We start from the raw sequence: 563151 nt of genomic DNA, 5'->3' as shown, positions 1-563151 counted from the left end.
AGTTTCACTAAAAATCAAATGTACAATAAAATCTCACCAAGGAACGACCCTATTTATAGTAAATGTAATCATTAGTCCATCTGGTAACCGGTGGTTGTGTTTGAATGCTTTATGTAATGCTAAATACTATCTTGGGTGACAGTTCAACAGCACTAAACATGCACTCACTATTAAGCAAACTTTTTGTTCGTTCCCGGCAGCTACTACATGTCTTATGAATGTTAGACACAGAAGCAGGAAGTGGTTCTAGTTCTGGTATGACAAACGCACGTCTGTTAGCGATTCGATGTACAGTACTTAGATTAGTCGTATGGTGGGACAAAGCAGCCCCTTTAAATTGTGCTAGTATTGTGGCCTAGTGGCGACATTTCTGAGGTTGTTGTTTTTTCCCCCAGTGGGTAATACTTTCTCACACATTACAAAAACATAAAGCTACATGTTGTAGACCAATGTAAGTGTGAACGGGTGGTTGAACGATCCCTTATTGGCTGGCGACCAGTCGAGTAAGTTTGCTAAAATCTAGATTTTTTTTTTTTACAGTATTATGAAGATACTCTTACAATGAATCTTATTTAATATTGCATACCGTAAAAAAAAAGTACATTATACAAAATAACGTACATGTAAAAAGCTATATTAAACAAAATAACGTACATGTAAAAAAGTACATTATACAAAATAACGTACATGTAAAAAACTCTATTATACAAAATAACGTACATGTAAAAAAGTACATTATACAAAATAACATACATGTAAAAAGCTATATTATACAAAATAACGTACATGTAAAAAACTATATTATACAAAATAACGTACATGTAAAAAACTATATAATACAAAATAACGTACATGCAAAAAAGTACATTATACAAAATAACGTACATGTAAAAAAAGTACATTATACAAAATAACATACATGTAAAAAACTCTATTATACAAAATAACATACATGTAAAAAAGTACATTATACAAAATAACATACATGTAAAAAGCTATATTATACAAAATAATGTACATGTAAAAAACTATATTATACAAAATAACGTACATGTAAAAAACTATATTATACAAAATAACGTACATGTAAAAAACTATATAATACAAAATAACATACATGTAAAAAAGTACATTATACAAAATAACGTACATGTAAAAAAAGTACATTATACAAAATAACGTACATGTAAAAAACTCTATTATACAAAATAACGTACATGTAAAAAAGTACATTATACAAAATAACATACATGTAAAAAGCTATATTATACAAAATAATGTACATGTAAAAAACTATATTATACAAAATAACGTACATGTAAAAAACTATATTATACAAAATAACGTACATGTAAAAAAGTACATTATACAAAATAACGTACATGTAAAAAAAGTACATTATACAAAATAACATACATGTAAAAAACTATATTATACAAAGTAACGTACATGTAAAAAAGTACATTATACAAGATAACGTACAAACCCAATTCCAAAACAGTTGGGACACTATACAAATTGTGAATAAAAACTAAATACAATCATGCGGAAGTGCCAAATTTTAATATTTCATTTAGAAGAAAACATAGAGAACAGGTCAAAGGTTTCAACTGAGAAAATGTATCATTTTAAGGGAAAACGATGTTGATTTTAAATTCCATGGTGTCAACAAATCTCAAAAAAGTTGTGACAAGGCCATTTTCACCACTGTGAAGCATCACCTCTTCTTCTTACAGCAGTCGCGGAGACAAGTTTAGAAATAAAAATCCAATTTGTCTCTCTAACTGTTTAACTGTCTTGGGCTTTCTTTGTTACACCTTCCCCTTTATGATGCGCCAAATGTGCTTTAGAAGTGAAAGAAGTGGACTGCAGGCTGGCCATTTCAATACCCAGACGGATCCTTTTCCTACGCAGCCATGATGTTGTAATTGGTGCCGCATGTGGTCTGGCATTATCGTGTTGAGAAATACAAGATCATCTCTGAAAGTGATGATGCCTGGATGGGAGCATATGTTGTTCTCCAATCTGAATCTACCTTTCTGCATTGACGATGTCTTTCCAGATGTGGAGGCTGCCCTTGCCACACGCACTCATGCAACCCTATAACATCACAGATGCAGCCTTATAAACTGAGTGCTGATAACAACTTGGGTTGTCCTTGTCCTCTTTAGTCAGTATGATATAGCGCCCCAGTTTTCCACAAAGAACTTCGAATCGTGAGGTTTCCACTTTGCCACACTTCATTTGAAATAACTCCTGGCCCAGAGAAACACCTGCGCTTCTTGGTCTGCTTTAGAAATGGCTTCTTCTTTGTACTGTCGAGTTTCATCTGGCAACGGCGGCTGGCACGGTAGATTGTGTTCACCCACAATGTTTTCTGGAAGTATTGCTGAGTTTACAGTAAGCATTCTTTTTTGCGGTGCAGTGCCGTTTAAGGGCCTGAAGATCACGAGCATCCAGTAGGATTTTTCGGCTTTGACCCTTACACACAGAGATTGTTCCAGATTCTCTGAATCTTTGAATGATGTTATGCACTGTACAACTTTTTTTTTTTGCAATTTTTCGCTGGTAAACACCTTTCTGATATTCCTTCACTATCTTTCTGCGCAACATTGGAGGAATTGGTGATTCTCGACCCATCTTTGCTTCTGAGAGACACTGACACTTTGAAAAGCTCTTTTTATACTCCAATCAAGTTGCCAATGGACCTCGTTAGTGGTAAATGGTCTTCCAGCTGTTTTTTTTGTAAGTGCAATTGACTTTTCCAGCCTCTTATTGTCCCAACTTTTTTGAGATTTGTTGGCACCATGAAATTTGCAATCAACATATTTTCCCCTTAAAATGATAGATTTTCTTAGTTTAAACTTTTGACCTGTCATCTATGTTCTATTCTGAACAAATTATTGAAATTTGGCACTTAGAGATAATTGCATTCAGTTTTTATTCACAATTTGTATAGTGTCCCAACTTTTTTGGAATCGGGTTTGTTCTTGTAAAAAAAAAAAAAGTAGGCCTACATTATACAAAATGACAATGTTTTGGGGACTTTCTGTGAAGCATCTCAGTACTTTGAAAAGCGTTATACAAAATAAATGTATTATTATTATTATTAAAATAACATTCATGTAAAAGAAAAAAGGACATTATACAAAATAACGTACATGTATTTAAAAAAAAAAAGGTACCTTATACAGTACCATAGAAGAGGTTTTTATTCACCAAATCAACACCCTGGGCAGCAGCAGCTTTACTGCTTTATGAAAGACCTCACTTGAGAAATTATTTGTGAAATATGTACCCTGACAAGATTATTTCCAGAATTTTAATGAAAACCAGACACCTCAGACAAAGCCTACAGCTGACCGGAGATGAAATGTGGTTTATCTCACCTTGTCAGGTCATATGTCTCTATTACACGGAAGCAGAATCGTGCAAGAGTGTGGGGAGGTCATACGCAGTGTCACTGCACTCACACCTGGGACTGTTAAATCTCATTGGCGCTCCTGCTCCTTGAAAAAAAAAATAATAATACAAAAACTTACACACTCTGGAGATGTGAATGCATGTGTTACATGCAATAAGGGAAGTTATATTTCAGAACCTGGAACAGGGTTTTAATGCAGGTTCTCAGCAGAAAAGCCCTAAATGACACTACTCTCAAGAAAAGCTTTGTTTGTCCACACACACAAGCTTGCACACACACACACAGCAGCTGGTTGAGGCAGGTCTGCCAAGAACACAAACCCTGCTCCTGTTGTTTGAGAGCTTCACATGACGGCGAGTCAGCTTGGAACTGGTGTGTGTGACAGGTGAAGCTCCTTTGAATTCACTCAGAAAGCACCGTATTGCATTGAATACATTCTGTATGGGTTCTGTTTTCGTAGATAGAGTATCTGCGCTGTGGTAACTAATGTCGGCGGATCCATTTATATAGTTTAGCGAACTTTGAGCAGTAATGAGTCATGTTGAGTGCGGACACCAATTCAAAAAAGTACTCTCATTTTTCACTAATCTCAGCTTAATCCGAAATTGATTTAAAAGCCATGACAGTTGTGAGACGTCTCTTTTGGATTGCACTACATTGTGAATTTGCACCTTATGTTGCCACCAGTGTTGGGAATGAAACGGTATTTAAACTAACGGCGTTGGTAACTCGGTTCTTTTTTCATAAACGGAGTAATGTAACTAATTATTTTCCCCAAAGTTTAAACACCGTTCTCGTTATTGTATGTGGAATGGGTTGTGTTACAATTGAGTTGTTAGTTTCGAGACTCGAAATAAGCTTACAATACGTTGCGCAGTTCCAGAAAGCTTCATATATTCGTCCATTTATGAAAAATGTCATTTGCACACATGAGGCACTGTTGTCGCACCTCGTCATAATAAAGGAGTCTTGACAGCTGGAATGGAAGTGACTTTTATTTTGTAGGTGTCGCAGGAAGTGTGTCACAGCGTGTCTTGTTCACAATGAACATTTTAGCATTATTAGCAAGAGTCCATGTTCCTTTTTTCCCCCCTTTTTTTTTCTTCACTCACTCACACAAACATGGTCTCCCGGGTAGGTAAGCGAACCCACGCCAACCTGCATCGTAGATAAGTGACGTTTCCACGCCGCCAACTGGAGCTCACAAGAGTCCATGTTCCTAGCCTGGAGCTCATTCGAGGTTTGACAAGACTGACAGTCAAAATAAGTCGAGATCTGCCGAAAAACGACTACCATGAGGAGGAATTTGCTGAATACAAGCACCATGACAACTATAGAGAAAAAAAGTCATAGCGACACACTTGTGCAATACTCGCTTTTTTATTGTAATTAATAGTGCCAACATTGTGTTTTTTCTTAAATGTATGTGCAAGGACTGTCCACAAATTACATATATTAGGGTGACATATGTGCCACAAATTACCATATATCCTCTTTTATTATTATTATATATTTTTTTAACTATTATTCTGATTGCTGTAGTAATTGTCAGTCATTATGGAGTGAGAGATTTATGTGACATAAATATTCACACAAATCAATGAAAACACATTTTATAGCCTGGACATAATTTGAATTCCTTTTATATAATAATAATAATAATTATTATTATTATTATTATTATTTGATATAAAACAATTTTTCAAAAGTAGGGAAAATAGTTACTTTGTAATTCAATTACTAACTCAGTTACTTTTTTGAGCAAGTAATGAGTAACTATAACTAATTACTTTTATAATAAAGTAACATTCCCAACACTGGTTGTCACCAGTGAAGGCAGACACTTTATAGACTTTAGAGTAGTGTATGTAATACAATGATTTCCACATGCGTAGGCAGATGAAGGACACAGTTGGCTTGGTGAAATGTGTTACAACACAAAAGATTTGGAAGTGCAACTCAGAAAAAAAAAAAAAAAAAAAGCTTGTGAAAAGCTTAGTGCTTATTCATGAGCGGTAATGTCCAGTACATAAAACATTTTCAGTTCATAAAAGAAGTTCGAAGAAACACTCTCAAGGTCAACGTTTCTTGAAAGCTTTTACTGAAATAATTACCATTTTAGGAGCATATTTGATTTTGTTAAATTCCTAAAGTGATGTTGGAGACTGTCCAATGTCACGGCACGGTATGCATTAATATTAGCTTTTAAGCATTACTTTCCTTTCAAAATACTTTCAATGCAAAAATAATGTGACGATGTTTTCAACTGGCTTGACATTGAGGTTAGAAAAATAAGCTTGATATTATAATTGAAAGGTGGAAAGTAATAACTAATAACTTAACAGGCTTTAAAAGGAACCCCAACTGTGATGACAAGTTTGCTCTATATTATTTATTTGGTTGTTTCTAACATAAATATGAGATTCATTTTTCAAAAATCATTTCCAGTTTAATACATTAAGTAGAAACTTTATTTATTTATCTATTTATAAAAAAAACTACAACATGCGATCGGGAGAGTCACCGTCCCCCACACCGTGCTCTCGTCATTCATCAGACTTATTCAAGAGTTTCGATCGTCCCTTTAGGAACGCTACGGGGGCTTACCTTGCTTTCTTTATCAGTGTTTCCCATTGCTCGGCAGAGAGCCAGCCGCCATTCTACGTCACTACGTACTGAATGCGTTGCGACGTAAATAACAATGGCGGCGTACGTCCAAATAAAGTTTCTACAACATGTATTAAACTGGAAATGATTTTTGAAAAATACATCTCATCGTTATGTCAGTTACAGCCAAATAAATAATATGAGGCAAACTTGTCATGACAGTCGGGGTTTCTTTTAACAAGCTACAGAAAAGGCATGCATTCTTCAATTTCTCAAGCTTCTTAATTGAAACTGTGGAGCAGCTGCTTTAACATTTTCGGACTCCAGTGGACAGAGGGACCATCATTCTCGCAAGTGATAGAGCTCTATCAGTTCTGACAGCTCCCTAGAGCCTCCTGGGATTTGAGAACTCCACCCTTTCGCCCCCAAAACACACACCAACACACACACGCACGCTCATCTGCTGTCTTTCTCTAAAACGCACGAAGGACAGGGATGAAAGGCGGAACAAAAGCTGTCAAAGCAAAGAAAGGAACAGGTTTGAGGATATCTGTCAAGATGGTTAGGACAATAGGATACTTTGTCCCTGGTTTCATTATTGGCTTGTGTTTAATTGGAAACAGGCAGCTAATCACATTAGCGGCAACCCCTCCACAACTCAAGCATCACCGTCTCCCGGAGGCAATCACCATGAAGACACTTTCTCATTGACTTCTTGGTCTGCAAACTAAAGTCTCGACAAATGATGCAAATGAACTTTGAGCGGAAATGACTGCAAAGTAAATGTAGCATTAGTAGAAAAAGACTTAAGCAATCATCAACACGATGCTAAAAAAAAAAAAATCAATATACGGGATTTGGATGTACATTCGCAGAAACATGTAAAGGGTCAGTTTTAGACAAGTTTACTCCTCTAATGTTCATCTAGTCAGATTCCAATATTTGTATAAAGTGTCTACCTTTCCAAATAGTTTCTGTTGATTCATTACCAGATGGATGAATCATCTGCCATGCCAGTTTAGCTAACTGGACAAATGGCTGTGAATCTGTTGCTTTTGCAAATTGAAAACTAAGCCGGCCATTTTTATTTTATGACAGTGTGTTCAGGCCTTGCAATCTAAACTTAACATAATCTACTTATATATTGTATAAAACTAAGGTAACATGAGCCAACGTGTTATTTCAGAAGTACTCGTAGCCGTTAACATGAATCTGTTCCCAAGAGGAAGCTACAGGTTTCCAAAAGGTTGGTGACCCCTGCTTTAGTTGTTTATTCTCTCAAATTTCCTTTGCTTTGTCACTCAACACGGTTCCGTCTCTAAAAGACATAGTAAGGAGAAAATAAATGTTTAGAGGATGTTAAAAGTCTCAGTTGGAAGCGAGTTAAAAACCCCAGCAGAACACATGGGATTAAAGCAAACACTGAATAAAAAAAAACGCTAACAAATCTAAAAGGGGTTTTAGGGGTAGTACAGCCCAAACTAATCATTCTAGTAACTATGTAGGGGCCTTTTTCACAGCATGTATTTTTTATTTAATTAATATTTATTTAAAAATTTAGAAATGGACCGAGTCTCTTTTCCTATAAAACCTTGTGGAGAAGTAGCACATGTACCCGAGCAAGAATCCATTCCATTTGAGTGTAAAATATTCATCAAGATCAATTGTGGATAGAGGAATGTATTTCCTCTTTTTCTCATTTGAGTAACAGTGCAACATTTTACCTTCACTAGGAACTGAACGATGCAAGATTTTTTGCAGTCATCACTATTGTGATGGAGTCAAAGTCAATTAATGAGAATGTCTTTGATTTTATTAGCACAGTCACCGACTCCACATTCCTTGTGTGTCCCACGAACCAGTTTCATTAAAGACATACTGTATATTTTGACAGACTTACCAAAAAACAACAACACAGTTACACAGTTGCTTGTGCATTATTGGAACTGTACACTCTGCTGAGTGCAGTTATAAGAATTCAAATGCTCTTTAACATTAGCTAAAATTTGCATACAGACAAAGGTGAAGGTGAAGATGCATTATAATAACACCTTGACCTCAATATCGCAGTACACACACTCCCTACCTTCACTTCTTCCAGCTTCTCTGTCTCACAGTTTCCACCTGACTCATTTCAGTCTTTCTCTACAATTGCTTCTAACCTTTGACTCCACGCACCACTCTTAATCCCTTTTTTGATTCAAGGAAGGATGTAGGCTGAATTATTCAGTATTCATATTTCCATCTTCATCATCCCTCCACACTCAACTCTGACCTAAAAAAAAAAAAGTGCTGCCTTTCTTTCACTCGATGAATTACTACCCCATCTTCAGTGAGACCTTGCCAATCTATTAATCTAACTTGCCATTTACTGTCTTTTCTCTGCAGCTCTGTTAAAGGTTGTCTGCCTCTCCTCTCTCTCAATCTGTCACTCAGTCTTTGTGTGCAAATCCCACATCTTACTCCCCCGGACTGAAATATTCAATTTGGATGCCATTTGTTTCGCAGTTGGCAATAGGGGATATGTGCACTGTCCTTTATATAAACTGAAGCTCTAATCACCAAATGTACTCACCCTTCACCCTGACTAGTGTTAACTTTGCCCTGTCATAAAACCACATTTATTTTTCACATTTATGGCACTCAGGGTGTCCAGACATACTGTTAACCAGTACAGTTGTGGTTTTGAGCCTTGTGTCCTTAAATCCAGCAGATTACACCCAGCCCCATTGTTTTGTCACGTCCCGGTGTCTAAAGATAGCATTTAGCATTAGCTAAAATAATAACACAACCACCGGACAACAGATTGACGAGCAGCGATTTCATTTGTTACAAAAAAATTCTGGTCACAATGCAAATTTTTTAGACTGGTCACCCTACCTACACTTACTATCTTGACACTGAAAGTGTATATGTTATGTGCAAAGCGTATTTTAGACAAATGGGTATTAGGGAACCACTCTGTTGTACATAATGAAATCATTTTATCATAATTTCAATTTAAGACAACATTGCGGTATAGCGGTCGAATATTCTTAAAACAAATTCTCAACCTACAACACACAATCAACTAGTTTGTGCCCTTTTGATAAGTAAGCTAGTAGCCTAAACCAGTGAGCCAAGTAAGCTAGTAGCGCTAGCAAACTAAGCTAAAGTTTAGCTTAGCTTAAGGTTAGCTTATTTTAGCCTCAACTACTAGTAAGCTAACCAGGCAAATAAGTGTAAGGAATTGTTCTCTCTTTTTGTTGTTGTTATTTTCATTTCATTATTTAATTGTATTTATTTCCTAGATGTGCTTTACACCACATACTAATATTGACTGTAATTCTGACGTTACATAGTAGAGTTTTGCAATAGAGATGAAAGTGCATACAAAATAGTCCCATGATTACGCAGGTTGTAAACTGAGGAACCAAAGCAGCAAAAACACACTTAAGCTTTTGATTGATCTGTCGGTAAATTTAACAACACAATTTTGGTACGGTAAACTGTACTGCCTCAATTGTCAGCAAGCATCTCTAAGCTAAAGAAAATTTGCTGATGTCCAATGTGACGTCACACTTTTGAGGCATATTTTCCCCATAACATTCTAAATTGTAACAATTTTGGTACATTCAATATCTTATGCTCACAGGCTCCCCCTAGAGAGCTGAAGTGTAATTTAAGCCAATGCAGTAGATAGAAATGGACCGTAAAAGTGAATTTGTTAATAAAGGCAAAACCAGCAAATGTACTAAAGTGGGATAGTAGTGACCCAAATGTGCAGTGTTGAGCATTTGAATTGTTACTTTTGACCTTCTGTCGCAGGCCATTAACGCATCCAGTGTGAAAAAACATGTAATTGCACAATGTGTGCCAAGCTTAACACAACATGACAGTTGTCCTGGTTGGTCTACCAATAAAATGGACTACTGGGTGGTCCGGGTTTACCATGGCGATGAAATGCTTCTCTGCTTATTGCAAAAGTGTGCCATAAAAATGATTAGAGTGGTTTATGCCATATTTACCTTAAATGAACATCATTTCATTTGTTTCTGTAAGTGTAAATACGCAAGTATGTAGAAGTTATACTTCAAATACTACAATTCAGTAGATTTACGTAATGTTTTGCATTTAGCCCAAAATTTTACATTTTTGTTTCACCTGACAGTGAAATGCTGAACAGTGCTCCACGAGATGTTTAAAGCTTGTGAAATCGTTTCATATTCTCATCCTGCTATAAAAATCTCCATAACTTTATTCCAGACCTCCCTTTATCTTTACAATGCTGTTTGCTCCCTAATATTCTTTTAACAGACCTCTAAGACCATCATAGAGCAGGTGCACTTATACTTGAGACTAGATTGCACACAGGTGGACTCTATTTTCATCATCATCAGTCATTCAGATTAACATTGGATCATTCAGAAATCATTAGGGACCTTCTGGAATTAGTTGGCTGCACTGAGAGAAGAGGGGGTGAATAATTTTGAATGCCTTACTTTTCAGTTATTTGCAAAAAATATATATATAGTTTTGGTCATTCCCACTGATATACTGTGGAACCCAACGGCCCAAAAAAAAAAAATTACAACTTATTATTATTATTTTTTTTTTAATAAATCATAGTCAGCTTTGATTTATATGCAAATGTGGATGTTTATGGAAATCCATTATGTACCGGTAATTTTGAAAATATGGGTCCTCAAATTAGTGTCTTTAAAGCAAATATTCTGAAGACCCAAGTGAGAGGTGCATTATGCCAATATAGTTATAACACAATTTATTTATTTATTTATTAATGACAGGCGGCTCTCAATTTAAGATGTTCTCAACCTACCATGTTTGGCTAAATAAACTATTTTTGCCAGCCTTCTTTTTATATTTCCAACGAGCTCTAATGCTCATGTTGCAGATGGTTCAACGATGACGATGTTTTTTTGTTTTTTTGTGCCACACAGTCTAAAAGCTATTCAAATATGCTGATCCCTGGAAACTAAATTGCCAACAGTTGACTTAATGTACCATTACCACATCAAAGATTTTCCCCTGCACATACTTAAAATATGAATCGATGATAGCGTCACTTTCTTGTTCCAGTAATGCACTCCGCTACCTTAGCTCTTAGAAACATTCATCCTTTGGGCTCACCAAATCTCTGATGCCACACTTTCCGAGTCCTCAAGTAACACCTCGGCTCCAATTGCAAATGGCGACAATCCGTTGCCCGGGGAACAAACTTGTTCTTGGCCTCTGTCATGCAAATCCTTTAGGAAAAGCCCCCCCACCCCCAAATAAAAAAAATATCAAAGAAGCTGATCAACACTACACACTGTTAATACTGACAGGGTTCAGCAAAGGTAGAACTGAGCTTTTCATTGGAGAGAAGGTCACCATGATCAGGAGGATGTTACAAGAAAAAAAAATTGCATTTGGAAAAAAATTATCTTTGTTCTTGCATATAAAAGAATTTGATGGAAAGAGGAAAAAGGGGAAAGACTCGTCTGGCAAATTAAATCTACTAGAGTCTGTGCGTACCCAGAGACCCTCACAGGGGCATTTTCTCCTCGGTGGCTTTAGAACACCCTTCCTCCTCCTAATGGAAGGGAAGCAGAACAGATGGGACACAAATTGCACTTTCATACACCTCAAGGTTCAAGGCAATTTCCCCTCTGCGCCTGTGAAGTTCTCGGATTGCCTCTCCATCCTTTGAGCTTTTCACTAATCAAAGGGGTTTGGGTTTGTTCAGTGCCCCGACTTGTACACTCTCTCACACGCGACACATGAACACGACCACATACACACAAAAGTTCTTTTAACTTTGACCACCCCTCATGTTTTGACGATAGGTATATAGTAAATTATGTAGGGTAAATTTTACTCTAAACGAGTCTATTTGGTCCCACTCTAAAAAGAGTCAAATGTACACTTGGAAGAGAGTGAAATATTTAAAGTATTTTTAGTGTGTACGACAGAATCTGTCTATTCTATGAAAAAAAAAAAATATTAAAGATTTTTTACTCAGAAATTCTAATTACATTTTGCAAGGAAAGATTTTGACTAAATGTTAGTTTATTATCATTTAAAAAAAAAAAAAAAAAAGAAAGAAAGAAAGTAAAGTCACTCAAGGGTTGAGAAAGAAACTCACCACTTCAGGTTGGGAGACAGCCAATCTACTCCCTGAGCCATCGTACCTCCAAGAGATATCCTTTTGTTTTTTTTATTTAGTTTTTTTTCCGGTAATCTTACCAATTCGACATGTATTCATCATTGCACTCTCTCTTTTTTTTTTTGTATGTGCATGAATATGTGCCTCGGGTGGTAGAGTGGCAAGAGTTTCCCAAGCAACTTTTTTTTTGGAATAAAGTAGTAAAATGTATTAAAAATATTTCCTTCAAAAAATGTATTTAGAATTTCTGAGTGAAAAAACTTTACAAGGTTTTGTCATGAGATACGCCAACTCTCGTGCACAGTAAAAATATATATAATAATATTTTACTGTATTCCAAGTGTAAATTTTACTCGCCTAGTGGGACCAAACAGACTCCGTTTAGAGTCAAATTTACTCTACAGAATTTACTGTGTAATCATCTGTGGGAATCATTTTATTGACAACACTAGTTGGATTTCCATCCACCCATTTTTATTCAAATTTTCAAAAAAAAGCGGAAATAAACGCTAGAAATGCAAATGGCTATGGAAATAGGTTTTGCGAATAACCGCTGGCAAGGCCGGATTCACGTCGCATGTTTTAACCAGATATTACGTCACACGTACGTTTGTAGTTCCAAAGCAATGTCGGACGATAAAGTAAGGGATGTTTGGGGGCAGTGATAATTTCGTTGACAAAAAATTTCCGGTATAATTTTCGTCACAATTATTTTTTTCAGACAAAAACTAAAATAGAAGCCATTCATTGAAACTATAACGATAACTAAAATTGAGTGACAATTTCGTTAATGACTAAAATGAAAATGAAAATGAAAACAACACAGTGACGAAAATTCACACAATCCAATCAGAAACAATGAAACGCGAAACTGTTCGGTGTTCACTGCACTTAAATGTTTAAAGATGTTTACATTCATTGTGCAGCCGTAAGATTAATCTCTCACCAATTATGCACTTTTTTTTTATTTGGATGAAAACCAAGTTATATTATTGTCAGTTCAACATGTTTCATTGAAACAATTAATAAAGACATCGTATTAAATGTGTCTTGCATGTTAAACTACAGATAAATAGGTGTGTTATAATTTTGTGTATAAAAGTTGAAATGTATAGGGAAAGAAAATATCCACTAAACTGTCAATTTAGTCGACTAAAATTGCTTTTTTTTCGTCGACTAAAATTGGATTCAAACTAAAATGCAATCAGATTACTAAATCGTGACTAAAAATGTAATTAATCAACTAAAACTAAATAAAAAATTCTTGTCAAAATTGACACTGTTTGGGGGGACGACGAAACAGAAACCTTTTTTGAATTCATTAATATTAATGCTATTTTAGATGACAAACAGCAAAGAAACGCTACGGTTTATAAAGAATTACAAAAGCAAACTCATGCGACGTCATCGTACGGCGCAGTCACTTCCTGGTCTTCTTTTTCTTCTTTTAAATTTTTAATTTTTAATTAAAAAAAGAACAGATGGAAACGGGCATAAGTAACATGTCCGTTTTGTGCAATTTTCACTAAATTTGCTCAAAAATTTCGAAACAATTGGATGGAAACCTGACTATAGATAACCATCAAAGTCGCTGCCTTAAAAAACAGATAAATGCTTTTCTCTTTAAGGCACGTGTACATTCACATGCGCTTCATAAAGTAGATCATTTTTTAATCAGGCGTAATTGTATCTGTAATAATAGTATGGCTATCATTACGCATGCAAACAATGAGCCATCGATAGCGATAGTATCAGGATACAGTGATTTAACGATGTATGAAAACCTTGTACAATACCAGCCATGTCATTGAAACTGTGTATCTTCTTGCACATTAAGATATCAAAAATGAAATGAAGTCAAGTTTGCGGCTCTTGTATGAACACCCAAGAAAGTAATGCAAAATCAAACATGTGAAACTGTTGGTTGTTTACTAATAACAGAACATAAGATTTTTTTTTTAAGTCAACATTTTACTGATTACTCATGTTTTCATCTCACAATAACAATATTAGGATCTTGTTTATCAAAACTCCTCTTTAAGCAGCAACGATACAAAACATTGTGTTATAAAAACGCAAACTTCTGCAAATGTTTACTTATCAGAAGCTATCGCCTATTTGATTTGCCGTAGTAGCATCCGAGGTGCTGGAGAAGCTGCTGAGGAAGTCATAAAATACTTGCAGCAATATTGTTTACAGCTCCATTAACAAACAAACATTAGGGCCCATTTGACTAAATACTGCTGACAGAGAATATGGTGATCAATCTCCATAGCAACCATGCCCATTAATTAATATTGCACTTGGAGATTTAGACAGATGATGATTATTATGGAGTGTGCACAATTTTTGTGGGAGGGAGGGAGAGAGGTGGGGAGGGAGTTTGTAGGCCGGGTCACCACAGTACTCCATCTTTCATTTCTGGCCTTTTGTCCCGCACCAAGAGGCATAGCCTTGCTCTGCATACCAACCACGTGGTTAACTGTGTCCCCAAAGCAATTACAGACAATTGCGAAGCTAGTTAGCAATTAGTGGATTAAATGTAATGAGTCTGCTGTTGCCATGGCGATTGAATTTTTCAATAATACTTGTTAGAATGAAGAGCCCTTTAAAGAGAGAGAGAGAGAGAGAGAGAGAGAGAGAGAGTGGTTTTAACAGATGGAGGCAGATTCAAGTCCAGTCCATTTGCTGCTATCGTTAGTTTGTTATTGAATGCAATTAGTACTTTTCATGCGCACTGTAAAATGGGGGGGGGGGGACTGCACACACACAAAAAAAAAAAAACACACACATTGTAATTAACCTGCAAAAATCAATGTATCTGCATAGCTCAGCATGAAATGCAGCCTGTTTATGGCTAAGAACAGCTGGTGCGGGTGGCTTGAAAATAACCACAAGCTAATTTTCAAGGTCTCCACCTGCTCTATTGGGTTTGGGATCTTATTTTGAACAACTTGTGTGCACTTAGCTTAAATGTTCTTTCGCTCAACTGTCAGCCATAATTATTTGCTCAGTCACATGCATATTGCACATATACATTACCATCTGTGCTTTTAGTCCCTCCAGGGCCCGAGCTGACATATTCCAGCGAGAAGACTCATATTGAGTAGGATAATGGATTCCAAACTACAGCATTTCATATCCTGTGTAATTTGATCGCTATTTAGTCTGGATATCTGATGCCCGCTCTTCTCCCTTTATGAAAGCGCGTGTGCAAACGGGGGCCTGAATCCCAAAAAATGATTTATGGCAGATTCATGAAGAGAGGCCAAGGGGAGAGAAACAGATTAGGTAGAAATCTGGAGAGATAAAGATGAGACGTCTGTCTGCCGCTGAGGGCAGCGAGACAAGTCCCGTCTATATCAAGCTCAGGGAAATGTGCTCAGGGCTCCTGACAGACAGCACAGAACCATCTCGGGGCTGACACAGACATCATCTTTGGTTTCTCCTCCTCGGGCAAGGGGAGAACTGTGACATTGCCAATTATAAAGTCTTTAGGGTGGTCTTGTACTTCATTTCGCTTCACACTTCACTGTAACTCCAACAAACGTGTCATTGTTTGATGCGCGTTCATGACTTTTTACACGGGGAGAGCATTTGAGGATTTTAATGATTTATTTGGCAAAACTTTTTTCTTGGGTGGAATGAAAATTCACATGATTTTTTTTTTAACACGAATTGGGTGCAGTAGTTTATCTCTTTTAACAGTTTAAACTTTAAATATACCCCAAACGTTGATACCACAACACTTGAATATCATTTCAAACTCATTTTTACAACCGTACCATTAGCTTATTTAACAACAACAACAATGCTGAAATGTTACTTTAAATATTACCTGTAAAAAGTCTGTGACAGCAACAGCTTGACCCTGGAACAAATTTGATCAATTTCTATTCTATTCTATTTCTTTCTATAGAATGTGATTCTATGATCTATGTGATTATCACTAAAAACTAAAAAAGTACTGTACAGCAGTGACTACGTTTACATGCAGTCAATTTTTGGGTTAAGGTCCGAATTCCGGTGTCTGAAACAATCGAGGTGATACGTTTACATGCGTGCCGGAAAGAGCTGCCCACGTTTACGGACAACGTTATTATGTAAATAATAATTATTATTGCCAATATTCGGGTTTTAAAAGGGTTATTGCCGGCATGTAAACGTATCAGTGATTCTTAACTAGTGGGTCGTGGACCACTTTGGATAGCTAATGAAAATGTTAAGTATTTGTATCAAGATATTTTTCTGAATAATACTGAAGCGTACCAAGTTTATACATAGAACAATCAATACTGGGCAAACATCAGGAAAATTTACTCGCTTGCTGTAGTCGGCTAATTAGTCTGTAAACAAATACAGTGCAGCGCAGTTTTTGGCTAATGGACGTCATAGCTAGCAACATGCTCTTGGTGTAGGGTAGCGAGATTTCAAATTTAACGACAACTTCGCCGAAAACAAATCTACAATAAATTTTCACCAGGATAACAAATTTGATCGCTAGTCAATCTGGTTATGTTATTACTTTAGATCATGCTAAATCTGTCTTGATTAACAGATCAACAGCTGCAAATACTAAATAAGTCACTATTATCCAACATGTTTTGTTCGGTCCTGGTAGCTATTGGAAGCTAGCCATGCAATTTACCCCGCGGGGTCCCACATTGTAACATTGGAAATAAGCCACCAGAAAAGCTCAGCTTGCACTGGGTCTGACCGGCAACTGCATTAGACTAGTATGACTACATTTCCCATAATTCTTAGACACAGAAGCAGGAAGCAGTTCTTGTTCTGGTATGACGAAAACATAACTTGCTAGCTATTTAACAATAAAATTCCTTGTTTAGTGGTTTATTGTATGAATGGCTATGACAGCTGTGTGATTGACATGCACATGGTTTAAACAATCGGATTGATGTCTGGACTAAAAACTAAAAACAGGACGCTGAAACGGAACCTATGAAATAGTGCGAGAAAACAATGGGTGCAGTGAAATCATCGGGGATTCGGATCACAAAGCTGAAAATCTGTGACGGTCCCATTAAATGGGATGGTCTCTGTTAAATCGTGACGTCTGGTCAAACTATCTTGTCGGTATCTTGTATTTTCAGACGCTATTTTTAACAAAAAACAAAATGCTTCACTTTTCTAAAATGGGTCACCATTTAGCAATAATAATAAGATACGAGTCCCAAGGTGACAACAGTTTTGTCTCCAAGATCATAATGAAAGCTTCTTCTTGTAACAGAAGCATAACATTTTTCATGGATGTTGGACCTAAGACATGGGTTAATATTTTTGGGTGACATAAAGAGTGGAGCGTGATATCTGTGCGGGGAACTCACCTCGCTAAACATCAAAGCGCCTCTATTCAAACCCTTTCCCCGCCATCATTCATTGTTTATTTCTTCAAGTCCAAACACCAGGTCAAGCAAACTTTGACGTTCTATCACAGTGAAGCTTTTTTTCTGTGAAGCAACGTTTGTGCTGACAAATGGAGGGAAAACCTGATCTGATTCAGCCCATTTCTCCAGCTTTCAGTTTGTATCTCTGTTTCATTTCTCCACTCCTCTCAGGTACGATGACTGTCAGCCGTAATGCCGGTCAGTGTGAGGCCGCCTGCAGTCGAGCACAGTGCTGGAAGTTCTGTGTGATTACGCCTGAAACCCCCCCTGTTGCGGCGTAGGTGCTGCGAGGGAGAGCGCTGAACTTTTAATACCGCACACAATAGGGCACCTCGAGTCCAGACAGGCATCATATTTACACTGAGCTCAGGCTCTCCCTGAGCCTTATGACAGAGCAGGCGGAATGATCACCCCTTGCCTTGCAGCCGAGAATCCATAATTCATGAAGAAAGGCGGCTGGGGCGCAAACAGGGCATGCTTACAGGGAGTGGGGGCGCCTGAGGAGTGTGTCCTGAGCCCTGTGTGTCTAAGTAATTAAAAGGGATTAGGTATGCGCTGAACCCATTTTCAGAGAGATTGGCTGGCAATGCCATTATTATTGGAAAGGATCAGAGAGGCTTAAAGGCATTGGGGAGAAAGGTAACTGAAGAGCGGTTTGAAGAAAATTATTGAAAAAAAAAATTTCTAATGTAGGTTGAGGTCGGAGACAGTCATCTTGTACGGCACCTTTTAAGAAGTGAGAGAGGCGTTTTTTTGCGAGGTTGGTGTCCACAGACCGCACCTCCGCTCTGCCCAAAACATCCGTTTCTAATTTGTGTGACAACGCCAGTGCGAATGGCGGCTGATTTGCAAGAGGGTGCCCGCAGCAGAACTCATTTGAATAAGCACACATCCGAGTTATCGGGTGGAAGTGTTTGCAGACAGACAAGAGCGCTAACAATCTTTCGTCAGTCTAGCCAGACACCCTCAGCAGCCAGCGCCGCACCTGAACTGTAATCCCAACACAGCTAACAAAGCAGGTCCAAACACAATCCTGTATTGTAATCCCAACATTTTATTCCTAATCTTAAAGGAGGCAAAATCGCTAATCAGAGATGATTTCCTTTTGCCAAAAGAGCTGAGGCAACTTCTTGTTTGTGCCTCTCTTCTTCCCTTTGGCGACAGCAACCCTGGGAGAGATGCAGAAAGCGCATCCCCCAGGGAGAAAAGCTGCCTCAGGCCGCAGAAAGCCTATTTACAACAAGCTGTGCTTGTTACTTTCATCAAAATAGAGCACAGAGCTTTTTCTCGTGCCTTGTTTTTGTGCTTTTGGCAGGAGGTTGTTATTGTAAAGCACCGACTCCATTGTGTTCAGCGGTGCGGTGAAAGTTTTGTCGAGTAGAGATGGTTGGCCACAAAAGCTTTGTTCCGTGAGAGGTCATTGTGGTTTATAGACTTGGAAGGAGGTAACTTTGGGAGCTTCATCTTCGGCTGTCCTCTATCATCTTCAATTAAAGGATCGACGGTCTCTGGCGGGCATGTTTGTCATAATCTATTGGCAATGGCACTTTCCAGATATTGAAGGAAAGGACAGAAAATCAATAGGCCGGATTGGTCTGCCAGGCCCAGAGGGAGGTCTCCTTACCCGGCTCGCATGGCTCAGGCTCAATTCTCCTGCATCAAGGCTTTCTTTTTACTACTGTTTGGGCCATCACTTTGAATTTCGTCAACCGTTGGAGTTGGGGGCGGTGTACAGTGTATATAGCATGATGGTTTTGTAGTCCGTCCACTGAGCTGCCTTATGCCCTCCAGTCAAATATGCAATCTAGTCTGTCTGTGGGCATGAAATGCTTTTGTTTGCACCAACTGGGATATAACTTTATTGTAGCATGCAATGAATGGTTTACAAAGATACTTTGAGATTTTTATGAAATCAAGTATTACTGTATGAAGGAATATTTATTATTTGGGTTGTAGGACTACACTCCATAGCCTACTACTGTACATCTACAGGAAATATCTATCTAACAACTATGTCTATTGATTCTGTAGTTTCTACCGCAATGGTTCCTAACCTGGGTTCGATCAAACCCCAGAGGTCAGTCAAGACACACACTCGACTTGCATCATTGGCATTGTAGGCGATCATGCTACATTGCTTGGTCTTATCTGTGCTGCAGGGGATTTGGTGCACTCTTAATTTCTTAATATTTTAATTCTTTCATACTTACTATGTGCAGCAAAAAATAATAATAAAAGAAGGTGGTTGGACAAATATGTGCAATACCCATTCACATGTATAATGGAATGTATGGTGTTCCACACAGTTCAATTCTGGGGCCTCTGCAGTTTTCATTGTATCTGCTGCCCCTGGGTTCCATCTTAAGAAAACATTGGTGGTTGTTTTTGAAGTTGAGTTGAATGAGTGCATGATTTGCAATACCAAGTGGAGCAATTCTAGTCCAGCATAACTAGTTATCCAGCAAAACTAAAGGAACACTTTTTTAAGTTGCACGGAGATGGGCAATACAAGAACACAATGCTTTCTGAATTCATTTTGTTAACCGGTAAACCCCATACCTATGTCTTGTCATATATATATTTTTCAATAAAGAGGGGTTCGGTTAATGTGCATAGGAAACTGGTGGGGTTCAGTACCTACAACAAGGTTAAGAACCACCGTTCCGCTGTAGCTATCTATTGATATACAATACCTGTCTGTTTCTCAAAATGTTGAACGATCACAGGGTAACACTAAGTTTTGGTAAATTTTGAAGAAAAGAAAAAAAAATCTCCCATCTCTTTTGATCCTTTGTGAGGGTTCTTATCAAGTCAGAGCAGACGCAAGGGAAAAAAAGAAGCAACATGGATGAATCAAGGTCAATGACTTCTTGACAAGCACTCCACCACCCATGTGGTATTATCTTTCATTACCTGTCCACATCAATACACACACCTGTTTTTCTTCTTTCGACTTCTTTTCAACAGTAGCTATTGATTCATTGGACTGTAAGGGACCAATCACGCTTGTACTATTAACACCCGATGGCCGTATTCTGTCACTGTGTGTGTTCAAGTGACACGATAATCACTGAAAAATGCAATTCTGCCACAAGGTGGGCGACTCAACAACTAATCTGATATGATTTTGGTTTGCCTGCTCAAGTATTTAGAACAAAGCTGAAAAGAAATATGACCCAAAGGAGGGGGTCCGCCTACGAAATCTATAAAGTCTTCCATCAAAACCACCTCCCTGGCTTTATGAGGACATTAATCTGAGGTTGCACTATGTTGCGCCTCTTCAAAACACCGTGAGTCGCCTTTTTTTTTTCCTTTTAAACGCTCTTCATCTTGTGGGCTTTGTTGTACAAAATTGCTCAAGTTTATCATACGTTGGAGGCAAGTGGCCTGATTTACCAACATCACGTCCTCCTCTCAGCATTCACACATTCATAACTCCAGCATCTCCCATCGATAAAATTTGAGACAAACATCTGCAAGAGATGGAAAAAGTTGCCTTCAGCCTGCTTGTGAATTTTGAACCCTCCACCTACCACCATTACACACTTAGCTGCACACTGCAGTGGGCCTGTGGAGTGAGAGCATCTAGCTTGGACCGTATACACTTTTAATTGGCAGTCCGTGGGCGCGGGATGAGTGATATGTGCCAAACAAGCCGGCACAAGGAGGAGATGCACTTAAAAAGCCATCACTCCCGCAGCATAGCATTGTCTTCGCCCCGCTCGTGATAAATGCATTGCACGAGAGCTCCCCATCCGCCATTATCATCAGATTCATCTCCGCCTGCGCTCGGTGGTCCCACTAAAGTCTGCTAGCGAGTTATTTATGACACACACGGAAAAGGCTGTTCTTTTAACAGGCCTGCCAGTGGTGGGAGCAGTGGAAAGAACATGAGCTCAGATGAGCCGCTGGATGTTTAGTAAATAAATCAAGCGGCTAAATGAGGGCAGCCAGCGGAAAGAGTAAGACCCCTCTCCTGTTAATTACGCTCCAGGCTGCACCTCCTGGACTCTGCCACTAAAAGGTTCTGGATGCTGCGATTGTTAAAACAGGCCGGACGCCGTGCTGTAGGTAGTGGCGCGAGGCTCGGGCCATCAGATCGGACCCTCGCCATGAATTATGTGCTGTCGATGGAAGGAAGCCAAATAAAACATGTGCAGGATAATCTTCACTAAGGAGGCTCCACACCAGTCGTTTCCTTTAACAACCTGTCCCCTTTTTGAAAAGACTCACTTCCTAATCACAGATGAGAGATGTGCACATCAAACGGCACCGGCGACTTTGGTCTACACAGCTGCCTTATAAAAGCAAACAAGCTATAAATAAAAGAGAATTTTATAGAGGGGCGTCTGTCAGGCATGTGGGGCTGGAATAGAAAGGAGAAGAACGAGAGTTGGGGCGGGGGTGGGGTTGAGCAAGTGAATGGACAGGAAAGGAAGATGGGGAAAGCAAGAGGAAGTCAACAAAAAAAAGGAAAAGAAAAAAGGCCATCAAATTAATAAATGAGAAAGAATAGGACAGGACAAGACTTGATAAAGGTCGAACTAACGCATGATCTGACCTCTCCTGAACACAATGTGATGCTATTTAGATGTGATTCCATGAACAGGTTGGCTTTTGGGTGGTACCGGTGTCAGTCACAGCTTGTAATGAAATCCTTTCATGTGGCAGAAGATAAGAGGGGGCGAACAAGGGAGAGGGCCCTCTGGGGACGAGAGGACACCCGACCACCAACTCCACCGGAGCAGTGGAGAGGAAAAGTGCGGGTGTGGGCAGGAAGCAGCTCCACAGTGACCAGACGGGTTCTGACCAAAGACAATTGACTGTTGACTAAGCCCCTGTCAATTTTTCCATTCTTGCACAGCGTGCAGTTTGCACTGCACAACGGGGAAGATTTTCAATTTTGGCCTCACAGTTTGACATTATTTGAGACTAAAGCAGTTTTCTTTTCTAGCAATGAATGTCAATTTGGCCTCCACAAACATAAAACATCAATGTTATGTTATATTTGCACGAGTCAGCGTAGTGTTTCTTTAAATACTAACAATTTATGAAAATATATGTAAATGTATGTAAATGTCATACTGTTTGGAGAAAAGTACTTGAACATATTTTAAAAACTACTTTTCACAAATCATCCAAGTAGTTGGCACAAAATTTGTATACATGCAGCTCTTCTGCGTTCCGAGTAGCCTACGGTGGCAAAATGAACTTCCGGTCAGCAGTGATCACATGGGAAACTCAAAAACAGGTTGATGCTGAACATAGCAGCATCAAGCATTTTGAAATGTAAACACTTTGATGCCAATTTGACCTTGAAAAGTACTACCACCGAAATATTTAATACACCGATTACATAACCCCAGGTTATCACATATTTAGCAATAGACTTTCTTTTTTTTGTCAGGCGGTGTCCCGGTAGATTGAAACATATTGACAACAGAATCATGCCTCAGACCGGAAATGCACTTAGCATTTACAAAAATGGCCAAATGCTATTTCACTTAACAGGTAAACTGTTCATTTAAGCTACCTTAAGTCAATGTCTTGCGAAAAAAATAAAAGAAGAGTCTATAAAATGAATAATTAATAATAACCAGTCACGCAAGCTAGCCCGCAAGCTAGTTAGCTGGATATGCTCATGTTTACATCTCTGCTGATTAGCCGCCGCCCTCAGAAGCAACCAACATTGACTTGATTACTTTTAGAGCTGTCAAACGATTACATTTTTTAATCAGATCAATCACATCTTAGAATTTTGATTAGTCACGATTAATCGCTTAATGGAAAAGGCTTTTTTGTCAACATTCTTTGCCCACCAAATTTAAAGAGCACCTGCTATGTGTTAATTCTTTCGACATTTAATGTTATGAGGACGCCTTAAAAAAAAATGATCCACTGCACACGCTCATCTTTTTCTAATCAGTTAATTACTTGCATTTTTTAAAATGGAAAAAAAGAACGCCAATTGTTTGACATGAACCAATATTCTGAATGCCGTACGCAAACACTTATTAAAAGCTTTACTTTAATACATGTGGTTATGTTTATTGCTCAAACACAACCTGTGCTACCTTTAACACTGACAAAATTAAATGTGTGATTAATCTGCATTAATACATGATTAATGCGATATATTTTTTGTGATTAATTAATTAGTTAACGCTTTAACTTTGACAGCACTAGTTTATTCGGGTTAAGGTCAAAATTCAGGTTTCAGGTAAAACACATTATATTCATGTCTCTCACCTCACTAATATAGTAGTCAGTGTCTTCCTTGCCGCAAAAGTGCCATGTTTGTTTACCTCTGCTTGTCTTTTTGTTTATGTGCGAATAAACGAAAATGAAATGAAAAATGCATTCAAGTTGGGCTCGCTTATCGAGTGGCAACGTAAGATGGCTGCCGTGCAAATAAGTAGTTTCTGTACACAAAAGACCAAGATATTTTGCAAATAGAGCACGTGTAGAACACAAACCAATGTTCCGTTCCGGGTTTGAAAAGGGATAATGGATTTTTTTTTAAACACGAATAAGGTCATAGTCGGGTTTTTGTGTGTGTTTAACTGGCCTTTCAAAACCCGAATATTCCCAATATTTGTTAGTAAGAATAAGCATTTCATTTAGCATCAAGAAATCTGTATTCTTTCCCCATGCTGTGCTCATGTAAGCTTGTTTGTGTGTGTGTGTGTGTGCCCTTAAGAGCTTCACTCCCCAGGTGTCTCCAGCGGAATCACTCGGTCATTATCAGAAATCTCCACCTGCTGTCTCGGAGCAGCCTTGCAAGCTTTACTTTTGACAGAAATCAATATGGCCGTCACAAGCAATCATCAACCAGCTATGTGTTTTGAGTGCACACCCACTGCGCACACAAAATGCATGCGCTCGCTCCCGTATATATCCAAACAAACAGAAGCTTGACAACACTCAGGGGTTTTGCTTGTTGCTTTTCTTTGATGGCAAACAAAGTGCAGAGAGGGCTAATTTGACTGGGAGAGTCTGAGATGTGCATTGAGAGACCTTGTACTCTTGACACCGGCATGCGAGGCGCGTTATTGACGCTCACTTTGAAGGTGAGGGCAAAGCACTAATTACATTTCTGCTTCTAAAAACACAAGAATCCTCGCACAAAACAAATGGAATTTTATTAACAATGTCAGATCACCTGGATGGTGCACGCAAGAAGCTAATGTTCTTTTTGATTTACTGGAATTCACATAGGCGAGGGCTGTTTTCATCTAAAAAGTTTGTGTTTGACTGTTGTGCTTAGGAGGCTTTTAAGGGGCGGTATCTTGAGCTGATCAAGGCTCTTTTTGTTTTGTTTCTATTTCCCATCAGGCCAGATGCGAGGTTATCGCCGAGCCGTTCGTCCTTACAATCCTCGCAATCTACAGAGCGGCTGCACGCTAGTCTCAAATATCAATTAAATAATCTGATGCAATCTCATCCCATTGTTCCCCACAGACAGTCCAGAACACAAAGGGCTTCTGTTTACTGACCTGAATGTCATCTTTAAAATCTCAAAACACATGTTTTTCAACTACACACAAACTGGTCACTGAGGGTGCAGTTGTTCAGGGACAGTGTGATTGTGTGTTTCTGTTTCTGTATGTGTGCTGTGATTGACTGGTGACAAGTCCCGGATTGGTCTGCTTTTAGCCCAATGTCTTCTGGGATGGAGTCCAGCTACCCCCGCGACACTGAACAGAATAAGTGGTAAAGAAAATGGATGGGAATATGGACACTAACTGCACTTTATTACCTTCCCTTAGGAGGCTATTTTGAAAAGCCTTTCCTTAGTTTGTCTGGAAGAACCATCCGGGTGAGGTATGGGTTAAGGAAGAAACGAATGAAGGTGAAGTTCCAGAAAATAGATTTTAAGGTGTGCAAAGTGCATGAACTCTAGACCTTCATACAGGGCAAGTACGGACGAGTATTTGAGGAAATAACAAGATACAAAATGTACAACAATAAAGTTGAGATATCTAAAAGCATAATTGCCCCCCCCCCCCAAAAAAAAACACACAAAGAAGAGTAAAGTTGCCTCGATCGAACTTTTGCAGGTTACCATGACGTGGATGATTGAGAATCTACACAGAGGGGGGGGGGGGGGGATTAGTCAATCATGTGATGTCCTCACGAGACATTGACAATTTGCAGCTCGACAGCCAACAAACTAAGGCAGAAATCTCCGGAGGCAAGGCGTGCTTTTCTTGCATTTATAGAGTTCTCATGTGCTTGCAAACAATGTAAGTGCAGAATGCAGATAGTTGGATGTACTGTATATATTGTCACTGAAACAAAAATAAAAAAATATACAGTATATTACTAATTAGCAGGGGATAGGATTTTAGGTGAATTAATGAGCACACACACACCCGCACGCGCACACTCACGCACGTGAGAGAGAGCAATGATGATGACATGTTGAATCGGTAAGATTACCAAATGAACAATACTGAGCTCTCTCTCAAAAAATAAAAATTTAAAAATTAAAATTAAAATTAAAATTAAAATTAAAATTAAAATTAAAATTAAAATTAAAATTAAAATTAAAATTAAAATTAACTATTTACCATGGATGTCGGGATCACATGATTGGAAATTGGGCATGTTCACATTTTTTCAGCTGATCGGAATCGGGGGGGAAAGATCGTCATAATTTTATTTATTCTTATTATTTTTTCTTTATTTTACAGGCTCCAAAGCAAAAAATAATAATCCAGAGGTATACAGATATTAGCAAAAAACAACAACAAGCAAACATATTTTATACTACACAACATCGCAACACAGCTGGAAACAGCAAAGTAACGCAGGCAGTGGGGGAACGTTCTGGTAGTTGTCGCAGGAAGCTAATATGAAGCTAGCACTTAACATCATGTAACAGTGATAGTGTTTACAGTACGGGAATATTTTAACGTGGAAAATGGAGACAGCGCAACGGCAACTTAAAATGTTTTAGCGTATTTAGTGTGGCAAAAAGTATAGAGCTACATTCAACACAACTAACCTAATACGCCACATGAAAAACTGATGGGCTCAATTTTGTTTATCAAATATTTTATTTTGTTTAAACCACCACGAGGCATATAAAAGGTGTCATGGATAGTTTTGTTTAAAATAAAAAATAAAAAAATACAACATTTGGGTGCACTTTTTTTCCCCCTTAATACATTGATGATGATGTTGGTAGATCCTCAAAGTCAAGTGACTCGGACTCAGGTGCAAAAAAATAATCCCTTGTTAATTGTTGATTACAACTAGCTAGCTCATTCTGTAAGCCTATACATAAATAGTTAATTAGGTGAAACAATCACAAATTTCAATCTGGTGATATTGAAAATAAAATACACTTTTAACTGTCAAATACGTGTTTGTGAACCTATAAACATTTACAAAGATGAAAATCGCTCAAGTGTTTGGAGCACATTCACTGTGTATATTGAATTTCAGATTGAATTACGTCATATTGATATTAACGTCTCTTCATCAGAGGACATGACAAAGCACATTCATGCTACTTTATATGTGTGGAGTCCTGCCAACATGTTGCTTTGTAGTGTAACGAATGAGGGGAGATTACAAATAACAGCAAAGGTGGAAAAATTTGGCGAAAAAGGGCGTGTCGGCCCCTACCTACAAGAGTGATGTCGCCAACACTGGAATATTTACAGTCAACGTCTGTGACATGCTGTCGTATTTGAGCAAGGGGCCAATGAGCGTGCAGCTTCTTCAAAGCAACAACTGCTACGGGCTGCCATGTGAGGGCCCGTGTGTCACACATCATTTCCCTCGGGTCTTCATGTCCTTTGGCAGGCAAATGAGTCGGGCCAAACATTCCCACTTACACACCGCAGTGACGTGTTTTGCATTTATTTTACACCAGCAGCGCTTTATGTGGAAATTGGACTCTTACATGCTGGTATGAGAAGCAATGTCGGCCCTGAGACTAAAAAAAAATGAACAGAAAACTGAATGGTATTTCCTGAAATTAACTCATTCACTGCCATTGACGTAAAAAATTCATTTGAACTATTTCTATTATACAATTTTTTTACTATTTTCACTTTTGTTAACAAGAGTATGAAAACCTAGATTTTTTTTATTGTACATTTAGAACAGATATAAAATTTGTGATTAATTGCGAGTTTACTAGTGAAGTCATGCGATTAATTACAATTAAAAACTTTAACCGCCTGACGCCCCGAATTTTTTTATCTTTTCTTCTTTCTTTTGTTTAATTCATTCACTGCCATTGACGGCTATAAACGTCAACATTTCATTTTAACTATTTCTGTTTAACATTTTTTCCCCACTTTTGTTAACAAGAGTATGAAAATCTAGAATTTTATTATCGTACATTTAGAACCGATATAAAATTTGTGATTAATCGTGAGTTAACTAGTGAAGATATGTGATTAATTACAATTGAAAATTGTAATCGCCTCTTGCCCCTAATTTTTTAATGATCCTTTTTTTAATAAATTTATGGCCGTTTTTGAATTTATGAGTTAATAATGCATAGACGAAGATGTGCCAATCAGTCAGCAAAAGAATGGCATCAATAGGCTAAAAATGTCTATTTGTTTGCCCAAATATGTTGATATGAGAGCTGAAGCTCATGTCTGTGCCTCAGACGAAACTTTAACCACACCAGTGATTGCGCTTTGATTTCGTTTTGTATTCAAAATGGAAATAGATGGAATTGAGAATGCCTATTTCCTCTTGCATATTGAATTAAATATTACAAAACACCTTTTCAAATTACATGGCTGCCGTTTGCACATGCTGTCGACTGACAACTGAAAATTACATTGTCAACAAAAAAAGGTGTGGAATGATTTCATACATTCTTGCTTTGTCAAAAGTAACACATTACTCCAGCTGAAACCACCAATTGTCATGTTACAAATGATAACAATGCAGTTAGGAAAATGGATGGATGGATGTTAAAGCATGCAGTGAGATTTAGGTATGTTTTGTTTAGATTTTTTTGCACTGTAGTATATTGTGGATTTGTGTTCATGAAGAAACGATGGACAAAAATTATTTTCTCAACTCTAATTATGATGTGTTTTTAGAAAAATAAAATAAAATTTGCTTCTAGAAAAACACGCTGTTTTAAAAACGGTGACATGTAAGAAAATGTCGTAATTACGCACAGTAATACAATTATCGTGAATGAATTAGGTTTGTATTGTAAAATGTATTTATAGATTCCCTACATTATCCTAATCCACCTAGTTTAGCTCTAATGAGAGAATTTAAGTTGCTAACGTTAGTACAACATTACATTTCATAACGTTAGCCTAGCCTAGCCTAAACGCGCAGTTTAACTAAAATGGCGACAAAATCCTCCTCTGTACAGTACAGTATGAAGGTATTATTTGATTACTATATCAAGTGTAATCTTTGCGTGTTCAAAATAATTGCATTGAGATCTCATGAAGAAGTTTTCTTTGCAAAGATTTATTTAAGAGCTCTTAAAGACACAGGAGTATGGCTTACATTCGAAGGTGATGTTTAAGCCTCAAGTGTGACGAATATGAAAACACCCACACTTTTTATACATCAAGAAGCTTCCTCTCCCACCCAAAGGCTGGACAAAGGGTTAGTAATTATAATAAGCAGACATGTGATATGCCGACATGTTTACTCCAACTCTCCTACCAGCCCGGAAATATGATGTAGACAGGTAATGATCTTGGACCTTCAGTTTTTACGACATAATGAGTAATGGCATTTGAACTTGACTCCCTTTAAGATATACACATTTTTATCTTCATGAGAACTGGAAGGGAGTAAAAAGTTCCAATATATTTCACAACAACATTATCACAGTTGATCTTCCTTTAACTACACAGTTATATGGCATCTATATACTTATAAGTAAATTCATAAACAATAAAAATATAAATTGAAAATGTTAAATGTCTTCAAGTACAGTCGGCCATATTGCTGCCAGTAGTTTAAAATAATGATTTATTTGGAAACACATTTACTATCATTGCGCAGGAGATGGAATGATCTGTCTATCACCTCACGTGGAGCGGTATTTAGCACCTCACGTGTTAGCAATAAGCAAAGTGCGCATCTCGACTGCACGGGAGCATCATGGTTAGCGGCGTGGTGCATTGTGGGTAGGCTAACCTACCATATGGCCATTGAAAATGAATTGGATCCAATGGAATGAGCTCAGAAGTGGGTAGACGCAAAATTGAGGATTTAGAAGTGGGTAGACGCAAACTTGACTACGCCGTATACCCACGTACTCCAAGGACTACACCACTGCCTTTTGGGTGCCCTAAGCTTAAAAGTATGATAGTGGCCCCAAATTTGTGCCCACTAAGTAGCGGCTAAACTGCTAATGATACGTGCATGCTTTCCATATGTTGCTCCACTACCTTGTTCTAATGATTCAACAGGATTGTTGTGTTAACTGTTTGTGAGTACCTACCTTGAACAAAGTCTTCATTTACTTCACGAGATACAACCAGAAAAACCACGGGGAAGAAAGATCTTGTCGAAACTGTTTCATCTTGGGAAGATGACGCCAAGTCATGGCTTGTTTAGCTGCGCGTTCGGTCATTGTTTACTTCCTGTTTCTTTTACTTTCTGTTTACGTCTTCAACTCGCAAACTGCAGAAGAGAATTAATTTTGGGGTCTCTGTTGTTTTATTTGTATTTGCTGCTCCTGGCTTCCATCTTACCCAAGCATGGTGTTTCCTTTCACTGCAATGTAGATGGAAGTCAGATCTATGTTTCGCTAAGCAAAAAGGACGCTAACTTAAGGTCACTTTTCTCCTGTCTGGAGGAAATCAGAGCCTGGATGGCACGGAACTTCTTAAATTTTGACGAAAAGAGGTTATGGTGTTTGGTGTTTTTAAATGATCGATTCTAACACATTCCTCAGAAATCGGGAAGCATTTAAATAAAAACAATAATTAAAATAAAATTAAAAAAGCCCTCTCAAGCAACTTGTGGTCTTTGGTAACCCCTTGTCTAAATATATCATCCTTCAGCCTTTGCTTAACTACTAAATATACGGCATGATGCATTACATAAGAGTTGTTGTTTTTAGTGTTACTAGTGTGTTATCACAACACACATTTTTAGTTCTAGATCATTAAAACAAGATACCTTAGTCACTCACCCAAAATAAGGATTCAAAGCAACAACGAAAGCCTTGGCGAACTAACAGTCCCCTTCTTTGTAGACCTCCTCTTTCCTGCTTCCTAATGCCACTTCCTGTAAGCTGTCCTGCCAAACCAGCTTTTCTGGCACCGACAGGCCCGCCACATTCAAAGTGAATTTTGATGCTTGATATTATCGCCAGTGGCTTATCTTGATCATGACAACATGGCCTTCGTCTTTGAACCAAAAAAAGTGAACAAATTTTGTGGTCCAATTCTTTACTCAGAAGATGTTTACACAAGTATTCTATTTTTTGTGTATATAGATATTGTAGAGGTTGCGGTGTATTGTAGATGTTTTTTCTCCATATATGGAATATTGCTTAATGGGCATTATTGTATTGATAATGATTCAAATCCCTGTTCCTACTAAATATATTGTATTTGTATTTCTGTCACATGGTTGACTAACTCAGGTTACTGCATATCTGAATATATAAAAATGTGCACTAAGCACAAGGTTTTTTTTTTTCTGGTTAATGTTTACATTCAGGTCATCAATACTTAAGCAGCCAAAAGCTCTTAGCCCATGTTTTAGTATGAGTATCTCTTGAGCTAGTGACCTCTGCTGTTAGATTTACTGCGGTGACAGAAAAACAAACTCCTCCAATTTCCACTGATCACCAGAGGGCTCCTCTTGTGGGTTGGGTCCCAACCGATAAATTCTAAAAGGTTCATATATGAAAGGGCACGGAAAAGTAGCTAATTCATCAAAGCGCATGCTTGTAAGCTTTTGCAAAGAGAGCAAAGGGCTCCGTAAATCATTACTAATCAGACACCCGTAAGCAAATTAAACCGGTGAACGAATCAATGTTCCCGGATCGATTGGTGTAAAGGACAGCTGATTTGACCCCAGAGAACTGCGGAATTCCAGAGGCCACGCAGAAAGCCACAGATCTGTTTCCACTTCATCGCCACAGCTGTCAGTCTTCATTCATGTCAAGGCGGACTTTCGACTCTGAAGGTAACTCAGCCGGGCTTGACTAAAACAAAACCTTGGAGGGCAGAGCAATATAGGGCAGACAGAAGTCTGATGGCATCTCGCTGGATAGACAGAAGATTAAGGTAAGATCTCATTCTGTCTGAATCCCCCCACCCCCCCCCCCCTCCAAAAAAAAAAAGTCTCTGGACCTGGATGCCTCCTCAGTCTGCAGCTGTGCAACAGATGGCCTCAAGTTCACGGATGGCTCATTTCCACATCTTTAAGGTCACAGATAACGGACGGCTTTACCAACAGCAATTTCAACTTTGACTTGTTGGCCTGACAAGAGGAACACGCTAAATCATTTACTCATTAAACCTTCGCTCTCTCCACACATCTATCTGTCCATCCACGATCCTCCCACCACTTTGAATTGTGTGCAAACACATGCTTACCAGAGATTACAACTAAAGTGTTTGTTCACCCTAATTACGCCTTTTGCACAGCACCTTCAGAACACATTCATGTACCTCTTTGATTTATGATAAAAAAGATATGCAAATACACAAACTTGTATGAGTCATTGAGTTGTTTGTGGTTTATTAGCTTCCAGAAGCCCTATTCACTTTGTATATAATTTATTTTTATTTATTTTTTACATGCTCAAAGACAATATAAGAGCCAGCCCCTTCTCTAAATGCAGATGGTATGACTGATATGCAAAATGATTTGACATTAGAAACTCCAGTATAGAAGAAGACATTAAATAAAATTTTTGTTTCTAACTATAAATTGTCTTTGTCAATATGTATGATCCTGTTGAACAAATGGTGCGGTGTATCACCAGTCGCACTGCTTTGATTGTTCATGTTCGAGTGAATCTTCTGATGATGTATGATGGTTGGGATGTTAACTCAAACTATATACTCCCAAAATTGTAAATTGTATCACTTTAATCAACTCAAAGAGCTGTAAAGTGAATTCAGAGAAATATTCCTAATAAATGATATCTGTTCTCAGAACGTTTTTTTCCCCATCATTTTAGTTTTCCTGATTTTTTTGTGTGTGAGACGAAAACAACATGTATTTGAGCGCCCGGCATGAGTCGCCCCTCCTCCGCAATATAAGAACTTGAGCTGCCCAGTGGCATAGACAAAGTTGGTCAGTCACATTTTCTTAATAGCGGTACCATGGCCCAAGGTAGAACCCACCTTTTAGCTCTCACTGGCTAGGATTGCAACCCACTTCTTGGGCCAGCTAGCAAGCTAGCCCGCTCAGCTAGCCGGTTAGCTCTCTTCAGCTTCCATCCTATTGGTTCAAGGCTCAGTTCTGGGCGCCAGACTCCAATCTTTGCCATCCCACAAGGTTCTCGCCAGGTTTTAATTTGTCTTGTCAAGTCTGTCATGATGTTTACACTGTATTTGTTAAACATCTTTGAGTGTCCCTAAATAAAGCACTATGTGAATTTGTTTTATTATTATGTCTGCACCAATGAGTAAAAAAATAGCTTGTGTGCTAATTTAATAATTTACAGTCCGCAGTTGTGGAATTCAATTTTGAAGTTGAGTCTCTGAATGTGAATTTACATTGTATAAGCTCGCATTTTTTTCCAAGTGCTTGTATACAGTAGTGGTATTTGATTGACAGTTGAGCAGGTTTCAGGGCATTCAGTGGACACGCCCACATTAATTCATAAGTCATTCAAATTTGGAGGACCAAAAGTGCCAAAATTAAATAAATGAATACACAATTGAAAAATTAAATAAATGTGTCATTAATTAATCATAGGTCATATATATATATATATATATATATATATATATATATATATATATATATATAGGTAATTTTATTATTTCATGACACATTTATTTAATTATTGGTTTATTTAATTTCATATTTAATTAATAAATGACACATTTATTTAATTATTTAATGGTGTATTCATGTATTTAATTTTGGCACTTTTGGTTCTCCATAGGTTAAAAACACTGTGTCAAATTTCCCAGACACATTTATGTTTCTTTTATGGGGTTCAAAAAATATATAGCGGTTATTCATTGATGTACTGTTAAATCATTAAGCTTTTATTCATTCCACAATCACAGCATGAATGCTTGACTCCTTCAGTATTTACTCAATTATCACCCATTTACTTGTTTCAATAGAACCCCAGGTCGTATGCTTGCACATCACAGACAGCACCTTTGCATGTGTGATGGTGAATATAGTTGTGAATTCCACAAATGGTTCACCTTGTTAGAAGCGTACAATTATAAGCACGGAGCCCCGAGGCAAACCTAATCTCAAAGTGAAGGGAAATCTTCTATTATATCAAGCGAAATTACTGTGAGCTTTTCTCGGCCCGTTCCGATAAGATACCGATCAGGCAAATAGATTGGCTTTTCCATTATCTCTGGAGAGATCTAGGAAGGCATTGGGTAGATAATTTGCTAATGTTTCCTGTGACCTCTCCAGATTTAAATGATGTCTTTGGCTACATGTCAACTGGATGCTTGAGTAAACACGCAGTCATTAATATTCTCTGCAACATAAATGTCTTCACATTTTACCTCGATCACTTACATTATAGTATAGATTGGTCTGAAGGCTGCTTAAAATGTTGGCATTGAGGTTTCTGAGTTCTTTACAGACCTTGCGGTTGTTCCAAAAAGTAATAATAAAGCCAGAGAATTGGAGCAAAATGCAAAGAGGGGGAAAAATCATATCTTGCTAACTAGGCTACTGAAGTCCTATCTATATTTCAATGAACAGAAATCTGCTCTCATTTCCCGGCATTTTGAAGAGAGGTTTAATTATTCGGCATCTAATTAACATGAAATGAAATGAGCTGCTTTGATGTGGGGAATTTAAAGAAATAAACGTGCGTGGTGAGATCATTTTAATAATGGAGTTACTTTGTCTTTTCTCATTAAAGAAGATGCACAATTTCATGTGTGTTTCTATCATGAAGACATGGCAGCACTCTATAAACATGAGAGCTTAGCCGCTTAAATGTTGCTCATGCACAATTACATTTTGCTAAAATATGCAGACTACAAATAAAAAGGTTAGCGCTTTATTTGTTGCGTCCCATTCAGGTGCTGTGCTTTCACTCTTCTTTGACAAAATTGAGTTTAAATGCTAACATTTGTTTGGATCAGATCAAAGTGAAAGCTTTTTTCTGATCGTGATCTCAAATGAATGTAGCTCATGTATAAAATAGGTTTCAAGGAGAACCGTCTGTGGTGCAAATAAGAAAACTATTATTCAGTTCAAGGTGCAGCTCAAGTTGGCTGAATTAATGCTCAAGTTTAGCTATAGCGGAACCGTCAAGGTCAAACGCTCCTGAAGTCGTACAATTCAGAACTGACGTTTCATTCCGAATGTTAAACCCTATTATAAGTGTTTGTGCCACTCAAATTCATTGAATCAACTGCATGCTGATAATATTTCAATGGGCTCTTTACACAAATCCACTACTACCTGAACTCAATACTACTCCCTCATTTCCTGTCTTTCATGATTGGATAAACTAATTAATCCAGGTGTGCCTGACCTCAGTAACCGTGATGACAATGTTCCAGCACACCTGGATTCAGCAGTTTGTCCAATCATGAAAGACAGAGAATGAAGGAGTGGTATCGAATTCAGGAAGTAATGGATTAGTGTAAAGAGCTCATTGGTGGAGCTTGGTCATATGACTTATATAATCAGGAAGTGCAAGCTAGAAAGCATCATGTAACGTTAGCTAGCAGTAGGCTATTCTCTAGCTAAACGCATATTGCTTTTCTGTTCTAGCTCAGGAAACGGCTTTGGTTTTAAGTGTACAATTGTAACTTGTGTGTAAAAGTTGTATAATGTTGATTTTGACATATTTTGATAGATGTAACTTTAAGTTTTGACAAGTTAAAGGATTAGTGTAAAGAGCTCATTGGTGGAGCTTGGTCATGTGACATGTATAATCAGGAAGTGCAAGCTAGAAAGCGTCATGTAACGTTAGCTAGCAGTAGGCTATTCTCTAGCTAAACGCATATTGCTTTTCTGTTCTAGCCCAGGAAACGGCTTTGGTTGTAAGTGTACAATTGTAACGTGTGTATAAAAGTTGTATAATCTTGATTTTGACATATTTTGATTGATGTAACTTTAAGTTTTGACAAGTTAGCTGTATTGTGTTAGCCCAATGTGTGAATGCCAATGTAGGCATAACTGACCTCATGCAAGTTGTTCATTGTAATATGGTGTCTATCTTAAATTAGTTTTAAGTGTAATCGTAAATTGTTTTATTTCCCGTTTACAAAATCAACAATGACTATAAATGTATCTTGAAAACAAACACAGTACAAGCTCAACATTACTTCAGCGTCTTAAGATTCATTTAATCATTAATGTTTACTATCTGTTGAAGTGTGTGATGGGAACAGAACACTATCACTAGTTTTTACATTTTACTAATAAATAAAAGTAGCTATTTTTCACACGTTCACGGAAGCTAGTAATGTTTCATGGACACTAAATTGTTAAACAAATACAGATTTTACGATGCCAACAGTTTGACACTTATTTCTGTTTCCATTACATCCTATGAAGTAATGTTTTGATTTGACGTCAACCAGCATCGCTGAATGGATTAGAGAATAAATGTAAAAAAAATCAAACAAACAAAAAACCACTACGCAACCAACTATTTTCAATACGGCTTTTCCATCGTGGGGTCCCGGCTGAGAGACAGGGTACACTCTGGACTGATCGCCAACCGATCGCAGAAAACAAGCATTCACAAAGACAAATGGCAGCAGCTCACACTTCAACCTGCATTCTTTTCAAGCTTGTTGAGATATATTATATTCAGTACGTGGCCCAGTGTCACCCCCTCCTTGTGGAGTTATTAAATTGGTCGGCAGCAGTGTGGCTCTGTCACAGCCAGTATTAGAACGCCATCCCCCCTCCTATTACCAGGTGCAGCCCTGTGATTCAAAGCTTTGATTCTGTTCAAATGACAACAAAGGTGAGCCCAGAGTTGACGCTCCTAATTCATCATTCCCTGCTTGATAAGAGCCGGATTAATGCTTCTAATGCGACGGTAGCAGGCAATCATCCATTTTAAAGCTGGCTCCCAGGAGGACGCAGCTGAAAAGGGAAAACACCTGAAACACAAATGTAGCGGGCTGCATGGCGGGTATACGCGGAACGTTGTACAGCATTATTTTCCGAGTCAAGCCTGGCACCAGTTTCCTCAGTCTTGTTACCAAAATCTTACCCTGTGGCCTTGGCCTGAATCCCAGGAGCAGATGGTTGCAAGATCCCAGTTAAAACTTGACCTGAATGATAACATTCAAAATTCAGAGCTGTCCTCACAAAAAAATTGTTTTTCCCAAGACTGAGTCCTTTGACCCTTTTTGATGTGCGTGCAAAATTGTAGCACGCATAATCAGACAATGTTTTCCTGCCTTAATACCTCATTACATAGTCATTCCATGTTTAACTTAACATCTGCCGACTCGATACCCCCTAACCTGTGCAAAGGCATGGACTTGCAATGAAAATGATCTATTATCCAGATGTATCAGGGAAGAGTGAGCTCTGTCCCAGCTGTTGCTCTGATCTCGACTTTAATTTCCTCTGAACTGTCGCCAAAGAAAACCCCGCGCGATGAGAAGACAACCGTTGCTCTTGACAGAAATAGGCCCATGTGAAACTTGCTATTGTCCCCCCATCTGAAGACCCCTCTTGTAACCTACAACCACATTTAAGGAGGACAACATTGCTTGGGAAATTTCTCATTAATCGTGCCAATACAGTGGAATGTACATTTCTCTGTCTTTCTCAGTCACTCACATACAAAGTGTAAATGATTGGAATTGAGCATTTTATTTTTGAGAATACAGATTTGATATATATATATATATATATATATAGGGGTGTGAATTGTCTAGTACCTGCCGATTCGATTCGTATCACGATTCATAGGTCAATTCGATACCGATTAATCCCGATGCGAATCTATAAATTGATCATTGCGATTTTTTTAATTCAAATTTAGAAAATAGTCATCAGTAAACTTGTACATGTACACTGTAAGATTTGTATGAAAATGTATTTATTTATCTGAGTCTGTTTCATGTTTGAACAGCACTGAAATAAAATATTAAGGCTTAATGTTCCATGAATATAACATTCTTCTATGCTTAATTTGTGAATCCTAACCCTAAGTAAGACGTTTTGTTGAATATTCACATAAAAAATTGATGTTTAAAAATCGATTAGGCCACATATTGAATCGATTTGAGAATTGCGCGCTGTAATATCGCGATCTATTGCCGAATCGATTTTTTTCTAACACCCCTAATATATATATATCCTTGATATTATTAAAATGTGTAGTGTACATAATGTGGGCAGTGAGTACATACAGGCCATCTCCGATTTGTCTTTCACATTTTTTGGGTCAATTATTGGTTATTCATAGAAAACCTCTATTGAATGTTTATCAATGATTTCAAAATAATTTGTTGTTTTTTTTTAAATCTTTTTTTCCTGATGCATTTCAATGGATGTCAATTTTAATAGTGTGTAATAGAAGACCCAATGTGTATTGATGAATAACTTGGCCTTCTAGTTTCTACTTTTGTGTAATTAATAGCATTTTAGCTCAGTTTGTTATAAGATGCTCCAACTTCTTTCTATTACTGTATATTTTATTTCCTTTAGTAATATGCAGATCCGGCTCTGGCTCAGCTTCAGAAAACAAATATTACCATTTGAATGATAACAACTGTCAATAATTCAAATACTGCTTGAGTGTCAAAGGTAGACCAATTCATAAAATAACTCAAAAACAGGAACTCTTAAAGGGGAAGTCAACCCCCAAATTTTCTTTACAATATGTTGTGTGCGCCCCCACTTGTCTAACAGCTGATTAATATTGTGTTTGTGGAATATGAGTTAAGCAGCAAAATTCAACCGTTTTCCTTCATCTCAGGGAGCGGCCATTTTGCCACTTGGTGTCGACTGAAATTGACATCACAGTTGCTGGCTCGGCTTCAGTAAACAGGTGACACATAATTGACAATTTAGCATGTAAAGTTTGAAAAACATTACCATTTAAATGATAACAACTGCCAATGATGCAAACTCATATCAGTAGAATTAATCATTTTTACAAGAAAATTAAGTGGTGTATGGCTTTACTGACCCATATACATACATGCATTATTCATGTATTAATTTCATATAAAAATGACTGAGTGCATCGGCGTGCATGATGATGTTTGTGTAAATGGCAAATAGCTCACTTTGGACATTTCCGACGAAATTCTTGTGATATCATGTTGGTAGCACATGAACGCACCGAGACATTTCTTGTATTGATTAACAAGTTAAGAGGCACAGAGGAGGAAAGGCTAATACTAATGTGAATTAATGACACACCACATAAAGTGCTGTCATGAAATAAATGGAGAACAATGTCTTTAATTAGACGTGATAATTAAGGACAAACCTGAGTAGCTGCTTTCATCTTGAAAGGAATGGATGTATTATTTTGGATTGGAATTGATGCAGATTGTTTTGTGTTACATTCATTTACATTTAAGGGAAACGGCAACAGTAAAGATGATTTTGAGATTTGTAAACAAAAAACAAAGCTGAATATAGGTTAACTGCAGCAACTCATTTCAAATGAATTTTGTCGGCCTATTTTATTTTTAATCAGGTCAAAACCCTCACTTGTTATTTGCATTCACAGAGCATCAGCTGTGTTGTGTATACCATATTATTATTAATTCATGAATTAATATGCATCCAATTCTAAAATGAAACCGTAAATGATTAAAAACAAAGAATAATATATTGATGGATGACTTTCTACTTCCTTTGTCAATCCTCTTGATCAGTTGTGAAATAGGGCCATACTTCAGGTTTTGCCAAAGACTCACTTTGTTGCCGTTTAGAGTGTGCCAAAAAGAAGTTTTTATCTTTAATCATCCTGAACTTAAATAACAAAACACGGTGTATCAGTTCACTTGAAAGGGCAAATGTAAACCAACCGTCTAATCAAAATGTGTCACGAGAGCACAAAACAGGACAGGAGAGTTCGGAAGAGAATCGGAATCACTTAAGTTAACGATCAAATCCTAACATGTGAAAGCTTGTTGAGTACCGGAACAACCTACAAAAGTGTCTGCACTTTAATGATGGTTTTAGGCCAGAGCAAGGTGCTGCGGGCCCGAGCTCAGAGCTGTGATGTTTCATTATCATCCCCACCGTTAGCTACATTGACAACACAGTAGGCTGCTTTAATTACTCTCCATCAGTGGGGGAGTCAGCGCCACTTCAGAGTCACTCTCTAATCAGCCCTCTCCTCTTTTCCTCTGCAGGGCACTCATTGTCTCCTACATGCACGATCATTTGCCTACACTTTAGGCCCACCACTGAACTAAAACGTGGACGTTTTGCTTAAGGCGGACTGGCAAAACTGTTCCCCCAGTTGGCTTATTAAAAGTCAGTTATTAAGCTCACCGTTTTGCGCAATCAAATATTGGGTAATATATTATTGTTCAGGATCAGGTCTCAGGAGCAGCTGCTTGAGCACGAAAACCAGACTTCCCTCTCCCAAGCCACTTCATCCAGCTCTTTTGCGTACATCCCAAGATGTTCCCAAGCCAGCGTGTGCTGGGTGTTCCCCAGGGCATCCTCTTGGTGGGTGGGCTGCCGTGCCTGGAACACCTCACCAGAGAAACATCCTGATCAGGTGCCCGAGCCACCTCATCTGGTTCCTCTCTGAATGGGAAATAACCATGGTTTGATATGTCCTCGTGTAACCTCTTATATTTTTTATTTTAATTTTTTTTTTTTCCTGGAGAGCTCAGTATTGTTCATTCGATTTGACATGTCATCATTGCTCTCCTTTTTATTTTATATATATATATATATATATTTTTTTTTATTTTTTTTTATGTGGGTGAGTATGTGTATGTATGTGCGTGTGTGTGTGCGTGCGAGTGTGTGTGTATTCATTAGTTCACCTAAAACCTATTAAAAAAAATCCCATACTAATAATATAATATAATAATAAATTGCCAAATGCAGAAACATCAATGTAAGTTATCACGATGTGGTGGCTCTCGTTAACAGGCAGAATTAAGTAACCAGAATAAGGTTAAAAAAAATTTTTTTATATAAATATAAAAATTCTAAGTTTCTACAAATTTTGATATTTGGTTTTTATTTGAGGCAGATATTTTTTCCATTAAAATGTGATTTATGAGGAGGTTAGATCATTGGTCGATATTCAGAGTTTGTTTATTTTTCCAGTTAACAAGAATTGGGTTTTTTGCGATAGTAAGGGCTACAAGTGTAGATTGAAATTGTTTATGTGGTAAGTCAGTTGTTGTTAGGTCACCTAGCAAACGCAAGTTTGGAGATAAAGGTATCCTACAGTCCAAGATAGCGGAAAGTTTTTCTAAGATTTTAGTCCAGAAATACATAACCGGAGTACATAACCATGTAACCTCTTATATAAGGATATGTTGTTGTCCTGAACTGTTGTACGAGTCCAGGTGCCCAACAATCTGGGCACAAGGGCGGAATCAACCTGGGAACTCTTAAGTTGAATGCCTTGTTTATACTATAGTCCTCCTCCCTGCTTCGGAAACATGTTTTCGAGGGTGCCTGGGAGAGGGCTTGACCAGCCCGGTTTCTCACGCTCACCCCTTTTTGTTAACGAATAAAAGACGGAGCGGCACACGGTCTGGGTAAAGTCAGCTGAGGGAAGCGTACGTTCGCCCAGCCGTTAAGCAGCTCGTTCTATATAGGATACAATGAATTGAGCAGATTTAGAGGTGCGGATTTTCATCCCAAGTGCTTCGCAGTCATCTGTGAACCGGTCCAGTGAGAGTTGGGGATCATGGCTGATCTGACCACTGAGGCCACAAAACGGGACTCCTCTATGCCTTGGCTGTGTCTAGAAAATTATGTCCATAAAAGTTATGAACAGAAGTCTAAGTCTCACCAGAAACAAATCTGACTTACTGCTGGCAATGCAGACCAAACTCTGACACTGGTTGTACAGGGACCAGACAGCCAACATCAGGGAGTTTGGTACCTCATACTCTCGCCTCACAAAATTCCCCAAAGGAGTCCTCCACCATCTGGTGGAGGGCCTTGTTCAGGGTGTAGAGCTTTTCCACAGCTAGGACAAAAACCACAATGCTCCTCCTGAATCTGATATTCGACTTCCCGACGGACCCTCCTCTCCATCACCCCTGAATTGACCTTGCCAGGCAGACTGAGGATCTGTGATCCCTCTATGATTGGAACACACCCTCCAGTCCCCCATCTTAAAAAGTGGGACCACCACCCGTCTGCCAATCTAGAGGTACTGTCCCTAATGTCCATACGATGTTGTAGAGATTTATCAACCAGGACAACCCAAGACCATACAGAGCCTTTAGGAACTCAGGGAGAAGCTCATCCACCCCCGGGGATTTGCCACCGAGGAGCTTTCTGATCACAGTGACTTTGACCCCAAAGATAGGAAAGCCCACCTCAGGGTCCCAGACTCTGCTTTGTCAAAGAAAGGCGGTGGAATTGAGGAGGTCTTCAAAGTATTCTCCCCACCGACTCATTATTCTTGCAGGGTCTTATATACTGATATCTGATGATCTGAACTCTTTGACTGCCAGACGTTTTCAGAAACGGGATGTCGCCAGTGCCAGCCGATTTAAGAATTTTGACTGATCTTTCAAGGTCCACAGAAAATGTTGTGTTTGGACTATGGAAACACACATACTACCAAATGAAAGATTGAACTCTCATCTTTCATCAGGAAAAAAAGTTTGTTTCTACCTTATTCCGTTTTTCAGTAATCAACAATAGAAAATGGTTAGTTTCACCGAAATGCTCTGTTTTGAAACAAAAAACTGAGAAAACAAGCTTTTTGTGAAACGATGTTATTTCATGCACTCTAGTGAATTGTACACTTCTTTTTGTCCATGAATGATGCCACAAACACCTAAATAGTGCTTTACTTCTGTAAAACGCTACCACCAACAATGAAAAAGTGTTTTTAGATTGCAAAATACGTTTATTTCCATTCAACACTGTAACAATTTGACAAAACAAATTCGCAAACTATTTACAAATGTGTGCAACTGTGGTACTATTTACAATTATGTGGATGTTTCAAATACAGTTTTTCTTTCTGTAACACTCCCCTGCGTGCAAGGAGACGGAGCAGGATTTGCACAATTCGTTTTCACTGCGATTGCCCCTTTCGCGTGCAGACGTTACACTTTCTTGACGGCCTTTTTTTCCGGGGAATAGCAAGTAGCAGACTGTACACACTCCTCCGATGAATATGCATTGGACTCGGGGCACTCTTCGTCGTCCGATTGAACGTCCGCCTGTGCAGAAGTGCTCGGTTGTGCTCCGCGTTTTCCGGTGTTAGCATCGCTAGCCGGTGAGGCTTTATGAGGTGGTCAACGCTTAATTCCAACTTCGGCATCAACCTCGGAGCTGCCATCATCATCATCATCGTCGTCATCACTGTGCTCTTTAGCATTGGCGATGAGCTGCTTGCAACCGGTCGCCATTGTTCGCGTCCTCAGCCATCTAGCTCCGCCTCACGTCTTCTACTGCCGCGTCAATGCTTCCAACCTCGGAGTCACCATCATCATCATCGATGATGATCCTCGTCGTCATCAATGTGCTCTTTAGCACTGGTTGATGCTTTTCGTCTTTGAAAAAAATGCTCAAGCGTGAGCTGCTTGCAACCGGTCGCCATTTTCGCTTCCCATCCCCAGCCATTGTCCCCTCTAGCTCCGCCTCACATCTTCTACTGACGCCTACCCAATCTTGTCAAAAGAGAGTCATCGCTGCCATCTAGGGACCAAAAATAGTCATTAGGCTCACTAGACCTGCTTGAAACTTTCACCACAGCTGGCCAAGGCTTTCCTCCACCTGTTTCCAAAAAAATATATAAAAAATTGGAGAACGTCTTTTAACGTCCTTGGCGGCCCTCCGTAGGTTTTTACTAAACGTCATTTAACGTCCTTGGCAGTAAAAGAGTTAAAAGCAAGAGACAGACAGATTGACATATATAGATGTAAAATAAAATAAAAATAAATAATAATAAAGAAATTGGTCAACCAGTATTACAATTGGATTGTGTTGTACTTTAAAAGGTCCTACTGGACTGTACTTACACAGTAGATTTTGAGTATACTTTACTCTAAAAAAGACTACATTCGGTCCCAGTCTAAACAGAGTAAACTTTGCACTCGGATAACTACTGTTGGATAACATTGCTGGTGTGGCCAAAGGTATTAACATTTTATCTGATACCAGCCATCTACTGACATACTGTAGAACATGGCTCAGAGGTTTTTTTGCCATCTCCCAACCTGAAGATTCTGTGATTCCTCAACCCTTGAATCATTTTTATTGATTTATTTTTAACATTTTACTCTCTTCCAAGTGTAAAGTTTACTCTAGTTTAGACAGGGACCAAATATAGTCTTTTTAAAGAAAAATGTACTCTCTGAAATGTATTGTGTACAAAGTGGACACGGAAGAAAACATGGCATTTATGAATGCACACTAAGAGGTTTTCGTCACCCCAGGAAAGCTCCAGCTAAGACTGATTGCATCTAAAATAACCTTTTGTGCCTCATCATTTATGAGCCACGCTGAATTTGTCCTAATGTGAAATGACTTGCAGCACAGATGATGGGGATTTGAGTGTTGACAAAAGCGGTTCAGAGGGGACAGCTCGCATTGTCTTCTTTTACTGCCCACCAAGCAGTATACAAAGTCCCCCAGCCCTCCGCTGTGTGCATGCCAAGGCTCTTTGTTAGCCTGAATGCAAGTCTATTCATCTGAGGGTGAACAACACAACACAGTAATAACACAGTCATGAGTTTTGACTGATGTCATTGAGGCGAAGTGCTGCCTCTGTAAGCTGGAACCACCGAGGCCCACTGACCTCAGCGTGACCCGGTCCGGCTCGAACGCTGCCGGCCCTTTACAGACTCAGACGAACCATCAACAACAGCCGGGCTTGCTTAATGCCAAATCCAGGTTAACCTCCCGACCTCCCTCGGCCCCCCCTGCCTTCTGGCCAAACACAGACATGGGGCTGATGTTTCCCCAGGCCATTTTTCACAGCTAATGACGTGGAATAATATTGCTACGGCTAGTTTGTGTGAAGCATCAGGACTATTCAGTTTTCCTCTGCAGTTTTGATTACCACATGCAAACAAAGTCATTACAGCTGCCCCAGTTCCTTCTTATATATACTTTTGCGCTCTACATGCGTGAATATGAAACGTATGGAATACGGTAGCAGATGTCATGAGCATCCAACAACGCCGAATGGTTTAGGAGCGGTTATTATATGGGAACTAGGTCACTATTCAAGCCCACTCGCTCGCATTGACTCTTTCGAGTGACTATTGATTTTCTGACTAAAGCAATGACTTCATTCACCATTAGTCTGCCATCTGACAATGGGTAGTTTGGCGGACCAGGCCATAATTCCAGTAGATATGAATCATAAAATTGCATGCATTAAACATTCAGTACATTTGACAACAAATGTGCTTTGTACTCACCATTAACTTTGCCTCACTGCTCACAAACACAAACAGACAATTTCCATACAATTGCTGTCGTTTACTTTGAACTTAATTTGTGAAAGCTGAGAGGGGGGGAAACAAATCAGCAGATTCCTTTTCATTGGGCTTTCAAAACAGACTCAACAATGAGCGCAGGATTATTTTCTCTTTAATCCAGGGGTGCCAGTGGAGCTAAAACAAAAGAACGACCATGCGCACATGCATGGCAGAATGAAGAAGACTCACTCTCCGGCAAACCACAAAAGATGAACAGTGTGTGTGTGCGTGCGCAGAAGAGTGAAAGGGAAATGGGATTTGAGATCTATATTAAAACTGTAAATAGTGTTTAAAGATTAGTGACGGGCAGGAGGAGGTGACAGCAAGAGACGATGTGAAAAGTGGATTTCCCCTCCCCACTGCGTCTATTTTGATTGCACGAGCCTTGACAAGCTTCGACTTGATTGTGAGAAGGGCGACGTGCACAGCGGAGCCTTGACGACTTTCTTTGAGGCATGTCGAGATCTTTTGGTGACTGAAAGGAACACAAATCAGGATTATGTATTACACAGCCATATTCAAGCAGTCGGCATTAGGGGCTGTGGAATGTCTGGCAAGACATTGTTGTCGCCTGCCTCTCTCCTCTCTGTGTGCTGTAATTACCAAGATCAGACTTCCGGAGAACCATTTCATTTGAAGTCATACAACCAAGGGATGGGCGCTGCCACTCTGCACAAAATAAATCATTTGCTGGTGTCAGAAAAAGCAAAGAAATGCCCTAAATGTGTCCAAAAAAAATCATCATTGTACCACTGTATTGCCAACAGAACAATCAGATGAAACTATCAATACCATTACAGTATATCTGACAAACCCCATTTTCCATTAGCTTTTTTTTTTTTTACGATGAAAACTGATTTTTTTTTTTTAAAGGGCAAGTCAACCTTAAACATTTATTGACAATAACTGTTCAATAAATGTTATATGTGACCTCACTAGTCTACACATAACATTCTGATTAATATTACATTTGTGGAATAAGAGTTATGAAGCAAAATCCAGCCTTTTTTTATCCATCTCAGGGGAGGCGGCCATTTTGCCACTTGCTGTCGACTGAAGATGACATCAATGTTGCTCAGGTAAAAAACAATCACAGCTCATCTTCAGAAAACAGGTGAGCTGTGATTGGTCGTTGCCTGAGCCAAGAGCAACATTGATGTCATCTTAAGTCCACAGCAAGTGGCAAAATGGCCGCCCCCGGAGATGAATAAAAACGGCTGGATTTTGCTAACCCTACAATATACCGATACATCTTGTACCGCTCTCGCTGATACGTTTGCAGACGACCTTTTTTAGGTCGGACTAATCAAGCGTTGTTTAGGGCGGGACGAAACCAATAAGCGCCGACGGTGGTGGGAAACAAATAAACAGACGAATGGACGCTGCAATTAATTCTGGTCTCGCAAAATTACTCATCATTTTCTTGTAGAACAGCGAGAGCCGCTTCGTGCATTTTTATCTGGTAAAGATTTTTGTGCCCTGCCCAAAGACGACATTTTCATCCGTTGCCTTGATTGGTCAAAACAAACGTGCAAACATGCTGCATCGTCCAATCAGCTCGAAGTAGTGTACAGAATGTCCCTCCTTTCCCAAACGGATCTGCTGAGTGAAGTCCCAGATTGATAATGTGAAGAATTCCCTTGAGTGAATCACAATTATCAATCTGGCTTGTGAGGTTAAGATTTTGCTGCTTAACTCATATTCCACTAACGCAAAATTAACCAGAATGACATATTTAGACCAGTGGGGCTATATAGAACATATTGCCCCCCAAAAAAATTGGGGTTGACTTCCACTTTAAGAACAAAAAGTGGAGCTGCCAAGTGCCCTTCAACTGACTTCCTCACAAGCCCCGTTGCTGATATTCCCTGTAATACAAAACTTGGCTGTCGCATCATCACCCGCCATTAAGTCATCGCATGTGCCTGGCACTGGGGCAATGTGTGCGCTCTGGCCCTCCCCCAGCCCTGAGCCTTTATCACCATACAACCTCTCTGTGACAGACAGGACTGATCTCCCCTCCAGCCACCCTCCACCGTGCCAGTAAAAGGACAGCAGTGGAAAAGGCCCCCCAGGGGTTACTGAGGATGGACTCATGAATCAAACATGTGCCTAAAGCTTGCTTCTTATCACCCAGGTCAGCTCAAGCATTAATACGCCATGGCTCCAGGGAGCTACCTACTGCGACCTCCCCCGGTTCCCCCCGAGAGTAGGGCACTGTCCTCGGGTGCCAAAGGGTGCCTCCCTCCAACATGATCACGTCACATTATGTCTACACGCTGAGAAGAGGTTCCGCCATTAATGACAGAGATTAGCCAAACAAAAAAGAATAAGTAAATCAACTATTTAGGCAAATGCTAAAGGTGCTATTGCCTCCAGGAGGCGCTACTACATGATATAATTTGTTGTTTTACAGTTCAAATTGTTTTAAAATGTACTGTGTTATGGTGACAGTGTGTAATAGTTGACCACTAGATGTCGCCACATCATAGAATGCAGCCGAAGCGCATGCATTTCGAAGCACGCGCACTACGGTGGCTCAGAGAGACCATACTTGGCAAGCCTACCACCAATTCTAAGGTGCGTGAACGAATGAGCATCTCAGATTTAGCCAGAGCAGCTAACATGAGTTAGTTGGAGCCATAAGCTAACAAGAGAGGCTAACAGGAGAAGCTAGTTTAAAAAATTAAAATTAAAAATAAGCTAGCAAAAGCTTGCGAGAGCAAAGCAGAAGGTGAAAAGCGATGTGAGCCCGAATCACAAGACTCAGCGACGACCACCCGACCCTTTGGGCCCAACACTTGATGCAAGCACCACCAGGGCTATAACTACGTTCGCAAAGTTGTCCTTTGGGCATCCGTAGCAGGAAGATGGCGAAACATGTCACCCTCTTGTAAGGTGAAACTCCAGCCATGTAATCTAAGTCAGTGGTCCCCAACCACCAAGCCGTGGGCTACTTTGGACCGGTCGATGGCGGGTCGCACGGTTGAAAGAATAAAAAAAAACTTACTGTACCTACTTAAAAATATTTTATTTTGAAAAGTGACCGGATTCTCTGTTTACGACTTGACGAATGTCACGTAGCGCTGATGCTAATTGACAAGTTAGCAAAATGAGTAAAAAACAGACATATTTGAAACATTTCTTTGCAACGGAGAAAAAGCCCAGTGATGAGACAATACAGGAGCCTATGACCAAGAAAAAAAAAAAAAGGTGCATGGACTTACAACTACAGGTGATTCCCACGCATGACGGGCTCTGCGGCGAGTGGCTCTTAATTTAGCGTTATGAGTGAGTGGGTTATTCATGGGCTTTATGTTTGTTCTGTGGTGCCTTGTTATGTTGGCACATTTAAGGAGGGCACTGCTAGTATAGTTATATAAAAATGTGGCTTCACATGTATTGTTATATCTACAAAATACTCCAGTTTTTGTGTTGCTCGTATCATTCATAAGCATTACCATCGTGACCTCACCATATTAAAGCGTTGTTGTTACCCTTGTTTTGGTGTTTGTGCTGCTAGTAGAGGTACATAAAAATACATAGTGGATTTGCGTTTGTTGTAGCCTTTCATTAATCAGCCGCCGAACAGCCAAGCATCCCCCCAACCCAACCCACTGGGTTGCCGGTTTGCGAAAGTTGTTGACTTGTATGAACCGGTCCGTAGTGGAAAAAAAGGTTGGGGACTACTGATCTAAGTGATTACTAGACCTATGATTATATATTTTTTTAAAAATACGTTGATGTGATAGAACATATTTTTGTGCATATTATTTAAATCAATCAATTTTTTTTAATTGAATGAATTATTAGTCCACCACTAGATGGTGCTAAAGATTATACACTGTGGCTTTAAATAAAAGAGTAATAAATATTGTATCCATCCAACCATTTTTTTAACCGCTTGTCCGCACAAGGGTCGCGGGGGGAGCTGGAGCCTATCCCAGCTGGCTCCGGGCAGTAGGCAAGGTACACCCTGAACTGGTTGCCAGCCAATCACAGTAAACATTGTATAGCCTACTGTATATTTAAAGATCAAATTTTGTTCAACCAAACAATGTTAATTTCATCTCAAGTGAGTCCATTAGCTTCAGGCAAACGCAAAATGTTGTAGACCAGCTAACGGAAATTAGCATACAGCAGATGTTACGATAATTAAAAAACTTTAAAAATATATATATTAAAAAAATGCAACTTTACCACCCACGGCTAACCTGTTTTCAGGCTTTGGTCATGTGACGTTTGCAAGCTGCTCGTGATTGGTCATTAATTACCTGAGCAACTGTGATGGCATTTTCAGTCAACGGCAAGTGGCAAAATGGCCGCCCCGAGATGGATAAAAAGGACTGGATTTTGCTGTTTAATTCATATTCCACAACACAATATTAATCAATTTACCCTGCCTTCACGTGCTATGGTGAAGATGGACCTTACCACTCGGACACTCCTAATTACGACTGAGTTCTGTCCATGTGCTTTTGTTGTTGTAGCAACAAAATAAACATAGCAGCTGACATGGTGGATGACAACATCTCTATAAGTGTTGAAAACTTGAAAGGTTCTTTCAACTCGGAAACTCGGGTATCAAAATAAATTCCCAGTTGTCCAGTGGAAATGACGACATGAGGGGGCGTTTTCTACTCGACAAGTGGTATTTCCCATAATTTCGATACCACATGAAGGCAGCATTAGACTAGCGGGGCTGCATCGAACATAACATTGTTATGAACATTTTTGGGTTGACTTCTTTGAAATCTGCAATATGACAGGGGAACACTCTAATCATACAAGATTCAATAGTAGATATGAACGTGTCTCTCTCATCCATATTGAATTCAACCATCTTAAAAGAAAATCCAGCATCTATCAAAAACAGAAAGGGCTACACACAAACAAACAGCGCCACACAGATAAAACAACCTCTTTGGAGGGGAGAACAAGTTGCAGCAATGGAGCATGAAGGATCAAATAGACTACAAAAGAGGGATGGGGTGGTGCTGGTGGTGAGGGGGCGGGGGGGTGGGGGGAACTAGATTCTTTGATGCAATGCTGGGCCGCGTGAGTAAAATCGACTGTGTACAGACCCTTCCAAAAACACCACCAATCTTCATTGGCCAGACGGGGTGTGATATATGTGACTGTCTTCCAGCGTAAATTAGGCAGTCCAGAGCGCCGCGTGCTAAAGCATGACGGGGGCCGGACAGTGCACTAACTCAGCCGGCCCGGTGCCATGCGCAGCAGCTTCTCTGTGCTGCGCCGCGCCATAAATCACCAGCTGGGGGAAATGAATCGCTGTCCGTCTGAGCTGGACGCACCAGCTGGCACCGCCATCACCTGGCCAGCAGGAACCCACGCCGACACCGGGGCGAGTGAAATCAAGAAAAATGAGGCATGGACGCAGACGGAGCCATTGCCCCGCACGCTCTCATTAGTCTCCTCTGGGCTTTTCCCTCACTGAGCTCGTCTGAAGTGAAAGGGCACACAAAATATATTTCACAGTGTCACCTAGGGGGAGAAAAAAGCGGGGGGAAAATGATCACCCCCGGTCTCCTCACAAATCTATGTAGCACCATGCTGGCAGACAGCATTAGTGTTTCTATAGCCACAACTCTGGGAGGCAACAGGATGGACTGCAGCTCAGGGAAAAGCAGAGTCACTACTTTGTTATTTAATGGAGTTACAGTATACCATGTGAACTAGGGGTGTCAAAATGTGTGTGTTCATTTGAAATTCATTTAATGCCACTCGTTTTTTCCAATTATGGAATTCCAGTTGCAACGTAGCAGACGCGTCCACGTCAAAATTTAGCAGTGATAAATGTAATAATAATGCATATATTTGTGGGGACTGGGGTCAAGATGTATTTTACAATTTTAAAAATGTGCAGAATTTCTCCAGTTACTTCAAGTTAAAGATTAGCTCTTAATATGAAAAGAAAAATGCACTGAGCTGTCGCCAATGTCTTACAAATGCAATTATGCCATCTAGTGGCAAAAAAAAGACCTCAACACAAATCAATATCAATCACATTGTTTTTACATTACAGTACATATTTTTGATTTTAACTAAATTTTATGAATTTTTATGAAATTACGGTTTCAATGACTACAAGATGCAGCCATATGTCTATTAGTGTAACATTGAGTATAAAAACTGAAGACAAAAGATATTGTATTTAACATTATATTGTACATTTAGAACAGACATAAAATTTGCGAACTAAGAAAACCTCATTGATTTCCCCCCCTTGCATTTCCTGGTTATCAGAGATACAAATAACAAAAAAAAGTCGGGAAAAAAACAACCTAAAATTTTAGTTTTTATAAACCTGTGCCAAACGGCATCACTGGCCAAAATGTGTTTTTATGGAATATTTATCAGCAATTTCAAAATAAAGTTTACATTAAGCATGCTCATTTGGTTACACAATATTGCTTGCATCCATACTTGCATTTGAATGCTTGGGCAATCATATGTCAATGATTCGAGTCATTAGAGTCACTGAAACACAGGATATATGAATTATATATTATATTGCTACTTTGTGTTGTATTATTGTCTATTGTCTGAGTCCACCATGCTGAGAATGTTTACAGAGGCAGACAAAATGTGTGTCCTATTGTTACGTCCCGACTCTTCAAAAGGCCTTTCTATCCGTTTGGCACAGCTTGTTTTTGAAAAATTATTGCATCTCTTTATTTTTCTTCAAAAGGTTACTTGGTTATGTTCAATAGACATTCATAAACTAGAATAAGACAAAAAAAATTGTTATTGAAAAACTAACCAGAAATATGTTGTAAGCGAGGGGTTATTTTCGAAAAATTGGCATCTTGCTGGGAACCCTACTTCAAGTACATAATCCCCACCCCCAATAGTCTTTAAGTGTTTTTTTAGTGCATAACATATGAACAACAAGTATAAGAGAAGGTTTAATGAATTGAAGTTCACTTCTAAAAAAATGTTTACAAAAATTTTAAACATTCTAAAGTTAGTGTGCCAAACGGATACGGTGGCCATTAAAGTGTTAATCGGGAGTTAAATACTGAAGTCCTGTGATTAATTATGATTAAAAGTTGTAATCGCCTGACACCCCTAAATTGTGAACAAAGGCATAACCATACAGATATTTTAATCAGTTAATGAATTATTTATTTATTATTATTTATTAGTTTATAATATTTGCTATTATTTTTAATCAGTTAATGAATTATTTATTTATTAGTTTATAATATTTGCTATTATTTTTAATCAGTTAATGAATTATTTATTTATTATTATTTATTAGTTTATAATATTTGCTATTATTTTTAATCAGTTAATGAATTATTTGCTTCTAACTTTAGAACTAACTAAGGCCCAAAAAAGCTTTCTTATCTTTCATTTTCAGTTCCTGGACTGGACGTGGCCACTTTTTCACCATGCATTTTATTTTACCGAAAGCAATGACCCAAACCAATCGGGGATTCGACTCTACATCCAGAAGTAGTTAACACAAAAAGGCGTTGTTGAATAGATTTACACTTTTCAATATTGCAGAGTTGCTTGTGGAGAGGCCACTTACATGCTGACCGCTGCGATTACGAGGAGCCGCGTGGGTGTCGGAATCGAGGCACTCGTCGGGAAAATGGCTCGAAATTGCATCAACACGGCCGCATAAAAAGTTTGGAGTATAGGTTTGATCTATTGTGGATAATAGACTGCTGTTTACATCCAGTGTTCTGAATTATCCGCTGAAAACATTCTTTGCATTAATCTCCACACCCCCATTGGAGAACAAAATCAGAAGGGTATACGGTATGCAGGATGAAAATGGTTAGATCGACGGCAAGGTACAATTCTGGGTCGGCAAAGCCAATTTCCTGACAGCGCTTTGATCTCGCCTAATTTGACCAGAGCCGAGCCGTCCGGGTCCATCACGGTCTCTGATGTGGAGGATTACCTCGTCTCTCACGTTCACGTGAAGCCGCCTGTCGCAGGGTTGTGATGAATGGCAGGAAAGGAAGAGAAAATGCACTGCCGGCTCATTGGACTGTGGGGGGGGGGGGGGGGGGGCAAGGTGAGTTCTGGCTTGGCAGTTGGCCTCAGGCTCATATCTCACCTCGCTGTCCCTTTCCCCTCCCCGTGGTTGTGACCCCCCTGCGGATGTCCAGGTGTACGTTCGCATATCAGCGGCGCACTCATCAGTCGTCTGGTCATTCAGTAAAAGACGACGGCAGTCACTTTTGACACCTGCTTTGACAGGGAATCCAATTCCATCAGTGTCTCAAGGTCCCTTGGAGAAAAGCAGATAGTGCCCGCTGAATCCCCTCCGTTTATATGAAAAGGGCATGTATAAAGGTCATGGATTTTAAAAAGAGATGCATTTGATGTGGTGGTGGTGGATAACAATCACAGCCTGTTGAAACTAGCTTGCTGCCTATATTTGGGAGGGAAAAGGCTAACAGCAGCTCATGTCGAGTGCACCAAGCAAAACACAAACACTGTTAATCAGCTATTACGTTTTTAAGTTAACACATTGACTGAGTGCATGTGACATGTTTTAAAATATTTGTTGCCCCCCCCCCCCCCCCCCACACACACACACACACAGTAAAAGGAGAAAAAATAGCCACAGTATCAGCATTTGAATATAAAATACAAGGCAAAAGTTTACACACTTTAACAGCGGATCTTTGACTTAGTCAAATGAATGTTGAATGAACAATACATTAATTGTTTGCGTTCTGGTACATTTACCAGTAGTTGTGTGATATAACAACTGTTGCTTCCGTTCCGTGTCCACTTTTTGAACAGTCAGCCAGAAAGAAAGAGAGAAAAAAAATGCCTATGGAGTTCCCACCCACCCAAAACTATAAGATTAACTACTTTTGTGTTTACAAAAAACGTCTCCTCTGTAAACTGGGATATTGTATTTAACCATGCTATTTACTGTTTTGTTTCTCTTTCTCTCTCTCTACTCTTTGACTGCCAAAAACGTTAAATAACGTTTCGTAAAATCCTATGGAGGAGTGCCAAAGACGTTAAAAGACGTTTTTTTCAAAACAGGTGAAACTAACCATTTTCTATTGTTGATTACTCAAAAACGGAATAACGTAGAAACAAACTTTTTTTTTCTGATGGAAGATGAGAGTCCAATCTTGTTTTGGCAGTATTTGTGTTTCCATAGTCCAAACACATAATTTTCTATGGACCTTGAAAGATCAGTCAAAATGCTTAAAATCGGCTGGCACCCACGGCATCCCTTTTCTGAAAACGTCTGGCAGTCAAAGAGTTATTTAGCACTAATGAATAGTCTGATAAATCATTTTATATTGTTAGCATTTTTAAAAGAACACAATCAAACATGAGAACTAGTAAAGTGAATGCAGGTCTATTTAAGTCGATTTTTTTCCCCATTTTCCTTATTGTTTTGTTAAAAGCTTATTGCTTTAGCTAATGGTAAATGCTAACACAACCACCAGTCACCATCGGCAAGAGATTCAACTTGTTCCAAATAGTTCCTGCTTTTTAATTTTCATAACTTCTCTATCAATCCCGATGGATGATTAATCTTTCCTCAGTTATCCATTGCTATTATTGGTACCTTTTCTTCAAGTTATTGATTGGCTGAAAAGGCCTTCCAAGGATTATGTTTTGACTTATAGCACCACCTGTTGCTTTGACAGCATGCAAATAAATGTACACCCGTAAAGATTTTTCCACAAAGCAGCACGGGTATGGATAAAGAATTTTTTGAAGAGTGGGAGTGTGTGTGCGTGTGTACCTCACGACGTAGCTCTCTGCAGCTGCCACTTTCGCCATTTCAGCTGCAATCATGCATCTATGCAAATGCTGTGCACATCCTCCAGGACATCAATCCCAGCTGCCTGTGTCCTCAAAGTTGACCACCCAAGGGAGGCACACAAGGAAGTCATTTCTGCAGGCACAGCTCCTACATTGCCAAAGAGCCCCTGCCAACTCGGAGAGTCCTTGAGGATTATACTAAAACATCCATTTTCAGTTGAGGGACATTTATAACGGTGAACAGAAATCAATCACGCTAGCCCCTGCATAGACCTACTGAATACATCATCTTATTTGGCTGTCTAAAACTGCCCGAGGGTGGAGGGGTGCGGGTGCGGGGGGTGCAAGCCGCCCCCTCAATCTGATCCACATTTCCGGGATATTCATAATTCATCATCTTCGATTCCTGACATCTGCCACCGATTGTGCCATCGGGTCGGCTGGAATTAGCCACTCTTGGGAGCCGCGTTAATGTGCTGGTGGGCCAACACATGAACCCCAGCTGGGGGAGGGTTGGGGGAGAGGATGGAGGCCAGAGCGGCAGGAGCCTTTCACACTCCTAATGTGTAATTAGGAGCCAATTTGGAGTGCTGCCTTCCTCTGCTGAAATTAGCTGCCTGCTATTAATCGGGCCGACTAGTTCAATGGCGCGATGGGTCTCGTGCTAATGTAACACAAAATGTTCTTAATTATGGCTGAGAGAGGGGCAGCAGAACCTCGATTGTGTTCCAGAGAAGCGGAACACAGGCAGACGGCCTGGACTGCAGAATTCACTAGTCGATACCTGATCACGTTTTCATTCCGTCAACCTGTTTTAAATTGTGACATTGTAGAAAATAGCAAGAATCAAACCCTCAGAGCGCCGCCGCCCATGAAATCCATTTGCTGAATGTCAGCACCACTTGAATGAAAGATTGTCCATATTATGTGATTACAAGCACTGGTCGTCCTTTGGAGAGTTAAGTGCTGTGACCCTGACCACGCTCATCAGCACTTGTGCGCTCGTGACTACACATGAGAATAAATACTTCAGTGTTCATTCTCATCATGCTTGTTCTTTTTGTCCCTGCCAACCAAGTGGAAAAGAGCAAAATGATGAAAATCCATATCCGGCTGGAACTCAAATACATTGGATTCCTGGAAGGGGAACACTTTGGCATTTCAAGAGCGTTTTTGTGCAATCACATGCTGTTGTTTTTTTGGCCACAAAATAGTCAATGTAATCAATATACTGTAAACTCTAAGCAGCCAAGCAGTGTACTCCATAATGCTTCATTTGCTATTTGCTTCAAGGTTAATGAACAGTTTATTCCAAACAATCAATGATTCCATAATAGTCTTTACTAATCATGGTGATGATTAAACTTTTTTTCATTTTATTTTTTAGTTTTATTATTTTGGTTACGGAAAAACGAGGATTAGGACCAGGGAAGAAGGAAAAAAAAAAGTTGGCAGGATTCACTGTTATTTTAGAATTCTTATTTTAATCTCAGATCATTTATATCAGATTTCCAGATGTGGATGTAATGTCATACCTTAAATGTGCTCAGGAATATATTTTTGGATTTAAAATTATTGACATTATTACTATGTAATTAAACATTGTAATAAAACTGCAAGATGTTTAATTACAAAGTGAAATGATCTTCCTCCGCCTGAACAAACTTCTGATTATTTCTACAGATATTTGTTATTATGTGATTGTATTCTGATAACTCAATGGTCCATAAAACAATTATAATCAACATATTTCAGCTTGTTTTTTTAACTAAATTTGTGAGTTCACGTCTATGCAGTCTGGTTTTTGATCAAATGGTCACATTTTTTCTCAACTAATGAAAGACTTGATGGACTTTGTCATTTTTTTCAAATTACCGCCACAACAACATTCGTTTAAGTGCAATCACGGCCACTTTTGTAGTTCTGCTGTTTAACAAGTCTTGATTGCATATTTATGAATGTTGTTGAAGAGCCGGCTTTTCCTATAAATATCATCTCAACAGGCCTAAATCCACCAAATGTCTCCTTGAAAAAATTTCCCCTACAGAACAAGGACCCTACCAGCTGATTTCGAAACAGTCAACACACAGTGAGAGTGCGCGTGAGCGCTAATGACCGCCTCTCGTCTCTGCGGCATGATGAGCTCACATTGAGGTCATCACATGCTGCAAGGCCGGCTGCGCTTTCAGTATTCTAAATAAATATGAGCAGTTTGTTGGGACAGCATCGTTCAAGCATTATTAATGAGAAATTCTCTGAAATCGCTTTAAAAAAAAACAGACTCTAAAAACAGTTGGGTCCAAAATTAATCCAATTTGAGTAAAAATGGATCAATCCACTACTTGGGTCAATTCGACTCTACTTTCTTCAAGTTCCGGGTATTTGAAATAAGTAAACAACCCCGCAAAATTGAAACGTTTTGTACAAAACAACCCAAAATGCAGCTATTTTGGGGGTTTTGTACAAAACATCACATAAAATGGATTTCATTTTTACCAATTTTTTTACCCCAATTTGGGCTAATAATGGACCAATCCACAACTTGGATTAATCTGTCCAACCTATTCTCCCAGGGTTTTTTTTTTATTTTTATGTACAAAATGACTCAATTTTATTTATTTTTGTATATACAAAACGACCATTTTTGGGGGGTTGTTTCATACAAAATGATTTTTAATTTTTTTAAAAAAAATTTTTTTATACAAAGCAACTCAGAAAAATGGTCAAATTAACCAGAGTAGTGAATTGGCCCTTTATTCATTTATTTATTTTTCCTTACCCAAATTGGGTTATTTTTTACCTAACTCTAAAAACAATTGGGCTAGAAATAATCCAGTTACTCAAAAAATGGGTCAAATTGACCCGAGTAGTGGAATTGGTCCATTTTTTACCCAAACTGTGTTTGTTTTTTTTGTGTGGGTTTAGTATGTTTCAAGTATTGCTCAACTTGAAAATGGTGTCCAAATATCACAAAGTACACACATGGATGGCACTTTGGGTCATGTCAACTCAATACCAAGACATGGAAAAATGTCAATGTATATTTATTTAATTAATTTATTTATTTATTTCAAGGTATTGGTACTCACATGATCGGGTGCTAGAAATTCTAAATTAGAAGACTAGAAAAATTGCAATTTTAAGGAAAAATGCTATAGTGGGGTATCGAAAATCCCTTCATATCACATACAACTGCAATTGATCTCTTTGAGAAATGTTAACTTGATGAAACAGAATGTGTTCAACTTTGGAGGTTCCACTGTATCTCAAATACAGGGAGAAAAAGTTCTGGCCCAGTGGACAGAGAATTAACTCCACAGGGGGTTTCCCAAGGGAGCCGAATATGCTGGCTTTGAGAGAAAAGTATTGGACTGTGATCCTATGGGGAACGGAGCAGAGGTGACTGATGGTGCACTGAAGCCTGAGTGTGACACCTGGACTGCCTGTCACAGCCCCAAGTACACAAAGTGACATTTGACAGGATGGGAGTTGAAACTGCAACCCCACAAGTCAGGACCGGCTGACAGGAAGGATGAGAGGTGTGCAGTTAAACTGCATGATTCCCCCAACGCCTTTTCAATCTTGTCAGCCTCCTCTTTCCTCTCCTTTTTTTTTTTTGTCAGCATGACCCTTTAAATAAACCATGGTCAGGAGGAGGCGGAAGCTATCAATTAGAGTCATCTTGATGAGGCTGTGTGGATATTAATCAGTAGGCATGTGACAGACCGGGGACGAGAGAACTCTGACCAGCAGGCTCTTGAATTTCCCGGTCTACATCACTAAACTGATATCCAATTATGCCCTCTTTGTCGACAAGCTAACAGAGCAGCTGCGAGCTGAAGAGTCTTGCCGCGTCAGAACTGGCTAGGCACGGGTTCAAGAAAGCCAAAACCTTGAAGGAGATGTCACAAGGAGGCTGGAGTCAGCCGCTTGAGTGAACGATGGTCCCCACGCTTGCCTGAAAGCATGACATTGCCAAAGGGGAAAAAAACACCATTTTATCATTCAGTGCGATTCGTGCCCTCTCTCCCTGTCAAACATGCCATATGTCCCCGTCACAGGTCGTCTTGCTGCCTTATCGGGTGTGACAGGGCTATTCACACACTGCTCCCAATCAGACACCATCTCCTGCAGGAGGGTAAAAAAAAAATAAAAATCTCCACCATGGCTTGGTGACAGGCTGTCAGGCAGAGGGCAGCAACCTCTGCAGGGCTTGGGCTGAGAGGCCGCCCATCTGGGGAAGGGGCAGAGGCCAGGGGTCACAGAGGGAGACGCCACGTCGACATTTGCGCAAATACGCACTCTTCTCTATACCTGATCCAGCCGACAAGATCTAAAGCTCCGGCACATCAAAGCATCAAACGCGCTGGTGAAGTTTTATGCGTGAAAAGTTGTCTTTGTCTGAAACCGACTGTATATTTCCTGACTGAAGATTGGAAGAGCTCACTTGGGATTGCACGCTCTCGCCCGGGCATCAATCGAGTGATATTTCAAAATTCAAACAGCTGGTACCATTTGGCAAGGGTTCAAGTGTCACATGAAAGTCACAAGCAAGTTTCAAGTCTTAACCCTCAAGTTTCAAGCTCATGTTAAACAGGTGTGAGTTAGCACTTCGGCAAGTGAGGAAAAAACATTTTCGTCAACACACATTTCACCGGACGAAAACTAGACTATAGATTCAAACCCTCATTAATAAACCATAACTGGGACTAAATCAGTATGCATTTTCATCGACTAATGAAGATGAGACGAAAATGTACTTCACTTAATAAAAACTAGACTAAAATCTATGGACATTTTAGTTCATGAACAAATTAAATTACGATTTTCTAATCTGCCACTGTGACATTGACATGTGACGAACACCCTTTCAAATCTGCAGCTATTATCGAGTGCAACATGCACAAAAACACAGACAGAAGGTGGATTCACGGTGAAAGGTTTAAAAGGAGAAAAAAAGTAAATTATAGTAACGTAACATTAATCCAACTGCTATAACGTTCCAACAATAATGTTAATCCGACTGCTAACTAATGCTGGCTAATTTACTAATTAGCTAGTAGCATGGAGCATAGTAGCCACTGTAATTGTGTGTGAAGTTGTTTTTCATCAAAAAGATGAGATGTTCAACATTATAAAAATATACAAGGCTTAAAATAATTGTCCTGACTAACACGCTGACAGTTTTTGTTGACTTAAACTAAATGAATAAAATTGTTTTCTTGGAATAAAATAAGGACTAAAATGCTAGATGTATAGACGACTAAAAGTTGACTAAATAAAAGTGGTGTGAGGTTGACTATGATAAAAACTAACAAGCGTGACTGAAACTGGACCAAAACTGAGACTAAATTTAGAAACGTGTTATTGTTATATTCATCCATCCATTTTCTTAACCGCTTAGTCTTCGCAAGGGTCGCGGGGGTGCTGCAGCCTATCCCAGCTGGCTTCGGGCAGTAGGCGGGGTACACCCATGAACTGGTTGCCAGCCAATCCAGGGCACAGAGACGAACAACCATCCACACTCACAAATCACACCACAATGTTCAATTAACCTGCCATGCATGTCTTTGGAATGTGGGGGGAAATCGGAGCACTTGGAGAAAACCTGAGCAAGTACGGGGAGAACATGCAAACTTCACTCAAGAAGGCCGAAGCCCGGACTCGATCTCATGTCCTCGGCGGACGTGCTAACCATTCAGCCACTGTGCCATTATTGTAATATATCAAAAAGTAATACATTTTTTTAAAGAAAAAATAAGTCATCTTTATACAGTACATACAGTGTACCTCCCTTCCTGAGCTGTATTGGAAGCCCAGAACTTTTGCTCACTGGTAGCGCTCTGCCCTCCCAGACCGGGAGACGTGGTCACAACACGGGGTTGATCCCTTCTCACACTATAAAAAAAAAAAAAAAGGGGTAAATCGCGGGAACAAAAATGGTTGTTCTAAGGACATTGTGTCATTTTTTTTTATTAATTTGTCAAGTCAAAATTTTGACAGTTTTTTTTTTTTATGTATTTTTTTATACCCATAAAAATGATGCATATAACGCATGGCATCTTTGAGTGAACTTTGAATACCGTCAAAATATGGTCACCATAGGTAGCGGGAATATTATACTCACATTAGCTACTCGGTATTAGCATGCAGCATCAACAAAGAACTGTACTTACACTGTACTAATACGTTCACAATCAATTACATTGTTTTTAATCTCATCTTCAAGAGAACTTACCTGTCTTTATGTGTTGAATGATGTTCGATATTGCCGCGTCTTTAAGTCAGAAAATCATAATGAATACTCAATCCGACCGAATAAAAGCTTGACAATGTCATTTCTTTAAAAATATGCAATTTTTGAGAGTTTACGAAACCCTGTATACTTTGAGGGAAATTGTTTTAAAACCAAATAGCAGTCGACCGGTGATCCAGATCAAACTGCGGTGAAGCTTTAACGTTCCGCTGCATTTTTCACATTTCCTCATGCTGGTGTTAAACTACAAGCTGAGAGCACCGTTCAAGTCAGATTGAGAACATGTTAAGGCACTTGTGGAGCATGCATGTGTTTACTTTGGTGCCAACGTGCACCCTTTGACTTAGTAGCTCCTTAGCGTGGCGCACAATAACACTGCAGCTGCTGAATGCGTTTACTAAGTGAGCAATCAGCTGCAAATGGACAAAAAAAATAAAAAATCACACTTATCACCCCTGTGATGATATGCAGATGGAAATAAATGGGCGAAGAAAAAGGCGCAGTGGGGCAAGGGTGAGAAGTGCTATTACCTGATCCGAGTTATCTCGCACAAAGAAGTGGGATGTGTCACCTCAACTCCTCTGGAAAAAAAAAAAAGACACAACCCTCCGAGCACACATTTTATGAAACGTTTTCTGTGAAATGATTGCTAATCTATGCAAGAAAGCAATCAGCGCCTCATTCATAATGCATGAGCGACGAGATACCAGTTTTGCAACGCTTTTGGATTATTAGATGTTATCCTGCATGCAGCAGCTGAAATGTGAACACACCTACCTGTCCCATTAGCAATTACGTGACTGCAGAGGTCTACCGACAAAGTGGTGTTGAGGGAAGAAAGATGCAGAAAAGTGAGACGGACAAGCGAGAACATCCATTTCAATGTGACTGCAAATAACTGGAGATGGGAATATTTGTTTCTAACAGTTTTGTAAATCAATTTGTGCTATGATATATCAAGCTAAAAGCAGTGGCGTTAAGTACATCAGGCTGACGCTTTAATGGCCCATCAATCACACGCTGTCATGTGATAACATTTTGAGATCATCTTCCTCCTCCCTGAGCCTCAAATGACGGAGAAAAAAAAAATCCATTGTATTGGCTGCAATCCCAGTGAAATGATGAGAACCTATCTCTAATTCAAAGCAAGTTCAAAGGATGAATGTTAAGGAATGTTGAGCTGCTTCTCAAATTAATGCAAATCAAATTTCATTGCGGATATTTTTGTTCCATAGACGTGAAGTGTGCTGAATATATTTTTGGTGCCGCAATTTAAAGCCTACATTAAAAAATATATATAGTGAAAAGCTTTTTTTTTTTTTATAGGAATAGATTGTGAGGATTACAGCTTTCACATTATTAAATGTAACCACAGAGGGGGGGGGGGGGTGCATTTCTGTCACACGAGCTGTAATTGCTTGCAAAGACTGGAATATAGTAAAATGCATACAACAATGGATGGATGAATATAAAGTAACTTTGAAGAGCAAAATAATTGGTTAAAACCATATAAATTAAAAACTGAAGGGTTGCACAACAGAGCATGTAATTGTTTTCCCCCTACTGCGTTAGACTAATTCCAAGCAAAAATATTAGTTTATAGTTGAAGTGGTGACATATTTCTTAGTCGTACATTCTAGCCTGCTACGGCACAAGGGCTTTTTCCTACCACATGAGTCAGAGCAAGGATGAAGGGTGGTGTAAAAAAAAAAATAAAAAATAAAAAATCAATGAATCTTTTCAAAGGCAACACGACTGAAAGGTGCTTTTGTCTACAATTAAACAAGCGCGCTAGTGGCACTGAAGGATGACAGTGTGATGCAGGTACCTGCTTCACAAAATCAATTACTGGATCAATAAAACGACATGATACAATTCTGTGATGGAGAGAGAAAAAAAGGAATGGCGACTGGAAGTCAAAGTGTGTTAAGGGTTGCAGATGTTTACAACAAACACAGTCCAGAGGGACTATCCACAGAGAGTGGAGGGTGGAGAGTAATCAGCCTGACATCCAATGTTTGGAATCTTTCAAGAAAAAATTGGATTGGAAGGGGTCACACAATATGATCCCAAGCAAGAAGAAATAAAATAATGCTATGCTAACGCTATGTTGCCAGCAACATTTTTGTAAGATATCTTAATTCGACTTGCAGAAAATCAATTTTTACCTAACCTAATTCACTGCAGTGTCTCCCCATGGTCAGCTGCTATATTCTCATGTCGTGCGCCTTAAGAGAGCATGACGTACAGAAAATGAACAAACTTGTTTTTCGTTTTTCTTTTTCATTGTGAAAAGTAGCATTGATGTTGTATAAAGTCAACAAAAGGGATCAAAAAATGACTACCTCTTAGGTTATGTTTCTGTTATGCTTACCATAATTTCCCATGGTTAGTACGACCCTTTCTATAATACGACAACCAACCCCCCAAATCACCATTAAAAAGCACCCCCCCCTCCCTTATATACTAGTATAATACAGTCCCACGATTTCCTGGTATCCTTCATTATCAGATAGATGCACAGAATATATATTTGGTTTTGTCATGAAACCAGTGCTGAGAAGAACATCAATGAGCTAAGTAATATGAAGCTAAGCTCTTATTTATAGAGACAGAGACAGGAAATTTAAATGTCCGCAAAAACTTAATGTCAATTTTATAATCCAAAAATTTCTAACATTAGACATTAAATATCATGTGGGAATCTAAGTACGGTCATTTCCCCCCTTTATAACCTCTAGGTACTGTTAAACGTCTATAAAAAAAAAAAGTTTTTTTTTTTTTTAATCAACCATTGTACAATGCTGGGGACAAGTGTGGCTCTTTTTCCTTTTTTTTTTGCAGAAAAACTGCATATTAACCACGGGAATTTACGGTTGTGAAGTGAAGTAGTTACAATAACATTTTAAAAAATATATTGTGAATTTCTGTTTTAATGGTCAACATATCCCTTTAACAAGACTGACATTATTAACAGCTGATAGACAGTCAAAGGTTACAGGGAAATGATTGCTTTCTTTTGAAAGGTCACACATTCCAAATGTATGCTTATGCAAATATATACAATCCCAGATAGTAGGATTGCGAAACTGATTACGTAGAATTGCAAATGTATGTTGTTTTGGTTTTTCTACGAGGCGCACGGCAATAAGGACATAACAATTTACCCCTTAAACTCAATGCACTCAGTTCTTTGGCAGTGTGCTAAAAGCTCCCACCCCGCTCACCGAAAGGGTAAACACCCCCGGGAAGATCATGCACAACAACATGATGTTGATGTTTCTTGTCTCTTATGAGCGCTGGGGAAAACGGGCCCTGCTGAGCTCATTTCGATGTCCCAGTCTGGCACGGCTACTGTAAATGTGGAACATTAATCTGTTGTCTTGGAAAATACAAGCTGACAATATATTGTGATTTCAGAGTCGCACGCTGTGCAGGAAGTCACCGAAGCCCCTGTTAGTAAAACCGGCGGCCATCAGCGACATGACATGTTGTCAGTCAGCTCCAGTTGTGTATTCAAACTTAATGGCTCCTGACAAGCTCTCCAGTCGCCCACTGGGGGTCCAGAGCGAGAGCGCCCCTGGTGAGCATGACCACTCAGAACATTCATATTAAAATGAATTCAAACTCCTCGGTTCTGATCCACCCGCACAAAACTGCATTTAACATTGGATAGCCTGCCTTTCCCTGCTCTTTAAATCACTCCTGGGACAGACCCTTTTTTTTTTCCACATCCCTCCAACTTAGACATTTTCTGTGTATCCTTGACCCCCTTTGCTCCACTTCCTGTGTTATCTGAAATAATCTTACAGCCTCCTTATATTCTTTTCATCAGAGCAGAAAGAAGAGGGAGTTGACATTGATAAAAAGAGGAAAAAAAAGAAACATCTGTGGCTCACAGGAGAAAAAAAAAAGAAAAAGAGTGAGAATGAAAGAGAGCAGAGAGAGGCGCTTCAAATGAAACAGGCTCTGTTGTCTCGCTCTTGTGCCCCTCCCTCTTGTCGATGCCGGTTCAATTGAAAAGCGCAGTGGTAATTAAATTCCAGCAGGGGTTAGGGGCAACTGTGCAGTGTACCGCCAAGGGGGTGTGTGGAAGATTGGGGGCGGTGATGTTCGCTGAACATAAAGATGACACAATCCAAGGGGACAGAGGGGGCGCCGGGAAAAAAGAAAAGGAGGGTGACAAATGTCGTTTATTCACATACACCGCACCACTTAATCTTCATGACATTTAAAGGGGGGGTCGATGGAAATTCAAAAACTTGTAAATCTCAGAATGACCTTTTTCCAAATGGAGAATATTCCAAACGGATCCATTTCTGTAGGAGTAGCCTTTGAGAGGCTGAGAGATGTTAGGACGACTGGAGAGTACATGTTGTACACAAAGTGCATAAAATGTTACGTTTTAAAACATGCTTTAGCTGAAATTAAAAATGTACAACTCAACTCATGATCACGACTATTTTGGTACTGTACAGTACAATCAAAACAGCACAGTGCTGCACTTCAGCAAACAATTAGTAAGGGACTCTCCATTAAGGAGAATTTATGGAACTCTATCGCCATCTAGCGGACAAAGTGTACTACACACAATCAGTGTGAAAATGTTCCTTGGTTCACCAGGGCGGTTGAGCATACCTCAGGTGTTGTTGAATGTCTTATATGGCCACTTCCACATCCATGGCAATGTCTCAGTAATGGTTTAAGATCCCTAAAATATCCTCCTTTACAGAGAGTGGCGAATGTACTTGGACACCAGGCCCCCCAATGCTTGTTTCCCAGCAGTCAAAGTCGCAGTCTTTCAAGTCCTGAATTGTAGACTGGACTACAGCGGAGTCCGTTTCTACGAATAAAAGGCAAGTCATGATTGTAGATATTGAGAGATGGGACATAAAAATGTTGATGGCGTGGTTCCTGTTTATAGCAGTGGATACATTTCAGCCCATGTGCCGACCCGCATTAGGTAAAAATCCGCAAAAAGAACAATAGCAATACAATACACTAAGGCATTACAGAATAAGATAGCTAACAATTACCTACCTGGTCTCAGGAGAGTGATGCCGCAGCCGCCTCCCCCTGCGCCTGTTAGCTTGCTGTGGAGACCCCTGGCCAGGGTGACCCGACACAGGGTATCCAGGGCAGGGTGTCCCACCCCCATTACATTCAAATGATGCTGGTTGATATCAATGAGCTCCTGCATGTGCAATGACAAAAAAAAAAAAGATGACACTTCTGATCAGGTGGTAGCGATGGAGATGATTCTATTAATGAAATGATACTGATATTAAATGTGAATATTCCGAATTGCATACATATGCTTACTTATGAGTAACTATATGCATGCTTGCAATCTGTACTGTTATCTAACACATTCAATTAAAGCTATGATGGCAACAATTTGACCCTTGATAGATAAACTCAATTTACATTATTAATTACCTATGGGGGGAAAAAAAACCTTCACAAATCCTAAAAAATGAGATGTTAAAAAGCATACCTCTAAAACATTGTAGTGCTCTCCTGTGATGGGCTCACAGGTCATCTCTAGTAGGACTTTCTCACAAGTGCAGGAAATGCCATCAACAGAGTCGAGCACAGAGGTCAAAATAGTGGGAAACTATGGGAATTGAGACAATATTATTAACATTTACTTAAACTAAACCCAGAAATGTTTTAAAGAAGTTATGACAGATTGCTCATTATATAAAAAAATTAAAAACAGCAGGTTAAACTGCGCCTGCCTGATGACAATACTGCCACAACAACATGCGGGCTAATATGTGCACACCTGCTGCTGTCGCCTAGGCAACGGCACACAGGGGTACTGGCTAAGAGTTTAATTTCAATATTTTATGACAGCACTCAACACGAGACTCTGGAGTATGTGCCATACAAAGAAAAGGCCTATGATATTAATTATAACATCAGCAGGTAACGCACGAGGGAGGAGAAAACATTTAGTACCTTGTTAATTTTGTCCTTCACCCTGGCGACAAGTACCTTGGTGCTACGTGGCACTTTAGTGTTAGTGAGGAGGATTCTTAATAATGGCACCCTGGAAGTAAAGCAAAACACAAAAAGAGGGTTAAACGAAATTTGTTCTTTGCGTGCCCTGCTGAGACGGCAATTTATTCCCATCAACATTAATTTTGGGGAGAAAAATATATGCTGTGATTTCATGAACCACTCTGCGGAGTTTAATCAGTGCCACTACCTGCTCAGTGGTATTATCCTCCCGGCCAAGAACCTCAGCATGCCTCCTGCACAGAAACAAATCAGTCATTAAAGAGATAATCATCTGATGATAATGAACACTGGTGCTGCACATAATACTCCAGTGATTCCATTAAAAGAGTGTCCATGGAGGCACAAAGGTGTCACGCAATAAGCACTGTACCATATGCCGGGCCTCACCCCATGTCCCGACAGCGTTGTCTACTCCAGAAGGATTACCGTGGATGATCATTTCGCCTTGGAAGGCCCAGCTGTTGATCAACTCCAGGTCCTCCTGACACCATCTGCAAAAATTATTCTCATTGTTTTCCATGATATTGTGCCGGGTCAAACCACTGGGATGACAGAGGAATTTGGAATAAATGGCTGTTTCATGACCAACACCAAGACAATACAGTAAACAATTGTATGTCATATAAACAGTTATTATATTTTTTAAAAAGTCTTCTTAATTTGATTTTAACCCTGGAGAACCCAAGAACCCTTTTCTTCTTTGGAAAATTATGAATTATACATTAAATGACTGCTATAAATTCACTGAACACCAAAATATATGTTTTTTCAATTTTAACCCTTGTTTTTTGAACTAGCTCAGAGTTGCTAATTTATCAAAATATATATATAAAACATACTCCTAGGCATTCTGCAACATCATATGAAATAGATTAACAAAAAAAACTAAATTTTACCATCTGATGGTTTGCTGAGAAGATGGTTTTGTTTGGATTGATTTCCAGCTCAACAAAACAGCATGTTGGCATCTTGTCACCACCACTCTGGCTCATGTAAGTGCAATATTCATCCACTAGATGGCCCCATGCAGGGGTCAGAAGTGGCACTCTGGACTTCTGAAGTTAAATTTGTAAAAAAAAAAAAAAAAGGTCTTTGTTATTTGAGTAGCAGAATTTAAAGGGGCCAAATTTGACCCCGTGGCTTCTCCAGGGTTAAATGCATAGTTGAGGTTTCAACCCAAACAACTAGCCCAAGGGTTTGCAACCTGCGGCTCAGGAGCTGCATGTGGCTCTTTAGTCCCTCTCCTTGGGCTCCTTATATGGATCTCTAAAAAAAAAAAATTAGTAATATTTTTTTTCCTTTTTTTTTTTTCCCAATAAAATATTCTTTAAAACGGTACCGAACACAAGTTACCAAGTTTTTGCAGATTTGCGAACCCTCTGGTAAAAAGCGGAATGGAAGCCAGTCACGTGCACGCGTCCAGAGTGCCTAAACATTAGTGGTAGATTTATTATCATTTTGACACATTTTTATATCCACCGTCGCACACACATGTCTTTCCACGGTCTCGTCCACACACTCCGAAACACTTCCGTCTTCCCAGCGCTTCAGTGGAGCGAGAGAGAGATGTGCATGCGCCTGTCATTAAAAACTTAAAGATTTGGTCCCGAACACCTGATCATTATTTCACTCTACAGGAAAATAGGGGCAACAGCCATTGTGCCACAGTAGTGCCTCCTGTCCATTATATAATTCTTAAAACATGTGTGGGTGAAAAATTGTTGTGTTATTTTAACACTACAATTTGCGTCAATATTGCGACATGCACCTTTAAATTAATTAACAATTGAATAAAACATGAATAACTAAAACAAAATTAAATCAAGAGTCCCAAGTGTTAAGTTGTCAGAAAAAGACAAAAGGTAGATTAAAAAGGTTTTTTTAATACCTAAAAATGTCCAAAAAGGAAAAAGAAAAGCAGAAAATTTGCATTAAAAGTCCATTAAACGGCCAAAAACGCTAGAGAACTGAATAAAAAGTCAGAAAAGAAAACTTTCAAAGTAACCATAAAATGTCCAAAACACAAAAGAAATCCCCAAAAATTAACATAAAATGTCTACAAAATTGCCCAAAAATTCAGAAAATTGATAGCAAAAAAGACGGAAAAACGTCCAAAAAGTGTCTAAAAGGAAAAGAGAAGCAAAAAAATTACCATATGTCCATAAAATTGCTAAAAAATGTCACAAATTTGACAGAAAGGAGAAAAGTCTAAAAATGTATAAAAAATAAAGTATAAAAAATAAAATGCAAGATGAAAGGAAGAAGAAAATAAATGTCTACATATTGGATGCTGCATATGTTGCTGCTCTGGTGCATCTCTAATTAGCTCTTGGGCCCTCAGTACATTAAACTAACGTTTTGCGGTCCCGGACAGATTTTGGATTATTTATTTGGCCTGAAATGGCTCTTTTGACAGTTAAGGTTGCTGACCCCTGGACTAGCCCACTATTGATCCCATTCATATAATGTCATTACCTGGCAGTGTGTTTGAGAGGAGCGGGAATGGCTCCACTTGCACAAAGCAGAGCTGCAGCTAAACACACAGAGTAGGCTGCACTCGAACCCAATCCTGCTCCGGTCGGCAGCTCTGACCACACAGATATTGTCACGCTTGGCAGCTCACTAAATGCAGCAGAAAAGAAAGTCGCTTGTGTGAATGTCACATACAGTGGCAGCAGTACACTGATTAATTCTGCTTGACATCCATGTGTTGTACCAGACAGAATGGAAATTGTCACATTTTTGTCTCAAGGAGTAAAAACACACCCTGGCTTGTTGATGGTCTCAAGGCATCATGCCAGACTGTCATTTGATGTCATTCATTTGGAAGCCATCACTTCTGGCAAACATGCCAGCTATGTATCAATGGCAATTAAAGATCCTGATGACCTCAAACTCAAAAGAGCATCCATCTCCCTCGCTATCTTCTCATGCCATCTTGTTATGCAGTCTACATTTTTAGCTCATTTTTATAGTGGCAGACAGACATTTTGAAGCGCCGTAAAAGTGAAAGTTGGAAGAAAAAAACATCAACATAGCATCCTCCAGAAAACAGTGAACTTGTTCTGTGGTCGACGTCTATGGGTGTCATCAATGTTTACAACTTGGAGTTACAGCAAACACAAGAACTAATTTCAGTTCTCTCACTGGCTGTTTTACACAGCCTGTAAAAGACAAGGTTTTCCTTTTTTTTCCCCTGGTCCCTGTGTAGCGTAAACATTAGTTTCAAGAAATCAGGGGACGTAGCAGGCCCGCCGATATTCCACACAGCTGTAACAAAGTCTGGAGTCAGGCAGCGCCTGTGTAAATTGTGAATGCAGGCCGAGAGAGTGAAATTTCACATTGAAGACTCAATTCTGCCTCCCTATTGTGTTGAAATCAATTCCACTGTCAAACGTACGTCACCAAGAATCAATGTACGGATTCAGGATGCTGTGTTAATGTGTAAACAAACAATTGCCGCAGTAAACCTCAGTTACTGGGTTCTGAGTAAAATGTAAGCACACAGCATGGAGATGTCACACTGCACTTCACATTTTATGCCGGTTCACTGAAAATAACCCCGTTGTCTAGTACTGTGTATTTATTTGGGCGGTGCGCGCAGCAGCCGACATGAGATGAAAAGGGCACGGCAACCACACGGGGAGAGGCGGGGTAAATTTGAATCGGGCGTTTTACTTCCGCATTAGAAAAATAGCCAGCAAAATACTTAATATTTCCTAAAAAATTACATCGCCCTGGTGTCAAAAGTAACATTTAATTATTATATGTCTATAGTTAACTGTGGAAGGGCTTAAAATACCGTGATATAATACCTTTAAATTTTGTGAAAACTTAAGCCTCAGCCAAAACAAATGCACACCACCAGAAAGACTCCAAACAACATGCGTATTTTACATATGGACTATTAAATTAACATGGATGGAGAGATGGATAGATGTGTGCTCAACTACATACCAATATAATTTCATCGATGGGAACAATTTTGATCAATCCGTAATAGTACATATTGCAAGTGTCTGTAACAAAATACTGAGAAATCAAAACACCTGGTGTCTCTGCATATGATAATCTCCCGTATAAGTAGTGTGTGTACTGTTTATTATTGGGTCTGTTACAGTCAAACAAAAGAGATCTAGATTAGGCATACAAAAATATATGATAAAAACAAATGCATCTTACCCTGATCCAAATAGGGAGATGTAGATGTAGAGGAACGCCAAGGTGGCCATGTTAGTTGTATCCAAGTTTCCATTTGCTACACCAATAAATTCACGTAGTCTCTTGACAAGTTCAGCATCTAGACGCTTTACCTCCTCCTGCTTGCCTGTAAAATGGGGGGGGACATCAACAGTAAGATAACACAGTGTTCTTAAGTAAGAAAAATGGAGCAACAGAGAAGGACACCAGATTAATACTCAAATGTTTATAAGTGGGTTTCACTATTTTCATTTATTCATTTTTTTTATATTACGGGATGGTTGGAAATGCCACGAGAATTATTTAAATACAAACTTGGGAGCATTCCTTACTTACCACGTGAATATGGCCTAAGCTGCTTCAACTCAGACGCATCCCAGCAAAGGAAGGTGTCAATGTTTGGGAGGTTGATGCAAACTTTACGAGAGTTGGTGGCTGTCAACTTTAAGTATGTTCTCAGATTCAAACTCACAGCAAGTGCGACCTGTAATAGTTCGACACACATTGTTCATTCATACGACATTCTGTTTCTTCCCTGTGTCAGTAATATTTGAAACTCAAACTGTGGCATGAATGCCTTCTTATTCGCTAAGACGTTTCTGTTGTTTTGGGTGGCTGTACGATATTTACCTTTCCGTGTACAACTGCGTGTTCTCCATGAAGAATTGCCTTTCCCGGAGCAGATACGATGCATTCCCTAACTTGCATCTTTCACAACAACGCAGCTAGATCACCTGTGAAACGAAGCAGCTCTCGTAGTCATATGCAGCTAATGCTAACCCCTTCTAAGACTAAACAGTTGGAAATTCTATCTTAGATGCTTTCGTAGAGGCTCAACGAATATTTAAGAACTTATTAAAGTACAGTACAGTTTGATAGGTTGGGTCTCAGTGGTCTGTAATGACGCAGCCAGCTAGCATCTACACAGCTGACTAGACGGAGGACAGTCCAGGGCATGTTCAGCAAATGATAACCAATCAGCTTACATCACTTCTTGGGTGTTATCTTTTTAACCAATCACCATATGTGTTTCCACCTACCGTCCGGTGAGTTATCCAATCGTGCGATTAAAAGGAAACGCCCATGAAGAGCTACGGAAAGAGAGAAAAGACAATACTGCAATTTTAATAAACATGGCAACGTTTGTTCGCAAACCTTCAATTTTGTGCTATGTTTTAAGAAGTGTTAGGCAAATTAGCGAGCGACAGACCAAGCAAACGTCGTTCCTTTCGAGAAGGTTGTAGAACTTTGATTGTAGCATTGTTCCTCAAATGTCATTCACGTTGTTAGCTTTCGCAAAGGATTGTGTGATGCTAGCAGTGAAGCTACCGACTGTGATAATTTTGACACTGGTCATTTTTCACTTTTACAGTTACGCCACCGAGAGAGACAACAGAGTTCCCAAAATCTATACCAAAACAGGCGACAAAGGTTTTTATTGTAACTTGAGAAACTAGATGCTCCACTAATACAAAATTTGACTCGTTTTGATTTCGCCCTTTAGGTTACTCAAGCACATTTACTGGAGAAAGAAGACCAAAGGAAGATCATATTTTCGAGGCTTTAGGAAACACAGATGAATTGTCATCAGCTATAGGGTAAGAATGTATCTTTCTTACACCTTACTACCTTTTTGCTTACATTGTGTTAAATGTTGCAGCTTGGCCAGAGAATTTTGCCTGGAGAAAGGACATACCTTCACGGATCAGCTGGATAAGGTAAGCTTTATCTGATATCACCTCTTTAATGAGGCAGTAATTACTAGATTTGGCCATTTTTGTCTATCAATCAGATACAGTGTGTTTTGCAAGATGTCGGCTCCAATATTGCCACTCCTCAGTCATCAGCAAGAGAAAGTCATCTAAGTATGTGCAGATGATGGTAGCTTTAGGTTTTGATTGAGGACGTGCATTCTGTTCTAAATATGTTTTCTGTTTGTAAGCTCGCACAAAATTTACTGGAACACCAATAACAGACTTGGAAAGTTGGATTGATACATTCACTGAAGAACTTCCACCTCTAACCAATTTCATTTTACCTGTAAGTCCAAGTTGGCATCACTAAGAGTCGTGTGTGCGTGTTGATTTATTTATTCATGACACTTGTGCATCACAACAGTCTGGAGGAAAGAGCAGCGCAGCTTTACATATAGCTCGGACCGTCTGTCGCAGAGCTGAGCGCAGGTCAGTATTAAGCACATCCCTTTTGTTGTCACCAACATGAACAAAACAGTCACATTGTAATTTTAGTGTTTTATTTGTGTTCCTATTACAGCGTTGCTCCAATTGTGCGGTCTGGGGAGGCTGATCCAGATATCGCCAGGTATTTAAACAGGTAATTATAGCGTTCCAGTCGACAAGATCATACTATTATGGTATCTTTAAACATCAATCTGATTAATGATTCAACATTTTCCACACAGATTAAGCGACTACCTTTTCACTCTGGCCAGATATGCCGCCCTAAAAGAGAACAACAAGGAGATAATCTACAAAAGACCTGAATAATACTTAATTATAATAAATAACTTCATACATATTGGAGCTGTATATTTATGTGCCTATTTTGTAACTATACATGACATCCAAAATTATATTTGGTTGCATCTTTATAATAAAGCTTTCAGTGAGAACACAACTTTTCAAAACTGACATCCACTTACATCATTACAGCACATTATCAAGTATCGAAATTCATTCTCTCTGTCAATCTTCAGTCATGGTGTTTATTGACAGCTTCTCATTTCAATTAATTGTGCCTCCTTTCTCACTGGATTTTGTGCTTTAGTTTATGATATTGTTAGAACACATTGAGGTCTAAATAGAAATTTGGTTCCAGTTTGATGCTTCCACACAAGTCAGAGGATTTGGCACCAGCCCTGGCTTTTCCAGGAGAGACTGCTGCCCCATGTTATGAGGGACAGATTGCGGTCGTCGTAGGGTGGATAACGCAGGGAGGTGACACATTCCAAGTGCGTGCTTCTTAGCAGACATGACTTTCTATGAGAAAATGTATCAAAGCTATAGCGTCCATGGTAGGAGCCAAATCCACTGGCACCTGTCCCAAAAACAAAGAAGTCAAATTTTGATATATCGTTAAATTTCACACATCCAGTTTGGTAACTTACCAACTCCACCGAACGGAAGCGTTACTATGAGACTTTGCAGTGCGCTGTCGTTGGAACAAAAGCTTCCACTTGATGTTTCGCTCATGACTCTGGAAATCACCTAACATTGTCAGAAACATCAACATTTGAGAAAAGGACAACCACATTGCCGGTTCAGAATGTCCATTTGTAGAGCCTCTCAAGTTGAATGTCACTGAGCTTGTACAACTTTGAAAACAACCTTTTGCCTCAAAAGAGCACACAAAATTTAAGAGTTTGAACTGCCTGTCTAGAGCATTAAAACAGTGTTTCTCAAATTGGAGGACAATACATTTAAAAAAAAAAAAAAATCTTAAGAAAAATTAAATGTAATCTGTCAAACATTTGAAAATAAATGTTAATTTTAGAGTCATTTCCAACTTGTTTTTACACCTTTGTTTGAAAAAAAAAAATGCCAGAAGTGACATGCACCCATGACGGAAATCAACCAATGTGGGGTGAAATTAGCTCTCCGCATTTGACCCATCAACTGAGAGAGAGGCGAGCAGCTAACATGGTGCATATTTTCATTTCAGTTAAACAGTAGTTACATAAATTAATTACAATTGTATGGCAGTTAATGCTAAAATGTTACTTAGAAATTGCCTGCATTGTTGAAGGTTTTATAATGCTAACAGTGACCAAAAATAAAGTTTTACAGTGTTTGACCTTATCAATTGTACTCTTAATTCTGCCTCATACCTTGCTGTTGTTTGAATACACATACACACAGAGGGGCTTCTCTTGTTTGTTGATGAAAGCAATCGTCTCATCCACGTTATTTACTGAGAGAATTGGAAGAACTGGACCAAAAAGATCTTGTTGCATGATGGGGTCCGACTCATCCACTTCGGTCAAAATGGTTGGAGCTTTGGACAAAACAAAAACAGTTCAGTCAAATATTTTTGACATGAGACAGGTTTATTTGATGTGGTTGGTCTCTTACCAATATACTTCTCTGCCTCTGTCACTTGTCCACCCAAGGCCACCTTGCCAGATCTCCACAACAAATCTTTCGTACGGTTAAAGACATCCAGATTAACCATGCGGCTGAAGCTGCTGGATTCTCTGGGATCGGTGCCATAGAACCGCATCAGGCAGCACTTGAGTGCCTGGACCAGACGGGTTTTTACATCCGAATGGCACAGGATGTAGTCAGGGGCCACTAAGCTCTGCCCGGAATTGTGAAAGCGGGCCCAGGCAATGCGCTGGGCCGTGGTGGTAATATCACAATGTTGGTCTACATAACATGGGTTCTTCCCATCCAGAACAAGGGTGATAGGTGTCAAACATTGAGCTGCCACTTGAGAAATTCGAATTCCTTCCTCTCTGGATCCTGGATTTTAAAATATAAACGCATTGATTAAATACTGTACGTCATTAATTTATGTATGATTTATTGTGTCACTGCACTTATTCCTACCAGAAAAGAAGACATGATCAAATTTAAGTTCCACAATATCAGTCAAGTCATTGGTGCCTGCAAGAATTACATGGAAGCATTCCTTGAGGAAAACAAGAATTGTAGATCATTAATTTATCATGTATTATTAATCATTTGAATTCCAAAACAAGTTTAGTGTAATGCTGATATACCAAAAATCACAATCCTTTTTTCAGACAAATGGATGAACAGCATGTTAAATACATCCCTGACAACCAGAACTATTACAGAGTAATTTTACAGCTACCGCTAAATGTTCCTGCATGCATGTGATACAACTTCACCACTTCGTTTTAAAGGCACTTAACAACAATACCCCATTTCCCATAATGCAGTTTTTCTTAAAGGGGCAGCCTTGGCCTGTTACACCCGATAAACAACTAACTAGAACAAAGTGGTTAACGTAACAGCAACACACACAAAACAACTCTAAAAGAAAGAAAGAGGGACTCTCATGCTAGTGCTACGCACATTGTCCAAGTATGAGGGGATGAGACGATGGAGAAGTGCTGCTGTGTGAGCTGTGCACACAGAAGGACTGATGATGGCACAGTTACCTATACAAATAAATAATGTGTGTTTTTCAAAATAAAATATGTATAATACACTTGAACGTGTCAATTGCGGATGTGCCGTACCTGCTGCTATGGCGCCCACCAGCGGCACAAGGCACATTTGGACTGGACTGCACCAGGTCCCCATGATCAACACAACCCCCAGGGGCTCGTTTATCACAAGACACTCATCCAGAGTGGTGGACTGAGCCAAGTAGACATGTTCAAAGTTAGTCATGAAAACTGGAACTTATGAGGCAATGAGTCGATCAGCTCAGCGGAAAACACAGCTTAAGCCTTCAACCGTGTAAGGCAACTTACATGTTAATCTTCTTTGACAAAAGTAAATCTTTGTAGCAGTTTGATGGAATGTTTCCCACCAAAAGGTTATGTAAATCGTTTGTAATCCCAACAATGTTTTTCCATAATAACAAAACAGTCTCACCAGGTTTCTTTCCACCTGCTGTGGCTGCATCCACTTCCTGAGGTTGCCAATGGCATGAAGAGCCTCATTTTTAACAGGAATCAACTCTGACACAACAGTCTCAAATCGTGGCTAGTTCAAGACGGGAGATTTTAAAAAGTGAATTAAAAGACAGCACTTTTTTTTTTTTTTTTTTTTTAAAGGGGACGTTAACCCAAACATTTCCATGACAATATGTTTTATGCACCCCCACTAGTCTAAACACGCTATTCGAATTAACATTTTGTTTGTGGAATATTAATTAAGCAGCAAAATTCACCTATTTTTATCCATCCGGAGGGGGGGGGGGGGGGGGCATTTGCTGTCAACTGAAAATGACATCACAGTTGCTCAGGGAACGACCAATCATTCCACAACTGTTTTCAGAGTTTGGTCATGTGATGTTTGAAAGCTATGTTGTGATTGGTCATTACCTAATCTTTGAGCATACTGTGGTATCATTTTTAGTAGACAGCGAGTGGCAAAATGGCCGCCCTCGGAGATTGATTAATATTATTCAGAATACTAAATTTGGACTAGTAGGGCTACATTTAACATATTGTTGTAAAGAACATTTGATGTTGACATCCACTTTAACAATGATGATGATGGTGACGACAACAATGCTAATAATAATAATAATTTCAACTGCTCACCTTGTGAAGATCCCTTCCAAGAACATCCACAAAGTCACACTCATGTTCCTCCAGCATTCGCACCACAGCCTCAAGCTGGGCCAGCCTAAAGTTCTCCTTGATGCTGCGCCTGGCCTGGAAGGACACCCGGGCTCTCTTCAGCAGATCCTCGTACAGCAGAGGGTACGTCTTCAAGCATGGCTCGCCGAGCCTGGTCCTTCAACATCCAAAAACCAGTTAAAATCTCCAAACCACTTATTAGTAAACACTTCCTTCAGGCTACAGTGATCCACTCTACCTTCTGCATGTTAAACGGCCATTCCTTTGACATGCAGAGCAAACCTTTCCCTTTGCACTCATGTCTATTTTAGAAAGCTCTCCAGTGCTGGACTTCCTCATTGTAACTGCTAAGCTTGTGAAGTAAAAGCCCTGAAAATCCTAATAAAGCCCTCCAGCTAGTCAGGTGACGCACACAACAAAAGGTCAGCATCACATGCATCATACTCACCCACCAACAAACCGACGGAGGAATTAAACCTTAAACTCACCTTCGTAGAGATCTAAACCAGTTGGCAGGAGATGGGCTGCTCATGGTGTTATTTCTAAGATCTGTGGGTCTCTCATGAAGTGTGCCACAATGCAGCGGACTGAGGTGGATGTGTGCATTCACAGCATAATCCGCCACATTATTCAGGAAAAGCTCCTATCGTGCTTTTCAGGAGTCATTCTCAATCCAACATCGTCCTGTTTTTAGATTTAGGTGTGTTTGCTTGCAGTGCTGCTCTCGAAAAACACCAGCTGCTTGCAATCAGCCGTGATTGACTTGAGAAGTGGGGGGGAAAAAAACACTTTGGACTTTGAAGCAAATACTTTATATAACACCAGTGTGCATGATTTAACATGACAAGAAAACATATCTTACATACATGGACAAATTTTACACAAGAATCGCTCTTTGTACACATTCTATAGTGCAGTCAGTTCGAAAGACACTTTGAAGACAATTTGACTCTCACATGAAGGGGAAACACTGTCTCTGGGGGCGTACTTGCACTCAAAGTGGGTTACATTGATATTTTTGACATCATTTGAAATCAATGACTGACCTCATCTTTTATCTCTTGTGAAAACAAACGGCGCTTCTGTATTAAAAATTTAATGTACATATGTATGCGCGTCTCATTAGTATAATGGAAAAAGGTACACTACATTTTTATGTCAACCGGTTCTACACAAAAGCCCTCTAGGGTAAGGAACTGTCTTTGGTCACTTATCGAGGCCACCAAATTCGATCTTTTTATTTAATCGGAGAAGACATTGCAGAATAATAAAGTTTGGTAAAAAAAGAAAAAGAAAATACTTCAATATATATATATTAAAAATATTAATAATAATAAAATAAAATAAAAGACTTACACGATGAAATTCAATTGCGTAGAACAGACTGACATGGAAAACTATAGCCACCATTGTGTGTGTATTCAAAATCAACACTCACAAAAAAGCCAATCGTAGTGCCTTTAGGGTACATTGGTTGGTCACTGGGGTGAGATTATATAAATATATATAAATATATATATATATATATATATATATATATATATATATATATATATATATATATATATATATATATGACCAACTGAGATAATGTAGTTGCACAAGTGTGCACACCCTCATAACCAGGAAGTGGCTGTTTGGAATTAATCACATTTATAATCATGTCAAATGCAGGTCAGCACACACCTGCCACCATTTAATTTTGAAAACGTTTTTTTTTTCTTTTCCATTTGTTTTCTACAGGTTAGAAGCGTGATTAGTATTCAAATAAATTATCTTGGTCTCCTTTAAACAGGGGGTGTGCAGACTTATCCACTGTATATGATGTTGAGGGAGAAAAAATAATTCTGTGAACTAACTCTATTTCTGTAAAGAATGTTTGCCATTTAATCCAAACTGTGTTGTTTTCACACAAGTTGCTGGTTGGTAAGACGGCAAGTCTTGACCAGTGGTAGGTTAATGCTTTTGTTTTTGTTTGCATAATGACAGATTTTGGTTGCGATTTTATGCTTACTTCAACAACTTTTCTTTGAAAGCTGCAATATTGTCTGACTAAGATGTCACTTAGCCTTAAGTTAGCCAACCCAAACACTTTGACGACATTACCACCCAAAGCGACATCAAGCAAGTAGTCCAATTAGGCTGGTGATCCAGTCCATGACATCATGATGAGAGGCTTGTTAGGACAGATAATTCTTCACAACATGGCTTAAGTCCACAGACAGCATCGTCATAGCCTTATGTTGTAGTTGTTATAGTGGTATTACAGTGGTTGGGTTTCGGAGAATAAGCCCAGCCCCTGTTTTTATGGCTTGTTTCCAATATACAACATTATTGGTTTCACTTGTAATAGGTGAATAGGTCAAGGTGAGAGCAAGGGGAAGATGGTGATAACATGAGGCACTCAGCGTTATTGAAAAGGTGTATTGAGCAAAGTTGTGGGTTTCTAGCATGAAGTACAAAACCTCCACCAATTTGAGATGTGACATTTGCAGGCATTTTTGTCACAGATAAAAGATGCAAAAGCAGATGTCAATTCTCTTAAAAAAATAAAAGTAATGGATGTCCAGAAATTCTGGTGCTCCACCACAAATGAAGCATAGCTTAGATCTGTTAATTCACACCATGTTCACAAACGATTAAAAACAAGACCGCCTGTGTCTTTAAGAGGGAGGAAACTTAAGTGAGATCATCAACGCATGATGAGGGAGTCTTCCGTTCTGGAGGCTGGAGACACTGATTTGTCTTCTCCTTGGACAAATTACATTTATGCAACGCAAAACACATTAGGACCCATTTGATACCCTCTCAAAGAAGCTTGGGTACCAAAGTTCAAAATTGTAAGTGTATTAGCAATGCATCACTTGGTTTTCACGCATCGAATGGCTTGCATTGCATCTGTATTGCTTTCCAGTTCTCATGTGGTGGGAGTGTTCGATCTAAGAAATATGATGTTAGGCCTGAGAAACGGAGATCTAGTAACTATAAATGTGGATTTAATGGAGCTAAATACAATACATGACCTTGGATTTCATGTGTGGCACGGGGAGATGCCAATTTCGATTGTGCTGCAAAAACAGCATCTCCCTGACGCTGTAAGGGAGTTAAATAGTAATCCTACAAAAAGGGAGTTTGTTGTCCTTCACGACTCCTCTACGTTGTGGAAACTTCCTCAGACACGATAGGTTCCCCATGTACCTAAAACCTTTAGCTTGGGTCAGGCGGCTTCCTCCTGTGAAGATTGTCCAACACTTCTGCATTACGAAAGCTCAAAGCCGGTGTTCATACTGATGGCGTAGCGCAGCTTGTCACGCAAGATGCTCTTCTTGCTGTAGTTGGGCAGCTTGAGCAGGTTGAAGCATGTGGAGGAAGTGGGCAGTCTACCACCAGGTTCTTTTTTACGGATTGTGAAAAAGCCTCTGAGGACGCTGCCGAGGGTGTCCCCCGTGTCCTGGCCACAGGAAGTTGCAGGTTAGAAAGACGGAAGACAAAAAACGGATATACATCGTAGCTATTTTACTACACATTCAGAACCTGTGCATCATTATTTGCGATATTAACAAATGATGATATACTAAGGATTGGACAGTTGCTACAAATCCAGCTAATACCCATTTCTCTCCTTTCTGAACCAGAGAAACATTAAGAATTCTACGCTAAAATTTAAAGTGTAGAAGCCCCTCATCTACAACATGACTGTCTTATGCACATTTGTGCATAATTGGCTATGAATTTTGTATTGAAACATGACAACTGTATGTAATCAGATTACAGGTACATTTATATATATATATATATATGAAAAAAAAAAAGATTATTTCATCAGGATTACTATTTCTACGATGAGAGACACCGCTGTTGTGTCAGGTTGATGTGGTGTCTCCCACACCGACAAACATACTTTGCTTGCTGAAGGACCGATTTATCTTTAACAAAGAAAAAGTTTGATCTGAGAGTCCCGCGGCATGCTACAATGAGCTTCTTGCTAGCTGCCGCTACACCATAATGTGAGTTACACCCTCCGAACAAATCTCCCTCCCACCAATTCATTATTCAAACACCATACACCAGGGGTGGCCAAGTTTGGTCCTCGAGAGCCCCTATCCAGCCTGTTTTCCATGTTTCTCACCACTAACACACCTGATTCATGATCAGGATCGTTATCAGGCTTCTGCAAAGCTTGCTGATGAGCTGATCATTAGATTCAGCTGCGCTGAAGGAGAGCGACATGGAAAACAGGCTGGATAGTGGCTCTCGAGGACCAAACTTGGCCACTCCTGACATACACAATATACACGGCTAAACTCGTGACTGGGATAAAAGTTAATTTTGCAGCTGGTGGTCATCCTCTTATTAGTGTGTGCGTGCGTGTGGGTGAAATAAGCTAACATGGGAAATGTTGCTTTCAAAAGCCTAATTTGTCCCTTTTCTCCCCATTCCACATTACAGCTACAACAGCTTTGTTAACAAACAAAGCTTTACTTTACCTCATTGGATAACTATCTATCTATCTATCTACCTATCTACCATCCATCCATCCATGAGGTGTGGTTGCTTTCAGTGACAGTTCGAAAACAGCATATCAATCAATCAATCTATTCATGCATTTTAATGGGCGTCAACTATACAAGGATTTTTGCCATGGTGGTATTTATTTCTATTTTTATTCATGAGCATACTTGGTATTGGAGTAATCCAAAGTAATCAAGTTACATTACTTTAGCATCATGGTACTTGGATTACGTTACCAACTACATTTTTTAGCAGGTAACTTGTAACTATAACGGAATACATTTTAAAAGTAACCCTTCCCAACCCTGACTGTAAATAATACCGTGCAACAGTCTCACCTGATCATCTGACACTTCCACACAACGGATTGAAAAAGGTGGCTTGAGGTAGGCAAAACCTAGGAGAGGAGGTCTTGAGCAGCTGGTAACAAACTACACAAGAGTAAAATGAGTTTGGAGACAAAGCATGATACAAATGGAAAAGACTAGAAATGAGCATACTTTGAGGAACATGGCCCTCTCCTCAGACGTGAAATCGCTGGACAAGATGTCCCACAGCCAGATGATGACGCGATGGCTGCTATGAAAACCTCCATAGTAGACTGTGTGCTTCCTAAATCATACAGCATGGCAGCGATTTAGAGAAGGAACAAACCTCACACTTTTACATTGATCGCACAACACTTTCAGAAGACCTGAAATGGATGGAGGGTGAAGATAAATACATACTTGAGGTCATCCAAGTCAATTTCCGCATTGTCCCCCGAGACCAGACGCTGAACCTCAGGTGTCGAAAACATGTGCAACCATTCCGGGTTGATGATGCTGCGGAAGCCTCGGATGAAAGCTGCCGTTTGCTCCTTAATCTGAGTGTGCATCCGGAAGTGAGCCATGAGGTGGATGTAGCTGAACCTGCAACAGCAAATGAGTCAAATTAGAATCAATGCGGTTTACATTTTTAAACCTTGATAATGATCAACATACTTATTTTCATTGGTGACTGGCATGGTCTTCCCTCCAGGTATCAACTCATGACAAACGAGCTGTATGGAAAAATATAGCGATTTATTGTGGATAAGGCATACAAATTGAGATTCATTCAAAATTCTCAGGAAAAAAAAAATACATATATATATATATATTTTTTTTATTTTATTTTTTCCCCAATCAACAGGTGCTGTTATGAGAGTTAAGAGCATTTTTTTTTTTTAAACATATCAATATTTCACTGATTATCATATTTTTCCACACAATTTTATGAAGACTAAAGTTTGACTCTCTGGAATAAATTTGACAAATTTCAATAATTTCTTATTGGGATGTTTTAATTAATCTAAAAAAAATGGAGTTCTACCAGCATCTAAAAACATATTTTGTACACCCTAAGAATTATTGATTAGTTTCTGGGGATAGACCGATTCGGCTGGGCCAATTATTGGTGCAGATTTTGGGGATTTTCATGAATATCAGTATCAGCCTTTTTTAAATATCTGACGGTCGATAGAAAATCAATTCAAAACTGTGTTTACCTCAGGGAACAATTTCTTTAAATTTTCAAGATTTTTACAAGCGATGCTGCTGATCTTGGGAACTCTACTCCTTTTGTTTTTGTTTGAAATTTAAACAAAGATTAAGATAAGTTATTAAATTAGTTTAGTTATTAAGTTTAAAATGTCAGTATTTTGAACATTTTGGGGAAAATTATTTACCGTAGAAAACTATAGGGCGCTTACTTGTTTAAGTTTTCATTAAACTTTTGAAGACATACTGAACGTATTGCTAGAATTGTATAACAAATAAGTCTTATTATCTAAGATTTTGTTTAGAATTTATTTTATGCCAATTTGTTCGCCCTTTTACTGAAAAGAAATCTTGGCTCCTATCAGTTATTGGCCTTTTTGACTACTAATAATCAGTATCGGGGGAAAAAAAAACATTGGTTTATCTCTATTTGAGTCCTTACCTGTCCCATAACATCTTCATCATAGGATAATGAGAGTCCCAGATCCCCCACATCTCCATCATAGCGCTGTAAAACATGCATACAAATATTAAGTATCATGTAGAGAGTAATCTACAGCATGTGTGTGTGTGTGTGGGGGGGGGGGGTACAAATGTATCAAATGACAATACAATTTTTAGTAAACCTTAATGGAGGTGAGGTTCTTGTAAAATTCTGAATCCAACGAGGGCAGCTCGTCAATGGAGCTGTAGAACGTGCTGTGGTGATGACCCAGCACTTGACTGAGGAAGAAGGAGGCAAAGGGGACATCCACCACGATGCCCTAAAACACACGCCAAAGATTGCAATGTCACACATTGTTCCAGAATGAGCGCCAAGCATTTCACAAATACCTCATATATGGCTTTCCCTAACATCTTCCCCACAAACTCAAAAAGCTGCAGATGGTTCTCGTGGATGTAAGAAGTAGGTGAAGGATACAGCCTCTCATTTCCACTCGTGGTCTGAGAAGAATACAAACAAAGCAGAATCAGAATTTAAATGTTTTTGTGTGTGTGTTTTTTTAATGAATGAGTTACCTTGAATAGGTTGAGAGCAGGGTTGAACACTTTCTTAATGATCTCTTCTAGAAACTCTTTAAACACACCATCTTGATCGATACCCGCTTCATCCACTCCCAGGTCATTCACAAATTTCACACGAATGACGCCTTTTATGGAATTCACAGGTAAACGGCGGAGTTGATCGTAGCCATCCTAACATGTGGGACACGCATGAATAGAAACTGCAGCAACATTTGCCATCAGCCATCTGATTGATTTGTGTTCGTACCTCCAACATGCGTGAGCGACGAATGGTAATATGGGTGACATGCGGAGAGGCGGAGCTGGTTTCTATTAAGCCAAGACTCTCTTTTTCCTTAGTGACGATGTTCCGAAACAGCAGCACCCTCTGAAATGACCAGAGTAAGAAATTGAATACCTTCAGAAACAAAAAAAATATTCTGTAATTGCTTAAATGTTGTCAAGATCCAAGCATTACCTTTTCTTTTCATTATCATTTGTATTTTAGTTAGAAGACACAGTACAGAGTATAAAGGCTCAACTTCTTTGGCTTCCGTCATTACGTTTGAACAACATGTGCTATAGGACATAATAACTTGTGTTGCTAGCTTTTTAAAGGGGAAGCCAACCTTAAACATTTCTTGACAATAATATGTTACATGTGACCTCACAAGTCTAAACATGACATTCTGATTAATATTACATTTGTGGAATATGAGTTATGCAGCAAAATCCAGCCGTTTTTATCCATCTCGGGGGCGGCCAATCACAGATCACCTGTTTTCTGAATCTGAGCTGTGATTGGTTGTTACCTGAGAGCTGGGCAACTGTGATGTCATTTTTACACGACAGCAAGTGGCAAAATGGCCACCTTCTGATATTGATAAAAACTGCTGGATTCTGCTGGTTGTCTCATAATCCACAAATGTAATATTAATCAGAATGTCGTGTTTAGACTAGTGAGGTCACATAGAACATATTATTTATTTATTTTTTAAATTGGGGGGGGGGGCTTCTAATTCACTGCCATTGACAGCTATAGTCATCAAAAATTCATTTTAACTGTTTATATTACTTTAACATTTCTTTTCCATTTTTTGTTAACAAGAGTATGAAAACTTTGATTCTTTTGTACATTTAGAAAAGGTATCAAATTTGTGATTAATCGTGAGTTAACTAGTGAAGTCCTGCGATTAATTACAATGACAAATTTTAATGGCCTGATGCCCCTAAATTTTAATAATCTTTTCTTTAAAAAAAAAAAATATATATATATATATATATATATATATATATATATATATATATATTTTTTTTTTATTATCTTTTTTTTGTTAGAAAAGATTATTAAAAATTAGGGGCGTCAGGCGATTACAATTTTTAATCGTAATTAATTGCATGACTTCACTAGTGAACTCACGATTAATCAGAAATTTTATATCTGTTCTAATACCCCCAAAAATTCTAGGTTTTCATACTCTTGTTAACAAAAGTGGGAAAAAAAATTTAACTAATAGAAATAGTTCAAATGAATTTTTGACGACTATAGCCTCAATGGCAGTGGATGTTAAACAACAATGGCTATATGTTAAGTAAGTTTTAGTGAAAAGTAAATTTATACAAACTGTAAACTGATTACACTGAGGTGTCGAATTGTTGAAATGTGAAGGTACTATAACAATACAAATAATCTAATAACTCACATTTTTATGAGGAATAACATGTGGTATATATTGCAGTATCAGCTGGGCTCTTTTCTTGCCTTTCTCAAGCTCTTGGAACAACAAGCTGGGTTTTAAGTCCCTGAATGCAACATATGGAAGATGAAAAAGATGAGCGTTCCAAAAATAATCCCCGTTTCAAACAACGAAACACATTCTCAGTTTTGTATTTACTTGCGTAACCAATGGTCATCAAGGGTAAATCTTCGCCTGCAGTCACGTTCGTAGAGCACCATCAACCATCCGTGAACACTGTGGAATAACTCCAGTTTCTCCCCCTTTGCGTTCTCTGTTAGACACACAAGAGTAAATTTAATTAATAGTGTGTGGGGGTTTTTTCAAACTTTTTTTGTTTTTGCATCACAAGTTTTTCTTATAAAACTGAACTTCCAGACAAAAAAAATGTCCATATCCATATGAATGTAACAACAGAAAACTGGATCACTCACCTAAGATACCATCCCATATCATTTTGTACACAAATGTGTTAAGAAATGAGGAGATAGTAATGAGCTCCTCTATTTTGAAGGAGGTCTGTTCTTCGTAGACTTCAATGTCATCCAGGATTCTGGAACATATTGACAACAATTAATAAACATGTGCAATCCAAAACCACGCACTAAAAAAAAACGCAAATAATTACGTAATGAGGTGCCGCGAACAGTCACAGAAGAGCATGAGCATAGCCAGGAGCTGCTTGGACTCTTCGGTGTCATTGTTGAGACACTCCATAAAAAGTTTGAGGCCTCCCTGTGGGCCAAGTTCACAGATAAAAGCCCACAATTTGGGCAGGAGGTCATCGAGGTGTGTCAGACCTGCAACGTAGGAAATGCAACATAGTGACTGTCCCATTATACATCTCCATTTCAACTGGTGGTTGTAACTAACCAGTGAGAATCTGGAGTCTTATTTGCGTCAGTGTGGATAGAGCGGTCTGGTAGAGCACACAAATACTGCACACTTTCTGAACTTCAGCCGAGTCCACCCGCTTTCCCCCGACCGGCTTCAAGATGTTTCGCACAGAAGCGGACTTCTGAAAAGCTCGCTTAAACAGGCCTGTCGGAAGAGGAGAGCAATCGCTTGTTGTGTCCGTTACGTTTGCCATCACATTAAAAGGACAGCTATGGATTCATGACGCACTTTTGACTGGCAGGTTATTTTGCGATGTGCTAGGTTGTGCGGGTGAGGGAGTGGGCTCTTGACTCTCGAGCTTCTTAGAGAGGACGTCGCTGAAGAGGGTCCGGATGACAGGCACGCCCCACAGATATTGCAGCTGCTTGGTGACCAGCGGCATTGATTCGTTAAGACTACAAGAAACGGAGGAGCAAATGGGAATTTTAGCATCTTAAAAGAAAGCTTTCGTAATCTAGTGCAACACTGTAGCTGCATTGAAAACGCTTTTACAGAATTAAATAAAAAAATTTGAATTGAAAAATTCAATTGTATTGAGAAAACTGTCACTTTATTTAAACTGCCGATAGTAAATATTGTTGTTTTTTTGTATAAAACTGCAGTTTACAAGTTACAATTAAAAAATATATATTGTTAAATATTATACTAGTGGTGTCAAAGTTAGTGTGTTAATTTAAAGTCCCTTTAACGGCAGTAATTATTTTAACATGCGATTAAGGACCGCCCCTTACTTGGAAAGTAAATTTAGCAGGAATAAATTTAATAATGATGCATATATTTGTGGAGACTGTGGTCAATTTGTATTTTACCATTTTAAAAATGTGCAGAATTTCAAAAGTTACTTCATGTTAAAGATTAGATAGCTCTTAATATGAGAAGAAAAATGCACTGAGCTTTCACCAATGTCTTACAAATGCAATTATGCCATCGAGTGGCAGAAAAATTACCTCAATACAAATCATTATCAGACTCGTTTTTTACAGTACAGTAAAAAAAAAAAATCATTTTGCCTCAATATTAAAAATAATTTTGAAATTACTGTATCAATGACTAAAAGATGCAGTCATATTGGTATTTGTTTAACATTTTTTTCCACTTTTATGTTAACAAGAGTATAAAAACAATATTTTATTGTACATTTAGAAAAGATCAAATTTGTGATTAATTGTGAGTTAACTAATGAAGTCGTCTGACACCCCTATATTATACATTGTGTGTTGACGCTGCCCCACACACGTTTATAATGATCATTTATATCTATCAAGTCCTAAAATGCATCAATCTAAATAAATGTGAATTTAAGGAAAATAGCTCAAATGTAAAATCGTTGGATCCAGTGTGTGCTGTCTGAAAAAAAAATGGAAGTGTTACAGTTTATTACATTTTCTTCTGCTTTAATTATTTTTTTTATTTGTGTAAAACTATACTGTTATGTATGTGGTACCTCTGATACTAAACCAAAGAAGACAATGGTGAAGACAACAATAGACTTAATTAAAGACCTAACTTGTCAATTGTTATGTTGGTAACAGCTTAAAATATTACGTACAAAGAATTCAAAAGTTTCATGATAGAAACAATTTAACTGGTGGAATGAATGACTTATACTTCTATTACTTCTAATGGGAGAAATTAATTGGAAATCCCGTCAATTAACTAGGTCAAACAACCTCCTGAAATAAAGAGTCTAGGATCCATTGTATTGTAATTTTGCAATAATCATAATATCCATCCATCCACTTTCAATAGCATATGACCTCATTAGATAAGCATGAATGGAATGCCTCTTACCCATAATCTACAGTTTGGGAGAACCAGCCCAGAACTGGGTGCCAGTGGGTGAGGTTAGACTTCTTTTGGGACACATATCGCTGGCAGTAGGACAGCATGTCAGTCAGGTCCTTCACAAAGCGATTGGTCTCTTCCTCTATGATTCGCTCGTTAAGGAAGCCCAAGTGAATCAGATTACCTAAATTAACATGGGCGAAAGGAATAGAATTATACTCTCACCTGTAAAGCATCATATGACTAAACACAATAGCTCAAATACTGTACCAAGTAAGCAGAGTGTGTGGCTTCCCTCAAGACATACACAGATGTCAGAACACTGCTCCTCACGGCTGAGGAACACGATAAACTTCTTTAAAAGGCCATGGGTCTGGATCGAAGTAATGCACTGTTGCAAGACGGGCAACATTAAGTACGTTATCATAACAAGTATGCTATTTATGTTTTCATACCTCTGGAGTGAGCGTACACAGGTGCGAAGTCACAGCTGGAACTGACATGATGTGAATGAGGAAGGATCTGAGCAGGTTGTCTGAGAAGTGAGCAGCGATGACTGGTCTGATATGAGAAAAAAACAAACGGAGCAGAAACAAACTGATATCAATCTAAGGCTGCACAATTAATCAAATTGCAAATAGGATCACTATACTGGCTGCCAGGATTATATTAGCCTGGTCCTTTAGGCTATTTGCAACTAAAATAGGGTCTCTGCTGCATTTCTATTTTCTAATCAAGCATTTCTCAACCAGCGGTCAGCCAATCACCAGCAATACTTCATTAGGATATCATGAGATTAAAATACAAGATCATTACTTGTAATTAACAACCATGTTTACAGTACTAATAAAAATAACCATAATTATCACTTTGGCCATAATTGCACAATCAATTTGTCTTCCCCCCCCCCCTTCAAACAGCAACTACCTTCATTTCATTTGACCTCACTCACCTTAGCGACAGAGTAAAAATAGCTGTTAAAGTGCCTTTTGAGAGAGCTGGTTTCGAACGAGCCAAGCCGTTGGTTAGCAAAATCTAAAAAAGAGAGAAATATGTCCTTAATGGCAGCTAGCAAAATTGTATAGGCAAAAACTGTGTCAAAATTTAGTAATGAAAGAAATTAATAAATTAGAATGTATACCATTACTGGTACACTTGCACAAGATAATGAAATCCAGTAAAGGAACTAAATAAAAAATAACTACACTCTGCCTTTAAAAAGGCTCAGTCATGCAGTTTTGATTAAGACACTTGGAGATGTATTAATCCAAAAATATATGGTACGACTTTCTAATATTTTTTTTACATACCGGTATATTTTGTTGACACTTTGTATAGTCTTAAGAAACGATGTCAGGTAGTGAGCAAATATTTAGAAATTCTGTAGTTTTTCAAAATTGTGGACACATATTTCATTTCTTTGCGTAGATGTACCAAATGCTGATAGGGAGTAAATTCTGTATGTGATATAGAACCTGTAGTGTTGAATAGAATCCCTTCTGATTGAGATAACCCATGATATTCTCACAGATTCTCATCAAAGCAGGTCGGAGAGCTTCTCCTAAAACAAAGAGGAGAGGAAAACATTTTATGCCTGATATTACCACATCAAACAATATTGCTCGCGTGGCTCCTGACCTACCCTTCCCTCTCACAATTCGCCACGTTGATGTGTCTGTGAATGTGACCAGCATGGTGAGGTACAGCGTTACCAATTTGTTGTCCTGCATTATATCAGGCTGGGAATCATAAAACAAATACGTCATGAGACCTAAAATCTTCAATATTGTGCATACTGATTTTCAAGCCTTGACTAACCTTTAAGTTTTTCAGTAGTTGACAACAGGTCCATAGCACATCTTTAATCTGTTTTAGCCAAGGGATTGTGAGATCTTTGGACAGTGCCAAGGACACATACCAGACCTGAGAGCCAAAAGTGAAAACAATAAATATGACGTAAACGCACATGTCAAGTTGTTTGGCAAGGAAATTAACATACTTACTTTTGGCTCGTTTTCAACTTCCATGCTGGCAAGAATGGCCCTACAGAGCTTTTCAAACCTCTATCCAAAAAGCAGAAATAAAGATAAAAAATAGCCCACAACATCTGCCACAACTTGAATGACAACTCGGTGAAAATAGATTCAACGTGGGATTCTGATTTCAGATAATAATGCTTATTTGTATTTTTGTATTTTTTATTAATATGTCATTTGCATCAGTGTAAGACTGCACAACATCAAGAGTCGTTTCGAGTAGTTGGTCAAATTAGGTCATTCAAATATTAGAAATCACCTTCATTATCACGCATTGCAGTTCTACATTACAAGCTACAATAGTATTAATAAATCAATCACACAAAATAAAAACTAAACTAAATATGTGATGTGTATATAATTTTGTGGCTGGTTAGTAGTGGTCACTGTATATAATAGTCTTCAATAAGAAAAAACACAAAATTAGTCCAAACCTAGAAAAATAAACAATATTGTTCTTGGTTGCACTCACCATCTTATCCTCCGAGTGGAAAATGAATAGTAATTTACGAGCAATTTTAAAAATCGAAAGTGCATTTCTTTTTGATGTTGCAGCAGAGGACTCAAAATAGTCATCAACATCTTTCCTGGTGAAACAAAAACATGCCAATATTCAATTGATGCAGAAGATACATTGGTGAAGCAGTGTTTGTTTTGCAAGAAGACAATATAGTAAGAAGAACCTTATCTGTTTCTGGAGTCTGCAGCGGCATAGAAATCGTCTGACCAGGGCTTGGATGAGGACTGCTGCTCTCTCCTTCTCCTTCTGCCCTTTCCTCTCCTCTCTGGCCTGCCTGGCTTTATCCAGGAATTCAGACTTCGAGCTTTGAGGCGCACTAAACATTGTGCACCCTAAGGAAGAGGACATTTAATTGCTTACATTCTGTGCCATATCGCACGCGGTGCTGTTGAAGTATAGATGTTGATATCACCCCACAACACTTACCTGCACTGAACAGAAGTTCCCGTGATAAGATCTTATATGTGCCAGAAGGCTCACCTGGTGCTATACTTCCATAGTGGTGTTTTTGTCTTCGGGTTCCCAGCAGCAGCAAAAGCTGATCAACAATGTGGACTAACTCGTCATCTCTGGATAAACGCGCAACACACTGATAACGGAGCTCAGATAGTTAGCATCCACGGCTAGTTCCAGGCAAGTCTGCATAAATATCGTCTCACAGTTGAGCTTCTCACTTTGTTTTCTTGATCATTACCATCACTTCAAGATTACGGTTAATCCGTTGCCGATGACAGGCTCAGAAACATGAGCTGCATATCATTTTAACATGTAAACAATGAGAGGAGAGCCGAACACGACCCGAAACCATTAATCTACGGTGTCGCATTGAATTATTTCCGGGTGGCACTACGCATAATTCAGATGTAATATTTACCTACTACATACAGCGTAATGTGCAAAAAAATATATATCACACTGATAATACTAAAATTCATCTCAGTTTATCGGGTGGTGAATTAACTTTTAGATTAGCGTGGTACGTGAGAGGACATTATTCCTGTTACTCCTCCATAGCAGAAATGTTTTGACATGTTTTGAGAGGTGTTTTTGACGATACAATTTAAGAAATGTTTTGAATTGGAGTGCTGTGTCGTAACTAATTACACGTTTGTCTTGATGGTAAATGTAAATTGTTTACGACGTTACAACCCAAAATAATGTGTCCCTTTAAGGAGTACAACAGAATGTTGACGTCATTTTCAACTGCGTAGATATGGACCGGAAGGAAGTGCGTAAAAGCTGACGTAGGTTAGCAAGCTACATTTTCCAAGTCTGCCGTGGCTTCTATGGTAAATATGATACTCTTTTCATTGTAAATCCTCTCACAACGCCGCTGCTAGCTTTGTGTAGGGAACGCAATATCAATTCTGATTGTTATTATGGATCCCCCCCCCCTTGTGTGAGCTTTTACATAGCATTTAAATAGCCACAAGCTAGCGCGTTAGCCCTAATCAAATCACTTCATGATTTAATTGTTGGACCAACCCGAAGCGCTTATTCCGATCACTAAAACAACAGGCAATCTGTGATATAGTCTTTAATTCACCACATTTTCCGTTCTTCGCAAAAATGTGTGTTTTGTTTTTGTTTTTAATCGAAACTAGACTAACCGTGAACGGAATGAGGAAAGGGAAATGAAGACTTGAGAATACCTGTAGTAGCCACAAAACCTAATTAAGACATGGGCAAGTCAGGTCTTAATTGTAAATCCTCTACAAAGAGATGGAATACACAGTTTTGTTTGGGAATTTAAAAAACGGACACTATTGCTGCTACTGCATTACTCTTTTGGCCATGATTGTTTATGCACATTTGAATTGGTTATGTGTCATTATTCCGTCACCTCTTACAAACACCCAAATTAATATCTATATGATCTTCATCTAATTGAACGTTTTAATTTTTCTAAAGAGTGCTTGGACTATTGGCAAAATACTCTTTGGCCAGAGGAAACCAAAGTGGAATGTTTGGGCGGAACACACAATGACGTGTGGTAGAAAAATGGCACAGCATTACCAACATCAAAATTTTGTCCCGACTGTAAAGCGTGGTGGTGGATGCAGCATCATGGCATGGGCGTGATGGGAAAAATAAATTTATAAGCTTATCAAGATATTTCGTAGACAAACTTGAGGCCATCTGTCCATCAATTTCAAGCTCCAAAGAGGAAGGGTGTTGCAATAGGACAGTGACCTAAAACGCTGAAGCAAATCAACAGCAGAATGGTTTCAGAAGAAGAATCATGCTGTTTCCTCACACTGTATAAGGGTGAGGCACATCAGAAACAGGAAGTAGCCTATGGAACGTAAACAAACAGTGACTGCGAAGTCGCTACTTGCGTGTTCTTTTGTGTCTTCATCGGCAACTTCATGCAGTCTCTTCAGAACAGTGACTGTGAGTATTGCATAATGTTTCCATGTTAATGCAATATAATATGCATGCCGTTTAATTACATTTGACGATGTTTGTGAAATTTAGATAATCGTGTGTGATGTGTCTTATTCGTAATGGCCTCTTTCTTTTCTTTCATCCACTTTTTCTATTATAGTTTCACTCCAATTCATTGTTGTTAATAAAGGGGCAAGGACGCTCATCTTTCCTGGCTCATGAAAAGGAGTCTCAACGTTGTTAATACTTGGAAACACAACACCTTGAGAGGGCAGTGCAACCACGATTGTTCTTTGTGGTTGTGTTCCAGGAAGAGATGTCAGGAGAGAGTGCTGTGAGCTCGGCAGTGCCGGCAGCAACAACCCGGACCACATCCTTTAAAGGTTCCAGCCCCAGCTCGAAATATGTGAAGTTAAATGTGGGCGGGGCCCTGTACTACACAACAATGCAGACTCTGACCAAGCAAGACACCATGCTTAAAGCCATGTTCAGTGGCAGGATGGAGGTCCTCACTGACAGCGAAGGTGAGCTGCTCAGAAAATACATGCCTACAAGCAGGGTTGGGAGGGTTACTTTTAAAATGTAATCCATTACAGTTACAAGTTACCTGCTAAAAAATGTAGTTAGTAACGTAATCCAAGTACCATAATATTAAAGTCATGTTACTGGATTACTTTTGGATTACTCCAAAATTGAGTATGCTCATGAAGACAAAATAAAAATAAATATCACCACAATATATATTCTATACAATGTGCCCCTGCTATTTGCAGGTGATAGGGACCCGCAGCCTACAAATAGCAAAAATCCTTGTCTAATTAAAAAGCATGTAGGCTATTGATTGATTGATTGAAGGCCATATACTGTTTTCGAACTGTCACTAAAAGCAACCACACCTCATAGATAGATAGATAGATAGATGGATAGTCATCCAATGAGGGTGACCATGTGTGACATCAACTGCAAAATGAACTTTTATCCCAGTCACAAGTTTAGCCGTGTATATGTTGTATATGATGTTTAAATAGTGAATTGGTGGGAGGAAGATTTGTTTGAAAAGTGTAAGTCACATTATGGTTGTAGGCTAGCGGGCTAGCTAGCAAAAAGCTACAGCGTGTAGCATGCCGCTGGACTCTTAGCTCAAACTTTCGCTCAGAGTAAGTTCCAATGAATACCGGTCGCCATTTCCTCCTCCCGTCCGTGAAGCTTTTTCAAACTGCCCGTGTGTGGAGGACACGACTAGTCAGTTCGTTCGTACCTCCCCGACATGTAGCAACGGTCCCGCTCTCTCGCTCTCTGTCCTTCTGTCTTTGTCTCTCTCGCTCTCTGTCTCTCTCTCTCTCACTATGTCTCCCTCGCACTCTCTCTCTCTCTCATCGTAGAAATTGTAATCCCCATTTTAAATAAATGTACCTGTAATCTGATTACATGTTTTTTCCTCCATTACAGTTAAAAAAAAAATTGCAATCTGATTACGTAACGGTGGTACATGTATTCCGTTACTCCCCAAGCCTGCCAACAAGTGCATGAACTAGAAAAGTGTTCTGGGCCAAAAAAAGAAAAAATCATCCATACAATCTTATAAAGCATTTCAGTAGTAGAGTATTTTAAAGTGACCACCAAGACTGACAGATCTGGAATACAGTACTCAAAATAGTCAAGTACAGGGTAATAGAGGAGTAAATTTTGCACTTAGCAAAGTGTACACAACAGAGGTTATTACACCAAATCATTATTAACCAAAAACATTTGTACATTCTACATAGAATATAGAGCAGTGGTGTCCAAACTCGGTCCTCGGGGGCCGGTAGTCCTGCAGGTTTTGGAGGTTTCCCTGCTCCAACGCACCTGTTTCAATCAACAGGATTGTTATCAGGCTTAGTAGAGCTTGCTGATGAGCTTCAGCTGTGTTGGAGGAGAGAAATATCCAAAACCTGCGGGACTACCGGCCCCCGAGGACCGAGTTTGGACACCACTGATATAGAGTATGGGCTCTAATCTAAGAGTCAAAGTCAATACAATGGACTCCCCAAAGTTGGACACAATCTGTTCCGGGATGCTGGTTGACAAAGACAATACAACACATGAAATGTTCAATGAAGGACAGCATTTGCCAAAGTGACTTAGCAGTGCTTCAATCCAATGAAAATTGACTTTGTAACACAGCGTTTGATTTATAATTTTTTTATCTTTTTGTAAAGGTTGGATTTTGATTGATCGCTGTGGCAAACACTTTGGGACGATCCTCAACTACCTGCGAGATGGAGCCGTGCCGTTGCCAGACAGCCGGCGGGAAACCGAGGAACTGCTTGCAGAAGCCAAGTATTATCTTGTCCAAGGTCTCGCCGATGAATGCACGGCTGCCTTGCAGGTACATTACTTCCTGTTACACAGTTCACTGCAGACATTGGCCAATACACTATTTTTGTTTTTTTTAATCCTTCCATAACGACAATGACATCTTAAATGGTATTGCACTTCTATTGTTTTCATATATTCACGTGTTTGGCCAGGCGGTGCTCTTAACTTGACATGTTTACGCTAAAAGTGTTATGTTGTTATTTTTTTGTCCTGCAGAACAAAGAAACATATGAGCCTCTATGTAAAGTGCCTCTGATGACATCATCCAAAGAGGAGCAGAAACTGATTGCGACTTCAAATAAGGTGTCTAGCATAATAGTGTTCCAAATCACAACTTTTTTGCCGTTTACTTTAACCATATTTCCGTTTCTTCCCAGCCTACAGTCAAACTGCTGTATAACAGAAGCAATAACAAATATTCCTACACCAGGTGAAGCCTTCTCCAATTTTGAGGCTCTTGACACTTCCATAGGGGCGTGATTTATGATTCAAACTGGCTATATATTATGTAAGAGCTTGCTGTTTCTCTCCCCCTCAGCAATTCAGACGACAACATGCTGAAAAATATTGAGTTGTTTGACAAGCTGTCGCTGCGGTTCAATGGCCGTGTCCTCTTCATCAAAGACGTGATCGGGGATGAGATCTGCTGCTGGTCCTTCTACGGGCAAGGCCGTAAGATAGCTGAAGTGTGCTGCACCTCCATCGTTTATGCCACCGAAAAGAAGCAGACGAAGGTGAATAGTTTGCACACTTGTAGACCATTTTCTCCATGATGTTGCAAGTACTTTCATGTCATTTGAGCAAAGCAGAACAGTTGAGAAATCAGGCTAAATGGCTTGATTAGATGATTTTAGCATTCTTCTCTCCTGCTATAGTAGTTTATGTGAAATGTAAGAAAAAGTTCGACAGGCAAGTTGATTCAAAAATAAACATGGAATTTTACATATTTAACATGATTATAGAGGGACTGGCTAATTAATTTTTTTCTTGCTTGGATTATTGGCATAAACGTGCTCTTTTGACTGTGAAATGGATAGGCAAGGCACACAATGGATAGAATGCTATATAGCTGATGCTAGCTAGCAGCTAACATTATTGTTTGAAAATTACTCAAGGACAACCAACCATCAGAATACTCTTGTTGTCATTGCACAATATGGAACATAGTTACAAACCATACAAGAGACATAAAAAAAAAACTGAACAGCCACGGCGGCTTGCCAAAACACATTGTCTAGTTGTGAAGTTCTTCTCATCGTTTTCAGAAGAAATCGTTGCAAATCAATAACTTTCTGCCACCCGGAAGTACCTGATGCTAGTGATGGGTGGGATGAAGCTTCATGAAGATGGTGCTCTTGATTTAACGATAAAAGCTAGTGCAATGGAAATTGATTAAATTTCCATTGCATCTTTTAGCCAAGAGTGCCATCTAGAGGAGTCAAATAATACTACAAGTGCTTCATTTGTCCATCACTACCTGATGAACAAAAGGTTCTGTTGTCTCTAATCTTTTATTTCCCATTGCATGTGTGTACAAGGTGGAGTTCCCTGAAGCTCGCATCTATGAGGAAACCCTCAATATCCTCCTCTACGAATCCCACGACGGGAGGGGGCCAGACAACGCTCTGCTGGAGGCAACAGGGGGCGCTGCCGGACGATCCCATCATTTGGACGAGGACGACGAGCGAGAACGAATCGATCGGGTTCGTCGAATCCACATCAAGCGACCTGACGACCGCACACACCACCACCAGTGACCTCCCACTCATCTTTGCTGAGGCCTTGCACCGCACCGCACCCGTGCCTTACACCTTCCCTCAACTGCGCCTCTTACATCCATTACCAGGAGACTGTATTCGTGTGCCCACTGTGTCTTCTTTGGTGTGGTCTGACTGACTGACTGCAGTGTTCACTTGTATCACGGTTCCCTTCTGGCGTGCAGAAGTTTATAATCATAGTTGGTTGTTCACAGTAGTTTCATCTAACGTTGTTTGTGTATTTATCACAAGTGGTCCTAAGGAGATCAAGAATTATGATGTAAGCAGCTACAAATGTATCTCATAATCTTTTCTCTCCATCATGTGGCTTTGATTGCTTCACTCGTCATTCGGTGAATGGTCCAAGTGTTAGTCACGAAAAGGCCACAAGATGGCACTGTTTTGTTCTAGGACTTTTTTTTATGTAATTGTTTCAATACACACAGGTGGATAAAATGTTTCCAAATAATCCTTCCATCATCTTTAGTTTAAACACTTTTTCAGTATGTCGGCACCACAAAAAGTTTATTTTCTCTGGCGCCTTGACAATGGAGAGATGCTGAGGTTTGAGTGAAGGAGTGTAACCAGAACCAGAGATCGCTCTGGCAGGAACAGAGTCCTGTCGACATGCTTTTGAACAGGAATAGTAATTGGAAGTTAAGTTTTGCACATTTATGAATTGATATGTGTAACAATCACCCCTAGATTTATTGTACAGAAGTGAACAAAAGTGTTTTATATTTATATATCTCAAATAAATTTTTACCAATGTATAAATTGCTCTTTTTATTTTTTGTATTCTAATCACTAGCAAACACAAAGTTTATACTGTACACATTTCATCCAAAACGTAAGCACAATGTAATATTTGATGGTGTGAATGTAAATTGAATCAGAATATGATGTCATCAATCAAATAGGCCCATCTTAAAGTGCGGAACTCTGAGGTCAAACGTGTATCCTGTGGCCGTGCTGATCCAGCTTTGGGGTCTGTGATGAAATATGCACGGGCCTCTTGTGTGTCTCCTCGGCCCCTCGTGTTACCTCGGCCTGGCCCGAGTGGCAACCTGAAATGACAAGTGTTGCTGATCCCCTGCCGAAAACTCAAAGGCACTGCCATATATGGATCAACGGGTCGTCACGACAATGTCAACGCACCACCATGAGGTGTCCATTCTTGGCCTTGTACACGTTGGGCTCCGGGCCTGTGCTGAATTCTACCACGCTCTCTTTTCCAGCCTGGATTTCGATCTTGATGCTGTGCGCCAATGCAAATGCAAATATTTTGATCAGCATATACATATTGCAAGGCTTGGGGAGTAACGGAATACATGCACCGCCATTACGTAATCAGATAGCAATTTTTTGTATTCCATTACAGTTACAAGAAAAAACAATCAGATTACAGGTACATTTATTAAAAATGGGGATTAGAGAGAGAGCGAGAGAGAGAGAGAGAGAGAGAGAGAGAGCGCACGACCGCCCGCCCGCCCGCGCGAGTGGGACCATTGCTACATGGCAGGGAGGTGGGAACGAATGAACGAACTGACTAGTCGTGTCCTCCACACGCGGGCAGTTTGAAAAAGCTTCACGGACGGGAGGAGGAAATGGCGACCGGTATTCACTGGAATTTACTCGGAGCGAAAGTTTGAGCTAAGAGTCCAGCGGCATGTTACGCGCTGTAGCTTTTTGCTAGCTAGCCCGCTAGCCTACAATCATAATGTGAGTTACACCTTCCAAACAAATCTTCCTCCCACCAATTCACTATTTAAACATCATACACAACATATACACGGCTAAACTTGTGACTGAGATAAAAGTTAATTTTGCAATTGATGTCATACATCGTCATCCTCATTGGATGACTATCTATCTATCTGTGAGGTGTGGTTGCTTTCAGTGACAGTTCGAAAACAGCATATGGCCTTCAATCAATCAATCAATCAATCAATCAATCAATCGCCCACATGCTTTTTAATTACACAAGGATTTTTGCTATTTGTAGGCTGCCCGGGGCCCTATCACCCGCAAATACCAGGGACACATTGTATAGAATATATATTGTGGTGATATTTATTTTTATTTTGTCTTCATGAGCATACTCATAATTGGAGTAATCCAAAAGTAATCCAGTTACATTACTTTAATATCATGGTACTTGGATTACGTTACTAACTACATTCTTTGGCAGGTAACTTGTAACTGTAATGGATTACATTTTAAAAGTAACCCTGCCAACCCTGCATATTGCATCATTGTGAATCTACTCACCTTCCCTGAAGCACCCTGACCGCATTCTGTTTGTTAGCAATGATGCTGAGTTTGGTCACCAGCTCAAACAAATGATTGCACTGCAGTACAAGATCTCCCTGAAATGAGTCATTTATCAAGTCAGAAGAAGAATTTTGAGCGATTTTAACAAGTTTATTTATGGTGTCTCTGTACCTTTTCTTTGGGGTTCTCACATGTAACATGTAACACAATGATGCTGTCTGTCAAATTGCTGACTGAAATCCCTACAATGGGAGACGGTCTATAAGCTTAAGAGTTGTACAGGAAATCGTAATGGATGATGTGACAATGGCGACCTTTGAGAGCCGTGTAGGAAATCCTCTGTTTGATCCTTGCCTCCTCGACCATGTAGGCCGCCACTTGGGTGCAGATGAGCTGTCGCGGCCTCGTTTTGAAGCCGTTCCTGTCGTATTTAATCATCGGGACGCCGTACTGCAGAAATGCATTTAGGAATGTTTGATGTCACTTTTTTTTCAGGCTGATATGACTCGAGTACCAGTGCTCAACTCACAGACTCAACTAGTACTTTTGATAGGTAGAATAGGGGAAAAAAAAAACATACGCTGAAAATTGCTGGGTCAAAAATAACCCAATATTGATCAGGAATTGGACAGACTTGCTACTTGGGTCAATTTGACACATCTTTAGGTTGTTTTGTTTTAAGTTCTGTTGTTGTTGTTGTTGTTGTTTTTAAACAAAAATTTAGGTTGTTGTGTACCTTGTTGTTTTTAATACAAAAAAATGGAAAGTTGGGTCCAATTGATCCAAGTAGCGGGTCAGTCCAATTTTGACCAATATTTTTTTGTTTTTTACACAGCAGTTTTTTGGGTCAACATATCTCAATATACAAATTTTCCTTAAAAATTCCATGAAAAAATGACAAATTTAAATTTTTTTAATTTCTAATTTCTAGTTCTTGATTGTGGGTGGCCGATACTGGTAGGCTACTCGCTAGGGGTTTGCCAAAAAATAGATTCTCATAAGAATCGCAATTCTCATTTAGTACGATTCAGAATCGATTTTAAATGTCCCAAAATGGATTTTATTTAAATTATTTTATACCGTCTTCCCTTTGTTTGTGTGTGCCTTTATTGGGAGCGCTGTTCATGTTGTACCCGATTTGGCCACTTAGGGGCAGTGTGGTTCCACGCGGTCTGATACATTGTTAAGTTACTACATTAGAGAGTAGAAGTAAAAAGTCACGATCAAGTTATTCCAATAAAAAATGTTTTTTTGCAGCGTGGAGCCGTTCTTTTGAGCGATAAAAGTGCCGCGAGTAGCGCACTGCTTAGCATTAGCGAGTCAGACTGGAGTAGATCATTACGATCCCTTGCACATCTATAAATTGAAGCAAAAATCATTGTCAATCAAAAATCGCTCTTAATCGAAAATCGATTCAGCGTTAAAAAATATATTTTTTACCTTGATGTGCTCATTGCGAATCATTTGCAGGACCCTCACATTGATGTCTTGATCACCTAAAACGATACAAAGTAAGAGTCTGTCCGGAGGCATTTATTTTCTCACCCGCAGAGCGTACTTCCCAATTATTGCATGGAGGCATCAATTATGAGAGGAGGTCTTGTGATATGCTGATGTCTGTTGATTAGTTAACATAATTGTGACTTTGCATTACAATAGGAATTGCTCTTGTGGTGTCATTTTATTGGTTTTGTTTAATAATGCTGTGAAGTCCGAAGTGAGACTACTTATTTCCAGGAAGGTAGTGGTTAGCATGTACTGATTAGTGTGAAGGGCTACCAGTTTGATATTTTGAAATTACCTTTACTTGTATGTCATTATTAATAATTAATGATATTCATCTAAAAAAATAAATAAAACTGAGCATGTTAATGATTTCTCTCAATAATTATCATCAATGATTTAACAAGGTAGGAAACCGATTGATTAATCGAGAATAAGCAACACTTTATTTCTATGAATCTCTGCAAGTGTTCACTGCAAGTGTTAGTGATCACTTCTACAACATCCTAGGAAATCACAGTGTCCACTGTATGACTGGCGAGCGTCTTGGTGGCATCTGCCCTTAAATTAATTTTCTTTTCTTTTCTTAAACATACAGATGAACCAGGTCATTCATTATTTCTGATCAATTTAGGTATAAATAACTGATTAACTTGTTTGTATTTTACTAACCTTTCAATTGTTGTATACTGAGTATTTAATTATTTAAATGTGATTAAAATTGACATTTTAAAATAATGGTAGTGAAAAAACACCGAATTCTATGCAACAAATTATAAGGGGCTCTTAATAATAAATTCTCAGTAGGCCAAATTAAAAAACAGAGCAAGTTGTTGCTCTAAATGACAAGTGCCAAACTCAAGGCCCGGGGGCCTGATCTGGCCTGTAAAATCAAATGATGTGCATTGATGTCATGTTTCTTGCCAAAATAGCAAAATTGCCTTCACTTTTAAAAACGTTGAGAGATTGCATGCATTTTTTTTGTTACGTTTTTACTGGCCTCCGATTTCAAAACTATCAATTTTGTTGTGTATATGAAATGACGGTTCTCAGAAGGAAACTATAACTATGATGTGGCCAGAGACAAAAAAAAAAAATTGGGGGGGGGCTTCCCTACTCAAAACTGGCAACCCGTCCAGCATTTTTAAGTGCTATAGAAAATGTATGGATGGACTTCTAATTGTTTTCATGAGTCAAATTCATATTTTCCGGGACAAACAAAAGTGCAAGTATCTCACTCACTGATTCTGCTTTCCGCAAAAGGTTGGGCAACACTTTGTGGATAACTTTCCTTTTTCCCCTTGAACATGGAGCTGGCAATGAACTTCATTTGAAGCTAGAAAAAAAGGAAACTGCATAACTTCAAAAAAAAAAAAAGAAGAAGCTGTATTCAACATGTTTTATTAATGCGCTACCTGTGTTTTTCTCTGCGGTGTGATCCCTCTTACGTATTTCCGCACCATGAGTCGGTAGTGCAGTTTCCGAAGTATTTCCGACGTCTGGAGCGAGAAGAACGTGCAAAGGTTGAGCGGCACGCAGCCAAATAACACACATTCAATTTGTGCAATCGGTATACCTCGGCCAGCACTTGCGGCGGAGAGAGCCACGTGGTTTTATCCAAAACCGTCTTTGGCAAGTTGTCTTTGAGCCTGTTCAGGTAATTCTGCCTCACAAAGGCCAAATATTCCGAGTTATCTGTGACCTTTGCTTGCCCTCTGGTCATGTAGCCTTTGATGAATCTGAAAATCAAACAGGCCAGATAAAGGTTTCACAATGTGTGTTCTTCTCAGCTTGTTTTCTTACTGTTTAATGACTTTCACAGCCCACGCTCTTTTGTCTCTTTCTTTCCTGGCCTGCACTCCTCTCCAGCACGTCTCAATCTTTGTTGCTGTGGTCGTCAAACATAGGGAAAAAAAGTGATTTATTTATTCATTTATTTATTTTTTAACTGTACCTGCGCGAAATCACTCATGACTTCAGGAAGCGTTTTGTGCACGTACCAGCCTCCTTCTGTTTCCTGAACTCGCCCTTTGCCCGGTAGCCTTTGTATTTGGCCTGGAGTCTTGATGCTGAAATGTAAAAGAAACATTCGTCCATTGTGTACGTGTGATGTGAATAATTTGATTTGCTCTCACCTAATTGATGTTTACACTTTTCAAAAGCATCCTCTGTGGCATACAGCGTTCTTGGATGGCGGATGAATATTTTGGTTCTAAAAAAAAATAAAAAGTAGCGTTAAACATATTTGCCTGTTTAATTTCAACTCTCAAAGTCTATTCAAATGAACATTTAAGACTCTATTTTTGTGACGTTTATCGTGTAACTGCGCGATATTGCGAGTGGAAGAGGTGCACCACTGCACGAGTGGTCACAGCTGACTTCAATCATGGCCAATGACAAATCGAAATCTCTTTTAATTAGCATTAAATGTAGCACGCTAGTCACGCAGAGTCTCCACATGGCGGAATCTCATCCGAGACGTGATGTGAGCACCTGGGTCTCAACCCCCATCGTTCGTGTGCCCAACGGGATGGTTTAAATATAATATAATAATAAAAAAATAATAATAATAATCAAATATTATTAGTTATGTTCGACATAACGTTTTTCCAGACTGATGCCACACTCTAAAAAGAGAAAGAAAAAAAATTGCTTCAATCGATAACCAATTGATTAAACCTAATATATTCACCTGAATTAACTCATTCGCTGCCATTGACGGCTATAGATGTCAAAAATTCATTTGAACTATTTCTATCAGTTTCACATTTTTTCCCCACTTTTGTTAACAAGAGTATGAAAACCTAGGGAAAAAATATATTGTACGTTTAGAACAGATATAAAATTTGTGCTTAATCGTGAGTTAACTATTTAAGTCATGCGATTAATTACAATTTAAAATTTTAATCGTCTGACGCCCCTAATTTTTATAATAATATTTTCTTTTTTGTTTGATTACTTAATTCAACCCAACTCAAGATTAATCACAAATTTTATATCTGTTCTATATGTACAATATAAATAATAATAGAAATAGCTAAAATGATTTTTTTACGTCTATAGCCGTCAATGGCAGTGAATGAGTTAAGTTAATCCAAAGTATTAAATTTAATAAACTCACAATTAATTAAACTTAATATATTCACTTTGGATTAACTTAACTAACTAAGTGATTTTTTAAATATACAGTATATTTAAGTTGGTCAACCATTAAATTTGTAATCTTAAATTAGTTCAACAATTCTCTTTTAAGAGTGCAGTACAAATACTCAACTTGATACGATACCAGCATGTATGTTTAAAGACATTTTTCTCACCTTCCCATTTTGTACTCATTTGGGAGATAGCCCAAATGTTGAACCAGCACCAGCACACCATCAGCAGGTTCTCCACTCCAGTGGGGCCACGTGGCTGGGCACAGAGCTTTATATCTGGTCAGTATAACACATATTTGCATTAGAATAATGTCAACTATACAAAGAATCATAAATTTGTCATAGGCATGATATCCGAGCCTTGGGTTGCTTCGTACCGCTGTAAAAAGACTTCATACTTCCGCCGATAAGCAAAACCAGCACGTCTGACTCTCAAGTGTTGCATCAGACCCAAATATTTGATCTGGTGTCTGATCAGAGCTTCATCAAACTGTCCTGGATAAGAAAAGGAGGCTAAGTGAAAAAATAATAATTTTGAATGTTCTTTTAAAAGGGAAGTCATATTTTGTACAGTCCCCACTAGTCTAAACACTGCATTCTGATTAATATTGTGTTTGTAGAGTATGAATAAACAGCAAAATCCACCCTATTTGATCCAGCTTAGGGGCGGCCATTTTGTCACTTGCTGTCGACTGAAAATGACATCACAGTTGATCAGTGCTCAAGGAAAGACCAATCACGGCTCACGTGTTCTCAGTTTGGTCATGTGACATTCGCAAGCTGAGCCAGGACTGGTCATTACCTCAGCCCTGAGCAGCTGTGACAATTTCAGTCGACAGCAATTGGGAAAAATAAAAATGGGTGGTTTTTGCTGCTTAATTCATATTCCACAAACGCAATATTAATCATAATACCATGTTTAGACTAAAATTCATTTGAACTATTTCTATTAATTTTCCACTTTTTCCACTTGTTAATAAGAGTATGAAACCCTAAAAAACATTTTTTATTGTACATTTAGAACAGATTTAAAATTTGTAGTTAATCATGAGTTAATTATTGAAGTTATTTGATGAATTACAATTGAAAATTTTAATCGCCTGATGCAATTTAAAAAAGAAAAGATCATTAAAAATTAGGGGCGTTAAAAATTTCAATTGTAATTAATCGCATGACTTCACTAGTTAACTCACGATTAATCACACATTTTATATCTGTTCTAAATGTACAATAAAAAAAGTATAGGTTTTCACTCTTAACAAAAGTGAAAAAAAAAACTAATAGAAATAGTTGTACTACCACTTTTGTTAAGAGTGTGAAAACCTAGATTTTTTTAATTGTACATTTAGAACAGATATAACATTTGTGATTAATTGTGAGCCAACTAATGAATCTATGCGATTAATTACGATTAAAAATTTTAATCGAATGACACCCCTCATTTTTAATCTTTTTTTTTTATCACATCAGGCGATTAAAATGTTTAATTATAATTAATCGCATGACTTTAATAATTAACTCATGATCAATCAAACATTTTATATCTGTTCTAAATGTACAATAAAAAAAATTCTAGGTTTTCACACTCTTAACAAAAGTGAAACTAATAGAAATAGTTCAAATGAATTTTCGACGTCTATAGCCGTCAATGGCAGTGAATGAGTTAATAACAGCTTTTAATAAAAGTACCTGGCTTCCTGAACTCATTGGATTTAAGGCAACGTATGTACCAGGCATCTTTGGCCACCAGAATCTCTGTCAGCTTCAGCAGGCTGCTCTTAAACTGGGTGGCCACCTACACACAAAATGCAACTCATAATCCCGAGTCAACAATTGAACTGTCAAGTGCACATGGTTTGAAGATGAGACGTCACACTGCCACTGGCAGTCGTTAGCGAACGTTATCTGAGTGATATAACAGTGTGTTCGACAGTCTGATAGACAACTTACTGTTTCTGGTCTTCGTCTGCTGTCCGGGTTCATGCAGGAGAAGCATTGTCGGACAATGGTGTTTTTTGATTGACATATTAGCTAAGAGGACACAAAAAAGGTTGATTTGACTAATTGAATAATTCATATTATCAAACATCGCTGTTCAAATGTTATGAAGTCATGAGTTCATGGATGTTGTATACTTACATCTTTAATATTTTTATATAAGAGGTCATTATTTTTATCCAGAAAACCTATAAAAGACATTTACCATTTTGGCAGTTAACGCAAAACGATATTGAAATCTTTGATGGCTAGCAGGGAGGTTGATCTTTAATTTACCCACAACACAATAGGTGACCTCTCCGGCATAATGCAAGAGACGAAAATCTCCTCTCTCCAGCGTCCTGCGTGTCTTTTTGTCTGCCAGCTTGTGTCTACACTCCAACAGGAAGAGGATAAGGACAGATTATATCCTTGATAAAGGTTGTGTGTGGGGGGGGTTGAACTCACGAGACAAAGTGAGGGTGATTCCCCATTTTTTCCTCCAGTCTCTCCAGGAAGGTGAGATCTGTAGCCTCTCCTGGCCTCAGACACTCCTCATCCTGCATGTTCAGAATCAGTTGTGTGGAATAATAATGTCCCCCCCAGTAAGGTCAGGATTTGTATGTTTATCACATACCAGGATTGATATAATTCCCCTGTGTCTCTCCTCCACAAGGTCACAGATGATCTTGTTATTGAAGAACTGCACCGGTTCCCACTGAGGAAAACAAAGTGTGTAAGGAAGTCTATTCAATGGTAACGTTCATTTATGTTTAATTTTTGAAGTACCTCGATATCCTCCGCTTCGTATTCCTCCTGCTCTGCCTTGAGCGTGAGCTGGATGAAAAGTTGCTGGAGCTTTTCGTTGCAGTAGTTTATGCAGAACTGCTCAAAACTGAAGGGAAAAGAAACAAGCAAAAGGTAACAACACATGGTCAGAAATTTCTTCTTCATAAACAAACAACAAAGCTCCATGATGCACGAGGTGAATTCATTATTCTTCAATATGATAGCATATGCAACAAATATAGCACATAAAATATCTGTCTGCTTACCTGTTGATATTAAAAACCTCAAAACCATAGATGTCCAAAAGCCCGATGACAGTTTTTCTTGAAGGATCCTGAAATTAAAATGAATGAATCAATAAATAATTTGTCAAAGACATCACATTTTCCCCCCCTTTAGCTCACTGTGTTCTCCATGGACTCATTGATGCTGTTTACCAGCCAGGTGAAGGTATGTCCATAAATGGCCTTGGCCAGGGCATCCCGCACATAGATGGCGTGATCCAGAGTAAACGGACTGAGCACCTTAAGAGAAAGTCAAACACAGTCCAGTATTAATGAGTCAATGTTAACTTTCAATTGTGCAACCTTTCTATTAGGAAGTGATTACTTAGTCACACCTGGTCTGTTTTGGCTTCAATCTTCCTGTATGTTAGACCTTCTCGCAGACTGTGAGCATCAATTCCAAGAAGCTGCAATGATATGTTAATGAAGCAGCTGGACATTATTGGTCATTGTGCTTAAAATCATGTCAATGTTGTGTACGTGTCTTACATTGGAGACCCAGCGTAACTCTGCATTGTTGTTGCTGAGCGTGGCATGACCTTTACTGTCAGGTTCAAACTTAACATTGCCCAGGTGAAGAACACTCGCAACAATCCCAAACAAGTGCTGTACATAATTTGCAAGGCCAATAAAAATGATTACAGTTTTCTTTAACGCTATAAAGCCAAACATATCATATTAAATACAAGACATTTTGAGAGCTCTATTTCACGAGTATGATATTTTTTTCCCCAATTAAAACCCTGCCGTATATGATTTGACACATGCATTTCACAAATAATCCATTAGAGGGCAGTATCACCCAGCTGATGGCTTTTCCATTGTGACAGGATGTATCAAATATGACACAAATCAAAAGTCATATGTGGAAGTAAAAAAAAATAAAAAAAATTAATTCTTAAGGACCAAAATTACTCTATTTACAAAGAATCAGAATTTTATCTCATATATTTCATGGTTCAAGGCTTTATAGGGTTAAATGAAAGTACCAGTGAAAAAGCCTAACTTACATTTGTGTTGATCGCATCGATGTCAATAACTTGAAGTGCATTTTTGACTGTCTTCCAATCATTTTTGTCATTGATGGAAGGCACAATGGCACACTCTCCCTGTTGGATAGTTGACAATTGGCAGAGATATAATAATAATCTATAATGCGCCCATATCAGACATCGCATGCACATACTTGTGTCAAATAACTGTAACGCTGGCAGTCCCTTTCCAGGCCTAGCTGGTGTAGCAGGTCCTCCTCTCCTCCATCCAGGAGCTGGTAGAAAATGTGGAAGTTTCTCTCCCCGTGGTTCTGATGCACCACCCTCGACTTTTCAAGGAGATAGTTTAGGATGTGGCCACCAACTGCATCCCCCTGTTACACAGGAGCCGACAGGTACAGAACGTATAGACTACACTATAAGGATGGTCCGGTGGAGGAATTTTTATAGTATGTAAACGGAGTTAAATATTAATTAAATTGATTTGTGACTAGTTCAGAGCCTTGAAATGGGTGGTGGAAGGACCATGACTACAAGGTGGTCAGAAATTGCAATCAACAGGAATCAATACGGAGACAACAACGGTCCCCTGCAACAGACCATACATTTTATGTTGGTGGAGCACTCATACATTCCCAATAATTCCAATACAGTCCAAATCAAATGTTACACTCCCTTGAATATTGTAACCCTAATATTAATGTTTGTAGGTACATCTTTAACTCATTCACTGCCATTAACGGCTATAAACGTCCAAAATTTATTTGAACTATTTCTATTAGTTAAAAAAAAATTTCCACTTTTGTTAACTTTTAACTTTTTAACTTTTGTATGAAAACCTAGTCTTTTTTTTTTAATAATCTTTTTTTTTATTTTTTAGAAAAGATTATTTAAAATTAGGGGTGTCTGGCAATTAAATTATTAAAAATTAGGGGCGTCAGGCGATTAAAATGTGTAATTGTAATCAATCGCATGACTTCAATAGTTAACTCACGATTAATCACAAATGTTATATCTGTTCTAAATGTACAATACATTTATTTAAGGTTTTCATACTCTTGTTAGCAAAAGTGAAAAAAAAATTAACGATTACAATTTTTTATCGTAGTTAATCGCATGACTTCACTAGTTAACTCTTGATTAATTACAAATGTTATATCTGTTCTAAATGTACAATAAAACATTCTAGGTTTTCATACTCTTGCTAACAAAAGTGGGGAAAAAAATGTTAAACTAATAGAAATAGTTCAAATGAATTTTTGACGTCTATAGCCGTCAATGGCAGTGAATGAGTTAAAGGGGAAGTCAACCACAAAAAATATTCTTGACAATAATATGTTCGAGCCCCACTAGTTCAAATACGGTATTCTGGTTAATATTGTGTTAGTGGAATATGAGTTAAGCAGCAAAATCAAGCAGTTTTTTAAATTAATATCAGAAGGCGGCCATTTTGCCACTTGCTGTCGAGTGAGGTCTCAGGTAACAACCAATCACAGCTCACCTTCAGAAAACAGCTGAGCTGTGATTGGTCGTTGCCTGAGCCCTGAGCAACTGTGATGTCATCTTCAGTCGACAGCAAGTAGCAAAATGGCTGCCCCCTGAGATGGATAAAAACGGCTGGATTTTGCTCATATTTCACAAATGTAACATTAATATGAATGTCATGTTTAGATTAGTGAGGTCACATATAACATAATATTGTCAAGAAATGTTGAAGGTTGACCTCCCCTTTAAATCTAAACCCTCTTACCTCACTATCAAACTGAATGTCCATATACTTCCCAAATCGACTTGAGTTGTCATTTTTCAGTGTTTTGGCATTCCCAAAAGCCTGCAGAGAGACACAACTGTATAATTCATACAAGCCTGACCTGTTTTGGGAAATGTCATCACAGCCTAATAGAGCAATTAAATACAACCTCTAGGACAGGGTTGGACATGAGCATCTTGTCCCTGACGGTGTTTAGCAGAGCGGTGCTCGGACAGCTGACGGCATAATATTGCAAAATCTTTTTGGATGCTTCCGTCTTCCCTGCTCCGCTCTCTCCTGAGATGAGGATGAAGTGATTGCTGAACTCAGTCAGCATGGTGTGATAGGCGTTGTCGGCCAGAGCGTAGCTACGGATGAGCAGTTGTCCCAATGTTAGGTCAAGCGCGACTCAAAAATCTTTATAAACATCCGTTTTACACTCACATGTGAGGGGGAAGCTCAAAAAAGTTCACCCCCATGTACACATCCATCTGTTTCTTATTGTAGATATCCAACTCTTTATAGGGGTTTACAGACACCAGTAAAGTGCCAATGTAGGTCTGGAAGAGTGAGTCAAAGTTACATAACTTTTTTTTTTTTTAAGTAAAACACAGCCGAGAGGTCTGTACTCACATAAATGAGATCCTTGCTGAAGCGTTTCTTGAGGTTGTTGAGGAAGGCTCCCTCCGAAGTCTCATCCAGGAGAACAAAGTCTTGAATGCCAACCTGGTGCCTCGCATTTAGGGCGCCCTCCATGTCCATCTCCACCTCATTATTGCGGGAAATACAGAAGAACAATCTTGTATCTGTCTGATAAAGTAAATTTAAAATTTAGAGTGGAGCTTCTGAACCTCCCCGGAAGTATAGACTTTTGTCATCAAGTTACAGATGAGTTTTGTTTTATTGCACCCCCAACCCCCTTCTTTTGACTCTTGTGTGACAGTTTAGTAAAATCCACCAGGTAAGATGCCTTCCAAGCAATAATTATCCCACTCCAAAACTAATGAATTGAATATCCAGCCAGGTAAAATTCATAGCTGAGAAACATCGAAAAACGATGAGGAAAATTGTAAAAAAAATAAATAATAATTTCTGCTTCAAACTACAACCAAAATAGCTTGCTTCAGCCTTCAACACGACTTCCATTTCTGTGTACCCATTAATGAGTTAATTTCCAATTTGAGTATAGGGATGGGCAAGTACTCATACCAGGTATCAGTATTGGGTCGATACCCAGCCTTATTTCAAGGTGTCGGCAGTCGGTACCATATTCAACAGCCCTCATGTGGCCGTTTTATGATCAGGAACTAAAAATTAGGAGAATAAAAAAATTTTACTCATTTTATGCAATTTTATGGAAAAAAATGCTATATTAGCTTATATAGGTATTTGTTTGAAATTATCAGTTATTTTGTTGGGGGGGAAATATTATGCATCAAAAGTACAAGTAGTATCTGTACTTGGTATCTGTATTAGTGACTACGTGAGTACTTCTACGGGTATCGTTCTGAAAAAAAGTGATGTTGAACATCCCTAATTTTGAGTACATGTTGTAAAAGTATTTCTATATTTTATTCTGTTTCATGTAATTTTGAAGAAGCAGATATTAAGAAAGACAATTTTTTGGTTTTAGCTGCCATGTTTTCCTTGTATCCCTGTTTTATCATGTCCACCTGTGCTTCTCTACCCCGGTCCCTCGCCTCATCCAATTAGCTCCCTTAGCCACGTGTGTCTTGTCCAGGTGTCTCTCGTTGTCTCATCAGTTAGTTTGTATTTATTATTTAGTTCTCTGCTTTCGTTCAGTCCTCATGGGTTTGTTGACCGCATCACATCTTGTTGGTTTCCTCAATGTTAAGTCAAGGTCGTATCCCAATATTTGGTTGTACTTTGACCCTCGTGGCTTTTGTTTATTTTACATTTTTGACTAAATAATGAATTATAAGAAATTAATTTTTTGGACTGCATCTCTGCAGGTTTCACCTGCTTCCCTGCTTTTGGGTCCTCATCCACATCAAAGAATATTTTCTAAAACTAGCTTCACAAGTCAATATTTTTCACGTAACACTCGCCAAATAAGCTTCAATTAACATATTTTTGGGTCAGATGTTGTTTTGGTCCTCAGTGAATTCCACTCCAAATCACATTGAAGAAAATCTCACAACTCTCTGCCACAAAAAAAAATAGCTACATTTCTCACACTTTCAATTTCAGAATAAATTAAATCTCAGTGTGACAAATGTCTGCAGGCACAACCATTCAAATGTTGCCGTTTTCGGACCCATGACAGAATGTTTGAATGGCTTCATGGGGGGAAATGAGTTTGGAAAAACTGCAGAAAAAAAGCACAAACATGGTGCCTGTCTGTTCTATTGAGTCCACAGGGCCAGAGGTCCGATGTGGCATTGTGGCAAAGTTCTGTGCTTGTGCACATGAACAGACAAGCTATCGCTACATGGAGCACGGTCACCTTGGACCTCGACCCGCGAGTTTGCTGCACCAGGCAAACACAACACACTGTGCAAAAGGGACTTTGGGGAGCCTCCGAAAAAAAACAGCGGCACATTAAATAAGCATAGTGGGAAAAATTCCACCAATCTGTTTTGCATTCACAGCACCAACACTCTGACCAAAGGTTTTCCCAGCTTTTGTTGGTTTTGTATTTTCTCCTCCTCTCTTTTAGAAGCAGAAGTCCTTTGATTCTCAATTCTCTCTGTAAAAACATTAAAAAAAGATAATCCATTGGATCTAATTGACACAAAGCCCTTCGCCCCCTCCTATCCCGCCCCCTATCCTTCCCCTATGGCCCTCGTTTCTTCTGAGAAAGGCCAAGTGTTTTTGTTCTGTAAATACCACGAAGCAGAGACAAAAAAGATGTCTTTAAAATGCAGTCTACAATCCATTACACATATTCCCCCTGCATATCCATTCAGTAATTATTCATTAGAAAACATTTAACGTCACAATGAATTTCACACTAGGCAGTCGAAACACAATGGAGGAGATTTGGCCTATTTTGGGGCGAGGACTTTGGGAGGGGGTTGGCTGTACAGAGGAAGGTTGAAGGCGAAGGCTGGAGAAAGAGGGGGGGGGGTGGTAACGGGTGCAGTATTTGTCTGCTCTGAGAAGCTCTAAAACCGGGCCGTCTTAAGACAACGGGGCAGACTAAATAGTGCAGTAACGGTCCGTGCCCCGCTGCTTGCTGTGACACTCATTTAGTGCACCCTGAGGGGGAACAATAGAGGCTTGTTCTTAGTTATCCTGTGCTGTAATTTGGACTTCATTACTTTGCCTGGGGGGCCCACTGGAAGGAGAGAAGAGGCCAGTCAGATGTTTTTTTTGTTTTTTTTTCACGTCAGCCTCTGCACCCTATATGCTCTCACCCCTTCTCCTGGACAATACCCATGAACCACCCCACCAGCCCTGTGTCCCCCGCCATTAACCCTTACCCGCCCCACCCCACCCACTTTAAGCCAATGAGACAGGTGAACAATATCATTGAAGGAACCCTTTTGGGACGTCAGAATCAATCTGGTGATGTGATGGGGGCAATGCGGGTGTCTGGTATCGTTCACACCCCCTTTATTCGTGGGAAGAAACTTCTCTTGGGACGGCACAAGCAGACAATATGGTGGGACAGCGTGACTTAGGGGGTCTGCCATACAGTATTACGAGTAATAACATGGACAGATAAGCTGCTGTCAAGAGGACGATTCATGAATTCAATGGTCATAATCATGCTAATGTTTTGGGTTTACTGTTTATAACAATTCAGTGTTTTCGTTGGTCTTCTAAACGCTACAACTGAGGGAATTCCAATGTATCTTTAAAAGGGAAGTCAACCCTAAAATTTATGTTGTATGCCCCCTCTAGTCCAAACACGGTATTCTGATTAATGTTCTGTTTGTGGAATATGAATTCAACTTCAAAGTCCTCCCCTTTTTTTTTAATCCATCTCAGGGGGCGGCCATTTTGTCGCTGGCTGTTGACCAAAAATGACATCACAGTTCAGAGCTCAGGTAACCACCAATCACGGCTCAGCTCACGAACACCACACGATCAAATTTAGAAAACAGCTGAGCCATGATTGGTGGTTATCTGAGAGGCTGTGATGTCATTTTTAGTCGACAGCAAGTGGCAAAATGGCCGCCGCCTGAGATGGATGAAAGCGAGTGGATTGGTGCTTAATTCATATTCCACAAACGCAATTTTAATCAGGGTACCACGTTTAGTCATGTGGGGCTGCATAGAACATATTAACTCATTCACTGCCATTGACGCCTATAGACGTCAAAAATTCATTTGAACTATTTCTGTTAGTTTCACTTTTTTTCCCACTTTTGTTAACAAGAGTATGAAAACCAAGATTTATTTACTGTACATTTAGAACAGATATACAATTTGTGATTAATCGATTAATTACAATTTGATGCCCCTAATTATTAATAATCTTTTCTTTTTTTATTAGGGGCATCAGGCGATTAAAATTTGTCATTGTAATTAATCACATGACTTTACTAGTTAACTCAAGATTAATCACGAATTTTACATCTGTTCTAAATGTACAATACAGTTTTTTCTAGGTTTTCATACGCTTGTTAACAAAAAATGTGAAACTAATAGAAATTGTTCAAATTGATATTTTTGACGTCTATAGCCGTCAATGGCAGTGAATGAGTTAATGAAAGTTTTTGGGTTGACTTCCATTTCAATAAAGATAGACAAGATGTGATTTGCCAATAAACATCTCAATACAGTGGAGCCTCCAAACACAATCATGTGACAATTATGGATTACCAAGATGTTCTAATTTCAAGACAATTTTCCTTATTGGAAAATAATGTAAAGTGGATTTATTTCCCGGTTCCAAACCCTTATCAACTGCAAGACAATCAAGTTCCATTTTAATATTACAAAGTGTCACACAAACACAACATTTTCAAGCTCAATCTGGTGAACAGTGGAATGAATGCTCATCCAGTGAGCCTTTGTTAGATCATGTCCTTCCTCTGTCAATGCCGCACAGGCCATTGTATTGTAATTAAGAGATGTTCCTTCATCTTGTCTAGAGTGTCACTGTTGCCTGAGGCTGTGTGACCTTATCCATGTGAGAAGCCGTGGGAGGTGCAAAGGAGTATGCAAGCAATTTACCAATAAAGCAATGGGAAGTTTCATCAACTTACCTTGCATATGTACAGAATTATGTGACAATAAAGTCTCTACTAGATGACTAGCACGTCTGTTTTGGTAACAACCACCGAACCCAATTACAACTGTACTGACCCACAGAGTAATTCAAAAAATCATCCAACCTGCATCTCTGGAGTTGTATTTTGCTGTCGTCAATCAGGATCCAAACTTGCAAACGCTTCCTTCTACGAAATCGCCCGTCCTCCTGTGTCGGCTTGCATTTAGTCACCCGGTGAAATAGTTAGTAAAGACAAAGTGCCGAGCGATCTCCATATGTTAAAGTTGTGTAGGTGTTGCTGCTTGAGGGCCTATGCACACGTCCGCCCCATCCTGACCCACAATTAGGCTACAGTGCACCAGGTGCTTAATCATTCATGTCGTGGGAGGTGGAGAGACCAAGATATCTTATTCAGTTCTTACCTGAGTGTCTACTTCTATGCTGAGTGTAGCGTAACCACCCAGAAACTGGATCCAAACCACTCGATTTCAACCCCCAACCTTTCTCCTTCTTCTTTATCTATCCTTCAAGTTTTCTGAGCTTCATTGTACACCAAAAAAAAAAAAAAAAGCCTCCTATCCTACGTCTTCCACCCTTTCCCCGTGCCATCATTCAGGTCTGGTTACTGATCTTTGATTAGGTGGATACATAACAGGACATACTTGATTCCAAAGCGGTGTCAGAGAACACCATTGTTGCCACAAGAGGACTCATCTGCCAAAATGAATCTTGTGCTTGGGTGAAAACTGATCAGATTTTATTATCTTTATTATATATATATATAAATATATATTAGTGCTGCCAAAGTTAAAGCATTAACTGATTAATTAATCACAAAAAATTATCGCATTAATCATGAATTAACGCAGATTAATCACACTTTTAATTTTTACCATAGATTATCATTTAGCGTGACAGCGGATGATAATTACATGCATTAAAGTCAAACATTTAATAAATGTTTGCGTATCACATTTAGAATATTTGTTCATCTCAAAATATTGGGGTCATTTTTTTCCCATTTTAAATTATGCAAATAATTAGATTAGAAAATAGATTAACAGATTAGAAAAAGAGGAGGAACCAAAAATGTTGAAGACGTCCTCATAACATTAAATGTCAAGAGAATTAACACATAAACGGTGCTCTTAAAATTTGGCGGGAAAAAAATGTTGATTTTAAAATGTTGATATTAAGCGATTAATGGTGATTAATCAAAATTCTAAAATGTGATTAATCAGATTTAAAAATGCTCTAATATATGTATATTCAAACCATTTTTCCCCCCTCAACATCTGCTTTTGTACATTTTTGAGTACCTCTTCTTCCATTAACCTGAGTTCTTCCATTTTTGGGTGAAGTTTTTGTGCTCTTTGACACTCTTTAAGATTTCTATTCTCCTCTGCTTGTTTGATCCTCTCGAGGTCTTCTCTTTGAGTCCTCTCACATTCATTTTGAAAGTGACACATCTTCTCCGCCTCCACTTCTTGCTGCATGGTTGAAGAAATTAAAACGTTGTCAACATTTTTTTTTTTAACAAACTAGTAAAATCTAGTTAAATCTCTCCTTGCAAAATTTACTTCGAATTTCTGAGTGAAAAATCTTTTGTAGGTTTTTTTTCACATTATTGGCAATTTTTTTCATACACACTAAAAATACTTTGAGTAAAATTCACTCTGAATATTTTACTCTCTTCCAAGTGTAAATTTTACTAAATTTTACAGTAGGGCCAAATAGGCTCAGTTTGGAGCAAAATTTACTCTACATAATTTACTGTACAATTTACTGTGCAAAACATTCTACTCAGTACTAGTAATCATTCCGTGAAGCTGTTATACCTTGCAAGGAGAGACCAGGTGGGAGGAATTAACTGTTTACCGTTGTTACCCGGTAACAGCCATTAAGAACAAACACACCCAAAGAACCACTGGTGTCCACTTTCTTTGTCCTACTGACTCATATACAGTATAAGAAAGAAGTGTACTGTATTGCAGCCTATTGATTGATTGATTAAGAATTTAAAAGCTTTTAGTCAACTACTTCGATGATTGAGTGGTTGGGCTTCTTCGAACAATCCAGTCCATAGAAGTTGTCAAGGTTACCTTGGTTTGCCCCACCTCTCCCCCGGCTGAGAGGTACAACAATGCTTGTCCAATCTTAACAAGCTTTGTGCTGCCCACTGGGCTCTGATTCAGCACGAGACCCGGCAAATCCAATTACACAGGAGTCAGCGAGGTTGATTTTGCCATTATAGATTCCATGCTGAGAATGAGAGCTGATGATAACACTCACATCACACCACGGCTGCCCCAGCACTCTTCTCTCATTTTCTTCTCTGGTTTTTGTTCTGCCGCTCTTCCTATCTCATTCTTTGCTCAAAGACGTCCTTTCTTCTCTTGTCTTTCTTTCCATCACTGCTACTTTCATACTAATTTTCAAGAGGCCCCGTAGCAAATGTTGGGACCAATCATCATCTTGGGTCGAAAGAGATGCGTTAAATGGGTTACTTGGAAAAAAAATTGAAACACTTGTGCCTTGCTTAATATAGAGCAATATTTTTTTTTTATCATATTTAGTAGCTCCTTTTGATGTCACCCATCTGCCATTTTACGTTTAAAAATCTGGGCTTCAACTACTATACACAAATCCAAACGGGTGCCACCATCTGCCCGCTGTGTCACACCAAAAGTTACATGAGCTCTTTTAAAGATGAGGCTATTTTCCACTAAGAAAAGAACAGGACTTTTGCTCCGGCAGCAGTGAACCAGACTGACCCCGCCTCAGACCAAAGGTCAACCAAAGTTCCATACCACTGACTGACCCCAGTGAACTGAACAGAAAAGAACCTTTGCTGTGATCTTTCAGGACATGAAGATGAATGCTGGATGACCGATCGACCGCGTTGCTGATTGGCCGACTGATCTACTCACTGACTGTCTGACTCACTTGTTGATTGGCTAGCTGGCTGTCAGACCAATTTACTAGCTTACTGACTAGCCAACCAGCTGCCAGATTTGCTGATTTTTGGAATGGCTAGCTGACTGCCTGCCTGACCAACCAACTAAATAGCTGACTGACTGACTTGGGTGAAGATATTTGTGGCTGTTCAGCCGCCTTAAGCAGAACACTTGTGCTAAGTTCCATCTAAGCATGGTTGACAGCAGCTTGTGGCGGGTCACCCTGCGTGATGTGCCACTATTTGAGGGTGGAGGGGTCACTGCCCAGAGAGGAGATTAGAGTGGTGAGTTGACCTCATTCTCAGAAAGCGCCGGTGTGTTTTGAGTAAACACTTGGTGCAAGACAAAAACACAGGCTACAAACACGGGCCAGCCCTCAGGCGGTGATCCCATTGTTTCCTCGTTACTTTTGAACAGGCAGGAAGTCCTCATGGTCCCATGCACTGGTAGCCTTGAATGTATCCCACATAGACCTGCAATTTCACTGCCGGACTACTAATTTATTCAATGAAGTTATTCAATTTCACTTAAAGTGACGGTGTGTATTATTTAGTGCCGTCTAGTGGTGAACTAATAGAATGCACCGATTTTGAAACACGTACACTGCGGTGCCTCAGAGAGACCACACTTCGCAAGCCTACCAGCAATTACTATCAATTATTATTTGGGGCAAGCGAGCGAGCGAGAAACCCGGCGAGCAGTAGCTACTAGCTAGCATGAGCGTCGAGCAAAAGATCCAGCAAGAACTCGCTGGAGCGGCTAACAAAAGCGGCTAGTAGGAGAAGCTAGCAAAAGCTAGCAAGAGCAAAGCAGAGGGACACAAGTTGCGGGAGCCCAAATCATGGGGCTAAGCGACAACTACCTACCTGCAGGCCACAGCTATAGAAGGTAATTTCTGGCTGAGCCATTGGGCTCAACACTACCTGCAAGTACCACCAGAGGCTTACTACATCTGCAAAGTTTTTCTCCTTCGGGTATCTGTAGCCCAAAGATGGCAGCGAAACATGTCATACTCCTGTAAGGCGTTGCGCAAACTATCGTCGCTGTCCTGTGAAAAATACTTATGTCAATTTTTGTCATTTTTACATTTATGGGATGAAACTGAATACAGACAGCTCAAAAACGTAAAAATAAATTTAAAAAATATATATATATTTTTTTTAATGGACATACTTGTTTTTCACAGGACAGCGATGCTATGTAATATAATTAGTGAACACTAGGCCTACAATTATATATTTTAAAAAAACATTACAATTACATTCATATAGAATGCATATTATTGAAATTAATAGTGGATTTTAAAATGAATGAATTACTAGTTCACCACTAGATGGCACTAAATAATACACACACCGTCCCTTTAATTGGTCCAAAGAATTTTATTTATTTACTGCAAATAATGTAACATTGTTCATCTACTGTATCTGTGCCAGCAATGTGAACGGCCACTAGATGGCAGAAGGTACAATTAACCTGTGTATCCACCTGTTTCTATTCATACAACAGAATAAAAGCAATGGTAGAAATTCAAATAAACAAGAATAGATTTGTGATTTTTTTAAATTTGCGAATAAATTATTTTTTAAAAAATGAATATGTTTAATTATTATTATTATTATTATTATTATTATTATTATTATTATTATTATTATTATTATTTTCCACCAGGTGGGAGAAGGTACATAATTAACTTTTGTACTCTATACACTTTTTGTGACATTTTTGTCATAGTATTTTTCTAAGGTAAAACGACATGTAACCCTTCGAGCTCTAGGACCTTGGGGTGTGCTCTGTGAGGTCTTTTTTTTTTTTTGTCCGTTACGTTCATGCATGTAATCATTGATTGTTCCTTTGTGACACACCGATTTACCATCTGTGGGCTCTCATGGGGATGCTCACGTCCCGTCACTGCACACTTTGAAGAAGCCTCCACCCCCACAGCCCTTAAAATAAGATAGCACTTGACATACCATGGCCTCACCTTTCAATGAAGCCCTTCCCCTTTAGTTTATCAAGAAAATTCGTTTTTAAGTAAAATGTCAATCGCACATCCAAGTTACTGTATTCATGTTGCACGTAGTCTATACAGCATCATATACAAACACTTTCGCAAATTACAAGATGAAAAATTCCTCAGAGTCACTGTTCACATTTTACAGCTCTCGACCACATTGAACTATTTTCTTAAGTGAACCTGCTCATCCATCCTGTGCCCCCCCCCCCTCCTCCCCCACCCCCCTTCACGCGCCTCCCCGGCTCTTTTTCCCACTGCTGAAGAAGAGCAGGACGCGGCTACTACGGCGGGAAGCAATGATCCTCAAGCACTTCCCTTAAAAAAAAAGAAAAAAAAGTTCACCATCACATTCACAGATGCCACCACAAGTAGCGATCACATCGTCTTAGCCCTCTCATGGAATAACCTGACAGGATTGGAGCAAATGTGGATATATATTCATCTTAGATAAGACTTTTCATGATTATATATTTTTTCTCTAAAATTACGTGGCCTTGCTTTCCTGTTTATTTTGAAGACTCGCACGTGTGCGGCTCCAGCGAAAAATACTGGAATTATATATTATCATGCTTTGATTTTATATTTGAAATGGTTCCATAAAGAAACTAAACTAAAATGTTAGAGTGGAGTTGTGAGTCATTTGACTACTCTCATGTCAAAAGACATTGAGAAATTTTGCAAAGGGCAGATATTGCGGCGAAGTTAGTGAATGGGACTGTTGGGAGCAGCTGTCAAAGTCATGGGATCCTCCTGCCCCCGGGCCGCCTGGGAGCGCCCTTCAGCTCTCCACTGCGCATGAGCGCGCCTTGGACAGCTCCAGAGAGGGAAATTTAAAAACGGTTTTTTTGGGGGAGAATCAAGTGCTGCACAGTGGAATACAGTAGATGCTCTCCCGGACCATTCAGTCACACATTCTTCAATATCATCCAGAAGAGGTAATTTGCAATAATGTTCTCTTTGGCATGTTTAGCTTTGTGGATTGTTTTTGTTTAATGAGCAAGTTGACGTTTGAATGTCTTGTGGCTTTGTTGGGACTGTCTTTGTTGTCATGGTCAATGATCGGACATTTAAATATTGGGGCTACCCTTAATGGCAACACTTAAATCTAGGAATTAAAGTTAGATTACTGCTTATGTCTTTTTTTTAATAACATTTCCCCGATAGTAATGAAAAAGTTTGTTTACAAACAAAAACAACATGCTACTATTGTGATCATTCACTATTTAGATTTTTCCCACCCATTTTTAATTATTATGTCTGTATGGATTTAATTCTTCAATTAAACTGCTTCTATTAAAAAAACAAAACAAAAAAAACACGTCACCACAGCATGTATGGTGTTGCGCTTTTTCTCATAATTGCATCTGTTTAAAGCATAATCATAATCATGCTTATTTTATTTGTGCCACTATTGAGGTACAACATATCACAGGAAATGATAGAAGGTGGAATTACATCCAGGATGTCAGGAATAATTGAGGATGCTGGCCATCATCCGTCTCCACAAGACTATAGGTAATTATTTAAAATGTACATTTTGTCATAATCTTGGAGTTTATAATGTACTGAACACTTATAACATGTCTGTGTAAGCATTAGCAAAAATACTCGTGGAGCAAAACGTCCACTGAATTTATTCTACATGTATGACAGATAGTTCTTTTTGACAAATGGGGGCAGGGGAGTGAGATGTATGAAAAGAAAGAGAAAAAAAACGAGAAGAATAAATGATTTTCAGTCTGAATGGATCTGTCAGAAACCATCAGCTCTGTTTACACTCCTGCTGTCGGCACACGGAGAGCTTGAACCTCTCGGGCCGTCGGCTCAGGGGGAGACGGGGCGCTCTCTGGGTCACCCGCATGCACAAGTGGCTCCCAATTAGACAAGGACGAGAGGTGGGGGTGGGAGGGAGGGGCAGCGGGTTTTGGGGTTCAATATTTGGTGTTGTTGAGCCTCTGGGAAGACGTGGGTGATAAACGGAGACACCCGCTCAACATGTCATGCATCAGTGAGCAATTTCTATGCTTGCTGGTGGCACAAGATCGCGGAAAGGCCTGAGTGCCAAAGGTTTTTTTTAAATACGAGTTTTGGACAGTTTTAGGCCATAACACATACTTTTTTCTTTAAAAAAAAAAGTCATTGAGTGCATCCATCCAATCCTTTTGTTTATCCATAAATTTACATAAAGTCATCAGCTTTAAATGTCCACCTGATTTATGCTTTTCATTGATTTAGTGACACAAATGTATGATATTATCCTAGGCCTGCATTTAACAATTACTGGAATAATCAATTCATCTGTGAGTTATTTTGTTGATTAATTGATGCATCGGATACATAAAACATGTTTTAATTTCCATCACTTTATTAAAAAAAAAAAACAGGTGCAGAAAATTCACAAATATAAATCAATCATAATTCAGTTAGTGGTTTAGGCAAAAATGTTGAACGTTGTTGCCTAAAGTTAAAGCTAATTTTTCTTTTTGATTCAACACAAAGATCTGCTTTAATATTTACTTGAAACATTCAATACTACTTTTTTCAGACCGATACCAGTATAGGTACTCAACACTTGAGTCATTTCTGATATCGATACAGAGTACGGATACCACTGGTACTTTTTAAACGTAAATCCATCCATCCATTTTCGCAACCGCTTGTCCTCGCTGGGGTTGCTGGAGCCTATCCCAGCTGGCTTCGGGCAGTAGGCGGGGTACACCCTGAACTGGTTGGCAGCCAATCGCAGGGCACAGAGACAAACAACCATACTCACAATCACACCTATGGACAATTTGGAGTGTTCAATTAGCCTGCCATGCATGTCTTTGGAATGTGGGAGGAAACCGGAGCACCCGGAGAAACCCCACGCAAGCACGGGGAGAACATGCAAACTCCACCCAGGAAGGCCGAAGCCCGGACTCGATCTCACGTCCTCTGCACTGGGAGGCGGACGTGCTAACTAGTCAGCCACTGTGCCGCCCTTGAACTGTAATTTTTTCCCCCCCAAAAAAGACAGCTAAATTTAAAGAAAGACATATATTCCAAAATAGTATTTTCTGTAAATTGCATGAAATCAATGAAAAATTTCTAATCTTCTCATTTTTAATTTCTATTTCCCGATCATAAAATGGCCACAAGAATCGTCCCAATACCGATACCTGGGGTCGGTACTGGCTCATCACAAATATTTACTATTTAGAAGCTGAAATTCTGAGCATTTGGACAATTTTAAATGAAAAAAAAAGATGAATCGATGATCAAAAATGATTAGCGATTTGTTGTCGATTAATTATTGCACCTCTACATTATTATTGACAGATCATTATTGTAATGACACATTTTTGGAAAGCATGCCCAAGTGCGAATTTAGTTTTTGTAATTTATGCAAATGATGTTAAAATTATTTTTTTTCCAAGAGCAATGCTCAACGGCTTGATCAATTTCACTAAACGTGCGTATCAAAACAATCCCAGTCAATGACAACAGCGCAGTCGACGCGTGCTGTCTGGAGTGATGTCACATCACAACACACGTAAAAACACAAAGTGAAGTCTGACCTCAAACTGCATTTGCACCCCCTCTGGCCCTTTAGTTGATTTCCTCGTGTAGGAAGACAAATCGGTGGGGGTGCATGTATGGTGTGGATATGGGGGGGGGGGTGTAGGGCGTGGTTTTAGTCAGGCTGGAGGCTGGAAAGGGACAGGGAAGCAGATGGCATCCTATTTGTCCCTCTTATGTGAGGCCTGTCATTCCGGCAGATTAATGCAAGGGCCCGGGGGCAAAGAAAAGAAACGACAGAAACAATCAAGGAATGGTCTGGCCAAGACAATAGAGCCACGTGCCACTGGGCAGATTTGTCGTTTGGGACACAATAGGTGATCATTTTTCAATAGGCAAGGCCAACTGTTGCAGGCAACATGTGCTGCTGTGCCGTGTTTCAAACCATCTCATGTGTTGTTTACTTATGATTCAGCCAATGGTGAGGGCCGGGCTGCGGTCACCTGACACGCTTGATTTTTTTATAAGGAGATTTGGTGGGGGGTTGTTTCTTCACTGTCCACACATGGTGAATAGTATATGTTGTCATGGCGACGTCTGTTACAAAACCCCTGAACACTTGGTGTGTGTGTGTGCATAGGGGAGGCTGAAGAGGATTGAAGAGGATTCTTCTCTTTTCATTCTCTCTTTTCCAAATTGGCCACAGAAAAGACGTCATGACTGCAAGATGCTAGTTCACCGTTAAACCAAAATCACTAAAAGCCGAAAAATGCTGATAGTAAATTATTTTAAAAATACATATATTCATAAATTGATTAAAAAAAACACTCAAAATACATTCCCATTAGCAATAATAATAATAATAATAGGGTTGTCAGGCAATTACAAAATTTAATCGTAATTCATCGCATGACTTCAATAGTTAACTCACGATTAATCAAACATTTTACATCTGTTCTAAATGTATAATGAAATATTTTGTCTGAAGTTTTCATACTCTTGTTAACATAAAAGTGGGTAAAAAAAATTCAACTAATAGAAATATGGCTGCAAATTTTAGTCATCGATACAGTAATTTCATAATAATTCATAAAATTGAGTTAAAATGAAAAAAAAATGTACTGTACTGTAAAAAACGAGTGTGATATTAATTTGTGTTGGTCGTTTTTCTGCCACTAGATGGCATAATTTCATTTGTAAGAGGTTTTACTTTTCATATTAAGAGCTATCTCATCTTTAACATGAATTAACTTGTGAAATCCTGCACATTTTTTAAATTGTAAAATACAACTTGACCCCAGTTTCCACAAATATATGCATTATTAATAAATGTATTGCTGATAAATGTTGACATCTGCTGCGTTGCGACTAGAATTCCTCCATTACAGGTTTTCCAAGTAAGGAGCCGTCATTAATCACGCGTTGAAAAAATGTGTGGCGTTAAAGGAACTTTAAATTAACTAAAAATTAACACACTAATGACACCCATAAATAATAATAATAATAATAATAACAATAATAATAAAATCTTACAATTAGACTTGACACCGATCTGATTGACTAGATGGGGATCGGACAATATTTACCATTTTATGCAAAATCAGTGATCGGCTGTGATGTCTTAATTTGCCTGATCGATCAATGACATTGTTGATTATTATCAACGTTTAAAAAAAAAAAGAAGATCCCCCCACGCATTTCAATTGGCGTCAATTATTTGTTTATTTCCACCTTTCATAGGCCAGGCCAGTCCCGCACGAATGGCGGCGGTTGACTATAGAGTAAATATAAAAGCTTTTTAATAAATATATTGCTCCATCTTCTGATCGAATCGGTGATCGGTTATCACTTTTTTCCCCCAAACTCGTTGATTGCTGATCACTTGATCGGCCGAAAAATCGTCACCATGTAAAGCATAGGTGTCAAACTCCAGTCCTTGAGGTTTTGGAGGTTTCCCTCTTCCAACACAAGCTGATTCCAATCAGCAGGATTGTTATCCGGCTTATGCAGAGCTTGCTGATGAGCTGATCATATATCAGCTGTGTTTGAGAACGGAAAAATCCAAAACCTGCAGGACTCCGGCCCTCCATCACCGGAGTTTGACACCTATGATGTAAAGCTTAAATGAAAAAATATCTGCCTCAAATAAAAAACAAATATCAAAATTTATAGAAACATGGTCTACGTATATAGAATTTTTTAACCTAATTCTGGTTACTTAATTCTGTCTGTTAGCGAGAGCCACCACATCGTGATAACTTACATTGATGTTTCTGCATCTGGCAATTTATTATTATATTATATTATTAGTATGGGATTTTTTTTAATAGGCTTTAGGTGAACTAATGAATACACACACGCACACACACACTCACCCACATACAAAAAAAAAAAAAAATATATATATATATATATATATATATATATACAGTGATACCTCGGCTGACGAACGCTTCAGCTCACGAACTTTTCGCCTCACGAACATTAAATTCGCGAGCATATAGTCTCAGCTGACGAACTAGTTTTCGGCGGACGAACCAAATCACGCGACACGAGAAATCACGAGAAGCTGACGCACGCTCACGGCGTCCCAGTTCATCACCCCCTTTCTTTGAGTGCGGACGTGGTTTGTGTTTGGTAGACATTTTGGACCATTTTGGAGTGTACTTTTGCTATCATGGGAATGAAAAAGACCCAACCACAGGCTAGTGTTAAGCCTAAGAAGACCTTAAAGAAAATTACGGTCGAGCAGAAGAAGGAGATCATCGAAAAACACGAACGAGGTGTGCGTTTGTGTGACTTAGTTAATTACAATACAATAGCACATTTATTATACATAAAATAAGGTATATTTTGTGTAGTTTTAAGGCTTATTTAGTAGAAAATTATGTTTTATGGGGACCTGGGAACGGATTATTCTCATTTTAATGGTTTCCTATGGGAAATAAATGTTTGGAAGACAAACTTTTCGCCTCACACACACTTTCTGGGAACCAATTAAGTTCGTGAGCTGAGGTATCACTGTATATATATATATATATATATATATATATATATATATATATATATATATATATATATATATATATATATGTATAAAAATTATTATTATTATTATTTTAATTATTATTATTTTTTTAATTAAAAATTAAAAAAAGGAGAGCAATGATGATGTCAAATCGAATGAACAATACTGAGCTTTCCTGAAAAAAAAAAAAAATGAAATGAAATTAAAAAAATTGACGTAAAGCACTTTTTAAAAGATTCACCCCATGCCCTTCCTTCAACAATAAAACAGATGATCTATTCTGAATGGGATTTGTTTAACGCCCTCATTGCTGATTAAAACAGTCCCTGATGAATTAACACCAGCAGCTAATCTTCTCATATGCTAAATCGTTGATGGCACAGCTAATACACTTACACTCAAATCCGTTCTCACTCAGCAGCTGAGGCTTCTGATTTCGAGAGATAAAATGTTCTCTTGGCAGTTTACATATAAATGCCACCTGTGCTCTCTGAGCCGGATCTGACAGCCATGTCGGCCCCTCCCTCCCCCTCCCCCTCCCCCTCTCCCTCCCTCTTCCGAAGGCTTCTGACCACGGATCCCTCCCAACTAAGGGAGGAGGACCTCCCTGGGGACCTGCAGTCTCTCTCGTGGCTCACCTCGGTGGACGTGCCCCGACTACAGCAGATGGTGGATGGCCGAGGCCACAGTAATGGGGCCTCGCAGGGTAGCTTGTTGGAGCAACAGACAGGTGAGGTGACACCTCTCTGATTGGTCACTCCAAAGAAGTCTTATGAATGAATGCTGGTTGTTGGGACATCATTAATTCATTCCCTGCCATTGACGGCTATAGTTAAAAATTCATTTAAACTATTTCTATTAGTTTAACATTTTTTTCCCCCAGTTTTGTTAACGAGTATAAAAACCTAGAAAAAATATTGTACATTTAGAACAGATAGCAAATTTGTGATTAATTGTGAGTTAACTAGTGAAGTCATGCGATTAATTACGAAAAATGTTAATCGCCTGACACCCCTAATTTTTTATCTTTTTTTTTTTTTTAAAGTAATCAGATTTGTTTGTTTTTAATAATCTTTTATTTTAATTTTTTTTTAAAGAAAATATTATTAAAAATTAGGGGCGTCAGGCGATTAACATTTTTTGTAATTTTTTAATCATAATTAATTAAATTAAATAAAATTTTATATCTGTTCTAAATGTACAATAAAAAAATCTAGGTTTTCATACTCTTGTTAACAAAAATGAGAAAAAATGGTAAACTAGTAGAAATAGTTAAAACTAATTTTTGACGTCTATAGCCGTCAATGGCAGTGAATGAGTTAATACTCTCTAGTGGCTGTTGGAAGATACTGTCGGTAATCATTTACGCTCACGTTTTTGAGCTCTAGTCAAAAATGTTCTACATTTTGCTTCTTGAAGCCCAACTGAGCAGCATGGCCATGACAGGAGGTCAGTCGTCCATGCTCCACCTGCAAAGCAACATGCAGCACAGCCCACTGGGAATCAGCATCATCAACACCCACAGCGGGACGGTGAGTTGAGCAAGCCGCACACGGACCAATCAGTCGCTGTGTGGTCACATGACCTCGCTGTGCGCATTTGTGCCTAGATGTCTCCGTTCTCCATGAATGGAATGCCCTCGCCGGGGTACCAGTGTGCTACCTCAGTATACCAGGCAGCGCCACAGCAGGTGTACTCGCTATCACAAACTGGACAACAGGTAACAACAGTTTAATGAACCAAATTCAAATTCTCAAAACAATATAAATGTAAATAAAACTATACTATTGGTCAGTCTGCACATTTGTGTGTGTCATTCTGACAAAACTAATCTAAAGTGTTTGCTCTCTTTGATGATTCAATATTATATATTTATTATATAATATATTAATATTATTGTTATTATATTATATATATTTATTATGATAATATGTTCAATGCCGCCCCACTAGTCTAAACACGACATTCTGATTAACTCATTCACTGCCATTGACGGCTATAGACGTCAAAAATTCATTTAAACTATTTCTAGTAGTTTAACATTTTTTCCCACTTTTGTTAACAAGAGTATGAAAACCTAGAAAAAAATGTTGTACATTTAGAAAAGATATAAATTTGTGATTAATTGTGAGTTAACTATTGAAGTCACGCGATTAATTACAATTAAAAAAAATTAACGATTACAATTTTTTAGCGTAATTAATCGCATGACTTCACTAGTTAACTCTTGATTAATTACAAATGTTATATCTGTTCTAAATGTACAATAAAAACATTCTAGGTTTACATACTCTTGCTAACAAAAGTAGGGGAAAAAATGTTAAACTAATAGAAATAGTTCAAATGAATTTTTGACGTCTATAGCCGTCAATGGCAGTGAATGAGTTAATGTGGCATTTGTGGAATATTAATTATTAAGCAGAAAATCCACCCGTTCAGATCCATCTCACGGAGCAGCCATTTTGCCACTTGCTGTCAACTGAAAATGACATCATAGTTGCTCAAGGCTCCTATTGACCTGGTTTCTGAGTTTGGTCATGTGACATTCGCCAGGTAAGTTGTGATTTGTCTATCTCAGGGGGCGGCCATTTTGCCACTTGCTGAAAATGACATCACAGTGATCATGTGACATATCACAAGCTGAGCCCTTATGCTGCATTTGAGGAAGGTGGGAAGTTGGACTCTTCCAACCTCATATCAGGAAGTGTGCACTGGAATGATCCGAGTTGAGGAGCCAGAAAAAAAAGGGACCCTGACTTCACCGACCGGCTTCAATCTGACGTCACTCGACAATCGCGGCCTCCCATGGAGACAGACTGTGAAGGGGAAAATATAATTTACAAGATTTTAAACAGATGTTTATTTATCTCCATTGTTGCTTTAATGTAGTTATTTGACATGGATTCACTTAACACAATGTGACTGTGTTAACCAAAATAACAAACAATTTATCGGAATCAGCCATCTTTGTTGTTTACATTCGCCTCAAACACTTTGATGTCAGAACTGCGACAATCCGAGTGGAATGAGTCAAATTTCCCACCTTCCTCGAATGCAGCATTAGGCACTGTGATGTCATTTTTGGTGAGTGACAAAATGGCCGCCCCCTAGGATGACTAAAAATAGGTGGATTTTGCTGCTTAATTCATATTCCACAAGCGCATTATTAATCAGAATGCCTTTTTTTTTTTTTTTTTTTTTTTACTAGTGGGGCGCATAGAAAATGTAGTAAAGACAATTTTTGACTTGACTTCCCATTAAGAGCATGCTGGGCCAAAAGTAACCCAATTTGGAAATACCTGCAGTTAACCTAGCGCGAGGTCTAAAAAGGACCAAGCCAATGCTGGGTTATTTATACCCAGTGCATTGGGTTGAGGATTTGTCCCAACATGTTGGGTCAAAATTTTGATTTAACCAGCTGTAACTACCCATGACTTGATGAGTTAAAGCTAGCTGTGGCTTAAACAATGCTAATTTTATCACCAACATTTTCTAAGAAGAAGCAGCGCTTTCGATGCGCTTTCTGACACAATTTACCCATTTTTATTTGGCATATGGTACAAAGGATGTTAAAGGAATTAGCATTTTAACATGGCTAAAAGCTCCCAAAAGTTGATTTTTCACGTTGCAGTCCCGTTAACATTCACTCTGACCGGGATTTGGACCGCGACCACTGAGCCATCCAGCTCCTACTAACATTTTCTAAAAATGTTACATTAAATTTTCTTCAACTTCCGTATACAAAACTGTGTCAAACAACATCACATCTTCAACCCAATCTGCCACGTGAAAAATAATTAATATAACATAGGGTAAAAGTTGCCCACAGCTAGCTACTTAGCGGGTTGGGAAGACAACCCGCCATTTTCTAGTGTGTCGACGTATTTACTTTTCAAAAGGTGCATCAAAGTTGAACTAAAATAACATTTTATGAAATTAACACTGAACCTCTGAATGGATGGACCTCATTATTAGCTTCCAAATGAAGCTAACAAGGCCTGGTCACTCGTGGCATTACATTGATGTGCAATCGGAAATATTGTTTTAGAAGCATCATTTTTAGTATTGGCTAAGAAAAGGTTAGAACATCTTCAGTTACAAGTTACAAGTCTTAATAATAATCATAATAATAATTCTCTTTTTTCATTAGTGCTCAACAGGCGGGCTGTACAGCAGCGTCTCTTTCAACAACCAAAGTCTATTTTCACAACCTCGCCTGGCACCACAAGAACAGGACCTGCAGCCAAAATGTTTCCCCAAACCCATCTACTCGTACAGGTTGGCCCATAAGCACCAGAAGTGTCACGTCGCTTGCTCTCACTTCTTCATTCATAACTTATTTCTCTCGTCAGCTGTTTGATTGCCATGGCTCTGAAGAACAGCAAAACTGGCAGCCTTCCAGTCAGCGAGATCTATAGCTTTATGAAGGAACACTTTCCTTATTTCAAGGTGAAAAAAAAAAATTCTTTAATTTGGATCAAGAATCATGAACGAAGGCGCCTCTCACACGACTTTCTCCCTGCAGACCGCCCCAGATGGATGGAAGAATTCGGTCCGACACAATCTCTCTTTAAATAAATGCTTTGAGAAAGTGGAGAACAAGACGAGCAGCTCATCCCGAAAGGGTTGTCTGTGGGCGCTGAACCCGGCCAAAATTGACAAGATGGAGGAAGAGATGCAAAAGTGGAAGCGCAAGGATCTCCCGGCCATCCGCCGAAGCATGGCTAATCCAGGTCAGGCATTTATTGACAATGCTAAAATGTCCAACACAGTCTGCAACTGAGCTCTTCATCTGTCTTGTCTCGCAGATGAGCTGGACAAACTGATCACAGACCGGCCAGAGAACTGCAGGCGGAAGGCAATCGAACCCATCATGACCCGGCTGCCCAGCTGTCCGACGGGCCTTTCGCTGACGGCCCAGATGCAGCAGCCGCAGCCCATCGTGACCCTCTCCCTGCCGTGCTTACCCATACACCAGCACCATCAGATCCAAGCCCAGCTGCAGGCCCAAATCCGCTTGGCGCCCATGTCCCCGGCGCCGGCCCAAACGCCTCCCCTCCACGCCGTGCCCGACCTCTCCCATAGTCCGCTAACCCAACAACCCAGCAAGCCTCCTGACGACTTTTATAGCGTTCCGGTGGATAGCCACACGGAGGTGGATGCGCTGGATCCCAGCATCATGGATTTTGCCCTTCAAGGTAAACTTGACCATTATGGTGATCGCTAGTGTTCTTACAGTCGTGATTCTCCGCATTAGCACATCTTGGCATTCATGTACATATGAAATTCTCATAGTTATTCATCCTTGGTTATTTACTGAAAAACTCGCCTATTCACTGTTTTGTGATCAGACTAAAGCATAAGAGTAGGGACGTTTACTAGCACTTTATTCAGACCGAGTACTCAACTCTTGATTAATCACCAATACCGATACTAAATACCAATGCCACTAATACTTTTGATACATGAAATTTCTATTAAGTCTATGACAGAGATGATTTTAAAGAATGAAAGACCTTTACATCCCAATATTACATTTTTCCTTAAAATATCGTGAAATTAAATTTATGTTCATAAAATAGGTATTTTGTATAGAACACCCAATAAAATGAAAATAAATAAATCTGAACTGACAACTGCATAATCACAAGGGACATAGCAACTGACATCATCATCATCATCACCACAAGAGATAAATAAGGACCATAAAGACCCCATGACCCAATCCAAAAACACCAATTAAAAGAACATAGGAACTGCATATAAACTGACATCTTCATCATTAAAAAGAACATAGCAATGGATAACTTCATCATCACAAGGAACATAGCTGCCGTATAGCAACTAACAACTTCATCATCACAAGGGACAGCAACTGCATAGCAATTGACAACATAATCATCATCATCCCAAGGGATAAATAAGGACCATAACAACACAATGACCCCATCAAACAAAACAATAATGACAATTACAGGAGCAGCAACTGCATAGCAACTTACAACTTAATCATCACAAGGGGCATAACAACTGTATAGCAATTTACAACTTCATCATCACAAGCAGAATAGCAACTGCATTGCAACTGACAGCTTCACCATAAACAAGGGGCATATCAACTGTAAAGAAACGGACAACTTTGTCATCACGAGTCATAGCAACTGCATAGCAACTGACAACTTTGTCATCACAAGCGGAATAGAAACTGACAACTTTATCACCACAAGGGACATAGCAACTATATAGCAACTGACAATATCACCACAAGCAGAATAGCAACTGTATAGCAACTAACAACTTCCTCATCATAAGCAGAATAGCAACTGTATAACAACTAACAACTTCCTCATCACAAGTAGAATAGCAACTGAATATGAACTGACAAGTTCATCATCACAAGGGACATAGCAACTGAATATCAACTGACAAGTTCATCATCACAAGGGACATAGCAACTGCATAGCAACTGACAACTTAATCTTCACAAGGAGCATATCAACTATATAGCAACTGACAACTTTAGCATCACAAGGAGCATAGCAACTGACAACTTAATCTTCACAAGGAGCATATCAACTATATAGCAACTGACAACTTTAGCATCACAAGGAGCATAGCCACTGACGACTTTATCATCACTAGCTGCATAGCAACTGACAACTTAAGCATCACAATGAGCATAGGAAATAACTATCATCACAAGTGGCATAGCAATTGATAACTTTGTCATCACAAGCGGAATAGCAACTGCATAAAAACTGACAACTTTATCACCACAAGGGACATAGCAACTATATAGCAACTGACATCATCATCACAAGCAGAATAGCAACTGTATAGCAACTGACAACTTCCTCATCATAAGCAGAATAGCAACTGTATAGCAACTAACAACTTCCTCATCACAAGTAGAATATCAACTGACAAGTTCATCATCACAAGGGACATAGCAACTGCATAGCAACTGACAACTTCATCTTCACAAGGAGCATATCAACTATATAGCAACTGACAACTTTAGCATCACAAGAAGCATAGCAACTGACGACTTTATCATCACTAGTGGCATAGCAACTGACAACATCACCATCCCAAGTGGAATAGCAACTGCATAGCAACTGACACATTTACCATCACAAGGCACATAAGCTACTGTATAGCAACTGACAACGGCATCATCACAAGCAGAATAGCAACTGCATAGCAACTGACAACTTCATCAGCACAATGGATCAATAAGGACTGTTTAAAAAACATCACATGTACAGTAATCCGTAATACGTATTCCACCATTCTGACCTCAGGTAACCTGTGGGATGAAATGAAGGACGACAGCTTTAACCTGGATGCATTGGGCACCTTCAGTAACTCCCCACTACGACTATCAGACTGCGATTTGGGGAGCAGCCTCCCTCCTGCCTCCAGTGCGGCAAACCTGCCGCTGTCAGACGTCCAAGTGACGGGCCTGTACACTTCGTACACGTCACAGGATACCCTCTCCTCCCAGTACATGAGCACACCGGCCAGCAGCAAACCCATCGTCCTGCTTTAGAGCTTGCAACGGAGGCGATACCAACTGGAGACTTTTTTTTTGTACAAATCAGCTGGGAACTATCAAAATAGGAGAGTTCTTGTAAAGTCCACAAGAAAACTGCTCACTAAGGACAAAAAAAAAAAAGAAGCAGCAGAAAAACATTTAACACAAGCTTTGCAAAGCCTCCAAGATGCCTGTGTAAGTACAAACAAACTTTGGAGGAAATGTCATGTTTTTCTGCTGCTCACTGTGTTTGAAGGTCTTTCTATAACTGTAGTTCTGTCTTTCGTCTGCTGTACTGTGATAGACATTTTTGCTGTGTTGTTTTATTTATATTTATGGGAAAAAAGGCAGCTGGGGAAAATGACTGCTCGTCAACCTTTTGCTGTATATATTTGAATGTTCAAATGGCTATTACCACAGAAAAGCGTTCTTATGACTGCATTTACCCAACTTCATTCCAAAATGCTGGCATGTGCCATCACTTTGTAATTCTGATCTTACACCCAGTTGTGATTAACATGTTGAATGGAATATTAGATGTGTATTATGTTCCATTGAAAAATGAATGGGTAAAATAAAATACGTTTCTTTTGCCAAAAATAAATCAGTGATATTTATTAACACATTCGAGAGTGAGCTTATACACATTTACACGAAATAATAGACTTGTAGCTGGAGACAATTTCATCATACACACAATAATGCACTCAAACAAAATTCTAAATGTCTATTAAATAGATTAGTCAATGTGAAGAGGAAAGCGGACCAATGAATAGCGATGAAATCTGAAATGTGTCATATTTAAAAAATACGTTTTTATGATTAGAAATCAATGAAAATGATCAGGAAACTTGTTCTACATTCACTGTAATTTCGCATTGTGCTAAATGTTAGCACTCCAGCGTTAATGTTTACACAATTATTAGCCAATGGAGTTGACCGCTTTGTACAACAAGCACCTACCTGAAATATAAATACGAAGCTTTGTGTATGTTGATACGGCAAAAGTAACACCGGCATCATGCATATAGAAACGCGGTAGAATGAAACCGTGGGAGTGTCGACAAGTCACGTTGTGGTTTTATCTTAGAAAAGATAGCTTCAACACTATCTTATACATACTGGTTCATGAATCCATTTCTTGACATGACACTCTTAAAAGTGTCACTTTGAGAAAAATGCCTGGCTTCAAAAAGGTCACAGTTCAGCTGGTGTCGCTATTGTCCATGGTGGCAAGCAGATGAGACAGCTTGGCCTTCTGCGACGCAGTGATGTTCTGGCTCATGTGGATGATGCAGTCCATGGCCACGTCAGGGTTGGACTCAACCAGACTTGGTTGGGCAAGAGCAAAGACAACTAGTCAGAAAAGGTTAAATCTACTGTAATGAACATATTTCATCATGGTGAAAACGTCTTAAGGTGTTTCTTGGATAATAATAATAAAAGTGATCAACATCAGATAGCGTCTCAAATCTTAAAAATACTTTCATATACTTTGTACTGGGTTGATATTTAACCTTTGACCAATCTTCATACGGTTTCATATATATTATTCATATACTAAAATCAGTGCAAGTTCCTGTGGTGAGTATGTGCATACCTGCGAATATGTTTCAAGGCATTTTCCCTTTTTAGGTACTTGATATTCTCTCGGATGGCAGATCGAGTGCCATCCTCTTTGGACCAGTTCTTCTCAAGCCACTCCACTACTGCTTGGTTATTATCCCACAGGTACGCCTGGAGGTGAAGTCAGAAGCAAATACCGGTTGAGGATATTGACTAGACATTAGTGATGGACAAATGAAGCTTCATGAATCACTTGTGATTTTTTTTTTTTACTCCTCTAGATGGCATTTATGGTTTAATTTAATCGATTTCAATGGCACTAACCTTTATTTTAGCACCATCTAGAGGAGTAAAATAATATTGCAAGTGCTTCATGAAGTTTGAAACGTCATTTTCCCCATCACTACTAGACATTAGAATTAGACCGACATTTTTTTTTCAGGGCCAATAGCGATACCAATTGTTTCTAGTCAAGGAATTTGATAACTGATATTTGGAGCCGATATTCAATTTTAGTCAAAAGGGAAAAAATATTGGTGTCAAATATTTTTTAAATACAAATTCCAATTCTTAACTTTGTTGGAATGTCTTAAAGCATATGATAATTGAACAACTTTTCAGATTAGCAAAATGGCGATAAAAAAAAGTATTTATTTTACTCATAGACAATCATCATCTATGTTTTCAAATTTGAACAAAAACTTCAGGGAGTTCCCAGGGTCACACACAAGGAGCTGTTTTTCATAATCAGGTCAGTCACACACAGTTAGTGATGGGAAAATGAAGCTTCATGAAAGCTTCATAAAGCTTCATAAAGCACTTGTGATATTTTCTCCTCTAGATGGCAGTCTTGGTTGGAAGATGCAGTGGAAATTTAATACATTTCCATTGCACTACTAGCCTTTATATTTAAACCAAGAGCACCATCTAGGGGAGTAAAAAAAATCCCAAGTGTTTCATGAAGCTTCATTTTGTCATCACTAGTCATCAGTATGTCTTAAAAACTCAATGAAAACCTGCATAAAAAACATAGCTCCCTATAGTCTTGTACAGTAAATAATTTTTTCCAAAATTTCAAAATAACTGAAATGTAAAACTTTCATGTATGTATGTATTATTATTATTATTATTATCTTTGTTTTACTTTAAAAAAAAATTTAAAAAAAAGAAAGAAAAAAGATGGAGAGAGTCCCTCTGGTCAGCAGCATCTCTTACAAAGTTAACTGAAAATCTAAATAAAAAGTTCCCTGAGATCAACAGTTTTAAATAGATCGATTATGGGCTGTCAGATTTAAAAACAAAAACAAAAAACAATACTGATATCCGTCAACATGCCAAATATTGGCCTGGCCGATAATCAGTCCATCACTACTAGACATGACAAAAGTAGTTAAAAATGAGAGCTGTCAAACCATTACATTTTTTAATTAGATTAATCACATTTTAGAATTTTGATTAATAACGATTAATCGCTTAATCAAAAAGGCTTTTTTATCAACATTTGTTGCTCACCAAATTTAAAGAGCACCTGTTTTGTGTTAATTTTTATCGACATTTAATATTCTGAGGACGTCTTCAAAATTTTTAATCCACTGCAAATGCTCATCCTCCTCTTTTTCGAATCCGTTAATTACTTGCATAATTTCAAATGGAAAAAAAACTACCCCAATAGTTTGATATGAACAAATATTCAGAATGTCATACGCAAACATTTATTAAATGCTTTACTTTAATGGATGTAGTTATGTTTATTGCTCAAACACAACCCGTGCTACCTTTAATGTAAACATCCGCTGTCAGCTAAAGGATAATCTGCAGTCAAAATTAATTGTATGATTAATTTGCGTTAATAGATGATTAATGCGATAATTTTTTTGTGATGAATTCATCAGTTAACGCTTTAACTTTGACAGCATTAGTAAAAAATATTCAAATATCGCATGCCTGAATAACAGTGCCATGAAATACGCGAGCTGCAGTCACCAACCTTGACTGTTCCCTCGGTTTCAACAAACCAGCGTCGCAGCATGGACTGCATGTGGCCGTCGCTGAGGTCTTTGTTGGCCTGAAGAATCTCGTACTTCACCACCTGCTCCAACAGGAGACGCCGCAAACGCCAGTAGAAGAAAGGCCGCGCATTCTTCCAATCCAAAATATCCTGAAAGGCAGAGTGAACACAAAAAAATCATCAGCTGCACTACAAAATGTGATACAATTATTATTACTCACTGCGAGACAATATTACTTACTTCCTCATGTCGGAGTGTTGTAATATTTTGGCTACCTTTTTACTTATGGCTTGTCGTGAGATAAGTTTGTACTCGGTACTCACAGTAATGACACCTTTCTCCTGCATCCTGCCAGGAGTGTCATGAAGATCCACAAACTGCACTGCCACCTGGTGGTAGATGGGCAACAGGAATTCTTCTCTTGCTCTCAGCTTTGCTTCCAGGTCTCTACACTGCTTCTCAGGCAGATCTAGAGAAGCTTGAAAAGTACACGGGTGCGCATGAATGTCAGCATTTGATCAAAATGTACAATCCATGAACTCATTCGATGCCATTGACAGCTATAGACGTCAAAAATTCATTTTAACTCATTCACTGCCATTGACGGCTATAGACGTCAAAAATTCATTTGAACTCATTCACTGCCATTGACGGCTATAGAGGTCAAAAATTCATTTGAACTCATTCACTGCCATTGACGGCTATAGACGTCAAAAATTCATTTGAAGTCATTCACTGCCATTGACGGCTATAGACGTCAAAAATTCATTTGAACTCATTCACTGCCATTGACTGAAAATTTATTTGAACTATTTCAATTTGTTTAAAAATGTTTCCACTTTTGTTAACACGAGTATGAAAACCTAGGAAAAAAAGTTCAGGAAGCCAGCTACTTTTATTAAAAGCTGTTATTAACTCATTCACTGCCATGATGGCTATAGACGTCAAAAATTCATTTGAACTATTTTTATTAGTTTAACATTTTTTTCCTACTTTTGTTAACAAGAGTATGAAAACCTAGATTTTTTTTAATTGTACATTTATAACAGATATAAAATTTGTTATTAACCACTGGGCGTTATTTGTCCATTTTCTGGCATTTTTATGTTTTTCTGTGTTTCATCAAAGAAAAAGCATTTAAAAAAAAATACACTAGGGACCTGACATTTTACCAGGATTGTTAAAAAATGTAGAAGTTCAAATTGGCGCCATGCTGTAATTTATAATTATTACCAAACAGGAGGGAGAGATTTACACAAAATTCTTGTAATAATGCCCGATTTTGGCTCATTGACTCCCATTATAAATCACAGTTTTTGATATGCTGTAAACCTGATGTGTTATAATGCATTTTCCGTGATTACTAATGCAATCGCTTCTTTGACGAGTCATAAACATGAAAATAGAGGAATTTGTGTGTTGAGAGTGTTAACACAAAAATCCACTAGGTGGCGCCAAAGGCTAATAAATGAATACAAAATGCATGCATAAAAAAATTCTATTGTTATGACTTATAGACTTGTTTGAGCTTCTAACTATGTCATATGAAATATTCAAATTATTATTTTATTTTATATATATATACAGCATAGTTAGTCTTGCTATTAGCATAATACTGCTATTGTTGTCCATAGGGGGAATTAAAAAAAATAAATAAAAATAAAAACTATATATGTGTAGATAGGTCTGATGCCACTGAACATTTTGAGCGGTTGAAAGTGAAAAAAATATTCATAAATGACTAAGTTATCTCACTTCAAAGGAAATGCCAGATTTTGGCAAAATTACAAGAGTTTTGTGGTATTCGGAAAACTGCCATTGTGTGATAACTGGGCATGCAGAAAAAATTATATTGTTATGACTTATGGACTTATTCAAGCCTCTAAATATGTCATATGAAATATTCCAATTAGTCTTTTATTTTATATATATATATACAGCATAGTTAGTCTTGCTATTAGCATAATACTGCTATTATTGTCCATAGGGGGCATTAAAAAAATTAAATTACCCCCCCCCCAAAAAAAAAAAAAATCACTGAAAAAAAGATCACTTACCAAGCTTCTCCACCAGACCAGCATAGACAGAGTCCAGTCTTCTCATGGTTTTCAGCAGGTCCTTTTTCCTGAATTTGATCTCCACTGTGCCTTCAGCTTCCAGCACACCACCTCTGGACAGACACAAGGACACTCATTCCGTATACAAATAGTTTCATACATCTTCACACCAGGCCAATTGAGACACACCTGCTCTCTCTGTCAGCATATAGCTCCATACACAAAGGGTTAATAGTGGGGTCAATAACAACCCAGGACCCTCCTCTCAATTCGGCGTGTGGTGGAATGTACACCAGCACAGGCTGATGGAAACCCCGAAGGGCGTCCACGATGTAAGCCCCAAACTTTAATATTTGGTCATACATATCTGGGAGGAGGAATGGAAACAATACCGAATCATGAATAATTCCACAATGTTTTGTACAAAAATGCTTCTTTTTTTTTGTAGTGCACATCCTGCACCTTTCATTCCACCCGAGAAGCCCCTCCAGTTGGCAAACACCATGACGGGCAGATGCTCACGGTTGAAGTCACAAATGGCTTGGGCTGTTTTAAAGGCAGAATCTGGAAACCACACCTGCCCAGCCTGTTGCAGAACCTGAAATGCAACACACGCATCATCATATGGATATCATGTATGTTCAAGATGCCCCGTGGAGGAAATTGCAATAGCCTTTTTATTTGACCGTTTACGACTCAAACGTCTTCTAATTAGCAGATTAACAACTTAGCTGTTCACAATGGGTAAGCAAGCAAGCAAGCCTCAGGTTAAATTTGGGTTTGAATTTCCGCCCTTTGTCTACGGATTTGACATCATGTGCACATTGCGTATGTCAGGGGCGTCCAAACTTTTTCCTCCGAGGGCCATGTACAGAAAGATAGAAAAATGCAAGGGCCGCTTTTTTTTCTACTTTAATTTATTACAGTACAACCAAACAAACAATTATACATTGTATATATATTGTAGTTATTTTTGAAAAACTGATATTTTCACAAATTGGCACTAAGCAGAAAGTGGCGGAAAACATTTTTGTTTGTCAAACTGAATTATCTTTATTATGAAAACATTTTCTGTTACTGTAAATTTATTTGTATCTTTGCCTTTCTCAGTTTTCCACATTACTGTCGTCCCCATTCTTTTTTTGACAGCCACACTTCTAACAATTAAAAAAAAAACAACAGCATTCCGCTCCATGTCAAAAGTTATTTTTAGTATGTCCTGAGGGCCGCTAAAAAATGGACGGCGGGCCGCAAATGGCCCCCGGGCCGTAGTTTGGACATCATGGCGTATGTGAAGAAGGGAGTGTGCAGTTTCATTTTTGGCCACACGTAGCAGTAGCGGTTCAAAATGAAATTTCCTGCATTGAGCAGCTTTAAGGCTGTAAATAAGGACTTTTAATAAATCAATTAATCTTCCAATTGCTTTGTTATTATTCAATGAATCAGATTATTTAAAAAAAACATGTTTTAATGTTCATCACTTTATTCAAAAACGGCATTATTTCAAATTGACAGTGCAGACAATGCACTAACATGACTTACTCATGGTTCAGTTACTGGTTTGCTTCATAACATGACGGAAAACGTGGAAACATTTTGATCATTGTTTTCCAAAGTAAAAGCAGTTTGCAAATGTTTTATTTTGATTCAACACAAAGTTAATCAGTCTGCTTTCATTGCCAAGGATTTTGGCAAATCATATCTCTGAATTTTTAATCGATTCTCAAAAAGAATTATTAATTTTAAAATTGATAAGTTGCCAATTAATAATTGCTCCTCTAATACATTTTTTTTTTCACATTTAGAGCATTCTCCTTTCAAAATCTCATTTATGGTATAGCTATAGTTAATGTTGTGAATGGTGAGAGGAGATGTTCAATAGCTGGCCCCAAGGATACTCACTTTTGATTCTGAATCCAAATTGGCCGGATCAGCTGGGACCGTTAACTCAACAGTCCGCGTTTCCACAGCAATGACACCAAGTGGGATCCCTCCTAACCTGTATCATTTCAGCCAGCAATTGACAATCGTTCTACGCAAATCGTACGATACTTTATGCATTCATCGATGAGATTTACCGTGCTCTGCCCACGACGACAGTCTGAGCCCAAGAGCCCATGATCTCCATGAAGGAGCCATGGTCGAAGAATCCGCTCTGCCAGGCACCTCTCACCGCTATGAATAGTTAACAAAAAAAAAAAGAAATTTGCTCGTTAACCAATCATCAGGGGTTGTTTTACTGTCCAGTTATGATGCTCACTGGGGTGTGGTCTCCCAACCAGCATCCAGCGAGGGTCATATGGCGCTTTTGTGGGAGTAAAGTCAATCTCTCTATCAACTGGATCAGTGGTTGGTACAACGGGCACAGAGGAGTTGTTGTTCTGTCAGAAGAACAGACCATCTCTCATTAAAGACACAGACGGTTACCATGGAAACATTTGTAATATTCGGCAGAACCTTTGGCATGTAGGAGAGCCACTGGAGAATGGTGACAACGCCCTCAAAATCGTCTGGCACAGTCGTGTGTGTGACTCCGTTGTTGTGCATGATCTGGATGCCGCCCAGCTGGTTGTTGGAGGTGTAGACCTCTCTGCCCAGAACCTGCAAACAACAGGGCTTACTTCAATCTATACAAACTTTATTTATAAAGATTGTAACACAAATTGCCACGCAGATGACTACGTGTCTCTCTTAACGACATCGCCAGAGACCAACCTGTACATGCTCAGGTTAAAAAGCAGTGGGCCTAAAATCAAACCCTGGGGCACACCACGTGATTTTTATGCACCCGAGGGCAGCAGGTATACAAACTTAACATAAAAACCTGCCAGTTTGGATGTGAGCCATTTGTGGAGAGCACCTGAGAGGGCCATGTGTACATAAACCACTAATATTTCTAAATTTCAAGTATATTTCTTTTAAAAGGAAAAATAACTGGCTCCCAAAGTACATTTAACTCATTTGCTCCCAAAAAACGTATAAATATGTTCTATTTTAAATGTTTTAAGTGTCCCAAAAACGTATTTATGTTTTTTATGCATACAGAAGGCTTAGATGCAGCCCCTCAACTGCAGAGAACGCTTGAAGAAATGGTAGTTGTTACAAAACGGCCAGCAGGTGGCAGCAGAGCAAAAGAGATCAACCAGGGCCATGTTGAAAAAAGCTCATTTACCCACAGTTCTAAACAGATTTGTGAATCATGATTAAATTTAGCTATATTCTAATGCCAATTGCTGCAAAACAGAAACAGATAAAAATATACTTTTTTTTTCCTGATGAAAGAAAATACTATTTTTTCTTTTGGTAGTAGCAATAGAACACAATATTCTGTGGGCCTGGCAAAATTGGTCAAAATACAATAAAACAGCCGGGGGTGAAGGGGGTTGCTTCTGTAAAAATGGCTGGGAGTGAAACTAAAGGGGCAGTCAACCCCCCAAAAAATTCATGCAGCCCCATTAGTCTGAATACGGTATTCTGGTTAATATTTTGTTAGTGGAAGATGAGTTAAGCAGGAAAATCTAGCCGCTTTTATCAATATCAGAAAGCGTCCATTTTGTCACTTGCTATCGAGTGAAAATGACATCACAGTTACTCAGGTGACAACCAATCACAGCTCAGCTTTAAAGAACAGGTGAGGTGTGATTTGTTGTTGCCTGAGCAACTGTGATGTCATCTTAAATCGACACCAAGTGGCAAAATGGCCGCCCTCTGAGATGGATAAAAAGGGCTGGATTTTGCTGCATAATACAGATTCCACAAAAGTAATATTAATCAGAATTTCATGTTTAGACTAGCGAGGTCACATAGAAATGTTTAAAAAAAAGAAATGCTTAACAAACCTTGTTCAGCGCACTTGCTCCAGTCAAGATAATGTGAGAATTCTCCACCTGGATCACTCTCTGGCCCAAACGTACCAGATACGCCCCGATTCCAATCGCACGGCAGGTCACCTAGAACAGCAAAAAATGTATCAAACCCGAGTGACGAAACCACGTCTGACATGCAACCTTACCATACTAATTGTAATAATTTCTTGGTAGGCTTGAGAAGATTCTCCAGCAATGGTGCCCGAACCTCGCAGGTTCTCCACCCCGAGACCTTCATCCTTCCCGATGATGTCAGTGATTATGTACCTGAGCGAAAAGTGAGCATGAGCAAAGATACAAGGTGGACTAAAAAGTGACATATATTGTAGTTTGTTTCTTCTACCTGGACTCCCCTCCTTCTTCCACATGGTGGCAGTGCACAGAATTGGTGGCGCTGATGCGCGTATAGTCATGTGGCGTCAGGTAAAGATACTTAAACCCCTAAACATGTCACAAATTACAGGATAGTTACCCACAGAACACAAACAAGTGAATGCCAGCTGGTCCTCCTCACCTTGTAGGGGTCAGAGGGGTCAATCCAGGCCACCTGGAACATGTGTCTAATCTCCTCGGCGAGACCGATGCGTGCTCCGCTGTTAGCGGCGATGTAAACGCGCGGGATTCCCTCAGCTCTGGCCAACTCGGACGCCCTGAGGAACAGCTCGTCTTCCTGAGGTCCGAATGAGCCAATCATGTGGGTGATGTCGTTACAGATGACGACGATGTCTCGGCCTTCTGGATATTCCGGCGTCTTCATCTTCATCTTGAAAGCAACTATTCCCACCTGATAAAGAGCGTTATGAGGAAAAGAACCACACCGATGTTTTGGATTCCGACGGATGTGCATCTTACATCGTTGTCTCCGGGCAGGCGGTTCAGTTGCACCAGACGACCTTGCGGGTCCAGAACCAGCTCAGTGCACATCAGCATATCTTTAGGATATTTGTCCCCTGGACCCCACTGCTTAAAAAGAGCCTATAAAATGATTTGAACGTCAGAGAGACTTCTTCAGAACAGGAAAAAAGAAATGACAGCATTAAAGTTGAGCACGTCAGGGTTCTAACAGGACCTGCTTGAACATCTCAGGGAAGTCATAGACGTATGTTGTGCCCAGAGTTTGAGCTTGGAAACGCTTGGCCTGCAGCAAGTCTTTGGTAACATAAGGAGTGTTGATCAACATGCCTTGCAGGGGTCCCTGTTTGTCTCCATAACACTGGAACATAATCTAGGGGCGGGAGATGCCAGGTGAATTAGCATCATGGAATAGTAGAACGAAAGAAATAGTCAAATGGACTGACCTGTCCAGAACTTGGGTCAGTAACCTCCTTATACAGACTGATGTCCAAGTAATAGCCGGACTCGTTGGTCAAAAAAAGCCGAATAGGGATGGCGAGCCCCGTGGGAGTCAGGCGAATGTTGATTTTCAACTCGGCTTGCAGGACACGCAGCTTCCATAGTCGGCTTCCGTAGCGCATCACCATGGAACGGACGGATTCTTCAATCTGACAAACAAAAAAAGCACATCATTCGGATTAATGTTGTGTTTGCGGAATATGAATTAGGCAGCAAACTGCACCTGTTTTTAACTATCTCAGGTGGGCGGCCATTTTACCACTTGCTGTTGATGAAATGAAATCACAGCGCCTATGGCAGGGGTGTCAAACATACGGCCTGCCGGTCGAATCCGCGTAAAGTAATGTCGGACCAATTAATCAGCCACAATCAAAGCATATAAATTTGTAATTTCACAAGCAATCCTCAGATGAGCAATGCAACTTGTACAAGGAATTGCTCTGGATGTCATTATTTTACACGCAACTTAAAAGTAAGGTTTAAAAAAAATAAAAAAATCATAAATCAAACATAAATGTGCTAAATACGGCACAGATTCAACTACACATATGACAAGGATTAACATCCTTATAACTTCATTAACTCATTCACTGCCATTGACGGCTATAGATATCAAAAATTAATTTGAACAATTTTAATTAGTTTAACATTTTTTCCACTTTTGTTAACAAGAGTATGAAAACCTAGGGGAAAAATTATTGTATATTTAGAACAGATATAACATTTGTGATTAATCGTGAGTTAACTATTGAAGTCATGCAATTAATTAAAATTACAAATTTTAATCGCGTGATTTAAAATTTTTTTTTTAGGGGTGTCAGTCAAAATGTTGAATCGTAATTAATCGCATAGATTCACTAGTTAACTCACGATTAATCACAAATTTTATATCTGTTCTAAATATACAATTAAAAAAAATCTAGGTTTTCATACTTTTGTCAACAAAAGTGGAAAAAAATGTTAAACTAATAGAAGTAGTTCAAATGAATTTTTGACGTCTGGCAGTGAATGAGTTAACTGCACAACAATGCTTTCTGTGAACAATATACAGGTACAAGCAAAATAGGTAGATAACGTGCCCGGAACTCATACGGGCAAAGTGTTGCCGCGTTCCATTTGCATTTGTGTTACTTTTTTGGGACAATATATTTACAGTTGCACCCTGCAATTTAAATTATCTACCATGGTTTTACCGATCCGGCCCACTTGGTAATATATTTTCCTCCATGTGGCCCCTGAGCTAATGAGTTTGACACCCCTGGCCTAAGGGGTCTGGTAACAACCAATCACTATTTTGTAAGTTTGGTCATGTGACGTTCGCAGGCTGAGCCGTGATTGGTCTTTACCTGTGATGTCATTTTCAGTTGGCAGGAAATGACAAAATGGCCGCCCCCTGAGATGGATAAAAACGGGTGCATTTTGCTGCTTAATTCATATTCCACAAATGCAATATTAATGATTTTTTAAACTAGTAGTACAACAAATTGTAGTTAATTGAATATCTCTGAATAATGTAATGTGACATGTATTCTTCAAAATGTGTGCAATATTGGCTACACGCTCACTTTCGATGGGTCCATAATGACAGTGGGGACAAAGTTGAGGAAGATGTGGTTGCAGTCTGTACGAACGGTCGTGTTACTAAAGGCCACCTCCAATTCATCCATGGCCTCCAGCAGAAGACGTTCCCCCTCATTCTGAAGATACTCAAAAGACGCTTCCTAATTTGCACACCAACACAATCCAAATACCACATTAAAAAGTAGTCAAAGAAAACGCTATATGAAATTTTGGGGGGCTTTTCTGTCAATAGCCTCTTGCCTTTGTAATCAGATCAGAGTGGCGGATAATAGCTCGGATAAAGAATCTGTAATCGGTAACTTCGGCACCCTCCTGAGCATGAGCAGCTCCCAAGTAGAGGTGCATTTTGTGGTTGGCACACGGAACGGCAGTCAGGTCAAAGTTCCTCATGCGGTTCAGTTCCAGCTGAAACGCTAAAGCTGGCTCCAGATTACGGTAGATCCGATCTTCCTGGAACTGCGCATAATAACATGTGGGGTGTTAACACCTCTTCAGACAGCAGCACCATTTATTGATGTTGGGATATTCAAATTTACTTTGAAAGTAAAAAAAAATAAAAAATACCCCATCTCGTGCTCTGAAAGTGAAGAACTTGGGGAACTCCCTCTGTTGAAAAAAAATATGCACTAGTAATTGCTAAACAGCAACAAAGATGAGCTGAGAGGCCTTGAACTGTCAGTCACAGAGCACAAACAGTAGGGATAGACGATTATCGGTGCCAATATTTGTCAAATCAATCTTTTTACAAATCTGAAGGGCCGATAAAGCTGGTATCTCACTGAGCGGTGAATGCTTGCGGATGTAACAAATTTAGGGTTTTTCATCAGGATTTGTAAGATGTTCGCAGACGCAAAGACATTTTGAACACATTCTGACAATTTTTCACTGTCTGCGAAGATCTCTTGAAACTTTTTACAAATCCTGCCGAAAACCCCAAATTAGCTAGTATACATTCGCAAGCATTTGTCGCTCAGTGAGATATGGGGAACTTTTTTATTTATGGGTTTATTTGAATTTCCACTTTATAAAAATGATGCGGACACTGGGAACTCCTTACACTTTTTATTTTTTTAAATAAAAAAATAAATAATTAAATTAAGAAATTATGTTGACATTTTAGAAAGCTTTATTTACAGTAGAAAACTTTAGGGAACTATTTACTTGCTTAGTTTTTAATTTAGCTTAACACATGCTGATAACCCTGGAAGCTCCCTGCAATTTTTTAAATATTTTTTAAACAAAGCTATTAATTCTTTATAATTAAAATGAAAAGAAAAGGTAATTTCTTAAAAGATTTTGACGCTAATATTTTCTTTTACTGCAAATGAATATGGGCTTAAAATATCGGTTATTGGTCTTCTTGACTACTTATAATCTCAGCCTTGAAAAAAATAATAATAAATATCGGTCTATCACTAACAAACAAGCTGGCATTTAAACTCGCATTCACACCAATTTAGAATCTCCAGATGACCCCAAATTTGTATTTATTTATTTTCTATTCATTTATTCATTCGGTTCATTGGCAAGATAAATAAAAAAATTTAAATGGACAAAAACTAATTCCATACACAAATATGCAACTGAAAGGGTGTAGGCAGAAGCAAAAGCTTTTCAGTTCTTGGACTATGGGAGGAAACTAGAGTATAATGTCAAAGCCAAGATTCAAACTCAGAACCTTTAAATGTGACGCAGACATCATATTCCAACCAATATGGACCTCTTTCACATCTAACTATTTAAAACAAATCGAATCAAACATAAGTTATTCCTCATGACAGTTTATTTACCTTTTGTGCAACCAGAAATGTGATTCTTCTAATGCCATATTCAAAGAGGGACAATCTCTAAGGATAAAAAGACAACAGTCATTTTTCAGTATTTCTCTTCTTATTTGAAATGACAAGGTATGAGCCACTGCATTATATGAGCTGACCTTCGACTGGGCGAAGGAAGTGAAGGCGGTGACTAAGGCATCGTCATCCTCAGTGTCAGCTCTTTTTATTGATACATTAATGATGTGAATTGGACTCTCCCTGGTGTTCTGTCAGGAAGAAGAAGAAGATGATATATCCCCAGAGGGGGGAAAAATGACAACAAAATTACTCACCTTAAAGTTCTCATCTTCATAAAAACTGGAGCAAGATTCTAAAAAGAGTTGGTTCTCCAAAAGAGGATCTGCAAAACTGCAGAGAACTTCGTCAAAGTTCCTACACAAGAAATATCAAGTCAATGGGCTTTAATCCCTCAAAAATGTGGAATGAGATGGAGTCGAAAAATAAAGACAGGTTAACCTTGTGAAATCGTCAAAACACTGCAAGGCTACCATCGCGCCCATGCGTTGACAAGGTGGAGACAGAGCTCCCTCCAGGAAGAGATCACTGCTCTGCCGCCGCATTTTTAACTGGCCTGAAGCATTCAGTGGGACAGGAACCCTGAAAAAATTAAAGACAGGCGGTGACTAGCGCATCGCATCACTGAATTATTAGCACATTAGCAGATGTGAGAGCCAATGTTAACAGCGAGTATTTGAGGAAATTGCAGTTGCATTTTTGCATATTAAATATAAACAAGAATGATCATCATCATGTGCAATCAGAATTACATCATATAATTGTTTCATGAATTAACTCATTCACTGCCATTGGCGGCTATAGACGTCAAAAATTCTATTTCAATTAGTGTGACATTTTTTCCACTTTTGTTAACAAGAGTATGAAACCTAGGAAAAAAAAGTTCAGGAAGCCAGGTACTTTTATTAAAAGCTGTTATTAACTCATTCACTGCCATTGATGGCTATAGACGTCAAAAATTCATTTGAACTATTTTTTTTCCCACTTTTGTTAAGAGTGTGAAAACCTAGAATTTTTTTTATTGTACATTTATAACAGATATAAAATTTGTGATTAATCGTGAGCTAATTATTGAAGTCATGCGATTAATTACAATTCCAAAATTTAATCCCCTGACGTGATTAAAAAAAAAAAAAGATTATTAAAAATTAGGGGTCATTCGATTAAATTTTTTTATCGTAATTAATCGCATAGATTTATTAGTTAACTCACAATTAATCACAAATTTTTATATCTGTTCTAAATGTACAATAAAAAAATCTAGGTTTTCACACTCTTAACAAAAGTGGAAAAAAAAATGTTAAACTAATAGAAATAGTTCAAATGAATTTTTGACGTCTATAGCCGTCGATGGCAGTGAAAGAGTTAAAAGGATTATGATTTGTTATCAAGATCAAACTTGTAGCCCTAAATCTGAGGAGATTTTTAAGAAGTAAACAAATGGTATGACGGCGGAACCTCTCAAAAATGTTAAACTAATAGAAATAGTTCAAATGAATTTTTGACGTCTATAGCCGTCGATGGCAGTAAAAGATTTAAAAGAATTATGATTTGTTATCAAGATCAAACTTGTAGCCCTAAATCTGAGGAGATTTTTAAGAGGTAAACAAATGGTATGACGGCTGAACCTCTCAAAAATCTCTGCCTCGATAGACAAGTTGAGAGAAGCTTTGCATACGCAGAAGCTCATTTAAAAAGAAGAAAAAAATTACGAAGCGCTTGTTATACGGTAAAAGTCCTTGAGGGCGAATGTTGCTGGATACAGAGGAAAAGGGAAAAAGGCAATACAATGCAACTGGCATGCTTTGCTGTAAGACATACACACCATCAGGTGTAGTAGGCTGGGAGGAGCTTTTACTCTACCTGTTCAGAGTAGGGCTGCTCCCTCTGAAATAAGATGATTGACAGGTGAACATTAGCAGTGGAGGATCAACATCCTCCTCCACCTCTAGGCATTATGATTTATACTGCACATTCCCGTTCAGTGGGTTAAACTACTCTATAAAGAGAAGGTTAGGCATTAAAAACATGAGACAGTTTTCCCACAGTTGCGCTCACCTAACCTATCCACCCCATTTATATTCAATCAAGCTAATCAGCAAAGGTATTTAATCGGTATTAGCACAGACCAAAGTGTTACCTGTTGGGATGCGATGATGGCAGCATAAACTGGAAATCGACAGCACACGTTCCATCCCGCAGCTGGTGATGCTGGATGCTGTTGAGCTCGTAAGCAATGTAAGCGCGACGCACGTACACCTGGAGGAAAATGGAACCTCGCCGTGTCGTTATTAGCGAATTTCAGAAGAAGTAAGAGCCTCTTCGCTATGCGTACCTCCAGTGCAGCCATGCAGACAACTTGATTGGAGTGGTAGAAAAAATTGGGCAACACATCAAAAATGGAAGTCTCGGAGAGGATGAGTTTCTGGTGGACATGGAAGAACACAAATGATTTGATGTCAAAGATGGAAATTGTGGTCCTGACGTGCAATCATGACATTTACCTTTAAGTTTTCAGGACAGAACTGATGACCATACATGTCAATGGCAGAGAGGAAGATGGATTCCACTTGGTTGTGCCTCAGTTCGTATGACGGTAAATGAGAGGCAATCAGCACCTGAGACAGACAATTCATTACACATCGTGAATTGCGTAGCTCAAGATCAGTAAATAAAACTTGCTAAATATATTCACAGTTCTGTATTGAACTGCTTTGCTCAAAGTCTGACCTGTCGAGCTCTCAAGGCCACTTTTGAGTTCTCCATCTTACTGAGCTGAGTGAGTTCATTGAGAATCACCATCAGCTCATCCGCCAGAGTTGGATCCCTTCCACATAGTTGATCCTAAACAAAATCAAAGATAGTTGTGTTGAAATTAGGGGTGTCAGTCCATACAGGTTTTTTTTAATTTGAATTAATCGCACGATTTCATCAATTAACTTATGATTAATCGCACATTTTATATCGCTTCTCAGTGTGAAATAAAAGAAAATCTCAAGTACTCTTATTAACATAAAAGTGGAAAAATATGTTAACCTTATACAAATATGGTTGTATCTTCTAGTTCATTGATAAGGTATTTTATAATTCCTAAAGTTATTTGAAGTTGAAATGATTTACTGCACTGTAAAAAGGAGTGTGCAACATTGATTTGTGTTGAGGCCGTTTTTCTGCCACTGGATGGCATTAGCGTTTCATGTTGGACATTAGCGACAGCAACTGCATTTTCTTTTCATATTAAGAGCTAGTTAATTTGAACATGAAGCAACATGTGTAAAAGTGCAATTTTTTTTTATTGTTAATTACAACTTGACCCCCATCCACCACAAATTTTTATTTCTACTGATAAATTGTGTTATAGTGACTCTTTTCTGCCTTTCTTTTCTTACATTTTATACAGATGTGCATTGTCATTAGAGACGCAGCTTTCTTACAAACGAGTCGGGAATAACACCTAGTTCAGGGGTCCGCAACCTATGGCTCTGGAGCCATATTTGGCTCTTTAGTCACTCTCCTGTGGCTCCCTGTGAATCTCTAAAAACACATCATGTAGATTTTTTTTTTTATTATTAAACTTTTTTGAATAAAGTATTCTTTAAATAAAATAATGATTTCGATTTTAGAAAATAATTAAATATTTTTTTTAAATGTCAGAGTCCAAATTTTTATATTATCAGAAAAAAAGGGATGAACGGTCGATGAAAAAGCTTCAAAATGACCGTAAAATGTCCAAAAAGTGACCATAAAATGTCCAGAAAGAAAGAAAAAAAGCAGACAATTACCATAAAGTGTCCATGAAATTGCCAAAAATATCAGAGAATTCAATAAAAAAGGTAGAAAAGAAAAGGTTTAAAAACTATTAAATTAGCAGGAAAAAAAGTAGAAATCCTGAAAATTACCATAAAATGTCCACAAAATTGCCAAAATGTGTCAGAAAATTTATTTAAGAAAAAGCAGGAAATTTTCATGGTCGAATGTTTTGCGGCTCCAGACAGATTTTTTGTAATTTATTTGGCCCAAAATGGCTCTTTTGACAGAAAAGGTTGCTGACCCCTGCCCTGGTTAAAGGAACTTTTAAGTTGCACTATTAGCGTGTTACTTTTGACACCCCTAATTGAAATTCACTTGTGATGAATCAGTGCTGAGTATGATGAAGGCCTTACGATGAGCATTGTGACCAGGATGTTCTTCTTGAAGACCTGGGCATGAGAAAAGATGTATTCCAACACAGGACTCATGTCCGGCTTGTACTGCTCTCTCAAGTTGATTACGCACTTGTCATAATGAGCTGCTTGTGGAAAACGAGAAAATCCCATACACGATTTAGTGATGCTAAAAACATTTTTAAAGCAGATAATTCTGATCAAATATTACTGTCACCTTGTTGAAACTGCGTCTCTACTTGAAGGTATCGCTTGAGCAAATCCAAAACCACAGACTTCATGTAGCCACGTACTCCACTGCGATACCTGCAACACGACATAAAATATAAATCAGTACAATTACAATCACTGTCATTTTTTTTTTTACTGCTAACAAGAAATATGAACAAGCTAACCTCTGCACCAGCTGAACGATACTTTGAGTGTTAATAAAAAACACTTCTCGATCAGCTTTTCTCTGCAAAGTGGCTGCATGGCTGTCGAGAATATTTGCAACCTGGATTGCAAAAGAAGTCCACTGTTTAGATTAGAAATTGATATAGCTCAGCATTAATAAGTTCAATCCACTATATTTCACAAAAAATTATTTTGCTCGGCTTTGATATCCACTGTAATAATGTCTACTTTTGTGGGTGTAGCAGAGGTGCACCTGCAACATACTTGGCATTTCTAACATAAAAAAAAAACATAATAAAATGTCAAAATTGTTTGACAAATTTTTCTTGATTTATGATAGGGAGAAGTAGAATAATTCAATGATAATGAACGATTAGTCGATCCATTTTCAATAGTGGTGAGCTGGAGCCTATTCCAGTTGACGCTTTTTAGAGTACGAATTAGGGCCCAGCCGATATGCATTTTTTTTAGGCCGATGCCAATACCGATTTTTGGCAGAAAAAAATACTGATTGCCGATTGATCTGCAGATTGTTTAAAAATAAATATTTAATGCATAAAATTTATTTAATGCATCCATGGTGTACACACTTAAAGTGAGTACAGAAGAACGTTGCAATTGGGAAGAATCTGTGCCTTTGCGTAGTGTTATCTTACTTGTGGCTATGTGTTCCCACAGCATTTGCGTATGAATATTCGTTATTTGAAGGAAAAATACACCCGAGGTCGATGCTAACTTCCTGTTTGCATTTGAATGGGATCCTCCCTGCGCTTTTAGAATTAGCTCTAGGCTAGCGATGTTTTTAAAACGAAGAATGTTTTGTATTTAAATGTACATTGGATGTAATTCTTAGCGTCATGTGTTTAGTTTTACAGTTAACTACAACTGGAATGTCATTAAACAGCTTAAAGGACGCTTAGGAACAACAGAATAACATATGCTACACACTTGCTAGCTGCTAACAAAATGGTGTATTCAGGGCACCTTTCCAGCATCGGAAACTTTAGTTTTCTTCGATAAAAACGTCACGGGGAAAATTAATCAGCCATTTTCTCTTATTTTATGTATATTCCCTTCAGTAAAAATGTAAACTTAATAGTTTAAAAATATGTGAGACTGTACTCATTTATGCTGAGCATTGCTTTCTAAAAGAATAATTGAGGTTTTTCACCCTTTGGCTTGGAAACTGGCACAGGACCGAGGTGATGTTGCTGGCATATTGGGCCATGATTTTACGGATATCTTTCTCAACACCAGGTGGAATTCGACCCGCCACGCTAGTCATGATCTCCTGCAGCTCCAACAGTGGCAGGGAGGGGTCCCTCAGAGTCTTCATGAGGGTTGCTACCCACTGTTTCAACTGCAGAAACGAAAAATAAGTATTTTTTTTTAAAAAACATGCTTGAAAGTCAGTATTATCAGATTGATGTTGATCCGATTTCTGTACCTTGGTGCTAAAGTAGGGCTCTTCAAGGCAATAACCATCCATTACTTTAACAAGGTTTTCAAGGATGCTGTGGAACACTTGATGGAGCTTTTCCCCAACTATGGGTAATGGGTTTTGTGGTGGTAGGGTGGCTGTATTGAGCTCCACCTACATTATGGCAGAATAACATGGTTAGACTTTTGTTCACCGACATGAGCGACCACATGAGCTGTCCACACAATTGTGTACACACACACACACACATATATACAGGACACGAGAACTTGCCCGGTGTATACTGCTAGGGTCATCCAAGTTCATATGTGCCATCACACAGCCGGACTCCAAAACTGCCCCGGGCCTCTTGACAAAATGTATATGTCCCGTCTGCTGTACCGTCAGAGTCATCACCATCTTCATCACCTGAGTTCAGACAGTAGATCACATAAGGTGCAGTTACGGGTAGTTTGGCTGGATGAGTAAACATGCGTATGCCCTCAAATTCACCTCGATCTCTGCGTAGGTCTCTCCTGAGCAAATATGCGCTCCGTCTGCAACAATGTACTGCAGTAGTTTACCAGCAGAGGGCGATCTCAGCACAGAGGGATCCTTTTCTTTATCAAACACGCAGGTCTTGTTGCCAACAGTGATGCGGTAGCTGCGAATTAAAGTCGTACAGGGGGGAAAAAAATGAATTCAGTTCGACTCGGAAATTAAATAACGCTTACCTGTCCAGTTCCTCTTTCATATAGGTGGTATGGCTGCTGCCATCATAGGAGAGCAGAAGACCACCATCACTGAGCCGGTGGACATCTATTTCAATGTTGGAGCCATTCATTATGATGACATACGTTGTTGGGGACTGGCGGGCAACCTGATGTCAACCACAGAAGGTACTTCGTTTAGAATAAAGATGGTAAGTTCACTACGGAAAGGGAATGAAACGATACCTTTAAGCAGAATTTGACCCCTTCGTATATGAGCTCGACACTGACAGAGTTGAGGAGGCTGGCTGCAGGCAGAACCTGGCCTCTGTAGGCATAGACAAGTTTGAGCACACATTTATTATTATGATTATCATGAATAATATTAGTAGTAGTATTAGTCTTAAATTTTGTACCAACCTTTCTAGTGAGTGAAGGAAGTCGGACATGCTCTTTCTGAAGCTTGCATCGGCAACATGCAAAGCCCCGCAGACGATCCCCAACATGGTGTCTGGCCTCTCTGCCTGCAGAAAAAGTCACATGGCCTTTTGTGGTGAAAGTCACCAGACCAACATGTTGAGACGGCTACCAAATGACGCATACTTGCACTTTCTCTGCAATCAGGTGATCCAACCAGCTTGTGTCGATGTCATTGTTTCGGAAGCTCTCCGTTTCTAGTAACTTAATGAGGTATTCAACGGTGGTCCTGAAATCCCCTCTGATTGACAGCTCCTTCATTGCAACCACCATGTTCCTGAAGCATTATGTGACACAGCAAACAAAAGGACAACAATCGGTAATGTGTATTCTATGTTCTTGTCTTATGCTGTTAATTGCCAGCATTGTTCACCAAATTCAGTCTTCTTCCCATCCCAATCCTTTTAAAGGGGAAGTCAACCGTAAATGTTTCTTGACAATAATGGTATATGTGACCTTTCTAGTCTAAACAGGACATTCTGATTAATATTACATTTGTGGAATAGGAGTTATGACACAAAATCCAGCCGTTTTTATCAACATCAGAAGGCGGCCATTTTGCCACTTGCTGTGAAAATGACATCACAGTTGCTCAGGTAACAGCCAATAACAGCTTGGCTTCAGAAAACAAGTCAGCTGTGATTGGTCATTGCCTGCACCCTGAGCAACTGTGATGTCATCTTCAGTCAACAACATGTGGCAAAATGGCCGCCCCCTGAGATGGATCAAAACGGCTGGATTTTTGCTGCATAATTCAGATTCCACTAACGCAATATAAACCAGAATACCGTATTTATTATTGTCAATAATTTACACAGAAATGACATAGCAACATACCGGTAATCAAAACAGACACTTACGAAATGGCCTCTTCTCGATTCTCCCCCCAGGAGAAACAGTGCCCGAACTGTGAGTCAGCAAATTCATGCAGACCCCCGGTTGCACCGACACTAAAGTAACCCCAGACATTTTTACTGCTGCGGAAGTTCAGCTCCTGCACGGTGCCGGAGCTGGGTTTGAACCCCTGTAACCAACAAGACAGGAATGATCTTTGAGGAAAAGAATGGAAGATTAATAGCATGGGAGAGAGTGAGCGCTACCTCGTCAGGGTTCTCGCTGGTGATTCGGGCTGCTATGACGTGCCCTCTCGGACTTGGCAGGCATTCTGGAGTCTCAAAGTTAATAATGTTGTCACCCCAGGCAGTTTCTCCATAGAGCAAACGGATGTCTTTAATTCTGTAAAGGGGGATGCCCATGGCAATCTGTCGTAGATGACAAAATGGGTGAGAATGAATGAATTAAGATGGGCTAATTGTGAGAAAATATACAATGAGGACAAAAGTATTTGGACACACCTCAATCAATCAAAGCGGACTTAAGTCTAGAATGCTAAATGGACGCTACTTTGTTCCAACTAGGCATGGGCTGATTACCGGTTTGACGGTTTACCAGGTTTTTTGTCTGTCACCAGAAATGAGCATTTTTTTTCTTTTCTTTTTTTTGAGGGGACTCCAAAGCAGGCAAAGGCTTGCTGAAATATGATTGGCTGCTTGCAGAGATCGCTACACAAGATGCATTTCTGAAGATTATTGTAGAGGCCAGCAGCTTTTCTTTTTTCTCTCTCTCTCTCCTTCTTGGGTGAGCAGAGAGGGGAGGGTTGAGCAGTTGCACACAGGCGGGAGGGAGGGGAAGAGGGATGAAGACGGCAGGATACCTTTTTGCTATGTCAATTAATTGCACGCCTACTATTTAAATATATATATATACAAATTTTCTTCAAAAACTTGGTGCCAGTGGGTACTAGCTAGCCCGAAGGACAACATGAGCAGACATTGTGGCTTATTAAGAAGAATTCAAACAGAAGAAGAATGGTCATATTTCCTTCTTTCTTTGAACTTAACATGGTACAAATTTATGTATGAAATATTCATATTTTGTTTAAAATAGAAAAAAACATTATTTATTAATTAACAATTATTAAACTGAATATGGCCTATATTTAAAAATAAATAAATAAATACATTTTAGAACTGTAATTTTTAATACCCTGGTATTTTTGCTCTCAGTTATCATACCGTCTGAATCCAATATCTGCTCATGTCTAGTTCCAACTTTGAGTAAACTGTTTAGAGCAGGTACTTTTCTGTCCTAGCAAGACCGTGCTCAAGTGCAATAAGTACGAGTTCAAGCAAACAACTTTGGGATAAATTAACTAGAATAGATGTTGGGAGCCAATGTGTTATGGATGAATGGAAAAAAGCTCCTACATCGAATAGTCCAGAAAAGAGGAAGCAAATACTGTTATCAATATTGCACTCTCTATAAATATTCTTGGGACGCTCCAGTGATGATTTTACCTGAAGTTGGGCAGCTGGAAGGTTTACATCAGCAATCATCTCTGTACAGGGATGTTCTACCTGCAGGCGAGGATTTAGCTCTAAGAAATGGAAACTTCCATCCTCGGAGAAAAGATATTCCACGGTTCCGGCACTGACATAGCCCACCATCTTGGCTAATCTAATAGCATACTAGTGAGAAAGAGGAAGCAAAATGCCAAGTTGGAGTGAATACATACAAAAAATATTCATGAAATAGAGATGTGAGCAGCTATGCACATTGGAATTTTTAGAAAATGGCACAATAATGTTTACATAATATTATGTTGTTTTTTTGCCAGGCCTGATTTAATGTAATCAGTTTTCACACATCTCTAGATCACCAAAATCATCATAATTTTTCATGGCAAAAAGCGCATCGCCACGGCAACAGCGTTGGAAAATCAAAAGCCTTTGCTTTTACTTTTCATCCTGAACATCTTTACATGAAGCACCCACAGTTTCAAGACAATCAGATGTAACCTCTATAATAGGTGAAAAATGAGGCCCATTTTGAAAGAAAATCCAAAATGGCTGGCATCCTGTTAGATTTAGCACGTAGGTTTTAGGCTGTAACACATGCCTCAAACTTCTCGTAGATCTCGGTGAAATACACGACTGGGAGTTAAACCGTTTTAGAGGGCGCTACTGAGCCATTTTTGTTTAACGTCACACATTCATAATAAACGAAAATATATATATATTTTGCCAGGTGTGTTGAGTGTGCACGGTTTCATGTCTTCACTAACGTGGAGACAGACAAAAATCTGCTTTATTTTTCTTGGTAAATAGCGCGTCGCCACAGCAACAGCATTTGGCGAAATAAAAACTTTTGCATTTACTTTCCATTTGGATCATCACCCACAGATTCAAGTCAATCGGATGAAATCTGTGGAAGGAGTTCTTTAAAATGTGAAGGAACCTCGCAGTGTTCGCTGCTCGGGCCGAAATAAATAATGTGACTGACCTGTTCCATCTGTTCAAATGTCGAGATTGCAGCTATGGTTGCAGGGGCTTCCTCTATGATCTTCTGGTGCCTTCTTTGGATGGAACAATCTCGACCAAACAAAGAGATGGCGTTTCCATATTCGTCAGCCAGTATCTGAACCTCAAGGTGCCTTGCATGTTGGGCCAGCTGCATGATGAAAATGGGCGAGCCGGGTACTTCCGTCTGAACCTGCAACCCAATACATGTTTGTCATTAAAAAAAAGAAAAGTATGCATATGTTTATGGAGGACCAAAAATGCAAACATAAAAAAAATAATAATAAAAGTGAAAATTCAGATTGAAAGCAGATATAAAAATATAATTGAAAAATCAAATACAACAAATAAATATAAATGGAAATAAAAACATATTTAAATAAATAAACACAAAAATAAAAAATGTGACTCAAAAAATAAAATATAAATGTGGACAATACAAAAATAAATATATAGATATTTATATATCAATAAATAAAGAAAAAGGCTCCAGCAATGGACGACTATCTTGTTCACTGTCACCACAACTTGCGACTCGAGTTGCTCGACAACTTCACACGAGTTTCTGTAATCAACAAGGTCCATGGTTTATTTTTGTGTGTGTGAATTCTCCCTTGCTGTGGAACGGGCAGGGCATGACATAGACTGACATGTCGATCGACCAGTAGGCGAATAGTTCAACCCAAGACACACTTAGGACATGCTGACTGTGTCTGCAGCATGAAATACGTATGAGAGCAGAGCCTTTTTATTTATTGATTGACATTTAATTCTATTTCTATATTTATTTTTGTATTTATTTCTATATTTATTTTTTTATCTCGTTTTTGTATTTATTTTGACTTTTATTTATTTATTTACATTTTTTTTAGATATTTTTATTTACATTAATATATTTCTTTGAATTATATTTTTTATATCCTTTTTATTTTCATGAATTCATTTATTTTTTATTTTGGCCATTTTTGGTCCTCCATATGTGGGGCTGGGTTACACAGAATGGACATGAAGGTCCCTAAAAAGAGTTCACAAACCTGTCTAAATGAGCTGGTAAAATCATCAGCACTTTCGACTTTCCGGATACCTTTACCGCCTCCACCCTCCGAAGCTTTGATGACAACTGGATAACCAATTCTCTCAGCTCCCTGGCCCAAGAGACATACAGTACAGTTTGGGATGCAACATAATAAATGCCATCATTTTGGGGAAAATGACAGATAATTTTGTTGGTGCCTACCGCTAGACCATCATCTACATCTAGAACGCAGCCTTGTGTGTAGACTTCAGGCGGGACACTGATTACATTGCCGGAAATTTGATCAGCCTCCCTCCAGTCCACTTTCAGACCTGGAACAGGACAAAAACAACAACATTTCTATGGCGACCAAATCCCAAGAAATCAGTTCAGCAAGCTCAGCAATGTTGTTTATATTTTTTTTAAAGTAAGACAAGGAGAAAAGGTCAAACCTGATCCGCTCCACGGTAGCGTGGGAATGTCTGCACTCTGCGCCACAATGGAAGAAGCCACCTTATCCCCGAGAGCCCACATAGCCTTGCTGGATGGCCCTAAAATCAAACATACAATTGGAAAACAAGCACTAACACGATAAAGAGGTATTTCCCATTTTGGTTTACCCAAAAATGAAATGCCGGCTTTGTTTAATAACTCAGGTAGTTTGGGATTTTCTGAGGCGTGACCCCAGCCGGCCCACACTGCCTGTTAATAGAAACGCAAATCTTTTCTTACACATTTTTTTTTTCTAAATAACTTTTTTAAAAACATCACTTCTGGCAGCAGATAAACAACAGTGATATTTACCTGCACTGGGATTCTTTTGGCAATATCCACTATCAACTCCACATTGGCATAGTTGTTATTGTTTGGCCCACCAGGAACAGGCACGTAGTGGTCTGCCATTTTGATGTATTCTGAAAACAGATGACAAGACAGAAAGTGATTCATGCAGCATGTTCAATGATGTGCTCAATCAGAACTGCCGCGCAGTACCTGCGTTAGCTTTCAAGTCTTCGGGGGTGACCATCACCACAAAGCGGATGGTCCTCTCATTTCGAAACATCTCGTAGGACCAGCGTCGGATAGAGCGCATGCATTTCACTGCAGCGATGCCGTTGTTGGCGATCAGCACCTGTTGAAGGCAAAACGGAACGAGGAAGAGATTTGTGTAGCAGGAAAAAAATAACCATATGCCAGTCACAAGAAATAAGTGAATGCTACAATGTATAGAGGGGCTTAAACGCAAAGAGGAAATAAATTTGAGTTGGAGTTGACATTTCCAGTGAGTCACTCAAATGGAGAACATAAATTCATGTCTTGTCATCTTTATCCCAACTCTCACCTAAATATATTGATTCCTGTCAATTAAAACACAAAAAGGTAATTTAGACAAAAAAAATCGGGGGGTTTTCTCACCTTTTCGATGACGCGATTTCCACCAAAACGGGTGACAAACTCCGCAGGTGAGGCCACAGTGAAGTCTCTGTGAAGATCCATCTTTCGGTGTTCGCGTCCTTTTTTCACCAAGTGAGGACCAGACATGCTGGGCCTGAAACAGCAAATCTTACAATTATTTGCCTGGTCAAGAAACCTTCCAACGTTGTCACAAGTAGCTGAAAAGAACCTCGAGTTCTATACGAGCACACGAGTAAACAGCTTGAAGAAAAGTAAAAAGAAAATGAGCTGTGGAAATCAAAAGCCAAAGTCAAAGTCAAAGTTCAGGTTCTGAGATGAAGCAGCCAATCTACAGTACTGTACTGTATGTCCTTATCTTGTTTTCTGCTGTTGCAAGTAAATTGTATTTCAACAACACTTCCCATAGAACTGAACATTGTAAAATTGTCCTAAAAAGGTATTGAGTTGAAAAATAGCAGAAATTAAATAAAGTATAAGGTGCAATAGCTGGTCTGTCGTTTGGTAATATGTTTAAACGGGAATGTTCACATTGTATAAAATATTCATCAGAATCTCAGGACAATACAGATTTTAAACAGAGTGGTAAACACGTCTGAGTTCTGATAAGATATGATTTAGTCATATCATGGACTTTGGGGAAATACAAACAATATATAGTATGCCTTTGCACTCATTGGGTATTATGAGGTCCATCATAAGAGCTGCATCAAACTGACTTCACAATAATGCTTTTTATTTATTTATTGGATCATACTTAGAGATGATGTAACATTTTTTCCTGGTGTAATTTATTAAAAATTATACCAGAAAAAAAATATATATATTCCAGCACTGTTTATTCCCAAGCCTCACTGACATTAGTGAGGTAAACCTTTGTTGAAAAACGTTCCCATGTTTGGAAGTAAATTCTTTGATCAGTGAAGTTGATATGAGCCGTAATATAAAAGCTGCACTTTCTTCAGCAAACTATAAATATATATATATATATATATATTAAAATAGGGAAGTTAACTCTTTGACTGCCAGACGTTTTCAGAAAAGGGATGCCGTGGGTGCCAGCCGATTTAAGCATTTTGACTGATCTTTCAAGGTCCACAGAAAATGTTGTGTTTGGACTAAGGGAACACACATACTGCCAAATGAAAGATTGGACTCTCATCTTTCATCAGAAAAAAATAGTTTGTTTGTACCTTATTCCGTTTTTCAGTAATCAACAATAGAAAATGGTTAGTTTCACCTCTGTTTTGAAACAAACGTCTTTTAACGTCTTTGGCACTCCTCCCTAGGATTTTACTAAACGTTATTTAACGTTTTTGGCAGTTAAAGGGTTAACGAAAGTGGAAAAAAATGTTAAACTACTAGAAATATTTCAAATTAATTTTTGACGTCTATAGCCGTCAATGGCAGTGAATGAGTTAAGTACATCTCACTGATAAAAGCCACCAAACGAGAACCATGAACATCAATGATGATGCCATAGCAGAGAGTTGGAAAAACAGTTAATCCACTTCCCTCCTCTGCGAAGAGCTCAGTTGTCATACACGCAACATCTTACATAACAACAGCTACACGATGAGCAATCCTTCACCATGTTCAAACACATCTGCGGTAGCATCCGTTCGGAACTGCTGGGGTCATAAACAAACTCGAGAAAAAAAATGCGCTACAAGCAATGGTGTCAAATGGCAACACATAAGTGACTGACCTTTGTAGATACGGGAACCAGGTGGCACTTTGAAAAAATATCTGCCTCCATTCACGCTTTACAATCGTTTGAAAAGTGAAATGAAAACTTCAACAGAAGAATTACACTTCCTGCTCCCTCCTTTGGCTTTTCCCTCCCACAAATGCAGATAAGACTGCCCATTACAAGTTTATACAGAGCAGATCCAAAAGTCACGAACAAAGTGTTCCTTCAACAACAACTACTCTATTAAGCGGACACAATCGGTTCTGGAATGCTGGATGAAATAAATAAATAAATAAATAATGTGAATCTTCCCAGATCTTGTAGTCATAAAAACCTTTTGGCCAATGTTTTGGTCACATTTTATTAGCTGTAACTGTCATTACAAGTTTACCACAGTTAATGTAATAACATTTAAAAACTATATTTTCAAGGTATCCGGTACTTGCGATACTGGTATCGGATGCTCTATTGTGGCCGTTGTACAGTCAGGAAGTAGACATTAGAAGAATAAAAATTGTCATTAGTTTCATGCAATTGTAAGGAAAAATGCTATGCCGTGTTCCCTCGTTTTCTGCTGGGGTTGGGTTCCAAAAAATAAATGAAATCCGCGAAGTAGCTAGCTTCATGTTTTACATTTATTATAAATGTTTTAAGGCTCTAAAACCCTTCACCGCACAGTTTATACACTTTTCTCATTGAGGCATTTACTTTTTCTCACATTTCGCTCTTGTTTTTATACATTTTCAATGTTTAAACCTTCATACTTTTTATAAAATAGGCACATTATTGTAATAAAATAGATAAAATACATGCAAAATTGCACACAAAAAAATCCGCGATACAGCGAGACCGCGAAAAGTGAACCGCGTTATAGCAAGGGAGCACCGTATTGGGACATAGAGGGGTTTTCTTTAAAATGATCTGTCATTGTTTTTGGGGGGAAATTTTATGTATCAAAAGTACAAGTGGTATCAGTACTTGGTATCGGTATCTGTGACTACTCATGCTGGTATCAGTCAGAAAAAAAAAGTGGTATCAAACATCCCTATTAAAAACTAAACTTACGTGACTGTATGTGTTTTTCTAAGCTGTAGTACAGTATGTGAATCAAACAAAGTTTTTTTTTTTCAGCTTTAGGAGACATTTCCCCAAAATGTTGTCCCAATTCTGAATTATACTACTTAGAGGGGGTTGACTTGGTTCCATTATATTTCTAAAGCGTGTCACATTCTTTTAACAATTTCTATTAGTTTAAATTGTTTTTTCCACTTTTGTTAAAAAGAGTATGAAAACTCAGATTGTTTTTATTGTACATTTAGAAAAGATATACAGTTTGTGATACAATCATGAGTTAGCTAGTGAAGTCATGCGATTAATTACGATAAATTTAATCGCCTGATGCCCCAAATTTTTAATAATCTTTTTTTTAATGGATTTATGGCAGTGAATAAGTTAAGTAACCCGAATTAAAGTTAAATTACCGCTGATTGTCACGCCTACCTAAGTGGGGCGAAATTCTTTCTTGCTATTTGACCCATCCCGTGAGGGAGCGGTGAGCAGCAGCAGCAGCCGCGCTCGGGAATCATTTGGTGATCCAACCCCCCAATTCCAATGCTAAGTGTCAAGCAGGGAGGCAAATGGGTCCCTTTTTTTTAGTCTTTGGTATGACCCGGCCAGGGATTGAACCCACAACTTCACAGTGTCAGGGCGGACATTCTACCACTAGTCCACTGAGCTGGTTAACAAAAATGAAAAAAAAATGCTATCGTCAAAACAATTCACTCTGAGTGAACAGGTTGTATGGTTTGTCCTGGAGTCACCACAGAAATTTCAAAGTCACTCCGGTGCAACATACAACAATAGCACAGGTCATCTTGTAGTCAGATGATAAGAAGGAGCAACGTATATCAGAGAGTAAACAACTTTCAAATGAGACCGCAGGAACAACAATGAACTAATAGCTGTGACTGTCATTAACAATCTTACTTCATGCCTGAGGAGCTGGGCCATAGCACTTCAGGTGATGTCTGATGACGAGATGATTTGGCGGCAGAGGTTGACGGCTGCGAAGCGCCGCTCGGCGGTTTCGCTGCCAGCGGCTCCTCGTCCGAGGAATTGTCCTCTGAGGCTCCCAAAATAAACTTAAGACGCTCCCTCGCCCTGGGTCCGGATCTGAGCATTGGCACATTGCTTGTAGAAGGCTTTTGTGTGGTGAGGGGCTGCTGCGGCTCTTTTACATGAAGTCCTGCAGAAGAGCTGTGAGCTTGAAGACTGTTGTCCTCATCAGGCTGTGTTGATACACACTGTTGGCCTGGATGAGAGGAGGGTGCAGCTGGCACTTCCTCCTGAAGTGCAGCGGGGCCGCCGCCTGACGGAGATTCCTCTCCTTTCTCGGGCATTGCCACTATAAAGCTATTAATCCTCCGCAGGTAAAAAAGAATCCATAGGATTAATCCCAATAATACAAATGCGAGCATTTGCAGACATCCTCTTGACACTGTGGGGAAAAAAGAAACAGTTAACATTTTATTAAGAATGGGCCTTTTGACTAAATTTCCTTCATTGATTATCAACAACTGCTGGATTTTCAGAGCATTTCTTGTTGATATAAAATGATTTACCGGTACCTACACACTCGCCTATGAATTGCCTTGTTCGTTCTTGCCCTTTGATTAAAGTCAAACCGCTTTTTCATCTGGGAGATAAAAGCAGGGTTGGAGAGTGACTGCAGTATTCTATTCTAGTCTAGGGACATTAAACTGAAGGTGGATCAGAGGTCATATCAGCAGAAGGGCATGCTGGGTAACTGTGATTACTTTACATTTGAATCAGACTTTACATTTTTAACCAGACTTAGTATAGAAGGAAGAATAGCCCAATAAAAAAAATAATTATTTACCATTTCAGTATTCACCTCTAATAAAGGTCTGTTGAAACCATCACATGGCAGATGATTTTCATATAAGCATAAATATTAGCATGTTGTTGCGTCCAAAGCTACTTTCCTACCGGAAATATATCCTGATCCCGACTAAGGGTGCATGCAACCTTTCCCAGGGAGTATCTGGTAAACAAAACAGCCGCTTTGCAACAGCTGACATCAGATCCAAGAGTGGCTACTTGGCTACAATTGGTGCTACACTTGGTGCAAAGGTCAGTACTGTACAGTACTGAGTGTCTGAAGACTCTACCGAGAGGACGTACAGCTAGCAGCAACAAAGTGAATGTGCACATGAAACACATTCACTATGGTGAATAAAAATACAAATGTATGTGTCGATTTAAACTTGTTGATGAGCTCTATATGTCAGCATAAGAGGCTTCTTCGCTGTGCATACTAATAGCAATGCTTTGATCTTGACATTACCGAGAAATCCACGTTGATTTTTTTATTTATTATTTTTTTTTATTTTAAGTTGAGTTCGTTTGATATATCCTATATGAAAACGAATTTGCCTTTCACACCGACGCGTTTCTTGTTGAGATGATTTTTTATTTTATTTTTTAAAGAAGAAGCATACACGAGTACAGTCAGTGTGACAGTTGTTATCGGTGATGGCAGGCAAGATAAGGGAATAAAATCTTTGCCTGCCAAACTTCAATGACTCTGTTAATAAATACAACATTAAACGATTACTAGTGCCCCTAGTTAAGTCACTTTTGTTGAACTGTCTGAACCGTGCGTCAAGCTGCACCTACCTGCAGTATGGTGACAGTCACTGCCCAGTGCAACTCCCCTCCCCCAAGTGTAGTAAACATGTGTATGGAGGATTAAGCTCCTCCCATACACAAACGGAAACTCACTCACAGATCGTTGTGGTTGTAGATGCTTTATCCGCGGGGGCGGGGCGAAGCAGTCGTAATGTCTTCTTCGCGAGTATCGTCGTACTTTTAAAACAAAATAACGAGGTTATTGTCATGAAGAATAGAATATTGATATCAGAGTACAGTTCAAAGAATGATATAAACAGCAAAAATACGCGCCTCAATTTAAATTTGTATATATTTTTTTAATTGCTGTCAGATCTTTGTATTAATATAATCATTTATTTTTGTCTCATTCAGTAACTATTTTGTTAAATGTAGTAAATTAAAATAAATACATTCGTTAAAATAAATGAAACTATTTTACATAGTGATATGCATATTTTAGCTTTTTTATCCAATAAAACATTTATAATAAATAAATTATATTGAAAGATTTATAACAAATGTGCAATATAAAATACTAAAATGAAAACTTTAATACTGGGAACAAAAAGTCCTCTGTGAAATTTTGAGTACTGTATCTGTTGCAAAAGTGACTGTGTTGAAAATACACGATCTTTGTGAGAAGTATTTGCGGCGCTGATCTCGCGGGAACTGTGAGAACGCGCCAAACTAAGAAAACACAAGGTTTGTCACTGTCAGAGGAACAACGACGCAGGTTTGAAATAGCTCGAAAATATTAGCAGATGCAGAATCTGTCCCCAAAATAACACCAAATCGGAGCTGGTAACTACTCTTACTGGCCTGTGGTCAGCCCACCAGACAAAATGGTGTTGCAAAATAGTGGAAGATTCAAATCGGACCGGGGTAAAAGTGGAGAGCAGGAGAACCAGTAAGTAGTTCCGCATCTATTATCCACAACGAGTCTGCATGAAAGTGAAATAGCGCATATTTATTATATGACATAAAGTTAAATGACTTTCCAGTGGAGGTGAACTCAAAAATTGGCTTTACAATAATCTGTTGTATGTGGCCCCACTTTTCTAAACACGGATTAATATTGCGTTTGTGGAATATGAATTAAGCAGCAAAAGCTTTAATCCACCCGTTTTTATCCATCTCAGGAGGCTGCCATTTTGCTACTTACTATCTGAAAATGACATCACAGTTGCCCACGGCTCAGATAACGACCACAGCTCTCCAGTTTTACGAGTTTGGACATGTGACGTTATCAAGCTGGGCTGTTATTGGTCGTTACCTAGGCTCTAGGGAATTGTGACTACATTTATAGTACTGTACATGAAGTCAATATTAGGGTTAAAGGTCAAAATTACGGTTTCTAAAACATTCGGGATAACCTTTAGCCGTTTACTTGTTTGATCAGACAGTTACTCCTGTATACATGATAATTTTGCTCAATTGGAAAACCTGACTGAAAGCTCTATGCACAGGCAACATTATAGCGCAAATACACTTTTAACTGTCTACGTTGAATAAAAAACATTATATTTATGTCACTCACCACGCTAAATAAAGTAGTCTGTTACCTCTTCGCTCCAAAAGTGTGGTTCTTTGCTGCGCTGTCACGTTTGTTTACCTCTGCTTGAGTATTTCCGGTGGGTTGCAAGCCAGAAGCACAGACTATATACACATATAATAGAAATAAGCTAAGACGAAAAATAGAGCATGAGCAGAAGGCAAATTAATATTTCGTTCAGTCGAGATATTCCAAAACCGTTTATATGAACAAGAATTCTAGTTACGAAACGGATAACCTGTCATCTTATTTGGGAATAAGACCATATTCGTGTTTTCGCATGTGTTTACATGCCCATATTCGGGTTTTAAAAGTGTGATTGCCTGCATGTAAATGTACTCTGTGATGTCATTTGGCCAAATAGCTGCCCACAGAAATGGGCAAAAACAGTTGGCTTTTTCTGCTTAATTTGTATCTCACAAATATTATAATAATCAGAATAGTGTGTTTAAACTAGCTGCATAGAAAATACTAAAAAAAAAAATTTGGGGGGGTTGACTTCCCCTTTAAATGGATGAGTGATGGAGGGCATTGTATTTAAACCAGGGACGATGGCTCCTCGATGTCGGCCCTCAAGAGGCTGGAGCGCAGCCAGTTCACGGATGAGATGGACAGTCGCTTCGGCTTTGACAGGATGAAAGAACCAGGAGAGAAAACTGGCTGGTTGATCAACATGCATCCTGTAAGTTAAAACTCACTCACCATGTTTGCCTTTTCTGTCAATACAAAATATTATAAATGTTTACCTCCTTGTACTTACAGGCTGAGATCCTGGATGAAGACAAGAGAATGATCAGTGTTGTGGACTATTATTTTATCCAGGAGGATGGAAGCAGGTTTAAGGTGTGTTGGGGACATTTTTAGAAAATATGACATCATTCTGAATGTGAAGCATGGAATCTAATATGTGCTCTATCTGTAGGTTGCACTCCCTTTCAAGCCTTATTTTTATATTGCCACAAAAAAGGTAAACGGGACCATCAAATTTGCATCTTGTCAGATGCCAAAAATAAGCGCCTATAAGAACACTTGCCATTTTGTTGCAGAACTGTGAAAGAGAAGTCATCTCATATTTGTCAAGGAAGTTCCAAGGCAAAGTGTCCAAGCTTGAAATTGTCGCAAAAGAGGATCTGGATCTGGTGAGAATCAATTTTAGTGTTTACAAGGAGTAATGACAGCTGGCTTGCCCCTCACTCTTGCAAATGACTTTCAACCATTCTTCTATTTTGCCACTCAGCCCAATCACCTGGTTGGACTAAAGAGAGGCTACATTAAGCTGTCGTTCAACACGGTGGACGACCTCATCAAGGTCAAGCGAGAGATTTCCCCATCGGTGCGCAAAAACAGAGAAAGAGAGCAGTCTAATGACGTCTACACGTCAATGTTATCAAGGTAGGTTTTGTTTAAAATATGTTTTCATTTGTGTCTTTGTATTTACATTAGGGGTGTCAAAATGAGTGCGTTCGTTTTGAGTTAATTTAAAGTTCCTTTAACGCCACAATTTTTTTAGATTTAATGACCGCCCCTTACTTGGAAAGCCTGTAGTCTCAATGCAGCAGACAAATCCATGTCAAAATTGAGCAGAAAATAAATGTAATAATAATGCATATATTTGTGGAGACTGGGGTCAAGTTGTGTTTTACCATTTTAAAAATGTGCAGAATTTCCCAAGTTACTTCATGTTAAAGATTAGATGGCTCTTAATATGAAAAAAAAAATGCACTGAGCTGTCACCAACGTCTTACAAATGCAATTATGCCATCTAGTGGCATAAAAAATGACCTCAACGCAAATCAATATCATACTCGTTTTTGACAGTACAGTACATCATTTTAACTCAATTTTATTAATTATTAATGTATCAATGACTAAAAGATGCAGCCATATTTCTATTAGTTTACCATTTTTTTCCCCACATTTATGTTAACAAGAGTATGAAAACTTAGGGAAAAAATATTTTATTGTACATTTAGAACTTATATAAAATTTGTGATTAATTGTGAGTTAACTATTGAAGTTATGCGATTCTTTTGAATTTAATCGCCCGACGCTCCTATTTTACATGCAATTGCTTGGTTGCAGTTTGTGTAGTTCAGCTCGGTACTTAATAGCAGTAACAGGATTCAAAAGAATGCTGCTCACCCTTTTGATTATTATTTTTTTCTTGACTGGTAGCCTAATGTTTTCGACGTTTGCAGTGCTCTGTCAGGCGGGAACGTGACTTCAGCAGAGGAAGATGCGCTCTCCAAGAGTATTTCTGACCAATTGGACAACATCGTGGACATGAGGGAGTATGATGTGCCCTACCACGTGCGCGTCTCCATTGACCTAAAGATCCATGTGGTGAATACAAATTACCACTAGGGAGAAACTATGTCAGGGGCCCAGTATGTGTTGTTCCACTAGCATTCACTTTTTATTATTTTTTTTTATTTCTCAGGCTCACTGGTACAACGTTCGATACAGAGGCGGTGCTTACCCACCAGAGATTGTTCGCAGGGATGATCTTGTCGAACGACCAGTATGACGATTTTGTTGTTGACGTTTAATGTCTCATCTTTTGCATTGACATCTCATAATTGACTTTTCTTTCTTACTCGTAGGACCCCGTCGTTTTGGCTTTTGACATAGAGACCACCAAACTTCCACTAAAATTCCCAGATGCCGAGACTGACCAGATTATGATGATCTCATATATGATCGATGGACAGGTGGGTGTGTTTCATGCCCTCTGCTTTTTGCATTGTGTTTACGTATTGTTTGTGTCATTGGAAGTTGATTTTTTGCTTCCCTGTAGGGGTTTCTAATCACAAACAGAGAGATTGTCTCCGAAAACATCGAAGACTTTGAGTTCACACCCAAACCTGAATATGAAGGTCCTTTCACTGTTTTCAATGAAGATGATGAGGTACAGATGACACACTAGATTGAGCTCAGACTGTAATGGAACAGCATTGTAATAATGTCATTTATGACCATAGGTAGCACTTATTAAGAGGTTCTTTGACCACATTCACGAGACAAAGCCCAACATCTTTGTCACCTATAACGGCGACTTTTTTGATTGGTGAGTTTCTTTTTCTTTTTATGCGCCTGTATTTATTTAGTCATCTCACATAACTGTTGTCAACATCTTTTCTGACTTTGCTGCAATTCTACAGGCCTTTTGTCGAGACTCGAGCTTCTGTGCATGGACTGAGCATGTACAGGGAGATTGGGTTCCAGAAGGACAGCCAGGGAGAGTACAAGTCTAGTCAGGCCATCCACATGGACTCTTTTAGGTTTGACACGGATGCATCAGATACCAGCTTCTAAAAGTATTTAGAAAAAAATAACAAAAAAACTGTGTGGGAAGTTATTAAAATTAGATAAATATTAAGTGACGTGTAATATTCAGAATTTTCTTTGACATTATTTAGCGTTGCAGTGTTTTCACTATTATCAGAACTAAAGAAAATAGTTATTTTTTTAACTTTGGTATTTTATATATATTATATAATTTTCTTTACAGTAATATGTTCTACACATCTCCACTAGTCTAAAGTGATTTACATTTGTGGAATATTAATTAAGCAGCCAAAATCCGCCTGTTTTTATCCATTTCAGGAGACGGCCATTTTGCCACTTGCTGTAGACTGACTGACATCACAGTTGCTTAGGTAACAGCCAATCACAGCCCAGCTTGCAAATGTCACATGACAAAACTCAGATAACAGGTGAGCCGTGATTGGTCGTCACCTGAGCCCTGAGCAACTGTGATGTCATTTTCAGTCGACACGAATTGGCAAACTGGCCGCCCCCTGAAATGGATCAAAACAGGTGGATTTTGCTGCTTAATTGATTTTTCACAAACACGTTATTAATCAGAATTCTGCACATGGAACATATTATTGTAAAGAAACTTTTTGGCTTGGCTCCCTCTTTAAAGACTTTAAAGAATATTGATATCAGAGTACAGTTCAAAGAACGATCTTAACAGCAAAAATATGTGCCTCAATTTAAATTTTTATTATTTTTAAATTTCTGTCAGATCTTTGTATTAATATAATCATTTATTTTTGTCTGATTCAGTAGCTATTTAGTTAAATGTAGTAAATTAAAATAAATACATTCGTTAAAATAAATGAAACTATTTTACATAGTGATATGCATATTTTAGCTTTTTTATCCAATAAAACATTTATAATAAATAAATGATATTGAAAGATTTATAACAAATGTGCAATATAAAATAAAATAAATGAAAACTTTAATAATGGGAACAAAAAGACTTGCCATTTTTAGTATAATGTTGGCTATTTTCTTTTTCAAATGCATTTACAGTAATAATCTAATATACTGTAACAGAATTTATGTGTATCTTACATTAAATGGAAGGACGGATTTTTGTTTTTGAAGTGTTGTTCTCTTGTGCACTAGGTGGGTTAAGAGAGACAGTTACCTGCCAGTGGGAAGCCATAATCTGAAGGCCGCAGCAAAGGCTAAACTGGGCTATGATCCCGTGGAGTTGGACCCGGAGGAAATGTGCCGCATGGCGACGGAGAAACCACAGGTATGATTTCTATGTTTTGTTTAATTTTTTTGTAGCAAAAGCAGTTTCATTTCATCTGTTATTTATTTTTGCATTTTTGCCAGACTTTAGCCACCTACTCCGTGTCAGATGCTGTGGCCACATACTACCTCTACATGAAGTATGTTCACCCCTTCATCTTTGCTCTTTGCACCATCATCCCCATGGAGCCCGATGAGGTTTGTTTACAGTACTATGAAAGTGGCGCGCGCCGGTTAGACACTACTTGTGTGCTCCTCTTTATTCAGGTGCTGCGTAAAGGCTCTGGTACTCTATGCGAAGCGTTGCTGATGGTGCAGGCCTTCCACGCCAATATCGTCTTCCCAAACAAGCAGGAGCAAGTCTTCAACAAGCTGACAGACGACGGCCACGTCTTGGATTCGGAGACTTACGTGGGCGGCCACGTGGAGGCGCTGGAATCTGGAGTGTTTAGAAGTGACATCCCCTGTCGTTTCAAAATGGTAATATAGTATCCAATTTGGTGGGCCTACTGTATGTTTGCTCGTACAGTATCAGTGTTTTCCACTCATTGAGCTCATGCACATACTGTATTTGTATTAGAAAAATCTAAAAAGAAAAAAGAATGATGATCTTGTCTCATTTACTCACAAAATTACATAGATTTTTTTGATTGACTGATAGATTTTTATTCGATTAGCATTACTCACAAAACCATATTTATTCTGCTGTATGAATAGCAATAGGTTAACACAGGTTAATTGTACCTTGTGCCACCTAGAGGAATTTAATTGTTCTCAATATGTTGCTGTAATTCTTACCGGTAGATGAATAAAGATACATCCATTACATTGTGGAACACAATATTTGTTAAATTACGTCTCATGGCTTTAAAAATAAATAAATGGGGGAATCCAAAACTGATTTCAATTTTTTTCTAACATGACAAGTTTCTGAGCTAAAAAAAAAAAATGGAACAGCATAAAACAAAATAGAACTTATTATGTCCATGGTTACAATGCTAAGAGAAAAGCTAGCACTATTAATTCCTTCTATGCTAGCTTTCTTTTTGCAGACATTGATCGTACTGACCTATTAGGAGCACAAACAAGTTGCCACAGATGAGTCAGATCGTAATCAGCTAATCAGTGGAATTTTGCTTATCTTGGGGATAAAATGCGGAGAAAAAACTTGACACGCTAGGGGAAAAAAATGGCTGCAATTTTGGAATGAGCGTGCCAATTTTACTTTTAATCAGCATAAAATGTTGATTCAACCAAATTGATTCAAATTGTTCTCTAGTGTTATTGGTTTTATTTAAATGATCATTTTGGGACCAGTTAAGTGAAATTGCGTAATTTCCCGCTGATCTCTCACGGCACCTTTTAAATACAATGGTTGGGAATCACTGCCTTATATTGATTTTGGATGGTAATTGATTTGTTGACAGAATCCAGCTGCTTTTGACTTCCTATGCCAAAGAGTTGAACAAACGATGCGTCACGCCATTGAGGAAGAGGAAAAAATCCCACTGGAGCAAGTCACCAACTTTAATGAAGTATGACGATTTTCTGGCTCAATACCTATTCTACTTTATGAAGTAAATGACACCTTTTTTTTTTTTTGAACAGGTCTGTGCCGATATCAAAAAGAAGCTGACTTCCCTTAAAGAGGTTCCAAACAGGATTGAGTGTCCCCTCATATACCATCTTGATGTTGGAGCAATGTACCCCAACATCATCCTCACCAACCGTCTACAGGTTTAACAAAAGATGAATTTATCTCATAGGGACTACAGGAGAGATAAAGATCATCTTAAAACTTTGAAATTTCTATTCTTCCCATCCAGCCATCTGCAATGGTGGACGAAGCCACTTGTGCCGCCTGCGACTTCAATAAACCAGGCGCCACTTGTCAAAGGAGGATGGCTTGGCACTGGAGAGGGCAAATCAGTAAGTTTGTCTCACGTCTAATGTCTTTAAGACATTTACATAGAGAAGTATCCAAGAATGTCACATCCTCTTCTCCTCTGGCGCAGTGCCCGCCAGCCGTAGTGAGTTCCACCGCATCCAACAGCAACTCGAGTCTGAGAAGTTCCCTCCCTTCTTCCCTAACGGTCCGCCTCGGGCCTTCCACACACTCAACAGGGAGGAACAGGCTAAGCATGAGAAAAAACGTCTTGCAGGTGTCCTTATTATTTATTTATTTTGGATCATCTTTATGTCAAAGGCAGTCCTGACGCTTTTTGTCTTTGTGCCAGACTACTGCAAGAAGGCCTATAAGAAGACGCATGTCACCAAGCTGGAGGAGCGAGTCACCACCATCTGTCAGAGAGAAAACTCCTTCTATGTAGATACTGTTCGAGCTTTCAGGGATCGGCGATATGAGTTTAAAGGGCTGCACAAGGTACACTGCAAAAAGGAGAGTAGAAAATTTAAGAAGAAAAAAATAGTAAAATTATTACCGGTACTTCAAATAAGCAAAATTATCTGCCAACAGAACAAGAACATTTTACTTAAATTTACCTGTAAGATTAAAGAAAATACTACTAGGCCCATATCAACCACAACGGTCATATTGAATATTTTCTTAAAATACATACGTATTCATGTAGAGTCGGCCCACTCAGCCTGAGTGTCAAGCAGGGATGTAACAGGTCCCATTTTCAATGTCTTTGGTATCCACCCAGGGATTGAACCCACAACTTCCCAGCCTGAGGGCAGACAATCTACCTCTAGACCACTGAGCTTGTAATGCATTTACCGCAAAAAGGAAAAATGAGCGTAGTAAATATAACGAAACGAACCACTTGAACTGATGATTTTTACACAAGAAAATAAATGCTAACAATAAAGCGCTATATTGTATATTTTTCCATTCATCCTAATACGAGATTATGCAAAATCTTAAAATATGAAAATTCAATTTATGAAACCCCAGTTCAGGGCCTTTGATGTTGGTTAGCCATGTTAAAATGTGTAAAATGCTTGTTTTAAGCCTCACAGTACTTAAAACCGGCTGTTAACTGCTAGATCAGTTACTTGAGTAATTAATTCTCTTAAAATAAGCAGAATGAGCTTGTCTGACAATTTTATTTTAAGTAAAAATAACTTGTCAAAGCAAAATAAGTAAATTTAGGTTAAATTTAAGAAATGATATCTTACTTAAGAATTAATTTTTTGCAGTGTGCTTTTCGGAAAAGTAAAATGAATCTGGCCTTCCTTCTTTAAGGGCTGGGGCACTTTCTCAATTCCTCATAACACAAAATTGCTTTCTTCTTTTACATCATGGTGAAGGTGTGGAAAAAGAAACTGTCCGCAGCGCAGGACAGCGGAGACGCTGCTGAGGTCAAGCGCTGCAAGAACATGGAGATCCTGTATGAGTCTCTTCAGCTGGCTCACAAGTGTATCCTAAACTCCTTTTACGGCTATGTCATGAGAAAAGGGTACGAGTTAACTCCGTTTTTTCAGACTAAATCCTGTACAAATTGGTTATTGCTAAACTGCTGCGCCGTGTGTCCGCTAGGGCTCGCTGGTACTCAATGGAGATGGCCGGCATTGTGTGCTACACTGGTGCCAATATCATCACTCGGGCGAGAGAGCTCATTGAACAAATTGGGTGAGTAACATATAGAAAAAGCAATAATAGATGCATAACGGAGCGGTTGATTTCCACATGCAAAATCTGTTTCTCGTCAACTTTGCTGTGACTTAGGAGGCCACTTGAGTTGGATACTGATGGTATCTGGTGCGTCCTTCCAAACACCTTCCCGGAGAATTTTGTCGTGAAGACTAGTAACGAGAAGAAGCCCAAGGTGACCGTCTCCTACCCTGGTGCCATGTTGAACATCCTGGTTAAGGAGGGCTTCACCAACGAGCAGTATCACGAGCTGATCGACCCCGCGTCGCTCACGTACGATGTCAGGGCAGAGAACAGCATCTTCTTTGAAGTGGACGGGCCGTATCTGGCCATGATTCTGCCTGCTTCTAAGGAAGAAGGGAAGAAGTTAAAGAAAAGGTTTGGACAAATACACAAATTTCCTGCTAATAGCGGTCCTACACCAATTAAAAAACACATGTTCTCTTTGAATGTTTTTCATTTCAAGATTGCCCCTGAAATATTTGGCAATTACAAAACATCTAAAGAATGATTGCTTGTACCCCAACAAATAGCTTTCCTTACTGGCGGCGGCGTGGCAGAGTGGTCGTCTCACAACACAGAGGTTGTGGGTTCGATCCCATGCCATTGTGACCACGTCGAAGTATCCTTGAGCAAGATACCGAACCCCCAGTTGCTCTTGATGCTGCGTCATCAGTAGGTGAAAGAGTAGTCGAATGTAAAGTGCTTTGAAGGCCTTGCAAGGTGGAAACTAGGGGTGTGAATTGCTTAGTACCTGATAAGATAAGATCCACTGATTGTCACAGCCATCTAAGTGGGGCGAAATTTGTTCTCCGCATTTGACCCATCCCCTGAGGGAGCGGTGAGCAGCAGCAGCGCCGCGCTCGGGAATCATGTGGTGATCTAACCTCCCAATTCCAACCCTTAATGCTGAGTGTCAAGCAGAGTGGCAATCTGTCCCATTTTTATAGTCTTTGGTATGACCCGGCCGGGAATCGAACCCACGACCTCCCAGTCTCAGGGCGGACACTCTAACCACTCGGCCACTGAGCTGGTGATGATTCGATTCGTATCACAATTCATAGGTCACGATTCGATTCGATACCGATTAATCCCGATGAGAATCTATAAATTGATTATTGCGCTAATTTTTTTTTTTACTCAAATATAGAAAATACTAATCAATAAACTTCTACATGTACACTGTAAGATTTGTATGAAAATGTATTTATTTATCTGAAAATTCAGGCTTATAACTGAGCAACTGCATTTAACAAACAGGTTGCAGTCTGTTTCATGTTTGAACAGCACTAAAATAAAATATTAAGGCTTAATGTTACTTTAATATAACATTCTTCCATGCTTAATGTGTGAATCCAAACCCTAAGTAAGATGTTTTGTTGAATATTCCCATAAAAAATCGATTCGAGAATTGCGCGCTGTAATATCGCGATATATTGCTGAATCGATTTTTTTTTTCTAACACCCCTAGTGGAAACGCATCTAAATGAGGTACCATTTACCGTAAAACAAGCAGACAGAAACTTTTACAGTAGATTTATTCCATGTAGGCAATTTACCTTTCAGTGAGTGTGACATTGGAATAATTACATTGCCCCTCATATTTTTTATTTTATTAATTTGTTTGATTCATAATAAAGATTGTTTATTTATCAAGGATTTTTTCCACATTCTACTGTACTGTTTCTCTCACATCACTTCATAGCTGAAATATAAACAGATCTCAGTGTGAAGTAGTTCTATACCACTTCAAACGACAACAATAGCTCTGGTCTGCATGAAAAAGAAATAAGTAATTGTGCAAGGCTGCAAGCAAAGTAGCCAGCAACATTTTAATCAAAATATCTCATTTGTTTTTCCTCTATATGCCCATATGTTTTATGTAATTGGACGTGTGTGTTTTTAAACGAGTACAATATAATATAATAATTATTGTCAAAGCAAAGCTGAAAAAATGTTCACATGCCATTAGCCGTAATTGAAACCAAGAATACTTGCGTACTAAAATATGCCTAAAGCTACCAACTGAACCTCAGAAAGTCTAGGATCCATGTAACAAAGCTACTGTCTACGAGAAAAAGTGTTTCCTAAACCAAAAACTACAAATATCCTTGTAAAAAAGTGAGATGAAATCGACCTCTTTGAGTGGTCTAGTACATACAGTACGTTCTATAAATCCCTTGGCAGGTCTAGTATTGTTGGAACCTAACTAAAAAAAAAAAATTAAATTAAAAAAAAACAACAACATAGTTTAGTGTAAAATAAAAACTGGAGCATATGGTGCAAAGTGTCTTCTGTGTGAAAAACTGATCTTGTAAATATTGATTTCATTTTTTGATGCAGACCAGCGTAATCAGTGTCTTGTTAAATGAATACCTTTCTGGCAGTTTCAATCAAAACTAAGCGTTATCTTTTTAAAGGGAAAAGTTTTGTTCTTGTGCTTGATAATGTGACCAGAAAGTGTATATTAACAGTATAAATATTTAATAATTTCTATTTTTTTTTTTATAAGATCAATGACCTTTTGTTTTAGGTACGCTGTATTCAATGAAGACGGCTCTCTGGCTGAGCTGAAAGGTTTTGAAGTGAAGAGAAGAGGGGAGCTGCAACTTATTAAAATCTTCCAGTCTTCCGTGTTTGAAGCTTTCCTCAAAGGTACCACCCTGGAGGAGGTCTACGCTTCTGTCGCCAAAGTGGCTGACTATTGGCTGGATGTGCTGTACAGCAAGGTAAAATCATCTTGGCACTTGTTTAAAGGGGAAGTCAACCCCCTCAAAATTTCTTGACAAGATGTTCTATGTAGCCCCACTAGCCTAAATACGGTTTTCTTGGTTAATATTGCGTTATTGGAATATGAGTTAAGCAGCAAAATCCAGCCGTTTTATATCAATATCAGAAGGCGGCCATTTTGCCACTTGCTGTCGAGTGAAAATGGCATCACAGTTGATCGGGTAACAACCTATCACAGCTCAGCTTCAGAAAACAGGTGAGCTGTGATTGGTTGTTGCCTGAGCCCTGACTAACTGTGATGTCATCTTAAGTTGACAGCATGTGGCAAAATGGCCGCCCCCTGAGATGGATAAACACGGCTATTTTTTGCTGCATAACTCAGATTCCACACATGTAGTATTTATCATAATGTCAGGTTTAGACTAGTGAGGTCATATATAACATATTATTGTCAAGAAATGTTCAAGGTTGACTTCCCCTTTAACTCATTCACTGCCATTGACGGCTATAAATGTCAAAAATTCATTTGAACTATTTCTATTAGTTATTAGCTATTTTTCCCCACTTTTGTCAACAAGAGTATGAAAACCTAGAATTTTTTTTTTACTGTACATTTAGAACTTCTTAATTAATCGCATGACTTCAATAGTTAACTCAAGATTGATCACAAATTTTATATCTGTTCTAAATGTACAATAAAAACAATTCTAGGTTTTCATACTCTTGTTAACAAATGTAGAAAAAAATGTTAAACTAATAGAAATAGTTAAAAGGATTTTTTGACGTTTATAACCGTCAATGGCAGTAAATGAGTTAAATAAAACCTTATGTTGAGAGCGTTATTTCATTGGTCTTCCAGGCTGCCAACATGCCGGATGCTGAGCTGTTTGACCTGGTATCAGAGAATCGCTCCATGTCTAAAAAGTTGGAGGACTACGGAGAGCAAAAGTCCACTTCCATCAGCACAGCGAAGAGACTGGCAGAGTTCCTGGGAGACCAAATGGTGAAAGATGCCGGCCTTAGCTGTCGTTACGTCATCTCACGAAAACCAGAAGGATCTCCTGTCACCGAGAGGTGGGGCAGCGCTTCATGGAGCTCATCAGTGCTGTATTTTTTATGGTAGGCTGAAAAAACTAATTAAGACTTCCCCGGTTCCTTCATGTCTCCCTCGTCAGAGCTATTCCTTTGGCCATCTTCCAAGCTGAGCCAAGTGTGACTAAACATTTTCTGCGTAAATGGTTGAAGATGCCCAGCCTGCATGACTTTGACATCCGCACAGTAAGGATTTCGGAAAAAAAATAACTTGCAATTTATGGATTTTTTTTTAGGGGGCCATGTTTTGCATCAGATTTTCTTTCTTGTTCTCGTCACAGATCCTTGATTGGAATTACTACATTGAGAGGCTAGGGAGCGCAATCCAGAAAATTATCACCATTCCTGCCGCTCTTCAACAGGTACTTTTGAAAAACAAACCTACCACGAGTGATTAGTCAAAGCTAGTCATTTGAAAATGTATTTATTTTGGCTGCATCGTACCAGAATTTTTAATACTTAGGTAACGGCCAAGGGTTTTGATTATGATGTGGTTTGAACTTGTTTTGATGTTCAGGTGAAGAATCCAGTCCCTCGAGTCAGACATCCCGACTGGCTTCACAAGAAACTTCTTGAGAAAAATGATATCTACAAGCAAAAGAAAATCAGCGAGCTGTTCACCAGCGAAGGCAAGAAAAAGGTAGGTTGGGCAAGGAATCATTAAGGATCATTTCATTCATGATTCATAAATTTAACCCAGATTTCAATCAGGAAATTAGGGTTGTTCGATACCACCAAATACTAATACCACTAGTGGTAAAATGGCAGATCATTTTAAAGAATAACTTGTATATCCCAATACGTTTATAGCATTTTTGTTTAAAATTGAATGAAATTAATGTCAATTTTCAATTCTTATTTCTAATTTCTCATTCCTGATAGTAAAAGTACACGAGACGCGAGTGCTGATATTTTAACTCTTTCACGTTATCCAGTGCCAGCCGATTTTGAGCATTTTAACTCATCTTTCAATTCAAACAGAATATTGTGTGCTGTCACTACATAAACAAGGTGCATACCAAATGAAAGATCGTGTTACATTCCTTCATTAGAAAAAACGTATGTTTGTCAACTGTGGCTGCCACTTTAAGATCGCGCTCATACTCGCACGCGCACCATGAATGAGCCTGATACAGATGCTGCAGTTATGCTTTGGGCCAGAGGTGGCAGTCGTGAGTAAAAAAAAAAAAAAAAAAAAGTGACAAACTGCACAAAGATCCTTTAAAATTATCTATTGTTTTTAACAAAAATACTAGTGGTATTGGTGACTGTCCGTATTGGTATCGGTCTGAAAAAAAGTGGTATCGAACATCCTGACTTAACAGTAAAATTACATTTAAAACACATCAACATTTAACATTGAATCATGAACTTTTCCAAAGTTTACAGCCAGCCTGTATTGCATCGTTTCAAGTCCCTCTATTATTATTATTATTATACCTGATTTTTCTTCAGGTGGCTCAACAGCTCCTGGAGGGCCAAGCCGTTCCCGATTTGGAGGACTTTGGGATGCCGGCCAAGCCTCTGCAGCCGGCCATCCTCATCAGCACCAAGAGGAAGAGAGCTTCTCAGGGTGAGGACAGCCAGGTGGAGTCTCAGGATCTGGAGCTTACCCAATCGTGGAGAGAGGTTTTGGGGCCGCCGCCACCAATGGGCAAGACCAAGGTAGGCAACCGGTTAAGATGTCATGTGAAATGCGATCCATCCAGATGAAACTTGCTTTGATATTAGCGTAAAATGACTCCTTTCAAATCTGTATTCCTGCAGGAGGAGCGTCTTGTGTGGTTGCGTTACCATAAGAAAAAGTGGGAGCTGCAGATGAGGCAGAGGAAGGAGAGAAAGAAAAAGAGAAGACTGTTGGATGGAGAAGCCCAGCCTGTAGGTGGAGGAGTGATCAGGGATGGCCCCACCACAGGCCTAGGAAGTTTCCTCCGCAAAACGGCTCGCAGCATCCTGGACATGCCCTGGCAAATTGTACAGGTGGATATAAATGACCTCAGCAGCACCACCCTCATTTTATATCCCACTCTCTTTATCCATGGAGTAAAAGGATGATTTAAGTAATGCGTCTGATACTTGCAGATTGCAGAAACCAGCCACCCCGGTCTTTACAGGTTATGGGCTGTGATTGGAAATGACCTCCACTGCATGAAGCTCAACATTCCTCGCATCTTCTATGTCAACCAAAAAGTCCCAAAGCAGGAGGAGGGGTTAACATACAAAAAGGTAATCAGCGAGCAAACCGTTTTTTTTTAATTATTGTTTTGTTTTAAGCAATTTGTTTGTGTTGCATTAGGTGAATCGCATGCTCCCTCGCTCCAACATGGTGTACTACCTCTACGAGTACTGTGTGCCTGAGGACATGTACCAGGAGCACATTAACCAGATCAACGCTGACCTCTCGGCCCCAGACATTGAAGGGGTCTATGAAACACAGGTAGCATACAAACACCACTGATAACTTTAGTCACAATAATAAACATACTGTATATTGCACATATGTGATGGCTGAGGCCTTTTATACATATGTTGTTCTACACCTTCAACTTTATTATTATTGGGCGATGGCGAGCTCAGTGTGTTGAGCACCCGCACCATGTGATACCCCGGTTCTATTTCACGAACTGTGCGGTTCTTTCCTGCAGGTCATTCCCTCTCTCTCTCCTCCATTTCCTGTCAATTCTTCAGCTGTCCTATCAATTAAAAGGCAAAGATCCCCCCTCCAAAAAAAACTTTATCATCATTGTGCTATTTTATTCCTCACACTTTTTTAAAATTATTTTATTCCTTACACTTTTTTTTAACACGTTCCATAAAATTCACGCCAGGTGTGCTCGAATTTTTCACATTCCAAAAATTCTCAGTTTCCCCTATAGTTTAATATTTTTCAACCAAAAATTCACCATTCATTCAGCAATACACATTTACATTTGAAATTAAAAACTTTCGGATAATTCAGTTCACCTTTTAAAGGGTTTTTCACATTTTTCAGAGTAATTTTCACTTCTTTTTTCCCCAAAAAATTGTATACAGTAATTCTACATTATTCACCTCTATTTCTACATTCATTCACTGAATCACACAATTCCAATTTTAACACACTCCAAAAATTCTTGCTATTCAGGGCTTTGTCATTTCAATTTTTTTTTAAATAAAATCTAAAAATTGCATTTTTCTTCTCCTATAATTTCTACACTTTTTTGACTCAGTCAAACCATTCCAACTTTAAATTGTTTATCTTATTCCAATGACTTTTTTCTTCTTCAAAATTAAAGCAAAAAATGCTTTTATTTTTATTATTTTTCTTTAATTTTTATCTTTTGATCGGTTAATACTGTTTCAACTTTAAATTGTTTAGTTTTATCCCAACAGCTCATTTTTTCAAAATTACAAAATGAAAAGCCAAAATTTAGATTTTTTTTTTTTTGTTTTTCTTCCCTTAATTCAAACCATTCCAACTTGAACATGTTCAACTCATTTCAAGTCATTGTGTATCATTCCATATCATTCAATATACAGTACAGGCCAATAGTTTAAACACACATCATTCAATGTGACAATTGCTTTATTCTCATTACTATTTACATTGTAGATTCTCACTGAAGGCATCAATCCTAAAAATGAACACGTGGAGTTATGTACTTAACAAAAAAAAAGGTGAAATAACTGAAAACATGTTTTGGATTCTAGTTTCTTCAAAATAGCTACCCTTTGCTTTGATTACTGCTTTGCATTCTCACCTCTGGGAACTCCTTCAATACTGTTGGAAAACCATTTCAGGTGACTACTCATGCTCAAAAGAGTGTGCAAAAAAATGATCACAGCTAAGTGTGACCACTTTGAAGAAACTAGAATATAAAACATGTTTTCAGTAATTTCACCTTTTTTTTTAAGTACATAACTCCACGTGTGTTCATTCATAGTTTTTTTTGCCTTCAGTGAGAATCTACAATGTAAATAGTCATGAAAATGCATTGCATGAGAGGGTGTGTCCAAACTTTTGGCCTGTACTGTAATTCCACATAGTTCAGTATCATTCCAAATAATTCCACCATTTTTCATTCAGCCTTCACAATTTCTCCAGAAATTGCATTCTCTAGTTAAATTAATACTCTTGTCTGTCACTGTTGTGCAGGTGTGTCTAATGCAGCCACCTTTAAATAAATGTCACCATGAAATGATAAAACAATTGCGCATTTTGATTTCTTTCAGGTGCCGCTGCTGTTTCGTGCACTAGTGCAACTCGGATGTGTGTGTATGGTTAATAAGCGCATTGGGAGGGATCTGGCCGGCAGGGAGGCAGACACTTTTGATCTGGAGAATCTGGATATGAGGTCTCTGGCCCAGTTCAGCTACCTGGAGCCAGGTATGAGCACGATATCAGCATACTGTGCTTGTGTGATTTACAATTGATTGTCCAACAAAGTCTGTTCATGTTCTATTTGTCGTGGGTTTTTTTTCTTCCAGGGAGTGTTCGCCACATGTATTTTTACCATCACAGTCAAGGTCACAAGGCCCTGTTTGGCCTTTTCATACCTTCTCAGCGCAAAGCCAACATCTTTGTTCTGGACACTGTAAGAAATATGCACTGCTATGTTTTTTTTGCTACCATCTCTTCAGTTGTACTGTAAAAGTGTTGTAAAGTTTATACATGACTGCCTTGTATTCAAGAGTGCGTTCGGCCCCTGTCTTTTTCTTTCCTCAGGTGCGAAGCAACCAGATGCCAAACCTCGGTAACGTCTACACTGCTGAGCGCACTGCCCTGTTGGAAAAAACGACAGAGGACCTTTTGCCTCCAGAAAAACACAATTTTGAGGTTCGGGCTGAAAATGACGTGAAGGCTATCTACCGTGCACTGCAACGCACACTTCTGAGCTACAAGGTAAGAATTTTTTTTTTAATCCACTGATATGATATATTACGACTTATGTTAGGAGTCTTCTAATGTGCTTTTATTTGCTTTGTTTAGGAGGAGCGGCGGGGGCCGACCCTCATCGCAGTGCAATCCAACTGGGAGTTGCGACGACTGGCTTCAGGCATGCCAGTTCTGGACGAATTCCCGGTCGTGCCAGTGCATGTTATTGATGAGATCAATTACAATGTGCTGGACTGGCAGCGGCATGGTGCCCGGCGCATGATCCGCCACTATCTCAACCTGGACAGCTATCTTTCACAGGCTTTTGACATGGCTCGGTAGGTCTCATATGCACTGGAAATGCTACATCCGTACTTCTTGGGGCTCAAAAGTCATACGTCGGCGATTGCATATTATTAGTGTTGTTGTTTTTTTTTTAAAAAGACTTGAAAGCTCCTATTCATATGAGCAGAGGGGCCAAATCCAGGTCCAGAAAGTAAAAATCCTGCCACAATTTGGCTTTAGCCTCAACTGCTAGTTAGCTAGCTCCCACGGTGCTCGTTTACCTGCTAGGGAGCTAGCTAGCTATAGCATTTTTTTAATGTATATTGTAATATGTAATAAGCTGTCTGTATGGTTAACAGTAAACATCAATAATAATAATAAGCAACATTTGAATGACCTCGCCATACCATGTGTGCTAGCTATAGCTAGCTAGCACACATGGTGCTTGTTTACCTTCTAGGGAGCTAGAAGCACTAGGGGCTAAAGCCAAACTGCGGCAGGGTTTTTACTTTCTGGAACTGGCTTTACCAACTCTGCATATGAGCTGTCCTTTGATTTACAGCCGTCACTATTAATTGTATTCTACTGTATAGTCAAACACACTATTTGTCCTATATGTATTGTGTAGTCCACTACATTACAATTCAATGGATTTTCACATAATGACGAAGTCGATGCCCTGCGATGTTACTTTAAGTCGTACTCTGATGATGTTGCTTTTGTGCAGATTTTTTTTACAATGATGAAATCTGAAAATCTGTCCGTCTTCTCTCCCCATTTCAGGTATTACCACTTACCTGTGGGAAACTTACCCCAGGATGTGTCCATTTTTGGTTCTGACTTGTTCCTTGCAAGACATCTGCGGAAACACAACCACCTGCTCTGGCTATCTCCTACCGCAAGGCCCGATCTCGGGGGAAAAGAGGCTGATGACAGCCGTCTGGTTATGGAAAGTGATGACCGGGGCTCTGTTGAGATCAATGCCCAAGGATGCTACTCCACAGGTACTTCAACACATGGATAAACCAGGACCACAAGGGACCACAATGTCTTCTTGACATAAATCGCAAATACTCATTTCCAAATGTTCCATCTTGCAGTGTGTGTGGAGCTCGACCTGCAGAGCTTGGCCGTAAACACCATCCTCCAGTCGCAGCATGTCAATGACATGGAGGGAGGATCCAGTCTGGGGGTCAGCTTCGATGTGATCCAACAGGCGTCTTTGGAGGACATGATGTCTGGAAACCAAGGAGCTAGCTCACTAGCTAGCTATGACGAGACCGCCCTCTGCTCCAACACCTTTAGGTAAACATTTAAAACACATGCACTCTTTTTATTTTTGCTCGCTGCTCCAATAATTTGTTTTGCATGAGCAGGATCTTGAAGAGCATGGTGGTGGGCTGGGTGCGAGAGATCACACAGTACCACAACGTGTATGCAGACAACCAGGTGATGCACTTCTACCGCTGGCTGCACTCTCCCAGCTCGCTGCTCTACGATCCCGCTCTGCACCGCACCTTGCACAACATGATGAAGAAGGTCTTTCTGCAGTGAGTGATGCACTTTTTATTACTTGCATGTACTACATGGTTTAAATGTATGGAGGACCAAAACTGCCAACATAAAAAATAAATAATTAAAAGTTGAAAATAAAAACAGATATAAAAGATATAATTGAAAAATTAAATTTAAAAAAATTGATATAATTGGAAATAAAAACAGAAAACTTATATAGAGTAAAAAAATAATAATAAAATAAAAAAAATAAGTATAAAAATCAAAAATGCAAAAATAAATATAATTAAATATCAATCAATAAATATGCTTTGGGTTGGACTATTCGTCGTTGCAAATTGCCTTTCGACAGGGGAGGGTTCTCTCACTCACATCAAGCAGGTCGGCTAACAAGGAAGTATCAACGACTTGCATGGAGAACTCCAGCAATGGATGACCAACTTGTCCAGTGTCACCAGAACTTGCGACCTGAATGTCAAGTTGCGCGATAACTTCACACAAGTTCCTGTTAGGTCCATTGATTTGTATGCGTGAATTCTCAGCTCTTGCTGTGGCACGGGCAGCGTCTGCAGCATGAAATAAATAAATATGAGAACAGTGCATTTGTATTTGATTGATATTTAATTTTATTTATATATTTATTTTTGTATTTATTTCCACTTTAATTTTTATATTTTAATTTTTGAATATCTTTTCATTTTTGTATTTATTTTTACATTTTATGTATTCATTTTTTTATATAGTTTTTGACGTTTTTCACTTCCGTTTATATATATTTTTTTAACTCATTTGCTCCCAAAAAACTTATAAATCTGTTCTATTTTAAATATGACCATGCTCCCAAAGACGTATTTATACGGTTTTTATGGTGTTGTTTTTTTGCTAGAGCACACAGAAGGCTACCTCTGAACTGAAGAGAATGCTTGAAGCAATGATACTGATTACAAAAACAGCCAGCAGGTGTCAGGAGAGTATAAGAGATCAACCAGGGCCACATTTCAAAAAGCTCTTTCCCCCACTGTTTTTAACTGATTTGTGAATAATTATGCATCTGAGCTATATTCTAATGCTAATTGCTGCATAACGAAAACAGATAAAATATACTTTTTTTCCTGATAATAGAAGAGAGTCTAACCTTTCTTTTGGTAGGTTCCATGTTTTTATAGCAATAGCACACAATATTCTGTGGGCCTTGCAAAATCAGTCGAAATCCAGTAAAACAGCCGGGAGCGAAGGGGGTTGCTTCAGTGAAAATGGCTGTGAGTGAATGAGTTTACTTTTTTTTTTACATTTATTTATTTTTGGCATTTTTGGTCCCCCATATAAATATGCAAGTGTTTTTTTCTTTTCTTTTTTTACAAGCTGATCTCAACACTACTACATATTGTGCTGAAAGGTTAATTACAGAGTTCAAGCGTCTCGGCTCCACTGTGGTGTACGGAAATTTCAACAGGATCATCTTGTGCACTAAAAAGCGGCGGATAGACGATGCCATTGGATATATGGAATACATCACAAATAGGTTTGATATTTGTCATCTTTAAACCATACCTTTGAGAATGAATATGAATTCTTGCATCATCCTTATGGGTCAACGTCTCATTGTATTTATTATATCAAATGCATGGACGCATGCATTGTAACCAATTACAGACTGTCTAACTGTTTTGCAGCATACATTCCAGAGAAATCTTCCACTCTTTGTCCATCTCCTTCTCCCGATGTTGGGAGTTTCTACTGTGGATGGATCCGGCTAACAATGGCGGCGTGAAAGGCAAACTTCCATCCAGTGTCTTGTATAGCGAGGTCATTCAAATGTTGCTTATTATTATTATTATTGATGTTTACTGTTAACCATACAGACAGCTCATTGCCACTCTGGATGGATGTTTCTTAGGAAGGAGTCAAAGCAAAGAAAAACACGGAAGGAGATGAAGATGGCAGTGAGGATGAAGAGGATGAAGCGAACGCTCAGGAAGATGAGGAAGATACGGGGACGGATGAGGTGGAGGACTTGATTGAGAGCAACTGGAATATCATGCAGTATCTACCGCAAAGTGCCTCCTGCCAGAACTACTTCCTCATGATGGTGTCGGGTGAGTTCATAATCAAAGTACAGTGGGTGTTATTTTCAAATTCGCATAGTCACAGATTTGTTCTTAGAAAATGTATCCTCTGGTATTTGTACCATAAATGGAGAGTTATTACATTAGTAAATTCCACATTTTTTATAGAGCTCTTTGAATGTTCGAGTCTGCCTACTTTTGTGAGCAGTGAAATTTTACATTCTAAAAGAGGCTCTCGTCAGCCATGCAATATTTGTAGTACATAATTCATACGCCACTTCTCATCCCTCTACTTTCTCCTCAGCTTATATTGCAGCAGTGTATCAAAGCATGAAAGAAGAGTTGAGACGCAACGCACCTGGTGCAACGCCAATCAAGAGACGAGGCTCCAGCCAGATTTCCCAGCAGGCAGTAGGGGATTTGAACGCTCTTCCCGGTAAAATAATCTTTGCTGAAAAACAATGCCAAATGTCATAATGTGACCTTATATTTCGATCCTGCACATTTGAAATCTCTCCTTTAGGAATGATCTCGTTCTCCCAGGAGTACGTGTCCGGCGAGTTGACACAGAACATTTTTACTATTACGCAAAAAATCCAAAAAAAGGTGACTGGTACCAGGAATGTGACCCAGCCCTCGGAAATGTTCCCGGTCTTGCCAGGCTCCCACTTGCCACTTAACAACCCAGCTCTGGAGTTTGTCAAATATGTCTGTCAGGTAAATGCGAGGAAAGAGAAATTTGACCTCAATGTTTAAATCGGCTAATTTGTTTTCTCCATCATTTGTTGTTTCTTCAGGTGCTCTCACTAGATGCCAACATTGTAAACCAGGTGAACAAGCTTAAGAGGGACCTTCTGCGCCTTGTGGATGTGGGGGAGTTCTCGGACGAAGCTAATTTTCGCGACCCCTGCAACTCATACGTACTGCCCGAAGTCATATGCTACAACTGTAATTTCTGCCGTGACCTCGACCTCTGCAAAGACCCGTCTGTGGCACAGGTAAGCCAGCAGAGGCTATGAGGTGCCGGGAGCGACATCATTCAGGATTAACTCTCACACTTAGCACTCAAAGTGTGTGTGAAAGTGTTTGACAAGTTCGTGACAGCAAATCCTGAATTATATGTGTGGGAGTGTTTGAATATTGTGTATGAGTGTGTGTGTGAAAGCTTTTGACAAGTTAGTTTAAAAGAGTTTGACTAGTGTGTGTGAAGGCGTTTGAGTAGTAAGTGTGAGTGAAAGTGTTTGCTAGTGTAAAAATGTGCACTAGTCGGGGGGCTTTCACGCGCACTAGTCGGGGGGCTTTCACGCGCACTAGTCGGGACGCGCACTAGTCGGGATGCGCACTAGTCGGGATGCGCACTAGTCGGGGGGCTTTCACGCGCACTAGTTGGGGGGCTTTCACGCGCACTAGTCGAGGGCTTTCACGCGCACTAGTCGAGGGCTTTCACGCGCACTAGTCGGGACGCGCACTAGTCGGGACGCGCACTAGTCGGGGGGCTTTCACGCGCACTAGTCGGGATGCGCACTAGTCGGGGGGCTTTCACGCGCACTAGTCGGGGGGCTTTCACGCGCACTAGTCGGGACGCGCACTAGTCGGGACGCGCACTAGTCGGGACGCGCACTAGTCGGGGGGGCTTTCACGCGCACTAGTCGGGACGCGCACTAGTCGGGACGCGCACTAGTCGGGATGCGCACTAGTCGGGGGGCTTTCACGCGCACTAGTCGGGATGCGCACTAGTCGGGGGGCTTTCACGCGCACTAGTCGGGATGCGCACTAGTCGGGGGGCTTTCACGCTCACTAGTCAGGGGGCTTTCACGCGCACTAGTCGGGGGCCTTTCACGCGCACTAGTCGGGACGCGCACTAGTCGGGATGCGCACTAGTCGGGGGGCTTTCACGCGCACTAGTCGGGACGCGCACTAGTCGGGACGCGCACTAGTCGGGATGCGCACTAGTCGGGGGGCTTTCACGCGCACTAGTCGGGACGCGCACTTGTCGGGATGCGCACTAGTTGGGGGGCTTTCACGCGAACTAGTCAGGATGCGCACTAGTCGGGGGGCTTTCACGCGCACTAGTCGGGATGCGCACTAGTCGGGGGGCTTTCACGCGCACTAGTCGGGATGCGCACTAGTCGGGGGGCTTTCACGCGCACTAGTCGGGGGGCTTTCACGCTCACTAGTCGGAGGGCTTTCACGCGCACTAGTCGGGGGGCTTTCACGCGCACTAGTCGGGACGCGCACTAGTCGGGATGCGCACTAGTCGGGGGGCTTTCACGCGCACTAGTTGGGGGGCTTTCACGCGCACTAGTGGGGGGCTTTCACGCGCACTAGTCGAGGGCTTTCACGCGCACTAGTCGAGGGCTTTCACGCGCACTAGTAGAGGGCTTTCACGCGCACTAGTCGGGACGCGCACTAGTCGGGACGCGCACTAGTCGGGACGCGCACTAGTCGGGATGCGCACTAGTCGGGGGGCTTTCACGCGCACTAGTCGGGATGCACACTAGTCGGGGGGCTTTCACGCGCACTAGTCGGGGGGCTTTCACGCGCACTAGTCGGGGGGCTTTCACGCGCACTAGTCGGGACGCGCACTAGTCGGGACGCGCACTAGTCGGGGGGGCTTTCACGCGCACTAGTCGGGACGCGCACTAGTCGGGACGCGCACTAGTCGGGATGCGCACTAGTCGGGGGGCTTTCACGCGCACTAGTCGGGATGCGCACTAGTCGGGGGGCTTTCACGCGCACTAGTCGGGATGCGCACTAGTCGGGGGGCTTTCACGCTCACTAGTCAGGGGGCTTTCACGCGCACTAGTCGGGGGCCTTTCACGCGCACTAGTCGGGACGCGCACTAGTCGGGATGCGCACTAGTCGGGGGGCTTTCACGCGCACTAGTCGGGATGCGCACTAGTCGGGGGGCTTTCACGCGCACTAGTCGGGACGCGCACTAGTCGGGATGCGCACTAGTCGGGGGGCTTTCACGCGCACTAGTCGGGATGCGCACTAGTCGGGGGGCTTTCACGCGCACTAGTCGGGATGCGCACTAGTCGGGGGGCTTTCACGCGCACTAGTCGGGATGCGCACTAGTCGGGGGGGCTTTCACGCGCACTAGTCGGGGGGCTTTCACGCGCACTAGTCGAGGGCTTTCACGCCCACTAGTCGGGGGGCTTTCACGCGCACTAGTCGGGGGGCTTTCACGCGCACTAGTCGGGGGGCTTTCACGCGCACTAGTCGGGGGCTTTTACGGGCACTAGTCGGGGGCTTTCACGCGCACTAGTCGAGGGGGCTTTCACGCGCACTAGTTGGGGGGCTTTCACGCACACTGGTCAGAACGCGCACTAGTCGGGGGGCTTTCACACGCACTGAGTTAGTACTAAGTGTGAGAGTTAATCCTGAATTGTCCCTGGCACCTCATAGTTGGTTCTCCTGCTTACCTTTTACTTGGATCAAGTATCATTTTTTATTTGATTCCATTTTTTTTAGGACGGCGCCGTCGTGCCTCAGTGGTTTTGCTCGAACTGCCAGGCCCAGTACGAGGCCGAGTCCATTGAGATGTCTTTGGTGGAAGCCCTGCAGAAGAAGTTGATGAGCTACACATTACAGGACCTGGTGAGTTAAAAATAGCCACAATAATAAAACTAGACAAAACTACTGCAATATGCCGGGAGCAATAGCTGCTAGGTGTTCACTTTTTCTTTTTTTTCATTTATTTGAGTAAAATCAGGTTAAAAAGAAACAAAATAATTACAACAGAAGTTCTACAATGGTGGTACTCAAAAGGAGCAGGTAGAAGTTCAGAGAACTTATAATAATCCTACCCCTTATTTTCCACTATTTGATTATGCATTTCTTGTAAGACAAAACCTCAAACTGAGGGAAAAACAACTCATTTACAAGTAGCAAAAAAAACACAAAAAATCAGGCATGAAATATACAATATAAGAATACAAAAAAGGAAAACAATTTGCACAAACAGGATACTCGTTTATGGTTATTTAGCTTGAAGATAACTAAGACAAATTGTGTAAATAGTATAAACGTTTGTCATTGTACAATATTAGAAAAACTGAAGACAATTGAGAAGAAGAAAAATCTCAATAGACTTATTTGTGAATACAGTAAAGAATAATAATAATAAAATAAATAATTGTCGCAAGGAACAAAAAAATTAAAATAAACACCTCTTACTCATTAGCTATGTAATTCCTCTGCATATTTCCGCATAAAGGGATTTGTATAAACCTTTTTGAATTGCCTCAAGTTGGCACAAGTTTTAATATTGGAGGCCATTCCAGAGGTGATGATGATACACATCCTTTTTAGAGTCGTTCTAAAAAGTTCATCTTTCCTCTCACGTTGTAAGTTCCTTCTCTTGTACAGAACATTTTTTTATACACTCTGGGAGAATATTTGTTTTGACTTTGAAAATAAATAAATTAGCCTTGAACTGTATTAGTGTCCCTAAATTTTAACATTTTTGATTGAAGAAACAAGTCATTTGTGTGATCACGATAGCCGGCTAAATGAAGAATCCTGATTGCTTTCTTTTGTATTGTACACAAAACGTCTGTGTTGCTCTTATATACATTTCCCCAAACTTCAACACAATATATTAAATGAGGTCAAACAAGAGCACCATATATGGTATACAGTGATTTCTTATCAAGGAGGTATTTAAATGTATTCATTAGGGCCACAATTTTTGCCAACTTTGTTCTGGCTTTTGAGATATGTGGCTTCCAGTTACACCAAGAAATGTGTACTCATAAACTCTTTCAATCGGGACATTATCATTATTATTATATTATATAATTATTATTTGAATTTGGGTTTCCGGATTTATGGGACGTTTCCCAAAGATCAGAATTTTTGTTTTTCGTATATTTAAAGACAATTTATTGATGGCAAACCAGTTTTTTAGTTTACACAATTTCAATTTTAATCTCTTCTATCAATGTTTTGCAATTCTCGCCAGAGCATAATATTGTTGTATCATCTGCAAATAGGTCAAACTTGAGTTTTTTTTTTTTTTGACTAAATACAGGTCATTGATGTAAAGTAGGAACAATTTGGGGCCCAGAACGGATCCCTGTGGAACTCCACATATTATATTTTCACACATGGACCTGTGCTGCCCCAACTGGACATACTGTTTCCTATTTGTTAAATAGGACTTTATCCAGTTAAAAGCAATACCTCTGATCCCATATTTTTGTATCTTTTTTAGAAGTATTTCATGATCCATAGTATCTAAGGCTTTCTTTGAGTCTATGAAGATTCCAACAGATTTTTTTTAATCAATATTATCTGTAATTTCTTCTATAAGTTCCATCAGCGCGTGATCTATTTTTCCGAAATCCGTGTTGCCTATCGTTTAGTATATTATGTGCATCAATGAATTTATCTATTCTATTTGTGTAGAGCTTTTCTAATATTTTAGAGAATTGAGGCAAGATTATTCAGCACATCAATGATTTCATTTTCATTTGTTGCATCAAGTGACATGGTATTATGATGTATGGAAACCCCATTACATATGGGTTCTGAACCTGAGACAGTCAATGTAGAAGCTCATTTCGGACCAATGTTTATAAAATACGTATTAAACTCATTTACAATGTCTTGCATATTTTTTCTACCATCATTTACAAAAGCATCTGGAATTGAACTGGCATTGGGTCCTTTTCGTATCACTGCGTTTATGGTACTCCATAGGCCTTTAATGCCCTTTAAACTTCCAAGTCCCTCTGGATAGTGAAGAAGAATAAAATATTTGTCCTCTTTGCGTGTTCCAAAACTTGAAGACAGATTTAATGTAAGAAAAAACACCTTTGCAAAAATTATTTTAATCTAACAGAGATCTCTGGACATCATGACATGCTCCAAACATCACATAACAGGTGGAATTTCAGAGTGCCGAATGTGTCTCTTCCGCGTGTAAAATGGCTTCTTATAGTTAAAACCGACCGCCTCGCTTTCATTTGTAGACAAAACATACTCTCTGGGTACTTTTCCGTGAGCGATGGCGAAAACAGAGTCAGGGGTGCGTGTTCGAAACCGATTCTGTTCTCAAGGACCAAGTGTGTTTTCCCACAGAGAAGGAACTTCTAGACCAAATAATATGTCCCAGCTTAAGGTCAAATTATACTGAGTTCAACACTACTTGCTTTACACGTCTATAAAACCTTTCAACATGGTTAATATAAAGAATTAAGATGTTAATAATGTCTAACAATAGAAAAATGTAGGAATCAATATGACAGCTTAAGAAGGAGAATCAATAGGTGGTTAACGGTCTGCTTTCAACATCTTGTCACTGATTGTGTTTCAATCAGTCATCTTTGTATGTGAGCTCTGTTTGTATGTGTGTGTGTGTGTAATTTTTAGGTTTGTACTAAATGTAAAGGGGTGAAGGAAGCAAACATGCCTCTCTACTGCAAATGTGCTGGAGACTTTGAACTCACTTTCCCAGCTAAGGTATGCATGCGTTCCATTAAATGCTTCCAATATGTGTGTTTTGTTTATTTATTTAATTTTATTGACATATTCTCTCTTTCCCTCCAAAGAACTTTTCAGAGCAGGTCTCAGTGTTTCGGAACATCGCATCGCACTACAACATGAGATTTCTGGAGGAGACCATTGACTGGTTGATGGCGATGAGTCCACAGATGAGCCTGAGTGCTTCTTAAAGCCACAGCTGAGGTTCATCGCTGTCATGTTAGAACAACTGTTGGTGATTTGTTGCTCGGGTGTGTGTTCATTGTGTACGCTGCTGTTGTCTGTTATGTGCGCTGTAGATATGCTCGAACTCTCATTGGTGGGAGTTTCGAAATAATGTATGCATACACATTCAAATGTTGACTGTCAATAAAATATTTTTTACGGTGTTATATGTTCCATGCATGCAGTTGTCAAGTCTATTTGAAAGTAGTACATCCTCTGTTGACAATCTGTGCAAATGCTATCGGCCGCCGTCACGAGTACCGATACCTTGAAATAAGGCCGGAATCGGTCCAATAGCGATACCTAGTAGCCGTACTCAACTCAGCCCTACTAAAAATGATGAATTTAAACAGCATTTTTGGTACAGAATAATATTGTTGTAAATATTGACTCCCCATATTCACACATGAGGGCAGCACGGTGGCTGACTGGTTAGCACGTCCGCCTCCCAGTGCAGAGGACGTGAGATCGAGTCCGGGCTTCGGCCTTCCTGGGTGGAGTTTGCATGTTCTCCCCGTGCTTGCGTGGGTTTTCACCGGGTACTCCGGTTTCCTCCCACATTCCAAAAACATGCATGGCAGGTTAATTGAACACTCCAAATTGTCCCTAGGTGTGAATGTGAGTGTGGTTGTTCGTCTCTGTGTGCCCTGCGATTGGCTGGCAACCAGTTCAGGGTGTACCCCGCCTACTGCCCGAAGCCAGCTGGGATAGGCTCCAGCACCCCCGCGACCCTTGTGAGGAAAAAGCGGCCAAGAAAATGGATGGATTCACACATGAGCCACAGCAAGCGATCTTACCATTTCTAAAACAAATGCAGTGGTAAGAAAGCAGTATTAGCTTGTCCCTACTGGCTAATCACACACACACACACGCTATATGTTTATGTCCCCACATTTCACTCATGTTTATCAATTATTTTACATAAACCCACAAAGATTGCTGAATTTCTTCCCAACTGAAATGATCCTTCACCCACCATGGCAGAAATGGATCGATTACTCTTCGGTTTTCTCCGCTGGCCGAGATCCAGATGGGTTTAGAAAACCTCCGAATCTTGTTAGAGGCATTTTATGGGAAGTGACTGACTTATTGGATTACTGCTCATTGCTCATCTTCCTGGTGCTCCTAGAATCTCGCTCTCATTACACATTGTGCACCTACAGCTGTGTCCAATGCATGCGGTGGATGTTGTATGTGTTATGTTTGTCTTGCGCTTTTAAAAAAGAAAAAAAAGTTGACATTTCAACAGCATTTAATAAAATGACTGATGATGCACCTCCAGCAGCTTGGAAGTCCTGAGAGGACGTGAAATGCGGTTATGGCCGCCGAAAATGATGAGGTTTACACAATGATGATGTCACAGTGGCACACCATCCGACAAGTCTGAGTGGTACGAACTGAAGCTGGTGATGTAAAGCAGTTGTGGAGGAATGGAATCATTGATCGGCTCATCTATGACCTGGAGAGGGAAATAGACACCGTTTTACTAAAAGTTATGAAGTGAGAGTAGTTTAATTAACCAATACTTACTTCATCAAACTTGCTGTCGCTGTAAACTTCGTCCTTGTCGATAAAAGTCAGCATGATCCAGTCACAGATTATGGTACACTATTGGTAAGAGTGAGATGGAAGTTGTGTCAGAAAACGTTTTTTCATTTGGACAAATGAGGATGGATGGGATAACTAACTCACAATTCCCACCGAAGTCAGAGCGGTCACGGTACTGATGATGGTTGGGATTGGGCTAAATTTACCTGCCTGCAAAGAATTAACATTGTAATCATGCAGAAAGTCAGAAATAGCTGTCGATTCTTATAAAGCCTCTGCTTACTTGTCCATGAACAATGACATCCAAACGAATGCCATAGGCCTTGATAAGTGTCCGAGATTCGATCCCATTCTTTTGGTAGTATTTGGCAAACCTAGTGATGAACATTATTGCGGTTAAAACAGACAATAAACTCAGTTTTAAGATTTTATCCTACCTGTGAAATTCACCTGCAATAGTAACCCGAGTTGGCTTGATCCTTTTTGAGGTCAAGACGCCGAAAGGAATATTTGGGTTTACAACGGGAAGGATCCAGGTCCAGGTCACAGTCCCAATTAATAAAAACACCGATCACCCCTCCCTGAGGAGTCACCATAAAATAATGTATTTAGAGGTGCTATCGGTATAAAGGTGCATATTTATTATGTTTATGGACAAATTACACAATCTATTGAGATTATATTGACCTACTGGCTCATTTCATCTAGTGAGCTCAATGCTACCAAAAACAAATAGCGTGACTCTAACATCAACTCTACAATGCAAATATCCTCCGTGATCCGATTCATCATCATTTAACATCAATCTTGTAACACAAACTATAGCTACTAACCGTGCTGCAGAGCTCACTAAAATTCTCCCGGGCTTGATGTGCAATGTAGCCCAGTCGGAAGTTGGGACAGTAGGGCTCCTTCTCCTCATCATATTGACATTTGTTCAGGTATTTGTGCATGTTGCGCCTGTTTGAAGCCCCCTTAATATTGCCCATGCTAAGGAGAAAAACAATCATGAGTTAGGATTTTATGTGTGACCTTGCATGCGTATGTGAGTGGACACGTACCTCACCGCTCCAAACTTTGGGAACGATATGTAGTTTCGGATGAATACAGTGAAATTGATGGCCTCCACCAAAGGCGGCTCTCTGTAACCATTAGACACTCTGGTTCATTCAAGCGAGTTCAATACAACATATTACAACACTGAGTTGTTTTAGGTTAAGTATAATTTGCACAATTATTATTATTTTTTGCCCTTTATTGGGCAGGGTATCATTTTTAGCAACTTCAAGTGTGAAATTAAATTGTTTATTTTACATTTACTTGCAAGATGTTATTTAAAAGAAGCAAAATACTTTCTTCATGAGATTGTTGAATGTAGCCATAAAGCTTAAAAACTTGAAAGCTTGTCATAACCATAACAACCACAAAGTAGTCCACTGGGAATCCCCTTAGTTGTCTATAGTATGCTACGTTTTTCAACAAAATAATCAATAATTCGTTTCAACAAGTAAGTCGTCTTTTAAATGACAACGAATGTATGAGGGAACGACACTGTAGAAATTAAACCAAATTTAAGACACTGTAACCATTTTTGCCCATGATAACATGAAAAGTAAGCTACTGTAGTAAGCTAAGGAAGCTAAGTTGCTAAGTAAGTACGTTACTACTTCATCGCTTTTAGAACAAAAAGGGGTTAGAGTCAAGGTTATTTTAATTAACTAAAACTAACGGGGAAAAAACTTTTTAAAAAATTTAACAAAACATTTCGTTAAAACAAAATAAAATAAAAACGAAAATGCTTTTTAAAAAACGAAAACTAACTGAAACTTCATTTTATGTTTACAAAACTAACTAAAACTAACAATAATTATAGTAAAAATGGTCCTTCGTTTTAGTCTTTGGTAATTGATTTAATGCATGAGCCTTTGGGGATGATTTTAAATGTGATTTTAAGTAGATTTATTTTTATATTAACTGGAAGAAGGACGTTAATTGAAAGTGTGTCACACAAAAGTGACGTCATCTAGCAGCAGCCAATAGAAAAGCACCTTCAGATGACGTTGCTCCAATGGTGTTTTTGTTTTTTTAAATATTGTGCACAATACACATGAAAAAAATATTTTAAAAAATTAACTAATACTGAAACTAACTTAAACTAAACTAAAACTAAACATTTATAACAAAAAATATGTTTTTTAAAAAGTAACAGAACCACCTTGAAAACTAATTAAAACTAACTAAATTTAAAAAACAAAATTCAAAAACGAAATAAAAACTAACTAAAATGAAAAATTCCCAAACTATAATAATCCTGGTTGGAGTCTTGTCCGTACTGTATGTTATTTGGTAAACCTTGGCCTTGTTTACCTCTGGACCGCATACTCTTCGATAGGACACCAGGTTTGGATCTCACAGGTTTTGAAGGTGCGGTTGTAGTATTGAATACATCTACCAGTCCTCCTGCCTATCAAACAGAATCAATGAAGGAAAGGTTTGCGAAAATACTAACTAATCATGAAAAACATTTTGTGAGCACAGCAGTAGAAACCATACCATGGCCATTAAAGTCGACCTGTCCTTGGACGCAGTCTGAGTCTCTTGAGCAGTTGGCATTTGCAACACCAAAATACTAGAGACAAATACTGACAATTATTCATGACGTACATTAAAATGGAAGACAACCCAAAAAATTTCAATATTGCGTATGTGCCCCCACTAGTCAAAAGGGATTCCGATTAATATTGTGTTTGTGGAATATGAGTTAAGCAGCAAAATCCACCTGTTTTTATCCATCTCAGTTGGCGGCCATTTTGCTGCTTTCAAGTGAAAATGACATCACAGTTGCTCAGGGCTCAGGTAAGGACCAATCACGACTCAGCTTGCAAACATCACATGACCAAACTCAGAAAACAGGTGAACCATGATTGGTCATTACCTGAGCCCTGAGCAACTCTGATGTCATTTTCACTCGACATCAAGTGGCAAAATGGCCGCCAACTGAGACGGATAAAAACGGGTGGATTATGCTGCTTAACTCATGTTCCACAAACACAATAGTAATTAGAATGCCATGCTTCGACTAGTGAAGGTACATTGAACATATTAAAGAATATTTTGGGGTTTACTTAATACATGCATACAATTTAATGCTATTTCATTTATTGACTTGACTTGACTTAAGGACTTTTACCTCAGCACAGGTTCCTTGCTTCTGGTCGTATGTGACTTCACGTCTCAAAATTGTTGTAATGACATCCCCGCCCTGCGAGAGGGCACGATAACACTCGTCAAAACACTTTTCCTCCATGAAGGGAAGATGCATAATATGCAACATAATGCAAAGTTGAGTGACAGCTTCTTCACCTCTGATGGTCGAACATATTCCACAGTATCCAAGATTTGATCTCCACGGACTGCTGAGCCTTTCATGCGAGTGTAAACTGAGCTCTCAGGACGTGTTTCACTTTCTTGGTACGCTTTCTGACTTATGAAGACGTACCTTGAGAGCACAAAAACACAGATGAAGGATACAAAGCTGAATAATACCATATAATATTTTAACTGAATATTTGTGGCAGCAATATTCTGACTTATTACCTTTTTGACCAAACAAGTACAGCATGCATATAACAGTAAGATAAAACATCTTAAAAATACAATAAACATTCATGCATTCAAATATACAATCTTACCAGACAAAGTAGGTGATGACAACAAACTGAACTGCTCTGTATATGACTCCAAGAGTTAGATTCTTAACCACCATGATTTTGGGGGTTTCATAGTCCCAGAAACCAAGAAAATAGTCTTTTAAACACGCACTCAGTCCCATGTTTAATTTATATAATATGCTATTCTAAAATATCCTGTCTTGTTTCAGAACCTTGCAGTTCCTAAAATTTTATCTCACTCTAACCATGCAGGTTCAATTATTTCTTTGCTTTCAGCCTCTCTGCCCGATGTCCAGTGCGCATCTCCTTCACACGTTACTGTACTTGCCCCAACCAGAGAGAAGACAAGAGGGTGGAGTTGAGATGAAGTCTTGCCCTTTATTATGATATTTATCATGATAGCCTTTGCATGTTTATGACATCTGGCCATCTGGGGCTATTTAGCATACATTAATTAGTCTTTATTAAATCAAATTACACTAATAGTCTGTGTTATGGAAATGTGATTACACTGCTATTCAACAATCAATTCAACATGTAATGTACTCACAATTCCTCAATGCATTGGTATATGAAGACTTACTTGTCATTATTACACAGTATTATTAAACAAGACATATTCAGTTGCTGTAGCAAATTAATCAGTCTTCACTATTTACATAAGGTCTGACAAATACAAAAATTATACACATCACATCGAACATATGCTCAACTGCATATAAAATATGCTGTACTTTATATTATTATTACTATTATTATTATTATTATTATTATTATTATTATTATTATTATTATTATTATTATTATTATTGGGCAGCTCAAAAATTATTGCTGCACTATTACATATATCTATTCAATGGTCATACTCATGACTATTTTATTAATTAATAACTGTACTGTTACAGAAATATTACATTATTACACTATTACATGAGTAGCTTTCATAATATACGATTAGACGCTTGAATTGTCAAATGCCCAGTGTTGTTTGTAATTGTATATTTGTTGAAAAAAAAAAGGTTATTTTTGTTTCGTTTTTTTAAAAACAGTGTCATTATTTTAATTATTAGCGGTAGCGCAGCAGTGTTTGTCAAGATGTTATTTTTATACAGGCAGATAAACGGGCAGCCCAGGGTCCTGAAGTCTCCTTCTCTGTGCATGCCATTACACGTGCATGGGTTGCTTCTTGTGGTAGTTCTCGTTGCAATCACACTTTTTACGACAAATATACCATTTTACATCTTTGCGGACTACACTTTTGTAAATGGGAGGCCTACAAAAGAAGAAGGTAAATGTCGCCGGTACCGTCATGCCAAACATTTGACAGTGTTGACAACGTGGGAGCTAGCTAGCTACTAGCTAGCGCTGGAGCTAGTACCGTAGTTTGTTTTTCTTCGCTGGTGGAGTTCAGTAAAATGATTAAAATATTTTTTGTAAAGGTTTAATCAACTTGTACACTAGGTTAAGGCATGTGATGATGTGTGTTTGGGTATGTTTTGCAGTATGAGAGTGGCTCTGCTACAAACTATATCACCAGAAACAAAGCCCGCAAGAGGTTACAACTAAGCCTCCCAGATTTCAGGTAAATTCATATAGGTACTGCTTATGTCATCACTTTGACTTGTCTTTAACACGTCATTTGTTTGGATTTTCAGACGACTATGCATTCTCAAAGGCATTTACCCTCACGAACCCAAGCACAAGAAGAAAGTGAACAAGGGATCCACAGCCCCGAGGACATTTTACCTGCTCAAAGACATTCGCTTTCTTCTGCATGAGCCAATCGTTGGCAAATTCAGAGAGTACAAGGTACTGTACAATATCTAAACACTTACATTTCCTGTCTTTGTATATGTTATTTTGACTGCCCTTTAATCATATCTGTTCTTTCTTTGCAAAGATATTTGTTCGCAAACTTAAGAAAGCTTATGCAAAAACAGAATATTCTGCAGTGGAAAGGCTAAAGGACAACAAGCCAACATATAAATTGGACCACATTGTTAAAGAAAGGTAAGAAGTTTGACAGTGTGACCCATACTTTAGCTATGTAATGTTATCAGTATGAAGTCAAAGTAACACAAATTTTATCCACCTACAGCCAACAACTTATTTTTCTTTGCGTTATGTTTTAGGTATCCCACGTTCATTGATGCTCTCCGGGATATTGAAGATGCACTTTGTATGTGCTTCCTCTTCTCCACATTCGCTCGAACAGGAAAATGTCACGTGCAAACCATCCAGCTCTGTCGACGCCTCACTGTTGAGTGGATGAACTACGTGATCGCCTCTCGTGCCCTCAAAAAGGTACCAGCTTAAACTCAGAAAAAGTTTGTTCAGCTAAAATAATAAAGCACATTTGTGAATGTCGTTTGTTTGATTCTCTGCAGGTTTTCATCTCTATCAAGGGAATATATTACCAGGTTGAGGTGATGGGGCAGCTAATTACATGGCTGGTGCCGTATCAATTCTCCCATGATGTAAGTGCACATTAATGAAAAGCAGCATAGTTTGTAATGATTTTGCAATTACCGAGCAAGCATTCGAGAAGACCAAAAATAATGTTGCATTGTTTGATACAGTTTGCCTCAAACGCTTTGATCCTTTTTGTTTTGCTCTTTTAGCACCCTACAGATGTCGACTACAGAGTCATGGCAACTTTCACCGAGTTCTACACAACTCTCTTGGGCTTCATCAACTTCCGACTCTACCATTCCCTCAATTTGGTTTACCCACCAAAGGTAGAATTAAGTTTAAGGCTTAATAAAGTATGCAACAATGTTTGAGTGTTGCCATGTTATGTGTTTTTTTTTTTTAGAGCAAATAATTTTAAAAGGATCTCAAATCACACATTTAACTAGAGTATGCGGTTTATGTTTTCTTCCTAGATTGACAGTAAAGCAGAGCAGGAGCTAAAGGACAATGATGAGGAGGATTATGCCTTGGATTCAGAAAGCTACTTGGAGGTGAATATCAGTCAACTGTGTTTAACTCTTTGACTCCCAAAAACGTTAAATAACGTTTAGTAAAATCCTATGGAGGAGTGCCAAAGACGTTAAAAGACGTTTGTTTCAAAACAGGTTAAACTAACCATTTTCTATTGTTGATTACTCAAAAACGGAAAAGGGTAGAAACAAACTTTTTCTTCTGATGAAAGATGAGAGTCCAATCTTTCATTTGGTAGTATGTGTGTTTCCATAGTCCAAACACATCATTTTCTGTGGCCCTTAAAAGATCAGTCAAAATGCTTAAATCGGCTGGCACCCACGGCATCCCTTTTCTGAAAACGTCTGGCAGTCAAAGAGTTAAAAAAAGGTCTTTGAATGTCTATTTGGTGTGCTTGTAAATATTGATTGTGGATTTTCTTCCGTGCAGAAACTCTCCGCTTTGTGTGCAAGTCTGACCCGGGTGGTTTCTGCTGCGGAGGAAGAAGAAGCGCAACTGGACCACTTTCCTGCTGACGAGGTAAAAAGCAAAAGGCTGAAAACACGATTGACTGCTTCAAGTGTTTATGTATACACACAGAGGCCTACATAAACTTTTGTGGTCTAGTTCCGAGCGGAGAATCTGCTCTTATTGTTTGTCGAGCTTTCTTTTCTTAATACTTTTCAAGAGGAAAAAATTAAAATGAATGACTTGCCAAATGCAGTGTTCCCTCGCTAGAACATGGTTCTTCTTTCGCAGCCTCAGTGTTTCACGGATTTTCATTTGCGACCATAACTTTATGTATCACAGGTTTACCTGTGAATTTGGTTGTTTTCTTATTGTTTTTCAGAGCTCAGTGTTATTCATTCGGCTGCCTTTCTGAGTCAACATCTCATCATTATCGCTCGCTCTCTCTTTTGTTTTTGCTGTCATTATTGCTGCCATTAGATATGAAGAAATCAAGTGTGAGTAGATGAAGTAATTGGTCTCTGAGGGCATACGTGAGAGGGCCATAAATGCCAAAGCATATGGAGGTGTGAAACGGGGGAATACGGTCCCGTGTTTGGTTGCCAGGGTTGAGCTCGAAACTCACCCATGGAAGTTGTAGTTGCAATTCGAGGGAACAACCAAGTCGTCTTTTCCTTTCAGCTGAATGTTTTTCAGAGGTTGCCAAAGTGTCCTCCAGTCTGCATCTTCTGCTCTAATTTCAGCTATTTGCTAGTCTTCCCTCACCTCGTACCCGGCCCACCCATTTCCAGCATCATTATGCGATTATATTACTGTCGCGCTTCCCCACATGTCCAAATGGCCTGCGTTGAGGAGACTTGACCTGAAGTTCAGCACATTGCCATAATTCTGTACGATAAATTGTTTTGCTGCTTCCTCTTATAGTATTGTCTCTTTAAATCAATTAGAACTTTTTTGATGACTGGCTTAAAATTATTATTATTTTTTTTTTAACAACGTTCCTTGTAGGAAGAAATGTCAACGTTGGAAGAAAGCGAAAAGGAGCGCAAGCAACAGGAAGCCCAGAAAAAGATGTTTGAGGGCTTAAAGTTTTTCCTCAACAGAGAAGTCCCCAGAGAGTCTCTGGCTTTTGTCATCAGGTGAGTTGGAACAACTGCACTTCAAACACAATGACCTGAAACGCTAATGTACTCCCGCCACATTGACGACTTCCATTCTGGGTATCAACATTGACAGGTGCTTTGGTGGCGAGGTGTCTTGGGACAGGACTGTCTGCATTGGGAGGACGTATGATGAGACCGATGAAACCATCACACATCAGATTGTTGACAGACCCAGTGTTGGCACACAGTACATCAACAGGTAAAGTTGGAGAATTTGTTGGAGATGTATCCATTTCTATATCTCTTCAGTGATGAAAGCTTCATAAAATTCCTTGTGTTGCCATTTCAGGTACTACATCCAGCCCCAGTGGGTGTACGACTGTGTCAATGCCAAAATGGTCCTTCCTGTGGAGGACTACTTCATCGGTGTCAATCTTCCACCTCACTTGTCTCCATTTGTGGATGAGAAGGAGGGAGACTATGTTCCTCCTGAGAAATTGAAGATAATGGCCTTGCAAAAGGGAGAGAAGTCTGGTAGGGCCTTTATTGTCAAAGCTGGAACTAGGATGATTTAAAAACATGGGTGCTGAATATGGTGGTATTTGTGCCTCATTACTTTTTTTTTTTTTTTAATTAACAACACAGCCCAGCAAAATGATGATGATGATGAGGAGGAGGAAGAAGAGAGTGCAGATGAGGATGATGATGATGAAGAGGAAAAGGTACAAGAGAATAAGCTCAAGAAGATGGAGGAGCGACGATCCCATGCCAAGGTTTGACACACGAGTCATCGCCATCATCTTCATCATCATCATCATCCCTCACCCGATACTTTATAGGCAATTCAAAAATGGACTTGATGATTTCAGGTCAAAGTGACTCCCGGTAAATTGAAAGTGGATAATCCAGCGCAACGGGAGCAGCAGGAAAAAGCCGAGGAGAAGCGACTGGCCATCATGATGATGAAGAAAAAGGACAAGTACCTCTATGACAAGATCATGTTTGGAAAAAAGAGAAAAGTCCGAGAGGTTTGTCCCGTTTCTTATGGATTCAATATGGATTCCCATCCTGATAAGTCCGTTTGCACTGATAAGTCTCACGTTTATAACATACAATACGTTATTTACATTCTTATCGTTGCCGTGTGGGAATGTTAAACACTTCCGCAAACGTGTTTCAAAAAGAATGTGCAGGCCATGTGACCTCTGAGTCAACTCTTTGCCAGAACTGCATTTGTGCTTATCGGGCTCTGTTTGTCGTCTCTCACAGGCTAACAAGCTCGCCGCGAAGAGGAAAGCTCACGATGACAACGAAAAGGCCAAGAAGAAAAAGGCCCGGAAATGAATTATATTATGATTGTATTTAATGTCAATATGTTGAGTGCTGCGAGCTCACATGCTATTCAAGTCCTTCTGCGTGAGTCATAAGTGTGTGGATGCATCAATATTTGCATAATTAGCTTTTGGAGCATAATGATAATTTAGTGACTGTTATCATTTTGTTCACGCACATGTTTCTCCACACCGATTTAACCTGTGGACCGTATTAGCAACACAAAGCAATTTCTTATGATCATGCAACAATAATTCAATAAAATTATATATTTCTTCACACATCACATGTGTGTCTGGTCCACATCTGTGAGGTTGCAGTCCGACACACTTCCCCTTGAGATGTTCCTGTTGTGGTTCTGGTGCCCACCCCCCTCCCCCCATTCAGTTCGATGTGCGTCCTCTTCACCCCAATCTGCATTCCACGCAAGCCCACCCAGTTCGGGTCTCAGCCTGGCACTATGGGTGCCTGAAGGAGCACGATGGGTGCCCAACAAAAGAAGCAGTGTCGAGCCGGCGCGTCTTACACAAATCGAGCCAGAATGTTTATGCGCCGACTCGGTCAGATATTTTTGCAAACACACACGCAACCAAATAAAAATTAGCTGTAAGATGTAACTATTCATTCCCTGGTCACAGTATTAGGTCCAATGCGAGAGCTCTATCAATAAATTCAGTTTGGATTGAATCCAAATTTAAGTCGGTTTGTTTAAATGTTAGCGAACTTTACTACTGGTCCAAAGTACTGTAGTCCTCCGGTTGTGTTTGTTTCTTAAGAAATGTTCATGGGTCAATGTGACCTGTTCTGTTTGTTCGTCCAAAAATATCAAATAATGCAATGCTTTTAACACTTGGGGGAGAAAAAAAAATGGAACCAATGTTTTTTTTAACGTCAACTGGGCACCACCAATACAATTTGAAAGGCATGACTATCAAGTTGTAAATATTTTATTGAAGAATCAATTAATTGAAGAACAAAGACATGAATATTAAGTAGAATATTACTCACCAGTGACCACATTGACCCAACCCATTCCTGCTCGATCCCCCAAATTCTGAGAATACCAACAAAGTCCCATTCAAAATGTTCACAAGAAAAGAAGTCAAGATTCTTAGAAATCATCTGCGCATGTAATGAGTGCATTTGTGGGCGTGGTAGCCAAATAGTGTGGGTTGAGGAATAGCACAGATATGTTTTTACTTATTTTGTTGTTTTATTCAGGAATGCTAAAATGTGTCTCCTCAACTGTATTTACAGTATATTTAATTGTAAGAGCCAACTTTTATTTTATTTACTTATTTTCTAAATCCTTTTTTATTTCTGTTAATACCCATGACCTCATATTTATTCCCCTGGAAAGTTTCCAATATAGAATTTTGTAACATTAATAACAGCTCATTTAATGATCCTTTCTTTTGTGAACAAGGTAGATGGAAAATTTGCATTAGCAGTTAAAAACATTTTATCAATCACAAAAGCAAGTCTAGGTCTCATCTTTTCAAGCTCAGGCAGGCCAAAATGACAACAGACCTTGACAAAAACACATTCTTAATTAATGTTTTAATACCGGGGATGCTCGATTTACGGTGGAGTTCAGTTCCAACAACACATAGCCTCATTTTATTATTTTGGACGTAAGTTGGAACATAACCTAGACTAAATCACAAAACTTTACTAACGCTATATTAACAGTAAATATTTGTATGAAAAAAAACCTTTTACGCCATAAATGTAAAAGGACACAATTAAAAAAAAACAATATTACAGCAAAGGCCACATAACAGTCTTTTCAATCACTGGCAAGGTATTATTTGTATTTATTTCTTTTACTCCCTATTCGAAAACATAGCTGTACTTTTGACTCCATATGTTGTTTTTTTCAACTTATGCGGATGAGGAGCGACACAACATAAAAACGCAGCTGCAACTTTGTCGAAACAAAAAATGAGTTGTGGCTTTCCAAAATACAGGTAAGGCGTATTTTTGCAGCTATTTTTTATGAGCTAATTTGGCATTTCTTGTTAGTCAGTACACAACATTTACGAAGTTACGGGAACATGTTTTGATAGAATATAAAGTGCTAGATATTTTTTTCTCATTTCTGTAATCAGGTGGAAAACTGTTTTGTGTGCAGAATTAAAGCATTTCCCCCCGTTGTGCCATTTTATCAAAACGGTTATTTTATAGAAACATGCAAGAGGGGTGGCTACTAAATGAATGCACAGGCAGCGTGACAATAAGCTAGCTGTCAGCCATACATTCCACATGTAGCATGTATAGAAGGCATTTCGAAGATATAAAAAAAAAAGTCTTGATCGAGTGGTACAATTAGTGCCTTTGTTGTTTGGCTCTCTGCATTTGTTCTTTTTATGCTGATTTGCACCCCTCCTATCAGCTTGCAGCTCAGACTCCAGTGTGTGCACTCAATGGGCCTCTCTGTATTTAGACACAGAACAGCGACTATCCAAGCCTCTCCTCCCTCGCTCCATCATTCCCCTCCCCCTCCCTCACTCTATCACTCTCTCTCTCTCTTTCTGACAAGCGCTTGTCCCCTGACAGTGACCCTGATGTCACAGGGACTCAAGCCTCCCCTGCAGTGCTTCATTCAGCAGAATGGATCTCGGTTTAGAAAGTTAAGAGGGGGGGGGGGAGGCGGCCTGAGGCATCAGGTGCGCGTGCAGCGGCGCCGTGAAACTGGAGATAGGGGAGAGATCTGTTATCTGTAGACATGTGATGAGTTGAGCACGCGTGGAACTTTTTTGCCGTCTCTCGTCTCAAGATCAGATGCAAGAACCACCCGCAGGAGCTCGATCAACTTGTTTGAGTCAAGTGGAAGACGAAGGGGAACAGGCAATGCTGATGGACGAGTGTTATTTCCTTCCAGGTTGGATTTATTATGAATGAAGGTAAGAATCCACTAGCATTGATGTTGGAGTTGATTTCCCTAAACGAGCTTATTTAGTCATTTCCACGGCTGCCAATGCACATTACATGGACATGTTTAGCAATCTTCGTCACAACAGCAATCTTATATTTAAACTCACAGTTATTTGAATTTTATTTACAAGCCCTTTTTTTCTTAATTTTCTACATTAAATCAAATCCAATACAAAACGTTATCAACAACAATATTTAAAATATTCAATTTGGAATGTCAAGGTACACGGGGCAGAGAAGCACAGACAGCAGTAATTTAAAACCACACATTCCATAATATCATTAATAGTCCTCATTAACCTAAAGTGGACTGAATATATTAATTAATTAAAATAATTATAAACACTACACTCTGGTTGTGTTCCATAAATTATTTCATTATTTTGTGGTGGTGATTTTTTCAAAGGCCTCTAGAGGTATATTAAATATTTATGTGCCTATGCAGTTATCAAAATCCAGCAAATGAGATACTGTAAACATGCAAAAGTTGGTAATAGTATGAGGTTTAGCCATATAACCTAACAATATAAAACAACTAGATCAATAAGGGCTGAATTCCAGGTTGAAGAAACCCATTACAATTTAATAGTGGCCTGTTTTATACCTGCTAATTGTTACCAGGCCACAGTATTAAATGACAAAGAGAAGGCACATGATGTCTTTGACTGGTACACTGATGGTATCACATAGTGCCAAACACGTTTTACATAACCTGCACCCCAAACAATGCTGATACGCAGTAGCTTCATGCTAGCATTTTCAGTAACAGTTTTTGCTGACACGGCACTGTGGTCAAAGTATTTAGCAGGTAATCTCTGACATGCTCTCAAGTTCTTAAAAGATGCTTCTTAAGTTATGTGAAAGTGTATGTTTATATATGCGCTAGCTGCGAATGGCTAGCAACCAAGATAGCATATTTATTTATAGCCCTATAAACAAGAAATTAAGTAAAATGAAATGTTTTTGAGATTGATTTGAAATAACTGTGAATGGCTGGCAACCAATCCAGGTCGTACCCGGCTCTGGCCCAAAGTGTATGTATGTATGTATGTGTAATGTACATAGAGTGCTTCACAAATTCAACATCCAACATCATCAAGTACTTTAATGTGGACTCTTTCATTTTTTAGTTAACTCATTATTTTACATTTTTTTTAGTTGTCTTACAGGTAAACTTTGAATTTGCCGGACCATGGCAGGAAAACACGCGAGGCATTGGAGGTCCATGTGCAAACGTGTGGTTCTGGGTGTCCTGCTGACCAGCAGCATCGTCCTCCTTTACTGCCTGTCCATGACCCAAGTGCCCTTGAGCATGCCTGAGTATGGCGCAAAACACAGTCAACACAGATTTTTTTCTTTTATAATAATATTCTATGTTGCCCCACTCATCTAAACACGGGATTTTTGATTAATGTTGTGTTTGTGGAATAGGAATTAACCAGCAAAATCCAGCCATTTTTATCCATCTCAGGGGGCGGCCATTTTGCCGAAAAGGTCAGCTTGTAAACTCAGAAAAGAGGTGAGCCATGATTGGTCGTAACCTGAGCCCTGAGCAACTGTGATGTCATTTTCAGTTGACAGCAAGTGTCAAAATGGCTGCACTTTGCTGCTTTTTTCCATATTCCATAAAGGCAGCGTTGACCAGAATGCCGTGTTTCGATTAGTGGTGGCGCGTATTGTAAAAAATAGTTTTGGGTTAACTTCTACTTTAACTCATTAGCGTGTGTACAAAAGGGGTATGTAGCTATATGCTGTAGTGTTATATACACTCATTGGACACCTCATTAAATACAACATTATAAGAGCCAATATAAAATGCAATGCATTTAGATCACTGAGCACTACAACCACAATAATAAACATATTGAGTGTTCTTATCTTTGTAATGGCAGAATTTCCATTACAGATTTTGTTATGTATCTCACAAGATCATCTTTTTCCTTCAAGGGCCACATATAGAAAATTGAAGAATGTAAGGGCCACTTTGCTAAAATCCAAGAATTAAGCAATTCTGTATTTTTTTAATAGTTTTTTAAAATTATTATTATTATTTTCACCGATTTTTAATTTTCCGGTAAAGGTGATAAGGCAAACCTGTTTGGATTTGTCATGGTTTTGTAGCAGATCGGTCCCTGCCCTTGAGCAGAACTTTCCAAACTGTAATAAGATAACCATTTTTAAAGCAGTGTTTTCTTGAGAATCCTAATTCATTTTTAATGTGATATTGACAAATCAGACCTTGACACAGGCAGCAGAAAGTGGAGGGGGAAAAAATAGATTGTAAAAATGAAAGATCTATTTGTGAAACACTGTAAGAAGAAATTTCATTTTAATTTATTTGTTTATTTTTAAAAATGGGACAGAACATATTAATGAACATTTACATATATACTATTTTAGTTGTAAATAGTTTCTAAAAGCTCTACAAGTTGAATTTATTATTAGTAGTAGATATTATTGTACTTATTATAGACAGTATTATTATTAGTAATATTACAGGCCCTCAAGTCAAGTTCTTTTTTATATAAGTTGCGGGCCGCAATTTTTTTTTTTATTATTAATATACATAATTATATATATATATATATATATATATATATTATATATACTGTATAATTTTATTTTATTTTTTTATGGGGTTCCACAAATGGCCCCCGGGCCATAGCATGGACACCATTGGGTTATACTGTATGTATAAAATAGACCTGAAATTGATTTGGTTTTATAAAATGTTCGAGATACAGTTTTTGTGCAGAGTAAAAGTAATGATAACTTATAATAGTTATAATAATAATAATGCATCATATTTATATACGCTTTTCGACCGCGTTCATGTTTGTAAGAGAATGTTTAAGAATGCGTATGTTGGATTGTTGCAGAATCCCCGTGCCTTACTCCTGCGCCCACCGCCCATCCCAGCTGCCCGGCAGACGAAGCAGCAACAGCTCCCATGAGAGCACAGGTGGGACGTGCGCCCCCAAAGTGGACATCATGTTCATGAAGACCCACAAGGCGGCAAGCAGCACCTTCCTCAACATCCTTTTCCGCTTTGGAGAGAAACATCAGCTGAAGTTTGCTTTTCCCGACAGCAGGAACGACTTCTTCTATCCCGCCTTTTTCCAGCGCTCCCACGTTAAAGACTACAAACCCGGAATGTGCTTCAACATCATCTGCAATCACATGCGTTTCAATGCCGCCGAAGTGGCCAAGCTGCTTCCGCTCGATACGGCCTACGTCACCATCCTCCGAGACCCCGCAGAGCTTTTTGAGTCCTCCTTCCACTACTATGGCCGTCTGGTGCCGTTCACCTGGAAGATAGCAGGAGATGACAAGATGGCCGAGTTCCTTCGTAACCCTCACTCCTACTTTGACCCGCAGGGTTTTAATGCGTTCTACCTCAGGAACCTGCTCTTCTTTGACTTGGGACAGGACAACACCCTCGAGCTGGACGATCCGCGGGTCGACGAGGGAATCAAATCCATCACGGAGCGTTTTCAGCTTTTCATGTTAGCTGAACATTTTGAGGAATCTCTCATCCTGCTCAAGGATGCGCTCTGTTGGGATATGGATGACCTCCTCTTCTTCAAGCTCAACGCCCGCAAGGGTTCGACTGTATCCAAACTGACCCCCTACTTGAGGGCCAGGGCCCTTGAATGGAATGCTCTTGATTGGAAACTGTACCAGCACGTGAACCGCACCTTCTGGAGGAAAGTGGACGCTTACGGACTGCGGCGCATGACGGAGGACGTGGCGGAGCTCAAGAGGAGGAACGCGGAGATGTCGGCCACCTGCATCGAGGGGGGGCATGCCGTCGATGCCGGCAGCATTCAGGACAGCGTCATGCAGCCTTGGCAGCCAATCGGGGAGAAATCCATCATGGGGTACAATCTGAAGAAAAACATCGACAAGGCGCACGTCAAGTTGTGCCGTAAGATGTTGATGCCGGAAATTCAGTACTTGAGTGAGTTTGGGGTCAACCTGTGGATCACCAAGCTGTGGGGCCACATTAAAAATATAATTAACTGGTGACTAATTATGAGCAAGCGTGTGTAATTCGGAGTAAGGGTAAATAAAAGTGACTGATGGAGAGATGAGAGATTTCAATTAATGTGACATTTCAATCATTTAAACTTGTTCTAATGGGTGATTGAGAGGAATATTTTGAGATCTATAAGTACCACACTGAATTTCATTATATTCTCTGTTTAATGAAATAGTAAAATATTTATACACATTTTACTGGAGTAAGCAATAGAATTATGTATTCTTGATATTTTTCCATCTCTGCCCTGCCAACTTGTGTTTATAGATTAACTCATGAAATTATTACACAATCTTGAATCAGTTGTGAGAATTTTTTTCAAAGCAAATTCCTGATTACATAAAAAACATGAATTCAGAAAGCAAAAAAGTTTCACTTCCTACGGCCTTCATACTGTGAATTATCATGTCATTTTCTTCTAAAAGAGTCTTAAATAAAATAAAAATATACGGTATAAAATTTGTCTGCTGTGTTTTTTCCTCCTCCAAGTTCAATAAATGCCAGCGCTATGTGGTTTCGAACAATGACCAACCAGGTTGAACCTTCAGCCAGTGATTGTCATCTTGTTTTTTGTGGATTTGGTTTGGCTTAGACAAGGTGTGGCCAAGTTGGGTCTTCGAGAGCCACCATCCAGCCTGTTTTCCATGTCTCCCTCCTTCAGCACAGCTGAATCTAATGATCAGCAAGCTTTGCAGAAGCCTGATAACGATCCTGATCATGAATCAGGTGTGTTAGTGTAGAGAAACATGGAAAACAGGCTGGATAGTGGCTCTCGAAGTCCGAACTTGACCACCCCTGGATTATATTTTAGTTTTGTCATGTTTTCTTTGTATTTCTTTTGCCCATGCCAAGGTGTTTCTCATTGTCTCGTCAATACAAGTCCTGTAAATACAAATGGTTCCTTTCTATCCTTGTCCAAGTAAAAAAATGTCATAGTTACTTCGAACCTTGTTATTTTGGACCACTATTGTTTTAGTAGTTTTGATCAATCCAACTAGCTTGTTTGCCATTTGTTCTTTTGAAATTAAAGTATTTTTTTCCTGAGTACACATACCTTCTTCGTCTTCCTGTTATTGGGTCCTCAACCTTGCCAAACCTTGACTGATATGTCAAATCATCATTGATCTATTTTCCCCCTTCACTTTTTTTTTCCTACCAATCTATGCTATTTAATATTGGTCATACCATTCCTCATTGGATCATATATTCCTATCAGGTTTTTAATGATTTTGCGTTCATGAATGAGCAGCATAAATAATATAATATAATATAATATAATATAATATAATATAATATAATATAATATAATATAATATAATATAATATAATGTATTATATGTAGAATAAATACCTCAATTTTCAGGGGCTCAAAAGACTTTGACCAAAGTGACATGGTTGCAGAGATAATGGATGAAAATCATTTTCAATCAACAATTGAGTCTGGAGTCCATGATGAAGGCCATTGTTCTGAGACATCTTCTCTTGCACATTCACTTTTCACATACAATTATACCCGAAAAGAAAAAGGTCTGACGGGATGAAGTCGAAGCTTAATTCTAGTTCCCAGAATGCAATAGGATGCAGATAAGCAAAGTGATAATTCGTCAAGTGATGTAGGAAATTATCCAATATTGTTTAATTGGTCAGAAAATTATTATTTATTGACACAAATAATTCAACTTTGTTCATCTGCACCAGATTCACACCGAGTAAGTACATTTTTGTTTGTTTGGTGGTGTGCAGCTTCCACCACTAGAGGCACTTGACTAGGCAGTCAGAGCTCTGACGAAAACTCGGTGGGCGTGGCGTGGCGTGGCGTGGCGTGGCCGGGCGGATGTGCAGTTTCATGACAGCTCTCGTGTTTGCTAGTTTTAGCTTAAGTGCTCATTATTTGTGCTCTCATTTCTGTGGAATACACGACACATGCCAACGGAACGGATGAAGCATTTTTATATGGTGTTCCTCGTCCATACATATTGATAGATCTGTCTTTTTTTTGTCGCTGTATTGCACTTTAGCGTTAGCGGTGCAGCTAGCGGTTGTTTTTAGCACCGTCTGTTTAGCTAGTAGCTAGCCGGAAGTTTTCGTTCTATATATTTTGACGATGACATTCGCTGCAGATGTGCGGCCCTGATACGTGCTCACGTTGGATGAGTGGGGGGAAATGTCGTGCAAATCAACCAAAGTGGCCCCCAGTGTTGACTTTGACCACAGTTGTTCCGACAGTGTGGAATATCTGACACTTAATTTTGGACCTTATGAGACTGTTCACCGTTGGAGAAGGCTGCCTCCATGTGATGAGTTTGTTGGAGCAAGGTAACGTGCTGACAAGCCAAATATGTACTATTGAAACTAAACATGTATATTTGTTCACTTTGTGCTTCTTTCTTTACCCATATACAGGCGCAGCAAACACACTGTTGTAGCATATAGGGATGCTATCTACGTGTTTGGTGGAGACAATGGGTGAGTAAGATATTATTTGACAGTGTTATTTTTACAACATTAAATGATATTAAAATGTGGATGTCTCTCAACAGCAAGAACATGTTAAATGATTTGCTTCGCTTTGATGTGAAGGACTGCTCATGGTGTCGGTAAGATTTGATTCAATTAAAATGACTCATGAAATCATAACATGCAAAATGGGACTATTGACTCTTAATATAATCCACAGGGCTTTCACCACAGGAACTCCACCTGCTCCCCGCTATCACCATTCAGCAGTTGTCTACGGCAGCAGCATGTTTGTTTTTGGTACCCTGGAAGCTTCTTTCTTAACCAGTGACTACAAATGTGAAATATACTGTATATAATGCTGATGTGCTTCTGAAATGTCTTTCAGGGGGATATACTGGCGACATATACTCCAACTCAAACCTTAAAAACAAAAATGATCTGTTTGAATACAAGTTTGCCACAGGACAGTGGACTGAATGGAAAGTGGAGGGGAGGTAATATATTTTTGAATGTATTAAATTTGTTCACACTTTAATAGAGTAGCTATCTGAACTGTGTGAAAGTTAAACTAATGCAAACCATTTTTGGTTAAATGAAGCTCCCTTACATTCCTCCTGTTGTGTGTTCTAGCTTGCCTGTGGCTCGCTCTGCTCACGGAGCCACAGTTTACAGTGACAAGTTGTGGATATTTGCAGGTTATGACGGGAATGCCAGGTATGTTTTATACCACAGTGTGTGCCCCTTTTGTTAACAGCAACATGTGCAATTAATTCCGATGTATATTTTTCTTCTTTTAGATTGAATGACATGTGGACCATCAGTCTGCAGGACAGGGAGCATGCATGTTGGGAAGAGGCCAGTTTGTTAGCATCACTTATGATAAAACCCACACAAATACGTTCACGTGCTGACATTTATGTTTCTGTGTCACCATTAGATCGAACAGAGCGGTGAGATTCCTCCATCTTGCTGCAACTTCCCCGTAGCTGTTTGCAGGGACAAGATGTTTGTGTTCTCGGGCCAGAGTGGAGCCAAGATAACAAACAACCTTTTCCAATTTGAGTTTAATGGCCACATGTGAGCTTAACCAATGTTATTGTATGTAACTCGCGCATACAACTTATAATACCTGCTAACTCATACGCCTGTCATCCCTGCAGGTGGACCCGCATACCCACTGAACATTTGCTACGAGGCTCTCCGCCACCTCCACAGCGGCGTTACGGCCACACGATGGTCGCATTCGACCGGCACCTGTATGTGTTCGGCGGTGCTGCGGATAACACTCTGCCCAACGAGCTGCACTGCTATGACGTGGACTCTCAGAGCTGGGAGGTGATCCACCCCAGCATGGACAGTGAGGTATGAATTGCCGTGACCCATTATTAGAACAAGACAAAAGTAAATAAATGGATTGCTCAAAAATAGTTTTTTGAAGAAAAAAAAAATGATAATTGTGTCCTTGCCTTCTCAGATGCCCAGTGGGAGGCTCTTCCACGCAGCTGCCGTGATTCAAGACGCGATGTACATCTTTGGAGGGACTGTGGACAACAATGTTCGCAGCGGGGAGATGTACAGGTTTCAGGTCGGCAAGTGTTCATCGTTAACAGGTTTCTCACTTATCAGCCGTTTTCCCGCGGCTCCATCTGTTTACTCGCTGTTTATGCAAAGTGCCTGGAGATCAATTCTGTTGTGAATTGCCGTTTATATAAATCAAATTTATCGATTGGACTTGACTTGTATTGTCCTAATGAATCCATTTTTTTTTTTCATGTATATTTTTCTTCCTCACAGTTTTCATGCTATCCCAAGTGTACTCTCCATGAAGACTATGGCAAATTGTGGGAGAACCGTCAGTTCTGTGACGTGGAGTTCATTCTGGGAGAGGTGGGTCTCATTTGTGATATCACCCGAGTTGACTTATTTAGTAGTGAATGAACATATTTTTTTCAAGCGGGAAGAACGAGTGCTGGGACATATAGCCATCGTGACGGCAAGATGCCAGTGGCTGCGCAAGAAAATCCTGCAGGCTCGGGAAAGGCAACGACAGGTCAGAAGCGTCATTTTTCTCGTAGCAATACTTGATGAAGACATGTATGTGTATGAAATGAAAGAGGAAGGCTTTCATGAAACACGCGCATCATCACATCACCACGTGGCTTTGACGGGCTAGCTTTTAGACATGCGTGTGTAAATGGCGATGAGAGTTTTGGACTGATGTGTTTCGTTTGGAGCAGAGAGCCCACAATCGCTAAATCAAAGCCATAGCCTTTATTTTTCGTACTAACTGCTAAGTGCCTTAAATGCTGACCTGAGAGGAAAATAACTGGACAACCCTTGAACAGGTTTTTCCTGATTGTATATTCGTTGCTTTTTGCTCAGACTTCATCACTTTTGATGCTCGTCTACTTCTGGTGCTATCTGGCATTGTACTATACAAAACTATAAAACAAACACTTAAAATGAATTAACGAATTGAATGCTTAACTCTTTGACTGCCAAAAACGTTAAATAACGTTTAGTAAAATCCTATGGAGGAGTGCCAAAGACGTTAAAAGACGTTTGTTTCAAAACAGAGGTGAAACTAACCATTTTCTGTTGTTGATTACTGAAGAACGGAATAAGGTAGAAACAAACTTTTTTTTTTCTGATGAAAGATGAGAGTTCAATCTTTCATTTGGTAGTATATGTGTTTCCATAGTCCAAACACAACATTTTCTGTGGACCTTGAAAGATCAGTCAAAATGCTTAAAATCGGCTGGCACTGGGGACAACCCGTTTCTGAAAACGTCTGGCAGTCAAAGAGTTAATACTTTACTAAATGCACTCTTATAAGCATGCACCTCATTATATACACTAGCTCTAAATAGAGCTGCGGTGGGAAGCATTTACATTTTACATGTTATTACTTGTAATATTTTTAAAACTAAAATGTGGTCATTGATATGTAAAAAAAAATAATTTATTTTAAAAACAAAATGGGTAAAATAAACTATTTTACATATAAAATTTTAAGGATATATTTTAAATTATATTGTAAATAATAAAATAAAAACAGTAGAATATCTAACCTTTATATTTATAATTTGATTGAATAATTGGTTCATTAATTATGATTAAATTATTATAAATAAGAAACAATGAGAATTAATTCTTTTTGGGTTTTTGTAGTAGAAAATGAAAAAAATAAATACATATACAAATACATTTTCCTTTCTATTTTTTTTTTAATTATATATATATATATATATATATATATATATATATATATATATATATATATATATAACCTTCCCGCCATTTTAATTGGAACAATCCTTGCTCCTGGCTGTTTGACTGGATTTTGACAGATTTTACAAGACCCACCAAATATTGTGTTCTATTGCTATAAAAACATAGAACCTACCAAAAGAAAGAGTCTCTTCTTTTATCAGGAAAAAAAAAGTATATTTCTATCTGTTTGCGTTTGCAGCAATTAGCATTAGAATATAGCTAAGTTTCATCATTATTCACAAAAATTTTTAGAAACATGGCCCTGGCTGATCTCTTTTGCTCTGCTGCCACCTGCTGGCCATTTTTTTTTTAATAACTACCATTTCCTCAACCGCTCGCTGTAGTTAAGAGGCTGCATCAAAGCCTTCTGTATGCTCTAGCATTAAAACAAAACATAAAAAAGGTATAAATAGATCTTTGGGTCACTTTTAAAATAGAACGTATTTATACGTTTTTGGGAGCAAATTAATTAATCAACCCCAATGCATATTTTTCCTTCCAACTTTTGATATGTCATTAGATTGCTCAGGCAAACATAACATTAACTTTACTGTACATCCTCATGCAGACGCTTAAATGAGATAAAATCATGCTTCTAGAAGTGTAAAAACTTTTACTTGTAATGTTTTGTCTTAGAGGACCAAACAGGACAGCAGTGAGGAGAGTGACGAAGGCGCCAGTGGAGGAGGGGCTCACCGGCCATCAGGCAGACAGCCAATGCTGGAGGTGTCCATCAGGGAAGCCGAAGCCCAGCCCTTTGAAGTCTTAATGCAATTTCTCTACACAGACAAGATCCAGTACCCACGCAGAGGTAGCCTTGGCCACATTTCTACATATACGGTGGAATTTCTAAGGTCATAAGCACAACCTGTGCTTGACCTCTCAACTATCCTGATTTTGAAACCATTTGAGAGGTTCCTCTATATTCAGATAAAGTTTTAATAAATTAGTTGGAATTTGTGAAGTCACTTTTATTTTGTTTTCAGGTCATGTTCAGGATGTTCTTCTCATCATGGATGTTTACAAACTGGCCCTGAGTTTTAAGCTCTCTCGCTTGGAGCAGCTGTGCGTTCAGTACATCGAGGCTTCTGTCGACCTGCAGAACGTTCTCAGCGTTTGTGAAAACGCCAACAAGCTCCAACTCGACCAGCTGAAGGTACGTACACTTTACTGACCAACAGCAGTGATGCTACCTGTCAGTATTTTTTATTTTTTTTTGTTACCATGAACTAGGGGTGTTGAAAAAAATCGTTTTGGCAATATATCGCGATATTACCGTGCACAATTCTTGTATTGATTCAATGTGCGGCAAATCGATTTTTAAATATAATATTCAACAAAACATCTTACTTGAAGTTAGCTTTTAAACCAAACGTGCCATCTAGAGGAGTCAAAAAATATCACAAGTGCTTCATTTGTCTGTCTGTCTGGTTAGCTGTTTAGCTAGCTAGCTAGCTAGCACCTTTAAACCAAGAGTGCCATCTAGAGGAGTCAAACAATATCACAGGTCTTCATAAAGCTTCATTTGTCTGTCTGTCTAGTTAGCAGTTTAGCTAGCTAGCATCTTAAAATAAGACTGCCATCTAGAGGAGTAAAAAAATATCACAGGTGCTTTATTTGTCTGTCTCTGCCTAGTTAGCTGTTTAGTTAGCTAGCACCTTTAAATAAGAGTGGCATCTAGAGGAGTAAAAAAATATCACAGGTGCTTCATAAAGCTTCATTTGTCTGTCTGTCTGTCTGGTTAGCTGTTTAGCTAACTAGCTAGCCGGCCCATTTAAACCAAGAGTGCCATCTAGGGGAGTCAAACAATATCACAAGTGTTTCATGAAACGTAATTTGTCTTTCAATACTGATTAGTATTTTCAAAATTTTGAATTAAAATATTTTTGCAATAATCGACTTATAGATTCATATCATGATTAATTGGTATTGAATCGAATCGGGACCTATGAATCGCAATACAGATCGCCAGTTACAAGGCAATTCACACCCCTACCATGAACCTGTTTCTTGCCACCCACAATAGATGAAAATCTGTCATAAAGAGACCAGATAAAATCTAAAAATTTTGCTTGCAAGTCAAAGCAGAAAAGGGGCACCCAATTCTAAATTCACACCTACCAAAAGTGCTTTGGAATTGCTTATAGATACCATAATATGGTGGCAAGGAACTTTGTTTCTATTAGACAAGGCTATGTCCCGAATTTGTGAATGCCAAAACACGACTGCAAATGATGTGTTGACTTTTTTTTTTTTCAGGAGCACTGCCTTAATTTTGTGGTGAAGGAATCCCACTTCAACCAGGTGATCATGACGAGGGAGTTTGAACGTCTGTCCACGCCGCTGATCGTGGAGATCGTGCGACGAAAGCAGCAACCACCTCCCAGGCTGTACTCGGACCAGCCTGTGGACATCGGGACCTCCTTGGTGCAGGACATGAAGGCTTACCTGGAGGGAGGGGGCCTGGAGTTCTGTGACATCATCCTGCTGTTGGACGGACACCCCCGACCTGCTCATAAAGCCATTCTGGCGGCTCGGTCCAGGTACTGAGCCGGGAGGGTATTTTCGTTTAATCGTCTTTTTACACTCATTCCTCACTTTTACTCTTTGAACCCTCAGTTACTTTGAGGCCATGTTCCGCTCCTTCATGCCAGAGGACGGACAGGTGAACATCTCCATCGGAGAGATGGTTCCCAGTAAGCAGGCATTCGAGTCCATGCTGCGCTACATCTACTTTGGAGATGTCAACATGCCTCCGGAAGATTCTCTGTATCCTTGTCAAACTCGAACCCGTCATCACAATTTTACTTGCAAGGAGTTTGGATATTTTTTGTGTGTGATTATAGTACTATAGAATTGTAGAAAGATACATACAGTCGTAGTTCATAATTACACTGGGGGCCAACTTGAAGAAAAACATTTTTTTTTGATACTTAAAATTAATATTGACATGCTGATTACAAAATTGTAGTTTTTTTTTTTCTAGCATGCCAAGATTTTTCTCTACAGATAAACAAAATTCCACTGATTCGCATCAAATTTAACATTTCAAGTTGAACACGAATGAAAGTCTTTGTGGAATAAATGTTAAGCCGCAAAATCCACCAATTTTTCCCTCACTTCAGTGGCCGGCCATTTTGCCACTTTACTTTGCTCAAGACTCAGGTAACATCCAACCAAACATTGCCCTAAAATGGCCACCCCTTGAGATGGATAAAAATGAATGGATTTTGCTGCTCAATTTATATTCCGAAAACGCATCAGTAATCAGAATACCGTGTGTAGATTAGTGGAGCTGCATAGAACTATTATTGCAAAGAAAATTTTGGGGTTGACTTGATCTACTTGCAAACAATTATAATTACAGTAGCCATTTATATTGTAAAAAATTAATAGTGTTAAATAACTATTGCACTTATGTTAGTTTGCCGTATTTTTCTAAGAAAACAGGGAGTCTATAGTTTAAAAAAAAAGAAAAGTTGATGTGATAGAGAAAAACTGAGATCAGTTTCGTATTCCGCACCCAAAAATGAGTTGAAATCAACTGTCAGACCTAACGCAACAGAAACAAAATTGTGTTCCCACTGTTAACAGTTAGATCGCTCCTTCATTTTGCCTCAGTGAGTCCAGATCCAAAAAGTGACTGCAGTGCCATCTAGTGGTCATGCATGGTAACTGCCGAATACACTGCATTTTGATAAACAGGCGCCATATAGCATATATGCAATAGCATGCAAAAATAAATAAATAAAATCCATGCACTTTCTATACCGCTTGTCCTCTCTCATTAGGAAGTAGATGTCATGATATAATCTCAATGCAATATTTAAAAATGAGTCGTCTTGTTTTTTCCTTGACCTTTTGCTCTCCAGCTATCTGTTTGCTGCACCATATTATTACGGCTTTTCAAATAACAGGCTACAAGCTTACTGCAAGCAGAACCTGGAGATGAATGTCACCGTGGAGAACGTCTTGCAGGTATATTTCTTTGGGAGGCCTTTACAGAGACCTGATTGGACAACGGCACTTATGTGTGTGACATGTTTCTCCGCCCCCCCCTCGGTATAGATTCTGGAGGCGGCTGATAAGACGCAGGCTCTGGACATGAAGAAGCACTGCCTCCACATAATTGTCCACCAGTTCATCAAGGTGGGTGGGCTCGTATCCAGCGCCCTGGGGGCTTGCTGCCCACTGGCTGCAGCTGAGCTAACCTTGTAGTCACGTCATCTTTGCAGGAGTCTTGACACTGTTGGCCTGCTAGCGGACTGGCCGACATCTCCTCTGTAGAGGAGGAGAGTGTTTACAGGCCGGCCGGCTGAACAAGCACCTCCTCGCGTATCCACGAGGCCCAAATGGCCTCTCCGATTATTGTTTGCTTATTCAGAAAAGGCTCACCCCTCGTCGCTGACGTTTTTTGTTCGGCCCGCTTCATATTTTTCAGCATGAGCAAATCGAGCGCTGTTTATTCCTTATTTTACTCTGTTTGACTTGTCGTCCTTTTCCCCCCCGTTTTAATTTTTTGCTCTCCTCCTCCCCTTCCAAAGGTATCCAAGCTCCCCAACCTGCGATCCCTCAGCCAGTTGCTGCTGTTGGACATCATTGAGTCTCTAGCCACACACATATCAGACAAGCAGTGTGCCGAGATGGGCTCCGACATTTAGGAGGGTGACGCCAGACCTGCGCTTTTATTTTCACCCCCCCCCCCCCCCCAAGAAAAAACTGTTTACAATTCTCCACGCCATTCCTCCCTTTTCTACATTTTGTTTGCACCTTGCACGGTTCAATCTCACTTATTCATTTGATAGCAAGGTGCTTTTGTCTGCAAATCATTGTCATATAATTTATTTTGTATACAGCAACGGGTTCAAGCTCCTTGCATGTTTTATTTTGCTCATTTTTTTTCTTTCTGATTTCATTTTACTGGGGGAAAAAAAAAACATACTATTGTTCCCACCATATCCCTTAACAGCTGAAAATACCAAATGATATGATTTGTATTTGCTGGAACAACTTTATTACATTACACAATTACAATTGGTATATTGTCATACACTTGGTATATTCTCATGCTATACTGTATTGTAAAAAAAAAAAACATTGATAACCATGTGTGTGATATTAGCCACCACTATTAGACATTACCAAGGTAAATTTAGTGACCTGTTAATACATATTTATCCATGTGGGTTAAAATGGACTATTAAAAAATAAGAATGAATCATCTTTATGTAAAAAAAAGTGTCTGTCTTGATCGCCAACATTTGATACAGAATGTATTACTACACACAATTATAGAGATCCAAGCATCTTGTAACACTATCTGACAACAATGGCCAAAATGTGTGCTAAAATCCAATTGATCATCACAAACCCTCTAGTGTATGTTCTCGACTCTGCTGGCTGATAAGCTGACCCGTTTTTTCAGCATTTTGTCACGTTTTTCTTCTGAGGTTCTTGCCAATGTAAAAAAATAAAATAAAAAAGTCCCCTAGAAGGCACTCACTGAAATACACTTACAAAGGTATGGATTTGGGTAGGAGGGTTCTTTTTTGGGAACAAGCTTTAAAGCTGCAGAACACAGAAAATTCAATTTCAAACTCTTCAGGTGTAGCGTAAACTAAAATTAAAGTCTGCCTCTACTTATTGTATTGTATAGAAAAATGTTATTTCCTCCAATAACTTCACTTCAAGAAGGTCAATAATGTAATGTAAATCTACGTTTCTTAAAACAAAACATGATACATGACACAAGATTGCATAATAACATGATTAAAAAAATAATTTTAGCTAATTTACACACCTGCTACTCATTACTTTGAGTTTCACTTTTTGGGGCTTTTGCTGTCTTACCCTGTGGTAGCGTAGAACCAAGGAATTACATTTCCAAACATTTCAAAAAGAAAAGAAAAAAACATACAGTCCTATGTATGGTGACGTGTGGCTACAAAATGGGGTGTTGGGAACGGATAAATGGCATTTCTTTACATTTCTTTAGGATAATGCATTGACTTTGTGAGTAAATTTAGTTACAATAGTTTTGGATTTTTCATTATGGTTAGTCTTTGTATCACTTTGACTTTTGTTTTTGAAATTCAGTTCGTTTTAGTCCGTTTTTTGGAGCGCATTTGTTAGTTTTATATTATTGAAAATGTTTTGTTTTATTTTTATTTTTAGTATTTTTGTTTTTCAATATAAGGAGTATTTTGTCGCATGCAAGGTCACTGAGTAATAGGGATGGCCAACTAGCAATATTTTATTATTATTATTTTAAGGTATCGGGTTTTCGTGGAGGCTGCCGATACCAGACACCAATATTTAAGGCAAAAGGTAATTACGTTAAATCGAATTTTATATATCAAAAGTACTAGAGATATCGGTACATACACGGGCGCAGAAGGCACTAGGGACTAACTCTCCACTTTTGAAGGGTTTTTGCTTGACAGTGTGCGCCCTGCGAGCACACGTTTTGCTGCCTTCATCATACATAGCGCAGTTTTTCCCCCATTGTGGTCAATATTCTCCCAGGCTATAGGGGGCAGTGAAGAGCATCTATGGCATATGAACAGCACTTCACCCCATTAGAAGTAGAAAACATTTATTCATTTATTTTTTTCAATAAACTAACAACTTCGGCTATTTGGGGTGAATGGTCTACATACATTTAACAAAAATCAATAATGAATGCAAAAATGAATGGAAAGAATCGGGATGTAGAAAAATACTATTGTTTACGACAGCGTTTGCTCGTCCACCATGTCTTTTTGCGCGGACTGTCTGCGTATCCCGGGGCAGCCCCGCTCGGAGCTCCAACGGAGGCCGGCGGAGGTGGGGAAAAAGGCGTCCGCCTGATGAGATCGAGACCATCCCGCCGCTTAATAATGCACAAGCCATCATCCCGAGCTACTTGGAGCGGGCCGCGGGAAGAATTTGGAATGTTATGAGCTCCAGGTCAAGGTTATTTTAGTTAACTAAAAATAACGAAAAAACTAAAATTCAAAAAAACTATTTTGTTAACGAAATAAAATAAAAACGAAATTGCTTTAAAAAAAAAAACGAAAACTAGCAGTGATATCGATCTGGAAAAAATAAATACAATTAACCAATACCTTGAAAACTCATGTATATGAAAATAATTGACAAAGACAAAAACATTTTTGCTATCATCATAGTACAAACACAAAATGTAGTTTTTTGTTTTTAAAGCCTCGTTTTAAATTTCTTTTTTTAATAGTAATGTTTTTTTTTTTCAATTTTAATTATTTTGCTAGTTTTCATTAACTATAATATTGTTTATGAGCTTGATCATGGAATTCAAGCTACCACTTCATAATTTTATAGCAAAACATGTAGACTTAAGTTTAAGCGTCCAATTGTGAATCCTTAAAACAATAAAAATTGTGCCTACATTTGGGAAAGCCAGCCCAGTGAGTCAAGACATTACTTTGAGTCTTGTCAATTCCCACATTTTAATTAGAGATCAACTCTGGAAAGCCGGTACGAGTTCCGTGCACGCGGCCGCAGAAAGAGGCCTTTATAGCGGCTGCTTCTTTGTTTCATTGGTTCAAGGTGGGCCCAGGATGCCATCGGCACTATAAGGTTTCAACAAACAAAACAGTGATTGTCTCCCACTCATCAGTAGTTTTTTTTTGGTGGGGGGGGGGGGGTATGAAAGAGCCTCAGTGGTGGGGCTATATCAGCAGGTGGGCCAGACTGAATTTCCAGATTGCATCCAGTGCAGCAGGCTTGCAAGCAAGGCAGTGATGGTTCTCCTCACCACTAAAACCATGCAAAGGACGGCAGTCTTGGTCACCTTCGGGGGACTGCTGACCTGCCTGATCACCACCTTCCTCCCACTATGGAAGACAATGAATTCGGACTTGAACGAAGTGGAGAACTGGTACTCGGGCCTGTGGCACATGTGCCTCTACACGGAGGAGGTCGGGGTGCAGTGCAAGGCCTACGACTCCTTGCTGGGACTTCCTGTGGACTTGCAGATCTCCAGGGTGCTCATGTTGGTGTCGGTATGCACCGGCGGTTTGGCTCTCCTGGCAGCCCTGCCGGGACTGGATGGGGTGCACGTGTCGTCGGACAGGTGCGCAAAGAGGAGAAGTTTTCTGATCCTGGGCGGGGTGCTGTCCTGGGTTGCGGGGATCACCACGCTGGCGCCGGTGTCCATCGTGGCGTACACCACCGTGGCGGAGTTTTGGAATCGAGGTTTTCCCGACGTGATGCCGCGCTGGGAGTACGGAGAGGCCATGTTCTCCGGATGGTTTGGAGGTCTGGCTTTGCTCACTGGGGGGACTTTGTTCTTCATAGCCGTGTGCATGGCCGACTATGAGCTGCGGACGGCGAGGGCGGCCGACGGTCCGCGTGGAACGCACAGGACGCGGCAGTACCGCAAGACTGAGGTTTTGTAGAACGTATTGTATATGTAACGAAAACCGGTGTTGACTTCACCGAACCGAATTGATACTGAATTGTATGACACCCCATGTATTAAGATATGTTTCAAACAGGAGAGATGCACACCAGGTATAAATCAGTATCAATTGTTATTTTTATTTTTTTAGGTCATTAACGTGAATAGTTTGGGCTTTGGAGAGATTTGGTATGTTGTTACATATGAAAAAAACATGGCAAAAGTTACAACCATACCAAATTGAATCAAATCCCACTCAAGGGAACCGAATGGAATAATTCCACGTGAAAATGCATCGTTCTTGAATTGTATCGCACCCCATGATTGCGACAAGTAGTGAATGTTTTTTTATTGCAAAGATGCACACCAGGCGATTAAAATTTGTAATCGTAATTAATCGCATGACTTCGATAGTTAACTCACAATCAATCTATTTTTTTTTATCTGTTCTAAATGTACAATAAAATATTTTCCCTAAGTTTTCATACTACGTTTTTATACTCTTAACATAAAATGGGGGGGGGGGTTAAACTAATAGGAATATGGCTGCATCTTTTACTCATTGATACTGTAATTTCATAATTATTCATAAAATTTAGTTAAAATTAAAAATGTGATATTGATTTGTGTTGAGGTCATTCTTCTGCCACTAGATGGCATAATTGCATTTGTAAGACATTGGTGGCAGCTCAGTCCATTTTTTTTTCATATTAAGAGCTATCTTATTTTTTTAACATGAAGTACAGTGTAAATTGTAAAATTCTGCAAATTACATAATACAAAATACAGCTTGACCCCTATCTCCACAAATATATGCATTATTAATAAATGTATTACTGCAAAATTTTAACGCGGACGTGTCTGCTGCATTGCGACTAGAATTCCCGCTGTACAGACTTTCCAAGTAAGGGGTGGTCATTAATCACTTGTTTAAAAACAAATTTTATATATATATATATATATATATATTGGTAATTTTTTGTTTCATTTTTACATCATTGAAATGTAGTTAATCATTACAAAGCAATGAATAAAAACAGGTGCCTACTGAGTAACTGTGATTTATTGAAATAATGAATTTTCCTTTTAACAGCAGTTTACGAGGCTTCTTCCGGCAAACTGGAGCATCTAAATCTTACACCATTAATCCGAACTATATGATCATTACTCACAAGAGAAAAAAAAAACACAAACATGATTAGTGTGCTGAATGATTTGTTAAAAAATCCAAACCAGTCGTAATATGTAAATGCTGAGATCAACTTGGAATGTGTTGCATTCCACAGCTGCACTGATACTGTACTCGAGTATATTGAATTTCTTGTCAGCGAGGGTGGGGGGGGGGGGGCTTGGCTCGTCCATGTACCGGGAGGGTCATTAATGCACACTACTCCGTTGTGATGATTGGAATTCACAAAATGTCACCCGGCGTTTTGCTGACATCGAGCGGCTGGATATCAATCTGTCTCCGTTGTTCCTTTCATGCAGAAAGAATCCCAGGATGGCTCCGACCGGCTGGCAGCTGATGCTGCATGTACTTGACATATTTTCTTCACTCTAACCAATCTTGATGTCTCCTTTTGCATGCTGCGCATTAATTCAATTAAAAGCGGGTGCGTTGAGCTGTTGTCTTGCTGTACCTTCATCATCCTCAAAAGAATCTGTAAGGGGTTGTCCACTCAATGACCTTGTCACAGAGGTCATCACACTGTGTTTCAAATGATTGGAGACATAATTATGCAGCTTTGGTTCATTTTACAGTCAGGGTGGTTTACGCTGAATACATATGACATGGGAGTAAAAAACAAACAAACAAACTACGAGGCTAAAACAGTATTGCATTGAAAATAACTCAAATTCCAAACTACTATTTAATTCCATGGACAGTTTTTGCCTATATTGTATCTCATTTTAGGATGCAAGAATGAAGGTTTTCTTACTTTTCCACCTCAAAGACACAATGACAGTATTTTGAGTTGAGACCTTATGTGGGCCATATCTAAAAATAATTTTAATAACATGTATTTTAAAGTAGCATTAAGGACATTTTTAACCTTAATAAAATATTTTCATAACTATTCTGAAGAAACATCGACTTACTGTAAAACTATCTTTGCCATGGCCTGAGGGGGTCTGTATCATTTCTACTGGCACTAAGCAACTTTGAGGAGGATGGTAGGAACACTGCCACACAAAAAAAACTACAAATGTGCTGAATGCTTTATGGTCACTTCCCCCTTTCCCCCATTCATTACAAAGATGGAAGTCAATTTAAATGCTTTCCTGGCAGAAGCTGCAAAACAAATGAAAAGTTTTGTCTGAGGAGACAAAAAAGAAAAATAGGAAAAGGGAAGCTACCCGGATAAAAGGACAGACAAGGATCAAGATTGGCCTGGATTTTACTCACTGACGTGAGCCCCCCCCAAAAAAAAACATTGCTTGTACTCATGGGAAATGTGGTCTTCCTTCAAACATAAAAATACCGCTTTTGTCCATACGGCGCCGCCATAATCAACATAAACTGAAAGTTCCTTAGTGTTGCTTTAATCACAAAATTATAATGCATTCACATTATTTTTTTCTTATTTGTAGTCAATTGAATTACCCAATTATTTGATTAAATACTATTTTTTTTTATTTAACCGTATAAAGCTTGAACCATGAAATATATGAGAGAAAATTCAGATTATTTGTAAATAGAGTATTTATCGGTCCTTTTGGACAAACAAACAAAAACTTCCACTTATGACTTTTGCTTTGTGTCATATTTGATACATCCGGTCACAATGATTTCAATTCGTACATTTATAACTGTCAAAATTTTTATAAAAAACAGACATATCATATATTTCAAAAAATCCGAAAAAACATTTCCCATTATTAATAAGTATAGTTGTCTCTCCTTTCTCAATTGGGCCAATCTTGCAAAGTCGCTGGAAAAGCCATCAGCTGGGAGTTACCGCCCTCTAATGGATTATCCGTGCAATACATGTGTTAGATCATATACGTCAGGGTTTTAATGGAGGGAAAAATACTATACTTATGAAATAGAGAGCTCAAAATGTCTTATATTTATATGATACGTTTGGCATTATATGTTTCTCAATCCAAGGGGAAATAAAAATATATTTTTTTAAAAACAACTTTTTCCTCATATTTGTTAAAACTGTCGCTTTGGCCTAAGAGCCTGCAGTACTAAAATAACCTGTAAAAAAAAAAAAAATGTGGCCCCCACCTGTACCCCAAATTTGATTTGCATGAAACCACTGCACCCGGAGAAAACCAACCAATCAGAGACAGAAGCCATGACTGACGAGGTTATCAACCATTTCCAGTGCACGAGCTTTGCTGAAACTATGGCGGGAAATCCACCTCTGGATCCCCCCCCCCCCCCCCCCCCATTAGATTTCGAGAACACGTCTCACTAAGTGTTATAATAAACAGCCACTCTTTGCAAACCCGCAGGCATCACATTGAGAAGATTAACAGGCAAAATCGAGGCTGAGAGGGTCTTGCGCTGAAAAAGCCAGCAGAAAGAGAGAGAGTGTGTGTAGCGGAGCGAGGTGGAGGGCACGGTGCAAATTCATGCTGTGTTAGCATCCCCTCAGCAACTCCATCAATACTGCATACAGCTAAGAAACTGGCAAAGCTCCTTTGTGCTGCATTTGCGGGCTCGGCCAGCGAAAGCCAGCAACTCCCACGACCGGTCGGCTAGAAGTGCGCACACGCACACACACACACACACACACTCCAGTGCTGCATCAAGAGGGAGCAAGGAGGGACAGACACACGGGCTGGGAATACTCCAGTGTGGAAGAAGCAGTCCCACAGAGGAAGTGGATTGTTGCAAATATGTTGACGTGTTCCGCACTGCAGCGCTTCATGCACCTGCTCCATGACCACAGCTCGCTTTGGTAAGCTCTGCTTGACATATTTTCATCATCTAGTTATTTTTACAGTAGGATGTGAAACGGGCAAATGAAATACGCATGGGAGAGTGGCCTGTTGACAGCGTAAAGGCACACTAGTAACTCTTTACAATGCTGGGGAACTTTTTTTTTTTTTTTTTTATAGCTGCAAAAAAATGTGTGCATGCATGTGTGCGTCAGTAGTAAAATAGTTATATGAGGACAGAATGGAAGCTTAAAATGTCCCATTTGACTTTTCCATTGCGTCAGAGAGTTCCACTCTAAAAGCTTTCTATATATTTCTTTCTCCTTCCGGCAAGGGGCGCTCTCTTGTCAGTCGATATTTATTTTTTCCAATTCCAAATTCCTTGGGTGAAATGTTGAATTTAGTTCATTAGGTTTTTGCGCTGGATTTTTCCAGAATTAATACATTTCCCAAGGAAACTTCAGCTTTACAGATGCCACGTCTGCTTTACAGGTGCTGGGTAAAGTTCTTTACCATGACAGATGTCATAATAAAGTTGTTTTGTTTTTTTCTAAGAGGAAAAACATTCATTTGAGGCATTTATTTATTAATTTATTCAAGTTGGAGGCCCCAATACAGCAATACAGTATTAAATCAAATGAAAATTATTTATCTATTTCATTCCTAATTTACCTAGCGACAGACGAATAGCCACTATTTAGAGCAGGAATCTCCAAACGTTTTGAGCTACTTGTTGCGTACTAATTTTAAGGGCTATTATCTGAAATAACAGATTTGCTCAACATTATTTTGAAGTAAATCATCTCATCGCCATTGTGCCCACTAGCTTGTCTTAATATGAATGCTAGTTATGACATTTGAACTATATTAAGGTTCAATATCAAGGTTATATATAATATCATTACCAAATTTACACGCACGCACGCACGCACGCACACACACGCACGCACACACGCACGCACGCACGCACGCACACACGCACACACGCACGCACACACATACAAAAAAAAACAAAAAAAAAAAGGGAGAACAATGATGATGACATTTCAAATGATCAATACTGAGATCTCCCAAGAAAAAAAGAAAAAAAAAAAATTACCAAATTTACATCAATGCAAGTGTGACTTAAAAAAAGAATAGCAAAAAAAAGAGAGAGATTTAGCTAACTTATTAGTGATAATGTTTTTATTTTTTATTTTTTAAATGACTTTAATGACAAGTTTGCTCCATATTATTTATTTGATTGTTGCTTTCTTTATAAGCGTTTCACATTGCTCAGCAGAGAATCACTACGCACTGAATGCGTTGCGACGTAAACAATGGTGGCGTACGTCCAAATAAAGTTTATACAAAATGTATTAAACTGGAAAATATTTTTGAAAAATGAATCTCATAGTTATGTTAGTTACAACCAAATAAATAATATAGAGCAAACTTGTCAATACAGTCAGGGTTCCTTTTAAGTCCAGCAACATAAAAAAACATTACACACATTTCACTAGTTGAGCTAATTTTAGAACATGCCTTCGTACTATTCATGTTGGAGGCTAACAGGTGCCCGCAAGGCCCACCTTGGTGACCACTATCTAAAGTAAAAGGAAAGGAAAACACAAGTTGAAGAAGAATTCTAAACACTCGTAAAACTTTTCTACGTCTTAAAATAAACACGATCTAATCATTTTTACTTCTATACACAAGCCCTACACACAACTGTGAACAGCAATGTTAGCATTTAAGCTAGTGCTAACACAACGAGATGTTCCTCAGCTCTTATTTGAAGGTAAAATGACCTTGCTTAACTTGTCGTTCATCTGCTTGTCATGCTAAATGTTTTGGTAAACAAAGTGGATGACCTTTGACAGGGTGGTGGGAGGGCACTTTTGCTCAACAGGCGAGTAAGCCAATCGGGGGATGATTCCAGTGGCTTATCTTGTATGCAAAGCGAGGGAAACAGGTGGGGACAACTATTTATTGGGTGGCTAGATTGCAAGGAGATTTTTAACGAGTAAAGTCACTAAAGGTGTGGGGGGGTTAAAGGTTTTGTTTTTTTTGACTGTTTGGGATGAGTCATTTTTAACAGCTTTTCAAAAAAAAAAATTTGCTTCCCTGTTTGATCCATGAACCGACCAATACATTTCCTGTTTCACTTCGATTTGTTGTTTAAACAGTGCTCGTCATCATGCTGTCTTCACATCATCAGACCATGACGGAAGCTACAAAATTTTAGTTTGATCCTGAAATTTCGCTCGGAAGCCCAATACGCCTAACTTTTTGGTAGTACACAGCAAAATCGGCAGTGTTAATTTAACACCTACAGAGTAACATTTGTCACTTCAAAAGTGTCTGTATTGGTCCACTCTAATTTATTGAGATGAAGTTAAAACAACTCTAATGGTAGTTGACATTTAACACTAGTCAGGGTCAGTGTTAAAATAATACACCATCTAGTCTTATACTTTTTAACACTCAAAAGGAGTTGCTTTCATTAGAATTGTTACTAACCAAAAACTCATGGGGCCAAACTCTTTCTGTTTGAATGCTAGTGTTTCCCAGTGATCAGCGAGGAGGAGGAAAATGGTGCTGACATGTTCCTCTCAAACTGAAGAAGTACGGTTGTGAAGGCGGAGCTTAGTTAATTACATCCCAACAGAGTTAATCAAAAACAAGGTGATCAACTGTAAAATAACACCTACTCTGTACTCCATTTAACTCAAAAAAATATATATATTCAACTCTAAAATTTGAACACTTTCATTTTTGCTGTGAACAAGAATGTGTTCTGTCTCGTGTAGATTACAAATTCAAAGAGGTATGGACGTTCAATTTAGCTTTGCGGCACTCGACATTCCTGCTTTTCTTGGTCCCAGTCAGGTTATGGATCGTGCGAGCGAGCTGCTAATTCTCCCCCGACATTCCTGTAAACGGTTTTACATTTGTAGGGAAATGAGTGAAAGTGACAGCGAGATTGCAGGCTGGATTATTAGCATTGCTTGGGGACGGGCCCAAGCAACAGTCAGCCGCTGCCCATTTGCGTCATATGTTGTGACGAACAAATCTGCTTAACCTACTTTGGAGCAAAATATCTCGGGCTTCTTGGAACGCCCGGATGCTTTGTTGTTCGTTAGAAGTAGCAACAAGTGCAGGAGAAATGGTCATTTGGTGCGAGGAGTCATTACGGTGGCAAAATCAAAAGTAAGAATTCTTTTGGGGATTTCTAGTTGTTGATTCGCCACTGAGAGCTTTCTGGGTTTTCAGAGCTTTTTAAAAATTCTAACTTAGAATAAAAGTCAAAGGAGTTTGTTTATATGTGTAAAAAAACAACAACAAACAAATCAAATTCATCCATCCATCCAACTTTCTATACTGCTTGTCTTCATTTGGCTCACAGGTGACCTTGAGCTTTCCCCAGATGACTTTGGGAAAGAGGCAGTGCACACCCTGGACTAGTTTCCAGACAATTGCAGGGCAAGTCAGGTTCAAGTCAAGTCAAATGTTGGTGGACATAAAGTTTAGTGGGATGGTGGCTGCTATGATGAGTTTCTGGCAGTGACGTTCCTCAGGGGCCCCAAGCAAGAAGTGATTGGGTGCCCCGGCGAACCATTCTTAGTATACATAGTACGCCATTTTAAAATTGCACATCTGCATCTTCAATAAACAATCACCATTAATTGTGCTTCATTCAAGGGATTTGTTTTCTTTTGGTTTGTTTAACTTTAGCAAGAATCTTTATAAGTGAGTCAGAAAACAGGAAAATTTAATTACTAATGGTAATCACATGGTCATAAAAAAAAAAAGCCTTATTATACATGGTCGTTTAAAAAATAAATAAATTAAATAAATAAAAGCTTTTCATGATCATGATGAAAAAATAAAAAATAATCAGACTTTCTATACATGGTTGTTGTTGTTTTTTTTAAGGGAAAAAAACACCTGACTCAGGGAATTTGAAACTCTAATGTGAAGGATATGCGGTTTATGTCAAATCTGTTGGCCCTCTAAGGGGCCCCAAACAATTGCCTGCCTTGCCTAATGGCAAACTACGCCTTTGGGTTTTTGGTAGTAATGGACCTTGACAGTGAGCACCTAAAGCCCACCCGTGGTTCGGAAACTTCATGAGTTTTGAGTTTTCATTTCCAACAAACCACTTGCATGTGTCTGTCATATTGAGACTTCACATATCTCAACTCTGTTGTCTCTGTGGTATCATAATTGACACCAAAGGCTCTATTTTGGCAGACTGGCACCCATGCACTTGGCGTAAGAACTTCATTTTGGTGCTCTGCTGTGACAGGTCTGGTCTAACAAGCTCGGGGCCGTTTTTTAATCACACTGCCTCCAAATGATGGATACATAATAAGTAAGTCAATAGCAGCTTGTCTAAAAGGTTTTTTGGTGCTGATTCTCAAAGTTCAACCCAGTACAACACAATAGGCTTCATTAGCCCCTCAGTGGCAAATAAGACAACCAGCAAGAGTAGAAAACGCATTAAGTAAATAATTAGATGCAGTCAAGAATCTAACTGAGAATACCTATTAAGTAAATCCAGTTTTAAATAACAACAGATATTTACTGCTAGAAACCCTACAATGCCTATTTAGTTTAATTTAGTGTAAAATTGCTGCAGTAATTAAAAGACATCTGTCACGAGTAAGTAACTTTGTAAAGTTGATCTCCAGTGACGGGATCTCAGCAGCAGAGAGGCCAGTCACAGTGGGGATCTTTCCACTTCTCATTTGGAACTTTGCAGCGCACGCATCTCATTCAGCTCCGCGTACTTTTTTCCCTTTCCCTGAAGTTCAAGGACATTAAGATGTGATGGGAATAGCAAGTAGCTCTTTTGGTTTTTCCTTCACACGGGTAACTGGCTAATGGACGGCTGCGTGTCCCCGCACACATTCAAAGCGGCCTGAGCTCGGTGGGGAGTCGCTGTATGCATGCGAGGCTCAAAATACCAATGCTGTTAGCGATGGGAGCGCAATGAGTCAAGAAAACAAGGGAGATTTTGAAACTTAAGGGGCCCCTCGCTTTACTTTAATGTGCGTTGTGACAAGAAAGTTAATAGGTGTCGGACAGCGGTTAATATTTAACAGTTCCGCCATGCAATATGCATGAACAAAGATAACCGTGTGTGGACTAATGTTGTCAATTAGCAGGATTGCTTCCTTTGTACAAGCAGCAGCATGAAACAAATCATACTGAGATTTGGGGAAAAGTGCATTGAAAATAAATATTTACTTATGTACTAATGTTTTGATGTGATATAAGAATGCAACCGGACACTGTCATATTTATTTTAACTCATTCACTGCTATTGACAGCTATAGACGTCAAAAATTCATTTGAACTATTTCTATTAGTTTAACATTTTTTTTTCCATTTTTGTTAACAAGAGTATGAAAACCTAGATATTTTTTTTTGTACATTTAAAACAGATATAAAATTTGTGATTAATTGTGAGTTAACTAGTGAAGTCATGCGATTAATTACAATTACAAATTTGCCCCTAATTTTTAATAATCTTTTCTGTAAAAATAAAATAAAAACATGTATTTTATTTTTAAATAATCTTTTTTTCCTTCTTTTTTTTTAAAGAAAAGATTATTAAAAATTAGGGGCGTCAGGCGATAATTTTTTTTAATCATAATTAACTTCACTAGTAACTCACGATTAATAACACAAATAATAAAAACAAATCTAGTTTTTCATACTGTTGTTACCAAAAGTGGGGAAAAATGTAAAACTAATAGAAAGTTTTATTATTATTAGAAATTAAAATGAATTTTTGATGTCTATAGCCGTCAATGGCAGTAAATGAATTAAAGGGAAAGTCAACCCCAAACTTTTCTTTACAATAATATGATCAATGCAGCCCCACCAGTCTAAACATGAAAGAAATATAAACAAGGCAGCAAAATCCACATATTTTCATCCATCTCAGGGGGCGGCCATTTTGCCACTTACTGTCGACTGAAAATGACATCATACTGTAGGTGCTTAGGGCTCAGGTAACGACCAATCATGGCTCATCTTCCGAATGTCACATGACCCACAGGTGATGTCATCTTCAGTTGACCGAAAGTGGCAAAATGGCCGCCCCCCCTGAGATTTGGAGATGGGGGCTGGGTGGGTGGGTTGAATAATAATCAGAATGCCAGGTTTACACTAGTGGGGTGCACAGAACATATTACTGCATAGAAAAACTTTTGTTTGGCTTCCTTTTTAACATAAATTATGGTAATTTATGTAAAATAATAAAATAATACAGTGAAACTGCGCAAAAGTTGACAGAAGATGACAGATCTGACCTTTAAAACAACACAAAGTACAACATAAAATATTGCAATGAGGTTGCTTTTTTAACGGGCTTAGTTAACTCATTTGCGCCCAAAAATGTATAAAAACGTTCTATTTTTATCTAATATTGCCATGGTCCCAAAAACATATTTATACGTCTTTAAGTTTTTTTTTTTTTTTTGCTATAACATACACAAGGCTTTCATGCAGCCTCTGACCTGAAGAGGTAGCTAAAGAATTGGTAGTTATTACAAAAAAACGGCCAGCAGGTGGCAGCAGAGTATAAGAGATCAACCAGGGCCATGTTGCAAAACAGCTCTTTTCCCCAGCGTTGTGAATAATGATGAAACTTAGCTATATTCTATTGCTAATTGCTGCAAAACGGAAACAGATACAAATATACTTTTTTTCTGATGCTGTGCATGCTGCTGATGTGATGCTCTCTTGTGTCCATGCAGATGATGTGGAGGGACTGACAATGTCCATTGCGGACCGGCAGGTTCTCATACCTTCACTTCTGTGACATCGCTGCAACCAAGGATCCCGAGGGTAGAAGATCGGACCCAAACTCCCCTCATTTCTCTCTCCCCCTCCCTCCCTCTCCCTCGCTTTCCATCAATCCTGGGCCCACCATGGGAGGATGCTTCTCCAAACCCAAACCAGGTGACAGACAACTCTATTGGTTTGCTAGGTGAACCTGGGAGACATAGAGAGGGAAATAGTTTGTCGATTTTTATATTGAATGATTTTGGATGAATTCACTCACTGGAGGAGAGGCATTTTTTCCATTTGGGATAATTTTTAAGGATGCAACCCGCCTTCATGCGGGGTTATGTGCACCCTTTTATGTACAACCTACTCTGCTTGCAGTATAGTGTTTCACGGGGGAGGAATTTTAATGCTATTGTGGCATCTTACTCAAGAGGATTACACGTACATGAATAGGAAAATGTGACATTGTGTGTTTTAGCCGTTTGAGTGCTTGTATTTTTGGCCTGATTGGAAGATGAGCGTGCATCATTGTCGGTAATATTAGCAGAGTATGTTTTTAGCTTTTGAATTAAACATCACATAATCTTATATCAATATCAACATTTTTGATATTAGTAAGTATGAATACATTACAAGATACTAGCCTATTTCTAACACAAAGAATTAACTTAAGTAAACGGACAACAACCAAACATTGCATGTATGTGCCTGTGTGTGTGTAACTAGGACAACTCGACACAAATTCAAACACATCAAATCTTTCCTTGTGTCTCATTTAAGCAAAGCACGTCCATCAGATTCCCTTCAACTCTGGAAAGTGTTCTTTTTTTCCTCCTCCCTTTTCCCCACCAATTGCCCACACTATTACGATTTTCCATTAGTTTTAATTAAAACTTACTCAGCGGGAGAAAATTCCAGCCAGATTACTTTGTAAGACCTGGACAATCAGCACATTTTCCAGCCAAACAGATACAGCCTGCTGCACTTTAAAAAATAAAATCACAACCATATTTTCATGTGCAATAAACCCAAATTGTCGCACATCAGGTGGATTTAAAAGCATTTTAGAGTGTACGCCTGTTAAACAGGTAAATTGTTATGTTTATTTAATCTAATGTGTTTTTTACTTTATAAAGTAAGCAAACATTGCACGTATGTTTAAACACACCCGTTCATGTGATGATTATACTTTTAATTGTAATTTAATTGTATGTATATACAAACAACAAATATAAACAACAAATGACTTAAGGATTTTTATGCAAAACAGTTTCAATGACTGATGACAATTATTATTATAATGACTAATGAAGAATGAATGGCAAGGGGCTCATTTTTCAAATATATCATTAAGAAATTCATAATGACAGCCATCTAAAAGAAAACAAAGAAAGTAGGCGAGTTTGCCCTTTAAATGAGTCCAGTCACCTTTTTCTGCTTTAATTTGTTCCACTTGTGGAGATGTCAGAATTCATTTGTCCTTTATTTGCATCCAGATGGCCCCTCTTAGTTGAAAGCTGCTCCTCTCATGAGAGAAGAGAAAAAGTTATCACTGTAAAAAAAGAAGAAAAAAAGTAATATTTACTTTAACTCAATCACTGCCATTGACGGCTATAGACGTCAAAAATTCATTTAAACTATTTCTATTAGTCTAACATTTTTTAGGGTTAGTTTTTGTACATTTAGAACAGATATAAAATTTGTGATTTATTGTGAGTTAACTAGTGAAGTCATGCGATTAATTACAATTAAAAAAAATGTAATCGCCTGACGCCCCTAATTTTTAATAATCTTTTTTTTTTCTTTTTTAAATCGCTAAGGGATTAATTTTTTTAAATTATAGTTAATCGCATGACTTCAATAATTAACTCACGGGGGGGGGGGGTGTGGTGGGGAATACTCTTATTCACAAAAGTGTAAAAAGTGTAATTGTTTACGTCTATAGCCGGCAATGGCAGTGAATGAGTTAAAAAAAAAAGTCACTCAGAAATTCTAAGTAAATTTTACAAGAAGAGTTTTGAGTACATTTTGCCAGTTTATTAAAAAAAAAAAAGGAGGAAGAGGAACAAACCCACAACCTCTAGGTTGGGAGACCACTCTATCACCTGAGTCATGCCGCTCCTGCTGTGTGTTAGACATTGATGGTGTCAGGCGGGAATCTTCTACCGCCAAGTGACCCGTTTTTGGTCTCATTTTGGACACACCAGCAATGCAGTATAGTGGCAAACAACAAAAGTGGCACGGCTCAGGTGGTAGAGCGGCTGCCTCCTATTCCTCAACACTTGAACTTTTTTTGTTGTTGTAAAATTTACTTTGAATTTTAGCGTGGAACAACTTTACTAGTTTTTTTTTTTTAAGTAAATATTCTAAAAAAAATTAAAACAAATTTACAGTGCACAATGCATCAAAACAGTCTCGATGTCTGTGTTGTGCAGTTGAAGTCAAAGTGGAACTCTCTCTCCTGGAAAACGAAAAAGAGGTGGATGGCCTTTCAGCTAATGGCAAGGCGAGTCCATTTGCAGACTGCAGACCGAACGGGGCTCTCGGACACAGCTCGGACGACGACTCCACCCTGCTCCAAACTTACCACAAATCACGGGACTATGTGGAGGCCTCCGTCTGTCATGTCAAGGATCTGGAAAATGGACAGTGAGCAAAGGAAATATTATGTTACATGCAGTGACCATAGCTATGTGAAAACACAAACATTTGCTGGAAATCATAATTTGTATACGTATGTTGACATTTTGGAAAATAAGATAACTAAAGTCAGAATATGAATATCTTGTTCCAGAATGCGAGAGGTTGACTTGGGAAGTGGCAGAGCGTTGTTAATAAAAGAACATGGCGAGTTCTCAGCGATGGGCCACAAGTGTCCACATTACGGCGCCCCGCTGGTCAAAGGTAAATATCGAATACTGCTTACGAGATGACTTGGCTTCCTTTCTTTGATCGTGAATGAAAAGTGTTGTGGGGTTGAAGGCGTGCTGTCAAAAGGACACGTGCGCTGCCCGTGGCACGGCGCTTGTTTCAACATCGCGACGGGCGACATCGAAGACTTCCCCGGCCTGGACAGCCTGCCGACCTTCCAGGTGACCTTAGCACATTGCCTGCCTTCTCACAGCATGTGTGTGTACACAAGGCTTACATACGTCTGCTTGTTTGCTTCAGGTCAGAGTTGAAAAGGACAAGGTCATCATCCGAGCAAACAAGCAGGTAAAGCGGCATATAAAAAAGGAGGGACTGATTCAGTTTGATAAACAAATTGATTGAGAGCTTCAAAACTTTTCCAGGCTCTTCAGTTGCAGAAAAGGTCAAAGGCCATGGCAAGATGTTCGGCAGTCATTAACTCCAACACGGGCTTCGCTAACGTTTTAATTATTGGGTCAGGTCAGTGCATTGTGCTCTTTTCTTTCTCTTTCTCAGATGAAGGCTGACAGACAGGAATTAATACGACTATTCACAAAATATGTGGGGGATTTCAGGATCAACCTAAAGACATAGTTGAACTGAATTTGACCTTATAAACTTTTGAATGTCCAAATTTTTTATATTTTTGTACTTTTTGCGCAACTTTTTCAAATTCTTTCATCATTGTTATTATCATGATGTTTTTCATGTAATCTGTATTAAGTGATGCGACCAACTCAAATTAAATATTAAAAATAAGATTTTTTAAAAATATATATTTTGCATTTCTGGAAGGATCTTACTTTAAAACAGTGGTTCTTAACCTGGGTTTGACCGAACCCCAAAGTTTCGGTGAATCAGCCTCAGTGGTTCGACGGAGGTCAGGACACACACTCGACTAAACGATTCGTGATGATACATCCGGCTTGGCCATCATTGGCTGCAGGTGATAACACTACATTGCTTGGCTGTGCTACAGGAAATTTGCTGTGCTCAATAGTCGACTTGTGGAAATTGTGATGGTACGTCGTGGGATATCTTTATTTTAATCTCTTATACTATGTCGAGCAAAAAAAAAAAAAAAAAGTGGTCGGAAGAATATGTGCAATATAAATTCACATGTTTAATGGAACATATGGGGTTCTGCAGGGTTCAATTCTGAGGCCTCTGCTGTTTTCATTGTATGCTCACCAATTTTAAAAACAGCAGTGGTTGTTTTAAAGTGCTCTATAATTATAGAGTTGAGTTGAGTGATGGTAGTCATTGTCCTAACTGCATGATTTGCAATTCAATTTTTTCAATACAGAAGGGTTCAGTGAATGACCATTAGGAAACTGGTGGGGTTCAGTACATCCAACAAGGTTAAGAACCACTGCTATAAAGTCATAAATTATACTTTTTTTTAAATTTATAATTTCACGCCTTGGGTTTTACTGATTTAAATAAAAGTACTAGAATATAATTCACGTATATAGTATATTCCCTTTCTCTTGTCGAGGCTGTTAATTTCTTTTAGAAAACTAAGCAAAAATAAATGTAAAACATTTAGATTTTGTGTCTTGATGCTTGCCGAACAGAGATCTCATGAGATGTGCTGAAGCCTCGCTTGACGTCAACCGTGACGGCGAGTCAAACTGTGCAAACTTTGGAGGCACATTTCATATTTTTGTTTGCATTCCAAAGCGTGCAACCTCATGGGTGTTCCCACTTAAGAGGTTCGCAAGATCAACTATTTATAAAGCGTCCCATCAGATTGCGCTTATGTCACCCTTGTACTACTCACATCCACTAGGGGTCATAGAATTTTTTTTTTCAATAATTAAATTAATAGGTGACACTTTAAAAAACAAAAAAAATTGAAGAACAGAAATGAATAAAATTTTCCATCACACTATAACTCAACAGCATCCCTCAGCAGTCACATGCAATTGATGGAGGTATTGCAGGCCAAATAATAACACGTGTGGTGGTCAATGTGTGCGCAGGTCCAGCAGGTCTGGTGTGTGCAGAGATGCTGAGGCAGGAGGGCTTCACTGACCGCATCGTCATTTGCACCATGGACAGACATCCGCCTTACGACAGGCCTAAACTGAGTAAGGTTTGTACACAGACCCCCCCCCCCCCCTCTCACCAGAGTCATAGACAGAAAGACCCTAGACACGATGGTCTTGATAAGATTCCCAGATTGTTTTTGTTGGACTCCAAAATTGTGGGAGAGAAGTTCTTCCTTTGACAAACTCTTTTTATTTGATAGACGCATTCATCACTAATGTACACACCCTCAGTCCCTAGACAGCACAGCGGAACAGCTGAGGTTGCGCTCCATGGACTTCCTGCAGGATCACGACATTGAATTGCTCACAGAAAAAGAGGTGAGAGGTAGCAAACTCACAATCCAAGTTGAAAATAGGGACTCACAACAAATTGCAATTAATCAGTTGAAATTGATGAACTATTTGTTGTTCATTTATGTCGGGGGACGTTTAGTGATAGAAAGAACAATTAAATGTTCTTCCACTAGATGGCAGAAGGTAAACCTGACATGTGCCACTATCCACCTGTTGCCAGTCATACAAGAGCATCAGTATTTCAGTATACGTGTGACATTTGTGTTGGCTGGTTTGTCCTGAGACTTTTCTAATGGTAAAAATATCTGCAATTGGCTTAAATTGCCATTGCCATAAATAAAATTTTAATTTGTTCATGGTACTGAAAAACAGTACACTACAAATTGGCTGCTTTTGTGTGCGCTATTTCTTACTATATTCAAGTCAGAATACATTATATACTTCTTTTTTTTTTTTTGCATAGGTGTATTGAGAACACTATTCTGTAAAGCAATCATATTTGGTAACCTTAACCTGAATCAAAATGGATGGCATAAAACTTACAGTAATGCAAATGACAAAAAAAAGACAAATGTTAAATAAAATATAATGAGATAACACTGTGTTATACGATAAATAATACAATGCATTTAGTAGTGAAAATTGAAGCTGTAATGACAATTATTTTTGGAAAACTGACATTATGAATTCCTTTGAATTCAGGACTGTATAAAAGAATGAGATTTTCCTGCTATTATTTATAAAAATACAGTAAATCATTAAAAGTAAGAATGTTTGATACCATTTTTTTATTCAACTCCAGTAGTCACCGATACCAATTACCGATACCACAAGTCCCTTTGATATATAACCAATTCAAATTTCTAGTTCTTGATCGTAAAACAGTCTCAAGAGGGTGGCTGTCATGAGTACTGATACATAATTGAAATAGGGCCGGTTGAAAATTAAAAGACTTAAATTCACAAGTATGTATGAAAGAAATTGATCTTGTGTCATTCCACCAATAACCCAATAAGATACTTTAAAAATATATATATATTTTTAAACTTGTTTAGCCCTTGGTCTAGTCAATCTAGATGATCTTGCGACAGTTAATTACTTCTCAAAGCTAACACTTGTCATATTGTCTGTAGGTTGTGGCAATAGATGTGAAGACGCGCTCTGTCACCTTTGAAGAAGGCTTGAGGATGGAATACAAAAAACTCTTTATCGCTACAGGCAACAAGTTAGGAAAAATCCCTTCAATCTTTTTTCTTTTGTTTAAAATAATCCAATGTTTTTAATTTCCTGTTTAAAAGACCCAAACCTCTGAACTACAAGGGCGGGGATGTCAGGAATGTGTTTCACCTGCGGACGCCTGAGGATGCTAACAGCATAGCGAGGCTAGCTAACAACAGGAACGCTGTGATTGTGGGAACATCTTTTGTTGGTAAGTGTCAAATGTTGATATAAAAATGTTCTCTATGACTATTTAGGTTAAATTTGTTTCGGAGTTGGATATTGTAAACACTACAGCTACAAGACTGTCATTTACAAAAGGATTTTTACGCATATTGAGTGTGTTTTTTTTCCTTCTGTGTGAAGGTATGGAGGTGGCTGCCGCTCTGACTGACAAGGCCCACTCTGTTTCTATCATTGGGGTTGAGTCAGTCCCATTTAAAAAAGCCCTCGGTGAGAAAGTAGGGAAAGCCATAATGAAGGTATATACACTGAAAACATCCCGCTATTTAAAATACAAAGTCTGCGTTCATTTCTCTGTCATGCCTATTTTGATTCTCCCTGCAGCTTTTTGAAGTAAACAGGGTGAAGTTCTACATGCTGAATGAGGTGTCAGAGATGATTGGCCATCATGGACAGGTATTCACAAAGTGAGAGACACAGCATGATGCTCAGTTGCACGAGTTGAACACACATTAAAATTGTCACACAGCAGTAGCGTCATTATCTGAACGAGAAAAGAGTTGAGCTAAATGCACAGTAATGCGAAATTAGTCTGACCTGCTTGAAAAGAAAACATGGGAGTGCAAGGCCAAACTGGTCCTTTCCAGCTGTGTAGGTGCAGCGCCATATGCTGGACCACTTGGCCCCAGTGCTAGCGGACTGTAACAGAAGAGTCATCGTGTCACATTTCTTTCACGATTAGCACTAAACAGTATATTTTTTTAAAGACTTTTATTAACTGAAAGGAAGTGTGATATTGATTTAAAATGTGTTTTTAATAGTGGTGTCAAAATTTGTGTGTTAAATTTGATTTAATTGATAGTTCGTTTAACGCCACAAATTTTAACAAATTATGCAATAATGCAACCCCTTACTTGGAAAGCCTGTACTGGGGGAATTCCAGTCGCAACGTAGCAGACACGTTCATGTCAAAATTTTGCTTTAATAAATTTACTAATAATGCATATCATTTGTGGAGACTGGGGTCAAGTGGTATTTTACAAATTTTAAAATGTATAGAATTTCACAAGTTACTTCATATTAAAGATTAGATAGCTCCCCAAATGAACCATACTGAGCTCTCTCAGAAAAAAAAAGATAGCTCTTAATATGAAAAAAAAATGCATCGTCTTACAAATGCAATTATGCCATCTAGTGGCAAAAAAATAAAAACACAAATCAATATCACACTAGTTTTTTACAGTAGGCTACAGTACATCTTTTTAATTCTAATTACTTTTAATTTTATGAATTATTATGAAATTACTGTATCAATGAGTAAAAGATGCAGCCATATTTTTGTGACTTTTTTGTTAACAAGAGTATGAAAACTAGTAGTATGAAACGTAGTAAGTATGAAAAAAAATATTTTATTGTACATTTAGACCAAATAAAATGTGCAATTAATCATGAGTTAAATATTGAAGTCATGCGATTAATTACAATTAAAACTTGTAATTGCCTGACACCCCTCGTTTTTTTATTCAATTTTTATATTAAGAACATACCAGTTTGTTGAGCTACTACAGAGCTCCTAAAATGACACGAGAGGGAGAGGGGAAAAAAAGGTGAAATAACAAGAACGTTTTCTCATTTCAATGAGAAACATTCCCGTTAGCAGACAAGACTTCAGACGTTTTAACCTCCTAAAACCCGGCCGGACTCTTGCATGGCATGCATTTTTAATTTCTCTTGGCTATTTGGGATGCCTGGGACCTGCTGAGTTCAAAAACAAAGAATTTTTTTACATGTAGTTTCTGAGAAAAAGGATGTCCGCATATGTGGACATTCGTTTTATATTTCAATAGAATAAATACAGTCCCATTTGAGTTGTGATGAGCAAAACTCTTTATTTTGCGCCTGAACACAGCAGCATTTTCTCTGAGTGCAAAAACAAAATTAAAAATTATGTAAAATTTGACTTTAATATCAAACATTATACACTTAAATACATATCTGAACAAGAATCAGCCCTAAAATGTCATTGATTTTTTTTACCTGGTCGATGTTTGGGTCAGGAGTGGCCGACTGAACTTCTGGGTGTGTTGGCAGCCATCTTGAATCTAATATTTTATGTGCTTTACTCTTCTTCCACCACTAAATGGCAGTATAATGTCCTCGTAGGTGGACACTAGGCTCTTGTAGAGCAAAATTTGTGCTCTAGACAACTAAAAATTGAAGTCAGGTCTTAGGAGGTTAAACGTCTCTCAAACACAACAGCCTGCCCTTAAAATAAAGTCCTGGGTGAAAATATAACCAAACTCATAAATAGAAAACCAAAATGTAGTTACGCTTATTGGGTCTGCAATGCTAGCTCTAACGAGAAAGTTTTCACTCTATTAGTAAATTACTAGTGACTTGTTGAGTATCAGTTAATAGTTTATATATGTTATTGGAAAATTATTAAGTTACTATTCCTTATTAACTGTTAGTAAATAACTCATTAATTAACTCATATACCGCCATTGATGCCTATAAACTATTTCTATTAGTTTAACTTTTGTTCTACTTTAGTTAACAAGAGTATGAAAAACTAGACATTTTTAAAAATCTTTTTTTTTTTTAAAGAAAAGATTATAAAAAATTAGGGGAATCAGGCGATTAAATTTTTATTGTAATTAATCACATGACTTCAATAGTTAACTCACGATTAATCACAAATGTTATATCTGTTCTAAATGTACAATAATTAAGGTTTTTATACTCTTGTTAACAAAACTGGATTTTTAAAAAAAATTATAGAAATAGTTCAAATTAATTTTGGACGTCTATAGCCGTCAATGGCAGTGAATTAGTTAACAGCTTACTAATGATCTATTAACTAGTTATAACGTATCGTTATTGTAAAGTGTTACTAAATCGTGTCAGTTATACAAATTAAAACATGAAAATAACAAAATGTGCTGGTGAAATCTGCGTTTGCGTTTCATTCCTTTAGCTGAAGGAAGTGGTACTGAAAAGTGGCAAAATCCTGCGAGCAGACGTCTGTGTCATTGGAGCAGGTGAGCGCGTCAAAATTCTGGTTCCTTTTTTATCGTGAAATATTTCAGGGAGCCTCCCATCTGTTTTATTTTCGATCCAGTAACTATCACATGACTCGGCATTTTTTAAAGCCAGCAGCAAACCTTTTTTTTCTCTCTTACAGTAGAACAAACAGTACTTTCATCTCTTTTCTACTATTTGGACAAAATGCTGTTCTTCTAGACTCGACAAAACTGACATGTTGAAAATGGGAAACATTACACCTGCATGTTAGTGCGCTCACTGCTCGTCTCACCTGCAGGCTGTGTCCCTGCAACAAGCTTCTTGAAACAGAGCGGCATTCACATGGACTCAAAGGGCTTCATCACTGTCAACAAGGTATTTTGCTACACTCGACTGTCTGCGTACATCAAGCTGCTACGTGGACCAGTTCTTGTCCCAAGTTGTCCTTTAAAAAAGAGGAAGTTTAAAAAAAAAAAAACCTGAATGTGAAATGGCCATTAAAATGTGCAGATTAGGATTCTCTCCTTTCAGTCCACTTGCTAATGTGCTTTTGAAGGTGTTATTTGAAGGTCAAATGGACATCTATTGTTGCTGTCTCTGAGATGATGCAGACAAACGTGGATGGGGTCTTCGCTGGGGGAGATGTGGTGACTTTTCCTTTCCCGCCACGTAACAATAAGAAGGTCAACATCCCTCACTGGCAAATGGCTCACGTGCATGGTGAGTGTTGTCATGATTGTTTTGGCCTTGAGCCAAAGTCGCACTTCAAACTAAAAGTTGGATTTTTTTTTTACTTATGACAGGAAGAGTAGCAGCTCTCAACATGGTGGGCAGAGTCACAGAGATAAAAACAGTGCCTTATTTCTGGTCAGCCATGTTTGGGAAGACCATACGCTATGCAGGTATGCGTATTACACAAGCCGAGCTATTTGTGCTTATTATCAAGTGTCTTTTTGTCAAGGTTATGGGGACGGATTCGATGATGTCATCATCCAAGGTGATCTTGATGAACTGAGATTTGTCGCATTTTACACGAGGCAAGTGTCTGCTATTTATTCTGTACTACATTTATTATTAGATTTGAATGTAATGGCACGTTAACATTGTTTTGTTTGACCTCGGCCGGGTCATTCGCAGGGGCGAGGAGGTGGTTGCAGTGGCCAGCATGAACTATGATCCCATTGTGTCCCGAGTGGCTGAGGTCTTAGGATCCGGAAAGACGATTAAGAAACGAGATGTGGAGTAAGTCGCTATCCAAGATTTAAACCTGGTCGCGATTACAACAGTCTTTGTACAGTTCTCGAGCTTTTGAAGGGAAACATGAACACAACAGCTTGTGACTTTCATCACATGACAAACGGAGGACTGGGGTTGACTTATTGAAGCATTTTGTGTTCGACAAAGGATCTACAGGAATTTATGTTGTATGACTCAGGTCATAGGAATTTTTCTTTTTTTAAATATATATAATTGCACGTAAATGTCTAGGACACTTTTTTTATTATTTATCGTATTATTATTATTATTATTTATTTTTACTATATTATTATATTATTCGGGGTGTCAGGCGATTACATTTTTTTAATCGTAACTAAACGCATGACTTCAATAGTTAACTTAATCTGTTCTAAATGTACAATAAAATGTACAATAAGTTTTCATACTTTTGTTAACATAAAAGTGGGGAAAAAAATGAAATAGAAATATGGCTGCATCTTTTAGTCATTGATACAGTAATTTCATAATTAATCATAAAATTGAGTTAAAATTAAAAAGATGTACTGTACTCTAAAAATTGTGTGATAATGATTAATGTTGAGGTCATTTCATTTTTCTGCCACTAGATGGCATATTTGCATTTGTAAGACGTTGGTGACAGCTCAGTGCACGTTTTCTTTTCATGTTAAGAGCGATCTAATCTTTAAAATGAAGTAACTTGTGAAATTTTGCACATTTTTAAAATTGTAAAATACAACTTGTCCCCATTCTCCACAAATATATGCAATTATTATTATTATTTACATTTTGATGTTGCGACTGGAATTCCCCCAGTACAGGCTTTCGAAGTAAGGGGTGGTCATTAGTTGCACGCTAAAAAAAATTTGTTAAATGAACTTAAAATGAACGCTCTAATTTTGACAACCGTTATTATTATATTACTTTGCTTATTAATATTATTATATACCAGATAACAGTTGTAGGGGGAGTTTGTGTTTGTCAGGGTTTGAGGGTGCACATACAATATATACAATAATATGACTGGCCATTTCGTGACTACATTAATTTATGTGTCTGTCTCTGCTGGCTGTTTAATGCAGGACTGGAGACATTTCCTGGTTGATTGACAAGGGCTCCCAATAACTTCACCTGCATACGTGCATGGACCAGGTGTGCGCTAGAATTCTGGATACAGACACTAAATGGTGCTGAGACAAAAGGCAGCTATTCCCTAGTTTGAGGACTGCGACTGTTTCAAGATACTGAAACGTCAGAGAGAGATTCTCTGACCAGTGAGCGCTGAGTCAGCAGGATTTTTGGGCATGTTTCAAGCGATAGTGGATTCAGCTGCAGGATGTCACCTACATGTACACTTTGTTTATAACAAGCCATGAATGGGCATGGGTGTTTTTGTATTAATATTGTATATAGCTATAATCCTGAATGCACTGCACTGCAACTAAATAGAACTTCTATTTGGGATGATTTTTTTTTTTTTTAAATAACGGAATGATTATTATGTTCTTGCATACAGGCCTTTTATCTGCATGATACTTTTTAAGTTTTGAGTATAGAAACGTCACTGGACCCTTCAGTAGGTACACATGCATAATGCAATGAGATCCAATACAAGAGCTGGATCAAATATTGTCATGGATCTCTGAGCTTGTGCAAATGTGCCTATCGGTGTGGCTTGTGAGTGATTGTGCAGCTTTAATTTGTACTTAACGTTTAAAGATTGATATATACCTCTTATTATTGGCTGCTTTGCTAGGTTGCACAAAAAGTTTGATCTCTTTTGATTCCACATTAATGCTTGATTGGTAGATTGAAGTATTGTCGAACACAATACAGTATGATGATCATAATGATGCTAATTACTAAAAGGTTGCTCCTTCATAGGGATGTTTTATTACTAACTCAGGGAACTGCGGTTTGTGGCCTCTATGGTACCCTGTAATTTTTCAAGAAAGGCATTTCTCGGTTTCATTTTTATTTTCAAGATGTTACATCTTCACTGATTTTGTCTGTATGAATTAGAGACACTGGTAATGTACAGTACTTCAGGGTGAAACATAATGTTTTAAAAAAATATATTGTTCCTCCTGGAAAGGAGGAAGGGTAGGATTTTTATAACTTTGAAATAAAGGTCTTCTGCTTCACAGAATGTTTCATTACTCCCGTAGCCGGACTATCTGATTCCATGCTTATGCGAGATAAAAAGCAAAACACAGAAAGGAAATTGTCAAGAGAAAATATTTAATGAGTTTTAACAGAAGCGGCAAAGTTCATGTGTGCGTTTGACATATTTCATTCTGAGGCAGAAAGGTATTGTTATATGAATGAGATTTTTTTCCACCCACATTTTATAACACAAAAACACCATTAAAAATATATAATTTAAACTCAATAAGATCACACACCCAATACAAACAGAGGAAACTACATGTTATGGTGGTCACTGAAATGTAAAACCATGTCTCAATACATCATCGCATGATCCAGTCAAAAAAAGAAAAGTCAACTTTAGGCCTGGAGTGTCAGATTAAATTAAAACTTTGTTTCCAGTAGGTTGCCAAACTGGTGTTCAATTGTTAGATGTTGTTTGTAGTGTCATAAAACAAAACACATTTTAAGACAAGGTAAAGTTGTAAACTGTTCATTTCAATTTATTGCTGCATCGTACCGCACTCATGACTGCATGATTTAAAAACAAAACAAAACAACCTAATTGATGCACCTGCACAATGTAATGAGATCCAGTATATGAGCTGTTACTCTTTACAAACACATTAGATTATAAAATATTCAGTGCAATAGATATTACATAATGCAATATATATTAATTGTATTAAGTATCATTATTTGTAGAAAATCTAAAATATATGTAATTAAGATGATTTAAAACGTTGTATAAATACAGCTCTACCCCTTTAGGAACTCAATTCAGTACTCTCTGTACACAAGACTCTTGACATTGTATGAGGAAATACGGAAGCAGAGTCCGTCTTAATTGACACTGTGAGGGAGGTATTATTTGAAAACGAAATGTTTATCAGTGTGTACAACTGAACTGCAGCACACTGAGCAATGTCTGATATTTTGCACCAGCCACATAGCTAAGGTAGTGTCAATCAAAAATAATACATGATGAGAAACTGCTCTCAGTATAATGCACCACCGCAAACTACAATCACATTCATAAACAAACATATCGTTAACAAGTCTGTGATAGCATCACTGAAAACAGAAGCACCAATTATTATTATTATTATTTTTTTTTTTTTTTTTACAGCTCTTGAATTGGAGCTAATTGAGTTGTGGCTTCAGTCGGATACAATTCACTGTTTTGTATACAGTCCAATCATAGAGATAATAATGGAAGGAGTGTTATTGGTACAAAAAAGTAACAACAATAATGCCCAGTTACTATGACAGCATTGCTTATTAAAATAGCATATTGTGGTATCGACAAAGAGAACACTTGGGGACGGTGCAGTCAGGTTTAAGAACTGATTTTTTTTTTCTGCCTGTAAGCAGGTCACAGCTTTGAAGAATTGAGTAACGGTAAGTGCATTTGTAAACCAGCTACATTCATGAACTACATATCACTGTAAAAAGGTATTCACATTTGTTTTCCTACTACAATCAGTCTCTTCACTATAGTGAACAGCAAAGGCACTTTCTAATATCTAAAACAGCACAACACTCTTGGTTGCATTATTTGATGAATGATTGTCAGTAGCTTTACAAATTTGCCAGTGTGTCCTCATAAACTACAGAACATCTTTTGTCCGTACTGACCCTTTCAGCACTGTGCTGATATACATACATACGTGAAGAACATTCCTCTTACCTAGGGTCAAAGGTCATATTCCGCAGCACATTGCTGGAGGTACCATTCATACAATTTTGCCTGTGAAGTAAATGAAATGTAAAATTTAGGTTAGTAGACATGCATGGTCATGGATGACCTCAATGCATTCCACCATGCAACATTGAGCATTTGATGAGCATCTGTATCCAAAAAAGTGATTTGACACCATCAGGTTGCAAATAATGACATCAGCTACAATCAAGCTGTTAACTTGATTGTAGCTTGTCAATAGCATATGCTAATAAATAGTCAATAAAGACATGTTTGGTACAACTGTGGCAGAAGTCAAGTGAATTGCCTGCAAGAAGCTAAAAGTCAATCAATCAATCAATTATACTGCACAACTAAGAGATACACAGGGGAAGTCAAAATGCTGTATATAAAATAGGAAAATGGGTACAAAAACACTTAAAATAATAATAATAATACAAATAATTTAAAAAGCTGATGAATATTTACTTTCCTGTTTACATAAATTAGAATACATACAGTAATTGTTTCTGCTGAGAGTTAACAAGTAGCTAAAGTGGGACTAGTCTTACCTTCTTGGTTTTGACAATATCCAAGATATACTCTCTGTACTCAGTCATTTTTCTCTTCTCCTTCTTTGTTAAAGTCCTGTACCTTTGACTAGAGGAAGAAGCAGACTTTGAATTAAATTATGTGCATGTAAAGATTCCACAAAAAAGGGGGGCTATACAGACTAGAGGACTCCTCAATTTCTCAACATCACTACTCCACATTTACAGTGTGATATCGACTAGTCAATCAACTTTGAACTGGACTTTCATCATATTAGTGACTCTGGATTAAAAAAAAAAAGTAATCTTAATAGTCGTGCAATTCCTGAAATATATATAAAAAAAAATGTCAGCGTTTGTGGTAAAGACTTACCTAGAAAAATGTTTGGCTAGGAAAAGTAGAAGGTAGCAAAGTGCTCCAAAAAGCATTATAAACACAACTTGTCCATCTTCTGGTATCCAGTCCCATAAGTACATCACTATTCCCTGTGAGGTGGATATGGAGGAGAGAGATGAAGGCACAACTAGATAAGATTAGTTTTTACTCTTTTGAATAATAATGTGCAGTAAGGTATTCATTTAATAACATATATGTTGGTCATTGTGATTCGTCAGTGTTGAACTAAACTGCATCATCCTCTTGAGATGTTTTCTTCTTCTTTCTTTTTTTTCTTAGCTAATTTGAAACAGTACTTTTCACCCTTAGATCGAGGCTATCAAGCCGTGTAGGTGTACCTATAAATATTGGGTGAATATGAGGGAGAGAACTCACAGTGCAGATAGAAAGGCTTTGTGCCGGCACTTCGCCCATCAGCTCACTCAGCTGCTCTTTGGAGACGGCGCTCACAATGAAACTAAGGATAAAGAGGAGAGGAAGGAAGACTCCCAAAGCGCCGCACACAAACGAGTTCACGCGGACGCTTTTGTTGTAAGTGGCATCAGTCCTGCAGGTGTGATGGAGTCAATATCAATACACTTTAAAGCAAACAAAACGGGTTTTAAACCGTGTGGTGTGTTTTTCACCTGTCCTGTTGCAGTCTGTTGCTGATGGTGCAGCAAATCAAATCACAGTCTTTCTCCAACTGGTCCAAAGTCCTCTGCACAGCTTGGTTGATGGTCTTTTCGATGGTCTGACACACTCCATCAATCTGGTTCACACAGCGGCTTGGCTGAGAGAGACCAAATAAATTTTAAAAAATGCTGATCACACCTTCAACTTGGGTGTTTGTTTGCATCCTGTTCAGGGCAGAAGCTGCACGTGATCATTAAATGGCTGGTCCGGTTGAGATGGAGGAGGGTTAGCGTCTGTAAATCAACATGGCCACTGTCAAAGGTGGCTGATCAGTGGCCCGAGTTTACAACCCCCTGTGCTCTACTCTTATTGAAAAATGTGAATCATCTTGCTCCGGGCATCCACAGTCACCAGGAAATAGATCACATTGCAGGATATTCAATGGATGTCGAACCTGAAGGACAGCTGGACCTTGAATTTTAGATCGTAGCGAGAGCTAGATCTGAGATTTAAGACTAACATAATACATACAGCATTATTATTATTTACACTGACCACCCTGACTATGTATGAGCTCTATCAAAAAAAAAAAAGTCTACCTTGACAACGGTAATAGAGCCAGTGTAACATTATTGACTCAATATGATGTCAATACTTGATTGTCTGAGTGCATTACATGCAATACAAACTGAAGTTTACCTTCTGTGGATTAGGGATATATATTGTTGGCATTTCAAAACCACATTTGTTGAGACCTGGGCGCCGGCACAATTCCTGGACAATCTGCATCATCACCCTCTACAAAAAAATAAATATACAAAGTATTTATTTTGGCTGTGTTCAGTTGATATTTTAATTATGCAATTGAAAAAGGAGACTGTCCGTTCGGATACCTGTCGATCGGTTTCCCTGCCAGCTTCATCGGCCTTGCTGAGATAGAACAATAGCTTGTCTCCGCATTTCTCACTCAGTTTCTCCACAATGTTCAGTGTGCGCTTGCACAGCGCCTGACCCATCGGGTCAAAGAATACAAATATCAGATCGGACTGCTCGCCTGCATAAAAATAAGCGAGCAACTGGTCATCTCAGACTTAAACATACAGTGCAATGCAAACTTACCCAGCCATGTGATGGCGTTGTTGACATTAAAAGGGTAAATCATGTCCCCGTCCACCAAGCCAGGTGTGTCCACAAAAGTCACAAGGCTGAATTTCTTCTGCTTGGATGTAGAGATCTCTGCAGACAAGTAGTCCATAACACCTGGAATATACAATATATGAACAGTACTATATAGATATTATTTACTTTTTTTTTTTTTTTTAAGTCTAAAATATTAATATTTTATACATTTTATATGGTGGCGCTATATGGACAAAAGCGGTAATTTTATGCCTGAAGGAAGACCACATTTCCCATGAGGACAAGCGCATTGCGTCGTTTTTCAGCTCACACCACCGAGTGAAAGCCGAACCAATGTTAATCCTTGACTGTCCTTTTATTTGGGTAGCTTCCATTTTTCTTTGTTGTCTCCTCAAACAAAACTTTTCAGTTATTTTGCAGCTTCTGTCATGAAAGCAGTAGTCGTGCGTCGACATTCAACTTCCCTCTTTGTAACAAATGGGGAAAGGGGAAAGTAACGTATGCCGTAAAGCACTCAGCACATTTTTTTATGTGGCAGCGTTCCTACCATCCTCCCCAAAGTTGCTTAGTGCTAATAAAAATGATGCAGACCCCCCTCAGGACATGGCAAAGGTACCATTCAACTAGTTGTAGGTCGATGTTTCATCAGAAGAGTTATGAAAATATTTTATTAAGGTTAAAAAGTCCCATGTTATATGATAACATTTTAAAACACTTAAAAAACTCCTGGAGGATAAAAATGAGCAACAGCAATTTCCAACACATCCTGTATATGAATTTGCCAAGTCAGTTTTTCACCATCCCTTGTGTAGAAGTCTGTTGTCATGGTTACACACAACAGCTCTTCAACTGGCAGCTTTAGAGTAGGGCGTGGGACATAAAGCTAGCCAGTGAAGAACGACTGTGAGGCAACGCATTGTGAGATTTCTATATACCCATCAGAACAGGACCACTATTGAGACGTCCCCACCACACACACACACACACACACGACACACAGGATGAAGCAGGTGTTAAGCGGCTACACAAATTACATCCTTGTGCTGCACGCAACAGAGATGCTGGTGGCACATTAGCATTCCTCTACGCTGATCACATCATCATGGCCACCATATCAATACATCCATCAGCTATGATTAAAGAAAAGGCATATTCTGCATACCGCAGATAGGTGACATGGCAAGACAATCATGCTTCTCATAGGAATATCACAAAAGATATGTCCACATGTTATATCAACTCCTCTGACAGAAAAAAATGGAAACAAGATAGCATCATCAACAGCTGCTACTTTTCTCAAGGGCTTGAAAGTGACAAAGTTCCACCACAGATCCTTGGTACGATGCTGCAATAATGCTGAGAAATGAACTTCTTGGACCAGAAAGGCCCAACAAGATTATTACTGAAAACGAGAGTAAAGTAAACTCTTGAGATGAGGGTCAGACAACACAAAAGCTTCTCCCATAAGAACCTACACTATACTGCATTTTTGATGAGTCATCCTCAGTTGCTCTGCAGAGTAAGCATATGTCCGCTATAGGGTGTTTCCAAGCGGCAGCATTGAGGTTACAAAAAAAAAAAAAGTGAGCTTGTATTCCAGAGCAGATCAGTCAGCGTGGCGAAGTTGCGGACCATGGAGCAGTGCTGTGCCGTCTCTGACGGTTGGCCATTTCTCAGCAGCTCCTCTTGCCTGTCCCCACCGCCCTGTTTCTCTCACCATACTGCCAGCACCCAGTGAGTGAATCTTCATTCCCACTGCACAGACATACATCACTGCCCCCACCTTCCTTTAACCTCCCCAACCATGCATGCCAACCACGTCACTCCCTGACACGATCGCCTCGCCATTCCCAGGCTCTGAACCACAGCTGGCAATTGTCTCGTTTATTTACCGTACACTAGTCAGAACCCAAAAAAGTCTGACATATCTGTCTATCTACAAATTTCATTTATTAACACTATTAAAAAAAAAAAGAGAGAGGCTTACCTTTGAACTCAAGGAGCGGTCGAAAATGGGGGTAGAGATGTAATGTTGCGTTCCCCTGTGAATAAGAAAGTGTGAGAGAGAGAAAGCGAATTGATCTTCAGTAGTTTTTCTCAGCAGCCAGTCCTCTCTCCTGTGAGTGCTTGCACTACTAATTATTCGTTTTCATCTTCTAAACCGCAGCAGCAGAATATAAGCAGAGAAGGAAGGTGCCTATTGAGTAAGTTTATACTCTGTAGAGAGGCTGCTGTATGCCTCCTTTTACATCCCATCATGCAAAACATAAAAAAAAGCTTATAGTTTCAAGTAAGTGTACAAAAGTAAAAAGTGGTTCATATACAGGCTTGTAATAAGGAGAATGGTGTCACTATCATTTCTATGGCAACCCCAGATTGCTCACTTATAGTGGTCTATAACAGGGTAGTAACAGTGTTCAATGATGGAACTCTTTCTTGCTATGTTGCCGCTAGCATCAGCGCCAAACACTGTTAAGAGTTGAGCATTTTTGTACAAACAGTTCTGTACACATACATCAATAAATCATATTCATTTTTAAAGACCTGACGAGAGACGTTTCAAAAGCATGGTTTGGCTTCCTCGGAACAGAACAGAACAGAATTTTAGACCTACAATAGACAAATTCCAGTAAGAACATACATAACAGCTTATTAAAGACTACTAGCTATTGTAAATAAAATTTTACAAAAGTAGCCATGCAAATTACTCACATCTGAAGGGGAACTACAAAGCAAAACAATACAAATAAAAACCTGGTACAATGGATGCAACTTCGTCCACTAAGCCATTCATCAAAGGATTAACTGTGCGTATATTGCTTTTTATTTTGCTTTTGCAGCACTTTTTGCACAAGGTAAGTGTATTTTTTTCCCTTTCCTGTTCTACCTCAACAAGGGGTGTTCAGAAGACATATATATATATATATTAAAAATTATAAAATAGCAGACTCGCATTCAAAGCAGTACAACTCCACTTGCTATCACAGTTATGCGCTTTGTTTTTACATTTTACATTGGTCACAGACGATTACACATGTTGTCAAACAGACACAACAGACACTGATTGGCCTGAAATGACAATGTTCCATTTGTGTCATTTATGTCGAGTTTTTAGGGCTTATTAGACTGTTTTACGCTTTTAAATGCATTTTTTTTTAGCAGATTTCCCAACAGAAGTATTATACAAAATATCCACACACAAAAACTCAATTTCTCTGGAACACATAATTTTTTATTTAATTTTATTATATATGATTTTAAGTTTTATTTGTTTTGTTTTGTTCTATGTACGCAAGTTGAAGTGGCCATTCCAACCAGACTTACAGTAGCATATTGACAGTGTCATTTTTGGGAAATCGCTTCATCAACCTTCACAAGAGATATACAAATTTCACAACAACAAGCTGGATTGAAGCATTCCTTCATGCCATCAGTGTTGTATTCACTTCTTACCGTCAATGATTCTCTTTTACGCCCACTTGTGATGAATGTGAAGCCCTGCGTTTCGATGGCAACACCAGTTTTCTGGATGTGCTCTTCTACATACCTGAAAAGACAGCAAACACTTTGGATATTCTCAATGTCTGGGTTGTATTTAGCAGGATTTGGAAGCTGTGCTTTTTAGACATAGGACAAAAGCCACCAACATTTTATATATTTAATTATTAGATTATATTAAATATCCAAATATTTCTGTTTTTGTTCACATTCCAAAAAAAAGAAAAGATTTTGATGCTATCAATTACAATGGTTTAAAAAAAATAATATTTAAACAATGTTCATTGTTATCCTGAATAGGAGCAAATCCAACTTGTTTTCAGTGCAAAGAAGTAAAACATTGAAAGACTTAAAGAACGCTTTGGAGCATACTACAGTTGAGAAGCCAGTTATTAGATGATAGTCTGACTTTTAATTTTACCAGTTAATAAAGGAGCTCTTTCCTGCAGAGTGGTTCCCCATGATCATCACAATGATCTTCTTTCTGGGGGGCAGAAGACGCACTCCAAGGCTGCTGGCTATTTTGACCAGGCCTGAAAGACAAAACATGTAAACATAGAGTTGTCAACGGGAGCCTGGAGCATTAAATGATCATCTTCCATGCAAGCAAGTCAACTGACAAGACACGATATTGGTGATAGTCACATGCAAAATGGGAGTTATTGTTGAAGGTTTGTAACATATACTAAGTGGCATTCTAGTAGACAGTTGAAGCAATAACACAAACAAATGCCCATATAACCTGGAAGCAACATTCAGGATATGTACTTTTTTATGTTACTATGTTAGTTTATATTTCAGTCGCTGTTGTTTATATTTAAAAAGGGCTATATTAAGTTGTAAGTGCCATATTCCCACGAGACAAAGTGCAGTGACAGCCACTTCAGAGCACCAGCCGTGTCTCATGTCAAATGTCACATGCTGGCACAACTGCAGAAACATAAAGCTATATCTTTTCATTAACTCGTACACCACGAACTTAAACAGTCGCAGTGAATATATATTTTTAAATAAGATATGTATCCAGTATAGTACCGTCCTTAATTTAAATTACGACAACCTGTTAATGTTATTATTGCACAAAGTTAGCTCAAAACTCAGTCTCGGCCACGTCGTTTTTCATAATTTACCGTTTTCGCTGTCGACATACAAACTGTGGCATTCTTTCAGTATCCTCTCACTCGGTGAAGTGATAGCGGACTCCAAAGGGTTGGCCACCGAGCGAAGCTTTCTGGCCGCCATGACGAGCCCGGTCATGGGCAGCAACCTGTCTACGCACGACTCCGCCCAGCCGGGACTGGGGAAGGATTTCAGTGTTACACCACCACAAGGTTATTGTCATTACATCCGGTTGGGCCAAATGAGGTTACAAATTATTGTTCTTGTAGGACCTTTTTTGTGTGTGCCATAAACAAACAAATGAATAGAATTAATTTAAACATTAATTTAATAATTTGGCAAGGTGGACGACTGGTTAGCGCATATGCTTCAAAGTTCTGAGGTTTGGCGTTTGAAAATCATCTCCAGCCTTCCTCAGTGCAGTTTAATATTTGTCTTTTAGGGCAGCGACGTATAGTGACGAGAAGAACAATCATGAAATGGTCTTTCCCAGATGGCAAAAGGTATTATTAATCTCTGTATCCACCTGTTGCCATTTATAAGAGATCATTATTTCCCAGCTCAGCAAGAAGTGCTTGTACATCCTTTCCTGGTCGTCATATAATTGCAGGCCATATAAACAACCTCACATTCACAAATCAGTTTTCAGAGAACTGAAGATGCAAATGTTTTTTGGGAATGTGGATAGCAAAATACCTGGAGAAAGGCCAGAAGTCTAATTTAAACCCCAAATTCAATATTATGAGGCAAACATGCAAACCATATATGCTCTAATATTATCAATGTGGAAAGAAAAAAAATTAAATAAAAGTTTTGATCCAACCCTTATTGGATTGGGGAATTTAGGGCCTATATGCTTAATTCTAGTTTGGAGTTATTATTTTAAGCATAAAGAAAAGTTGATTTTGTCCTCAGACTATTCAGAAAGAGGAAAACACACTAACACGGGAAGCAGCTAGAAAAATAGAAGCTGCAGGGGAGATAACACAACTAGCACACAAATTCCATTGAGCTATTTTTAAATGTCCTGTGATTCTCGGTGCTTGTTTTTATTATAGAAGGTTGAATGACAATTGTGGGCTTTTTGTTTATTACACAGTGCTCTCAAAGATGTTTTTCATCACGAGTTCTTCTGGTTGGTCTACTAACCACTCTCAAGGTTTGTTTTCAGACAAAATAATCATTCATGCTCTATTTAACCATATGCCTATGACTAAACTAAACACAAACTTTAGTTACTCTGTGGTATTTCCTTTTCTGTTTACATTTTCTTTATTTACTTTGGTTAATTTATGTGATCCTGGTTCACATAATGTTCACACTAACATCGTTAACATCAAACCAAAAGTTAGCCAGTAAATCATGCATACAAAGTCAAAATCCACCCAAAAAATTTTAACTTTGAAAACAATAGCCCACAACTTTCTGCTTGTTTACATGTGCTGGTATTTTCACCAGATCTAATGAACAGCATGCCTGTATTTTATTTATAAGCACAAGGGATAAACACAGAAAAGGAGGCAGCACTTCTGACAACTGAGCCAAAATTTTATTGTAAAGTTAGTATAATACCCTAAATTAGTAGTCGCCATTTTAACACTGTCTTTTCACAGTTCACTGCATGCAAGTAGATTGAGGTCACCAGGTCTCAATATTATATGCATACAGCAATTTTTTTAAGGATTAAGACAACTTTTATGAGCAAATAATCATCCTCTTGCATTCAACTGCTCCTCACCATAGTGGCCAAAGAAATGAATAATCTAACAGTCAAACTGGTTGAGTTAAAACACAATGACAGTTAAGCATTAAAATTATATAGTAACACTGAATACACAAACTGGAACAGGATGTGAAAACATTTTGAACCATTTTATCAAAGTCCAAATTCTCATATTTCAGACATGCAAATGTTATTTCTTTCTCACTTCTGTAGTCCGTGAATGCAGATGTGCAATGCTTTAAAAAAAAAAAAAAGATATTCCTGGACATCAGGACAGGCGTGGGAAAAATCAGCAACATTTTTGCCCCTTTTTGTGGCATTTATTGCGATCAAACCTAGTCATAACACAAACTTAAATATTGATTGCAAGTGCCTCCAATCCTACTCATTGTATTCTTAAGAAAGCCACTCACAACTTTTCTATTCATTCTTGTTGATGAAAGAAAAATGATGTGGCCTCAAACTTCTGGAAGTACTCCTCTCTGAATGGTAGCAAGCTTCACTTCTTGATTGATTTTCTCTATGCTGATTCTTCATGTATTTTTCTGAACAGCAACATTTCAATTTATTTCATCGGTTCACACGAGTTCATTTCATGGTTCCCCTTTTGAGCCCCAGATTAAAATCATGTGCAGAACCGAGTGTAACCTCCCAAAGTCTTATGGGGATTATGGGGAAACCTATCCCAGCTGGCTTCGGGCAGTAGGCGGGGTACACCCTGAACTAGTTGCCAGCCAATCGCAGACAGAAAAATATATTAAATGAATAACAACAAAAGGCGCTGGCAACCAGCCAGGAAGAAAAATAGAAACTAACCAAAAACACTTGCAAAAGGCAAGGTAAAAACCGAAACAACATAAGAAATTAGTGATGGCAAAATCGAAACTTCGTTTTGGTATGTACCGGGACCCAGGCAGAACTTGTAATTCGAATGGCGTTCCTAAATCTGTCTCAGAATCAGGATGTCACGTGACAGTTGCCTTTCATGTTCCATTACGCCTCCAAACGTCACATTGTTTCAGCAAGTGGCTTTTCTAAAATTAAATAAAATCCGACCATTGCACTACATCAAAATGTCTTAAATCTGAAATAAATCCAACCTAAGTATACTTCGTATGTAAAATTGCCCTGCTGATTCATCGCCCTAAATGATAAAATGTCAACATCCTCTTAAACCCCTTTAAACACGGCGGTTAGTTTTATGGTAACGCACCCGCACAATGGGCTAAGAAAATGGTCTGTTATCCAGGTAACCCAGGTTCCATTCGCGCTACGGGTGTCCTGTTTTTTGCAGGTCATTCTTTTTCCTCTCTAATACTTTCTGTCAAAACTTGATGGCCTGTCACAAAAAAAAGCCTTTGAAATGTAGTTTTTGAATAAATGTGATAGCACTCTGGGTTTCATCAAAGCATTTAAGTCATGTTGAGAGGCAAAATTAAAAAAAAGTATCAGCAACAAAAAGCTCATTTGTACTTCTATACTTATTTTGACGGGGTGGGGGTTATTCAGTGTTTGTTTCCCATGATATTATTTCTCTCTCTTATGGCGTCCATTGCAATTATAGCCCGATTGCTAGTTGTGTAAATTAGGTGATGACAGACAGCCAATAGTTAGTTTCCTTACTGGGGAGCTGGCAACACTGATCTACTGTTTGATTGTAATATTTTAAACTTGGCCACCAGATGTCGCTGTGGGGAGACGTTTCGAACGTTCCAAAAGATCGATTCTTTTTGTGAATCAATCGTTTCCAATGATTTGATCGTTTCAATGTTCCATTTTTGCCATCCCTACTAAAAATCACTTGCTATAATAAAACGAGCAAGGAAATAACTACCACTCTGGCGCACAAAAAAATAAGACACTCGAAACTACAACAAAAAAACAACGCGGAATACAAAACTACTTAATATGCGTAAAGACTGCGGTAACATGCTGTTGCTGCAGTCCCTTTTAAATTCCTTGCTCATTGATGCGTTTCAGGTGCCCCCTCACTCCTTCACTGCAAAAATACCAAACACACGTAGGACTGAGAGTATGAGCATGACACCAACTGTCCTTTTATCATCGTCTTTTCCTTTTCTTTATATTTTATTTTTTTATTTAATCAGTTCTCAGAAATTTTTCGGGGACTGATATCCTATCCTACCATTACTTATTTGTTATTTAAGATAATATGCAGTTCTCCAGGCATCTTCCTTGTGCTTTGCTTCACCTAGAAGTGTTCTTCTTTTTTGTAATGGGCAGTGGATTTCTCTTTCTTCTTTTTTTTTTGCATAAGATTTTCTTTGTTATAAAAACAATACAATTGGCACACAAATATATTTTTTTTCTTTCTGAATACCGGTAATCTACGGCAACGATGTTCAATGGCATGAATAGTTTGTTTACATCTCCCCTATTTTATTTTTTTGGTTCTGTATCTGGGTCAAAAATCACAAGCCTCAGTCCCAAGAATGTATCTTGAGGGGTTACTGAACCACACCCCCTCTCTGTGGAGCACAGATCATATGCTACACCTTGCGGCAGCACCATTCCATTATGCAAGACTTTGGTCTGCAGCGGAACATTCATTATCGACGTTCAATTCAAACATTATAGCTGTTTTGGTACATTTGTCATGGAGCTCAGTGAGGGACCACCTGTTGAAACAAAGAAAAGGGTAAGTCAAAATTCTAGATGTAGTTGCTGAATTATGTCTTAATTAAGTTTGATATGGTTTAGACAGTGTTTGTTGTTTTTCTAAAGGAGCTCTATTTTCTTGTATGATCAACACTAGTATGATCAACATAGCAATTCATAAAAAAAAAACATCCGACTTTCACTTGGCAGTCAGTGATTCAATGCAAAGTCCAAATGAAATTTGGAATTGTTGTATGGGTGAACAAATAAATCAAAAGTGCAAGTCTGCAAGGCACACTCTACCTTTAAAAATTGTAAAGTGTGATAATAGAACATAATAACAACACTATACAGTAGATTTATTATTCAATGAATAATCAATTTAACCTACGGCAGCAAAACTTTCTGAAAAGTTCACCTATCATATACAATTTAAAGGAATTTCAATGAATGCAATTAAGTACTTCTTTTTCTGCCGTGAATATATGATACTTACGTAGCCATTTTAAAACTGTATGCAGAATATATTCTCAAAAGAATTGAGTTACTATGAGTGGCTGGGGAATAAGCGACAATGTATTTCGAATCGTTACTGCCCCCTGTGGCCAAAAAATGAAACTGCACACTTCTTTCTTCACGTACACAAAGCGTGCATGCAGGAGTACGCATTGTGAACAGCTACGGTGGTAATCTCCTAATTAGAAGATGTTCGAGTCATAAATGGTCAAATAAAAAGGCTACTGTAAAAATAGTTTTGCGCAAATTGCTTAATAGAGCAGCTTTAAAAAATAAACTACATCAGACAATATGATTGGGGTGCAGTTCCAAAAGGTTGAGGGTGCCCCACTCATTTTCTATCTGATATCCATAATAGTGGTCAACTGTAATAATATAATCAGACCACTGACTTGAAATTGATCTGTTTACCTCCAGCAATTATTGAACTTTGTTTGTTTGCTTTATAAAAGGTTAGCAATGTTGTCGTTGTCTTTCTATCCCATCAATTTTCGTAGCATTAGGATGAATGTGAAAAAAGAGTGCCGTATTAACCCATATGTATATCTTTGGTCAGGAGTCATGTTTTTGTGCAAATACTTTACGCTGGATATAATGGTTGCAGTTTGTTCATTGGCGTTTTCACCCAGTAAGAGACATCAAAATTTCAAAGCAAAAACCTTTTGTAATCTGAATAATGAGACTGTCAATAGCTGTAAGGAAAAAAAATCACAGTTATCACTCACACATTCAAATTTTGGAAGTTACTAAATTATCCCATGATGGCACCAAGGATGTTTCATCCAAATCTTGTCACATCTTGTTAGAAAAGCCCATTGAAGTCTGTATGCGTGACTGTCATTAAATACAATTTCAGAGTGACATAACAAAGAATCCCTTTGTTATCATGCAACCGTTTCACATTTTGCAAGCATTTACTCCTATAGATGCCACCACACCGAATTGTCATCAAAATTTGACGTTGCATTTTAGAATTAAATGCCTTTGAAAAATGAGTGTTGAAAACAATCTCTTTATTACAACTCAGTCATTCCGGTTTTACATTTAAATGCAAAATATTTAAATGCATACTGTCATTAACTGCACATTTTAATGCCAATTTAACATTTAACACTTACTGCTGTGACACCCTGTCAGAGGTGGATTGTGAGTTTACGAAGGTTATGGGGAAATATCAATGGGGACATATCTAAATTAAACGTACTGTATGCCATCATGAAATGGTCTTGTAACTCTTAAAAAATCTGGAATAATTGAGTGATATGGAATGGAGATGTGTATTCATGTACAGGCTTTTAATCTGAAAAGACACATCAGATGTGATCAAACAAAATTGAAGTGGTTGGGTGACAACAGACTGAGGATTTCTAATTATAGTTAAAAAAGACACATCTACAGATTTCAAGGATCTTTTATTCTGAAATGCTACATCAGATTCAGATTAAGCTTCCTGGTTGCCCACCATAGTCTTTCTATAACCACAATAAATTAAATGTTTGTGTTTTAAAGGGGATCATTTTTAATGTCACTCTGAAATTAGAGATAATGACTGTTACTAATGCAGATTTGAAAAGGCTTTTATTCAGAAATGGAATATCAGATTTAAATGTAACATCCAGCGTGGCGTCATTGCATGGTCTTGTAACGAGCAGAATTGGAAATGGTTGCCTGACAACCGTGGGATTACTTTTTTATGCCACTTGGTGGACCTTGGTGGATCTGTCTGAAGAGCGGGGCCACTTTTAACGCCACTGAATTTACAATTCATGACAGTCATGTTTACACATCTCAAAAAGCTTTTATTTTGAAACGCAAAATCAGCTCTTAGTAAAACTTGCTGAACGCATCCTTTAATAAAATGACTGAATAAAAAGGCTTTATCCCTCTTCCACCAGAACACTACGGTAGGGAAAGCCCATTTTTGTTGACGGCTGTGAGGCGCAGTCAAAAATGTAAGTGGCACTATTTAATCAATTCAAGGAAATCTGCTTGTGACGCGTTAACATTTCATGACCTCATGCGAGACATCTTCTCAAAGTGGGAAGATAAGTGGATTTTTCACATGCTACGGTCGCATTAGGCATTAGAACCACTGTGTTGTTGCAGCATAAAACCAGCCCCTTGTTAAATTCAACCTACACATGAGGAGGACACTCTGTGCAACGGACACTTTAGATACTACTGGCATACAGCAGTGTGCTCAAAAATGTCTAAAGAAAATTGGGAAAATGACTATGAATATACCCCTTTGTTAATTAAAGATGCCGAAGAAACAAAGCCGGCATTGAAGGTATGTGAAATATTTTTGTTAAATTGCGACAACATGAGTTTAGGCTATATTAGGGTTATGCTGAGAATTTCAGATTTACTAACTAGAATAAATAGTGAGCGGGTCCTCTTAATCTCACAGGCCTACTACAGGAGATCCTGCATGTTTTTTTCCCCTTTTCGGTGTATTCCTTTGTAGCAAGAAACAGTATTCATATTAATTGTTTTGTGTATTTCTGTCTTTTTCTGGCAGGTCCCAAACAAAACCCTTCTTCTGGCTACGTTTGCTGCTTGCATTGGAGGGACCTTCCAGTATGGATATAACGTGTCTGTCATTAATGCACCCACCAAGGTAATGCTGCTGTTTTCTAGCATATGTACATTTTCATAATTTGCTGAGTGTATTTTTTATCTGGGAAGCATGGTGCGCTAGTGGTTATAATGTCCGCCTCACAGTCCTATCTCAGGCCTTGTGTGTGTGTGTGTGTGTGTGTGTGTGTGTGTGTGTGTGTGTGTGTGTGCGCGTGCGCGTGCGCGTACGCGTGCGCGTGCGCGTGTGTGTGTGTTGTCCAATGGAGTAAGCATGAATGATCATTACTCTATTCTATAAGTGAAAACTGAGGATTGACTGGCGATCAGTCCAGGATGTATCGCTCAACTGACAACTAAAGAAAATGGATGGATGGTATTTGTATCTTTTGTCCCTTCTCATGTTTGTAGTATGTTCAAAACTTCATCAACCAAACATGGACAGAGCGTTACCAAAGCGACATCGCAGCTGGTGTTCTCACTTTAATGTGGTCCACTATTGTGTCAGTATTTACCCTTGGAGGACTAATAGGAGTGTCAATTGGAGGAACGCTCGCTATAAAACTGGGAAGGTATGTTTTTTTTTCCCTTTTTAACATGTAACCATAAAAGCATTATGTTTAATTTGATTACTCTGCACATCCTAGCCAATGCAAGAGCTGTGTAAATAAATCTGTCCGTGCCAGGTTAACTCATTCACTACCATTGATGGCTATTGACGTCAAAAATTAATTTGAACTACTGTACAATATTTCTATTAGTTTAACATTTTTTTTCACTTTTGTCAACAAGAGTATGAAAACCGAGATTTTTATATATTTTTTTTTCATTTGGAACAGATACAAAATTTGTGATTAATCGGGAGTTAACTAGTGAAGTCATACAAGTAATTCCGATTACAAATTCTAATTGCCTGACGCCCCTAATTTTTAATAATCTTTTTTTTAATATATTTTCTTCTTTTTTTTCATCAAAAAAGAAGAAGAAAAGATTATTAAAAACTAGGGGCATCAGGTGATTAAAATTAATTGTAACTAATTGTGTGATTTCACTCGCTAACTCACGATTAAAAAGAAAGAAAGAAAAGATTATTAAAAATTAGGCATCAATGGCAGTGAATGAGTTAATCATTATCCCAATATGAGATAACAACATATTAGAAATACATTTCTAAAAGCTTTTACACCAGTGTGAAGCATCACTACAATAACTACTATTGACTTTTTACATGAAAACCCCTTAAAGGGAATGACTGTATCGCAATCTCATGAGATTGTCTCCCCAACAATAACATAAAATGTGTATAATAATGACGTTGTGTAAGCATGTAATAGGTCGTATGTCTGTGACATTGCAGGAAAAGGACATTGTTGGTCAATAATGTTTTTGCCATATTGGCTGCCCTGATGATGGGTTTGAGCTACCCGACAGGAACATTTGAACTACTCATCCTCGGACGTCTTCTCATTGGATTAAATGCTGGTACATCACATTCTGTTTTACTTAAAGTGCACGTATGTGATTTTTGTCTGATAAAATGAATTTAATCCGTACGTCATTTGCATAGGCATTGGTCTTTGTGTTCAACCTTTGTACTTGGTGGAGATTGCTCCAACATCTATCCGTGGCCTCATGGGAATGGGAACCTCTGTTTTTGTGACGGGTGGGATCTTCACTGGACAAGTGATGGGCCTCAAGTAAAACATTTTTTGACTGTCATTTATCTAATGTTTTTATATCATTAAAAATGTTGCCACATGGGAATACAGTGGTGCCTTAAGTCAAGAGTTTGCACGTAACTTGGAACATTCGTATCTCAAATCACTTCTCACATTGAAATGAATGGAAATGTCATTAATTCCGTTCCAGCTTCCTAAAACCAACAAAAAACAAAGTGAGGTGTTTTCGATAGAAAAAATAACAATATTCAGGCCTAATGGTAATTCTCAAAGTGTGTTGCTATTACCATTAGTGGTATGTGTCCTCCCTCTAGTGGTATGTGAAAGAATGACTAAACTAAATCGCATAATGCTGCAGTGGTTCAAACATTTTTTTTATAATCCAGTACATTTGTTAATTACAGTTCAGTTGTATTTAAATGTTTTGTTAAATTATTAATTTAACTTATGTGCTGTACATTTCAACTGAATCTTTATATGTAGGTAATGTTGACCACGATGGTAGTGCTTGGAGAGCTAAGAATTTTCTTAGGTGATGTTTGGTGCAAAAGTTCGAGAACCACAAAAACATACAGAAATAACACAATTAAATAAAAGGTAAATAAATTAATCAGTATTTTTCACTTATTTTTGCCTCACTTCAGTGGATATTGTACAACACCCTTTGGTGTGTCTCACTTGGCCACCAGGGGGCCCCTTAGTAAGCCATAAGTGTAGTAGTGGCTCTTCGCAGAGGATAAAGAATACAGTATACGCCTATTAGTATTGTTGATGTACGTTAAATTCATTTTCAAATATCCTTTACTACTTTATCGGTAATAGCACCATTGCTATTCGTTAGCCCGTCTATGGTGTTTCACATTATGTTTTATAATTAAGCGTGCAAACTTTAAGGTAACGTTATGTCTTTGTTTTAAATACACAACATGTAATTCTCTTACTTTTTGGTAATTTGACAGTAAACTGGGTGTGGCAATAACAGTCTGAGTCCTCCTTTTTGAAGTATAATCGTAATTCGGGTCACTCCTATCTCAAGGCACCACTGTATATGTAAATTAGGGTGTTGTTCTAACATCTGTGTGGTTGAGCAGGGAGCTGTTGGGTAGCGAAGAGCACTGGCCCATTCTCCTTGCCACCACATGCATCCCAGCAGTCATGCAGCTCCTGATCCTCCCCTGGTTCCCGGAGAGTCCACGCTTCCTGCTCATTGACAGAGGAGATTATGAAGGGTGCAGAAAAGGTGAGTTAAAAACTACACACACTATAAAAAAAAAAGAAGTACTATTTATTTGAAAAACCTAGTAACGTTTATTTTCACTCAGAAATTCTAAGTAAATCTTACAAGGAGAGTTTTAGTACATTTTACCAATTTTTTTTTTTTTTAATGTTACTCAAGCGTTGAGGAACGAACTCATGACCTTTGATCAGCTTGAGAGACAGCCACTCTACCACCTGAGCCGTGCCTCTCTTCCTGTTTGCCACTATATTACATTGCTGGTGTGTCCAAAATGAGACCAAAACGGGCCTCCTGGAGGTACAGTACAAGAATTCCGCCCCACACCATCAATATACTAACACACCTGAAGTTTGTGGGTTTGTTCCTCAACAACCTTGAGTAGATTTTTTTTTTTTTTAATAAACTAGTAGCATGTACTCAAAACTATTCATGTAAAATTAACATAGAATTTCTGAGTGGAAAAAAACTTTACAAATTGTTTTCAAGTAAATATTACTTTCTTTCTTTTTTTAAGTGCATGCTTCAGTTTTGTTCCGCCCGACACCATCAATATACTAACACACCTGAAGTTTGTGGGTTTGTTCCTCAACAACCTTGAGTAGATTTTTTTATTTTTTTTTAAATAAACTAGTAACATGTACTCAAAACTATTCATGTAAAATTTACATAGAATTTCTGAGTGGAAAAAAACTTTACAAATTGTTTTCAAGTAAAAATTACTTCCTTTTTTTTTTTAAGTGCATGCTTTGTTCTCTCAGGGACCTTAAAAGTTGTTACCCAGCGCACATGACTGTGGTTGTTAAACCTTCAATATCCTGTAGTCTGTCTTCAAAATCACCTGCGGCAAAGAGATATATTTTCCTGTGATCACTTGCGATGCAGTGAACCTTGATCAAACACAATCACCACATGCTGTGCATCATCTGCTTGCATGCAGCCCTCAGGCAGCTCCACGGTGCAGCTGATTCTGATAGCGAAATGGAAGACATGGAGAAGGAGAAGAACAACCTGGAGGAGGAAGGATTCAAGGCCAAGAAGCCGTGGGAACTGCTCGCCGACCGCAGCATGCGCTGGCAGCTTCTCACCATCGTGCTTCTCAATTCAGCTCAGCAGCTGAACGGAATCAACGCTGTATGTAATGTACTGCCTCTTTCACAACACTGGGCCTATTGTGTATTGCTCCAAATGCTCACGTCATACTAGGAATTAGAACGTGGATCCTATAAGCAGCCTTCATTTGGCTAACATCTCTAAATGAAGGTTGATTTGAGATTTTAATCTATTTTTTGCTGTAGATTTACTTCTACGCAGATTATGTGTTTACGCAAGCAGGAATTCCCAGTGAGGGAATACCATATGCAACAGTTGGCACGGGTGCTTGTGAATGCATCACCGCGTTGACCTGTGTAAGTACTTTTATCCATCTAAGTTCTTAATTTTACAAGTGGTCTGCCTCACAGTTGTGAATTTCAAAATTTGGCTTTGGCCTACCTATGTGGAGTTTGCACGTTTCTACAAACACTACATGATGCCATAGCACATTCATTCAATCAGTATATTAGTTTGCTTAACTTATTTAGCTTCTGACCTTATTGCCTTCTGAGTCTTATTGCCTTCTGAATGAAACACTAGAATGCAAATTAAAGCCTCGTGGCCTTTATGGGGGATGTCTCAAAAATGATTAGCTATAGAAGGTCACAAGGCATCTTTTCTGGACTCACTCTAACATCCGTTTTAATCTCAGTTAGTGCTGTGAAACCGCGCAGACCGTTAAAATTGTTTTCAACTTTATTTTCTTTTTGCTTTGCACAGCTTTTACTGGTGTGTACTATTTTTTTTTAAGTGCACTGTGCACATTGACAAATCTTTTATGAGTACTTTGTAGTATTCTAACAAATTTGTTGGTATTTATTAATTAAGTTACATTATATATATATATCAGTTGAAAAATATTTGTAAAAGCACTGACTGATGTCCATCACAGAGAGAATACAACTTTTGACTCAATAACATCATGAGCTGGCTGATGTGAGAAATAATCCGGCTATAATGCACATAAAACAAAAGAGACAAAAGAAGCATGAAATGCCATTGATGGACGGAGAGAAAATGCTTTCATGCAGTGTTTTCAGCCTTGTCATGTGCTTCATGTGTCACAGGGTTTGCTTATCGAGCATCTGGGACGGAAAGTGCTCATTACTGGAGGATACACGCTCATGAGTATATGCTGCATTTTGTTCACGCTCACCATTTCTTTGCAGGTACTAAACCACACATGTAATCATTGTAAATAAAATATGTATTTTTTTTTTATCATGCACTCTTGCTACTGAACAGCATGTGACCTCCCTGTTTTCTCTTATTTCTCTCAGGAGATCAGTCCAGTTTTCCCCTACCTCAGCATGGCTTGTGTGTTTGCCTTTATTCTGAGTTTTGGATTAGGGCCAGGTAAGAATTTGCATTTGTGTCAGTTACCGGAAGCTGGTCCATGCATAATCGGATACTGGTGACTATGTTGTGTTCTTCCAAGGTGGCGTGACTAATATCTTGACTATGGAGCTGTTCACGCAAAACGCGCGGCCTGCAGCCTACGTGATTGCAGGCTCCATAAACTGGATCAGCTTCTTTTTCATCAGCATGCTCTTCCCTTTTATTGTGGTAAGTAGCAAATGTGATGTTAAACTGAATAAAGGGCCTACTGCACATAGACATAATCGGTTCTAAGGTCAAACTACGGTCGTCATTAACAAATATATATAAATATGAATGTTACATTTTATAATGTTTACATGTGCAGTAATTGTAAGAAGACCACTTTAAAGCACAACTAAAATAGTCTGTTTTAATTCTCACTGGACTCCTTTTTCTGTGCCAATTCTTATTTTGGTGTCATTACATATTTTCCATCATACCATATTCTACTCAGAGTGCCAAGCCTGATAGGAGATAAGTGTGCAGTATGTCCTTTGATTTGATTAGAAAACTGGTGCTCTGTTTTCAACACTGGGAAGTGTGTTGCTTTATTGGTAGCATTGGTAGCAATAATATACTAATTCCACAGACGTATTCATCTTCTTGAATTTATTTGACCATTGACTACCTATCCACACTGTTAGTGGTCAATCTAAGAGCAGTCAAGTGGCGCTCAGTTTAGTCAATGCCCCCCCCCCCCCCCCCCCAAAAAAGTTTTTCCAATGAACACATGGTGGATCTTCACTCACATTTGTAGCAAAGTGATTTAGTTAGTTTGGTTCAATGTACTGTTTAACAAAATATATATTATAAATCTAGTGATAATCATTGACTCAAATTAACCGGTCGAAGTTTGATGTGACTGACTGAATTACATTATCAGTTAAGAGATGGGGCCAAGCAGCAATGTATGTATGCGCTATCTTTGAAGTCAACTCTAAACTAAAAACGCATTGCTCCCTGATCAGCTTTATAGAGCCACCCAGCTGGGCTCAGATTTATTTTGATTTTTTTTAACTGACAACGTGGGTCATACTTGTGATGTGGATTTGTGTTGTGTTTTCTCAGCTTGGCCTGAAGCAATACTGTTTCCTGGCGTTTATGGGCATCTGCACCCTGGTGGCACTTTACATATTCTTTATCATTCCTGAAACCAAAAACAAAACTTTTTTGGAAATCCATGATGAGTTTAAGACTGGGAGAAAAAAGAAGGGCCGTGGCAGTGATGGCACTAATGGCTCTGGTATGACACTGTTGGCAAACTCAATGTAACACGTACTGTATCTCATGACCCTCGATTGAATATATATATTTTTTGTTTGTTTTGTATGTGTCACAATGCTGCCTTTTGAAATGTTGTAAATAAAATTACATTTTTTGTTACTTAAATGTATGTATTCTTGTTTTCTGAAGTTTAAAAAAATGGATTGAAATTTGCCAATAAAGTTTTCCTTTTCAAAAAGACAAACTATTAAAACTATTGATCAAATTGGTAAGAGAGCTTTGCATTTTTGTGTGAATGGTGCATGGTAAATTTGGGAGAAGAAACTATCTACACTACATATGAACCTCAAGCAAAACAAAACAAAAAAGAAAACAGTGTGTGCATTTAAGCAATTGAACATATGTGCACGTTCATCTTCATTCTACATTTGAGATTTACAATAGAAGCAACCAGGGATGCGGTAAGAGTGGGAAAGGCGGGGATGATTCCGAGGGCCCATGACTGACAGAGACAAAAGAGTACTTTTTTCAATTTGCACCGTTCACATGAAGGAGTCCATAATTTATTTTTATTTTTTTCGAGATTTCAAACAATTTGAAAATTTGCTTTAGCAACTACATTACAATTACATGCACGCACAGTATATTCACACTGTCAAAGAGGTTATAATTAGCTATTTGTTTATGGAAATGGTGCAGAACTGCATCATTGGCCGCTGTTTTGAATATTTTTCCCCAAATTGTGTAGTAAACTACATTATATTAAGTATGTTCATGAGGAAACACTGTTAAATTGCTCCTCTGACTATTTAAATCAAAACTGAACACTATTTTTGCATAATCAAATATTTTACTATACTGTAACTCTTCTATTAGTTTTATATGTAGGGTATGCACACCTTATGTTTTGACAGAAGAGTTCAGATATTTATATGTAACAGATTAGATTAGATTAGATTAGATTAGATTAGATTAGATTAGATTAGATTAGATTAGATTAGATTAGATCGTTTTTATTGTCATTATACAACGTACAATGAGATTTGAAGCTCTGCCATAAAGTGCACACATAGTAGACATAGTAAATATATATACAATAAAAATATAATAGGATAAAAACAATAAATAAAACCAATATAAAACTACTGTATCCACTATACATATTGCTGGTCTTGTGCAATTCTGGAGGTACCCCAGGCAGGTTGAGCGTAAATAGGTACAGGTAAACTAGTTTTATAGGTCAGATGATGTATGCCTGCTCTGTTCTTTAATCTGACCTAAGCGTTTACATTATTAAGACTCCTGGGATATTTGTTGCCATCAATGTGTATGTTTTTTTTTTAATGTTTTATTCATGTTTTAATTACCCTTGATTAATTCTTAAATTCGTCCTCATTTGTGTGTTGATTGATCTAGTGTAAAAAAATAACAAATTAATAAAAATAATAATTTTTAAAAAATCCTGTGTACATTTTCCACGTATTTAATTGGTTTAGAAATTATATCATATTAGTTATCATGTTTTAATGAATAATTGTTTTGTTTTTTATTAAAAATAACTATTGTGCATATTTACACACGATGTTGTTGTTGTTTTTTAAAGACCGAAATGTTTACATATTGAAGGTCTTCATAGCCTTTTGCCGGTTACGAGAAAACTTTATGGAATCGATGTACAGCTTCACTTCACAATGGAAAGCAATGAAAAAGGTTTTCCTATGTATGAATTTGCATTTATGGATGTAAATGTTGCCATAAGAATGGTAAGATTAATCATTTCTTTTAAAGTCATAGAGACCAAGCTCTACATCTTCCAAAACAGTTCAAAATCTTTTCTATCTTGTTTTCTATCAGCGAATGACCTGACGAGTACCGGTATTTTTAAATATACGGTCAGCTCCAGTAGGTGGCGCATTTTGAAAAATAAGACAAAAAAAAGCAACGCCAAAGAAGAAATCCATTTCAACATGGCGACCTAGAATGCTGCCCATGCTCGTTTGTTGACAAATCAAAAATCAAACCTTTTTTACTTCATTTGAAAGTTCACAGGACCAAAATATGTCGAGACTCATCGTTAAAAACCTCCCAAATGGGGTAAGTTAGAAGCTTGGATAAAAAAACGGATTGCTAAACATTACGTACTGTATCAAGCGACTTGAACGTTTAACTTGTGCTCAGATGAAGGAGGAGAGGTTCCGTGGCATGTTTGCAGCCTTTGGGACCCTGACTGACTGCACCCTCAAGTTCACCAAGGACGGCAAGTTCCGCAAGTTTGGCTTTGTCGGGTTCAAAAGCGAGGAGGATGCGAATACAGCGTTGAAGCATTTTAACAGGAGTTTCGTGGATACATCCAGAGTGACGGTATGTTCTTGTGGGCCTGTTGTCAGCTTCACGAGCGACATTTCCATGGCGACTGATGTGACTTGTGTGGTCCATTGCAGGTGGAGATGTGTAAGGCATTTGGTGACCCCACTAAAGCAAAAGCCTGGAGCAAACACACTCAGAGCTCTGAACCAGACAAACCAGCCACACAGACTAAAACTGCGAGTAAAAAGGTCGGTAATTCCTTGAATCCATCAACAGAAACAGCAAGGGATGGAATTTAGATTTGTTACTAGGCTGTATTGTTTTGTTTTGTAACTCTGTGATATTCTCTTAGGAGAAGGGGGGAAAGGAGCCCAACAGTGCATTGAAAAATGTGAGTTTTAAAGTTTTAAGAATGCCTCTCAATACGATACATTGCTGTTGTACATCAATGCGAGCTACAGCTACCGTTGTACTAAACTCACTGTGTTATCCTAGTAATGAAGGCACGCGTTTTATTTTAAAATTCACTAACCACAGAAACATCATCCTTTGTTTATTTCCAACTCTAACCTGTCCATCATGTGCATCAGGTAGAGGACGACGACGTGTTCAAGGAGTTCCTGTCAGTTCATCAGAATCGAAGTCAAGCGCCGACATGGGTGAACGATACATTGCAGCAGGCGGTCAACCCTGACGGCGCCAAGGCAAAGAGCAAGAAGAAGCCGGTTGATGATGATTACCTCAACTTTGACTCTGATCAATCGGATGATGAGTATGAGGAAAAAGAAGAAGAAGAAGAAGAAGAAGAAAAGGAGGACAACGACAGTGAAGATGACTGTAAGTAAGATGAAAGATATCCTGTTCAGTGAGGAGTTACACAAACCTTGGACAAAATATCACATCTTAAATTTTATCAAAAGATTTCCCCAACTGTCTCCATATTTTTGGGCTACTATCATATAACCGATAAAAGGCAATGTGGTAAAGCAGTAATAATGTGTTTTACAGGCACCACTAAAGAAGCTCTGAAGTCCAGCCTGTCAGATATGGAGTATCTTCGCTCAAAGGTGGTACGAACTGAGGAGGCCATGGATGAAGGCGATGAGAAAAATGACAAAGAGAAAGGTGATGGCGGTCCTGCACAGCACAACGACAGCGCTTATGAGAGTGGAGACCGAGATAACACCCTCAAGATAAAAAGCTCTGTTTGCTCTGAGGACAAGAAGCAGATAAAAGCTAAGAAAAATGCAAAGCAAGAGGTGACTAATCGGTCTAATTTACGCTTCAATAAATGACCGTATTTCTTTCATTGTGTAACTTACCCTGTTTTTGTTCCAGATGGAACCAACAACAGATTTCACAGTTAAACTGAGAGGAGTCCCGTTCACTGTTAAAGAGGTGAATAGACTTGTTGTGAAGGTTTATGTTTGGGGCGAAAATACAAAAACACACTTTTGTTAATCACACATTGTCTGATTATCAAATTAGCAACAAATTAGAGAATTCATGACGCCACAGAAGCCTGCTGCCGTCAGAATTGGAAGAAATGAAAGTGGCAACAGAACAGGTAATTTATGGAATGCATTTTTTTCTATTGCTGTACACACTTTTGCTTGTTTTCTTGTCTATGGGTCTAAAATGCACACATCTCATCATAAAGGTCTTGTATGTGTTTTAGGCTATGTATATGTAGATCTTCACTCTGCAGAAGAGGTTGAAAAGGCCTTGAAGAAAAATAAAGACTATATAGGTGAGAGCTCTATCTCAAGGTGTGAAGTAATGAGAGCCTTAGTTATTATATGTCACTATATGTTATATTGCTTCTGCTTGTCTTTAGGAGGGCGCTACATCGAGGTGTTCCGTGTTGAGGCATCCGGATGGAACAGGACTGACCAAAGGGACAAAACAATCGACAGAAACTTCACCAGAACACTGAAGGAGGATGAGGAAGAAGAGGATGTTGCTGAATCGGGACGTCTCTTTGTCCGAAACCTCCCGTACACATGCACGGAAGAAGAAATCAAAGAAGTATTTTCTAAACATGGCGAGTGAAATATCTCAAACGCAGATGAATACATTTCAGTTGATGCTGGCAATGGCGAAAATAATAATGCTCCTTTTGAATTTTGCATTATTGTAGGTCCTTTATCCGAGGTGCTCGTCCCCATTGACAATCTAACAAAGAGACCTAAAGGTTTTGCTTTCATAACATACATGATTCCAGAAAATGCTGTGGCAGCTTTAGCCCAACTTGACGGGCACATATTTCAGGTATTTTTGACATGATGCTGCAGGATCTCGTATACTTTACAGGATGCTTAAAATAAATGCTCTTTTTTTTTCTCAGGGCAGGATGCTTCACCTGCTTCCATCCACAGTAAAGAAGGAAAAAAGTGAATCTTCAGAAGCTGGAGGTCCCGGCTCCTCATCTTATAAACGTCAAAAGGATGCAAAAAATAAAGCTTCAAGTTCTAGGTAAGCACGTTCGTATTAAGTGGAGCTTTTTAGTTTTGCTGTCTTTTGATTGAATTTTTGGTTTTTAGTTCACACAACTGGAATACACTCTTTGTGGGCACAAGCGCAGTGGCTGATGCCATCGCGGAAAAATACAACACCACAAAAAGCCAAGTCTTGGACCATGTAACTTCATCCTGTTTTTCACAATAATCTTCTAACATACGGGACTTTCAAATCGAAGTCATGTTTCGCTTTTTTGTCTTATATATATCCCTTTTTGCCACTTTCGCTGCAGGAGACAAAGGGAAGTGTTGCAGTGCGAATGGCTCTGGGAGAGACCCAGATTGTCCAAGAGACTCGCCAATTTCTACTAGACAGCGGTGTGAGTTTGGATTCCTTTAGTCAGGTATGGTTTTACTGAAGCACCCGCTTAACAGTGGTCAACCGTAAACATTTATTGACATTAATATGTTATATGTGACCTCACTAGTCTAAACATGACATACTGATTAATATTACATTTGTGGAATAATGGTTATGAAGCAAAATCCAGCCATTTTTATCCATCTCAGGGGGCGGCCATTTTGCCACTTGCTGTCGACTGAAGATGACATCAATGTTGCTCGGGGATCAGGCAACGACCAATCACAGCTCACCTGATTTCTGAGGCTAAGCTGTGATTGGCTGTGATTGCATGGAACATAAGTGTCAAACTCCGGTCCTCGAGGTTTTGGAAGTTTCCCTCTTCCAACACAAGTTGGTTCCAATCAGCAGGATCGTTATCAGGCTTATGCAGAGCTTGCTGATGAGCTGATCATAATATCAGCTGTGTTGGAGAACGGAAACATCCAAAACCTGCCGGACTAAGGCTCTCCAGGACCGGAGTTTGACACCTATGCCATAGAACTTATTACTGTCCCAAAAAAAAATGGGATTGACTTCCCCTTTAAGTTCCTTTTTTGGGCGTGTAGGCGGCTGCAGAGAGGAGCACAACTGTGATCTTGGTGAAGAACCTCCCAGCCGGAGTGACCGGGTCGGAGCTGGAGGAGCTTTTCTCCACTCATGGCTCTTTGGGCCGGGTGCTGCTGCCGCCCTCCGGTCTCACCGCCATCATCGAGTTCCTGGAGCCCACTGAAGCCAAACAAGCTTTTTTTAGACTGGCATACAGCAAGGTGTGTTTTTAACCCCTGTTTCATTTGTGTTCAGCATCATGTGGGGATGACTGAAACTTTCTGGGTTTGTCTCTGTATCACAGTTCCATCACGTCCCGCTGTATTTGGAGTGGGCGCCCACGGGGGTGTTTGTTGCAGCCGGACCAGCACCAGGTTCATTATCACACTCACTCTCCCTTAGACACTTGCTAGTACTATTTTTAAATGGGTGATACATGTATGGATCTGTTTGACGAAGTGAAAGCAAAGGGTGTGGAAGAGGAGAAGAAGCAACAGAAGGAAGAAAAAGAAGAGGATGAAGAAGAAGAAGAGGAGGAGGAGGAGGAGGATGACTCTGTTCTAGGTTCCACACTTTTCATCAAGAATCTCAATTTCAGCACGACAGAGGAGACCCTTCAAGAGGTACACTTTTATAACTGAATAAATGTCAGATGTCAATGTTTTTAATGGCTGCTTATTTGTTCTTTTCTGACAGATCTTCTCCAAATGTGGCAAGGTGAAGTCGTGCACAATCTCCAAGAAAAAAAACAAAGCAGGTATTTACGGCCAAAGTGGGACAACGTGCGTTTAGTAGTCATACACTGAACCAATTCGTGTACGCAGAAAGACTAAAACTGATTTAGGTATTTGAGTTTTTGTTTTAAAGCAATACTTGCTTTGACTTGCAGGCAAAAGGCTGTCAATGGGCTATGGTTTTGTTCAGTATCATACTGCTGAGGCAGCACAGAAAGCCTTGCGACAACTCCAGGTATTTGGATTTGTTTCCTTGCTGTTGCTGTTTAAAATTTGCCATTGCCTCGTCTGTAAGTCACATGACTGCTTTTTCTTTCATATTTCCACCAGCGCTGCAGTGTGGATGAACACAGTTTAGAGCTGAAGATTTCAGAAAGAGCTACAAGGTAAAGAATATAAAATGCCTCATTCACTCGATGTAGAAGCTTGGGCTGCTATAAATGACTGTTTTGCTTGTTAACTACTCACTGATAGTAGTTGTGTTTAGCAGCTGCTTCTTTTTTCTTAAATAACCATCATTATCTTATTTCTCACTTTTTTTTTAAATACAACTATTGGAATATCCATGCATTGTGCCTACAATCGACTAATCGACTGTCATCATCATTAATGTGGTTGCCTTTCGGTCTCCGCAGGACTGCTGAAGTGTCACGCAAGAAAAAGCAGGCGGAGAAGAAGCAAACAGGATCAAAGATCCTTGTGCGAAATGTCCCCTTCCAAGCCACCGTCAAGGAAATTCGGGAACTCTTCTGGTAGCAGCCACATGCACACACATACACACACAGCTGCTGTATATGACACACTTTGTAAATGGGCAATGCGTTGATCCACTAATTCCTCTGTTTTTTGTCTCAGTACATTTGGAGAGCTGAAGACAGTTCGTCTTCCGAAGAAAGCAGCAGGTACGGGGAGTCATAGAGGTTTTGGCTTCATCGACTTTATCACCAAGCAAGATGCCAAGGTTTGCATTTTTGTTTAAAAACGTCTCTCTCATGGTCCCCGGTTTAAATTACCATACAGTTTCATTAATGATATGCTTGTCTTTATCTCCAGAAAGCATTTGCTGCCTTGTGCCACAGCACCCATCTTTATGGGAGACGCCTTGTGCTGGAATGGGCTGATACGGAGGAAACAGTAGAGACATTGAGACGGAAAACAGCTGAACATTTTCATGGTAAATTAATTTCACTCCTTGAAAAGTGTGCGGGAATAGTGCAATCAAGTTAATCTTTTTTAAAATCCTTCTAATTTATTGTCAATTTTAGTGGAAAGCAAAAAGCAACGAAAGGCGGAGGTGCTTGGGGGAATTCTGGAAAAGATGGACACTCCAGCTGATGCGGAGGACTGAAACTGGTGCTGTTACCTGAAGCCATTAGGAATTGAGGGGGGGATGTGTGATCTGTTGTGTGACTTAACCTGAAGGTTGCACATTTCATTGCTAGCTACCTCACAGCCTGTTGAAGAATCCTTGAGCAAGATATGTGAGTTGATCTGGATGTTGTGTAATTAAGGCATTTCAAACCATTACCATAATGGCACCTTTAATTATCGTTGTTAGTAAGGATGGAACAAAGTACGGTAAAAGCCTTCAAGTACTTAGAGGTGTTATGTACTACATCTAGATCAGCCTGGATCTAGTATGAAAATCTACACGTTGAACTGTTTTATTTAAAAAAAAGTTTTTTTTTCATGATCCAGATATGTTTTGTATAGAATTATTTGAAATATCTGTTTTAAATAAAAAAAATTATAATATGTGGTCCTGTGTGTTGTGCCAATACGTGAAAGCTTATTTTGAAAGTACTGTATTTTATGTGCCTAAAAGAAAACGCTGAAACCATACATAGCGCATTGAGCAGGATGACCCGTGGCTCATATAATAGGATATATTATTTACACATTCTTGACAAGTCAGTGCAATAACAGTGTTGCACACGTTGCTAACTCCAAATTTGCCACATCCAACATGGCAGACTCTTAGCTACGGGTGATACCAATTCTCGAGGCGTTTTATGCAAATATGTCTATGACAGAGACCGGAAGACGTCATATTAGACATCGGCTGTGATCAGGTGGTGGCTACTTCAGATCGTGTGACTTACTCGTGAAAACATGGCCATGGCATACATCCCGGTAGAGATGTCTTTGTTGTGTAAGTGTTCCCTCGTTTTAAGTTGTGTTTTACTCAGTAACTTGGTCGAAGCTGAAGTACAATCGGCGGTTATTGACAAAAACACGGGGCAGCTGTCTCTCCAGGAGGGTTATAGAGAAGATTTTGTGGCGTGGGCTAAGTTCACCGACGACATTCAAACTTCAGGGTAGGTAGATAAGGACTTAAAACTTAATGACATCATTCACTCTGTATTCACGGAGTCCATTGTGTTCACATCAGTTGGGCTTTCTTGGAGGTGACCACCAGCAGTCAGTACAATGACAGCTTGCAGGCGTATGCTGCTGGAGCCGTGGAGGCTGCAGTCACATCTCAGGTCAGCTTCTTTAAAAAATCAAAAAGAAAGACTCCACTATCCTTGCTTGGTTGCACTAGCCACAAGATGTTATGTTGTATTGTTTAAAAAAAAAATATATATATATATATATTTCTGTGTTTAGCTTATCTACAAGCACTGGATGAACACTCTCATGGGTTACTGTGGACCCTTTTCAAGAGATTCTGGTTACTGTGATCGTCTTAAGAATTTCATCACTGTCAACCTGCAGTGGATTCAGGAGCAAATTGAGAAGGAGCCAAATTCACCTTACTGGTACCAGGTATGTTGGAGGTCTTCTATGTGAATAAACATGACTTCCTGTTGTGTGTCAAGAGGAAATATGTTAAAGTAAAAATGAATACATATAAAGTAATATTTAAAACTCAGTCAGGTTTTTCAGTATGACATTTTCTTAATGATATGATTAGATTATTTCTTTTCAATTTCTGACATTTTTAGACCATTAACGTTACCCTGTTTGAGGAGAGGAGAGTATTTTGTTGCTTGCTCTGTAAATAATCAGTTTGGTATGGAGCGTAAAAAGAGACACAACTCTTATTAGCCTCCTTTTCTCATTATTTACCGCATCTCCATAATTCTAATATTATTACAGGGTGCATACGCAAGTGTGAAAAGTATGGAATTTTTAAAAAAAAATCCAGATATGAAAACTATAGTATGGGAAAATGCTCACGTTTCCAAGACCGTAAGAACAGTGCTGTTTTTTTTTTTTTAAAGTAATGAATATATAAAATATATATCAGTGCAGTCAGAATTTTTGATTTAATCATTTAATTTATTTGGTGACTCCAACACATTTGATGACTGGGATGCTTGAGAGAAATTGAGGGAAAATTTAAGAGACAGAAGCAGCACAAAGAGTTAACTCCGTAAGGTTTCAATTTTCAATCAAATTTGCAGACCAGACAGATGAAATCAACATGAATAAAATAAAAGAAAGTCTGGAAATGTATGAAAAACAATAATAAAAAAATAAATAATAAATCGCTCTTTGAGATCACTGTTTTATTTTCCATGTCAGATTCGCCTGGCACTTCTTCAGCTCAAAGGTCTAGAGGACAGTTACAATGAAGAACTGTCATTTCCTTCCGGCCCAATGTCCTTTAACCCATTTGGTTTCCTGTAAGTATATGTGATTTTCATACTCGCACTAAACTTAACATCCACCAAATTAAATTGTCCGGCCTTGTATTCCCAACCAGACTCTTCCAAATGGGCGGAGATCTGGAGGACTTGGAATCAGCTCTGAATAAATCCAGCCCGACTCGACCACTCGGATCCGGCTCGTGCTCTGCTCTCATTAAACTGCTGCCGGACAATAAGGATCTACTAGTGTCACATGACACCTGGAACACCTACCAGTCAATGTTGCGCATCATGAAGAAATACTCCTTTGCCTTCAAAGTTTCCCCATTAGGTACTTTCTTGACTCATGTGCTGTATTATGTGTTTAGATAAAGTATTTAGAACATTTTGTCGTGCATTGTTTCCAAAGGTAACAAGCCTACATTACAATGTGAAATGTTGTTTTTGATGATAATGTCTACAAGTGAAAAGGAGTTGTGTAATATGTATTTTGTCCACAGACAATCATATCATTCCTGGACAGACTCAGGCATTCTCCTCCTACCCTGGTTCTATTTTTTCTGGAGATGACTTTTATATCCTTAGTAGTGGTTTGGTAAGAGTTTCTAGTGGTCATAACACAATGTTAGCCCGTTTGCACAATACTAATCTTAAAAAGAAAAGTTTAGCCAGAAATAGATGGATGTTTGTTTTCCTAGTTGAAATTACTTATCATGTGGCTGTAGGTTACCCTGGAAACCACCATTGGAAACAGCAACCCCGCTTTGTGGAAGTTTGTTCAACCCACAGGCACGGTCATGGAATGGCTAAGGAATATTGTGGCTAATCGTCTGGCAGTGACTGCTAAAGCCTGGGCAGAAGTATTCAGCAAGTACAACAGTGGCACGTAGGTTTCAAGCATTATTCAGCTCTTCAAATGATCAAATTCCAAAATTATGCCAGTATTGAGTCTCGAGTGAATATTAACTCATTCACTGCCATTGACGGCTATAGACGTCAATGGCAGTGAATGAGTTAATATTATAAATAATAATAATAATTTGAACTATTTCTATTGGTTTAACGTCCAAAAATCATTTAAACTGTTTCTTTTAGTTTAACATTTTTTTCCACTTTTGTTAACAAGAGTATAAAAACCTAGAAAAAAAATATTGCACATTTAGAACAGATATAAAATTTGTGATTAATCGGGAGTTAACTATTAAAGTAATGCGATTAATTACAATTAAAAAAAAATCGCCTGACGCCCCTAATTTGGGATATTTTTTTCTTTAAGAAAAAAAAAGATTATTTAAAAAAAATGTTAACAAAAGTGGAAACAAATTTAAACTAATAAAAACAGTTAAAATGAATTTTTGACGTTAATAGCCGTCAATGGCAGTGAATGAGTTAAAATAAATATTAGATTTGAATGTGGACTTTGCATGCATGCATTTTAGGTACAACAACCAGTGGATGATTGTGGACTATAACAACTTCACTCCCGGCAAGACCAACATGATGCAGGACTTGTTTGTTGTGTTGGAGCAGATTCCGTAAGTCTATTAAACCTTAATGTATAAGTTGTTTTCGTTTGTCACAAATGGGCTATTCCTCTCCTTTAACATTACAGGGGTCAAATTCTTTATAGTGATAAAACAGAAGAATTACTTCAGAAAGGATACTGGGCAAGTTACAACATACCGTAAGTATTGATCCACAATATTTACAGTATGTTAAATGTGACCGACCCATGTTTTTAATTTATATCATCTTTGCACCATATTTGATGGAAGGTACTATGAGGAAATATTTAATGCGAGCGGCTGCAATGAGCTAGTGAAAAATTTTGGTTCGTGGTTCTCCCTGGACTTGAATCCCCGGGCTCAAATATTCAAGAGAGACCAGAAAACCGTTACAGACGTTTCCTCCATGATGCGCCTCATGAGGTCTGGATGATGAAACAAACTATTTTATTTTTTGTGCATTTAAACAAATCACACTTTTTCTTACACTTCTTTTTTTTTTTTTGTTCCATTTAGATATAATAACTTTAAAGAAGACCCCTTGTCACGGTGCCAAGAGTGCAACCCACATGAGAATGCAGAGAATGCCATCTCAGCTCGCTCAGACCTAAATCCGGCAAACGGCACTTATCCATTTGGCGCCTTACAGCAAAGGTCCCATGGAGGGACAGACATGAAGGTGTTTGTCGTGTCTATGGTCTACGAATCCATTTATAGGTTTTTGCCTGAAACTAAGTGATGTACTATGTTTGTTTTATGCAGATGACCTCGTATGGAATGTTTCGTCGGTATGAGATGCTGGCTGTAAGTGGGCCAACTTGGGACCAGCTGCCCGCCTTCCAGTGGAGCACTTCTCCATATAAAGACCTTCAGCACATGGGTCAACCTGATATGTGGGCATTTAAACCAATTAAAGTTACCTGGACACCTTAATTGCAATGATACCTTACATAAACATGGTGGGCTGGAAATGTTGTGGATGTTTTGACAAAGGGAAATGATACTATACAGAAATGGTTTCTCAGGGTTCTCAGTATGTAGATTCTGGATTTTCTGGGTCTTTTGCACAATTTACTCAATAAAAGCACAGAAGACAGATATGAATGTGAGGAAATATGAAGAACAATTCATTTATGACCTGTATCTAATTGTTACATTGATTGATGTCTGATCATGTTTGAATTGTTTAGTTCTAAATGCTTAATGAATGTGTAAATCAGTATTGTTTGACATATTGTTTTCATAATTTTGAATGTGTTTTACATTTTTTTCAAACCATTTATGGAATATCATTTTTTTTTCACATTGATTCTAAATATCACTCTAAAAGATGCACAGAACAGGAAATATGATTCTTAAAATGAAAATATTGAAGTTTTTGTTAATTATATTGGAGTTGTATATTACCGTACACACTGCACTCAAGTAAAAACACTCAAATCGCTACTTGTCCATCTTCTGAAATATTTTGCGCTATTTCCTATGTCTGACAGCGCATTGGTAAACAAGTGACGTCACTGCCATGTTGCTCACGTGTTTCTCGTGGCCCAATCATGTTACAGTCGTAAACTGGTGAAGTGGCGTAAAGAAAACACTCGTGTCGAAGTTGTCATCCCAGTGGCGAACTCGGTGGACTCCTTATCTAATGCGGATGTTCAAAAAATAATAATTTGCAAAAATAACGATGTAGTGACCGCAGCCTACTCCATATTAAGGTATGGCATTTGCATGTGTGATGTATCTACATTATAGTGATATTAATACAGACGCTATATAAAGGGGGTGGGTTACTTGTTTGCAGCCTTTATATTAAAACCATGCAAGCAGCATAAATGCACAATGCAGGAGCCTATTTCCTCATTTACAGTGCTGCTGTGTTTTTATCTAATCACCGATACCCTAACAGAGAAATTAATATATGGTCACTCATATTTAACTAGACTTCTTTATATGTCTTTCTATGTTTGCCTCATTTCAGGTTTAATTGTGTTCGATGATGGCGTCCTGGCAGCCGGTTAACAATATAAGAGATTACGTGTCCCAGAACCCGCCGGCTGTGACATTTTTCCTGTGTCTCCTGACACTGGCTATTTCGTTCATAAGCCTCGGTTCTTATAGCAGTAGTCATATCCTGCCCAATCCGGACACAGCAAAGGTAACCACTGTTTATTTGCCTTGCATCTGGAAGAACATGGGACATTTAATATGTGTAAATTGTAACCAGCATGACTCAGTGGCAAGCAATTGTATTGTGTGTGTGTGGGGGGGGGGGGGGGGGGGAGTTTTGCTACCGTATGTTTTTTCTGTGTCTTGCACAATTACCATCGTGTATAATTGCCCACTCTGAAGCAAATACTTTATTAAATTAATAAAAATGTGTGCAGAATGGAAGTTGAAAGAAAAAATGTCAGTTCCTGAACTGTGTTGATGCACCAACCAACAGACAATGGAACATGGTGTGCATGTGTGAACTATATTGGAGTATTTAATAATAATAATAATAATAATAATAGTAATAGTAATAGTAATAGTAGTAGTAGTAGTAGTAGTAGTAGTAGTAGTAGTAGTGTGAGGGGCACTAAAGAAAATGTGGCTGAAGTGTCTTGCCAAAGGACACAACGTTATTTAGGCTCCCACAGTTATCATAATTATGCCAAATGTTTTGTCTCTCAGGACTGGAACCATTTCCTATCTACTTTAGCACACTTCCACCTGTGTGTTAAATCCAACTGGAGTTCAGATGAGCCGGTGTCGCTAGGCCCATCTCCTCTTACACAACAGAGTAGAGATGGCGCTGCTTCACTTGAATCGACACTACAGCCCTCACATGTCACAAGTTTGCATCTCAAGGTTCCTCTGACTATCACAAGCAGCCACGGCCTTCCAAAAGATGTTGACCTTTTCACAACTTTGACAGCCAGCCAGTTGCATCTTGGGGGTTGGTATTGCATTTAAGCACTTTATCTGTAAACAAGAATGTCTTATATTGTTAATGTTGACCGATTTTTTTCTCTTTAGGCGAAGAGATTGTGAATGTAGACATTCATTCAGAAAATGATACCTACATCTGCCTCACTTTAAGAGCTCCAACTGCTCTCTTCCCTATGATCCGGTGAGTTTGGCTGGACTCACGTTTGTGTTTTATACCTACAAGTATAAAGATGCCACAAACAAATGTGCTTTGCCACAATAACACATTGAATCAGTTGTTTACATATGACTTATGTTTTTATGTAGACTTCCCCCTGAGTGTCATGCATCGGGCAACAACCATTCACCTGTCCACGTGGAGGCAATTGATCAACCACCGCCACCATCACAAGCTTGCTACGGTCTTCTCTCCTGGAATGACCCTACGCTCACTATTATGTTAACAAAGGTACCACGCGGATGAGATATAAATAATGTGCTCTGCCAAATAACGTCAACAATTTGTTTTCTTCATCTCTAGGAGGAGCAGTGGGTGGCAGTGCGACATCTGATAGAAGTCAGTATGTGTCTGATAGGAGTTTGTTTAATACTTTGTTTAGCTGCTAGCGTGTCACATTCAAAGATGCGCAACTACCACAGGAAGGAGTTGGACCTTCAAAATGTAAATACTATTTCTTCTAGTATTGTACAGTTGTGAAGCATGCAAAATTTCGTTTTAACACCATTATTGTTGTTTGTTGCAGGAACCTTTGATTGACGCCTGAACATTTCTTGTCAACTGAATGTTGAAGGATTCAATCTGAGGCAATGAGAAAAACTATCCTTCTGTCCTGTGAGACCCTAATGAAAACTTTTTTTATGTAATATTTACTCATAAACCAGTTTTCTGTTTACTGTTATCCAGTGGCTCACATGTTTGCATGGTGTAAATGTCTGCCAGATTCCCAGTAAAGCTATAAAAAAAAGTTAATTATCTTTCTGTTTAAATTAATACATACTGTATGTATGTTATTTATATTTATATATATATATATATACTGTATCAGTGTAATAAATTGTATCCATCCATTCATCTATCCAGCTCGTGACCATAAGTGAGGTAGGCTAAAGCTCTTTTCACCCGAGTGTGGAGCCGCAAATTCGATGACATGACCACAAAGTTGATAATTGAACTGGGGCCTACGGGTGTTTTGGTGCCAAGTGCAATTTTGGACACCCTGAAGTCTGAACATGGTGTTCCAGGTAATACAAATATTAAAATGTAAAAGGTAATACAAAAATGTATGGTAATAAAAATATTAAAATGTAAAAGGCAATACAAAAATGTATGGTAATAAAAATATTAAAATGTAAAAGGCAATACAAAAATGTATGGTAATAAAAATATTAAAATGTAAAAGGCAATACAAAAATGTATGGTAATAAAAATATTAAAATGTAAAAGGCAATACAAAAATGTATGGTAATAAAAATATTAAAATGTAAAAGGCAATACAAAAATGTATACATAGGTATTTTTGTGCACGTAAAAGTCTCTTCAACTCCGAAACTGAAGGTGGCAGCAAAGTGCTCAGTCTCTTATGCTCAGTTACTACTAGGCAATTTGAAGAAGAAGAATAGAGGCGTGGCTTTGCAGGCCAGGAGGAAGCCAACTTCTAATCGTTCGGTAAGCGCGAACTACTACCTACAGCCCTTGGAACGCTTTAATTTGGCTAAAGAGAAACTAAACGTATTAAAAGTTTGTTTGTCGTCCCAGTACACGTTGACAAAACAGGTAGACAGTGGCGGTCATGTAATTCTGTAAAAGCCCGTCTGTAAAGCTAAGGTTAGCTGCGGAGCTACTGCTACTTAATAAACAATGTACAGTACAACTATGCTAACGCCAGCTCACATGCTAGCATTACATGTGTTTATCAGTGTACGCCCCTTGTTAGATGTCTGAAACATTCATGTTACAAATGTCTTGGCAACACGCGGGATTTGGTCACTAACTTCACCAACCTACACGCGTATCAATCATGTGGTGCTTTAACATATGCAAAACAATAATTTCCCTCCATTTTCATCGCAAATGCTCCTAACGGTTCGACATGGCTAACATATAATAATGCGTGGCTGTTTATTAAGACAGGGAGTATGCATAATGTCAGCAAATGAACAAAAACTGTATTAATTCTGCTTCTTTTCTGCTGCAGGATTTAAACCTGTGGGGTAACCATCTGTGGTCACCGAGAGACTAGTTGAGAGTTCATGGCCTACTCAAACTACAGCAACCTGAGCAGGGCTCAACTTACTTTTGAATATCTGCATACAAACTCGTAAGTGCAGCTTTACTGGTTTACAGCGAAAAGGTTTCAAAACAACAGTCACTGTTTTGGTTCTGCATGGCATGCCATGTGGCCTTTACATATACATTAGTGGTTAAGTGGTAGTCAGGTTTCCAGACTGCCCCTAAATGGTGCCGTTTTGCCCTTAAAATTTGAGACAGCGCAACTACAATTTTCATCCGCTTGTGCCAGTGCAATCTGTAAATTTACTGAATTTGAAATAATTTCAAATAAGTTATTAAGCGGTTCGGAGAATAGATGGATAGATAATAACTAGTGTGTTGAATATTTTTCATTGTTGACAAGCTCCACACTTAAGTAATATGGTGAAAATGAGTGGGATGAATATTTGCAAGTCTATTTATAATGTGTGCCCCTAAAATCTTCGACTTGCGCCCCTAAAATTTCATGTTAGAAGCTACTCCAATCCTTAAAAAAAAAAAAGTTAGTCTGGAGCCCTGATAGTGTGCAGTGCAGTGCAGTGAGAGATTTCTAATCCAATTTCACTCAAAAGTATTATTTATGTACTGTAGCTGCTCATATACAGTTTAACCGTCATTAGCTGTAGAGCTTGAATTCTTTAATGTTTGTGCAAATTAAAAAATAAAGACGAAATACAGATAATAGTAGATTCAACTTTTATTAAACTTTGCAACTTTTACCATCATTCCTGACTTGTTTATATGATGGTACAACTGAATTTGAAGGCGATAATGTGGCCTTAACATTTTTGGCAGTGTATTTTCCATGTGTTTTTTAGTGGAACCAAAAATTATACACTATGCGTTTCATAGTTACACTTATGAATATGTTGAAACCATAAATACAAAAATAAATACTTATAAACACATTTCACTCTTCTCAGACATCAAATATTTTTAAAATGTAGAAGAGAATGAAATCAGATGAGGCTTTCCTTTTTTCGTGGTTTTAAAAATGGTTTAGTAAAGCATGTTTGCGTTATACATTTATTTGTAATTATTTTATAGTGATGGTAAAAAAGTGTTTTTTTTTAACCAAAAATGTTTTAAATTTTGTACTATGTTCTTTTGTACATAAATGTAAGATAGTATGTACATTTTTTATTAAAATATTTTGTATTTTTGTCAGAGGCTTTAATTGCTTCAATTGCTGACTGAGGGTTTAGTGATAGCGCCCGAAATTCATATCATAGTAGACATTGAATCTCTTTGTGGTAATTTTGTATTTTGCGACATGAACTTTACTTACCGGTAAGTGTAAAAATTATAATGGATGTATTTATGAATGGGTTAAAATTTGTATATTTTCTTTTATTTCGGTCAGAGTATCAGATTTATTCTTCTCCCCTTTTCATTCAAAATTTGCATTTTCATGTAAACCTATCTGCTTTTTCTTGAAATCATTTTAACAAATAAAAAAAAGTTGTCCCTTAGCAAAGTAATTGATTAAAAAGATATAGAATAATTTTTAGACCTATCATTGTGTAGATCTCCAAACTCAATACGCTATGGTGCAAAATAGTGCACACAAAAAAAAACATTGCAAAACATTGCACATGTAAGTGTTTAATGTACTTTTGACCTTTTACAAGCTCCTCATCATGGCTGATGACAGCCTTTTTGTCCCGATTTTGCCCATTCCACACTCCAAGGACGACGACAATCAGATAACCAGTAAATTTACCCTGTTAGAGCATTCTGCGGTCTTAGGCGTGTTAAGAGGGAATTTGTCTTGATAATATGGTCCGAAACGGGTCGTGTTTAATAATTACAACAACAAAAAATTCATGCGTGTGGGGAAAGTAAACAACTTGGATGGATGGATGATACTGAATCTGCATATGACAATAAAAAGCAATTGTGTATCTAGGAATTGCACGAGTCATAAAAGTTTATATGAGAGAAGGGTGCAATTTGAATACAGGTTTCATTAAACTTGAAATACCATTGCAAAACACATGGTATGATATACTGTATATATATAATACTTAATTTTTATTTTTTTAATTGACTGACTTGAATGGTGTTTGACTTTAGGACAACACACGAGTTCTTATTTGGAGCCTTGGCAGAGCTTGTGGACAATTCGAGGTATTTGTGTTGATTTGCTGCCATTACGAAGACCTAATGTTGTTCATTTTGTAATCAAGTGGTGTTTTACCTTCCACAGAGATGCCGATGCCACACGAATTGACATTTACACAGGTAATATTTGGTGTTGAATACAATGAAGTGTAAACTTTACTTTTAACTTAACACTTCCATAAATTGTTGACAGAGAAAAGGCCAGAGCTGCGGGGCGGCTACATGCTGTGTTTTCTTGATGATGGCATTGGAATGGAGCCAAGTAAGTGGCACTTTATCTTTGACCTTGATCCTTGTGTTTAGTTTTGATATGGATTCAGCATTTCGGTTCCAGACAAGTTTTCACATTACAAATGTGCTGACATTCATTTAATTTTGTTAGACGAGGCAACCCATGTGATCCAATTTGGAAAGTCAAGTAAAAGATCTCCTGACTCCACACAGATTGGCCAATACGGAAATGGACTGAAATCGTAAGATCCTGAGAGACTTTTACAATCAAATTGCAGGTGTGATGCACGTTTTGATTAATTTACATTTTATTGGATGTGTCTCTTGCCAGGGGATCCATGCGAATTGGGAAAGACTTCATCCTGTTTACAAAAAAGGCCAACAGTCTAACTTGTCTTTTTTTATCAAGGACTTTCCATGAAGAGGAAGGTCTTGACGAGGTCAGGCCAATGAATATTTGTATTTCATGACATGACTGCTGCGTTAAGTTTAGTTTTTTAGTGTGAAAAAAATCTTCATATATAAGTAATTTGCAGTGTGTCCTATGTAATTAAAATTTTTGTTTTGTGAGATTTTAAGATTGTCTGACCTCTAAATTTATTCTGAATTACTCTTAACTTCTCAGGTAATAGTGCCTCTCCCGTCCTGGGATTTGATAACTAAAGAGCCGCTGACGTCTGACCCAGAGAAATACGCCATTGAGACCGAGCTGATATGCAAATACTCGCCTTTTAAAAGTGTACAAGAGTTGATGGAGCAGTTCAGCAAAATTGAAAGTACCAGTGGTTAGTACAAGCGTGTGTGCGTGATTATTAAAACTTCTTTCTTTTCTTTTTTATGGTAATAAATTGGACTAAAAAGTGTTTTTTTTTTTTTGTTCTGACTATGTGTCAAGGTACCTTGGTGATAATCTATAATCTGAAGCTGATGGACAACAGAGAACCAGAACTGGATGCCGAGACGGATCACCAGGACATACTGATGGCTGGAATGCTTGCTGAAGGAGTGTGAGTACCGTGCGATTGCAATTTCATCAAAACAGAAAGCAGGCACAGCATGTTGGTAGCACAATGGTCTCACTCTCAGGAGGTTGTGGGTTTGAATCCTGGCTCTGGCCATTCAGTGTGGAGTTAACACTTTCTTCAGGTACTCTGGCTTCCTCCTACATTCCAGATGTGATAGGTTAATTTGATACTTTTTAGGAATAGGAGAAAAGTGCATTTAATAATAAATGAATAAATAAAAAGTAACATGATTGAGAAGGTAAATCACTCCACACTTGCATGCATATGAACAGGATGAATGGTAGGAAATGGATGGATGAAAGACATCATCAGAGTAAATGCTAATGGCTGTTTCCTCCCCTTGTTTACAGGAAACCAGAGAGGAGGTCATTCAGAGCATACGCTGCTGTGTTGTACATTGACCCCCGCATGAGGATTTTTATCCAGGGGCATAAAGTGAGGACCAAGAGGCTGTCCTGCTGTCTTTATAAACCGCGGTAATGGAGCACACACATGCTTAACAGCCCTGTGGCAGGTGACAGGTTTGTTTCATCTGTTTCCTTGCTTCTCATCACAGGGTTTATAAGTACTCATCGACACGTTTCAAAACGCGCGCTGAACAGGAAGTCAAGAAAGCAGATCACCTTGCTAAGATTGGTGAGTTGGTGGTCTACGTCCATCTTTTTGCTCTCTCTGCGTGCTCTTCAATTGACTTGGTGAATCTTCCGTTACCAATTTAAGCGGAGGAGAAAGCCAGAGAAGCAGAAAGCAAGCGTTTAGCCATGGAGACGAGACTTGGAGAGGATGTGTCGAAAGATTCTCGAGTAAGTGAAACACCAGATCACTTTTCTGGTCCACTTTGGCTGCACAGGTTTTTCAGCTGATAACACAAATCCCCCACACCCTTTCCTGTCTTTCAGACGATCCTGAGAAAAGCCCAGGATTCAGCCATGATGCTTAGACGGGATGCTGACATGAAGAAAAGAATTCTAGAGTCCAAACAGAAGTACAATACTTAATCGCAATATTAGTATCATTGTCTACACTGGAGGATGTTTTATGGAATTTAAAAACAAAAACACGAAGAACACTAGCACAATCCTAAGTTCTTTTTCTTTCACATCTCTCAGAGCATTAAAGGAGCCCAAGGAACTGAACTTTATATTTGGAGTGAACATTGAACAGAGAGACCTGGATGGAATGTTTGTTTACAACTGCTCCCGTCTCATCAAGATGTACGAAAAGACGGGTCCTCAGCTGGATGGAGGCATGTGAGTAGTGTGCACACTGACTGTGATGAAGTCAGCAAAGATGAGCTTGGTTGAGGGGTTTTACTACTATGTCGGTTGTGTTTTTGTCACACAGGGCCTGTGGAGGTGTTGTCGGCGTAGTGGATGTCCCATATTTAGTTCTCGAGCCTACTCACAACAAGCAAGACTTTGCCGATGCTAAGGAGTATCGACATTTGCTAAAGTCCATGGGAGAACATCTGGCTCAGTACTGGAAGGACACTAACATTGGTAAGGAACACCTGACATTCACAGTCTTAATGGAGATTCATCTAATCTAATAAATTATCGTCCACATGGCATTATAAAAAAAAAAAAAGAGACTCGGGCAATTAAGTTATGTGGTTAACAAAATACTGGAATTTCCCCATTGAGGGACTGATTAAGGCTTTTTGTACGCTGTTCTATTGTAACATTGTGGAAACCTGCACAGTTTCTACCTTTCGGATGCTCAATTCCTCCTGAATTTCAAGAGTACTGCTCATGTCTTTCCATTAACTTCTAGTGAATACTTAAGTAATAATAATCAGGGCTCCAGACTAACATTTTTTTTACTATGAGAACAGTGGTCCATAACGTGAAATTTTAGGGGCACACACTATAAATTAACTTGTAAAATAAACTTTCATCTCAGTCATTTTCACTATATTACTGATGTGTGAAGCAGAAGTATGACAACAAAAATTACTCAAGAGTTTAATTATATATATATATATATATATATATATATATATATATATATATATATATATTTTTTTTTTTATTTATTTATTTTTTTTTTAAACTGCAAACTTTTACCGGTTGCATTGATGAAAATTTCTCAGGTTTTAAGGGCAAAATACCCCTATTTAGGGCAGTCTGGAGCCCTATATACTGAATTAAATAAAAAGTGACTCTCAATTTATAATGTTAACCCAGTTAATGCAGGTTACATCAAGTCAGTCATCAAAAGTGGACGATCTGGTGATAGAGTAATGTTTGAGCTAAAGAAAAATAATAAGTAAATGTTGCAGTTGCAAGGATCAAGAAGGTTTTCTTTCGCCTAGGAACAAGCCTTATGATGGCCTTGTAGGGCCTTATGATTAAGAGTATGAGTATGTTTGTGCATGATGCATGCAGTTCAGCTGTTGGTTATGAGTAGGGATGGGCGAGTACCAATAATAGGTATCGGGCCGATACTGGGCCTCAGGACTAGAAATCAGAAGAATAGAAAATTGCCATTAATTTCATGCAATTTTAAGAAAAAATGCTATATTGAGATTAATAGGTATTTGTTTAAATTAGCTGTTATTGTTTTGGGTTTTTTTTTGGGGGGGAGGATAATTTTACAAGAAGTACTGGTGGTATCGGTGACTAGTCAAGAGTTCTCATACTCGTTCTGGTATCGGTCTGAAAAAAGCGGTATCAAACATCTCTATTTATGAATAAGAATGTTCAGTTTGTGTTCATGTTTACTAGGTCAATTGCTGAGTATATTTTTTTTTTGCGTGATGCAGCTCAGAAAGGCATAGTGAAGTTCTGGGATGAGTTTGGATACTTGTCCGCCAGCTGGTCTGCGCCGCCGTCATTGGAGGCAAGATATAAGAGACGCCGCGCCATGGAGATCCCAATTACCATTCAGTGCGGTGAGTCCCAGACGCACGCACACACACACATTCAGCACTCCAAACCTGTGCTCACGCTGCTTTTATGGGTTGTGTTTTTAGATAAATGCTTAAAGTGGAGAACGCTGCCGTTCCAGATGGATGCTGTCGACAAACGCTACCCAGACAGCTGGGTGTGCCTTATGAACCCAGATAGTACCCAGGATAGGTAAACACACGCACAAATATCAAGTTAAATCATTTATGGACTCAATGGCCACATCATTAAGTACACAACTGTACAACTGCATGGCTGCCTTTTTTTGTTGTTTGTTTGTTAGATATCAGTGTGCATATGCACTTAATAAAGTAGCCAGTAAGTGACTGTGTGTCCATTTTGCAAAGTGGGTTTAGCTAGTGTGACACTTGGTTTATGATTTTCTCCAATGCATGACAGATGTGACGCTGCTGAAAAGAAACCAAATTTGCCGTGCGGAGTCCTGAAAAAAGAAAAGCAGACCACTGAAGACAAACAGAAAGAGCTTGCAGAAAAAATCAAACATCAACAGGATAAACTGGAGGCCTTGCAGGTAGCTTGTTTGTTCCTGGCGGCCTCGCTTTCCAGCCTTTCACAGGCACTTCACATATTTGTATGCCTTCCTCAGAAAACCACTACAATCAAATCTGCGGCAGATATAAAGAAGCTGCCAATGGATGTTAGCATGAAACCTGCAACAGACACCTCCGCCAAGGTACACCTGCCCTCACTGGAGTTATTATTTTGAATTCTTAGTCCTGTTAATATTATTAATATTGATATTAGGCGTGTCAGGCGGTTTTAAAAATGTTCATCGTAATTAATCGCATGACTTCAATAGTTATTAACTCACGATAATTGCAAATTTTATATCAGTTTTAAATGTACAATAACATATAAAATAATAAATAAAAAAAAAATAAGTTTTCATATTCTTGTTAAAATAAAGTGAAATATTGAAATATGGCTGCATATTTTAGTCATTGATGCAGTAATTTCATAATTCATAAAATTGAGTTAAAAGGAAAAAGATGTACTGTAAAAAACAAATGTGATATTGATTTGTGTTTAGGTCCTTTTTCTGCCATAAACGTGTCACAGGCCACACCAAATGGCAAATAATCTTTTAATTGACATAAAATTATTACATAAAATTTCCCACTGCGGTGATATGACCTCATTTAAGCAAGAAAATACCACAAGGAGCAACAATAAAACAACCAAACTTTGGCTGATGCCGCAGAAGATGAATTGTAAGCCTAATGTGATCTTCAAAGTTGCGGCTGAGAGGTCAAACGTCCAAACCTTTGAAAACACCCTTTTCTCCAAACTAGGGATTTCAAACTTCCAACATTAAAATTGCTGTAACTTTGTCAATTTTTGAGGTGCGTCCATGCAATATATATAATTTTAAAGGGAATTAAGTGTAGAATTTGAATATGTAAAACTCTCAATTTAGATTTTTTGGCACATGAGGACCCTTTTTGCCAGATGCAATTATGCTTTATTATTAAATTCAATACTGCAAAATTTTGACGAGGATGTGTCTGCAGCTGGAATTCCCCCAGTACACAGGTTTTCCAAGTAATCGTACGTTAAAAAAATTGGGACGCTAAAGGAACTTTAAATTAACTCAAAATTAACGCACTAATTTTGTCACCGAATTGATATATTGTCTTCATTATGATTGAAGCATCCCTTTGTTTTTATGTCATGTCATATTTTCTTCATTTTAAATCAGTTGTCATAAATTCACTGCAATAATCACTTGTATAGCATAAAGTATTGACCCAAATCAACTTTAAGCAAGTAACACTACACTACCAGTGCAACATTACATAATACAGTCTATCATAAAAAGATCTATCTGAGGATATGGTGTCAGATAGAAAATGGCTTTCTACAAATCCTGCATTTTTTTTTAAAGAGCCGCATCGGTCTCGTAAACTGAAACAGATGAATGATGACTTGTCATCTGTTCGTATTGTTGATATTTTCTGCAACTATTCTTTTGCCCACTTTGTCTCTAAGGCAAGTCGGTCTTCAGAGAGATCTGTAACGCGCCCTCGATCGCCCCCGTTGCCGGCTCACCTCAAGACGCCACACAGCGCTCCCCCGCCCCGCACCTACTCTCAGCGGCCCACCCGGACCCCTGCCCCTCCACCTAAGGTTGAAGCAACCAGGTCCAAAGCTACAGCAAAGTCACCCGCACCAAAGCCGACAGCCAAACCTTCCAAAACACCCCCACCAAGCCGCACTTCAAGGGTAAGATACATGTCGGATCAGTGGAAAATATAGTACTAAAAGTAAGCTTAATGTCTTGTCTCTTTCGATAGTCACTCACTAAAGCATCAGCCAAACCTACAGCTGTTGGACAACGTAAGAGAATAATTGTGGAGGAGGACAGCGAGGAGGAGGAGGAGGAGGAGGAGGAGGATGAAGAAGAGGAGGAGGAGGAGGAAGAAAGTGAGGACAGTGAAGAAGAACCCCAGACGAAGAAGTCAAAGATGGCCGCTGCTGCTGGTAACCGGGGCAAAGTGGTGGAGAAGGCCCCAGTTGCCAAACGTGGCAAGTTAGACGAGGTAAACATCAGTAAATGTTAAACGCGTGAACATCAGCAGTGGCCAAAGCAGACGTGCACCTTGCTTGCTTGCATAACTGCGCCAACTGTCCACTTTTTTTTTTCTTTTTAATGAAGCCTGTTGCTTGTTGCTTTAACTCCCGCAGCATCACTTTTCCTCTTCTAAAAAGTGATAGCAAAGAGAACTTTGTCAGTTGTTTACTTGCTGGTTGAGTCGCAGAACCTCAAACGAAGCCCGTCTGCTGTTGACCTAACAGGTTAACAAACAAACACAGCCTGGAAAGAAAGGAGTTGCTACTCCTCCACGCCAGACCCCTGTTGCTAAATCCAAGGTAGCTTTACTCATCCTGCAGTCTGTTTGCTCCTCCTAAAGCTGGCCTGCATCTGCTCTTTCCAATCTCTAATAATCAACTTGTCATGCAACTGTTATGCTTGTTTTCTAATCCCTTCTTGAAGTGGCGGGAAGAGGAATAGAGGAATTCTTTCAACCTTTCACTGCTTTCACTAACAGGGATCAAAACCTTTCGTTTTTTTTCAACCCTGATGTGGTTCTAGTTATGAGAGTTTTGTCTGTGCAGGCACCAGAGAAGGCGCCAGAGAAGCCTCCGGAAAAAGCGTCGGAAAAAGCGCCAGAGAAAGTGCCAGAGAAGGCACCAGCGAAGGCACAACAGCAGGACCCGGAGGACGACATTAGGAATGCTCAGAAAGGTATCACATAAGCCGCGTTTCCACCGCAGGACGTTCGGGTATGGGGAGGGGCGTAGGGACTTTCACAGGAACCGTCCTCTCAGCCGGCCCGCTTGTGGCTGTCTCCCCACTGCGGAGTACGACCCATTTCGCGACGTCGTGAGTTCCGATCGGCAAAAATCACGAGGAAAGAGAGAAACTTTAGGTGGTTGCTGTTTTTCTCTGCTTTTTATTTTATGTACTTGGCGTGGATGGATGGTTTGAGTGAGAGGAGACGGCATTTAGATGAAGAATTTGAAAAGGCTAAAAGAGTGGAACGCTAATAGGCAAAGGATTATTAAGAGAATTGTTTTGGTGGAAGAGTCGTCGTGCATGAAGGTAAGATATTTTTTTATGCAAAACAATTTTTAGCCAATCGGCACAAAAGCTCGAACGGGAGTTTATCGGGCCGGCGGAGTCCCTACCCTCGAGTAAGACACGCACATACGGGGCTGGCCCTGTAAATTTACCCCGAAGTTCCTGCGGTGGAAACGCGGCTATTGATCAGAGAATGTCGCTTTTTAAACTGTTTCTTATATTCGGATATTTTCAGTTCATTTCACAAGGTTGCCCCGCAAGCTGAAATGCAAAGTCTTGGCTCAAAAATATTCTTTTTCCCCCCGAAGATAAGGGACTGCTAGTTGAAGTCCGCGTCAACAAGGAGTGGTTCACAGGAAAAGTCATCGCCGTCGAGACCAATAAACAGAGCGTTCGCTGGAAAGTCAAGTTTGACTATGTCCCTCGAGCCACCCCTAAAGACAGATGGTGAAACTTCATCTTTACTAAATGCATTTTGTCCGTACTCCATGGCATTGATGCATCGTGTTGGTGTGCGAAGGGTGTTCAAGGGCAGTGATGAAGTCCGCCTGATGCGTCCGCCGTCTCCCATCTCCCAAACGCCCGACACCCAACAGGAGACCGAGAAAGCGTCTGCAGCCATGGAGCCGGACACCACACAACCCGGCACCAGTCGAGAGGTGACCGAGAGCCTGGTCACCATGTTGAGGCGAGTGGCTCCTTTGTCAGATTGAACCCGCAAGCTAACATAGCGTAGTTTCGTATCGCGTGAAAGTGACAAGTATGCTGCTCTTCTTTTCAGGACAATGCTGCGGTACTTCTTCCCTCCTGCTTTTCAGATTCCTAAGGATGATGTAAACAGCATGACGGCAGAGGAGTTGGTGGCCTTTCCTCTGGTGAGATGAAAACACTTTTCTCGACTACCCATTTTCAGCCATATACATGGTATTCACTGACGTCGCGGGATCGCGAGCCCGCCCCTCATGGTGGGGCAATTTTCCAGTGAAGTCAGCTTTGCTTCTATTGAGTTTACACCGAATGTTTTTTTGTGATTGACGAATGTCACCCCCAGCTTCCTCTAACGTTACTTTTGTAAGCAAGACGTATGCAGAAAGTTTAGCTTGACACTCTTTGCAGCGGTACACGTTGAAACGTTTGGTTAGTGGAATCGAATTTGTCGATACTGAGGACTTGAAAAACATATGCTCTATGGTAGCATTTTATTGGTTGCTATGTGCATTTATCAATTGTGAATTTGAGGTGAAGAATCTCGAGTTATTTTTAAACCAATTAGCTAGTTCCCCCAAACGCACTCGCTACTAGCGCTAGCATGTTACAACGAAAACATCAACAACAACATTGTCGATTCATCACTTATTTTCGTACACTTTAACAATTTCAACTTTTTGGCTGCTGGGAAAGGAAAATAATAGACCTAAAGGAGGGTATTTGGAGAGCTCTCAAAATCTTGACTACAAATCTATTTTTAGCCAGAGCTAGCCACGGCTAGAGGCTCACATACAGTATATCACAATTGCATTATGGTAAAAGCATTTTTACCATCTTACAATGAAACTTACCTTAATCAAAATGGTCAGAACACACTTTGGTAGACTTTGTCGGTTGGAAATCCGTTCGATGTATCTTTGTAATTCCGGACACTTCTTTGCCATTCCAATTCGACATTCCATGGACCGGCATACAATGTGGAGCAAATGACGGCATGTGAATTCTATCTAGAAGTTTCATTTCACATCTTTGATCACCCAATTTTGCCCCCGTGAACGGCAAACGTGCGCACCATTGTGAAGCGGTTTGTGAAAATCCGGAATGAATCAATCAAAGTAACTTGTTGTAAGCAACACTCCTCAGCATTTGGTTGCGTTGTCTTGCTGGTCGTTTGCCCCACGAAAGGCCTGCTGGGTCGATAGTTGGGGGGCGGTGACGTCGTGTGAATACTATGTATAGGCAAACTACAGTGGAGTCTTGTTCAAACTGACTAATAGTGGGGAAGGGTTGACCGTTAAAGCCAATTGTACGTGAAATTGAAGCACTTTTTTTTTGTGGACTAAAAACTCACATCAAAAATCGAGGTTCCACTGTATATTCATTGACATGCACCTGTAGAAGTGGTAGTGTTGAGTTACCCTAGTGTTGATGTATCCTTTTGCGGTTCTCCTGTCTACTTCAGAAAGAGTATTTCCACCAGTACGAATCAGGTCTCCAGTCACTGTGCAACTCGTACCAGAGCAGAGCGGACGCCAAAGCCAAAGCTGTGGAAGAGAAAAGCAACAGCACAGAGATGAAACTGAAGGAAGCAGATGAGAAGCTACAAAAACTACGAACCAATATTGTTTCACTTCTGCAAAAAGTTCAAGAGGTTGGACAGCTTTTTTTGTTTGAATATTTAATCTGTTCATGGTCTTGGAAATGATGAGCAATGTAAAGCAATAATTGCTTCCCTCCCTCTTAGGATATCGACATCAACACAGATGATGAACTTGATGCGTATATTGAGGACCTTCTCACCAAAGGAGATTAAACAGAATGGACAGCAGATATCTCCAAGAAGGAAAAAGAATGTGCACATCAAACGACTGACAGCCATGCTACTGGCATCATATTCAATATGAATATTTGGGGGATTGTTATTGTCAAGCTTTCCCCCCCTTTTTTCATTTAGCAGTAAGCATTCACTCCATGCCGGTGTTTGTCATTCATTTCGTTTTTTACATTATTGGCGGCCGTCTAGCAAGTTGATTTTGTTTTAGTCTTTTACTGTTCTTGTTAATCAGTTCTGAAGCCAACCTATCTTACGTTAAACTTTGTAGGTTTAATACAGTTTACTGTCCCTATATAGTCAACTAAGGCAGGTCTTTATTTTGCGCTACTGTCGGGTGAGACAATACAAAGTATTTTAAGAGTTTGGGTTGGCTAGACCGCACTCTCTACTGCTGTCTATCTATGTAAACGTTAACTATTATTTTTTGTACACTCGTCAAAAACATCGGTGTTGGTCATGATTATTGCCCCTTCCTGACCAGCTTGACTAGCAAATCGAGTAACACACTAAGAAATTCATACTGGGTTTTATCAGTATAATGTTCATGCCTGTTCTGCTTGTTTTTGAAGAAAACAAAACTGTTTAGTAGAGTGTTCCTACTCATTATCTTTACCTGTCCATCTGTTTGAACATATTTTAACATGTCAAAAAAAAAGTTTTATTAAATTGCATGATTCAGTCTTCATGTTAAATTGCAAGAAATGGTTGTATTTTTTTTTTAACATCTTTACTGAAACAATAAAACTGGTTCCACACTACATGTTACAGGTTTTTGATGCAAAAAATAAGGTTAAGGAGAAATCTCACAAATAATCCAATTTAGTACATGTGGCTAGTGTTTAGCACGTCTGCCTCGTGGTTGGGTTCAAGATTGCAAGGGAGTGCTATTTAAAAAAGTCAACAAATAGGTCAAGTTTACTTTTTCCCATGTGGGCTCTTATGACCTGTGACATTGTGAAATGTACATAAAACATGCCACAATACGTCAATTTTAATAACTAGAGCTAAATAAGACCTTGATAATGTTGAAAATAAACCCCAAATTAATTACCCCCCCCCCCCCCCCCCCCCTCGAAAACATCATCATGAACAACGTGCGGTGGGGGTGCGAGTGTTGGAACGCGGCCAGCAGTGGCCGAAAACGGCGCTGGTGTGTAAAACCCGGAAGTCGGAAGTCCGTGGCATCTACCTCATGGCAAACATTTGGCAACAACACGGTACCACTAGTGCCACCTAGCCTAGTGGTGAGGACGCTCTCTGGAAAAAATAAAATCACTGCTTTCTGTTCACTTTTAAATTGATAATATATTTGCATTAACACTTGAAAAACTGCCTTTAATTTTTTTGTAGTTTAATGTAGGTCAGGGACTGTGGTACTTGCAAGCAGACTTTTTTTTTAGGTGATACTTTGTGTAAAAGTTTGAGAATGACAGGTGCTTTTATTTTGGAAGGGAAGGTTTGGTAAACATAAACAAAGCTGCTCCATTGTTGCTCGGTAAGCTCCATCGCCTCTTTTCACCAAGGTATCTTTTGTCGTGTGACTTCGCATACTCATGTATCATATCAAGACATCCCATAAAACATGTTTCTATTCACGTACTGAAGGGTATATTCGTCAACTAAGCTAATTGTTAGCCGAGTGCTCGTCAAGCTCGACTAACTATCGAAGAAGCTAATACTAGGTTGTACTGTATATCATATCTTGGCATAAAAAGTTGAAAATGAACTATGTTGCTCTACGGCAATAATGTCAATAAATGAACTTTGACACATAATTGAGCTCGACCCGTTGTACAGATTTTGACAGGAGCTACTTGGGCTTTTTAGTTGAGCTGCTGGGGCAAAACTTTTCAAACAAATAAAGGACAGGAGGAACGAAAGAAGTAGTTGTACAACATCATTCTCCTTAAATATATAGTTATTTTTTTAACAGTGAATAGTGGTAGCTACTTGTTACTATATCTGTGGCTGCCTCACAGTTATGAAGTTCAATGTTCGAATCTCATAGTAGGTCTTATTGAAATTAATTATTTAGCAAGCACCAGCATAACATTTGTGTTGTTTATCGTGGCCACATAAAATAATCCTCCCATGATTCTTTTTCTCGCAGACCACAACACTGTTCTGTTAAATGTTTGTCTATTTGAAGCTTCAAATAGGCCTATAAAAAAAAAAACTACATTTATTTTCCAGATTGTTTTACTGATCTCGCCTAACTGCTGAAAACTCTACGATACAGGCCTTTCTCTGTGTGCTTGCTTTCTCAAGGTACAGTACACTACAGTTCTGAAAAAAAAAAGAATAAAATGTAGAATCTAAATTGCTGATAAGTGTGAACAGCTGTTTGCCAGTTATGTGCAGCTGTGGTTGTGACCAGTCAAGGGTGCGCCCCGTCTCCCATTCAAAAATCGACAGATAAATGAATTAGTTTAATGTACTGTACTTTTTCCATGGCAGGAAATGCGTATCAACATGCATTTGAAGGTCATAAATGGCACGCATTGTTTCGTATGTGGTTCAGTTTTCCTTTAAATCTAAAACTAAACTTGTAAATTACATGAAGTCCTTTTTTTTTTTTTTGTCCCGCTCCCCTACCTCCTTTTAGACAGTGGACACTAACCAGTCGCAGAACCATGTCAGCCCTTAGGCGTTGCCAGGCTGCTGGCTGCAGTGGCTGGAAGGTGCTGTGCGGTGTCCCTCGTCCCCGCATCCGCACCAGAAGCATCAGTAGCATCGAAGCAGGTTCGAGACCATCTGAGGATGAGCAACACTGGGAAACAGCAGCAGCTCTGCCCTTTTCTGCAGCCAGGTTGGGATCTTTCTTTCAGGACAGACCTGTACTCAAGAATCCTTTTTTGGAGGATGCCTTATTGAGGGGATACTTGAGGAGACACCTTCCTCAAGAGGTTAGTGAGGAATAAGGAGGTTGTTGAATGTCAAAGTGACCGTCAGACAGAAATTGCATAAGAAGCATATATTGTTGGGGGCCCACAATAGTCAATGATCAATCAATACATAATATATAAACTATGATATGCATTTTGTTTGAAACGTTGTTACTGTAGTTTAAACTTAAGCACTTTTCTTCACTTTTGCAGTTTTTTCCCGATTGATTCGATTTAATTGAAAAGTTTCATTTGTGGTAACCTTATTGGTGGAAATTAATAAAAACACATTTTTATTTCTTAGGCAGTATTCACAGATTTGTGTGCCTTTGGCAAGCGTGTGGCGTCAGAGGTGGACGTGTGGGGAAGAGAGTGTGAGGTCACTCCCCCGCAGCTGGTGCACGTTGACCCATGGGGACGCCGAGTGGACCGCATCCTGACATCCCCAGCATGGAAACGCATGAAAGATCTGTCTGCGCAGGAGGGATTGGTTGCCATCGCCTACGAGAGGCCATTTGGAGAGTGGAGGTTTTTTTTGCCCCACTTTGTTGTAACTGGTAGTAGTGTAGTGTTATAGGTTGTAGTGATTGATAAAAGTGAGCTGATGTAAGTGTGTTTTTGTTTCAGCCGGGTTTATCAGATGAGCAAGTTGTACCTCTTTTCCCCCTCATCTGGCCTCTACACGTGTCCTCTGGCCATGACTGACGGGGCTGCCAAAGTCATTCAGGTTAATAACGTCTCACAAAAAAATGTATCACTTTTTCCTTGATCTTTGCTGAAATGAGCTTAGTAGGTTTGTAATTATTTTTGTCAAGCTACTGGGTCATTGAAGGATGACGAAGTTTGTCCGATGATGCCCATTTAATGAATTATCATGTGGTGCAACCAAAAAGAAAAAAATAATTTGGGACTTTTATTTTGAAATACATTTAAAGAGGAAGTCAACCTTTTTTTCTTTTCTTTTTTACAATAATATGTTTTATGCAGCCTCACTGGTCTAAATATGGTATTCTGGTTAATATTGCGTTAGTGGAATATAAGTTAAGCAGCAAAATTCAGCTATTTTTATCCATCTCAGGGGGCGGCCATTTAAAAAAAATTTGATTTATAAAAAATAATAATAATTTTGCACTTGCTCACACAAACACGCACACATAAAAAAAAAAAAAATATATATATATATTTTTTTTTTTTGCACTTGCTCTCACAAACACGCACACATACAAACATGGTCTCCCAGGCGGGGAAGAGAACCCACGCCAACCTTCATCGTAGGCAAGTGACGGTTCCAGGGGCAGCCATTTTGCCACTTGCTGTTGACTGAAGATGACATCAATGTTGCTCAGAGCTCAGGCAATGACCAATCACAGCTCACCTGTTTTCTGAAGCTGCACTGTGATTGGTTGTGATAGATGTCATCTTCAGTCGACAGCAAGTGGCAAAATGGCCACCTGCTGAGATGGATAAAAATGGCTGGATTTTGCTTCATAACTCTTATTCCACAAATGTAATATTAATCACAATGTCATGTTTAGACTAGTGAGGTCACATATGACATGTTATTGTCAAGAAATGTGTAAGGTTGACTTTAAAGACAGGAGTTTGTATCATCCACAAGACAGTCAAGAAGCTAGATTTGTACTGTCTCACATATGTGTAAAAAAAAATTACTCTTTGAGCAACTTGTATCCAGTTGTCATATTTGGACGTCATGTGTTATGACCTGGGAAAAATAAAAAAAACTTTTGTCCAACTAGCTAGTTTGTTTTGTTTTGATGGCTAATTGTTAGCCTAATAATTTGATTGAAAATTGAAAATATTATGAGGTACGACCGCTGTAGAAAGTTTTCTTTTGTCGATGTATGTCCTAAATTGTTGATAATAGTACATAATAATAAAGTATAAATATTCAATGTGTTTTTATAAAAAATAAATAAATAAAAAATAACTGTGTTCGGTCTGGTGAAATCCTTATCCGTCAATGACCCACATACATTTTGCCACGTCTGTTAGGTGGTGTGCCGTAAGATGTTTCTAACGTAATGTATTGTGCCTTGGCTCAATAAAGATTGAGAAACATTCGCTCAGAGACACATAAATATGGTCTGTGTCTGTTTATGTCAAGTCCATCGGCATTTCTTGGCCTGTAGAAGAAGCCTACAATCGACTAACCAGCCGTCAGCCTGAACAATTCTGGACATCGGGACAGTGGATGACAGAAAGACAAGGAGGCTCAGATGTAGGTGAGTTGCAGTTATAATAAATCATTATAACTGATTAAAATGCATGTCTGTTAGGTTTCTTATTGCACTTTTGTGTGTCTCTGTTCAGCCAGTGGCACAGAAACAATGGCTGTTCCCCAAACGGACGGCTGGTATAAACTTTATGGTTACAAGTGGTTCACCTCTGCCACTGATGCAGACATGACTCTCACACTGGCCCGAGTGTGCGACACAGCGGGAGTAACAACACCGGTACCGCCTAAACTATTTGTGTATGAGCGTGTGAGAATGACATTTCACCGACATTTTGTGAATATGTGCTTCCTCAAGGGCAGCCGAGGTTTGTCTCTGTTCTATGCAGAGGTGAGTCGAGATCAAGATGGCTGTCTAAGAGGGATTGAGGTTCAAAGGCTGAAGGACAAGCTAGGCACCAGACAGATGCCCACAGCCGAGTTACTGCTGGACGGCCTCCGGGCACACAGGGTCAGTTCTGAAATCAATATCAACTCATTCACTGCCATTGACGACTATAGATGTCAAAAGTTCAAGTGAACTATTTCTATTAGTTTAAAAAAAAAAATCATTACATTTTTTATGAAAACCTAGAATTTTTTATTGTACATTTATACCATATAAAATTATCATGCGATTAATTACGATTAAACGCCCCCTTTTTTTTTAATTAGGCCCATCAGGCGATTACAATTTTTAATTGTAATTAATCACACGACTTCACTAGTTAACTAACGATTAATCACAAATTTTATATCTGTTATAAATTTACAATACTTTTTTTTCTTCTAGGTTTTACATACTCTTGTTAGCAATAAGTGGAATTTTTTTAAACTAATAGAAATAGTTTAAATGAATTTTTGACGTCTATAGCCACCAATGGCAGTGAATGAGTTAACGTGCAATTTTAGTTACTCTCATATTGAATCTGAGTAGATTGTGGTGGCTATACATTTCCGAATAAAATCTACATACAATTTGTTATGTTCATTTACTTACTACCTAATGGCTTTATTACCAGCTATCAGAAGAAGGAAGAGGCGTGTCCTCCATAGCGAACATGCTGACCATAACCAGGATCCACAACAGCATGTCTGCAGCAGCAGCAATGAGGAGGCACAATACAATTCATGCGCTTGCATCACTTCCTGTCCAAGTTGACTCCAATTGAACAGATGACTGATGCTTATATGCACTCAGGGTGGTCCAGCTAGCACGTGACTATGCCACTCGCCGCACCGCTTTCGGAAAGCTTCTTAAAGAGCACCCGCTGCACATGCAGACCCTTGCCAGGATGGAGGTAAGATGGCACAGAAGCCCCATTCAGCATTTCCCGTCATGCTTTTCTTTCCTTTTGAGGGTAGACGTCATACTGTCTGTACATACTGTGCAACTTGCCAACCCTGCCTTGAGGTTTGCCTGTTGCTGTGATACACCCACCATATTGGATGTGGCGACTCTGCTTGTCAACTAAAACAAGTAAATGGACTTAAGACAAACAATAATATGCACAAAATTGATGCCTCTCATCCACCATACACACACATACAACGCATGTGACTTTTAATCTGATGATTATAAATATTTACTCCATATACCGGTATATTTTAATATTAATCATCACATCTGTACTGTAACTGTGTTGCATATATTGGTAGTTGTCATAATAGTATGATTGTTTTTGGTGTCAATCTGTTTCCAAAATATATACCCACGTGCACACTAATTACAAAATAGTTCGGAAACATCAAAAACAATGTTATGCAACTTTCTAGTTTGATGATTATATACTAGATATTAACATACATGTTTACAATAAAAGACCCAAACTAAGCTATGTATTTTTCTACTGTTTTAATGAATTTTTGCATCTAACATGTAGCACTATTATTTTGATAAACATTTAAATATTTTTACATTTTGAATGTTCACCTATAAAACCCAGATCCTGAAATGTACAGTATATATATATGACACGGGTTTTCTGAACAAATAACACTCAAGTGCATTTAACTTACTTTAACTTTTTTTTTTTTCATTCAATGGCCAAGAAAATGGATGGATGGATGGATTTATTTTCAATTTAGCTAAATGTGACCATCACTAGATAAGGACTACCTCAAAAACCTTCCTTGACCGCAGTTCCTCGCTGCTTTCTCAGCCCTTTGGCTTTGGGGAAACCTAAATAATAGTAGATTGCGAAATTTTAACTCGGCAACTAACAACAGAGTTGTAACCTTTGGGCAAGTCAGTTAAATATAAATGACTTCTGCTTTCACTGCAGAAATTCTTGCCCACATATGGAACTTCATAGTATTAGCCACTAAATAAGCAAATTGTGTTGGCAAAAGGTCTGATTTTGTGTGTAAAACAGTTGGTATAATCTCCGAGCAGCAAATAAATGAGGCATTGTCACAGCTGCTCTTTTCCACATCCAATATGGCAGCGACATTGACATGAATTCACGTCTTAGCCAAGGTGGAGGAAATTGTGAAGTGTTCCAAATACCAGTTAAGGTAGGTAATCTCCAGGCATCTACTAGAAAAGCTTAACTTTATTAGAGGCACTTTAACTCATTCACTGCCATTGACGGCTATTGACGTCAAAAATTCATTTGAACTATTTCAATTAGTTTAACATGTTTTCCACTTTTGTTAACAAGAGTATGAAAACCTAGAATTTTTTATTGTACATTTAGAACAGATATAAAATTTGTGATTAATCGTGAGTTAACTCGTGAAGTCATGCAATTAATTACGATTAAAAAACGTAATCGCCTGACACTCCTAATTTTTAATAATCTTTTCTTTTCTTTAATCGCGTCAGGAAATTAAATGTTTTAATTGTAATTAATCGCATGACTTCAATAGTTAACTCACGATTAATTATACATTTTATATCTGTTCTAAATGTACAATAAAAAAAACTCTAGGTTTTCATACTCTTGTTAACAAAAGTGGAAAAAATGTTAAACTAATTGAAATAGTTCAAATAAATTTTTGACGTCAATAGCCGTCAATGGCAGTGAATGAGTTAAATGGTTGCAAATGTGTAATGACTCCCATTTACATCCAACATGAGTTTTTGAAATGATAGGTCTTGGTCTCATTTGTTTATAGACCACAAAACCCTGGCATTTAACAAAGGGTGTGTAGACTTTTGATAGTCACTGTACATGTGATATGCCATTGCCTGTGACGTGTGCAGGTGGAGACCCGCGGCGCTTTCCTCCTGGTGATGGATGTCTGTCGCCTCATGGGACGAGAGGAGAGCGGCATCGCCACTGAGTTTGAGACGCACCTCTTACGTCTGCTCACACCTGTTGTCAAACTCTACACTGGCAAACAGGCACGCGCAAATACTTTGCACTAGTTGACGGTTAACCCACTGAGTCTGGACTCTGAGCTGGTGTCTCATTTCAGGCGGTCGCTGTTGTGTCGGAGGGTTTGGAGAGCTTTGGCGGGCAGGGCTACATGGAGGACACCGGGTTGCCGGTACTACTTCGAGATGCACAGGTGAAAAAGTACACAGGTTTTCTTCTGGCGTTGTAAGGAGCTCCTACATAGTTAACTCATTCACTGCCATTGACAGCTATAGACGTAAGCAAATCATTTGAACTATTTCTATTAGTTAATTTTTTTCCATTTTTGTTAACAAAAGTATGAAAACCTAGAATTTTTTTTGTACATTTAGAACAGATATAAAATTTGTGATTAATCGTGAGTTAACTAATGAAGTCATGCAACTAATTATGATTACAACTTTTAATCATCTTATGCCCCTAATTTTTGTTTTTGTCTTTAATAATCTTTTCTTTTTCTTTTTTTAAAGAAAAGATTGTTAAAAATTAGGGGCGTCAGGCGAGTACTATTTTTAATTGTAATTAATCGCATGATTTCACTAGTTAACTCACGATTAATCACAAATTTTATATCTGTTCTAATACAATATAAAAAAACACTAGGTTTTCATAATCTTGTTAACAAAAGTGGAAAAAAATGTTAAACTAATAGAAATGGTTAAAATGATTTTTTTTACGTCTATAGCCGTCAATGGCAGTGAAGGAGTTAAACACCTTCTCCATATCGATGGCACATTTGATGCTTTTTGTGTGTGTGTGTGTGTGTGTGTGTGTGTGTGTGTGTGTGTGTGTGTGTGTGTGTTAGGTGCTGAGCATATGGGAAGGTACAACAAACATTTTGTCCCTGGACCTGCTGCGCTCTGTGAATCGAAGCTCAGGAATGGTTCTCCATGCTTATTTCACTCATGCCAAAGTAAAAGCTTGTTGGATGCACACGTCAAACGAATCCACCAATTGCAGTGAAACGGGAATGATCGAGTGAAACTGCGTGTGTGTGTGTGTAGTCTCTGATTGCAGGAGCTTCAGGTGTCTCCTCTCTGGACCCAGCGGTGAGAGCAGTAGATGGGGCCCTCTCTCAACTGAAAGGATTTGTCCAGGAGGCGACCACTAAAGTGCCGGGCTATCTGGAACTGGCAGCCAGAGACTTGGCATACAGCTTGGCTCGCATTTATACAGGTACATGATAAATGCAAAATAAACAGTACATTTGAATAGATGAAACGGATGTCCATTAACTGCGCACATCCTTTCGCCTTAATCATAGGTGCCCTTCTTATTGACCATGCAAGTTGGAAAGGAGCATCTCCAGCTGACGTCTATGCAGCTCTTAGGTAAAAAACAAACAAAAAAACAATATACAGTAATTTAAAACAATTGAAAATATTTTTGTATTGTTCATCAGGTGGTGTGAACAAGACTTATGCGTCGTGGCATCTAACAGGGCGAGAGGATGTTACGATGCCAACACGCCACGACTTGATTCCGCACTTGTGTTCGACCAGGCAACTGAGGGCAAAAACTGATGCATTCTGTACTTTTTATACAGTATTTCATCTGTATTAGTTACTTTATTGTACACTTTTTTTTGTAGATGCTGGTAACAGTAAATTAAATCTGCTTTGGATTGCATGGCCAATGGAAATGGTCTAATTGTGAAGCAATAAAAGTATATAATATTCTATTTGTATTAATATAACCTAATTGTATTTCGCTTCGTGATCTTTAGTAAATGTTTTTGTGCTTCAAATGAAAAAATCAGGAGTTTGTACCGTTTAGTTTAAATGGTAAAGTTCACAGCCATGATGCCTTCAAAAGTTTTGAAAATATGGAACGATTATATGCAGACTTAACAATAAGAAAATAAACATATTTGAAATTTCCAATTGTATTGTGTTGTAACGTCCTTGTAGCCTATGTGGTTAAAAAACGACACAGTTGCTCAATGCTATTCAACAGAAATTACATTAATTCAGTAGCTGTTATCGGTCACACCTCGCGCCCCGCCAAGTCACGCCACACTTTCAAGATTATGCAGCACTCCTTTAGTTTCATCTGAAATGTTCCTTTGATCCGCTGAGCCTGACAACGCACTCACACTTGTGGAAAAGCAAATACATTGTATGCAACTGTTTACAAATATCCTTAGAAGTGCGTGGCTTCACCATTCAATTGTGTTAGTGTCGTCTTCCATTGTTTATGTCAAACCGTATTTTTGTTTCGTATACTGTGTAACCATGTTCAGTTTTACAATACGAATAATATGGATTCCTTGAAACAGGTTTGTTTTCATTTTTTAATTAACAGTGAGTGAACGTTTCCGTGTGTGCTGTGATGGGAAGCAAGTGAGAACCGTTGACTTTTCGAGAAGTCATTGAAGGAAGCACACGTAGTTGGTATTGTGGTGGGCGGAGCTTCCCCTTAGGTGTCGAGAATTCTCGGACGTTTTTAGCAGTCGCATCTGGAAAGACAGCCAAAGAATCGCACTTCACGTCTACGTGAATGTGTAGCTATACAGGATATCGACTTAAATGTTTTTAATGTTTATTGACAAGATTTTTAGTTCAGTTTTAGCAGGAAACGAAATAGGACTGCAGCCTCCACCGTCGTTTTACGTGTAGCTGTCACCAGAATGGACGTGGCTCCTGGATAAAGAAAGAAAACAGCAAGAACAACAAAATAATGTCTGTGGCTACTCTGTTGTGTCTCCTGGTTGGGACATTTTTGTCCCAGCATGCCGCCTCGGACTTCTCTGTCCTCACGACCCGGACAGGTGGGGAAGTAGACGGAGGGTCAGTGAATGCCTCACTGGCCATCATAGCTCAGATAAACAACGACGACAAGGTTGGTGAGATAAGACGTGAACATGAACTGTCCACTTTATGTTAGATTTATTGACCACGATTATCATTTATTGTTTCTTAGGAAAATATGCTCTCGTTAAGTCAAATCTAACATGTCAGCAGATTCGGGTCACATGATCACAGGCACTAATAACGACAGCTGAAATCATGTTTCTACCTGTAGTGAACTTGTTGATTTGTTTGTGTACAGTACCGTACACGTCACATGAACAATACAGTAATTACTCTAATATTGATGTTTCTAATATATATATATATATATATATATATATATATATATATATATATATATATATATATATGTATATATATATATATATATTTTTTTTTTAAAGCAATATTACAAATGACTGTTCACTTAACTGCACTATAAATAAAGCTTCGTCATTCAAAAATAATCACATTAGTGAGGATAAAATTAACCTCTATTGTACTACGATATCTGCTATACAAAAACCATGGTACAATACAAAGCAAATACAATATAACTTTATGTTAAATTTAAATTACATTTTAAATACAGATATTTTAATTTTACAAAAAAAAAAAGTGTTTTGAATTTTGTTTAGAATTTGGAAGCTTGTGGAAAACAAAAACTTTTTTTTCTAAAGAATTTATAATAATTAGTTATAATTTAAAATATTGTAATAAATAACAGTGGTGTTCCATACCACTTTTACCCCCCTCGACCGATACCGATACCAATACAACTATTCACCAATACCTCTAGTAGCCTACTTTTGATATACAAGATTCCATTTAACACAATGAAAAAAACGTTTCCTTCTAACATAGATGATGATTAGCTGACAAGTCAAACTGCTGCAGTATTGCGGCAACTACTGCCAAGTAGGACATAATGTCATATTAATTTTGCCGAAGTATCGGTGGCTGGTATCAGAAGCTTCCATGAGTACTCAAAACCTTAAAATCAGGTTGCATCGGCACAATACTGATGCCTGTTGCAGGTACTCGCCCATCTCTAATAATTACATTGCGAATGTATTCTTTTTAAGCCTGCATTTTTTATATAGATATATTTGTAAAACATTTTTGTTGCACAATTATAATTGATTATTTATATGTACATGTTCCAGATCATTACATCATTAGCCTGTATATATGTTTTTTTTAAGCACTATGTGTTGCCACAATGTTGGCAAATACAAAGTATTCCGCTGTTGTCAAATATTTACACAACAGGAAACGCATCATTTTGCCCACAACATAATGAAACTCTCTTCGACTTTTTAGAGATACTACATACTGTAAGTAGTGATTAATTTGTGCTTAGCTAATAAACAAATGGCGCATACAGGGAATTGATGAAAACTCCTATAAACAGACAGTATTCTTGAACGTTTGTGTGTTCAGTGCGATCATGTGATGGACGTCAGCGCCGCAGAGCGCTGCGCGTTCGTTAAAAACGCGCCAGACTGCAGCGTGGAAGATGGTTTCGTCAACTACCTCCAAGTGGCCTTCTGTCTGCTTCCTCCTGACCTCACACCCCTCACAGTCACTCTCTGTGTAAGTCGCTTGTGTGCCGAGGAACGTTACTAATGTAAATACACTCGACTTTTGGTTACACAGCCTTCGTTATTATGTGTTTTGTATCCTTGAACACATCTGATATTTCTTCCCTCCGATTCTCCACAGATTATATGGCTGTTCGTTTTGTTCGTCATACTTGGCCTCATCGCATCAAAGTTGTAAGTCTATTTTGTGTTACTACTGCTTCGGTCACATGCGCATTAGAATGTAAAATCTTCATTTGTTTCACTTCACTGGTGTGACTTTAGAAGTGGACTTTGTTCTGCTTTCATACTTCACTACACCGACCATGAGTGGGAAAAGAGGTTTCTGTTTAGAAAAGATTTTCAAAATGGTAACAACTAGTTCTTCTCTGTTTCTCCACAGTTTTTGTCCTAACCTGTCAGCCATCTCCACAAGTCTGCATCTCACTCACAACGTAGCCGTATCCTTCATCTAGCAACCCGCTCTCTGTTTTACAAGCAGTCTCAACAAAGCTAGTTTTGTTGTCACAATCTACTAGTCATACTTATTATTATTATAATTATTTTGGGTGGTACAGCATATTCCACGCTAAATGGCTGAAGTAGAGATACAATTCTAATCTCTGATCTTCAAATGACCAGAAATATTTTTATATGCCGAAAAAAAAAAGCGTCTATAAATTTTCTGTAGCACTTGCTCATTTCTTCTGTAAATATTCATTTATTCAACCTTTATTTATCCGGATTGCCGACATGGCTGCAGAGTAAACAAAGCAAAATAAAAACAAATACAAAAAAAACTGTATAGTTAAATCAGTGGTTCTTGACTTGGGTTCGATCGAACCTCAGGAAAATTTTTTTTACGAGATACACATCCGACTCAAATGCAAGTGATCACACTACATTGCTGGCCTAGTCGACGTGTGACTGTTGTGGTGGTACGTCGTGTGATTTCATTACTTACAAAAAATGGTTGGATGAACATATACACTATGAATTTACATGTATAACGGAACATGTGGTGTTCCACAGGGTTAAATTCTGGGGCCTCTGCTGTTTTTATTGTATCTGTTGTCTCTGAGTTCCATCTTAAGAAAACAGCGGTAGTTGTTTTAAAGTGCACATGTCAATAACAGGTTCTCAACATGATAAAACAGGTCCAGCTCAAATGTGCATTATCAACTGGGCACAAATGTCAGACATCATTCACGTCGACAAAACTTTTTTTTTTTTTGCCTATAGTCTCCTTGACTAATATTTTCGTCGAGGGTGTGACCTTCCTAGCTCTTGGTAACGGAGCTCCAGACATCTTCAGCGCCATAGCGGCGTTTTCTCGCCCGCACACCGCTGGGCTGGCGGTCGGAGCGTTATTTGGTAGGCGGGCACACGACAAGATTGTGACTATCAAGCTGAACTGTGCAAATGATCCGCTTTTGTCCGCCACTCTTGGCAGGCGCCGGCGTTTTTGTCACCACAGTTGTCGCCGGCAGCGTGGCGTTGGTCAAACCTTTCGCCGTGGCCTCGCGTCCTTTCTTGCGTGATGTCATCTTCTACATGGTGGCGGTGTTCTGGACTTACCTGATCCTGTTTAGAGGAACCACCACGCTGGGAGAAACTTTGGGTACGCTCAGCACAGAGACTCCATTTCCCATAATTCCTTGTTTTGGCTTGCAGCTTTCATAGCATTTATTTCTGTATCTCATGTTTGTAGGGTACTTGGGCCTCTATGTGGTGTATGTGTTGACGGTAGTCATCAGCGCCTACATCTATAGCCGGCAAAAACGTTTGCGCAGTGCAACCATCGACAATGTTCCACATATTCAAGGTTCAAAACACACACACGCACACACACACGCACATATCAAGCAACACAAATTCATTCTGGGTTTATTTCCTTTGCAGCAGGATTTGAGTCGTTGGAATCGTACGATAACGACGTGCCATGTCTGTTAGCTGCGACAGACCAACAGGAATATGGTGGGAAAGACACACATGTAGTCACAAAAAATTATATTATATTCTGCTTCTGGGTGAAATTTCAGGATGAAACTAAAATGCACCGTGACCTTTAATTGAAATGAATATCACAATCAGATTTATTGGCTAAGTCAGCAAGGAGTTGGTCTTCACAGAAACACGGAAAAATAATGACCGACAGAGGGAGACGGGACAGGAAGCCTGGTGGTTCGCTACTTAGCGCCTCGAGTTTCTTAGATGGAAAAAAATGAAAAGGAGGGAAATGAACAAGGCCCTCCAAGCCAATGTATTTAGGCAAATTCCCGGTAGGCCGGACTGCTATATGCACTGCTCGGGGGCCGCTATTCCAGCCAGCACATTAATTTCCTCCGGCCTGCGGATCAGTTTCGTTGTGATGGACAAATGAAGCTTCATGAAGCATTTGTGATATTTTTTGACTTCTCTAGATGGCACTTTTGGTTTAAAGATGAAGTGACAATTTAATCCATTTCCATTGCACTAGCCTTCATTTTTTTTTAAACCAACACCACCATCTAGAGGAGTAAAATAATATTGCAAGTGCTTCATGAAGTTTCATATTCCCATCACTACCGTTTCAGCAAATAAAGTGTGTTGAGTTCACAACGTCTATGTATCTATTATCACATTCTCATACACATTTTCTCCTACCACACAAAGGTAGGACATAACATTATATGTGCTACCTTTGTTAGCTAAAGATAATTTAACACCAAAAGTGGCAATAATTTAATACATGACTAGAAACAACAACACTTTAACTACATTACACTTTGTCTGCACAAAATAACAAATTAACACAGTCTCAAGTGTTACTAATGGCAAGAAAGCATGCTGGGTAAGCCTCTAAGTTAGCGGTAGTCCGCTAAAGTAGTCCAGCGGAAGTGGTGTGAAAAGCTTTCAAATGAGGGTGCTAACAGGAAGTGCTGCGTTAGCGGCCTAAATGTTGCTGATTTAACACTTAAAGTGTAAAGTGTTTGATATCTGCAGTCTGTGTAAAGTATCGGATTCCAGGTTATATAAACTTGCCTATTGGTCCCTTTTTGCTCATTTCTACCATTTTTATTTTTTATCATCATTAAAACATCGTAAACGTTTATAAGAATAAATACAACAACAAAATGGTTGACAGGAAAAAGCTAAAGAGAACAAACAGAAAGAGCCTGGATGGAGTACAACAGAACGAAGACCGCTACTACCAAACAAAAGAGAGAAGCAAAAACCAGAAGGCAGAATACACAAAATAGAAAATCCCAGTAGTACTTCCTGTAATGGCTGACCGGCCGGGAAGAAACGGCTGACGGGACAAACAGGGAACAAGCGAGTGCTGCGGAACAATAACCCTTTCACCTGCTAATTGATAACCGCCCGCAGGTGTGGCATAGAAAACCACCAAAACACTCTGGAGCCTGAAAACAAAAGAAACAAAAACAAAGCAGCCCTGATTAAATTTTACAAAACGCCAAGGGTTCATCTGTGAAACTTGGTCGAATATCCCCAACTTTTTATGAGTTGCGTATTTGTTGATATTCATGAACGCGTCTTGCCTTTCAGAGTCTGAATACAGGCCCCTCCTGCAATACCCCGAGTCCACCAGCCAGATCCTGCTGAGCTCCCTCAACCCGGTGGACAACCGGCAGTGGAGGAGGAAAAACTGGAAGTGGAGAGTCATCAAAGTGTTGAAGGTGCGCCAAACGATAGACGCACCGAGCCCAATTGGCTCCATGTGAAGGTTTTATTAAAATGGCGGCGTCCACCTCTCAGACCCCCGTGGAGGTCATACTGCTGCTGTGCATCCCCGTTGTAGATCTCGATAAAGAAGACAAGAACTGGAGACGACCTCTCAACTGTCTTCATCTGGTCACTGCACCGCTCGTGTGCGTGCTCGCTTTCCAGTCTGGAATTTGTAAGTGGAAAGAGGAAATGACTTATTTACGGTATTCATGTATTTTCTGAGATGTCAACATTCAACATTATTTTGGCTAGCAACATAAATCCTTAAAGTGCATCACAAAAAAAAGAAAGCGTCATCATGAAAGGGGAAGTCAAGCCAAAAATGTTCTATGTGCCCTCACCAGTCTCAACATTTGTGAAATATGAATTAAGCAGCAAAATCTACCCATTTGCATCCATCTTATCAGGCGGCCATTTTGTAACTTGCTGTTGACTGAACAATGAAAGAAGGCAAACAAGCTGTCCCAGCTCCCGTTATGCCCGTCCAACCCCTAACACACAAATAAGTAATAGTCACTAAATTAATTGTGGATTAGAAGCGGAAATAGCTTAAATAAAGTTTTGTTTTTTTTTAAACTACAAGGGGTAAAGCTAAATAATGGCAAATATAAAAGTTCATGTAAAATTAAGCATTAATTCATACAAATAAAAAGGAAATTGTGTCAGCATAAAAATTCTAAATTAAATTATTATTATTATTTTTACATCTCATTATGCTGGAGGTCACAATTTTTCGTCAGTGCTATTCAGGAATGAATATGTGCAAAATACATGCTCTTATTATATTTCATTTTTCATAATACAGTACATTTAATATATAGATTTTATTTGTGCAATTTTTTTTCACAAACATCAACTCACTCAAAATGTGTAATGGTATTGAGGTTTGTCCTGTATATTATTCTAAATGCACACAAAAAAAAAGATATTAAAGCCTACTCATGTCGTAGTAAAAGACTTAGGTCTAACTCAGAGCTATAGAGAGAGAGTTTGGCCAACTCGGTTTTCAGCAGGGTAACAAGATGGCGTCCATATGTCAAGTGACCAGCAGTTGACCAATCATGCTGTGATTGGTCAAGTGCTGCTTGGCCAAAACTCTTCCCTATATATGGCTCTGGTCTAACTAAACCATGTCTGCCATCTAGTGGTGAATGGTGATATTACAGCTTAAAACTACAATCATTTACCCCTAGCTTTGTGTGGAAAACATATATTGAATAATATATCGATGTAATCTTTTATCAGCATTTTTTGAAGACGGTTTGGGGTTTGTATAGGTCAAAATGAAATTATGAATACATACTGTGCACTATAATCAGTATTTGGTTCAGTTTTTCTGAAAAAGCTTCTTTTTTTTTTTAACTAAGTACAAAGGAAATTCCGTCCTGAGTCTTCTTTAACAAAGGCTTTAAAAAATTTTTTTTTAAACTCCATTGATATTGACCGAATTGTTTCATTTCTTGTTCAAAATTGTCTAGTTGGAGATTACATGATCGAGGGCCAGTTTCCTCTGTGGGTGCTGACTCTTCTCCTGGGACTCTTCCTGTGCGCTATCGTCTTCTGCAGCACCACCAACGAGTGCCCGCCAAGATATCACCCGGTAAGTGTGTGCGGGAACATTTGCTTTCGAACACATCTGATATGGTTTTGCCAGGTCTTCGCTCTTTTGGGCTTCCTGGTGAGCGCGGTGTTGATCAGCGCGGCGGCGTCCGAGGTGGTCAGTATTCTGCACATGCTCGGCCTGGTGCTCAGTCTCAGCAACACGGTGCTGGGTTTGACTCTCCTGGCCTGGGGCAACAGCATCGGAGGTGAGCCCGCTCAGAATGGTTTGGTTTATGTGCGGTTGAAAAAGAACATTTAATGTTAACTTTGTCTTTTATCAGACTGTTTCTCGGACATCACCCTGGCACGACAGGGTTACCCCAGGATGGCCATATCGGCCTGCTTCGGGGGTATCATTTTCAGTATCCTTTTATTTTATTTTATTTTTTTAACCTCACTCGCTTATATCTCATTTTTTTATATTTGGGTTTGACGTCAGGTGAATGTGAGATAAGGGAGCTACAGTTGTTTACATTAAGTAACGGTATAATCTGTACCTTAACTGCATCTCCACCAGACATGTTACTTGGGGTGGGTTTGGGCTGTTTGGTGCAGAGGATCAAAACACACTCTGAAGTGCAGGTAGGTCACATGAACAAAACAGATTGTCTACAAATAAATACACATAACTTGCACAATGGGATGATGTCCAGTACAAGCAATGTATCAAATATGTTCAGTTTTAAAGGTATTATTTCAATAAACTTCTTTTGACACCAATTACTAATTTCCTATTAGCCAAACTTTGGCGCCATCTTGTGTCGAAACAGCTTTTTTTTTACTCATTCACTGCCATTGATGGCTATAGACGTCAAAAATTCATTTGAACTATTTTTAGTTAGTTTTTTTTCCCACTTTTGTTAAGAGTATGAAAACCTAGAATTGTTTTATTGTACATTTAGAACAGATATAAAATTTATGATTAATCACAAGTTAACTATTGAAGTCATGCAATTAATTACAATTAAGAATTTTAATCGTCTGACGCCCCTAATTTTTAATAATCTTTTTTTATTAGGGGCATCGGCGATTAAAATTTGTAATTGTAATTAATCACATGACTTCACTAGTTAACTCCAGATTAATAAAAAAAATAATAAAATCTGTTCTAAATGTACAACATTTTTTTCTAAGTTTTCATAACAAAAGTGGGAAAAAAGTAAAATACAAATAGTCCAAATGAATTTTTGACGTCTATAGCCGTCAATGGCAGTGAATGAGTTAATAACCAAGTTGGATTCCACAGGGATTTTTTAAAAACATTTTTAATCACTCCTGTTTTCCTTCTCAGCTGGAACCAGAGGGACTGCTGACCTGGATCCTGGCAGGTTCTCTGGGCTTGTCTTTGGTTCTGTCTTTTATCATCGTTCCACTGAGCCGCTTCCACTTGGGTCGGCCCTACGGCATTTTCCTCCTGGTCTTCTACGGCGTTTTCCTCCTCGTCGCTCTGCTCACAGAGTTTGGCATCATCTAAGCACTCGATCACAACTGATAGACTGGAACCACCTGAGCACTGTTTTTATACTCGACTTGACTGCTACCTACAAGCGCGCTGTGTTGCCGTCACGTAGCCAAGCAGTTTTTACACGAGAAGGTCATAACACGAATGTGCCAGAATTATATTTTTTAATCGTATGACTGACACTGCGATGACAATGTGGGTGTTCAAAAAGAGGACACAGGTAAAACCGATTCAGCATTTCTGCTTTTAAACGCTGTACAATAACAGAATGCACTGTACATGACAATCAAATTGATTGTGCCTTTCACATACTGTTACACTATTTTGTCAATTGTCCCCATAAAAAAAATCTTCATTTGGTCTGAATTATTCAAATTCATTTGCTAAATCAAGTACAGCACAGAAGTACGAGTTCTGTAAAATAATGATTTTAGTAATGAAAAAAAAAAAAAAAAAAAAACTAACTGAAACACCAACTCCAAAAAAGCTATGTTACACAGAAATATAATTTAATACAATACAGACAAACTTATGATCTTTGTCCATTTTAGTCAATATACAAACTGACTTAACGTCTAGGAATTTAGCAATATTGAATGTGGACTTGGACACCTTTACGTATTACTGCATTCATGTATTGCATGGATATTGCTCCTTGGGCTTACTTAGGAAAACCATTGCTAGTAAATGGACTGCAGTTGTTAAGCTGTTGAAGAAACTAATAAGTCATATTTTAACATTTTTCCACAGCAGCTTTGGTTAAATTAGTCTTTTAAAAGAGGTTGCAAAAGACCTCCAGTATTATGTACATTATATACTGTAACAGGATATTTCCATAAGGTCCCTGGCGAATGTAAGACGTGTCTGTCCGTCTGTCCAGAGAGAGGCCACCATGTCCTCATCGCACATCAGTTCAAAAGACACCCCGCTGTGAGAAAGGGAAGTGTTGGGGTGGGGATTATAAATCCTGGAGTTATAGTTGTTTGGAAAATCACTTCTGCACGAGTTGATCAGTTAATACTGTAACGTCCAGCATGTGAGTTCAGTTCAGGCCCAGGCACGAATGGCGGATTGGAGGTGGGACTGTCCAAGTCGCGCTCTTGATTTTGGTCAAGCTGAGGCAGGTTTTCCCTTGAATACTCTAAATACCACTCCTGCAAGAAGAGGAGGGGAGGAGCGACGTGTCAGCAGATGCACTCTTACCAACTCTAATAATAAATATTAAAGGCTGGATTTAGACTATGTGGTAAAAAAGACAAATGCAAATGTGAACTAAATCATACAAAATGATTCAAAAGTTTGTAAACACACCGCCAACGGCTCTTACCTGCATCTCTTCCTCATACATTTTCATGCTGAGGTCGCCCTTCGTCCTTGACCTTCGCCCTTGGTATAAGAGGGGTGACTGTTGTTCACTCTGAAGTCAAAAGGAGAGCGTTCATTTAGTTGAACTCATTCACTGCCATTGTCGGCTGAAGACGTCAAAAATTCCTTTGAACTATTTCTATTAGTTTTTAAAAATTGTATTAGAAGAGATATAAAATTTGTGAGTGAAGTCATGCAATTAATTACGATAAAAACTAATCACCTGAAGCCCCTAATTTTTAATAATCTTTTCTTAAAAAAAATAAAACATGATCGATTTTTTTTAATTTCAAAAATTAATTTGAACAATTTCTATTAGTTTTAACATTTTTTTCCATTTTTGAGTATGAAAACTCAGATTTTTTTTTGTACATTTAGAACAGATATAAAATTTGTGATTAATCGTGAGTTAACTAGTGAAGTCATGCAATTAATTACGATTACAATTTTTTATCTCCTGATTCCCCTAATTTTTAAAAATCTTTTCTTAAAAAAAAAAAAAGGAATAAAAAATTATTAATGTTTTCTTTTTCTTTTTTTAAGTAAAGATAATTAAAAATTTGGGACATCGGGCGATTAAAATTTGTAATCGTAATTAATTGCATGACTTCACTAGTTAACTCACGATTAATCACAAATTTTATATCTGTTCTAAATGTACAAAAAAAAAATCTGAGTTTTCATACTCAAAAATGGAAAAAAATGTTAAAACTAATAGAAATTGTTCAAATTAATTTTTGAAATTAAAAAAAATCGATCATGTTTTATTTTTTTAAGAAAAGATTATTAAAAATTAGGGGCTTCAGTCACGATTAATCACAAATTTTATATCTGTCCTAAATGTACCCCCAATTTTTTTTTCTAGGTTTCCATACTCATCAACAAAAATGAAAAAAAAAAGTTAAACTAATAGAAATTGTTCAAATGAATTTTTGACGTCTATAGCTGTCAACGGCAGTGAATGAGTTAATATATATATATATATATATATACACAGTATATATATATATATATATTTTTTTACCTCTCTACGGTCCATCGCTTGCAAGACTCCCACCAGAGAGCTGAGGGACGACTGTCCGGGACATGTCATCTTGTACAACTCCAAAGTGGCCAGAGCTTCTTCACGACTCACTTCTACTTCAAACACGATTCCATTCTCATCTACAGCACACACATCAACATGACTTCATTGAACACACCATGAAACATCTTCCCTGTTACATGAACAGTCATTTCAAGACCTCATAAAAAAAGTTTCAAATTCTTCCATACCAGATTCATTCATTTGTGACAAATACACACTTAGACAGACACACGAGCCCACCTTCTGGGTTCTCCAGCATGTCCCGGTTCTTGCGGCTGTAGTTCATGCGGAAGACGAAAGCATCCAGGATGAAGGCCACGATGATGGTCATGACCACCTGAAGAGGGCGCAAAGCAATGTGAAAAGGGTTCGTTTAGTGACGCAGCATGCTGAGCCTCACCATGGTGACAATGTAGAAGGTCATGAAGTAGAGACGACTCCAGTGGCTGGTCATGGAGGTCACGCCTTCCTACAGAACAAGGAACACGGCAGCGGTCAAGCAGCGATAGGCAGGAAGTGACATCATCTTGTGACATCATCTTGTGACATCATCTCACCATTGTGATGTACCAGTTGTTGACGACTGTCAGCTCAAAGAGAGTCACTGGAGGAAAACAAGCCAGCAAGTATATTAGTTTAACATTTTTTTTCACTTTTGTTAACAAGAGGATGAAAACCTAGATTTTTTTTTTATTGTACATTTAGAACAGATATAAAATTTGTGATTAATCGTTAGTTAACTAGTGAAGTCATGCGATTAATTACAATTAAAAATGTTGATCGTCTGACGCCCCTAATTTTTAATAATGTTTTTTTTATTAGGAGCAAATTTTTAATGAATTTATGGCAGTGAATGAGTTAAAGGGGAAGTCAACGATAAATATTTCTTGAAAATATGTTATATGTGACCTCACTAGTCTAATATTACATTTGTGGAATATGAGATATGAAGCAAAATCCAGCCGTTTTTATCCAACTCAAGGGGCGGCCATTTTGCCACTTGCTGTCGACTGAAGACGACATCACAGTTGCTCAGTGCTCGGGCAACGACCAATCACAGCTCGCCTGTTTTCTTTTTTTTTTTTTTTTTTTCTTGGGAGATCTCAGTATTGATCATTTGAAATGTCATCATCATTGTTCTCCCTTTTTCTCGCCTGTTTTCTGAAGCTGTGTTGTGATTGGTTGCTACCCGACACCTGAGCAACTGTGATGTCATTTTCACTCGACAGCAAGTGGTGGCGAAATGGCCGCCTTCTATTGATAAAAACTTTGGAATTTTGCTGCTTAACTCATATTCCACTAATACAATATTAAAGGGATACTTGACTCATTGAGCCATTTTCAGCAATAAAAAGTTAGTATTTGTATTTGGTACATGACTACGTTATTCTTTGTATAAAATTCATACCTTTAAAAAGTCGCTTTTCCGCTTGCTGTCAACTGAAGATGACATCACCTGTGCTGAAAAAGTAGGTAACGACCAATCATGGCTCAGTTTGCTGACCAAGCCCAGAAAACAGGTGAGCCGTGATTTTTTCGTTACCTACTTCCTCAGCACAATCTTATTTAATTTTAAAGGTATTCAACATTCTACATGAAAAATAATGAAGTTATCAAATTGATTCTGGACAAAATATTAACTTTTTACAGCTGAAAATGGCTCAATGAGTTTGACCAAAATACCATATTTAGACTCGTGGGGCTATATAGAACATATTGTCAATAATTTTGTTTTGTTTTGGGTTGACTTCCACTTTAAACAATTCCAGTGTATTTAATGAATGATTCTTTAGCAACTGAACATTTCAGGATGGTGTCGTGTTGAGGTTTTTGGAGCGAGTATATGATGTCAATACGGTCAAAAATTCAAAGTCAAGCCAGCGTGGCTTTCCACATGACAAGAAAAAAAAAACTTGTTACCAAAACTGCTGAGAATGTTGTTAAAGTTGTTGAGATAATAGTAGCCTCCTTCCAAAACAGTTCTGTTGCCATGCGTGACGTTGATCTGCCTGTAGGAGTCGGCCACAGTGCTGGTGCTGACGACGAACACAACGTAAACGAGATTGCAATTATCTTTCTTGACGACGAAGGCCAAAAAAGGGCCACCATTTTCAGTGTCGTACTTGCAGCAGTTGGGGTACACGACATCAGCGAAGAATTCCATGCCCACGATGGCAAAAGAGTAGTAGAAGATGATCAAGGTCAAACCCAGACTGGCCATCCTGGGGAAGAGCTCGAACATGGTGTCCAACACGTTGCGATACCTCTTCTTGATCTTAAACAACCTGCAATTATCAATGGCATAAAAAAAAAAAATAAATAAAAAAAAAAGAGTTCAAACATGTCTCAATAAATTCATCAGATTGGTCGAGATGAAAGTGCACCGGAGGAGCTGAAGCGGTCGCAGCACAACGATGAAGTAGAAAGGCTCCATATTGAAGGCGAGTGCAATCAGACCCAGGAAGGCAAACGCCGTCACAGAGAAGTCGAATCTGAGCGGAAAGACGACAACATGTGTTACAGGGATTGAGATTTGAATGCAGTCGGAAGTAGGAGTGAGTACTCACAGATTCCATCCAGAGCTGAAATAAGCCCACGGTCCCAAACCTGAGATCTTCAAAAGCACCTCCACACCATAAACTGAAAACAGAATTACAACAGGTCGATGAGAATGAAACTTAACCTCAACATTCACGTATATTCTGAAAACTACATAGGATAGAATTTGTTTTCTTTCTTCTTTTATTCAGGTATTGAAATGTTGCCCCTTATAGGACACCATATTGGGTCATTTTATAGGTTATGCAAACCTTCCGCTCTTATTATTTCCAGTCAGGCTTCAGGAAAAATGCACCACAACTACAGCGGCATTGAAAGTTGTGATTGATATTCTTCAGATGTTCTTTGTCTTTTTATTGACTTTTTTTTTTTAGGTTTACTATCTCACTGATAGAAGCCAGGCTGATCATTTAGAAGGTGTGACCTGTAAGGTACTAAAAACATGAGAAGGAGTACCTCAAGGGTCAGTACCGGCTCCCCTGTAATTTACAATATAGATACATTGACTTGGAACAAAAATGTTCCCAGTCCTTCATTTTTTTTATGTCGACGATACAATATTCTACTGCTTTGCAACTACACACCTGTGCCAGCTTTTGCAAATCTTCAGCCTGCTTTCAATTTAGTCCATGATGATCTTAAGTCAGCTGCAGCTTGTTGTCAATGTGGATGAAACTAAACGTGTTTACTTCCTCAAGGGCAGCTCAAAGAACAATGTCAGGAAAATCCGTTACAAAGGGCAGGCAAATATTGAGTCGGTTTCTTGGGATCTTTTATTGACGAGAAGCCGTCTGTTAAAGGCGCGCAGGCTGTAGGTTCTAAAAAGCCGAAGGTTTTACTTTGTACTACAGAAACAAGTCTCGTTTTTGTTTTATGGTTAATAAGAGTCCACCTTTGCACCTGCTCTTGATTATGGTGATCTTTTGTGAATGCAGATGTTGGACAGTATCCATATTTCACGCAGCGCTGAGATTGATCACTAACTGTGGATCTCTCACTCGTCATTGTACCTTGAACTCTAAAGTCAGCCGGACTTTTTGAGAACACGTTGCCTTGGACATTGCTACGTTTCCATTTATAACGCTATCCGAGGCTAGTAAACTCCAGAGGGATTTTCTTCTATGTTAATTGTGAAAGATGGATTGCGTAATTTGCATTCGTCTGAGTGTGCATTATATTATACTGGTAAAAAGTTTAACTATATATCTTTAAATATGCTACAATGAATATTTAATAGACATTTCAATAACTTGCTGCCCTATATGCTTGTGGATGAAAATGTGCAGCCTGCTCACTGGTAAGGAAGACAATGTAATTCCATGGCACCAATCTCGACCAAGAGAAGCCACCTGCAGGAGAGATTATAATCTGTAGGTTATTATTCATTTATTGAGTTTGGCCTGATGAGAAAAAGTCTTACTGTCAAGAGTGTACGTCTCCACGAGGATCCACACACCGTTGATGGCCACGACCACATCTGGAGTGTGTAGGAAGAACGTCAGGGCCACGTACAAGATAAAACAAAATCTGAAATACTTACACATGGTGTACTGGTAGGCTTTAGACTTCACCAGCAGATTGATGCCTGTGAAAGTTAAGAGTAGAAGATGAAAAAAAAAATGTACAGAAAACCGCCATTCTGAGGAAGAGATTGTGTAAACGCGCCTTTTAAAATGATGTAGGCTGTGTGTGGGAGTTCATCAAACCAGTGTTCCCCGCTGCGCCGTGCCTGCACAACAAACAGCGTATGTTTATATCAGCGGCAAAACAAAAGGCTAACACTACATGTTAACACATTACCTTCCATTTAAGGCCTGTCACCTCGTAGAATTTATAAAAGTCCTGCAGACTACAAGAGTCAAAGACACACATCCAAACATGCACTCAACTGCAAAAGAAAAATCTGGTTGATGTGGGGGAGGGGGGGGGGTCACCGACCTGAGCATAGGAGCACCCGAGGTGTTAAGAGCTTTATATGTGAGGAAGCGGTCTCTCGCTGACATCCTTGGTCTGTAAAAGCGCATCAGGCCATCAAACTGTTTCAGTGACACCCCCGTTGGTCTCTGAAGGCAAATGGCAGACGTTGCATTTGACGCTTTGGATGCTTCGAGGTTTTGGCGCAGCGAGCACATCCCGCGTTTTGAATTTCATACCTGGCGGCTGACTAACAGCTGGAAGGCGTGGTCGACAGCAGAGCGCTTGTGAAGCAACAGGGACTTGAACTTCGTCTTCTCCACGTCATTAAAAGTGTCAAACACCACTGCAAGGAGCTACAGGACAGAGGAAACCGAATCAGCAAGATTGTTTGAAACGTATGGGGAAAAAAAGTATGATGTTTGTGGGTTTCATTTTGGAACCTATCCATTTATTTGCCAGTTTTGTGGTCAGGCCAAAGTGATAAAAGTACTACTTTGGCACCATCTTGTGGAATCTTGGTGTTTTCATTTGGTTTAATTGATGTTTTGAGATGTTCCGTTTTGTTGGTCGGTGGTCCTTAACTCATTCACTGCCATTGACTGCTATAAACGTCAAAAATTCATTTTAACTAATTCTATTAGTTTAACATTTTTTTCCATTTTTGATAACAAGAGTATGAAAACCTAGGAAAAATTATTGTGCATTTAGACCAGATATAAAATTTGTGATTAATAATGACTATTGAAGTCATGCGATTAGTTACAATTACAAATTTTAATCTCCTGACGCCCTAATTTCTAATAATCTTTTTTTTTTTTTATAATATTTTTTTCAAAAAGAAAATAATCTTTTTTCAAAAAAAGAAAAGATTATTAAAAATTAGGGCGTCAGGGGATTGTAATTAATCGCATGACTTCAATAGTTAACTCGTGATTAATCACAAATGTTATATCTGGTTTAAATGTACAATAATTTTTTCCCTAGGTTTTCATACTCTTGTTAACAAAAGTGGAAAAAAATGTTAAACTAATAGAAACAGTTCAAATGAATTTTTGACGTCTATAGCCATCAATGGCAGTGAATGAGTTAAAGGGAAAGTCAACCCAAATAAAATATTTTTTATACAGCCCCACAAGCCTAAATACGGTATTCTGGTTAATATTGTGTTAATGGAATATGACTTAAGCAGCCAGATCCAGCAGTTTTTAATCAATAGAAGGCGGCCATTTTGCCACTTGCTGTTGAGTGAAAAGGACATCAAAGTTGCTCAGGCATTAACAACCAATCACAGCTCAGCTTCAGTAAACAGGTGAGATGTGATTGGTCACAGCCAGAGCCCTGAGCAACTATGATGTCATCTTCAGTCGACGGCAAGTGGCAAAATGGCCGCCCCCTGAGATGGATAAAAACAGCTGAATTTGAACTCATATTCCACAAATGTAATATTAATCAGAATGTCATGTTTATACTAGTGAGGTCACATATAACATATTAAGACAGACTTCCTCTTCAAAGAAAAATTCCACTCATACTCTGCTTTATATTTGCGTGCCATTTTTTCTGTAGGGAAAAAGTGGTATTAAATCTGAACAAATTTAAGGTTGCCTTAAGAGTATATAGCGATTAACATAACATTTCACCGTAATTTGAAAAACAAATTGAGAATTCCTGAGTGTCCGCCAACCACCACCAATTCCAAAGTCATGCTACAACTTAAACAAGGTTGTACCAAGTTCATGATGAAGTAGAGCTCAATGGAGAGGTACACAATGAAGAACACGCAGGACCAGCGGTTCTTTGCGTACGCCGGCATCATCACATCCGGGAAACTATGAGGAAAGGCAGATGAAAGTCGCGTGTGCTTATTTGTGCGCCGCATGATTGCTCCAGATGCTGCCGTGCTTACTTTGCCGTGGTCAGCAGCACAAAGAGGCTAACCATGCTGTTCTCCAGCGTGTTGAAATACTGTTGTGACGACAAATGCTCAAAGTCAGGAAATGTGACCGCAACACGCGCACACACGCAAAAAGGAAGTCTCAAAACTAGCAACATTTAATTGAAACTCTAACTTACTGGATCTGATGTGTTTGTAGAGAAGAGGCAGAACCCTGAATTGAGATGGGGAAAAAAACGAAACATAGTAGCAGAGGCATTAACCGAGGTTCATTTTAGCTTCATATAAATACAAATAAGTAAAATTAAATTTTAATTAATTTTAATATGAACATGGCTCTTGCAGCAATATATAATTCAAGCAATTTTGCACTTTTAATATGTTTTGTCATTCTACAACTATGGTAAATTACTTTTTTTTTTTTAATAAAACCTTTGTGACATTTAAACCTTTACGTTCAATTTTATTCCTAACATGCATAATTGTAGCTGTTATAATTTATTTTTGTTATATTTCATTAACTGATTTTTATCATTATTAATTTGAATAATCTTTATAATTATTTTCATTTTCATGTGCATTACATAATGTAACAAATGCATGTAATTTAGTAACAAGATTGAATCGGTTTAAAGACAGTTTGTTGTTCTTAATTATGTTTCAGGACTATGCGTAATGAGGTTTACGACATGACTTATTACATCCAAATAAGTACCGGTACTTAGCACTTTTTTTAAACGATTCTCACCCAAGATAGCAAATATGACCATGAAGAAGAGCAGAAGTAGGAGGATGTCAATAAATGGTGGGAGGGACTGGAAGATCTGCCGCAGATTTCTGATCGGATGAAAGAAATGCTGTTAGTTACCTTTGCTGAAAAACATTTTACTTGTGGTAACACTAGAAAAACTTTTCTAGATGGTGCTCTTGATTTAAAGATAAAGGTTAGTGCAATGGAAATAGATTAAATTTCCACTTCATCTTTTAACCAAGAGTGCCATCTAGAGGAGTCAAAAAATACCACAAGTGCTTCATGAAACTTCATTTGTCCATCACTACTTTCAAGTGTTTTTTCCCCCCACTCATGTACACTCCTGTTAAAAGGTTTCGGTTCACTTAAATTTGTATTTTATTATTTTTTGTATTTGTATTTTTTTTAAGGAAAGCACTTTCTTTTCTTTCAATGAAAAGAAAAAAACAATCAGTAATGTGGTCTAGACAAAGCTTTTCTTACAAAAAAAAAAGGTCAGTTCGAAAGCAACGCCTACATTTTTGAACATTTGTGCATATACAGTGGTACCTCGGAATTTGAACATAATTCGTTCCTGCAAAGTGTTCAAAGTCCGAATTGTTCAACCTCCGAAACATTTTTTCCCATAGGAAATAATGTAAATGCAATTAATCCGTTCCCAAGCTCCAAAAGCAGAAAATTCCCATTTTAATTTCTATTTGTTTGTTTTTTTTACATTTATCACCATGTACAGTATTTCAACAATAAAAAATACCTTACCTTTTTTGTTGCGGTGTGATGGCATCAGTGGATAATAAATGCTATGTTAATGCCTGCTTTAGTTCAGTGCTGAGTTTGTGTATTTTACATTGGGCATATTGATAGACTACTAAGCGGTCCTTGCGTGCGTTAACGTCAGGCGCGTTGTTGAACAGCTAAGGGGGGTCCTCGTGCCAGTATTTACAGAAGTAGTCACAACGGCGCGATAATCTCCTTCCTAATTCCACTGTGGTTCGTCGCACTGTATGTTTTTCTTTGCTGTCACTGGCACTGTTGTCTTTCTTTGGGCCCATGGCGAAGAAAATTGTCGCGGAAGAATCAAAATGCACTCGCGAGTGTGGCGCACCTCCGGGAGTATTCACGATCTGACTGTCTCAACTCTCGCAACGTGAGCATTCGGCATTGCTCAGCTTCACTCGGCTTAGCTCGGGTGTTCAAACTTCGAGGCATTTTTTACTCCCGATTTTTTGGTTGAAGTCCGATATGTACGAGTTCCGAGACATTCAAACTCCGAGGTTCCACTGTATACACACACACACACAACGTGTTTTCATGAAAAACATGAAACATGTCAGGGTGACAGCAAAACATTGACTCCGTATACCTGCGCACAGCACCGCAATATCTACAGTCCACCAGGAATATTGGTCTGAGTGCTCGTGTCACCCTCATGTGGGACGTCTGTCGGACCAGAACCACTATGGCCTCGACGAACTGCAGCAGCAACACACACGCCTGGAAAAAGACGAGGGACAGGGATGCGAGCTGAAGCTAGGACGCTAAGGGCTGATGCTGACAAGTTACAAGCTGTAATTTAGCCTTTTTTTTTTCTTATTGTGGCCAAATTACGAACAACACATTTCAACTGTTTTAAGCTACCGCAGAACAAATTCAAGTCAAGTCGAGGTACTACTGTCCCTGTCAAGACTCTTTATTTACATACTTTCACCATGGTCCTCTTGTGTCGTATAAAGGTGTGGAAGCCCAGCCAGCGGAGCTTCATGCACAGTTCAAACGCCACAATAACCAAGGCGAGCAGCTCCAGGGTGGCGTGAATCTGCACAGGTGAGCGGAGATGCTCAGACGATATTTTACACGTATGCGGACGTGTGCTCAACTTTACTCACGTAGACGTCCAGGCGGAGCGAAGGGACCGCGGGAGCTTCGCACAGCGACAGCGTCATGAGCAGGAGGCCCGTTAGCAGCTCCATCATGTAAAAGAGGTGGTTGTGGGCAAAGAGGTACGCCGCCAGCGCCTTGGGGTTTCGGGGATGGGTGAAGAACTTGTCGTTGTTCGCTCCCTCCTGCAGGTGAAAGTGAACCAGTTAACAAATGCAGTGCTCAACAGAAATAAACATTTGAACTCCAAAAGGAGAAAATAAATAAATAAATAAATAAATAAAATAAACATTTGAAAAGTAAGCTTTTATCCATGTTTCAGTGAATTATTTTTTAAAATTGAATAGAATTGTAATTCTTTTAAGATTTTTTTTTTTATAGGGGATTTTTTTAAACTACTTTCTATCCATTTTAACTCATTCATGCCATTGACGGCTATAAACGTCAAAAATTCCTTTAAACTTTTTTTATTAGTTTAACATTTTTTCCCCACTTTTGTTAACAAGACTATGAAAACCTAGATTTTTTTTATTGTACATTTAGAAGAGTTATAAAATGTGTGATCAATTGAGAATTAACTAGTGAAGTCATGCGATTAATTATGATTACATATTTTAATCGCTTAAAGCCCCCAAATTTTTAATAATGTTTTCTTTTTTTTATTTATTTATTTATTCACTGCTATTGATGGCTATAAACGTCAAAAATTAATTTAAACTTTTTCTATTAGTTTAACTTTTTTTTTCCACTTTTGTTAACAAGAGTATGAAAACCTAGATTTTTTTTATTGTACATTTAGAACAGATACAAAATTTGTGATTAATCGTGAGTTAACTATTTAAGTCATGCGATTAATTACAATTACAAATTTTAAACGCCTGTCGCCTCTAATTTTTAATAATCTTTTATTTATTTTTTTCTGAATTCATGGCAGTGAATGAGTTAAGGGGTGGCCATTATGCCACTTGCTGTCGACAGAAAATAACATCACAGTTGCTCAGGGCTCACGTAACGACCAATTACCTGCTCCCCTGTTTTTTGAAGCTGAACCGTGATTGGCCATTGGCCGCCTCCTGATATGAAAAAAAAACATGGATTTCGCTACTTAAACTCATATCCCACAAATGCAATATTAACCGGAATTTCGTGTTTAGACTAGTGGTGGTCCATACAACATATTATTGTAAAGAACATTTTAGGTTTGACTTACTCTTTAATTTAAAATTTAGCTTTGTTAGACTTTGATTGCTGTCTCTAATTTCTCTAATTAAAGTCACAGCACAGTGACGGGAAAATTGCCACCTTAGCCAAAAGCTGCTATATGGAATTGTTTCCCCCAAAATATCTTTGCAATGGCCTTTTTACTTTACCATTTACATTTTCTAAAAGATTAACACCTTAGCTATTCACAATATGTGCAGTTACATTTTTCATCAACAGGTGGCAGTAGCAATTCGAGATTGAATATTAGCTAGTACGCAGAGGTGGCAAATCCAGGTCCAGAAAGTAAAATCCCTGCCACAGTTTAGCTTTAGCTCCAAGTGCTAACTAGCGAGCTCCCTAGCTAGCTTCATGGGTGCTCGGATACCTGTTAGGGAGCTAGCTAGTTAGCTCGCTTCGTGTGTGCTCGGATACCTGCTAGGGAGCTAGCTAGCTAGCACATGGGGCTAAAGCCAAACTGTGGCAGGGTTTTTACTTTCTGGACCTGGATTTGCCACCTGTGGCTAGTAGCTTTAATATTTTAGAAAAACGACACAATTTGATAAATCTCATTTCCAATAAATGAATTTGTGGAATAGGCTACAGAATTTTGTAGTATAGCACGCCATTTTAAATATTAATTTTGAAAAGGAAACTCAAGTTTTTCAAACGAATGCTGTGTAAATGCAAATAAGCACTGTACATTTATAATAGTTATTAGCAGCCAAAGGTATTATGAAAAATATTTAGGAAAAAACTGCTGTAATATCAAAACATTAAATGATAACAATGCTGTAATGAAACTTGAAGGTCATTCCACCAAGGCTAAACTCAACAAAAGTGTGTGTGTGTGTGGGGGGGGGGGGGGGGGGAACACAAGCAGGCTACTTCCTGGTTCATGAAGGATAACATATGGGTGGTGCACTGCCCAGAATCTCAAGAGTCATAACATTATAATTTTGTGATTCTGGGCGGTGGATGGTCCCATTTTTTGGAGTGTGAGTCTAAACCTAAAGTACTACATGAATTAAAAAAAGTAAATAATATAACAAGCTATCGATGAACCAAGATTACGCACAAATTAGAGAGGGGAAAACACACATTTCATTACATTTCCTGCCTCAGATAAACACCAATAAAAACAATGTGGTCAGGTGTTGGGTGAAATAAAAATCACAATCATGTGACGCTGCAGCTCTGCTCGCAATTCTGTGCTCTTGCATGTGTGCATGTGAATACCTGCAAGTAAATGGCCGCCTCCTGGTAGTTCATCTCCCAGCTTTGCCGTAAAGACACATTGTTTGCTCGGCGGGTTTGAGGCCCAGGTGTCGACACCACTGCACTATTTGCTATGTCATAGTTCCCAGCACCTCCATCTGGAAGAACACACAAGCATAAAAAGTTTCCACCAAAAAAAAGAAAAAAAAAGAAGAGTAACAGGGTTGAGTTTAAAAATAGGTCAAACATAGTACACAGCTGCTCCTACCATAGCAGTCCAATTGTATCTGCAAGCAATAGGAGGAGACCACCAAACCACCATTACTTCTCAGATCTTGACATAAAGCAGCTATGTGGCTATTTAAATGCTCCATCGATCCTTCAGGAGCTGTGTGTGCGTCTTTCACGTATCATACGCAGTATTAACCGTCCTGTTTGAGCTTCCACACACATGGGGATACAGATGGCCCAACATTCCACAAGACTGATGTGAACTGCAGCGACTTTTGAGCGCTACAATGTGTGTCTAGGACAAGCTAAGGAAGTAAAGAGCTAAAAACAAGAGTTGAGAAATCATCCCACGTGTAGTGCATGATTCAGGTACAACTTCTGAAAATCTTGCCATAATCAAGCACACTAAGCGGATCTGAAAAAGCAGCTACAGCTGTTCACTGTCTTATCATGACACTGAAGTGTGAAGCTCAAATTCCATTCCAGCAGTTATACGAGATAGTGTCCACCTCATTTGTCAGAGAACAATCACAGTTGGAGTAAAAACACAAGTCTGATCCAGCTCTGTCACACTCACCGTTTCTATAGATCTAAACAATCATGAACAAGAGTCACCACTAATCTCCACCCCTATCCCATCATGTGACCTGTCATATGATTTGTAACAAATGCAGTCAATTTTAAGAAATCCAATTTCAAGAGTTCCCTCGATCCAGAAAGATCTTCCAAGCATACTCCTCAATAACAGAATATTTCCTTCTTATCAGACACTCCCTGCCATCCTGGAAAACAACAGCTCCTCTTCCTGTTCATTTCCAGACCCGGAATGATCAAGCACAATATTCACACACATTCTACATGACCACAAAGGCGGGGTGAAGGATTCTGCTGAGGTAGCATTTTCTCTGAAGAGACATTTATGTAACTTTTATGATGGGGAACACAGAAGGCTGAGTGAGTGGATGCTTGCATGTCCTACAAAAGTGGCCTCATAATAAGGAAATTACCATGAGCATTGACGTTGCATCATAAAATACATTCACTAAGTTTTTCATTAAACACATCCATCCATCTTCTACACATGAGTGAGTTTGAGCGCATCTCAGCCGAACCCAGACACAGAAAGATACCAACCATTCACACTCACTTTCACACCTATGGACAATTGTCTTCAATGAATGCAATGTACATGTTTTTAGAATATATGAGGAAGCCGGAGTAACTGGAGAAAACCCATGTAAGGTTTGTAAAGTAACGTGCCAAGACTTTTTCACCGTGCTTATTCTGTAAAACGCAATGAGAGCAGATGCAGAAATTGTTCCAACTCAACCCAAAAATGTCGAGAATAACATGAAGAGATGAATAATGCCAATGTTAAAAAAAATAAATAAATAAAGAGCCCAGAGCAACCTCCAAAGAAATTAAAGGTGAACTCGAAGGTCAAGGTGCAGCCGTCATTGTTTGGGCCAAAATGGAGTTCATGGGAGACAACCAAGGACACCACTGTTAACTGCATGTTGACTTCTGGGAGAATATCATATGGAGAGGTAAAACAAAACTAACTTTTTGACAAGGCTCATCTCAGATCTATGTTCACACATGCAAAAATGAAACGTATCAAAAAAATAACTGTTTCAAATGTGAACCATGGAGGCGGCTCTGTTATGTTCTGGGGCTGCTTTGCTACACGTGGCATAGGTAGGGTGTCTTGAATCGTGCTGAAGACAATGAAATATAATGTCTATCAAAACAATATAGAAAAATTGCTGCCCAATATCAGGACGCTAGGTCTCAGTCACATTATGGGTCTTGCAACTGGGTAATGCAGGGGTAATTTCTTGAGTGCTGCTTTAAGCTTCCAGTTTCATACACACTTCTAAAATAACACATTAAAACAACGCACCCTTGAAACCTGAAACAACTGGAGCAGTTTGCTCATGAAGAGTGGGCCTGAATACCCGCTGAAAGTACATCTCATTGAAAACTACAAAAATCAAGTCATTTCATTAAAAGTAACAAAAACTGTTTGATTCTGATGATTGATTCAAAAGGTGTGCAACAAAATAAGTTAAGGGTACCATAATTTTTTCACAGGCCTGCTCCATGATTACTATTATTTTTATATAATTCTATTGAATCACAATTCAAAACCAATGTTTGATTTTCATTGGTTAATTTTCTTTTTCTTTCTTTTTTTAAGTATTATTTTGTCATATACATTTTATTAATGAGACCACTGAAGGAGTTAACATTAACAGAGACTACCAATGCATTATTGTGCACAAAATAACAAAATAGAAATATTGTTGTTGTTTAAATATATATATATACCATTTGTTTCTTCTACACATTTTAAGTTACATAGTTTTTCTTTCTTTTTGTTGTTTGTCCATGGGTAAGGGAGGGTTAAAAAGAGAAATGCAGATAGCTGTACTTACTCTCATCTCCCCTTTCTGGGTCCTCGTTGAGTAAACCGCTGTTTGCATCGTCCCAGGTGAGGATGAGAGGAACGTCATCGTCGTCGACCTCCATTCTTTAATGAGAAATAAGACTCATTACAAACCTCGACCTAGTGGGGGAAAATACATTTCAAGAGAGAAGCTAGCTATCTACACGAGTACATTGGAAAACGGCTCTCATCAAAATGTAATAAGCTAACGCTAAATGTGTTAGCCAACAAGCAGAGTTACTTCACGTACTGTGGTAAAACAAGCAACGTGAAATCAAAATTTATAGGAGCCCACAAGCATCGAAGTTACTATCATGTTATTGTGCAAAAGGGTTGTTGTTTACAGGCTTCGTGTCCTAGAACGCAGGAGGCATCTGTCACTGAATCAATTGGCTCAGTGTCAGTCACAAGCTCAGCTGTCCGTCTGCGTACATCGCGGCATCTTCAGATTCTGGAACATAAAATAGACCAAAACTATTAGGCGGGTTCGCCAAACACTACAAGATCTTTGAGGCTATTTTTCTCGTGAGCAAAAACACCGACGAACGGAGGGTATTTAACCCAAGCTCGGCATGCAAGTTGGATTTTGGTGGGGCGTCGTTTTTACGACAATTTCAGCGATTCACGGCAGGTGGTTGCCTATTGTTTTCAAAATAAAAGTCAGCAACCAATCAGTGAAACACGAAGGACGTATTTTATGGGCCTATTAATATATTCTATGATTGAGAAATAAGAATATTTTAATAACTGTTGACTACATGCACATTTAATTGTTTTACTCTGATAATTTCATACGGCCGTGGTTGTTGATGGTATCCTAGCAACTGTAAACATGTTTGGCGAGCGGCAGGTCAAAGTAAGTACGTTTCCGACTGTAGCTGTAATAATATACATGTGCTATCTTTTGGTTTAGTGAATGCCGTTTTTACGGATGTGTTGGTTTTACCAACGAATTAGAATATTTTGAAAACACAGCACTAGAGAAAACAGCTGACAAACTGGAATGGTTTCCACAAGTGGCACAAGTAAACGTGGTCAGAATAAAAAGTCGTGAACTTGAAAGTATGAATGGAAGAAAATGAATTGAGGATTGTTGAATAAATGTAGTAATTTTTCTTTCAATGTAGCAAAAACTTGTTTTTTAATGTAGCAAAAACGCATTGGAGAAATGTTGATTACGTGGCGTCATCATACAGCGTAAGAAGGCTCTGACGCTAGGGGCGTTGCTGCAATATTGACGTTGTAAAGCAACAGCCAACAATGTTTAACTGTTAGTCTCACATCTCACTGTTTTCTCACCATCAGTGACAAGTTTGGCAACATGTCTGAAGTTCAGCTGATAGAGGGAGACACCACTCAGCTCTTATCCCCTAGTCTGCAGCCAGATGACGATTGGGAAGCTGCTCTTGTCAATGAGGTGCCACAGCAGAGGCTCCTCTCTCCTGAGGCACAGACCATCTCAAACATACTGGAGAGCTGCATCGCTCAAATAGAGATAGTAGCATCTCTGCTTGCCGTCGGCCAATTAGTGTGCTCGTGTGCTGACGTACAAGAGGAGTTCACTAGCATTCTTGAGGTGCATCAGATGTCAACCGAAAAGCTGGAAACATCAAATGATTTCAAGGAGATAAAAGATGGACCGGCAGGAGAAGAAAGTGCTAGACGGAAAAGGAAGGCTCAGCTAGAGAGAGACTACAAGCACTCTGTTAGGGATTTGCTCAGGTTTTTGCGGGCCCACCCTGATGTCATTTTGGGCTTGAAACCAGAGGTTGGCGTTGAAATTGGGGAGACTGAGCACACGCTCATCGTAGGGCTGAAGAAATTTCATGTACATATGATGGAGAGATTGCAGACCAGTCCAGAAGAGGAAATACTGTTAGCCCTTGAGACAGTGTCACCTGACACGGAACTTGTTGTCAAACTAGAAGAAACTGCTGCAGCTATCATACTAAAAGACGTTGAGGTGAGCAGTTCTATAAACACATCAGTTTTCACCAGATTAGTTTTAACAAGTATTCATATATATTTTTTAAATGATGTCACATTTTAATGCATGTTTTTACATTAAAAAAAATGCTATTATTGAAGGGGTGTGTCATCCCTCATTAGAAGTAGCAATAAAAATATAATGTGACTCAGAACACTACATGTCTGACCTCTCCCATTTCTTGGACTGGATTCTTAGATTTCCGAGAAGAAAGATGACATCGAAACTTTGGAGCGTCGTCTTAAGGAGAACCAGATCGAAGTGGTCGACTGGGAGCTTTTCGCTGACGAGCAGTGCCAGGCCCTCATTAAGACTTCTCAGGTGAAGCAAGCCAGCGTCCAGCAGGAAATAGACCGACTCAACATTCGACTCCACACTTCGACACTTAAATTCCGAGAGGGGGAGAAAACACTCCAAGAGGTGCATTTACTTTTTAAGATGGTTTTTATGACATAATTTATGTGGCAGGGATGACATAAGCCCCATGTTTTTCTTTCTTTGGCAGATAAATGAAAATGTGGAGATGGAAATTGAATACTTGATCGGGAAGTTTGATGATGAAATACAAGAGCACCAGGTACAAACTTTTGAAAGTATTTTTTTGTTTGTTTCATGTTACTTAACTGTATTCAATGACTATATACTTAACTAGAATGATTGTCCTAAAAAACTGGTGTTTTGCCTTACAAGTTTGAATATCGTTTTGCAATCGTAATGCAAAACTCTTGTCTCTCAAGTCACCTTTTCCCATTGGAATTAATTGTAATTTAAAAAAACAACGTAAAAACATAATTAAATAGAATGAATCAAATTAGAGTTTGCATTAATAATGGCCATTGTGGTGCTCAATCACGTGTGCGCACTTTGGCCACGAGAGGGCGGTAAAATACATATTGCATGTAGATTTGATGGTGAAAAACGTAAGAAAACCATTGCAAATAAGTTGCAATAATATTACATAGTGGTTATTATTGTTCACGTGATAAATAAAATACATATGAATATTGTTGTATGCTCAATCTGTATTTGTTGCTACTGCTTTTGTTTAATTGATTGAAGGTTTAATTACACCCATGCTAGTTTTGCTATCCTGTCTGTGATGTTTTGCATTGTGTGTTAGCATTAAGCTAACGGACTTCGGAAGACAAAGTTAATATGGTTTTGTTTATAATGTGACATTTTCTTTGTTTTATGTAAAATCTAACTGGTGGTGGCAATTAAGAGCTTGACTCTTTTTTGTTGTTGTTGAAGATTTGTGCCCTATCTGCATACAGTTCAATATCAACATAGCTAGCATTTTAGCATTTTGGTCGTAATCATGATGTCTCTGGGCTATTTATGTAAACAGCATGGCAATACATTGACAAAAGAATAAGCCTATCATCAAATATCTAACCCCATTGATTTTTTTTTTTGGGGGGGGTCAATTTATTGCCATATTGGTTATATAAATTGGCCAATGACATCATGATTAAAACCAGCATAGTCAAATGAAGTAAAATAAACAACTTTTGACTTAAGAAAAAAAAAACTCAGTTGTATGGCTGCTAGGGAGGAAACGGATGTGAACTTGACGAAAACAATCCACAAATTGATCGAATCCGCTTCACTAACTCTGCCTTCTTCTCTCAGACTGATCTGGAGTTATGCCAGATGGATCTTGAGAGGGAGGAAGGGGAGCGTCAAAGATTGGAGAAGCCTTACGCTGACCTGGAGCAGGAGTACAACCGCATCATGGAGAAGCGTCGTCTGGCAGACGAGAAAAGAGTTTCTGAGTTGAAGCTTAAGGTTGCGCTATATTGTCAGTCATGGTGGAGGGGCTACTGTACTCGCAAGATGTTGGCCGCAAACCCCATGACGCCTCCTAAGAAGGGGAAAAAGAAGGGCAAGGGCAAAGGTAAAGGCAAAGGCAAGAAGAAGAAATAGACTTGATTTAAAAGTTGCTACGATACGCAATCTGAATGTGAACATTTGGAATATTTGCCGGCCTCTTACTAGTGTTTAGAGACTCTTGTCAAGAGAGGACTGTTGGGAGAGAGTTGTCACCTATGTTGTCATGTTTTTAATCAATCAAAGTAACCCAAATTGGGTGAGATAACTAACCCATTGCTGGGTCCAATGCTGGGTTATTAACCTGAGGATTGAGTCAAGATTTTGATCCAACAAGGGGTAAAATCTACTCATATTGATAAGTTATAGCTACCAAGTGATGGGTTCCTTGTAACATATGAAGAAGGTATATTAAAATCACCAACTGAAGGGTGTAGTTAATCCATAACTTTATGCGTGTTCAATAAACCAACTGGTGAGATGAGAAATGAACAGAGTTTCCTGCGCAGGATAATTCTTAGAGGAGATCTCCTGTTGCACCATTGAATCAAACTCCGACAAGTTCTGATCAACAATGCACACCCTCCTCTCGAAGGGCCAGCCTTTTATTACAATTCAGTCTCCAAGCAGAATATCTCTCCCTTCATGAATGAGCAAATGTGTTATACAGTTGAAGGACATGTCAAACAATAGAACTCTTAGTGCAGTTGCAGCTGTCTTCGTCTCTAGCCAAAATATGTATATTTTCAAGGCACTTTTCATATTCTTCTTCATAACAAAATCTCACTTTATCATTTGACCCAAAAGCACCAATGACCGTGACTAATGGAAAAGCAAAACAAGTTCTGTTCAAGACCACAATGTACGTGTACAAAATAAAACAAGAAATTCTGGACCAATCAGTGTATAGCAAAATCAAGGGCGAAAATATGTTTTCGTACAAAGTGATGAGAAGGAACTTTTCTAGACTAAATAATATGGTCCCAGCTTTAACCCAGAACATACGAGGTCAACATCATGTGCCCTGCTCAGGACACAAGACACTTTGACAAACTTAAAATGAAGAATTAAATGTTCATGATCAGTAACAATAATCGATATATGAAAAATAGGTATTAAAATGTTATAATATCCTTCAGTCCCCCTTTTGGGCTTACGTAAACACTAAGCCCAATAACTAAATATTTAAACATTTTACACAAAGATTCCAGCGGGATCTACATCGGATGTTGCAGCAGGCCGGGCTGAGGAAGTAATAGCCTCCATCATCATGTAAGAAGACTTATTTCGTACGTCCTGTTTTTCAATTGCGGCAGAAATAATTTTCTCGCAAAGGGAACGAATACAGGGTATACAACAACATCCGCATATTGTTATTAGAGCCGTAAATACAGCAATTGATATCAAAATTGTGGAAATTAAGGTTTTGTAGCGGCCAAATACAGTCATCCAATTATCCCATAGCGAAGTGTCTATACCCGAGTGTTCATTCATCTTTCTATTAAGTGTCCGGAGTCCCTTAATTGCAATAGTTAAAGTACCATCCGGTGCGGTATTATTAGGAATGAAGGTACAACATTGATCTGCGAACATTGAGCAAACTCCCCCTTTTTCTGCCAATAGCATATCAAGTGCAATTCGGTTCTGAAAAGCCATCAAAGATGTGGCAGCCAATTGGCCATGTACAGCTTCAAATCCAGATTGAATCCAATTTCCTAGTCTTTGTACATTGTAATGCACATAATTAATTCTGTCTACATTTTTGTTAATGGTACACCACCAACAAATTAGGGATTCAAATCCTGAAGTTATTTGATTAGTCAATTTGTATTCATTTGGCACACCTCTCGGCACTCCAATTGCATCAATGTAGGTGGGGACATTTTCCTGTTGCCAAGAAGATCGTTTAATTCTATGGAAAGGAGGAGAAGATTGTGGTTCCCAAGTGTCAATCATTTGTAAAAGGTTATCAACCGAGGTGGGAAAAAGTTGTACTGGCAGAAGAAGGGTGATGAGAGCACAATATCCTTTGCCATCCCAAGGCAACTTGTCAAATATCTGATTATGCCCACACCACCACCAAATGTCAGCCCTTGATTGCGGCTTGAATTTTTGACCCACATTTATTATTGTAGTGCAGTGTGAAATGTGATCTAGTTCTCCCAATTGTTCTCCGGTACCTGTCATTTTAATACATGAAAAATTACCATCTGCAATTTCCTTTGAAAATATTGGTTTAGTTGTCTGCAAATTCACTAGTGGATATATCTTATCCCATTGAGAGCATTTGGCATTTGGGGCAGTTTTATTCATAATTTCCATTATACATTGTTCCTCGATTTTAGCCGGGATTACTCTCAATAAAGGTCGTGGTCCCACACATACTACACACTCCTTACCAGAGGCGTGTGCTGCCTCGTGTGCTAGCAATAGCCAATTGTTGCTGCTTTTGGATACTCCTGTAGTAACCCTAAACCATTCAACTACACTATCAATCGGTACACTTACAGCTTTTATCCCATTCTCCATTGAGTATTTAGTCATTTTTGGTTGGTCTAGCTTACTCATAGTCTTATTTACACAGATTAGAATAGGAAAACGTGGGTCAACGCCGTGGGACCATGCCCATAACAGTAATCCAAAACAGGAGGTGTTGTATAGAGTTACATTAGCTGGTCGTATATTCCCGTCGGGAATGGAAAAGGTTAATTCTAGTTGACCTCCCATTTTACGCAGTGTTGTCCTTTTAGAAAAGAAAACAGCCTCCTTGCTTTTTCCCGGTGGCCAATATTGTCCACTTTGGGTGGTTATAAAAGTACCCCAATCTAGTTGCGCAACATTTCCTGTCAAATACCACCAATATTTCACCCATATTCCTCCCCTTGTCTCTTCCCATCCTCTAAATCCCTTTAATGACGTAATGGGAATTTTGACAGAGGTGTTTGTGTTTGGGGCAACTGTCACCGTGACTGAGTCATCATACGTTTTGGATATAACCCAGGGAATGTGTGGAGAGTTCATGTCTCGCTTAGCCCGAATTTTTGTGGTTGCGTTTACAGATGTGGTTAGGGGATCCCAAAAACACAAAATTGGCATAACAGTCAGTATAAGAAAGAGTGTCGTAATGCAGACGCAATTGAAGACGCATTGTCTCTTCGAAGCAGCCATCTTGTGATTTTTTCTTTTTTTTTTTTTTTAAACAGTCGTCACTTTCTTTATTTTCTTGTGTGGATGGTGCACTCAGGTTCCTTGAGCAGCATCAGCAGAAGGTTGAACAGAGCCTTTTTTTTTTTTTTTGAAGAGGGTCCTTCTGCCTCTCTCCAACTGCCAGGGGTGCAAAAATCGGTCACCGGGATTTTATCTTCCCAAGTTGTGACGCATTCTTTGTGGAATGCCCTGGAAAAAGGGACACATTCCTCCTGTTTCCATTCGAAAGACGTCCTCAGCGAAACTCAATCTTCATGTAGTAATTCCTCAGCTCGTTAGCTGACACTGGAAGCAGTTGAATGGCCTCTCGGCTGGCACATCTGGTCACTGGAACAGCTGGCTGGTCTCTCTGTTGATTCGTCAGATGGCAGGTGCAGTGGTTTCTCTGTTGATTCCCGGTGGTGGCTGGCTCCTGAAGGTGGGGGTTGAGTAGAAGGCGGACCTCCGGCTGGTCTAATAGGCAAGATGTGGAACCAGGTGCCCCGTGGACTGGACTAGATTGACCTTTTTCATCACCTTATCTGGGTGCAAAATATTTTCATTTAGTCACTAATAAACATTTATTCACATCCCTTCTTTTTGAAAGAGCATTTTGGTAGTGTTATTAGTTAGGGGTTAGTAAATGTTAGTAAAGTTCTGTAGGCCTCTCCTGTGGGAAAAAATTCTGTTTGTTGTGACATTTAATTAGGATCCAGCCTTTGGCTGACTTTAATGACCTGAGCACATTCTTAAATGCAAAAAATGAAAATCTTTAGCCAGTTCAAATCTGACGAGGCCAATTTTGTTTACAGAATGTAATAATTATTGGAATGTTTTATAATATTTATTGTTATAGATATAGCATGGATGTGCTTCCAGCCATTAAATAAATGCAACTTTCGTCAACAAATAAAATCAAAAAATAACATCTAACCCCAGGGCCCCAAGGGAAAAATAGAAATAGAAATGGAACATATTCACCTTATTTTCGCCGTCCCTGCCAAAACTTACTCCTTCTCCATGGTCAAGGAAATCCCCAATTGTCCTCCTGTAAAATTCATTCTCACGGACTATCTATAATTATCGCATTAAGACTAACTTTTAATTTTAAATTTATTTATTTAACATGGACTGTTTGTGTCCTTCGCGACGATATACCCAGACCAACCAATAATTCCCCCATCTGAAAAAAAAAAAAAAAAAAAAAAAAAAAAAAAAAAAAAATCGCTTTAGAGACTCTTTCAGACTAATATATAAAGTTTTGCAGTAAATAAATTTTGCTTGCTTTTTGTTTAGAAAGAGGGGAAAATTTTACATTTAACCAGCAAATTCGACAATGCGTCCCAAGCAACTATTTAAATTTCAAAAGAGAATTCGGGAAAACACTAGAAGACCAAACTTAAAAAAGTAAAATATAATAATTAAGATTGAAATAAATTGTATCTTATCTGTATTCATATTAGCTGTTTCAATTTCTGAAACCAGACGAAATTTACCTGTATTATCTTTTGTACTATAAAAATATTGTAGCTTATGCCAATGAATTTTACAAAGAATCTCAGTTTTCAGCCAATTCATCAATTATTATTAATACATAAAGTTGCCCTTAGTTTTAATGTTACCATTAAGCTTGCTAGTCCCCCTTTTTGATGTTTGTCCAAAAAGCTGACTGTTTCAAAATAGACAGAGATAAACAAATCAGATCAAATCAAAATAGACATCAAACGTTTTTAAAATGTAATAAATCTGTGTGTATATAGTGTTGTCAATCAGTTCATTATATTTACGAAATGTTTTACTGTAGATGTTATCACCTTATATCTGTCAAAAATAGAGTGCAGTGTAAACAGTCAGTATCACATCATATGGCCTGGTATCACTAATTCAAGGAAAGCATTGTTTGTGGGGTTGAGTCACCATCGTAGTGGACAGTTCTGGACGCAGGAATGCTTTAAGGACGCTTGTGCAGAGCATATGGAGCAGTTTTTCATAGGACAGTTCGTGCGGAGCATTGTGTGCATTGGGCAGTGGAGCAGTTTTTCTTTTATCACATTTGTATATGATGGCACAGTCATTGTTGCAACAGGTGGCGCCAGGAACCTCCCCTCTCCATCAGGTATTGGCAGGATGTTTTGTGATGATGGCTGCATCACGCCCCTCTGATGGTGGTGGCAGTTGCAGTTTCTTTGTGGGTGGGGGTTTTTAAAGAGGTCTGTGTCCCGCCAGTTGACTTTGTTCCGAAATAATGACCCTTGACCAATAATCCTCACTCGACTGAAAACATTAAAATCTGCCCCAACAGTATTTAGGTTATAACATGTCAGTAAATATTAAAACCAAAACTTCCTTTATTAAAAAAATTTAATAAAAAATAAAAAAATAATAAAAAATAATAATAATTAAAACAATGAAAGTTTACAATTTAAAATAATTGCTAATTATATGTCAAAAATTGTTATGGTTTACAATATTTAATTTAATATGTTTTGCATACCTTCATAAATAATACTTAGGATAAAATAGGACAGATATACTCTAACAATTTACAAATATAGTTAATTAATAAGTGTGTAGTTTTCAATTAATGTTTTCTCAATGGAGGCCGCAGCCCGTAAAGTCAGCCTTTGGTCAAACGTCAAAGCAGGAATGATTTTTAATTACATAGCACCTCAAATTATGTCAAAAATGTGTTTCTTCCAGATAGCTTCCCCAGTCTGTTTGTAATGAGACTTCAAATGTCGAATTCAAAGGTTAAATATATTCAGGAGAGATTAAAATTACTTTCTATTTATAAACGTCGGAGAAAAAAATAAATAAAAAACTCCTTTTAAATTATAATTAACACATTACTTCATCCCCAGGACCGGAACATGGCACTTTGGTGCGACCCCAATTGTCCTTAATGGGTGTGTCTCCTGATTCTGAAAAGATATTTAAAATTTATTAAACAATGTTCTCGCGCACAAACAAAATCATAAGGGAAAAAACAATCATCTATATAAGAATTATTCCACATTAATTGCCATCCAAGTTATTTGTTTTTAGTTATTATTATTATTATTAAAATAAGAGTAGAGACTAAACTATTTAATCTAAAACAATCACACAATTAACATTACCTTTTATAAAAACATTTTATTTGACCTCATTACAAAGATTGATGGCTGTTGGCATTTTTTAACCCGAGAAAGGGAATGAGTCATAGCAACTACAATCAGTCAAAGCCACCCATGCTCTACAAGCATAAGACATGCATCTAAATTTTATAATATCTTAAAACTATACCTCTCTATGTTATTTGTGTATTAATATTCGTTCGTTTTATAGCAAACATAATTTTTAAATATGACGTATTTGCACTCTTGAAGCCAGTTTAAGTATTCAACATTAGTGCTTAAGAAATTTATGTAAGGGGCTTATAAAATCAGTTACGGCAACAATTTATATAATGTCGTTCAATTATTTAACGCAGACAATTGCGGGTTTTAGCGTTAGAAGTTTTATTAGTAATTTTACCGTCTAATTAATTTATCCCGTTTAGCGCTTATTAAACGGCTTAATTTGTTTTATTACATAAATTTGTATTATACAGTTATTTTATTTGCAAAGCAACATTTCAGTATTCATCATTTTTTCAATACACTTTTCTTAAAGATACGTCCGGGACTCTCCTCTATATAAAATTACATACACTCATAACATTATTAACGGGCGGTCGCCGTGTACGCACATTCAAAGTTAAATTGCCGTCATTAAAACCATCGAACAAATGCCATATCTTATTAGAATAAACTAACCTTTTTCACAATATAATCAAGTCCCGTCGTTCAATATTAATTACATTTTAAGTCATTATTTAAACGGTATGATTAATCCGGAAGCTTTAATTCCGACTAGCGGAAGTCATATCAGGTCAAATCATTTAGTCTTATATCATTATTTAGTTATATAAATGGTTATAACTTCACAAAAATACCTAAAGCTAGTATTCTAGCATTATTCATTATTTTGTCAACAAGCTTTCGATCATTTCTGGCTTTTCTTCCACTCGAAGAAATTACAGATGTGTGTTGCACCAGCTCATCTAGTTCGTGACGTTTTTTCACACATGCAAGTTCAACGTTCTTCATCAAAGAGATTAGACACACTGCAGATTGTAATGACGGAAAATAACCTTTTCTACAGCCGTCTTGCATCCAGTCGCAAAGTTCTTTTTTTGTTTCTCGTTTAGCCTTTGTAGGAAAAATCCCTATAGCCACAGCGCATGCGTTCCCAATTTGTTTATCCAGCGTCATCCCATCTAAACTCAACGGAATCCCATTCGGGTCAAACCACTGTGTTTTGAGTTCAAATAGAGTGTCCATGTTTCGTCTTAATTATTAACTCAGGTATTTTATAGCTTATTGATTTGTATTATATTATATTGTAGATTATCATAGTTCAGTTGTATTAATATTTAAATGAAGTGACGTCTCACTTATAACAGAATTAATCAACTGTTCTCGTCGCGGTCCCTTTAAGATTTTACCGTAACGTTAGAGTTTCTTCACCGATCAGACGGCATACACACACAACGGACAGACAAGACATGTCGTTTTGTACGACATATCAACACATAAATATCCGGATGTCAACTGCGCTACCCCAGCTTCAACAGTTTCTTTGTCTTTGAATTTTAGTCACGAATATTCAATAGACCTATTGGCTTGATCTAAAACGTCGTATCAAATATGCTTTAGTCAGCCCGACTTACACGAGTTGAGTCAATACATCTTATATCTCTTATATCTTGTCTAAAAATGTCAATATCCAATTATTCATAGACCTATCGATTAATCTTAAAACGGCGTACTAAATCCGTTTTATGTCAATCTGACTTCCTATAAGTTGAGTCCTTTGTCCCTAGAAAATGAAGCAGTCGATCCTCCCGCAGCTTTAATCGGCAACACTTATTCAAGGATCTTTGTTATCTAATTACCCAAGAATCTATTACTCATAAAAACAAAGTGTTTGTCTCTCCCGCGCATCAGGCAGGGATCAAGACAAAGATGCTTTTTGAGCCGACTTCTCTCAACTTAAATATGTATGGACGTAAAACCAATGCCCACACATCTAACGCTTGGTTACAACAATAATGTTTCCCCAGCTGATTTACTCTCAACTTCAACAACTTAATCTTATGTCAACTGCGCTACCTCAGCTTCAACAGTTTCTTAACCTCATATACACAGACTTCAAATCAATTATCTACGTATCTATCGTCTGTAAAAACCAAATTGTAAAGACAAAATGTTTCCCAGTACTGACTTACAAGCGATCGCTATTCAATTCAATGTGCACCACAAATATGTATACTTCAAATACCGTAGGAAATTATTCAATTCAATGTGCACCACAAATATGTATACTTCAAATACCGTAGGAAATTCCACAATTATTGACTCCATACAACCAAACAACTTAAACTTCTACCTCTGCTCACACAAATCTCACCCTTGATTTGGTTATCTTACAAGAACGCATGGCGGCCGGAGCGCTCCTAGACAGAAAGAATTCCTCAAAACGTGGATAAGATCTCCACTTACCTCAATTAATATGGCGCCAGGAATTCAAACCGTCCGCGAACGCAACAACCGTCAAACGCCTTGCCGTCGGAGGGTCACCAACCGAAGAAGGTATATTAAAATCACCAACTGAAGGGTGTAGTTAATCCATAACTTTATGCGTGTTCAATAAACCAACTGGTGAGATGAGAAATGAACAGAGTTTCCTGCGCAGGATAATTCTTAGAGGAGATCTCCTGTTGCACCATTGAATCAAACTCCGACAAGTTCTGATCAACAATGCACACCCTCCTCTCGAAGGGCCAGCCTTTTATTACAATTCAGTCTCCAAGCAGAATATCTCTCCCTTCATGAATGAGCAAATGTGTTATACAGTTGAAGGACATGTCAAACAATAGAACTCTTAGTGCAGTTGCAGCTGTCTTCGTCTCTAGCCAAAATATGTATATTTTCAAGGCACTTTTCATATTCTTCTTCATAACAAAATCTCACTTTATCATTTGACCCAAAAGCACCAATGACCGTGACTAATGGAAAAGCAAAACAAGTTCTGTTCAAGACCACAATGTACGTGTACAAAATAAAACAAGAAATTCTGGACCAATCAGTGTATAGCAAAATCAAGGGCGAAAATATGTTTTCGTACAAAGTGATGAGAAGGAACTTTTCTAGACTAAATAATATGGTCCCAGCTTTAACCCAGAACATACGAGGTCAACATCATGTGCCCTGCTCAGGACACAAGACACTTTGACAAACTTAAAATGAAGAATTAAATGTTCATGATCAGTAACAATAATCGATATATGAAAAATAGGTATTAAAATGTTATAATATCCTTCACATATTTCATGATAGACTTACACTGTTACACAGATGACATGGACAAAAGTATTTTAAGGGGTCTTGGTTCTCAAGTTCCACATCAAACTTATCCATAGCTTGCTTTTATTGACCTTGTACACAAGTCATAAATAGTCATGCTGGAACGCGAATGGTCCACCAGTTGCTGTTTTCTTGTTTGATCACTAGATGGCAGTATAGGAATGCTCAATAGTGACATCCGCCATGTAATTCTCCGCTCCAGATACAGTACAGTACTTGATGTTGAGGAAGCGTATGAGAGACCGAAAATCCTTTAAAATATGATGTAAAGAAATTTGACATTTCTAAATGTCTGTCTGTCACTGCAGTGATTTGTATTTGTCTGAAATGATCAGCCCTTGCTCGAGGGAGAGTTAATCGTCACACAATGACAGGACTCATTCAACATGAATGAATACATTTCTGTTTCTGAGTTAACCTCGTTCCTGTCAAACAATGTATCCCTCCTAAGTGATGGTATTTTTCCTCACGTTTTTACCCCTTAATCAGTTTTTAGTAGTCATTGAAAGTCATGGTTTGACCGTTGTTTAGTTAACAGTATATGCGTATACAAGGTAATAATATAACAAAATGTCCCCCAAACTAATGTGATGAAATTGAAATTATGGATTGAGGACACAGTACATTTTCATCAGAAAGCAGAAATTAAGATACTCTTGACTATATGATAAGTGATTCATAAAAGTAATATCTCCTCTGTCATAGCTGAATCGTTTGATGTTTCTAAATTATTCATGTTTCTTTTGCTGCTTATATCTCTTTACTGAGGACTGTGGGAGATCCCGTCAGAATTGAATAATCTGCAGCTAACAGATTATGTGATTGTGAGACAAGGAGAAGATTATTTTATGAAGCTAAAGTCTCCGGGAAAGTCTCTCTAAACCAAGTTAAATTACAGTATATAATCTGATTCATGAGAAAAAGACTGCAGTTCTAGCAAAGATTGCTTTGAGACATTTATTTGAATGTGAGCGGTCATATTTGTATTAACTCATTTACTGCCATAAATTCATAAAAATAAAAAAAAAGATTATTAAAAATTAAAGGCAAAAGACGATTAAAATTTTAATTGTAATTAATCGCATGACTTTACTAGTTAACTGACGATTAATCACAAATTTTACATCTGTTCTAAACGTGCAATAAAAAAAAAGATAGGTTTTCATACTCTTGTTAACAAAAGTGGGAAAATAATGTTAAACTAATAGAAATAGTTCAAATGAATTTTTGACGTTTATAGCCATTAATGGCAGTGAAAGATTATTAAAAATTCGGGGCGTCAGGCGATTAAAGTTTTTAATCGTAATTAATCGCATTACTTCACTATTAACTTGCGATTAATCAAAATAAATTGTATCTGTTCTAAATATACAATAAACATTTTTATAGGTTTCATACAATTGTTAACAAATGTGGAAAATATTTAAACTAATAGAAATAGTTCAAATGAATTTTTGACGTTTATAGCCATCAATGGCAGTGAATGAGTTAATCTATGGAAATATATTGATGTTACTATCATTATTGCAATAATTACTACTCATTATATGCAAGTTGTCTTATATAAGAAGAATAAAAAATGTTTTTGATGATAAAAACAACTTTATTTGACTCCAGCAGGTCACCATGTACATTTGAACATCTTCATTAATGTTCCGTAACAGTGGCCTTTTCTTCAGCATTTCTATGTGAGCTACTTTGATGTCGTCTTACAATGTCCTTGTGGTCCTGTATGAACATCTTGATCTATACAAAAGACACCAAAAAAAATGTGTGCTGTGTTCAACTTAATCTTCCACGTCAGATTCTGTAGCTATCAGGGTACAAACCTTGTCCAGTTGTGTGTCGGTGTCACTCAGAGGGACGCCTTTCTCTCCATCCACATCACCGCCCGTTAACTCGTAGAGGTTGAGTGCTGCCATCTTGATCAGTCCCAGCAAAAGCGTTTCCTTAGCTGCAGTGCCCTGAATGTGTTTCCACTTTGTCTCCTGTATGACGAGAACGGCAATAAAATCACACAAAACCATCACAAACATTCAACCCAGAGTTCCTCCTTGTCAGGATTAGCTTCGATACCCAGCATTCCGCTTCATGTTGCGCCCTGTCCAGGTTGTGGTGCAGCTGCGACAGCTGCTTACTGCAGCGCAGAAGCATCAAGTGATGCTGGCTGTTAAAGGTCAACAGGGCTTTCCTCCGCAGGTCCACCTGCTCCTCGGCTAACCTCTGCTTTTCGCAGAGCTGCTCCCTGATGCGGAGAAGATTCTCAAGATGACCCGCCAGAGATGCTTCATCTTCAAACTGTTAACAAACATGACACGGGTCCAAAGTTACAGCACAGGTGGTATCATGAAACAGGCCACATTCTCTAATATGTAAATATGCACTAATGTTACCTCATTACCTTACCCGTGTTAGTTTTAACACCTGTTGCATGAAGTCCTGATACACGGCGTCTCTGTGCATGTGATGAAGGAGCTGTCGTTTTCTGTGCTGCAGTTGAGCGTATTCGTCCTTCAGCATCTTCACCTCGGCCGCTTTTTTGCGTGCCTCTTTTCTCTCTTTCTCTGCTTTTCTTTTGTTCTGATCGACATCTTGTTCCTTCATATAGAGAGAGGCTGTTTTAGGGGACAGTGATGCAAAACCCACGATTCACGGATTATGCTAATGCGTGAGGATTGTCCTGAATTACATTGCATGTATTGTGAACAAAACAATGTTGCCATGTTTGCTGTTTGAAGGGACCGTTCTCTAACTCAAAGGAACTAAAGACGTATTTTACATCAAGGCAGACTTTCTTATAGGTTACTCTTACAATGAATAAAGACTATTTTATCTTTATACACAAATACAGATAGAGTAAGTGTTATGCTGGTTTACATATCCTGTAGGAAAGGCTAAATGTATCTTAGAGTTTTAGTAAGTAGTATTGTTTTTTTTTGTCCGGAGCTATTTCATGGCCAATGGCAATTTGTTTGAATTTTTTCCCAGTTCTGTTCATTAATTAACTCATTCACTGCCATTGACGGCTATAGACGTAAAAAAATAATAATAATAATAATTTGAACTATTTCTATTAGTTTAACTTTTTTTATTTATTTACTTTTGTTAACAAGAGTATGAAAACATAGAAAAAAAAATTGTACATTTCGAACAGATATCAAATTTGTGATTAATCGTGAGTTAACTAGTGAAGTCATGCGATTAATTACGATTACTAATATTGATTGAGTGATGACCCTAATTTTTAATCTTTTCTTTTTTTAATCTTTTTTTTTAAGAATAAAAAATTAGATTAGAATAAAAGAAGGGGCGTCAGGTGATTAATTTTTTTAAAATTGTAATTAATCACATGACTTCACTAGTTAACTCACGATTAATCACAAATTTTATATCTGTTCTAAATGTACGATAAAAAAATTATAGGTTCTCTTACTCTTGTTAGCAAAAGTAGAAAGAAACGTTAAACTAATATAAATAGTTCAAATGAATTTATGGCAGTGAATGAGTTAATAGGAAACTAATGTTCATTACAACACAGTCAAAAGCTGTCTTGTGAAATATTAAAACAATGTTTACTCAAAGTTAACATATATATCTGGAGATACATTTGAATTTTAGATGTAAAAAAAGAATCACTTTGGCCCCACCACGTCCCTAAAAATACACTTTTCTAGAGCCCCTGTCGGGCAGGAACTCATAGAATCATTGTCATTTTCCTCTTTTGAGCATGATAATGAGATCTTGTGTAAAACATATGTGTAAAGTTATCTACTGTACCGTTGGAGAAATATCGAAGTTCGAGATTAATTCCTTGGCCTTCCTCGTCTCCTTGAGTAGCTCATCTTCACACCGTCGCAAACTCTCCAACTTCTTTGAGAACACAAACGGCACACAGTTACTATATGGGAATTGGAAGTGACTGTGTGAATCTTGTCGATGTTTTAATAGTAAAAATGTACCAGATTTTTTTGGGGGGTCAGCTACAAAGATATAGCTGTAGTGATAGTACAACCCCAACGGTGCAATAGGATATGTGTGTAATTAGACGCAGTGTCAATTCTATTGTTATTTTATACATTATTTTTGCAAGACTTGAAATCCTAGTCTGTGATGTATATAATAAATATTTGTTTTATAACGTTTAGTCTGCTCAATATTGTGAGTTTATTGTCCATGAACTTCAAATTTGAAATAAACGGAATAAAGAAGAAAAATCACTTCCTCGCAAAAAATGAGTGAATAACCATGATTGAGGATGTCATCCACCATAGCTAGCATTTTGTTTACACTTCTCAGTATTTTCAATTATTCGAATTTGGATGACTACAACCGCCCCCCTCCAGTGCAATTTTCAATGCGCACCTGTAACCGCTGCTTTAGTATGACCATGAGATGTTCTTGTTCCCGGCGATCCTTCATGAACTCAATAAGAGTGTCGTTCCTGTCACGGTACCTCCTCGCTGTCACCACGCAGCGTTCACCCTCAGACATGCTCCACTTCACACGTGAATGCAGAATAAGGAGATTGTTAATGAACGTGAAGAGTTCACACTCGGACTCTCCGCGTTCACATAGCTTCGTGTAAACTTCCTGTGAAATAATCCTCCGGGAAGCTCAGACAGAGATGATTCAATAAAGATGTCGAATACTCACGCGGTGTTCAATTTTAAGGTTGACTCTGAGACTTTGGTTTGCGTTGGCGTCCCTGCTTTGTCAAACATTGAGTCGACAAAGAGGTACTTCCGGTTGTTGCTATGGTAACCTGTAGACAGTCGCATTGGTTAATCACATAAACAAGAGTGCCGCATTAAAAGACTAGTATTTATTTTTATTATAAGTCTTTAACATTATGCAGTTTTAACATTCATACTGTGCTTGAATGTTTCAAAAAATAAATGTTTACCATTATTCAATTGCAGTAAAGTGTTGTACACAGGTTCAATTAAAAAATAAAAATAAAACATTTACAAACAGTTCTAAAAGATTACATATAAATGTATTAAAAGGTAAATACAACTTGAACCACACTTAAGAAATATATTGCGCTGTGTAAAAAGAAAAGAAAAAGTTTAGCCTTGTTTATGTGCGGTTTGAACATTTGATACAGCGATTTTTCGTGTACCACGAGAAGAAGCCCACACAGATTTCAAAGATTTGTGATAAAGGCTGAGTCATGTGACCTTGATGCAATAACACCACATTGTTTACATTGTTAACATTTCACCTCATCCAAGGGCAAAACCGTAAACATTCTCTTACATGGTTGCATTTCTTCAATGGCAAAACTTTGCAATTTTTGTTATACTGTAATCACCACAACATGAATGCCATTTTAGAAAAAATGCCCAACCCAGAAGTTGCTTATGAGACTTGAATGATGTTGACCCTCAATGACTGACAGATGTTACAGATGTGAAACGTGTGACTTTTTCACTTAAAGCACAAGTCACACTTAAAATCACACCTTTGGCCAAAGCACGCCAGAGCACATGGTTACGCAACACGTTCGCATCAGACTGACACAATGACATTTTGCATTATGAGTTTGTCGCACATTGTGGTATGAGACCATTTTAAGCGGCTAAAAGCTACTTTGGATAAAAATTTGATTGTGGTCTACTTTAAATTAACACTGCACCGATCACTAATACCTGTATAATATAATGAGATTCAATACATAAGGTGTGTCAATTATGATGCTGAGATATAACAAAGCTGTCTTATTTTCATCCCCAAATAAGTCTAACCTTGTGCATGGCATCCGCGCCTGAAATATACTTCAAGATGTGTTGTTATCACCTCCGAGGGAGGGCCCGGGTGCACCAAGATGACAAGGTTGTAACACACAAGACAAGGTGACAGATGCAGGTGGCATTAGCCCACATAATGGAAATGTTATGTGCTGTTATTTAGCATAATAATTACCAGGTGAGGCGCGGATGATGATGCCGACAGAAGCGACACAGAACAACCAGGAAAATGCATCTGCGGGTTTGAAATGATTTAAATATGTACACTCACACTGAATGCGCTTGGAAGGAATAAGACATGCTTGACCAAAGAGCAATGAAGAGGAAAAACAAAAACACACAGAGAAGCCTCTGTATCTATATTTAATGAACAGATAGCTTACTAGAGTGTACTTTATTAATACTAATGTAAATGGAATGCTATTATAATAAAAGCGTGTCGTGTGAAGTGATGGGCCAAGTGTGAGGTTTGAGCAGGTGGCGACATCACACCCATGTTAACATCAAGAGAGCTTTTTAACTGCTGGAAAGGAACAGGAGAAAAAGATAAGTCCGAATACTGTAAATAGTAAGTTGATGCAACTATTTTCCACACTAGAAAAGGCAATTTCGCTCCAGTTTTCTGCAAAAGTCTTTTTATAATCAGTCACATGTGTAGTATATTGATGGAAATAACTTCTTGTTCTAAGTTCTTGATATGTCTCCTGGGTAGTGCTTTTTTTTTTCTCGTCACTAACTTTCTATGTAAAGACTCTTTTTCTTGGTTCAAAATGTCATACTTACCAGAAATCCATTGAAAAACATATGAGAGAAAAAAAAAAAGCTTGACCAGCCTTTGACGTTGTTCCTTATAGAGAATACTGTTACTGGTTAGCAACCACGGCAACAGCCAATTTAATTTTATCCACCAAAGCCTCAAGTTATTTCAAGGATTTTTTCACAAGGAAGCTGGCCCACACTCCTTGTACAGTACATTAAAGCGACCCAACAGAATCCCATATGATCAAACACTTTGGCGACAGAAGCAAGGAAAAAACCCTTTCCCTAGCAGACTACGATCCAACACAGCTGTATTAAATGAATTTGTCCTAATAATTCAGAATTCGATGGAGGACAGTACCCTGATGGGGCGAAATCCGGCTTTGATATGTAACCATCGAACCCCTTGCAATTTATCATTAGGACAAGCAGGAAGACAAAGACACTGTAAAAAAAAAAAAATCAAATTTTTTGCATACACCTATGTTTATTCAAATGAAGCAACAAAGTTATAAATTGTCCATAACTTGTAAATATAAATCGTTCCAGCATAACAGTATGATTTCTGGGCACGCAGGTGATTGTTGCAACCATAATTAGCGGCAGATGGCAGACTTATCCTGTGTGTTCTTCTGTCAAGTCACCATCTTTGTTCAGATTAAGGTTCCGCTCAATAACCTTTTCTAACTTGTAGAGTGTTTATAAAAGTGTTGATTTACTCCACTAAAGGCCATACAATATTCTATATATAACAAATGTAACTTTGTGTTAAAATGGCTGGCTTCTACATTCAAACCTAGCACATTAATTCATTCACTGCCATAAATTCATTAAAAAAAAAGATTGCTAAAAATTAGGGGCAAGAGGCGGTTATTTAAAAAAAAAAAATCATTAATCGCATGACTTCACTAGTTAACAAAAAAAATTAAAAAAAATAAATAGTTAAAAATTTATTTTGGACGTCTGTAGCCGTCAATGGCAGTGAATGAGTTAATCACAAATTTTATATTTGTTCTAAATGTACAATAAAAAAAATTCTAGTTTTTCATACTCTTGTTAACAAAAGCAAATGTTAAACTGATAAAAAGTTAAAATTATTTTAGACGTTTATAGCCGTCAACGGCAGTGAATGAATAAAAAAAGAAAAAGAAAAGAAAATATTATAAAAAATTTGGGGCGTCAGGCGATTAAAGTTTTTAATCTTAATTAATCTCATGACTTCACTAGTTAACTTGCGATTAATCACAAATTTCATATCAGTTCTAAATGTACAATTAAATTAATTCTAGGTTTTCATATTCTTGTAAACAAAAATGGAAAAAAATGTTAAACTAATAGAAATAGTGAAATTAATTTTTGACGTTTATAGCCGTCATGGGCAGTAAATGAGTTAAGTGAAGTTCACGTATTCAAATGTTATGTTTTTGTTTGGAAAAACTCACCTCAAAGAGTTATTCACCTTTGACCATAAGAACATAAATTAACAATTGAAAACATGTATTTATGTGTGAAATCATATTATGCACATAAAGGGGAAGTCAACCTTAAACATTTCTTGACAATAATATGTTATATGTGACCTCACTAGTCTAAACATTCTGATTAATATTCTATTTGTGGAATAAGAGTTATGAAGCAAAATCCAGCCGTTTTTGTACATCTCAGGGGGCGGCTATTTTGCCACTTGCTGTCGACTAAAGATGACATCACTGTTGCTCAGGGCTCTGGCTACGACCAATCACTCAGCTGTGATTGGTTGTTACCTGAGACTTAAGTGATGTAATTTTCACTCGACAGCAAGTGGCAAAATGGCTGCCTTCTGATACTGATAAAAACTGCTGGACCCTCAATATCATGAACTTCTACTGCAATTACCGTTCCAATTGATGATTCTTACTTTGATGTTCTCAAGAAAACTCGATTCAAAGCTTATTGTTGGTAAAACACTTTTTTCTCCATTCAGCAAAAAAAAAAAAACGCACGCGCACATGCACCAAGGTAATAAACATTTAGGCATCCATAATTCACGGTCAACAGTGTGTTGCAAAGCGATATTGAGAGGAAGTCTGTGTTCATGCAAATGTATTGTCACAAAGAGAGGCCAGCGCCTCCGTGACACCATCTTTTAATAATGAGCCACAATGGCAAAGATGCACTGAGTGGGACCCAAACAGTGTCGCTGCTGCTGGCAAACAAAGCAGGCTGACAGCAAGGCTGAGTGAGTGCCGGGAAATCAGGCCGCATGTGCACTGAGTAAAAAGAGTAAGAATCATTTGTTTGCGTATTGATGTTTTTGTTTGCTGTTTGTCTCACAGCAGTGGTCTTGTCTGGCCTGTTTGCAAACATGCTTGAGCATAAGCAGGAACAAGGTTCCAGTGGCGCACTTCATGCTGAAAGGAAGCCTGCCAGAAAAGAGGCCAAAAAGGCCACCTTTTACTAGACAGGGTTTTTTGGGGGGGGGACAGAACATTATGGCTTTTCTAAATATATTTTATACATAATCATTTTTATTTATTTATTTTCTTCTGGTTTGCGCATGAGTAAATATCTAATGAAATGGTAGCCTGAAGTCAACCCAAAACTTTTCTTTAGGCTCTAAGCGCCCTCACTAGTCTAAACACAGCATTCTGATTAATATTATGTTTGTGGAATATGAATTTAGCATCAAAATTCACCCATTTTTATGCATCTCAGTAGGCGGCCATTTTGCCGCTTGCGGTCGCCTGAAAATGACATCACAGTTGTTCAGGACTCCGGTTACAACCAATCACAACACAGCTTCAGAAAACAGGTGAGCTGTGATTGGTCGTTGCCCGAGCCCTGAGCAACTGTGATGTCATCTTCAGTCGACAGCAAGTGGCAAAATGACCGCCCCTTGAGTTGGATGACGTCGTATGAGTTTGCTTTTATAATTCTGGATGAATCGTAGCGTATCTTTGCTCTTTCCATCTAAAATAGCATTAATATTCACTTCTTTAATTAATTCCAAAAAGATTTATGTTTCGTCATCCCCCCGAACATCCGTTACTGTATCGGCCGACATTGCTTTGGGACTACAAACGTACGTGTGACGTAATATCCGGTCAAAACGTGTGACGTGTATCCGGTCTTGCTAGCGGGTATTTGCGAAACCTGTTTCCATAGCCAAAATTCCTTTATTAGATATGCTTCAAAATCCACTCCCTCAACTTTTTTTGCGAATTTTGGGCCCTTTTTGGAATTTCTAGCGTTTCCATTCAGTTTTATTTGTGGATTTCTTAAAAGTTTGAATAAAGATGAGTGGATAGAAACCCAACTACTGACTGATTTGCTTTGTACATGACTAAATGAAATCTAGGTTGCCATTGCCTAATTTAAAGACAACATACCATCCAAATATCCAAAGCTGCAATTTTAGGATACACGTATATTTTACATAGGGTTGTAAAGCATACAATATAGTATTTCTTTCTTGGGGTATTTTGACAAAAGAATGTCAGATGTTTTTAATGCATTCACTGCCATTGATGGCTATAGACGTCAAAAATTACTTTGAACTATTTCTATTAGTTTCACATTTTTTCCCACTTTTGTTAACAAGAGTATGAAAACCTAGAATTTTTTTTTATTGTACATTGAAAACAGATATAAGATTTGTTATTAACCCATTCACTGCCATTGACGGCTACAGACGTCCAAAATTATTTTTTAACTATTTCTATTAGTTTTACACTTTTCCCACTTTTCTTAATAAGAGTATGAAAACCTAAAAAAAAAATTATTATACATTTAGAACAGATATAAAATTTGTGATTAATCGTGAGTTAATTATTGAAGTCATGTGATTAATTACAATTTTAAAAAATGAATCGCCTGATGCAATAAAATAAAAAAAAGATTATTAAAAATTAGGGGCGTCAGGCAATTACAACTTTTAATTGTACTTAATCGCATGACTTGACTAGTTAACTCACAATTCACACTCTTGTTAACAAAAGTGGAAAAAAAAAGTTAAACTAATGGAAATAGTTCAAATGAATTTTTGACGTCTATAGCCGTCAATGGCAGTGAATGAGTTAAAACTCCTTTAACCACTTTGAAACTTTTTATTATGGTTTAAAGATGAATAGAAATGTCATTTTGTGTGGATTTCTAACCACAAACAGTGCTCGTGAGCTGAGTATTCAGAGACGTTGGGTTACGGGAGTCCCACTTACTCTGTATTGTAAGCAGCACAGTGACATCCTGCTGCTATGATATCATTATGTGCTTTCTGGACATGAGGGCCGACATGGTGGGTGTCTCTCCCTTGACTCAGCAGGCTTGTCTTTGTCTTGCTGGTTGTCTTTCTTTGTCTCCGAGTGTGTATGTGTGTGTGTGTACGGCGGATTAGCGTGCCTCTCCAGTCCCCTGGCCGTAATCAGATGGGACATTGGCTCCATGACGGCCCACAACCCCCACCCCAGGCCAGTCAGGGAGCACCTCCACTGTTATGTGTGTTTGACTGGCACTCATAGACCTTAGCAGTATGTTGGGAGCTCAAGCAATTATTCCTACACACATCATCCTGGTCCTCTCACCACATTATAAAAAACGAGCGAGGATACATTTGGGATTCCTTTTGCCTCAATCTGGCTGAATATAAAAAAAAACAAAAAAATTGTGAGAGTCCGGCAATGGAGACGACGATAAAGCAGCTCAATAAGGCAGATAAACTTCCATTAGGTTAGTCTGAGCCCTCTGACCTTCTACTGGCCCGTCTGCTGTTAGTTTGACCCTCAACCTCTGACCCTTCGTCACACACACATACACACGTGCCCCTTGCTCTCTTTTCCTTGACAGCCCTCATGCTCATATTAAGATCTACATGGCTGATTTCAAGCCAATTTCAGCCATAAACTCTCATTTGGGAGCGGAATTAGTTTGCCTCGGAGTCTTGTTACTGTGCTGTGCTTAACAGCATTAGAGCGGTCTTGAGGCTTTTACATTAAAGCGAGGATGGATTGTACCATTCTAATCAACCGGCAGTTTATTCTATTGGCCCAACATTTATTCTTTAACATCATCATACTTCCATTATGCTATTCTCTTAGAGCCACTTTTATTGTTATTGCAGATGTGTATAAAAATAAAAAAAAAAGTTGTTGTTGAGGCATCTCAAACCGTCACATTTACAAATAATACGCAACAGGCTTAAATGCTGTTTTTGATATTGACTGGCCAGACTGAAAGATTACAATCACCGCAATTCTATTTCAAGTATAATAACAGATTAAGCCGGGCTTTGCCAGCCTGCACTTCACGCAGACAGAAGAGCACATCAGCAGAGAAAGATGAACCATAATGAACTTTTAGCACTTACACTCCATCTCGGGTCCCTTATTCAACACAAAATGGCTTCATTAATTGCACAAATGTCCCTTAGTGTCCTACAAAGGCATCGCTATATATTCAAAACAACAATTTTGTCCGTAATGAAATAAAGACAAGTCGTGGGTGTCTTTTAAATAAAGATTCCTGTGCATATGTGGACCAATATAGTTTCAATGTATTTGAAGCAACAACTTTTGGTACAACACAATCTTAATATTCGCAGTGGCTGCTATTAAAATAATACAATAAATAAACAAAATCTGTTTGATTCAAATGTCTGTTTTTCTTGCATTCTTTCACATTTTTATTTATTTATTTATTATTTATTTTAAGGAGAGCTCAGAGTTGTTCATTTGGCCGCCTTTCCAAGTCAACGGTTTGTCATCATCGCTTTTCTTTTTGGGTGTGTGTGTGTGTGTGTGTGTGTGCTCTTTAATTCACATCTTTGAAACCAGTTACAAATCCACCAACACCAGATACATCAAATGTCTTGCATTTTTTCCAAATTTTCCCTTGATATTTAATAATCTTGATTTCTTGCCAGGAATGAGGGACCAACACAAACAAGAATTGATTGTAATTTGAATTTTGAAACGGGCTAAAATAGCGATTAATATAGAAAGCAGCAATCTTGGGTCCCTTGAAAGGTGCTATATTTGATTATTATTATTATTATTATTGAATCATTTTATATAAATATTAAATTATTATTATTATTATTATATTATTAAATAATTTAATTTAAATTAGTGCGGTCAAAGTTAAAGTGTTAACTGATTAATTAATTACAAAAAAATTAATTATGAATTAACGCGGATTAATCGCACTATTTTTACCATAGATTAACCTTTGGCGTGACAGCGGATGATAATTACATGCATTAAATGAAAGGATTTAATAAATCTTTGCGTATCACATTTAGACTATTTGTTCATCTCAAAATATTGGGGGTACATTTTTTTTCATTTTAAATTATGCAAGTAATTAACTGATTAGAAAAAGAGGAGGATGAGCGTGTGCAGTGAATCCAACAGTGTTGAAGACGTCCTCATAATATTAAATGTCAAAAGAATTAACACATAACCGGTGCTCTTCAAATTTGGCGGGGAAAAAAATGTTGATATAAAGCCTTTTTTGTTAAGCGATTAATCGTGATTTATCAAAATTTTAAAATGTGATTAATCTGATTAAAAATGTAATCGTTTGACAGCTCTGATCTAAATATTAAATTATTATTATTAAATAATAATAATCATTATTATTATTATTATTATTTTATTATTTGCGAATTTGCAGAGAATTAAGAAAGGCTATGCGAAAAGCGGGAGGAGGAACCTGTGTGCGTTTGTGCGTGTGCGCGTGTATGAGTGAATGCGAGAGGGAGAAAGAGATAACGATAAGCACCACTTAAATTCTTTGATCGCAAAAGGTCCATCAATCTGCTGTTGAAACAGTGTGTATGAGAAAGTCCTTCACTGATTGATTACACATGCACGCACACGTACTTCTATACTTGTGTGGACCTTAACTTGACAAAAAGTGTTACTCATAATAACAAATTGCATACTGGTACAAAGTTTTTATAAACTGAAGTGCCATTTAAAAAAAAAAAAAAAACGAGTTTCAAATCCAAGTGGTTCAGAATATTTTAACATCCGAAGTGTCACTTTATGCCTAAAAATCTGTTTAGCCCCCACAAAGTTGTACACACACACAGACACACACAAGCCTTATTTTCCAACTTGCAGCCAGATGGAGATCATAGCACACCTCTGTTACAGTACACGCAAGCATGACAAGAATCAATCCATTTTTAAAGAGCCGGAGCCCCCCAGACAACTCATATATCCGCGTCCCCCCTCCTCGACCCAGTCTGGCATCAAAGGGTTAAGGAGGAACAGAACCTCTGAAGAGTCGCCTGCTTAACCTCTGACCCCAACGTGTAAGAAAAAAAAAAAAATCAAAGGAAGATGTAACAAGCCATTAAATCTAAACTACTTTAGTATTTTCCATCAAATAGCCTAAAAAAAACAAACATTAGTGTTCATCTTCCCTGAATATGTGTACAGGTTTTCGACGGGCTAAAGCAGCACCCCTCCCCGAATTTCTTCATCCCACGCCCCAGCGGACTCCTCCCCTCTGTGGGCAGCAGGTTGTCAGTGAGGAGGTCCAGCTGGTGGAGACTGGAGATGCCAAACAACGTGTCAGAGATAAGACAAGTCGGAGAAGGTATGCACAGCGGCCACTCTGGGGGGGGGGGGGGGATTGATGACGAGTGCGAGGTTTTGGAGGGTCTCCCGTGCGCGTGATAAGACCACATAGTTACGCAGCCAACAATACCCTGCGGTGCTGAAATGTGATTGTTGGACACAAGTAGAAGAAGGTGCTTATCAGGACCTTCCGTGCATTAACATTAACTGTACACTTTCCACTCCGGAGGGCTGAATATAAATAACTTCTAGGAATGTTAATTACCTCTGTCATGTGTGCTTCCATGTTGGTGGGATTATGCAAAATCTAATCTACTCGAGACATAACATTTTGGTCATTATCATTGTGGAAATTCCATAGAAGACAGAGGGCTTTGTCCTTCATTTGCTTGACTGATGCGTTGTTCTAATTGCACACACGTATTAACAAAGGAGGTGGAAGGCAGTCTCCATTAGGACTAAGAATAAAATCTGTGTTTTTTTTCCACCATGTTATGGACTATAGCACACCTCAGGCATGGCATTTTAAGGGAATGACAGGCGGCACATTGATTAGTAGTGAATTAAGTCGTCGTGTTTTTTGATAGTCCAGCTAGCAATGCGAAAATACCAACACTTAGTCTAGCCTACCCCTGTGTAGATTTACACCACGCCTCTTTCACTAGACGTGATTGTGAAGTCTTGCATGTTTTTTCCACTAAAAACGTTGTTTGGATTTTTAATGTATACTTGCCTGACTTTGTTGCTGACAGTCTGGGTTCAGTTCAGTTGCTGTCTGGATGTCAGTGTGAATGGTTGTCTGTCTCTGTAAGAGGCCTGTGATTGACTGGCAAGCAGTCCAGGGAGGAGTCTGCCTTTAAGTCAGTTGGGATAGTCATCAGTTCACCTAAAACCCTGAACAGGTTAAAGGGGAATTCAACCCCCAAAAAATTCTTGACAACAATATGTTCTATGCAGCCCCACTAGTCCAAATACAGTATTTTGGTGATTGCTGCGTTAGTGGAATATGAGTTAAGCCGTTTTTAGCAATATCAAAAGGCAGCCATTTTGCCACTTGCTGTTGAATGAAAATGACATCACATTTGCTCAGATCTCAAGTAACAACCAATCACAGCTCAGCTTCAGAAAACAGGTGAACTGTGATTGGTCGTTGCCTAATCCTGAGCAACTGCGACGTTATCTTCAGTCGACAGCAAGAGGCAAAATGGCCGCCCCCTGAGATGGATAAAAATGGCTGGATTTTGCTTCATAACTCATAGTCCACAAATGTGAGGTCACAAAAAAAATTCAGGTTGACTTCCCCAGGAAAAAAATAATGGATGGACCTTTGGGATTTTTGACTTCAGGATTGTACTGCACAGCTGTTCAAATGTAGACCCACACTAGACTATAAATGCAGGCAGAACAAAAATGCTACCAAAATTCTCAAAAACTTTATTTAGTAGGGTATATAAATTTGCTTCCAATTAAACAGATTTTTTCCCCCCAAATACCACAACTAGTTTTCACCACGTGGAAACAGAGGGTGAAGCCAACTTCTGAAGAAATCTCAACAGCGTCTTGTTTCACAAGAATGACATCAAACCGAGAGTAATAAATACTAGAAAACAAAAACACAAAAACACTTTTCAGCTTTCATACCGTCTCACGCACGTACACGCATAACGGAATGCAAACTCAGCACCTTCTCATGTTACTGCATATAAAACCCGGGTGGAAATGTAACAAAACTGCTACAAAAAAAGAAAATCTCAACTTCAGCTTCAATTTTGCACAGAGCCACAATTGTTGTTTTACAGTCGGCACAGGCAGGAAGTAACGCTATCCAGATGTGCAAGGAAATGGGTTCCCTCTAGAACTACAGTAAATATGGGACTAACTAGGACCGACTGGAATGGCAAATAACAGACTATTACTAAACGTATATATTTACCTGAGTGGATCAAATATCACATTTACAGCACTGTTTACAACCCTCGGGGAACAACTCCGCCCCCAAACAAAACAAAAATATCAGTTTGGAGTGGTCAGCTCAGGACAAGGGTGGAGCCAGAGCTCCTTTGTTGGCTCTGGAGATGATTGGTCAGCTGGGGGCGGGTGACAGAGAGGACAACGGTGACAGATGCGTGACGCTTGGATGTGCATTTAGCCAGAATGTGGTGGAAACAGTGTTTACAGGTCCCTCAGCCTGTAGCGCCATCTAAACAAACTGTTTATCTCCGTGCCGCGACGCCTGCAGCAACTACTGGCTGTCGCGTTGCAAATGAGCTCATAGCGTTCTTGAGCTGAGCTGACACAGCCTTTACGCACACGCACGCACACAAACACTGTGTCAGGAGGGACGTGCATGGAACTGTGCTCTGCTCCACTAAAGAGATTTCAAAATAAAATAAAATAAAACTTGCCCCTCAGGCTTGTGCCGTGAGATTATTTTGGTCCATAAATGTCTGACGACGGGTCACAATTTATATCTTTCACCATGACGCAAAGCGGAGGGAAAAAAACAGCCTGTTCTGTTCAGGCTTTGGTCTTACAGTGCAAACATTTGGTTGACATCAGTCGTTAGGTTACAGAAAGACAATAAAATACAACTTTGATGTTCCTTGTGCTGCTCAAATGCGGCGCTGTTTTTTTTTTTTTGTTCAACGTCTGGACTTTTGTTGAATGTGGACGTTTGAGCCCAGTTTTAAAAGGGAGGTCAACTCAAAATTTTCTTTCCAGTATGTTCTATGCAGCCCCACTAATTTAAACATGGTATGGTATATACTGTAATGGATTATTATTACGTTTGCAAGGAGGACCAAAAGTGCCAAAATAAAAAGTAAATAAATAAATAAAAGTGAAAATAAAAACAGATGTAAAAAACATAATTCAAAAACTAAATACAACAAATAAATATAAACAAGAAATAAAAACAAAAAAAGTATGAATAACATTTCTTTGCATGAAATAAATATGAGAGCAGAGCTTTTTTATTGATTGATTTTCAAATCTGTTAATATGTTTATTTTTGTATTTATTTCCAAATGTATTTTTATACTTGCTTTTTCAGTATTTGTTATCTATTTATTTATTTCATTTTTTTGTGTCTATTTATCTTTTTTGTATTTAATTTTTGAATGATATTTTTATATCCAATTTTATTTTCACTCTAATTTATTTTGTTATTTTGTTATGTTTGGTCCTCCATACGTTTGTGTAGTATAAGTTCATCTGAAAAATGCACCCGTTTTTATCCATCTCAAGGGGCGGCCATTTTGCCACATGTTGTCTTATGCGGACTTACAATGACGTCACAGTTGCTCAGGGCTCAGGTAACAGCCAATCATGGCTCGTGAGTTGTGATTGGCCGTTACCTGAGCCCTGAGCAACTGTGATGTCATTTTCAGTCGACAGCAAGTGGCAAAATGGCCGCCCCCTGAGATGGATACAAATGGGTGGATTTTGCTGCTTAACTCATATCCCACAAATGCAATATTAATCAGAATGCTGTGTTTATACTAGCGGGGGCACATTCAACATATTATAAAGAAAACTTTTGGGTTAACTTCACCATTAACGACGCAGTGCTCCCAGCAGCATAGGGGAGGAACACGTGACCAGTTCACACAACACAAAATGACACAGCGGTGATATCAGATTTTGCATTTTTTGGGGAGGGGAGAATCACAAAGAATGTCCTTTAGGAGGCGGCGGTCCATTCGGGGACTCCACACCTGATGTGTGTGTGCGTCTCTAACGTGTGGTAGAGCGGGGGAGACAGGTTCGGGGCGAAGCGAGGATACTCTCTGTGGAGACGGGGGCTGTGCTGCCTGCTTGCAATGTTTTCCAAGCTCTGCCTCTGGAAGGGGTCGTGAGTGATGGCTTCTCCCAATGGCGGCGAGTCGTGGTGGGCTACGGCGCTGAGACGGGAGCCCTGCGGGCTGGAGTTGTAGTGGGGCTGCGGGTTATAAGGCGGGTAGGGCTCCACGGGGGTCATGGCGGAGGGCAGCGGGACGGGGTACGACCAGGATGCACAGCCGCGCTCATCCAGTCTGCTCTCCGAGCCGGCGAACATGCACGCCTGACGTTGGCCCATGTCGGAGCTGTAAGGGGCGTCTGTGAGACCCAGGCCAGGGGTACTGGACAGGGCGTGTGGCAGGGGAGGCGCGAAGGGGGAGGCGTGGTAGTACGAGTGGCCCGGGCTTCGTGAGCTAGCAGGGAAGGCTCTCTTGAACGGATGCTGGCAGTCTCCTGTGGAGCAGTTCTCCTCCACTGCACAGAGAAAACGTTGTGACATTAAATCAGCGCAGGGAAAGTTGCGGCTACTTTCAAACAGTTTTATTGCTGAGCTGAGCAGCAAAAGTGCACATAAAAGACAATTGCATTAGTTTTGCCGCTTGACATTTACTGAAGCACAAAAATAGAGAGTGGCTGATTCATGCTGCTCAGATGATCTTAATGGACTGCACGCATTATACTGTAGTTGGCAACGAGCTCATGTCAAGTACTTTGTCTTCTTGTGGAATTGAGACATCAACAATCTTTGCCATGTTTACACTATTATATTGACGACGTGTATATGGCTCCATTGTACTTCATTTATGAGTATGCTCTCTGTCATATGACAGAACACAGAAATATAATTTTTTTTATTTTCTTTTGTTATAGCACTCGCTGTACTGTACTGTAAACTGGTTTGTTAAACTGACAACAAGCAGAGTGTTTTATTTACAGATTAACTCATTCACTGCCATAAATTCATTTAAAAAAAAGATTATTAAAAATTAGGGGCAAAAGGCGATTAAATGTTTTTAATTGTAATTATCACATGACTTCACTAGTTAACTCATGATTAATCACAAATTCTATATGTTCTAAATGTACAATAAAAACAAACGTGGAAAAAAATTAACTAATAGAAATAGTTCAAATGAATTTTTGACGTTTATAGCCGTCAACGGCAGAGAATGAAATAAAAAGAAAAGAAAATATTATTAAAAATTCGGGGCGTCAGGCGATTAAAGTTTTTAATTGTAATTATTTGCATGACTTCACTGACTTAACTCACGATTAATCACACATTTTATGTACAAAACTAAAAAAAAATCTAGATTTTCAACAAAAGTGAAAAAAAAATTTAAACTAATAGAAATAGTTAAAATTAAGTTTTGACGTTTATAGCCGTCAATGGCAATTAATGAGTTAAGCTGCCTTTTACACATACATTCATTCTCTGAACTGCTTATCCTCGCATGTGTATTCCAAATTAATTATTGATGGTTTTAGAGCGTTTGCCTGCGCAACCTAATGTGATCCAATAGCTTAAGTTTGTAGTGCACTGCAATGTAATTAATATTGAGCATTATGAGCTTTGTAAATGCAGATTGTCATGACACTGTTGTGATATTGCATCTCATTTCATGGTAGCTATTGGCAAGGCTAGTGAATGTATACTAGAATCCAGAATATTGTTAACGTGGAGTAAGTCATGTAGTTACATCATCAACACACAGTTTTAATTACTGTAAAATACTGTGTGTAATACCCCCCCCCCCCCCCCAAACCGCCCTTTAAAAAGCATGACTTGACCCCGAGTGCCAAAGATATTTTTATGATATTTTTATGAGTAATACTGGGCTGAAAATGACATCTGTTTCTTTGAATTGGCTCTAGTTTTAGAGATATGGATATTTTTGACAATTAATTGATTGATAATTCATTTGGGGACATAAAAAAATGATTGTAGTTTCCTCTCTAATATAGGGGTGCTCAAGTTCGGTCCTCGAGAGCCCCTATCCAGCCTGTTTTTCATGGTTCTCTCCACTAACACACCTGATTCATGATCAGGATGGTTATCAGGCTTCTGCAAAGCTTGCTGATGAGCTGATCATTAGATTCAGCTATGCTGCAGAAGGGAAACATGAAAAACAGGCTGGATAGGGGCTCTCGAGGACCGAACTTGAGCACCCCTGCTCTAACAAAAGTAAAACAAGCCTGTCGTTTACTCTTAATATTGCCTAATTTTCTGAATTTTTGTTTGATTTTCACATGAAACAGGATTTGCATATAGTGACGCTGGCAACAGGTGCCATATAAAACAATGTCAGCGTAATTAAGTAGTTTATTTTTCTTTTTAGCATCTTTACTCATTCAAACCCAAAAAACGTATAAATATGTTTTTTATACTGTCCTTCACTCCCCAAAACGTATTTGTACGTTTTTTTTTTAAATATATATATTTTAATTTATGCTAGAGCAATCATACGGCTTTGATGCAGCTTCTGACATGAAGAGGTAGCTTAAAGCAATGGTAGTTTTTTTTAAACAGCCAGCAGGTGGCAGCAGAGTATAAGAGATTAACTATGGCCATGTTGCAACAATCTCTTTTTGCCAGTGTTTTAAACAGGTTTGTGAATAATGATAAAACTTAGCTATATTCTAATGCTAATTGCTGCAAAACGGAAACAAATACAAATATACTTTTTTTCCTGATGAAAAAAGAGACTCTAATGTTTCTTTTGGTAGGTTCCATGTTTTATAGCAATATAACACAATATTCTGTGGACCTTGCAAAATCTGTAAATTTTTGATTATTTTATATGGAAAAAAATGTCATATGCAGGGGGTTTTACGGTAATGATTTCTGCGTCCATCTTGCACAATTCCGGGGGTTTTCTCAACATCATAAATGAGCAGCTAGGATGGAGTACAAATCTCATTACATAGATATAGAGCCAGGGGTTTCCATTAGAGTCACAATACTTTTATTAGTCTTTATCATTAGTTATTTCACTGTAGTGAATGTGAACATGTGAACACCTACTTGGACTATTTACTTTGGTCGTCGCTTAGTTATACAGCATAAAGATGCTCAATATGAAATAATCATTTAAATGTATCACAATATACGGGGCCAGTGCCTGTTCTGGTAAGTGCATCAACAGTATGGCTCATGACTCAACGCAGACAGATGCTAAGGAAATTTAAAAAGTGTGTTTAGGAAGCGCCAATGTCTTTAAAGTGTTTTTAAAGGTGTTTTTTTTTTTTAAAGGTCAAGGCTCCAAAAGCACTTTGCACTATGACACTGGTGACGTGGCTTGACGAACAGTTTATCCGCTCTTACCTTTCCTCTTGGTGCAATGGTAAAGTTGAGTCTGTTGGACGTGTTGAGGATGAGACAAGTTGTAGTGAGCGGTCGGAGCCCCCAGCAGCGTCTGCGGGCTGCTGCTGCTGCTCAGGTCGTTCTCACAGCTGTAGGGCGACGTGGCCGCTTCGGGTGAGCCCCTCAGAACCCGGACCTCCCCGCTGAAGGGACTCCCGGTGGAGCACGCTCTCTGCCGGCCCGTGCTGCGTGGGATCACGGGGTAGTCCTTACTGAAACAGAGAAAAAAAAAGGACACATTTGGATTTGATGTTTTTGACCGCATCCAGGTATTTTTTGTCTCATTTATTCGTGCTTCCGCCCCCCACCCCCTCCGTTTCTCTCTTTCAAGTCTACTTAAGCGCTCTCCATCCTTTCAGCTCTGATCTCCCTTTGTAAACACAGCCCTCTCGGTGAACTCTGTGGTATGTAGGGGACAGCGGGCCACATCTCGCTGACTGGCGCTGAGATAGTGACACGCACATGCAGACACATGCACGCACAAACACAGCCAGGGCCGCTGTGAGATAATTTGCCGCTCTAAAAATAAACATCCAGCCATGTGTCACTTCGGATATAGGTTCATCTCCGCAAACCAAAGCAGCACAATAACACAAAAGGGAGGGGGTGGTGGAGCGCTGCACCGCACTCACTGCACCGCACTGCACAGCGTAGCCCCTCCCCCTTCCAGTAACAGCCCCTCTCATTGGCTCACTAACATGCTCCAAACTGCCCGACACAAGTGGAGTTAAGCTCCTGTAGTGGAGATGGGCTCGCCGCACAAGCGGTTGATGAGCAGTGACAGTGTGATTCACAAGCAGTAGTGCAAGCGCTATCATCGGTCTCTCGCTGCTCCACGCTTGTGTGTTGTGTTGTGTTGTGTTGCGCTGTGTTGTTAATGCCGAGGACCGGCTATAGGGTCAAGCTCAACCTTCAGGTGACAGCAGCTCACATCTTTCTTGCCACTTGGCTCAACCCAACACACGCACTCTCACGCCATATGTACGCCATCATAATAGAGTTGGGAGAAGGAGGAGGAAGAGGAGGCGGGGTAGAGTAGCTTTGTATACAGTCGTCCCCTGCTATTTGCTGGGATAGGGACTAAACCTGACTGTAAATAGTGAATTGCCATGAATAATTGAAGTGATTTAAGTGGAAGTCAGCCCCCCCCCCCCCCCCCCCAAAAAATTATTGACGGTTTCACTAGTCTAAATACGGTATTCTGGTTAATATTACATTAGTGGAATATGATTTAAAAAGCAAGGAAGCTGGAACACACAGCGTAACAAGCTAAACCTAACTTCAAAATAACGTTTACCAAATACAATAATACATTGACGGCAATGCAAATAGCCTTGTACACTTTTATTTTGAAGTTTGCCCACGTCGTGGCGTGATGGCTGGCTTGACTTCCGTTTCAGACGTTTCATTATCGTAGTTGATTGACATTGTAATTGTGGGCAACATCAACACAACGCTATCCCGAACTCGTGTTCAATCGCTAATTTAGGATGCTAAGAAACCGCTAATTAACTACGCCGTCATTGTATGATACCGCAGAAGTCTCTGACGTAATTGGTTAGCGGTTAGCTGTTAGCATAACCAACGAGTGTCTGGCTGCCGGCTGGTAAATTTGACAGCTTACTTGAATTATTTTTCAATATTCTGGACCAAGGCTACTTTGTAATTCACTCTCCATGTTTAAAGGAAGGGAATGTGCCTTAAATTGCACGTTGAAGTCTTTTCATTATTTTATAAAACACTTTTGCCCATTAAAAAAGAAAAAACATTCAACACAAAATGTCAAACTTAGTTGTTTAGAATATAGGAACACACGATTTTTTTTTTATTTTACACATGGACGATGTAAAATTAAGAATGTTTCTGCCTCATATTGCATTAAAAGTTGTGTTCCTAAATCCTAAACTGCTTTATTAGACATTTTGAATTGATTTTTTTTTTTTTTTAATGGGGAAAGGCGTTTTAGAAAATAAATGCAAAGTACTATTAATCTTTTTTTTGTTTTTGTTTTTTTTGTTGATCCGTGACTCAAATCCGTGATCCGATCCGAACCGTGACTTTTGTGATCCGTTGCACCACTAATACTTTCACATGTAACAACAAATCAATGCTCCGCTTCAGAAAACAGGTGAGCTGTGATTGGTCGTTGCCTTAGCAACTGTGAAGTCATCTTCAGTCGACAGCAAGTGCAAAATGGCCGCCCTCTGAGATGAGGCTGGATTTTGCTTCATATCTCATATTCCACAAACATAATATTAATCAGAATGTCATGTTTTAGACTCGTGAGGTCACGTATAACATATTATTGTCAAGAAATGTTTACGGTTGACTTTCCCTTAAAATATACTAAAAACTTAAATAATTAAATATTACTGAAGTACAGAAAGTTACTTGATTGCTGTGAAAATTTGGGAGAGGCCAGCAGCTGTATGAAAACCATGTTTTTATTTGTTTTACTCACAATGAGTGCGTAAGCTCAAGTGCGCAACCATCGCAGCAGGATTACATACTGTGGAAAGTATTTTGCCATGGAAAAAAAAATCGTTCCTATATTTTTTCTATATTACAGAAAATCGCGAACCGGCAAGTTTTTCCACCAATGATGGACGATAGCTCGAAAAAAAAACAATTGTGAATGCAAAACCAAACGATGGATGGATATCTTTTGTTATTTATTTGCTTTTTAGGTTTGTTCAAGGGTGTCTGATGTGACCTGGAACAACATCAAATAATACATTATTTTGTTTCTAGGTCTTTTTGTTATGTATTTTACAAAAGTAAGACATGAGTACAGTATACACTTTTGCTGAAAACCGATTGTGTCATTATGAACATTTGCTGATGATTTCAAACAAGTTCATGGTTAGGTTGCCCTCGTTGCTTAGTGGTAGCAGGAAGGGCGACGCACTGCACGTTTGAATCGCGTGATTTTGATTTGATTTGACTGACTGACACATACACACAGGTGCTGGCACACGCACACACACAAGAGTGCACTCACCCTTGTAGTTTGGCCATGCGGTGCAGCTCGTTGTCGTCACTGCCTCTGAAGCCTTTTGCGAAGGGATTGTTCTCTATCTTTAACTGAGTAATCTGAGGACAAAACAAAGGATCTCTTTTATAGACTAGCGCTGACATTAAAGCGCACAGGAGGACCATACATGCACACAGACGCAGCCAGCCCTTTTAAACCTTCTCCCCAGCGAATGAAAGTCAATGGTTTATTATTAGCAGGGGCCCCGTAGATGTTAAAAGCAGCCTCGCTGAAGCTTCGCACGGCCAACATTCCTCAGCCGTCGACGTTCCTGACGGAGAGGTCAGTGTTCTCGCCAGCTGACACTGAATAAACTGTTTAGCCAAACAGTCGCCAGGTTTAAGCATTTTCGGGCCAAAGCTTTTAGAGGTTCTGAGCTTTGATGTTAGGTCTTCAAACTTTTCTCATGGAGGGGAAGCCTGCGTTTGGCTGCGGACTGTGTGAGAACGCAGGCGAGCTGCTCAGGTTCGAGTAGCTAGAGTCAGCAAAGATAAAGTCAAATTAACATGGCAAATGCATTTTTCTAGAAAAAGAAAAAGACCATGATTAAAAAAATAGAGAGAGATCTTAAGTAAAATAATGCTACTGCTTTAATGCAAATAGTACTTGAACAGATTGTAATTACAATATTTTTCATGAATTTGATCAATAATTTTTTAGGGCTGGGTATCGATCCTCAATCGATTTGATTTAGATTCACAAGAGTTCAGGTCGATATGACTTAGATTTTTTCCGATTCAATTCGAGATGAAAATATTTTCATAATTCTAATTCAATATTTGTAAACATAAATTTAAAAGATTCTGGATTGTCTTAAAGTGCAATAAGTCAGATCTTTCATAAATGTAAGAAAATACTTTTAAATTCATGTGAACAGTAATTTTTTAGAAAACAGTAAGATACCCCAAAAAAATCTGGCCTTTAAAATTTTATTTTCTTATGAATTTATGTGAAAAGGAGATTAAAATAATCAATCGATTCATGGTTTTAAGACTTGATAGCAGGCTCGAAAAGGAAAATCGAGTCAAATCAAGTTGATTTATATGGCCCTTAATCACAAAACAGTCTCAAAGGAGCGTTCACATGCCCACAGTTGACAAATATTAACGACATCCCCTGGTCCAACCACAAGAGGGCATGGAAAAACTAAAAAAAATAATAAAAAAAAAACATTAGGGGAAAAATTATTCGATATTGATTATTCAATATCAGTAAGTATGAATAGTAAATTTTAAGAAAACAGTAAGACAAAGAAAAAAAAATTGGTCTTTAAAGTGTTATTTTCCTATGAATTTATGGAAAAAGAGATATAAAAAAATCGATTCAAGGGTTTAATGAATCGATAACAGGCTCAAAAAAGAAAATCGATTCAAGTCAAGTCAAGTTTATTTATAGTATGTAGCCCTTAATCACAAAAGAGTCTTCACATGCCCACAGTTGACAGATATTAACGACATCCCCTGATCAAACCACAAGATGCCAAGGATAAAACAAAAAAAAACATTAGGGGAAAAATAATTCCATTCGATATCAATTATTCGACTTCTTTAACCCACCCCTAATAATTTTGTGAGAAGACAAGAATTTGCTATCAAACTGGCTGGTAGCAATCACATGAAGCCCAAATGAGCAAAGGGGCTTCAAGCCACAGTCATCTGTGTTTGAGGGTAAAATGCATGAGCCAAGATCAAGGGAAAGAAGCAGGTCATTAGAGAGTGACACACACACACACGCGTCTTTTTTCACACACTTTTACCATAACAGACTAAAGATGATGCGAAAGAACGCTTTGCACTCCCAATAATATAAACAAAGGAAAAGATTCGTGTGTGTAATTGTGATCTTTGGTGAGAGTTGGAAACATTTGGGTGAGGACATTTTGGATCAAACTTTGTCTTACGGTTAGAATTGGGTGAAGAAGTTTAAATTTTGGGATTAAGAACCCTCTCATAATGGTTAAGGTTTGGACAAGAGGCTCGGGTATTACGCAAACCAATGTCCTCATGAGACCATACAAGTACAAATGCTTTGTGTGTGCATGTTGACGTTGAGCTAATTTGATGTGCACATTTAAGGCTTCGGAGGTCATTTTAGTATTTTCAGCCATAATGAATCTATAATGGACCACGTCTACTAGGTATTAACATTATTTTCCTCTGTGACGCTCTCGTGTTGACAAGTGTTTAGGATGTCCGTGCATTGTGTAAAACTGACCTTATGGTTCTGATAGGAGGTCACGGCGATGAAGGCGGTCTCAGAGAAGACGTGAGTGCAGAAAGCCGTGTTCTTCGAGCCGAAGCCGTTGTTCTCGTCCGCCTTGACGATATGGACCCGGGGCTGGTATTTGTGCATGGAGTTCAGGATGATCTGCGCAGGGGTGAGATTGAGAAGGGTGAGGCTAAGGTTGAGAAACCGGCCCGAGTTTCCACCAGCAGCAGATGGGAGTTGACCGGGTTCAGGTTATTAACATATTTCTAAAATCACATTAATTTGAACAATGCAATTCACAGTGCACAAGATGAAAGTGATGGAATACAAGATGTCCAACTTTTTTTTTTTCACCTTAAGTTGTAACTTTGTGAGTGTTATATAGCACGGAAGATAAAATGCACTAAGCTTTCTTAAAAAAAAATGCTTGCAATATATTTATAAGTATGTATAATATGGCTGATTCTGACCTAAATGAGGTAACCAAAATAAAAATAAAAGTAAATTTTATATATATATATATATATATATATATATATACATACAGATTAATCGCACTATTAATTTTTACCATAGATTATCCTTTAGCAGATAATTACATGCATTTAAGTAAAGCATTTAATAAATGTTTGCGTATCACATTTAGAATATTTGTTCATGTCAAAATATTGGGGTCATTTTTTTCCATTTAAAATTATGCAAGTAATTAACTGATTAGAAAAAGAGGAGGATGAGCGTGTTTAGTAGATCAAAATAGTTGAAGACATTTAATTTCAATAGAATTAACACATAGCCGGTGCTCTTAAAATTTGGCTGGAAAAAAATGTTGATAAAAAGCTTTTTTTTATTAAGCGATTAATCGTTATTAAGCGATTAATCGTGATTAATCAAAATTCTAAAATGTGATTAATCTGATTTAAAAAAAATACTTTTGACAGCTCTAATATATATATATATATATATATATATATATATATATATATGATTCTAATAAAAATAAAATTAACATATTGTTAAATCAATAGCTTTCCGACAGTAGTACAGAAAACCGCACATTTTTACCTTTGTCAGGGCAGAATATGTTATAGAGCTTTTGTATTGGCTGATTCTTTGATTCTCAAAGTGGGTTAGAGGTACCACTGGGCGTATGCGGACTCCATCTAGTGGTACACTAAAGAATTACTACACAAGTCTAGTTCAGTTGTATTTAACATTCAAGCCAAATACGTTTGTATTTAATGTTTAATAATAATAATAACTGACTAAATTGCACAAATGGTCGCAATGTTGGTGGAACGGGCACACCTGACCAGTCTATTGTGGGGACATATTCAACAAATATTCTGCTTTTAAAAGATTAAAAGAAAAATAAATGTCATGGATTGCCACTGTCGGAGAAGTAAAGATGATTATGTACAGTTTGTTTACATTGTGGGCTGACTGCAGACACTTCACTAATGGGCACAATGAAGATTTTTGGTGGTGTTATATGATTATCGGATTTTTTACATTAAATTGCCGGTGGTGATATTTACACACAATTTTGATTCCGAATTGAAGTAACAATATATTTTTTTGTTGTAGTTTGCAATGATGCAAGATATTTTTTTCATATCAACAACTTTTTTCAAAAGCTTGTGTGCCCACTATATTTACGTTCCCACAATTCTGAGCTTCCGGACAACCTTTTGAACTTGCCCCTATGCAACAAAAAAAAAAACACACACGATTTCCTCCACTGAATCGCCTGGCCTTTACGCGCGTGCGCGTGCACTCGGCCACATGGTCGCGCGCCTTCATCCACAGGGCCTCAATTTAATCGCAGTGACGTGTCCGCCAGTGACATGCCTCAACTAATGGACTTCACAAGTCTTGGGGATCATTACTTAGGGGCCTGGAAATGTGATGTTTTGTATTTGTTTCAAACAATACGCGTTGACCTGCTGTTAGTGCTGCTGGTAGCCTAATTGGTGCTACAGCAGGGCGCGCTGCAAGGGAGCCAGCGTGCACTCATGTGGCCCCTGGCTGATTTGTGCTATGTTATGATGGCTGCTGACTTGTATTCACGACAAAGCCAGCCCCAGTGCGGCGACCGCAGCTTCACAAAACCAGTGCTGTCACTCTTCCGAAATGAAAAACACATCTCAGAGTTATTTATTTTTTAATGCATGGCAAGTTGATTGCATGCGCCGCAGGAGTCTTATAACACTTCTTTTTTTTTGCGTTTGAAATCAACCTCATGAATTATTGTAGATTACTCACGTGTCCGAATGGGTCCAGGTGGTTGTTGGTGAGTTTGAGTTTCTGGAAAGACACCAGCTGACGGCTCCAGTGGGCCCCCGTGGCAGGAGAGTCCGGGTGGACGTATAGTCTGCCCGGCATCGCTGGTTCGGCTTTACCCGTTACCGACCTGCACAGTTAATAAATATGGGTGTAGCTACTGTAGTAAGCAAACACCACAGCCAGACATTGACATCCAGTAGGTCACAGTGGTAGGTCTGACCCGGTCGTGCACCGCACAAAACCAGCTCATGCTTTAATTAGACTCACGCACCAATATTTTAAATGTTTTCAAACAAAACATAGCATTGCTTTGCCCAACCTGCCAAATTCAACACTTTAAAAAAAAATGGTTTGGTCACATTTTTGCACGCTTTGCTCCACTTTTAATTGTTATGTTTATTTTCAGTAGATTAACTATTATTTGGATGGGAAAATGATCATTAATTGCACGTTAAATGCCATTTGGTGGAATTGGCGCATGCGCACCGCAATGCAGGCAAAAAAGAAGTGGCATGAAAAGTTATGCGTTTAAACAACAAACAATAATAACAACATCAGATCTGCTACTGGTTTTTCAAATGTCACTGAATTTAGGTTTGGTAATGACATTTCGCTTGAGTCCTGATGATGTGTTAAACACCGCACGACCCCCCCCCCCTTTTTTGTGTGCAGATGTGTAGCCTATTCATTTGTGTGTGTGTGTCCGTGTACAATTGTATTTCCCCTTACAATTACTGGCTGCGTTATTAATATGCTATTAAAACGCTCAAATCCTAGGCTATGTTGTGTGATAATGGGGGCCGAGCAGTGGTACGACTCATCGGATTTCCCCCCCTCAACCGAATGGGAGACTTTAATCCGTTCCGTGTCGTCTGTCCGCCCGGTGAACCCTCCGCAGACTGATTTCACCGGCGGGTAGAAAGATGGGAAGAGGCGGGAAGTAGGCCAGCCCGGTCTCGAAAGAGGTCCTGACTTTTAAGCAGGAAGGACGTCAGTGATGGAGAGCAACTAAAACCTCATAATCATTTTTTTTTTTTAATATGTGTTCTTTATGCTGACATTTTGTATTTGCAGGCGAAAAACACATCATGGATGAAATGCTGACATTTGTTCAATAAATATGGTCAAAAATTACCCACCATTTGTTGTCTGCAAACTTATATCGGTGGTCATCCCCGGGCACGATGTCCATGAGGAGAATGTATTTGGTTTTGGGGTTGAGTCCTGTGACCTTCACCTTATAACTGGGGAACATCCTCCTATTGAAAACACGGTGGGGGAAACAAAAAGGACCACTAAATAGTCAAGGAATTGTGTTGCATGGGAATCTGTATATTTTCGGTATCATAAAACACGTTCACGTATTGTTTTGGTACATGCATTTTTTTTTTAAATACTTTTTTTTTTGTCAATACTCTATTTTCCTCCTTACCTTCCAGCCTTGGTGATGATCATTTCAGTTCCCACTTCGTCAAATCTCGTCCAAAGCTCCCTGTCATGGAGGAACACTTTTATTCCTTCCATGCCCTGCGGCAAAACACACGAACAAACGCCCGTTTCTAGTCAAATAAATGAAAATTAAGATTTATTAATTGCATCAAAAGGCCAAACTGCGACCATTTTAATATTTAAAAAAAAAAAAAAAAGTCAAAGGTTGTAAACACACCAGCTGACTGGAATTTGTCTGTGGGGAGGCAGGTGATTTTAAATTATTTAGTTTATTCTCCTTGGGAGAATCCATGCGGTTTGAGTCTGGACGCTCAGCGAGGCCGAACTGGTCGCCTCCGTTTGCCATGGCCCCCTACACACACGTACGCACACACACACACACACACACATCAAGTAGACAAAATACAACATCAACAGTCCAACAATTGCTAATATTGTATGCAAACTTTTGATTTATATATTTGTTGCAGTCTATTTTCAGAAATATAATTGTAAATAGTAATAATACAAACATGCATAGGCTATAGCAAACGTACGTGTGATTATGATACAAATATTCTAATTACATGTAATGCACAGTAATACAATAAAAACTCAAACCAGAGATGAAATAAATAAACTTAAAAATGTTTTCAAGCGCCTTTTATTAAAATTCGAGTTCACTCTGACTTCCGGTTGTTAATCTTTATACTAACACGTCTGTCATGCATGCAAAATAACACAATGACTTATTGTAACTGCATCGTGTAATCTAATGATTGGCTTTCACTTTAAAGGAGATTAAACGTTCATGCACTTGACCTTTCACATTGTTTTGAAGTGGGATTTTTGTTTTTGCCACTGAACATGCATGGATAAACAGGTTGCGTTGCGGCCTATATTAATTTATTAATCACGCCAGATATGTTGGGGCAACTTTGCAGAGATTAAGCTAAACGCTAAAAACACAAGAGGCGTTGTTTTAAGGTATAATGGCAGCTCATAAGTGACATCAAGTGCGTATAGCCGACAGTGTTTTTGTTTTGATTGTCCTCTCCCGAGGTCGCGCGCACTTACCTCAAGCAGTCCCGGCAATATTCACGGTCACCATTCTCCTCCCTCCACGATCACCACTCTTCGGTGGACCTTTCTTTTAATTTCCAATTTGAATATCTGATTCAAAAGGGTCCACGTGCTTCAGCGAGGTGTTGTCAAAAATCCAACAGGATCCAAAGCGCGCAGATTTGAAATAAGATCGGTTAGGGTCTGAGTGTCCGTGGGCGCGCAGCTTCCGTAGCCCAATCAGATCATTGCAGCTTTAATTTGTGGGCCCTTAGAGTCGCTCTGCTCCCGGTTGCCCTCACCGACTCGGTGCCAGCCCCGATCTGGACCCCGCTCATCACATCCTTCATCACAAATGGAGTCAAGTCCGACTCAGACACACAGTACCACCCCTTCGTGGCTCTTCTGCGCTCCTATTGGTCAGTGCCGTGCATTGGCATGGCATTGGCGCCCCCTCACTTTTTTATTTTTTTAAATATAACAATCATTCTACATATGTAGTTGAACCAATATTTTTAACCCTGACGTGTAAATTTACTTTAAAAATGGCATAACTGTGGCCTACAGAGATAGCAATCCCGAATAATAACAAGCGAAGATCTATGACGTCATTATCAGGGGTAGACGCGACGTCGCACAACAATCATGCTTAATCTCGTCGTAGATTCAGGAGGGTCATCACACCGACCGGATTACTGGGCAACCTCTTTACCGGGGGCAAACATGAAGGGGGTCACCGCGAGGTTACGTCCTGCCTGCCTGCGCCTGCCTGATACGCGGCGGCCAAAACTCCATTCTGGCTGAGCCTGCCCGAGACATTTACGCATCGTCGACGATTGCGTGGCTGACTGAGCCTTGAATGGATGTGATATGATCTTATTATGGCGTTTTTTGTTGACATGCATGGGAAGTGTACCTGAAATACCGTAGGCCCTACAACATAATGGAATATAAGGCCTATAGGCCTATAGTTTTAGGGGGTAGCTATATAGTTTTGAAATTGTTTTTGAAAAATCCATAAATATCTGCTGAAAACGTGTTAAACTCGCTCTCCAATAACATTTTTATTTATTATTTTAAAACCCAGGTATCATGTCTGAGATTGTAAATGTGTTTAATGTAAACTTTATAATAGTGGTTAACAAACATCAACAGCAGTATTAGGTATAAAAATAAAAAATAAATCACAGTATATGGACTCTGAACGTTATCATTCAACAAAAAAAAAATGCTCATACTCAAGAAAAAAACTAAAGGGGGGAGGGGGGGCTGTTGTGGTACAAGAAAACAACACTAATTGATACGTTTACCTCTTCTTTTTTTTTACGCCGTTTATAAACACGTCAACCCCAAATGAGTAAAGTGTCATAATTCGAGTAACTCCATATTCATCACCATTAACTGTTTTAATTAATCACGTGCAAAAATAAAACGTACCTAATTCCAGTGCGTATACGTAGTTATCCAAATACGGAATGAAACATTTACGACAGTCTTATGAATATTTAATTGAGCGTAATGATACACGCCGTAAACGTACACAGTTTATGTGTGGTGTTTTGGTTCTTGTAAGATTCATCAAATCTTTCCAATTTTGGTTCCAAATTTTTACAGTCAATTTGTCCATCCAGCAAATGACGATTTCGGTCATTGGTCGTTCATTCTTTTTTACACTGTGATGTAAACGTAGGCCTAGGTGTAAAAAATAAAGGTTTTTAGAAAATCTTTTAAAAATTAACATTAACACACAAAGCTTGATTTTGCTATCCACATGACCTTGAATAAAATATATTTTCCACTAATGACGTCTATGAGCCACAAAGCTTTCATATATTGCTGCTCCAGAAGTGAGTTCACTTCCTTTATTCAAACACTAAAAATATACTACATACTGTATAAAGTCCTAAAACATAAAAAATATATATATTTGCTACCTTACCTAATGTAGCAATCACACGACATGCAGACAATAATTGTCCAAATGGAACTGACTAAATCGAGACCTTTTATTTTTTGAATACCGTATAGGTTTCTCCCTATTGAGAGAGACTGCAGCTGCCTGGCCTGGCCTGTGAGGCAGCTGAAAAGTGAGAGGAGAAGGTTTCAATAATACCTGAAATGAGGTGGCGCTGGCGACTGGACTGCTCATTATTATTGTCCCATCCGGACTTCAGCTGACTCGATCCTCTGTTCTGCGTCTGGAGGAAGTGGCGAAGGGGTCCCAGACCTCCTGCACTCAGCAGTTCCGTCTCACACACCTTGAGCTCGGCCACAACTAGCATGTGTGTGTGGCATCAGAGGGCGAGGTCAACCCATTTCTCTGCAAACAATCACATCACACAGGGCCCAAATACATTCCACAGCCCCTCCCTGCCTGCCTGCATCCAGTCTGTGAGGTGGTCTCATGTGGGAAAAGTGCACATTTTGGGGGGGTTGGCAGTGCTCCAGGCAGGGCCTGCGTCCAGCTGAAGGAAAACCTGGCCCACATTAATGTGACTTTATTGCTATTGTACATGTTAGGAGCCCCTGCCCTCCGCCGGGTTACAAGCCTGATCTGCTCCTCTTCTGGGACTATTTACAAAGATGAGTGTTTCAGGTTGAAAAATTAAGATATACTTTATACAGTATTGGTCAAGCACCCACATTTTTTTTAAAGGGAACTTATTGCATGCAAAGAGCAAAATACTGTATGTGAGCGTGCTGACAGGGTGGACATTTTTGGCTAGTATCATTTAATGAGCACATGGCTGACCTTCTTTTATTATTCAGGTAAACTAATTGTGTACATTTTAACAACCTCAGCTGGAATTTCAAAACATTTTTTATTTTATTTTTTTATATATATATATATATATATATCAATTTATATTTCACTATGACAGGGTGGACATGTTAAATTGACACAACCCAGCTACACACATAATATGATGAAAATTCTGAAACACAATTGTAAATATTTACTCTCTAACTATCCACTGTTTCAGGCTCCACTGGAAGAAAAAAAAATCAAAATGCTGGTCATAACATCTCTGAAAATATCAGAGGATTTCTAAAAGGGGCAGTTTATTAGTTCATAATGACAGGGTAGACTGAAAATTCAGGAACGCAATGCAAAATGTTAAATGTGACTATGAAAATAGAATACACACCATCAGAAGGTCTTCATTTATCAAATAACTTGTGGACAGTAAAAACATGTAGTATGATATACCTACTGACATATACATTGATTGCCATGTTACCTTCACTCAGTGCAAATGAGCAGCAACACAAAAAAAAAGTGGGATTTCTTTTTTTAGTTACCGACTGATGTAGGTACAGTACTATTGTTACCTTCCACTCCATTTATTGTGAAGATGACTATTTGACGCTCCAGTCGACATGAACATGTGGAGTCCTGTGGCGCCCTCTGGTGGCTATGTCTTTGTAGACCGGAACCTCAACCAGAGCTGGGGTAAAGAAAACAGTGACAAAGTCGAAAAGAAACAAACAAACAACAGCATGACTTCATCAAACACTTCAGGTGGCTCATGCACTCTCGTGTACAAGTAATAAAGCAACATGCATGCAGTTCAAGTGCGCCAGGAGCGCGAGTGCAGGTTGGAGTAACATTTAACATCAATAAAAAGGCCCAGTGAGGGCAGCCTAGTGCTGTTTATTCATGTGAGAACATTAACATTTGGGGATGCAGAGTGTCTGGCTGCCTTGAGAGATGCTGTCACTCAAAGGCGTTAAAGTGAAGTGCCAAGTGACCTTTGCATTGTGTGAACGCAAAGATGTGAAAGCGATTCAACCTCGAAGGCTGAGGTTTTTTTTTCTTAATCTGTATATTTTTTTAAGAAAATATAGTTAAATGTCCAAATGACGGCTCTCACATCCTGTTGCAACAAACTTCAACAGTCCAATCGACTTCATCCCTGTTTCTGCCTAGATTTCCCTCCAAATACCTTGGGGAGGTCTGTCTTTACCAGACTGAAAAGTCATTTTAACACAGCTGACATTTCACAGGCACTCAGGGCGTTAGCCATCGCAATTTAAACTGTTCTACCGAGACATTTAACGTCCAGCTGCCCCGCGGACGTTGACGAGGACATGGTCAGAGGTCAGGACGGTTTTAGGCTCTTTACCTAATGGAGCGCAGCGCTGGACGTGTGAAACACCTCACTTATCACAAGCGCCAGGCCTTATCTGGACACGTGCGCACGCTTGTCTTTGTGTCATCACCATGTGCACGTCTGAGGTGACAGGGTGAGAGGGCAAACGAGTTGGCTTCTGCCATGTTGGCCCTGAGGAAGAAAAAACTCAACCTTGAAGTTCTAACTAAAAATGTCTTGCCTTACGGTAGATTCCAAAAGTCACTACACCTACAGTTCAATGATGTCCTATGGCAAAAGTAAATCCTTTTCAAAATCTCATATTTATAATTCAGGTCTGCACCGCTACTTTTAGTGTGTCCACCACCCTAGCTTGAAACACTAACACAGGCTGGAAACCCTACGTTAAAAAATATTTACAAAGTTTAAGTAAAACTGTGCTAGAGGCAAAAAAGGTGTATACTTTTGACCTACTGTGTAAATTGTTTTGTTATACTTTTATGACAACGAGGCAACGAAGCCACCAAATCCTTGAAAGCAGGTACCATTTTGGATGTTCTTATTATCTTTTAAGAACTCCAATTTACCAACACACTTTATCTTAACAGTTTTTACAATTAAAATTTGAGCTCCAGATCCCAGGTCACTATGAACAGGTACATAATCACTATGCATACCGCACTGTACCTGTTTGGATGCCGTTGTAAATGGTTGGCATTACTTTCAAGTTGTTGTTGTACAGTAAGAAAGGGCTTCAAAATGGCGTCGTCTTGATCCAATGGAAGATTCCATTAAGCCAATTTGGTGAGATTTGAGATAAAAAAAAAAGTGTTGTTAAAAACAACGACAACACAAATCGCTACGTTTGTAGATAGTATGGTTTTTTTTATGGGGGAAAAACAGTCACTAAAAGGGTCGGAAAAGACCAGAAGTCACTAAATCTGAGCTAATTTGGTAAAGCAGTCACACGCAAAGACAAACGTGACACCTAGAGGACAACACCATGTATTGCATGCCTATGTCTCAAAACGATATTGTAGCAGAAAAGTATGTACAATATACAAGTCAAATATAAAATACGATTTATTACACATGGAAAACCAACAGCATGTGTAGGCTAACGAGTGCATTCAAGCATAAGTTGAAGCTTCAGAAGTTACAACACAAATTATTTGAGACATCTTACAGGAAGTTGTGAGAGCGGTGAAGCATATAAAACGGTAAAAAAAAGTGCAAAATAGCTAATAAATTAAAAGAAGTGGCAGCATGTAAACCCCTATTATGATAAAAGGGAGAGGTGGGAAAAAGAAATCACATTTAGAAAGCTCTAAACCTGCTTATCAGGATTATATTTTTCATCAAGTACCATATTGACAGCTGTATTATTTATTTTGGCATCGCTACTTCCTCTGTAACAAGTATTGTGGAACAAGCACTGATGGTTCAATCTATAGGGTTGTGTGAACTTTTTTTTTTTGAGAAAAAAAAGTTTGAGGTTGACGGAACACTTTCACTTGTCTCAATTGTGGTCAGGAAATGCTTGTTGAATGTTGAAGGCCGCTGCGTCACGTCTCTCACGGAAAGAATGCTAAAAAAGAGGGCCATGCCTGAGAATTTCTAGCGTACAATTTTTCTTTTGCAGAGAATGTCAAATTGTAGACAAGTGCGAAGCGTTAAAATACATGTGCCATCATTTGCAGCCCTGCGAGAACAATCACAATTCAAGTTTTTAGAGGAAGCTGCACACAAACAACAACAAAAAAACTTTTTTTTAAACAGCCCTCTGACAATTCAACACTACTGTTTCTCTTGGTCCCCATATCATCTGTAACACCTCTACATAACCAGCTGGGGGCCCTCGTCGCTGGTCATGACATTGAAGCAGGGTCACCTTGTTTAGTAGGGAATACTACAAAAGACCAGTCACATTCATGTTAAAGCACAAGAACCACATAGAACCACAAAACCTAGACATCAGTGGTGCGGATGCTGTCATCATCCAGGCTAAAGGGGAACACGCAGCCTGTGTGAGACTGAGGCTGCGAACGGTGCCTCCGACGGCCGCACGCCACGTCTCCGGATGCCGTGAGGATGCCCAGTCCACTGCTGGGCACACTGGGGCACGGGGCCAGGGTTGAGAGCGAGTTGGAGGAGGAGGATGTGGAGGAAGAGTTGGGGGAGGAGGAGAGTGAGGCCAATGTGGGCACGGTGCTAAAAGCGCTGTCATTGTCCTCGGCATCCAAGATGGAGGCCTCATTAGCGGGGATAGGTGTCCACGGCTGCCAGCCCGGTGCCACGGAGCACGACTTGACGAGAGTTGGCCGCAGTTCGACTCGGTGACTTCGACTTGCAGAAGCATTGTGACTTCGATAGAGAGATGAAGCTCTTTTAAATGAAAATCCCTGTAATGGACAAATGACACCAAAAACACATCACTATGGCTTGTAGAAGCTTTCGATTTTCACTTGAGAACACTAGACTCAGCACTGACCCTTCATAAAGGAAAAGGAAGTCAACCTCAAAATTTTCTTTACAATAATATGTTGTATGTGCCCCTACTAGTGTACACATGGCATTCTGAGTAATATTGCGTTTGTGGAATATGATTAAAAGCCACCCATTTTTAGCCATCTCACGAGGTGGCCTTTTTGCCAACAACAACCAATCACGGCTAAGCTTCAGAAAAATGGTGACCTGTGATTGGACATTACTTGAGCCCTGAGCAACTGTGATGTAATTTTCAGGTGACAGCAAGTAACAAAATGGCCACCCCCCTGATATTTAACTCATTCACTGCCATTGACGTCAAAAATTCATTTGAACTATTTCTATTAGTTTTCCACTTTTGTTAATAAGAGTATGAAAACCTAAAAAAACATTTTTTTAATTGTACATTTAGAACAGATATACAATTTGTGATTAATTGTGAGTTAATTATTGAAATCATGTGATCAATTACAATGAAAAATTTTATTCATCTGACGCGATTTAAAAAAGGAGAAAAGATTATAAAAAATTAGGGGGCGTCAGGCGATTAAAACTTTAATTGTAATTAATCGCATGACTTCACCAATTAACTCACGATTAATCACAAATTTTATATCTGTTCTAAATGTACAATAAAAAAATGATAGGTTTTCACACTTTTTTCACACTTGTTAACAAAAGTGGAAAAACATGTTTAACTAATAGAAATAGATAAATGAATTTTTGACGTCTATAGCCGTCAATGGCAGTGAATGAGTTAATAATAAAAAAAGTAAATGAAAAAATGGGTGGGTCTGCAAAAAACATATTATTGTATAGCAAATGTTTGTGTTGACTTTACCTTTAACAAAGAAGCAAACTTCAAATTTGGCAGATATATCAATGTGAACAGATTGAATGCCATTTCATAAGTTACATTTACATTGCAGTCAAATACTACATTTACAGAGTAAATCCCAATCAAATCAAATAAGATGTGACAGCTTATTACAAATGTTAGGGAACTGAAAGAATAGCTTCCCATCATAAAAACACGGCCTACTACATGTGTAGACAAGAAATTACACACAAACATATAATCAAAGCAATAAATGGAAAAACCCAAGCGTGCGAAAAACAACCTCTTTGGAATAGGCAATTTGCTGTCGGTGTGGAGAAGAAAGCCATCATTACCTTGCTAGGGCCTCTGAAATCCTGAATTTTCATTTCAATGTCCCTGATCCAGCCATGCATATCCTCTGGAGAGTCTGTCTATGGATCGAAGAAGCCACACGTCACATCATTTCACTTTTAATACAATGTCATGAAAGTTTCAAACCCCTGCTGACACACTATTGGATTTCATTGTTTCGTAAAAAGACTGCAGGAACTAGTTCTGACTTATTTGACACAAACATTAGAATTACCCTGTTTACATTGTGCATATTGAAGTAAAAACTCTGATTTAGGAAAAACAAAAGTCATTTTTTGTAAATATTCATTATCCGTTCTTCCATTCGGTTGACTTAATGCTGCATCGGACATGCTTCCTTTTTTCTAGCACGAAAACAAATGTGCTTATGCTTGCCATTTCTCTCAGCTGTCCTCCCATGGGAAGGAATCAACAGGATGTTATTGTTGTTATGGTAACAGATGGCTGCGGTTGCTTCACAAAAACAATCCTCGCCTGATCCTAAAAACGGAGTTTGTGCTACACTTCAGCAGCGGAGCATTTCAAGAAAACATCTCAAAACACGTAAACACCTGTCTACTTCCTCACAAAATTATGCCGCGGTGGTCGAGACATCTCATCGACTTATTGTATGAAGGCAATAATGTAAGCCTTATATACGTTCAGTGGTGTCTAAACTATGGCTCTAGGGCCGTTTTTGGTTCGCAATTTATCCTTCAGCGGCCCGCGGCATATACTAAAATTGACATTTGATACGGCCCACAAGGCTAGTTTTTAGAAAAAGGTGGAGGTGGGAAGAGTGAGAAGGAATGGTGTAAAAAAAATTGGTGCCATTACTACTAATAAATTGGTTTATATATTGTAGAGCATAGATGTCTAACTCAAGACCCGGGGGCCAGATTAGGCCCACCACATCATTTAATGTGACCCAAGAAGGCAAATCATGTTGTGCAATGTCAAATTTATGTTTCTTGCTAAAACTTTTAATTATAATATAATATTGCAAAAAATATATATTTACAATCTTCCTTTAAAAATACAGTAATAGTTGAACACATTTTTTATTTTTAACTGGCTTCTGATTCCAGAAGTTATTAATATCCATCACTTTGTTGTGTAAACCATATGTAGTATGAGGCAATTATACATTTATATGAGTTCACAGTTGCGATGGCCCTCCGAGGGAAGACATAATTACGATGCCACCCACAACAATAGCCCTGATTTAGTGCTTTAAATAACAAAAAAATACATATAAAATAACAAATAACAACATTTTCACTTCAAAACACTCTTGAATAAAGATAATACAATTTTGGAAGCAAAAAGAGTTTCTTCCACATTCTGCTGCTTTATGAAGACATCACATTAATGATCCTCAAGTAACTGTTTTAAAAAAAATAGCCAGCTAGCTTATTACAGTTTGCTCTTGTTTTGGTTCAGTAGGGGCGGATCTATTCTAGTGGGATGCAGGGTCGCCAGCCACCCAAAAATCGTGAAAAATTGGCAACTATTCAACTTATCAAAAGATAGTGGTTATGTAGCAGTTTGTCAAAATAATTAGAAAATGTAAACAATATGTTGAAGAACTTTAAAGTGGCCCTTGCATCCTTTCTTGTACGCAGCCCTCAAACGAGCAGCCCAGATATTTACCTGTATGTAAAAGGTTCGGGATCCGGTGATGATCTCAAATAGATTGTCTCGGTGCAGGAGCTCACTTATGGAAACAAATTGTTACACAATATCAAAAATTATTTCCATATTAGTCTTATTTGCATTCTTGTTCTCATTAACATTCAAGGGAGGAATTTGTCAAGTTAAGCAGTTCACCAAAATGCTACGTGCACATGCAATTAGGTCCAAAACTATTTCGGAAAAACAATTCTTAAATGTTTCTTTTTGGGTCTAGCTCAAAAGTTTTGGGAATTGAACAATACTCTGACTCTACCACGGCATGTTAAAAACGATGACAAAAAAGCTGGTTAGTGTGTTTATGGTACAAACACTTGACAAGATGAACGAGAGCATGATCTGGCTACGCACAATCCCGCATGTGTTTCTAATCAAATTACGAGCATATGAAGGGTGGTGAGAGAGCAATTCGGACTCTGCGGTCACACTGACTCACCCTGATTTGACGAGACATTCGTGAACTTTCTGAATGTCCCTGAGGGGAATGGCTCGCAGAGGCTCTTTGTCCTGATACACGCATGCACAACAGAGGTAAGCAGACCAAGCAGAGCACAGATGAAGCTCTGCGAGAGACCAGCGCAGGTTCGCTTACCATTTCAGACTTATAGTAACTGACTGCGTTGTTATCCAGGGTAAAAAAGCGCCTCTTCCAGCTTTTCCTCTGAAACAAACACCACGTGACACGTCAGCTCAGTTCCTCATGCATTCAAACACTGTATAAAAGTAGGTGTACTCACCACATTGCCTTGTTTGACACAGTACCCGAACCTCAGCATGTCGGGCTTGATGCTTTCATTCTGCAACATTAGAGATTACTTTATTACAACAAGCAAGTGTCATCAAAACATCGTCTGCATGCATGTTGTTGGAAAGAGCATGTTGGACTCGTGCATGACCGCCCACAGAAACTATTTGCTAACATACACGCACACTCACATACAAAAAAAAAAAAAAAAAAAAACGAGAGCAATGATGATGACATGTCAAATCGGTAAAATTACCGAATGAACAATACTGAGCTCTCCAGAAAAAAAATAAAAAATAAAATAATAATAATAATAATAAAAAAGGATTACTTTATTACAACAAGCAAGTGTCATCAAAACATCGTCTGCATGCATGAAACTATTTGCTAACATTCAAATTGTAGTTTTGCGGGTTGTGCCATTTTACCAGGATGGGCGTGTGCACCACCACACCTCCGTGGATCTCCGTTTTATATGCCTGCTGCTTCCCCACTCCGTAAGCCTCACTGATAACTGCAGACACATTGGATCTCGGGGGTGCGGGACCAGACTTGGGAACCTTAAGTAACAAACGATAACAATGGTGTCAATTGCACCTGCACACACAGGGATTATAAGACTGTAATGCGTGAGACACAACATTAGGTACACATGCCCAATCAAAAAGTGGGCTACAGTTGAACATGGTGCAGCAGTAACTCATCTGTAAAGTATTGGGGCTTTGGAGCCGGCAGATCCAAGTCCGCTTGGAACAAATGTAAAACTACAGGCAGTTGTTGGACTTCCTAGTCTACTTTCGAGCTGCAATTCAGAATTCAACTTTTATCTATCTCATTATCTCACTTTTTTTTTAGCACTTGTTTAAAGAGGATATGTTATAATATGTTATATGTGACCTCACTAGTCTAAACATGACATTCTGATTAATATTAATATTACAATGCAGCAAAATCCAGCCATTTTTATCCATCTCGGGGGCAGCCGAGCACCGTCCAATCACAGCTCACCTATTTTCTGAAGCTGAGCTGTGATTGGTTGTTATCTGAAACCTGAGCAAATGTGATGTCATTGTCACTCGGCAGCAAGTGGCAAAATGGCCTCCTTCTGATATTGATAAAAACTGTTGGATTTTGCTGTTTAACTCATATTCCACTAGCACAATATTAACCAGAACACTCTATTAAGACTACTGTGTCTGCAACTGCATATAACATACTATTGTCAATAAAAAATAACAAATAAATTTACTGCCCCCATCACGACTGTTAAAAAAAAAAAAAACACAAGTGAAGATTTTTTTTTTTTTTTACTAATATGTAAGTTAAGAATGTAAATAAAAATTATATTGCCTAAACTGCAGTTCATAAAACGGTGTTGACGGTGACAGTCTGTCCCTGGAATTGATTGTCTTCAGGAATTTCCCTTCAAGCATCATAAATAAAAAAAATTACAATGTTGGTAACCTCAATTCACTAAATTAAAGAAGCAAAGCTCAGCGCAATTGTTCAAGCCCATGAATAAACACATTTTTAAATTAATACTTGTCACGATCTAAATAGACCCCTCTTATTATCTCGTGGAGGCATAATTTATGATATAGTATAACTCTTGTATTGGATCACATTAGATTGAGCTGGTTTTCTGCCTTTTTAAACAGCCATTAACTCATTCACTGCCATTGACGGCTATAGACGTCAAAAATTCATTTGAACTATTTCAATTAGTTTAACATTTTTCCCACTTTTGTTAACAAGAGTATGAAAACCTAGATTTTTTTTATTGTATTAGAACAGATATAAAATTTGTGATTTATCATGAGACTAGTGAAGTCATGCGATTAATTACGATTAAAAATGATAATCGTCTGACACCCCTAATTTTTTAATAATCTTTTCTTAAAAAAAAAAAAAAAGATTATTAAAAATTGGAAAAAAATAATTACAATTATTTCATTTATTTATTAAAAAAAACATTATTAAAAATTAGGGGTGTCAGGTGATTAAAATTTTGTAACATAATTAATCAGAATTTATGACGTCTATAGCCGTCAATGGCAGTGAATGAGTTAACGAGGTTTAACATGACAAAAATGTCACCACGGGTGAGAGATGAATCCACTCACAGGTCGCATTATTACAAATATTTACTGCAAAACAAACACAATATGACAAAATCCGATTTCACGGCCTTATTGTTGGTGTCAGGAAGTGAATCTAAACTAGTGTCGTAAGTGTTTGTAGATGTAGAGAGAATTGGCAGAGCAATAGAAAAGCATTCAGTGAGTGGCAGTTGAATGCCTTGTTAATGGCAGAGGTGTCAGGCGAATGGCCAAACTGGTTTGAGCTGATTGAAGAGGCAACTTACGTAACCACTCATTTCAACACAGGTAGGAATGAAGAGCAGACAATATTTTGTCAAGCACAATGATATCATGTGCTAATCTACAACAGGTATTAGCCTTTTAAAACAAGACAATACTATTGTATAAAAGCACTACTTCTAAAAACTACCTCTACAATTGGAGTTATGTAACTTTTGTATGCATTTGCTTTCCCTTTTCTTTTCTTTTGTTGAGAGCTCAGTATTGTTAATTTGGTAATTTTACCGATTCGACATGTCATCATCATTGCTCTCTTTTTATTTGTTGTCAATTTTTATTTTGTATGTGCGTGAGTATGTGCATGTGCATGTGTACTCATTAGTTCACCTAAAACCTATTAAAAATACCTAAACGGAAAACTTCAAAATCCAGCAAGAGTCGTGAGGTTGTCAGGAGACCCGAGGAAGGATCAAAGAAAATAAAGGAAAGTGAATGCTCGCCACATACCCAACTGTGACATCAACAATGGTCAGACGAAATTCCAAAAGTCGGAAGCTGATCGCTGGAAAATCGTGCCGAGCTCTCGCAAGAAAGACTAATGTGGCGTTTTGGTGCGCGCTGAACTCACGGTAATCTTGCTGGCTTGGTTGAGAGCAGTGACCCAATCCGTCATGTCTGTCACGTCATTGGCTTGGAGGAAGTACCTTCGGGATACTGCATTGATGACTGCGGAGAAGGGGGGAAAAAAACATCAATAGCGGTTCCATACCACGCTACAATCACTGCTTGTGCTTTATCTCAGTTTAGTACATGTATACATTTATAGTGTGTGTGTGACTATGACTCAGTGTTTCCCTGAGGACTCACCAAAGCAGAACTCCGTCTTTGGCTTCTGCTTCCCTGTAGCTTCATTTACCTGACGGCAGAGCAGACTCAACGTCAATTGTCAAGCAAGCATTATTTGTCTTTTGGAGATCACGTTTCAATGAAAGCAATACTCAGTGATCAAGTCACATATTGCTAAGTATAATATTTACATCGGTGCCGTTTACTGTCTGTAAGGTGATCTTGTGATTAAATGATAAGTGCCTGTAAATAAAATGCATTATAACAAAAAAAAAAATGTCTTCATTTTTTAAAATGACTTCTTTTACTACAACTTTTAATAAGGTTTTGCACCCTGTAAAAAGAAGATTAAGATTTAGAAAGCAAAGTAGCACAAAATTTGAGGTTCTATAGTCAGAGACCACAAAACCACTAGTTCCTCTTATAGTTTTTGACTTAATACTCACTTTTGAACTCGGACGGAAAAACAGGAGGTCTTTAATAACAACAATACAGGCTTCAGTTATCAAAGGCGTATTTCAATCTGGTCAAGAAAAGCAAAATTGTTAACATATTGCCCATTATTTTACAACTTTAAAACGTGAAATAGGCGATTCTGGACTAAGAAGTTCATATCTTTGACTTAGACTGTCCAGAGACAAGCTGTCAGCACTGAGGCCAGATGTGATTATCTCTGCTCAAGTCAACATCTGGAATTCGTCAGTAACTCTGCTGCAGCCCAACTCTGCATGTGACCATTAGCTTCAGCTGCAGATCAGACTGTTGCACGAAGGCCATCTCCGTATGCTCACTGGCCACTTATTTAGGTACAGAAGCACACTTGGTGGCAAATATTTTGTCGATGAGGTAAAAAAAAAATCTTTTCACATAAGTAGGTTAAAGTATATAGCAATTTTAGCAACTACAAATGGGAACACTATTCAAATAGATGTATCAACTATGGGGGAAATTTAATTAGCAATCAATTGTTGCCTGCGACTCTCTCGTTGAATGTTCTTGGAGTTGTACCGTAGCAGAAGGTGTTCCAAATGCATAGATCAAAACAATAATAAATCCAGCGTAACCCGTTAGCATACAGTAATGGTCACTTTTTGTTGACACTATCTAAACTAGGGGTGTGAATTGCCTCGTACATGGCCATTCGATCCGTATCACGATTCATAGGTCACGATTCGATTAGATACCGATTAATCACGATACGAATCTATAAGTCGATTATTGAGATTTTTTTTCAAAATGTTGAAAATACTTATCAGTAGTGATAGACAAATTAAGCTTCATGAAACACTTGTGATATTGTTTGGCTCCTCTAGATGGCACTCTTGCTTTAAATGGGCCAGCGAGCTAGCTGGCTAAACAGCAAACCAGACAGACAGACAAATGAAGCTTTATGAAGCACCAGTGATATATATTTTTTTACTCCTCTAGATGGCACTCTTGGTTTACAAGCTAGCCTCAAGTAAGATGTTTTGTTGAATATTTCCATCAAAAATTGATGTTTAAAAATCATATTGAATCGATACGAGAATTGTGCACGGTAATATCGCGATTTATCGCCAAAATGATTTTTTTAACACCCCTAATCTAAACACATATGGCTCAAATTAATGATTATATTAATAATCGATTAACCTGTCCATTTTCATCCCCATCGACAATTCCGAACATCCAACATTTCTGATATTTCCCTAATGCAATGCAATGCAAATGCTTCCTTTATACGTTGACAACAGACAGCGTATTGTATTTTGCCTGTGACTAGCATACAAACCAGGCAGATTGTTCTCGTGGTCAAATGACATTTGAACACATTTTGAAATAAAAAAAATCCTCACAAATCAAATTACAACGATCGGAAGTCCAATGCTTTTCAATGAGCGGAGATCTTGTTTCGCCGAGTTGACCGCCATTTTGACTTGTGATGTAAGCTTGTAATTGTCCAAAAATGAATTAAGATTCAGTTAGTAATTTGGTCCATAATATGTAAAATAAAAAATAAAAAAGAGATATAGAATAATAAAATAATTCTGAGAACACTTTTAAACAATTTTAAAGGAAACAAGGTCTCCAAATCTCCAATCGATTAATTGTTGCACCTCGACATGATCTTTCTAAAGGCAGAATGTTTGTTACCAATATTGGATCTGATTGATTGCACAGGTGTACCTAATTAGGTGGCCACTGAGTGTATTTCAAATTCCCGCAGCTGTAGTGAGTGTATGCTAATTGTGTGGTTTACCTTGGAGATGTAAGTTAGTCTCAGGCTGCCAACAAAGCTCGCTCCACTGGGCAGGTTCTGCATGACAAACACACACACACACACACACACGTCATAGGATCACAGTCCAAGGTTACCCGGGCTGGTATTGGTCACTTCCGTTTGCTGTTTGTACAAGGGTGTTGTGTCATGCAGTGATGCGCAAATCACCTGAGGGTTGTCCATGTACCACAGCAAAGCATTCCCCTGAGTGTCCAGGATGAAGTAACGCCTCTGGAAGCGGCAGCTGTTCTCTTTCTCTTCGATATCCAGGAAGCCACACACGCGGTTCAGACGGTCCACGTACGGCATGCTGCTGTTATTACATATCACTGGGGCACACACAAACACGCATACACGTGAATTCTATTGGGGATGCATGTAAAGAAGAAGACCAGCGGGAGATGCACATATCATAAAAGTAAGCCTCTGTTTCTCACACACACACACAGGAAGCGAGAGAGCGAGCATCTCACACTCAGCAGTTTTTCATGTGACGTGCTTGAGGCTGAGCAGCAGCTAAAGCTTGAGGCCCTCCACCAAAGCCAAAAATTACAGAGTGCACTCAAGATCTGCACACATTTCCACTGGCCAGACACCAGGCTGGTGGTGATGGTGGTAGCGGTGGCGTGGGTGGGTGCGCAGAGATGCTAAAGTGTATTTATTAAGATCGTGCCATGCCCGTGAATCAGCGAGTCATTCACCTCTGGAACTTATACGCTATGTTGAAGATATATCATCACACACACACACAGTTTTTAGGACTTATTCAGATAAGTGGCAAGAGTTGATTCTGTACTGTCATCCTCCTTTATAGGGGAAGACAAGTTTAAAAAATGGTTTACAATAAAATCAGCCACCCATTAGTCTAAACATGTTATTGTGATTAAGAAAGCAGGTGTGGGGTATGAACTCATTCACTGCCATTGACGGCTATAGAGGTCAAAAAATCATTTGAACTATTTCTTATTAGTTTAACATATTTTTCCATTTTTGTTAACAAGAGTATGAAAACCTAGATTTTTTTTGTACATTTAGAACACATGTAACATTTGTGATTAATCGTGAGTTAACTAGTAAAGTCATGCGATTAATTACGATTACAAATTTTAGCTGCCTGACGCCCCTGTTTTTTAATAATCTTTTCTTTTTCTTTTAAATATATTTTTTTAATTCTTAATCATCTTTTTTTTACAAGGAAAAGATTATTAAAAATTAGGGGCATCAGGCAAATACAATTTGTAATCGTAATTAATCGCATGACTATACTAATTAACTCACGATTAATAACAGATTTTATATCTGTTCTAATACAATAAAAAAAAATAGGTTTTCATACTCTTGTTAACAAAAGTGGGAAAAAATGTTAAACTAATAGAAATAGTTCAAACGAATTTTTGACGTCTATTGCCGTCAATGGCAGTGAATGAGTTCATTACCATAAGCAGAAATATGACATAACTAAGGGCTCAACTTGCGGTCGTCACATGACCAAACCCGGAAAATAGGTGAGTCTTAATGGTCATTACTTGAGTCCTAAGTCACTGTGATGTCATTGCTATTCGACAGCAAGTGGCAAAATGGCCGCCCCCTGAGATGGATAAAAGCAGGTGGTTTTCTACTTAAAGGGTTAGTCAACCTAAAAACATTCTTTACAATATGTTCCATGCACTCTCACTAGTGTAAACATGGCATTCTGATTAATATTGCAAAAAAAAAAAAACACGTTTTTTTCCCCCTTCTAAGGCGGCCATTTTGCCACTAGCTGTCGACTGAAAATTACATCACAGTTACTCAGGGCTCAGGTAACGGCCAATCCCGGCTCACCTGTTTTCTGAGTTTGGTCATGTGACGTTTGCAAGCTGAGCTGTGACTGACTGTGAAGTCATTTTCGATTAACAGCAAGTGGCAAAATGGCCGCCCCCGAGATGGATAAAATCAGGTGGATTTTAATACACATTAATCAGAATACTGTGTTTAGACTTTTGGGGGCACATACTATTGTAAAGAACATTTTAGACTTGACTACCTGTTGAAGTCCGCTTGTACGCTGAATGAGAAATGATATACTAACAGCTTTCTAAACCTTTGTACAACGAAAATAGAATAATATAAGAAAAGAGAACTATGCTAAAAATATTAATGTTTTCAGTCGTGACAAAATGTACAGCATCATATTAGTGAGAGCTTATTGTGTCATCCAATGTAATACATCATTTGTTACAACTGAATTTAGAATGCAGCTCTTGTACTCATGTAATGAAATTGTGCAAACAAAATGTACCTTGTGGCCAATTAGTGCACGAGACACGCAATCAAAAACAAATGGAGCTCCAAAAAGAATAATAGTCTTGCTTTAAAACCGGTTAGAAGACACTTAGTATCAACATGGCCATTAAAATGCTGACACGCAATCATGGCCAAGTGGAAGCCTTGTATGAATAGCTTATAAATCATGAAAACACTACTTTAGTCATTCTCAGATGACACTCAATACGCTCGATGGCTAGAAATCCTTGTACAGAAACACAGCCTAAAAAGGAAAATGGCATCGCGCTAGTCACGCACAAGGACATTGGCACACATGAAACACAAATACACACAAGATTTTAGGATCATAAAACATCTGGTACAACCATTAAGGGGAAGAACAGGGAAGAAGTTGCGGGATTTTCGGCTCATGCGGGGAACGACACATATATTTCATCTAAACAGTGATAATAGCCACAAACATCTGTTTTATTTAAAGGACCTGATCAACCTCTCCTTAGATTTAGTAAGACTACTGACTGGAAGCACATGTGACCTCATCAAAGTCTGGGACTAATCACAACAACGACAGGAAAGCCCAAAAAGTGATGCAATGGAGGCAGAGATGCGCTAAAATGCAACTTAATTCTCTTCTTGAAAAAAAATGGAGACGATTCGCACTTCATTGAAGCTCAAACGATTAGCACGTTTGTCGGCTAAAGTCAACTTTTTCCTCTACTTTAATTGAGTAATTGCACGTACATTATATGGACAAACTGGAAAATAGCACGGTGGTCCCCCACTTAACTAAACAAACAACAAAAAAGCTTACACACATTGCATATTTAAATACAAAAACGTGCTTCATGTTTAAAACATCGCTAGCGCTAAAGTCAATGTAAAACCCAACTGACACGCTAACGGGAAATTAGCATCGACTTTGGGAGGGATATTCCTTCAAATAATAAATACGCACACACAAACGCTGTGTAAACAGATACGCACGGATCAGATAACATCATACAAAGGAACAATTTCTTCCCAATCTGTGAAAAATGAGCAACTTTCTTCTTATCTTCTTGTGTGAACTCTATGGATGCACGGCACCAAACTCACCCTAGAAGGACAACAATCATCCAGTGATTAAATTAATGTTTTTTTTTAATGCTATTATTTTAGTTTAACTTTCTTTTATATTGTACTTTATCTTTTAGTTTTCTTTAACTTTCTTTTCTCATTATCACAACCTTAGTTACATACGTAACTGTCGTTTACTTTCAAAATTATACAATGGTCCAAGGATTTTTTTTTCTTTTTTCATATCAACATATATGACATGAGATGGCACAAAATACAATAACTGAGGTCCCAGCCAGGTTATTCTAGCAAGTCCCAAGACTTGCGAAAATAAAGATAAGGTAAAAATAAATATGATAAAGAGATAAGGGAGATGTTTATTCATGGCTTGAATGTGTGCAAAGATGCAAGGCATCAAATGTGTGGCTGTAGCAGAACAAAAAAAAAACACACAAGAGGCCTGAATTTCACTGTTGACTTTTACAAGGTCATTTTTTTGTACTTGACAACAAGAACAGAGAGTTCAAGAAAAAAAAAAGTGTTCAACGTGCAGGGGTGAACGGGCATGAGGTTACAAAATTTTTAAATCACCGAATAATCACGTGATTTTAACCTCAATCAAAAATAATCGTGATTATTTTTCCATAATCAACCAGCCTTTGTTGTTACTCGAAAAAAAGTTTCGATTTGACTGAAACTTATGCCATGTTCAAGAGAGTTTTGAGTTTTTAAACAATATTTGATTAACATAAAATGCATTTTTTTGTTACAATCGCCGCTCTGCATCAGCAAGGACACAAAAAGAAGTACTTGAATTCGTACTGAAAAAAAAAGTTGGCATCCCTAGTGTCAACGTCCAACGTAACCATCATTGGTGTTGCCTTGCCAGTGGCAATGCATAATGATGTTCCTACTTTTACATCCATATGGCTACATATTAGCATTTCGAACATAACTACTTTAAGACCCCATGAATCAACAGCCAACATTTCTTTTAATCATCTTTTTTTGGGCTATACTGCAGATGCTTTTGCTTTGCTCATGTTTGATGAGTAAAAATCACTTGCGTTCTTACACACCAAAGTCATCCAATCATTCCTTTGCTGTGTAAACTTCGGCACAGGAATAGAAATGCTGTATGTTTGAAATGAACTAAAATGTTTGCTAAAATTGAGAATTAAGAGTGTGGCAAATAAACAACAAACAATACCTTAGTCATTACACACATCCTTGCAATGTGTTAACTTGATTACCCGTGAGACGTTAGATTCGATATGGCACTGATTGGCAAACTAATGATAAAAGATGTAGTGTACCAACAGGAAGTACGAGTTGGGTCATCTAGGCGCGTGCGTGCACGACGTGACGATGATGATGTTGATGATGGTGTGAATGGCACTAGTGATGATGATGATGGTGTTGATGATAATGATGATTAAGACTTTTATGTAGGGACACTTGACATGTGTGTGTCAACCAACGCTAAACACAGACGCACACGCACACGCGCGCGCACAGTCACACCAACACACACTATTGTAAAAGTCCCACTGTGTGGACTCACCCGCTTCGCAGTCTTGTCCCAACACAATCAGCACCACCCAGGACCGCTACGAAGCACACTTGTGACACCAGTAGACCACCATCACGAAAGCCAACTAGTTTTAAAACAACTTTTGGTGGTCCGGCGTGCACCAGAAGACCCCCTAACCGCCCTGCCTATTTGTTCGCGTGATCGAATAACAGAAAAGTCGTCTTCTTCGTCGTCTTTCCGGGTTGGACGTTCGTTATTAGAATAAAACCAACCCCGGATGTGAACCCCCGCCTCCTCCTCCTCCTCCCCCTTTGCACTGCTCTTATGAGGAACTACCGACAGCGCGACTAAATTGCGCGTTCTTTAACCTCAGCCCTGCGTTTTGCATTTCGACTGGATAATCCGTATAACCGCAGTCTGCAGTTTTTGTTGTGAGAGGAGCTGACCAAGTGTGCAGAATGTCCGCGCTCGTTTGTTATCTGTTATTGACGCTGCCAAGTAGGTCAAGCTCAAACACACTGCAGTGTTTCCCAACCTTTATTAAGCCAAGGCTCGTATTTTATAATGGAAGAAAAGAAAAGAAAAAAAAAACTCACACAAAAAAAAATGTAGAAAAAAAAGTGGACGCACAAATATGTACCTTCTGCCACCTAGTGGAAGAAGATTTAATTGTTCTATCTCAATGTACGTCGATGGCAAAAAAGAAAATAATAAATATATATTTGTAGTTGTTATTAGGCTATTTTAAAATTTAAAGTTAAGTTTTGAACCAATTAAGTGAAACAATGTAGTATAATGATTTCCCACATTTCAATGGTTGGGAATCACTGCAGTGTTGTAATATTCTCAATGCAAATGTTCAATAATCTCTTAAATGTTTGGCTGACAGAACATTTCATATAAAGGACACACAGTATCCTACACATCATGAAAAAATAAAATGATTATAATGAAAATGGTGATAATATTATTGAATTACAAAAATACTCTTTACCATTAAGCACACAGTGATGGAAATGTTTTGTGGTTTTGTCTTTACACACTACTACAAAGATATGAAGGGGTGGGGGGGGATGTGGCTAAAGTTGCAGTATAAAGTATCACAAAATATGGCATTTTTCATTTTGAATCACTAACAAAATAAAGCCATTTCAGGGAATATGGTCACATTGTCTGAACGCTGTTGAGCCCCTGAAATGTACTTTACATAAAACGTCTGTAATGGTTGAAAGTCGGTTTGGTGAATCCTCTGACATGAAAACAAAACAAATTTGCATAATACACATCCTGAGTGGTTTTTTTTTAACCACTGTAGTGAAGGATAAAGACAAAAATCAGTGTTCATCGCAGGTCTGCCGGAATAGTGTCTTCAATAATACTTGGCTCACTCACATGCTTTAATGATCTTTTATAGAAGAAAATAGATTATAATTTATGTTGTAATAGTTATCCATGCACTAAAGTTACTGAAATCGCATATTGAAAGAAGTTACATCCTGAGGCACAAAATTGGGTGATGAAAGCTCAAGTCATGTGATTGCAATTCTCTTAAAGGCAGAGAACACATGGAGGCCGCTTGTCTTGAATTACATATCTGACCATTTGAACACACCTGATGCCCGCCACTCTTCTCCTTTCATGATTACAAGCTATCTTCCATAGCGCTCATATTTTGCTTAGCCGCAGCGTAGAGCTGTGACCGCCTGTGAAGAGGAAGTGGTGGCACATCATATGACCTGATTGGGGCCTCGGATCCACCTCGCTGAGTGATTTCATATCCTGTCACTTCAAGTTTCTGCCGCATCCTCAAGTTTCCACAGACTCTTTGTCTTTACTGCATGTCTTTGACTGCCATATGTCCATATTTATGTCCTCGGGCCTTTCTGCATCAAGAGTAGGGTGGTAAGTGTAGACAAGTATGGTTGTCAATATACCTTTTATTTACATAAGCTGACATGAAACAAATATAAACAAAGCACTAGACACAGTATGACAGCAATATTGAGGTGGGAAACAAACAATTATTATCGACACAAACATGAGATAAGAATGCTCACATTATCATCCTTTTTGCCTGAAAGTACACGCCACTAAAAATAAGTGACACACCTGCGCCAAGGCTTAAACAGTACCCAACTGAAGATTCTATCATCTTAACTCATTCACTGCCATTGACGGCTATAGACGTAAAAAAAAAAAATCATTTAAACTATTTCTATTAGTTTAACATTTTTTCCACTTTTGTTAACAAGAGTATGAAAACCTAGATTTTTTTTTGTACATTTAGAACAGATATAAAATTTGTGATTAATCGTGAGTTAACTAGTGAAGTCATGTGATTAATTACAAAAAAAATAATAATCGCCTGATGCCCCTAATTTTTAATAATCTTTTCTTCTTCTTAATTTGACTGCCAGACGTTTTCAGAAAAGGGATGCCGTGGGTGCCAGCCGATTTAAGCATTTTGACTGATCTTTCAAGGTCCACAGAAAATTATGTGTTTGGACTATGGAAACACACATACTACCAAATGAAAGATTGGACTCTCATCTTTCATCAGAAAAAAAAGTTTGTTTCTACCTTATTCCGTTTTTCAGTAATCAACAATAGAAAATGGTTAGTTTCACCTCTGTTTTGAAACAAACGTTTTTTAACGTCTTTGGCACTCCTCCATAGGATTTTACTAAACGTTATTTAACGTTTTTGGCAGTCAAAGAGTTAAAAAAAAAAAAGAAGTAATTTTTTTTTTTTTAAATAATCTTTTCTTTAAAAAAAGAAAGAAACGTTTATTAAAAATTAGGGGCATCTGGCGATGAATTTTTTTAATCATAATTAATTGCATGGCTTCACTAGTTAACTCATGATTAATCAAAAAAATGTATATCTGTTCTAAATGTACAATATTTTTTCCCCTAGGTTTTCATACTCCTAACAAAAGTGGGAAAAAATGTTAAACTAATAGAAATAGTTAAATGAATTTTTGACGTCTATAGCCGTCAATGGCAGTGAATGAGTTAATAAAACATCCCACAAAAGCACAAGAAATTAAAAACTGATTCAACTGGTGAGATTTTACTCTGTGTTTACATTTTAACATTCCTAGGAATTCACAACATCCCAGCACTGGTGAGCTAATTTCAGAACAGACCCAAGGACTACTCACGTTCGTCCTTGAGGGCTGTGTTTGACATCTCCCTCTTCTAGCACACCTGAATCAAATAATCAAGATCATTATCAGGCTTCTGCAGAGCTTGCTGATGAACTGATCATTTAATTCAGGTGTGTTGGAGGAGGGAAACATGGAAAACAGGCCGGATAGGGGCCCGATTCTAAATACATCACATCAGCTGCAATCTTGTATACATGTTTGAAATAAAATTATTATATATTATTAAATCTGATTTAAAAAGACTGTAGCATCTTTAAAAAAATCAACATTTTTCATGTTATGAATGTGCATTGTTACAAAAATCAAATGTGATGGCATTCTGTGTTTAGAATAAAAATCCAACCTTGTTGAGGCTTGGAAGGCTGTCATTAAAAATAACTACTTTTAAAAAAAAAAATTTTTGTAGACAACACTCTTCAAATGACTAACCGCAGGAATGCATCCTAACATTCAAGAAGGTGGTAAAAATCTCAGTGGGGCCCTGCAGAAACAGCTTAGGGGTTGGTGGGGGAGGACAATAAACAGTGGCATTGGGAGTGTTTACACGTGGCTAACGGCGAGGCGCAGGAGCACGGCACTGAGCAGCAGGAGAGGACTGCGGGACGGAGCTGCCGCGCCGCTGTGGTGCTGGTCTCCTTGACTGTGGCTCCTGTGCGGGCCGTTACAGTTGTCGCCATAGCAACACTCCATCTTGGCTCCGGAGTTGCTGCCGTGAGCTTTGTCACAGAAAGCTTTGTAGGTGCACGACTTGAGCACGGTGTCTGAAAGGGAAGTTGCACAAAGTTCATAGGTCAAGAAGGACACTGTCTGGGACACGTGGAACAAACCGCAGAAATAATGGAACTGCTTAAAATACCTTTAATAATATTTGTATCCATTATTATTAATAATGAATTATGTAAATTTTTGTGGAGACACTGATCATGTCAACTCATTCACTGCCATTGACGGCTATAGACGTCAAAAATTAATTTGAACTATTTCTATTTGTTTAACATTTTTCCACTTTCGTTAAAGAGTATGAAAACCTAGAAAAAAATTATTGTACATTTTGAACAGATATAAAATTTGTGATTAATCGTGAGTTAACTATTGAAGTCATGTGATTAATTAAAATAAAAAATTTAAATCGCCTGATAATTAAAAAAAAGAAAAGATTATTAAGAATCAGGGGCGTCAGGCGATTATTTTTTTTAATCGTAATTAATCGCATGACTTCACTAGTTAACGATTAATCACAATTTTTATAGCTGTTCAAAATGTAAAAAAAATGTTCCCTAGGTTTTCATACTCGTTAACAAAAGTGAAAAAAAAAGTTAAATTAATAGAAAGTTAAAATAAATTTTTGACGTCTATCGCCGTCAATGGCAGTGAATGAGTTAATGACTCTTCGCAAAAATGCAACAGAAAAATATCATAATAGTATTTTCATAAATGATCATTACTTCAACACCCTTCCTAGGAAATCACAATTTCCTACTGATAACCTATTTTCAGAACGGCCCTGGGAGCTGATCTTTTCCCGTGTTGCATGTGCACGTGTGTGTTTTGAGTATTTACTGACGCGGTCCAGTGATGGTGACGCAGGCGTCAGCGTACTGCGGGCAGGAGGCGGAGCCTTGTTTGTTGCATTCGTCCTCGCTGGATGCTGCACATGTGTGGCATTTGAGGGCGTCGCCTTTGCAGACAGTACAGGGGAGAACACCTGATTTGAAACCAAGCATGCGCACTCACCAGACACTTCGTTTGATACAATACATGCGCACAGTCTTAATGAGATCCTCTATGAAGAATTGTCATATTTTTCAAAGAACTGACCTCATTTGCATCTTATTAGATATCATTAGATAGTGCATGTGTACCTGCTGAAGTGCCCGGTGTATGTTAGTAGGCTAACTGAACACACACACACCAACTCACTAATATTAGGAAATACACAGGAATTAGCAGGAATAAAAGGAACTTAAATGTTGGATAGAGTAGCAGAGTAATGGCGTGTATATATGCAATTACTCAAATCGGCAGTGATATTTACATTTAAAATGCAGGCTTGCTGCATATCTAATTAAGTGTTTTCTCAATCAGATGTCACCAGACACATGATTAAGGCATCATTTAGCTGCCTAAATAACAAGCAAGAGCATACTGCTGAGTCATGACGAAAGAAAAGTACAGCAAAAATTGGAGATGAGGAGCTAAAGGGGAATTCAAGCCAAAAACTTACTTTGCTATTATATGTTCTATGTAACCTCGCAAGTATAAACACAGCATTCTGATTTATATTGTGTTTGTAGAATATGAATTAAGTGGGCAAAATCCAACTGCTTTCATCCATCTCTGGTGGCCGCCATTTTGCCACTTGCTGTCAACTTAAAAGAGATACTTAATTCGTTTAACCATTTTCAGCAGTAGGAAGTTAGTATTTTGTCTATAATTTGATAACTTCATTTATTTTTATGTTGCCACTTGCTGTCGACTGAAAATGACATCACGTGTGTGCTCAGAGCTCAGGTAATGACCAATCATAGCTCAGTTTGCGAAAGTCACATGCCCAAACCCAGAAAACAGGTGAACCGTGATTGGTCGTTACCTGAGCACCTGTGATGTCATTTTCAATGGACAGCAAGTCGCAAAATGTGTTTTTGAAGGTATTAATTGTATATATAAAAATAACTAAGTTATCAAATTAATTAGACAGAATATTCAACTTTTTACAGCTGAAAATGATTACGAGTCATTTATCCCTTTTAAATGACATCTCGTCACTAAGGGCTTAGTAATGACTAATCACGGATCACCTGTTTTCTTGGTTTGGTCATGTGACTTTCCCAAAGTGAGCCCTTAAGACACTTTCATGTAATTTTTCAGCGATGTCACAAAGTACACTTAACATTTTTGTAAATAGTGTGTCTTTTCAACACCGAAAAGATGACACTTTGCTACAATAGTCAGTGTACAAAAGGCTCTATATTGCCGGGACTGTGAAACTGAGCAGCACAATGGCCAGGACCATCCAGCAGTTGAACAAGATAGGCTCCACTCAAAAAAGGCTTCACCATTGGTCAACCAAAGACACTTAAGTGCATGTGCTCAAGAACAAGGACATGAATTACTGGACCTATGTCCTGTGGTCTGATGAGACCAAGATAAACTTACAAGGTGTCAATCGTTTGGCAGCCACCAGGTGAGGACTCCAAAGACAAATGCTATAAACAGTTGAAATTTCAAATGAAACTTGAAATGTTTTTGTTTATATCCATTAGCAACCAAACTAAAGAGCATTGGCGAGACGCACCCCTCACATGTTTCCCACTACCACAGTGTGATTAAAACTTACTGTGGCCAGCCAGAGAGAGGACCAGCAGCAGGACAAAAGGAGCCTTCATGGCAGCAGACAATGGGTCCCGAGAGTGAGTGGATGAGACGAGGCAATGACACAGAGGGTTTGGGGATGGGGGGGGGGGGGGGGTGTGTGTTCAAGTTGGACGCTTTAGACATTGGGAGACATCTCACGGCATTAAAGTCTAATCTCTCTAATCTTCATTTATGCTGCACAGCCAGAAGCTCGCACTAATTGACTTAAGAGAAAAAGCTTTAGCAGTTTTTCTTTTTGTGGACCTAGTGACAGTTTCCAAAGGTGTTGTTCCAAAGAATTCAAGCGTCAGGCAGAACGCGTCTAAGGAGGTGTTGGTCGTGACAGAGAATGCAACATCACTGGTATGGAGGTCAAAGCTGTGACGTATTGTACATACAACATGTACTGGGAATGCAAACAGCTGTCAGTGTGACGTTTGTGTCACTCAGGTCACAGACACCAAAACAAACCGGATTTTTGTTGGACTGCTCTATTGTATTTTACAAGCCCTATGAGTTAGGTTTTTTTTATTGCACAATTTGCACTGTTGTGCATCAAGTTCCCTGTTGTCCATGTAGTACTGATATTTTACAATTCCTTCATGCGCCGTAAAAACACAAAAACAAATATTAAAGCTTTTTGTACATCATGCATTGTCCACCAATACCCAAATGAGTACAAAGTGACCTGACTTTTTTACTCCAACTGTGCCCCATATCGGCTCGTATCTTTCCTTCAGCCTGGAGTGTTCGGGGCGAACAAGCCAGTTTCTTGGGTGGGGGAGGGGTGGAGTGGCACCACGCACAAGTTTAAGACAGAGGCTGCAGCTACGCTTAAGGCCAAAGGTGGCAGTCGCGAGTAAACAAGGGACTAACGCCACTATGAGAACTGCGGGTTTTATTCATTCCCAACATGTTTGAGATAACGTAGCAATGTAATGAAATAAAGTGACTCGAAGTCTATGTGTAATATTATAAAGTTTGTGTCAAAGATAAATTTACAAGACTCACTTAAAGTTCTGGTTAGTCTTTTTATTTAAACAATCTCATTTTGTGTCAAGTGCTTCTTGCTTATCAGCGTTCACATAAAAAAAATAATTAAAAAAACATGAGGCAGAAGGCAAACGTGCGAGCAGAAAAGAGATGAACTAAAACACATTGTGGTTGTGTCAAAATATATAGAACACAGATGTATCACAATTAATACGGGATTGTTCAATGTGTCACTGTTTTCATTAACCAGGAAGTAGTGTGTAATAATGTAGCAGAAACACAAGAAAAAAAAAAAAGGGGGGGGGGGGGCACTTGACAATTTTTCCCCTCCATAGTTAGAGAAATTTAATTATTTGTCGATCGTCTCAACTTATCGTTTGTTAAGTGTTCAGTTTTACAATAAACATTGCTTGATAGATCTTTTGCCTTCATTTCTATGATAAAGGTTCAGTAGGCATCAATGACAATTTAGTGCTGATCCATATAAGGATTGTTCGGTCTCTCTTTTTAGTTCCAATCTAGTTAACGTTGCGGTGTCAAGACAGGAAAAGAAAATGGCAGTGTCAATACAAATCACAAGGAAATCACTGATTGTCTGCGTTTTTATTTTTCTGATTAAAGTCTGTGCAAATTCAATGCTGTTGTCAAGTTGTGGATTTGAAGCAATGGAAAGCAGATGCTATGGCCCTCTCCTCAACTACTTTAACCGTTCTCTCATTGTCGTGCAGCCTTGGCAATCATTTGACCCCACACAATGCCTCTAAGAGTAGTTAAGAAAAATAAATTATTCAGCGTGTTGCTTTAACATAAAACAACCCTTGCCTAAGCTTCTCTGAGCGTACTTTTGACTAAGGGTCAAAATCAACCTCAGCCTGCCTAAAAGCTGCATGACATTCACGCCATTAAACTTCTGGGAATTTGAGTTGAGCCTAAAAGCTGCATGACATTCACGCCATTAAACTTCTGGGAATTTGAGTTGAGCCACAAGCACATCATTGTTGTCCAGTGGCAGGATGGCCAAAAGCACGAGGGATCCACGAAATGCAATCAAAACAGACGACTACATGTGAATAGTCCCTATTAGCATCAGCACACAGACAGGAAGCAGTAGGAGACACCTGTGCGGAGGTAGCTTCAGGTGCAGGCTGGCATGGAGGAGGAGTTTGAACATCTCATAGGCTGGACGGACGCATGCACAGGAGGTCATGGCTGAGCCACAGGATGCTCGTCTCAGTCTACTTTTCCCATTTTGGCGATGAGCTCGTCACAGATCTTCGTGAGCTCCTCCATCTCTTGATTCTGTTGCACAAACACAAATGACAATGTGTTAATTTAACTAAAGTAAACTCAAAAATGTTCCTTACAATATGTTCTATGGAGCCCTATTAGTCTAAATACGGTATTTTGATTAATATTGTGTTGGTGGAATATGAAAAAGCAGGAAAATCCAGCCCTTTTTATCCATCTCAGGGGGCGGCCATTTTGCCACTTGCTATTGAATGACGTGTTCATTTAAAGAGAAAGTCAACCCCCAAAATGTTTCCTTTACAATATGTCCTATGAAGCCCCATTAGTCTAAATATGATATTTTGATTAATATTGTGTTGGTGGAACATGAAAAAGCAGCAAAATCAAGCCCTTTTTATCCATCTCAGGGGGCGGCCATTTTGCCACTTGCTATTGAATGACAACGTGTTCATTTAAAGAGAAAGTCAACCCCCAAAATGTTTCCTTTACAATATGTCCTATGAAGCCCCATTAGTCTAAATATGATATTTTCATTAATGTTGTGTTGGTGGAATATGAAAAAGCAGCAAAATCCACCCACTTTCATCCATCTCAGGGTGGCCATTTTGCCACTTGTGGTTGAACGACAATGTGTGCATTTAATAAAAATAAAATAAATCAACTCAAAAACGTTTTTTACATGTTAGATGCAGCTCTATTAGTCTAAAAAAAGTATTTTGATTAATATTGCGTTTTGTGGAATATGAAAAAAACAGCCAAATCCACCTTTTTTTTCTTCTTTTTTTGTTTTAAATTGACCTCAGGGGTGGCCATTTTGACACTTGCTGTTGAATGACGATGTGTTCATTTAAAGAGAAAGTCAACTCAAAAATGTTCTTTACAACATGTTCTACGCGGCTCTATTAGTCTAAAACAGTATACTATTTTGATTAATATTGTGTTTGCGGAATATGAAAAAAGCTGAAAAATCCACCCATTTTTATCCATCTCAGGGGGCGGCCATTTTGCCCCTTGCTGTTGACTGGAAGAGACATCACATTTGCTCAGGGCTCAAGTAACAGCCAATCATGTATCAGCTTCAGAAAATGACCTCACACTTGTTCAGGACTCTGGCATCAACCAATCTTGGCTCACCTGTTTTCTGAAGCCAAGTCGTGATTGGTCGTTACCTGAGCAACTATGTCATTTCCAGTTGACAGCAAGTGGCAAAATGGCTGCCTTGAGATGGATAAGACAATTCGATTTTGCTGATTAACTCATATTTTGCCAACGCAATATTTATCAGAATAAGACTAGTGGGGCCACATACAACATATTGTAAATATTTTTTGGGGGATGACATCTCCTTCAATGAACAAAATATCACTTGGGCCTGCTTGCCTTCTGCTGCAGGGCTTGTTCCAGCGACTCGTTCCTCATTTGCTCTTTTCTCAGGCTGGCAGTCAGCGCTAAGCTCTCAGAGCTCGCCTTTGTGCGCACCTGAGCGATCTCCTCATTGGCCCTGACCGAGAAAAGGAGAGTAATTATTATATATATATATATTTTTTTTTAAACAACTCATAGTTGGCGATGGCAGATTTTCCTTCATGCAGGTCTTACTTGTCCAGTTTCTCTTCTGCGTGGACTTTAAGCGTCTGGTACCTTTGCTCTTCCTGCTTGACTCTAGCCAGATACTCCTGAGCACATTTCTTCAGCACCTCTTCATTCTGTAGACAAAGCATCCATGACAATTACACATTTATTTGACTTTAAGTGTTCTTCCCATCTCCCTCTCGGTTCTTTATCTGCTGTGCGGAGCAACTGAGCCGTCTGCTCCAAGAAAACCTGAGCCAAGTTTTTTTTTTTTTTTTGCTTCAAGGAACAAATGATTCATTGACTTGTTGAGAAACAGAATTTCTAGGACACAAATTTGTGGCGTGACACACAAGGAAAAATTGCTCTGTCTGCTTGCCAGCCAATGGTGTTGAACCGGCTGCCAGCATCTGGCAAACATATTTGACTTGTACCGTTTTTGACCCTTTAGGGGCACCATAGTTATTTTGTTTGGAATCATAGAAGTGTACTGTATTTAAAAAAAACTACATCACAAGGATATTTCACCCAAAACTGGGCTGAAGCAGGGATTGATTGTAAAGAACATATTGACTTTCTTCCTGCATTTTCACTAAATCCTCACTACTGAACCTTCTGGGCATGAAAATGAAATCCTGATGCTCCCCAGATTTCTCTAACTGTCGCCTCATAGCAAAAAAATTATCCGCAGTCAAATGCTTTCTTCTTCGCGCGGACAAGCGGTATGAAAATGGACGGGTAGATGGACAAACGTGAGCATTTACTTTCTTAAATCCTTCAAGGGTGCCCTTCATGTTCTCATAGCGCCGAAAAATGTCCGACAGGGAGCGTTCCACTGAGTTGAGGTCTGTCAGAGCGGCCTCTTTCTCCATGGTTACAGCATGCAAAGCCTTCTGGGACGTCAGGCTGTTTCTCTGCTCATCCTCTGAGAGAACAAATAATTGAAATCGGTCAAACCAGTTAATATTAGGAGGCACGCAAACCATTAAATGCAAGCAAAAAATAACCGCTTGATATTTAATACTTTTTTGGGGCTGTGGTTTTATTAAAATGAGTTTACATGGTAAGGACTTACCAATCATCTGAGCAATTGTCTTCTCATACTCTGCCACAATCTTTCTGTAAAAGCACAAAACATATTGTCTGTCTGTCTATCTCTGACTATTAATATCTGTCATCTTATTCACCTCATCTCGTTGACCTCCTGTCTGCTGTCATCATACTTCCTTTTCCAGTCGTTCACTTCCGCCTCTTTTGTGATAATCTTAAAAAAAAAAAAAGGGGGGGTGAGGGGGTGTCATTCGGTATGATCAGAAATGGCATGTGCACGCAGACAAGAAACCTAAACTGATCAAGTTAGCACCTCCTCTCTGATGAGGGTTAGAACCGCCTTTTTTTCCTCCCCACTGATGCAGATGGAGTCCAGGACCTCACTTCCTGTTTTCTGCACGCCACTTCCTCCTGATTTGTTCTTCCACTTAATCGGGTCTTCATTGTGCTGAGGGAAGAAGAAAAAAACAAAGTGCTTTTTTTATTCAGAATATCCACATAATTAGTATTTAAACATAGTGTGGTACCACCTTTTGAATGTATATACTCAAGCGAATAGATTAGCTTCAAGCACCATTATTGGGAAAAGTGAGAACAAAAAAAGACCAACTCCTTGAAGAAATCACTTTTTTTTTTTTTTACTGTAAACTAAATTTGTCTCTCCAACCTTTCTTCTCTTCAAACCTTGCTCACCTCTCGGCCCTTGACCCACCCCCCCCCCCCCACTCCATGTAGCCTCTGCCCTTCCTTGGATTAAAAAAAAGGGCCCATTCTAATCTACCGGATGATAATCATAATCCATCTGTCATCTGAGCAGAGGCCACTAAGGAAAGGCAACAAGTGGAAGTGTAGAATGTGGACATCTAGCATTTGAGTGTACAAGAAAACCAAAATTATCTTTAGTGCTAAAGTCATGTGATTTTCTAATAAATTCAAAAATGAATAAAAAGGTGCAGTTCTCACCAGTGTGCAGCTGTCTGGCTCTTCTGGTGTGGAAGGTACATGGCAGATTTGGTCTGAAAAAGATCATTTCAGATTATATGCAATATTATGACCTAGAATGGAACACTGTACTTTAATATGGCAAGGAAGGTGGATCTATTACACCCAAAATCCCCGTTCCCTAATCGTGTTGACTTTCTTTTGGCAAATACTTCTGGTGCATTTTTGGAATAACAGAATGACCCATTTGAACAACGCTACTGTTCTTGGTCTTTGTAAAACAAGTGACTTTTTGACTGTTCCAAAAAATACAGTCATAGGTTTAAAAAAAAATGTGTGCAGAACTTATGTAACCTGTCAGGTTTCTTGAAAAGTGTTTTTTTTTTTACTAGTCCAAACAAAGGGTTATTTTCCATGTTATCTTCTTAGAATGTATGTTTACATGGCAAGACACGACTTGTTTGTCTTCTCAAGCAGATAAGCGCCGACTGCACTGTACAGTCACAGCTCACATGACTAACAGTACGGCACAACACGGTTGTTAATCATTTATGTTGGCTGTATGTGTAACTGTAAGGACTAATGACCTTCTTACTGTCCTGGATTGATTGTTTGCTCCAGAGGGGTAGGTTTTGGAGGCAGAGGCATGTTGACTAAACTTTAAAAGCTATCTGACCCTGGGACAATAATGGCCTTCTATGGGAGGAATAACTGAGCTATTTATCAGTTCATCCTAACAAAAGTATTGGGACAACTGGCCTTTATGTTGACAGGTTTTATTTATTTATTTGCTCACCGCTTTGTTCCTTGTCTGCTTTGACACATGTGCTGCTGGCTAACTTCTCCTCATCAGTAGCATGGCCGCCATGATCATCCTTTATCAAGCGCAAACATGATCAGAGATAGAAAATTAATACAGCACAACCTCGTGATGCTGCTGATGCTGCTACTAAGCACAGCCATCCTCACCTGCCCACTGAGGTCTTCTTGCGTCTGCTGCTCCAGCTTTACTTTACACAAGTTACTGAACATGAACATTGAAAAAAAGCAAAGTGAATGTGTGGGGGAAACATATAGGACGACATGAGACAGCAGTTTTCTCAGATGTGTTTGGCTGAAAATGATCAATTGTGAGGATTAATAATATCACATAAAAAGAACACATCCCCTGAACATTAGATTGAATTAACAAGCCCTTTACAAACACACAAATATGTTTAGGTTGAGTAAATAGACAACAGAAAGCAAAAGGAAAATGTCAAAGTCAACATGTTATTAAATCTCTTGTAGATAAAATAAATAGTCATAGTTGGAATTTGAGCCCAGCAGGATTTCAATTTCCGAAATCCATAAATTTTCTGGACATCTTATCGTCAATACTTAAAAAGTGTGACCTTTATTGCTCTCTAAATAAAATTGGATTAGATTAGATTTATCCTGTAGAGTGGCTCCCTCCTGTGGTGTGATTGGGTAGTGTAACAGTCCAACTTTTGACCTTTAAAACCGCATTTCGGCATTGTAGCCATGCTTTTTTACGCACACACAACCAGGAAAAATTATTAAACCACCCCAAAGAGTGGTTTATATATATTTTTTAGAGGAAGCCCAGTTTCGCTTTTATTTAGCAGACGTACAACAATCAACCCACAAGAGGGCGACAAACTACACATAAACGGCAATACACCTGGAAGTTCCAAGGTACCTGAAACGCCACCATGGAAGTTAACGCACGAATATAAAATAATAGTTTACAATAAATACACAACTATAAATTCATATATAATGATTTGTAAAACATTTGATGTGTTGATAGTTAATTCTTCAGTCATTTGGAATCTTGCTGGGAGGCGTTTGGATGGATAGAGCTACATGACATCCAAAATTGTGCCACATGAAATAAGCAGCTGCTTTTTAACACTGGATAAAAATACAGGATACTTCTTTAGGTACACCTACAAAAGCAAAACTTCTGCTTTCTCATAAATAAAAATGTCCAGCATCCTGATAGTAAACTTTACATTTTTGTTGTGGCTGTACTTTGCAAAAGTAAGTCATGATGACTTACTGATTGATATTTTAGTATTTAGCTACAGTCATGAAGGCAGTATCTTTTTACAATTAAACTGCTGCATAGTAACAGTAGTCACCGACAGCATAGAGGTTCACTTGCCTGACTTGCATGTAGGCAGCATGCATTCCATTCCCACTCAGTGATGGAATTTGGTTTGGATGATTGTCTGTTTCTATAATGCATGCGTCCTGTGATTGACCGGCAACCTGTCAAGGCTGGAGTCATGAATCCAACCACATTCTTTTGTACATGATATAGTTCAATCAATGCGGAATTGACCACACATGTTGGCATACCAGACTCCTCCCTTTCTATACCTTGATATGATTATGCAAATTAGTATTTAAAAAAGCCCTGCCAGTGGGAAATCCTCACTCTAGGCTACATGATCATATAATCAAATTAACAAACCAAAATTCACAAATAAAAAAAGAACTGTGAGCTGGAGACTTATAGTAAACCTAGTCGAGCCCCAAAAAACTTAAGTTTTGGCATGCTGTCCTCTGGACCTCATCTAATTACTAACACCTGCCTGTGTTAATTGCTTATAAAGGCATACAGGTGCAGCTGTAATCCCTTTAATTGCATGTCTAATTTGATTGTACAAGTGTACCTAATGAAATGTCCAATGAGCTGCTTGACGTTCAGAAAAAAAAAAAAAAAAAAGAAGCTAACACACTTTGATGCGCTCAGGTTCACTGCGCACAATAACGTGCATTCACTGTTGTTCCCTTCCTTTCATTAGAAACAAAGCTGTGTTTGTTCAGCTTGAAAATTGTGAGTCACAGTCCAGCTGGAGGAGTCTACAGTAACTGGAAGTTGGTACAATGTGAGCATTTCTATTTCCTTACTCACGTGATAATACTGTTGTCGACCACACTTCCCTCCTGGTAGCCGGCGGGCTTTTCACAATCGGAGCTCACGTTGCCATTGAGCAGGTCGTGATGCACGGAAAGGTCATGGCTGGGTATCAGGTTTGAGTCAGGGCTCAGGTTAGAGATCGCGGGCGCCTCATCGTCCACCTCCGAAGGATCTGGTGTGTTCAACGGGGAGTGGACTGGTAAAGACGGAGGCCTTTGCGCACGTGATGTGGCGTTTAACTGGGATGAGGTCTTGGGTGTCAAAGTCAGGTTGAGGTTCTGGTTCAGACCAAAGCTGTTGTTGTTGGGGGATGAACCAGTAAGGTTGTTTAGGGCGTCAACCTCATCCTGGCTGGAATTCTTGTCAACAAATTGGTCTGTAGCAAAGAGAGAGAGAAACGCATCTTTTGAATTGGATTTGTTGTGCAGATGTTCCTAATGTTATGGCCATCGATTTGAAAACGACAAACTTGTCCACTGGCTATAATGCTTTTATTTGTCATCAAGGCATTTAACCCTCAAGTGTTGACCCTCTCCCTTCTCCTGTTAGAACACTTAAAATGGCTGCAGGCTTCCTCCCGTACATAGCCTTCACATCCTGCTAACGACCACAGCAGACTGATCTCAGTTGAGTCATAATTATGTGCAGAACACCCCCTCACACACACAGACAGAAAGTGTCTAGTATACGCTATACACAAGAATAAGACAACCTGCGGCATTCATCGTGAGTGAATAACTGCATCGATTCAAAGTTGAAGGTTCATCAATGTGCAACTTGATTTGCAGCCCAGAATTGGGGCTCTCTCAGGCATTCGCGCCCTTTTAAGAGGGAACAGCTGTAGAGGCGCCCCACCCAGTCAGACAGAGTTCACAGCGCCATGTGGCCTAGCAACAATGTCAACATTAGCCTTTACTGCCCTTTCTTAGCTAATTGAAGAAGGAGATGAGAAAACAAGGAAGTGCAAAAACAGAACAAAATGTTTCCATTTTGAGTCCGTCAGAAAAACACAGAGGCGTCATATTAATTATAGTACCGGTACATTAGTATAAATAAAGACAACCTTATTCAATTTTATTCTTTATATATGTATAAGTAAGCTAACTAGGCCACCACGGTGAACTAGCAGTAAAAAATGGGTCTTAGCTTGTCTGCCACCCAGCCACGTGATTCTGTGTTTGAATCTCAGTTTGGTGCTTCTATATCGTATTTAAGCTTGCCAAAACATGCATATTTAGATTCACAAGGACTCTAAATTAGCAGCAGGTGTGATTGTGAGTGTAAGGCCCCGTCCAGACGAAAGCAAAGCCTTCGTTCCTCAAACAAATATCGTCAAAAGTGCCTAAACGGTAAGAAACTCAATGTGAGGAAAGTGGCTTTCGTGTGGACGGGTCCTAAATGGTTGCTTGTTTATATGTACTCTGTGATTGCACAGCAAAAATGGATAGGAGGGTCAACTTAGCAGGTGTGTATTGGGTAATACTGTATATAAAGGTAGGTATCATGATTTGTTTTTGAAAGAGGTTGAATTATTATTCAATCCTATACAATTTATTTGTGTATATTTAATAATAAGCATCTTTCACTTATAGATGGATGGCACTCTGAACAGTTAAAGTAATAAAAGTAAAGAAATCAGATGTCAAATGAGTCACACTGGGGAAAGTGATGTCACTTTTTACATAATCAAATGGTTTATTCATTAGATGCTCTGTAAATAGAAATTAGATTGAGTTGCGTAATCTCAAAACCTTAATGAGGATAGCAATGCTATAAAAACTAATTGGCTGAATAATAAGAGATGATGAGATGTGATGCCCTAGAATTAGAGTTAAAGGGGAAGTCAACACCCCAATTTTCTTGACAATAATATGTTCTATGCAGCCTCACTAGTCTAAACATGTTATTCTGTTTAATATTGCTTCAGTGGAATATGAGTTAAGCAGCAAAATCCAGCCGTTTTTATCCATCTCAGGGGGCGGCCATTTTGCCACTTGCTGTCGACTGAAGATGACATTAATGTTGCTCAGATAACAACCAATCACAGCGCAGCGTCAGGAAACAGGTGATCTGTGTTTGGTCGTTGCCTGAGCCCTGAGCAACTGTGATGTCATCTTCAGTCAACAGCAGGTGGCAAAATGGCTGCCCCTGAATGGATAAAAACGGCTGGATTTTGCTTCATCACTCATATTCCACAAATGTAATATTAATTAGACTAGTGAGGTCACATATAACACATTATTGTCAAGAAATGTTTGTGGTTGACTTCCACTTTAGGAGCAGCTGAATAATTAATTACCTGTGTGTCCGGAGTTATCCAGCTGATTTAGCAGATTCACAACACCTGGAGACTCGGCCTCTGGGGTCTCGTAGGTCCCTTCGGAATCTGAGCTATAAAGAGAAAAAAAATGCTTTTATTTGCTGTGCTTTATATTGGTCATGACATGAAAAAGAATAAATTACTCTTTCATGACAGTACTGTGCACGCTGTAGACCAGGGGTGCTCAAGTTCGGTCCTCGAGGGCCCCTATCCAGCCTGTTTTACATGTTTCTCTCCTGCAGCACAGCTGAATCTAATGATCAGCTAACCAACAAGCTTTGCAGAAGCCTGATAACGATCCTGATCATGAATCAGGTGTGTTAGTGGAGAGAAACATGGAAAACAGGCTGGACAGGGGCTCTCGAGGACCGAACTTGAGCACCCCTGCTGTAGACCATCGTTTTAGCAATGACATTATTTTTTTGTTTCTTAAATGCATTAAAATATCAGAAAACATAAAAAAGCTCAAAGAAATTATAACTATACACACCTGCCCAAATTTCCAATACTAGCATCCTTCCTAATTCTGACTTTCTGGAACTCAAAAAAGCCCGCAAAACAACAACAACAACAACAAAAAGCAGAAAAATACATTAAGTACACTTAAAGGTTTTTTAATGGCAAGTGCATCAACATTGTGTTGGTCCCTGGCTTTCATGGTTTTGTTAGAATGACAAAAAACAACAGAACTGCACATTCAAAATAAACAAGTGGATTTCATTTCAAGGGAAGTCAAAAGAAGGCGGGTCCAAGCAGACCACCTGCATCCTTCGCCCCTCAATAAGGACACACTGTCCCAGCACATCCACACACTCAAAACACTTGTGGTCTTTTGGCTGCCTCGAGCGAGGCCGAATTAATTTCCTCAACCGTGGTGGGTGTAGAAAGGAAGGGAGTGAAAGAGTGAGAGTTGATGTGGGAAAGCGCAAGTGTGCCCACGCATGAAAGTACATCAAAACGCCCGCCCTCTAATGAAAAACAGGACTCGGAACAGAGCTGCCGGAGCCAAAACCCAACCACACTCTTTCTGATGCAAGCTTGCACCATCAACAGCTAACCCTAATATATACATAACCCCCACCCTCTCATTCTCTCTCGCTTGCCCCCCCACACACACACACACTGGAGCCTATCCCAGTGATGGCCCCAATGGTTGCAATCTTAGATCGGTTACTTAGAAACTGGAAGTGGATGGAAAAATCCTAAAGGATTGGAAACTGTGGTTCCCCCTCAACCATCCCCCAACTTTCAGCAACCAAATTGAGATTCTGCGTGCCTCTCCTTATATAACGGAGGTAGTCACTTGAAATTAGATAACGCTAAATATGCACAGTAAAATTGTAGAGTAAATTTTACTCTAAACTGAGTTTATGTGGTCCCACTCTAAATATAGTAAAATGTACACCTGGAAGAGAGTTAAAAAAATAATAATGACACATGGGTTGAGGAACAAACTTACGACCTTCAGCTTGGGAGACTCTACCACCTGAGCTATGCCACCCCTACTGTTTGCTTATATCCAAGAGGAGACCGAAACGAAGATTGCAGCTGACGTGTGCTGTGTCCACCTGTCAGGGTGACTTTGGCATCACATTAACACAAAAGGCCAAATGTTTGTAGGTACAAATGAGATGTTATTCCCACACCGGCCCACCTGTAGCCGATTAACCTCTATTTTTTTCTTGGTGTCATCCAAACTGCTGCAAGCGTGAGTCTCTTACTTGTCATCATTGTCATCTCCTGAGCCCCCTGTCACCGCTGACCATGTCCATTTGGCCCACTGGACCGGAGACAACCAGGACATCGCTCCACAAGGTTGTGCGCAAAAATAAAAACAAACGGCTGCTACTGTCGCTGAGGTTCCTCTTCCTCCTCGATTGCTTATTAGTCGTTCTTCCTCTTTCAAACAAGGAGGCTTCTAAAAATAAAATGTTGTTGTTGTTGCTGCTTTCTCCCCCTCCAAACGTGTCACTTCCTCCCCAGTCTTCCCATCCTGTGCAGGGAAAAGGTTTTCCCTGCCGCTGCAGCTGCTCTTTCTGTCGTCGGCTTTTGCTCTCCGATTAGTGGAGCATCGGTGGTCACTCCTCCCCTCGCTGCCTTTCCTCCTCTCACAGGGAGGAACGATCAGCTGGTCCAACAGACGCAACTCGCTCTGCCGCTCCCGCATGTTTGCATGACTTCCTCGGGAGTCGGCCTCTCCCTTCCTTGTGGTGTCGCCTCCCCTCCTTGTGAAGGACGAGAGGCAAGGCTTCCTGTTTTAGGTGCCCACGAGACCGACCGACTCGGGTTACTCTGGGACAGACAGCCAAACAGGATGGAAAAGACGTTAAATCTAAATTTATGAGACTAACACTTTAGTGTGCCTAAGTGGACACTTTTATCCTTTTGTATAACCACGTGCATACCACTGCACTCACAACTCACCACGAGGCAAGCAATTTTTATTTTTTATTTGTCATTTAAATAATGTAATGATGTGGTGTGCGGAGTTTGAGAAAATATCACTAATGTTTTTTATTGCATGAAAAACAACCACTGTAATGTAGCTGTGAATGCTTTCAAGGAGTACAATGTTGGACTTTTTCAACAAGCTGATCAAAGTTGCAATCATAGGCAGACAAGTGATGATGACACAGTGATGTCATGACATCGCCAACCTGACTAAACATCCAATGGGATTTCTTTGTCATCCCTGTAGTGCTCAGTCTCTAGTGATTCCCAACCACTGTGCCGTGTAAAATCTGATATATATATATATATATTATATATATATATATTATATATATAATTTGATATATATATATATATATATATATATATATATATATATATATATATATATAAATATACACAAATAATATGCTATTTGAATTTGGCTCTGCAAAATGCGCAAGTTACTTTCGAATTCTCCAACAAGTATTAAACAATCAAATCATAAAGTAAAACTCCTACTGTTGTGTCCACTGTGCAAGTTGATGCCCACTTTGTAGAGTGCACCAGCACCACCTACAGGAAAGGAGTGCAACAATATCATCCACTATGTCACAATGACGTGTTTGTGTTATTTTTAGTAACTCAAGTAAAACAACAACTGAAACATACTTTATCATTATTATTTGGATATTCCAGACCATTTTAACTTTTCCTAGTGCGATCTATTTGAACTGCTAATGAGGGCCTTTATTTTGTCACTGATGTGTGGACACAGCCACAGAGGCTTTATTGTCTACATGTAGGGCAGACAAGCATGTCAATAAAGCAAACCTACAGTCAACAATAACAGTGCATCACATTGACAAAATCTCTCCTGCCTGCTCACTCACGCTGATCATGGCTCACTTACGTAAGTGGCGGCTTTTACGTGTTTGCATCCTACACGCACACACACAGAAACTAGGCCAGATGAAACATGCTCTCAGAAAAATAATCCAACAAGGGGAAAGGCTAAAATATTTAAGTCTTAACAATAACCGTTTTATTGATGCTAAAAAGATGATGTCGCTTGTGTGCCAACATGCTCACAGATAACGTCACACACTGGTGAACACAGAGAAAATGTTCAGTTTGTGGAGTTGAGATTATTTAGCACCATTTTTTTTGTTATCCTGTTAGGACAGCTGAGAAGCCAAACCTGTCTGTCTTGAAGAGGACAATGTTGCCAAAAGACCATCAATGGCAGTGTGGCTGTCTTTTGTTATTATAAATGTCCCTCTGAATTTACACATATGCACAATAAGCATAATGGGTCGTCCTGCTCCCGTCTTTCAGATAAAAAAAAAAAAAAACTAATAAATGTAGGGAGTCCGGAGAACAGCTCTTATGTAATACCGTAAGACCACAAATAGCTCACAGGAAGAAAGAAAAAACACTCATGCGTACGGTACATGCATACAAACTACTGATCAGTAATATGAGGCAGGCAGTCACGTGTATCAAGTAATCCAGCAAGAATGCCCATCCTTAACTCATTCACTGCCATTGACGACTATAGACGTAAAAAATTCATTTGAACTATTTCTAGTATTTTTTTCCACTTTTGTTAACAAGAGTATGAAAACCTAGATTTTTTTTACTGTACATTTAGAACAGATATAAAATGTATGATTAATCTCGAGTTAACTATTGAAGTCATGCGAATAATTACAATTAAAAAAATTATCGTCTGATTCCCCCTAATTTTGTATCCTTTTTTTTTTATTAGGGGCATCGGGCAATTACATTTTTTAATTGTAATTAATCACATGACTTCACTAATTAACTCCTGATTAATCACAAATGTTATATCTATTCTAAATGTACAGTAAAAAAAAAATCCTAGGTTTTCATACTCTTGTTAACAAAACTAATAGAAATAGTCCAAATGAATATTTGACGTCTATAGCCGTCAATGGCAGTGAATGAGTCAATCATCGATTACACTGTGACTGATAGCACCAAGTGTGCTTATTCCGAGCTAAAAATAAAGCAGCAATGACTGACGATTAGTCGTTGCGGCGATGTGATTCTGGATTCGATCATTATCTTGGTGACGTTTATGAATACATGCACAGAGAAAAAGCAAAACCTCGCAAATGTCAGATTGTTCTCATCTGCCCATCCTACAGTGATGACAGAAGGGGGCCCCACCTCTCCCCTAGTGCCACCATCATGTCAACCTTTTTCTCATCAGCTGATCCATTACAAACTACCCTGCTAATGCTTACTTTAAAGTACAGATTAAAAAAAAAAGTATGTGATGACAGGAATGAGTGCGAGGAATCCGAAGAAGCATTGGGAAAACATTTGAACCAGTCACAACTAATACAGTAAAAAAAAAAAAAAAAAGTGGCTGTGGCGACTGGGGTGGCAAAGAGCACGTAGCGCCGCTCCTGGTCTACCCACAGGAATTATTTTTGTTTTCAGTATCATCACAACCTCAACCTGAAACCTTTTAAAAGTAAACTTTCAATAAACCTAATTATTAAGGACATTACCAGTAAGAATGTAGAATCATAATATTGTTGCTGATTCTTCATAATGTAGAAGTCAACACTGAACGTGGGATCCAATAAGAATTAAATATTCTTGAACGAGTTTAGTGAAAATAAACACTATGGAATATTGATGCTGGATGTAGTTACTGATATAAAGTTGTGCAGTATGCTGCCATCTAGTGGCTACACGTTTTAACTACATGTATAAATATGAAGGTCAAGATTCAGAATTAATTCATAAGTCGGAGGGATGGTTGGTAACAAACAATTATTTTTAAACTTATCTCATTCATTTTGTCATGTGTGAGAGCAAACAATGGGTTTAAAGTTAACAATCATCCCACGTAGACTACAGTACATTCCCCACAAAAACACACATTTGATCTAGTTCAGATTCTCTGTATATATCTTTGTCAGAGGAAGTAATGTCACAATTTAACTGTGACACTTGGACCCCAAAAGAAAAGGAGCGCTCCTGTACAGAAAGACACCTACTGAGCTTTTGTTAACGACTACAACAGGGACACCAGAGCACACAATTCCCAGACAATACGCCGCGTGCATTGTGCATACATGCATGCACAAAGTAGTCATGTGACACACCTCCTGTCCTGCTGCTCCACTTTAAAGATTTGACACCTCTTACCGGGCTTCTAAATTTATCGCAATAAGAAATGATTTGACATTTTGCTGCATATTGGACAACACTGAGCTAGAGAAATCATCATCTTTACTGTAATATTGTTGAGGAATATTATCAGCCTTACGTATTGATTGGTTTGTTTCACTTTCATCTCAGCATGCCCCATCAGTGTATAAATATACATAATTCAACAATCGTGCTTGTCCTCATGTATTCATAATGTGTATTTCTTTTTGGTGAAAGAACTTCTTTTTTTTAGGCCGCGCAATTACGCTCTCTACTGAAATAAGTTCAGGATCTAGGTCAGTTCCCTCTATATACATATAGGGATGGGCGATTTTCGGACCGATACCAGCCTTACTACAAGGTATCAAGTACTCATAAAAGCTGCAGATACGTGTCACTGGCGTGGCCGTTTTACTATCAGGAAGTAAATGGCATGCATATCTGACAGACTGGTTTTCTCTTTTGAATTCCATCCATGTCCATCATCTCATATGCCCATTAAGACGCACGTCCTAGAAGTGTATGTATGTTTATGACCAATGCTTAGAGTGCATTATTAGTGCGTCGCTACCAACATTAAACGCTTATTTGCTAACTCAGTTTGGGCGTTATGATGACTTAGTCCATTACGGTACTTCATGCGTATTCTGTACTTTACACATTAACCTGCTTTCATCGACTTGAGCAAAATGGTAGTTGCATTAACAAGGACTATTTTTCCTGCTGAATACAATTCAGCTTGGCAACATATCCCTTTTTTTGTACTTTTCTGTACCTATAGTTTGTAATGGATGGTTGTAGTTCATCTTCAAGCGACTTAATATTTTTTTTCTTATTTTAAATAGGTTAAAAAAAAATCTGTATGTAACATTATCGGCAGATATGAAATGCTTACAATTTCCAACGTCATAGCATCATGCTTTAACAGTTAATAGTTGAATCTGTATTACTTTGTGCTTCAATTTATTTTTATCAAAGACTTAAACAAAAATCTAAAATGCCTCCTTCTCCATAACTGAACCCAGTGACTGAATGAAATGAAATTATTGCATAATGTGACTCAAGCTATATGCATTAATACATGTCACAAAAGAGCGAACAGCAGGTTTTAGAGTTAAAAGCACTGCTGGGATTTACTGTGCCGGGACAAAGTGAAAGGGCTCACTGACCGTTATGAAGGATTAAAGGAGTTATAGTGGACCGGTGCTTTTATAACCTTTTCAAAGAAGGCTTTAAATCCAACAGAAAAATAACTAACACATGAATGATTACAAGTCATGAATAAGCATCTACCATGCTATAAATCATCACCACTGTCAGCATAAACGCTGCTCCTAAAGATACTCAGTGAAACGACAAGTGTTAATGCAGACAGCGTGACATGCAGTCAGCCCAAACGTGACTTTGGTTTCTCTGCTCAAGCCTTGTGGTGAGCTCCAAACAAGTCATCAGACCAAAACATCTGCCGCTCCTGCTGTAGCAACTGCATCCCACCATGACTCGGCTATTCTTGCGCATCCTCATCAAGCTCACAAAAAAAAACAAGACAATGGAGGATCTTACATGCTGTTTTTCTTGCGAGGTGAATCCTTCCCGTGCTGGCTGAGGGAGCCCCCCATGGCATCCAAAAATAACGACTTCGAAATTCAGGACGTATTCCCAAAATTCTAAGTCCTCAGTTCACCTCTCCTCCAGATCATTCGAACAATTTGAGGTGCTGGTTGTCATTTCAGTTCACGTAATCGCTACTTGTTCTGTACGGATCACACATAAACACTGGTGACAGTCCCGCCCCTTCACTCCCTTACTTGTTATCCTCATCCTCTCTCTTTTTCTCTCTCACTGGGGCAGATTAAAGTCACTCAGAAGAAAGGCATAGAGGCGGGGTGCATAAAAGGAGGAGGGGTAGTTAGGGATGGAGTGTCATTGGGGGGGGGGGTCATTGTCCCAAAAAGAAAGACACTCCTCTATTGTAAGCCAGCTGCATTTGAGACCCAGGGGGAGGGCATGCAAGGCTGGTTGTTATGCCACCTAACTCACTATCTTTTGGGGCTACTATGCACAGCAATCTTGTCACTGTCAGCCCTTAGTAAGACCAATGCATTTGCATCAAAGAAAAGCAGGATGACACATTAATGGTCACTTAAATTCATATTATTATTATTATATTCAACATTTTTACTCGAAATATGTAGAAAGCTGAGTCATTTTGTTTTAGTGGAGTGAAAGAGAAACTTGTCAAAGTGAACCGATACTGCAATGAACTCAATAAGCGAAGTGCTCATCTCGGACCGCGCAGTGCATTGTGGGTAGGGGAGCGTTACCCGGCTACCAATCACAATCAGTAGTCAAGAGTAATGAAAAGCGATGGAGACTTAAAACGATTTCCACCGCAAGAAAGTTGATGTAAAGCGTTTTTGTAGTCGCCGTGGTTTGCCCGTTACAACGAGGACTGTGTTCGGCAACAGACAGAAACGGAAAGACGAACTTGCTACATCGATCCAAAAACTACCAATTTTATTGACAAATGAGGAAGAGAGAGACGCTGTGAAAAAGGACTGCGTTATTGTTAATGGTTGGAGACAAAGTAATTTCTGACCCCTTGAAGATAAGTGACGGGTGGCTGGAAGAAGCCCATGGATTGAAATTTTGGCTAACTCGCATGTCAGCCGATATTGCTGAATGTGTGCACTTTACCGAGAGTTGGATTTAGGACACAAAACCGAGACGCGATGAAAAGACGGGTTGGATCTTTCTTCACTGCAAGCTTCGTGATGCTTCCGTCTGCTCCCTCGGTTTCAGGATATTGACAAAATAAATGTGTTCAAGAAATGTTCAATTTTAGCCTCTTTTACGTCTGTTTGGATCTTTCTTTTCTGTCTGGAAATTGGGAAGAGAGGTTTACAAGCGTACATTTCCGTCTTCTTGAGCTTTGCGATGGTGTTTTTGCCGATAAACTCCATTAGGACAATTAAGAATGGCACCGAGTGCACCTGTCGTTTTGTCACTTAAGACTGAAAGTCGTTTAAACAATTATTGCAAGCTTTGAGGTGTGCAGTTACGCAAACACTTTCAGCACTCGATTCGGCGCCATTCAAATGACGGCTTTGTTTGATAGCAAGTTTTTTTTTAAACTTGATTTTCACGCATACGCAAACGTAATGCGCACTTCGCTTATTAAAAAAAACAAAACTAAAATTATTCAGAAAAACAGCATCAATATTTTAATGGCTATCTGAAGTTTACAGTCAAACATTACTAAACATAAAACAAAGAGAATTATACGTCGTGTATTTACAATAACCACACAACTTTGCTTTCCGTTTGCGGTTAATGCTAGGTTAATGTAAATGATAACCCGAATACGAGCATCGATAGTCTTGGTGTTATAATCCTTTAAGCAACAGTTATTTGAACACAAATGGTGTATCAACATACAGCATGTAACTAAAGAACATAGGTCTAATGGTAGTGCAGTTTATTGAGTCACTTTACAGTGGTTGTAGGTCTTGATGACTGTTATACTGCCACTCAGTGGCCAAGTTTCGCACACCAAAAATAACTTCAATGAAATAATCATGCGCAAACTCATCGGTGTGTCTAGGTCATTTCGGTACCTACGCACCCCTAAAGCACTTCCCAGAATTTGAGAAGTCTTGAGATTTTATTTACTGCGTGCCCTTTACTGCTGGAGAAGTGTTGCAAAGTTCTAGGTAGAAACATACTTTATCAACAAAAGTAGCAGCCCCTCTATCGAATGTGCTCTGACACAAAAAAACCTTCAGCACCCCTGCAAACAGCGTTTTTTTTTTATTACGTTCTCTAAAAAAAGAGATGCTCAAATAACTTTTTGCAAACCCACGTATTATTAGTTTCACTTGTGCACTCAATCACATTTAATTTTCATATATGTTTATTTGCATCCAATAAAAATGCTGACATACCTGTGGAATACAAGACATTGTTTTATTATGGCACACAAAAAGAGGTATAAAGAGCCATTATTTTTTGTGCGCATCACCATAATCCCCAAGGGTGCATGGCATAAGCAGACATGTCAAGTATATAACATAACATATACGTCCAGTGCTTCTTTGGAGAGTGTAGAATGCTGTTTACCACAAACAGATGTGGGAAAAGTACTAGTAAACAAGGTGGTGGTTGGTAGAGGGTGAAGAATAAGGATTTCTGAATAGGAATACAAAATTGTGTTATCTTTGATCAACATCAGATTTTGATTGTGTTGATTAAGAGCTTCTCTATATGAATACAATTGTGAAACTTAACTTGAACTGCAGGGGAAATGTTGAGATGATCAAACATAACAGAATTGCTGCACATGTCATACAATGAAAAAAAAAGAAAGAAAAAAAGAGGCAAACTTTTAAATATCCATTCCCCTGATACACAGGAGCGCAGAAGAGAAAGGCTGAATTTGGCCCTTGACTTAATCAAAACGAGTCCTGCAAACATCTTGGTATACATATTTTAAAAGCAAAGATCTAAAATAGATTTAGGATTAAGTGCTTCACACAACCCTGTGTGAATATAATGAAAGTAATGAAAAACTTCGGCATTTTTGAGAAACAAATAGGAGCAGCAGCTATTTTGTTGAGCAGAAAGAGAAATTTGGAACAGACATAGCAAACCTTCAACTTTGCTGAATAAACAAGAACAATATTTCAGTCAACCAAAACAAAACAAAATTGCTATTTATAAAGCTAATACAGTAAGGGAGCGCTCCCTTGAACACTTTGTATTATAAATCATGTTTGAGTAATTCAATACGCTTTTTCTATACCGAACATAAAATCTTCCACAAAATCTAGCAACAGTTGTGCAGTTGTTTGATATGCGGATAGCAAGGAAAGTGCACAGTCAGGGAAAAATAGACAAGAAAAGTGCAACACATAGCATGGTATCAGAATCAATAAGTAGCCACCAACCCCACTTGGGTGATGACTGAAATATCAAGTGACATCTCTGACCAAAAGGCATTCTGGAGGAAGATTGCACAACTTCTGGTAACTGTCCTTCAACCCACCCTCAAGTTCATGAATTGGATTTTATTAAGAAAAATCCAATTACTGTTGAGTCTGTTCCATTGTCACATCCAGTTTGTCATAAATCTCCTTCAGCAGCAACAGAGCGGCATCCTCCGATTCCCTGACAGGCGAAAAATCACAAATGAAAATCTTAACAGGAAAAAGGAAGGAATTAAAGGACAGTTTAAACGGGCGCTTCTTCCGGATATCAATGCACGACTTACCAATAGCAAAGGTGAGACTGAATGGCAAACAAATATTCATTGAAGCTCTCTATGGGTTTTTCCTGAAGCACATAGTCGATCCGTCGGCCTCCATTCAACATTCCCACTTTGATTTCTGCTTGCTCTGCCTGCTGCGGCTGCTCTGGTGATCCTAACGATTCCACATCCTCACGCTCGCCTGCAGGGACAACAGAAACCTTTATTAGATGTCTGCTTATAAGAATTCATCTTTTCGATGACAATGAAAAAAGGCACTGGAGACTAAGTTAGGTTAAGTGACTCGATGACTAATGTGATATGACTTTTTGTCATGTTTGATCACTGAGGACTTACTTAGTATTACATTTCAGTGTTTCCCACAGATTTGAAATCGAATTGGGTGGGTGGACTCCGGCGGTGGGGATGGGAGGCGGGTTGGACGGGAGGTGCGTCTCAGCCCTGTTACTTTGTCTCCTCTAGCCTCACCATCCACAAGTGAGTGACTGCGAACTAACGTTACCTGCGGTATATCCCGTCGCGATATGATTTTTGTTTGTTTTTTTAAATATATTTTTTTATCAATTTTCTTGAAAACTTCTTGGGTGGTGGCCAATTTACTTGGGTGGCCCGCCCAGGTATTAACATGGTGTGGGGAAACCAACCAAACTTATAGGTAAAAATAAAATAAAAAGTTGAAAACAATTGATATAGAATGATACAAGTACACCAATGGGGCCAGCAAGGTCGGGGATGTTAGATTAATCGATTTATTTTTTATTTTTTGTCCAATCAGATTTTAGCCTCCATGTGCTATCATGTTAATCTATCGGCAATCTACACTATTACTAAGCAATGAGATTGTTTCTTTAACTGATCAGATCATCATGTTTGCGATCCTAATTGGTCAGAGTAAATTGCGTCTTTTATTTAAATCACTGACATAATCGTACATACATGCAGTCCTGAGCTATTGTTGAGTGTTGAATAATTCTTCACGGGCTATGTTTATACAAGAAAACAATTAGTAATAGAGGAGTCATGGGTTAGGAGCAAGAGGGAGGCTGAAGCAGTCAAAAGTTACAAAACATTTGACTTGCAACAACAGAAATAAGGTGGCAAACCAGCAGAGTAAGGAAGTAAAAAAAAAAGTTGGCGGTTTCACTGTAGTTGTTGTCTTATTAAGTTTATAAAGGAGGAAACAAGCTCAAATTCAAATGATCAAACAGTCTTTCATGACTTTGTTAGCTTTTGTAAATATAAAACATCTTTGAGTAATTACTATACCTCTTTCGCATTAGAGGCGTGTGACTGCCCTGGCTTACCTTGCGAGTAATGCCTATGAAGGGCCCTGGGCCACTCCATTATTTTAGTCCAAAAGTCCCCCCTTTTTTCTTCTCTCTGAGCAGAGGCACAAACTGCAGCCAATGCTAAGGTTCACAGTAAAATTAAAAAGGGGTGCGGGAAGCAGGTGTGAACACCAGACAGAGTTAGAAGCGAAAGGGCAGGACAATGGCAAGCAGAAAGTGAGGAACGTGAAGACAAGGGGGTTAGTAACACACGTACACACACATGCTTTACATAGTCACAATACATTCCGTATATTTCACAACATACAAAAAAACTCAAAAGCTCAACCTACTTTTTGTCTCCTGCAGGTTTCCCTCTGTTGTAGTTTCTTTTTCTCCTTCATCTAATGGGGGCAATGCAGCAACAGGTCGCCTGGAAAATGACTGCCAAGCTGTCCTTAATGAGCCCAGCACATTATTTTTCAAATCTATGCTCATGCGGGCCAAGCTGTCCTTCAGTTCTAGAAGATAAAAAAAAGAAAAAAGCCTATTTTTAGAATTCTGAACGAAAAAGGTCATGCCACAAAAGCTTTAAAAAAATCAAATCAAATCAATAAAATAAAATAATCCATACCCAAGTGCATCCTCTTGCGACCTTTATGGTGCGGAATTAGCATGGGCTCAAGGTCAACTTCCGAAATAATCATTGGCTCAATCCGGTAGGCTACAGGATCAAACTGTACAACACGAGACAAATTATTTTTGCAATTTAATCAAATAATCAGACATTTATTAGACTGGCTGAGTGTTTGATAACAATTCATAAGGAATATGTGAATATTTGTTGTTGCGCACCGGGTGATAGATGTTATAAAAGCTTTTGCAGGTTGGGAAGCTGTAGTTGAGATCAATGCGTTTAAGTCCCCGGACAGTCAAGAACATTCCAATGGGGGATCCAAACGCAAAAAAAGTCTGTGGCTGGAAGGCCAACTGTGGGTAATCAACAGACACCTGTAGAGAGAAAGTTTAATCAAGATTAAATTAAGTCTTATCAAACTTCAAAAAAAATGATGTAGGTTTAGACCAGGGGTCAGCAACCTTTCCTGTCAGAAGAGCCATTTTAGGCCAAATAGGCGATTTTCTGCCTTTCTTCTTTTGTTTTTGAACATTTTCTTTTCTGCCTTTTTATTCAATTCTCAGCCATTTTTGGCAACTCCAAAGACATGTTATGGTAATTTTCTACTTTTCCTCTTCCTTTTGGACATTTTATGGTTACTTTGTGGACATTTTTAGGTAATTTTACACAGATTACATAGAGAATGTTTTTTTCTTTTTTGTGGTAATTTTTCATACATTTTTAGACTTTTCTACCTTTCTGTCAAATTTCTGACATTTTTGGCAATTTTATGGACATATTATGGTAATTTTCAGGATTTCTTCTTTTGTTTTTGGACATTTTATTTTTTACTTTTTGAATGTTTTCTTTTTTGCCTTTTTGAAAAAATCCATTTCTGACTCTTTTTTTTTTGCCAATTCCAAAGACATTTTATGGTGATTTTCTGCCTTCTTTCGTTTTTGAACATTTTATGGCCACTTTTTAAACATTTTCTTTTCTGCCTTTTTACTGAATTCTCTGCCATTTTTGGCAATTCCAAAGGCACGTGATGGTAATTTTCTGCTTTTCCACTTCCTTCTGGTCTTTTTATGGTTATTTTTGGACATTTTTAGGTAATTTTAAAAAACTTTTTTAAAAATCATCTTATTCATTTTCTTTTATCTAAATCATGAATTCATTTGTAAATTAATATATATATTTATTTATTTATTTTCTACAATTTTTTTAAGAGATCCACAGGTTGCCGACCCCTGGTTTAGACAGTGGTCTTGCTTTGCACACCCTCAAGACAAACAAGGCGCAATAATGCCAAAATTCTTTCAAAGCATGAAGGCAACTTTGAGAGAGAATGAGTGCAGACAAGGAAAAGAGCTGATCACTCATGCAGGACTAGATGAGAACAGAAAGTGAGGGTGGTCTTGGGTTCCACAGTCTGTTACGACCAATAAAACAATATTGATCATAAATGACTATACCAGGGGTCACCACATTTTTTCAAAACTGAGAAATACTTCTTGGGTTCTGATTAATGCAAATATTCTTAGGTAATCACAATCCCAAATCAATCAATTGTGAGCTATTTTTAGAACAAGCCCACAGTTTACTGATGTGCTCATTAGGGGCTACGTGGTGCCAGCGAGCATCATATTGGTGACCCCTGGACTATACTGTGTGTCAAGGCTATCATGTGGACACCACTTGAGACAAACCTGTCCCTTGGCTATGCCTCCACTGGTCTGTCCGGGCAAGCAGGCGGGAGAGAAGCAGGAGGGTGATGCATGAAGGCTCGAAGCAAAAATAATCATTTCCATGCATGCATGCATGCGTGGTACCTGTCCGATGCCCATGTTGAAATATTCATAATCTACAGCGCTGGTGATGGACTGTGTTCTGAGGAACTGGCCCTTTCCGACTGCAGGTCCCGGAGACGGGTTACCAATGTCCCCACAGTGGAGAGAACCTTGTTGCACTCGAGCCAGATGTCCTGCTTTGTAATCCTAATTGAGAATGAAGAAGCACAGGGTCTACTGTGTACTACTCACAACCTTTTCTTTGTAGTCTTTTCGAATGCCTTCGATAGGGAAAGTCAATCAAAAAAAATATGTTCCATGAAGCTCCATGAGTCTAAACACAGTATTCTGATTAATACTGTGTTTGTGGAATATGAGTTAAACAGCAAAATCCGGGGGCGGCCATTTTGCAACTTTCTGTCACCTGAAAATGACATCACAGTTGCTCAAAGCTCAGGTAACGACCAATCACAGCACATTTGTTTCTGAAACTGAAAAGAACATTTTTGGATTGACTTCCCCTTTAAGTGGCTGTGTCTGACCTCTGAAAAATATTTTCTCCTGACATGTTTCAAGATCTTCTTCCGGGGTCCAAGAGGAATTCCTATTTCTTTGAGATCGTTATCTTGGCAAAGAGCCTAAAGGAAGAAAAACAGTACATTATGAAAGCTTACACAAGACAGTACTTTACGTTTGCTTTTCTGTGCTTGTGCATTACCAGTGATTCCACATCTAGGTTTTCTGCCTTTAATATGGGTGAGTATTGCTGCAGGCCCAGTCGGGTGAGAATCTGCTCTAGTGTATCATGGTCCGGATGACAAGGGTCATCAGACAGCACCTTTAATGTGAAGTTATTTTTTGTAAACTCTCTTTTCGGTCCCCTTATTGAGAAAGAAATCATTGTGCACACAACTGTACCTCCTTCTTTGTCAAGTCTTCTGAACCAGTTATCTGGTTGGTGAGCAAGTCAAACAGGATCAATGAACCTATTGAAAGAGAGGTAAGTGGATGTAAAGTGTTTTATTGCTTGAGGTGACTGTCAAATTGACAATAATGTCTTATGTGTTTCTAACCAAGGCTATGACCCACGACAGAAATTTCCCCCTTGAAGTCAGGGTGCCTCTGTTTGAAGAGTGTGTGTAGTCTGTTGATCTCTGAGACGACTGTGTCCACTATGGTCTGACAGTAGGTGGGGCTATTATAGAAAAACAAGTCTAGCAGCGTATCATTGGTGAAATGTCTCAGTCTGCTGATGCTAGGCAGAGTGATCCTATGGATATCCCTGGGAAGTGACAAAAAAAGAACAAAATCCAATGAGTCCGAATTAATAACCTGGCTGAAAGAGAGAGGAATTGTGTTTGTTTGCCTATATTTGGTCTTTTTCTATACACTTACTCATCCACACCAGTGGCATCTCCATGTAAAGCGCTGTGCCAGTTCACAGGGAGGAACTCCACTTTGCCAACCTTGCCCTCTAGCTGAGCATTCTTATAATGAGAAGCCAACAAGGACAGTGACACACTACGGAAGTCATTCACTGGAAAGAAAACAAGACTAGGAATGATTCATTTCTATACAATGCGGAAAAATGCTTGCAAAAAAAAAAAAAAAATAGACCTACCACACTGTATAATGGATCTGAAGCGCAGGTCACATGCAGGACCGATGCCATGGACCATAAACACAAGGTGGTCCACCTTTTCTGGTTCACCTTCAAACAGATAGATTATGAAATCCCAAATACAGCTCTTCTAATAAAGCGGCCAGTGTATGAATGTTACATTATTATTAAAAAACAAACAAAAAAAACATACCATCTGGTATTTCTACAGGGATGTTGTTAATGCCACGTTTGACTGTTCTAGGACGGGTGTTCTCAGATGGCGAGGAGACCCAATCTTCCTGCAATCCTATTGGCTGATAGTGCATTATCAGCTGAAAAGGGAGCAGAGGAAAAGTTAACAAAACGAACAGACAAGATAACGCAGCTGACTGTCAACGTCATAAGTGCAGGAATCACCTTGGGATTGTGTAAAATGACCGTCTCTCCTGTGGGAAAATCAAGCTTCCTTTTCCACTCATCTAAAGTAACTGCAATCATATAGGCGTCCTGTAAAATTGGAACAAGTTCACTATTCCTTATTAAGGAACAGACGAGATGCGAAGGAGCTTCTCCGGTGTCAAACTACCTCCAGACTGTTGCTGAATTCTTCAGTGTACGGAATGAACCTTATGTCTTTATCTCCCTTGTAGAACCACGTGCAGCGGTGAACATCAGTGGGAGCTTGTTCCCAGTATATGGCATAGCGTTTCCTCTCCTTGACATGTACATCATAGCGCTCGCCCTCCACAGCCACCACCACTTCCTCATCATCGCCTCCTAACAACCATGTAACGTTATACATTAGACCACATGCAGGCACACACGTAGAGAGGTCAGAGTGAAAGTGTGCACAAACAGTGCTGCATTTGATAAGCTAGTGGGGTAGATGAGGTCGGTGCCTTGGTCAAGGCCTCTTCGACAGCAGCAGACTAGTAGGAGCCAACAACTAGCGGCCATTTTACATTTGTTCACAGGAGGGCATGAACCGAGACCCCCATCTTGAGTTTCTATTGGACAAATGTCCACCCCCCTAATAAGTTTAGTTTTCATGGATGGTGCAGTGCTACATCGGGGCTAGGGGGAGCTATAGCACCGTCAGAAATCTGTGTAGCCCCAATTATGATAGCCAGCATTTTATTTGATGTTCTAAAATATATTTAGAAATGTGTACATTTAGAAATAATTTTAAACTTCAATTGGGGGTGGCATTTGACAAAATGTTCACTATTTAACTGCAGCAAATAGGGTTCAAATATGTCAAGATTGAATTTCAATTTGTTAGCAGTCATATCGGTGAGTAATGTTGTGTCAAGACACAGTTTCTGCATGCTTACGTGCATTGTCGGCATTCTCTAATTTGTCGGAGTCTTCTCTGCTAAAAGGGAGCCATAGTACATTGTCATCGCCCCGTTTGCAGAAAAACCAGTGAGGTTGCACTTTTTGGTAAGGAGGCGGAACAGGCTCCATGTCGAGCATCTCAAAGGATGAAGTCGAACCAGGAGAGGCTCCATCCACTGCCGGCAACACCTGGAGAAAAACACCAAAAGTGTTGATATGCGAGTCGATAATTATAAATGTCTGAGCTGAGTCTGGTTTGTTCCATTAGGCTCCTAATCAAAGCAACCTGAGAAACCATCCGCCAAAGTAACGAACAATGGACAAGCAAACAAAGCACTGTCCTCCTCGAATCCAGCTTTCCCCTCTTTGTACAAGTGACACAAGTACAGCTTGTGAACAGCCCTCCTTCCTTGAATTTTAACCACTTGGAGCCTTGCACTGCTTGACACACAATCACACAATTGCCAAGTCAGGAAACAAGTCGGGGGTGTGTTGACATTTACAGAAACATGATTATAAATTTGGGATACGTCTTTCCTAAGAGTTTACAGTTGCTAAACCTTGGAGTGTAAATGCAATACCCTGTCACCAAATGTTAACAGTGTGTGAAACCTTAAAGAAGAACAGTATGTGACTTCCATGTATAGCCTAACTATTTTTCCAAGACACAAGGGTAGTGTCTTCATTTTGCCATGCTGTCGTTCAGTGGGTAAAGAATGTAGCAGCTATTTTTGTCCATTAGAACAGGAGCACAACCCAACTCTCACACTAAATAAGAATTACTGAGCACTGAGATTGATGGACCCTAGGGTGGTGTGAATTGTGACAATGGTGAGTCAATAGACTATTTCAGTCCTGCCTGGCACAGCTTTGGAATTGTGCAAGGTGTCAGGAATTGTTGCAAAGAAGCACAGTGTTACTTTTATCAAATGCTTGATTAAGCTTTTCTCTGTGGTCTGAAGCTCAGTCAAGGGAGGGGGAGCATACCATCAGATTCTAACTCTTGCTAGTGGGTTTCTTCACTAATTTGCATATCACTATTTACTGTTGACATAGTTTATATGAATAAAGTGGTGGAAGTAGAACAGATTTGACCAAAATGTTCAGTGAGATTATGAAACTGTGAAGGGTGATGCGTACAAATAAGGAGGGGAATTTGGTGCAACCCCAGGGAACATTTTTGTTGTTGTTTTTTTGTCCTACTAGAATCTATTACAGTAAGTGGCAGTGACGCTTTCAATTATATATATATATATATATATATATCAAAAATTGACTTTAAGGCAAATTGATACACAACAAATCTATTCTGTGACAGATTAAAATAAACGTGTTAATAAAGAAAACATATTTTTTTAAGTTGATCTATATATTTTTTTGATTTGATTTTATGTTAACAAAGATATAATGCTTCAAAGTTATGATGTTATGCAATACCAATATTACAGAACAATGGTATGCAAATAATTGACAAGCACTTAGACCAAATAGACCGAGCATAAGGAAAATATTCACAAACTGGTTCTGACTGCAGCAAAACAAAAGCATATTTTCTGAGTCATACGTAATGCATGAAGCCGATTAATAAACATCTCAAACATTTTTGTGCTTGATATAATATGGTCCGCCGGCCTTGAGTTTGACGCCTGTGACAAAATCTTCAGTAAAACAGTGGGTTTGATTTGGAAAAAAATAAAGGCTGTTCAGTTGCGTGCACAGCACACCAATGTTGAAAATTTGACCCAAACCCCTCCCACTCGTATCAACAAACCTGGCCATCCTAAAATCAACCTAGCTCTCATGGTAGGTTGCATTGCAAGAAAAAGCTCCCCATATGGACTCACCTGGTCCACATGTGTGTTCTCTGCAGTCACAGTCTGATCGGAGACGTTCAGCTGGTCCTCGTCTTTGGAACCAGGGGCAGCCTGAGATAGACCCCCCTGGTCGGCAGAACTAAGGGACATTAGCTCAACCTGGGCAACATAAACGCACTGCTATCTGTCAAACTCAACTATTGGAGGTACATAAATATAAATATGTGTTTACATTGACACAAACATCGTTGCATCATCAGCGAGCTGGGGGTAAAGTACACGTCTATATAACGTGTTGCTAACACTGCAGTTGCGACCTCGCACAGTTGCCAATAGATCACATGTAGCATTTAAAACGCATTTCAATTAAACGTTATTTGTCCACCATCACAGCTTTGAGCCAGAATGTTTGTTTACATGCTAGCTCGGGAAATGCTGCGAGACAGAGAGCGAGGTTTACGAGTCTCGCATTCTTCTTCTTTTTTTGTCGATTGGTACAACAGAAAAGCTACATTTAAAACTCACCGACAACTTCCAGAATGCTACGATGGACAGGGGTCGTATTTGTTACTCTGCTAGCCTCGACTATTTGGGTTAGCCATTAGCCAAGGACGAGCCTACTGTCAAATGGTGCTACCTCCAGGTACACTCGAGAATTTGATAATACCGTTTGAATCGGAATACAGTAGTAGGCATGACACGTTAGCTGGTAACAAATACAAAATACAATAGTTTCTTGATTGGAACTATTTTTGTGATTAATGTTGGTATTAGTGTATTTACTAGATAGTGTTCCAGGAAACCTGCAGTATAAACTGTGACGTGTCACGTGGGCTTTAAATGTACGAGGAGTACCTGAAGGCACCATTCCACCGCCCCCATACTATACGATTACGTCACGAGTGTAAACGTTTTCTGACTGCACGGTGAGTACGGTACTGTAAACGGTGTTTAAATTTATTAAAGTGTTTTATAATCGCAACACTCACCATTATTATTTCATTCCGTAAACATTGTGTAAACAGATTGCATATTTGGGTGTAGAATTAACTTTTACGCTTACGTGTGACTTCTCTGTCATTCCTCTGAGGTGTAAACGTTATGTTTATGGAATCACAGTCCAATTTAGAACGGAGTCAGTGTTTCATGGTGTAGATTTGAAAATGAATGTCAGTAATTCCTGAGTAACCACATTACAAGAAACAGAGCCACACCCATTTGTGAAAGAAAAAAACGCAACTATTTACTTGTAGTAGTTTCATTTAAATATGACTCCATTTAGTCATGCCTTTCACCTAGTGTCGGCACAGTATTTCGAAATGAATGATTCATAAGCTGACTGCTGAGGTCTAACCTCTACCAATCAAAAAGTGCACTTCATTTCCACATTTCCTCCAGGGCTTATTGGATATGGAGTGAAACATACCAGGGTAGGAAAGTGAGCACAGATAGAATGCATAGACACACCCAAGCTAGCTAACGAAGTGTGGGAGACACGCAGAGTAGACTGACTGTGTGGAGCAACAAAAGGGTGGGGCTTTTTTTTCTTTTTCTTTTTTTTAATACTCACAGTAAGAACAGATAAGTTGAGTTTGCAGAACAGAAGGGGCAGGAGTCACAGTCCTACAGTCATTTGCTTTCATTGTGCTAGATCTACAAATCGTCCAGCTGCACATTTTCAGGGACACTTTTATTGCATTTCAGCTTGAAGCAAGGCTGCAGCAGTTTTCCGCATAGTCAAGCCAAAACACAAAAAGAAAAAGAAATCAACGTGCAGACATGAAGGACAAAGTGAGGAAAGGAGCATCAGGAAGAAGTCAAGCCAAGACAAATGGTGAGAGATCCAAACATGCGTGTGTCTTTTCCTTTTCCTTTCTTTTCCTTCTTTTTCTTTGGTGCCTCCCTGTTGAAGAGTGAGAGGGGGTGGGACATTCAACATGCTTCTGCTGCTATGAGTATGTCTTCTTTTTTGTATCCATAGTGCAAATACTCACAGAGGTAACAAAAGCGATATCCAGGACTAAAGGAATCTTCATTCTCGTACAACTTTCTTACCTTTACCACTCCCCTTAGACAAGACGGAGTGGTTACGGTTGAATGTGTGCTGGCCTGTTTACAGGTGAAAGTGCCCTAAGGGCCTTCTTACGCTCCTAAATGTATGGGCACAGTTGTTCAACAGCTAACATCACCACCATCAACAGCTCATTACAAAGTGACGACATGTAACCTTTCAATAAATAAGCTTGAAACACTTTTGATTTGGGGCATAAAAAATAGCTTGTCAACTACGAAGGTTTCTGCAGTAGTAAAGAGGCTGGTGGCTGAATGCCAGAAAAGAGGAGGAAACTTCCTCCAACCAATTGTGAAGAGAGAAGCAGTTCTTTGGGTGCTTTCCAGTGGTGGACTCCCACGCTGACAGCAAAGGGTTTTATGGTAGAACGGGCAACATTCCTTCTAAATGAGTCTGTGCAGCACTTGGAGAAGGTGTAGTAGGATACACATTCATGCATGTATGCTTGACTGCAAGGCTAAAGCTGTGTTTGTGTTTTAGCACTTTGCAGTCTCCACATGCCACTGCTGGGTGTGGTTATCCCTTCAACCCTTGATGACATGAAGGCTGATAGGCAAATTCAACAGGTTTAGTCACAATGTAGGTTATGCATGCTAGGTCCTGCTCTCCCTTGTGTGTGTAAGGGGAATCTGTATGCGTGTGCACGTCTCCTAAAGACACACCCTTTTTTTTCTCTTTTTTTTTTTACATTTGCCTGAATTCACTTTCACCTTTCAATGTGCTTGCGCTTTGGACGAGAATTATGAGTCATACTTATTGCTCATTTATTTGTTCATTGACTTTAGACCAGTTGTTTACAGCAAGTCCCACCTCAAAAAATACTTACAGTAGCTCTTCAAATAACAGCAAGATGACCAATATTAACTCAGTTGGGTCGTGGACATGTGGTAATAAGTGTTAATCAAAAACGATGTAGCGGTTTTAAAGTGTCTTTATTATTATTGTCAGCCGCTGTGCTTTAGTATTGGAAATAAAATAAAAAAAATAAAAACAGTACTGAAATGATCCAAGTAAAATGTATTTTATTGCACAAAATACTGAATACAAATTGTACCTAAATGTTTGAAAACAATTTTAAAAGATGAATTATAAAACTTACTGGACTGTGCTTGGGTGATGGAGGAAACATCGAGCGCAATAACAGGCTGCAACCAGCAGAGGCACTGTTGATTCACTCGTTTGTGGTCTAAAGAAGAACAAGCTGAGTGTGAGCTAGCTAGTAGATAAATTCACACAATGATCTGTATATATTACTGCATGGCCGATAGGCCAAGACTTTTGAAGCCGTAAGGCCACCATAGTACTCCTCTCAAGAAACCTTTCTCGGCATACGATCCTATACATTTACAGTATCGAAATTAGAGAACATTTGAGACAGTACTTAGAAGAAACAGCATGATTTATGATGTTTTAAACTTGTTAAACATAAACAAGAGAACTTCACATATTTTACAACTTGCCTTAAATACATGTATAAATTATATGCTTATTGATGTTAACAAGAGAAAAATGGTATATTTTTTATTAAAGAATTATAACTGTAATTCAACAAAAGATGCCTCTGCCAAATCTAACATTGTGGTCTAAGGAACTGAGCGATAAAAGAAAAAGGGCGTCTTGAACAGCACATACCGTCCACTTGTTAAAAAACATTGACCACCCCGTCACAACCCCCACCCCCACCACCGACCCTATACTAAGAGACTACGACCTGTCTAATCTGTACATTTACGTATAGTTTATACAGTAGTCTGCTTGCGAGATGGGAGGAGTAAATTGGCCACCCTGTGGCTTCAACGGCTTGCACGGGCATGTATGGGCTTATCGGCTATCCAGTAATATATACTGATCAGTGATAATTCCCCTGAGCCGTATTATATTCAATGCATTACTGAAATTGAAACGAGATCTAAAATTCTTCTTCTTCCAAGAGATTTTCTCATTCTGTAATTTCAATATAACAGTTATTCATCTAATTGATTGAATTTTCTCTGCAGTCAATCATGTCAATTAGCTCAAATGTGCAGCACATAATGAACAGAATAAAGACAGATGTGGCTTACTGATTTCTCACACCAAACAGATGTTATCAACGGGAAAGATGCTCCTGCTATCAAGCAAGATGATGACTCATCATTCCCGGTCAAGATCCAGGGAGCAGGAGTTGAGCCTTTTGAGTTTCAGGTACAAAAAAACAGCTACAGCACCTTTTTATAAATCTGTTTTTTATTTTTATTTTTTCCATCTAAGTATGTATAATTATCTTGTGTAATCTTTGCAAAACATGACTTTTACACATCCTGTGCTGTATCTAATCTTGTTAGATTGGTAAATGGACTAGGAATGGATATACCTTGCGTTGGGGCGGAAATGTGATGACTGATGTTTATTTCATATAGCCAAATAAGATATGCCAAACATTAGATCACCATTTTTGGAGAATTCTTTTTCAGGTAGTTTATTTTATCTGTTCAACTGAATTTCATGTGCAGGTGTACCTAATAGTGTGACCACTTAGGTATATATGAGTATATACCTGGGGTCAACAAGCTTTCCTGTCCAAAGAGCCATTTGGGGCCCAAGAAATCAGCAAAAATGTGTGTGGGGCCACAAAACATTTTCCAGATTGTGATGAAGGAAACCGTGTGTTAGTGTTTGTCTGATGTAATTGGGGCCCCAGAGGGCCCTAATTAGAGCTGTACCACAACACAAAAATATGACAGCAGCATCCAATAATTACAGATTCATTTACTTTCTGGATTAACTTTTCTGCCTGGATATTTTTGGCAGCTTTATGGACACATTACGGCAATTTTCTGCCTAAGGCTATTTTTGGACATTTTCTGCCTTTTTGCTATCAATTTCTTCCATTTTTGGCAATTTTATGGACATTTTATGGTAATTAACTGCTTTTCTTCCTTTTTGAAAATGTGATGGTCACTTATTGGACATTTTTAGGTAATTGTTAAAAGTTTGTCATGTCATCCTTCCGGCTCTTTTTCTGTCAACTTAAAAATGTGGACGCTGACATTTTTTTGAATATTTAGTTATTCATTTAAAAAAAATAGCAATAAATATGTTTAAAAAAAAAAATAAAATTCTACTAATTTTGTTTCAAGATCCACAGGGAGCCACAGGAGAGGGACTAAAGAGCCCCATGTGGCTCCAGAGCTGTAGGTTGCAGACCCCTGGTACTGCATATCCATTCATTAAGTGATTATTCAACACTTGTTTATTTTCTGTGCGAAGATTCGTGGATTTTGGCAGGTTCAAGATGCGCTAACGGCTTTGCTCTCGAGGGATGAGGTCGCTCCGCGCTCTAACCTGTCCCTGGCCTTCGCTGGTGCAGCTCTCGACCCCCTTGCAGGATTGCAAACCGTCAAGGGACTTAAACCTGGAGCCATCCTGCGTCTGGTTGAGGGTATAGCATCTTGTTTCTGTCATTGATTTCTCCGGAATGGATTGTATTTACCACAAATATATTGATTGGTGTCAGTGTATGTGCATTTTGTTGTAATCAGTGTCATCTCTGTGATTAAATCAGAGCGTGGTCCGTGTATACCAATATTGTAGCCCTCCAACATTTTGAAATTCTAATCAAATTAACTCATAGGGAACACTGACAGAAATAAACATGCAGTAGAGGCTGCAGTTTTAACTTGCTCACGTACAAATGTTTACTCAGCTGCAACGCATAAGTCAATTTCATGAAGGTTAATGTGATTTTTACACTAATTGCACGTGTCCTTTTAGAGCCTTTCACTGCACGCTCAGCAAGGCACCACTTGGCCCGAGTCCTAGAGCTGTTGCGGGCATCGGGACCTCAGGATGCATTGAGAGAAGGACGTTCGCCAAGCTTACTGGAAACGCTTACGCACGCACAACCACCAGGTGAGCTCATATACTTTACTGTGTGTTCATTTCAGAAGGTCATTGTCGTGATACACCTGTAAAATAATAACTTATTGCTGCTTCAGAAGCAAACGTTCCAAATGGAAAGAACCTAAAACGCTCGGCAAGCAACCCAAAAGCAGACGCAGCCAACAATGATTGCACACCCCCTGAGTACCTCTTGCCCGGATCCTCCGACAGACCACTGATGGCCCTATTACCACATAGCTCCCAGCCGCAGGTAGATACTATACTAACTCCAAGCAAAAAGGAAGAAAAAAAAAAAAAGATACTATACTAACACATTTAACCTGACTGCACAACTCTACTGTCATTAACCTGTTGAATTTTGCTGTCAACAGGTCCCAAGTTACCTCAGGGACTTGTCTCTTAGCTCTTGGGATCCTCCTCCGGGACACAGGAAGCTGCAAGGAGACTTCCTGTACATTACTGTGGTTACGACGGAGGGACAAAGGTTTGACATCACGTCATGTCCGAAAGGTTTCTTTGTTAACAGGTAACAATTTAAAATGGCTTTCAGTTTTATACTATAATTCTACTAGATCACGTCTTTAACTCTTATCTTAATTCATCTCAGATCTACACCAGAAGCATTTGATCCCCGTCCTTCCCAATCGTCACCAGTTTGCCACTGCTTCACCGAGCTGCTCTGTCACATCAGTCCTGCCTTCAAACAAGCTTTTACTAAAAACAGGTAAAACTACAACAGTATTAAATTCCTTTGTGTTTATATTAGAGCTTTCAAACGATTACATTTTTTAAATCAGATTAATCACATCTTGGAATTTTGATTAATCACGATTAATCACTTAATCAAAAAGGCTTTTTTAGCAAAATGTTTTCCCGCCAAATTTAAAGCACACCTGTTATGTGTTAATTTTTTCGACATTTAATGTTACGAGGACGTCTTCCAAAAAAATTATCCACTGCACACGCTCATCCTCCTCTTTTTTTAATCAGTTAATTACGTATATAATTTAAAATGGAAATAATGACCCCAATAGTTTGACATGAACCAATAATCTGAATGTCATACGCAAACATTTATTAAATGCTTTACTTTAATGCATGTAGTTATGTTTATTTCTCAAACACAACGTGTGCTACCATTAACGTAATTATCCGCTGTCAGATAAAGGATCGTTTGCGGTCAAAATTAATGTGATTAATTTGCATTAATACATGATTAATGCGATATTTTTTTGTGATTAATTAATTAGTTAATGCTTTAACTTTGACAGCACTAGTTTATATCAAAACTAGGGGTGTCAGGCGATTACATTTTTTAATCATAATTAATTGCATGACTTCAATAGTTAACTCACGATTAATCGCAAATTTGATATCTGTTCTAAATGTACAATTAAAAAAAAGTTTCATACTCTTAAAAGTGGAAAAAAATTGTAACTAATAGAAATACGGTTGCATGTTTTAGTCATTGATACAGTAATTTAATAATAATTCATTAAAATTGAGTCAAAATAAAAAAGATGTATTGTACCGTAAAAAATGTGTGATATTGATTTATGTTGAGGTCTTTTTTCTGCCACTAGATAATAGTGCATAATTGCATTTGTAAGACGGTGACAGCTCAGTTCATTTTTCTTTTCATATTAAGAGCTATCTATTCTTTAACATGAAGTAACTTGTGAAATTTTGCACATTTTTAAAATTGTAAATACAACTTGACCCCAGTCTCCACAAATATATGCATTATCAATAAATGTGTTACTGCTAAATTTTGACGTGGACGTGTCTGCTGCATTGCGACTGGAATTCCCCCAGTGCAGGCATTCCAAGTAAGGGGCGGTCATTAATCGTGCGTTAAAAAAAAGTAGATTAACCCACAAATTTTGACACCCCTAATCAAAACATTGTGGTGAGTGGTGGTTTCTGAAGATACAAAAAAGGCTTTTATTGTGAAGCCAGACACAAATATAAATGGCAGGGCTAACGGCCATTTAACTTCTTACATGTAGTATTATGTAATAAACAATCGATCACACACACATTGACGTTTTCCGAAAGTAACTATATAACTAGATTATAATCTGAAGCCAAATCGATTGTAACCAGCTAAGTGAAGTTTTACAACTCACAATATTATTGTCTATGTATACTGAGACTGCTTTCTGGATTCTTGAAGGCATCAGATATCTCAAGCAGACATGATGCCTACTCCTTATCAAACCCTGTGCTGGCTCGGTCCCCCCTGTGCAACCCGCACTCACAAAAACACCTTCAGCAGGCTGGGGGTGGATGATCAACCAGCAAACCAGGTTATTCATAACACTGGCAATTATTGAATTCTTAATAATATACTAAGGAGCGTAATTTCTTGTATAGGCTCCAGACTGGAATGAGGAGCTGCAAGCAGCCAGAGATCGTCCACAAACAAGTCTAGAGGAGAGACTGCAGCGGGAAAGAGCTCTCCTGCAGGTAACCCGTAAACATGAAATCAGATGCAATTCTTGTGAGCGTCATCAGGAATTTACACGTTGACATTCTTTTCCCAGGTAAATAGTGCATTTGTGAGGACAGTGTCGCAGGGGGCGGAGACCGTGGTAGAAGGCTTTGCTGAGCCCGTCAACGGTAACCCCGAGGATCCAGCTTTCCTGTTCGGTGGCCTGTTCATGAGCCAGGGGGCGGCGAGTGCCGTGTTTGGTGGGGAGAGGGGCCGCAGGTAAGGACACAATACAAGTGATGATATACTTGTACTATGTAAAAGCCATTATTACGCACAGGTGATTTGATTGAATATTTTTTTATTGCAGGGCTGCTCAGAGATTGGAGCTTAAAGGAGTGCAGGCCTACAGTGATCTGCAGGGGCTGCAAGGATTGCACACTCTACCTACAGCCATTGTCGACTACAGAGGAGTGCGTCTGTCAGCGCAAGGTTTAGCTCCTGGCTTGGAAAGCACAGAGCAGGAGGAGGAAACCGCTCCTGTCTCACGGTACATCCTTTTAATTCTCTTGCATCACATTTAAATCTGCCATCAGTGTGTTTTGTTAACTTTATCCACCAGCTTAATGCAATTACTGGCTACAAGACTTCATACATGATTGTTAAGTTCGCTGTTTGGAAGCAGTAGTGTATGCTTGAAATTAAAGTACAATATTTGGGTTACTGCCATCAGTCCAGCCTTTATCACTTTAGGACAGGGGTCTGCAACTTGCGGCTCTGGAGCTGCATGTGGCTCTTTAGTCCCTCTCCTGTGGCTCCCTGTGGATCTAAAAATAATAATAATAATAATTAATGAATGGTTTTATTTTTAGATAAAATATTATTTAAATGAATGATTTAGATGAAGAAAATAATAATTAAATATTCAAATATTGTCAGTCAGAAATGTTTAAGTTGTCAGAAAAAGAGAGATGAAAGGTAGATGAAAAAGGTTTAATAATTTACCTAAAATGTCCAAAAAGGAAGAGGAAAAGCAGAAAATTAGCATAAAACGTCTATGAAAATTGCTGAATAAAAAAGCTAGAAAAGAATGTTCTGCAACTTGCGGCTCTGGAGCTGCATGTGGCTCTTTAGTCCCTCTCCTGTGGCTCCCTGTGGATCTAAAAAAAAGAAATAATAATTAATGAATGGTTTTATTTTTAGATAAAATATTCTTTAAATGAATGATTTAGATGAAGAAAATAATAATTAAATATTCAAATATTGTCAGAGTCAGAAATGTTTAAGTCAGAAAAAGATAGATGAAAGGTAGATGAAAAAGGTTTAAAAAATTTACCTAAAATGTCCAAAAAGGAAGAGGAAAAGCAGAAAATTAGCATAAAACGTCTATGAAAATTGCTGAATAAAAAAGCTAGAAAAGAATGTTCAAAAAGTAAACATAAAATGTCCAGAAACAAAAGAAGAAATTACAATGAAGAAAATACAATAAAATATCCTTGGAATTGCAAAAATAGTCAGAAAACCTTCAAAAACAATATAATGTCTAAAAACAAAAGAAGAAATCCCCCAAAATTACCATAAACGGTCCACAAAATTGCCAAAAAAAAGAAAAGAAAATATTGATTTAAGAAAATGCAGGAACGAAATTGTTCAAAAAGTAACAATAAAAATGTTCAAAAACAAAATAAATCCCAAAAATGATCATATAATATGCACAACATTGCCCCAAAAAAGTCTGAAAATTTATTTTTAGAAAGGCAGAAAAGAAAACATTTAAAAAGTATCCACAAAATGATGAAAAACAAAAGAAGAAATGCCCAAAATTACCATGGCAAGCATATCAGAAAATTTATAGCAAAAAAGGCAGAAAAAAATGTTCAAAAAATTGCCATAAAATGTCCATAAAAGGAAAAGGCAGAAAATTACTATAATATGTCCCAAAAATGGTCAAAAATGTATGAAAAAAAACAAATGGGAAGGCTGCTGTCATATTGCTGTGTTGTGATGCAGCTCTAATAAGCTCTTAGTACATTAACACTAACACGCCGTTTCCTTCGTCACAATCTTCAAATGTTTTGCGGCTCCAGACACATTTTTGGTTATTTTTTTGGCCTAAAATGGCTCCTTTGACAGAAAATGTTCCGGACCCCTGCTTCAGGGCCACCATACCTCTTGCTTGTGTTCTGAAATGTCTTTCAACAATGTGTGTATGTAAGATTATTGGCTGTAATGTCAAAAAAAGTTTTATGCAGTGTCTACCCAGACTTTAATAGTTTCTCAATGCGCAATGTGTTGTGCTCATAGGGGCTTATTATTGCCATTCCATTATTGATTGCACTGGTGAAAGTGTTTAAGCCTTGGTGGCGGTCTCCTGTTCTGTTTAATTGAATGAATAAATCAACATGTCTTGCAGGGGGTTGCTCTATGGCGTCAATGCTGGATTGCAGGAGTCTCCCCATCGCAGACGCATCCTGGAATTCCTGGCTCACGCCGCCAAAGCTCTTTCTCTCCAGAGACATGTTGTCTTAGCACCCAATGGAAACCGGGTACCGCTGTTCACGTCAGTGGATGCGCAAGGACTGCTGGGGGCTGACGGGCGCTTCTACATATTGGACGTGTTTAGGACTTTCCCAGCTGATGCCAACTACTGTCCGGATTTCGATGGTATGACCGTGAGTGGAGAAGAGAAGCAGAAAGAAAGCTGCAACGGCGCTGAGGAAAAGAGCATGAATGTAAATGAAGGCTGGCCACTGAATTATCAAAAAGATTTTGGCCTTCCGAAGAGTTTTCCTCACAGACTGTGTAGGCTGAGGCCAGAGTTGATGCAGATCTTCATTCAGCATAGGTGAGTTAACCTAGAGTTTATGAATGAACTTTTTTCTTTCTTTCTGTTCACTGTATTAAAGAGTTGTGCTTATTTTAGACACACCCAGTTCACACAGTTTGTCAGGGAGAAATTGGATAACAACGGCGGCTTTGAAGAATGTGCAACAGCTGGTAAGAAGTGTGACTGATTACATAAAAATGGGTGGAAAGTTGACAATTAATATACAGATTTTTGTTTGCAGGTGACTCTCGAGCTGCTGAGGCAATACAGGCTGCGTGTAAAGAAGTGGGCTCCCTTAGCCAAATCATCTTTGAGATGCGATTTTGCCCCAATGTCTTCTCTCCAGGTACCAAGAGAAACTATCATCTGTAAATAAAATTGATCAATTTGCACAAGCGTTACATGACAGGCTATTTTTTTTTTTCTTCTACTGTTTATTCAGGAGTATCATTCCCCAGCAATGAAAGTCAGTCACTGCAGTTACATGAAAAGTTACTGCGAGAAGCTGCAGCCTTCATTATCACTCATCAGATACCAGCCTTTGTACGTACTCCTATTTATTGTGAATTTGCTGTGTAAACCTCCTTTTTAAGAAATTGTTTGCAAATGTGCACATTCACAGGTGGAGCTTTGTGCACAAAGCAATGAGAGCCCAATGGATGGAGCTTCTCTAAAGGAAGCACTACATGAGAAGGGTATCAATCTACGCTATCTGGGCCATGTTATCAAAACCATCAACCAGTCAAAACACAAGGAGCGACTCAGGCATTCAATGGTATGTTTAGTCAACAACATTCAATTAACTCTTTGACTGCCAGACGTTTTCAGAAAAGGGATGCCGTGGGTGCCAGCCGATTTAAGCATTTTTGACTGATCTTTCACGGTCCACAGAAAATGTTGTGTTTGGACTATGGAAACACACATGCTACCAAATGAAAGATTGGACTCTCATCTTTCATCAGAAAAAAAAGTTTGTTTCTACCTTATTCCGTTTTTCAGTAATCAACAATAGAAAATGGTTAGTTTCACCTCTGTTTTGAAAAAAAAACGTCTTTTAACGTCTTTGGCACTCCTCCATAGGATTTTACTAAACGTTATTTAACGTTTTTGGCAGTCAAAGAGTTAAACTAGCCTTGAATTATTATTATTTTTTTTAATTTCTCATGTTTTCACCAGAGAATTGTCATGAGCGAAATATTAATGCGCTCAACAAGGAGAGTCTTCAACAGTTTCCTCCAGGTACTTTTAATTGCTTCAAATTCCTCTTTTATATATTCACATCATGAAATAGCTCAAGTATTTACTGTAATGTTTGCAGGGGGTGGACATGCCTTGTCTAGCTACAGCCGTCAGTCACTTCCTGTGCTGCCTATTGGTCCCGCACTTCACAGCCCCCGCGTTGGGAGAGGAGACAAAAAAGAAGTCAAGGCGCCGTGGCAAGGGGCCCGGGGCCTCTGAGAGTACACCCTGGAGCACGCTCACTGCCACCGAGCTGTGGAACCAGGTGTGCCAGGATGCTGTTGAAACATACAGCCTCTCTGACAGTCTCGGGTAAGAAAGGTCATCATGGCTTTTGTTTGCTCTGTCATAGTTTGTTTGTAATGCAAAAGCTAAACCTTAAGCTAAGTTGCAACAACTGCCATTTTTCTTTTTGACAGTTCTAGTCTGAACCAACTGGTTGAACGCTACAGGCTTCAGAAGATCTCCTTGCTTAGAGAGTTCTGTTTAAAGACTGGAGTACAGGTATTTAAAAAAAACAAAAAAGTAAATCTTTTTTTTTTTTTAAGTGGCAATTGGCTAACAAACTGTCAAAACAAGCTAAATGTAGCTGTTTGTTTATTCATGTGTCTCCACCAGCTGCGATTGAGGGACTACTTCTTTGACAGCCATAATAAAGCTCCCATTGGACCCGACGACATTATCAACATCTTCCCTGTTGTCAAACACATCCAGATGCCGACTTCGGATGCTTCCAAGGCATTTCGGGCTGCGCAAAATTACTTTGAGAAAGGTGGGGCAAGTCAGTCTGAACCCTGCTACTGAGGTGTTTGTTTAAAGTCTTGACCTTTTAACCTCAAACTTCACGCCCCCACCCCCACGCCCAACGGCAGGTCTTTTGGATCAGGCCCATGAACACCTAAAAGATGCTGCATATTTGTTTGGGAGAGTGTGTGATGATCTCCATCCTGAGGCGTGTTATTGTCACAGCCAGCTGGCCAAGTTGGCGTTTCTACAGGGCAAAACTGCTGAGGTAGGCTGCAACTTCTGTCACTGTCCACAACGAAAGGCCACTCTGAAATTTTAATCACACAGTATGATACGAAATGTTGCAAGTTTTGAGGGCGCATGCTTGGCATGCCAACTGCCCGTACGTGAATTGAATGTTCGTATCTCTCCCATGAGCAGTCTCCAAAGCCATTTCATAGAATTTAGCAGTACATCTTAACGAGCCTCACAACCGATACGAATGCACTAAATATTTGATAATTTCAGTCTCTAACTATACTTTTATTTTTGTAGTTTGTTTCTAGCAACTCTAATAAATGTCAGTAAAAATATTCACTTACATTTTGTTCTTTATACGGAGTATTTAAAAAATAATGTTCCATGAATCAATAACTTGAATTAAATATTATACAATACAAATACATACAACTGAATTACATAGTATGCTACTGGGGTATGCAACCTGTGGCTCCCTGTGGATTGCTAAAAAAAAAAAAGTTTTTTTTTTTTTTTTTTTTTACATATTTATTTTTATTTTTTAGATAAAATATTCTTTAAATTAATTAATGATTTAGATTTTTTTTTTAATGAATAATCAAATGTTCAAAGAATATCAGTCCACATTTTTTAGTTGTCATAAAAAGAGGGATGAAAGGTGGATGAAAAAGTTTTTAAAATTACCTAAAAATGCCCAAAGATGAAAAGGAAAAGAAGAAAATTACCATAAAATGTCAGAAAATTGATAGCAACAATAAGCAACGGTCTTACTGGTACCTGGAACATTGTTATTAAGCATCTTTCTTTGTTCCTAAGGCCCGCAGTGTCCAATTGAGAGCAGTGGTAACCAGTGAGAGGGTGCTCGGGTTTGACCACCCCAACACTATCCACCAATATGTAAGTATAAAAAAAAAAAAAAGTTTTCCTTTTTCCACCCATTACTGTTGTCAAATCAAGCAAAAACTACAACTGTCAATATCGAGCAGAGTGTTGATCATCTGATGTATTGCTACAGAGACAAGGCTATGTCACAAGGTCACAATTCTGTTTCCATAGGCCATCTTGGCTGTATATGTTTGCGCTGGAGGGGAGACCAACCTGGCCCAGAAATGTCTGCTGAGAGCACGTCTGCTTCTGCTTACCATCCATGGAGAGGACCACCCATACATTGCTAGGATAGATGTAGGTTATTTCAAAATCATAGGGTTATTATTAACCTAGCGCTATTCTAAATATTTCTACCGTTATTGTCAATGCAGAGTTGTCTTGGCTTGCTCTTAAAAGGAGACCAAGCAGGGAAATACCTAAAAAACGCCCTCAGACTCAATACTTCCTTCTTTGGCCCAAAAAATCTGCACACTGCCCTCACGTAAGATGATGTTTTTGTCATCCTCTATCCTGTCGTTTCACCAAACTCATCACGGTTTCTTTTCCTCTCTTCTGCAGTCAGCATCTGATGTCCCAGTGGCTGTGCAATAAAGGAGACTACCGAGGTGCTATGAATCACGAGAAAGAAGCCCTCGCTGCTTATACCTCCTTGGTCAGCATCGTTTTTTTTGCCAACTCAATTAGGATTCTTTGGAATTAATGCCACAGCTTTTCTCCTCCACAGTTTGATGAGGATCACCCTCAGACACGATGCAGCAAAGAGTTCCTGTGTACAATAACCAAGCAGGCAGTGCAGGTGGAACGCTCCCTGAGACAGGCTGGAGCTAATGTTGCGGAACAAACAGTGGAGGTAAGAAGCTTTTTTTTTTTTTTTTAACATTCAGGGGGAACGATCTGTTAAACTGTGGCCTCTGCTTCTTCTTTTTTTTTTTTTTTTTTTTAGTGCCTGACCCCTACAAGTGAGACTGTTCTGGAGCAGATGGTTCTGGTCACTGGGCTCAGGAAGATTGCTGTCAGGTAATGATGAAAAAGAGCGAATAAATGCCAATCTGAAAGACTCTTTTATACTCATGCATATGAATATTACTTCTTATGTGAATACGCACGTTAGTAATAATTAAAGCAACCGAAATCGATTTAATCATGTGTGTTTTTGTAGTGAGAGGTTCCAGGAGTTCAAGCAGAGACATGCGGAACTGAAGGCAGCCGTGACAAAAGAGCTAATGAGCAAAGCAGCTAACGATCTGATGGAGGTTATGAACGGAATAGAGAAGGAGCCAGCTCAAGAAACAGGAAAAGGCGAGGAAGCCTTGAACAGAGGAAGCCTGGCTGTGGAGGAAACTACTGAGAGTCAACAAGTGGAAGAAACCTCAGTCGACACCGACAGCCAAGCTAATGGTCACGTGATAGAGGAGAAAACAGAAGCGAACGGATGCGAGGCAGAGCCCAGCCAAACGGTGCTTTTGGATGCTGAAGCCAAAATGGAGGATTGTGCTGATGGTGACTCAAATGCAGCAAACGGAGTGGAGGCCACTGAGGAGATGCAATGTGACCAACGAGACCAGGCAAAGTCAGATGAGGTTCCTGCGAGCCCCAAGAGTAAGGGAACGTGGGCAGATGTTGTCTCAAACATGACCGCAGCTGGTGAATCAGGAAGCAATGGTGTGGGGAGTATCTCCGTTAATGGAACGGATCAAGTTTAAAAACAACTGACATAAGAAATGAGTGTAGCAGCCCACTGTAAGATAAACTGAGACATGATGAGCATGTTTTCGTGCTGGGGAATGTCTGTATTCTCCAGCGCTACTTTTCTTTTAACAATAAACTTTTTACCTTGGTGCTTTCTCTCTTTTGCATTGATTTAAACGTAAGTTTCACTCCCTTTTACAGTGCTTTCTCCAAATTTTGCAGCATAACTTTGTGTGATCAAACGTTTAACTGAAATTACTGGTGCCAACACACCCTCTTTTGTACAACTCCTGTCAAACAAATAAAACTGGTATACAGAGGAAACCACACCTGTTTGTACAATCTAAGAAATGCCGATGCGTGCCAAGAAAGGTGCAACAGAAACAACTGCAAATACTATTAAGTTTTGTGTCTTTGCTTATATTTTGTATAATTGACTGCTGATTACAAGAACTGAAGTCAGCGCCAGAAAAGTTCCTGCCCACTTTTCCTCAGTGATAGATTAAATGCAGAAAATGTTACTGTACGCTTCACAAGCATATTACGTTCCCCTTCATCTGACCCTTAGCGTGGATTTTAAACATAGAAGGGCTAAAACATGCCTTGTGAAAATTTAACTGCACTGAAAAACTAGCCACCAGAGGATGCTAGAACTGCACAAAGGGAAATCAACCCGACTTTTTTTAAACAGATGTGCTGCTTTTAATATGGTGACATGACGACAATATAATGTTGGCAGTGTTTTAATGTCGCAATATCACAATATTACCGTTATCGTTACATCCATAGTGACAGGTGGACGTAAGTGATGTTCTTTTAGGTAGGAAAAGGTTTTTCAAGTGATTTGAATTATGGAGGTTGCTGTCTAAAATAAGTGAAGAGGGAGAAAGGGTGGATTTGTCGAAGGAGAGTGGTGACATATGGCATCTTAGTTGAAGGATGTTGGCTTGAACCCATTCGTAAGAGTGGAGTGGGTTGCACAGATGATGGATTTGGTGGTGACATCAGCATAGCTGTGGAAATGAAGGCTGTGACATCGTATATTTCCAAGGAGGAGCAGGTGGAGGATGAACAAGAGCGGACCAAGCACCAGGCCCTGAGGGTCACCTTGGGACAGATGAGCAAGGGAGGAGGAGCGATATGATCTTACCAGGTAAGGGCGCTGGCTTGGCTCATTGAGCCACTTTCAACAGTAAGATAGTATTTTGTCTATAATTAATGTGAATACATAATTATTTTTTCATGAGCAATTAATACCTTTAAAAACATTTTTTTCCACTTGCTGTCAGCTGAAGTTGACATCACCTGTGCTCAGGAAATGGGTAATGACCAATCACGGCTCACCTGTTTTCTGGGTTTGGCCAGTAAATTGACATTTAATTATGTGAGTCTGTTTTTACTACCAGAAACATGAATAGGTAGTTAAAACAACAGTTGACCTACTTTACAGACTTAGGATTTTTCAGAAAATATCAAAAATAGTACCACAGACAAAGGCTTATTTCATAGTGAAGAAGTTGGATAAACAACGTTTTTATTGGCTCTAAAAGTTGATGAAAGGTGACTGTTGATGGGGTAAAAAAACTCATTCCAATCATCATGTGTCCACAAGTAGAGGGTCCAAAATGGTCATTTTGTCCCGTAGCCATATTTGGAGCCCTACTGTACCCCCACCAAAGGCCTATTGCGCCTTTAAATTAGTGGAGTTCCGAAATATGATGATAAATCAGTTGAAACCCCACCAACACAGAATATTTCCAAGATATGCACCCCCCCCCCCCCCCCCTTCCCCCAAAAAACCCCCCAAAACATTTCTTTTTTTTTTTTTATCCACTTTTGAAGGGTTAATACCTCCCAAAATAGTACACTTGTGGTCTTTGTAAATCCAGATTTTGATAGACAGGGCCAGAATACATAGACAGCAATTTACAGGTCTACCTACCTTAAAACAAAAAATGCGGGCCTCCAAATATGGTCCAAAATTTAGTGTGCAATTCCTGGATCCCAACACTGGGCGAGGCACCCAAACTTAGAAGGGCCATAACTCAAAAAACGTTTGCGCTAGGAAGCTCAAACTTCGGATTCTTTCTTTTGACATCATAAGGCACTAGGCAAATTGAAGAGGTTTCAATGTGGAGTGACTCTGTATTATTTCCAAATCAGAGCAGTGCTGATACTGTGGTTCAGGTGGCTGTGTCCAGGTAGACAGATTTAGAGTGTTTAGTTTGCTAGAATTAAAGGTCATGAGTGCAGTGTCGCTAAAAACGTCAGTCAGATGAGATGGACAGGTCAGTTGTCTCTCCTCACACACAGTCACTGCCTGGCTGATGTAGCTGTAGTCCCGCTTGAATTCTCTCTCAATCATCCTGTCCGGACGGAAATAATAAAATCATGTAAATATCACATTGCAACATTATTTCCCATCCAACAAGTCTTGTACAAACCTCTCCCTGATGCCACTGAAGCTGTTTCCAATTATCACCACGAGCGGTAGACATTTTGGACTCCAGTTCTTCCACAGGAGGTTGTTGTACAAGGCTTTTCCACAATGCATAAGATAAAAGAGCGTAGGTTTGGTGGCTTGTCTCTTCCCCTCCTGCATGTCAGAGCATGAATATTTTAATAATAATAATACATACCGTATACACAACTATAAGTGCCTAAGTATACTGACCTCATTGTCTGTGAGTACAGTCAGACCCAACTCTCGGAGTACATCTTTTTCTCCAGAGGAGAACGCAGGATCAAAAACAAGACAGTCTTTTAATGGAATCTGGTAGAAGCACATTCAGTTAGGTTAGTATGTTTGGAAATGACAATATCAATATATATTTTCACCTTTGCTGCATCCAGGAGAAGGAGCATTATGGCAAGCTGATAACGAGCAGATACGCATGAGGAAAAGGTGCCCAGGCCATAGCACACACACTCAAGTGGAGATATTTTGGGATCTAAACTCTCTTGCAGTTGGCCTGACGAGACCTCCCTGTCTTTTTGGTTCAATAATACTGCCGCCAACATCTGCTCTGGAGGCAAGATTGGAGAGAACATTAGAGACAAAAATGGTCACTCGATCTGTTGTTTTGGCTTGGGAAATAAATGTCATCTTTATTCAAGGGACTCACCTTTCCATACTTTCCAAAAGCCTTCGCATCTCATTTCATCCCTGCAGACAATAACATTGTTAGTTAGCATAGAAGTCTGAAATAATTTCAATTAAAAACATTTTGTTCCGTTTTACTGAATGTAACTTACACGGTTTCTATGATCCTCTTAAGAGTTTTCCCAACATCCAGTGGCTCATTACAGTGAGTTAGAGACATTTGTAATGACTTCAAACTTCTGGATGCGCCTTTTCGTCGACGTTGTACCTGCCATTTACCGTTTATGTCAGACATCTAGATTCAATTAACCCGAACATACACATGCAACGAATAAATACCTATTTTATATATAAATATTAAATATTTTTCCTTCAGTCGCTTAGAACGTACGTAACGCAAGGGAATGTTTTTGTGTTACACCAGTTTTCTGCTTCCGGAGTGATGTCCGACCCGGGAGCTAATAATATTTATTATATGACTTGATTTTTTAAGTTACCTGTAATGGACAGCAAAATTGTACGATTGGTAGTTTGTCTTTGAAAAATTATGACTGTTTTTTTTGTTTTTTTAAACGTTAGTCAACAACGGAAGTATACTTGATCTCCCGGAAGTACGCGAAGTGTTCCGGTTTGCGGTACACCAAGAAGCTAGTTAGTGTTAGCTATCGAACGATTCGAACCTTATTTTCTGCATCAAGAAAGAACATGTTAATATAACCTCTAAGTAAAAAGGTAAGACATTTGTATAATTAAAAGTGAATGTTTATCGTTTTTTTAAATAATTTATTTACGGGTAAATCAACAACACTAAAGCTAAATAGTTTTCGTCACGTTCTCTACACCTTACAATGTTTTATTTGTAAACAGTTTCCTAATGAGGTCGACTGTTGATGATAGCAAACAATTCAGATAGATTCGAGATTCTTGATTTTTACAATTACTAGTTCAAACAACAAAATGTACGTTATTTTGGATATGTGTACAGTATAATGAATGTCCACGGGCATAATTTAAAAAAATGTAATCATCATTCTTTCCAGAATGTCAATGTCACACCTGTATGGACGGAGGGACGCAGAGGAGGATGGCGTAGAGATTGAAAATTTTGAGATCACAGATTGGGATTTGGCCAACGAGTTCAACCCAGACCGCCGCAGACACAGACAGACCAAGGAGCAAATGACTTATGGCATCTGGGCAGAACATGACTCTGATGAAGATGAGAGACCCAGTTTTGCAGGCAAGAGGTAAGTCATAGTTTTGTTTCCATGTTGAGCCACATCAACCCACCATAATCATCCCAAGAGGCAAAAAAACAAACAGTTTTTAAAGCGTAGTACATTAAACCTAGTGTTTGTTAATGTTTTGTTTTGTTTTTTAGATCTAAAGACTACACTGCCCCAGTGAATTTTGTGAGTGCGGGATTAAGAAAAACTGCATCTGATGAGAAACAGCAAAGAGAAGAAGAAGAAGAAGACGACTCTGATAATTCTGATGATGCCACTCCTTCTGCACCTCCACCTCCTCGAGTGCCAAGAACTAAAAAGCTTCAAATGGTAAATTACAATTAGGGAAGTGTTTGTTAGTCACTACTGTGTATACTCTAATGGGGTTGTTTAATATAGTACGGTGATTCTCAACTGTTTGATCGGGACCTAAAAGTGGGTCGTCGGCAGCTAGTAAAAAATGACATGCATTTATTTTCATATTTTTCATTTAACATAATGTTCATGTATTTCCAGAGGCTATTTTTAAACCAAGAAAAAATGCTTTATTGATCTTAACCGCTGTAAAATGGGTTGTGACTTTGTAAAAATAGGAAGATGCGGGACCTAAAAGTGGGTCGTCGGCAGCTAGTAAAAAATCACATGCATTTATTTTCAGATTTTTCATTTAACATAATGTTCATGTATTTCCAGAGGCTATTTTTAAACCAAGAAAAAATGCTTTATTGATCTTAACCGCTGTAAAATGGGTTGTGACTTTGTAAAAATAGGAAGATGCGGGTCCCAGGGTGACAACATTGTAGAAGTATTTGTGGGAAAACATTGATTGATTGATTGATTGATTGATTGTCTAGGGTAATTTCCGTGGAAACCAGTCCCAAAGGTTTGCAGCGGGTATACAGACTGGACAAGGAATTGGTACCTGGGAGAAGCACACAAAGGGAATTGGTCAAAAACTGCTGCAGAAAATGGGCTATCAAGCAGGCAGAGGCTTGGGCAAGAATGCGCAAGGTGTGCAAAATTATGGGTACTTTAGTTTAGGTTTTTGGGGGGATTCTAATGCATAGTTTCCAACCATTTGACTTTTTAATGCTTCAGGTATTATCAATCCAATTGAGGCGAAGGTTCGGAAAGGAAAAGGTGCTGTGGGTGCTTATGGCAATGAACGAACCCAACAGAGTATTCAAGATTTTCCTGTGGTTGACTCTGACGAGGAGGAAGAAAAGGTAACATGACAATGGTTTTGCCATTCAGAACTTCACTCTTAATTGTTGTTACAATGTCAAGTAACCTAACATTGTAATGACATTCTCAATCATCTGTCTCTTTAGGAGTTCCAGAAGGAATTAGGTCAGTGGCGTAAAGATCCGGGACCAACTGGATTACGGAAGAAACCCAAGTACTCCTACAAAACTGTAGAGGAACTGAAGGCTAAAGGCACAATTGTCGGGCGCAGCGTAGGAGCATCTGCTGGAGAGCTGGCACAAGTCAAGGTAAGCTATTATTTATTTAGAATTGTTCTAATAGCAGCAGAATGCTTTGTAGAAAAAAACACCTCTTGATATTGGATATAAACATAGTCTGCAGGAACACGCCACGTGAGTTTCATTTATCGTATATTTATCTTCCCATCTTTAGGTAATTGATATGACCGGAAGAGAGCAAAAGGTGTATTCCAATTACAGTCAGATGTCCAACAAGCACAGCATGCCGGAAGACGGTCCGCCAAGCACGTCCATGCGAGATCAGAAGGGATCTGGATTTGCGCTTCCCGAGCTTGAACATAACCTTCAACTTTTGATCGACCTTACGGAACAAGACATATTACAGGTACCACCGAACATCTTGCAAATAAACAAAACAAACCCGATTGGCCAAATTATTTTCTCAGTCTTGACGAGTCTTGTATACCAACATCTGTTGTCTGGTGTGTAGTCAGCCCGCCGCCTGCAGCATGAAAAAGACGTGGTTGTGTCACTGAGTCACGAGTCTCAAGCGCTGCAGACCAGGTTGGAAGAAGAGCAAGATACCATCCGTAGAATGGAAGAGGTGTTGGCTTTGGTGGACCGTTTCCCTTCGGCGGAGACAGCACCAGGGGAGAGTCCCACTTTGCAGGTATTTTTAGGAGTAACGACACAGCACTGACAATAAAGATGTGTTACTTTTCTGTTAGTGAAAATATGTTCCCAATTGTTGTTCCTTCAGGAGTGCGCCCGCATCTTTGAGACTTTACAGACCGATTATTATGAAGAATACAAGACGATGGGTTTGGCTGACTTGGCCGTAGCTGTAGTTCATCCCTTACTCAAAGAAAAACTTTTTTCCTGGGATCCATTGAAGGTATGTTATGCCTTTCCTTTCCCTCGTCATGATTTAGCTCAGTAGCTTTGAATTTGCTCCTCTCGTATGCTTTGTTTTTGTTTATTTCAGGACTCTTCTTATTGCTTTGAAGAGGTCGGTAGGTGGAGGGCAATTCTTGAATCTCGAAACCTTATCAGTAGTGGGCAAGATTCAAACATGGACCCTTACCACAGGTAAACATAATCATTGAACAGCCTCATAGATTTATTTTTATGAATCTGTATTTATTCCATGTGTGTGTTGTTTCAGGCTGCTGTGGGAAGTATGGATCCCAGTGATGCGGTCCTGCGTGTCCAGGTGGCAGCCTCGCACCGTCGAGCCAATCGTGGACTGTATTGAACTGTGGTCTCCTCTTCTCCCACTTTGGATCTCAGATTACCTGCTCGAGCAGCTTGTTTTACCTCGGCTGCAGCGAGAGGCAAGCTATATCCATATGTTTAGTATATAATATAATCGTCATATCAATTCAAGTTGTTTCTATCTCGAGTGTGAACACAACCTCAAAACACTATTTTGTGATTAACAGGTGGATGCGTGGAACCCCTTAACAGACACGGTGCCCATCCACTCCTGGATCCACCCTTGGCTGCCTCTGCTCCAATCACGTCTGGAGCCACTATACGCGCCCATCAGGAGCAAACTAGCTAACGCTTTGCAGCGATGGCACCCCAGTGATGCCTCAGCACGGCTCATCCTGCAACCGTGGAAAGACGTTTTTAGTCCAGGAGCTTGGGAGGCCTTCATGGTGAAGAACATCATCCCTAAACTAGGTAATCTACTTCCCCCTGTTTTTTTTTATTTCGTTGTATTCATTTTTGATGTCGAAGTGTGATTGCGTCTATTTCTCTCACAGCTCTGTGTCTGGAAGAGCTGGTTATCAACCCCCACCAGCAGCAAATGGAGCCCTTTAATTGGGTGATAGACTGGGAGGGCATGCTGTCCCCATCAAGTCTGGTCTCCATGTTGGATAAAAACTTCTTTCCAAAATGGCTGCAAGTAAGGCGCTCTCACCAAAGCATCTGTACACATAACACAACAACAACTAATCTATTTGACTTTGTCTGTTTGTGATAGGTCCTGTGTTCATGGTTGAGCAACAGTCCTAATTATGAAGAAATCACCAAATGGTACCTCGGTTGGAAGACCATGTTCAGTGATGTTTTGTTGTCACAGACCCTCATAAAAGAAAAGTTCAATGAAGCGCTGGACATCATGAACCGTGCAGTCTCTTCAGGAATGGGTAGGTTTCCTGAAAAGTGCCATGTCAGCATTTCTTTCATGAAATATTGCATAGAGTCGGGAGATATGCTATGACACAACTTGCGTTAACATATTCTTCACGTGTACCCGCAGGTGGATACATGCAACCAGGTGCAAGAGAAAACATTGCATATCTCACTCAGACGGAGAGAAGGAAGGACTTCCACTATGAAGCCATGCAAGAGCGCAGAGATGCTGAGAGTGTCACTCACAGAGGCGCCAGCACCATCGTACCCCCAAACTTGAAAGATCTCATCCAGACCAAGGCAGAGGAGAACAACATTGTGTTTATGCCCGTCGTGGCCAAACGACATGAAGGCAAACAGCTGTATACATTCGGGCGTATTGTCATCTACATAGACAGAGGGGTGGTCTTTGTGCAAGGAGAAAAGACGTGGGTTCCCACGTCTTTGCAGAGTCTGATAGATATGGCTAAGTGATTTGGAATACTGGCCATTATGTAAAAATCAAGTACAGTAAATGCCGTATTTTGTGTGATTACAATGAATTGTATCACAATAATGTTTGTACTTACTAAAACTATGTAGAATTGCAAATAAATGTTTTTTCTTTTTAAATCAGATTTGTCTTTATTTTAGAGCTAAACATATACAGCTGTAAAGTATTGAGCAGCCCTTTGTTTTTGCTCTTTCCGAGTAAAGGGATTTTAGCCACAAATACCAGAGATAAAAACGCTATGGGATTGTATGTAAATCATAATAATTACATTTATTGCCAATAACGTGCAACCTGGGATACTCCATGTTGCAGAATATAACGGGAATTGGAAAACATTCAATTAGTTAAATTTATACATTTTTTGGGGGACAGCTAAAATAGACTAGAAAGTTGAAGTTACAAAGTTACTCAAAATGTGTAGACATGTACACCTTTGACTGTTCAAACTAGTTTACTGCAAATGACTATCCTGCAGGTGGCAGTAGAGAACAGTTTTCGATTTTTCGAACCTTTGGCACTGGAAGCTTCCGTCGGTCAGCTTCCGGCGCGGAGTTCCATTGATTCGGGAACATAGGTTGTGAGTATTTCACCTATACTGTTTTGGACATCATTAAGGTACGTACGTATGTGTAAGTTTTAACCGTGTTACAGAAGATTGATTGATTAAGCCGTTAATGTTGTGATCGAAAGGCTCAAAAGCGGAGAAACGCGCTACTGTAAAAGCGTGTGTGCTAGCTAACTAGCCTAGCGGTCGCAGCATTGTTAGCATGAAAATCCGTGGCACATGACTATAGTACTAAATTATGTTGTTTCTCCACACTAACATAATTAACCGATCCTTTCCAGCTAAAAATGTCTTCAGACGCACTGAAAAAGCGAAAGGCGAAGGTTCTTCGAAACGACGCAGTAATTGCTGAGGTGAAGCGAGGCAGAGTTGACGGAGACCAACAGGTAACTGTTTTTATATTTAAAAAAATCCTTTTGGACATATTACAACAGGTTACATCGATCACATCATTTGCAACATTGACTTCCGAAAGAAGGGCTGACTGGTTGAAGCTTATTGCTTATTACTAAGTAACCCGTCCCCATCCATTCTTACTAAACGCAGCAGTCATAGTCATTGATTCATATCGTTATCCATAAATCCCAGACTTATGTCTGCACATTCCTCGCTCAGTTCATCTTGAGTGAATGTCCGTGTGTAAGTTGCGGCTGGTCCCAGTCATTTGGAATTGGTAAATCGGTCCCCAGACGCCACCAACAGGCGAGCGCATACTCTCTCGTTCACCTTTAGCGTCTTCGTTGACCTTGAATCAGTTTTCACACATGATGTGGCTTCCAGAAGGGTAGATCGGCGTGCATTCTGACCATTGCGTCAGCAGCAATGTTGACTCCATTCTGGTCAGCTCAGCCACCAATTTTGCCTGCATCCGATGACGCTTGAAATGCTTTCATACCCGACACATCCTCCAGAGTGGGAACTGCTCTTCAGATCTTTCAAATCCAGATTTTGATACTCCTGAGTGCTCCCCAAGGCCAGCCCATCCAGCAGAGTAGCCCAGCCAGTAGCATCCCGGAACAAGCTCCCAACCCCAATTAAATATTTACAGCAGATTAATTGCAGCCAAAATACAACGTTCATCACGACAGCCTTATATGTTTACATTGCAAATGTCCAAACAGAATCAGAGTTTACATTCTTGCAGGAACAGCAATACATGTTATCAATGCAGATGTATAAACAAGAGTTCATCTCAGCAGTGTCAGCAAGTAATCATATGCTATATTTACATCATTCACATCATAACACAACTCCAGTTTTCTTTTAGTTGTCGGATGTAGGCTAATGAAGAAATGAACTGCTTAACATATGCAGTTAACACTGGGAGTTAGCTTTCTGAAAGCAAAATTTGGTAAAGATAATAAGCAAATTGATCAACTAAGAGTAGTGCCATTAACAAAAATAATAATAAAAAATACATAATCCCCCCCACCACCAAAATCCCTGTAAAAATTACTCACTTGTGTATTTCTAGGATGCGTGTGTCTACAATGAGGAGGTGGAGCTTGATGGCCGGGACCATGAAGAGGACTTCCGCCAGTTTAAAGAGTCATGTGATGGTTTGGCCAATCTGATGGGTGAAATACAGAAGCTCAAAGCCAGTGGGTCAAAAGAGGGGGTGAGATATATATTCACTTGATCAGTTCATTATGGTTTGAAGATTAAAACTGGCAGGCATCGAATTTGAATGTTTCTGGTTCCGCATTTCAATTCCAGTTCCAGTTTCTTTTAGGGTAAAAAAAGTAGTTTGCATGGTTTAAATTAGTGCTGTCCAAACTGCAGCCGTTAACAGCCCTGTGGCTTAGACTAAGATACTGTAAATATTTCACCGACCGTTGTTGTTTGTCTGCACTGAGTGGCAAGGCCGCAGAAAATAAGTTTATCAACCAAACACGCATCATTCGGTAGGACCACCATGTTTTTTAATCCCTTATTGGTAATGTTTCTTGCAGTCTGCTGAAATTGAACAGAGACGCTTGCAGAGCTGCAACCACTTTATGACTCTGAAAAAACTTAACCGTCTGGCTCACATGCGGCTCAAAAAAGGCAGAGACCAGACCCATGAGGTGAGCACATTGATCTAAGTACTTAAGTACACATTTTGATTCACATAATATTGCTGATCGATGTTAAACGGTGTGTTGGTGAACATAAATGTCAATGGCCTATTTTTGTCCCAACAGGCTAAGCAGAAAGTGGATGTGCTGCACCTCCAGTTGCAGAATCTTCTGTATGAAGTTCTGCATCTTCAGAAGGAAATCAGCAAATGCTTGGAGTTTAAGTAAGATAAGTTAAGATATAAACTAGTGTTATTCTTACTATATATATATTTTTTGCTTTCCTCGTGATAGTTTGTCTTTAGAAATATGACTTAATTAGCGTTTTTGTTGTCGTTCCAGGTCTAAGCATGAGGAAATAGACCTCGTGAGTGAAGAAGAGTTTTACAGGGACGCACCGGAGGTGATTTCCAGGCCACAACTCACCAAAAACGATCCGCACCAGCTCACACTGGCACGATTAGACTGGGAGCTTGAACAGAGGAAAAGGTTTAGTGCGCCACAACTTTGTTAAAGCACAATGCCCTGAATGTTCTGCACGGGCATACTGAAAGCTTATTTAATGATTGATGCAGGTTAGCCGAGACATACAAAGAGTCTCTGGCCACCAAGGAGAAGATCCAGAAGAGTATTGAGGTTAAGAAGGAACACCTGAAGAGCCTGCAGCCCGGCCTGAATGCCATCATGCAGGTATACACTGCATCCGCAACTTTTATTGTTATTACCTATTTTAAAATATATATGTTTAATAATGAAATTACGTAGATAGTTGTCATACTTTAAGCCTACGTACATTGTTCATTTTGGGGGAAAATTTGTACATTGATAAGATATTCCGTAAAAATGTTTACCACAATTGACACATTAAGAACAGTTATTAAATATTATTAAAATACATTATTTTTGTTTTCCTGGAATGCCATTGTGATTTTTGTTCCCTCTCTTTTGCCAAAGGCCTCCCTCCCAGTGCAAGAGTACCTTGCCGTGCCCGTTGAACAGACACAGAAACACACAGAGATTGCACAGCACCTGCCACCACCCCTCTATGTCCTTTTTGTTCAAGCCAATGCATACGGCCAAGCATGCGGTGAGAAAGCTTCTTCAGACACAATGGATTCCAGCCCACCCTGTTTTATATCCGTTCATATTCTTGGAGTTGAAAGTACAAAGATGACTCTGAAGGATTTTAATGTTATCATTCAGACAAAAACCTGAGCGTGTCAATCAGCGGGGATGTGGATGAGGCCAAGGCTATGTCCAAACCTCCAGAGGATTCTCAAGGTGAGGACATGAAAACATAATGCTTGTCTTCGTGTGCCAGATATGCACAAACAATACAACAAAGCACAAATTGCACTCGTTCTATGTCGCATAGATGATGACAGTGACTCGGATGCAGAGGAGGAGCAGGAAAAAACGGTGAGTCTTGCATCATCTTGGAAAAAATACCACCACACACACGCACGCACGCATCTCCGCAACTGTCACACTGAGGACAGATGAGTGACGGCAAAGGACTATTGACAGATTTCCTGTAGCAAAATAAGTGCCAAATGATGGATATTGGGTGTGATAATATTTATTGTAAATGCACCGCATTTTTCACTTTATAGAAAAGGAGACGGCCAACTGCCGGCGGCCAGCTGGATGACAGAAGACGGGAGATGCTCAAGAGGCACCCGCTGTCCCTCTCTTTCGACCTCACGTGTAAAGGTAACTCATTCCTCACTGTTGACGGCTGGAAAGTTTACATGAAATTGCAGCTGCATATTCAATGAGCACAAACACTCCCTGTAGCTACACGGCATTTGAAATCACACATTTGCTGAATGAATTGCATGTGGTAGGGAAATCCTGAATCTTGTGCTCCCTCTGCTGGCCACTAAAGGAACACAGCTGCATTGCAGGCTTTGCATAGCTAAAGGAGAGAAGAGAGGTGTGCTCATATTTGTGCTTCTGCAGCATTTCAAGTTGCTGTAAGCACGTTTTCTCATGAGCGCTCTTTGCCCACTGTCGCACCTTCCCACTGACCAGCTGTTTTCTGCCAGCTTCACGCATCATTTCGTATGGCCCGAAGGTCAACATGACTCCATTGTGCTCCATCACAACCGCATCCTGTTTTGCACTCTGATACACTATTAGTAGAGGGGGGACAACCTATCCGATTATCCCGGTATCAAGGTGACTTTGTAGTGTACTTTTTGCAGATGGCAGCGTCCTCAATCTGTACTTCTACTACCTGATAAATCTCAACATCATGACAGTCAAAGCTAAGATTTCTGCATCCACTGACCTCACCACAGCCATCAGTGCAGGGTAAGTGCAAGTCTACGAAGAGGCTTAAGCCTTCGCGTCTCGGCTGCTAATAATGAGCATTCCATTTACAGGGAGCTGGTCAAATCTGAGACCCTTCTCAGCTGCCTGTACGCCAACGATAGTGGAAGAGAAACACCCAATCCAGCCAACCGTTATCAGTTTGATAAAGTTGGGTAAGGAGGCCATGGCAGTTGTTGCCAGATGTGTAGAAAAGGCTAAAATGTTCTTAAAATATGTTTAATGCAGCCCCACTAGTCTAAACATGGTATTCTGATATGAGTTGTGATTGTGGAATATGAGTTAAGCAACAAAATCCAACTGTTTTTATGCATCTCGGGGGCGGCCATTTTGCCACTGATGCCAACTGTAAATGACAGGTAACAACCAATCACAGCTCATTTTCAGTCGACAACAGTGGCAAAATGTCCGCCCTGTGAAATGGATAAAAACAAGTGAATTTTGCTGTTTAATTATTTTTTTCCGCAAGCTCAATATTAATCAGAATGCTGTTTTCTAGATGAGTGAATTAGAATACAACATATTATTGTAAACAAAATTTGTGAGTTGACTTCCCTTTCAAGTTAGTTACAATTAACAAATGTCACGTCACGTCCACAGGATTGTTTCTTTCGCCGACTATGTGGAGGAGCTGGGTCATCCCTACAAGTGGGTTCAGAATCTTGGAGGGCTACATTTTCCAAGTGATGCCTCAGAGGTGCGTGTATATGCAGTACTGTATGTATATCACGTTTTCAATATTGTACAGCTTACATGTACACAGTAAATTCTGTAGAGTAAATTTTACTCTAAACAAAGTAAAATTTACATTTGAAAGAGAGTCAAACTAAAATTAAAAAAACGGGGGGAAAGTCACTCAAGGGTTGCGGAACAAACCCACAACTTCAGGTTGGGAGACAGCCAATCTACTCCCTGAGCCATACAGCTTCCTACTGTGTGTTAGTATATCACTCGTGTCAGCTGGAATCTTTTCACCCCCCCCCCAAAAGGATATAAGCAAACAGTAGGAGTGGCATAGCTCAGGTGATAGAGTGACAAGCTAAAGTTCATGAGTTCATTCCTCAACCCTTGTGTAACATTAAAATAATAAAATTAAACAAGTAAAATTTCTCTCCTTGCAAAATTTACTAATAGTTTTTTTCATGGCATAGGCAAATTCTCTCGCTAAAAATACTTTGAGTAAAATTCTGACTGAATATTTTATTCCTTTCCAAGTATAAATTTTACTCCACTTTGAGTGGGACCAAATAGACTCTGTTTAGAGTAAAAAATTACAGAATTTATCCCTTTCTCTACTATAGTACAAATGGGGAAAAGCGTCATTAGCATTTTTAGCACATCACTCGGACATCTCCCCTTGTAGGCCTGCATGTGTGGTCTGCAGGCATGCAAGGAGAGATGTCTGTGAGAGATTGTAATCAGTAAAATCAATTTCACACTTAAACATTGAATCACTTATTGGTGACAAAGTATATTATCATTTATCAAGGAATTCATTTGAGTGTGACATTTCCTGCAATAATTTTTTTTAACTATTATAATTTGACTGTGACATTTCATCCTGAAATAAACATGTTTGTTTTTTTAACTATTATGAATTAATACCTTAAGTGACCTGATAATTGTTTAATAAAAGTTCCATGTCTTGTTATTGCTCGTTTCCCCAGGGTGTGCTTGTTGGCAGTTCTTTGAGTGCTAGCCACATGGAGAACACCATGAAGCTCCTGAGATTGCGGGTCCTTTCTCGCTTGGCTCTACATAAGCAATTTGCCTCTTTAGGTAGAGTAACTCGACTATCGACCGTATACAAGTGGTTCTAATGAAGAGCTGCTCAATTGTGGCTGAGTTTGTTCTGCTATTATTCACAGAGCACAACATCATCCCTGTCATCAGTGAGTGTTTGCACCTTTTTCCAGCCAAGATTATTTCCCGGTTAGCTCAGTGGACCACCATCACACACGAGGAGTACATGGTATGTGCATGCAATCAAGATTAAACATACACTTTATCAGGGTCTGCAACCTGCTGCTGCAAAAAAAAAAATAGTAAGATTTTTTTTACATATTTTTATTTTTAGATAAAATATTCTTTAAATGAATTAATTCAGATTTTTTTAAATAAGTAATTAAACATAAAAAAAAATGTCAGAGAATTTTTAAGTTGTCAGAAAAACAGTAGCTGAATTCTCACACTATTTGTTGACAAATACTACGAGAATAAATTTTGTACTGCTCCCGCTGATACGTTCGCGACCCACCTTTTTTTAGGTCGGGACAATCAGTCGTTGTTTAGGGCGAGACATACAGCTGTGACGAAACCAGGAAGTGCCAACACCGGGGGAAACAAACAAACCTAACAGACGATTGGACGCTGCGATTATTTCTGCTCTCGCAGAATTGCCCACCGTTCACTCATTGAATGTTGAACAGCGCTTTGTGCATTTTCATCTGGTAAAGATGTTAGTGCTTTTTCTCCCCTCTAAGACAAAACCGTAGACGACATTTTCATCCCTTGCTGCTGTGATTGGTCAAAACAAACGTGCACAAGATGCCGCATCGTCCAGTCAGCTCAAAGTATTGTACAGCAAGTCCCTCCTTTCCTGAACGGATCTCCCGAGTAAAGTTCCAGATTGATAATGTGAAGAACTCCCTTGTGTGGTTGGAAAAGGAGACGAAAGGTAGATTAAAACGTTTTTAAAATGACCTAAAAATGTTCAAAAAATGACCATAAAATGTCCAAAAAGGAAGAGAAAAAGGAGAAAATTGCCATCGAATGTCCATGAAATTGCCAAAAATGTCAGAGAATTGAATAAAAGAGGCAGAAAAGAAAACGTTCAAAAAGTAACCATAAAATGTCTAAAAACAAAAGATAAAAGGCAGACAATTACCGTACATGTCTTTATAATTGCCCAAAATATCAGAAAATGTATTTTAAAAAGGCAAAAAAGAAAATGTTCCAAAAGTAACTATAAATGTCCAAAAACAAAAGGTGAAATCCTGAAAATTACCATTAAGTATCCACAAAAATGTCAGAAAGAGGCATAGACTGTACAAATAGGGGACCAATACATACAGTATTTTCAGTTTATCAATTTTTATGGCCAGGTGTCTGAATGCTTGATGTCAACATTTTGTGTATTTTGTTCCCCCCATTCATGTCTTTTATAATACTTCTCTGCTAGGATCTGACATTTACACGTCAAGTGAGTGATGCTGGTCTGGCAAAAGAGACTGATATGTACTTTTCTGGAGTTGTTGAAAGAGGCACAGGTAACCATTTCTATTGGTTCATTCCAAGACTGAGTTTTCCCTTTTACAAAGAAATAATAACCCATATGTTTTTAACATTTTTGTAGCACGTCTCCAGGCTGCGGTGGTGCTGAATCCCCGTTACCCAGAAATCCCTCCTCTCTTCTCACTCTCTCTCAACTGGAAGGGAGAGCGCAGCGGTCGCTCTGATGACAACCTTCGGGTAAAAGCATTTTATAATCATCGTCAATGTCCTGTCCACAAAACACAAGCTGACTCATGTCTCTTGGGTCTAGGCCATGGAGAGTGAGGTGAACGTGTTCAAAAATGAACTGCAGGGGCCACGTCCAGGCTACCAGCTCTTGACCAATCAGATTTCACGCCTGTGCGTCTGTCTGGATGTCTACCTGGAGACTGAAGAACAGGATGATGGCGTGGAAGGACCACGGGAGTTTCCACGTGAAAAGATGTGCCTGCGTACTGTCAAGTGTGTACTAAAAAAATAAAATGTCCTACCCTCTAATGTCCACTTACATCTGACGTGTGGTCTTTTTTTCCCCCTCTCTCTCTCCCAGGGGTCCAAATCGTCTGAAGCCATTCAAATACAACCATCCTCTGGGCCTCTTCAGTCATCGCTAAAAGTTGACTTATGATTCCTCTTATGAATTTTAGCTCATCAAGGCTATTTAAAGCATTTTAGTCCAGCTGTAACCATTTTTAAGAAATTAAATGATTGAACTGATACCTAATTTTCTTAGAGCGGGTTCGGGCTGTTTTTGGATGTCTGAATTAATCAAAATTTCCATTCTCTCTACACGTCATTGCTGTTCTATTTATAGAACGTGAGCTCGCTCATTATTCTTCATTGTGTAATATGTGCGCATTGTGTTCATTGAAAGCTACAAAAGCTTATCCAGGATAAATCAGCCAAGTACACTTTATTGTTTTTCATTCGGACACACTGAGATCCAATATATAGAATGAATTGTATCAATGTCAGCTAGTGTGCCAAAACAAACAATAAACACATCCCATCTTTTTTTGGCATGTCTTGTTTTGTAAAACCATTACCTACAAATGATTTATTAACATGAGCACCAAAACTGTTTTCCTGGCTAATAACAGAAAGATAGTGCCACATTGTAACTTCTATCATTAGTGTCAGTAATGCTGTGATGGAAACGTGCAAGTAAATTGACTTGTGCCTTTATGCTGCACTGCTCCTTATTTATACATGACCGTGGTTTGTGGGACGTGAGGACGGACGGGCGCAATGTCTCCGCCCCTTCCACTGCAATGCAGGCAAGTCATGCAGCATATACCTTTCCCACTTGATATTTCCTTTAAAGAATCTTCACCACGTGATTGATTCCCCTGCAGACTTTAGCCACAAAATTATGTCGTCATTCTTTATTTGTATTCTAGTGTTGCATATTTAGCAGGTTTATACATCACAGTCAGTATTGTCAGAGCATCGCAGGCCATAGGAATGACAAGTCTCACCTGTGAAGAGAAACAGTAAAGTGCACAAGCATTCAAGTCTGTTTTACTAATATCTAACATAGCAAATATAATATAATATAGATATTTTTAGACAGTATATTTAAATATATTATTTGGGGGGCAATATGTTCAGCTTTGCATCTGTCCTTGTGTAAATGCACTTATTACTGAAAGGCAGCCGTCACATTCACTTAAAGATCTTAGAGAAGTCAACCCCAAAAAATGATGACGCAGCCCCACTAGTCTAAATGCAGTATTCTGGTTAATATTGCGTATATGAGTTAAGCAACAAAATCCATCAGTTTTTATCAATATCAGAAGGCGGCCATTTTTCCCACTTGCTGGCGAGTGAAAATGACATCACAGTTGCTCAGGGCTCCGGTAACAACCACTCACAATTCAGTTTCAGAAAACAGGTGAGCTGTGATTGGTCATTGCCTGAGCCAAGAGCAACTGTGATGTCATCTTAAGTCCACAACAAGTGGCAAAATGGCCGCCCCCTGAGATGGATAAAAACAGCTGGATTTTACTGCATAACTCATAGTCCACAAATGTCATATTTATCAGAATGTCATGTTTAGACTAGTGAGGTCACATATAACATATTATTGTCAAGAAATGTTTAAGATTGACTTCCGCTTTAATACACAGTGTTGCCTACATATTAGCATGAATGGTGCGTACATAGGACAATAAAAATAAAGATTGCTTACGCGTGAGCATTCTTCCTGCTCTCACCCGTAAAGTTTTTTTAGTCCACTAAACTTCATTTATTGGCCTTCTCCTCCTTCCTGTCTTTGGACTCGGTGCCAGGAGATTTTGCCACCTTCTCCGTCTTCCCTCCGTCATCAGCTCCTTTACTGCTTTCCTTTTTCTCTTCTGGTTTCTTGCTCTCTGATTTCTCTGGTTCAACTTTAGGGGTAGGTTTCTCCTCTTGCTTTTTCTCTGGCTCTGCTTTCGCCGGTTTAGGAGCAGGGGGCTTTTCCTCAACCGGAGGGGGAACCTCCGCTTTAGGTTTGGAGGCCGGAGCGCTGTTCTCAGCAGGCTTTGTCGGTTTTGGAGTTTCTTCCTTCTTTGGCACCTCAGTTGTTTGGTTCTCTTTCTTCACGTCGGGTTTGTTATCCTTCTTTTTATCCTCTGCTTCTTTGTCTTTGTTCTCCTTCTCCTTTACTGGTTGTTCCACTTTTTCCTCTTTAACTGGTGGATCCCTCTTTTCCTCTTTCACAGGCTCAGCCTTATCTTTTTTCTCCTCTTTAGTGTCATCTTTCGGAGCTGACTTGACCTTCTCCTTCTCCGGAGGTTCCGGTGTCTTGGGAGGGGGGGATTTAGACCGTGGGGATTTGTTCGGAGGAGATTTGGATTTTGGTGACTTTGCGGGGGATTTGGCCATGGGAGATTTCGCTGGTGGTGATTTGGACTCAGGTGATTTGGGGGGAGATTTCGGCTGAGGAGAAATTGGAATTTTCTCTGGCGATTTTGGCTGAGGAGAATTCGGGACTTTCTCTGGCGATTTTGGCCGAGGAGAATTCGGGACTTTCTCTGGCGATTTTGTAATCTCTTCTTCCTCACCTGCTTCCTCTTTGTTGTCCTCCTCATTTTCCTCTTCTTTGTTTCCTTCCTCCTCTTCTTTAATTTCCACTGTTTCTTCCTCGTCTTCTGCCTCCTCTGTCACTTCTGTGACCTGGGTCTCATCTGTCTGCTCTTGAACAATCACCTTGTCTTCTTTCACTTTTAGATGTGCTAAAATTCTATTATCGAAGTAGGAGTAGGGACTTCCTGACACAAAACGACTCTCTTCTCCCTCAAGTAGCTTCCTGGTTTTGGAGACAACACGGAAGCTTCGATTACCACCAGAAGTGGAATGATCGACATTCATTATTGTATCAGGACACCAACCTGTAAGCCGCTATTTCAATATCTAGAGCCATCTTCACATTCAGAAGTTCCTGATAGTCCTTCAGCTGGCTGGCCATCTCCCATTTTGTGTTTTTCAGCTCAGAGTCCAGATGATTGATGGTGTCCTGCAGAATGAACACATGATTTAACATACAAGTGTTTTCTTTTGGATTCGACGACTGAGTTTGTATTTGTCCTGCCTGAAGTGAGTCGATGTCTTCCTGGTGTCTGTCCTCGCTCTCCATACGCTGCCTCTCCAGGGACTCCTTGGTTCCTCGGAGGGTCTCCAGCTCGATGGTGCGACTCTGGAGCTGACGTCGGTATTCCACGATCTCCTCTTGGGAACCCCGGATGGCATCTTGGTTGGATCTGGACGCCTCTGTCAGACGCTCCACGCGCACTATGCAAACCCATGTTTGGTTGCGTCACACATGATAACAAATCCTACACTAAATATGCCACTTTTCCTACTTACTGTACAGTATGTGTGCTCAGTGCTCACTCATGAATGAGAGAGCCTCACTGCTGCAGTCAGCATGACATCAGGAGACAAGGTCATGCTGCCAACTGTGTTTGTACCAAACAGATCAGCAGAATGATTCTTTCCTCACCAAACCATGTATACACTACTTACGCCTGACACACACGCCTCCAAATGCTTTCTGGGAATGTATGCAGGACTTTTCCTATAGGACTTGAATGCTTTGTCTTCACCTTTCTATCTAATAATAAGAATGTGTCTTTAGGCTAGGCTGTATATGCACACATATTGCATCTTTTGTCAAGTTATTGTTTGGAGATGAAAGTCACTTGGCGTTGCTTTCTTCCACACCAACATAAGGTTTAGAGGAGACAATGTTGACTGTGACCTTGAAGCAATGATACTGCATTTTTTTAGGTTCAAGATTCAAGGTAATATATATATATATATATATATATATATATATATATATATATATATATATTTATTTTTTATGATGAAAAACTTTTGGTTCTACTAACAGAGAATATGTACAACACAAGTGTCAAACTCAAGGTATGGGGGCCAGATCTGGTCCGCCACTTCATTTTATGTGGCACAATAAAGAAAATAAAGTGATTGCTTCATGTTTCTGGTTACATGGATTAGCTCTTTTAATTGTAGCAGAAAATGAGTCTTAAAATTATATATTTTTTCTTCACTTTTAAAATATATTTCAAGCATTTTGTTTCGCTAAATCCATAGTTGCACTTTAACATTTGCTTTCCGGAATTTTCAATTACTTCTGATTCCAAATGTGTTGTTCACATTTGTTCAAATGGACTATGATGTTGCCCGTGGTAAAAATAAATTTGACACCTCAGTAGGGATGGGTGAGTACCGATACCAGGTCGTATTTCACGGCAACGGTACTCGCCTATACCAGTATTGGCTGCCCTCTGGTGGTCATTTTAACTAGAAATTTGAAAAATAAAAGAGTAGAGAATTGCCATTAACTTCATCCACTTTAAGAAAAAATGCTATATTGCGATATTGGTGTAGGTCTTTCTTTAGAATTATCCGTCATTGTTTATTGGGGTGAAATTGTATTTATCAGAAATATTAGTGGTATCATTACTTGGTATCAGTCCTGAAAAAAGTGGCATCGAACATCCCTACCTTACCTTTGAACCAGTCCTCGGCTTGCGTGGTGTTCTTGGACGCATGGCGGTCGAACTGTGTGCGGATTTCTCGCAAGGCTTCGGTCACATCCACTTTGGCTGAGTCACGCAGATCAAAAGTCATCTGCATACGAAAAGTCGAAAGAGCCCTTATTTGAAATCCTAGAAGTGCGCTGAATTATCGGTAATAGCAATTAGCAATAATAGCTCATTGTCCTCACTAAAAAGACAATTCAGCGCACTAAAAAGAAAGACTAGGGCTGACTAAAAATGCACTAGTTAACATTTGTGTGTTATAGCTGTAAAAAAATGGAGAGTATAATATTTATTTGAAAAAAACTACTAAAGTGCAAGAAAAATAAAAAAAGCAATGTAAGCGTTGAGGAATTAACTCATAACCCTCAGCTTCGGACACGGACATGCTACCACCTGAGCCATGCCACAACTGAGACCAAAAACGGTCTTGGAGGTACTCCAGGTATATACTAGCATACTGAAGTAGTGGCATGGCTCAGGTGGTAGAGTGAGTGCCAATACCCTAGTTGCCAATTAGTTGCTCAAATTGGCTTTCCATACCTGCGCGCCATGAATCTGAGCGAGGAGGTCGGCCACTTCGTCCTCGTGGTTCTTCTTGAGGAAGGCGGCTTCCTCGTCCAGAGCGCGGAGCTTCCTGTCCAGCTCCATTCGGGCCAGCTGGCACTCGTCCACGTACTTCTTCATAGCCCGCGCGGCCGCGTCCGACTCCTCCCGGGTGCGCGCCTCCTCTTCCAGACGGGCCCGGAGCTGCTGGATGTCATCCTGTAGTCGTTCGTACTCCACGACCGCGCAACCCTTCTCCCTGCTAAGCTGCCGCATGAGCCCTCGGAGGTCGTCCAGCTCCCGCTCATAGTGCTCCCCCACTGATGTGCGCCCGCTCTGGTTCTGCCGCAGGGCCGCCGCTTCTGCCTCCAGGTTGCGGTTGTGCATCTCTAGGTTGCGCACTTTGTCAATGTAGCCGGCGAAGCGGTCGTTGAGCGCCTGCAGGATCTCCTTCTCGCTCTTGCGGGGCATGTCCCCGTTGAAAGCGTCCAAACTGTCCCCGGAGGACGACTGGCTGTAGGTGATGCGGCGGCGCTGGGAGTGGAAGCCGCTGGAGGATGCCGAGGTTGGCCGAGCCTTGCGTAGCCCGCTTGGGCCGAACAAGTGGCTCTCCACGGTGAAACTCATGTTGGGACTGCAGCAAGATGGGGGAGCGCCCGCTTTATATATGAGGGAGGGAAAGTCACGAGTCAGCACCACGGTTGTGTAAAGACTGACACCAGAATGCCTCCACCTGTAATTATACTTCAGCGGTTCTCGAACTTATTACACTAATTAGACTACAACTTAAAAGAAAAAAAGAAGTTCGCTCTACAACTCATCAACAACATTAAAACACAATAGGGATAGTTTGGCTCTTTTTTGGGGGGGTCTGTTGTATCTTTTAATTTAATAAACTTGAATGAATAGTTTGAGCTTTACAGAGCTTCACACGTTGTTACATATTAATTAATAAACATGACAAAAGCTACCAAACACAAACGAATTGCTCCTCTTGAAAATGTACCGTTCTTGAATCGTATCGTAACTTCGGTGTAACTTATCGTTACAATTCCGATCTTACGTCACAAGTAAAATGGCTGTCAGCTGGTGAAAGGAAGTTCTCCGCTCATTGAAAAGCTTTGGATCATTGTAACTGATTTGCGAGGATTGTTTTGATTTCGAAATGTGATGAAATGTCGTTTGACTACTATAACAATCTGCCTGGGTTGTATGCTATTCACAGGCAAAAGCAATACTATACGCCGTTTGTTTTCACCGGAAACATTGTTTTGCAGAAATATCAGAAATGCCCGGATGTTTGGAATTGTCAATACGAATGGAATCGTCTTTTATTGTGTGATGCACACAGTAACCACAGTACTTTTTAAACGTAAAAAAATTGAAGCCGTATAAAATGCACCAAAAAAAAGCTAACCACCATCATTAGAACATTTAGCAACATCTATCACTCCGTGACCTTCAAGTACTGTTGTAAACGTCTACAAAAATTGCTGTGCTGACATTCTGCTGCATGGCCGGTTAGCTCAGTTGGTTAGAGCGTGGTGCTAATAACGCCAAGGTCGCGGGTTCGATCCCCGTACGGGCCACTACTTATTTTTTTGTCTGTTAAAGTTTGATTTTAACCTAACATTTTGGGCGTTGTATGTCATATAAAAGTCCAAAATCCGATTTTTTTTTTCATTTTTACTACCACTGGTCAATATAATGGGGCTGGTTGACCTCAGAAAAAATGCATAGCTGGTTAATTTACAACAATGTGCTGCTGTATTAAAATGAGTTTCCTCAGTCAGAGGTTAAAGGGTTCAATATGTTTGTGTTATCAATCCAACCCATTCATCTTGTATTTAAATAATCTTTTAAGTGCTACGCTTCTCTTTCATAAATGAGGGAACAAAGTTGCCTGGCTGAGAGCTCTTTTTTCTTGTACCACTAAGGCGAGCCCACATAGCACTTTCGATAAAGTATGCATGTTACGTTTTAGTTTTTTGTGCGTGGGAAAACAAAACTAAAAAAATGATGATAAACCTAAACAACAAAAATATGCCAAACTGACAACACCATTCGGTTAAATGTAAAAATATATATATATATACTCAAGATATTCCTATAATAAATTCACTGCATAGTGAATTGTTGAAGACATAGCAGGGTTGTGCATTCTGCTGATGCTTAAATCTCTGTTGCTGCAGTGTGAGTTTGCAGATCCACACCAATCCCACAGGGAGTCTTGGATCCACACACACACAAACACACATCAAACTATTCCATTGTTTTGCTTTCTCACATCCCTTACACAGTATTTATTCCAATCATTGCTAAGTGTTGTGTTCCAACTGAATTGCTTACTGCATACAGAAAATAGTACACTGCATGACAATCAGGATGTGCACTGAGTTGTGATGATATACTGTAGCTGCCTCTTCTCATCTGCTATTATGCCCATTCTTTACCCTGAGAGAGTTGAATGGCTTCATTCTGCAAACTATAAAGCCACGTTGTTTGATTTTGTTTAAGGATAAGTGGACCTGCACATAGGCTACTGGTCAATTTATGTGTGTCATTCTTGCTCCCAATGCTGTCACAACAATGTCACCCATGACTGCATCCCGTCCTTCAATGCTCCTGTGAAGCACACGTTGAACTGTTTTGTGTAATTTTCATCGGAGGGTATTGCTTTTCAGGGGACAGTAAGATAAAAGAAGTTACGTTTTTCAAACTCTTCTGTGTGATAAAATAATGAATTGACAACACACAGAATAAATGAATAATGCCTAAAAATGTAATTAATCCAAGATCAAGGAACCCAACAGTGAAAAATACTGGAAATAAAATCATTCATGCTAACATCAGTCAGATCTGATGCAGTATTTATTATTATTATTATTATTATTATTATTATTATTATTATTATTATTATTATTATTATTATTATTATTATTATTATTTATTTATTTATTTATTTATTTAGTATTATTATTGTTGTTGTTGTTATTTTTGTTATTACTATTATTTTAACACACGAGTATTGTTTTCATCACTGTCGTTTTGATTTCGAGCACTTTGATTTGATACAATGATAAGAAACAAAAAGTAGGAAGGTTGTGAGATATCCAAACACTCGAGGGAGGTTGCAGACAGGAGGAGACAGAGGCTGAAGGGACGATGCAGTGACTCGTGGATGAAAGGGAAAGAGGGCAGACAGAGGACTGAGATGGGAGGGAAAAAAGGGAGAAAATAAGAGTCACCTTCAAAGGGACAGATGGAAAAAATGGCTGCCACGGCAGTATCAACGATGACTCAGCTGTAATTTGATTACAGCAGGGGAGTTGCTTGAAACATGCCTTTTCTTATTGCATCAAATTGTATGGAGGTAGGAAAAATAATGCACAATCATGAAAGACAGCAGTTTTGGGTGCACGCATGCCATTAATTTAATAAGCAATACTTGGCGCAATTTAAAAAGTTCCCAGGCTGTATCTTGCCATCCTCTCTACCACGTTGCTCGATTGCAAAGTGTGGTCTGCGTCTTGCAGAAGCAGACCACAGGCTGTTTAAAGAAAATAAAAAGAGAGCCTCTGTAGTCCGTATAACATGAACATATTATCAATTGACAGTAAACAAGCATTAAAATAAGTGCTGCTTATTAGAAGCTATCACAGACAATGGCGAATTTATGTAATTAACCATATCTACACTGCCACACGTACACTAAGTAAATTCCCATTTATCACGTATTTTTATCACCAAGTCACCAAATTATACTTGCCAGTAGTGGTGTGTTTCATATTGCCAAATGCAACACGACCCTCCATGTGTATGTTATAAAATTGCATACAATTATGATTTGCAAAAAAAAAAAGAGAAGACATTTATTGAAAACTTTTTTGGGGGAGAGGGGCGTTATGAAGTAAAGTTATAGTCTAGGAAGTGCAGAACAGCTATGATTATACCAAGAATTGTTTACTTGGCTGGGCAGGCGGTCCAGAGACTCAAATATTTAAATACAAAAAAAAAAACTAAAAAGCCCATGGGTTGCCATTCCGTACATATGTCTCTTGTTAAAAGAATAAGAACTCTAGCACCACCTTCCTGGAGGCTTATCTAATTACCACTGTCATGATCACTACCAGCCAGAAGGGGGCAGAAGAGTGAGGAGCGAGTACTCTCTTACCATCCATTTCCGGTTGTACAACATACGAGGGAAAGTTGAACCATATCGTGCGGAATTTCGTCAGAAAACAGCACTTAAATGGCCACTAAAAGGCAACAATCACCGTCTAAGTTATCAGATAGATGGATCCAGGAAAACAACGAATTTGTCAGCAAATGGAAGGTAAAGTTAACTAATTTCATGTTACCTCTTCTTACCTAAAACGCCCCTTCACGTATGTATACATACAGTACCAATACAGTAAAAGGCCGTCTAAACTAGCATGCATGCTATAAATATTGGCGTTAAACCGTCACAGTTAAAAATAATAGGTAGACTACTTCTGATAGAAAAATGTAAGAGTTATCCACATTATTTGTTAGATTCAGTATGGTCAACAAGGATTTTTCAAGAGTCAAGACTTTTATTGTCATATGCTCATAAGAAAATTTTGAGAAAAACATGCAATGAAATTCTTACTTGCATGTTTCCCAGCACAAAAATAGAAAAAAGACATTAAAAGTAACCCTACTGGGTTTCTCAGATATACTGTACCTCAGTGCAGTGGCAACAGTGCTAATAATGCTTAAACATAGCCTGCTGCATTTTTAACAAATGTGATAAAACAGCGTTTCTAATCTGATCTTCTATTTGTCTTATCTCCAGAACAGAGATGTTTCAAGCCGAGATCAGAACCACAGTATATCGTTGTTGTCATCTGATTTCCACAAACTTTTAAGAAAAATGCAAGGTTAGTTTCTTTGTGTTGTCAGTGAGTTTGGTAATGAAGTTGGAAATAATAATTTTCTCATCTCACATTGTGCTCCTGCAGGTCTTCCTCCACTTGAAGATGACGCTCAATTGGAGTTGTGTGTGGTGTACAATGTTTGTTTACTCTCCATCGCTTTGTCTAAGATGTCAGAGGCTGAGATTCTCCTGGCACAAACTATAGACAGAGGTTAGTCTTGTGAACTGACTGAAAAACAAGGATGGAATACGGATACCAAAAGGTGGAGCTGATGATGCCATGCATGCATTGGCATTTTTGTTCTTATAGTTTTACAGATGACAGGTGTCGAGCCAATGGCCTCCTCGCCTCCGTGGAGTACAGTTCTGACATCAGTGGAAAACAGAGAAGTCAGTTCTAGTGTACAGAACCTGCTCTGTGTGCAGTGGGCTATCTGGTTGGCCAACAACACACTTGAAGCCATAGAAGGACTTCAGGTACAGTACGAGGCAATTTCTTCTGTTGCATGCTTTTCTTTTCAATAAAATAAATTCATTGAACAATTAGAATTTGTTTAACCTTGTTTTTCTGTCATGTAGGGGGAGTTTTCCTCTCTTTCTACAAGAGTTCAAGATATGACAAGTGAACCAAGGCACATTTCTTCAAACACTCCACTTTTGTTAATGGAACCAAGAAACCTCGTGGAATTGTTGCAAATGTGCACTCTCATCACTCAAGGTTTGACATGTTCGAAATATAACTACGCACCATAACCTTAGCTGCACAATTTTAACTGTATACACTAGGGGTGTGAATTGTGTAGTACCTGGTGATTTGATCCGTATCACGATTCAGAGGTCATGATTTGATTCGCTGCCAATTAATCCCGGTACAAATATATAAATTAATTATTGCTAAAAAAAATTTTAATTCAAATTTAGAAAAACTGCTTATAACTGAGCCACTGTATTCAACAAACAGGTTGCAGTCTTTCTTGTTTGAATAGCACTGAAATAAAATATTAAGAATTAATGTTCCGTTAATATAACATTCTTCCATGCTTAAAGTGTGAACCCTAACCCTAAGTAAGACGTTTTGTTGAATATTTCCATAAAATAATTATGTTTAAAACATTGATTCGGCTGCATATTGAATCGATTTGAGAATTGCGCACTGTAATATTGCGGTATATTGCAGAATAATTTTTTTTAACACCCCTAGTATACACTCTATAATTTATTATTATGAATGTATTCATGAGAATACTTGACATCTCAATATGGACCGAAATAGCATTTTTCGTCAAAAGGTTAAAAGATCAGTGAAAATAATTTGCCAACATCCCCATGAGAAATATAAAAGAAAAAAAGAAGAAGTGAATTTATTTCAGTAGTTCTATTTAAATTTAAATCTTGTGAATTGCTTTGGCTCATCAATCACCCCCCTCCCCCCAATTTGGTCAATTCCTGTCAACTTTTTATAGTAAAGAAATTTGTGATTGTTTATTATCTAACATTTGAATGATTTGTATTTTCCATTATTTTTGATTCTTAATGTTATTATTGATAAAAAAATGTCATTAAATAGTTAACTGTGTCTAGTGAACCTCTATGCTTTCACTTTTTTGATTCAAACTACTGCTTGATCCTTTTCTTTTCTTTTTAATGATGTTCTGCTCTTTTCTATGATGTATGAAGGTGCCGAGAGATTAAATGAGGGTCGAAGCTCAGAGGCACTAACATGTCTGCAGGCTGCATCCTCTCTACCTGCTCCCAGAACTCTCCTGGCACACACGCACCTGCTCTCTGGTTCCTGTCTAGTCCAAACGGTAACCTTTTGAAGTGCACACATGTGAATGATGTTGCAAGCATGCATGTGCACGTGCATTAAAGGGTGTGCATGTTTTCGTTTTTTTACAGGGCCGCCCTCAGATGGCACTGCAGTGTTTCAGGAAAGCGGTGGAGATAGATTTTCGTTGTGTATGTACTTTATATCAGAGTTTACTCATATTCAGGAGTCAAGGTAACACACATGCGGAGATACAAATGCTTCGTTTGTTGCACTCGGTGGGTCAACCGCAATATAATCACGTTTCTGGGGGGCTAATGCTTGTGAAAGATGAAAATTATTCTTCTCCCGCAGACACTGATGTTGCCCTCCACCACTGAGCCTGTTAAAACCAGCGAGCAGCTCGTCTCCTGGTCCGTACTTCTACGGAGTCCAACTCTGCACAGCCTGCTCTCTGTCCCACCTGCTCTCTGTGTCCTTCACAGTTTGGCCCAGAAGTGTGTGCTGCATTCAAGGTTCATGTGAATTCCTGTTGCTTGAGGACTGTTAAAAGAACTCGGTGTAGTAATGGCACCTTGAATTTGGCTGTTTGTGAATCATTTTGATTATACATTCCATTAGTTTTTGTCACTATTATAAATTGCACTTGTATGTCTTGTTGATATAATCAATAGATGCCTGTTTGACTCTGTAGGGTGTTCGAAGGTGTGGAGCATTATCTGGACCTGCTGGCTGCTATTCATTCTGAGGAACACGCAGTAAGACGAAATACTTTGTACACTTACACTGTAAATATGCACTTGATTCTCCAATTTGAAGCTATAGCAGTGGCCACTCTTCTGGGAAAACTTTCTACAAGATGCCAAACGCAGGAGTGAGCAAACTTTAGAGATCAAAAGTTACAAAAAAGGAAAAATAATTTTACTGTATATATATGTTATTCTTATTATTGTGTATTATATATATACAACAAAAAAATTTCATTATATATATATATATATATATATATTAAATTAATTAATTAATTTATTTTAAATGTTAGAAGCCCATTTCTGCAAGTGTTTAGTTTTTTTTCCTCAAATTTGGGAAGACCCTTTATGCCAGTAAAAAAAAAAAACTGTCAGACCACCTTCACATTCAAGCCCATCCTTAGGAAAGCAACATTTAAAACACATGTACATGAAGTCCATTTTGCACTTGGTGGGAATCTAAAAGTTGAATTTATGAAGGTACTATATACTTCTCTAAAGCCTCGTCTCACCCCCTTCTTTGGCGGTCCATTTAAGACCTTTTCTTTCTTTTTTTTTTCTTTTTTAAACACTTTTCCTAATTTGCCAAGTTGCACAATATGGGGGGGAACTGGCATGATTGAAATAAATAAAATCAAATAAGATAAATAAATCTACTGTAGCACACGGACTTCTTTCCGTAAAAAAATACTGGCAGATAAGGAGTGAAAAAAGATGTTTGTAAAATAGTATTGTTCAATAATGGAATAAAATGTAATTCTTATTTTAATTACCCAACCATTCATTTTCGGTACTGCTTATCTGCTCTATTTATAATAATTTAAGCAATTTATCAAATTTAAAAATGGTAAATATATTTAATACATTAATATTAATATTTTTATTATTGCAGGTATTACAAAAAGTAAAAAAAATATTTAAAGCTGCACTTTGTAACAATTTTCCCCAAAATATCTTCACAATAGCTTTTTTTTTTTTATGACTGAAGCAGTTTTTTAATTAGTAGATTAACATTTTAGCTGATCATAATGTGAACTCCTGCAAGCCTCTGGCTAATAATTTTCAGACAGGACTCGGGTTTGAATTTCCCGCCGTCCGTCTGCGGATGTGATGTCATGTGCTCATTGTGTATGTGAAGAAGGGAAAATGCAGTTTCATTTTTCGGCCACAGGTGGCAGAAGCAATTCAAAAATACATTTTCTGCGTTATGCTAATAATAATAATTGTCATTTACTTAAAATGAAAAGAAAAATCCTCTCAGTGCTCTTGCGAGGGTGGCAGTGTGCTGTCCTGATGCATTGAGGTGAATCATTTCCCTCCATCCTACGGCTTCAGGGTCGAACTGGAGGACGGCTTTTGTTTGATGGTCTGAAATCCATGACTCATTGGTTAGTTAAGATGTGAGCCCCAATATTTTGGCCCACGTGGTGTATATTACAAGCCTTGTATGGTTCATTGTTAAATCTTCATCTCTCTTTCTCTCTGTCTCAGGTATGTTCTGGGGACTCTCACCTCCCCAGGTTACCTGAACTTTACCTGGAAGCTGGCACCTCCTTGCTCATGGCCAAGCGACCCGTCGATTGCTTGACGTTAAGTGACGAAGTCATCGCCACCACGGCTGAGCTGCTGCCAGAGCGTTTGGTGCTAGAAGAGCCAGAGGAGGGAGTTGAGTCGCCGGCTACAAGCGCTGAAGGTGAACAGGATCAGGTGGCGATGCTGTTTTGGACGGGTGCGGCGTACCTCCTCCAGGGTCACTGCTACTGTCACATGCAGGACTGGAAGCAAGCTGTGACTCATTACACAAGGTTTGGGAGGCAGGATTTACGTCATGTTTATATTTGACCAACCTGAGATTCTGTTGTGCTTTATAGGTGTATAAACCTGCTAGTGAAGGTGCGCTTTAAAGAGAAAGGCAAGTACTTGCTGAGCTAGGCCTTCAAACAAGAATTTGGGAGAGAAAAGCTTACACCTTGACTTGTAGGGGGCCAACCTCAAGTCCCCACTGCGGACATGGTTAATGAGAAGAGAACCGATCTTCAGATCCTACAGAGGATGAAGGGGCTCTCGCTAGCCGGGAGGGGCATTAGCTTCGTGCAGATGGACCAGCTACAATTCGCTTTGCGAGATCTGCAGCTGAGTCTTCAGGCTTTTGCTGGTGCGTAGAGCTTGAATAGTTCGATATGTTGACCACTTTAAATCCTTAACTGACAGTGTCACTCAAAATTCATCCATTCCATCATTACTGACAAGCCAACTAACAACAGAACTTTCCGCTGTAAATCTAGTCACCGCTCTCTCCCGGTTTAGAGTGTGTGGGTGCAGGACTGTGGTATGGAGAGGTGCTGTGGAGGCTCAACAGGAGACGAGAGGCTGCTGCGATTTGGGAGAAGACGTGGAATATCAGCATACCATCAGGAGAGTGAGTATCCTTAAAAGCTTTTTTGTACTCAAACTCTGAAAGGACCCAACATGATGCGACAAAATGAGTAGTTGTGTACAGTATAAAAACAAAAAGTATAAGTCATAAGTCTTTATTATTTTGTGTGTTCCAGGAATGTTCCTCTGTACTTGCAGGAATCCCAGTCTGGACCCATGTTGGACTCTGCAGAGATTCGCCTCAGAATGCGAGAACTTGATCCCACCTAGCTTACCTTGAGCGGTGAAGAAGAATGTCCTTGCAAGTTTTGTTGAATGTGAACAGGAAAAAAACTGCCAGGTGGTTTGTGTAAATGTATACTTACAAGATACATTAATTTGTTCTTTGTGTGTGTATTTATATAGCTGTATATGAATGTCCAAAGAAAAGCATTGACTTTTGTTGCATTTTGTGTTTATTTATAGCTGCTTATGAATGTTCAAAGAAAAGCATTCCAATTTCATTGTTTATTTATAGAAGGACATGAGTACCAAACAAAATAAGCATCTTTTCCATGTGCCTGTTGGAAAATACAAACTGCATGCAGAACACCGCACACATAAAATTGATCACAACCTTTACAGCTGCCGCTCCTTAAATCACAAATGAAGACGAAGCAAAGCATTCTGCTTTTTGTGTATGATCTGAAATGTTAATGAATAAATTTAGGGCTAAAATGATGCTCCCAAGTGCTTTCGGGAATAACATAACCTAATTGGACGTTTAAATTGAGGTGACGTCATAGCATTCATTCAGCACTTTTGTTTTCTACATTGTGTTTCTGTGTTATTTTAGTTGACGTGATTATCGTGTTTCTTTGCTACACTGTTTGTGAGCAGAATAATAGAAATTTGACACGTGCCATTATTAATGTCAACGGTTACCTACTACCAGCAAATAAAATATCGCCTGGAATGTTTGCACCGCTAGGTTTAAAAGCACGCGTTTCCATTGGGACTCAGCTATTGATATACTTTAGTTTTGTAACAATTCGCCAGGAATTCGGAGTCCTTCTGACGTACCAACACATCCTCGTTGTCCACGAGACACCCAACAATCAAAGAACACACGTCCTGTTGACGTCCGAGGCATGACAGAGCTCCGCAAATGACAAGCTTATCGTAGTTGTTTTGCCGTTTGGTCGGAAACTAAACACGCAGGTGTCACGTTTATTTTGTTTTGTTTTTATTTATTTTGCCAAAATTGATCGTATAACTTGTAAAAATAAGGGTGGATTAATTTTTTTTCTATTAAAAAAAAAAGATTTATCAATTCTTTAACGCGGTATATGGTCATTGGATCACTGTATGTTCAGTGACTGGCTTAAGTGGCCAATTAGATCAAAGTAGGCGGACCATAGGTGCAATTTATACATTTACAATTGGCCGAAGGAATACACGGCTTGACGTGACGTCATAGACTCATACTCTTCCATTGGTTGACAATTTTTGATGAACGGTACCAACCAATCAGAATCAATGGGGCATCAAGCGCTCTGTACACCAGTCTAGAAAACCACGGAAACCTCTGGACATTCGTGTGATATTTCGCGAAGTAGGAAAACGAAAGCCGGTGAAGCATCGCAAATTTAGCTAGATTTTCCTGTATTTATTGTTGTAACCCAAGTGGACAACCATGGCATCGGGAGGGGAGTAAGTAGACACATTAATGTATGTTTTTAAACATCGTTTATCGTAAAGTAATGCTAACGTGTCCTCATGTACACAAGTTTATTAAAGTTAGCCCGACTGCTAACATTAGCCACATAGCTAACAGGGTCAGTTACTTGTCCATTGGCTGCATAAGCGACGACATTTAAAAATCTACCAACAGTGTTGTGTTCTCCCGAACATTTATTTCAAATTGCCAGTTTGATGTGATTCCCACCACTGTCGTCCGATAGTTTGTAGTTCTCGGAAAACTGTCTTGTGACAACGGCTTGACAAAGCACAGTCATTGCTGTCGGGTTGTTGCGCGTCTTAGCTTAGCCACACCATCAAGGCCAAAGCCATCCACCATTACATAGAGGTGGCCTTTACACCGAGGCAAACATCATCGACCGGCTTGGAGCCCTTCTAGTTGGCCAGAAACCGAGGCGTGGTGGATATTAACGTTACGCCAAATAATGCCTAGAATCAATGCTGACGTGCTAGCCAGTAGCGTCACATCCACTCTCAAGTGCCGTAAAGCTAGCTGATTAGCACGATTAGCTTTTATGCTCAATGACTAAGTTAACGCTAGGTGTAATATTGTTCCGCTCGGTGAATGTACGACACACTGAAAGCAAGAGTAAGAAACGCCATAATTGGCTATTTTGAAGCGTACATGTATTTATGCGTAGATATTTATGTGTCCAAAGTTTTTCTTCTCGGTTCTTTTGCTGTGTCATCTGGGCTCGCTTGCTCGCCCGTCACTTAGCGTACAGGCTAACATTAGCGTGCTAACGACATGAAAACGCATTCTAAAAGCGATGCAAAAGTACCCTAAAAACATAATCTTTTGGGGATATGGCTGTTATTTCAAGTTCTTCCTTTGGACTACATACCTGTTATGATAGTAGTCTCAAATTTGTACGCTAATGGCAGTAAACAATTCGTTGACACATTTAGTAAATTTGCATTATTTACAACCGTGAGTCGGGAGGAAAAAAACACTCTGGTTTATGTATATTGAAGCCTCACTTTCGGGAGAGTTTAATGTATTGAGCACAGACTACCTTAAATATGCTTATAATCACTCAAATGAAAATCGAAAATCAGTGCACTGTGTGAGTAAACAATTACCAATCGACCAAGCAGAGTGCACTTTTTAAATAAACAAGCTATAACTCAATTGCTAATTAATCCATTAATACATCTAAATTCGTTTAATTTGTTCTCCTCTAGATCAAAGAATGATGACCTAGCCACTGCAATTCTGAAACAGAAGAACAGGCCCAACAGACTTATTGTGGATGAGTCTATTAATGAAGACAACAGTGTCGTGTCTCTCTCTCAGGTAAACAGATTGTATAGATGAGTGCTGTTTTAATACTCTCAGCTGTACCAAATGTATCCAATACTGCTTCCAGACCAAGATGGATGAGCTGCAGCTCTTCCGTGGTGACACAGTGCTGATGAAGGGCAAAAAGAGACGCGAGACTGTGTGCATTGTATTGTCCGATGATACGTGCTCTGACGAAAAGGTTCGAATGAACAGGGTGGTCCGCAACAACCTGAGGGTTCGACTTGGTGATGTCATCAGGTGTGGGAATGGTGCACAACTGTGTTTTGGCTTCTTTTTAAAATTGGATTAAAAATACTCCAATGTTTTCCCCTCAGCATTCAGCCATGTCCTGATGTCAAGTATGGAAAGAGGATCCATGTGTTACCAATAGATGACACCGTAGAGGGGATCACTGGCAATCTGTTTGAGGTTTATCTCAAGCCATACTTTCTTGAGGCTTACAGGCCCATTCGCAAAGGTTAGTGCTCACGAAATCTTACTTTTAATTCTTTATTATTTTCTGTGAGTTTTAATTTTAAATAAACATGATCTGATTTTTTACCTTGAAGGTGATATTTTCCTGGTCCGGGGAGGCATGCGTGCCGTGGAATTCAAAGTGGTGGAAACAGATCCTTCTCCCTACTGCATCGTTGCTCCTGACACTGTCATTCACTGTGAGGGCGAGCCAATCAGGAGAGAGGTGGGTCCGAAACCGTTATGCTGCTCACAAGATGAGACTTACCCGTATTCACACTTTTGATGAAATATGCAGGATGAAGAGGAGTCTTTGAATGAGGTTGGCTATGATGACATCGGTGGAGTGAGGAAGCAGCTGGCTCAAATCAAAGAAATGGTGGAACTTCCATTGAGGCACCCTGCACTTTTTAAGGCCATAGGTGTCAAGGTATGCGTTTACTTGGATGATCTTGTGTTATTGCTATTGTAATCTTTTGGAATCTTAGTTTAGGCTTGATACTTGGTCTAGGAATCTGATCAGCTCAACTCAGAATTGCAATATTTTGTCTAGATAATGAATATATCATAAGAAAAAAATCCACACTACATCTGGCAAACTCGTAGAAACCATCTTATACATCAGCCATATGACTAGGGATGGGAATTAATAAGATTTTTACAATTTTTTTCGATTCTGATTAACAATTTCATTCTGTATCAATTCTCTTATCGATTATTTTTTGGAAAAAAGATGAACGTAGATTAGCACCCACTTTTTTATGTCTTGGTTGTATCTGTAAACAAGAGACATGTTTAAAAGTAACATGGCCTTACAAACCCAACAGTGAGGTTTTAAGGTTCGCGTTTGAAGACTCAATGGGGTGCCACCCAGGAAAAGAAAGAAAAAAGATTTGAAAATAAACATAATTACTTTTTTTATTTTTTTTATCATCTTTAGAAATTTACAAAATACAACCTAGATTATTTTGTGACAATAATGTCCAACTCCAGTAACATTTCAACACTAAGATGGACTCTTGGGCACTCAAAAACTCCTCCTCCCTGTCTCAGTTAAAACAGACGCAGCCAGTACCGGCACGTTTCCAAAAGACAAACTGGCACTATTATATTACTACCCGTACCTGGAGTGTTGCTAGGAAAGAACACTTGCATTGCTGGCCGGTGTTGCCAGACAGTCATCGCATGCTGTGTGTTCAAATGATCTTGCATAGTGATAGTGTTTCCTCCCTTAGACGAAATATCCAATTTGCTAACACTGCAAGTTTGCCTGTTGTTAGCTTTTCTTGAAACTTTCGAACGTGGCGCCATGTTTGTTGCCCGAGTCGCACGCGTGGTGTTCCCACACGGAACCAATATGGGAACACCAAAAACGGCAAACAATGCCAAGGAATTAAAAACACTGGGTGCCGTTCTCTACAAGAACCAGTTTTCGATTCCAATCCCTACATGTGACAAAATAACATTTACAAAAATAATACACCGTGTAATAGTTGGGACTTTATTTAATGCTTTATTAATTTGAATTGGAAGTCTTCACATTCAGTTAGTCACGACTTGTTAATATGTGCTGTTCTGGTGCATCGAAACCCTGCCATGACAGATAATATAGTGTTATTATCCTCCTTAAATCTTGTCTTAAATGTAGGTTGAATTAATGTACTGCCTTTTCCAGCCCCCACGTGGAATCCTTCTCTACGGACCCCCTGGAACTGGAAAGACCTTGATTGCCAGAGCTGTGGCCAATGAAACTGGAGCTTTTTTCTTCCTGATCAACGGTATGGGAACAATTTGGCCTAATCCCTCTTGTGTATGTTTGCTATTTGCCATTGTGTCAACCAGCTGAGCGCCCCAACGTGTGTCAATGTGTTGTAATTAGAACTGGCTAGACGAGTTTGTTTTTCACAAGTTGTCTTTTAGCTACCATGGAAATGATGCCAGTGTGAGCTGTGCTCTAAAGATTATGTGCATGTATATGACTTGCGTGAAGGTTTTTGTGACACCTTGAAGTCATTGTTGTCTTCTTGAAAAATCTGCATGCCTCATAAAAAATGTATGTTTGTAAAGGCCCTGAGATCATGAGCAAGCTGGCCGGAGAGAGTGAGAGTAACTTGAGGAAAGCCTTCGAGGAAGCAGAGAAAAACGCTCCTGCCATCATCTTCATCGACGAGCTTGATGCCATTGCTCCTAAGAGAGAGAAGGTGAGACGAAGAGGGAAATGATTACCGTATCTACCGTAAATAGCTGTCTATAGGTCCCCTTCTGTCCCTCACTCTCTTTTGTAAAAAACCAAAACGAGTATATCTGTACTTCCATTTCAATGCTTTCATGCGTCGCGCTATGCCAATGTATTTTGTAGACTCACGGAGAGGTGGAGAGGCGCATTGTGTCGCAGCTGCTGACTCTGATGGATGGCCTCAAACAGAGAGCTCATGTCATCGTCATGGCCGCCACAAACAGACCGAACAGCATCGACCCAGCTCTCAGGAGATTTGGTAACTATTACGTTCTCCATGGATGGAATTTAGCATCGTTGGCAAAGTTGCCTAGAAATTAGCAAGTTTTGTTTGATTAATGCAAATACTGAAGTACAAAGTTTTGAGTCTATGCCAAGTTCTGTTGAGTGGGGGGAAAAAAATGTTTTGGCAAATTTTGTTTTGCGTATTATTTATTACCAGGGTCTAGTAGTTAGTGCTGCATCATATTTCAGAGGTTCTAGGTTGAAATCTGCTCTGGTTTTCTGTTCCCCTACTTTCAAAAAACCTAGGTTAAATGAATTGAAGTGAGTACATTTCCCTGAAGTGTGATTGGGTGTTTCTGTGTCCTGTGATTTGCTGGCGACACCACATCGAGGACGTGTTGCCAGTCAGATGCAGCTTGGACCCACATCAGGAAATGTCACTAATCTTTGTCAACTGTGGGCTTGTGAAGCCCTTAGAAACTTTTTTTTTTTTTAACGGTTAAGGGAAACACAAATAAACTTGACTTACAGGTGAATGACGTAGCCAGGTGTAAAGTAAATATGTTCAGAATTGCACTTTGGACTTTTCCTCGCGCGCCTTGGAACCAATTAGATCTTTGGCACATTTGTGCTCATTTAGATTATGGGAGGTTCAGTGGATTTCATGTTCCTGCTGTTGCGCAACTGGACGTTCAGAAGAACTCATAAGAACGTTTGAATGTCCTCAGGCCGCTTTGATCGAGAAGTGGACATTGGCATTCCAGATGCCACTGGCAGACTAGAGATTCTGCAGATTCACACCAAAAACATGAAGCTAGCTGATGATGTGGATTTGGAGCAGGTTTGTACCCAGTTTAGTATTGTACCAACATTGATTATCTGTTATTGTCAGATTGTTGTATGACCATATTGAGTGACATCAACTGTAGTTTGACTTATTATTGAGCAATATGATTGTAAAGCTCACTTTGCATGTCTGCTGTGAGGAATTAGTCGACAGTTGACGTGTGTAATTGCTGCATTTGTCATCGATCGTGGACTTGACAGTCGAGCCTAATTGAGCTCTGCGTATGCCGTGGCAGGTCGCCAATGAGACCCACGGCCACGTGGGTGCCGATCTGGCCGCCCTGTGCTCTGAGGCGGCACTGCAGGCCATCCGAAAGAAGATGGACCTGATCGATCTGGAGGACGAGACCATCGATGCCGAAGTCATGAATTCTCTGGCCGTCACCATGGATGACTTCAAGGTAGAAATCTTACTCGGAGGGCAATATTCAGATTTCTTTGAATGATGTTCACTAACGGAAATAAATGGAATGTTCAGTGGGCTCTGAGCCAGAGCAACCCATCAGCTCTCAGAGAGACAGTTGTTGAGGTGCCTAACATTACTTGGGAGGATATCGGTGGTCTGGAAGATGTCAAGAGAGAACTGCAAGAGTTGGTGCAGGTATGGAAACACGATACAAGTTGAAACGAATATCGCTGTGTAATCTGCAAGCTTTCATCAATTGATCGTCTTCCTTCGATCCTCTCGAATCCAGTACCCAGTGGAGCATCCAGACAAGTTCCTCAAGTTTGGCATGACCCCGTCCAAGGGCGTTCTCTTCTACGGGCCTCCTGGTTGCGGTAAAACTCTGCTGGCCAAAGCCATCGCCAATGAGTGCCAGGCAAATTTCATCTCTATCAAAGGACCAGAATTGCTCACCATGTGGTTTGGAGAGTCTGAGGCAAACGTCAGAGAGATTTTTGACAAGGTCAGTGTTGCCTTTAACGTGATAATTTCACATCTTGAGTAGGGCTGTGCAATTTATTGAATTTCAATTAATACACTCCACACTTACAAAATTGGCAAATAATCATAAGCAAAAATAGGATTATTAATACTAATTTTGAGTTTTTTAAATGTATATATTTGCACCTTTTTTTTTAATTTTAAAATAACTAATAAATCTTGTTTGGTCCAAAAGAAACTTGCATAATTCTAGTGTTTCAAAGAAATTTATTTTCTTGTTTTGTACCAAAAAACTAAATTTTCGTGATTTCAATTATTACCAAATTAATCGGGAGTCAAATTTTCTTCATAATCAAGCATCCCTGATCTTGAGAAATGTTTATGGTCCTCACGAAACCCGGCGTCTGTTTCCATCCAGGCTCGTCAAGCGGCCCCCTGCGTCCTCTTCTTTGACGAGCTGGACTCCATAGCGAAGGCTCGCGGCGGCAACGTGGGCGACGGCGGCGGAGCGGCCGACCGCGTCATCAACCAGATCCTGACCGAGATGGACGGCATGTCCAGCAAGAAGAACGTCTTCATCATCGGCGCCACCAACAGACCCGACATCATCGACCCTGCCATCCTGAGACCCGGACGTCTGGACCAGCTCATCTACATCCCCCTGCCCGACGAGAAGAGCCGAATGAGCATCCTCAAGGCCAACCTGCGCAAGAGTCCCATCAGCAAGGTGAACTTGCGCAATGGCCGCCGGTGTAACGCCAAAACCTACATGAGGTCACGATGTCATCGGAGCTTTGCTTTTCCTCCCAGGATGTGAACCTGGACTACCTGGCCAAGATGACCAATGGCTTCTCTGGAGCTGACCTTACAGAGATTTGCCAGCGGGCGTGTAAGCTGGCCATCAGGGAGAGCATCGAGAACGAGATCCGCAGAGAGAGGGAGCGGCAGACCAATCCTTTAGCTATGGTCAGTCAAGCACCACCTCCTCCTTCTCTTTCTTTCTCTCTCCACCATCACGTTGAGTATGTTGCCAACACGTGTTCATTTTGTAGGAGGTGGAAGAGGACGACCCCGTGCCTGAGATCAGGAAGGACCATTTTGAGGAGGCCATGCGATTCGCCCGCCGCTCCGTCAGCGATAATGACATCCGCAAATATGAGATGTTTGCACAGACGCTGCAGCAGAGTCGTGGCTTCGGCAGCTTTAGGTACATTGCTACATGCATTCAGATTATTTTTTTAATTTAATTTTATTTTTTGTGTGTGTACCATTTTCAAAGAGTACTGTAGCGGTTTTAGAGATTATGTCTGATTCACAGATAATGCTTTGCTAAAAATACACTTACATGTAATCCTCTTGCAAAATGTTCACTCATGTTTGTCTAAACCAGATTTAGACGAAGTGCGGACTGCGGGCCACATCTGGCTGCTCCTCATGTATTATCAATGTCGACATCATACTGATAATGACTGGCAAATCCTAACTAGGAAGGGCTAATATGAGTTAGCAGTTGGTGCTCATAAGGTCAAATCACTTTTATAAAAAAACAACATTTTTTGTGAATGCTGATTAAATGGTGACATGCAGTGTTGTTCCCTGGCTATTCTGAGAGGATAACAACCTAATCAATTGGCACCCCAGGAAATGTTTGTAATTGCCTATAGATACTGCAAGAAGGTAGCAAAGCACTTTCGTGTAAATGAAAGTCAGTTTCAGCATGCAGGGTTCCAAAACAAAAGTACAAATAAGCGAATATCCGGGATCCCCTCTCAAACATTGAAGATTTTTAGATTAATTAATAAATAAATGACATGTTAGCAGAAGCAGCAGCATTGTAAGGAGGTGATTTAAGTATTTGATTACGATTAAGATAACAATTAAGTCTTTGACCTTTATTTATCGGAAGGTGACTTAATACATATGGAATGGTCACAATGGAACAGGTGAGCTGTGATTGGTTGTTGTCGGAGCCTTGAGCAACTGTGATGTCATCTTCAGTCGACAGCAAGTGGCAAAATGGCCGCCCCCTTGTGCTGCATATTTCATATTCCACAAATGTAATATTAATCAGAATGCCATGTTTAGACTAATGAGGTCACAAATAACATATTGTCAAGACATGTTTAAGGTTGACTTCCCCTTTTTATAAACCACGCAATTACGGCTTTATTTAAAAAGATTTTAATTCGTATGAAACACAGCTGAGGTTTGCATGTCGGTGTGTCCTGTTGCTCACATGGACCCTCGGCCTATAAACGCGCCATCTTGGTTTTCAGGTTCCCCAACAGTACCACAGGCGGCAGCGGTCCAAGCCATGGCACAGGAGGAAGTGGCACTGGTCCTGTTTTCAATGAAGATAACGATGATGACCTTTATGGATAAATGTACACACTGCCCCATTGTGGTCAGCACAGGGATGACACCTGTACAAATTCTCACCAGATTCCACCTTTTTAGGACTTTGTGCTTCTTTCTTGTGTTCCTACGTTTTTTTTGTTTTTTTTGTACGAGTTCCCTCGGAGACAGCATGTTGCCACTTGGCTTGCCCTGGCTTTGTTTTGGGCGGGGAGAAGGGGATGTTTGCAAATGGAAGGTGAGTAATGGAGCTTTTCCAGTGGGGAGGGGTGGGGGGGTTATTGAGTGGCCTCGTTTTCAGTATACTGATACATTTAGTGGCGGGATTCTATGCTAGACCTTGAAATGGAGAAAAAAAAAAACATTGCTAAATTACTTTTTTTGTTTTTTAAAATAAAACAGTAGCATATAATGTTATTAAATTTGTCAAGGTTATGTTGTTGAAAATAAAATCTCACAAGTGTTACAAATGTCTTGGCTTCAAGTGATTTTGATGACTCATTTCATGTCTTTCCTCTGGTGGTGTCCCCGTTTGTGTGCTGCAGCAGGCAGTCCTGCTGCTGACAACACTGTGTCACTCTGCAGCGGGGTTCGAGCAGGGACATTTGGCCAAGTCTATTTCTGCACTCCCAATTGCCATTTGGCCCACAAGCCATCTTGTGCCAGCCCCGACTTTTTCAGACAAGCTGCGCTATCTGCCAATTGTCAGAACCGTCGATTAGGAAGCAAGTGCTTGACACTAATTCTTAATACTGTGTCGACGCCAAATCGAGCATTCCCATCACTACTCTGCAATTTTCAGTGATGTGTGAGAGCATTTACATTTTTATGGCAAGTGACGTTTTACTTAGTCCGAACTTTTAAATGTTTATAATGCATTTCCCAACAATTGAAGTGCAGGATTGGATCACTTCCCTTATGAATAGTGGATAGAAAGTCTACACACCCCTCAAAATGCCATGGTTTTGTGAGTAAAAGGAAAAAAGGGGACCAAGATAATAGACAGTCTTCCTCCATCAATATGAGCCATAAACTGTACAACTCAATTGGAAGGACTCAAAATATCAAACATGTTTTTATTTGACTATTTCAGGGATAACACATCTTGAATAAATCCTAACTTAATAAGGGTCATTGAATGGGAAATGAGGGTGTTCAGCATCTCGCCAAAGTCTCTTGCCATCCCTCTGTGGAAAAGCAAATGGGGGTCATGCTTGCATTTGCGTTACTTAGTAACATTTGACACGTATGGGTACATGCGTGCAATCACCTCAACTGTTGGGGCGATAAAGCGTTGGCTGCGATTTAAGGCTTCCATCAGCTTCATGTCGTCCTCTGACAGTGCAAAGTCAAAAACCTGTAGGTTCTCATGGATCCTGGAGGGGGTCACACTTTTGGGGATGCACACGACGCCCCTCTGAATGTGCCACCTGCGGATAGTAAGTAACATACAGTACACATTCTGTTGCACATTCTGGACATTACATTAGGTAAACTTGTTTAATCAAACACGAGATTACGCCTGTAAAAGTCAATTGTGTTGCTCTGTATATGCAATGTACAAGTCTGCATCAAACATTACAAATAGTTTGAAGCTGAAGCCCTCTAACCTGAGTATTATCTGGGCCGGTGTCTTATGGTATCTCTGGGATATTTCCCCCAGTCGGGGATCCTGCAGCAGACAAGGTTCCTCTGCGGAGGCCCAGGGTCGATCTCCGCTGCCCAGAGGACTGTAGGCTGTAAGGCAAACTGCCACTGACCTGAGGTACATGCATGGGCACAACCTGTGCTTTTAGTAGAAAACAAAAGGGAGGTCCAATGTTGATACTCACCGACAGTGAGCCAGCAGATCTGCTTGGGACAAATATGGATGACATTCCACCTGCACCGGGGCCAAAGCGCTAATTAGCGCTGCACCATAACAGAAAAATATGCAGCATCTAATACTGTACTTAGAGATCCGGTTATGCTACCTTTCATCTTCCGTTTTAGTATTTTTAATTTATTTTAATGGACATATAATAATTTTCTGCCTTCTTTCTTTTTTGGACATTTTATGGTTACTTTTTGACTTTTTTTCTTCTTTCTTTGCTATCAGTTGTCTGACCTATTTTGTTGCAATTTTGTGGGAATTTTATGGTAATTTTTGTAATTTCTTCTTTTGTTTTGGGGCATTTTAGGGTTACTTTTTTAAAATGTTCCCCCCTTAAATCAAGTTTCAGATTTTTTGTGTGGACATTTTTTGGTAATTTTGGGGATATCTTTTTTTGTTTTTGGACATTTTATAGTTACTTGTAGATGTTTTCTTATCTGCCTTATTAAAAAAAATTTGGGGGCCTTTTTGGGCCAATTTCACTGACAATTTATGGTAATTTTCTGACTTTCCTCTCCTTTTTGGACATTTTATGGTCACTTTTTGGACATTTTTAGGTAACTTTAAAACTTCTATATTTTGTTTCTCTTTTTTTCTGACATAAAAATGTGGACTCTGGCATTTTTAAAAAGATTTAATTGTTTACTTTTTTAATCCAAATCATTCATTAATTTAAAGAATATTTCATGTACAAAATAAAAATACTGTAAAGACGTGGCTCTAGAGAGCTGCAAGTTGCAGACCCCTAGGTAGCCCAGCCCACTTGGCTACTAGCCCCTAGCCAAGTGTTAATTTCCTCTTCCCCCGTCCAATGAACTCTTAACCGTAGTACAGAGACTGAACAGGCACATTCTCATTTCGTTGTTTTGTTTTTTTCCCCTTTCAACCCACATACAAGTGCACTGAGAGCAAGCTCCGCTGCTGCCATTCACTCTCTGGACCGACACCGCCCCCCTGTGCCAAAATGCGGCACTGCAACACTCTATCCCCCATCATACCGTTCTTAAAGGACCATGCTTGGCCTGTAACACAAGTTGTGTACTGTACCTGGTTTACTACAGGCCTGTGTCTGGCCATCCTGATGATGTCATCCATCTGCCTCGCATTGAAGTTAGACAGCCCGATGGCCTTGACCAGGCCCCGGTCCACGAGGTTCTCCATAGCGGCCCAAGTGTCCGTGTAGTGTGTGTCAGAGTAACACAGACTTCCGTCTTCACGTCGAGGCATCAGCTCCTTTGCTGGTCTAAACATATGAAGAACACCCACCGTGACTCAGACATGCAGTACGGTGCCAATCCGCTGAAAAGATTCGCTCACTGAAAGGCCATGGGCCAGTGCATCAGATAGAGGTCCACGTAGGAGAGACCCAGATGGGCCAGGGTGGTCCTGCATGCTTCCTCAACATCTGAGGGGTCATGTTTGGTGTTCCACAGTTTAGACGTCACAAACACTTGGTCACGACGCAAGGCCTGCGGGGAAAAGAACAAACACTTATGTTTGGAGATATTTCCTGATGTTGCGCGTTCGTCCGTAATTATTTGTCTTTAGGTTTTATAGTTCTTAATACGTGTAGCAGAGTGGCGCAGCGGAAGCGTGCTGGGCCCATAACCCAGAGGTCGATGGATCGAAACCATCCTCTGCTAATGCTACATTATTGCTATAATTTTGTCTTTTCTTTGAACCTCTGCATCGTACTGCAGCTTTTTATTGCTGAAGGAATCTATGTAATTTTGTGTTTATGTTCTAAATATACATTTGTTTTGAGTGACTTGATTTTGGTGTAGTACAAGAGAGGCTTCAATTTCTAGCGACAAATTGTGCGTTTTAACTATAGGCATGCGCCAAGATCAGATTCTGAGGGTATGATAACTATGAGCAGAAATATTGCGGTATCATGGTATTAAAATTACAGCTTGAAAATGTATTTGTTTGAAATACGTGAGTAAATCAAAACAGCCTTTAAAAAAACAAAAAACAAACAAACAAAAAACATTCTGCTCGTGTTTTCATTTCAATTGGTTTGTGGTTGGTCGCAAACTTCAAATCAAGGCAAATCATGAGGATTTGTATGCACAAAATACACAAATAAATAAAGGAGCAATGCAATGCAACATCACCTTGCCCGGACCGACCCTGAGGGCCAGAGCCTCTCCCACCTCCTGTTCATTGCCATACGCTGCCGCGCAGTCTACGTGTCGATAGCCACAATCCAAAGCTGTCAGCACGGCATGTTTCACCTGAAATAAATCGTTTCAGCGCGAACAACGTAACCCCCCCAAAATTATTTACAATAATATGTTCTATGCAGTCCCACTAGTCTAAACACAATATTCTGATTAATACTGAGTTTGTGGAATATGAGTTAAGTAGCAAACTCCACCCGTTTTTCTCCATCTCAGGGGGCGGCCATTTTGCCAATTGCTCAGGGCTCACCTGTTTTCTGAAGCTGAGCCGTGATTGTTCGTAACTTGAGCCCTGAGCAACTATAATATCATTTTCAGTCGACAGCTAGTGGCAAAATGGCTGCCTCCTGATATGAAGGAAAATGGATGAATTTTGCTCAAATTGCTGCTAAACAAAATATTTATCAGAATGATATGTTTAAGTACTTAAGTGTCTGTAAAAGGCAGAATTTGTGATCCAGCTCGAGTATTATGGCGTCCATTGAGCACATACTGTAATTGCCTCTACCTGTCCTGGCGCACTCTTCCATGTTCCGAGGCCAACAATGGGCATCTTCTGGCCTGTGGTGAGAGTCATGAAGGCGCTCATGTTCCGCTTCTGCGCAGTTGACATATGACGTGATACTGAGTCCTGATACTGTACATCAGTCAAAGTACAGGTACTGTAAGTAAATATTTACAGTAATACAATACCTATGTTGACTGACGCAACAAAAAGAACAACAAAACATAAAACCAGTGTCCATATTGTATGTAATGTGTCCATATTATCTATTCATTTTTATATATATTTTTTCCAACCACCTGAGAGGCGAGGCACACCCCGGACTAGTCCACGGGCAGAACTAGGCGATTCTCGTCACAAGGCAAGCCAGGCAGCTGCTGGAGTCTTGGGCGCCATCTAGTGGCTTACTAAGGTACAGTGGCCATTGCGTTTTGAAAGTGCATTCCATTTACAGTATTAACTTGACTACCCACTTCCTTACTAAACTACTTTCTAACATTGCTGCTGGGAAGGCATATTTTTTATTTTATTTTTTTGCACAGAACAATTTCAGAAATGTAAAAGATTCTAGTTTGTAGATTTTAATTGCCTCATGTTCTGCATTGTGCTAACTAACTTACCAACAGTGAATGTGATAGTGTATTTTGAGAAAATGTGTAAGAAGTGAAAAAACACCTATGTTAAAAAGAAAATACAGTATACAGTAATATATAAAATATCAAAATAAAAAAATACTCAAAGTAGAGAAACAAAGTAGCCTATTTATATTTGGTTAGTGCGATATCCACTTCTGAACGCATTAACCCCCGGACAATTCGTAGATTGTTGAACTCGATTCAACCTGGCAAGAGCACAAAGTATTTTATTCAAATTAGCTTGGCTGTGTTTTGGAGATTTAAATGGACATAATTGCACCCTCGTTGAACTCTGCCTGCTTGCCAGAAATAGCTGATGCAGCGATACAGCATTAGTCACGGCGACTTGTTAGTGCAGCTCATCTCGGCAGCCTTCCCATGCTTCACTAAACATCTGCACTCAGATGCACATGAGTTGAATTGACCTTAGCACAAGTCACCACTGTCTGACTTAGTTGAATTGTAAAATGTGAGAAAAAGGCATGGTCCTACCTGGAAATTCTTTTTTGGGGGTATGCTAGAGATCTGGTGCAGAAGAGAAATAGTTTGAAAGATTTTTAACAGACCAAGGTCAAAGTCTTACCAAATTGTTTATGTATTACCGAAGCGGATGTCCAAACTCCACAGGACTCAGCACATCAACATGCATTTAAAAATGCTTTTTACATCATGTGTGTTCCCTATGGATGAAAGCACATATACGTTCAGTGATAATAAAGTCTGGATGCAATTGATTTACTTATTTTGACAGTTTTTGTCACTTTGCTACAATTCTATAAATACACACACACCAGCGCGTTCAAAATTTGGTTTATTTGCTGCCATTTTAAAACAATGAATATTGATAAATGCACAGAAGCAGCGAGTCTTTCAGCAGCAGCATGTGTGCATTCTGCCTGGAGCCAAATTCACATTAGGACACATATCATTCAAGCCTTATTTTATGTCAAGTGCAGGTGAACATGGCTGTTGTTAACTGGAGTAGAAATAGCCAAGGGGGTTAACAGCGCCCCCTACAGGTCAAACATGGCACAGCTGATGCACTATTATAATACTGTACAGTAGGCTAAGGGCTTCCACGTTAAAAAAGTGTAAATATCAATAAACAGATGAATAAGCAAAATTTAAATACTAATAAATAGTCTACGAAACAAAAAAAAAAGTAGACACCAAGTTATGTTGTTGGCACTGTTCATAAAGCACCAAATATGGTCATCAAATGACGAAAACAAGTGAAACAAAACAAGCAATCAAGATGGCTTCCCAGAGGAGTCGCTATGACGGTGTTTATTATCCAGCTTTATTCAGTCGCACTTGAATTCCTCCGGGAAGTCCAACCTGTGCTGAATTGCACTTAACAAGATCAACGAGTCCGCATGAGGAGTTCTGATGTTGTTGCGTACAATACAGTAACAATAAGTAGACGGCTTTTAAGGTTGCTTGCTTACAGTTGCTCACCTGGTGTGCATTTTACACGGCTGGTCGGGTGTTACATTGTTATTTGTGTTTGTGTGATACAACACCTGGCTAAGGCACATAAACAGTGAGCCTGGCTATGTGGTCCAAATGGAAAGCACCGATTTTCTGTGCAGGTTCTCAGCTTATACTGCTGTTCCAGTATATGATTGTCATTCCCTGTTAATATTCCAATTCCAGTTGATGATTTTTTTTTGTTTTGTTGTGATATTGCAATACAAAGCTTAAGACAACTGATAGTGAGGGAGACAGATCATATGGCAAATGCTGGGCTGCTGGTACATTATGGTCAAGGAAGAAATAAAAGGCAGGAAGAAATAAGATATACAGTAGACACGGATCACAAAATGGCGCATAGAAAACCAGATTGTTTGGAAAACAGTTCAGAAGATTTTGAAGTAAAAAACTATTGAATAAAACTGACCTGTGAGATATTTTAATACACTGTACTGTATTTCCTCAAATAGCAACCATGGATATTTACTCAACTGTAGATTTTATAAAGAATTTATTAGAGGTAAGGTTTTTTTTGGTCGAGATTTATTTTTCAAATTCTATTATTTATTTGGTGAACATAATGATAATGAATTAGTACACATGGGTCAAAATGAATATATCAAGATTTGCTAGCGCTGTTGATTTAGCACAGACGTCTGCGATGCAACATAGCCACCAATTATTTGAGGCATGGTTCTTATATAAACTAATTGAGGAAGTACAGTAAAGCCATACAGTATTATATTTCCCTTGTTGCTCAATAAAGTAGGCAATTTGTTACAAATACCTTTTGGTAGAATACAGTATAATTCTAAACCACTGTAAACTACACCAACAATAATAAAAATTGTGTTTCTGACAACCAACCAACATTTCTTGATGATAATCTGTTATATGTGACCTCACTAGTCTAATTAATATTACATTTGTGGAATATGAGTTATGAAGCAAAATCCAGCCGTTTTGATCCATCTCAGGGGGCGGCCATTTTGCCTCTTGCTGTCGACTGAAGATGACATCACAATTGCTCAGGGCTAAGGCAACAACCAATCACAGCTCACCCGTTTTCTGAAGCTGAGCTGTGATTGGTTGTTACCTTAGTCCTGAGCAACTGTAATGTCATTTTTACTTGACAATAAGTGGCAAAATGGCCGCCTTCTGATATGGATAAAAACTGCTGGATTTTGCTGCTTAACTCATATTCCACTGACGTAATATGAACCAGAATACCGTATTAGATTAGATTGTCAAAAAAATAAAAAATTGGGGGTTAACTTCCCCATTAAAACTTTTGCCAAGGCAGAATTTTCATTACAGCTCTTGTACTGGATCTCATTAGATTGTGCAAGTGTACCCAATAAACTATCAGATGAGCGTGTACATAATTCCAGAACCGGCCACCTGTGACTCCAAGAGAGTATCTGTAAAAACGCCTGCAAGGACTAACATGGATCATGAGAGAGTTCATATTGGAGAAGCTCCACACCCGTCTTCCTTCTTACGACGGAGGAAGATGGAGTCTGATGATCTCTTTGGACTGCGGCGGGATCCTGTCGGGAAAACGCACCGAGAACTCCACGACGAGGTCACCGCGTTGCGAGGGGTTCTTGGGGAAGGGCAGGCCCTCCCCTCGGAGTCGCTTGACCGTCCCGGGTTTGATGATGTCGTGACAGGGCAGGGAGATGAGCCGCTTTTCCAACGTGGGGATGCTGACTGTGCAGCCGCACAACGCCTGCGGGGTAAAGAATAGATCGGGATGAATACTCTTGGAAGGAATGAAATTACAAAATCGCAAGGATATTGATGACTTCATGCTTCTAAGAACTATATAAAAAAGTTGACCTTTCTTCAGTATCTGATACTGAGTAAGCATGTGTGATTTTTTTCAAGGATCAACAATGTGAGGTTCCAAGAAAAACACAACATGTAGTGGAAAAGTTTTTTTTTTTTTCCTTGTGGAGTGTGTGTGTGTATCCTTGCTTGCAGAGCTACACATTGCACAGAGACTAATTTTAGCAACCTTCTCATAGCCAGCGCTAATGAAGAGAGGCAGGAATCGGCTGAGCTCGTAAATAGTTGGAGGGCTTGTCACACGGTCTGGCAGGACGCGCACACGCACGCAAAGCTTCGCCCCCTTATCACAATGCCTGATAAATTCAAGTATTGAGTTCGACTGAAAAGTTGTTTATCAGGACTTGACACATTTCTTTAGTGAGCATCCCTCATCATGAGTAAAAAGCATAGCGTACATATATTTTCCAGGAACGACTAACAAATTACTCTTCAAACATCGAAAAACAAAAAATACTTGTACTTGAAGGTGACATAAATATTTCAAAGAGTTTCACCTTACACCATTAAAGGCAGTTGCAGGAAACTGCCTACAGGTTGCAGCAGTGAGAAATAATTGTCAAGACTTAAATAAACAGAACATACTTCTCGAGCCTAACAGAAAATTGGTTAATGTAAAAGTCCGACTTCCTGCCGATGTCACTTCCTTTGTAGCTCGCGTCATAATTTGACAACAACCACTGTAGCGGCAGATATTGTGACGTATTTCTTACTGAAGAGTGTATTAAAAACTTCGCAGCCAAAAAAAAGAAAACCTTCTCTAGCCTGGAAATCCAGACTCATTAGCGGCTTTGCCGGAGAGTGAGTCTGGTCAACCGTCCTATCAGTCGCATTTCTGAGGCGGGGCAAACCTGAGCGAACAGACAGTGGAATGAACCAATGAGCGAAGAGCGGACGTGATGTCAGAAAAGAGAGTCGTTGAAGTCTTTTTTTCTTTTCCCTGCGGAGACGGAGTGTTATCTAGCCTCAATAACAATATGTAAAAACAAACAAACATGGATTGTAACGCAGTATGCATTCAAGCTTAAAGAGGAAGTCACACCATTGTGTAATTGCAGGCTCCAAATTTAATCTTAATATTTATGAATAATGTACATTAAGTAATGTTGAGTTTTGCTATTACAATATTAATAATATATATATTTTTTTACATTGCATTAAATATATATTTGCTGAAAAGACTGTATTTGATATATTTTTAAACAAGTGAAATCCAGAAAAGAACAGTTATTTATGTAAATCAAAAAGGTTGCCTTTATTTATTTATTTATTTAAACATCACTGTTAAAAACCAGATGTCAACTATATGCTAATTAAGCAGGATTGTTGCCATCTGCTGAATGTAACTATTAAAGTAACTTGTAATCTAACAGTTACTTTTAAATTAATCAGTAGAGTAACTGAGTTACTTTTTCAAGATAACACAGTTAATCCATTTTAGAATGGATAATAATGTATGAACTTGAATGCTCTACCTCATTGGCTAAAAAGACAAAATACCCCTGTAATTTGGCTAATTAAAAAACTAAATGCCGAAAACGTGATTAGCGACTAGTCGACTTCAAGACTTACACATTGAGTATTAAACTTGACGAGACTGGGTGCCATTTTTTTTTTAGCACTTCTCACAGTCTTGGTCACCCCAGATTTAAACCCAGAGCTTTTCCACTGAAAGCAGTTTCATTAGGGGGAAGGGGGGGGGGGGGGTGTATAACATCAGCTTTTAAATTAAAAATGAAAAAAAAAAAGTTTAATGTTAGTTCAAGTTTACATCTAAAGGATGTTTCCATCTAAGGCAACCAGATATTGACGTAATATTATGATGTAATAGTGATTTTCTCCATACTGACACTTGCTTAAGCACTAAGTTAAACCAGTTGCTGTCATTACACTCACACAATGTCGTTCTACTTAAAGGGGATTTCAATGTCTCGTCTGGTGGGAATTTTAACCACCAGGTTCAGACTTGGGAACTTGCGCGGAGGTTCAGGCCGCGGACTTTTCCGACATGACATCAGATGCTTTTTATCCACAGTGCTGCAGTATAATGAGTCAGTGATTGTGATGGACAGTACTGGCTTAACCTTTTGCAATGTGCAGATTGCTACTATGACACAATGCCAGTGCTAGTACACGATATGGATAAAAGAACTGAGACACACCTCTTAATCAAAAGGTATTTTTCATACATGAACACCCTTTATCATTCATTAGTCTTGACTAGATTCAGTACTGATTAAGTATTCACTTTTGAAGTTCATACTTGAACATCCAAATCAGTGCGTTTTTGCTTACTCTCAGTTGCTTTTTCTGTAATTACAAGCAGACATGTTTGAAACACAGCAGTCACACTACCCTGATTTGCATCTCTGTCTGTCTCAATCTATGTGAAAAACTGATGCCAGAGTACACGGCGTGGGGAATTTCAATTGTGTGTTTCACTTGCATATCTCAGAATGCTGGAGACGAGGCTGCTGTCACATTGACTGGCAGCACCAAATGAGGCTGGACAGGCCATTAGGTTCACCTGCGCCATCTAATGAGATCCAGTGGAAATGTTTTGTTTGCTAATAAAACATGCTGACTTTTGATTGAGGTTTATTATTGTGTTTGTAGATCGCTGTTGTTCTATTATATCACAGAGTTGTTTGTAATCAGGGTTGGGGAATCCACAAAATAGAAACCCTAAAAATTGGCTTTAGGTACATCTAGTCAACGATCAGGTAAACGAGTTCATCACCTGTTGAGTAGAAGCACCTATGGCTAAATAAACTAATTCAGGGTACTATTTTCATTGTTTATTTTTTTATTCTTTGTTTTCATATTTCTGTCATTTGTAATTCTTTATTATTGATGCTTTTGTAATTCTATTATTGATCGATACTTTTACTTTTGTGATGTTTTTTTTATTTTTTATTGAAGGATACATACACAATGTTCCTTCTGGCGATCTACCTATGTTATTTTGATACTATGTTTGATATGTCCGTTTATTATAATATTTTTGACAGTTATATACGTACGAATTAAAAACATTGTGACCGGATGTATCAAATATGACACAAATCAAAAAAGTCTTATGTGGAAGTTGATAAAATGTTTTTTGTTTGTTTGTTTGTTTAAAAGGACCAATAAATACTCTATTTACATAGAATCAAAATTTTCTTTCATATATTTCATAGTTCAGGCTTTATTATCTAATTTTTATCCATCTCAGGGGGCGGCCATTTTGCCACTTACTGTCGACTTAACATCAATGTTGCTCAGGTCTCAGATCCAACCAACCAATCACAGCGCAGCTTCAGAAAACAGCTGAGCTGTGATTGGTCATTGCCTGAGCTCTAAGCAACTGTGATGTCCTCTTCAGTTGACAGCAAATGGCAAAATGGCCGCCCCCTGAGATGGATAAAAACGGCTGGATTTTGCTGCATTACTCATATTCCACAAATGTAATATTAATCAGAATGTCATGTTTAGACTAGTGAGGTCACAATATAACATATTATTGTCAAGAAATGTTTAAGGTTGACTTCCACTTTAAAGTGTCCAGTAGCATCATGTACACAATGATGAATGTTATTTCTGTAAAATGTGCTGTAGGCAATTATCCAACACCACTTAATTGATTAAAAAATGATGTATTTAAGTACAAATAATGAAACTTTATTTAACTATCTATACCAGCCATGTACAGGTAGAATAATTCAATTCTTTATCACTAAATGGCAAAACATACTGTACATAAACTTATTTAAAAACCTGCATTTACTTTTTGTGACAATTATTTTTTTGCTGGCCTGTAAAATATAAAAACACTGCTTTAAGAACCTTCCTTATCACATTCCATCCCATATTAGTGCTGAGCATCTGGTGCTTGTGTTGTACATGACAGCATTTCGCATCACATTCTCAAGGAAGGAATTAAGAGCGTCTCTTTGCTTTGGACGCTGAATCATTCGACCCACTTCCCTAATATTCCCCCGTTACAGCTCCCATCCTCCAATCCCACATCCCCCAAATCCCTTCTTGAGCTTCCTACGTGGCTGCTGTAGGAGCTGAACATTTCGGCTGTGAGATGTGTGCAGTCTAGTAATTACCATCTAAACACACACTCACACACGTGTTCTCGTTGTAGGACACAAGGTGAGTCTGAACTCTTTGTAAAAGGGAAACTGCATAATATTATCTTGACTTGAGTCCAAATAACTACTTTGGCATCTTTGAGAACATCTTCTACTTAGTGCCGGAAAGCGCCAGCGCCATTTGAAAGACATAACTTGCGTCAGAAGCCGAAGTCGTGATGCACTCGTGGGCGCAGTTAATTAAATGTGCTGCTTGTCACAGTAATTGTAGACAAGTGCACACCACGGTCCGTCGTTTGACTACTGAACGTGTTTGCGGATACACAAACATAGAGGCTGCCTGCATGCATGTTGACATCGGCCACGTGCATCTTCCTGCTTTGAGTTGATTTGTATTTGTATATTATTTTTAACCGTTTATTGAACATAGAAAAATAATACAAAGATCAGTCAGTCCAATTTACACGACTCACATAAAATAAATATATAAAATAAAAATAGAGAAAAATAAAAGAAAAACATTTAATTATCTCCAAGAGGCATTTAAAAATAATAATTCAGCATGGATGTTAATTATCAAATGACATTTCTTATTTGTTACAAATTTAAGAGACTTAAAGTAATTTTCCATTCCAATCAGAAACAATTTGAATAAAGGTTTCCATTTTAAAAAATTACACTTATGGATATAGAATTTTCCCATTAAAAGTTAACCAAAGTTGACAATTTTTTGTTCTTAGATTCAAAAAGGGTAATAATGTTTTTACTTTCCAATATAATCTTGTTTTTCGATCCACACATAAAATAATGTTCAACATCCTTCCAAAAAGCAGCACTAATGGGGCAATCAAAACATAAATGTGTTACACTTTCCGGTACAACTTTACAAAAAGAACATTTGTCATCAATATTTACGAAACGTGAAACATGTATGTTTGTTAGGTAAATATTATGTAATATTTTAAAATGTAGTTCTCTAACTTTATTTGTAATGAAGAACTTAAAAGGAACAAGCAATACTTTAATCCAACTAATATTCCTAAACTGAGTATTCCCCCAAAAATTCCCACGCGGCATAATTTTTTAACCTTGTATAGAAATTATTTGATGTGTTTATTAGTATATTTGTTGCTTTAAATGTCCATACCAATTGTATAAAGAATATTGCTCACTGGTTGATCATTTTGGTTATTATAACCTTTCATTAATTCTATTATTCCACTAGGGATGGAATTTATCACAAAATGAAATTCTTGATTTTTTTTTTTTAAAGTAAATGCCTTTTCCAGTAAAAATTCAGAATAACTGAGGAGTTATCAAATCCACCTTCCACTTTTGGTGCAGATAACAAGGTTTTCTTCAGATGATGGTGTTTGTTCTTCCATACAAAATGAACAAACATTTTATTAATGTTGTTGCTTATGGAGTCACTGACAACAAGAGAAAGCGCAGGGTATAAAAATCTAAAAACACTTTCTGCTTTGGTCAAAAGAACTCTTCCCAAAATCGACAAATCTCTTTGAAGCCATGAATTCAATATTGTTTTAGTTTTCAAGAGCACCAGTCACACAAGGACACCAAATTCACCACAATTCTGTGGACGAGGATCCCCTCAAGGTTGATTCAACACACACACACGCACGCACGCACGCACGCACGTGCTTTTTTTGATGACTAACCTCCGTCAGTTAGCATTTTTTTCAGATGCATGAAGCGTGATTTAGTTAAAAACGCTCGTTTCACGGCGTTGTGGGTGTGACCATAGGCGACTTGATTCATTGTCACACCTTCACTTCCTTCCTTCCTTCCTTGATATGGCAAAAGCAAAAATAAATAAATAAATAATGCAATAAAGATGACAATAATAATGCATTCAATGAAGTGATTTCTACAATGATTCAGATTCCTTTGTCATATTTATTGGTAAAAACGGTGACATCCACCACGCATGCAAAATCGGTCTTCCTGTTCACCATTCAAATTCACCAAAAATCACATTACACTACCTGTGCCAATATTTAGACGTGGTTCCAGCCGACGAAAAGTTTACTCTAGTCTTAGTACGCCAGAACGTCCACCATGCAGTCATCTGCCAAATTCCCAAACAGGCAAAACGAGACTTGCACCGGTATGAAAATCAAAAATCTTTTTCTTCCTCAAATATCACCTCTGAGGCTCCGACAAAAGCCAATCGGGTCTTCCCTGCATAACAATGACAAGTTTACCACCCTGCTTTCTCCAGCATCAACCTCATAAAAAGTCTTGCCTGCCTGTTGGACCTCTAATAAAATCTTCCATCATTCTGCTGTTTGCTGTCAGCTGCTAGCCAATGCTAGCTACTCCTCAGCTAACCGGACACATAGAAGAATGAGCGCTTATCCTTTCAGCATGAAATAAATACTCTCCTTTGACGTACTGCAGGATTAATAACTCAATCAGAAAAGCAAGAAATGTAATGAAAGTGAGTGACTTACCTCTTTGAGGCTGATCATGCAGTTATAAATGATATTGGAACCGTCCCTCCTGAAGTGGATGTGGCCCCTGTCTTTCAGCACAAAGGCAATGTCAGCAGGAATATTCTCAGGGGTCTGGTCGCCCTCCTTGGGGAATGTGATTTTGGTCCCCTCCTTCCAGCCCTTCTTGATCACAATGTTGAGAATCTTGTCCTCTGTCCTCAAGCTCCTCCCATCTGGGTTCAGCCTGCGGCGTGTGATCTTCATGCGCTTGGTGCAACCGTGGAAGATCTCCTCCAGTGAGACCTTCAGCTCGTGGACCACCGGGGGGTCCTGCTGCTTTCGAGTTCCCCCCTGGGAATCCGAAGGCCCGCCCCTCCTTCTGCGGCCCTCTCCTGGGAATCCGTTTTTCATCCCTCCCGCAAAGCCGAATTGCCTCCCGAAGTGAGCGAAGTGGTCGTCTTCCTCCGGGTCCGCGTCCTGCTCGGCGTCGTTTGCGTGGTCGTTGTGGAAGGAGAAACCGTTGGTGCGGCCGTGGCTGCGGTTGGCGCTGAAAAACATATCAAAGGGATTGGAGCCGCCGAAGAAGGAAGCGAAGGTGGCGTGGGGGTCTCCGTGGAAGGTGTAGTGATGCGTTGAGGTACCAGGTGCACCGGACGAACTGCTGTTTCCGGTCTTGAGACCTGTTACGATGTCATATAAAGTATAGGTCAGGGGTCGGCAAGCTTTACTGTCAAAAGAGCCATTTTAAGACAAATAAATAACAACAAATCTGTCTAGAGCCACTAAACATTTGAATATTGTGATGAATGAAACAGTGGTAGTGTTAGTCTTCCGTTTTTGGATATATTTGTGTGTGTGTGTGTGTGTGTGTACATTTTCAGACTTTGTTTTTCATATACTTTTAGAATTGCTCTTTTTGTCAAATTTCTTACATATTATGGTAGGGTTCTGCCTCCTTCCTTTTTTGGGGACATTTTTTCTTCTTTTTTTTTTGCTATCAATTTCCTGACATTTTTGGCAATTATGTACAATTTATTTAATTTTGGGAATTCCTTCTTGTTTTTCGACCTTTTATGGCTACTTTTTGAACGTTTTCTTTCCTGCCTTTTCGTAAATCAATTTTCTGTCTTTTTTTGTGGGGGGGGGATTTTGGGACATTTTATGATAATTTTCGGGATTTCTTCTTTTGTTTTTGGACATTTAATAGTTACTTTTGAAACATTTATTTTCTGGCCTTCTCTTAAATCAATTTTCAGATTTTTTTTTTATTGTTGCAATTTTGTGGACATTTTATGGCAATTTGAGCGATTTCTTCTCTTGTTCATGGACATTTGATAGTTACTTTTGAAACGTTTTCTTTTTTTGCCTTTTCTTAAATCAATTTTCTTTTGGATTTCATGGACATTTAATCGTTTTTCGACATTTTATGGTCACTTTTTGTACATTTTTAGGTAATAAAACTTTTTCATCTACCATTTGTTTTTTTCCCCCCCTGAAAACTTAAAAATATATCTAAATCATTCATTAATTTAATGAATATTTGATCTAAACATAAAGATAATTATGTAAAAAATATATAAATTTAAAACATGCCACAGGATGGGATTAAAGAGCCACATGTGGCTCCAGAGCCGCAGTTTGCAGACCCCTGCCATTGGTAAACTGACCTTAATGTAAAATGCCATTTATATGGTTTGCTACGCTGATTCCTACTGCCAGACAAGGGACATTGCCCAAAATAGATGAGCGTTTGTAAGCTTGTATACAATACCTGGCAACTCCATCCCTAAAGACACAAGTTATACACGCACACACACACACTAAGCCTGACACAAAACACCCACAGATGCAAACTCCAGCAGTCACTGCTATTCATATCTCATCTATCTTAGCCATGTATCTGTGAGCTTAGCGAGCGACACCCTCAAAAGTCCAGTGCTCGCGTCTAAGATGTTAAGTTGGTTCATGAGCTATTTCGATAACTACACTCACAGGTCACTAATGAGACTCAATACAAGAAGTGTGACATCTGCCTTGACAATGTGTTTATTATTGTGACTGTAGTTTGCTTAACCCTGGAGAACCCAAGAACCCTTTTCTTCTTTGGAAAATTATGAATTATACATTAAATGACTGCTATAAGTTCACTGAACACCAAAATATATGTTTTTTCAATTTTAACCCTTTTTTTGAACTAGCTCAGAGTTGCTAATTTATCAAAAAATATATATAAAACATACTCCTAGGCATTCTGCAACATGATATGAAATAGATTAACAAAAAAAACACAATTTTACCATCTGATGGTTTGCTGAGAAGATGGTTTTGTTTGGATTGATTTCCAGCTCAACAAAACAGCATGTCGCCAGCCATCTTGTCACCACCACTCTGGCTCATGTAAGTGCAATATTCATCCACTAGATGGCCCCATGCAGGGGTCAGAAGTGGCACTCTGGACTTTTGAAGTTAAATTTGTAAAAAAAAAAAGAAAGGTCTTTGTTATTTGAGTAGCAGAATTTATAGGGGCCAAATTTGACCCCGTGAGTTCTCCAGGGTAATTATCTTTGTCAAGGCAACATTTTGGGCACAGCTGTTATTATATCTCATTCGATTGTGCAAGTCTACCTGATGTTGTGCTAAATCCATCAGATTCATTTGGGCAGCCTGAAAGTTTTTCTCCACTACACGAACCCTTGGCTTACCTTCCTCTCCGAGCTGGTCATAGACGAGCCTCTTTTTGGGGTCGCTGAGCACCTCGTAGGCCTCGGCGATCTCTTTGAACTTCTCCTCGGCATTGGCCTCTGTGTTCTTGTCAGGGTGGAAGCGCAGGGCCATGCGCCGATAGGCCTTCTTGATCTCATCCTCGTTGGAGCCCTTGGGGATGCCCAGAATCTTGTAGTAGTCTTTCCCCATGGCTGCGCACACTTACGAGTCCTTCTTGCACTCACGCTGTGGCTGTGGAGATGCATGCACAATTGTCAGGGTCATATCTGTAAACCTATGTAAGAGGGAATCCAACGTGCTAGACTGGCAGCTCAGATTAGACATTAGTGCATACGGCACAAGAATTCATGAATTTGATTTGATGTGTGGATATTATTTTTTGATTAGCATCCATTTGTTTTCTATATGGATTTTCACTCGTTCACAAAAACACTTATACACTTATATATATATTTACTACAGGTTGTTGAGTTTCAGAGCTTTTCACATGTCATAGCTTCAAGGTCAAAGTTCATGGTAAATGAGCCTGCAGTCAGTGACTGACACTGCAAATTAATCTAAAAAAAATTATTAAGTTATAAACATTTTTTATTTGATGGTGTCCAAACTTGTTGGGCTAATTAAAGGTATGGATATAGTAGGCGCTCAAATGTGTCATTTTTGATAGTGATTGACCTTGACCTTCACGAGGTAGCACCTATGCCAAATAGGATTAGCAAGAGTGTGATAAATTAATTTGCAACACACTACTACACTATGATGAAATGACTAAGATTTTTTTTTTATGTCTATAAAGTGTCTGTGAATCACTAATTTTTTTTTTATATTGCTTACTTTTAAACATCTGATTTGCTGTATTTCAGATATTTTTTTTATTTTCTGCTCATATTTCTTTTCAAGGTGAATGAATGTGAGGATCTACTCGCTCAGTAAATGTGCAGCCACAGAGAGTTCGTTCAAGGACTCTCCTCCAAGTCAACAGAGTGGACAAAGAGAAGACATTAGCAGTGTTGCCATGGGGATAGAGATGCTGATTTATTGAAGTCAGGTGTAATGCACAGACTCGGAATCCCCATCACCTGCTTTGTCAAAGGGCTTCTCCCGACCTGCTCGGCATCCACAGCACATGAATGGTTGTTGTAAATAATAGCAAATATACACAATATATGACTGAATGGCAGCTATCGCCTCCAGCTTTAATGTCCACTGCAGTGGGCACAAACGGTAGCGACAATATAATAAGAACATGGTCGTTTGACTCGTTACAATAAAACATGAATTCTCTCTTTTTTTTTTCTTCCCCCAGTGGGAAACCCTGTAATGCCGCACTCGTTACTGTAAAATAGCTAATAATGCAGGATGGAAATATACACGATATGGCAATAAAATAAAAAGAGGATAGATGGAAGTCGTACCGAAAAAAATAGACGATCTTACGGGTGTTCACATCACCACGTTTCGGCTTCCCCGACTTCTCCTTGTGCTCCAGCCCGGTTCTGTGCTTCTCTTTTCCGGTGTGTGCTGTGCCCGAACCGCCGGTTCCGTCTCCAGTGACGTCAGGAGAGAAAATAACGTGTGAGCCGAGCAGAGTGGAAGACCTCGACACACACACACACACCCACGACACCGGCGATTTGTTTGAAAATAACTCTCTCACTCACTGTGTGATTAATCTGGAGTCAACCCCCACAGATAGCTACCTTTTCTGGACCAATTGAACTGCCCCTCAAAATAACACCACCAAGTCTTAAAAAAGCTGCTTAAATAATCAATTCTGTAGAATCAATGTCACTGAGTCATTTCCTTACCTTGTCTGCCTGTGAGACCAAATCCTGCTTCTGACTTGGTGTGAAAATGTGCTGTCAAGCTATGTATGAGCAAGCCCAGCCCTCAGGTTCTGCCCACGACCGGTGTGTGTATGTGTGTTTAAGGGGCATAAATCAGGATCCTATTTATAGATATATATAGATTATATAGAACAGCTCTCACATAGGCTATAGCAAAATGTCCATTTAATGTATCTAGTAGCCTGTGAGAGAGGGTTTCAGTATGAGGTTTGCAACAAAGTGCTGGTAATATAAAAATTAAAAAAACAGGAAGTGAGACATATCAGATTAGACCGATAGAATCGTCCTTAAGTGCCAAGAGGTAAACATTAATCATGTATTTAAACACATGTACAGTACAGTACAGTATATTGTGACGCAGATCAACAAGCAGCCCACTGTTTTTCTAAAAATGAGCTTCGAATGGAACACAAGGTGGAGGCTTGAGTCATTACTAGCGACTTTTAAGTGTTAAGTGCACAAGAAGGCGCTCTCAGCAGGGCAAACTGCCCTGGTGGGTCACTTTGAGAGAAGTGCAGGCTTGAGTCATCAGACCCATCTTCACCTGTTGGTCTGGCTGACACACACATGCGTAGTGTATACAATAGATTCGTGAGAGGCATTCTTTCACATTTCTGACAAATGACATTGGGTGTTTGGTGCCAAACCACAAATTCTGACTGAAAAACCAGCAACAACAAACACATTGAAACATAAAGAGATATCTTAGTAGTTTTGAAATCAGAAGTCAAGGATAATAGCTTCTTCAATTGCTGTTTAAATTACTTAAAAAAAGGATTTAAAAAAGTAGCAAAATTTAAATGTTATTATTATGAAATACAATTTACAATTTTGTTATATATTTTAGCAAGGATCATACAAGTTGACAGAAATGATTTGCTTTCATGGGCCACATAAAAGGATGTAAAACATAATGTTTAGAAAACAAACAGCATATTGTCGCTGCTATGTGAAAAACACTTATGTTCATTCACCCCCCCGCCCATTATTTTATTTTTATTTTTACGTTTTCGGGATGTATACATTCAGTTTCATCCCTTCGTGAAAAACACTTATGGTGTATCCATTTTTTTCTCCCCATTTTTTTTTTAATTTTAACGTTTTGGGATGTATGCATTTAGTTTAATCCCAAAAACGTAAAAATACAAATATGGGAAAAAAATTGGACATAAGTGTTTTTCACATAGCAGTGACGGTATATTTATTATATCAAATAATCATTATTATAAAAAAATATATATACAAATTATTTCTTGAAGTCTTGTAGTGTGTTAAAAACATTGTAGGGCGTAATATTTTGAGTTTCTAAGTATTAACTCATTCACTGCCATTGACGGCTATAGACGTCATAAATTCATTTTAACTATTTCTATTAGTTTAACATTTTTTCCCACTTTTGCTAACAAGGGTATGAAAACCCAGAATTTTTTTTGTACATTTAGAGCAGATATAAAATTTGTGATTAATCGTGAGTTAAGTCATGCAATTGATTACAATTTAAAAAAATTAATTGCCTAATTGGCCCTAATTTAAAAAAAATATTTTCTTTAAATTTTTTTTAATATTTTATATATATATATCTATATTTTTTTTTAAAAGAAAAGATTATTAAAAAATTAGGGGTCAGACGATTAATTTTTTTTATCGTAATTAATCGCATGACCTCACGATTAATCACACATTTTATATCTGTTCTAATACAACAAAAACATTATAGGTTTTCATACTCTTGTTAACAAAAGTGGTAAAATGTTAAACTAATAAAAATAGTTAAATGAATTTTTGACGTCTATAGCCGTCAATGGCAGTGAATGAGTAAAAAAAAAAAAGTACTCTAAAAGGGTGGAATAATACACAGTAATACAACAGAAGCAGCATGTCTCTGAAAGTGCACATTTGTTTGTGCTCTACAAGCGTCTAGGACCAACAATTCCTGACCTGATGCTGGGTTTCCATGGTGACACAGGGACGTGCCAGACAGCGATGTGTCTGCCGGGAGTGCTTGTCTGATTTTTAAAGATGCGTGCGGGTGAAAACACCGTATGTGGTACCGGTACATCATGGCCGAGTTACATAAATTGGGCCCACTTCATCGTATCCTTTGCCACCTGAGCTGAGAGACAAGCGAACAGAAGGCCGATAAGAGCGCCAGACAGACGCTTTACACGAGCGCACGTGGGAAAGCCGCAGAAACGAGAGCAGGCGCAGCCCCCCCTCTTTATTTCTAACTTAGAGCAACCCATCCTCTCTCACTTATATCATTTTGTGTAACCATAGAGACCACTGTAGCCTGAAGTTGTGTCAGGCGAGGACACCCGACGTATGCGCACGTGAGTTTTGCCTCACACAGACATCCACGCTGAATCACTTCTTCTTACACAAAGATGATTTATTTTGCAGTTCGGACAACTCCAGTGTTGTTCCTGGAGAAAAAAAACAACATTTTGTTTGCTGAGATTCTCTTGACGCATTGTGGCTCCACTTTTTTTGTCTCTGCTTTCTCTACCCAATACTGAAACAAACAGCAGGTGGGAGACGGTCGTTCCTCGTTAGGCTCATTTCTGATCACTGACTCATACAAAGAAACGCTTTAGACATCAACAGTCACCGCACGACACGCACTGTGAAAATGTGGGAAAGGAGGTGACTTTCAACAAAAGACCATTACATAACGCCATTTGTGTGAGTGTGTATGGTTTTCAGAGGGGGGAAGTGGTACTTTATGGATCTACAAGTACCCCAATGTAGTTTTTTTGTACACTATTGAAAAAAATTGAGTTTTTCACATCAGAAATTGTAAAATTTACTTAGAATTTTAGAGTGCATCAACCTTTACTAGGCTTTAAATAGTAAACATCACTCCCCATTTTCTGTGTACACACAAAAAAAGGGAAAAGGAACACATCTTTGGTAAAAAAAAAAAAAAAAGTGTGTGTGTGTGGGGGGGGGGGTTGTGTAATCTGACCAAGAAGTATTATAGCCACACTGAAAAGAAAAACATGTACAATTATGAGTAAATATTATAATCAAGTATAAGGGAAAATAATATTACAAGAATAAAAGTAATCATTTTAGGGACAACATTTCCAAATAAACTCTCACTTGATAACTGCCAAATATATTCAACATACTAAAAATATTTGTTCAAATCACTTGTGGTTGATGATTTTAGCATGTGTAGTTTATTCTCCAGATCAGACATGTAATCTACTATCGTCACCGTTATGTGTTTATATAATACTCCGCATGTACTAATGTAAAAAATATGATTTTATTCCTGTAATATTACAACTTTATTCAGGGAACATTCTGTTTTTTTCCCTCACAGTATTTTTGTACTTTTCAGTGCGGCTCTTACCTTCTTTGAAAGCACTTTTGGTTCGACATGAATATACTAAATAGTGGTTTCTAGTTCATTGGGAAAGGCAGCAGTCTTTTGTGTGAAACTATTTTGTGGGTATTCTCCACACTATTCTTAAAAGCTTTGTGTTCAGTATGTCCTCCGACTTCCTCCCTTTTTTGTTAGATTTCTTCTTGGAACTATCTGTACCAGTCTTGAGTTGAGAACTACACCATGCTAATCAACAGATGACACATCAAAAGACCAAAAAAAAAAAAAGTCTTGATGATAAGAGAAGGAATAAAGTGCAACAAATGGATGCAAATAAATGGGATGGGTTCATCCATAAATGAACAGAGATGATTCTTACGACAAAGGCCACTTAACAGTTGTCCCAGTTTGGATACACAATTGTTTTCCAAAAGGATTCATCCCATCAGGCAGCATTTGGGTCAATGTCAATGCATAATGTGCAAGTATCTGAGGTCAGGGTAGAGCAGGTTTGTTAGCAGGGCCAGGAGTCGAGGTCCATCTTTAAGACAGTGACCTGGGTAGCGGATGAACTGAAGGGATTTTTTCAACGAGTCCTCCAATTCAGCGTACTGTTTATTGCTGGTCATGGCTTCAAGCATCCCCAACGTCTGTGCAAAAACAACATAGAATTGATCGATTATGTCATTTACAGGCAGACCAGTTCAAATCGATCTTTAGACCACTATAGCCGTCAATGGCAGTGAATGAGCTAAGGAAATAATTAAAGCAAAATTAAAATATTTTCTTGAGAATAATATGTTGTATTCTGAGTTAAGCAGTTTGAATCCATTTGAGCGGGCGGCCATTTTACCACTTGGCTGTCGACTGAAAATGACATCACAGTTAACCAGGGCTCAAGCAAATGTCACATGACCAAACTCAGACAACCGGTGAGCCATGATTGGTTGTTAACATGAGCAAGTATGATGTCATTTATAGCAAAATGGCCACCCCCCACTTCCCTTTTTTTTTAAAGAGTCTAAAAGGGACAGCGTATTAGCGGGTCTACCTGCTGTGCTTTTGCAGAGGGTTGCAAATCAGTGGTGGGCTGGAGTCGGAGCTCACTTTCTGACGCTACCTGCACGGAGAGGAATGCTGCCAGGCTGCGAACCACCACCCTGAATCTAAATGCACAATACAGTCATCCTCAACAGCTGCATTACCATCGGCACCGAAAGTCTAATGACCGTAACGCTGGAGAGCTTACTTGTTGGAAAGGGGGGACTTCTTCCCGAGACCGATGGCCCCGAGTAGGCCAGAATTGAGTCTTTCTTCTCCCAGCTGAAGCAGCCTGCTTTGCAACCTCAACAGACCTGTGACCACTCCTGATAATTCACCTTGGCCCGCTTGAGGCTGCAGATGCTCCAGTGACAGATTCAGTGCTTTGTGCCACCACAGAAACAGCTTGGCTTCATCGCTTGGTCCGCTGGAGACGCCGAACATAATGTATCGTGTTAAATGAGGCATGCGGCTTGGTTGTATCAAATATGTTCACAATGTGTTTAAAGGGTGTGCTATAAGTTTATGTCTGCTTTAATGTTTTTTAAAAAAAAATTTTTTTAAAATATGTTTTAAATGGTATCTCCCCTTCAATTATGCTGTTTTGATAACATTTCTGAAACACGTATTTATTTAGGTAGGATTCATGAACAGTTTATTCTTAATGAGTTATGTAACCTGCAGGTGGTTGAGACGGGCTCATTTGTTTGCTTATGTTGCGTTTCGTTTTGGGGATGTTTTCTGCTAGTGGTACTAACGGATCACAAAAGTCACGGTTCGGATTGGATCACGGATTTGAGTCATGTATTGATCGTTTTTTGGATCAGCAAAAAAAGAAAAGAAAAGAAAGATAAATAGTACTTTGTCTTTGTAAAACGCTTTTGCCCATTAAATAAAAAAACAACAACAATCAATTCAAAATGTGTAATATAGCTGATTGGGATTTTTAAACACAACTTAAATTTTATACATGGTCCATGTGTAAAATAAGGTATTAATGGCTTAAAGATGTGTTCCTAAAATCATTTTGAGTTGAAAGTTTTTTGTTTTTTTTTACATTCATTTAAAGGAATAACTTGACTCATTGAGCCATTTTCAGCAGTACATTTTTTTGTCCAGAATGAATTTGATAATTTCATTATTTTTCTTGTACAATAAATAACTTTAAAAACACATTTTTCCACTTGCTGTCAACTGAAGATGACATCACCTGTGCTGAGGAAGTAGGTAACGAACAATCATGGCTCACCTGTTTTCTGGGTTTGGTCAGCAAACTGAGCCATGATTGGTCGTTATCTACATCTTCAGCACAAGTTATGTTATCTTCAGTCGACAGCAAGTGGAAAAAATAGTATTTTGAATTTAAGGTATTAATTGTACATGAAAAATAATGAAGTTACCAAATTCGTTCTGGACAAAATATTAACTTTTTGCTGCTGAAAATGGCTCAATGAGTTAAGCATCCCTTAAAAGGAACCCCGACTGACAAGACAAGTTTGCTCTATATTATTTATTTGGTTGTTACTAACATAACTATGAGATTCATTTTTCCAAAATCATTTCCAGTTTAATACATTTTGTAGAAACTTTATTTGGACGTACGCCGCCATTGTTATTTTTGTCGTAACGCATTCAGTACGTAGTGACGTAGAACGGTGGCTGGCTCTCTGCCGAGCAATGTGAAACGTCTATAAAAGAAAGCAAGTTAAGCCTCGTAGCGTTCCAAAATAAAAAATATGCCGTGCTCTTGTAATTCACCAGGCACATTTTTGATTGTTCCTTTAGGAACGCTACGGAGGCTTACCTTGTTTTTTTTTTTAGGCGTTTCACATTGCTCGGCAGAGAGCCTTCTGCCATTCTACATCGCTACGTACCGAATGCGTTACGACAAAAATAACAATGGCGGCGTACGTCCAAATAAAGTTTCTACAAAATGTATTAAACTGGAAATTATTTTTGAAAAATAAATAAATAATATAGAGTAAAGTTGTCATGACAGTCGGGGTTCCTTTTAATATGCAACAGTGTTTTATAAAATAAATGAAAACAAAGTTCGTTTTATCTTTTTTTTTTTTTTAATAATAAAAATACCTCAAAGTTCAATTTAAGGCAAATTCCCTTTCCTTAAATATGAATAACAAAGTAGCCTTGGTCCAGAATATTGAAAAAGAAGTAAAGAAAGCAAGCCAGGTACCTGCTGTCAAATCATTGCTAATGCTAACAGCTACGTCAGAGACTTGTGCCGTAGCTTACCATACACTGACGGCCTAATTAACTAGTGATTTCTTAGAATCCTAAATTATGGGTAGAATATGAGTTCGAGATAGCATTGTGTTGATGTTGGTCGCAACTATGTAACGTAAAAAAAATAAATGCTCCCATACATGTGACTTACGTGAGCCATAAGGGTTTTCAACTTCCTCTGCTGCTAGTATAGTGAATGTGGACTGATCATGTTGCCCTTGTGTGAATGCGCCGTTTTATCAACATCATTCTAAACAGGTTTTTGCAATATAACTCTCAAACCTGGGGAAAACCTGATTGGTCCATGTGTTGATTAGAGCCAGAGTCCTCCTCTCATTGGTTGCCGTGTGTTCAGAGTTAAGGCGCTGCAGGATGAAGGCATAGAGTGTGAGGAAGCTGCCTCCTGATTGGCTCTCAGACAGAAAGTCTTCCACCGTGAGCTCGGGCACTTGCAGTGATGCCAACACGGGACCCCAGCCAACGCTCTCCACCTCGGCTGAGCAATGAAACGTGACGGTGATGTTACGTTACAAGCAGAAAGTCGACGATTCCAAGTTGCTCACTTACCATGGTCAAAGTGAGCTGTGATGCACGCCTCCATGATACGCGTCATGTGACTCACTGAGGCCAGACAGCGGGAGCAAGCAGTGAGCAGAGGCAGAATCGGAAAGCCCCTCTCCTTCCTGTCCAGCCAGGTGATGACGCGAAGTGCGAGCGCCTCGCCCGTAGAGACGCTGACTCCGTTGAGCGCGGCCAGCGCGCCGCTAAAAAGGCTGCAGAACGCCATGTGCCTCTGCTCCAAACCCGTTTCTGTGGCGGACAGGAGGAAGAGCCAGATGATGCCGGATGACTTGACTAACGATGAAGATATTCGCGGAAGAAGACGAGCTCACCAGGCGGGCTGAATGTGACGATGCTTTCCAACAGCGTCTCCAGCTGTGTCTCCAGGATGCTCACACTGATGCTGCCTGCTTGCTCCAGAGCCACTAAACACTGCACACACCAGCACACGTACGCGGTCGCCTTCTGCGTCTCCTCCTGGCACGGCACACACATCATCACACTTTGCGGTGACTGATTTACACAACTTGCTATGAAGAGGATCATAAAGGGATGTTTTGGTCTTGAGCAAAGTGCACAGCTGTATATTACAAACAGAAAGCTGGATTTTGTAATGTTTTATGCTGTATACAATATACAGCATAACATTTGGGCAAAAGATGGTTATAGCATTATGTGTGTGTAGTTTGCAATCTATGTATCAATGTAACTGTACACTTGATGGACTATCCCTCTCATGCTGTGAAAATAATAATAATAATAATAAGTTTTAAATTAATATATATTTCATGTAATAGGTGTATAAGAAATTAAAACTTTTCACACTGCACTTAGCAATGTGCCGTCATTCATTGTGTATGTGCGCGAGAACGGAATGCGACATTGTGCTGTAGTGCGATGAGCAAAGTGGCCGTTTGCCATGACATGATGTGCCACAGAGTTAAAAAATGTCAACTTGAGAACAGCGTTGCTGTGACGTCAGAAAGCGCATCCAATTGGGGAGGGTCTGGCAGAGTGATCTCAGAGCGCTAACAGCAACAGAACGGACCCCCCACATACTTGCGTTTCGGCACCTGCCGATTCTCTTTTTTGCAGATTTTAGTTCTTACAAAAATATTTTATCTGGGTTTTGTGTGTATATAGGAATTGAATATTCATCAATGCTTTTTTGTATTTATTTATTTTTAGTAACAATTCTTTGGGTTAAAAAAAAAATCCCCCCAGCGCATTTTAACATCCGTCAATTAAACGCGGATTTTTGCTATTCGCGCCCTATGCCCCGCGAACAGCTGGGTCCATTGTAAACCAATAAGCAAGAAGAGTTTTGAACCTTATGCGCTGCCCCATGGCGAAAAGCAAGTGCAGCATGAAAAGGGTGCATAAAATCAAATAGAAATAAATAATACGGTAAGGGGTATTAGACACCTCAAAAAAGAAATATGCAACATGACGGGAGTAAAAGTGCACTTGTCTCAACAGAGGAAAAAAATGCATGCATAAAAATAACCATACAGTTCCAATAATAAATCACGGTTAAATTAACATCTCTGACAACAAAAGTAGATTTTTTTTCATCTCTCGTAAAGGATCTTATTAGACTGTACAAGTATACCTAATTACGAGGATGTGGATCTCCCCAGGTTGTCACTGAGTATATTGTTGACATACTTTCCATTTATGTGGGAGATATTTATAATTGGGGCTATTCCGGTACATATATTAAAAAGGAAACATTTCACTAGTGTGGAGTAGTACAATCGATATTGTCAAAAATGGTGGACTCGCCAGCACTCAGATAATAAATTGAGCTTCTAACATCCAGAAATACATTGCCGACAAATGGATATAGTGTATGTAAACGTACTATGTATTTAACCCTGGAGAACCCAAGAACCCTTTTCTTCTTTGGAAAATTATGAATTATACATTAAATGACTGCTATAAGTTCACTGAACACCAAAATATATGTTTTTTCAATTTTAACCCTTTTTTTTTTTAACTAGCTCAGAGTTGCAAATTTATCAAAATATATATATAAAATATACTCCTAGGCATTCTGCAACATGATATGAAATAGATTAACAAAAAAAACACAATTTTACCATCTGATGGTTTGCTAAGAAGATGGTTTTGTTTGGATTGATTTCCAGCTCAACAAAACAGCATGTTGCCAGCCATCTTGTCACCACCACTCTGGCTCATGTAAGTGCAATATTCATCCCCTAGATGGCCCCATGCAGGGGTCAGAAGTGGCACTCTGGACTTTTGAAGTTAAATTTGTAAAAAAAAAAAGAGGTCTTTGTTATTTGAGTAGCAGAATTTATAGGGGCCAAATTTGACCCCGTGGGTTCTCCAGGGTTGTAATGTTACTACGTTTAAGAAAAATGTGTACATACTGAAACTGACATACCATGTGAGCAGCTTCATAAGGTCGGGGGTGAAGTCCAGCAGCACTACGCAGTGATTGAAGCAACAACTGAGATGCAGAAGCGGTGCTAAGCAGCAGGGAGGGCGTGTAGTGAGTGTTGACATATGCCAAGACCCCTTGGTAAGACGACAGATCGAGCTGGTGCCAAGGCAGAGATGTGCACTGGATCAACAGATTGAGAAGCGGGGAGTCCTGGATAAAGAGGGACAAAATAGAAGTTGTTGTTGCGTCTTGGGAGACCCGAGTTGTTAAATATTATTTTAGAGTCACCTGTTGGCTGAGGAGCTGCTCCTCTTTGGCCAGGAAAACCAGCAAGTATAACAGATACACCAGCATGGTTTGCGATTCAGTCTTTTGAAGGTCTACATTGGACTGATGCGGGCCTGTTACGGGTTCTGGAGGTGGGTGTAAGTGGTGGCTTAGGACGCTGATCCAGTTCACTTCACATAAAACCTCCCCCATAAACAGGAAGCAGCTTTTAGGACTTCCTCTCTCTACCTGTATGTACATCGATAAGTGAGAACATAAAAATCGGACTAGGAAAAACCAAAGATGTTTTCACCCACAGATGACTGTACATAAATCATCTAACCCTGGCAATGTGTCATTACAACACAAGCATATACAATATCCAAAATAACTCAGAATGAGTCATGAGTTTGCTTGAAAGATAAAAGAAAATGTGATAAGTCTCAGCAGAAAGAGGGTCTCACATTGAAGAGCTGTTCCATGAGCTTTGTGTCAGGATGCAAATATCTCCATGGCAGGCTACGCAGGTGAGAGTGGTGCAGGTACAACAGGTACTCGGGCGTCCGTGGAGAAGTGCAGCTTTCGCAGTACTGCATCATACTAAGCCACAGGGCACCTCTCTGACCAGGGAGGAGGCGGTCTGCAATGTATGTGCACACTTTGCAGTTGGATATCCCACACAACATATAAACCCAAGACATGGTAGACAATGGTTTGTAAGCTACCTTTGAATCTCTGATGCAGTTTGTCAGTGAGTTGAGCGTAGAGGCCGACCAGACAACCGGCTTCACTTGCATCCGTCTCCAGCCATGGGTAGCATTTGAGATTACTGCGACAAAAAATTGGCTTGATGACAATTACTTAAAAGTAAAACAGAGTATCCACATGACCATATGTATGGAAGCCCATTCCCGCAGGGAAAAAAAAAAATATATTGTCAGAGGCCCGTTTTCCACCAATGGAAGTCAGAGAAGTGCGAAAAAAAAAGTCTTGTTTTTGTGTGTGTTTTTTCCCCCACCCCATTTCTGCCTTTTTTTTTGGTTGAAGATCTTCTATCAGACCTCCATGTGGAATGTGCAAGCCATCCATCGGCGAGCAAAGTCTGAAAGAGTTTACATGAAGACCATGTCGTACTCAAAGGGAATCTAAAAGTTGATTTTATGACAGTATTGTATAATTAATTGTACTTGACATTTTCTTTTTTTTTTTTTTTTAAGGAAACGGGCTTCTGACAAGTGGAAAAAAATAAATAAAAATTTCCCACTGGACTTCTGACAGTGATACATATTTTTTCCCCCACTGGTGGAAACGGACCACTGACAGTAAAAAATAAAATAAATAAAAAACAAGAAAAAAACAATTTTTTTTTACTGGAAGGGATGACCTTGCATACATATGAAACCTCCAAATAACCATTTAAATATACTGCATCCACAAATGTTAAATAGGGGAAACTGTGACCATGTCTCATTTGGATGATAGGATTTTTTTTTATGTCATGTGACATACCATCTGCCTTTGCCACCAACATATTGAGCACCCCTGACCTAGAGTGACATATTTTTGTCGTTGTAATTCTTTATTTTTAACTTTTCACACTTTTACAGATGGGTGCAGTTCTCACGTGCATGAATACGCATGTCATCATTAATCACTCCATAAAAAAAATTCCCATCTAAAAATTATTATTTTCAAAAATTATCTTAATTCATTTAATTTTGAAAAAGGGCTGTTTGATTTTAATGCGCCTTAATCATTTTCCCAACAAGAGAGTGACATATTTAAATATACACGTCACATATCATTTCTCCAATGGATTAAAGATGACATTTTTTTTGCAACACTGATTCTATACTGTACATGTATTGATTTTGATGTAGATTTGATAGGTAGGTAAAAGACAGCTGTGTATTAAAAAGAAAGAGAAGATGCTATAAATGTCCCCCATTGTTGTCAATTACTCATCCACCTCACATTGTGTTTTGCTGCTGTGCAATCATTATTTATGTAAGACAATACAGCTATACAATTCCACCTACACACACCATCAGTTCAGCATGGCTCTCAAAGGCCGACATACCTTCCATCTTCAGTGTTCAGGGGAAAGATCCAAGGCTTAAATAACTTCACAATCTTACTGTGGAGGTCATGGAGAGCTGTAAGAGTGCCAGATTCATTTTAAGATGACAAATGCGCTTGAGCACAAAAGCATTACGTTGAATGAATGATTGTGATTGACCTTTCATTGTTCTATTGCTGCCCACGGAGTCTCTGGCACAGCTGCTAAGTGACACACTGCTTAGACAGCTGATTAAATAGTCCCAGAATGTAACAACCTCACTGATGTAAGGAGACCAGGCAGAGTAGAGGCCAAAACTACGCAGATCGGGTTTGCTGAGACGACTGCGCAGGAAGTAATCACTAAGCCAAACTATTGTCTCTTCCACCTGTTAGAAACACAACCACTTAAGACAATGGCAGGCTTTAAATCACATTTTGTACAAGCTTAAGATGATATTTGATTCGTTGATGAAAATAACGATTTAGGTGATCACCTGCTGAGGAGAAAGGGTGATTGGTGATCTGTAGGGAGACCCTGTGGATGCCAACGCGCGTGTAGAGAGGGTTAGAGGTGAGCAGCCGAGCACTCGCATGGTCACCTTCCAGCATTCTGGACTTAGTAACTGGTTTGAGGAGCCTGTTAAGGGAAAAAAAGTTTTACAATAATGACTAAATGTTTGAGTCAAGTAAGACTAAAATAATGGATTCTCTGAAAATCATAGTCAATATTAGCAATAAATAAAAGCAAGAGACAGACGTTCCATCACACTAAAATTCAGACCACCGCTTGTTAAATAAAAATAAAATAAAAACAGATTTATTCCACTTATTTAATGCTTCGCAAGAGTGAATGATGAGTGGATGACAGTCCTCCAACGCACATTATCATGCAACTAAGAGATAAAAGGAAAATATGAATAGGCGGGAAAAACTAGCAAGTCTCTTATGACTCAGTGGTGGTGATGGAAATCTTTTTAGCAATTTGTGGGCTCTTGTCTTGTTGCCACCAATTCAATTTGACATTATGGCTGACAAACATTTTTATTTGTTCTGAGAAGACCATCTGACTTTGACTACCTGCGAAACAGACACACTTACTGGTCATAAGCAGACGCAAGCAATCACTGTAGTGGTCAGGGAAGTGGTGGCGTAAAAGTGAGGTCCAGTGTTTGGTGAAAAGGTGAAAAGGGGTGAGAAGTTCCGGTTCGGGATCTCGGCCGCAGACACAAAGACCACCATGGACTAATTCTAATAATCGTGTCCTCTCGGAAAACACGGGATGCGCTTCGTTCAGCCAGGCGGACAAATCAAACTGAAATGTATACAAAAGGAAACTGAAATAGAATGGCTGTGGTTGTGCTTGAGATTTCTCCACTAATGGGGCTGACCTTAGTGAGCAGCATGAAAATGACATCTGCACTATCAAGGTGTAGTGATGTCACCACATCTTGGTAGAGGGAGACCAGCTGGGCAGGGGCTGCATTAGGCGTGAAAAAGGGAGAAATGAGAGGACAAAGACGCCTCTGCTCCAAGATGGCCTTCAGGACACGGCTACACTCTTCAGCGTTGCCCTGGATGAACACCTTGATAGAAAAGAAGACACTTTTATCACCTCAACCATGGATGTTCTATTTAGGTCCCTATTGTTTCTGTAGGAATTCTTCTTCTTCTCCTATGCAAACAATCACATTTTTGAGACCTTAAACATTTACGAAAGCTCACCAAACTTTCACCTAGATCCGTGAAAATTGGGAGATGTACGGAACTGCCCAAGACCTACAAAAAAGTATTTTGGAGCCATTAGCTAAACCTAGCAGGAAATCTGCCATTTTGAATTTATTTTGGAATTTTGCACAATTTTTTCCCTTTATAGATGTCTCCTCCAAGAGAATTTATCCGATCGTCTTTGGGTGTCTCATCTAATGATGCACGCTGTTGCAATGGCAATGCACGGTTTGTAAAAAAAAATGATGCTCATAAAATGTGTACACACATTAGGCCTGACAAAAAAAACTTTTACATTTTAGAGGATGTGCAATTACTTAAAGGGGAAATCAAACCATAACATTTTTTGGACAACACTATGCTATATGCAGCACCACTAGTCTAAATACGGTATTTTGGTTAATGTTGCGTTAGTGGAATATGAGTTAACAGGGATGTGATTTGACCAAAGTGAAATTATCTGAAAATTTAGCCGGGGGTCTGGGGGCCGCCGGCACCCAGCTAGGTCCCGGGCAGTGCCCTGGTGGGGGGACAAGGGGGGGCTTCCCGGAGCTCATGGGTTTTCCGTGTTTTTAAGTACTTTCAATGCACTCACATGACAAAGAAATAGACAAAACAACAGCATAAATTTTCAATGTATATTGAACTATCCCATATAAAATGGCAGTTTTAGTCAACTCAAAATCAGTCACATTCAAAAACATTGGACTGCCTTTGCTTTTAAAAACTATCACTGAGAATATCATCATATCTAACTAATGTGATTACTAAGTTAACACATAAATAATGTTGAAGAGTTCAAATTTCATGAACAAATAATTGTATCATGACCAAATGAAAAGTAACTCATATTAGAACATACCACAAATGTCTTTGTTATAGCAGAAGATGTTATCTGTCGGAGTCATGTGCATACACAATGAACTACAAAAAAAACAAAAAACAAAAAAAAAAAACGGAAATTTAAAATGTTTATTTTTGGAGATAAAAAAAGCGGAATTCCGCGAATTAGCGGAAAAATCACATCCCTGATTTAAGAAGCAAAATCCAGCAGTTTTTATCAATATCAGAAGGCAGCCATTTTGACACTTGCTGTCGAGTGAAAATGACATCACAGTTGTTCAGGTTTCAGGTAACAACCAATCACAGCTCAGCTTCAGAAAACAGCTGAGCTGTGATTGGTCGTTGCCTGAGCCCTGAGCAACTGTGATTTTGTTGCATAACTCATATTCCACAAATGTAATAATAATCATAATGTCATGATTAGACTACTGAGGTGAGGCCACATATAATATATTATTGTAAATAAATGTTTAAGGTTGATTTCCCCTTTAAAAAAAAAAAAGTCTCAGTAGTGTCCCTATACATTTTTAAGAACGCACCCGTGGTTTGAAGTTTCACATATATCTCGAAAAAATGAGAGGCCTATGTAACAGCTCAAGAACTAAAAAAGTCTTCGCTACCTAACAGGAAGTCCACCATTTTGAATTTATTTTGGAATTGGGGGCCATTTATGGCCTTTTATAGAGGTCATAATTGAACAAACTCACGTGCGCATCTAATGATGTTTAAGACGAAAAGTTATTGACGGCTTTTTATGTCGTCACACGCTGTTGCCGTGGTGATGCGCTGTTTGCAAAGGCAGATTATGCTGTTTTCTTTTTTAGCCGAATATTCATAAATCTTTGCTCACACATAAGGCCAGGCAAAAACATTTATATTTTAGAGGATTCTTGTCCTATGGATCAGGACCCCAATGTGCGAGTACCCCAATGTGGCTAGGGTCTGGCAGCTCTAGCTGGATCATATTTTTTTCAGTAAGAATAATTTATTAATTAACTGGGACATGTTCAAAGAATAACTCTTGGATTTTTTGTTTCCACTTGAATTTCTCTGTGACTAAAGCATGAATCTTAAAGTCTTCCAGCATATGCATGAAGTGGGTTGTGTTACAATCGTTGGCAGAGGTCTGCAATCTACTGAATTCTATCTATTCTTATTGTTATCACTAGTTCATCATTACTGTAAACACGCAGCAACAGTAAAATGTGTGTGTGTGTGTGTGTGTGCACACGTGTACCTGTCCCAGTATCTCTACACACGAGGAGAGATACTGACGTGTTGGTGGATGTCGCAGTGTGTCTTCACACACATAGGACACCACCTGGTAGAATGCTGACACGCCAACATTTTGCACCGATGGGGATTTTTGTGATTTGTATATGTTCACCAGAGCTCTGCACACATAATAAATACACAATTTCAGCTACAAAAAACATCTTTCTACACTTTTGCTGAATATGTTTTATTTGTTTATTCTTACGTGATGAAGTTTTCTGTGTGGACAGCAGCATGAGCCAGGCTTTGAGGAGGCGGAGCCATAGCATCAGTCTGAAGGTTCTTGATGTCCCTTCGCAGTGTGGCTATCTGAGTCTGCACTGCCTCCCGTCGCTGGACACACTCACACTACACAATTGGAACACAAAGAGTCACAGAGGTGAACAATTCACAGCGAGGCCAAGACAAAATGTTTGTGCAGTGCACTCAAAATGGTCCTACTGTGACGGTGATATTAGCTGGACCCTGGCATGGCTGCCCTCCTCTCCCTTTACATTCCAGGGTCATGGTCACTTGCTCTGGTCTGTTTTTATAAAGCAGAGGAAGACTCTCCAGAAGCTCCTGTTCCATCGCCACCTGCTGGGCTTCTTGTGATACTGCAATCCTGACACCGCGTAAACACATCTGGTTGGTGTTTTGCCATTAGCGTTTTGTGATGTTTTATGTTTTCAAGATACCTGGCTTGGTCCTGCAGTATGCTGAGATCCCGCTGCAGCAGTTCAGAAGCAGCTTTGGAGTCAGAGAGACATACGCCGGGAACTTCAGCCACGGGAGTTTTCATGTGTTGGAGTTCAGGAGGTGGACGTGGAATTGGATGCTTCTGCAAGTTGGACTGGATACGCTCCTTTGCTGCAGAACAAAACACTCAACCATTTAGTACTTTTACTACCATAATACTACAATGTCCACTGCCAAAAACGCTTAAATACATTTGTTTGTGTGGCCATCTTTTGTTTAATTTAAATATCAACTTGATTTGTTATGATGGAAAGGTATTCCATAAATGTTTAAATTACATTTTGGTGAGAATCCATACATTAGCATCTTCTTAAAAAATAAAATAAATAAATAAAAACTGTGGTAAACACAATCTCAGATCTCACAACTGAGATTCTACTTCAGTGAACAATAATTTGCACTGTTGTTTTGTACCATTGCTGAGGCTCGTGTAGTCCGTGAAGCTGGAATTTGGAGTTTGAAGGAAAGATGGCTCACTCTGCACCTTCTCCCACAGGGACAGAACCTCGTTCCTGTCATACTGAAGACGCTCTTGGTCCACATACTCCAGCCACAGCTCCTAAACAAAATTGTATTAGATTTGTCAATGTAAAGTGTTTAATTGTGTTACTGTTCATAATAACTAGTGCTGTCAAACGAGTAAAATAATTAATCACTTTCCTACTTTTTCTTTAAAGCTTGTAACAGATCCATTCATCCATCCATTTTCTTAACCGCTTATATTGGAGTAAAATCTTCAAATTAATGTAGAACTATCAAATAGAAAGTATATTTAGAATCAAAGACTGTTCTAATAGCTATCTTTGTTCCTTGAATACAATACTCCTGCAAAATACAACTGTTAAAACGATCAAAATGGACTCGGCTTTACAGGCCATTTTTTTTCTCTCACAAAAACAACTCTCAGAACTTCTCGCTTGCAGGTTTAGTTGTGCCCACAAGCAGCACACTTCAGAAGGGTTGATTTGCGAGGCCCTGTGGAGGTAACTTGAGCAGGGTATTTTGCTCGCAGATGATACGCCAAAGGCGTACCAATATATGTTATTTGAATTTCATTTCAATCATTTATTTAATTCATTTGTAAAAGAAAGACGACAAAATAAAAGAATAGTCTTCAGCGTTGAATGAAACAACTCTTAATGCCCCGTTTCTCCCCAGAGTTTGGATACAAGGTAAAGTAATTCAAATTTGGCTCTGCAAAATGCACAAATTACTTTAGAGTTCTCCAACAAGCATCAAGCAAGTAAATCAGAAAGTAAAACTACCTATAGTTCCCGCCAGTGACTCCTCCAAGTTTGGCTGCAGATTGAGCTAACTGAGTTAATTTTTTTTAACGCTTTAATGAAATGTAAATTAATCTCCAGAGTTAACACGTTCATTTTGACAGCCCTATATATTTGATTATTTCTTCAAGAAGTTTAACACAGACCTGTTGCTGCTGCATAACCTGTGCAAGTCTGTGTGGTTCATATTCGGGAGGAAGAGAGGGAAGGTAAACTTCCTGCTTCTGCAGAGTTTCATCATCCAACCACAGAGCAAAAACACCAAACAACCTGCAGGACGAGAAATGATCTTACCTTTAGCTAAATGTCACAGTTAGAATTAAAAATAGTGTATTTGCTCTAAGTAAAGCAGTTGACCTACTTGACTAACTCTGTGTGTAGCTGAGGAGAGGTGAGGTACGAGCGACAGGGGCTGCCGGGATGTTGGTCGCACTGGTTGTCTGCTGAGATTGCTGTGTGTGTCGGGGGCACCTTCAGCGCCTGGCTGGCAGCATGATGAAAGTCAGATATGGTTTGTATTCTCTGCCTCAAGTCTCGCAGCATTGTGGCTTGAGAAGAAGCCTGGAAGAATCGGCGCCCAATGCATCCACCTGCAGCCAATCTGGAGCAAACAGATACTTAATGCATTTAAAGGGGAAGCCAACCTTAAACATTTCTTGACATTAACTCTTTGACTGCCAAAAACGTTAAATAACGTTTAGTAAAATCCTATGGAGGAGTGCCAAAGACGTTAAAAGACGTTTGTTTCAAAACAGAGGTGAAACTAACCATATTCTATTGTTGATTACTGAAAAACGGAAACAAATTTTTTTTTCTGATGAAAGATGAGAGTCCAATCTTTCATTTGGTAGTATGTGTGTTTCCATAGTCCAAACACATAATTTTCTGTGGACCTTGAAAGATCAGTCAAAAATGCTTAAATCGGCTGGCACCCACGGCATCCCTTTTCTGAAAACATCTGGCAGTCAAAGAGTTAATATGCTATATGTGACCTCACTCATCTAAACATTACCTTGTGATTAATATTACATGTGTGGAATAGGAGTTATGAAGCAAAATCCAGCCATTTTTATCCATCTCAGGGCTCTGGCAACGACCAATCATAGCTCACCTGTTTTCTGAAGCTGAGCAGTGACTGGTTGTTACCTGAGACCTGAGCAACTGTGTTGTCATTTTCACTCGACAGCAAGTGGCAAAATGGCCGCCTTCTGATATTGGTAAAAACAGCTGGATTTCATTTGCTTAACTCATATTCCACTAACACAATATTAACCAGAATATTACATTTAAACTAGCGGGGCTGCATAGAACATAATATTGTCAAGGAGGAAAAGAATGGGGTTGACTTCCCCTTTTAAGAGTCTCTTTTTCTCCAAGCAGCATAATCAGGTTTTGTTCAATAGAGATTTTATGTTTCATTTTGACTTCATAAGGATCTCGCATGAGCCAGTCAGAGACTGTGGAGGTCCACAGGCCGTATAATACCCTATTTTGCATACTGTAGTTTGGTGGAAATATTTACGATTAAAAGATGTGTCATACCCATAATCGGGACCAGGCTGCCTGAGGTAGAGCTGTAGGAACTTCTGCCAGACCAGTGGTACAAGGGGATGGTCAGGGGGCGTGGCCAATGCCTGCCAGGCCCAGCGGTACACTTGGAGCCGCTGCAAAGATGGCGTGACTGGCAACTTCAGCCTCTGCTGCGCTCTCTGGCTCAAGCACAGCATTTACAGCAGATTAGATAAAGGTCATACATCCTTTCTGATAACGTTTTGTACCTTTAAGGCTTGTTCTGGAGAGATATTAGGCTCTGACAGGAGCTCATTTTCAACACAACGTCTGAGCTGAGAGTCTTCCTCAAACGTGCCCTCCATATTAAGCACCAGCCAGGCAAACCAAACCTATCAACAACATCAATCCCGTCAACAAGTGAAATGAATAATTTTGGGGGCTTTGAGACCCTCCCTTACCTCTGCGCTCAGCGATTGGCCCTCTACGAAGGAAGGTGTGGAATTTCCAGCAATCCAGCCTACCAGAGAGGAGAGCAGACCACGATCTCCATGGTAACCCAAAGCATTCTGCATGAGGCATTCAAACCACGGCATAACTATCTTCTCTCATTGGATCAGACATGTAAATCAAACGATCTATGATGGCTCTTAAAAATACCTTATGTAGTTGGTGCAGGACCTTTAGCAGACATTCTTCCTGATGATGTGTGAATGCGGCACAGCAGATCTGATCCATGAGGAACAATACTGTTTTGTCCCGGTACCATAAATTCTGCTGAGTCAAAATCCCCACCCAAAACTCCAGCACGGCTGCAGCACCAACACGACTGGGCTGTGAACTCTCAACCACATGGCTCTGGAGGACAAATATACATGCGTTTATTAATCAATAGGGATGTTCAATGCCACTTTTTTCAGACTGATATCGATATGTGTACCCTTGCGTAGACACCGATACCGCTACCACTAGGACTTTTGATACCCAAAATTGCAAATAGCCCCCCAATAAAAACAACAACAATAAAAGATAATTTTAAAGAAAGACCTATACAACCCATGTTTCTTTTAAACTGCATGAAATTAAAGGCAATTTAGTATTCTTCTAATTTCTTGTTTCTGATTGAAAAGCAGCCACATAATACCTTGAAATAAAGTTACAAGATAACAGGTACTCGTCCATTTCTTAATCAAAGGGGAAGTCAACCCCTGAAAAAATTCTTAAGAATAATATGTTCCATGCAGCCCCACTAGTCTAAATATGGTATTCTGGCTAATATTGTATGAGTGGAATATCAGTTAAGTAGCAAAATCCATCAGATTTGATCAATATCAGAAGGCGGCCATTTTGCCACTTTCTGTCAAGTGAAAATGACATTATAGTTGCTCAGGTGTCAGGTAACAACCAATCACAGCTCAGCTTCAGGAAACAGGTGAGCTGTGATTGGTTGATGCCTGAGCCCTGAGCAACTGTGATGTCATCTTCAGTCGAAAGCAAGAGGCAAAATGGCCGCCACCTGAGATGGATTAAAAAAAAACGGCTAGATTTTGCTGCTTAACTCATATTCCACAAACGTAATATTAATCAGAATGTCATGTTTAGACTAGTGAGGTCACATATAACATATTATTGTCAATAAATGTTTAAGGTTGACTTCCCCTTTAACTTGCATAGAATGTTTTTAATAGCTGCCGATAATTTACCTGAATAACACTGTTCAGCAGTCGGACATTGTCTCCATAGGTTGTTCCCGTGAGGAGTGGTGCTACCCGGTGTGTGACTTGCTGCGTCACACCTTGAGGACATACGCTGTCGTACTGCAAGAACAACTGAATGCAATTTACAAACCTGGCATGAACAGAAAAAAGACACATGATGTTAAGTATTAAAGAGGCAGCTAATAAATATGTAATGCAGAAATGGTTGTCAAAAATGTGCATTTTGTTTACTGAGAGTTGTTGAGAAGGTAGAAACTGAGCGGGTAGATTTGGGGAAGGATGGTGTCTAGAAGATGCACAGCAGCTCGCAGGTGGCGAGACTGAATCAGATTTTTCAACAAGCTGACGCCATCAGTACAAAAGTGCTCCAGGCTGGTGAAAAATCAAGCACATGGATTTACCTCATTCCCTGACCTGCTAAAATCATTATGAATGCGTGAGTCCATACCTATGTCCCACTGTTGTCATGGCGATTGACAGGTATGCTCCAATAGGGATGCCTGCTTTTACAGCCCGGAGAACAGAGTGCATGCTGGGAGAATGCGTAAGTTCTGCAAGTGGAACCGTGACTAAAGCAGGTACGACCCAGGCCCCTTTTGGGTTCTGTGAATTGACATGAAGCTTCAGCCTTAGTAAAAGCTGCCACGCCCATTGACTGAAAGACGCTTCTGGGGACACGCCTAAACGAAGGACACTCGCAAGATAAGACACCTGAAGGAAAAAAGAGAAGTTGTCAGTGAAAGGCACTCAAAATAAAGTATTGATGATGTCTGACAACGAGTTACCTGCTTAATCCCTTCTGATATGAGGCCACTATAGGGTTTGTCAGTCAGATACTTTTGATAGGCCTCAGCCACCAGCAGAGCCACTTTACAGTGGAGTGACGACGACAAGGCCAAGGATCCGTCCTAAAAAAGCAAACAAACAGACTTAGTCATTTCAAAGTGAAAAGCGCATGATGCAACTAGGAAAACCTTTGAAACCACCTGTGAGTATCCCCAATTCAGACCCTCCAGTATAACACAAGCCAGGCGATTCTCCACAGCCGATAGAGGATGCTGGAGCAACCACGCTCCGATCACACATATCTCCTCCGGTTGCGGGTGCCACAGGTTCAGAGGAAGCTCTTTACACAAGTACAGTGCCACCTATCACACAGAAAAGGGTTAATAAACTGTCCTTGGTGAAATCTCAGGACACAAACACGACTAACCATGCCCACATCTTGGATGGTTTCTCTCAGCCTCTCAAGAAGCACAGAGATAACGTAGGGATGGGCCGATGCTATGGTAGCCAACAACTCTCTTCCAACCTTGGAGTAAATTTCTCTGGTGGACACGCTCACATAAGACACCTGGAAACAAAACATGGTGATATGAATCAGTTTTACACTGTGCAGGCAAAAAGAGCAGTTTCAACGTTTTGCCTTAACAAAGAAGCTTAGATTTGAAGACACTGTCCCCAACGAGTTTATTGAATAATACAGTTTTCTAATCTAGGCAAACTGAATTTATATCATGCTGAAATATATTTTTAGTATGTGTACAGTACAAATAAGGTAACCTAGACATCATGAACACCTCACGGTATGAAGCCACTGAAAGATTTCTAACAATGTCCAAAACTGGCATTATAATCCTTGCTAAATTAGAATTACCACTGCAACTCTTGTATGGGATCTCATTGGATTGTGCTGGTGTGTAACTCATGTTATCATAGATCAGGGGTCAGCAACTTTTCCTGTCAAAAAGAGCCATTTTAGGCCAAATAAATAATAAAAATTCGGTCTGGAGCCGCAAAACATTTGAACATTGTGATGAAGGAAAGTGGGTTAGTGTTAATAGTCTAATATACTGAGGGCCCAAGAGATAACAGAAAAATATGCAGCATCCAATAAAGAGAGATTCATTTTCTTCTACCTTTTGTCTTCCGTTTTGGGATTTTTTTTTAATGTATGTGTAATTTTTCAGACTTCGTTTTTCATACATTTTGAGACTTTTCTGCCTTTCTGTCAAATTTCTGGCAGTTTTAGCAATTTTATGGACATATTATAGTGGATTTCTGCCTCTTTTTGGGGGACATTTTACGGCTATTGTTTGACTTTTTTCTGACTTTTTTGCTGCCAGTTTTCTGACATTTTTGCCTTTTTGAACATTTTTAAAATAAAGTTTCTGACTTTCTTCTGGCAATTTTGTGCCCATTTTATGGTAATTTTCTGCCTTTTTTTGTGGCCCTTTTATGGTTACCTTTTGAATGTTTTCTTTTCTGCCTTTTCATCTTCCTTTTTCATATTTATGGTCACTTTTTGGAAAATGTTTAGGTCATTTAAAAAAACTTTTCATCTACCGTTCACCTCCAACTTAAAAATTTGGACTGACATTTTTTGAAAATTGTATTATTTGTTAATCTAAACCATTAATTATTTTAAATAATATTTTGTCTAAAAAATAAATATGTAAAAAAAAAAATACTAATTGCTACTAATTGTTTTTAGAGCTGCACAGGGAGCCAAAGGAGAGGGACTAAACAGCTACATGTGGCTCCAGAGCCGCTGGTTGCAGACCCCTGTCTCTTTGCATGGTTCTTGTCATACCTGGTAAATCAGCAACGTGATGGTTGTGACAAAGGCAGGATCAGAGTATTGAGTGGGCGTGGCCATGTGCGCGAGCGCAGTGAGGAGGGAGATACCGTCAGAGCTGTTCACCTCACACAACCACAGCTCAAACCTCTCTTGGTGTTCAGGTTCTGTAACAAATATGTACTTTAAGGATCTCCCATACGGGTTTTATACATTGAAACCAGGTAGAATAAAGTTATTGAGACCACTGTAAATATTCTTATCAGATTTGGTTTTGCTTGTTTACCTCTTAGAGCCTGAATGCAGAACTGTGTGTCACTAGAATTACTAAGAGTTTCCAGTCCTGCTGTTTCGGCACACTGCATCACGTAAAGGATCCTCCATAGCATGGGGCTGGATAGAGTCCCGTATGGCATCTCAGACATGAATAACCAAATTCCCAACCTGAAAAAGAAATAAAGGAATAAGAACACCTGTTTTTTGTTCTCTTAAGAGAAAATATTGGGAATATTACCACACCTCTTGTTTCTGAGAACATGCAGAACAGCCCTGAGAAAAAGATGATCATATTCCATCTGCAGCTTATCCGGAGGCAAAGAGTGGACATGAGAGCCGGATCCACTTATACCAGTCACACTGACATATTGTGCCCAGTGATCACTGACATAGCACAGTGTCATCCTGGAAAAGATGAAAAAAAAAGAAAAGATGTGATCACATTTTCTGCCAATCTGTGGCAAAACCAGTATATCAACTGCATGAACCCACTTGGCGCACTGACCGTATGATGTGTCCTATTCGTTTCACTAGCTGCCTGTATCGGGCCCTGTTATAGGTTTGTAAGCCAAGGGCGAGAATTTCAATGAGCGAGGAAGCAAAAGCAAACACACGCATCATCTTCTGACTGGAGTACCCTTGAGGCTCATAGACACCTACAAACAAATTGGGGAGTAAGTTGACTCATAAATGGAATCACATTTAAACTGCTCCCTTACTTCCAGCATTAGAAGACACAAGTAAAGGCACAAACATTTACCGTGCTTGCTCATTCCCAACATGTGCGAATAGAGCTGCTGGAACGGAAACTGGGACATCAAGGAGACGAGGTCCTCTTCACACAGCAGCAACCAACTGCTCTCTGGATCCTCATCCTAAAAAATGAGGACAGCGCATTTGACATTCAGTCAAATGATGTTAAAGATGTAGTTGGCTAGCTAAAAGTACCTCTTCTCCTCCTTCATCCACAAGAGTCCAGTTGCCTGATTCAGGTCCAGATGAAGCCGAATTAAGGCTCTCACATGGTTTCATATGACCCAAAAACTCTGCACGGTGTCTACAGTCAGAACAGAAATGCAATTGGGTAAATCATATGCAGTTTTGATGAGATCATTTAGTGATTCAACAAATTGCCAAGACAACAACATTAATCTAATACAACAACTGTAACTCACCTTGCACAAATATGTAGACACCTTATTTGATCGGAAAAATTACTTAAAGGGGTTAGTCAACTCAAAAATTGTCTTTACAATATACGGAATACGAGTTAAACATTAACATCCACCCATCTCAGGGGGCGGCCATTTTGCCACATGATTTTGACATCACAGTTGCCTAAGAGCTCAGGTAACAACCAATCACGCCTCATCTGTTTTCTGAAGCTGAGCCGTGATTGGTCGTTACCTCAGCCCTGAGCAACTGTGATGTCATTTTCAGTTGACAGCAAGTGACAAAATGGCTGCCTACTGAGATGGATAAAAATGGGTGGATTTTGCTGCTTAACTCATGAACCACAAAGTCAGCTTTAATCAGAATGCCGTGTTTAGACTAGCGGGGCTGCATAGAACATATTATTGTAAAGAGGAGTTTTAGGTTGATTTCCCCTTAAACACATATTTTAATGCACAGGTTTGAGAATAAATTTCTTTACTTACTGAGCAGGCGACATTAGAATAGCCAAAGCTTGCATGAAATCCTGCACTCCACAGGCGTTCCCCAATACTTCAATCTAAACAGATCATAATGTAGTTCTATATATTTAATACTGTATATGTATGACAAGAGATAGAACAATGTCTTCTTAGCCAACCTGAAGGAAAGGGGCAGCCCACTTGCCCACCCCCGCAGGACAGCACAGCAGATGACACAGCACGAACAGGTGCTCTCCTGACCCTCCGACATGCAGCAGTACTGAAACCTGAAGAGTCACAAACGTGACGAAATGCATTCCCTGTGACCCACAGAGAGAGAGTGTGTGTGTGTTTGCTGTACAGTATTACCAGTATTTCCAACCAGTGATGGACGTCCGCCTGGAACTGTGTGTCATCAAGGACTCTTCTTGTAAAGCTAAAGAGGACACTGATGGCATCTTTCAAGGGTTGAATGGAACAGGGTTGTCTTTGGCTAGCTGAACAATCTGACGATAAAAATACACAAACAAGAAAATAACTCAGATCAGGTGTACGGCCACTATTTGCACGCGCCATCACTCCGACAACTACTGTCGCTTGACTGCATGTGCGGTCTGTTTCAATGTGCCGAGTGCAACAAAAAGATGCAGAGTATAAATTGAATTTCAGCTTGAGGCATCATAATCAGAATCACAAATATGCAATACAATAAACTATGTGGCGGCAACACTTTGGGTCACAGTGTAAGTGTAAGTGCATATCACCTTTTAAGAGGCGGTACAAGTAAGATTCCACCTGGAGGCGCGACAGCGAAGCAGTATATGCATGCAAGGCCACCTTCTGATGGAGCAGTTCCCTGCGAATCTCGAAAAGTTTGCTCAGCTCAGCCAGCACACTCTGACTGAACTCTGCCTGCTGGAAACGATGGTATCCACATACTTTGGATTGGTCTGCACACACACCCTATAAGGGAGAAATTTAAATATATCAACTTTTTTTTTTTTTTTACTGGATTAACTGCATATTTGTATATGTTGTGGTTTAGGAAACACTGAACCTGGAGAGTTAACTGTTCATCTCTGAAGCTCCACAGACGATTTTGAGTGCTTTTACAATCAGAAGACTGCGTGTGCAATTGTGTGTGCGATTGGGTCAGCTGTCTGCGACAGCGCCAGTAGTTTTGCAGAAGTTCGGCTAATTCGTGGCTCTCCTGTCGAGCGAGCGCACAGAACTGGGTCGTGCACACTTCAACGCCTTCTAGCCAAGTTCGTAACCCCCCGCCAGGCTCCCAAACACTAAGCTGCTCCAATGAGAATGGCTGCAAAAGAAGAAAAAAAAAGACGATGGTATGAAGTTATGAATATTTCATAATTATGATCAGCCATTCAGCACTTTTTTACTGCTTATACTGTTCGGGGTGACAGGTGCGATGGCGACGATTGGGAGAGCCCAAAGTCAGATGGGACAGGTTGCAAGTAAATCACATGGCACATTCAGACTAGTGATAGACCGATACGTTTTTCCCAGGGCCGATACTGATTAATAGTAGGCAAGGAGACCGATAACACATTTTTGGAGTCGATATTCGTTTGCAGTAAAATAAAAAATATGAGCATAAAAAAAACTACTTTTCTAATTTTCAACATGTTTAATTTTTTTCTTTTAATTTAAACATAAAGCAAATAGACAGCTTTGTTTTAAAATTCTAACAAAAAAGTAAATACTTTTCTACAGTTTTCCAGAATATTAACATAAATGAAACGTTAAACTTTCACTTATTTTCGTTTTAATTTTAACAAAAGCAAAAAACAGCATCTCTGATGAAGTTAAGTCAAATTTAAATAAATACATATATAAAACGTTCCATGAAATGAACCAAGTTTTAAATGGATCTGGTATCTCTCTGTACTTGCGAACCTATTAAAGAGTGAAAATTTGTCAGAACATGTTCAAAATTTCTTTGTGACAAGAAAGCCTGTTTGTGCCAAGTGAAATCTGTCTGTAAACATCTTTTGTAACATTTTACGAATCCTGAAGAAAATACAAAATTCACTAAGTTCACAAACAATCGCCGCTCGGAGAGCTACCAACTTTATCGGCCTTCAGATTTGTAAATATGACCAGTGCTGATATTCATTAAAATGTTAAATATCGGCACTGATAATCTGCCCGGCCGATAATCGGTCTGTCCATAATAGACAACCAACCATTCACACTTCCATTCACACCTATGGGAATTTTAAAACCTCCAGTTAACCTAACATGCAACTTCTGTGAATTCTAAGTGGAAGCCATAATAGCGTGAAAACTGTGCAGAACAAAAAAGAAAATAAGATAAGCTACTACTTTGTTATTATTACATAACAAAAACAATATGAAACCAGTTTATGGCTATATTTATGAATAAATAGAAGTATACTCTCATAGGGTTCCACTGCAAATTGAGATTACATTGTTAAATTGCGCCCAAAAATAGTCAATACACCCTAAAATAGTCAAATAGCAATATTATTGTTACAAAGACAGAATCTGTGATAAAGCTCTTCAAGTGTATCATTAGATTATTATTGCGTATCTAATGAAGGCAAGGCAGCTTTGTCATAGCACATTTCATACACAAGGGAACTCAATGTGCTTCACATAATTATAAAAAGCGTCTACAAACAAAATAGTTACAAGACGTTTAAAAGCAAGGTAAAGAAATAAAAAGTAAGTGGTCATTAAGTGCATTCACACCAAATAAATTAGCAAATATCGGTTCTTGGTTCTTTCTACTTGAGTAAATAACGCGCCTCCTGTTGTTTCATTTGGCTAAATACAAAATATTCAGCAAGGTAAAATGAAAACTGAACTTTACCCTCTAAACATAGGCTGCAGCAATTGATGTTATGTAGTGTGTGACAATACCTGGACTTCTGTTGTAGTTCTTGGTAATTCAGGGTAGAGTTTGTTCTTGGAAAGTTCAGCTACAGACTCGAGAGACTGCAAACTCGGAGGAGAAGATTCCTGCTCGGCAAGGGCTAAAACTGCAGGGCCTTTCCCACAATTCTTCACAGCTTCTCTGTGAAGCTCTAGCAAGGATCCCTCCTCCAGTGTTGGAACAGATGGGTATAGTGAAGGCGCACTGGGGACATGTTTGATTTCAAAATGTGTCGAAACGCATGACGCTTGCGATGTGCCCTGAAGCTCGGACACCAACGCGCTTGTGCCCTCGGTTTCTTTCTTCTGTGCCTGTTGCACTGTGGCTTGGGATGTCTGAGACACATTCAAAGGGGGTTGTAAAGTCTGTGTTAACGCTGATGTTAATACAGTTTGTGACGACGAGTTTTCATGCGACGCTGCAGGCAGATCTAATGCCTGGGCTTTAGTCTCAGGGATAAGAGTGGGCTCATGCTTTTCCTCTTGTGGTTCTTGGTGAGGGAGGGATAGCGGGATGCTGGTGAATTCAGAGGTGGAAACATCATCACAAACGGCTGAGGGGGCAGCATCTTTCTTAGCTTCTGTCGTTTTATACTTCTTGACCTGCTGAGAATGGATATCAGAAAAGACTACTCAGAAAATAGATGATGGATATGATCAAGCAATCAAAAGCACAATCAAATAATAAAATGCTCTCTAAGGAACCATTCGTTTGCAAGTTGTATACTGTAATAATGTGACCTATTTTACATAGGCTCACCCCATTATAAGCCTCCCGATCCAATGCAAAGTACAGACGTGCAATAGTCACCTTTCCACCGACTTTTGTCTTGGTCTTCTTGGGTCGCACAGCCTCCATTTTTAGGTCGTGTCTCGCATCACAACACCCCCGGGAAACACTTTTCGGTCAGAGACTGTTTTCTTTGCAATATTATGCACACAGACTCGACACCAACCCATGGGCAAAGCAGCAAACAACGTTTTCTTTGATAAGCAGCAAGTGGCAGGCTGTGTTGACAAGATAAATACTGTACCGACAGGACTTGTAAACACAAATATTTTGGAAGCTCGTTGGCCACAATTAAGAAGGCAATTACCATCGTGTCTACTTCACGGAGTAGACATACAGGACGACATAGAGGAGGTTCCACATAAAAAAAAAAAATAATACGACGAATTCAAGGCTAACCTACCATGCTAAAGGGAATCGACTTGTTTGTTCGTCGCGCAATCTACCTCGCTATTAATTTAGCTACCAGCGTCTCAAACGTCCTTGTTTTGCTTCGCATGTCATAAAAATATCAAAACATTTAATGTAAGCGGGTGACAAGTTACATAATGTCGTTGCGGTTCAGTTGTCGTTTGTTTTGTTTGTCCAGGAACTGTGCTGTCACAATCTTGAATCACGTGGTAACTCCACCTTACTACGGAAGGCGAGGAAAGCCAAATCTTATATAAACAACCCCCACGTTATATCATAAATACAGTACAAATATAGAATCGCATTTATTTTTATAGTTAGAAACACATAATGTTCACAAGGACAATGCACACGTTTTTCCTTTTTAAATATGTATTTTTATTTAGATTTACCATTTTTTTTATATTAAAATACGATTGTCATTATAAATCTCACAATAAGGACATTTTCATTGTTTCAGCAGCAGTAGTGGATATAGGAGGGGAAAAAAGATTTGTTCAATAACCAAGTTACATAAAATAAAACCTTAACTATCGTTTGTGCATCAACTATCCCTTCTATCCAAGCCAATCCAATTGTTTTCTTCACTATTCTAATATATTATGATGCACATACTGTATATGTAGAGGTATATTTACATAAATATATACAGAATATTTGTTAACATTTCTTAAAACTGTACTCCTTTTCTGTATGGTTGGCATTAGAATGATTGTCCTTGGTGAATGGTTTAAAAAGTATCATGCAGTGCTTTAACTGATACCATGACATACACATTTGATGCATTGTATTTTTATTTATTCAAAGTTTCAATTGAAACATCAAATACAAATATCTACAATCATTATGTTGTAAACAGTGACTGACAAACACAATTTATTTACACATTTTCCCTTTTCAATGCATATACATGTTGTATACGAATCTCATAGAATGCACACATTTGACTTAGCTGTATGACCTGGTCTTTAAAAATGAGATAATTATTTTATTCAGATTAACAACTTTCAAGATCATAGTTAACAACTGGCCTGCCATCCAATATGTTTCACAGTTGCTTTTGTGAGTCATATAAAACATGCAGCCTACACATCTGTTAAGAAAAGAAAGGCGGAATATGACAGTGAGTTGTTAAGTGTAAAGTTGTATAATTTCAATATACAGCTAAAATGACACTGTAGAAAGAATACTGATTTTTAAGTCATATGCATTGTGAGTCCTATTTTATGCATCAAATGCGTGCCTTAAATAAAATACAGTAAGCACTTAATTAAATAATTGTGTTTAGTGCTAGTGTTAGACAGTTGACTTACTTCATGATGACATTACTACAGTAACAGAAACATACAAGTACATGTTGTTGAGAATCTATTTAAATGTTTACATTTCATGTATCCTCAGTTATATTTTGATTTAATGAATGCACGTGACTACAAAGTGAGCAGGTTGAGTAACCATCCGAAAAAACGTTCCTGCCACAATTTTCACAAGCTGGTAGATTCGTGTGTTCATGGAGGGGTGGTGACGGACTGCAGGATGGCGTTATCGGCACTTCTCTATCATGGGGGTACATTATTTGCAAGGGAATTTGTTCCTCCTTGTTATCGTGCGTCTGGCTGCGGTGAATATATGCTTGACTGAGAGCCAAGGTGAGGATGCCTTTCTTCTCCTTGTAGAAACGCAGCTCGATGCCTCGACGCCTGGCCAGCAGCAACTCCCTTTGCGCCACCTGTAGCTCCTCCCCCAGTAGGCCCGGTGACCTTTGCTCCCGCCCGAGCCAGTCCAGAGCCATGCTGCTGCGCATATACTCGTCAAGACCACGCCGGGTGTAATAGGTGATCACACTCTGAATGAGAGAACAAGAGGTTTGCAGTAGAGATGTTACTTTGAAGGAAAAAAAGATGCTTTCTGCACATACCTGACGAGAGAATTGCCTTTCTCTTAGAGCTTTTAGTGTTCCATTCCAGTGGAGCAACTGGAAAACTGTCATCATCTCCTGTAGTTGTGCAACATAAGTTAAACATGCATGTCTGTTACACTTTATATGATTTATTTATAACTGAAAAAAAACAACAACCTTATATCGTACCTGGAACTCCAGCATGGTCCTTCCCATGTAAGAATGGAGAAGCAGGCTGAATGTTCCTATATGTGTGCTTGAATCATTTGCATCTTCTATAGAAACCTAGCCAGATACAATCCAGAAGGTTAATATAAAGCTCGAGGATAGAATCAACGACTTTTTCTCCATTGGACGTGTTACGGCTCACATCACTGTCTACGGTGGCCTGCTGCAGACTCTGAGCAATGAACTGAGGGCAGATGTGTCGACAGGGCAGCTCATTGACAAGTGAGTTCATCAAGGCCACTCGGGCGGCATCTCGACGGGCCTCTGCCTGAGTTTGGCACAGCTGCGGATGAGAGGGTGGGTGTGGGAAGAAAAATGAACTTTCTTTCTCTAGCCCAACATAGTCTTTTAGATATGTTTCCATTTTATACTTCACTGGAGATAATCATGGGATCAGAGTTGAAATCGCAAAGGAGAGGCAGTCACAGATAGCTAATCACATGGTGCTGGAGGCTCCAGTCTGAGTCACAATGCATTTCTGAGAGGCACCACGGGATTAAAGTCGTGTAATACTACATTCGTTTTAAGACACCTTGAAACTGGCTTGAAATGAATTGTCCACATTGTAAGCACCAAATGTCTTGCTACATTAAATGTGACGTAATACTGTATATCAGAACAAATGAAAATGGATGTGACTTGGTTGTTGCATAACTTCATTTATTCGGTCATCTTGTATGACGGCAAATGAATTACCACTAAAGCAAGTTTGCACTTTTCATTGTTTATGGTTACTAGCAGAAGTCAAATTGGTTGCAATACATATAAAATGTGGTATTAGTATTGGACTGAGAACATTATTATGTGCTAAAAATAATATTGACTGTAAATAAGAAAACTTGCCTAACATTACTTGATTGCAACTAATGTTGATTTATTAACGGCTAAATACATTGACATCAACTTTACAACATTTATAGTGCTTTAGTGAATATCTTTAGCTATTTAAACCATTTGACTCAGTACATTAAACAGTTAGTTCCATGTTCCCAATGTTTTATGCACTGATCGAGCATAAACACACGCCAGAAGATTCATCCAGTGCCAACGGAACGTACACATGAATAATTTAAACCTTAATAGAACACTCATTGAAATACTTTTAGCGCAGAATATTGTAGTGCAATTATTATTATAATAATAAACTACAGCACATGTTTATATTTGTCCAGGTACTAAGCAATTTAATCATTAATGCATGCTAAAATTATCTAAAGTACTACTTGTGATGTCATTAAAGAGGAAGTCGAGTAAAAAAAATTCTTTATAATAATGACGTCATCAAGTGACAGTAAGGCAAAATGGCCGCCTCTGAGATGGATAAAAACTGATGGATTTTTCTCCTTAGTTCATATTCCACAAACAACATTAATCAGAATCAGGAGTGCATAAAACATATTATTGGAAAGACAATCTTTGACGTGACTTCTTCTTTAAATATAGTCAGGGTTGATTGATACACAAGATGATTTTAGTCAGCAGTATATTGCCGCACCTTATAGTTCCCAAAGCAACTTCCTCCTGGCAGTGTAACATAGCAGACAAACGGCGGACCGGGGGGAGCAGCAGATTCATACAGGAGCAGGGTTTCCATCTGGCCGGCTGCATCCCCTACAGAAGTGTCTGATCCGGTGCAGGAGCCATCCATGTGACCCACCTGCTTCTGCTCCCAGAAATTATGGAGCATGGCTACTACATTGACTGGACACACAAGATGACCACACATTGAAGAGTGAGCAAAAACTTATACAATATATGAAAAAGTATTTGCCCCCTTTTAAAATTATTTTTCTCTGCATTCATTCTTGCATTTCTTTGCAAATAAGTAAAAATAACGTGTTTTTAAATGGTGATTTTATTCATGGAGAAAAAAAAAACATTAAAAGTTACCTGACCCTGTGTGAAAAGGTTGTTAAATCATGAATTTACTGTGGCTAATCACATTTTTCAGTTAATTTTCACACCCAAACCTGTTCAATCAAGAAATCAACTAAATAGAACCTGTCTGACAAAATGTAGTCAGGCAAATAAAATAATCAAAAAGCCATTCCTATTGACCATTTGCACCGACGTCACGTGATCACGTGACTGCCCTATGACGGACGGCGGAAGGAAATGATTGTTGAATGGAAGTGACTTAGCGACTGTTATTTTACAAATTAAAAGTAATTATTAAAAGTTATCTTTGTTAGAGTGTACGTTTACCAGTAAAATGTATGAACATTTATCTACTAATAACAACATTTATCTACTAACCTCACAAAAAACGATCACTGCAAATCCGTGAATACTTTGTGGGCTGTCAGTCCTTTCTGTTGATTGCTGCTATCAATCGACGTCTTTTGTCTTCATTAGTAGATATGCGATAAAAAGCAACATTTGGTTTACTCCTTTGTCTGTCTGTACAACCGATCGCAAAGCAAGATATGACCATTTTATAAGATAATCGATTGGATAAAGGACTTTACGCTGTATGAGATTCAATGGTTACAATACAGGCAAGTGGCTCTTTTGCTGTCCAGTGTCCCCGAGGGGGCGTTCCCATGAGGACTGTGATGTCATGTGCAAAAGGGCTATATGGACTCCAAATCATTGTGACGTCATTAGCATTTCCATGACAAAGCATGGAACAGCGGTGAACCTTCCCAGGAGTGACCAGCCTACAGAAATGACCCCAAGAGCACAGCAATGAGGGTCACAAAGGAAGCCAGGACAACGTAGACAGAACTGCTGACCTCCCTCGCCTCGGTTAAGGTCAATCAGTGTTCATGACTAAACAATGAGAGAGAAGAGACTTGGCAAAAATGACATCCATGGCAGTGTTCCAAGGCGAAAAACACTGCGGACCAAAAATAACATAAGGCTTATCCTACTTTTGCAAAACACATCTGAATTATTCCCAAGACCGACTTTAGGAAGAACTGAAAAATATGTAAGTTTAACTTTTTGGAAGGTATTGGTCTCGTTACATCCAGCGTAAATGTAGCACAGCATATCAGAAAAAGACATCATACCAACAAGTCAAACATGATGTTGGTGGTCTGGGGCTACTTTGTTAATTCAGGACACGGACGACTTGCTGTGATTGATTGAAGAATGAATTCTGCTCTTTACCAAAAAGTCCTGAGGTAAAATGTTTGGCTTTAGCCATCAGTTTGTTTGTAACCTCAAGCTGAAGTTCAAATGGGTTCTGTATCACGGCTGATTGAAAACACATCAGGAAGTCAAGTTCTGAATTTCTTTAAAAAAAAAAAAACTATAATAATAATAATAATAAAAAAAAGAAGTGGCCTAGTACAAGTTCAGACTTGAATCTAGCATAACATTAAAAAAAGGTGCAGGTTCATGCTGGAAAACCTTCCAGTGTTGCTGAATTAAAGCAATTCTGCAAGGAAGAGTGGGCCAAATAGCTCGAGAGTTGTGGAAAAACGAATTGCCAGTTATAGAAAACGCTTAATTTTGGTTGTTGCTGCTAAGTAGGAGGCAATCACCTTCACACAGAGGATTTTTTCTCCTTTAATAATAAAAGCATTCATTAAAAAAACAACAGCTTTTTGTGTTTACTTGTGTTGTCCTGCTTAGTATTTGTTTAAGTGTGACAAACATGCAAAAACAAAAAAGACATTAGGAAGAGGGCAAACACTTTTTCACACCACTTATATGACAACAGACCCGAAAGTAATTAAGTTGCCCTTTGGCAATGTCAAAGAATGCTCTCATTTCATCACACCAGTGTTAACATTTTTATGAAAGAGTGTGTGTAAATTATTCATCAGGCTTCTGTAGAGAAAACTAACTGGTCCTAACATTTGTGTAATTAAACAGAACAGGTATTGTCAATTCCGAAATTACGTCACAAGTTAAAATGGCAATCATTCGAGAGGGTTTTTGAAGTCGGATTTATTTTACTCGTAGTACTCCCTTAAAGCATTTCATGGTAATGTAAACAAAATGGCGGATTCCAATAAATTATTTGTAGTTCTGGTTAACGCAGCCATTCCAAATCACATTGTGTCACGTGAACATATGTTTTGTATTTACATTTGCCTCAAACGCCTTGAGGTCGGAACTGACACAATCCGAGTGGGGTGCATCGATTTCCCACTTCCCTCGAATGCAGCATTTTCCCTCGGTGAAACGCTGTTTGTCGCTCATTGAAAAGCATTGGACTTTGGGCCGTTGTCATTTGATTTGTGACAATTATTTAAATTTGAAAATGTGATAACATATTGTTTGACTACTGTTACAATATGCCTGGTTTCATAGCTAGTCAGAGGCAAAAGCAATACAATACAGCGTAGAAATTAAGTGTTGCATTGTGAAAATAGCAGAAATGCCCGGATTTTTTAAATTAATTTTTTGCTAACAAGCAAGACATAACTTGCCAATTAACTGAAGCCTTGTTGTAAAATCCAAGAAATATTCAGTTATTATCATTTATAAAAATAACGAAATGTGGGCTGCATAAAAAATTGGTTACACAATATAAATAGCTGCTAATACCCTTACTGAAGAGTGGAACTATAAGTTGAAAGTTTACTCACAGTCTTTAGGGCTGAGATCAACGTCGCCGTGGGACAAGTAGGACATGATACTGTCCTCATCTTCCACTTTATTCATCCTCATTCACAGATTCCTAAAAACTCAGTCCACTTGTCTCATTCACCTGTTTTAGGCTCCACTGCCATCTCAATGCAGGACGCAAACATGACCGGGAAATAACTTAAAAGTACCAAAGTTCTTCTCTCCACCTACTAAACCTCATTTTCCCTTCACCCCCTCTGGGTCCACCCAGTCTCACTATGGTTTTTGTTTGAAGCAGACCACCTTTGTCACTCTCGCTGCCAATTAGCTAAGAGGGCCCCTCACTCTCGCTACACGCAGAGGTGAAGCCATGGAATGCTGAGCCCCTCCCATCAAACTGTGCAGCTGGCTAATCCCTGACCAGTCACTTTAAAAGCTGCATATAGTAGCAAAATTGAACATAGGGCAACAGAACCACCTCATGTTTTCAATGTGATGTATATTTCTGTTGCTATTTTCACCACACTCTATCATATTTACAAAAAGTGTGGTAAGGGGTTGCCAAAACACTTGTCCCACAAGTCTTTGAGCCCACTGAGCTCGGGGTCTGAGCTCCATTCATCCTCTTGGAAATGAATAGCCTTTGTTCAAGTTGGAATTCAGCCGCTTTCTGAATACCTCAAACGAAAATTCAGAGAAACCACTCATTCAACTGCCAGATCCACTTCTTCTCTTCAACATTTAAAATGTAATGCCGGCATTTAATTGAAATCAGTGAGCATTCCTCGCATCTTTTTGGACCAGATTTATTTTGTCATGATTAAAATGGAATTTATTTAGTTTATGGTAATAGGTTTGCGTGTGTTAGCGTTCCCCATTTGAATGCAAACACAAACAAAAGCACTTCCAGACATGGAACGGAAAAATTAGGAAAAACATTACTGATGTTTTTACAGTTTTTCAATATCACGTGAACACATTTCCTCAATTTTCATGACGTTAAAAAGCTGAAAAATGCATTTAAGTAGTCCATATCTCCATTGGTAAGGCTGGTAAGGATGTTACGGGTCCAATAGAGTTTGTTTAACAACACTTGTGATCATGTTCAGCCTCTACAGACGGACGAGTACGAGACCCGCATTCATCCCCAGAAGGTGGCGCTCTCCAAACTAGACTTAATGTTGTTTTCATTCTCTCGTCTTGATTTGGTAACCAAATTGGCCTCCCCCTTCTGCAGACGTCGCCTCTGTGCCGACTTCTGTTGTTTGGTGAGCTGTCTCCGCACCTTCTGACGGACCACATCCTGCAACACGCGACAACAATGGCTTACTTACATCACAACCTGACAGACGTTAGTCATAGCTGTTAAAGTTATTTGCCAGCACAAAGTCACAATTGACGCCGTCTAGACATCAGCTTGATTTTGGACTTACTGCCGGGATGGTTGAGCAGCTTCCTGTGCTGCCCATTGTAGCCTCACTGTCTGTCCTCCTCCTCCTGTGTTCTGCCATCTGTAGAAGGCTGTCCGAGTCTCTGCAAGACCAGACATTATTGCATCATGTGGCATTTTGCGGACATTATCCATCATAACAAAAAGCATTGTTGCAGCTTGAAATATGGTGACTACAAAGTTTTCAATGGCTGATAAAAGAATCGTGAAAAGCTACACGATGCTAACCGCTACGCACATACAAAAACAAAACAAGTCGACGTTTCATTGTCAGTACCTGAAAGGTTTGAATTCTTTGTTAGAAGCGGAAAGGTCTGAGAGTTCAGGGAGTTCATCCTCCAGTTCTTCCTCCAAATCATTCACTGGCTTGTCAGTGCTTCTAGCATCAGCATTCAACTCCTCCTCCTCTTCTCTTTTTTCACTCTCTCCCTCTTCTTTATCATTCTCCTCTTCATCCTGCACGTCAGCATTTGCGTTGCCGACCTTCAGGCCCTCAAGTTCCAGAATTGCATTATTGTAGTCAGTCACATCCACACTTTGCTCTTCTGTTTCGATTTCCTCGTCGGTCTCCTCTTTGTCGCTGTCTGTTTCCTCATCATCTTGCTCTCCCTCAGGTCCAGTTGGATGGAGCACTGCGGCTTCTTCCTCCAGATCTTTGGTGAAACCACTCGCTGAGACCGCAACATCGAGAGAACATGAGCGTCTGTAAGATAGAAAAAAAAAATGAATTAAGAAGGCACATCATGAGATCCTCTTGTATGTTTAAAGACACATAGTGAACTCATGATGCAAAGAAATTTTGCTCTTGTAGGCCAACAAAGCAGCACTAAATATATTGATTATTATTATTTTTTTGTACTTTAATGTTAGCATTAAAATGTTGTGTTCAAAAAGACCATGAAGTGTTTAGTAATCTAATATCAGGTATCAGTATCGGGCCGATACCCGGCCATATTTCAAGGTATCGGTACTCGCGATGGTGGCCGATACTGGTGGATGTTTTACGATCAGGAACTAGAAATTTAAAATTCAAAGAATAGAAGATTGCCATTAATTTCATGCAATTTTAAAGAAAATGGCAATATTGGGATATGTAAGCCTTTCTTTAAAATTATCAGTTGTTTTTATTTTATGCATCAAAAGTAGGGATGGGTGAGTAAGTACCGATACCAGCCTCATTTTAAGGTACCACTACTCAACGTAGGCTGATGCTCTTGTGGCTGTTTTTTGATCAGGAAGTAGAAATTAGAAGTATAGATAATTAACATTAATTTAACGCAATGTTAAGGAAATTGGTATATTTTGATATGTAGTTATTTGTTTAAAATTATGTCTTTTTTGGGGGGGGGGTATGCACAAGTGATATCAGTATTGGGTATTGGCATCGTTGACTATTCAGGAGCTGACTACTCGTTCTGGCATCAGTCTGAAAATAAGTGGTATTGAACATTTCTAATCAAAACTACTAGTGGTATCGATAGTTGGTATCGGTGACTGCTCAAGAGTTTAGTGCTCGTACTGGTATCGGTCTGAAAAAAAGTCGGTTGGAACATCCCCAATCAACTTTATTATGAAAAACTACAACACACACATTTTATTTCCAAGCTATATCACAGTACAGTTGTATTCCATTTTCCAGTGAGACTTTACCTGATATCTTTGAAGGTTGGGAACAGCTCGCTCTCGTAATTATATCGTTTTGCAAAGAAATCTCTTATGCATTTGACATCTCGGTCAAAATACCTGCAAAGGTGATGGATTTGCATTTATTCACTCATTTCAAAGGTTACGCAATGAGGTGTTTGCAGACAAAAGCACTTACCATTCAGCATTAGTGTGTGAGGTGGACACCATCTGAGGGAAGTCGATCATAGTTATGTGATCCTGGTCGTCTAGCATCAGGTTGAACTCGTTAAAATCTCCATGAATCAGGCCATGGTTGGCCAGTTTGACGATGAGCTCCATGAACTCGCTGTACAGGGCAGGTGGATCTTGCAGCTGGTGCACCTGACACCTGATACGAGGATGAAGACAATTCATTAGAAGATCTGCAATGGGAAGTGAAATGATTACAGAAAAGAGGGTTGGCTTTTTTTTCCTTACAGTGGATATCCATTGATGAGCTCCATTACTACCGCATGTCTGTTGTAGTCCACAGGCTTGGGGACAGGGAAGCCTCTGTCATAGAGTGCCTGGGGAACAGATATGTCGATATAAATGAATAAATTCAATTACAGCTCTACTGTACCCTGATGAGTAGCCATATTCCACATGCGATGCATGAGACTAATGGTGAGGCATGGTTTGCGTTACCTTCATGTAGGCAAACTCCTTCATGGCAGACAGTCGAGAGAGGTAGAGCCAAGACATGTTCTTCCTGTGTTTGTGGTAATCTCTTTTATTTTTTAGGTTTCTGAAGGAGGTGCGACCCAATCTGTGAAGCTTTAGTGCATACTGCTCCCCATCTTCATTTGCCACAATATAAATATCTGAAGAAAAGAAACACAAATAGATCAGTTTCGAACACTGATAGGTGTACAACTGTTGAAGCCAAACCACTTACTGGCATACCGCCAATGGACATTTTATTAGGTAGAGATTTAGAATTTAATAAGATCCAATACATCCATTCAAAGTATGAAAAATGACAATAATGCTAAGTTTATATGGACGAGTAATATTTGTTTGACAAATACTGTTCATTTAGTTAGGTTGAAAAATTTCAATGATGTCATTGATTAACTGACTTTTATAACATTTAAGTAGACAAAAAAAAAGTAAAAGATAATCTTTAGTGGTTAAACTCCTACAGACTGTTATCACCAGTGAGTGCAGACTGTAAAATGTATCATGTGTAAACTTTACCTGACTCTTTCCCTACACCCATTTGGTTTCCAACTGAAGCAACAACATCTCTGGCACACAAGGCCTTGAGGGCTAGGTAGTCATATCCTCCGAAGTTCAACCTGTAGCCTTGCACATCTGAAATATAATACACATCAAGTTAGAACACAACATAGGGCATTCCATTCTTATAACAACAAAAACGTGCAAGGTAAAATCTCTAAGATTACTCTTTGTGCGTTCATAGGCCACAAGTTTATGTTTGACCAGCTCTCGGAGGATCTTGTTGCAACCGCCATGTTTGAGGCTGGCAATGGATGAGAGGAGACTCACTGGAACAATCTCGTGGTTCTTCATTCCCATCTCGACCTACAAACAGAGATGTGATAATAGAACTATGATATGAAATTTATAAAAGCAGACAAAGGTTTGTGAGTGGAAAGGCACGAGTCAGTGTCAGTCAGTTGAGATAAATTCAGAAAATTTTTAACACATCCGAAGTAATATATTCTTCATAATTTAAAACAGAACCAAAAGAGAACTCATCTTGTATGTTTTTATTATTATTGCTGCCTGTTATAATGTTTTTCATTGGTTCGGTGTCATCATACTGACATACAGTACGTTCATATAAATTATGATAAACGATATTATTACATACATTAATAAGTCAATAACCAATCAAACGTTTTCCTAGTCGGCGCTCAATAAAAGAGCGTACAGTATTTTACATTGACAATCTGCATACAAATTAAAAGGACGCATTTTACGTCTCGACCCTAAGTAGCACGGTAAGTCTAGATTCCTCACATATACCCAGTTACTTAGCAATATTATCTTTAACATAAATGCGGCACTTGCAAAGTGATAACCACAATTTGTTTCATCATGACTAAAACATGTCATGTCTAATGAAGTGGAAACGAAATTAGCGTAGCCGAAGCTAACAGCTGGGCATTAAAAATATACTTTACCGCCGTGAGCACCCGGAAGTCATCTCGAGACAAGTATCTCAACACCACCACATTCAATTTCCCCATGTTTTAAAGGGCGAGTCAGTGTCAAATAATCATTCGAATTATGTCAAAACAAGATGCACATTTTTTTTTGTATACACATGGACAAAGCGGAAGTCGAGGAACGGAAATTGCGTCATATCGACGGTCCCATTTGAAAGCAGACAAAAGAATAAGTGAGCACCATCTCGTGGTCAAAACAACAATTTAATACAGTACTACAGAACTAATTTCTTTATTTTTTCAGAATATAAAGAAAGCTTTAGTTGATGTAGACTAATCAAATAAAAATGTGAAAGGAGGCATTTGCTCGAAAAACACTTAATAAATGAATAAGTAGGATACTGACAATTCATCCAAATAGTAAACATTAAGGAGAAGTGTGGTTTGCTTTGAACAGTGTAGCTTCTGTTGACAAATAATACAACTACAAGAATAGAACATGCAAACTCT

The 563151-nt window shown here is 39.0% G+C and overlaps 43 protein-coding genes, 2 long non-coding RNA genes and 1 other non-coding gene across 90 annotated transcripts; 23 read left to right on the top strand and 23 right to left on the bottom strand.

The window, feature by feature from the left end:
- Positions 1 to 45468: 45468 nt before the first annotated feature.
- On the bottom strand, positions 45469 to 46191 carry LOC144049268 (uncharacterized). The gene is made up of 2 exons (XR_013293527.1): positions 45976 to 46191; positions 45469 to 45847 (listed from the first exon to the last, which is right to left on the bottom strand). It is a non-coding gene; the product is annotated as an uncharacterized LOC144049268 (long non-coding RNA).
- A 19389-nt stretch (positions 46192 to 65580) lies between these two features.
- On the bottom strand, positions 65581 to 72579 carry mvk (mevalonate kinase). Its single transcript, XM_077561561.1, has 10 exons — positions 72269 to 72579; positions 71975 to 72122; positions 71621 to 71765; positions 69914 to 70060; positions 67826 to 67929; positions 67626 to 67671; positions 67376 to 67466; positions 66909 to 67028; positions 66452 to 66605; positions 65581 to 66254 (listed from the first exon to the last, which is right to left on the bottom strand). Exons 1-10 carry the CDS (start codon positions 72344 to 72346, stop codon positions 66103 to 66105), a joined length of 1185 nt encoding a protein of 394 aa, XP_077417687.1. The 5' UTR covers positions 72347 to 72579; the 3' UTR covers positions 65581 to 66102.
- A 136-nt stretch (positions 72580 to 72715) lies between these two features.
- Positions 72716 to 75456, top strand: mmab (metabolism of cobalamin associated B). Its single transcript, XM_077561493.1, has 9 exons — positions 72716 to 72875; positions 73011 to 73069; positions 73143 to 73236; positions 73299 to 73356; positions 73431 to 73503; positions 73581 to 73678; positions 73757 to 73821; positions 73913 to 73972; positions 74061 to 75456. Exons 1-9 carry the CDS (start codon positions 72772 to 72774, stop codon positions 74143 to 74145), a joined length of 696 nt encoding a protein of 231 aa, XP_077417619.1. The 5' UTR covers positions 72716 to 72771; the 3' UTR covers positions 74146 to 75456.
- Positions 73876 to 78689, bottom strand: aldh3b4 (aldehyde dehydrogenase 3 family, member B4). 3 transcript variants are annotated; one of them, XM_077561490.1, is made up of 10 exons: positions 78428 to 78686; positions 77901 to 78096; positions 77227 to 77337; positions 76866 to 76986; positions 76699 to 76784; positions 76207 to 76288; positions 75730 to 76119; positions 75486 to 75652; positions 74766 to 74865; positions 73876 to 74695 (listed from the first exon to the last, which is right to left on the bottom strand). In XM_077561490.1, the coding sequence occupies exons 1-10, from the start codon at positions 78469 to 78471 to the stop codon at positions 74496 to 74498; spliced, it is 1497 nt and encodes a 498-aa protein (XP_077417616.1). In that variant the 5' UTR covers positions 78472 to 78686; the 3' UTR covers positions 73876 to 74495. The 3 variants fall into 3 exon arrangements, with proteins under 3 accessions (XP_077417616.1, XP_077417618.1, XP_077417617.1); XM_077561491.1 differs by having other exon boundaries at positions 74515 to 74695; positions 74766 to 74854; positions 78428 to 78689; XM_077561492.1 differs by lacking the exons at positions 76699 to 76784; positions 76866 to 76986 and having other exon boundaries at positions 78428 to 78687.
- A 2229-nt stretch (positions 78690 to 80918) lies between these two features.
- On the bottom strand, positions 80919 to 92783 carry ube3b (ubiquitin protein ligase E3B). 2 transcript variants are annotated; one of them, XM_077561488.1, is made up of 27 exons: positions 92377 to 92783; positions 92114 to 92282; positions 91903 to 92017; positions 91398 to 91457; positions 91213 to 91317; positions 91037 to 91133; positions 90870 to 90955; positions 90347 to 90429; positions 89850 to 89955; positions 89665 to 89785; positions 89401 to 89578; positions 87838 to 88004; positions 87586 to 87753; positions 87341 to 87512; positions 87147 to 87265; positions 86872 to 86986; positions 86680 to 86779; positions 85245 to 85364; positions 84992 to 85168; positions 84806 to 84916; positions 84598 to 84735; positions 84414 to 84479; positions 83435 to 83493; positions 83180 to 83362; positions 82952 to 83063; positions 82790 to 82882; positions 80919 to 81390 (listed from the first exon to the last, which is right to left on the bottom strand). In XM_077561488.1, exons 2-27 carry the CDS (start codon positions 92272 to 92274, stop codon positions 81199 to 81201), a joined length of 3204 nt encoding a protein of 1067 aa, XP_077417614.1. In that variant the 5' UTR covers positions 92275 to 92282; positions 92377 to 92783; the 3' UTR covers positions 80919 to 81198. The 2 variants fall into 2 exon arrangements, with proteins under 2 accessions (XP_077417614.1, XP_077417615.1); XM_077561489.1 differs by having other exon boundaries at positions 92431 to 92783.
- A 309-nt stretch (positions 92784 to 93092) lies between these two features.
- kctd10 (potassium channel tetramerization domain containing 10) lies at positions 93093 to 99233 on the top strand. Its single transcript, XM_077561207.1, has 7 exons — positions 93093 to 93239; positions 94649 to 94862; positions 96540 to 96709; positions 96916 to 97002; positions 97077 to 97129; positions 97238 to 97433; positions 98238 to 99233. Exons 1-7 carry the CDS (start codon positions 93237 to 93239, stop codon positions 98454 to 98456), a joined length of 942 nt encoding a protein of 313 aa, XP_077417333.1. The 5' UTR covers positions 93093 to 93236; the 3' UTR covers positions 98457 to 99233.
- Positions 99207 to 116830, bottom strand: myo1ha (myosin IHa). Its single transcript, XM_077561204.1, has 32 exons — positions 116490 to 116830; positions 111814 to 111948; positions 111625 to 111740; positions 111350 to 111548; positions 111181 to 111261; positions 109625 to 109804; positions 109449 to 109547; positions 108928 to 109044; positions 108774 to 108845; positions 108559 to 108678; positions 108421 to 108488; positions 108155 to 108260; positions 108003 to 108083; positions 107834 to 107925; positions 107663 to 107757; positions 107528 to 107574; positions 107339 to 107419; positions 107078 to 107183; positions 105766 to 105883; positions 105551 to 105664; positions 104369 to 104445; positions 104234 to 104302; positions 104037 to 104121; positions 103810 to 103972; positions 103649 to 103732; positions 103476 to 103569; positions 102171 to 102226; positions 101045 to 101180; positions 100902 to 100972; positions 100728 to 100825; positions 99615 to 99714; positions 99207 to 99523 (listed from the first exon to the last, which is right to left on the bottom strand). Exons 1-32 carry the CDS (start codon positions 116493 to 116495, stop codon positions 99497 to 99499), a joined length of 3093 nt encoding a protein of 1030 aa, XP_077417330.1. The 5' UTR covers positions 116496 to 116830; the 3' UTR covers positions 99207 to 99496.
- A 5025-nt stretch (positions 116831 to 121855) lies between these two features.
- On the top strand, positions 121856 to 135844 carry foxn4 (forkhead box N4). Of its 2 annotated transcripts, XM_077561206.1 has the most exons (10): positions 121856 to 122274; positions 122756 to 122854; positions 128429 to 128595; positions 129285 to 129397; positions 129475 to 129585; positions 132016 to 132143; positions 132218 to 132314; positions 132391 to 132598; positions 132674 to 133063; positions 135170 to 135844. In XM_077561206.1, the coding sequence occupies exons 2-10, from the start codon at positions 122775 to 122777 to the stop codon at positions 135415 to 135417; spliced, it is 1542 nt and encodes a 513-aa protein (XP_077417332.1). In that variant the 5' UTR covers positions 121856 to 122274; positions 122756 to 122774; the 3' UTR covers positions 135418 to 135844. The 2 variants fall into 2 exon arrangements, with proteins under 2 accessions (XP_077417332.1, XP_077417331.1); XM_077561205.1 differs by lacking the exon at positions 121856 to 122274 and having other exon boundaries at positions 122605 to 122854.
- Positions 135845 to 135992: 148 nt separating this feature from the next.
- acacb (acetyl-CoA carboxylase beta) lies at positions 135993 to 168075 on the bottom strand. 6 transcript variants are annotated; one of them, XM_077561123.1, is made up of 54 exons: positions 168033 to 168075; positions 166320 to 166830; positions 162644 to 162776; positions 162221 to 162359; positions 162032 to 162141; positions 161848 to 161929; positions 161680 to 161778; positions 161450 to 161559; positions 161247 to 161357; positions 160196 to 160405; positions 159211 to 159381; positions 157954 to 158115; positions 157714 to 157877; positions 156980 to 157130; positions 156797 to 156900; positions 156623 to 156704; positions 156401 to 156546; positions 156180 to 156330; positions 155961 to 156095; positions 155694 to 155840; positions 155418 to 155606; positions 154246 to 154346; positions 154068 to 154156; positions 153851 to 153975; positions 152418 to 152531; positions 152192 to 152305; positions 152023 to 152112; positions 151828 to 151946; positions 151551 to 151574; positions 150129 to 150269; positions 149945 to 150044; positions 149771 to 149878; positions 149625 to 149681; positions 148399 to 148440; positions 148075 to 148290; positions 147819 to 147974; positions 146199 to 146402; positions 145970 to 146125; positions 145753 to 145875; positions 145415 to 145684; positions 145244 to 145341; positions 145047 to 145167; positions 144874 to 144984; positions 143492 to 143635; positions 143295 to 143415; positions 143113 to 143209; positions 142937 to 143033; positions 141497 to 141632; positions 141224 to 141401; positions 141035 to 141147; positions 139301 to 139455; positions 138956 to 139126; positions 137003 to 137139; positions 135993 to 136733 (listed from the first exon to the last, which is right to left on the bottom strand). In XM_077561123.1, the coding sequence occupies exons 2-54, from the start codon at positions 166808 to 166810 to the stop codon at positions 136607 to 136609; spliced, it is 7242 nt and encodes a 2413-aa protein (XP_077417249.1). In that variant the 5' UTR covers positions 166811 to 166830; positions 168033 to 168075; the 3' UTR covers positions 135993 to 136606. The 6 variants fall into 6 exon arrangements, 5 of the variants coding, with proteins under 5 accessions (XP_077417249.1, XP_077417250.1, XP_077417251.1 ...); XM_077561124.1 differs by lacking the exon at positions 168033 to 168075 and adding an exon at positions 167233 to 167254; XM_077561125.1 differs by lacking the exon at positions 168033 to 168075 and adding an exon at positions 166961 to 166976.
- A 647-nt stretch (positions 168076 to 168722) lies between these two features.
- On the top strand, positions 168723 to 197166 carry pole (polymerase (DNA directed), epsilon). Its single transcript, XM_077562563.1, has 48 exons — positions 168723 to 168933; positions 170125 to 170260; positions 170341 to 170421; positions 170501 to 170545; positions 170625 to 170717; positions 170816 to 170970; positions 171777 to 171921; positions 172019 to 172099; positions 172182 to 172289; positions 172376 to 172486; positions 172560 to 172645; positions 172740 to 172859; positions 173998 to 174130; positions 174214 to 174327; positions 174397 to 174609; positions 175557 to 175664; positions 175738 to 175866; positions 175956 to 176058; positions 176145 to 176291; positions 176367 to 176512; positions 177403 to 177551; positions 177632 to 177724; positions 177821 to 178123; positions 180279 to 180474; positions 181335 to 181549; positions 181651 to 181753; positions 181849 to 181929; positions 182085 to 182207; positions 183023 to 183232; positions 183335 to 183547; positions 183650 to 183793; positions 183864 to 184004; positions 185780 to 185933; positions 186035 to 186141; positions 186273 to 186449; positions 186537 to 186760; positions 187491 to 187711; positions 187808 to 188012; positions 188084 to 188257; positions 189619 to 189744; positions 189896 to 190028; positions 190120 to 190318; positions 190593 to 190724; positions 190812 to 191005; positions 191086 to 191286; positions 193763 to 193888; positions 196667 to 196756; positions 196846 to 197166. Exons 1-48 carry the CDS (start codon positions 168869 to 168871, stop codon positions 196966 to 196968), a joined length of 6876 nt encoding a protein of 2291 aa, XP_077418689.1. The 5' UTR covers positions 168723 to 168868; the 3' UTR covers positions 196969 to 197166.
- Positions 197167 to 198349: 1183 nt separating this feature from the next.
- Positions 198350 to 202382, bottom strand: p2rx2 (purinergic receptor P2X, ligand-gated ion channel, 2). The gene is made up of 12 exons (XM_077561891.1): positions 202243 to 202382; positions 201914 to 202049; positions 201741 to 201812; positions 201104 to 201179; positions 200918 to 201014; positions 199606 to 199692; positions 199384 to 199540; positions 199001 to 199131; positions 198834 to 198924; positions 198695 to 198760; positions 198533 to 198610; positions 198350 to 198461 (listed from the first exon to the last, which is right to left on the bottom strand). The coding sequence occupies exons 1-12, from the start codon at positions 202380 to 202382 to the stop codon at positions 198360 to 198362; spliced, it is 1233 nt and encodes a 410-aa protein (XP_077418017.1). The 3' UTR covers positions 198350 to 198359.
- A 966-nt stretch (positions 202383 to 203348) lies between these two features.
- pes (pescadillo) lies at positions 203349 to 208332 on the top strand. Its single transcript, XM_077562008.1, has 15 exons — positions 203349 to 203509; positions 203724 to 203803; positions 203877 to 204030; positions 204122 to 204231; positions 204354 to 204525; positions 204609 to 204698; positions 204843 to 204959; positions 205107 to 205184; positions 205594 to 205683; positions 206620 to 206750; positions 206848 to 206973; positions 207064 to 207248; positions 207360 to 207487; positions 207584 to 207742; positions 207984 to 208332. Exons 1-15 carry the CDS (start codon positions 203486 to 203488, stop codon positions 208056 to 208058), a joined length of 1719 nt encoding a protein of 572 aa, XP_077418134.1. The 5' UTR covers positions 203349 to 203485; the 3' UTR covers positions 208059 to 208332.
- A 2349-nt stretch (positions 208333 to 210681) lies between these two features.
- Positions 210682 to 215484, top strand: gal3st1a (galactose-3-O-sulfotransferase 1a). Its single transcript, XM_077562009.1, has 3 exons — positions 210682 to 210952; positions 212142 to 212303; positions 213863 to 215484. Exons 2-3 carry the CDS (start codon positions 212176 to 212178, stop codon positions 215010 to 215012), a joined length of 1278 nt encoding a protein of 425 aa, XP_077418135.1. The 5' UTR covers positions 210682 to 210952; positions 212142 to 212175; the 3' UTR covers positions 215013 to 215484.
- A 1356-nt stretch (positions 215485 to 216840) lies between these two features.
- On the top strand, positions 216841 to 225980 carry lztr1 (leucine zipper like post translational regulator 1). The gene is made up of 19 exons (XM_077562170.1): positions 216841 to 217341; positions 217429 to 217491; positions 217566 to 217622; positions 217703 to 217782; positions 217871 to 217979; positions 218116 to 218199; positions 218283 to 218340; positions 218423 to 218562; positions 218646 to 218847; positions 218960 to 219070; positions 219280 to 219372; positions 219440 to 219535; positions 221395 to 221569; positions 221745 to 221914; positions 223018 to 223301; positions 223378 to 223527; positions 224631 to 224736; positions 224827 to 224907; positions 225303 to 225980. The coding sequence occupies exons 1-19, from the start codon at positions 217190 to 217192 to the stop codon at positions 225417 to 225419; spliced, it is 2328 nt and encodes a 775-aa protein (XP_077418296.1). The 5' UTR covers positions 216841 to 217189; the 3' UTR covers positions 225420 to 225980.
- A 2538-nt stretch (positions 225981 to 228518) lies between these two features.
- cldn26 (claudin 26) lies at positions 228519 to 229175 on the top strand. The gene has a single exon (XM_077560973.1). The coding sequence runs from the start codon at positions 228519 to 228521 to the stop codon at positions 229173 to 229175; it is 657 nt and encodes a 218-aa protein (XP_077417099.1).
- A 3464-nt stretch (positions 229176 to 232639) lies between these two features.
- aifm3 (AIF family member 3) lies at positions 232640 to 252873 on the top strand. Its single transcript, XM_077561550.1, has 20 exons — positions 232640 to 233091; positions 239824 to 240028; positions 242293 to 242506; positions 242652 to 242761; positions 242840 to 242949; positions 243029 to 243073; positions 243151 to 243247; positions 244753 to 244865; positions 245053 to 245139; positions 246249 to 246340; positions 246414 to 246544; positions 246700 to 246815; positions 246901 to 246972; positions 249494 to 249557; positions 249839 to 249915; positions 250143 to 250260; positions 250344 to 250442; positions 250502 to 250577; positions 250678 to 250782; positions 251859 to 252873. The coding sequence occupies exons 2-20, from the start codon at positions 239998 to 240000 to the stop codon at positions 251899 to 251901; spliced, it is 1800 nt and encodes a 599-aa protein (XP_077417676.1). The 5' UTR covers positions 232640 to 233091; positions 239824 to 239997; the 3' UTR covers positions 251902 to 252873.
- On the bottom strand, positions 239969 to 262117 carry LOC144049007 (uncharacterized). 3 transcript variants are annotated; one of them, XR_013293464.1, is made up of 15 exons: positions 261937 to 262117; positions 261228 to 261339; positions 260762 to 260855; positions 259296 to 259350; positions 257288 to 257428; positions 257062 to 257222; positions 256868 to 256966; positions 256180 to 256325; positions 255929 to 256100; positions 255530 to 255642; positions 255178 to 255265; positions 254615 to 254674; positions 247114 to 247215; positions 241286 to 242492; positions 239969 to 240062 (listed from the first exon to the last, which is right to left on the bottom strand). XR_013293464.1 is itself a non-coding variant. In XM_077561555.1 (12 exons), the coding sequence occupies exons 1-12, from the start codon at positions 262061 to 262063 to the stop codon at positions 254621 to 254623; spliced, it is 1362 nt and encodes a 453-aa protein (XP_077417681.1). In that variant the 5' UTR covers positions 262064 to 262117; the 3' UTR covers positions 253001 to 254620. The 3 variants fall into 3 exon arrangements, 1 of the variants encoding a protein (XP_077417681.1); XR_013293465.1 differs by lacking the exon at positions 247114 to 247215; XM_077561555.1 differs by lacking the exons at positions 239969 to 240062; positions 241286 to 242492; positions 247114 to 247215 and having other exon boundaries at positions 253001 to 254674.
- On the top strand, positions 262036 to 276194 carry slc2a11b (solute carrier family 2 member 11b). 4 transcript variants are annotated; one of them, XM_077561552.1, is made up of 14 exons: positions 262036 to 262137; positions 262368 to 262428; positions 263025 to 263084; positions 269305 to 269403; positions 269772 to 269932; positions 270718 to 270842; positions 270928 to 271057; positions 272131 to 272279; positions 273214 to 273407; positions 273572 to 273682; positions 274436 to 274537; positions 274649 to 274724; positions 274807 to 274934; positions 275817 to 276194. In XM_077561552.1, the coding sequence occupies exons 2-14, from the start codon at positions 262405 to 262407 to the stop codon at positions 276018 to 276020; spliced, it is 1563 nt and encodes a 520-aa protein (XP_077417678.1). In that variant the 5' UTR covers positions 262036 to 262137; positions 262368 to 262404; the 3' UTR covers positions 276021 to 276194. The 4 variants fall into 4 exon arrangements, with proteins under 4 accessions (XP_077417678.1, XP_077417679.1, XP_077417680.1 ...); XM_077561553.1 differs by lacking the exons at positions 262036 to 262137; positions 262368 to 262428; positions 263025 to 263084 and adding an exon at positions 266188 to 266307; XM_077561554.1 differs by lacking the exons at positions 262036 to 262137; positions 262368 to 262428; positions 263025 to 263084 and adding an exon at positions 268662 to 268735.
- Positions 276195 to 277930: 1736 nt separating this feature from the next.
- On the top strand, positions 277931 to 284180 carry rbm19 (RNA binding motif protein 19). The gene is made up of 24 exons (XM_077561114.1): positions 277931 to 278066; positions 278151 to 278333; positions 278414 to 278527; positions 278632 to 278670; positions 278870 to 279116; positions 279288 to 279538; positions 279618 to 279677; positions 279768 to 279846; positions 279958 to 280029; positions 280117 to 280323; positions 280420 to 280550; positions 280627 to 280754; positions 280823 to 280919; positions 281032 to 281142; positions 281708 to 281908; positions 281992 to 282061; positions 282147 to 282310; positions 282384 to 282444; positions 282577 to 282656; positions 282752 to 282807; positions 283057 to 283173; positions 283277 to 283382; positions 283475 to 283595; positions 283687 to 284180. Exons 1-24 carry the CDS (start codon positions 278031 to 278033, stop codon positions 283767 to 283769), a joined length of 2814 nt encoding a protein of 937 aa, XP_077417240.1. The 5' UTR covers positions 277931 to 278030; the 3' UTR covers positions 283770 to 284180.
- Positions 284181 to 284487: 307 nt separating this feature from the next.
- On the top strand, positions 284488 to 288968 carry plbd2 (phospholipase B domain containing 2). Its single transcript, XM_077561115.1, has 12 exons — positions 284488 to 284739; positions 284814 to 284907; positions 285032 to 285190; positions 285953 to 286053; positions 286134 to 286348; positions 286518 to 286612; positions 286743 to 286903; positions 287457 to 287552; positions 287630 to 287701; positions 287793 to 287945; positions 288039 to 288201; positions 288285 to 288968. The coding sequence occupies exons 1-12, from the start codon at positions 284534 to 284536 to the stop codon at positions 288453 to 288455; spliced, it is 1686 nt and encodes a 561-aa protein (XP_077417241.1). The 5' UTR covers positions 284488 to 284533; the 3' UTR covers positions 288456 to 288968.
- Positions 288969 to 289078: 110 nt separating this feature from the next.
- LOC144048782 (transmembrane protein 248) lies at positions 289079 to 291525 on the top strand. Its single transcript, XM_077561116.1, has 7 exons — positions 289079 to 289237; positions 289501 to 289677; positions 290196 to 290460; positions 290541 to 290634; positions 290760 to 290901; positions 290974 to 291114; positions 291197 to 291525. The coding sequence occupies exons 2-7, from the start codon at positions 289516 to 289518 to the stop codon at positions 291215 to 291217; spliced, it is 825 nt and encodes a 274-aa protein (XP_077417242.1). The 5' UTR covers positions 289079 to 289237; positions 289501 to 289515; the 3' UTR covers positions 291218 to 291525.
- A 498-nt stretch (positions 291526 to 292023) lies between these two features.
- morc2 (MORC family CW-type zinc finger 2) lies at positions 292024 to 305915 on the top strand. 4 transcript variants are annotated; one of them, XM_077561110.1, is made up of 28 exons: positions 292024 to 292119; positions 292649 to 292771; positions 294799 to 294852; positions 294932 to 294966; positions 295040 to 295108; positions 295229 to 295319; positions 295409 to 295517; positions 295703 to 295862; positions 295973 to 296084; positions 296453 to 296578; positions 296659 to 296738; positions 296823 to 296905; positions 297002 to 297087; positions 297212 to 297352; positions 297447 to 297601; positions 298867 to 298995; positions 299077 to 299182; positions 299411 to 299543; positions 299619 to 299705; positions 301022 to 301255; positions 301327 to 301572; positions 301829 to 301903; positions 302150 to 302279; positions 302924 to 303062; positions 303136 to 303303; positions 303397 to 303490; positions 304786 to 304974; positions 305068 to 305915. In XM_077561110.1, exons 2-28 carry the CDS (start codon positions 292704 to 292706, stop codon positions 305134 to 305136), a joined length of 3168 nt encoding a protein of 1055 aa, XP_077417236.1. In that variant the 5' UTR covers positions 292024 to 292119; positions 292649 to 292703; the 3' UTR covers positions 305137 to 305915. The 4 variants fall into 4 exon arrangements, with proteins under 4 accessions (XP_077417236.1, XP_077417239.1, XP_077417237.1 ...); XM_077561111.1 differs by lacking the exon at positions 292024 to 292119 and adding an exon at positions 292124 to 292227; XM_077561112.1 differs by lacking the exon at positions 292024 to 292119 and adding an exon at positions 292258 to 292278.
- Positions 305916 to 306368: 453 nt separating this feature from the next.
- On the top strand, positions 306369 to 315520 carry LOC144049561 (acyl-CoA dehydrogenase family member 11). 4 transcript variants are annotated; one of them, XM_077562578.1, is made up of 16 exons: positions 306369 to 306652; positions 307351 to 307425; positions 307763 to 308063; positions 308347 to 308570; positions 308670 to 308769; positions 310168 to 310285; positions 310374 to 310516; positions 310595 to 310747; positions 311298 to 311392; positions 311477 to 311576; positions 313484 to 313624; positions 313699 to 313791; positions 314443 to 314550; positions 314642 to 314813; positions 314902 to 314968; positions 315040 to 315520. In XM_077562578.1, the coding sequence occupies exons 3-16, from the start codon at positions 307791 to 307793 to the stop codon at positions 315158 to 315160; spliced, it is 1908 nt and encodes a 635-aa protein (XP_077418704.1). In that variant the 5' UTR covers positions 306369 to 306652; positions 307351 to 307425; positions 307763 to 307790; the 3' UTR covers positions 315161 to 315520. The 4 variants fall into 4 exon arrangements, with proteins under 4 accessions (XP_077418704.1, XP_077418706.1, XP_077418707.1 ...); XM_077562579.1 differs by lacking the exon at positions 306369 to 306652 and adding an exon at positions 306662 to 306680; XM_077562580.1 differs by lacking the exon at positions 307351 to 307425.
- Positions 315521 to 315755: 235 nt separating this feature from the next.
- On the top strand, positions 315756 to 325171 carry slc8b1 (solute carrier family 8 member B1). 2 transcript variants are annotated; one of them, XM_077561456.1, is made up of 15 exons: positions 315756 to 316478; positions 317873 to 318025; positions 318155 to 318207; positions 318416 to 318473; positions 319281 to 319386; positions 319466 to 319633; positions 319724 to 319837; positions 319918 to 319989; positions 321562 to 321692; positions 321772 to 321913; positions 323220 to 323341; positions 323396 to 323549; positions 323625 to 323705; positions 323861 to 323925; positions 324635 to 325171. In XM_077561456.1, exons 1-15 carry the CDS (start codon positions 316317 to 316319, stop codon positions 324815 to 324817), a joined length of 1764 nt encoding a protein of 587 aa, XP_077417582.1. In that variant the 5' UTR covers positions 315756 to 316316; the 3' UTR covers positions 324818 to 325171. The 2 variants fall into 2 exon arrangements, with proteins under 2 accessions (XP_077417582.1, XP_077417581.1); XM_077561455.1 differs by having other exon boundaries at positions 319915 to 319989.
- A 122-nt stretch (positions 325172 to 325293) lies between these two features.
- tpcn1 (two pore segment channel 1) lies at positions 325294 to 341987 on the bottom strand. The gene is made up of 27 exons (XM_077561454.1): positions 341699 to 341987; positions 341344 to 341438; positions 338696 to 338832; positions 336265 to 336441; positions 336081 to 336194; positions 335742 to 335872; positions 334376 to 334464; positions 333807 to 333841; positions 333640 to 333698; positions 333463 to 333562; positions 331970 to 332086; positions 331755 to 331879; positions 331617 to 331665; positions 331482 to 331545; positions 331357 to 331401; positions 331237 to 331293; positions 331112 to 331165; positions 329825 to 329897; positions 329642 to 329749; positions 329381 to 329542; positions 329178 to 329293; positions 327815 to 327861; positions 327658 to 327726; positions 327498 to 327594; positions 327195 to 327334; positions 326133 to 326222; positions 325294 to 325959 (listed from the first exon to the last, which is right to left on the bottom strand). The coding sequence occupies exons 2-27, from the start codon at positions 341435 to 341437 to the stop codon at positions 325816 to 325818; spliced, it is 2493 nt and encodes an 830-aa protein (XP_077417580.1). The 5' UTR covers position 341438; positions 341699 to 341987; the 3' UTR covers positions 325294 to 325815.
- On the top strand, positions 341984 to 346850 carry drc10 (dynein regulatory complex subunit 10). Its single transcript, XM_077561457.1, has 5 exons — positions 341984 to 342210; positions 342660 to 343317; positions 343540 to 343761; positions 343847 to 343918; positions 344974 to 346850. The coding sequence occupies exons 2-5, from the start codon at positions 342676 to 342678 to the stop codon at positions 345265 to 345267; spliced, it is 1230 nt and encodes a 409-aa protein (XP_077417583.1). The 5' UTR covers positions 341984 to 342210; positions 342660 to 342675; the 3' UTR covers positions 345268 to 346850.
- LOC144048951 (uncharacterized) lies at positions 345734 to 354758 on the bottom strand. Its single transcript, XR_013293458.1, has 2 exons — positions 352532 to 354758; positions 345734 to 351278 (listed from the first exon to the last, which is right to left on the bottom strand). It is a non-coding gene; the product is annotated as an uncharacterized LOC144048951 (long non-coding RNA).
- A 1630-nt stretch (positions 354759 to 356388) lies between these two features.
- Positions 356389 to 360572, bottom strand: cfap73 (cilia and flagella associated protein 73). 2 transcript variants are annotated; one of them, XM_077561460.1, is made up of 8 exons: positions 360554 to 360572; positions 359460 to 359568; positions 359169 to 359303; positions 358584 to 358673; positions 357213 to 357404; positions 356883 to 357104; positions 356636 to 356794; positions 356389 to 356552 (listed from the first exon to the last, which is right to left on the bottom strand). In XM_077561460.1, exons 3-8 carry the CDS (start codon positions 359295 to 359297, stop codon positions 356454 to 356456), a joined length of 891 nt encoding a protein of 296 aa, XP_077417586.1. In that variant the 5' UTR covers positions 359298 to 359303; positions 359460 to 359568; positions 360554 to 360572; the 3' UTR covers positions 356389 to 356453. The 2 variants fall into 2 exon arrangements, with proteins under 2 accessions (XP_077417586.1, XP_077417585.1); XM_077561459.1 differs by lacking the exon at positions 360554 to 360572 and having other exon boundaries at positions 358584 to 358676.
- Positions 360573 to 372273: 11701 nt separating this feature from the next.
- tbx5b (T-box transcription factor 5b) lies at positions 372274 to 390841 on the bottom strand. 5 transcript variants are annotated; one of them, XM_077562331.1, is made up of 11 exons: positions 390164 to 390322; positions 389370 to 389485; positions 388150 to 388356; positions 385213 to 385347; positions 384979 to 385073; positions 384686 to 384805; positions 383526 to 383673; positions 381270 to 381422; positions 379023 to 379114; positions 375983 to 376233; positions 372274 to 373131 (listed from the first exon to the last, which is right to left on the bottom strand). In XM_077562331.1, the coding sequence occupies exons 3-11, from the start codon at positions 388183 to 388185 to the stop codon at positions 372560 to 372562; spliced, it is 1602 nt and encodes a 533-aa protein (XP_077418457.1). In that variant the 5' UTR covers positions 388186 to 388356; positions 389370 to 389485; positions 390164 to 390322; the 3' UTR covers positions 372274 to 372559. The 5 variants fall into 5 exon arrangements, with proteins under 5 accessions (XP_077418457.1, XP_077418456.1, XP_077418455.1 ...); XM_077562330.1 differs by lacking the exon at positions 390164 to 390322 and adding an exon at positions 390818 to 390841 and having other exon boundaries at positions 388150 to 389485; XM_077562329.1 differs by having other exon boundaries at positions 388150 to 389485.
- A 359-nt stretch (positions 390842 to 391200) lies between these two features.
- On the bottom strand, positions 391201 to 406986 carry plekha2 (pleckstrin homology domain containing A2). The gene is made up of 12 exons (XM_077562096.1): positions 406541 to 406986; positions 401821 to 401981; positions 401632 to 401688; positions 399414 to 399462; positions 399175 to 399272; positions 396654 to 396785; positions 396218 to 396277; positions 396073 to 396141; positions 395917 to 395987; positions 395442 to 395505; positions 393791 to 393868; positions 391201 to 392532 (listed from the first exon to the last, which is right to left on the bottom strand). Exons 2-12 carry the CDS (start codon positions 401959 to 401961, stop codon positions 392098 to 392100), a joined length of 1254 nt encoding a protein of 417 aa, XP_077418222.1. The 5' UTR covers positions 401962 to 401981; positions 406541 to 406986; the 3' UTR covers positions 391201 to 392097.
- A 1443-nt stretch (positions 406987 to 408429) lies between these two features.
- Positions 408430 to 413136, bottom strand: LOC144049569 (uncharacterized). Of its 3 annotated transcripts, none has more exons than XM_077562591.1 (3): positions 413017 to 413136; positions 411244 to 411357; positions 408430 to 410440 (listed from the first exon to the last, which is right to left on the bottom strand). In XM_077562591.1, exons 1-3 carry the CDS (start codon positions 413063 to 413065, stop codon positions 410220 to 410222), a joined length of 384 nt encoding a protein of 127 aa, XP_077418717.1. In that variant the 5' UTR covers positions 413066 to 413136; the 3' UTR covers positions 408430 to 410219. The 3 variants fall into 3 exon arrangements, with proteins under 3 accessions (XP_077418717.1, XP_077418714.1, XP_077418715.1); XM_077562588.1 differs by having other exon boundaries at positions 411244 to 411384; positions 413017 to 413133; XM_077562589.1 differs by having other exon boundaries at positions 411244 to 411366; positions 413017 to 413127.
- A 914-nt stretch (positions 413137 to 414050) lies between these two features.
- Positions 414051 to 431525, bottom strand: LOC144049137 (transforming acidic coiled-coil-containing protein 1-like). Of its 5 annotated transcripts, XR_013293494.1 has the most exons (14): positions 425812 to 426269; positions 424070 to 424161; positions 421765 to 422146; positions 419808 to 419862; positions 419635 to 419713; positions 418860 to 418912; positions 418210 to 418344; positions 418034 to 418110; positions 417922 to 417965; positions 417611 to 417771; positions 416874 to 416980; positions 416655 to 416775; positions 415009 to 415325; positions 414051 to 414955 (listed from the first exon to the last, which is right to left on the bottom strand). XR_013293494.1 is itself a non-coding variant. In XM_077561801.1 (13 exons), the coding sequence occupies exons 1-13, from the start codon at positions 431329 to 431331 to the stop codon at positions 415257 to 415259; spliced, it is 1431 nt and encodes a 476-aa protein (XP_077417927.1). In that variant the 5' UTR covers positions 431332 to 431525; the 3' UTR covers positions 414051 to 415256. The 5 variants fall into 5 exon arrangements, 4 of the variants coding, with proteins under 4 accessions (XP_077417927.1, XP_077417926.1, XP_077417928.1 ...); XM_077561801.1 differs by lacking the exon at positions 425812 to 426269 and adding an exon at positions 431276 to 431525 and having other exon boundaries at positions 414051 to 415325; XM_077561800.1 differs by having other exon boundaries at positions 414051 to 415325.
- Positions 431526 to 433607: 2082 nt separating this feature from the next.
- On the bottom strand, positions 433608 to 444184 carry ddhd2 (DDHD domain containing 2). 3 transcript variants are annotated; one of them, XM_077561144.1, is made up of 19 exons: positions 443933 to 444184; positions 443438 to 443584; positions 441590 to 441782; positions 440842 to 441032; positions 440673 to 440762; positions 440467 to 440587; positions 440274 to 440363; positions 440048 to 440189; positions 439726 to 439934; positions 439571 to 439638; positions 439371 to 439490; positions 439195 to 439290; positions 438695 to 438859; positions 438572 to 438598; positions 437102 to 437257; positions 436881 to 436983; positions 436600 to 436767; positions 434982 to 435159; positions 433608 to 434878 (listed from the first exon to the last, which is right to left on the bottom strand). In XM_077561144.1, exons 2-19 carry the CDS (start codon positions 443555 to 443557, stop codon positions 434797 to 434799), a joined length of 2319 nt encoding a protein of 772 aa, XP_077417270.1. In that variant the 5' UTR covers positions 443558 to 443584; positions 443933 to 444184; the 3' UTR covers positions 433608 to 434796. The 3 variants fall into 3 exon arrangements, with proteins under 3 accessions (XP_077417270.1, XP_077417269.1, XP_077417271.1); XM_077561143.1 differs by having other exon boundaries at positions 443438 to 443566; positions 443933 to 444183; XM_077561145.1 differs by lacking the exon at positions 438572 to 438598 and having other exon boundaries at positions 443438 to 443566; positions 443933 to 444181.
- Positions 443417 to 459577, top strand: LOC144048791 (clustered mitochondria protein homolog). 3 transcript variants are annotated; one of them, XM_077561141.1, is made up of 29 exons: positions 443417 to 443613; positions 445112 to 445241; positions 447562 to 447662; positions 448728 to 448899; positions 449232 to 449369; positions 449456 to 449610; positions 449732 to 449886; positions 449968 to 450084; positions 451537 to 451669; positions 451737 to 451829; positions 451907 to 452073; positions 452165 to 452344; positions 454208 to 454639; positions 454718 to 454791; positions 454863 to 454967; positions 455064 to 455164; positions 455244 to 455396; positions 455798 to 455860; positions 455940 to 456172; positions 456280 to 456364; positions 456479 to 456632; positions 456733 to 456872; positions 457661 to 457741; positions 457901 to 458026; positions 458104 to 458213; positions 458291 to 458384; positions 458457 to 458582; positions 458676 to 458749; positions 458892 to 459577. In XM_077561141.1, exons 2-29 carry the CDS (start codon positions 445187 to 445189, stop codon positions 459433 to 459435), a joined length of 4161 nt encoding a protein of 1386 aa, XP_077417267.1. In that variant the 5' UTR covers positions 443417 to 443613; positions 445112 to 445186; the 3' UTR covers positions 459436 to 459577. The 3 variants fall into 3 exon arrangements, with proteins under 3 accessions (XP_077417267.1, XP_077417265.1, XP_077417266.1); XM_077561139.1 differs by lacking the exon at positions 443417 to 443613 and adding an exon at positions 444023 to 444333; XM_077561140.1 differs by lacking the exon at positions 443417 to 443613 and having other exon boundaries at positions 444849 to 445241.
- A 1666-nt stretch (positions 459578 to 461243) lies between these two features.
- srrd (SRR1 domain containing) lies at positions 461244 to 463061 on the bottom strand. Of its 3 annotated transcripts, none has more exons than XM_077561147.1 (7): positions 463022 to 463061; positions 462677 to 462792; positions 462547 to 462587; positions 462260 to 462447; positions 462096 to 462194; positions 461866 to 462017; positions 461244 to 461787 (listed from the first exon to the last, which is right to left on the bottom strand). In XM_077561147.1, the coding sequence occupies exons 2-7, from the start codon at positions 462742 to 462744 to the stop codon at positions 461529 to 461531; spliced, it is 807 nt and encodes a 268-aa protein (XP_077417273.1). In that variant the 5' UTR covers positions 462745 to 462792; positions 463022 to 463061; the 3' UTR covers positions 461244 to 461528. The 3 variants fall into 3 exon arrangements, with proteins under 3 accessions (XP_077417273.1, XP_077417274.1, XP_077417272.1); XM_077561148.1 differs by lacking the exon at positions 463022 to 463061 and adding an exon at positions 462864 to 462928; XM_077561146.1 differs by lacking the exon at positions 463022 to 463061 and having other exon boundaries at positions 462677 to 462960.
- tfip11 (tuftelin interacting protein 11) lies at positions 463011 to 467949 on the top strand. Its single transcript, XM_077561142.1, has 15 exons — positions 463011 to 463256; positions 463565 to 463771; positions 463906 to 464080; positions 464605 to 464761; positions 464849 to 464976; positions 465082 to 465243; positions 465389 to 465580; positions 465686 to 465865; positions 465956 to 466090; positions 466181 to 466284; positions 466361 to 466529; positions 466638 to 466881; positions 466965 to 467107; positions 467186 to 467351; positions 467465 to 467949. The coding sequence occupies exons 2-15, from the start codon at positions 463566 to 463568 to the stop codon at positions 467809 to 467811; spliced, it is 2508 nt and encodes an 835-aa protein (XP_077417268.1). The 5' UTR covers positions 463011 to 463256; position 463565; the 3' UTR covers positions 467812 to 467949.
- A 348-nt stretch (positions 467950 to 468297) lies between these two features.
- On the top strand, positions 468298 to 477074 carry thoc5 (THO complex 5). Of its 2 annotated transcripts, none has more exons than XM_077561721.1 (20): positions 468298 to 468445; positions 468677 to 468781; positions 469870 to 470013; positions 470348 to 470461; positions 470579 to 470676; positions 470795 to 470941; positions 471028 to 471142; positions 471407 to 471539; positions 471656 to 471733; positions 471828 to 471871; positions 472066 to 472165; positions 472660 to 472768; positions 472840 to 472941; positions 473387 to 473483; positions 474454 to 474565; positions 474655 to 474758; positions 475968 to 476055; positions 476142 to 476257; positions 476331 to 476521; positions 476610 to 477074. In XM_077561721.1, exons 2-20 carry the CDS (start codon positions 468683 to 468685, stop codon positions 476671 to 476673), a joined length of 2055 nt encoding a protein of 684 aa, XP_077417847.1. In that variant the 5' UTR covers positions 468298 to 468445; positions 468677 to 468682; the 3' UTR covers positions 476674 to 477074. The 2 variants fall into 2 exon arrangements, with proteins under 2 accessions (XP_077417847.1, XP_077417848.1); XM_077561722.1 differs by having other exon boundaries at positions 468375 to 468407.
- LOC144049094 (neurofilament medium polypeptide-like) lies at positions 476954 to 482315 on the bottom strand. The gene is made up of 5 exons (XM_077561720.1): positions 481651 to 482315; positions 481078 to 481198; positions 479634 to 479833; positions 479434 to 479558; positions 476954 to 479351 (listed from the first exon to the last, which is right to left on the bottom strand). Exons 1-5 carry the CDS (start codon positions 482278 to 482280, stop codon positions 478304 to 478306), a joined length of 2124 nt encoding a protein of 707 aa, XP_077417846.1. The 5' UTR covers positions 482281 to 482315; the 3' UTR covers positions 476954 to 478303.
- An 853-nt stretch (positions 482316 to 483168) lies between these two features.
- trnai-aau (transfer RNA isoleucine (anticodon AAU)) lies at positions 483169 to 483242 on the top strand. Its single transcript has one exon. It is a non-coding gene; the product is annotated as a tRNA-Ile (tRNA).
- Positions 483243 to 485781: 2539 nt separating this feature from the next.
- fancg (FA complementation group G) lies at positions 485782 to 491893 on the top strand. 3 transcript variants are annotated; one of them, XM_077561605.1, is made up of 14 exons: positions 485782 to 485989; positions 486473 to 486557; positions 486639 to 486764; positions 486864 to 487030; positions 487133 to 487271; positions 488231 to 488361; positions 488453 to 488599; positions 488676 to 488836; positions 489016 to 489079; positions 490562 to 490875; positions 490942 to 490982; positions 491052 to 491225; positions 491378 to 491489; positions 491645 to 491893. In XM_077561605.1, exons 1-14 carry the CDS (start codon positions 485906 to 485908, stop codon positions 491724 to 491726), a joined length of 1827 nt encoding a protein of 608 aa, XP_077417731.1. In that variant the 5' UTR covers positions 485782 to 485905; the 3' UTR covers positions 491727 to 491893. The 3 variants fall into 3 exon arrangements, with proteins under 3 accessions (XP_077417731.1, XP_077417732.1, XP_077417730.1); XM_077561606.1 differs by having other exon boundaries at positions 485783 to 485989; positions 488453 to 488512; positions 491623 to 491893; XM_077561604.1 differs by having other exon boundaries at positions 485783 to 485989; positions 491623 to 491893.
- Positions 491894 to 492976: 1083 nt separating this feature from the next.
- Positions 492977 to 501963, top strand: vcp (valosin containing protein). Its single transcript, XM_077561617.1, has 17 exons — positions 492977 to 493138; positions 494372 to 494483; positions 494557 to 494729; positions 494807 to 494949; positions 495041 to 495171; positions 495244 to 495375; positions 496621 to 496723; positions 497013 to 497146; positions 497305 to 497440; positions 498135 to 498247; positions 498489 to 498653; positions 498731 to 498853; positions 498948 to 499160; positions 499557 to 499865; positions 499949 to 500104; positions 500191 to 500345; positions 501415 to 501963. The coding sequence occupies exons 1-17, from the start codon at positions 493122 to 493124 to the stop codon at positions 501518 to 501520; spliced, it is 2421 nt and encodes an 806-aa protein (XP_077417743.1). The 5' UTR covers positions 492977 to 493121; the 3' UTR covers positions 501521 to 501963.
- Positions 501964 to 502539: 576 nt separating this feature from the next.
- Positions 502540 to 507295, bottom strand: akr1a1a (aldo-keto reductase family 1, member A1a (aldehyde reductase)). Of its 3 annotated transcripts, none has more exons than XM_077561507.1 (9): positions 507182 to 507295; positions 506058 to 506147; positions 505484 to 505603; positions 504684 to 504835; positions 504414 to 504609; positions 503326 to 503375; positions 503104 to 503253; positions 502764 to 502923; positions 502540 to 502680 (listed from the first exon to the last, which is right to left on the bottom strand). In XM_077561507.1, the coding sequence occupies exons 2-9, from the start codon at positions 506136 to 506138 to the stop codon at positions 502615 to 502617; spliced, it is 975 nt and encodes a 324-aa protein (XP_077417633.1). In that variant the 5' UTR covers positions 506139 to 506147; positions 507182 to 507295; the 3' UTR covers positions 502540 to 502614. The 3 variants fall into 3 exon arrangements, with proteins under 3 accessions (XP_077417633.1, XP_077417631.1, XP_077417632.1); XM_077561505.1 differs by having other exon boundaries at positions 506058 to 506186; positions 507182 to 507258; XM_077561506.1 differs by having other exon boundaries at positions 506058 to 506211; positions 507182 to 507225.
- A 2049-nt stretch (positions 507296 to 509344) lies between these two features.
- On the bottom strand, positions 509345 to 521147 carry dnajb5 (DnaJ heat shock protein family (Hsp40) member B5). 2 transcript variants are annotated; one of them, XM_077561480.1, is made up of 5 exons: positions 521084 to 521129; positions 520691 to 520820; positions 519254 to 519506; positions 516570 to 517231; positions 509345 to 509894 (listed from the first exon to the last, which is right to left on the bottom strand). In XM_077561480.1, exons 3-5 carry the CDS (start codon positions 519462 to 519464, stop codon positions 509661 to 509663), a joined length of 1107 nt encoding a protein of 368 aa, XP_077417606.1. In that variant the 5' UTR covers positions 519465 to 519506; positions 520691 to 520820; positions 521084 to 521129; the 3' UTR covers positions 509345 to 509660. The 2 variants fall into 2 exon arrangements, with proteins under 2 accessions (XP_077417606.1, XP_077417605.1); XM_077561479.1 differs by having other exon boundaries at positions 520691 to 521147.
- A 2343-nt stretch (positions 521148 to 523490) lies between these two features.
- On the bottom strand, positions 523491 to 550931 carry epg5 (ectopic P-granules autophagy protein 5 homolog (C. elegans)). The gene is made up of 45 exons (XM_077561929.1): positions 550347 to 550931; positions 549524 to 550141; positions 547674 to 547934; positions 547381 to 547579; positions 546986 to 547122; positions 546796 to 546903; positions 546641 to 546714; positions 545931 to 546039; positions 545743 to 545857; positions 545488 to 545638; positions 545226 to 545387; positions 544993 to 545150; positions 544722 to 544873; positions 543342 to 543482; positions 543115 to 543276; positions 542914 to 543036; positions 542577 to 542839; positions 542360 to 542500; positions 542114 to 542258; positions 541071 to 541268; positions 540872 to 540979; positions 540680 to 540802; positions 540444 to 540610; positions 539263 to 539502; positions 539048 to 539171; positions 538033 to 538177; positions 537558 to 537729; positions 537322 to 537484; positions 537086 to 537228; positions 536843 to 536999; positions 534426 to 534620; positions 534136 to 534349; positions 533532 to 533674; positions 533216 to 533423; positions 533057 to 533132; positions 531702 to 531805; positions 531441 to 531616; positions 530998 to 531225; positions 530710 to 530919; positions 528632 to 528776; positions 528306 to 528548; positions 528021 to 528234; positions 525703 to 525921; positions 525505 to 525619; positions 523491 to 525103 (listed from the first exon to the last, which is right to left on the bottom strand). Exons 1-45 carry the CDS (start codon positions 550392 to 550394, stop codon positions 524921 to 524923), a joined length of 7680 nt encoding a protein of 2559 aa, XP_077418055.1. The 5' UTR covers positions 550395 to 550931; the 3' UTR covers positions 523491 to 524920.
- A 702-nt stretch (positions 550932 to 551633) lies between these two features.
- Positions 551634 to 558036, bottom strand: LOC144049464 (protein limb expression 1-like). The gene is made up of 6 exons (XM_077562421.1): positions 557409 to 558036; positions 554360 to 554565; positions 553007 to 553147; positions 552826 to 552921; positions 552655 to 552732; positions 551634 to 552582 (listed from the first exon to the last, which is right to left on the bottom strand). The coding sequence occupies exons 1-6, from the start codon at positions 557488 to 557490 to the stop codon at positions 552124 to 552126; spliced, it is 1062 nt and encodes a 353-aa protein (XP_077418547.1). The 5' UTR covers positions 557491 to 558036; the 3' UTR covers positions 551634 to 552123.
- A 142-nt stretch (positions 558037 to 558178) lies between these two features.
- riok2 (RIO kinase 2 (yeast)) lies at positions 558179 to 562838 on the bottom strand. The gene is made up of 10 exons (XM_077562420.1): positions 562657 to 562838; positions 561913 to 562051; positions 561704 to 561820; positions 561152 to 561327; positions 560942 to 561030; positions 560661 to 560852; positions 560489 to 560581; positions 559116 to 559541; positions 558822 to 558921; positions 558179 to 558691 (listed from the first exon to the last, which is right to left on the bottom strand). The coding sequence occupies exons 1-10, from the start codon at positions 562720 to 562722 to the stop codon at positions 558530 to 558532; spliced, it is 1560 nt and encodes a 519-aa protein (XP_077418546.1). The 5' UTR covers positions 562723 to 562838; the 3' UTR covers positions 558179 to 558529.
- Positions 562839 to 563151: the final 313 nt, after the last annotated feature.

Source organism: Vanacampus margaritifer, chromosome 3 (assembly GCF_051991255.1).
Source record: "Vanacampus margaritifer isolate UIUO_Vmar chromosome 3, RoL_Vmar_1.0, whole genome shotgun sequence".
Classification (NCBI taxonomy): Eukaryota; Metazoa; Chordata; class Actinopteri; order Syngnathiformes; family Syngnathidae; genus Vanacampus; species Vanacampus margaritifer.
This window is presented reverse-complemented; position numbering and strand designations above follow the sequence as displayed.

Coding starts and splice junctions, on each gene's coding strand:
- mvk (XM_077561561.1), bottom strand. CDS start 72,346: ATGCAAGTTAGGGAATGCATCGTATCTGCTCCGGGAAAGGCAATTCTT. Junction 70,061..71,620: donor ATCTCCCTATTTGGATCAGG/GTAAGATGCATT, acceptor TGCTGCATTTAG/TGAGCTGCCAAGCGTGACAA. Junction 67,467..67,625: donor AGGATAATACCACTGAGCAG/GTAGTGGCACTG, acceptor CTTTACTTCCAG/GGTGCCATTATTAAGAATCC.
- lztr1 (XM_077562170.1), top strand. CDS start 217,190: ATGTCGTGCAAATCAACCAAAGTGGCCCCCAGTGTTGACTTTGACCAC. Junction 218,563..218,645: donor TTTGAGTTTAATGGCCACAT/GTGAGCTTAACC, acceptor TCATCCCTGCAG/GTGGACCCGCATACCCACTG. Junction 223,302..223,377: donor ATTCTGGCGGCTCGGTCCAG/GTACTGAGCCGG, acceptor TTGAACCCTCAG/TTACTTTGAGGCCATGTTCC.
- thoc5 (XM_077561721.1), top strand. CDS start 468,683: ATGTCTTCAGACGCACTGAAAAAGCGAAAGGCGAAGGTTCTTCGAAAC. Junction 471,143..471,406: donor GCCTGAATGCCATCATGCAG/GTATACACTGCA, acceptor CTTTTGCCAAAG/GCCTCCCTCCCAGTGCAAGA. Junction 471,540..471,655: donor TGCATACGGCCAAGCATGCG/GTGAGAAAGCTT, acceptor GTTATCATTCAG/ACAAAAACCTGAGCGTGTCA.
- dnajb5 (XM_077561479.1), bottom strand. CDS start 519,464: ATGGGGAAAGACTACTACAAGATTCTGGGCATCCCCAAGGGCTCCAAC. Junction 517,232..519,253: donor TGACCAGCTCGGAGAGGAAG/GTAAGCCAAGGG, acceptor ACATCGTAACAG/GTCTCAAGACCGGAAACAGC. Junction 509,895..516,569: donor GCATGATCAGCCTCAAAGAG/GTAAGTCACTCA, acceptor TTTACCCCGCAG/GCGTTGTGCGGCTGCACAGT.
- ube3b (XM_077561488.1), bottom strand. CDS start 92,274: ATGTTTAGTGCGCCTCAAAGCTCGAAGTCTGAATTCCTGGATAAAGCC. Junction 91,458..91,902: donor TCCACTCGGAGGATAAGATG/GTGAGTGCAACC, acceptor CTTTTTGGATAG/AGGTTTGAAAAGCTCTGTAG. Junction 81,391..82,789: donor TGGAAGTGTCAGATGATCAG/GTGAGACTGTTG, acceptor TCCTGTGGCCAG/GACACGGGGGACACCCTCGG.
- LOC144049561 (XM_077562580.1), top strand. CDS start 307,791: ATGTCAGCCCTTAGGCGTTGCCAGGCTGCTGGCTGCAGTGGCTGGAAG. Junction 308,064..308,346: donor GGAGACACCTTCCTCAAGAG/GTTAGTGAGGAA, acceptor TTTATTTCTTAG/GCAGTATTCACAGATTTGTG. Junction 313,625..313,698: donor AACTCTACACTGGCAAACAG/GCACGCGCAAAT, acceptor GTCTCATTTCAG/GCGGTCGCTGTTGTGTCGGA.
- ddhd2 (XM_077561144.1), bottom strand. CDS start 443,557: ATGTCCCTTAGTTCTGCCGACCAGGGGGGTCTATCTCAGGCTGCCCCT. Junction 441,783..443,437: donor AGAACACACATGTGGACCAG/GTGAGTCCATAT, acceptor GTTTTTCTCCAG/GTGTTGCCGGCAGTGGATGG. Junction 437,258..438,571: donor GAGGCATAGCCAAGGGACAG/GTTTGTCTCAAG, acceptor TTCTCTCTACAG/GTGTCTGTTGATTACCCACA.
- slc2a11b (XM_077561552.1), top strand. CDS start 262,405: ATGGTCTTTCCCAGATGGCAAAAG. Junction 269,933..270,717: donor CTCGCTATAAAACTGGGAAG/GTATGTTTTTTT, acceptor GTGACATTGCAG/GAAAAGGACATTGTTGGTCA. Junction 274,935..275,816: donor TGCTCTTCCCTTTTATTGTG/GTAAGTAGCAAA, acceptor GTGTTTTCTCAG/CTTGGCCTGAAGCAATACTG.
- mmab (XM_077561493.1), top strand. CDS start 72,772: ATGGCAACGTTTGTTCGCAAACCTTCAATTTTGTGCTATGTTTTAAGA. Junction 73,504..73,580: donor AGCAAGAGAAAGTCATCTAA/GTATGTGCAGAT, acceptor TCTGTTTGTAAG/CTCGCACAAAATTTACTGGA. Junction 73,973..74,060: donor ATCGCCAGGTATTTAAACAG/GTAATTATAGCG, acceptor TTTTCCACACAG/ATTAAGCGACTACCTTTTCA.
- aldh3b4 (XM_077561490.1), bottom strand. CDS start 78,471: ATGAGCAGCCCATCTCCTGCCAACTGGTTTAGATCTCTACGAAG. Junction 77,338..77,900: donor TTGGAAGGGATCTTCACAAG/GTGAGCAGTTGA, acceptor GTCTTGAACTAG/CCACGATTTGAGACTGTTGT. Junction 76,120..76,206: donor TGATCATGTCTTCTTTTCTG/GTAGGAATAAGT, acceptor TTTAAAATCCAG/GATCCAGAGAGGAAGGAATT.
- acacb (XM_077561123.1), bottom strand. CDS start 166,810: ATGCTCGCATTTGTATTATTGGGATTAATCCTATGGATTCTTTTTTAC. Junction 152,113..152,191: donor TCTGTCCTGAAAACTTAAAG/GTAAATGTCATG, acceptor CATGTCCACCAG/AAACTCATCCTCTCCGAGAC. Junction 151,575..151,827: donor CCATCATCGCATCCCAACAG/GTAACACTTTGG, acceptor ATCTTATTTCAG/AGGGAGCAGCCCTACTCTGA.
- tbx5b (XM_077562330.1), bottom strand. CDS start 388,185: ATGAGCAGTCCAGTCGCCAGCGCCACCTCATTTCAG. Junction 385,074..385,212: donor AGACAAATTCCAGTCAGCTG/GTGTGTTTACAA, acceptor GTTTTGCCGCAG/GGCATGGAAGGAATAAAAGT. Junction 381,423..383,525: donor ACCTGGACCCATTCGGACAC/GTGAGTAATCTA, acceptor ACCCCTGCGCAG/ATCATCCTGAACTCCATGCA.
- aifm3 (XM_077561550.1), top strand. CDS start 239,998: ATGGGAGGATGCTTCTCCAAACCCAAACCAG. Junction 243,074..243,150: donor TCATCCGAGCAAACAAGCAG/GTAAAGCGGCAT, acceptor AAACTTTTCCAG/GCTCTTCAGTTGCAGAAAAG. Junction 246,816..246,900: donor TAGGGAAAGCCATAATGAAG/GTATATACACTG, acceptor TTCTCCCTGCAG/CTTTTTGAAGTAAACAGGGT.
- tfip11 (XM_077561142.1), top strand. CDS start 463,566: ATGTCAATGTCACACCTGTATGGACGGAGGGACGCAGAGGAGGATGGC. Junction 465,244..465,388: donor GAGAGCTGGCACAAGTCAAG/GTAAGCTATTAT, acceptor TCCCATCTTTAG/GTAATTGATATGACCGGAAG. Junction 467,352..467,464: donor TGCAGTCTCTTCAGGAATGG/GTAGGTTTCCTG, acceptor GTGTACCCGCAG/GTGGATACATGCAACCAGGT.
- gal3st1a (XM_077562009.1), top strand. CDS start 212,176: ATGGCAGGAAAACACGCGAGGCATTGGAGGTCCATGTGCAAACGTGTG. Junction 212,304..213,862: donor GTGCCCTTGAGCATGCCTGA/GTATGGCGCAAA, acceptor GGATTGTTGCAG/AATCCCCGTGCCTTACTCCT.
- epg5 (XM_077561929.1), bottom strand. CDS start 550,394: ATGGAGGCTGTGCGACCCAAGAAGACCAAGACAAAAGTCGGTGGAAAG. Junction 543,277..543,341: donor CCATCCAAGATGTGGGCATG/GTTAGTCGTGTT, acceptor TCTGTGTGATAG/GTGGCACTGTACTTGTGTAA. Junction 537,000..537,085: donor CACACAGAAAACTTCATCAC/GTAAGAATAAAC, acceptor TTATGTGTGCAG/AGCTCTGGTGAACATATACA.
- LOC144049464 (XM_077562421.1), bottom strand. CDS start 557,490: ATGAGGATGAATAAAGTGGAAGATGAGGACAGTATCATGTCCTACTTG. Junction 554,566..557,408: donor TGATCTCAGCCCTAAAGACT/GTGAGTAAACTT, acceptor TTGTGTGTCCAG/TCAATGTAGTAGCCATGCTC. Junction 552,583..552,654: donor AAAGGCAATTCTCTCGTCAG/GTATGTGCAGAA, acceptor TCTCTCATTCAG/AGTGTGATCACCTATTACAC.
- akr1a1a (XM_077561505.1), bottom strand. CDS start 506,162: ATGTCAACTGCGCAGAAGCGGAACATGAGCGCCTTCATGACTCTCACC. Junction 504,836..505,483: donor TCAGGGTCGGTCCGGGCAAG/GTGATGTTGCAT, acceptor TTTTCCCCGCAG/GCCTTGCGTCGTGACCAAGT. Junction 503,376..504,413: donor ACAGGCCTGTAGTAAACCAG/GTACAGTACACA, acceptor GCCCCGGTGCAG/GTGGAATGTCATCCATATTT.
- drc10 (XM_077561457.1), top strand. CDS start 342,676: ATGTCTGAAGTTCAGCTGATAGAGGGAGACACCACTCAGCTCTTATCC. Junction 343,318..343,539: donor TCATACTAAAAGACGTTGAG/GTGAGCAGTTCT, acceptor CTGGATTCTTAG/ATTTCCGAGAAGAAAGATGA. Junction 343,762..343,846: donor GGGAGAAAACACTCCAAGAG/GTGCATTTACTT, acceptor TTTCTTTGGCAG/ATAAATGAAAATGTGGAGAT.
- tpcn1 (XM_077561454.1), bottom strand. CDS start 341,437: ATGGAGGTCGACGACGATGACGTTCCTCTCATCCTCACCTGGGACGAT. Junction 331,546..331,616: donor TGACAGGCCTTAAATGGAAG/GTAATGTGTTAA, acceptor TTTGTTGTGCAG/GCACGGCGCAGCGGGGAACA. Junction 329,898..331,111: donor TTACATTGTCTTCCTTACCA/GTGAGCAGGCTG, acceptor TTCTGTTTTCAG/TTTATGGTGTGGAGGTGCTT.
- cfap73 (XM_077561459.1), bottom strand. CDS start 359,297: ATGTCTGAGGGTGAACGCTGCGTGGTGACAGCGAGGAGGTACCGTGAC. Junction 357,105..357,212: donor AGGTGTTAAAACTAACACGG/GTAAGGTAATGA, acceptor GTTTGTTAACAG/TTTGAAGATGAAGCATCTCT. Junction 356,795..356,882: donor AACATGAAGCGGAATGCTGG/GTATCGAAGCTA, acceptor CTCGTCATACAG/GAGACAAAGTGGAAACACAT.
- vcp (XM_077561617.1), top strand. Junction 498,854..498,947: donor AACTGCAAGAGTTGGTGCAG/GTATGGAAACAC, acceptor TCTCGAATCCAG/TACCCAGTGGAGCATCCAGA. Junction 500,346..501,414: donor CGTGGCTTCGGCAGCTTTAG/GTACATTGCTAC, acceptor CTTGGTTTTCAG/GTTCCCCAACAGTACCACAG.
- LOC144049569 (XM_077562588.1), bottom strand. CDS start 413,065: ATGAAGGCTCCTTTTGTCCTGCTGCTGGTCCTCTCTCTGGCTGGCCAC. Junction 411,385..413,016: donor CCTCTCTCTGGCTGGCCACA/GTAAGTTTTAAT, acceptor GTTTCAAATCAG/GTGTTCTCCCCTGTACTGTC. Junction 410,441..411,243: donor CGTCACCATCACTGGACCGC/GTCAGTAAATAC, acceptor CTTCCCTTTCAG/ACACCGTGCTCAAGTCGTGC.
- LOC144049137 (XM_077561800.1), bottom strand. CDS start 425,894: ATGTCCTGGTTGTCTCCGGTCCAGTGGGCCAAATGGACATGGTCAGCG. Junction 418,111..418,209: donor TAACCCTCATCAGAGAGGAG/GTGCTAACTTGA, acceptor TTTTTTTTTAAG/ATTATCACAAAAGAGGCGGA. Junction 415,326..416,654: donor AACAAGCCCTGCAGCAGAAG/GCAAGCAGGCCC, acceptor TTTGTGCAACAG/AATCAAGAGATGGAGGAGCT.
- foxn4 (XM_077561205.1), top strand. CDS start 122,727: ATGCTTATTTTATTTGTGCCACTATTGAGGTACAACATATCACAGGAA. Junction 128,596..129,284: donor CTTGTTGGAGCAACAGACAG/GTGAGGTGACAC, acceptor TGCTTCTTGAAG/CCCAACTGAGCAGCATGGCC. Junction 132,144..132,217: donor AAACCCATCTACTCGTACAG/GTTGGCCCATAA, acceptor TTCTCTCGTCAG/CTGTTTGATTGCCATGGCTC.
- p2rx2 (XM_077561891.1), bottom strand. CDS start 202,382: ATGGGACTGAGTGCGTGTTTAAAAGACTATTTTCTTGGTTTCTGGGAC. Junction 201,180..201,740: donor AGCAAGGAACCTGTGCTGAG/GTAAAAGTCCTT, acceptor ATTTGTCTCTAG/TATTTTGGTGTTGCAAATGC. Junction 198,462..198,532: donor GCGACAGCAAGTTTGATGAA/GTAAGTATTGGT, acceptor TTCCCTCTCCAG/GTCATAGATGAGCCGATCAA.
- slc8b1 (XM_077561455.1), top strand. CDS start 316,317: ATGTCTGTGGCTACTCTGTTGTGTCTCCTGGTTGGGACATTTTTGTCC. Junction 318,208..318,415: donor GGCCTCATCGCATCAAAGTT/GTAAGTCTATTT, acceptor GTTTCTCCACAG/TTTTTGTCCTAACCTGTCAG. Junction 319,990..321,561: donor GACAGACCAACAGGAATATG/GTGGGAAAGACA, acceptor CTTGCCTTTCAG/AGTCTGAATACAGGCCCCTC.
- myo1ha (XM_077561204.1), bottom strand. Junction 109,548..109,624: donor GTTACAGTTATTTGACACAA/GTATGTGCATGC, acceptor ACTATCCAACAG/GGAGAGTGTGCCATTGTGCC. Junction 108,084..108,154: donor ACGAAGCGGAGGATATCGAG/GTACTTCAAAAA, acceptor TGTTTTCCTCAG/TGGGAACCGGTGCAGTTCTT.
- kctd10 (XM_077561207.1), top strand. Junction 94,863..96,539: donor GGTCCTCACTGACAGCGAAG/GTGAGCTGCTCA, acceptor CTTTTTGTAAAG/GTTGGATTTTGATTGATCGC. Junction 96,710..96,915: donor AATGCACGGCTGCCTTGCAG/GTACATTACTTC, acceptor TTTGTCCTGCAG/AACAAAGAAACATATGAGCC.
- pole (XM_077562563.1), top strand. CDS start 168,869: ATGGTGTTGCAAAATAGTGGAAGATTCAAATCGGACCGGGGTAAAAGT. Junction 168,934..170,124: donor AGTGGAGAGCAGGAGAACCA/GTAAGTAGTTCC, acceptor TATTTAAACCAG/GGACGATGGCTCCTCGATGT. Junction 190,725..190,811: donor GGATTTGAACGCTCTTCCCG/GTAAAATAATCT, acceptor TCTCTCCTTTAG/GAATGATCTCGTTCTCCCAG.
- LOC144048791 (XM_077561141.1), top strand. CDS start 445,187: ATGAAGGACAAAGTGAGGAAAGGAGCATCAGGAAGAAGTCAAGCCAAG. Junction 449,370..449,455: donor TACGCACGCACAACCACCAG/GTGAGCTCATAT, acceptor TTGCTGCTTCAG/AAGCAAACGTTCCAAATGGA. Junction 454,968..455,063: donor CCCCAATGTCTTCTCTCCAG/GTACCAAGAGAA, acceptor CTGTTTATTCAG/GAGTATCATTCCCCAGCAAT.
- cldn26 (XM_077560973.1), top strand. CDS start 228,519: ATGGTTCTCCTCACCACTAAAACCATGCAAAGGACGGCAGTCTTGGTC.
- LOC144049094 (XM_077561720.1), bottom strand. CDS start 482,280: ATGAGTTTCACCGTGGAGAGCCACTTGTTCGGCCCAAGCGGGCTACGC. Junction 479,834..481,077: donor AGCCGAGGACTGGTTCAAAG/GTAAGGTAGGGA, acceptor GGGTTTGCATAG/TGCGCGTGGAGCGTCTGACA. Junction 479,559..479,633: donor AAGACATCGACTCACTTCAG/GCAGGACAAATA, acceptor TTCATTCTGCAG/GACACCATCAATCATCTGGA.
- fancg (XM_077561604.1), top strand. CDS start 485,906: ATGGCCACTAAAAGGCAACAATCACCGTCTAAGTTATCAGATAGATGG. Junction 486,558..486,638: donor ACTTTTAAGAAAAATGCAAG/GTTAGTTTCTTT, acceptor GTGCTCCTGCAG/GTCTTCCTCCACTTGAAGAT. Junction 488,600..488,675: donor TGCTTCGTTTGTTGCACTCG/GTGGGTCAACCG, acceptor CTTCTCCCGCAG/ACACTGATGTTGCCCTCCAC.
- LOC144048782 (XM_077561116.1), top strand. CDS start 289,516: ATGATGGCGTCCTGGCAGCCGGTTAACAATATAAGAGATTACGTGTCC. Junction 289,678..290,195: donor CCAATCCGGACACAGCAAAG/GTAACCACTGTT, acceptor TTTGTCTCTCAG/GACTGGAACCATTTCCTATC. Junction 290,461..290,540: donor CAGCCAGTTGCATCTTGGGG/GTTGGTATTGCA, acceptor TTTTCTCTTTAG/GCGAAGAGATTGTGAATGTA.
- pes (XM_077562008.1), top strand. CDS start 203,486: ATGGGAGGCCTACAAAAGAAGAAG. Junction 204,699..204,842: donor CGTATCAATTCTCCCATGAT/GTAAGTGCACAT, acceptor TTGCTCTTTTAG/CACCCTACAGATGTCGACTA. Junction 205,185..205,593: donor ATTCAGAAAGCTACTTGGAG/GTGAATATCAGT, acceptor TCTTCCGTGCAG/AAACTCTCCGCTTTGTGTGC.
- LOC144049007 (XM_077561555.1), bottom strand. CDS start 262,063: ATGACCGGGCTCGTCATGGCGGCCAGAAAGCTTCGCTCGGTGGCCAAC. Junction 261,340..261,936: donor GTATGTCGACAGCGAAAACG/GTAAATTATGAA, acceptor TTTGTCTTTCAG/GCCTGGTCAAAATAGCCAGC. Junction 257,223..257,287: donor CAACGCCATCACATGGCTGG/GTAAGTTTGCAT, acceptor ATTTTTATGCAG/GCGAGCAGTCCGATCTGATA.
- rbm19 (XM_077561114.1), top strand. CDS start 278,031: ATGTCGAGACTCATCGTTAAAAACCTCCCAAATGGG. Junction 281,143..281,707: donor GTTTGGATTCCTTTAGTCAG/GTATGGTTTTAC, acceptor TTGGGCGTGTAG/GCGGCTGCAGAGAGGAGCAC. Junction 282,657..282,751: donor AAGCCTTGCGACAACTCCAG/GTATTTGGATTT, acceptor TATTTCCACCAG/CGCTGCAGTGTGGATGAACA.
- plbd2 (XM_077561115.1), top strand. CDS start 284,534: ATGGCCATGGCATACATCCCGGTAGAGATGTCTTTGTTGTGTAAGTGT. Junction 287,553..287,629: donor GTTGTGTTGGAGCAGATTCC/GTAAGTCTATTA, acceptor TTAACATTACAG/GGGTCAAATTCTTTATAGTG. Junction 288,202..288,284: donor ATGGAGGGACAGACATGAAG/GTGTTTGTCGTG, acceptor TGTTTTATGCAG/ATGACCTCGTATGGAATGTT.
- morc2 (XM_077561110.1), top strand. CDS start 292,704: ATGGCCTACTCAAACTACAGCAACCTGAGCAGGGCTCAACTTACTTTT. Junction 298,996..299,076: donor CCCAATTACCATTCAGTGCG/GTGAGTCCCAGA, acceptor TTGTGTTTTTAG/ATAAATGCTTAAAGTGGAGA. Junction 301,573..301,828: donor AACGTGGCAAGTTAGACGAG/GTAAACATCAGT, acceptor TTGACCTAACAG/GTTAACAAACAAACACAGCC.
- riok2 (XM_077562420.1), bottom strand. CDS start 562,722: ATGGGGAAATTGAATGTGGTGGTGTTGAGATACTTGTCTCGAGATGAC. Junction 560,582..560,660: donor TCACACACTAATGCTGAATG/GTAAGTGCTTTT, acceptor TCACCTTTGCAG/GTATTTTGACCGAGATGTCA. Junction 558,922..559,115: donor AAAGAATTCAAACCTTTCAG/GTACTGACAATG, acceptor CTGGTCTTGCAG/AGACTCGGACAGCCTTCTAC.
- plekha2 (XM_077562096.1), bottom strand. CDS start 401,961: ATGCCGTACGTGGACCGTCTGAACCGCGTGTGTGGCTTCCTGGATATC. Junction 399,273..399,413: donor AAAGACGGAGTTCTGCTTTG/GTGAGTCCTCAG, acceptor CCTTCTCCGCAG/TCATCAATGCAGTATCCCGA. Junction 392,533..393,790: donor ATTTCAGAGGCCCTAGCAAG/GTAATGATGGCT, acceptor TGTCCATTACAG/GGATTTTCATTTAAAAGAGC.
- srrd (XM_077561146.1), bottom strand. CDS start 462,819: ATGTCTGACATAAACGGTAAATGGCAGGTACAACGTCGACGAAAAGGC. Junction 462,195..462,259: donor TTCTCCTGGATGCAGCAAAG/GTGAAAATATAT, acceptor TGCTTCTACCAG/ATTCCATTAAAAGACTGTCT. Junction 462,018..462,095: donor CTGTACTCACAGACAATGAG/GTCAGTATACTT, acceptor TCTGACATGCAG/GAGGGGAAGAGACAAGCCAC.